This window comes from Drosophila obscura, unplaced genomic scaffold (genome assembly GCF_018151105.1).
Source record: "Drosophila obscura isolate BZ-5 IFL unplaced genomic scaffold, ASM1815110v1 contig_150, whole genome shotgun sequence".
In the NCBI taxonomy this organism is placed as follows: domain Eukaryota; kingdom Metazoa; phylum Arthropoda; class Insecta; order Diptera; family Drosophilidae; genus Drosophila; species Drosophila obscura.
This window is the reverse complement of record NW_024542736.1, coordinates 4227792-4773790: the sequence shown is the minus strand read 5'-3', so window position 1 is coordinate 4773790 and position 545999 is coordinate 4227792. Positions and strand designations below refer to the sequence as shown.

Genomic DNA, 545999 nt, shown 5'->3' with positions numbered 1-545999 from the left:
CGAGGGCGGCAGCACGCCCCAAATACAGCGTCACACACACACATATATACAGATGTGTATGCAGATGTTCGGCCATTGCCTGCTTGAGCAGCAATCATTATAAACTTAATTAAAATATCTTCGACAGACATACATACATACACACATACAGACAGAGTAACAGTCGTGAACGACAGCGCCTGAGAGCGGGCAATGGTTTCTTTTACGAGTAGAATGGAAAGGCAAGCGGGCAAATATTTAAACTGCCACCTACGCGCACTCGCAACGCCGAACACACAATTGCATGGGAATTTATATAGACACACACACCGAGATACTTCACACACACACACACACTAGGTGTACGGGGAGGGGGGTACAATCACAGGTAACTGCTACATGTGTAAATATTTACAAAACGCGCCAAGCGTCGACAAACTGACGCCAGCCGCCATCTTCACTTTTGCCGCCATCTCGCGGGCTATACACTTGTCCTTTTGTTGTTGTTCTTGTGGGGTACATAACTCTTTGTTCGCGACCAGGAGCGGCGAGGGCAGCGTGAAGGGAGTTGGGTCCAGGAAATTGCTCAAAACTCTCAAGAATAATTAAATACTAAAATTACTAAAACTACTATAAGCACAGGAGTTCCACTCCATAAGAGAAAAAAATCTTAAAACTTGCCGTTTCTACAGCTCAAATTGTGACAAGATATAAGGTATCCTTAAATCACGTTAATACTCGACTCGTACCACATTTGTCTTGCTCTACATTTAGAATCCTTCTGACAAATCCGCTCCTGGCCATCACCACACTCCCACGCACCCAAAACACACACGGGTTTATTTATGCCATTCGATATTTATCGCTGTACCCCCCTCCATCATGTTGTTGTTGTTGTTTCGTTCTTGCCACTGCCACACATGCCACATGCCACCACTCCGCTCCCTGCTCCTGACTACTTGTGTGCGTGTGTGTGCTTTATTCCCTTTTATTATTATTATGCTGTCATTTCTGTTGTCGCGACATTGTCAGAGCGCACGTCGTGTGCGGAGCTCAAAAACAGACCAGACACACGGCCGAGGCCCCCCCCGCGTGTAACCCTTTTATGCCCGCATCCGCAAAGGGGTTCAGTTCAGTTGAGTCTCTCTCTCTCGTTTATACAAATCGCTTCTGTAAGCCTTAATATGTATTCCTTATGCCTAACAAAGTGCACCCAAAATCAATGTGTGTTTTAGTGCTCCAAAATTGATCTTGATATCCGTAGGAGTACGAGTGCGAGTACGATTATGTGGCGTCAAATCACATCGCTTGAGTTCTGTTTCAATTGCCTACATATACAAATCAATTTCTTAAGTTGCTGCTATTCCCAGGCTTGTCGAATATGCCTCATAATGTCAACAAGGCAATATTTCACAACGGTCTGCGACGATGTCTGGCAGCTTTATGTTGTCGTCGCTGTAGTTTGTCGTGGAGGGAGAAAAGTGGCACCAGGGTGTAATAAATTTGTGCAAAAGGAAAGGGAGACACATGGCAGGGCACAGCATACTTTTGTGAGTGCTCCTTGGTTAGGTATTCGTATTTCGTTGTGGGTTTTGAATCTATAGATTAAACAAGAGCTGCGCTAGCCTTTCACTTTCAATAACCGAATCAAGAGTTGTAAAAATACAAACAAAACATGCAATTTCCCACCCCATTAAAGTCCGCAGAACAGGCCACAAGTGAAGGCGCCCCAGGACCTCACACTTCCATTGAACCGAACCGAACCGAACCCCTATGCATTGAAACCAACCCCCTTCTCGAAGAGTGAAGCCTCAAAGGGCGAAACGTTTAAGCGCTTTGCTGCTTGCTGCTTGCCTCTGACTTTGATATGCAGCCATTTGAGTGTCGCTTGATGTAGTAGCAGAAACGAGAGCCACACCAGAAGGGAAGGGCAGCAAGGAAGGGCTGCAGTATACACTGCACGAGTATGTGGAACAACCCTTAGGGCAATGCAATCTCCAGTCTGTGGTCTGCATCTCATGTGCTCATTCAATGGATCGCGTGCCCTAAAGAGACTGCCCCGTATATTAAACCAGATCAAATGGCGCACAGATACGAGCATCCATAACTAATTATATGTTTTAGGAATCTAATTATACTCTAAATATTTTGTGTTGGTTTTTAATTTTCAGTTGGGCGTTGGATAATTACTATGATTTTTTCTGGCAATTCGTGATATTTGTGAATGGTATATAAGGCTGCCATTTCCATATTTGTGGAAACTTTTAAAATGTTAGTCCAAGTAATTCTTTTGGACTCAATCCTGCTGCTGGCGATCGTGTACCGTACGAGTGGGGCGACCTACGAACTTTTGGTGGCTGACGAGAGCCTCTTTAGTGATTGCCCGAGCCAAGCGAAAGGCACTCTCAATCAGCACGGCATGTTCGACTTTTCCAACTTTAGCTCCTCGATGAATCCGGACGGTGTAACCATCGCTGGCAGCATGACTTCCGTGTGGGATATCCAACCCAAAGATCGTGTAGAGGTGATGTCGGCTGATCGCAATGGCAATTTCCAATTATTCCCCATAATATTCCATATTATAGATGGCCATTAGCCTTCTCTATTTGGACAGAGGCACCTGGCAGCCCACCGGCTTCTCCATGGTGTCGTCGGACTTTTGCGGCAAAATGTACGACGATAAGCAGTACTGGTACAAGTTCTGGTCGGGACACATAGCAAATGTCAACGATGTCAGGGATAAATGTTTCCAGCGTGGTGTAGGTCGATGCGACTGATCCTTCCATGCTGTTTCAAAACTATTCCCAAGATTTTTTGTGTCTGTATTTTTGCAGACAAAATTACTGATGGAGACGTACCTTCTGTCGCTGAAAGCCTCCATCATGGGACCAATGCGCAGTGGACGCTACAAGGCCCAGATCAACTTCAATGCCTTCGCTGAGGGAGGGGCGAAGCGTCCACCGAACATCTGCTTCGAGATTGTTGGCGACTTGTTGAGAGTTTAAATTTTAAACTAAAATTATGTACGAAATTTATTATTGGTGTGAAGCGTACAAATCATAAATCATACTATCATATAATTGTATATGTTTATATGTATATACACTCAATCCTCAATCTTAGGGGCTATTCTGAACTCGGCTTAGGGTCTAGATCCTTAAACAAATGTAGCGTCGTACTCTTATGATCTATGGACTACGGACCAAACACTCATTCCATTGCTTGTAAATGATTGCCAGCGTTCGTTGTGTGTGTGTGTGTGTGTGTGTGGTGGTGGTCGATAGTGCTAAACTTAACTAAGACACAGGAGATCGTTGAGGCGTTCTATCGTTGAGGCGGGCAGCAAACGCCGCCGCCCGATCATGTCAGATGCGTGGTGGCCGTGGTCGCCGACTTTCCGGTAAAGAACCGATTTCCGCCAGTCTGTGTGGTGAAGAGCAATGTGTCCACCGAAGGCAACATTTGATTCGAGCGCACCAGCAGCGGCACATTCACCATCGACATTGTGGTGGAGGCGGTCGACACACTCGTCGTCCCCACCGACTGTCCCGAGGGCGATGAACTGTGCGACGTGTGACTCAGCTTTCCCTGCGCATTTAGCGTGAAGGCGGGCAGATAGTAGTTCCCAGAGCGCACCGGTCCCGCTTGGCAATTGCCATTGGAGGACGAGACGGCAGTCAGCTCCATGGAGGCGGGCGATGAGAACGGCGACGACTCGAGTGAGGGGCAAGCTAGGCGATCGCTGGGCTTACAAGGCACTGCAAATGTAGGAGAAACGAACGAGAATTACAAACGATTCCATTTCGAGGGGCAGGAGGATTATTTTCCACTTACAAAATTCTTCATCTGGGAGCAGCTCGTCGGGCAGCTCGTTCTTAATCTGAAAGTGCAGGGCTGCGGCCGAATCCGAAATGGCGTTGTCCGATGTTCCCATTTCCGTATTGGCATTGGGCGCATCATACAGCCCGCACTCTTCCATTTCCAGGGCCTGTTCCATAATCAGTTCTTCGGCCGATGTCAGACTGAGGCCGTGCAGATCCAAGAACGGGCCCTGCGGATGCACTGGTTCCTTTTTGATTTGCGGCAGCGTGGGACAAGCGACGGGCTCCAGCATGGACTGGAGTTGTAGCTGCTTCTGTGTCTGTGGCTTCTGCTGCAGTTGCTTGGGCGCCGGCTGCTTGCGCTCGCGTTTGGCTTTCGCTTGCTTGGGGGGTGGAGGCGGCAATGCCGCCAATACAGAGGATAGCTCCTGCTGGCATCCTTGTGAGGACTTTGTGGGCGCCGGGTGCACCTGTTGGAGTGCAGTGCCCGCCGGCAAGGTGATGCCCAGGGCGGCCAGGGTGGCCTGCTGTGGCTGCTTCTTTTTGCGTGCCTGCTTCACTGGCGCTGCCGCAGCTGGTGCAGGACTCGGCTTGACTTTGCCATCCGTTGAGGCGCCAGGATCATCTCCGTTCGCTGCGGCTGTTGCTGCTGCCGCTGCAGCTGCTGCGGCGGCGGCGGCTGCTTTCTGTGCCTTGCTGGTGGTTGACTTCTTCGAGCAGTACGAGGGAATGTTCTCGAGGTGTTCGCCAGTTTTGTGGTCCACCTTGTGGCGGCGACGTGTGTGCTTCAGCCAGTTGGGGAAGTTGGTGAAGTCCCGCGGACAGTAGTTGCACTTGAAGGGTCGCATCCCAGTGTGGATATTCGAGTGTTGCTTCAGCTTCGAGTTGCTTATGAAGCTCTTGTCGCAGACGGTGCAGGCGAAGGGTCGCTGCTCCAAGTGCACCAGATTGTGCACCTTCAGACAGCGCTCGGTCTTGTACATTTTTCCGCACTTCTCGCAGCGATAGGAACGCGTTTGGGCATGGTACTTCTGATGTCGCTGCAAATGCGAGCGCTCCTGGAATCGCTTCTGACACTCGGGGCATTCGTACGGCTTCTCCGACGAGTGGATTCGCGCGTGATGCGTCAGATTGATCTTCTGCACAAACTTCTGGCCGCAAATGTCGCACTGATACTTCTTGTTGTCGCTGTGAATCTTGCGGTGCATCCACATGCTTCCCAGCTTGAGGCTATACGAGGGTTAAACGAGTCGATTAGAGTGGGGATCAGCGGGAGAGTTATAGCGCGGGCACTTACCACTTGCCACAGTCGGGGCACTTCTTCCAGGTGTCCTTGCGGCCCTCGGTGCGATGCGTCTTGAGGTGCTTCTTGAGGCCGGCGATCATTTCAAAGTCCCGCTGGCATTCGTTGCACTTGTATGTGATCCGGAGACGATGGCCGGCCGCCTCGTGCTTGCTCAACTCCTCGGTACTCTCCAGCAGCAGTCCATTGCAGTCCAGGCACTTGTGCAGTGGCACAGGATCCACTTCGAAGGGTTTCACATTGCCATCCGTCGAAATGGGGGCCGGCATACTGGACGCCTGCACGGGCGTCGTGGCCACCGGCCTCGGCTGCTGGAAGATGGTAAAGGCTGGCGGCATGTATTCGGACTCGCACACCTCCACTTTGGTCACCACATTGAGGGGCTTCAGCTCTGGCATGGGCCTCTCCTCGAGCGGCTCCTCCTTGAAGACCTTCAGACGCACTGCCGTTGCCGCCGGCAGCTTGGGCTTGCGTTGCATCGGCTGGGGCATCAGTTGCATGTGCATCTGCTCCGGCGACAGCTTCACCGGCGTCGTGGAGGTCGACGAGGATGTCTTCTTGAAGGGGGAATTGGTGAAGGCATTCGGCGGCTCTGGCCGCAGGAAAGTCACATTGAACTCGGAGCTGTGATTGTCACTGGATAGGTCGCGGGCCACAATGCCACCGCTGGGCCCCGCCGCCGCCGCCAGGTCATCGCGGCACACGTCGGCGGAGAGATTCAGCTCCGTGTTGTTCTGGGCGCTCTCGTCGAGCACGCGCCAAAAGTCCGTCGACGAGAGGCTGTTGCCGTTGACGAAGCTGGCGGAGCTGATGGTCACGCAGGCGGATAGATCAATATCCAGAGACTCATCCTTGATGCTCGATATCGAATCGAAATTGTTAATGCGCAGCAGGGAGCTGAGAATCTCGTCGTGCGCCGCCTTGGTGGGGGTGCAGTCCCCGCCATAAATTTTAGGCGGCAATTTCTTGCTTGGCGCCTCTTCTTTCATTCTCTTGCCCTTGCCTTTACACTCCATTCGCCACTACGTACACTTACAGGTTATGCGGTCGGCGTTTTCAATTGCCAAACTGTCTGATTTCTGGCTGTCGCTGGTGTATTTCTAGCACTGGACTACTTTCCACTGTCACTGGGTCCTTGATTCACACATTTCTGGTTGTTTTCCGGTGAAACGTACGCACGAATTGCACAAAAAACATTTAATTATTGTGAAATGCGCCTCGGCTTTGTTGTTTTTGTCACGCTTACGATTCTTGAGTCGCCATTTTGGCCTCAGTGTTGGAAATGATGCGTCGCCTAGCAGGGTTGCTTTCCGCATCTATCGAATGTTTCAGACTATCGCACACAACCATCGACAACATCATATAATCGATATATATCAATGGATGTTACCGCCAAATTCAATTTAGCGCACAAAAGTGTGCGGTACTTTTATAATTTTATCACAATTTTGTATATTATCCATTATCTTAATATCAATATAAGTAATGATTTATCAAATGCATACTTTGGGAAAATGGATAAAATTAAGATAATGTTTGCAATATCAGGCTCCTATAAATGCAGAAACTAACAGTCTTTAAAGCTACCTCGGTATCGGGACTTTTAGGTATTTTCGGGCTGAGAGGGCCAACTAGCTAGTAATATTAAACGGAATATCAAAATCGAGGAATATCAACGTTTGAAAAAAACAGTCGATACTATCGTAGTATCGGGCTCAAATAATTATTTAAAAACCATTGAAACCTTTTAGGAACATGTCCATTGTCGATTTGATTACAAATGTGTCTTCGTAATTTATAGCAGCCAATCCAAACATATCAAAAGCACAATGACTGTATCTCGATACTATCCTGATAGTTTAAAAAACCATCGATAGTAGAGGCTAGAGGTAAAATATCGGTACTATCAATAGTGCCCTCGATGGTTTGACACATCTAGTTTGCACATCACTAGTTCTAAATATGGCGTCAGGCGAAGGTAAATTTTAATTTTTTTGTAAAATAATTGCCAAAAAACTTGTTAAAGTTGTTCGCAGTGAATAATTAGTTGGCCGTTTAATCACCAACATTGAGCATAGCATACAGAGTGTGTTAAATAGAAAAGCGAAGCAGGCAATAAAGATAAAGCAAAAAACGTGAAAATCACGCGGCAGGCGAAAACCACAACATCGCGTACAGTTTATGTAAACCGCATGGACTAACTTAACTGCTGGACTATTTTTGCAGGTCGCCGTACACGCTCCGGTCGAAAGGCCACATCTCCGCCAGCACCAGCACTTGCAGTGTCCACAAGGACCTCCAAGCGCACATCCAGGCGACACGCGCAGGTCAGTACACCCACACGGCAGACACACAGCCACCAGACATACAATTGATGAGAAAAAATGCATGTCTTCATGCGGATGTGGCGTTGTTCCGTTCGCATATGATGCCCCACAGCACATGATTTTCTGCAAGGGCCAACTGATGTAGCAATCAAAGGCATCTGCGATCCCACAGCATTCCCTCAAATCTTTTCTAATCACATTCCTTGCGTCTTGCAGGTAAGCGATCCCGAAGAGGAAGAACCCGAGCAGCAGCAACCACAGACAATCATCAGCAGCGAAACTGCCATGGTGTTGGATGAGGAGGACGAGGACCAAATGCGCGAGTCCTCGCTCCAGGAGGCCTCTGTGCCAGAGCAACATTACGATGAAATGGCCCAGCTGCAGCACCAGCTGGACGATGATGTCGAAATGATGGCAGCCACCGAGACGGGCGTGGACGAAAAGAGTTCCTCATTTCCGTTTGGCACAGTGGCGGAACAGCATTCCGAAACGAGTGATGATATCAAAGAGAGTCGGGCCGAGGGTGGCGTAGACACGCTGCTCGCCTCCCTGGCTGGCGATAATGCCAACAGTTTGCCCTCCGTTGGGGGCAACGATGAAAGTGATAGCAAAAAGGCGGCTTTCGATTACAACGTGGAGGCCCTGGAGCCCCATGTGGACAAATTGAACTCGTCCGAGGACTCCAGTTCCCATCATGCCATTGCAGAGAGTCTGGGCGATGAGGCCGACACCAGCAATGCCACAATAGTCAACACAGAGATAATCTCAGAGGATGAACTGCCTCCACCCACCAAACCAGAGATCAACGATGCCGAGGAGGTCTCCGATGAAGAGCTGCCGGCTCCCCAGCGCGCCGAGCTGCCCGCCGATGCGGAGGTAATATCCGAGGATGAGTTGCCATCAAATAACAACAACAATAACAATATTGCGGGTGAGCCCAAGGCATCGACGAAGCGCAAAGCAGAAAAGGAAGCGGACGAGGCCAAGGCCAATGCCAATGTGGAGCCGAAGAGCAGCAGCGAAGCAGCCAGCACAAGGGCAAAGTCCGTGGAACAGTACAATCCGGGCAGCCCGACCACAGAGAGCAACGATGCTCCGCCATTGGAGAAGCGGCCCAAAGTGGATGGTGAGTCGTCGAACGCATATGGCAAACAATTTCCTGACATTTTCCCAAACAGATGCCGAGCACAAGGAGAAGAAAAAAGACAAAGAGCGTGATAAGGAGAAGGATAAAGAGAAGAGAAGGAGAAGGACTTGGCCGACAAAGAGAAGGAGAAGGAAAAAGAAAAGGAGAGGGAGAAGGAGAAGGAAAAGGAGCGAAAGAAGTTGCCCGATCTGGAAAAGTACTGGCGGGTGGTCAAGGACGATCCAACGGACTTTACCGGCTGGACATACCTGCTGCAATATGTGGATAGTGAGGTGAGTGTGCCACAGATTGTTGCAACATTGTTTTTTTTTTAAATCTGTAATAATATATATAATTGCTGACGCTGTCAGTCCGATGCGGAGGCGGCACGCGAGGCCTACGACACATTCCTTTCGCACTATCCCTACTGCTACGGCTACTGGCGGAAGTACGCGGACTACGAGAAGCGGAAGGGCCTCAAGGCCAATTGCTACAAGGTGAGTACCCCCCCTCCGATCAATTATACACACACACACACATATGTAATTTCGTGCAATTAAATCTGTTTCGCAATTTCTTGTATTACGCTTACAATTACGATTACAATTTGATATATATATATTCCATATTGATATTTGTTGTTAAATGCAATTTATTATGATTATTATAACCGAATAAACAAAAAACGAAACAATAAATACAACCATCTACAAAACAACAATTCAGCCCGTCAGTTTAGCCAGCCAGCCAGCCAGAAAGTCTGCCAGCCGTCAGTTTAGCCTCCAGTTAGTCCAGTCCCTGCTTTGGGAATGAAACTGTCACTTTAATTGGCTATTTGGCAATTTAATCCATTAATTGATTTCGGTTGCAGATTCATTCCCTTACCCTTTCTACCCCCTCCACTTTATATCCTTGCAAAAGAGCATTTTACTGTATTTCGTAGAGGTACGAAGAGGGTCTGCTTTAGGGCATTACCTGAGCCTGGGCCTGGTCTTGGCCATCTGTTTGCTTTGACGGAATACCCACCCCTAGATTCATCAATAAACAGGACGTCTACCTGTTTCTTTCATGAGTTTTTCCATTCAATTTGTACCTTGAAATGAGGTTCATTCACACACAATTTGTAGTAACTTTTACAACGCTGAAAAAGAATTTAAAATGCCTTCAATTACTTGCAAGGGTATACCAAAGCTACGGCCTGCCGCTGCTAAAATCGGTTTCTTTTGTTTGTTTACGTAAATATTCCGAAAGGAAATTCTTGAGCCGGGCACAAACTTCAACGAAATCTTGGCAGAGTCCACACCACGCTTGAGTCGCACATAGTCTCACTGTTGTAGATTAGATCAGCTTAGACACCTCTCCCATTGACCTCTCTGAGCTGAAAGACTGATTCGACTGAGTCGGGCCTGCTTGCTCGCCTCGCCTCGTTTCGTTTCGTCTCTTCTTTACTCTACTGTACTCTACTCTACTGCTCTCTTCGTATCGTATCGCAATCGGTCGTACTGTTACTGTTCCTCCTACTACAAAATAGTGATCTCTGATCCTCGATCGCATCTCCTCTACTCGTACTCGTACAGTCCGTAAGTAAGTACAAATGGCGTTTAAATGAAATTTATTAAGTCTCAGTGTGAAGTTTATTTTTGTATCTTAATCTTAAACTAAATCTTAAACGAAACACACAAAAAGTGTTTGTGCTCAAAGTGTCTGTGTGTCTTGTATTTAAAGTCGCTCCTAAGTTAGTTTTTTAAGCTCGAAACACCATCCAATCCACCAGATATGTAGATAGGATAGCCCTTAAGTGCCCAACAGTGATCACACGTCGATTATAAACTATACAAATTTCTATGTTTCTCCTCTGCGATCGATCCAAAAATCAAATCAATCGAAAATGACCAATAAAAAACGTAGGTGTTTGAGCGCGGCTTGGAGGCCATACCCCTGTCCGTGGATCTATGGATACACTATCTGACGCACGTGAAGCAGAGCAGCGACGAGGAGCTCTTCATACGCAGCCAATACGAGCGGGCGGTGAAGGCCTGCGGACTGGAGTTTCGCTCGGACAAGCTCTGGGACGCCTTTGTGCGCTGGGAGAGCGACTCGAAGCGCTACCAGCGCGTCATCCAGATCTACGACAGACTATTGGCCATACCCACCCAGGGCTACAATGCTCACTTCGACAAGTGAGTGGAGGAGAGGCTTTGCTGCCATTTTGTTGCTTTCGTTTATTAATTTCTCTCAATGATTGCAGTTTCCAGGATGTGATCAATCAGCAGGCAATTACCGCCTGCATTGGCCAAGAGGAGATCATACGCTTGCGCAGGGAAGTCCATGAGCGGCTGCAGAGCAAATCGTCCAAGTCATCGTCATCAAAGAGTCGGCGGGACAGCGGCAGCAGCAGCTCCAAGGAGGCAACAAAGGGTGAGCGGGAGAAGAAAGAGTCTGGAGGTGGAGGAAGTGGAAGTGGAAGTGGCAGTGGCAGTGGAAGTGGCAGTGGCGGGGCTGGTAAGTCGCCAAAAGATAGTAGTGAAACACTTGTCGATGAATCAGAAAGTACCACCGATCTGACCGAAAGCGAGTCATCGCCCCCAGCTTCAAAGCCGGCGTCTCAGATCGATTTCAGCGATCTTAGCACTCTCACCGAGGAGGAGGCGACCGTCGTCAAGGACAAGGTAATATCCGCGCGTCGCAAGGTCCACAAGGTAACCGTCGGAGCGGTCACTGCCCGCTGGTCCTTCGAGGAAGGCATCAAACGACCCTATTTCCACGTGAAGCCTCTGGAGCGAGCCCAGCTAAAGAACTGGAAGGAATATCTGGATTTCGAGATCGAGAAGGGTGATCGGGAGCGCGTGTTGGTGCTGTTTGAGCGCTGCCTCATCGCCTGCGCCCTCTACGATGAGTTCTGGCTGAAGATGCTCCGCTATCTGGAGTCGCTGGACGATCAGAGCAATGTCGTTGAGCGCATCCGCGATGTGTATCGTCGCGCCTGTCGCATCCATCATCCGGACAAGCCCAGCATGCACCTCATGTGGGCCGCCTTTGAGGAGTTGCAGCTGAATTTCGATGGCGCCGCCGATGTTCTGCAGCGCCTCGAGCAGCGCTGCCCCAACATACTCCAGGTGGCATATCGTCGCATCAATGTGGAGCGCCGCCGCGGCTCCTTGGCCAAATGCCGCGAGCTCTACCAGCACTATATCGAGGGCACAAAGAACAAGGGCATTGCCGGCAGCCTGGCCATAAAGTATGCCCGTTTTCTCAACAAGATCTGCCACGATCTGGACTCGGGTCTGGCTGTCCTGCAACAGGCCCTGGAACGAGATCCGGCCAACACGCGAGTGGCCCTTCAGATGATCGATTTAGCGCTGCAGCGGCCCGGTGTGGACGAGAAGGAGGTCGTGGAGATCATGGACAAGTTCATGGCCCGCGCGGACATTGAGCCGGAGCAGAAGGTGCTGTTTGCCCAGCGCAAGGTGGAATTCCTCGAGGACTTTGGCAGCACGGCCCGTGGCCTGCAAGATGCCCAGCGTGCGCTCCAGCAGTCATTGAGCAAGGCGAACGAGTCGCAAAAGAAGAGGTGAGCAGTGTGCACCACCCCCCTTCCCATTGTGTATCAATATTTTCATTTTCTTTGCTTTCGCAGCGACAGCAGTCCCAGTCGCAAGACTTCGTTGGGCAGCAAGGACGGTATTGCTGTACCAGGCCCATCCTCGGCCTCGGCAGCTGCCTATAACAACGGTGGCGGCGGTGCCTCCGGTGCGGCGGGTGGTCCCAACTACAACTACAACTCGGCGAATGCCTCGGGCTACTACGGACAGCCCAACAGCGGGGGTGCTGGTGCTTATGCGGCGCCACAGCAGGCACAGCAGCAGCAGTCCTACGACTCGTACTACAATCAGTGGGGCTACGGATCGGGCGGTGGTGCAAGCAGTGGTGGCAATAGCGGAGGCAACTACAACTACGGCCAGTGGAGCGGCTATGGCAACTACTATTAGGTCCCCTCAAATGTAACTCTAAGAGCACCGCGCGGCACCGCACACCACACCCCCACCCAGACAATCCTTGGTTTAGTTGTTTGACCCCCTTTTAAAATGGCTTACTGGACATACTAATTGTAATTTTATATTGAATTTCTAGCTTTTACATACGACTATGTAGCATACATATGTATATCGATTATGTTCAGTGCTAAATTTTAACACGAATTGAGTTTTCTCTTCAAATTATTTAATTATGTGCGCGCTGCGCATTGCCTTTTATACATTTTTGTTGCAATTTTTGATTGGTCTTTTACACACACACACACACACACACACACACACAATGGATTGTATGCCCACCCCCCACACGAGTATGCGTCGAAATAAAAAGATATTAAACTCTTAATCGGTCCACCAACTTTCCATGTATTCTCAACAAGAGATCCCTGACGGGCGGGCGGTCAGGCAGGCAGGCAGCAGTCGAGACTACCGAACTAGTACATTAAATAAAAAAATGAGCAATTTACAAGTTTTGGGTGTGGTAAAAGTAAAAGGTAAAAGATAAAAGAGCACTCCTAGAGATTGGGCCGATACCAGGTGACCTCCCCACTGTTGCAGCCTGTGACGAGCAGGGGCTCCCGAGGGCTGAATTTGGCGCAGAGCACCACATCCTGATGCTCCGTGATGTGTGCCAGCTCCACCAGTTGGCGTGGACTCTGCTTCACCTCGTCAAACGTCTTGTAGCTGGGATAGTCGCAGCAGTCGGCGCTGTAGCCCAAGAGGCGCACGCCATTGCCGTAGGGGGAGCAGATGATGCGACCGTCGGCGGAGAAGCCCGGCTCCTTGATGAAGCCCGGCTTGGTGTTTGTCTCGGAGGCATAGTACAGCAGCTTCCTGGCATTCACCAGTATGGAATGGCCATTCGATTTCAGTTCTGGGGCCGTGGTGGCCATAAATGGGATTAAGCGACGCGCTCTGATCTCCACGCCTACTCTGGTCCCGTTGCTGTTGGTGGTGTTGGTGGTGTTGCTGCTGGTGTTGCTCCTGCTGTTGCTGTTGCTGCTGCCTCCTGCAAGCACTCCCTCAATGTTGGTGATGCCATAGCTGGACGGGCGTTGGCTTGCGGCCGCCGCCGCTGCCGCCTGGCGCAATGGTAAGACTCCACTGCTTATGGCATACACAAAATTATATCCACTCACTTGATTGTTCGCCTCACGCGCCCGATTCTGGCGGGTGGCGCGCTCCTGGACGGTTACCTCTGCTGCCCAGATGTCGGGTATAAAGCTTTCGGGTCGTTCATGCAGATGCCGTGCGTTGGCCGCGGTGCCACCACGGCCGGAAGTCGGATTATAGCGGAATACCTGCATGCCGCGAGTGATGCGGCGTGTCGGTCGCGTCGAAGTCCCTTCTGAGGCGCCGCCCCCCTCCTGAGCGGCTGGAGGAGTCTCCGACGTACTGGCTGCACGGCCGGACGTGAAGGATAGGTGGCGTCTCTTTATTTTGGTCGTCACCCCCTCGTCCTCCTGCTCAGAGTCAGCCGTGGGCGCCTCCTCGTTGATGTCGTGTATGCAGGTCCACTCGCTCTGCTCGTCGCAGCTCACATTGCGCGTGAGCATGCAGCGGCAGTGTGGATGAATCTGTAGGGCCATTATCATCTCGGCGTCGTTCTGGTCGGGAAAATCTGTGACCAGCTCCACGCGGTTCTTCTTCTGGCGCCGCGAGAACACATGATCGTATTTGGCCGCCTGTGGGATGTACTGATCGCCCAGCTGCATGAGGCGGTAGATGCCCGGCTGGAAATGCAACAAAATGTGGTCTCAAGGGTAGTCTCCCATCAATCGGCCTGCTCCGCACTCACTCTGAAGCCACTGAGGTCCTTGTGCAGTGTGGTCAAGTCCAGGTGATGGATGATCATGATGTAGCCACCGCTGGTGCACAACACCAGCTTGTCGCCCGTCGGAGAGATGCGGCATCTCATGAGGCCGCTGGCATGGAACACACGCTGCGAGATGAGGCCCTGTTCCGTGTGCGAGGCAATGTCCCAGGTGAAGATGCTGCCGTCGAAGCCGGAGCTGACGAGCAGCTTGTCCTTGGACGAGTACTCGATGTTCTTCACCCAATTGGAATGGCCGTGCAAGACACGAAGCTTTTCGCGCATGTTGCGCAAGTCCCACAGTGCGACGGTAAAGTCGTCCGAGCCCGTGGCAAAGAGGCGCTCGTCGAAGAACCTAAGACAGTGCAGTGTAAGTGGGAGTGGGAGTGTGTGTGTGTGCGTGTGTGTGGCAGTGGAGTGCCTCTGTTTGCATGTGGTGTATGTGGTGTGTCTGTGTATACTCACTTGATGCAGTTGACGCTGTCGGTATGGGCGTCGGGTACCTTGACGATTTCCTTCTGTGTGATGGCATCGAAAACCAAGACGCACTTGCGCTCGGTGGCGGCCACCAGCACATTGCCATCGGCATTGAATTCCAAATTGAAAATCGCCCCCGTGTGGCGTCCGGCCTCGTCGGGACGCAGATTGGCATGGTAGCTATTGAACATGTTCATTGTGGTGTATATGCGGCGCATCACAAAGTCCTCGTCGCCCCACGACCGAAAGCCACTCTCCCGGCGACTTAGATATTGCTCCATAGTTACAACTCACATGCAAGGAACAAACAACAAATTAAATAAAATTGTTGGAAAACAATCGACAATCTTCAGCCCAACAATTCTGGGTACGGGTAGTACTTGGCGTGGCCGATGGGTGGCGCTTTCTGTTTACGATTTGGCGACGAGGGATGCGACGCCAGTTCGTGATGTACCAAAAATATAATTGCGAAAAACTAAATCCACTCGGGCAGATTGCTATATATATAGCAGCATTTGATTGGAAATATCCCTTGTGCTCTAGGAAATATTTCACTCTTAAATATTTTGTCAACTTTAACGCAAAATCAATAGCCTGGTTCCCTGTGGAACTGAACTAGAACCGTTGTTCTGAACCACCATGTTTCCGTGAAATAAACAAAAAACGAGAATTTTACTGCAAAAAATGAAGCAATTAACGATAAAGTGCTGTCGTTTTTGATCCACAATTACGAGTGAATATATTTAAAGCGGGTGCCAACATGGAGAGGTTTGCATTTAAGATCGATGCAGCGCTCAGAGCGAATCTGTACAAGATCTGCCGTCTCTGCGGCATCGATAATCCAGGCAAGGTGGAAATTCTGCCGCCCAATGAGGCCAATATTATAGACCTGGACGATCCAAGTTTATCCCAAAAGGTGTTCGAGCTGGTTGGCTTTACGGTAGGTCTAGACACGCCCAGTTTTTGGTTCGATTAAACAACGCCCTTTGCAGGTGACACTCGACGACAAAATGCCGCAGACAATGTGCAGCCTTTGCGTGGATAAAATCAATGATTTTTACGAGTTTAGGGAAATGTGCTATGCCACGAACAAGCAGACGCGCAACCTGCTGGGCCTCAAGCAGCTGGAGCCCCTCAAGGTGAGTGCATTCTTACGAATAAATGGGATCTTGAGAGTAAATGGCTTTTTGTCGCAGCTCGTGGGCAGCCAGCCCATGGTAAAGGCAGAACCGCAGGCGACGACTGGGAAGCGCGGACGAAAACGCAAGACGGACGAGAGCTTTTTGAAAGCCAAGATCCCCGAAATGCCAGAGGTAAAAAAGGAGCCCATGGCCTGGCGCAAGAAGCAGCGACTGCAGCAGACGCAGACTCTGCAGCAACAGCAGCAGCAGCTGCTGGTAACCAAAACGGAGCCAGAAATGTATAGTGAATATCCAATTATCCGAACAATTATCTTATTAACCATTTGATGCTCGCCCCACAGCAAGGACGAGCCCATGGATCCGGAAAACCGTCTCCGGCTGCCAGGGAAAAAGGGCCGCAAGGCGATATGCAGTGTCTGTGGCGAAAAGTTCGCCAGCAAGGATCTGGCCGATGAGCATAAAAGCGTGGTGCATGTACCCTCAATACCGCGCTACATTTGCAACGCCTGCAATCAGACGCATCACAACCCGAGCGACATTCGGGCCCATCAGCTCTGGCACAAATTGTCCAAGACGCCCTACAAGTGTCCGCTGTGCGACTCGAATGTGGCCAACAACTACGCCTTTACCCGCCACCTGCGAGAGCACACGCCACAGACACCCGTTCAGCTGCTCGTCCTCGACCGGGAGTGTCCACTGTGCAAGAAAACGTTCATCACAAACTTCTTCTACAACACCCATCGCTGTGCCATACGCAAGCGCAAGTGTGGCGGCTGCAACCGGACCCTCAACACGGAGGTGGCCTTCATGCGGCATGCCCCCGTCTGCGCAAAGATCTACCTTAATCACTCGAAGCACATTTTGCCCGAGGCAGCCAACACCGAATCACTGATGTGCATTAAGAACGAGGTGGAGGAGGTGGATACGCCCAGCTCTGGTGCGCCTGCCTCTGCTATACCGCCGGACTTTGTGCTGAACGAGGACATGCAGCCGGTTGTGGTGATCGAGCGCCTGGCCTCTCCCCTGCTGCGAGCCTCGGCAGAGCCGCAAAATATGCTGGGAGCCAGCAAGAGCAAAAATAGCGACAGAGTTTCCTCAAAGAATTATTTGAAGCGCGTCGACCAGCTGCTGAAGAACACAATGAGCACGTTGGTCAGCATCAAGCACGAGCCAGAGGTGCACATAAATGACACGATGCCGGCAGCCACAGTGCAGCCGGAAAGTGAACCGGAGGAGCAAGAACCGCCCAGCTTCAGCGATTTCCATGCAGCCAACGATGACAGCGATGAGGAGGAGGCGGATGCTGCGGAACCTGATACAATGGCTGCCAGCATAGACGACAATGTGCCCAGTGTATCGGTGAAGCAGGAGCCTCGCGATGAGGCCTACGAAAAGCAGTCGCCAGCTAAACAGGAGCCGCTGAAGCTTAAGCTGAAAATCACCAACAATCATGGCAAGCTGAACTCCTCGCTGATAGATGACCTCGACGAGGCGGGGCAGAGCAAGAGCAGCAAGAAGAAAAAGAAGCGCAAGCACAAGGAGCGGGAAAAGGAAGCCCAGAGCCAACCAAAGCCTCAGGATCCCACAATTGTTACCGTCAAACAGGAGCGCATAGACACCGATGATGTGCCCGACGCCAATCAGACGACAGATTTCCAGCCACAGGCCACTGTGATGACTAGCATTCCGATGTCCCATCTGGAGAGCAGCTTCAACGCCGACGACACAACGGAGCAGGACGAGGCAATGCCGCAGTGCCCGGAGTCCGAGGAAGATGTTAAACCCAATCGCATGGAACTCGATCGCCTCATGCAAATCACGCATGTCGCCAGCGGTGTGGACATTGCCGAGGAAGCCATGCCCATGCCCCTGGACAAGGCCGTTGAAGCTACGCCCGATGAGGCAATGCCCTCCGATAAGAGATTAAAGTCGCCGCCCAAGGCAAAAGCTGCCAAGCCAACTGCCCGTAAGAGTACTGGGGGGGCCACGCTCAGGCCGCCTCCAGCCGAAGAGTCACCTCGGCAGACGACAGCCTTGCTGCAGATTGTGGCCGTGGAAAGTGGAGAGGCCGTATCCTTCAACATGCCACCCGATGTTCGCATCAAGCCAGAGCCTCGTAATCGCGGCTATGATGACGACGAGCACGAGGACGAGCACACGCAGGAGATCAATCACAATGAGAAGATCGACGAGGAGAATGCCTACATAAACAGCCTAGACTTCAACAACATGACCGTGAAGCAGGAGAAGGACCTGGACATTTCCGATCCGACTGCAAATGACTCCCAGCCGGAGGCCATGCACCTGAGCCACAACGGCTTGGAGAGGGCCAGCGAGAGCGAGGACTCCGACGGCGAGGACAGTGCTTCTTCGGCCGATGAAGCCGAGGAAGCTATGGAGGAGGAGGAGGAGGGCGAGCGTATTTATCGCGAGATTGAATTGCCGTTACTAGAGCCTGAAATCGAAGGAGAAGCAGCCGCACAGCGGAGCGAAAATAAATCGGAAGAGTCCATGCAGGTGCAGGAGTCACAGTCGGAGAATCTGGAGCTAAGGAGGCCAATGGAAACTCAAGAGATAGTTGGCGGGGTAGAACTGCCAGCTGTGGAGATAGTGCAGCCACAGGAAACTCGCGCAGCAGATGCACCAGAGGAGATGCTGCAAGTATTTGGAGAGTTAAGTTCACTGCTAGAAGATTCCGGACTAATTGGGGAGGTAGATCCGCCGCAGGAAGCTCCCAAAGATGTTGAGCAGACACAACAGCCACTGGAAACTCCAGAATTACCTGCACAGGTTGAACCGCTACTGGAAACTCCGGAGGTGCTTGGACAGATAGACCCTTCGCGGGATATTCCGCAAATATTAAGTGTGCAGGAGCCAGTCAGTGCTTTTAATTTTGTAATAACCAACATCTGCAGCCAAGTAGCAGAGATTCCAGAAAGCGCTCCTGCGCAAAGTCAATTCCTCCCAAATGCTATCGCTCCCCCTCCGGATTCAGAGCCGCTGGATAAATCGGAGGAAACTGTGCGCGAGAGCAGCGATTGCCAAGCGGAGACCCTGCCAGAGATTACCCTCAATGCACCCAAAGACAATGAAACTCAGGCCCTGCCACTCAACTTCGAGGAAAGCAACTCCATCTGCGACGAGGAGCAGCAGAATGTGCTCAACCATCATCTGCTCTCCGAGCAGCAAGCACCACTCGATGGGAATGTGGAGCTGTCAGCCGAAGCTGAGGAGAAGATTTCGGCACCAGGGGAACAGGAACTGCGGGCACAACTCGTGGAGGCGGAGGGGGAGCTCCCTGGGCCGTCGGCGAGGCCAAACGAAGAGACTGAGAATCGCATCAATGAGCAGCAGCAGGAGATGGATCTGGAGGGCCAACGGCAGCCGCGCTGCCAGCTGGATGATGACTCGAACATCAACGAAATTGCCGAGAACAACAATAATGCCAACATTGAGCGCGAACTGCAGGACGATGCGCATGTGCCTCAGGGAAACGTTAGTCCTTAGAACATTACATATATGGAATTGGATGCTCTCAAGCCATCACACCATCTTGTTGCACTCCCAAGAAGCTGTACATATTAACAATATCCCACTGGAGGAGGAGGCCGAATGTGGCAAGGGAAACCATTTATACACACACATACATATACTAGTTTGTAGTCTATCGAACGGGCTAATCCACTTTATAAGCATAATTATTATTATGACGTTAGCTTTAAGTTAGAGATACAACAATTAATTATATAAATTATTGGCTTGCATACATGTAACAGTAGTAGATTTGTATTTTGATACAATACATAAATTGCACGAAAATTCACGATTAGTTCTGATTTATACGGAGGATCCCTTTTGAAAATTTGACAAATTTTATTATACCCACAAATTGTATTGATAAATAATTGAAACTGGTGAATCCTCTTCCTATTGGAGCCCCCCAAAATACAGTTGATTTTATATGTATATGTTTATGTCTTACATATTTTCTATTTATGAATAAAAGTGTACATGTTCGCTTCTTCTAAAACATATACACCAAATGCATGCTGCATCAATTCTAAGGATTCCAGTATTTGACAATCTTTGCAGCAAAGCTACTGGACCCTAGATGTCATTTTGATTTTACAACATTTTTTTTCCATCACATTTGGCTTGGAAACACAATTCAGCTCTTTGTGCTCGCTTTGTATATAACATTCAGTTCTACACTAGGAGTTGTACAGACAACATCTCAACGCTCAACATCTCTCGTTAATCCCTGTAAGTGAAAACCAAAAATAATAAAAATTAGTAATTAAATTCGATTGAACAAAAAACAGTGACACGAAATAGATTCGAAATCTGCATTACCTCAGAAAGTGTAACAACACCAACACTTAATATATCGTCGTCCATCATCGAACATTGTTCGCTTTTTAATTTATTTTCTGTTTTTAGACCCTCAATATATATCACAATTAGCACGATGAAGCGAATGATGTCTGGGATTTGGAATGGTGTCCACGCCTTGTTAGTATCTTCTGTTTCTAATTGCTTTTTATCCTTTTTTTATTTCTTCCAATTCTGATATTCGAATTTGCAGAATTGCTAAAGTGAGTAGTGGAGTGATCTGTGTGGAAAATGAGACAGTCGAAGAAGTTCCTATTCCGGAAGAAAATCAATCAGTCGAAGAAGTTCCTTTTCCGGAAGAAACTCAAATCCCTACTCTGATTCCAGACAAGAATTCAAACCCCGAGGGAGTGATCGCTGATGGGGAAAAGCCCGGGGACAATATCGTTAATGGAGAAAATCCCGAGGACAATAGCGAGGATGTGGAGATTCTGGATACGGAGAAGCCAATCGCAAACGAACAAGTGAACTCAATAGACGAAACATGTCTCTCAATCGTACATTATCCAGCTCCACCGCTTAACAATACGACGCAGGCGCCTATTAGAAAACAGGGAAAAAAAAGAAAATGGGAGCCAAGTTTGATCGAGAGCCCGTCAAAAAGAACCAAGATGTAAATCGAAAGGGCAGGACAGAAACAGTAGTATCCAAGAGGAGGAGCACTTCCCCTTGCTCGGTACGACACGTAAAACCCAAGCTACGCTACACCAGTTGGAGCATTACCAAGGGCAAGGGCTTCCATGTTGATCGACAGCCCTTGCCCTTGGTAAACCCAATTGGATTGTTCTTTAAATTTTACCTGGCAATTTTATTACGTTCGAAAATAGTGGCAGTGGAAGACCTATCCTACCGAAGGGATCAATCACAATGGAGGGATCGATTACAAGAGCAAAATAAGTTTATAAAATGAATTTTCTCTGTTAGATGTACACAACTTTATTACATAAATTATTGGCTTATATTTTAGTAGATGTAAGTAGTATGTATTCAGATACATAGATCGCACGAAACATCATTAGACATGCGGCGGCACATACAATACAATATTATTAATTCTGATCCATATAGATTTCTGGCGCTCATACAAGCTTATTGGTTTAGTAGTTTCGAAAAAGTTATGAAAATACATCGTTTAAATATTACATACAACACGCACACAGAAAGAAGGAAAACAAATGACTACGAATTTGCATTTTTGGGGGGACTTTTTAATTTTTAATTTTTGCAAACGTCCTGCTAGTATTTATGGAATTGGAATTAATTGTTGAGCAACTCGTTTTATATATTGAATTGAACCGTGGTATAAATCTACTAGTTTAAACATTAAACTTGCGGATGCTCGTACGTTTTTGGAACTGTTTTGGGTCTTAAGCACAGTGGATTTTAATTACATATTAGCATTTTCATGTGTTTATAGTTTTATAAAATATATATATGTATATATTCTGCTATATTCATTCAGTGTTAGGTTTTGCTCACTTTATCTATGGACAGCCCATCCGATAAAGTCGCAGTTAAAGTCAATTTCTGATGTATTCACAAAAGTCACAAAATTTGTTTGGATTTTGGTGTTCTCGTCGAGTTATTTTTGGCACTGATCAAAGTTTGCATTTCATTCATTTACATGCGTATATAGCTATGGTATATATGTATTATATATATCGTATTTAATTGAGCAGGTTTTATGGATATGCAAATGTGAATTGGAACAACCGAAAGCGGGCCACAATGCCGATAATACAGATACAGATACATATAATATAATATTAATCATCTGTTAGTACTTTTGTTGGTTTTGCGTTTGCATTTGCGTTGGCTATAAAATTAAATTAAAGAGGTATGGAAATTCACTAAACAGTATTTACAGGGATTTATCATCCATCGATCCATCCATCCGTCCAACGATAAACCAAAATGCCAAAAGCACATATTGAATTATTGCTTATATTTGGAATAGTGTCTGCCACATAAATCGTGTGTCATCTGCTGCTCAGCTAGTCTGCTGCCTAGTCCCACTCGCCGTCGTTGTCCGTGGAGTCGCTCTCGTCATCCGAGTGCATGACATGGACGCGTGCCGCCAGTGCCCGGCGCAAAGCATCGGCCAGGGCATCGGTGCCCCCTTCGCCACCATCGCTGCTGATGCGTTGGCTGCCCAGCTCCCGTTCAGCGGCCGGCTTCAGTTCAATGCCCATACGTATCTCAGTCATCAGATCGCTGCGCGAGTCGGCGCTGCCAGTGCTCAGAGCAGCCGCATCCACTTTCTGTCAGAGAAGAGGTCAAAATAGGGTTATCCTCTCAAATCTCCAGTGGTTTTATCCGCACTTTACTCACCTTCAATTGTGTTCCCTTGCGAATGGCGTCCATCAGGGCATTGTGGGAGTCCGGAGGCGCTGCCGCTGCCGCCGCTGCTGGGGCCGGGGCTCGTTTGGCTGCTTGGTTAGGTGCTTGTGTGGTCGTGATAATGGGTATCTCTCCAGTAGGCATTGGCGGGGGTGGTGGTGGTGGCGCCGCTGCTGGTGGTGGCGGCGGTGGTGGAGGCGGCTGCAGTGGAAAACAAAAACATTAAAAAACATTAATAAATGTCTCAGCCAGTGGTTGTGTCTTTGGGCTGCTTACCGCTACAGCGGGTGCGCTGACGGGTGGCGGCGGTGGTGGAGCACTGCCGATGGGTGGTGGCCGACTGGGTGGTGGAGGTGCACGCGTGGCACCCGGCACCGTTGTGGGCACTGGGGGCGGTGGCTGCCTGGCCGGCGGCGGAGGAGGCGCCGTTCTTTGGTTACCATTCTGCGACTGAGAGAACACAAACACAGAAGATGCTATAAGTAAACCGACTCTTGGGCTCCCTTTTCGTTCCCAGCACTCACATGATTATGGCGGCTCGGCACCGGGGGCGGCATGTGGGTTCCGCCCACTGGCGCTGGTTCCGTCGGGGATTTCTCACTCTCCTGCTTGACCGAGGCGAGGACATTGTTGCTCTGGATGAAGTCGTAGATGAAGGCGCGCGTGTCCCGATCCTTCAGCTCCATCTCCGAGACGCCCGCTTTCACAAAGATCTCGTTCAGCATCTCGTCGTCCTCGTTGCCCGTCAGATCGAAGCCCTTGTCCGCATCCCAGCCCACATGGCTGATGTGCACAAAGTTCGTCGGCTGGCTAATGTCCGCCTTGGTCACCTTGCGCTTCTTGTCCTTGCCCTGGCTGCCCAGGCCGAAGTTGCTCGACAGGAAGTTCTTCGTGGGCGCTGGCGTCAGTGTCACCGAATTGATTTTATTGTTGCGCAGCTGAACAGGCGCGCCGCTGTCCGTGGCCGACATGCCGCCGCCGCCGCCGCCACCGCCACCAGAGGACTGCATGGCCGGCGGACGCATTGGCTCGCGTGGCACTGGCGGCACTGGAGCATTGGGCGCCTGCTGACTCTTCTGGCGATTGCGCTTCTCCTGGCGCTTGCGATTGCGCGTCTCGATGGTGGCATCCACAATGCGGAAGAAAGCGTCGCACTCCTCCTCGGAGACAAAGTTCAGGCCCACATGACCATCCTGCCGAAGCACCAGATGAAAGGAGAATTAGCTGTGCATTTGTGCAGATTTTCTGGCACACTTACGCTGCCCTCAAAGGTGAGCAAAAAGGGTCGCGACTTGACAATCTGCATGCCATCGTAGACCTCGTGCTCCCAGATGAGCTCGCTCTTGATCAGGCAGTAGGCCCGCAGGAAGTACGACCTTATGGCGCTGTCCTTCACGAAGCACACCACTCCCGTGTGCTTCTTCTTCCAGTGCGAATGGGCATTGCCTTCGGTCTTGTATATCTGCACAACGGCCGTGTTGAGTGTCTGAAAGTGGATCAAAAGCAAGAGATTGCGTTACCATCATCGATAAACAGATAGAAAGGCCTCTTGCCTGTCCCCTGGGGCGATTATCTAATCGCGAGCCCCCCCAAAACAAAAGAAGTAACACCTTCAGTTTGCGCCTCATTTGAATGCAACGTCTAAAACTGTGAACACTGTGAACTGTCGCGTTCGAGTTGAAAAACCCATCTGACTTTCGGTTTCGCTGCCACCAGCCACCAGCCACCAGCCAGCTAGCCAGTCAGCTAGCCAGCCACTCTATGGCCCTACGCAAGAGTATCGCTCATTTGAATACCGATTAGCCATCAATCCCCATGGATCCCATCATCGTTTGGCATGGACAGCACGTAGCTCCATTTGATGGCTCTACTCCCCGCACAGAGCCAGAGAGCGAGACAGTTGCCAATAGTCTAGCCAAGACCTCTCCATAGAGTGCAACGGAAATGCATAATGTGGCTGGCTGTTGGGCTATTGGATTGAAGACATAATCGTTGAGGCATTGAGGCTTTGAGGCAGGAAATGCTGGCGACAGGAGGTGCTAGGCCACAGAATTGCCGCATTTGAGACCCTTTGCCAAAAGAATACTAGACAAAGCACAGATTGGCGCCAGAAAAGTCAAGGCCCAAGCCCCCCCAGTCTCGTAGGTTCTTTTCTCGAGGCAAGGCAAAGCCTCTTTCCCTCTCATTGATTGATAAAATTGTGTGATTTGTGGCAATAACATTTGACATTTGCCATGGCCCCCAGCTCTGGCCTTGAGGGCACTTTCTGCTAATTGATTCCGCCCTGGGCAGTGCTCCAAAAGTTTTACGTGCTGCTGTTTCACTGGAAGCACTGCCTGGCCTGCCTGCACTGGCAATCCAAAATTATCAATTAATGAGAGCATTAGAATGCCAGAGAGCTGTTTGATGGCTTGCGACCTTTGCTGCAAATTGCTGCTCGTGGAGATGGGGGATTATGTGAAATGTGAATGTGAAAATGAATGCTTTCCAACCCACATCCAGCACACACACACACAAGTATCTGTATCTGTATCTACGAACAAGTGCAAAAGTGTGAAATACATTTGAATTTTTATTGATGGCTTAGCAGCAGCCTCTGCCACAGCCTCTCTGTCTTTGTATCTGTATCTGCATCTGTGTGTGTCTTTGGACATACATAAGTAGCGCTTGTAAACAAACAAAAAATGATGTCTTGCCTTCTATGTAAAGGCTGGCTGTTTCTTTTTAAAAGCATAAAAATCGATGCCAGCAACCGCAACAAAAAACACAACTGTCCATTGCCACTGAACTCTGGCCAAGACGAAGGGGGGTAAAGCGGTACGGGTGCAAAGGGGTAGGGTACTTTAAAACGGGGCAATGCCGAGCATTAACCCATATGAGACCAAAGCTGCAAAATACTCGTACATTTATATGCTCAAAGGCACTGCAGACTCGGGGGACGGGACGGGGCGGGAAGGGCTATACGTGTACTCGTAAATGGTTCCATGCACTAAACAAATCGGTTGGAAGTATACTCTTTCATAGGGCCATTATCAATTTGAGCCTCAGTTTGCCAACCACCAAAGAGAGAAGAGAATCTTGATTGTTCGATGGTTTCGATCTGTCCGCCTGTTGCACAGACTTTGGGTGTTGCTTATGGCAGAATGTACATACTCTCCCCGGAAAATGGAGAGGGTAGGCACGCATGCTTTGCCTGTCGCTGAATACATTTCGTAGCACATAATTTAATCTTACAAGACCTAACAGAATTTTACTCAGCTATAATTTAGGGAATTTAGACACAAGTCGAACATCCATAGCTTTATTACTGTAATAAGTGACAAACCAGCACTCAAGGGTATTTGCATCCTCGATCATCAAATAGAGTATTTTTCTTTTTGTATACCACGTTGTTTTGTGGTTATTTATTAATGCAAATATTTATTTTTAGGTCTTAATAAATAAAGTGCGTGTTTCCTGGGCTATTTTTAGTATTTTATACATAAAAGTTTTCTCAATGGTGATTCAAATAAACAGAAAACTTCGTCTAAACAATCTCTTATGTATTTGGAATACATAAAAAATTATCGCAAACCCCGCGAACTATCTTTAATAACTACAACTAAGGTAGAGGCCGCAGCAAAATTTAAAATGTAGTATGTCCATCAATTAGAAAGTCCGGCTTTTGGGATATGTGCAAAAATGTGCGTTAAAAGGCGAGCAAAATGTTGCGACAAATGATGGCCATAACAACGAGCCAGTCCCCAGTCCCCTCTGCTCCCCTTGCAGCTAGTTAAGCTGCAGCGTTTCGTGTTATCAAACGATCAATGAATGGAGCCACAAACGACTATGTCATCAACCCAATATATAAACTAAACAAGAGAGTAAGTAGTGCAGTCCCCTCCCCCTGCCCTGTCCACTTTTGGACAAGTTCAGATGCAATTTTCCCAATGTTTTGTCAATGGAAAGTTGGTTTTGAAAATTGGAAACTATCAAAGCGTGGAATTACAATGCGAAAATGAGCAATGTTTTTCGTGTTGAGCACACACCATAATTATCCGCATAACAGTGCACGTTAATGGTTGAAAATATTTCAAAGTTTTCCTTTGAGGTGGAGTTCTTATCGGGGGGCTAGGCATTGGCCAGTGCTTCAGCGGATGGATTGATAAGATATGGGAGCCCAACTGAACGAACGCCCGTTCGTTATCGCCCGGGAACTCATGAGCAGTCAGCAATGAGCAATCTTTTGCGACTTTTTGGTTTCTCTTTCACTTAGCCCCAAGAAAATTGGCCAATGAAAATCAAATAAAATAACGAAAAACATCTGCCAATGGTCTTTGAAAGCTACTTTAAAGTAGTTTCTACTGATTAAAGTTCAGATAAATGGAGTTTTAGGAACAATTAAAACATTGTAGAGATTCTTTGGGAGCTGTTTCTAAAATAAAGGCGCGATTCTTAGTCAACTAAAAATGGGTGCAAATCAATAGTGAAGCATTTATATAGAAAAAGAGTTATCAGAGCTGATAAAAAGACCCAGTCGATGATAAGTAAATATAGTATATGTATAATCAGCAATAGCTCATAAAATAGAACCACACTAAAACAAAGTAAGGGACACAGTGATGAGTCTATTGAATTTCTGCCCGTTTTTTTTTTGGAAAGGTGAAAATGGGTTATTAAGCCAACACAGCTGTGCCCCGATATAGGGTTACAAAGGTTGGTTCTGAGAAGCATTCAGATTATGGCACATGACCCTCGTGGAATGGGCGACACTTGAGCCGCAGGAAGTGCTTCATCAAGCTCAATGGCTAAGCCGCTGAGAGAGACAGAGACAGAGAGAGATAACCACCGAAAGTGAGAGGAAGAGGAGGGGTGCTATACTCTGTCATTGCTTAATTATTAATCACATAGGTATGTGCATACATACATACATATGTACATATGTGTGTACGCATTATTCATCAAAAGCCAAAGCCACTCACTCACCTGACACTTTCTCCCGAGCATCTTGAAGACGGCCTCGTTCTCCTCCGGATTGAGCATCGTGCTGCTGGCATTGAGCTTGGGTCGAGACAGCGCTGCTGCCTGCTGGCCGTCCTGCGACGTCCTCATGTTGCTGCTCATTGATGCGACAGCTGCCCCGCTGGCCTGCCCTGCTGCTGCTGCTGCTGGTGGCTGCTGGATGGCCAAGGATGACCTGGTTTAGCTGGATAGATGGAACACACACACACACATTTCATTTCATTTACATTTCATTTATGGGAGGGCGAAAACAATACGCAAATAACGGCTGCGGGGCAGCAGCCACCGCTGGCTACTTGTCAACGGATCGGATGAATAAAGGGCACACAAAACAAAACAAAACGAAACAATACGAGACATAATTTTAATTTAATCATCAAATCACGCACACAGAGAGCTGGAGAGGGCGGAGGAAGAGCGCTGCTGATCTGCAGATGAGGTTGAAGCCCAAAAAAACGGTGGAGGCGCCCGGAGACGTCGATAACAATACGAATGCACAGTTATTGCGAAAAGACCAACAACTGGATTTGTCGCCCCATTCAAATGAAATATGAATAGTGGAAAATAAAAACACGGAGCAAGAGCGCGACCAAGTCGCGACGATGACAGCGACTGCGGCCACGGGCTATGCTATGACGACGATGGGCTGTAACAATCGCTGCTGCTCGAGTGGTTGAGTCACAGGTCTGCGAGTCAGCCACAGCCACACTCACAGCCACAACAAGCAGCTGCCTACCGCTTGGTTGGGCCATGCCATTGCTAAATGTGCTCTTATCTTTGGCAAAACCACTGATTAGGTTTGCGCATGTATCCGAAACTCCTGTGACCTGCTGCTGTGTGTGTTTATCGCAAGGTGCGTGAGCCAAAGTAAATGTTTCATGGAAAATGAAGCCACAAACACCGACCAGAATCAGACTCTCTGGAAAAGAGCTAATGCTAGGCACCAACACCTGTCCGCTCTCCAGGTGGGGTCGAAATTTAAATAGCTGAAGCAGCGCTGGCGCTCGCTCAAGGTCTTTCAGCGCTGCCGTCGCGCCGCGCCTCGCCTCGCCCTTCCACATCGTCTGTGCCCCCACCGACTGCTTTATGATGGGCTCTGTCTGTGTTTCGCATATGCACTTTAACAATCCATTGATTTTTTGCGCTTATTTTTATGCACTTTTTTTTACGGATTTTCATTTTTTGACTACGCACCACACACACACTCTCGTTTGCACTCGCTGCGGTTCGGTGCGGAGACTTGTATCGCCTTGAGGGTGATGCACATTTATTGCCAACTGTTTCGCGTCGTCTGCTGCATTGTAGAATTGTCGCCAGACGTTTCAGCACAAAAATAATCGTATATTTTTTTGTTTTTTGTTTATTTGGCACTGCCCCAGTGTGACCGCGGACTTACCGACAAAATATATCGTCTGACCCGCGGAAATATGCCCAACATATAATGTGACCGCACAAAAGTATTTTCTGAAAATACCGCATACCAGACGTCTCGTGTAGTGTCAAATGTAGCAAAAATGTAAAAGTCAGTTGTAAAAAGCACAATTTTGAATTTGAATTCCAGCCAAATTTTAGATCTATGAAATGCAAAAACATTCACTTTGCACTTGCTTAATTATGTGAATGAACTATTGAATAAAACAACATCAGTGAAAAGAATTGAATACATATAACCAAAGATTCTGACCACAAGATTGAGTATAAGGAAATGCATACATTTGTGAATAGCTTCTAGACTCTTGGAGTTGTTCCAACGCTGCCATCCGTTGCCCCGCAACAAGTGCTCAAGGAAAGCTTTCACTTTCGCTTTCGCTTCTCTCGTGCTCCAAATTGGATTTTGTGCTGCTTGTTTTTGCTCCTTGCTCGGTGGTTTTTCTGCTTTGCTCTGCAATTATAGCTGATGGCGCTCCTGGTGGCCCCCACTCTGAGCGGGGGACAAATTGTCTTCGTGGCATGTGGCATGTCTTCGTGGACTGGACCGAGGCATGTGTGCCAAGCTGGCACAGCTGATAATTGCAGTAGCAGTGCCACTGCCTCCTGCAATAAAAGTCACAATGACGACAGCTCACGACACATGGCCATGCCCTGCTCCGTGCCCTACACCGCTCCCAGGAGTCTCCTACCGTGAGTGTGATTGACTGCCGGCGGGCCTTCTCATGTACATACATATGTACATATGTATACATATATCGTGTCTGCCGGGGCAGTACCGTGTAGGTATTGTTGAATTCAATTTGCTGTAAATGTATTGTTGGGCCGGCTTGTGGTCGCCTCTGTTGCCTTTGGTTACAGCTCATTAGCAGCAGCAGCCCACAACAAAAGCAAACGCTGATAAAGCTTTCGGTTACTTTGTAAATTTCAACTCCTGCGATCGCATTCAGTACAGTGAATGCTGGCTAAAGTGGCTCAAACATCGAGAAGAAATATCTCTGTACATACAATGGGAGCAAGCCTATTTTCTTTACTCAATTATTTGGCATTTTGAGGAAATTTTATTAAGAACGCTAATGTGAAATTCCGAATTATGATTTATTATTTATCAGATTTTTTTTTAGCTGAACTCAGACGAATAATTTCATGATGTTGAGATCTGATATCCAATAGAATCAGATACACAGACATACGGAAAACATTAGCTCATGCAGTTATTGGATTACGTGATATAGTCATCCGATTTGTCATCTGTCATAAACAGGTTCTGTTTTTTTTTATTTCAAAGTAGGCTATCCAGTTTATGGTTACACGAGGACTTGGAATATGATTTTCGAAAACATTTGAGTACATCTTACACATTCGTAGGGAACACACGTGATACGTTACACTAAACTGTAAGTTAAAAACAATTACATATTGTTGCAATAAAATTAAAAATTAAATTAATTAAATAAAATAAAATAAATTAAATAGTGCAATTAAAAACTTTCACTTATTGTTGATTTTGGACGTTTAGTGAATGGCGCCGGCTCGATGTCCCAAACGACCAACAAATGCATATTTAATGTGGATGAACACTTTAGGACGTCGTCGCATCAAGATGCTACATCCCCAATACAACTTCACCCAAACCGCCAAAAAAGGCAGTGATCTATGGGCGAAGATGTGCGCGTACGATAAATCTATGTGGCAAACATATGCGTCCGTGGCAATGATTCAATATAAAGCAAGGCTGAGCGCTTGGAAGTCCCAACAAGCTCAAATGAAGTCGTGCACAGTCTCAGGTTGTCCCTCGTCTAAACAATGAAGCAGCAGCTATGCAGTCACAGTTCAATAGAAATTACAGACTACACTTTTTTAAAGAAATTTAATGTTTCGGATGTTATAAATTGAGAATATATACGCACATACATAGACAAAAATTCTATTCGAATTTTTAGCACTATCTTCAGCCTGTTTATTCAACTACGAGTGCATCTAAACGAATAGAATACAATGCACAAGCAACAATGACCCACTGGTTGAGTGTCCCTCACAATGGGGCTTAACTGTACACCTGAATAATGCCTACAGGCTGCGTGGTTGTATATATGTGTATGTGTGAAAGCTCAGGGCTCAGGACTCAGGGCTCAGGCTTTAATTGCCAACCGGCTGGGCGCTCTGTTTGTCTCGCCTTTCTGCTGCCAGTGTGCCTTCGCCTTCGCCTGTGCCTGTGCCTCCTTGGGCTCCCATGCCTCCTGGTTCTGGGGATGTGGATGTGGCTGTGGCTGTGGCTGTGGTTTGGATTTATGCTTGTTCTACATGCATGTTGTACAAACAATTTAGCTGTAACTGTAGCCCACACAACACCCAACACACACACACCACCCAACACACACACACTCATACACCATCCCGTGGTAGGCCAGGCCTGACGATACGTATGCGTGCTGGACGACCTCCATTTAACACCAAACGTGTCATTTGTGGCCATTTGATGGTTGCCATTCATATATTTGTGTGTGTATGTGTACGGTATACTCTGCTGCTTTATGAGGCTTTGGCTGCATTTTGTGGTCTATTAAGTGGCTAGCAACTAAACCGAAGAAATAAATAAATACATATGCCATCATCATCTTTATACGACTTGTGCAACAAGGCGTATGATCGTTATGCCTCAAGTGAGCACTGAATGGCCCACTAAAAGGCCAAAGTGCACTGCGGAACTGCTTGTCAGGAGGTTGGACCAGGGGACCAGGGGACCAGGGGACCAGGAGACCAGGAGACCAGGGGATATAAACTAAAGTTCATTAAAAGTAAAATCTTAGTAGCGCACAGGGGTGCTGGGGAAACGAATGTTGAATGCTCTTGAGAAGCTGCACGAGTACTTGTTGGGAAAAAGTTATGATGTACGCACAGGAGTTACACTCTGTGAAAGTTCTGATGTATGTATCTCTGTATAGTTCGTTGTGGCAGGACTTAGCTTGATGGTAAAACTTGATCCCCGCTCTAAGGGCACCAATTGATCCATTATGCACACATCTCCTCATCCCCATCATACCCCCCAACAATAAAGAGTATGTAATAAAGCAAGGGAGAAGCAGAATGTGGCAACCGAGTCCACAACCAAGATGTTTACGACGCTGCTGGCGGGGCATGCAACAGTGGCAGAGGCCACGGCAACCTCATGAATGTCGACGGCTTCGCCTACGCCACAGATAAAAGCGTCCAAGAAAACTGTTGCCCACCCTCCAAAGGAAACCCTGAACACTCGGCAGAAGCAACAGTAAGCCAAGGCGACAGACAGGCGCACACATGCACGGACCTGTCTATCTAAGCCTAAGCCTCCTCCAGGTTATGTGAGTGTATTAAAAGAACATAAAAAGAAGGAACACAACAGAGGGAGGAACATTTAAAAAGGAGAAACGGCAGTGGGGATGGGGAATGCGGAGTGAAAGTGAGCAGTGAGCAGGGGGTCGCACAGATACACAAATAAACAAATTAATAAAAGGCAAATAATGAAACACAAAAGAAGCACGAGTCATAAATTAAATAGAAACAGCGAAAATTACTTACCCAAAAGGCACCAACCAGCGGGTGCCTCAAACAGCAGCAGCACAGGAGCAGCAGGAGCAGCAAACAACAAAAAAAAGTGTCCTCCTGCGTTGCTGCTGTCAATTTTTCGTAGCATACACACAGGCGGCAGCGTCTGTGTCAAAAAACTTTACCAAAAGAAATGACTGAAGGATGAAGACGGGTGGCGGGCAATGGTAGGAAATGTGGCAGGAGCTAGTGGGTGCCAGCACGAATAATCTACTAGCGATTTATTTGTTGCTGTCGCCGTAGACAGAGACAGAGACAAAGACAGAGTCGGAGTCGCAGTCGGAGCCAGAGCTGAAGCCACCCCATCCCATCGGATGTAGCTGACTGATATTTTGGTTACTTCTTTTCCATATTTCTATTTGTGCTTACTTTCAAGTAATGCCGATGCCCATGCCCATGCCCATGCCGATGCCGATGTCGATGCCAATGCCGAGCAGCTGTCGGCAGCGTACAACAAACATCGGTGGCATTATGGTCGGGAGTCGGTGCTCGGCTGTGGGTCGCAGTCGTGCGTTGTCCTTTGCTCCTGTCGGTTGTGTACGCGCTCCGGAGCCTAACTGGGGCCGCCTCGATATTCTCCGAGTCTCCGAATCATTCTGGCAACGGGCCGTGCACACACCTGTGCGCTATCACCCTCCACCGGAGAGTTAACGTAAGCAAATTTGCACGTAAATTGCGCTAAATTATCTACAAAACAACAAAAATTTGCCTGACGCGGATTTCATCGCGTGTGCCCTCCTCCATCCTCCTCCTCCCTTCCAAAGGCCGCCCTCCTGGCTGTGTGCTTTGGAGTAAAGTAAAGTAAAGTAGAGTACACGAGGAAAGGCAGGAAAAACACGAAATAACCGCTAAGTGTTTTACAACTCGGAGGCGTTAAGTTGGCCATCCCGGGACCAAGTCTCTCCGGAGCCCAAGCCCAAGCAACAGCAACAACAACAACAAGTGCGAGTACGATGACGGCAAACAAGAATCTGTGTAAGCAGTTTTTGCCTGGGGGCCTTAAATGCCCGACAGGGCGCTAGTTTGTCAACACTTTTTGCCCAAGTTTAAGTACCATCTCCGGATCTCTTCCATTTTCATGGCTGGCTTATTGAATTTAAAGCAGCGCAAAATACGTGTGAACTACACTTGATAACAGTGAAAGTTATCCAGCAAATGGAGACTAAAATCGCTATTAAATTACGCATAGAACGGAAATGACAAAAACAACTTTCATTTATGGCTCATAAAAAGATAAATTTGTTAACAAATTTAACGAACTATTCGACCTTTTTGTGGGAAAACAGCTTATAATTATGGCAGCATTTATGGCATTGCTTAATTGATTATTTTCTGATGATATTTCAAAGTCCAGCTTAAAAAAGAAAATTCAACAATGTGCTTTCGCTTGAAGCACATCGCACAGGATTTTGCTGAGTTGGGCTCTTGAGTTTTCTGTATGGGATTAGGCCTGCGGCAGTTCAGCGACTCCCACCAAGGTCGTGCCACTTGTCAGCAGGTGGCATTACTCCATGGCTGGCCACATTTTATTTTGTTTGTCAGCATTTACATGTCGTCCGTCCCTGATTCGTTTCTGCCCCGCCCCCCCCAGCCCCCGGCTGTGAACGCGGCCGCGACATTTGTGTTGTGTTCTCCCGTTGGCTACGCATAAATTTTAATAGTTTTCCTATGCCCTAAGTGGCTCTCGATGCCGATGCCGATGCCGAAGTCTGTAGGTTGTTTTGTTGCGGCATCGAGTGTCTAAAAATAAAGTCCGGCCTAGGCTTATCCTTGCCTTGAGCTGTTCAAAATGGAATTATAAATATTTCACGTACCAAAATATAGACATGACCGACTGAAAAGGTTTTTCCCACACACAAACACACATACACTCGAGTAGATCTCTGGTTTTTCCCCACACCCACACCCACCCACACGCACACACCCACTCTGGCTCGTACTTCTCGTAAACCCACTCCTATGTCTCGAAATGTTTCTCCCACATTCTATGCCTCCCACACACAAACACACAAACACACACAGACACAGACGTGCATGGAAGGAAGGTAGGAAGGTGGGTTATTTATTCGCGCATCAGGCACTCGTGGGCCTGTTTAATCATAACGAAATGTGGCTCACCTGAGGAGTGGTGGTGGTGTTGGTGTTGGGGGTGCGTGTGTCGTGGGTGCTGAATTCTGGTTTGGATTTCCATTAGCGCATTTCATTTTAATTAAACTGGCAACTGTCACGTAGCCTGCCTGGTTCGTATCACATCGATTTGTTAGGCATTAGCCCAGTAATTTGCCTGCCTTCACCCTCTCCCACTCCCACTCCCACCCTCTCTCTCTCTCTCTGTGTAAACCACCAACTTTTGCTGTCCTTGTCTGTGTATTTTTTTTTCTGATTTGGTCTTACGGAACTATGAACAAGAAGTTGATAAAGTAAACTTTTCCAAAAAGTTCAAAAGTTTTCCGGCAAATTGCGGTCGGCCAGAGGAAATACTCCCTGCCACACAAGATGAAGGCAACTTTCGGGGACTGCTCGTACAAGTGGAATTTGTGGCCACAATTTCAATATTAATTTCAGCTGAGCCACCCCCCTTTCTACTCCCCCTATCGGGTTTATTACGCCCACCTGGGCAGGTAGGTAAACAATCGAAATTTTAGAAAAATAACTTCCAGCCCCCAATAACCAAGACCCTGATCGCTTATCGCTTAACAATGTGTAAACTCTCTGAACGAATTATTTTCAATAATATTTTGTTGGCGTACGTACCTTGGGCAGCGATTGTTGGAATAGTTTGAGCAAAACTTTCGGGGCTTTCCCCCCAGAAAAAGGGCAAACATACATATGTATGTGCTTGTCGTATTGTACATACGCACAGGCTACAAGGAGCCGCCTCGATGGCTCTCAATTAAACGTATTTTGAGCGTTATGTGCTTCACCACCAACTTACTGAAAAAGTTTCTGTGGGGGAGCACTTTTGGGTTTGGGTGCCAGAAGCCGGGGGGATATTCCCAAAAACTTTTTCAATCGATGCCACAAAAGCAGCGCAAGGCAATTAATGCCACAAACGGGGCAAAAAAAAGAAGCACTAGCTAGAACAAGAGGGCAAAGAAGGAATCGACAGTGGGATACCTGGTACTCTCAGAGCTGCTAAAGGGTGCATCTACTAACAGGATTAGTGTCCTCAGATTGCATGGCTTGATTGATATTAATCGCGTAAATATATTAAAATTGTTTTTGCCACAGCAATCTCTACATATCGATCGTAATTATGATCCAGGGATTTCGTTTCTATAAGCAAATTTAAGTACGAGTCTTACCGCGTAGTCTTTTGCTAATGGGTGTATGGGGGGGTATGGTAAGTGAGAACAAAACTGCGAGTGGAAATTGGCGTGTTTGTCTGCGATTGTTGTTCGTGTTCTTGTTGCGCCTCCGGCATGGGATGGGAATGGGTGGGATTGTGAAGGGGGGATCGTCTGCTTTTGAAGTAGTTCATTAAGTGATTGTTTGATTGATGGTGCCCCGAATGAGTTGTCTGCATCTCCATCTTCATCTGATTTGATTTTCATTGCTCGGGACCGCAGTTGGCCTTTGGCTTCATTTGTTTGGTTTTTAATTGGCCAGAACAACGGGGCTAAATAAGCGGCTAACTAACTGTGCTGAGAGGAGGCTGATAATAGTTTGGACGGGTCTGGGCACGAATCGACCTTGCATGGACTTGCAGCTGAACGGACGAATGGGGGGGGGAGAAACGGCGGCAGAGTCGGGCGCCTCCCTGCTTTTGTTTTGATTGATGACCCAGCTGGAAATAAATTTGAGTGTGTGCTTGATAAGCTTATGCTCCATATATATACCATAATGGTCCTTTGTCTGGCAGTTGATTGAACGGTATTTCAATTAGGGGAAATTGGCATCGTTGCGCGCCCCTCAAATAGAATCGACAGGTTGATGGAATAACTGCCCAAGCGCGGCTCTTGAAATAATTCACAATTAAATATTACTTTCAGCCACAAAATCCAATCAAATTTTGAGTGAAAGCCAATGCAATTAATAATTGAAATTAGTCAAATATTGATGGACAATTGCATGGCATTCACTGCAAAAGGAATATCCGCTTCGACTATGGCTTTTATTTGTTAAATATTTTGGGCAAAAGCATTCCATTTACACGCCAATCAGCCGACGTTTAGTCATTCATTCCATTTGTAGATTCAATTATATACATGATTAGAGAGACACGAAATACAATTCCAGCAACCATCGAAAATCATTCCAAATTACGTATACGCACGCCAATGCGACTGCGACTGCGACTGCACAGTGGCAGTGTACGAGAATGTATGCCCAGCTAACTAGCTGCCAGCAAATAGACACATGTATGTTTGGTGCTATGGAGAGAGATACAGAGGCATACAGGACAAAGGATACGAGGCCATTGTATGGATGAGTGCTGAGGGAAAGGAATCACCCATTCATAAACACATCTGTCTCCCCCCCCTTTGCTCATCCGTCAGCTGGATGGAGTTTGGTTAGTCAAACGTTTCGTTACATTTCGCTGGCTAAAAATACAGGCAGGCAGGCAGTCAGGCAGGCAGGCAGGCAAGCAGGGCTCTGTGTTTCCGTAAGATACACACTGTGCAGGAGTGGATGGGGATCCAGGTTGGTTGGCACTGCCACTGCCACTGCGCTCATCTAATTATAGCTTCATTACGGCGCTGCCTGATGGCGGGAATGGTCTCGGACCGGCCGAAGGACAAACTGCTGTCCAAGTAGGCCATGTGCCAGCTATTGGGCTTTGGCCTAGACATATTATTATCCAGCCAGCTGGGTAGTTTTCACAGCTCCCAATGCGTCTGACAATACCCCACTGCCAACAGCCAGCAGAATCATCGTCATCATCGTCTGCATTACCCGGGGGCGATGATAATGAAGAAAACAGCGCGAAATTGCAGCCATTAGTTGGCCCCAAAAAAGCCATTGAAGAGGCCCAAGAGTGTTTACCACTTGGGCGCTGACATTTTTCTGGAAAAAATGTGACACAACACACACACACTGACACATACATATGGGCGGGGCAGCAGCGAGGAGACGCAGTGATTTGATTGTATTTGATTTGCCTTCACTTTTCGTGTGATTTTTCGATTCTTTTCTCTTGTTTTCGGAGCTCGTGTTGACGCTGATTGAATACAAATACAAATACAAACAAATGGTGCTCACCTGCATGTAAATAAAAGCTTTAATACATCAACAAATAAAGGCATGTCTAACAGTCACCTTGCCGCTCAGCCGCACAGCCACCCAGCCACCTATCCACCCACTCCCCACAGCCCCCACTCTCGTTGCGCCCGCACATCCGTTTCCGTTTCCCTTTCTGTTCAATGTTGGGGACCAAATTCGATTTTCAACATTTTACACTTTGATTTTCGGGGCTGTTTTGTTGTTCTTATATGGCGATGTCCTTGTCATTATGTGATTTTGTATTTTGCAACAATAGAATCAACTTGAGAGGTGGGGGAGGGTAGAAGGTAGAGTAGATCCTTAGCCCTACCTTTCGGAGGGCTTGTCGCCTTGAAAATTCCCCGTAGAGCATTTGACTTTAATGGCGTTCGGCAGTCAGAGTGTATTGACATGTTATGATGCGTGGCCAACAGCGTACACATACTCAGACGTCTTATATATGTATATACACGAGCATATAACTATATACTGATATAGCTTTATATCTGCTGCGTGCGTTGCCTGTCAACACACACTGTCCTGTGCCGTGCCATGCCTTGCCTTGGTCTTCCCTCAGGAACCAGAGCCAAAGCAAAAAAAAAAAACCATTGCCGGACCCCGATTCGATCTCTGCTTTACTTCGAAGTTCGAACCCAAGCCAACCCGCCTCCCTGCTGCAATATACCCCCCCACAAATATATTAATTCAATCACTTTCGCTGCATGCCCCGTTTTATGGGCAGTTGCCCGGCTCTGACCTTATTATATTCGCTTGAAGCACATTTATGAGTTTCAGATTCGGTTTTTGGTTTCAAAGATGAAACTTTAAATTTCCTTCCTGGCGTTGGCTCAAGGAAATGCCCCCCCAAAATCGTAAACCAGACAAAGGACAGGCGTCAAGACCGTCGGGATGTATCTATATCTAAATCTCATCCCTACTGGTGCGGCATTAGATGCTGCCTCTGGCTGTTGTTGTCCTGTCTGTATTGTTTCTTGTCAGCTTGAATTTTTCGTGATTTTTCATGTGCACACTGCCGCGCCGCTGTCTGTCCGCCGAAAGAAAAGCTGAGCTGAACATTGTTTCTGTTTTTCTCTCTCAGTTTTCCCACTCAATATCCTTGCCCCAAGCAATCTACTCGCTCCGCTCTAGGAGGGATATGCTAGGGATAAACTATGGTTATGGTAGCGGTTTGCGGGGAATGTGAATGTGAATGGGGATGAGGATGAATATGACCTTTGCTGACAATCGGTTTCCATTTCCAAATCGCATTATATATGCTGCATCAATAAAAGTTAAATTGTCCTCCGTCCCAGACTGCGGGACTGCGAGAGCATCAATATGGGATTTCATATTTGTCTGTTTAATATTTCAGCTTGGCCGTGGAAAGGATATCTGGGTTATATATCCACATCCTACACACAAATAAAAAAAGGACACTCCAATGAGATTGTGTGGCACAAATAAAAACGAAATTAGACTGTGTGGCAGCAGCAGCAGTAGAAGCAGCAGCAGCGGGCTGATTGAATCCCGAATTGAGTTTGCATTGTGCAGAAGTTGAACAATGATTCACTGCACTCGACGACTGCTGTGACTGCTCATGATAAATCATCTATTGAAAACCATTTGCAAACTATTTTTAGAGGAAAACTTTTGGTGTGAATTGAATAATTTATGGCTCTGTTGCTGTTGTTTTCCGTCAGCAAGTCAGGCAATTACATTTAAATATAATCAAATTAATCTATTTTCGAACATATTCCCCACTACTTTTTGGCTTATTAAAAGTCTATTTATGGACACGTTCCACTTGAAACTGTCTGGCGGTCGTAGCTCTTACGAGTACGTGTGTATGTACCTCCCTTCAGACAGGTCTATGACGCCTCCACAGCGCTGTCTGATATTTAATAAATGAAATGAGAGCAAAGAAAGTTTAGACATGTAAGTGATTTGCTGGCTCTTTAAATTAAATCTCAACTTTTGGCCAACTTTTAACTTTTCCATTGAAATGCCATCAAGTTGTGTGTGAATATTCCTGGAAGAAGTCCCCAAAAGTCAAATTCAATCTGTGAAAAGTGCGTAATTGCAGGGCTAATGGTTCGGGAAAGTTGGCCCCGAAAAAGACATCACCCAATGCCAATGCCAATCCCAATCAAATGTGTTTTTCTTTGTGTGTGTGTGTGTGTGTGGGGGGTGGTAAATAAAATAGGTAGAAAATTGCTGGAATATTAGCCAGGAAAATGCCATAAAAATGTGCTCGCATTTATACAGTGGAGTGTGCTTGGGCGTCCCATAAAAAGCCAGGGACTCGAGAGCAGAACAAAGCCAGGACCAAGTCGATTCACTTGCGTGCCCCTACACATCGAAGCGTGGCATTCTTTTTTTCTTTCTTTCCGTTTTTGTTTTTGTTTTGGGGCCAGTCCCCTTAAGAGACAAAGGCTGTGGGACACACAGATACACACATACACGTACAGAGATACATGCATGGGTATAAATGCAAATGGCAATTGACTTTCACTGCGGATTTCGGGTGGCTCGTTCTCGTACTCGTACCCGTAGAAGGTAGTGGGGTCCTTGGAGGGTGGGCCCAGGCACAATGTCAAATTCAATCGCCAGCGAAGGTCGCGCACTTGGCATGAAAAGGCCAAAGCCAAAGCCAGAGGCAGAGTCAGAAGCAAAAGCACAGAGCCATCGACATTTACTATCGACTTAGGTGAGTGACTCGACTCCGATTCCGATTCCAATGCCGACTCGAGACGGATGCGCAGACGGACTCGGGGAGCCTGGCTGTGCCACGTACGTGATTGAATGCTAATTGTTTGGGCACTGCAGCAGCCACTTCTTGGGGCGAGTTGCCTTTGCCGTTGCCATTGCCACCTTTCCTGTTCCTGTCCAAATACAGTTCGACAATTTTGCGCTTCGTTTGTCAATGTCATCGTCGGGCGGAACTTTTGAATTGTCGTCGACTTCTTGGGGCCATACAATTAATTAACGCTAATGAAGCTGCTGCTGCCTCCGCCGCCTGCTCCTCTGCTCTTCCGCCAACTGTTTGTCTGCCAAAGTTCTTGTTTGTGTTGAGTGGCACATCAGGCGAGGGCGCCAGGGCGACAGGACAGGGTATCTGCACGCTCAAGGTCCTGGTAGCTGTGTGGCGGCAGGTTGCAGGTTGCTCAGCTCGCAGCCAGCTTGCAGCTGCGGATAACAGACAAAACCAAAGCCAGGCACTTGTGCCAAGAGCAGAGCAGGCTGCCTCCGGGCCCCCCACATGCCCGCTGAAACAATCAGCACAAAAAGTAACAGCAATTGTGCAAAATACTTTCCTGTGTTTTTAGTTTTTAGTTTTCCATTTTCATTTTTCTGCCATCACCAGAGAGAGCGTCCCTCCCTCTCCCCCTGTGATTGGGGTATGCTACTTTTTACACTACAATTGGTAGAGTAACTTGAGCTACTAAGTACCACCTAACACGCAAAAGTATTATTTATTTTTATTATATTTATTTATATTAATTATTTATTTATTATTTATTTTAGGCTAAACATTTTTCTGCACCAACGACTTAAATAGTATTATCCAAAGCATTTAACGTGAATTAATTTGTGTGTGTTTGCTTTGAGCTGTGAGTCCAGCCCGTGAGCTTATTGAACTGAGACTTCGAATTTTGATAGTGGAATTCGACTAATCATCTGCCTAACGACGCTATTGAGACTTCCAGTCCTCCAACTTCTTCTTATAGCTGAGCATTGCCAGAGAAGCTTTAGACTTCCAGTTGTCTTTCTGCTCCTCCCTCATCTGCCGCCAGATCTTGCCCGCACGTCTGCCCACCTGGGTGACGCTGTAGTGGGGATACCGCTGCTTGATGCAGCGACGTCCCAGTGTGTTCAGCCACAACATATATGCCGAAACCGGGCGCTTAGGACGAGGCGACATGCTGATTAATTCCGCCGTTCAATATTTAAAATCAAAATATACGTTGGCTCTACACAATTATGTTAGTTGAAACGGAACAAAAATACTATTAGTTTTTTAAACAGAATATGAATTTGGTTGAGCTTACAGTTTTGCGGTTGTTGTGTTCCTTGTGGAATGCGAACGTTAAACGAACAATTTCCGACACTGATATTTCAAGACGTCTAAATTCCAGCAGGGTTTAAATCCAAAATAATTACGAGCTTTGTAAAAAAAAATTTGTTTTGTTGAGTCTACAATGTGAGAGTGTGATATTTGATGTTTCCCGTATGAAAGCTGACGATGTACTGGAATATTATTGAAAATTATATACAAAGGGATCGGTTAATCATTGACAGCCTACTTTGTGTTGGAAAAAAAAACAAATCTATCAGGCTGAAAGTTTACACCGAACCTGTTCCCTGTAGATGTATTAAATAATTAAGTTTGAGCCTGGAGATGTGGCAGCCCAAGACGTCAGCTCTCATGGGAACAATGGCTCTGAAAGGGTATTTAAATATTCGTTTCGCGAAGAAAGTCTTTCCTTGCTGTATTTGTTGTGAGTGTGGTGTCCTTGATAAGGATGCTTCTTTTCTATTGTTAGCTTGGCATTTTAAAAAATGTTCCCAACGTGCAGCAGCGTTCTCTCTCTCTCTCTCTCTCTCTCTCTCTCTCTCTCTGCCCGACTCTCCCTCTCTTGCCTTGAACCAGCGAGCGGCTTTTGAAGTATGTTTGTATGTTGCATGACTGCACGTGCCTCTACGCCCTGCCACCCATCCCGCCCTCACATTCTGCCACTCTGTCTCTGTCTTTGTCTTTCTTCTCTTCTCACTCGCACTCGGAAATAATTTGAAATGCAAAATCAGGCGAAAGGCAGGCACAAGGCGGCAGTGCGGACTGCAGACACCTGCTCGCCGTCGCCGCCGCAATCTGTGGGTCCAGTGGGTCCATTGGGTGTTGTTCCAGTGCTGTTCGGTGGGTCCTAAGCACACTCAAACATGCACAGACATGCATGGAAACATACATCTTACAGGCAGCCACAAGCTCGCTGTTACGAGTGCCAGTACACCCGTGCATACCATGAGAGTGAGAGTTTATACATACATACTTACGCAGTACTCTTCGCAGCAGCTGAACGGCCAGTCGTGCGTAGCTCTTAACAATTTGATACCCTGTAGCTGTGCACGAACAGGCATATACGCGACAGCTCACGCTTTGTCTAGCTTGTTGCTTATGTTTAATTTATTCCACGCAGCGACAGAGAGCAGCACCCTGTATTTCAATTAAAGCGCTGGAGACACGTTTCAGCCGTTATATTTTTGTGTCTGTCATTCCAAAACCTCTCATCACGAGAGTCAGCAGTAAAGCTATGCGATGTAAATTTATTTTAATGTAGCCTGGCTGCTGCGTGTGTAAATTTGGTCAACCCAACGCACCAGGAGTGCCTGGAACGCCACTGAAAAGAGGCAAGCAGGACACAGGACACAGGACATGTGGGCAAACAGTTTTCACACTTTTTGGCTTTAAGCAGGAGTTGTAGTGCAAGCGTAACCGTAACCGTAACCGTATAAATGTTATAAACTACTGCCGGAAGCGGGGTCACATGCATCATGGATCGCAGTGGGGAGCCCTGCCCTGCTGCCCTGCTGCTCGGCGTTCAAATATTCTCAAATATTCAACAGTTACGAGTATGAGCGATGGAAGCGATGGATGCCAGCGCCCCGAGATCTGCTGCCATGGAATGCAGTTACAATGCAAATGGCAAACTGCAGACACACAAAGAATACATATGTACATACACATACATGTTGTATGTATTGTTATTCCTGTGAAATATACTGCAGTTATGCTGCAAGATAAAACTCTGAACATACTCTGGGCGCGGGTGTGGGAGGAAAGCAGCATCAGCAGAAGCGTCTGCGGCTGTGGCTGCGGCTGTGGCAGGCATCGAAATTAATTAAAAATTGCATAACCGCCACTTTTACGGAAAGGCAGAGGCTGGCAGGTCTTTACTGTGTGTGCTTGTTTGTCTGCCCCTTTGCCGAGGCGCTTCTTAGTGTCTGACCCAATTTCCGCTAGACAAGAATGCAATCTAATTAGCGGAGGGAGTCCTCTCCTGGCAAACAGATAAAATTACTGCAAACATTATGAAATTTATTTGCCATACGACATGGAAAAGGATACCTCTCCAGCTCTTTGACCTGGCCATGCTGTTGTGGTTATTGTTTAAATATAATATGTGGCAAAAGTCCATGAAATAAACCGATATTTTAGGGCCTGCTTGTGGCTGCTATTATTATTTACTATATAATTAATATGTACATTTATTAATGCGCAGCTATTGTATATCAATGCCATTTGGCATTCATGCATATTTGAAACTGTAATTCCTATTTTCTGCCTGCAGGGGGCGGGGTGTGGGACTGGCAGTGGGAATGCGCACTGCACTGTTTGTTTTTGTCTGGAAATTGCCAGTAAATTTGGCTCAAATTATGCAGTTCATTATTCAGACAGGGCTCGGAACAGGCCATGCCGCCTCCATGGCTAGGCCGCAGGAACCGCAACAGCAGCAGCAGCAACTGACCAAGAGCTGGAGCAGCCGTCAACGCTGCTGTCTGCTGTCAAGCCTCAAAAATGCAAACCTGAAAAATGCCAACTAAAATGCTCATCTATTTTCGGCCCCCACCCCCAAAAACTTGTATGTGTGTGTGTGTGTGTGCGTGTGGTGTGTGTGGGGGGTGGGGGTCTGTGTCTGTGTGTAATGTAAGCCAACTGTACAAAAGAATGCTGCTAGAGAATGGGCAGAGCACTGTGGAGGCCAGAAGCAATGCAAATGGAGCTCCTAATACTGCAATTTAAAATGTAAATGCGAACAAGGCCAAGAGACCAGACCGCTGATGGCCAGCATATGAATATGTATCTGTGTGTGTGTGTGTGTGTGTGTGTGCAAGAAGGGACTGGAAAGATGGCTGGATGAATAATTGAACTTTCCCTTCCGCCCCGGCAGCCTGATTGCCTGATAGCCTCCTGAAAGCCACCAGAACTTGTGCCCATGTGCAAGGGGGTATGGGGGGGTGTGGGTTCCGCTTCTCGCTTTACATTTTTCTTATTTTTGCTTTCGTTTTTGTTCAGTTTCCTTTGTTGTTTGATTTGGCAAATGGTCGAAACATAAGCGAAACAAAGTTAACTCTGCTTTTGGTTTTCCCTTCGGTGATCCCCCCAGAACCCCCAGAACCCAGATGGAGTCCTTGTTTCTTTGCTGCGGCTGACCGCTGTCAATTTATCTTTGCATATTTCCAGGCGTCCAATTAGTTTCGTCTCGCTGCCATTCGATTCGTTTTCCCATTTCCGCCTTCCGTTTTCCCTTTCGATTTATCCGGGGGTGGGGGAGAGGGTGACAACAGTTTCAGAACCACCGATTACATTCCCTTCGATCGGCTTTTGTTCCGTGGGGCTTTGTCTTAAGGCTTTTAGCACTCAATTAAATCGCTTTGCGAAGGGTCGTATTTATGAGTTTGCTTCCTTTGTGCTGTCTTATGGGTAATGCCGCCCGTGATAAATGACTTCATCTCCATTGGGTCACTCCATTAGGAGGCAGTGCGTGTGCTTAAGTGGCATTTTCGGGCCACAAATCGATTAGCGGAAAGGATGAAAGGAAAAAAAATAAACAGAGAGAAACAACAAAAAAGAAACCTCTTGTTTCCTTGCATAAATTAAAAATTAATTAAATCCCAAGAAAAGCGGACACCAACTGCCATTCGAAAAGTAATTAAAGCTGACCATCAATCTGTGGGCGAGACAAATCCCACGCCAAAGTCAAGCCCAAACCCAAGCCCGAATCCAAATCCCAGCCAAACATAAGCCGTAGAACAGCAAGAAAAAATTCGACAAATTCTAAATAAATTTGTGCGGCTTTGTGTGGGGTTTTGGAGAGAGCAAACAGCATCGCTTGTGGCCGGGACTAATGCGCTCAGCTGTAAGCAAACAGGCCAAATTCAAATAAGCAAAGAATAAGTTAGAATAAATAACTAACAAGCCAAAGACCCGCCGAACTCCTATCCCCCAAACAATGGGCCACACAACTATACAAAAGAGATGAATCACAGCCCACACAATGGGTGTAGAATTTCGACCCATAGAAACCACACACCACCACACACCATTTGGATTATAGAGAGGGAATTACCAGACCAGACCAGACCAGACCAAAGTATACATTTCTTTTGATCATTGATTCGTTTAAAGTTGGTTTCATATCATTTATGAATTAGATACCTTGAGGAGAGCTCCGCTCGTTCAGCTTATCCCTGAATTCACACATAAAACCATTTTTATCGCCTGCCCAGCATTTGCATCCACTGTACGCTCGGCTAACTTCGAAAGGTCGAACGAATGAATGAATCCCAAAGGCAAACAGGCGCTGCCAGGTCCCAGATACTTTAACAAATAAAAGTCGTTTGGGGAAAAGGTAAAGATGCGGGCAAGATCTGGGCGGATTTTCACTGGAAAAAGGAAAAACATTATAAAGAAATATCAGATAAAATGGAGTGCGGGAAAGCACGCCACACCTGCTGCATATTATGTATTGTGCGACGCTTTTTCCTTCCAACAACCTCTGCTCTTCACTCAAACAAAGGCTGGAGCCAGAAAACTGGGCCCTGGATGGGCTCTCGGGCCCGTGTTCTCCGTGCTGGGCTGGGCTCCTGGCGAGGCTGTTGTCGCTATCTTGCTTTCGCTTGCTGTTATTTTTATGACGTATTGACAATGCGTTTGACAAAAGCACTTGGCTCCTAAGAGGAGGAGCAGGAGGAGCAGGAGGAGCAGGAGCCAGAGGCATGCGATAGTAAAAGAGGAGGCTCCAGGGAAAGTGGAAAAGCGCGACTGCCATGCTTTCAATTTGTTGTTCTTTATTGATTTAAAGTTCACTTCAGTCGCGGTCGCTTTGTGAATGAGTGTCATACACACACTCCCGCACAGAAACCACATAAAACTCATTTCCCTGAAGGTACACAGAGGGAAATAGAGATGGGAGTTCCACCACGTTGGTCCATCAGTCGAGGGACCACCCCCCACTCACACACACAACACAACACTCAAATAAATAGAATCCCTTTGCCGCTGAAATTCGTATTTGTCTGCTGAAGTTTACTTAGTTTGTCTAACATGGGAATTACACGTGGTAGGGATGGATGTGGCTGGAGTCCACAAATGTTTGGGAACAGACAAAAATGAGGAGCAGCACGAATACCCTTCGGCTCTCAAGTATTTGCCCAAAATGTCGTGTGGTGGCAGGAGGCTGGCATCGATTACGCGGCAAGCAAATTGCAAAATAAATGTACATAATTTGAAAATTGACATTTGCTAATGATAAGCCTCTGCTGCTGATGATAAAATATAGCCACCATGAAGACCAGTGAGAGACATCGAGCAGCAGGCACGAGTGGCAGCAGCAGCAGCTGCTTCCGTCAACCCAACGGAAGGAAGCAAATTTTAGGCCCAAAAGCGAGCGGCAATTTCCCCCTCACGGCTCCTGTGAGCATGGAAGCTGTTTATGGTAAATTAAACCAATTGAGTGGGATTACGTCTAAGGCACTACTCCAACTCCACACCCCACACCCCATAGCCCATACCCCTGCGCCCTTGGGCACTCTTGGAAGTGTTTTCATTTTCTGTGTGGGTTTCAATTTCATTGTCTGCCCGGCTTTGTATTCACAGAGCCTGCGGCTAACGAAATTTATATACCCATGCAATGCCATCAAAGGCGCAAGGTGTTTATGGGCTTAACTCTGGCTATGACTCTGACTTTGGCTCTGACTGTGGCTCCGACTCTGACTATGGCTCTAGCTCTCTGGCTGTGTCTGTGTGCCTGCCTGTCTCTGATATTTGCATGTTCTACAAATTGTTCCATGCCACTGAAGCTGGTCCTTTGGGTAGGGGGTTCCCTGCCTGTTCGTCCTGAATGGCAGATAGAAGACAAATAGCCAGCACGTTGCGGTTCATTTAACTGCCACAACAAATGCCAAATTGATGCAAATGTAAATGCAAATCGAATTCAGAACGCGTCACTGGAATTCCAAAACAGGAATCAAATCTTTCAAATTAAGCCCCAAAGAAGTGGCAATACTCTACATCTACAATCTCGAATGACATCGGAGCAAGAGCAGATCCTATAAATGATAGCTTGAATTTCACTGCAGAATCTAAAGTGGCGGCCAAAACAAAACTGTTATGAGCTGAATTTATATCGCCTGCAGAGTCCCTTGCAGCAATCGTAAGGCAATAAATAAATTCCAATGCTCTTTTAACCTCAATAAAGCATAAAGGAGCGCAGTATATATTTGTTTTTATTTAAGTACCATGATTAATATCTATGCAGAATAAAACCCACTCATCAGCATTGAGAGAATGGCGGGACTCGAGAGGCATTACACAAATCTGACTGAATCAATCATTTATCTTTTCAATTGCAGGACTTGGCAAACGATTGGCCGTAATAGCATTCATTGAATCCGAAAGAGCAAATGTCGGGCAGGGCCTCATGTCGTTCCCGTTGAGTGGCCATAGCTGCATTGGCTTTCGCCACTGAACACTCGCACTTACTGGTACTTTGTCGCGTACTCCGCCTCGTTCTCCTGTGGATTCTGATACTTACTATGACGCTCTTACAAAGACTTACAACCACGGCAGCCAGCACGGCCAGGACAATGCTAGAGGGGAGCTTCAGCAGCAGCAGTGCCAACAGCAGAACAAAGGAGTCACAGTTCCAGTTACAGTTACAGCCATTCAACGTACCGATGCCACTGCTGGAGGCTTCGGCATCGCATGCCCGATATTTGAATTTCATTGCCGACGGGCTGGTGGACGAGGGTGCTGGGAGTGCAGGAAGCGGCGGCAGCGGCAGCGGCATCAGCAGCAGCTCGGTCACCATCGAAGACGTTGTGTCTGGCCGAGGACAGGACATGAATGGCAGTGCCGGTGCCGGTGCCGTAGCCGACGACGATGCCGAGGGCAGCACACATCTGACATTCGTCTTCGTCAAGTGTTTCATTATTGGTTTCATCATACTGGCCGCCATCCTGGGCAACATGCTGGTGATTGTGTCCGTTATGCGCCACCGGAAATTGCGGTGAGTCCTGTCCTGTCCTGTCCTCTCCACATTGTCCGCATAGTGGTTGTGTGTGTGTGCTCATATGTCTGACCGCTTGTTTGTCGCCTTCTCATTAATTTATCGCCCGAGTATCAAGTGGTCCATGTTAATCGACTGCGTTTCAATTACATTGAATTCATTTGGATCGCTTGCTTTAATTTTGTGGAGAGCTTCATTCGAGTGGCAAGTTCTTGAAGCAGCCGTCGATTGCTTGACTTTAAACGAATGATGAATTTATTGCATGTTTGTAAGTGTAAGTGTAAGCGTAAGTGTTCCTCCGTTTCTGTCTTGATTCTTTGGCTTTTGTTGTGGAATTGCGTGGATGTGACATTGCCAGATATAGCTGTCAAGGACATGGCCTCTGGCCTTGGCTCGTATTTCGCACCTTCCTGCCTTGACCACGGTGGGGGTTGTTCGCCTTTGTCCACCTCGTTTTTGTGTGGCCATTAATTTGTCATCATTTATCATATTTTTCCAACCGTTTTTGCGTGCCAAGCGAACAGAACTCGTCTCGTACATTTGATTTGCGATGCATGGGGCGTGGCTGGTTGATTCCTTTGCCTTTGCCCAAAGACAGAGTCGCATGCCTAGATACGGTCGTAATTACATTACAAATGTTAATAAAGGGCGAGCATTAAAATATGGTTGCCTACTTAGGGGGATGGGATGCGCCACTGCCTTTTACTTTATGTGCGGCCATATAATTTGTCAAATTTATGAATTGAGCGACGCCTCCACATGAGATATGCCTTCCAGGTAGTCCGCCTCGGGCCTCGTCATTCGGTACGTGTTTTAGCCGCAAATTCATAAGCCCAACCTCGCTGGCATTTAAACAACCAAACATAAAACACTCAGACAATAAGGATGCGCAGACCAGAGCAGGGGGCGGGCTTCGGGGCGACAATGCTGTAACCTAACCCCCGGTACGTTCAATGTCAAGGCAGAAGACTATTAAAGCAACCTCAAAAAAAAACGTTGCCATTGCCATTGCCTCTTGGCAATGCCTTGGCGACATGGAACACACAAACACACACACACCTGACATTTGTGTGTCGGTCTCTGTCTCTCTCTCTCTATGAGGTCTCTGAGACCGAGACCCAAGACCGAGACAGAGGCTCATTTAGCCTGCCAGGGACAGGCAATTTGGGACCTGACCCTGACTGCGTCTACGAGTATTTCATGTTGCCATTTTTATCTCGACGGTTTGTGCCTCTTCCTTGCCTTCGCTTTTGCTTTTGCTTTTGCCTTTGCTGCTCCTCCATTATTGTGCTCATTGTCATGTGCGTTTTCCGCACCATTTTCACCTTTTATGCCTGGGTGCACAGTTTAAATCATCGCGGCAAATTAGACATAATTACGAAACAACATGTATTCCCACTTAGGCCTCCTCTATCTTCTGTATATGGCCTCGCATGGGCATAGACACATACATACGGATAATATATCCCAGGAGATGGACAGTTACACCATAAACCTCTATAATAAAAGCCAACAGAATTGCCTGGCATTCACCAATCAATAAATAAAGTGACAAATTAAAGAGAAACTTCCGTCAGGGTCAAGGTTTCTTTTCCTTTTGCCATTAGCCGCCATGCCACTGCCATCGAATGACGGGAGCAAAACTGCCAACTCATAATTGTAATCAAACTTTACACCTATCCACCATCCCCACCCACTCTTCTCCTCTTCCGCCTGCTCCTGACATCCTCCTCTTTTATGTCCACCCACTATATAATCGGCTTTCGAGCGACGCCTCAATAGCATTTTCATTCTGCTTTTGATGCGGCTGTTGTGCCCTTTGTACGGCATTTTGCAGTAGTTAAAGCTCGCCCTCCACCGGTCGGTTGACTCCCCTTTGCGGCTGGGTACTCTTAATTAGGTTTGTGGGCGGCAGTTCAATGTCCCGGTGAAACGTACAATTTAGCCAAAAGGAGACGAGACCCATTGTTAGCCGGGCCAGATATAGATAGACGATATAGGTCAAAGACAGTGCCGGGCCACGACTCAGTTTCAATTTCACTTCCTCGTTTGGTGGAAAGTTTCCCCCTCATTCATATTAAATCATTTCAGTTTGGTTTCCCTTATTTTCCTTCGTCAAAGTTTCATTGGAAAAGTATAATTTACTCGCTCATAGCTGTGAGCTGTGTGTGTGTGTGTGTGTGTGGGAAATCTCTTCTGATGGCCTCCGACGATAAACGTATTTGCCATCCGCCCGCCATGTTGCGTATACGCCGCGTGCACATAATTGACTTAACGTTTTGCGGTGCCACGCAATGCTGCTGATTGTCGGTGGAAGTTGTGGCGTTGTGGCGGCGTTAAGCTAATTATTAATTAACCCATTAAACAATGAAATCCACTCTGAGGAGCGTCAAGCCACCACACGCGGCGAATGCGCAATGGCAATGTGAGTACCGCACCATCAAAGTGCCACAAAGTTTTCAACTTTAGATCCAAGACTGAGCTGAGGAGGCGATTAGCACTAAGAGCGTGCCACTGCGTGCCACTGCGAGCTGAAAGCTTAATGCTTAAATTCAATTTGAGAGTAGTTTGAGAGCAGTCTCCTTCGAGAAGAGTGACTTCCGTTTGGGTGTGTGGTTGTGTGTGTGCTGGCTTCCGCTTTCCTTCCTCCTTGTCTTGTGCCTCTCCATCTGGACGTTGGTTTTACGCTTTCTTTCATTTTTGCAGCATCATTACCAACTACTTTGTGGTTTCATTGGCCGTGGCCGACATGCTGGTGGCCCTCTGTGCGATGACATTTAATGCCTCCGTTATGATCTCGGGCAAATGGATGTTCGGCTCCGTCATGTGCGACATGTGGAATAGCTTTGATGTCTACTTCTCCACGGCCAGCATAATGCACCTCTGCTGCATATCGGTGGACAGGTGCGTGTTTGCCCCATTCAAGGGAGAGGCAATTTGATTTATTTCAAGTTATTATCTTCCAGGTACTATGCCATCGTCCAGCCACTGGACTATCCGCTCATTATGACGCATCGGCGGGTTGGCTACATGCTGCTGATGGTCTGGCTCTCGCCAGCACTGCTCTCCTTTCTGCCCATCTGCTCGGGCTGGTACACAACGAGCGAGAACTGGAAATATCTCAAGTCGAATCCACATGTGAGTAGAGCACTTAAACTGCAGTCGGCAGACTTTAAATGGCAGCAGCCAATTGCCAATTAAGTACGAGCTGAATCAATGTAGCAAAACCACTTACTTTTTTCATTCAATTTGGTTTTGGTCAGCAATGCCCTCACAGATTTGTTTGAAGTTCAGTTTGCCGTGCCCTACCTGGGACTGGACTCGACTGGGCTGCTCTCTGCATTATTTATTCAATTTTCTAGCACATCAAACTAATAGAAAATTCTAATTCAGTTGATGTATGTACATACATTCGGTGTCGTGTCCGTGTGCGGTATCGACTTTGCATGCATTTTGCATCACATCAGCCGTGTGTGTGTTCCGTGTTCCATAGACAGATCCTAGCCCGGGGGCATCCAAGGGGCATAGGCAGCCCAGCCCCCGTATCAACAGAAATTGATTTATGTTTCTGTGTGGCCGAAGCAGTTTTACGCCTTTCAGGCGCTCAGCCGACAGGTAGCATATTTATTACTCCATTTTATTGGTTTCCTCCTGCCACCTACCTGCTTCGACCTGCGGCCCAGTCCAAATATTTGCCAACTTCTGAGGATGCCGATGCCGCCCATTCCTTCATGGCGCCCTCCTCCTCCTCCTCCAGTTATCATTGCGCAATAAAAATGCTGATGTAGAAATAAATGTACATAATTCTATTTGGGCTTTGCATTGGGTATGACTTTGGCACAGGCTGTGCATAATTTTCGCGTCCTGCGACTGCCTGTTCCTGCTTGTTCTTGTCTGTGTTCCGTGCCTCACCTGCCTTGCCCGTCTGCCTGCCTGACTGCCTGCCAAAGCTTCATTGAAAGGCCTTTGCATACATTAGCATTCGAGTTGGGCTTTAATTAGTTTTACTTGTTTATGCTAATAACAAGAAGCCAGGAACACGCCCGTTCGTCAGGGCGGAACTTCGTCCTTGCCATAAATCTGATTAGATGTCTTCTGGGCTGGCCTTTTGTCTTGCCAGCGCCGTAATGCACGCTGTGTAATTGAGTTTTTATTGCCGCAGTTGGCATTGCAATAATCGCATTACGCATACGCAACGTTGAGCAGCAGCAAGTTGCATTACATTCCATTACTGGTACGCGACCACAAGCCCCGGGGTACTCGACCCCGATTCCCCAAACCCCAGCACATTCACATCCATTTTGATTTATTGACAGCCGAAGCGAGCTCTAATTGAGTTGCCTTTCTGATTTCCTCCACTCCACTCCACTCTGTTCTCGGTTCTATTCTATTCTGTTCTGCTCTGCTCTTCTCTTCTCTATCAATTTGCCAGATATGCGAATTTAAAGTGAACAAGGCGTATGCCATTGTCAGTTCGTCGATGAGCTTCTGGATACCGGGAATCGTGATGCTGTCGATGTACTACCGCATTTACCAGGAGGCCGACCGGCAGGAGCGTCTCGTGTACAGGTAACCCCCAACCCCAAACCCCAACCCAAACATCGGCCAAGTGGCCAATTCATTTGGCCAGCGGCAATTAACGCTAATTACTTGTGCGAGCCAGGTCCAAAGTGGCGGCACTCCTGCTGGAGAAGCATCTGCAGATTAGCCAGATACCCAAGCCCCGGCCGAGCATTCAGGTGGAGCAATCGACCATAACGACGATGCGGAGGGAGCGAAAGGCGGCCCGCACCCTGGGCATCATAATGAGCGCCTTCCTCCTCTGCTGGCTGCCCTTCTTCCTCTGGTGCGTATACAGCGGATACAACTTGATACCTGCACAGTTTTCCAATCATCTAATCCCATTTGGCTCCACTTCTCACCAGGTACATCGTCTCCTCCCTCTGCGAAAGCTGCATTACTCCGCGTATCGTGGTGGGCATTCTCTTTTGGATCGGCTACTTCAACTCGGCATTGAACCCCATTATCTATGCATATTTCAATCGCGATTTCAGGGCTGCCTTCAAGAAGACGCTCAAGGTGAGTACCACCTGGTTAGAGGTGATGGAGGTGGTGATGGGGCTGGGACTGGAGCTGGGGGTTTGGGTGGGGATGTGTTACATCTATTGAGTAATTTTTACCTTTTTTCGACATTGAGTTCTATTCGATTCCGCTATTGATTCGGCCCCACCACTACCACTGAATTCTCTGCACACCCGTCCTAGACTTAGTTAAGAGTTCCGGCCACTGCTGCAGCGACCAAGGACGGGGACAGCCGCACGGCAACGAGAACGATGGCATTGAGACCCACAACAGCCGCATCGAGAAGAGCCACCGCCATGGGGGCGCACATTTTGGTAGCTACGAGTACCTATTGTATCGTATCTTCAGCAGCCGCATTGGCACATACTCGTACATACACAGCTCGTACATACATACATACTCGTATATAAAGAAGTAGTAAGCCAAGTAGCTCGACTTGGAAGCGTAGCAAGAGTAGCGTACTTACACACATACTTACATACTTATTAGATGATTGCTGATAATGGCTGCTTGATACAAAATCATCAAATCAAATATCAAAACTCTATGCCATCTTTGCCTGAAGAACTGAATCTCTGCACGTGCCTCTGACTCTTTGCTCTTTGCTATTTGCTCTTTGCCTGCCTGTGACTTTCTCTCTTGCTTCGCTCCTTCATCTCCAGCGCCAAACTCTTCGCCCGGAAACAGGATGTGCTGCCTGCAGTCAGTTTAACGCTTTAGCTCTCTAATCGCTCAACATCTTGCCTACCTCTTCATCTCGCTCTCTCTCTCTCTCTCTCTCACTCACTTTCTCTCTGTCTCTCTTTCTCTGTATTTCTTCCATGCACAGCTGGGGCTTTCTTTGCTGATTCGTTGCCTCATGCCCGACAAAAGCTAAACGCGCCCGAGTATGCAATAGAAAGCATAAAATGTAATATTTAAATTAAAAGCAAAAACTCTTCTCCACTTGTATATGTATGAGTATGCACACTCACACACTAACACTTGCCCGCTAGCTGGAACAACAACAACACAACACAACACCACACACACAAAAATGTTTGAAACACAAATGTCTGATGATGAAATGTTATTTTTCCGGGCTCTTTTTTTATTCCTTTCTCGTCAAAAAAAAAAAAGAATGTTCCCCTTTGACACAAACACACGCACATGCACCCACACAGTTGCCCAAATGGTTGGACACACACACACACACAGGACTAAGGTCCTGGGATCCCTTTTTTCTACGAATATCCGCCCTTTCATTTCATTTTGTTTAGCATTTTTATACCCTTAAAAAATCCACGGGTATCTGTGGGTTCTTTGGGTGTTCTTTGTTTTTTATTATCATATCTAATAGCCGACTCGGCATAGTCCTATCCGTCTATATGCTCTCTGATCTATTCTCTTTCTGCACTGACTTTTGACTTTTAAAGATATTCCATAAAATCCCATTTTATCCACAGAATATTCCATATAAAAAAAACACTGCCTGTCCATGATGGTATGGCAAGGGTATCAACTGTTTCGACACCCCCGAATGTGGACATTCCATGTTGAGTTTAGCATTTTTTGTGTGTATTTTTTTGTGTGCCATTTTTGGGTTTTTTCTTTGTTTTTTGTGTAAAGCCAAATTGTCACAGACATGTGCCGCCGCCACCACTTGCTCGCAAAGTCTTCATCTATCCGCTTGCTCTCTGCTAACCCGCCCGCCTGCTCACTCGTGCCTCGTCGTGTCCCGTCCCGTCCCCAACGTCGTTTGCCTATGCTTATCCTTTAAGTACTGTTACTACATATACTCCTACTCCTACTCGTACTCGTATTCGTCCAACGTAGTGGGCCACGTCTCTGTGGCAGCTCTATTAAGTTATAACACATCTAATGCATAACATACATACATATATCTGCGACTATGTCCTGGCCAGAGTTGCGGGACCTTCTCCACTACCAATCTCTGCTTTTCTCTTCCCCGCAGAGCTGCTGTTCGTTTGCGTTCATCGATTGTCGCCCCAGCCACTGGAGGGGTGGCGGGGATCTCGACTTTGGCGCCCCCAGCAGGAGGGGAACCAACGGCGCCAGAGTGGGATCGGGATCGGCCGAAATGCCCAACTGCATAAACTCAACGGCCTCCTCGGAGATACACATGGGTGTGATGCGAGCCAGACAGTACGCCGTCAATGTGACACCCACCACGGATGCCCAGCAGCAGTTGCATCCTCTCTACACCAACTAATCCCCATCCCCCGTGGGATGCTCCGCCATACACACTACCCGTGCGTAGTTGTCTACAGGTGCACAGCTACGGCCAGATTGAAAAATTAATCACAAATTCCCCACACTGCAGCAGCAGGAATTTCCAGAATTTACACAAAAGCTACAACAAGAACAAAAAACGACAATCCCACAGATAAAGAGAGCCTTCAAAGGGTGCAGCCGCAAAACAAAATGCACAAGGAAGATGGCTTGAAATACACATAGAAATATTCGGACAGGAATGCAGGAGCAAGGAATTCCATAGAAAACATTCAGTTGACGTTTAGAGAGCGGTTTTTGGCCGAGAACACACAAGTTAATATAGATGTATGTAAATTATGAATATTGTATGTTTGATATACGTATATGTAGAGCTAGCTGTTAACCCATAGAACGAACCAGAAGCTACGGAAAAGGAATGCAATTACAGTGAAAAGACAAAGCAGAAAGTTTTCCTTAGAACTTGAATTTAATTTGATTTAATATTTCTGAAAGAAATGGTTTTACTTTTGAACCGTTTGGAAGTCCTTTTGGTTACACCTTGGTGGAAAATATTTGAATGATCTTGTTCATAGAACTAAAACCAAAGAAACCTGCATACTACATACATATATAGATGGGTGTCATATACTACTACATATATATAACCATATACTATAATCATACTTAATACATATACGCGTATAGAGAGCATAGAGCAAACACACACATAATCATATCCATTGGGTCTATTAGCCACTCAGCTCTGCCGTTAGTAGTAGCTGCCGGACTTCAAGTCTCTCACAATTGTTGTATGTAGTGCAAAGCCACGTAAATAACGAATATGTATGAACTATAGCTACCTTTACCTGCTGATCCAACTGTCGATACGATTACATAGCTATACCTGCAAAGATATTGTATTTAGAGGAAATTGACATTCATAGAACAGTTTCGTAGACCCCTCCTAACCCCAAACAAGCTGTTGTTCTGTTGCCTAGACAATCTTACTGAAATGAAAGCACACAATAAAATGCTCCACAACTTTCCCTCTCATTCTTGGCCAGCCCAAAACCAAACAGCTCACAATCGCATTCGCAACTGTAACTGCCAAGCCCCCCCCGTACTGTTACCCCCACCCCCAGCCCCACAATTTGTCATCGCTGTTCGCCGTCGCCCCCATAAATCAAAGAGAGTTCAGCGGGGGTTCAGTTTCAGCGTAGAACAAACAAGAAATTGGCTGGAATTGTTTGCCTAAAATATTAAATCGTTGCAAATGCGAATACCAGCAAAGCGCTCACTTTTTTCCTGCGATTCATAGTCATTATTTAAAGCGCCGGCTTAAGAGCTCACCGCTGTCGACAAATTGGCAACCGTCACCCTCCCCGTCCGCCCTGTCCTGCTTTCTCTTTGGAACTCCGAATGACTACGGGGTATATTATACGTAGTATCTTTCCTTCCTTCCTCTGCCTGCTCGTCCGCCAGACTTGTCAATATTTGCTTTATTTAACTTTCGGCGCTTTGTTTAAACTGAAGAACGCCACGCCACGGGCATAAGTTTGCCGTCAGCAACGCTGATAACATTCGGAATGTAGACAAATATTGTTAGCTAAATTAATGTTAAATGAGCAAACGTAAGCGTGGGCAGGGGGCAGAACGAATGGGCGATACTCTCAAGCAAATGAAAACTCAGTCTTTCCTTAATTATTTAATTGCCACAATGCTACCGTGTGTGTTGACTCAAGTGCCTGATTGCGAAGTCGTGTAACTGCCAGCCGGAAAGATTTCCAGGTGCATTGTCCTGAGAGAAGTTGAGTTACATCTGATTACATAAATACGTGAGCCTTAAATAGGATGCAATCTGAGGGTATCACCAGATGTGCGGCACACGTGTCTGGCGGTTGGTTAATCAGCTGCTTCGAACAGCAAAAAGCGCCATAAATAATATGTAGCTATACGATTTAGTTGAACAACAAATTGGCATGTCAACTGACGGTGGGGAGCAGAGCATGTGACTTTTGGTTATTAATAAATAAAACAATCACTGGAAGCTTAAATAACTAAACGATGACAGTCGCTGGCAGCAGGCAGCAGGCAGCAGGCAGCACTATGCCGTCGAGTCATTCCATGATCCATTACCAGATAAGTTTGCACCTCCCAAACAAAGAGTTATCAAGTGTGGATGATTGCTGCAGCGCCTGGATCCTAATTTTAATGACTGAATCATTTCGTTTCTAAATTATATTGTACGAGTATGTCTCTATCTTTATGACAATGAAATACTATAACCCCCTATCTGTAATTGTATACATATTTTTACGAGCATGTAGATCGTTGGAATATATTTACATACATACATATTGTAGGTATGTATGTTACGCGTGCATGTATGTGCGTAGCTAATGAATGTCACACAAATTAATCCCCATATAAGAAGCCAAACAGAATTGCTATCAAACAAATAAATGTCCAAGAGAAACGTGCTGAGCTAAAGCTTACAATGTTTTGTAATTAAATTACAAATTGTGTGCAATAATAATAATACAATACCATTATTAATACATGATACATAATAGTGAAATATCTGTTAAACATACTCGTATCCGTGTGGAGTGTATTATTCATGTGTACAATATGTAGTGGACAGGCAGGCAAAATCATTAAAAAGCAGGCCACATTATTGTTTTAGGTAATTACCAATAAATGTGAAAACTTGTAGAACTATACGTAACTCTGTGGCCCATTAAATATGAAATACAAATATTATTGTACGTGCAAACGGAAACGGGAACGAGCGCCAGAATGTTAATTAATTTGTGAAAAATACGAAAATACATACATACATATATATATATATATATATACAAATTTGTGGGCGGCTGCGATTGTCGATTGTGGGTCAATTTTCGTAATCGGAGCTGAGATACCTTCCAAGTTTCACAAGCGAGAGAACCGAGCGAACGGAGAGTCTCTCGACTTGGGTAAATGTTAACAAGCGTTTTGTCAGTGGAAACTATATTATATTATATATTATATTATATTATATATATATTTATTATACAAAGGGATATGATATGATATGATATGATATGCATGTATGTATTGAATTGTGTGTGTTGTACCCATCATGTACGAGTACGTTCAAGAAATGAAGCAATTACAATCGTATGGAATAAAGTAATATGTAATAATAAAAAGGTTCAAAACATCAAATGTCTGCTTGTCGCTCTTTCATTTCATTTCATTTCATTTCTACTCGTAATACCCATACCACACGATGATCCATCTTCATTTCTGCTCAGGTAGAGATGCGACAGCTAGGGGCGGTGGTACCCCGCGTTATGAGTGATTGTTATTGCTATACGTATCTCTAAACTTTTTTTGTATTAACTGATATGCATTGTAGACTCTGAGATATTTACGGCCCATCATTCGTGCGACGATAAGCCAAGCAGCAAAGCAGAAAAAAGAAATGGGCAAAAAATTATTATTAGTACAGGAAATTGATTTGAATTGAATGCTGCTCCATATGAGATGGTCTCATTCTCACCTTTCTTTCGCCGCCTTGAAGGATTTCTTGCGCTGCTTGAGACAGACGTCCTGGGCAGCATCGGGATTGGGCAGATCGTTGGGCGATATCATGGTTATGTTATCCGGATGACAGAAGAGGGCAATCGAGTGCCTGCCCCGGGACCGCACCGACTCCTGTTCAGGCACAACGACGCGGTGTTGCTGCATTCAAAAAACAAACCAAAATCCACATTAGCCGGGAACGTACATTAAGTACATCGGATATGCAAAGCTCACCAAGGCGGGATAGCGATCCTGGGTCCAGGTGTTCAGGATTTGGCCACAGTTCACCAGAATGGAGCCGGGCAGATGGCCCACGCGATGCCACTTTTCGCTGCCGGGCAGCTTCACCTCCAGTCCCCCCTCCGAGTCCTGGGCCAGCAGAGTAAATGTGCCGTAGTCCACGTGTGGCGGGCAGGTGATGACGGCTCCGTTGCCGAGCTTGTGCTCGAAGAGCTGGCCATTGGGGCCGTCCAGCTCATTGAGCTCGGCCTCGTCGCGGGGATTGTTCTCGGGCCGGAAGTCCGGCTGGTTGGACAGGCAACGCTGGTAGCTGTAGAGGCAGCGCCCCTTGATGGTGTCGTTCTGGCCAGGCTCGTCGTCCACGATGGGGGGGTAGTAGAGCATGCGCAGGGAGGTCATGTTGTCGTGGTCGCCGGACAGCATGTGTGAGTGCTTTTCGAGGAAGAACGTGGTGGGAATGTCCAGGGAGACGGCCAGCGACTGCAGAATGAAGCTGGCCAGCGCCTTGAAGTCGGTGGCCAAGGTGCTTATGTGGTCCGCGAAACCCGGCAGCGGCTCTTCCGGCAGATTCTGGGCATTCAGTGTGCAAATGTTGAACGCATGCCTCAGGTCGGGGGCTCCGGGCTTCCCGGCGTACCGCTCCTGGCCGCGACTCACATAGCCATGCTTGTCGCCATCTGTGCGGATGTAGTGCTGCCTGACGTCCGGCGGTAGGTCCACAAAATCATCCAGATGATCCCAGGCAGTCTTAAGCTGAAAGCGGACAATAATTAGCACTTGATATTTGGTGGGGAATGGGGAATGGGTGGGGTACCTTCTCGTCGGATATGCCATGGTTGACCAGCAGAGCCATACCCTTCTCGGACAGGGCCTTCTTCAGCTGGTGGCCCACGCGATTCACCACTGACTTGACGGGCACCTCCTCAATGCCTGCAAAATACAATAAAGAGAAAACAAAAAGACACGATTAGTCGGCGTGGGAATAGCTAGCGGAGCCCCCCACTTAATCGCCAATTGTTTTACGAGTTCTTGGAACACCCAGCACACAGCACACACAAGTACGAGTACGAGTATCACCCATAGCTGGCTGGCAATCTTTAAGTACGGGTAATGGCCGGGTGTTTATGGCACCCCTACATATGGAACACCTGCCATAAATAACCGACTCTCGGGCACTCGAATGCTTCCAATGATTTGAATGTCACGGCTTGCCCACTGAGAAGCGTGGCTGAGCAGTTTAAGGTAATCCACGTGCCGCTTACACAACGTAAGCGTCCAGCAGAGCAGTAGAGCAGAGCTGCCCCCCAACTCCAATCCCCAATCCCAAATGAAGCCAGTGGGCGGGCAAACTTTCAATGCCACACAAAGAGGCATTGAAGGGAAAGCAATAAAGGTAGTAAATGCAATCAATTTCAATGCAAGCGCAGCGGATGGCGTTGCCGATAATGGCCACGACACTGCCCTGCCAGCAGTGTGCGCAGCGGAAAATTAAATAGAAAATGCAAGGAAAAACCGCAGCGGAAGTCCATTCCGTCATTTAGCACGCGACCCTGCCGTGCCAGTCGTCCGCCCCAGATATGTATGTTCCTACTCTTCGCTTTTTATCTGGAAGTGTGTGCTCTTCAAGATATCAAATGGGGGTTTTCCCCATGAGCTGGGCCTTCGACTGCTGCTCCACTGCTTTCTTCTATTTTGATCGCCATGAATGGGAATGCACGGTGAATGCAAAATAATTATGTATATCCCAGCCACAGCGGGACAGGGCGTATGGGGCATCTATTTTTAGTTTCCTACGCTAGAGCTCGAGCTTAGCCCGTGACGCACTCTTTCACATACTCGCAAGCTGATAAGAATTTTCAGAATCAGAATTTTATAGTTAATAACAATTACGTTGTGTTGCGTTCCAGTTCTTATCACTGAGAGCGCTGTCGCCAGGCGGCAATTGCTGGGAAGTGCTCTCCCACTTCACGCTTATATGTATGTGGATGGGAGATGGGAGGCATTGAAAGCCCCAAAGTCAGAGCCCAGATGATGTGCGGAATAATAATGATGATGATGAGGAACAAAGAGCTCGGCGAGAGGTCAGTCGGACGATGAATTGAATGAATTGAATTGACAACACAACACAACATATCGCCTTTCGTTTTCACTAGAAGTCGGTCCAGTTTTATTTGTGAGGTTTTATATTTTTTTTTTATTATTTTTTGTGTACGGTTTCTGTTTGCATGCAATTCAATTAGGCGCCAATTGGGATGCGAGTCGCTTTTCAATTTGCCATTTTCAATTGCCACACATGCCACATACGCGTATGCGTGTGCGTATGTGTACATGTAGTACGAGTTGTTAGTGCTAACTTGTTGCTAATTTAGCTAATTGAGTCAGTAGACTAGCAACTGCAACTAGGAGGCCAATTTGTTTGAAGATCATCTCGATTCGTAGTCGTGGAACGCAGCCAAAGAGCACTACAGCTACAGCTACATAAAATTCTCGATACGATTCTGTTTGATTTCTATTTGGTATTGGCATGGGTTTATTTCTACGTATTGTAAAATTTTATCGCTGAAAATTGATTGGCTTTTATGCATTTATGGCCAGCCAGCCATTAGCTTCGGTCGTGCTTAAGGCATTCCCTTTGTCTATAATTCAATTGCTTCTATGGTTCCAATGGTAAACATATTCAACTTTAGTTGCATGCAACCCCCCTTCAAGGTACACATGTATCATTGGCAAGCAAGCACTCATCGGGAAGATTGGTTCCGCAAATAGAATTGAACCACTGGCAAAAGTCAAATTCAAATTTCATTGGCCGGCAATTTTTAATTCAATATTTATAGACCTATTTGCTTTCGACTCGTACTCGTGTATAGTATATGGCTATTATGGCAGCAATTTAGTTGCGGAATTTTTGCAGAGGCATATGGCAGAGGCAGGACCGCGCAGTGTGTATAATTTATTTATAGAAAACTGAATTGCGGGCCAGGGAAAGTGGTATTCCCTGCATGGGGCAAAAGGCAAAATGGTTTGCAGATGCGCGACTAATGGAAAAAAATAATTTCAATGGCATTGGGAATACAAAAGTCAACGGCATCGCAGGAGTACCATCAGGCAGAGGCAGGCAGCAAACAGAATACAGAATACAGAATACTCGTACGAGTAGTATTTGTACCTATCAATAAAGCTTAGCATCAATTTAGAGCTGACAAACGCGTGGTACATATTAGATATGATATGAGGACTGAGTGTGCAAATTAACCGCGAAATGATGGTTGAAGGTTTCCGTGTTGTTTGGCCAGCTGTCATGTCTCTGTCTCTGTTCACGTAGAGATCCGCTGAGAACTCAATTGATTCGGAATTTCGGATCACATTAACATAGGGTCAGGAGAAAACCCGCAGAAAGCTGCCCAGCAGAGCAGAGCCAATACCATTTAATCAAGCGCCGGGCACGTCCACCACAGCCGCGACAACAAGCGAGAATCAACAGGTTTAAGCTGGTTTCAATCGGTTGAAGAGCTACTTAATATGCTCTCAGTGTTGGGGTTTTTGTTTTTGGTAGTGTTTTGATGCCATTTATTTGTCAAGTGGGAAGTGGCCCAAAGCGGCAGCCGAGGCGAGGCAAAGTCTGATGACGTGCCTGGGATTCACTTGACCAAATGCGTCAGTGTTCCCCAAAACTGTTCACTGAGAGAACTCCAGCCGGGAAATACTACACAAGCAAGCAGCTCCCCTTGTCGACTGGCCTCCAGTGCAGCAGGTCTCTCGAACAAAATCAGGTTTCGTAACACAAATAAATGTAAATACACGCACTGTGATGATGCGTTTTGTTTGAGTTTCCGCACTGCTCGGGTGTCGCTCCGTTTGGGGACCTACAAAAAATTCCACAAATGCCACAAGCAATCAACTATATAATCATACGCACACATACAAATGTACGTGTATTTATTGTAGTTCAAAAACCTTTCCACCTCGGTGCCGAGCAAAACAAAACTAAATAAAACAAGAAATATCCAATTGAAGTTCCGATGACATCAAAATGCCCCAAGACAAAGATTAAATTGTGTGTGTGCGTGTTGGGGGTCAATGTCTCTGATCTGTGATGTTTAGGCGCTTTCGGTTGAAAGGGAGAGAGAGAAGGTCAAGAGTGCTTGAAGCCAGGGTACTTATGGTCAGTTTTGACACCGGCTACAATTGCATGCTCCACAATCAATGAAAAATACCAAAAGTTTACAAATGAGAAAATTGTTTCCTCGAACAAGAAGTTATTCATAGCCACAAATATGAGTATGGCTAGGAGTAGCTGGAAGCGGTGTCACAAGCCTTATATTTATATTCCTCCAAAGACGATAAGGGTACAAAGTCTTCGGCAATACCTAAATATATAGATACATAAGTACGTATCTCGATAGCTGGCAAATCGCATTTGCATTATTCATCTTTTCATCTGTTCGCACAAAGGTCCCAGGTGCAGGTGTCAGTTGCACAAGTCAATAATTATTTCCAATTAACTGCGATGTAGCCTGAACTCCACAAAGCACCACAAAACATGGCGCAATCCAATGACTGCAATTAAGGGAGAGCAGAGCCATGGACGGAACACGCACAGCGCACAGTCACCCGAAACAGTGGACAGATAGATGACTCAGCCATCAGCAGCAGCAGAGCAGCAGCAGCAGCAGCTGAGATTGCAGTCAATTACGAGAATTCTACGAAGGCTATGAAGCTCTGAACTGCTGTGGGTCCAGAGAAAAGCCACAGTTTCATTAGCAGAACATTCGCTGATGTGAGTGGAATTTTTCTAGTATGTTACATTCGACGTTCACGTGTGACTGGCCACTTGGCATTCAGTGACTCTATTCGATTATGGGACATTTGTACACCCAGAGGTAGGGGAAAATGTAGAAGTACTCACCACAGTGTGCCAGATCGATGATCGGCACTACGCTGCGCGACAGCAGCGTATCCAGTTTGTCGTCACTTGATTTTGTCTTCAGCATTTTGTTTGTGGTGCTGGATGCTGAAGCTGTCGATGCGGGGAGTGTGTATGCTCGTCGTATCTGTATCTGTATCTGTCAGATGTATGGCTTTCGTTGCTCCTTTACTTCTAAAGTTCTTTGGTTTCAGTTCTGGTGAACACTTTATCAGGGTGCCCCTGCAGACAGAGCCAATCCCCAACCCCAACCGGAGAGGAGTGGTGTGGAGTGGAGTGGAGTGTGGAGAGCACAGCGCACTTTCAGCGCCGACGACTGACTAAATGGAACTGAATGACGAGGCGAAGAGAACTTGATTATTATTGTGGTTATTTGTTTGCTGGTCGGTTTTCAGTTTTGCAGTTTTCATTCGAATTTTTGTTTATATAAAACAAATACTAAAATCGCGAATTCGAGGGTTTATTGTTTTTGTTTTTGTTTAAAGTTTTCGTTTGTGTTTATGTTTGATTTTTTACTTTTGTGTGTTTTGCTTTTAATCGAACGCTTTTAGTCACAGAATATTCTGGCGGTCGGTGAGGCAGAGGTGACGCCAAAAGAGGCGGCAACTGGTGGGAAACACCCACCGAAATCGTAACGGGCGGGGGCCTGGGAACGATTCAATTCGATTCGATTCGATCTATTCAATTTTAGTTGCGATCGGGGCGCGCTTCTTCAACGGACTGACTTGACGCTCTCCTTCACGACTGCGCGCTGCCCGTATGCCGTATGCCGTATCTCACCTGACAGTTGAACGATTCTGCGTCAGTTTACGATTGTATTTTGCACAAAAAAAAAAAAACAACCAACAACTGATTGCAAAGAGCGAGCCAAGTGTGTTGTGTGTGTGTGTGTGTGTGTGTATGTGCGGGTACTCACACTCTAGTATATTTGTCTGCTTGTGCGTCGCAATTAGATAAAATTTAATCAAATCAAAAATTGTGATAACTAAATTAGCACTTGTACTCGTGTGTGTGTGTGTGTTCATATATATTCGCATTCGCATTCGTGTTCGTACTCGCACCCGTACTCGTCTGTACTTACGAATACGGTTGTCATATGGTAAGCATTGCCAACGAAAGGTGAGACCATCTCTACACAGCCAAAGAGCTCGAACACAGGTAGCAGCCCCGTAGCCCCGTACCAGTCTGAGTCTCTGTCTGAGTTTCAGTTTGCTTTTGCAATATTTGCGATGGCCATTAACGTGAACGTGGCTCAGGTACGGCTGTATGCGCCGTCTCCTGTTGCGGTGTGTGGGTATACCCACAAAAGGCTGCCAACTACTCTCACACACACTCACACACTCATCCGCTGTGTATCTGGCAGATCTCGTTTAACGGACTCAGGTGTGAGCCTTGCCATGCATTTCACCCCTTGGCTTAGCTGGCCAGCTGTTTTTCTAGAGCGTCTGCTCCGTCTGTGTCTTGTTGCCAGGCGGGCTGGCTCGGCTCTCGCTGTCTTGCCGTTCAGGAAATGCCAGATGAGCCACACAGCCAAAGAGCAAAGTCTGGGCAAAGTCTGAATCTGCGCGTCTCTGAGTCGGATCGTGGGGGGGAAATACGAGCTTGTATGAAAGGCCCCGCCGATCATGAGTAAGCATTTGGTGGCAAACGGCATGAAATTTCGCCTTGCCTCTTGCCTTTCAATGCAACACAACAAAAACCAAACAATATTAATTTTTATATTTTTTAGATGCCTATTCAGCTGAAATTGTGATTTATATCGCAGTTTTGTATTTTGTTTTACTTTGTAGGGGGGCTTACAGTGAAAACTCGCTTTCTTTTTTCGCACAGGTTTCGCTTTTCATCGAACGAACCTCCCAGGCACCAGCCACAGGCACAGGCACAGCCACGGATTAGTTAGTCAATTTTTGTATCACTTTCTGGTGGTTTTTTTGCCCACTTTCCATCATTTTGTAACACACTCGCGAAGTTAACCTAGATGCAGATGCACAGATACACCACCTGAGCGACGGGTGCGGTGCGACAGAAGAGAGAACCGATTGTAAACCAGACTGAAACCTTTGCGCTCTTTTTCTGGCACGTTGTGCCAATTTGGAATTCAATATTTAGCTCAAACTGTGAAGGAAAGGTGTGCTTCAAAGAGAAATATGTATTTTCGGAGCACACAACAAACAACTGAACGCGCGTCGGGTGAAAAAGTGGCGCATCGAAAATGTTGGGGCGGTTTAGGTTAACATTCCGACGATCGCCTAACACTTAACAGGGTTTTGTCTATTCAACGCAACACTTTGCGGTGCATTGATTACAGTCTCGTCGAGGGACTTAATTACATTACTCAAATAACATTAATACAAATTGTGTCCAACCTTTGAATAAATACCTTACAATTGTATTGAATTAACAAGATAAACTAATTCAAAATATAGGAATAATCTCCAAGAAGATGCAAATGTATACGTATTATCTGGAGCTGTTAACATTTAAGCATTTATACCGTACCCCTCGAACGGTTATACCATGGGATGATCGATCGTGTTCGATAGAAAAATTTCGAGGTGTATCGATAGATCGTCAGCAAATGTTGTGTAGTGCTATGGCAGTCAGCTTTTGTCCAGGATACATACAATTCAAAATGATATACTGTCGGTTTGCAGTACTAATTGTGTTTTTATTTTTGTTGTATGTTGCATTAATATCAGAATAAATTGTTGCTCAAGATTCGTTGCTTCCCTGCGAACGCTGGCCGTAGGTGTCAGAGAACTTTTGCTGAATCAGCTCGTAGGCACTGTAGATTCTGGGGGTTAAAGATTGCACTTTCAGTTTATGGTCATTCAAAACTCAAGCCGTATTACTCACTTCTCGTCCGTAGAGTCCTCCGCAGCATCCGCTTGATTTGCGAGAATATCCCTGGGCGAAATCATCGTCGAGTTATCCGGATGACAGAAGTAGGCAATCGAGTGTCTGCCTCTGGTGCGTATTTGGACCCTCTCAGGCACAACGACGCGATGTGGCTGTAAAAGCGTAAAAAAGTATGAGAGTACGGATATTTATGCTGGAGATGGAGGACCATACCACAGCGTGATAGCGTTGCTTCGTCCAGATTGATAAGAGCTCCCCGCCATTTATGAGTATGGCTCCGGGCAGATGGCCCACACGTTCCCATTTTTCTCCGCCAGGAAGTTGCACTTCCAGACCGCCCTCAGAGTCCTGAGCCAGGAGGGTAAAGGTGCCGTAGTCCACATGAGCACCACAGCGAACCGCACCCTCGCTCTGACCAGGCTCATCGTCCACTATCGCCGGATAGTAGATCATTCGCAGGGTGGTCATATTGACATCATCCCCGGAAAGCATCTCTGAGTGCTTGTCGAGAAAGCACTTGGGAGGGATCTCCAGGGCGACCTCCATGGCCTTTCAGTATGAAGGTGGACAGAGCCGTGAAATCGTTGGCCAGCGTCGTGATCTCCTCTGCAAACTTGGGCAGTGTTTCAACCTCCATTGGAATGTTCTTGTCGTCCAGCTTGCAAATGTTGTAGGTATGTCGTAGCTCTGGCGTCTTTCCATCGAAGCGTTCCATTCCGGGACTCACATAGCCGTAGTTTGTACCATCCTTTCGGCTGTAGCGGTCCCGCACCTCAGCCGGCAGGTCCAAAAAGTTATCGAATTGGTCCCAGGCAGCTTTGATCTGAGCGGATTAGAACAGTGATTAAGCCAAAGTGTTTCGAAATGGGTGATAAGAACCAACCTTCTCATCGGGAATGCCATGATTCACCAGTAGGGCGATCCCCTTTTCGGAAAGTGCCTTGTCCAGCTGTTGCCCAACGCGACAGATCACAGACTTGGCTACAAGCAGAGCGATTGTAAACAGAGATTGCTCACGGGGATGGGGCAAGAACCCAAACACGAACACTTACCACAATGTGCGAGATCGATGATCGGCACTGCGTAGCGTGAGACAAGCGTATCAAGCTTGTCCTCTACTATCTTGCTCTTTATCATTCTCAGTAAATAAATGTAAATGTGCACGGAGATAAGCTACACTCTCCCACAGATTAGAGCTGTTTCCGGAACGAACGACTTCGATGTGATCAGCGCGATGTTCTCTGGCAGACTGACGTTGCAGGGCTCTGGCATTTGCGTTCTTACCTTTCTCCGTTGTGGATTGTCGCAGCTCTGTAGACTTGCCACCCGCAGAGTTTTACTGATAGTCTATCTGCTGATTAGCCGTGTCGGTGCCACACCCCTTCTGTGCCCGCAGTAACCATAAATGGAAAACATATCAGCATTTATACATTTAAATCGTTGTGGTTTTTTTTATTGTTTGCAAATAAAATATACATAATAACATTTCATTATAAAATGTGCATGCCAAAGAGCGAGAGAGACAGACACCGTCATATCAGGGTGTTGTCGGGACAGGCAAAAGTTCAGAAAGAAGTTCTGCCATTTGCCTGCTGCCAGTTGTTGTCTCTGTCCTTGTCTTTGGCCAACAATGCATGCCATAAAAGTCCATAAAATAAAAGCTAAACAACTAAACTATAATATTTGGTTCTATAGAAACACTCACTACATGCAAACATACTCGTACTCGATGCAGCAAATGCATTGGATTGCATTGTGCCTCAGGGCCTAGTGCATCGATCGAATATTCCATGTGCGCCGTTTTCCTCAAACTAACGAAATACTACGAAACAAGCTACAAACTAAAGACTACAGAGACTGTATAATATCCATCTTGACCTATGTATAACTAGGAGGGAGCATCGATTCGAAAGTGGAAAAGGGGCAAGTGGGAAGTGGGAAGTGGGAGGAGGATAAGGTAGGATAGGGTAGGGTAGGTTAGGGGAGTGGACCATAAATGATAAATGTAAATATACAGATTGGAGGAGCTTCGTGCTATCTACTCCTTTTTCGCCGTCAGCTTGGCCTGGGCAGCCGCCTCCTTCTTATAGTTGTGCACATAGAACGAGCTGAACATGTAGGTGAAGAGCCCAGCGTTGAATGTCAAGAGGGCGGCAATGGACTTGGGGAAGTTGCAATTGGGCTGGAACTGGATCTGCAGCGTGTGCACAAAGATGATCAAGAATTGAACCTGCAAAAGATATTTCGAGATTTAGCCAGAACGTTCCATTACTCCATTACTCCGGGCACACTCACAATCTGCAGGATGGTGATGTACTTCTTCCACCACAGATACTTCTGCACCTTGGGACCCATCGCGGACAACAGGTAGTAGGCGTACATGATGATGTGGATGAAGGAGTTGATGAAGCCCAGCAGAGTGCCGTGGCCGCCGGCAAAGTACTTCACTCCAATGAAGGCGCACACGGGCATCAGCGAGTGATGGTAGAGATGCAGGAATGAGATCTGGCGCTGCTTCTTTCTCAGCACAAAGAACACGGTGTCCAGCAGCTCGGTGATCTTGGCAATGTAGTAAAGCCACACAGCTCCGGCCATCTGAAATGACAAATCGATTGTAGATGGCAGAAAACTTTCTCTCTCTCTTTTAGCAGTAATTTACCCGCATGGAGATGGGGTCTGTGGAATAGGGCACGGGCTGGCATTTGTAGCTGTAGTGTCCGCCCCAGCCGCCCTTGTAGCCCTCGTAGAACAGCAGCACACTCAACAGCACCTGCACGGCGTTGTAGATCAGCAGCGTATTCTTCAGCTCGAAGGGTTTACGGTCGCGCATGTACCGAGGACCGGCATACAGACAGAAGTACAAATAGGCGGCCAGGATCGTGAACAGCGGTCCGGGGGCATTCGAAAGGAACCAGCTCTGTAAAAATACCCAACAAATGCATTTAGATATTTAAATATTCCCCGTCTGACTATCGAACCCACCTTTGTGCGCAGATCCTCGTGCTCCACAAAAAAGTTGACCATGCGGTCCACAATAGTGTTCGTCTCGTTCAGTCTGACCGACATCTTGCCAACTGTAAGTGAAGAATAAGTCACGAAATTATATTATAGTCATCCAGCCAATGCCTAGGGGGATGGGATGGGATGGTAAGTCAAGTGGGTCATGCAGTATAATTAGCACCTCAAGCGACCTTGGGCAGAGCCAATAGAAGATGCTACTAGCCGTAGTTCCTGTTAATCAGCGGTGCACACATTAAGCCAAACTAAAATGCCACCCAAGGCAAGGCCTCGCCCACGCTCCAGCAGATCCGAATATACACACGATCCTACTTATGTGCACACAAATGTCTGATGTATTTGCACGATCATGGAGTGAGTGTCTGTGCGAAATGATATAATCATGTAATCATCGGGCAACGCGACACAAAAGTTCTGTTCTGGAAGCCAATAACCCGTCGAATGTTGCACTTCTGTTGAACCAGCAGAAACAAAATGGAAATCCAACAAACCAAGAGCATATACACTTGTATGTTCATATTTGGCTATTATTGAATTTCTTTCGAGCTGGAACTGTCGCATCAGCAATTAATTTGGCTTCTTTTTTTGCCGCTCAACATTATGATTTACATTTATTGTTAAGGGGCATTTAACGGCAGGCCCCCCCCCCGCCAAGGGACCCAATGTGGTTTACGTGCACAGAACTGGTTTTACGGCTGCTACGCTGTAGTTTCGTTTACTTGGCCAAATTGTTGTTCTCCCTCCCCGGCTAGTTTTTGTCCAGGCTGGGGAAATACCCAGCCTCAGTCTCAGCCTCAGACCCACACCCATTAACAACTCCAGCGGCAGGACAGTGCCCAAGGACGGCCCAGTCGGGCACGTATGAATCATTAATTTTATGGCATTGTCTTCAAGGAAGGGAAACCAGTTCTCCAACCTGCGGGATGCAACGGCTGCTGCTGCAATCTCTGTGTGTTAATTGTTATGGCTAGTCCCCATGGGTCCCCATCCACATGCTCAGTACCGTCCCACCCAAAGCCAGAACAAGTTCTTCTGGCACTTGATATCAATCATTATTTTGGCCATAATTGCATGGACCCTCAGCTGCATGGATTCTGGTGGCTCAATCTCTGATCGTAGCCGGTGACGGCTGTCCCAGTTAAGCTCTACCCCTGTAGGCCTGCTGTAGTAGGCCTTCTAAATGGAACTAAACTAAGCATTCCGTTTGATTCTTGGCTTTATTAATTATGCAGCACCTGCCACCATCTCCGACTCCGATTCGCACCCAAAGCGAACGCCATTATCGAATTACCGAGCTTCAGTTTTGTGTTCAGTCATCGCTCTTTGCCAAAATGCATTCATTCAGTTGGATATTTGAGTAACGAGAATTTGCGTCCAAGTTGTTTGCATTATTTTGAGGGCCTCTTGTCAAGTGTTGTGGTGGCAAGGCCGAAGGCAACATTTCTCAGATATTTTGGCAAATACTTTTCACAACAATTAGGCGGAGACTCTATTGAGGATCTACAATATCTAGAGTATAAAACTCGACTATAAATACGGAATAAACTGCAACACAGACTCCGGTTTGATATCTGATTCTACATTTAAATGCAAGTTGTAAACTGGTTTTATTTGCCTCACAGAAATTATTATTTAATAAATATTATACACAGATACTAAGTAGAAACGTGAATCTATGGGGAGACTGCTCCACTAACCTGTTAATGAAGCTTTAACTGCAGACACACAGCTCGAAGCTCGAATTAAGTATTATGTAATCAAAATATTATAATATATCTATAATCATTGCTAAAAAGTTCTACCGGTTTCCGTAAAATTCCGTGATTTATCTGCTGCGAAGAGGCATGAACTTGGCTATGACTTTGACTTTGGGGACTTTCATCTGCGAAGATCTTTTATGGCCACTTAGCAGTCATAAATATCTAGATAGTAGAATTCAAGTTTTATTTCGAGAGGAGAGGCCATCCACATGTGCTACTTCCTGCCCCTCCAGCACTCCTTTCGCTTCCCAAAAAAAAAAAAAATGGGGAAAAATGGGAATTCAAATTGCTGTAAAACTTTGCATATTGATTTGCCTATTAATTTTTAAGCCGTCCGTCCGACCGTCCTATCAATGTTCGATGTCCACATGCAAATGAGATTGGACTTTGTTGCCGAAAACCCGAAAATCAAAAGTCAGAACTGTTCGGTCATCATTATTGGGCAGATTAGTTTTTAGAAGTTTGATCCCGACATTCGAACATTCGAAAATTCGAAAATCCCAACCCATTGGGTTTCCGATGCACTTTGTCTGATGTCTACTCGTCCATGCTCTCATTTTGAATATTCTTAGACACAATGTGCAAGTATTTCGCAAATTATGGCGTCTCTGGCCATGCTGGATGCCATTTGCCTTCCAATTAGCGATTGTCAGGGAGCGAGAGTGCGTGGCAACGACAGTGTAAATATGAAATGAAATAATGGAAAGACAAATAAATAGAATTCGACTCCCAAATGAGCTCCACAGGCCCTGACGTCACATTCCAGTTTATTATGCGATAATCAGCCCGGCTATATGTCGGCCGATAAATTCTAGACACGCGTCGCACTCGCTGTATACAATCGGCTGTATAAAGAGATTTGCACGTTTTTTTTGTTCTGTCGACAAGTTGGCCTACCATTTTTGGACCGCGGAGCACATGTGGCGTATGCGCAGTTTGCGCCTGAATATGCTTTCAATCCCAATCCCCAATCCCCATCCCAATCTGGTTCTATTTACAGCCTCTAGAATACTTTATTCCGGATGGTCGAGAGGTCTCATGGGAAGGCCTGAACAGAAACTGAAATGGCTAGGAATGTTGAGGAGACACGGAGCAAAAGACAATACAAAAAGTTGACAATCTGAACCTGTAGCTGTAGCGGCAAGCAGTCTCTGATCAATACAAACGATGGAATAAAGTTAACACAACAACAATGCCAATGGCAACGGCAGCGGCAGCGGCAGCGCATTATTGTAAAATCTCTATCAAGGTCGTACGTATTGAGGAAACGAAACGAAGCAGAGCCCCCGAAACCAAAAGAGTTGATCTCTTGCATTGAAGAGCAGCTAAGTATGGAGGCAGCAGCAGCACCTTCTCACTTTTGGGCGTGGCTCTGCGATACGATCAAACAGAATACTCAGGGACCGAGAGTGAGAGAGAGAGAGGAGTATTATCTGCCAATTGACTGACCGCCAAAGAGATTTCCACTTGTATTTGATTTTATGCAGATTATTTTTGCTATTACCTCGACTGTTTTGCATTAGCCTTAGTCTCTGGTCTGCTCTGACCTTGAACTAGTGTTAGTGGACTGAGTGAGTGTTGGCCGCTGCAGGCACATACTCGTAAATTAGCTAATATAACCACACAACAGACCAACTTTGCGGACTAATCGCGACTAACTTCCGCGTGGTGGCTGTCGGGCAGCTCAGACATTCCACCAGGAATGTTACTCGCTCTGGACATTCCTGCAGCCAATTAAACGGAATCTGTAAACTTTCCATTGCGATATATTTCATACAAATGTAATTGAGTCAATTAATGCAAGTTGAAGTATGAGCCTAATCAGTCGGTCAGTCTGTAGACTAGACATGGATGTTTATGAGCCAGTGCCAGTATGCATGTAGGTTGTCTAGGTCTGGGATCCGTTCCACATTCTCTACAAAGTACGAGTATACCCGCTAATCAATCCGATTGTCAGTCTGTGCAGGGCGTGAAACAGTCACAGCCACAGCCACAGCCATAGGAACACGGCGGGAATGTTTGTTTTCTGTGTGCTTCATTCAGTTATTCGATTATTTAAATATTGGCCATTTGTCTAACTTTATAAATATGCAATTAGTTGCAAATATTGTGTGCGCTCCGCTTCGGGCTTCTTACACGAAAAACAGGTTCAAAGTTCGTCGGCTGAGTCTTTCCCTGACGCGTATTGCAGTTGGAATAAATTACAAGTAAAGCAAACACTCATCGATTAAGGCATTCGATTGACAGTCACATCATATCACTTGCACTTATATTCCAATAAAAAGCATTCGATTGCCAATCACTTTCAGCTATGATCCATTAGGGAGTGTAGAGAAATTCGATATGTGGGGAAAACTACTGCCGCCTTAATTAACAAACATCTTGTGACAATCAACGTTTCCATTTTCTCTAGCATCATTAGAACTATTAATAATGAGTATTAATCTTTTTGTTTGTTTATTTGCGACTTTAATGTCGTTGCACTTGCAAATCATTTGCTCCCTCCCAAGGGTGCACAGATTGACCCAGTCATGCATATTCAATATACGAGTACAGAATATTCCTACTCGTATTCAAATCTACAAATGTACGACCTGTACGTCTGACCTCCAATATTTGCAATTGTCATCACCTCCACCAAACATCATCATCGTCCACATAGCCATCGCCTTGTTCTGCCTCACGTTTTGTTTACCTTGCCATTATTATTAAATCTTTTTCTCTGGCCAAACATGGAGGGTGATGGCTGCTGTCTGATGGCTGCTGGCCGCTTGGGCAAATAAGTCACTCCAAAACTCACTCGGCCGGAGGAAGAATTGAGAAACGCCGAAAGCAGGTGGGAATTAGATGGGTTTCTGCTTTAATTGTTGGTGTGACCGACGACGCATGTGACCCCAATTGGATTCATAATATTAAAATGTAATTTGCCATGTCAAAAAAAAAAACAAAACAAAAAAAAAAATGTCACCCAAGAGACAATAAACATCGCCCGCGTTTTTCTTTTACCGTCGCCGCCGACGCCGCCGCCACCGATGTGCGAACGGATGTGCAGCAGTAACCATTTGTGGACGCAGATCTTCCACCTCGGAGCTCGCAGCTCGCAGCTCTCAGTTCGCAGCTGAGGTCTGGGTGTGATATGAAGATAATTTTGCTTGACTAACTATCCCTCAGAGTCACCGTTGGCTTGGCTGTTTGTGCCATGAAAACAACAATAAAATCGTAAATCAACAAATTGTGCGCATGCGTGAACGTCAGCGGCTCTGACGAAGGGCAAATCCAACCAGATCATAAATATTTCCCTAAAAAATTGTTAACTTGATAACTGTCTCGTGTATGGGAAGTGTGATATGTGTATCAGTGTGCCAATGCTATGCCGAACTTCCGCTCTATTCTTATCATGTCACAACTTCTCCTCTCCTCTCCTCTAAGTATAAACGCAAACGAACGACTCAAGTCTCTGGGGGATTTTCGTGGATTTTACGAGTTTTGTTTGTGTATCTCTTCGTTTAGCACATCTTCTGATGGCGGTTTGTGCCGCAATTGCTACGAAAGTGTAACGCAAAATTCAGGGCTAAGGGAGATCAACGATGACATAACACATAATGCCCCGTGAAATTGGTCAGTTTTCTTTTACGAGTATGCGTATGCTGCTGCGTGTGGTATGCGGTAATGCAACAGCATCCGCAGTGGCAGTGACACACACATACACACACCGACACACAACCTGTCGCTATATTCGCCTGCTGCTGCATTTTATCTTCATCTGCTTTATCCGCGGGACGGGACTACAATAACATACAGAATTGATCAATCGCTGTGCGATTTACATATGAGCCACACATCTGTGAGGTGTTGTGATGGACTTGGGCTTGGGCTGGCTGGGGCACCATCTTCGTGGCGCATCAGAGTATTACAGCTGGTTTTGTAAGCCCGTTTTTTACTCCGTCTCTCATTTTTTCCGCGAGGGCTGGCTATGGCTGCTATTGCCTGTTGGCCATCGTCATGTTATTTATTTATACAATATTTAGTTTGTATTTTTCTTTTGAATTCGTCCGTTCCCGGGTGGCTTGGTTCGCTTTTCGTTTCGCAATGACCCCAAAAATGTCTCAAATTGTTAACAGGTTGCTGGTCAAAAAGGTGGCCGGGCCAGGCCAGGCCAGGCCAGGAATTGTTTTATTTACTAGTAGTAACCCAAACGTGTGTGCATAACTTAGCATAAAATCTAGACACAATTCTCCATTGTTCGAGATGAGTATTCGGTACTTTAGCACTTGCCTTTCGGTTACGTTACGAAATATTGAATGGAATGAACTCACTTCCCACCAAAGCCCGCAAAAAGAACAAACACTAAAACGGGGGAACTCTTTCTGTTATCCTTCGAGACAATATTTCACACTCGATTCAAGGCGATCAGCGCGACGTTTTTGGTGCACAGAACACAGTGAGTGGAGCACAGAACAGAGCACAACACGAGGCGGCAGATCTCGGCCAGCTTTACGATTTCCTAGCGATCACTGGGCTGTTGAGGGTTGAGGCGCCGACTTCAGACTAAGCGATATCCGGGCCCTACAAGCCGTCTTCTATGCGCCGCAGACACAGATACACGGACACGAAACCGACCAAAAGCCAACACCAACAACGCCAACAACGCCAACAACACCGACGACACCGACGACACAGACGACTGCGATTCGGATTCAGACTTCGATTCCGATTCGGATGGGACCCGATCTCTGCCGATCCGATCCGATCCGATCTGCTCCGATCCGAGCTTGCCAGCGCTATGTTCCATCAGATTTTAGTTGCTTTCGAAGCGGAGCGGTGTCTGGCACTGATTCTCAGCCGTTGCATGTTTTTGAGGGCCTGTTCTAGGATCTGCGATAAGAACATCAAGCGTCATGTTTATTGGCGCTGAAATCTATGCACAAAATGCATTCCAAATCGATAATAATGATCATAATTAACAAGCGCCTCTTCCTATAATAAAACTATTTTTAAATCCAATGTGGATTGCCGCCTGGAGAATGCTGTGCAGTTGGCCAAACCAAATCATAAAAATGTATCCAGTAAATTTATCATCTGTGGGCCGGGCTGGGACTGGGAGTGGGAATGGGATTGTGCTTTATGATTGTGCAATTAAATGGCTGCAAACTGCCCGGAGCCAACGTTTGGCGGTGGGGCTGACGAGAAAAGAGCAGTGGCAGCCAGGTCTCCAATGGCCACTTGATGCACATTTTAGCCGCGTCATTCCTCACACTCGTAGTAGTAGCAGTCACTAGTGGAAACTGCATTGTCTGCTGTAGTACCTACACATTGAAACCCTTACAGCTGCTTGGCAGACCTGGCTGACATTTGCTACCAGGCCTCCCCATTTGGGACCACTGCTAATTGCTCAATCGGAAGAAACAACACAAAGGAATGAAAATCTCAGCGATTCAGGCTTCATTTAGCTGTCATGTTCCACGCCCACGCCCCTCTGCAAGTGCAGCTCATAAAAGCATACAATTTTATCAATTCATTCACAGATTTTGGGGTTTCGGATATGTTTTCGGTGGATACTCTCGTACTCAATTCAGCGTCAGCGTCTGCTTGAGCTTCGTTTAAGCTTCCGCCATTCCGAAGGCCAGTGCCGTTGGCATGCCTGACGCGTGCCTGAATCTTATTTGGGTGGTGTTGTAGTTGTTGTTGTGGGCGGCTCATTTCAATTGCTAAATATTTTTTTGGCAATTTGAGGAAGATTCTACGCAGCTTTTGTTACGTTAACGAGCCCCGGATTGAACCCATTTCAAGGCGTGCCAAAACGTTATCAGAGCCAGTCATCGCCAAGAATCCAAATATCATCTACATATGTATGTATGTTTGTATGTATGTATTTCCATACGCATTTTCGGGCCCTGTCAGTTTATCAATCAGTCTATTGTTTCTGCGTCGATTTCCGTACACGTTCAATACGAATTTTCACTTTGTATCGAATTCAATCGCTTTCAAAGTCAATGTCGCCCGCCGCTGGCTGGCCTATGGCGGAAACAAAAGACTTCGGACACAAACTTGCCGCAATGCCCCCCAGCATCGTGTTATTTTATTTTATTATATATGTATATGTAGATACAGATACAGATGCGGCTATTTAACGACTTATTCGATTAGAGTTGATTTGATTTATTTTTGTTTTCAAAGCATCTTTACATGGAAAACTACAGATCAACGAAATGCAAATAGGAAAAAAAACACACTGGCCGCCACTTTTTGGATATGATTTGGGGGGGGGTGTGGGGTGGTGAATAGGAATAAATATCTTTGTTGTGTATGTGGTATCATTATACGCTTTTAATGTTTTTGAACTTGACAAGATATCCAAAAATTTGCATGATAATGATTTGATGTTCGACTCTGAAAGAATAAATGCTGCCCGCTGCCTGTTGCCTGTTGCCCCATTAGAGTATTGAGCAAAAACATTCTTTGCGCTCTTTTTTGTCTGCACTCTACTCTTGATTATGTAATTTTGGTTGGACTTTTTGTGGCAATCGCCAGCGTACATTAAAACTCAATTAGTGCGTAACAGTTGGAGAACATTGGGGAAAAACGCAGCAAGCCCAACAATTGTTGGCTAGTTGGTAAGTATACATACATATGTACATACATATGAGAGTATGAGTCCGAGGTGAACTGAGGCTGATTGGAAATCAATGAACCAACGAACTGGACACACAGCGGATGCTGGCAACGGCCTTGACCATAACACTTAAACGCCAAAAACCTTCAAATACAAGTTGCTTCTTGTTAGTCTCAGTCGCAGTAGCAGTATCAGTCTATGCCTCAGTCTGAGTCTCTTGGTTCCGACTCAGACTCAAACTCGATCTCGAACTCCGAGTCAGAGTCAGTTTATTGAATTTAACGCATAAAGGCAACTACTGCACAAGACCATTAATAAAGAGCCGAAAGAGCCCAAACTGGGTGGCGGCCTGAACTCAGCAGACGCATTCGAGTTTTGCCGACATTGAACTGCACAAAGCACAAATCACACACATCTCACAACTCCTTAATGACGATGACAGCCCAATCGCGATTGTGAATCCAGCACACATGTCTTCTCTTCCGGCGCTTCCGGATTGATTGGCCTGGCCCAGCGGGCAGTGGAGCAGGTCCCACACCTGACCCGAACAAATTGTCAAATTATGTTTAATGAGAAGTAATTCGAGTACAGCTACAGCATGTGGCGTGGCGTGCATTGGGTAGTCGTAAGAGTACAAGTGTATCGTGTAATTGAAAGTGAAAGCACAGCAGACGATACAATAGTGTTGGGGTTATAAGAGTCACCCACAAACCGCATTGGACTGAGGCGACGGTTCGGCCAAACCAGTTCGTTGTCACATGTAAAACAGAGCTGAGACACAAACTGAAGCATGGACACATATTTCCCCATCTGGCAACGATTTGTAGGCAGTTGATTTGCATTTATTCAGAACGGGTAAATAAAACACTCTTTTGGGGTGTTTTATGGGCCCTGAACCATTGCTTGTTACTCCATGGATCACAGCCAACCATCAACAGAGCTGCGTTTATCGTAATACGCATCGCCGTTTTAGTAATCTGTAAATGGTAAATGGTTAAAATGGGGAAGATAAGTCAAACTAAGGTGAGGCCTTACTTTATTGAAAATATATAATTTTAAAACAAATTTGGTGACTTAACTTTTAACTTAACGAAGCCTCACTGTAGCCTTAATTTATGCAAATGATTGTTGCTCATTAAGGCATATTTGAAACATTTCTATCGGAACAGATTTTGGCCAAATTTGAATCACCTCAACAAGCAATTTTGACTCTATTTTTGTTGCCGTTGAACTTGAATTTTTGCAAATACTCCTTCTTGCACGTGCGCGGTTCTCTCAAGTACTTGTACAAATGTTCGATTATTTGCGCAAAAAGGCTAAACATTTTTAATGATCTACAGTTGCGATAATGGAAACTGGCACACATATTCGTACACACGTACATAGAACACAAGGCAGCGGTGGGAGGCAGACTCAAGACTAGACCACGACTCAGGGGGCTGCTCACTCCATCAAGGGGGTCAAAGTCAACACTCACATTCGCCCAGTCATCAGCAACAAAATGCTTTGCTTTGTCCTCGCCAGCCAAATTCGCGCCGCCAGTCTGAACTAAACTAATAACCCCGGCGCGTATTTCTAATTCTCTATGACGATATTTATGGCAAGGCATTAGGGTGATGGCAACCGTTGCCAAGTCGAACATACATAAATATTAGCAAATTTCGCAGATGCATATCTTTAATGATGGACAATTATGATTAGCAAATGTTCCTTGGCTGAGATTCTGCACTGTAGAACGCGCTTTGAAATCAGTTTTCAATACAAATACAAATTAGAAGTCTTCTTTATTTATTGGTTGCACTTTGGCTTATGTTGGTAATAGATCGGCCATGCATATGCTAAAATATGTGTATGATGGATGGTGGCTGCTGTGAAAACAAGCACTGATACGAGTATGTGTGATTGAATTTCGAATTGAACGTATATTTAGACCTCTTATAACGTTGTTATTGTTTTGTAATCCTAACGATTCTAAGATCATCTAATTGTATAACATAAAAAAAGGAATTTGCTTGCCTTCTTTTTGCCTTTTCAAAAGGTTCTAGTAACCCCGAGCGAATGTCATGTGGCAATGACTGCCCCGCCCACCTGGCCAAGCAACAATCCCTTCGATCAACTAAAGTTAGTATTAAGTAAACGAAATTGGAATTTTTTATAAATAGTTGTACATATATTAATTACTCTACTGCAAATTTCATTCGATAATCAACTTTTGCTAGATTTTCCTTTTGTATAATGAACGATTTTGAATTGGATGATAAATGTGCGTAAATTATGTCTGGAATATGGATCGGTTTTTCATCTATTCGTATAACAAGGTACAGATGCTCACCAAACGCTAAAAATGGTTGCATTGTAAAATTGCGCTAAGTCGCAGTAATTTGTATGTGAATATACTCGTATGTGTGGGATTCTATGTATATATGATTGTATGATTGTATCCTCAGTATCGACATCAGCTTCTAGAAGGTAATAGGCTCAATCGGCACGGTGCATTCGCTGTACATGACACGGTACATGGCCATCTCGGAGATGCCATGGTAGTGCACAAACGCGGCAGCAATCACAAGGATATGGAATATCTGGTGCGATTGTCCCTGCAAATTAAAATTTAACATTGAGTCAAGCATTTTCCTTATGTCAAGAGATAACCCAAAAGCGTACCCAAATGTCGAACTTTCCAGGGAACCAACGCTCGGGAACACGTAGGGCATACAGCAGGGCACCGGCTATGTAGAGAAGGCCTAATAGAGAGAGACAAAATTAGATTTAATCTTCAAAAAATCGTCTGTATAGGCAACTTACCCATGAGGATAAGCCATCCCAGACTGGCACGACTCATCTGGCTGAACCAGCCTTCCATGATGCTGTAGTGAATGGCTGGAATGACGCCGGACAGACCAAAGCTCATGAAAACGCCAGCGCGCAGTGGACGAAATGCTGGCTCCGAGAACTTATCCCACAGTGAGACAACGATAGAGAGCACGCCCAGTACACAGACCACCGAGAGATAGATCACCTTGGGCTGGTAATGACAGTAGAAACCATAGTACAGCCAAGGTACAAAAGACCCCATAATAAGCAACGCAATTCCACAGTAGTCCAGCCTGTGGGTAATTCCATTAGAATTAGCAAACAAAAAAATACATTTTCGATGGTGTTCGGGTTCGGGACTTACTTTGAAAATAATCTCCCCATCTCTACAGAGTGACAGCTTAGTGTGTGGAAAGCAAATGAGAATCCTAAGCAGACGATGGCCCCAATAAAGAAGGCGCCAAAAACGATCTTCTCCTGTGTCTGGATCTCCACCGAGGGACGCGTAATGAAGTAAACTGCCACGCCAATGAAGGCAATGAAGCCCAGCAGATGTGTCCAAATGTTGCCCGTCTCCGTGTGAATGCGGAAAATCGATTTGAAGCACGCCCGGAACGAGGGCAACGGTGGGCGATGACCGCGGTGCAGAAAATCGTTATCCTGTAGCCATTTTGGTAGGTTTTTGTAGTGGCACACCTTCCAGCTGGCCTCCCAGACCTACATACGTCAGCGAAAGTTAAATATAAACGGTTAGTGAACTTGTGAATAAAAGGCAAAGGGTGGGTTTGAGTTTGGGCTTGGGTTAAGGGCCTCAAGTCAGTGGCTAAAAGGGGCATAGTTTCAACACAGAGTATAAAAAAAAAACAAAGTACAAATTATTTACATATTTATTCAAAGGAAAATAGAATGCAACAATGAAAAGGGGGTGTTCCGCTTGAGCCATAGTTCATCCATTATTCAAAGTACTTACCTTGCGTACAAATTCCTCGGCCTGCTCAGCGGCATTGTGGGCCAATGCACCCAAATCGATCTCGTCGGACAGCACACCAGCCTTCAGTACTTCCGTCATCTAAGGGAAGGAAATGATACGGGAATTACACATGCTTCAAACCGGATATGAACAACAAAAGCTTAGACTACACAAACTAAAACGTTTAAACTAAAAGCAAATGGGACTGACGTCTTTATCGATCGCTTGACACTCAATTGAATCTTCGTTCTGGTTCTTCTTCGCGGCGTCCTCGATCGAAGCATCGCTCTTCGGCTCCAGATCCGGGTCCAACACACTCAAGACAACCTCCAGCTGGGACTGCTGCTTGTCTGGCATTTTGAGCGGTAAACAGAGATTCGTTTGAAAACTAAATCTGAGTGTGCGGCACAACGAGCGATTCTACTTTGAAGCATCTGACTGTCGCATACTTAGTTAAAACGGTTTGTATAAACTTTTGTTGGCGGAACAAGACAACAGCAACAACAGCAACAAGAGCAACAAAAACGACGACAAATGCGCCTGGCGATAAGATAGCGCGCCCGAAGCTGCCTCTCTCCGTCCCGTCCCATTATCAGCTCCACATCTGACGTCGTTTGGTTATTTTTCCCACAGTGTACGGGCTAAGCCGCCCCTCGTCCCCTCTAATCCGGAACCGATTGAAAGTATCGAGGAGTGAACTATAATATTCCATGGAATGGTCGATTGGTAAATGCTCTCAGCGTTCTTTAAAGCATTTCCAGTGAAGTATATGTGTCGAATGTTCTATACCTTTTGCAATTGCCACCTGCGGCACTAAGGCAATGGCCACATTGTGGGCCTCTGCAATAGTTCCACCGATAAGAGCAGTCGTCGAACACGACATTCAAAAGACTGCAGATACCTGGAGTGCGACCAACAAAAAGGCGATAAGGAAAGAAGCCGCCGGGTCAGCGATAAGGGAGCACAGCTCTTGACTGCGTAAAATGATTTTTGCACAGCTGTTTAGCGTAAACGACACAAACGGACTCAAACGACAGATCAACATCAACTCACCTCAGCCTCGATGAGCTGTGTGTCCTCCGGTGTGGAGGGCAGTGGGCATCCGGCATCGTCCTCCTCGCCCAGCTCATCGTCGTACTCCAGCAAATGTAGATCATTGGTGCTGATAGAGTCATCCGGTCCCCAGCCGCGTCGCTTGCGAAGAATCATTTGTACCTGCTCGAAGATGTCTTCCTCGGCCTCATCGCTGCCGTGTTGTGTGGCCGTTGTGTTTGCGGTGGTCGACGAGTCCAGGCCAGTGGTTGCGGTGGAGGTCTCCTCCACCTCGGCAGACAAATCGCTGACCGATTTCTTGCGCTCCGTCAGATTCGTAGCAGATTCCATGATAGTGCAGTCCCTTTAGCCTCCCACACAAAAAGTTCTGAAATTTACGAGTTCTAATTAAACTAGAAACAGAAACTAAAGTTTTCCAAGTGAAATGGGATCGACTATTTTTACTTTTTACGATATCACATTCTCAAAAGCATGGCCGGCTTGCTTTATGGGAATTTGATAGGAGAATTGCTTTTATTAGTGCGGCAATACCAATATTTTATATGCATACACATGTGGCTGCCAGCAACAGTCCAAGTGACCTTTGTATCCCAGCCGGTTCTGTAGCGTACATGCCTGGCAAGAGTATGGGTGTGCATATATGCCAGTTAGCGAGTTAGCTGCCAATTAAATCTTTACATAAGATGGGGCAGAGCGTTGCCAACAACAGCAGGGACAGTGGGGGCAGGTGTCACGAGGACTCCAGGGTAACTCTGTGATAACAGCCACATGACACCCACTGAGAACTTCAGCCACAAGGCCACGTGTGACAGCCACCAAACGACACTTTGGATGCACTTTTTTCACGTCACCTGCGCAGTGCACACAATTCAGTTTTCCCAGACCATTGGGGACAGCACGGCCACAACAATTAAGAAGTGGAAAAGGTCTCACTCGCTATGCGTCACGTCACTTACATATCTATGCGCTTCCTGAAGCTTGAGCTGCTGCGGGTGTAACTCCAAAGGACCTTCGAAGTAACCACTTGCCCCAGTAAACAATTAAAAAAAATGTAATTAAATTTTTTGCAGAACCTATTTTTTTTTTGACGCCAGTGTGACCGCTGACCTTTCGATCAAATATACCAAACAACCATCAGAAATATACTGAAATATACCAAAATAAATCGAAATACACCTGCTCATTACCAAAATATACCGAAAATATACTGACGGACACGGCAAGATGCGTTGATATTCCTCGATTTTGATATTCGGTTTAATAATACTAGATAGTTAGCCCTCTCAGCCACTAAAAAAATAATGTTATACAATTCCTCAATAAATTTGGTACAAGATTGGGTAGTTTTCAGAACTCCGTTTTATTGGATTGGTAACATAATAGGGCTCAAACAAAATCGGCCAAAGTATAAAACGTAAGTGTGAACTCCGGTCACACTCCGTCACTGTATACCTTTTTTCTTTCAATCAATCATAAATGTTATTAATGAATTTATGCATTTGATTTGTTATCTGTAAATAAAGTGATCACTGTCCGGATACATATTAATGTCGCAACAATGAATCTTCATTCCATACTTTTATATACCGATATACCGTAAATATACTTTGAACTCAATTTCGACGTCAAAATATCCCGTAAAGTATATAATATAGGTATAATATAACCTGATGCATCGGATACAAGTAGAACTGCCAAATGTATTTTTTTTATATTTACACTCTTTTTTGGATTTTACTGTTTGCCAAGAGACGGTAACACTTATGCGATAACGATTAACGAGACCAGCTGCCAGACAGCTGCGATGTAGCTGCTGTTAAGTTAACATGAAATGGCCATGTTAATTATATGTTAAAGATGGCGGGGATATTTAAAAATACAAAATGTTTAGCAGCGCCTTTTGAGCCAATAATGAAATCACTGCCTAATAGCAATGTAATAGCAATGGCAATGTAGAGTCTATTTTGGATGCGTATAATTTTGTGCGCTTACAAATGTTTCCATTCCTAATTGCATAATTACTGACTTCCAGCAAATGGCAAACAATACAATGTACTTTCATTAGAAAGATCTTTAAATACACCTTGCATTTCCAGCCGCTTGTACTAAAAAATGTAAGCCAATCTAACAAAAAAAATCTCTCTTGGATTTCATATACCTTTGCCAGCGGGTACTTCCCCAACAAAGGCCAAGAATAAACTTGAACTCTTTCGGTTCACCTTAAAAACTAGGCCATTAACGTTAGTTAAGCGATGGAGTGTGTGCTCTCGACTCGTCGTTCTGATAAGCGCTGTCAGAAACTTGGCCAAGGATCGAACGGAGATTTGGCATAAACTCTAGCTAGCGGTACAAAATCGATTATATTAATTTATTGAAGTTCAGGGTCTTTATCACAATATCACAAAAGAGAAACGCAGATAATATACACGACGCTCGAATGACAAACGAGCGATAAAAAAAATGCAAAACGGCTATTTTGTTGCCATTTTCAGTGCGTGTTTTTGTTATTTTTTCATGAAAATGCTAAAGACCCGGAAGATTGTTCCGCTGAGTCGCCGGACGCCAGACGGAAAGTGCACGGACTTGGGTAAACATTAACATTTGCACGGACACTTAGCACGTGGGTGTGGCCCCGGCCGGCCCCTGACCGACATTTGTGGAAAGTGAGTTGAAATTTCCCATCCCATTCCATCGCATCCCATCGCATCATATCCCATCAATGGAGCGGCAAAGTGCTTCCCAAAATACTTGCGGATGGATGTGCTAAGTGGATGGATTTGCGTAAGTAAATAGACCGTAATAAAGACGAATCAGTGTCCGCGTCAGGTCTGGCTGGGGCTGCGACTGGGGCTGGGGATGGGGCTGTGACGAGTGTCATATAAGCCTACGATTGAGTCAGACTCAGGCCCAATGTGTGGACTGTATTGACGTGACAACGATAATAAATCAATTGTCTAGCGGTTAATTTAAAGCCAAACATTATTTCGGTTTATTTTCGTATTCGCCTATCCCCCTTTTCTCCTCGTCTGCGTCTCCGTCTTCGTTTTCGGTTTCTCTTTTGGGGCGGGTTGGCCTTTTTTTTGATTATATTTTTTTCTTTGCGATAGGATCTGCATGTTTTGTTGGCCAATTTGGGGGATAGGGTTAATAAACTTGTTCAAAATAAAGCACAGAAGTGGCAGAAAAGCGGAGCCAGCAGTTTTGCTTTCTTTTTGGCCAACACATTCGTTTTAATTGCTTCAAACTTGACCTTACCACCGGAGATCTGAAAAACCGAGCAACAAAACTGAAAACTAAAATTGGCCATTAACGCGGCTTCGACTTGCATTGGCATCGGGTCGAAAGACAGACAGAGAATATACTATATCTATGTGTACACTGTACATACAAACATACATACATATATGTATCTGTATGTATAGCGAACGGCGCAGCTGAAGTCGACGCCAGCAGCAGAGCAGAGCAGCAAGCAGCAAGCAGCGACGTCAGCGGCAAAAACATGGCCAGCCCGGGCCCGGAGCCCGCGAAGCTCGTACATTTTGTTTATTTATACAGCCGAGCGTGTAGAACTCCATATTAGTGTCTTCTTGGCGTTGGCCCCAGTCGAGTCCGAATCTCTTCCAGCGTGCGGCGTGTGTGAGTGAGTGAGCTGATTCCTCGGAGGGAACCCCAAACGCGTACGACGTGCAGAAAAACAGGCAGAAGCCATCCACAGAGCGGCCAGAACAGGTACGGAAGTGATTGAATTTTTGTGTGAGGGGGACATGTGAGGTGTGAAAGTGTTGCATAAATTAGAGAGCAAGTTTTCGGCATGGAACCCAAATCCCTAACCCAAATCGGTTGAAACTGAATTGCCCAGCCAACAGAACAAAAGTGGCGCCTGACCAAACGTTGCGCTCGACTTGACCAACTTTTGTTTTTGCTGCTCTTTGGACAGTGTACTGGACTGTGTACAGTGTACTCCTCTGATGGCTGGGGGACTGGGGACCGCTGTCTGTCTGAGATTTTTACTAGTCGGCCTTAACCCAATGCATTGCACATAGATTAAATGCTGAAAACTGGCTTGAGGAGCTGCAATTTTGCCAGTCAGCCAAGGCCAAGACTCGGGCAGCATTGAGGCGGCCAAAACTAAACGTTCTGAACTTGTAATCGATTGCAATTCAATTTGCAGCTGCATCAGGTGCCTGGCCTCCATCTGCACCCCATCATTCCATTGCGTGCACCCGACCCCGCCAGCCGTCGTTAAGTCATGGTTAAGCAAACAAATTAGATGACCATTTGTGCCTGTTCCCCGTGCAAAAGTTGCCAGCCATTCCATCCATCCGTTACAGTTCCCAAAAAAACAGAGAAGAAAAACACACCGAAAGACAAAAAAAAAATCCAATTAACGCTGCAAATATTTACCCAGTAATTAAAGATTGTCAGAGGAGCGTCTGCCCAAAGAGTCTCTGACTCCGAACCGAACCTGACTCTGACTTGTGTTAGCTATGGATTTGGATTTGGATGTGTGGATATATATATCCCACATATGTATATAGTTGCCAAGTGCTCGGCTGACTCGACGGAATGGGTTGACTGGCTTGCTGGCTTGCCTCCTCTGTAAATGCCTCGGCTGGCAGAAAAAAAAAAAAATTAATTTACTGCGCTAAGCAAGCACGAAACCATAAAACATATGCACTTGACACAGCCAGAGCTAAATGATTAACCTGTTGCACTCCCTCCTCTCGAAACCCCAAAACGAAACGAAACGAAACGAGTCAGAACGTGCCAGCGAGGGTTGCCCGACTCGACCCTATACCCTAAGAATTAGTTACAGTACTGAGTTCTTCTGCCTGATACACTGCTGATACCCTACCGCCATGGGGGCTAATGTATTCGGGAACTTCACATGCCTCGCTGATTGTTTTCATTTACACAACACAAATGCGTGTGAAAATCGTGTTGCGATGACGATAATCCATAGGAAAACATCCGCTCATATCCGAACACAAGAGGCGCGCTCGTCAAACACCAACACTTGACGACAAAATATTAAGATCTTTTTTTTGTGGCATGCATTTGGCAAATGCAATTATGCAAAAGACACATGCAAAAGCTGCAATCTGGCGGCTCATTAATAGCAAATGAATCACAGATGGTTTGGTTTGTTTGGGTGCTTGGATTAGACCATGCATAGAAGACTAATGCTAATGCTAATGTCCCCCAACGGCCTTCATTAGATCCCAAATTAGTGGCAAATTAAGTTGTTTTTATTTCGTATTTGTTTCTTTGTTTCATGTTGAAAATTCATATAAATTAACGCCTTTTGCGGGGCTTTTCCGCACTGTCCAGACAGCTTTTGGGTGTTTAGATGCTCGTACTTTTCGCATTAGTCACACAGAGAGCCCCAAAAAAAGAGAACCAGAAACAGAAACCGAAACTGAAGCTGAAGCTGAACGATTGTTAAATTGTTCGGTAGACCCATGTTCGAGTGTACAGCACGCGGTGCGGAGACCTGGCTGGGGGCTGGGTAAACCCACTTCGTAGTTGCGATTCTGATAATGCTGACAAGGCGTTCGACAAGCACCTCTGAAAGGGTATGAAATTGGCAAAAAACCAGAATCAATTATGCATACAAAACACATATTTTATGCGTGCGTGGCAGTTGCCGCTGCCGCCGCTGCTGCTGCTGCCACCTCTCCTTGTTCGTTTCTTAATTTATTTGTTCCTATTTGTCGAGCTGTTTAGTGTCGAGTGTCCCAAGGCGGGGCAGCCGGAAGACAGAGTCCGTCCCAGCGTGCACCCAGCAATGGTCGGGGCGGCCTTTGGGCTTACAAAAGTGTACCAAAACCAGAGACAAGTCTCACTGCAAGGCTTACACTAGACGGCGGGGTGCGGTGTTCGGGGTGCCCCTAAATTGGTGACATGACAGGAGGACAGGCGGTGCTGACAGCTTCAGCGTCAGCGGCCAGTGCGACTGACTCAGACGACGACGACGCGCCGTGTCGATTGGCGTCACATTTTTGGTCGTGATGATGCTCAAAGCTCACTTTTCCTGTCTCCAGTGTCAATCTATGGATGCCAAGTGCCTTGCATACGAATGGGTCTAGGAATTGCCATCGCAATGGGCTACAGAATGGGAATAGGAATAGGAATGGTAATGGTAATGGGCATGGGTATACACGGGTACACGGGCATGAGTATGGGGCTGTAACCCTGACAGAGACCCAGTCTCAGTCGCTGTTGGCAGTCGCACGGTTGCAGTCCGCAAAATATCAATCACACGCCGTGTATAACCAATTAGTGGCACTGGCAGTGGCAGGTGGCAGGTGGCAGCAAATGGCGACTCTCCAAATTCAATTACCCGCCATGTGATCCATGAAAATTGCTGACATTAGAGCACAGAAACGGTGCACTTTTAAAACTCCAGTCATTTGACAGTCATTAAAAGTCGAACTCTGAGCAGGCCTTGATTTCAAAGTTCCTTTTCCAACAAATAATAAAAAAAAACACAATGTTCTAGTCGAGTGCAGGAAAATAATTATAAATATATCAAAGTTAAAAGAGCACCCGAAACCCGCTTGATCTCCCCGCCGATGCCACAAACTGGATATGTGGCGACCAGCTAATTATAGACGCTAATAGTATTCCAGAAGATTCTGCCTCAAGTTCCGGTTCGAGTTGCCTAGGTCAGTGGTTAACGTACAGACTCTAAAACTATAACTATAACTAAAACTACAAACTATAAACCATAAAACCAACAAACAAAAATTAATGTTACATAAGAACAAGTTCTGAAAAAGATTTGTAATTGAATACATTCCGGTGAATCCATATCCACATTTATTCGATCAAACCAACGATGTTCCGTGTGCAATTTGAATAACAATACAAAACCTAACAATCGCCCAAAAATGAAGACAGAACAGAACAGAACCCAACCAATCGAGGCTGCTATGTAAATGCTTAGAACATAAACGATGTGAGTGTGCCGTGTGCCGTGTGCTGGTATCTTGAAGATATAAACAGAGAGATACGAGATACGGCATACATACATAGATACTCGTACAAGATGAATGCCAAAGTTAGACCGACTTTAGTGCCAAGGCGAGAAATTCAAATGAAGCCTTGAGTTTGGCTCTGTTCAGGTTTCCAAGCCATTGACTTGCGGTCGTGGTCAGCCAAGAATCTTAAATACCCAGCCAGCAGCCAGCAGCCAGCAACCAGCAATCAACAGCCAACAGCCAGCATCTCATCTCTGTAATGCGAATCTCTTGCCATTATTGATTTTGAGATGCCATCATATGCCATCGTCATCGGTATTGGGATTGGGGTGCACCAGTAGCAGCCTCGGATAACAGCTCATTTTTTTTATCTGGATTCGTTTCGCTGTCGTCATTCATCATTCGATTTGGATTTCGCCTTGTCTCTGGGCCTCGTCTCTGGCTCTCCCTGCTGCTGGCTGCTTGCTGCTGGCTGCTTTCTGCCTCGTTCCTTGTCCCGTTTTGCATATGGGATAACTAAATAAGACTTCTCTTACATTTAATTAATAACGCGTTTGCGTAGTTGACTTCTGGCATTCCCATGCGGATCACGCTCCTCTCGCTAGCATAATCAATAGCCCGCGACTCTCGAGCCGCGACTCGAACTCGAACGTGCTGAGCCTCTCTAAGCACTCGCGCTTTTAGAATATCTTTTCATTCAATATTTTGGCAACGCGGCGTGCGGACGTCGAGCTCTGAATTTTCGATTTTCGATTTTCGGGCGAAAATTTCTAAAGTCTCTTTACCTCTCTTCCGCCCTTCCTGCAGTTGCCAATTGCAGAATCCGAATCGGAACAAAACTAAAACCCGCAACAACCAGCCACAATGACTACGTACATGAAGATATTCGAGGAGCGCATCTCCGGCCTGGCTAAGGGCGTGGGTGAGTAAAATATAAATACGGGGGAAAACTCCTGTGGAATCATCAAGCTAACCATTGAAACCCCTTTCGTGTAGATGAGACTGTGGACAGCTGGTTCCTGATGAGTTCGCCAGCGCCTGTGGTTGGTGTTGTTTTGCTCTACCTGGCATTTGTTCTGAAGATCGGACCCGAGTTCATGAAGAACCGCAAGCCCATGGATCTGAAGCGTATCATGGTGTTCTACAACGCCTTCCAGGTGTGCTACTCCATTTGGATGTGTCGCACGGTGAGTCCATAAAACCCGTCATAATTATTCCGATCATAAAAGAGGCATCATAGAGGCTGCTGAGGCTCCCCATTGATGTATTATTCAGCCATCATAAGCACCCTATAAACGTGCTCGTGCAACATATTAAACGGGGGCAGCTTTTCATTAAATATTCAAATATAAACATACATTTCTTAGCAATCATTTAAGCATTTCTCTCCTTCATTTACAGTCCATCCAGGAGAGCAATGTGATATCCTCGATCTTCTCGAAGAAGTGCGAAATCAATCGCACACGTGAGCAGAATCTAACTTTGTACTCGGGCGCCTGGTTCTACTTCTTCTCGAAGATCATCGACCTGCTGGACACGACGTTCTTTGTGCTGCGCAAGAAGAACAACCAGGTGTCGTTCCTGCATGTCTACCACCACACCATCACCGTCCTCTTCTCCTGGGGCTATCTGAAGTACGCGCCCGGCGAGCAGGGCGTCATCATTGGCATCCTCAACTCGGGCGTGCACATCATGATGTACTTCTACTACATGGTGGCGGCCATGGGACCCCAGTACCAGAAGTACCTCTGGTGGAAGAAGTACATGACAAGCATCCAGCTGATCCAGTTCGTCCTGATCCTCGGCTACATGTTGGCCGTCGGCGCCAAGGGCTGCAACATGCCCAAGACACTCACCTTCTTCTTCGTGGGCAACACCGTCATCTTCCTATATCTGTTCGGCAACTTCTACCGCAAGACCTACAAGAAAAACAAGGGCATCGATGGCAGCTCTCGGACCGGCAGCAGTCTGGCCCAATCAGCACTCCGAGCCGCCGGCGGCATGGGCTGCATGCCCAGGCAGAGCCTCAACCCGAGCCAGATTCAGAGTCAGAGCCAGATCCAGAGCCAGGGACAGCCGGCCAAGCCATATATCGATCTGAACAACAACAGCGTGAAGCCGCAGAAGCTGGAATGAACGCGAGCCCTGGTTTGGTTGGGTTTCAGTGTAGAAATAATTGTTTTGTAGAGCGGGGCTTTAGTCTAGTTTGTAGTGTATCTCTTAATCTCTATGTCTACGCATCTGTAGCAGGTATCAGGCACAACGTACCATCTATGATGTATGATGTATGTATAATGTTTATGCCGAAGCAGCCGAAGATTACAACCCAAAAAATAGCTAGGATCGTAAGAGTGTGCCTGATTGTGGTCTGACAGTCTGACTGAGTATGTGTTAATGTTTTCCCAGAGTTTGAGTTTGAGTTTGAGTTTGATTTTGAGTTTCAGTGTGCGAGTGTGCGTGCGAGTGTGTGATAGAGTTCTTATTAATGAAATGCAGCCGTTAATCGTTTCTCGAATTGTCATCTCGGAAACAAGAAACAAGAAAAATTGAATAAAACTTTGATTTTTTATCTTTAATAAAACCAGGTCTTTGTGTCTGTTCTTTGCCGGTTCGAGACGGGTTTCGCATTAGATAACAACAAACGCCAAAAACCTGTTGTATCCCCATCCGATTATTTATGACAACGCCAGCGTCCCATCCATACCCAAATCATTTCCGAACTCTTGTGTCGGGCCACGCGCTTCATACCACCACCCCAAATAAAATTATGCAGATCTGCCATATGCCATCTGCCATCGGCGATCTTCTAGATATTCTTCTGCGGCACATTACGCATGATTAATGCCTCGCGATTAATCTCAGAATCTCCCAGTCCCCGAATCTCTTTATCTCTGAATCTCCCAGTCTCCGAACCAGCTCTGTTCTGGCCATCGTGGGCTCCTAGCCATGAACTTGGAACCTGGCACGCGTGCTGCTCTTCTGGTTATGCAATGGCTGCTAACCAGTTTTCGGGTCCGGCTCAGACACCCTGGCGACGCGGAGAGTGTGGTCATTGCTAAATTAGAAATTCTAATTACTTTTTTTAGACCTCTTTCGAATTAATTCTCACACACACACGCCGGGCAACGTTTGCAGAATACCCAACTCGTATTTATGCTGATTAGGGGGGCAAAAACTGTAAGTTTCGTTCGAGTCAAAGTTCAAGGGCCATTTAAAGAATTCCGATATTTACCCGAGTATTTGTTTAAGTTTTGCTGTACGCAGGGTTTAGCATTTTTAGACAATTTTGTCACCCACTTGGGGGATTTTTATCTTCGACAAACAGTTAGTTAAGCATTTTGAATTTTTCAGCTAAAAAGTGTGCACTGTTTTTTTAGTTGTAGAATTCATGTAAAATGCATGTCGAATTTCCATTGAAAGATATGCCCCTCAGCCGCCATGTAACCGAGGGTCATGATCAGCATCAGCCTTGAAATGTAGATCGATTAAAACAAGAACAAAAATATAAAAAATTATATTTAATATGGAAGATATGGAACGATGAACGGACAGGTGTCGCCACGGAGACATGTAGTTGGGGTGTAGATAAATATGCCAGAAAACGGACACGGAAAAGCTTCAAGCATTTAGAGCTCAATAATAAATGTTGGGTGCTCGGAATACCCTGCTTAGTTTTCTATACTATACTGTTCAATCAGCCCGATCAGATCTACGATGATCATGACATAAAACACGTATGAAACTGGCTCCGCTTGGGCCAGTCCTCAGGCTGGCAAAAGAAAGAGGTTTTGCTTTGGGCTTTCGGTGGTTGGCTTTTGTGTGCCTGTGCCTGTTTTTGTGTTTGTGTTTGTGGTCAAGATCAAGGTCAATTGCCCAAAGCAAACCGGCTTTATTGAATACTGTATCCGCAGAGCGACTGGCACCACTTGAAGATGCGTTTCCACTTCCGCTTTGGGTTCCGTTTTGACTGATTGATCAATAAAAGGTTGTGGAATTTATCAGATCTTCATCTCAACAGCTTAGCGTATGTTTTCTGCGCGTATGCTCAAGGTGCCTTTTAAATGAGCTTCTAATGAGCGGATCCGGACCGAGGCAAGACGATTATCGATGGCAAGTGGACCAATCTTCTAAAACCGCTCGACCGTGTTCTCAGAGCCTCGTAAGAACTCAGAACTGGATATGTTCAGCAGCAGCAGCAGCATCACACCACCTTCGGACCTGTTCGGGGGCCACGCCTATTAAAATTCAAATATCGCTGCGATTACGTATCTGTTGGCTTCCGCAGATGAATGAATGAATGGCCTGATCTGACTATTGTATATTGTATGTTCCTTGAGAATGGATTTCCTTAAGCGTCTGTCAGGTGCTGCCCATATAATTATCAATGAGAAGACTTTGCCTGGGAAAGGGTGTGGCTGGGTGACCTAAACAAATACTGTTTGCCTTTTTGTGGTGCGCTCACGCGTACAAGAGCCAAATAGTTCCTTAAGCAAATGCTTTTATGATTGCGTCAATTGGTTTATCCATAGGAAGTGGGCTCAAGTGGCAAGGAGGAGACATCTTCCCACACTCTGATCCATTGCTATGTTATCCAATGGCAATATCGTGTATAGTTTATTTGAAAACACTTTTAGGCCGATCAATTGTGCAAAAACATTTCCTGAACACATCTTGCAGTTGAATCAAAGATGAACACAATTTATGGAAGATTCAAGAGCCCACCCCAGCAGACGACCCACCCAACAATCCATTCATTGAACAAACAAAGAAACATTCTTATTGTTTTTGTTTTTATAAAATTTTGTAGAAAAAATTCTAGTTTATTTGTAAGATTTTTTGTTTTGTTTTGTTTTGTTGTTTTAGCTATACGTAAATATCTTTTTGTCTTGGTTTATAACTACTTTACATACCGATGCGTATATAAAACCTTAAGAAAACATATTCATATGCGTACCTACATTTATTTACACAACTAACACTTCTCCTCCAACATCTTCTGTGTGTGTGGGGCTTGCGTTTACCTAACTTACTTGTAGCTTAGTTCAGTTTTGACCGAAAGACATACAAGCACTTCTTTCATCTGGTGTCCGCCCGAGCGGACATCAAACGAGGCGAGCGATGATGGCGACGGCTGCAAAAAGCAATTTTAACTGTTTGAACATTTACGAGTACATATACATACACACTCGTGCGACGAGTAGCATGTATATGTATATGTGTATCTGTGTATCTGTATCTTGAAAACCTCATTTGTTCCAATAGACGAGTGTATGGTGTTTTTGGCGGCGGATTACTTAAGAAATTAGTCAACAAAGTTGCACATAGAACATGGGATCTCAGCTCAGCTCTCAGTGTGTGCCCCGCTTTGTATGAGTATTGAAAGGGGGGGAGGGATGGGATTGGTATAACATCTACGCTGGGCCTACAAGGCCTTCTGCTTTTGCATCAGCTCCAGGTCCTTCGCTGCCACCTTATTCAGATCCTTGGCACAGCTCTCGTTATTGTTGTCCGCCTGCAGAGCCTTGGCCTTGGCAGCCGCCTGCTTCTTCTTGTAGGACTTCTGGTAGAAGTCGTTGAACAGGAAGTAGAAGAAGACGGCATTGGGCAGGGTGAAGCAGACAGACCACCGGGGATAGCCGCAGTCCGTGTACAGCAGCTGGGTCTGATGGATGAAGGCGCAGCAGAACTGGATCTGAAATGCTAAAAGTTATAGCACACCATTTGAGATGTTTTATATTTTATTGATGGCTCACCATTTGCAGGTTGGTGATGTACTTCTTCCACCACAGATACTTCTGCATCTGGGGACCGAAGGCGGACAGGAAGTAGTACGAGTACATGATGATGTGCACGAACGAGTTGATCATGCCGATGAAGGTGCCGTGGCCGCCGGGGTAGTATTTGCTGGTGCCCCAGCTGATCATCGGCATCACGGTGTGGTGGTAGACGTGCAGGAAGGTCACCTGGCGATCGTTTTTGCGCAGCACAAAGAAGATCGTGTCCAGCAGCTCGGTGATCTTGGCCAGATAGTAGACATAGACGACGCGCGCCTCCCTGTAGGCCTTGGGTGTGCGCGACCAGTCGACGGGCTGGCAGCGCCAGCTGTAGTTCTGCCAGATGACCACGCCCTCGTACACCATCCACACGCTGAGCGCCACTTGGAAGAAGTTGTACACCAGGAGGGTGCGCTCCAGCTTGAAGGGCTTCCGGTCGCGCATGAAGCGCGGGCCCCAACCCAGCACGAAGAACAAGTACAGGCCGAGGATGACGAGCAGTGGCAGGGGGGACTTGATCAGGAACCAGTCATTGGTGCGGGGATCTACAGCAGGACAGTACGGACAGTGGCATTGAGCAAAGCGTTCCTGTTCCTACATAACTTTAATGGGTCTCGACTCACCTGCCAACTCGATGAACAGAAAGTTCCAATAATCCGTTTGCGTTGCGTTGACGGCAGCCATTTTTAAATGTCTCTTTTGTCCCTCAACCTCAAGAAACGTATGCAGTATAGTGGGTTGGGTTGGGTTGGGTTCTGATGTGATGTGATGGATCTTCGGTGTGAAACTTAAGAATCTGCTAAGCTCGCGTCGCAACGTTCCTCAAATGCTCAATGTTCGAACGAACGAGTTTTGCCAAATCTAAATATCGGGGAAGGGAAGGGGAGGAAGCATGGATGTTAAGTCTGGATGAGCGAAAGAGGTTTGTATTTTAAGTTATGTTAATGCCAGCCACCACTAGATAGTAATTGATTGTCATGGCGGGGCACTGTTGCCGGGAGATGGAGATCCGAAAGCTGCATAAATATAATAATAATAATAATAATCAGAGCCGAAACAGAATAGCAATTGGCCACAGAGTGACCGAAACTTTTGTCTTCACTTCGTCTGGTCGTACACTCCATACGGAAAGCTGTCGCCGTTCGCTTGCGGAGGTGAAATGTCATGAAATTATCATGTAACAGTAACAGTAAATTATATTCATTATTATGAATTAAACAACAAACAAAACACACACACAACAAATTGGTGGTCACCACATGGCGATGGTTGCCACACGGCCTGCCTGCCTGCCTGCCAGCAAATTTGGTACGGTCGGATTCCGTGGCGCCACGGCGTCTCACGTGTGGAACGACAGATACAGCAGATGCGGGTAATCGTAATACCCACACACACACACATTCACTCCCAAAACTCGAAACAAATTAATTTTGTGTTGAGCTTTTTGTTTTGGCTCCTCTTTGAGCTAAAATCAACAACAACAACAAAATCAGGTTGGAGTTCATCTGTTGAATTGCATCGAAGACGCAATGCTCTGGCTATAGAGAACAATTATTTAAAGGAGGAATTCATCTACGATCTGCATTCGAGTTCTCTTCCCTTTGATAGCTAAAATTCTCTTTAAAATCAATCAACTCCATCTAATTATACGAGATTATGAAATGACGTTCATTGACTTCCAGTTTCACACTTGAACTTGGCACAGACCGATTAAGAGCCATAGAAATACCGAAAACAACTTCTTGAGCTACCAACAATCGCAAGCATTTCGTTTTCGATTTCTTTGGTCGTTTTCGAGGCTATTGTGATCAACTTCTGGGGCTTTTCATCTCGAGAGAGATCTCAAGAGATCTGAAGTGTGCAAAGTGAGGAACAAATTGAGATAATAAATGAAGCATAAATATTTTGAAGGGCAAGTTGGTCAACAGTCAACGGGTCTATCAACGGGTTTTTGGCCATTGTGGTTTTCGGCCAGCCATTTCCTGCACTTGCTCTCATGAATATTAGCTGCAGCCATCAAGACAGAATGGGGCTGCAAAATGGGGCGATAAAGCACCACAGCACGACATCAAAGGTGCTAAACAATTTTGTGGTGTGGTCCCACAAATATATTATCAAGCAAATCCAGTTTATCAATTGGTAAAAATCGTTGCACGACCTTGCCACAGTCTGGCTCTGATCTCTGATCTTTGGTGTAAATTCTGGTGCCAATCGCTGGAAAACCTGGCCGCCTGAAGCTCCGTCGTGTCTGGCTGATCATTGTCAACAAATTTAATGGGGCATTTCCACTTGGTTAGTCACTTGTCAAATAGTCGGCGGCTCTCTCTTGAAGATCTTTGGACTTCTTTTTTTTTGGTTTTGGTTTTGGTTATGGGCCTTGACCACGCCTAAAGCCAACGCACACAATATTGTGTCAACTGTTGCCCAATTCCAGACCAGACCAGACCAAATATTGCTAATTTGTGTGAATTTGAATGTGATGCAACACCTGACAGTTGACCTTGTCAGGGAAATGTAGGAAAATACAAAGGGTATTGTGGGAGACGTTTTAGGGATTCTAAGATTTTAGTGATGTTTGCATCAGACTCTTAAGATTCTTGTCTCCCACTGATTATGATTCTGCTTCTGCTTCTAAATATAGATATATGTATAAATATTTGATTGATCTGATTGTTCACACACACGCACTCACACACTCACACACACCCACACACACACACACACAATTTCGAGAGCTTTTGGGGCACCTGTTGCAATCGCTTCGATTGCCGTGCACTTAATTTACGACAACTCTTAATGTTAGCACCATGACAACTGTTTTTGTTTTTGTTTTTGCTAGTTTTGCTCTGCTCGCTTCATCTGCTTCTGATGACTGATATGCTAAGGTAGTAGTTTCGTAGATATGAGGAGAGGAGAGAGACCTTTGCTGGCATCCGCTACCCACGAGACTTGTACGCGCACTGAACTGCTACGTCGAGCTGCACGGCGCTATGTATAAAAATTTCGTCTAAAGGTTCGATTCGGTTTCGCTGTTTCTTTGGCTCTGTTTTTTGGGCTCTATTGGTTTTGTTTTTGTTTCAGTTTCGATTTTGGTTTCAGTTTTTTCTTGTTGTTGTTTTTGTTTTGTTTTTTGGGGCCCTCTGGCGTCTGCTGCTCATCTTCATCTGCGAACCGAAACGTTCTTTTGTGGCCGCTCCGCTCCGTTTGATTGGAGGCTGCGATCGAGTCACATCGAACGATTGCCTGATCTCGTTTTGCTATTCAGAATTATGATGACAGCAGCTCATAGGGTTTTGGGTATACTCGTAATTCTCCATGTGTTTGTTTATGACTCTAAATAAATATGCGTCCGTGTTGCCGGTGTTCAGTTGCTGCTGGCTTATTTTGCCAGAATATTAATTTGTTTTCTATTCTTTTTGGATGTACAGACAGGTTCATAAATAATTCTTGAATAGTTTGCAATAATAATGGATATAGCGTTGCAGCAATTTTTGGCTAACTTAAAGGATGAGGAAATAGTTTCTCATACCTATATAAATTAAAAGAAAAAAGGAACCTGCTAACTAAATAATCTGCTAATTAAATTTTCATTTGGTGTCGCCTTTCTGTTTCTTCCAATTCTTCCATTTTCATTGCTTCGGCTTGCGATTTATTCCACTTTTGATTGATCAGCCTTGACCCACATTAAATACTCTTCAGATTTCTTTCCGCATCATGTTAAACTCTAGAACAATATGTTTCTCTGGGGTGGAGCGGGGGGGCCTCATGCGTACCTTTGTTAAGAATTCTGTTTACCTTTTTGGGCCATTACGGAAAACTGCCCAGTCCACAAAATTCTCCAGCACTGTGTACGTAAAAGCTGTAAAATGCCCGAACTGACTTAAACAAGCATAAAGCGTTAATAGCACCGAATAATTTACGGATTTGTTGGCACAATTCTGAATCGTTTCAGATGTAAAGTTCCGTTAAAAGCGAGTTAATTCAAGGGTACACGCGCTCTGGCCAATAATTTACATACCAATTCTTTTTTGGGGGCCCAGGGCTCTCCTCACCATCGATTCTAACGATCCACAATGATCACAGCGCAGCGATTAAAGCCACTTCCGGGTCAAGACTATCATTCGGTATTGGCTGGTTAATGAGACCACACAAATACCGAGACGAAGGCAAAGGCTGGGGTCACTCGCAGTTCAACTTTTGGCTTAGCTTAACTGTGTCACCGGCGAATTGAACTTGAACTTGCGATGGCAATGTCTATTTCGCTGTCGATTAGCTTGTGCGAATCTATAACCAGCACAGTGGCAGTCGGCGAATACGATTAAGCTGCATAAGATGTGGGTGAATGTCGGTTGGTGGGTGAATCCCTAACAGCAGGTTTCCTTTTCGGCCAGAATCCATCATACGCCGCGTATGCCGTTGCCTTTTCTTCCGGTCTGGGCATTTGCATTTTTCTTTTGACACATAGACACATAGCTTATCATAATGATATGCAACAGATTGGTTGGTTTATTATCTCTGGCCGCTGCTGCTGCTACAACAACACTGCCGAATCGATTCAATCGCGATCAGAGGGGCTTCGGCTTCAGCCGCGAGCCACTGCATGTTATGCAAATGCCTTCCGCAAACATTTACATAGACACAAAAAACCCAAACAGGCGAACAACCGTTAAACAATTATCATTGAATTTGTTTGTACCCCTCCCCGCCTGGCCAGCCTAGAAACAAAAAAAAATTGCGTAGACAAAAGCACGAACAACAATTAATTGTGCAAAAAAATTCTCTTTTGGCTGATTTCGTTTGTCCGACGTTCTGTAGAATTCTTAATGGCAGATGGGACAATTTTTTCTTATAAATTAATTATAAATATTGCTTTTCGGATTTCTGTGCGTGTGTGTGTGTGTGTGTTGTGTGAGTGTGTGTCCCAAGGCCGGCGGATGAGCCGCCAAAATCGATTTCCGATGACCAACCATTGAGTGCTCTGTGAGCCCTGTGCCACAAGATTTGCAACGTGAGAGCATTAAAGCCGGCTTTATTGCTCTGCCCATCGTATTGCTCTTAGTACTGTAAGCCAAAATTGCAAATTAGGGTTTTAAAACTATAATTGTAGTGTTAAAGCGGCTCTGCGTGGCTGCTTCGTAGAGATGACAGCGTGCTGGCTTTTGTGGGCACGGAACGACACGACCGAAGAATGCCCGAATATGAGCCATACATATATAACCATTAAGATTCTAGTACCTCCTAGTACTAGTGCAAAACATTACACGAGAGTTTCGTAGATTTCCACTCACTTTGCATGGGGATCACTTGCCCATCTCCATTAAGATACCTAATTCTTTTGGATAAAATTATAATACCCATTACGGGAAAATGGACAGGGCTAAACTATAGCGACACTGCTACGTGTGCTGAATATATGAATGCATTAAGAGTGCATATATGTAATATTTAGGGTCGGAAATGCTTCTTTCTTTTAGTTGGAAGCCGGGAAAGAGTTTAAAACCCAATGCGAAGGCTGACAGCCTTTTAGTTGTATTTACGTCTTGAACGGAAAAAGAAGTTATGGGGGTCTTCGTGGTGCACTTGGAGTATTAGCGCGCGATTTGGATGCTGGTGAGGCTTGCTCGGGCAGGCACGAACCACCCACTCACAAAATGGAGTAGTACAACGGTGAATCATGTGCGCTGCCGCGAAGTGAATCGGAGATAAAGTCGCTCAATGCTGGCGACCTCTGGTGTTGGTTTATTTAAGCTCGGCTCAAAGCTTCGCCTCGAGCTGCCAGATCGCTGAATAAAGTTTGACATTTGTGTTTTAAATTTTGAATAAATGAAATAGAAATAATAACTGTCGCAGCACTAGAAGCTATTATTCTTGCCAAACTTGATTCTTGAGAGAATCCCACTCGAATTATTGGAAGCTTATCAATCAACTGTGTGTGCTTGTGTGTGTGTGCGTGACTTAATTATCAGTGTACTTAATAGTACAGGGACAACATGTCGTATGAAAATTAGTCAACTTTGGACTGGCTTGCACGTCATTTTCAAATCAAAACTTTTACATTTATTTACTTCAACAATAAAATGAAACTTAAAATGAACATAAAAATTCAAAGTTCATCAGACTTCAGACTTCAGATGCAGCATTTACATGCATTTCCGTATTACATGTGCATCTAACTGGCAGTAGTTACGCTTCTTCTGAGAACTATATAAATAGTATTGGTTAAAATATGTAATTAAGAATGCGGGCAAGGATATTTAACAACTCTGTTATTTCCTTGGGAACATTTTCAAGTCGAACAATCAATAGCACTCATCTGTGAAATTATAAAGAAACCTATCATTAGATATAGCTACGTACAGTACGTACAAATTAGCCGATTAACTGACAATGTAACACTGACCCGGCCATTTACCTAACTCCAGTGCCGTAACAGGGTCGTTGCCTCTACTCTGCTAAGGGTTCTAATCATCCGAAGCATCTTGTTATAAAGTCAAGCACTGGCCACAGGCTGCTTGTCTTTAATTGCGCAAATCGAACTCGTTTGCCAGCACAGCGCGGAAATGCCGATACGATTTTGAACAGTCAAAGAGATACAGTTGGCGGCTCGGCTCGGCTTGGCTCGTCTTGGCTCTCGCTCTCCCCTCTATTTCGATCAATCGAATTTTGTCGAGTCGTAGCTGCTGGCGCACAACTACCGTTGGCTCGCCCTTGAGGGGAACTCGTTTCAGGCGCTAAAAACGAGAGAAAAAACAAAAAGATTAATATGTAGAGAAAAAGAAATCGTTACTTCCGTTTCCTGATCGATCGGCTAGCAGCAGCAGCAGCAGAAGAAGAAGAGTATGGCTAAAAAGCTTAATAGATTCGATGGCGCAGAGCGGTTTTCATTTAGTCGAAGCAACTTTAAATGCATAATTATCAATTCTAGTCTTGATATTTATTTTTTTCTTTTTTTGCCAATTTTCAATAAATTTCTGAAACAATTTTTATATTTTAATTTATCTAGTTTCTTCTGCTTGTTTTTTTTTTTTGTGTATTTTTTGCGCGCTCCAGCAACTGTGTCAAGTTCAAAGTTGAAACTTAATTGCTAATGGGCTGACGCGGGATCTATTCTTGGCGCTAGCTGCCCGCTCCTAATTAATATTCAGCGAAAAAGTATCAAAGTGATTTCAAGTTCAGACTCATGTGATGCCAAGAACATTCCCATTTGGCCGCCGCCGTCTTGCCTCATAAACCCGAGACATTAAGTCTGAAGAGCGAGACCAAGTGCCGGACTAGTATTTTCAGCTGTACCCGCTCTCAGAGCTGTCTCTCTCCGATCTCTTCTTGGGGAGCAGTTTGGCCAATTGATTAGCAGGCCCAGCTAGCTCCCCAGCATTTGGCCTCTAAATCAATGAGCATGACAACCGGGGGGAACGTGCCACCTTCTGCTGGAGCCACCGATTCTGCCACAACTGCCCAACTAAAGTCCGTCACTTCTGGCTTTGCCCATTCAATTAGGGCCCAATGCGTTGTGTGCTCAGCCATGCCATGCCGATGCGAATGTATATTGGGCTTGAAATTCATCTGCACATGTGATTTAAATATGTTTAAATTGAAGTCTTGTCTCTGCGACGCTCAGGGTCAGGGCGTGCTCGGCTTTCTGCACCAAATTGCAACGCCATTAAGACTAAATATGGCCCGATCTTCCGATAAGCAGCCAGCATACTCGTATGCCGGCAAAAGTTGACATGAAACATTTTGCAATCCAATAGCAGAGATTACGAAATTTCTGGAAATGGTTTTTGCTTCAATGACGGCGGCCCAGCTAATGGAAAGCGTTAACAAGCCGCTGTAACAATGTAATTACTGTTTACAAATCCGATACGGCCTGGCCTCTAATCGGGGGGCCGGCCAGGGGGCAGCCTTTCGAAAAGATTCCGTTATCAATTAAAATAAAACGCCAATGGGCAAGGGTCAATCCGTGTGCGGGCTCTGGTAACATTCTCTGGTGACGCCCATCGGGTGTGAGGGCTGGAAGTGTGGACACCACCCACACCTCCACCAATCTGTGCTAATTAATTGATTAACTTTAATTATATTCTATGTGTTAAATATATATTAACCGAGCAAGCATGCAGCGGCAGCTTGAAATGGAGCTCGGACCAAGCGAATCTTCAACTCACAGACCACAAGCCGCATGGGATCTCTAACAGAATTCTATCAAATATTCTTTAGAGACACTTCCATCAACGAAGTTCGATAAATTATGAGCTATAGTTGATTCATATGCAAACTAAGTGTATAATATTTTTAAACAAGTTAAGAGACTTCTCTGCACCGCTTCTAGTGGACTGGTGCCTCCTCTTGCTAAAATCCATTGCTCACTCCTAAAGGTGAACAGAAAATGCCAGCATTTGACAGCGATTTGCATTAAGTAAAAGTCAGGTATTAATACAAAATGTCAACATTTGCAAATGACTCAATAATAGTTTTGCCTAAAATTGCCAATTGAAATGCGCAGACCCTTGTCAGCGCCAGGGCCATTAATCAGGCAAATAATAAGCGACAAACATTTAGCATTGCCCATAGTCAACATATTCAAAAATGTATTATTGATTGTGATGAAGCCAAAGCTGTTTCGCCAATGGCAAAGATCACATCACATATTGAAGAAACAGAAATTCACAAAATGCAGAGAAAAAAACTCACAGCAAAACTGGAGCTATCAAAGCATACATTTATCATCGAAGTCCGAGTCAGTCGGCGCTGCCTTCTTTAACTTCCGACTAACCTAGACCTAGACCGTGAAATGCCATGAGACTTGGAGCAGTGTAGAGTGGAGCAGTGTAGAGAAGCCGCCTGCCTGTGCTGGAGTCAAGCTTGGCTAATCGCATTCAACCGTTAGCAGAGGCAGAGGCAGAAACAGAAACTGAAACTGAAACAGCAGGGGCCGTCGTCATCCTTGCCACTTTCGGCTTCGGCCCCAACATGGCCAAAATAATCAAGCCAAAGGTCGACCGGGGCTCTGACTGAACTTCAAAGAACAATTTGCAGCGTTGATGTGGCGTTAATTTGTGACAAAATGAAAATGGTTCTGTATGGAGTCGTCTCGTGTCGTTCATGTGGCATTCAGTCGCATAATTAAGATACTCGCATAAATGTCTACCGCTCGAGACCCGGACCTCGATGAAGACTTCACTGCACGTCCGATAGTTTGTACAATTTAATGACACTTGGCCCAGTGCCTGCTGCCTGCTGCCTTCTGCCTTGATCACGATAGGTTTCTGCACGTCGCCACAGAACACAGATCGATTATGGATCCGAGGTCATCTGGTTCTCCTTTCAGATTGTGTAGTCGTAGATGCCACCTTGACACGTTTAGCGAGCACACATTCTGGATGCTGGCCGAGAATTTGTTTAGAATATTACCAAACCCCGAGTCAACAGCTACAGGGCCGGTTGCCCGAGAACAGGTTATGTTAACTGAATGCTCTGCGGGCCTGTAAGCATCAATGGGACTTACACATATGTACATATATGTAAATAGACAATCATCTGAGGTCATTCAAAGACAAGGCGGAAGTCCAGGAATATGGCATACCCAGACCAGCCCCAAAATATTTAGCTATACCTTGTCACAATGTAAGACACCATAAAAGATGTTTACGAACGTGTTTTAACTACTTATGTGTACTTAGGTACGAGTACTTTGTGGCAACATTATTGCTAGTCAAGTTTTAATACCAAAAACTTGTTTAACTCCTTGGAGTAATGCAAATATTTGGAATTTTCAATTTATTTAAAGTTTTTCCGTAAGAGAGGAGACTACATAATTTCTCTTTTATTTTGGAGATCCTTTAAAAGGGATATGTTGATAGAAAGAATGAATATTAAGGGGAGGAAAGAAGACTTTGAGTTCTACACAATTTCCAAACTTGTAATCTTGTAAGCATTTATTTATAGCTGAAAATATTTCTATAAGCCACTTTAATCCTCTTTTCTGATTAGCACCCGTACCGTTAGGTTAAATCTTTTCTAATGGATAGAATATCAGCATTTACTATATCAGAAAAAAATCTGTATTGGGATCCAACACTTGTTTCAGTAACATATCGCTCAAGAAATCTATTGCCGTAGCTCAGTTTATATTTAGACAAATGTATGCCAAAGCACTTATCATTTCTACACTCCAAAAACTTTATTCAATTCTCAGTGCATTGACCCATTAAAGAGCAGATCCACCAACTAATAGACGAGTATTACCAAGCAGCAGCACGACAGCGGCAGTGGCAGTGGCAGCGGCAGCAACTTCAAAGTTGAATGCCATACGGAACATGCTAAAAATCAAGCGAATAACTAAACGAAAAACGAACCCACTGGGCCACACGGACAGGCACAGACACGCACAGACAGGCACACACAGGTGCAGGTACAGTCACAGACACAGACAATTGCATGCAGTGCGGCGCTGAGCTTCGCGTCACGTCGCGTCGCGTATCGTTGCGAACTCAACGAAACTTCCGTTGTTCTGTGCGTTTTCGAAGTCGAAGTCGGAGAGGTGCCAGTGTATTAGTGTGTTTTGTTTTGGGATGGTATGCGTTTTAGTGTTGCTGTAGTTGCTAAGTATTTTGCACAAGCTCAGGCCAGGCCAGGCCAGGCCAGGCGTCGTGATCGGCAACTGCTGCCTGCTGTCTGCTGCTTCTCTTACTATTACTGCTGCTGCTGCTGCTGCTGCTGCCTACTGCTGCCTACTGCTGCTGCTGCTGCTGCTCGGTCGCCAGCGACGCGAAAAAGTTACTTTATCTTGTGATTGCCGAGAAGTTTTAGATTCAGTTGAGCATAAACATTCCTACGGTGTGGTGGTAGAATTAACCCAGTCTGCGCGTCGAACGACTAAGCCATTTAGTAATATTTTATATGAACAATTTGTGAAGCGATCATCGTTGAAAAGTGTCTTTGGAGAGTGCCACAAGCTGCAGCTTCTACTCGATCGAAGCTGAAAGCCAACAAACAAAGCTCCACGAACTTCAAAGCAAAGATCGAAAGTGTTTTTTATTCGGCTTGAGCGCAGCATGAGAAATCCTGCGGCAAGTCTTTGACAGAGAGCCTAACGTCCAATCTATAGTCCAGTCTATAAGGAACGAAGCTGAAAGTGTTTGCAGCTTAAGTAGCTCATTGAGAAGATTGCTTAAAAGGGAGAAACAACAACAACAGAGGAGAAACATGACGATGAACTACAACTACTACAATGGCAGCTCGCGCTTCGATATGGCCGTGGAGATAGCCAATATCGCGTTGGATGAGTTCAAGACCCATCATATCTCACGCAACTACACGGGCCTGGTGCAGCGCTACTACCAATTGGTGGAAGAGGATTATGGCGGTAGGTGGAATTGATAGAAATTGCATTTTAATTTGAGGCCCAGACCCTACAATCGGACACATTAAAACGACAGCTCATCTGCCTTAAACAGCACGGAATCAGTCAGTCAGTTCAGTCAAAATTTAGCCATATTATAAACGCATAAAAATGATGAATTGCCATTTTTTTGTGGCCAGCAAATCATAACAAAATAATGTACATAAAAGCGAACAAAAGCGGCAAAACAAAAAGGTCTAAAAGAAAAAGAAAGAGCCACAAAAAAAATGTAAAACCAAAAGCTCAGCCAACAAAACTTCTAGGACAATTAAAAAAGGTTTTTTTTCGCGTGTTGTGTGTGTGTGTGTGTGTGTATGAGTGTGTTAAATGGCGACCCTGGCAATGTCAATTGTATTTTTGACAATTATTAACGTAATTAAAATGTATTTACATTGCTTATCTTAGCCATTTTTATGAAGCGACCGTCGAGATCGACGACTCAGCTCAGCTCAGGCTTTGCTTCTGTTTCTGCTTCTGCTTCTGCCTATAGATTTGCTTCTGCCTCTGCCTCTACCTTTGGCTTTGCCTTTGCCGCTGGCTCTTTCCGTGTGCAACTGAGCATGTAGCAAAAAAATAAATAGCTAAGAAAATACAGCACTTTTAGCCCGAAGATGGTGCATCAGCATTGATCGTACAACATGGGGATTGCCCCTGTCTCTAAGGGCATTTGCCCCGACGTTCCGTTTCCCGCCTTTGCGCACATGTGCCCCATCTTGACACTCTCGTCTGTGGCAGTGTGGAAGTCAGATGCCGCGCCACGGCGCGCCGGTCGATGTTGCCGGTGAGAGGTCAATGGCAGGTCGGGCAGATGCGATTAAAATGAAAACAGTGCAAATAGTGTATCTCCCTATCCGTGTGTGAGTGTGTGTACCCAGCCAGCTGAGATTGAATCATGCCAAAATCATGCAAATAAACCGAACACACTTCAAGTGCGGGGCCATAAACGAAAGACTTAGGAAACGAACTTGAAACGATGACAAGGCGAAATTTCTAGAAATTTGTCAAGGGTGAAAAACAATGGCTACAAGAAGAATAGTTTTAAAGGAAGCTCAAAGGTTAGCACAGTAATTGGCGGGAAACTTTTGCGTCAAAATTTAAACAAAAATAAAAATTATATGTCAAAGAAATTCAAAGAAAGAAGTCAAAGAAAATGTTTAAGTACTTAAATCTTTGAATTTACAGGCAAAAAAATCGTAGAAAATAATGAATGATAACAAAACTGCAAGCCAATTTAAGCATAGAAAGAAAATTTGGTTTCGCTAGCTCTTATAGTCTCCGAGATCTAGGCGGACTTAGCTATATCGACTCGGCTATTGATGCTGATCAATAATATATGTATATACTTTATGGAGTCGGAAACGTTTCCTTCTCTACGCTGCGCACATCCACTTTTACCATAAATACAATAAACCCCTTAACTGTTTTTGAGTACGGGTATACTTAGGAATATGTTAAGATAGGTCGGAGCTCAGTGCCTAGGGGCCCGATAAATATACATTTATTGAAAAAGTGTATAAGTGTTCTCAATATTAGCACTTTAATCGACTGAATTGCCTTCATCTGCTATAACCAGATCAAAAGGTTCCGAGAAATAAGAAAACAATTTCAAGATTGCACACAGACGTCACAATATCCAAATTGAATAATTGCAGTAAAAACATCCAACCCAGCATTTAGTGGGGAATAATTGCCAGCCCATAAATAGATCCCTAGAATGTCTTTAATCAATTGCTGTCAATAAACAGCCAGAGGCAATGGAGTGGAAATGTTTGGCCAATGGAAAAATTCTAAGCAGCTTGTAATTAGTTGTCTTACATAGTAGGGCTAGGGGGTTTCTCGACACTGACTTCTCTATAACGACATTACCAGACGGAGCTCTTTGCCAGTATGCCAGTGGAAATATTCTATTTCCATGTGGGATTCCGGTTCATGTTCGAGTACAAGTATTTATCAATTATTGTTTACTCGAAAGCCAATTGTGTCGACATGTAACGCCATTCAGTGACAGAGAAATATGCCGGCAAATAGTTATCATATATTTCTGTTCGAATGGATTCACGATTTCATTCAGCTTGGATGAATTGAATGGCTAACAAAACGCGAAGTGCTATGAGCTAATGAAATGCAAATCGGAACCCGCTCTGGGACCAGCGCGTCTAGGGGGATTTGCATAGATAAAAAAAAAGAAAGAAACGAAATCAAATAAAATAAAATAAATTGTGAACAGATTGCGGCAATTAATTTGATGATTTCATTGGCTGAATTTCCAGATCCGCGCGCGGAACGCTTCCACCTGATGGACCATCCGATGTTCACCTTCGGCCTGGTGGCCATCTACCTGTCTTGGGTGCTCGTTCTGGGCCCCCTCTTCATGCGCGACCGCAAGCCCTTCCAGCTCCGGCGCACTCTGGTCATCTACAATGCCTTCCAGGTGGCCCTCAGCGGGTATATGTTCTATGAGGTGAGTCCGGACTTTGGAGTCCACCCCAGTGTACATCCCCCTAATGGCATTCCCCATTCCCCAATCCCCGTTCCCAATTCAGCACTTAATGGCCGGCTGGCTGAACTACTATAATCTGAAGTGCCAACCGGTTGACTACTCGGATGGTCCCATGTCCAAGCGGGTAAGTCGACGCAACCGGTCAATCATATCCGCACGAAATCGAAACTTGCTCATTCTCATCCCCGATCGAATGCGAGTTCTATTTTAAAACACACGCGTGGACTTGTAGATTTTATAGATTTGATTATGTCATTTGGCATCATTCCTTTGTCCCCCTTTGTCTCACCTTGCGGCGGTCAGTCTTCCGCTGTTTAGTCCGCAAGTTCGTTGCCTCTATGCCCGATGAATCACCGCCTCCGACAGCAGCCTCAAGAGCAATCAAGCCTCAAGAGTGCGTCTAGAGTTCAGCTCAAAGCCAGTCAGTTGGTTTTTTCTTTTATGTTTCGTTTCGACCAGTCATAGACGGCCAAGACGCGAATAACAACAACAGCTACAGCTACGGCCAAAGTGTTTTAATTATGCCTCAATCATGGCACAAAGTTCACATTCAAATGGCCAGCAGATCTTGGGAGTCGCGTCCAATTAGCTGCCCAAGTGCTTTTTTAATCCAAATTCTAAAGATAATTGTGGGCTTCCAGGCTTTTGTTACGCCTCTCAACAATCGATTGTATTGCCCATTTCTCAGCCACTCAAATGGCTGGTTGAGCACTCTCGCAACTGGAAAACAATTAAAGAAATAGTTGGATAATGAGAGCTTAAAGTTAAATGCAACATTTAATGCCAATTTGACTGTGGACCACAAAATGAGCCACTTAAATGTTCGTAAAACTGTAACACTGCGTAGAACCCGAAGATATATATAAAAGCCGTTGGATGAATGCTCTTTCCACAGGGATTTCTACAGAATGAAAGTTGTCTATTAAATGTTTAAAAGGGAATTTGAGAGTAGTAAAAACATTCCCTCATCCGTACGCATTTTGGTACTCTTTTGATTTTTAAATGAACTTTTTCCTCTAAGTGTGAGAACCCCTACAAAGAGTACTTCATCTGACATTCACTGCAAGCCATTTGAGAGTGCCCCCACGCCCCTCGAGGGAAAGGCCCTTGCCTAATGCCTAATGCCTACGAGTTACAATGTTACAATCAAATTAGCAACATTTACAAGGGCCTCAAACCATTTCATTCGCAGTTTGCTGCCAATTGTGGTTTTAGTTGGCTTTTTGTTTAAGCTTTAAATCAATAGAGCATAAACCATGTGTGAACCGGCGGAAGATCTGCCCCATTGATCGATTTCACATCCGCAGTAACTCCCAGAAAACCGAAAATACGGAAAATACCGAAAGCGAACCGTCGACAAGTCAATAAACTCTGGGACAAAGGCCAGTCACAGGGCTCTGGGCATTAGCATAATTAGCATCCGTCGTACATTATCATAGCCATTTCCGAGAGAGCCATAAAAGTCAATATTGTTTACATTGCGCATACGCCATGTGCGCCGCTTCACGACATGGTTTCACTTTTCGACCGAAAATTCTTGCATGAAACAGGAAAAACGTAGAAACCACAAAGAAAATGAAAATGAAAAAGAAAACGAATATGAATATGAAAAGAAACCAAACGAGACGCGAAACGATGCGATGCGATGCCAAAATGCTGTCAATGTCGTTGCGCAAGTTCTTCTGCTTTTGTGGTTGCTACGTTAATTGGTCACGTCGTTCGATGGGCGTTGAGAATTGCAGAATGACCTTGCTAGGTCAGTCTCATCCAACACCCCACTTAGCCCACTTAACCCAATCTCTCTCTCTCTCTCTCTATCTCTATCTCTTTGGCAGATGCTGAACCTGTGCTACATTTACTACCTGTCGAAGCTGACGGAATTCGCCGACACCGTGTTCTTTGTGCTGCGCAAGAAATCCTCACAGATCACCTGGCTGCACGTGTACCATCACTCGGTGACGCCCCTGGAGACCTGGGTGCTGGTCAAGTTCCTTGCAGGTGGGTTCAGCCTTACATTCTACATGCAGATATTCGATGGGAAACTGTAACCTTTGATTTGACAGGTGGAAATGCCACATTCCCCAATCTGCTGAACAACTTTGTGCATGTGTGCATGTACTTCTATTACATGATGTCCGCCATGGGTCCCGAGTACGCCAAGTTCTTGTGGTGGAAGAAATACATGACCGAGCTGCAGATCGTAAGTATAAGCTCGATAGAGAATGGGTGAATGGGGCGTGCCTGAGAAGGGGGGGGGATCATTAAAACAGATCGGTTCCAGCACAGAAACCGCCCGAAAATTAAACGAAACTTGTTTAGAAGTTTGGCGGCATGCCAGAAATGTGATTCTCGGACATAGATTCGAAGTTAGTGACTGCTGCTAGATGCTAGCTGCTGGCTGCTAGCTGCTAGAGCTATTGGCAATTGGCCAAAAATGCAAACCAGTTAGACCGGCAATCCCAGCCGTGCCTCTGACTCTGCCTCGGCCCCCAGTCTACTACCGTAAGCCCCGTGCCACATAAAATGGTATTCATTTAGCCCAAAAGTCACACACACCACCGCATCACCATCACCATAATATTGGCAATCACGTTCCTAGATGCCAGCCCAGTCCAGCGTCTGTGTGCATTTTACCAAAAAATCTATTGGCCAATGCTTCTAGCTGTAGCTGTAGCTGAGTACTGCATGTGGCATTTCTCGCACTCAGATTCTGCGACCCCTGCAAGTGGTTTCCGTTTCTGTTTCTGTTTGTTTTGGCCAAAGGCCAAAGCTTCTAGCCAGCGATCGGTCATGCATTCTGGCGGGTTGCACAAGCTCTGATTAACGATTTTCTGCAAAAGCAAAAGCAAAAGTGAAACCAAACCGAATCCACACAGAGACACAGAAATAAAACAAGAGATTGCTGCTGATCTTGTCTTATTTCTGGTTTTTCCCATCCGTTTTGCTGTTGTTGTATGGGATTGTCTGCGGCTCCACATGATCGGTTCTCGCCGTCCAGTCCAGTCCTCATAATATGGCTACGCATAATTCAAAGACTCGGAGACCAGATACCACTTGGGTATATAGAATGTATGTACTCGCATATAGTAGAAGGGGACAGCTTTGCTGGCTATGTACATACATATGTATGTATGTATGTATGTATGCATGTTTCATTGCATTTTAGCTTGTGTTTAGCTTTTCTGCTACTCGTATCTATCTCTATTTTTGTTCCAAGTTTCGAAATTCTTGAAACGCATGGAGATATGGCAGGTTTAGTTTGTTCTGCTGTGGCTGGCCTCCTTCTACCATGCTATATGCTGTCGTTGCCGTTGCTGTTGCCATTGTATTTGTTAGTGAATTGCCTTGAAGCCGCCTCTCTGCTCCACAGTTGAGTTGTCAAACGTTCGGAGACTAAGTTAAGTACATACTAAGCACTGGCTTTATATGGAAATGCAGGAGGCAAACAGGGGGAACTCCATAGGAGAGAAAACGATCACATAAGAGGCGCAGAAATGGAATAGAAATGGAAAGGATAGTTCAGAATGTACTTCCTGGAGAGCTGCGCCCGTAAGCCCCTTGTGGAAAACCGGTAGTGTTTAGGTAAATTTCGTGAACCCCCTTGGGGAATCCCCACACAAACCAGAACGTTCATAAATATGCCCATGCGGAAAGAAGAAGAAGTTTGAACTAAGATTTATTTCTTATATAACTTACATAAATTTCTTTACGATATAGAAATATAATTCATGGAAATAAGAACTCATTTTAAAGCAAAAAACTAATCGCATAAAGCATTGATATTCTGTTGATATTTTCCAACTAAACTCGGGCGCTATAATCACACTTAGGCAGCTCTTACTGTACCTGTTTTATGCGATGCGCCTATGATACTTTGCTCATATGTCGCCAGTTGAGTGCTCATTTAGATTGTTGCTATGTATATCGTTTCTGTTGTTTTCGCAGTCGTTTCCGAGCTGTTTTCTTGATGTTTTCCAATTGCTTGTCGCTCGATTCTGTGCGATTCCCCATTCCCCACTCCACACCAGCCGCCATTCATGCCCCCCCTCCACGACATTTATAATGAGGCGGAGTCGCAATCAAATGTTGAGTGGGCAAACGCATCTTATAGATAATTTATCTGTCATGCTGCTGTTGTTGCTGCTGCTGTAACCGTTAAAGCGGTTATACTAAGTACTAGTTGCTGTTCTAGTTACTGCTGAGGGGCGAGGGAGAGTTATGGATATGCGAGTATTCGTATTCGTAGCTCATGCGCAATAGCTGCGCCTCCATAGCTTCTTGACGTTCCGTTCCTGCCGGGCATTGCCAATTAGCCACAAAAGCCAAAACCATATATCGCATGCTCTAAATTTTGGCCCAGAAAGAAGTCAGTTCCGATTGTTAGCTAGCCGCGGTGGCCAGATACACATATTGCCACATCCTCCAGCAAAGCCAAGCCAAGCCAGACCAGACCAGACCAGAACCAAGCACAGCAGACCTGGCTAATTCCAATTCCTATTCCGAAGTTTCCACATTTGGTGCACACCGCCGCCGACTTCAAATTCGACTGCGACTTCCACTCCGATCCGACCAGTTTCGATTACATTATCATTTCGTGTTTTGTGTTCCGTTTTGCGGCAATGAATGTTGCCCGCCACCGATCCAATCCGATACGCTCCGAGCTGATTCCGAGTCGATTCAAGTGAAGTCGAGAGTGGAGTGGAGTGGAGCGTTCACTTTTCATCCAGCACCGCGACGAACTTGCCACACCAACCGGGTGAGTGTCTATGTCGGCGATTGCGTTGTCTGCGGCTATTGTCGATGGCAATCACTGGGCAGACTACACATGCACTCATGCAATTTTCCACTGCCTGCGTCTGCCTCTGTGTCTGTGTCTGGGTAAAAGTTAACAAGCGATCTGCCACTTTCAATTGCCAGCCAATGATCCGAGACTGCTCTTGGGGGGGAGAGACTGAGGCTGAGACTGAGTCTGAGTCTGGGACTGGAAATGGAGTCCCGCGTCTGGTCAAGTCATGTTGCAAGTGCAACTGCATTTTTCTGGCTATTTGCCGGCACGGAGACGCAGACAGAGACATGCCACACACGCAATCGTGGCAGGCAGTGGCAGAGGCAGAGCATACAATACCTCTAAAGATGGATTATGCAATCGATTGACAATAATAGACCCGGCACAGCACAGTGGTACAAGCGAGTCAAATCAATTAAAAGAATAAATAAAAAAATAGATTTATTTTAGATGTTGCACAGGCAGAACAGAATCCACTGATAAAATCTAACAAATTCTCTGACCTGTACCCCATGGAGTACTCCCCCTAGGACTGCCCCCTTTTCTATTAATCTGCCGGTGCCCATAGTGCCGGTGGCAGCAATGAAGCGTTTAAGCGTTGGCGCTGGCTTTCAACGCTCCGGCCACAAGCAGTGCTCAAACTTGGCCAACAGCAGTGGCTGCTGCGGCAGTGGCACGGCACGGCACAGCACAGCACAGCTCAGTTGTCCGCTTGGCCAACCGACGCTTGCCCCAAGCGACGCAGTTCGCTGGCTCAGTGACTTTGCCACGACTTGCAGTGCAGTGTTAATGGAAACTTGCAGCGCTTGGCTGACCAACGTAATATTTTGTAGGTCATCAAAAACTGCACACTCGGTGGCACACAGCAAACCAGTGGCAAGCAGGTTTTTGGGTCTTGCAGCAGCGAGTGGCAGCTCAGAGGCGGCTCAGAGGCGGCTCCGTGGGGAGGAGTACCATGCGATTCGTTAGACTGCCGCAAAATCAAAACATCATGAGTTTTACGATCAATCAGTGATCAATAAACTAAAGCTAAATACGGGTTGTATAACACTTACAAACACGAGGGGCTATTGGGGTCGCCAAAGGTCAATGGAAGCCGCCATCGAGAGACATCGGCCAGGCCACGAGCCCCATTCATGGATATCTAATAACTACATAATACCTAGAGTACAAGCAGTAATTACAACGAATCCAAATCACATCACAGCACTCACTCATACTCTCAGCCGTACTCAAGTGCATATCTGAGTACTTTTTGATTGCCTTCGCTGGGTGCTCAAGGGTGCCACAACCCGTCCCGTCCCCGTCCCCGTACCCGTACCCCAAGTTATTAGTCGTTTTATTAGCCGCATTCAAAAGAGCTGTAAGTCAAGAGAATAAAATATTATGGCCGCACACGGGCTAATTGGATGACGTTACAACTTCCGTAACGAGACAAGCTCTAAGCCCTTCAATGCCACGACAATGACCAGAAAGAGGAGGGCAGGTGTCAATGCGAGTCAACCAGAGGGAGGTCCGCCTGTCCCCTGGCGAAGTTTCCCAGTGTTCCGGTTTCACGGCACTCCATGCTAGAACGTTCCCAGAGTCTACACACAAATAAACATATATCTATTATTATTATTTACTCTTTACCCACAGGCTCAGTTCGTGCTGTGCATTTTCCATACGATACGCGCCCTCTTCAGCAACCAGTGCCAGTTCTCCAAGTTCATCTCGGCCCTCCTGCTGCTGAATGCCTCCATATTCTTCTGCCTCTTCATGAACTTCTACATGCAGAGCTACAAGAAGTCCAAGGCGCTACAGCAGCAGCAGCAGGAGAAGCAGCAGAAGCTCACGGCAGCCAAGGCAGACAGCAACAACAACAACAATAACCATATGGAAATGCTGACACAGAAGCTGAAGGCCCACTAGAATAGAAGAGGAAGTACTTCCAAGGATTGCTCGAAAAGGGAACAAATTTTTTGCATACTCGTAAACTGGACAAATTGGTGTTGGCAACAGAACAAACGTTGGAAGTAGTTTTGGTACAAAGGTTTTAACTTACGCTAAGCTTAAGCTTAAGAGCCATAAATGCACAGATAGACAGACAGACAGACAGACAGACGCACACGGATAGAAGGAAGTCCAGCCAGAAAGCCACAAGTAGAAGAAGAAGTCAGAAGACAGCCCACCTGTTTGCGGTGCGGTGCGGGGCCCAATGCGCAATGCGCAATTCAATTATTCAATTCAATTCAATTCAAACAGACCCCTACCCTACTCTACCCAGCTAGCTTTGCTTGCTTGTTTCGCTTGCTTCGACGGACATCCGACCGCTTCGTCCGTTCGTTCGTTCGGTGAAGAGAATGGCTCTCTGGTTAGCAGCAGTCGCAACTGTATTCGTAATCGTAACTGTGTAACTGTACATGAAACTGGGTCAATTTTCAAGATCTGCCTAGGCCGTAAGTCACCTAATTCTAGACCTAAACCTCACGAACGTAGCGCGTTTAGTTTTTAATCGAACTCTGCGCTACCCCCGATAGTGCCTAAGTAAGTGTTAATTGTAATTGTGTATAGATGACGATTGACGATTTGTAAATAGCCTGTTAAATGTTAAATGTTAAATATTTGTAGTCCGCTAAGCCACCTAGCCTAAGCAAACTAGTCTAACTTACAACATGCGCGCCACTCAATATTGAGCAGCACGACTATAAAGCGAAGACAAATAAAAGCGAAGAAAAGATACATTTCAATAACGAGCCGAGTGGCGTTTTTGTTTGTTTGTTTTACTTCCCCATTGGACAGAGCCAACATTTGGCAGGGTCGACACGCGGAAGATATCAATTAATTAATTAGAAATTGCCATAAAACGACTACATCTGAATTGTGAGCTTCTATACATAGATTAAAGGAATTGTTAGGATTAAAAGTTCAAAATGTGTGTAAATTCGACTATGAATTACTCTGGAGAGGGAATTTTGAATTCAAATTTAACCGACGATATCCGATAGTAGTAAGAAGGGGTGGGTACTCTGTCAAAACAGTATGACCGCATTCCACTATTGTTGTATCGATAGTTAGTATCGAAGATCAAAATTCCTCGGTATATATGGGCATATGACCCTATCACACGGTATATTTTGTCGATAAATTTAATTTTTACCAAAAGCTGTCAAACGATTGACTTTTTAAATGTTTTGACAAAAACAATCGATACTATCGTGATAGTATCGGGCTCAAATAATTATTAATTATTAATTATTTTTTTTTGATTTTTACTGGTTACTAACCTGATTAAATAGAGCGGGGCTAAGCTATTTTTTTTCTCGGTTTCTGAGGTTCCAGTCACACTCGACAAAACAAATCAAGTGAAATATTTATTTTTCGATATATGTACATTTGAAAATGATCGCCAAACTCATTTAGCGCACAAAAATATCGATATTATTCGCTCTCAAATCGTAGTGGTTTTTCAAAATTCGCTCTCAATTCGTGGAGAGTTTGCAAAATTTGCTCTCTTTTCAGTGGAAAAGAGAGTGTTTTTGTGAAGACTTTCCCCTCATTTTCGTGGTGTGGCAGCATGTTGCTGAAATTTTTCCCATACAAAATCAAATGTATCTTACGGGAACGCGTATGGAATAAAGATTCATTGTTGCGTCATTCCATACGCGTTCCCGTAAGATGCATTTGATTTGTATGGAAAAATTTCAGCAAAATGGGGAAATGAACTAGCAGCATTGTTGTGCAATTTTGGCACTAAATGAGCAACAATCTGCATACCTTGGGAAAATGGATATTATGGACTTGAGATATTGTTTGTAATTTTAGGCTGCAATTAATGCAGAAACTACTCAGTTTCTGTTTTAAAGATATTAACGAAATTTTGCATCTCACGGGTTCCAATAATAGGTATCAGAACCGGGATAAATGTATATATAAAACACAAACATATGCATTAAGAGGTAAAAAACATGTCAATCTAGGATCAAATCATAAATAATGTTTTAATGGAGCTTGGAACAAAACATTTCACCTCAATTAAAAGAAATAAGGTATACAAAAGTCCATACGCATAGAAGAAACTTGGTTGACCAGCAACACTGACGTCACATTTAGTCAAAATTTAAGTTTTATGCTTTGGCCGTTTTTGTTTAAACCTTAATATGAAAACAATCCAATGAAAAAGAGTTCTAAAAACTAACCAATCCTGAACAAAATTTATGTATCTATCGGATAGAATTATTTGTTTACGGGTGAGAGGGCCAACAATCTAGTAATATTAAACTGAATATCAAAATTGACGAATTTCATATCACAAAATATCATGGTATGGCAGCCCGCAGCAACTACGAATTGCACAAGTCTGGCAGCGCCACAAAGCGACGTCATATTCGTTTTATGTTTTATTTTTGTTTGAACCTTAATATGTAAATAATCCAATAAAAGGACTTCTGAAAACTTGCCAATCTTGTAGAAAATTAATGTATCTATCGGATAAAATTCTTTGTTTAGTGCTGAGAGGGCCAACTAGCTTGTAATATTAAACGGAAAATCAAATTCGAGGAACATCAACGTTGAATGTGTTGAAAAAACAATCGATACTATCGTGATAGCTCTAATAATTATTAAAAAAACCATTGAAACCTTTTAGAAACTTGTCCATAGTAAAAATTAGATGCCACCTGTTGATTTGTTTACAAATGTGTCTTCGTATTTATAGTAGCCAACCCAAAAATATCAAAAGCGTACCGACTGTAGCTCGATACTATCATGATAGTCTCAAAACCATCGATAGTAGAGGCTACCAGCAAAATATCGATACTATCGATAGTGCACCTCTAAAAACAACTAGCAATTTTTTGGTGTCCTGTCCCGTTTTCTTTGCGCACACTTTCCGACACCAAATTTAAAGCATGGAACAAATGGAGGTCGACGTGGACATGTCGGCAAAGCCGAGCACCTCATCATCGGCGGCCGCAACCGCAGCAGCTGCCGCCAGCAGCAACAAACCAGAGGCACAGCCCAAGGGTAATAATGTTATGGCCGCACAGGGCACAACCGGCTCGGTGACAATCTCGCTCCATCCGCTGGTCATAATGAACATATCGGAGCACTGGACACGCTTCCGGGCGCAGCACGGGGAGCCGCGTCAGGTCTACGGGGCGCTGATTGGCAAACAAAAGGGACGAAACATTGAAATAATGAACTCGTTCGAACTCAAGACCGATGTGATTGGGGACGAGACGATAATCAACAAAGACTACTACAACAAAAAGGAGCAGCAGTACAAGCAGGTTGTGCCCGCACAAAGAATCTATGCGATGGGTCGCCACAATAATTGCGTCTTTGTTTTCTCTGTTCAGGTATTCAGCGACCTCGACTTCATTGGCTGGTATACGACGGGCGAGAATCCCACAGCGGACGACATAAAAATCCAGAAACAGATAGCCGCCATCAACGAGTGCCCCATCATGCTGCAACTGCACCCGTTGTCGCGCAGCGTGGATCAGCTGCCGTTGAAGCTGTTCGAGTCGCTGATCGATCTGGTGGATGGAGAGGCGACCATGCTGTTTGTGCCGCTGACCTACACACTGGCCACCGAGGAGGCGGAGCGCATTGGTGTCGATCATGTGGCCCGCATGACCTCCAACGAGTCCGGCGAGAAGAGTGTGGTCGCCGAGCACCTGGTGGCCCAGGACAGTGCCATTAAAATGCTCAATACACGCATCAAAATCGTTCTGCAGTACATCAAAGATGTGGAGGCAGGCAAGCTGAAAGCAAACCAGGAGATTCTGCGCGAAGCGTACGCCCTGTGCCACCGGCTGCCAGTGATGCAGGTGCCCGCCTTCCAGGAGGAGTTCTACACGCAATGCAACGACGTGGGCCTGATCAGCTATCTGGGAACACTGACCAAGGGATGCAACGATATGCATCACTTTGTTAACAAATTCAATATGCTCTACGACCGCCAGGGATCATCGCGCCGCATGCGCGGACTATACTACTGAACGAATGATGATTTTTTAAATGCCGATGTGTGTGTGTGTGTGTGGTGTGTATGTTGATGTACAATTAAAGCGTCAACATTGCATACGTACAAATGTGTCTGCCTTTGTTCTAGCGATTTGGGTTGCTTGTGGGTTGGTGGGTCGGTGGATTTGTACCGTGTAATGGGTTAATGCAATTTTATTTTATATGCTGACAATTGGCAAACTACATATACAGATACAGATGGAATTAAGCAGATGGGCAGAGCCAAGTGGGGGAAACCACATACATATGTATATCACTTTCTTCTTATAATCCATGGAGAGATGCAGAGCTTCGAGCTTCTTAAATTCAATTCAATGTGTCGCCCATATGGCCTTCTACTATGCATATACAACATTTCCTAAACGCTTATGTGTAGATACATCATCATTTTTCATTTGATTTCATTTCAATGCAAAGTCGGTGGGAATTAATTTTAATGATTGTAATCATCGAGCTTGATGTTGGCTGCGTACTGCTGCAGGAATTCCACCTCCAGCGGGTGCATCTCCTTGGCGGGAATGATCAGCGAGTGCAACGGGCCGCCCAGGTCTGTGGAGCGCATTTCGAGCAGCGTGGTCACGGCAATCTGTTGCGTCTCCTGGCCAACACGTGCCAGGCCCACACACAGGGATTGCTCATTGAGCACTGTGTTGCGCTCCAGCGCGTCCTTCTTCTCCACGATGTTGAGCAGCTGGTGGGCGGCCTCCGCCACACTCATGAAGCGCGGCGGCATATACTCCTTGCGTTTGCGCATTAGCGACTCGGGGGTGGGCTCCTTTACCTTGATGTCGAGCAGGCACAGCGTGTGCATGTTGTGCAGGCGATTCAGTTTGACTTTGTCGTAAAAACTGTCTGGCTTCCAGGTCTCGTCCCAGTATGGTATGGACACAGTCTCTCCGAATTTGTACAATTGCAGGCCGCAGCAGCCGATGGCATTCATTATGGACGCGTTGTGGATAACTTTGTAGGGTATGTTCTTCTCCTTGGCGCGCAGAATGAAGTCTGTGTGCGTGGTGGCGCCGAAGGGGTCGCCGACGACCAGCAGGGCCACATCTGTCTCGCCAGCTCCCGCCAGAATCTCATCGGCGCCCTGCTCCACAAGGTCACGGTCCGCCAGCAGCAGCGGTCGACCGTAGAATTCTTGCTGCAACACACAAAACGGCAAGGAAACGCCAACAAATTTGGGTGAAAATTCGTGTAATCGGTATTCCCGCGCCCACCTGCCCTGCCCCCAAGACTACTACTCACCATGTCCTCAAGGCTACAGCCCAAAATCGAGGTATACATTTCCAGGTACACACGACTGCATTGCTTCACAATTTCGAGCCCTTTCACTGTGATATCCTTGATATCCCCAAGGCCGAGTCCGATTAGATAGAACATGCTGAGACGTGAGTTGGCGCTGGTGCTGTTTGTTTCGTGCGTGCAAATTTCAATCGCCACTGCCAATTCTGCGCTTAAAAGTATTTAAATGTTGTGGAACCAGACCCCAACACGTGCCCCCTAGACGCATTCTAAAACCATCGATGGCACTATCGATAGTATCGATGGTTTCCCCATGCCATCGCAATTACATATCCGGCAAGAAATTAACTATTCAAATTTGTTTTCGTTTATTGTGGAAGCATATGGTTTGCTCTCCAGCATTCCAGGATAAAAAAAATAATACTTATTCTCTTCTCTCACAGCATTCGTATCTTTGAAGGAGCGCACTGGGGACTACATCACACTAAAAGATAGCTAGAATTAATAAATATAATATACTATATTCCGGAATTGTCCTACTTTTTTCTTGCTCCACGCACAACGCAGAACGCAATGAATCGCTCCACCTGCAAAATACATTTGTTAATGTTTAATCGGCAGCAGTTACGTGCAACAAACTAACCATAGTGACAAAGGCTGTTTGGTTGTCGGATTTTCCCAATCCCCAGTGCACTTTTAGGAAGAATTTGTGCATTTCCACTTCAAGATCATCATCGATAAACTCTTCACGAATTTTTCGCATATTTAGGAGCAGGCAAATCGATCGCATCAGTAGGAACATGTCCTTATATTGCCCAGAGTCCGCCAGCTCCTGCCAATTGACCAACTTTGCCATTTCGAATATATTACGTGCCTGAAAATGTGGACAATACAATCGTGCTTCAATGCCTGGCACGCGACTACTCACATTACCAGTCTCTTGCAGTTTTACTGGGACTTTGGTGTACCTGCCCAAGATGGTCAGAAGCAGGGCCATGGCAACGTGCCTGCCATGGCCAGATGAGAGCACTAGGGGAGGAATGGCCACCTCCACATTAAAGACATTTTCCAATTGCTCGGCTCCCACGCCTAGCACTAACTTGTCGTACAGGCCATTGGCAATAAAGTGAATCTGAAATGCAATTCAAACATATAGCACGAAGGCGGGGGTGGATTTGCTGCACAGCGTACCTGCTTTAGCTCTAAACTATCTCCTAAATTGGAGACAATATCCGCCAGCATGCAGCGGTCCATAGTGACCATGAAATTCTCCTCGTCGTATGTCATCATCATTATGGCCAAGATGTAGAGATCAAGCAGCTGCTCCAGATTAAAAACTCCCCCTGCATAGCTGGACAAAGTCGCGCTCAAGTAGCTGAGCAGCTGTACGAGACAAAAAGGGCATTTGAGAACAATCAGTTCTGGTTGCAGTCTGTTTACCTTACCCGCTTTGAATCTGATATTTGATGCGCACATCCAAAATGATCCTTTATGGTCGAGTTGGCCAGGAAAGTCTTGAGTTCCTTATGATTGTAGCTCTGTCTTTCTTCCTCATCCTGATCAGGATCAAAGGACATATACTTGGATACACTCCAATCCATTTTGCTTAACTTCTGTGGCGGCAAAATAAAATGACAAAAAAATAAAACATACAATACACAGAGACAACGATAGGGGCTATCGCACTCCTATCGATAGCGACTGCGTATCGTTATCAGTGTTACCCCCATACAACTCTGCTCCACGTGCGGTTCATTTTCGTTTAATTTTTGGTTTTAATTGTTGAGGAGAACTAAATATGGCGCCGGTAAAGAAGCCCAAGCCACAGCAGATAGCCAAACAGGCTTCCCCCACTAAAAAGCCAGAGGCGCGCAAAACTGTAGTCTCCGGACAGGTAACAGGAACAACATTCCCAATGGCTGCCCTGCCGCCTGCCTGCTAACTGTAAACGTGCCTCCATTTCAGATTAAGAAAAAATTGCCAAAGTCCAAGCCAGAGGACCAGAAGGAGCGCAAAGAGCGCGGCATTGTGTTCATCAAGCACTTGCCGCACGGATTCTTTGAGCAACAATTGCGACAGTACTTCAAGCAATTCGGTCGCGTGCTGCGTGTCCGGCTGGCCCGTTCCCCACGCTCTGGCAACAGCAAGGGATTTGCATTTGTCGAGTTCGAGTATCCAGAGGTGGCCAAGGTGGCCGCCGACACCATGGACAACTATCTAATGTTCCAGAAAGTGGTCAAGGCGTCGTACATTCCGCCCGAAAGCCAGAAATTCAACTACTTCAAGACCTCAGTGAAGAGGGTACAAAATAAGGTAAGGCCAGCAAAGGGATAGAAATATACTATATACTGTAATTGTTCCAATGCTCTTTAGGCTGGCAAAGAAATCTACGTTTCGGAGATCACCAAGCAAACGCAGAACAGCGTTAAGAAGCAAAACAATTGGAGCGAAGCTGCCTGCCAGAAGCGCACTGTTTCCAATCTTGGCAAAGTCAAGAAGCTGCAAGAGAAGTACAAGCACTTGGGAATTGATTTCTCGGGTCTGGTGGTGGAGCCAGTCAAGAAACCCAAGGAATCGCCAGAAGCCACTGCACCATCCACAAGCGAGGCTGCCAAGTCCAACAAGAAACAGAAAAAAGAGAAGGAGGTTCGCATGGAAGACTTGCTGGGCACCACCATTGACGAGGACTCTGATGACGAGGACTATGTGGATGCATCCGAAGATGACTCTGATCTTGAGTTGGAGGATGGGGAGAGTGAGCAGGCCAGCGATGACTCTGAGGACAGCGACGAAGAGGAGGATCTCCCACCGCCGCCCAAGAAGTCGCAGAAGAAAAACCCTTCTGCGGCTGTCCGGCTGGAGGACAAACTGAAGCGCAAACCTGGCTCTGGCGGTGTGCAAAAGAAGAAGCCCGCTCCGGCACCGAAGGCCGCCAAAAATGCCGTCACACAGAAGCTGCAGCTGGCCGCAGCCAAGACGCTGGCCAAGCCCCTGCAGAAGGTCAAGTCCAAGAAGTTGAAGAAATAGCCGTAAACTACATTTTACTCTAATTACTTAGTAAGCGAACAATTGTAAGAGAAGTTGTGTTAAAATATGTCCCTGTACAAACTAGCAGTGCGTCTTGGTGGCAGTGGCGATGGCAATGGCTCCTGCTCCCTCTAGCTTGATGCGTTTGCACTTCATGCGCCGATTCTGGAACCAGACCTTCACCTGCCGCTCCGTCAGCTCCAGGGCCACAGCGATCTCGTACCGTCGCAGGCGCGTCAGATAGTTTGAGTAGCAGAATTCGCTCTCCAGCTCCTTTAGCTGCGATTTGGTGAATGCCGTGCGCTCCTTGCGCTGCGATGTGGCTGCCCTGGCCTTGGGATTGGACTCTCGAACTGGCCGTTCCTGCCTGTCTGGTGATCTGTGCGGTTCTAGCTCGTGTGCATCGTTGGATGACGACCAGTTGGCCTCTATTTCAGTGTATCCCTGATTATAGCTCTGATCGTAGCCATAGCTGTAGTCCGTATAGCCTTGGGTCTGGCTGAGCCACGACTTGTTAATATCCACATAATAGCAGGTCTCACAATCCATCGAGTTGGTGGTTCCTTCCGCGGCTAGAGTCTACGTAATACTGATGCGCTCGGACCCACGGGAGCAGCTTATTAAGGAAGTGGCCTCTCGCTCACTCTCTCTCTCTTCCGATCGCGGCTCAATCTGCTTTTTCACTTAACTGTAAATGATGTGCTGCTGATATGATAATTGTCCGCAACATCTGGACACACAAGACCAAGACAGAACCACCCCCACCCCCAGTCGTCGCGTTCCTGCGCAGCGTTCCCTTTCTTTTACAGTTTTGAGCGGTTATGACACCCACAGTCCCCTGCCCTATGTTGTCTTAGTCTATGGATCCCTTGTCAAAACAAACCCGAAACAATCCAGACGATCCGACTCCGGCCAGGAACGGAAGTGCTCGGCTAGAGCGCATGTGTGCGGTACGCATGAGTCAAGTGCTTTGTGCCACTTGTGGGTGGGGAGGCGGGGCTGTAAAATTTGAATATCTCCGACGGTCATAAAACTGTGTCGGTGATTTATCTAAAAGTCGCGCAATTGCACGCGCCTTTAAGCTGATGCGGCAGATCGACTTCGGGCTACTGTCCATAGTTCCACCCCCCGTCTGCAGAACCAAAGTGGAATTTGATGTCATAATTTGGAATGGTCAGTGATGTGGAGGAGGGGAAGATGCATCAATTTAAAATATATAATTAACTTAGGTGCACGAATTATGAAGATATTGAATTTGGAAAATACCATTGGTAGACGCGAGGTGGTTATAGTTAATTACTTTCACCAGCCCAAGGTTAACTATTTTTATATATATACCAGAAGGGTGGTTCTCTTAAATTATTAGTTTGAATAAACAAAAAATAATTTAAGTGTCTCTTTGAATAATTGCGCCAAGAAACTCTACTTATCTGGCAACTCTATACAAATCGAATCATCATCAAAATCGATATATTGATATATATAATTATATTTATCATCCCTATTGCAGCGTGACCGTGGTGGTTTTTCATAATTGGCTTTGGTATTTTAATGGTATTTCTCGAAACTGAAATGGTATTTAATTTTTGGCCGGAAGGTATTTTTTATCGTTATCGTCACGGTCACGCTGTTTATCATCCCTATTGTTTACTTTTCTAACAAAAAAAACTTTAAAAACAAATGCAAGGATGGCAGACAGGCTGACGCAGCTGCAGGACACCGTAAACCAAGTACGCTATAGTTTAGTTGTCCCATTACCATTTGTTAATGTGTTCATTTGTACGTTCAGCAAGCCGAGCATTATTGCAACGCTATAGGTTGCATTCAGCAGACTTCTTATCCCAGTAAATTCGCCAATTTCGACCGCACCGGATCTCAAACGCCGAACCCAAGTCAACCGCAGGAGGACTATGCTCAGCTATTCGCACAGCTAATTGCACGATGCGCCAAAGATATTGACACACTGATTGAGTCCCTGCCAAACGAAGACAGCTCGATTGAGCTCCAAAACTCGAGTCTCAAGCGGCTAGAAATGGAAAATCAAGAGACCGCACTGGATCTAGAAGAAGTTGTTCAAAAAGGCGAGCTGTTGCTTGAGAAAATTCAGTCTGCGCTGGAAAACATCGCTCAAGCCCAGTTGGATATGCAAATAACAGTTTAACTAATTCAAATAAAAGCACAACAGATACTATGCCGCTTTCTAGACTTTCAAACCAAAATTTTAAAGCAAAGTGCTGCGGGTCCTAGCTAGTTACTAATATTAAAGATGGATCTACAATTTACACAGTTTTTTTTCCGCGACTTAATTGAATGTTTTTCACTGGTTTAATATAGGGGGCTAAGTGGGCTAAGTCCTTTTTTTCTTCGGTATATTTTGAAAATGTGAAGGTAAAGCGCGGTATATTTGCGAGGGTCAGGTGGTATATTTTTTTGATAGATCCGCGGTCACACTGGTCACACGCTGCACAACAACTTCGCGGATCGCGTATTTCGACCGAATTTAATTGGAAAAGAAATGAATTAATTAATCAGCATTACTGCTGGTAAAGTAGAAAAACGGAAATGTTGCTAATAACAGCCACACGCAAACGCGCTAGAATGTGCGGTTGAACCACTGTGATCCGTGGCAGCGACACGCAGCAACACTGCGGCGGCGGCGAAAAGTCTAACACAAAAAAGAAGAGGAAAACGAAGAAAAAGAAAAAAATTAAACAAGTTTTCGTGATGCGGTGGCCGTTGGAAATTTGCGTTTAAAGGAGCTACAGCTGCGCCCAGCCGCAAGCAAGAGTGCAGTCAAACAATTTAACAAAAATGATAAACAAAATCCGCGAAGAAGTCGATTTTAAAGCTGTAGCCGTAATTGTGTCGTGAGTGTGAGTGAGAGTGATGAGTGTGTGTGCGTGTTGTGAGTGCGTTTTGTGTCTGTTCTGTGCTGTGTGTAAATGACTGCTCTGCTCAAAAGAAGTGCTGAAGTGGCGGCAGCGTGTTAGCCAAGCCCAAAACGAACGAAAATTAAGCCAGCAGCAAATTAAATATATATATGAAAAAAGTTATAAACATAAGTGTAAGCCAAGCAGAGTACCAGACACCGACACCCGCACCACTACACTGAAAGAGCAGCAGGAGCAGCAACATCACAGCACACGCACAGGGAGCGGCATCTTTTTTGGGGGCTGAAGGCGGAGACGGACGACGGACGGGGCGCAATGACCGAGGAATTGAAAGTGGTGCTGCGACGCAGCGAACAGCATTCCGGTTTCGGGTTTTCGTTGCTCGGATCAACTGGACCGCCACATGTCATCTACGACATTGTGGAGAATTCGCCGGCAGCCGATTGCGGATCGGTAAGTTAATGACTCCCATGCAGGACACGACACCCACCCACCACTTCCCATAGCCCTAGTCCAAACGTGTGTGTCACTGGCCATATTCTTGTCTGGGACAAAAGTCTCCTGCTCTCCTCCCTGCCAGTGGCGGCGCACTCTCTCCCGTAAAAGAGCGAAGCAATGACTTCATCAACCACCAAGCAGGAGCTCCCACTTTTACTCCTACTCCCCTTTGGGTTCACTTTTGGCATTGCAACATTTTCCTTTATGTCTTGCCCCCAAGTGTCCCTGCCTGCCCTGCCTGACGCCGTCCAAGGCCTGGGATGGGATGATGGACGCGGCGCGCCCATTTGTGTGCCCTCTGCCTCTTGATAAGAATATTTTCCACTTTTTTATGCTGTCTGTCTATCTGTCTGTCTGCCTGTCTGCGTATGTGAAAAGCATTTCAATTTGCAAAGCAACAAAAAATGTGGTTCTTCCTCTGTGATGTCATCGCTGCGCTCTCCCTAAGCTCGTCTTAATTGGAGGGGAGGAATAGGGATGCCAGGCAGATAGAACCATTCACACAACACACACAATCGCACAACAAACTAGAAGATAGAAGCTCTCTCGTTCGCTCGTATCAGTTTTTGGTTTTGCTTTACCGTTTAATGTCATCGAATCGCAAATGTTTGGAGCGGGGTGCAAAAGTAAACGCAGAGAAACAAAGTAACGCAAACAATTCATCTGGTCGGGCGGGGAATCTGTGTCTGCGTTTAATGATACCCTAAGAATGGTGGGTGATATGAGTTGGATTCATATGTAGTAAATTCACACACGTATTCTTGATTTCTCTATTTTAAAGAGAAATACTATGCGTTAGGAAAATGAAACATTCTATTGAACACTTCATATGACAAATAGTACAATCTGACGCACACATTTACTTTGGTAGGTCCCCCATTCTTAATCATTTTTGTTTTTTTTTTGTTTAAATTTAAGGGAAATTGTGCAATGATTGTCCATCAAAATATAATGTTTCTATTAGGCCTGCTGACACTTAAAAAGAAGAGTGATAATCCCCAACATTGCTTGACAATTTCAAACAAAATCTGATCATAAACATTTCATGGAAAGGATGATTACCACAACTTGCCTTGCTTACCTATTTGATTGTGGATTAGATAGCGTTTGACGCAACTCTACGAATGATTCATAAAGTTTTTCCATTCCATGCATCAGCTGAAAGAACAAAGATTAACTGTCTTATCTGAATATTCTAATGGGTGTAACATCAAACTCAAATTGTTGATGCGTTAAAAAGTACACAAATCTGACTGCAATTTCCGAGAATAAATATACTACATATTTATCTATGGAGTGTCTTCCTCCCCCCAAAAAGTCAGCTGCAGATTAATGACCGCCCCCAACGGATATTGCTGTAAATAGTTAGGAATTATCTTTACGTGCTGCACATTTGAATTATTATTAATTTGTCGCGGGGCAACTCTAATTCAAATTAAATGCAAAACAACGTAAAAAGGGAGTCTAGTCGAAACAAAATGCAAATGCATCGCTGTAAAAAGCAAATGCAAAGAAAAAAATTTATTTTCTTCTAAAAATAAAACTCTCGCACACACTCAGAAAACACAGAATGAATGACGGGGTACACTTTATAATTATCGGACGTGGTAACAATCCAACCGATGACATGAAAACAGAGTTCTCTGGCTTCTTCGAATCACGTTTTGGCTTTACAGAAACATCATTGAAAAGTTGTGCCTTTGCCCAAGAAACAAACGTACAGCAGAGTGCAAAAAACGCGCTTGGAATTTTAAATTGTTTAAATTATTAAGTAATTCCATGCAATCCACAAAAACGAACCAATGTCCCCAGGTATGTCAGAGAAAGGGAAGGAAAGCAGCCAAGGCTCTGCTGTTGCGCTGCCTCGAAGGTAATTGTCAGCGGGCAGAAGCAGTAAACTGCAGTGGCAAGGTATATTTAACAGAAGAGTGGCGGGCAAGGTCGTTACCTCACGAATTATGGTGTAATGGTTGTTCGGCATCGTCTCATAGATCCCGCGCACTCATTCAATTCTCAGTACGCCCTGTACTCGATGGCTCGATCGCATGTACGTATGTACCTTCCTACTTAATATACCTTGTGCAGCAGCAGCCAAACATACACACACATATGCACCGGCACGCACTTTTTCAATTTCTTATCGCTTTCGCTTTACAACTTGTTGTTTTGCTGTTGGGGTTTTACTTTGTTTTGTCTTCTATCTCCGATCTCCTCTCGCTTGTTGTCTTTGCTTTTGTGTGGCCAAGCAAGTGTCGCGCAGCACTCGGGGTACCCCTTACCACATCTTACAATGTATGCATTTTATCTCTTCTATTTAATGGGGTATACTACGCGCTTTTGTTGTAAGAAGATAACAATGATCGACTACAGGGTACAGGGTACGTTTTACTGTCTGAGATAAGCTGTTGCTGCCTTTCCCTATACGGTATTTAATAATTATCCAATTGAGATGGTTTCCTCCTGTATATCACTATAACTGTAACTGTCTTGACTACGTGCTTCAAATTTGGGAAGAATATCTTAATTGTAGATAGCGTGCCTCTATCATCAATTCCTTAATTAATCTGTGTGGGCATCAAAAGCGATCTCTTCCGAGTACTTACAGTATACGAAAGCCCTAAGTGGAGACACAAATAGATATGGCTGAATAGAATCTGATATTCAAGATATAGTTAATACCATACCAAATTACTTAGTGGGTATTAACGATTCGATCCCATCGGGTGTAGTGTATTTTATTTATATGTCGTCATTCTGGTTGCGGGACAATTTTATTTTTCAATGAATGCATACACACACGCACACAAATGACACACATGCGGTCTCTGAGTCTCTGAGGGTGTGTACTCGTGTTGTTGTGTTTGTTCATGCTGTCATCGGTTGTCGCCTTCATTCTCTTTGCTTGCTTTTTGCTTTTCCGTTTTCTCTGTCGCGCAGACTGCAGTTTGGACTCTGCTGCTCTCCCTGCTGTTGCTTCTGCAACTGGAGATTCCGGAGTGACAAACGTCTTTCTGGCATGTCTGGTGCCTGCCTAGGGTGGCGGGGGTGACAGACGGCAGACGGTGAATGGCAAATTGTCGCTTAATTGCGCGAATAAAGTAATCCTAAATGATGTGGTCACTCTTTTATGGTATTTTATTCCTGAAAGATATTTTGATTTGCAATTGATTAATCCATACAATACAGGGATGCAATTTGTGTTTCCATTTCAAGGAAAATTTCTTAAAAAACAACACACAGTATTTTATGTTCTGTATGGTTTCCACGCGCAACACACATGATCAATTATCATCTAAAAACTTTTGTGGGTTTTTTTTTATATATTTATTTTCAAAATTTGTCCACACATGTGTTTGTTTTGTCATTAATCTTTTCAGTCCCAACAGCACTTTGTAGATAGTTTGCTCTCCCTCTCCATGCTCCTCTCTTGGCTATCCTTGTCTTAGATCTCCTTCGATTTCAGCTGGTTTCTTAGCACCTGGTACTCACATACAAGGGTATGTGATGGAGATACATATGTACATATATGTATGTATGTAAAAGAAGGAAATTGTACTTAGACATTTTGGGGCCTCAAATAATTCCTATTCTGAAAAATAAATAAATACAAACAACCAACCGATCAATGGGTATCTCAGATTAGTCAGTTTATCGACTCTTTTCAGCCATACTTGTTAAATTTCTATTGCGAAAGAGAGTGCTACACTTGTTCTACCCTCTCGTCTTCCTTTCTTCTTTAGACACAGAACTTTTAATGAAACGAATGTGTGGCCAAACCCATTTCGCCTGCACAGACTTTTTCGCATTTATTTCTCCAGCCATTTCCCCTGAGCTTCTTTTGTTCTCTCGGTTTTTCTTGTTTTGTGGTGTGGTGTGGTGTGGTCTGGTCTCTTCTGTTCGGTTTGCTTCTGGTTCTGTTGCAAAATTCTAACGTTTTGCTTAATTACTCGTTAACTGGAAATGACAAACGACTTTTGTTGGCTCTCGGCTACGCCTGCTGTTGGAGGGAACAAATTAATTGCCACCGACAAGGCACACACAGACAACAGAAGTGGAAAAACATGGAACAAAAAGTGTCTCCAAGCTATTTATTGATTTTCTAGAATCTAGATTGGCCCCCGTCCATCTAATACCGATCTCACGCTGGGACAACGACGAACGGTGTGGTCTATCGCCTGGAAAATTGTGGGTAATGACAATTGAAACGTTAAAGGAAACGTCACATCAGAGTTCATAGTCGGCAAACTTCAAGCTCTGAAAAGCACAGAAAATCACAACAACAACAAAAAATCAGTCTACAGCCAGTAGCAGAATTTTTTTTAAAGAAATGAAATGTCAAGAGTTCTTTTGCATTTGACTTACATTTCTCTTTTTGCCTGGTACTTTTCTCCCTGCCCTTTCTCCTGCCCTTTTGCTCGTTCGGTTCAGCTGAAGTCAAAAGTGCAAAAAAGTAGAGTAAATTCGCTTTAATTGAATTACAACAGTATGAAAAATTGTGCACGCGTTTATTAAGTTGGCTTTTCTTTTCTTTTCTTCTTTTTTTTTCCTTTTCTCTCTCCGCGCTCTACCATTTCTTCTTCTTGAGAGGGTGGTAGAGACCCTGAGGTGTACCCTGTGTGCACGCTGTGCGGCTCCATCGCTGCGGTTCGTTGCACGCCACGGCACAGCGAGCAGCATAAGCAGCAGCAACAGCAACAGCAGCAGTGGGGCAGAGGCAGGCAGGCAGCAACTACAGCAACAATCAAAGAAATAATAAGAACAATAAGTGCATAAGGCACTCAGCAGGCATGCAAAAAGTGTAGTAGAAAGCGTAGTGTAGTGCTGCTGAAGCAGTAAACTTTGCGCTAAATCCAAAGCATTTATATTTGGCGTTGTTTGTGCTCGCTCGCTGGCCGTCCCGTTCGTGTGTGCGTCCAAGCATTACCGAAGATAAACGACCAAAAAGGAAGCTATGTTTTTGGTCCCGACCGAAGGTTCGAATACCCTTGTAGATCGAATAACCCCTAGGGCAGATTAAGTGTGATCCATTAGAGCAGGTTCGGGCACATTCAGCGAATGACAGTAAAAATTTCTCATAAGCAAACGGACACATTCGTTCATGGGCATGTGTATACAAATAAATACAATAATACAAACTAGAGGAAAAAATAATAATACACGACTCTGCAAGAGTATGAGTATAAAACTTATAACAAAAGCAACAACGGTGCATCTCCACCAGTGTTGCCACTTGGCTGCTGTCTGTACGTCTGTCTGCAAATTGAGTGGCAGCACTCATCTCATCTTAAGCACCCCCACCTTGACTACCGGTGGTGCTGCTTTTGTTTCGTCTCTCCTCTGAGAGTGGGCTCTCCTCAATTAGACGCAAAGTGGCCTACCTACCGGCCGGCCGGCTTGGAATTTGTTCTCTCTTTCGTTTTTGTGGCCCACATTCGCAGCAGTGCAACCAAAATGCGCACAGAAATTGCAACAGACAACAACAGCAAAAGCCAAGGCAAATGCAAATCAATATCAAAAATAAACCCTGCTTCTAGGCACAGGCCCCGGTTGTTGTTCTTGCTTCGACTGTTTAAAATAAAAGTCCAAAAAAGCAAACAAAAACTGAAAGCCGCTAGAATCCTAGAGTGCGATGCAATACATGCAAAACTTTTGTGTGCATCGTTGGCCAACTTGTTTGCGAAAACATTTCTTGTTTTTGTTGTTGCCTGGTTCTATTTTGTAATCCCCCATTATTATAGGAGTATATGTGAGTTGTTATGGTATTTATTTATTCAAGATTCAATCTTTTACCTCCAGTCGTAGAATTCTATTTATTTTCCTTTAATTGTGATAGTGAAATATGATATCAATCGGCCCAATAATTTCCATATACTAACCAATAGAAAATCCACCTAGAGGGTATCAGTTTAGTCGCAGTAACATTCTCCACAGCTTGTTGTTCCTGTTGCAGTCATTTTTATGCGTTTTGCACAAATTGCAAACATTGGCAAAAACAAAACATTTTCGCTGGCTCTTTTTTTTTTATTTTAAATATGGTAAATATCGTAAATTTCCTGGCAGTTTTGCGCATATTCTGTGCTAATTTTAATCTATTTGCGATATTTGAAGATACGGGTGAAGAGGGAGCAATATCTTAGTTTATTGCCAGTTTTGTGTAGCCAAGAAACACGTCTTCTTAACAATCGATATTTTGCCTTAATGCTGGAAAAAAAAACTAATGAACATTTAATTAAAGACAAGAGCTGGCAGATGAGAGACTTGAGACATGGTTTCTTCATTGAGTTTCCCACAAATTGAAATATAATTGAAAGCTTGGCTTAAATTATAGACAAGAACAACTGGCTCTTATAAGCTACAGAGAGTGATAGAGAGTAAGTGGATGTTAGAGAACATGAGGGAAGAAGAAGGTTTCTCAAGTTGCGGTTAATGCAAAGGCAATTTCCGCTTCGAGTTCCAGTCAAGTGGGTGGTGGGGGCATGCCGTGGTATCACTCAATCAACAGTCAGTCAACAATCGCCCCTAGTCTTTGTGGCATTTCGCACATTATTAAGTATCACAATAGGTCAGCAACGTTACAAAGCCAACATCTACCCTTGCCTCTCCCCTACATTTTTGACATTATTAAGTGTTAGTGGGGGGGCTGGGGGGACGCATCGCAGCGATAACATCACCGTTTCAGTGACTTCCGATTCCCGCGATTACACAATCATCAGCAGAGCAGCCACACGAGAGGGAGAGAGAGCAGCACGATAATGAAATAAACCATTCATTCCATGCTAATTTGATTCGCTTTTATTTCTTGTTTTTTTTTTTCGACGGCGTGCGCAAATATGAAAGGAAATCCACAATAAATGTGGGGGAGCCAGGCCGGCAAGGTCGTTCGAATATTGAATAAAACAACAATAAAGCCGTGCAGAAAAGAGGGGAGCTTTGTTTCCATGTTTCCATGTGTGTGTATGTTTGTGTTTGCTATCGACCAGGGCTGCAAAATGATATGACTATCAATCAAACAACGGAACAATAGAGATGGAGGACAATTACTTGAATTACATGTGTAATTCTGAGGGTAGTATGAATATGTATGTTTCCAATTGTGTAGGAGTAATACCCCTTTTCGTAGGGTTCTTTAATGATGCGAATGACTTTGATTCGCTCTACTTAAAGTCCCAGAGAAATGCAGTAGTCTATACAGAAAATCAACCAAATAAATTGTGTACTCTATTTCCATAATCTTTTGTGCTATCACCAATCCAATCATCCGCTAAAATCCGCACTAAATGGCACACATTCTGACACCTAATATCGGGTGTGATGTGATTGATGTGCCGCCTGATGAATGGTTGACACAGGACACTAGCCAATGTCCACTTTATAGAACACTGTCTAGTCTATCGCAGTTTGAAAATGACACGAGAATGCAAATAGCAACAGAATTGGCATAACCATTAGCTACTCCAATGTCGTTCCACCTGTCGCCTGCCAAAGTCTACCTCTGGCTGCAGCTCTACATTTTTTAAAGTTTTTTATTTTTTTTTTACTTTGTATGCGTCAATTGCCCAACGCCCATGGTGGCGTTGGGTGCTTGGGTTTATCTGCGCCTAACATTGATTTTTCTGCCCAGCAGCAAAGGAGGTTAGTGGGTTTTTCTATTACTGCAGCCTGTCAACGACTCTGCAGCAGCAACAACAACAACAACGGCATTCACATCGACATCCACCTCGACTTATAACGGTGAAGGTAGTGCACAGGCACACAGAGGTCTGTACTTGAATAGGTCGTCGCCACCAATACTCGTACTGGTACTCGTACTCGTAATCGTACTCGTAGAGTCAATCAATTGCCTTGTTTACCCGCTATATTAGTGAGTGGGCGTTCGTTCGGTTGTTGCTATTGTTAATTGATATTGGAAAATGTCGGTAGCGATGTGTCAATAAAACGTCATTGAACATAAATCTATATATGGACATCTATACATAAATATTGTATCTGTTGTGCAACACTTCCGAAATAACAAGCGGACTGACCATTAAATTGGACATTAATTGCTGCTTCTAGTGTTCATTAATTGATAGTCGAATGTGAGGATCGAATGCTAAAATTGCTAAAATTGATAGAACTATTAGGTTGCCAATGGGTTAACATGTCATTCCCAAGCGTTAAGTGTGGTATTAGGAAGGGGATCCAACTGATAAGATTTCCGTTCCGTTATTTACTGCACTGTTGAGTTAATGTTTAACTAGAACAAATAAATGTTTGCTTTTGTTTTCCCAATGTATATGTATTGCCAGGGTTAATTTAATGTTCAGTTCTGTGAACCCTAGTCTCAAGCAAGTGCACTTTTCCTGCATCTGGCAACGCCCTCAAAGTGCCGTAAGTCCCCCAATAGGTGTGTGCGAGCGAGAGATGTCTCTTGCAGATAACGTTGGAAATGCACAAAAAAAAAAACACTCATCAAAGTGTCATTGGAAAACAAATCAATTCAAACCAATTTCAATTTGTGCTGCAAGTGTTGCATCCAAGGGTGAAAAGAGGAAGAGTGTGGTGGGCGGTGGGGTGGGTTGGGTTGGGTTGGTAAGGGAGGGGATGGACCTGCCCGCTGCAATCGAGTGTAACTGATTGATTTAACTTTTAACCGGGTTTCTGCCTGCTCTGCTGGTTTGACTCTCCCTGCTTGACTGCTTGCGCCTGCCTTTGCCTCTGCCTCTGCCTGGTTCAACTGCTTTGCCCTCTCCCCCACGAACGCGTGAAAGTGAAATGCAAAAGTGTGTGCTACTTTGCATGAGCACACCGACTTCACTAGACTAAGGAGAGGGGCCAGAAGTGTGCACCTGCTGCATTGTGTTTGTGTTTGTAAACTGCCAAATCGAAATATCTGATGAAAAGATGATGGAGAGGGAAAGAGCAAGGCAAAGAGAGAGCCTTCACCTTTGCTGTAAGTCATTAATCGCAGCTTGTTAATGCGGAAAACATGTTTTGTGAGTGCTGCAGGAGGAGCCCGTCTGCTGGTGCCAATGGGGGTATGGCGTGGAAGGGGAAACATCAAATTCGCATTACGGATTTGAGACTTTCTTTCCGCTAGAAATTGCCTTAACCCCACCAAAACCACACCCTTTGCTACCCTGCCTTTTCCCATCGGGTTATATAATGCACTTTTCTTTTTTTTTTTTGGAAAACAATTTAATTAAACACAGTTTTAATTGAATTGCATTTCTGCCTCCCACAAGAACTCAGAATCTGCCTCTCTTTGCATCAGTTCTCTTGGGCGCACTCACGCGCTCTCTCTCCTCTCTCTCTCTGGCTTGTTTGGTTGTGCAGACTTTTGCTCTGTCGTGCAGACTGAACGTGCTCGCGCTTCATGCTCAGCTGACGCCTTCGCCTACGTCTCCATCGCTCGCTCGTTCTTATTGTAAACGAACTTTGGAGAGCAGAGCGCATAACTTAGTAGTGCGACTTTTAGTTTTTAATTGCGGCCCCTTTGCCTTCTCGGCTGCCAAGTGGAAACAAATCCTCGAGAGACCCAAGAGGCGGCAACGCTATACTCCCCAAAAAAACATTAATAATAAATATAATACACAAGTGAGGGAAGCAGCAAAAACTAATTATGCAATAAAAGTAATGCTGTGTTCCTGCCGCTGCCGCTACCACTGCTGCCACTGCTGCTGATGCATTTTGCATGACGGGGAAGATGGCGCCTGGCGCGTGTCGTATTTTGGGTACCCTCTGTGCTAGGGGGTTTCACCATTTATTGAATAATCCATGTGGTGGAGCATATTAGCGTTCGTAGCGTACGGACGCGTATTCGTACCATTCCGCCACGGACACTGAGTGTGACGTCTCCTCTCCTCCGGAGACGCTCATTCCATTGCTCGCTCGCTCGCTTCTACGTCAGCAAGTAAATAAGGCGCCAATGTCGTTGCCGGTGGTGGCAGCGATAGACGGGAGCAGGCAGGCCCACGTTGTGATTTCATGCTATTTTCCTACTTTTCCTTGTTGCCATTGCTGTTTTTTGTTGTTGTTTCTGTTCACTCTTGCGTTGCGTTGAAGGCCCATCGAGAAGAAAATTAAAAATAGTTTACAAGTGCCGACAGTCGACACAGCCATAGCCATAGTGCTTGCTGGATGGGCCAGACAGACGGTGGCGTGCAAAAACCGAAAGCCCAAAAAGAGAAAATCAATAAGCGCTTTTGTTGTCGAGTGATTCGATTACGGCCGGAACTAACAAGCCATCCCTCCCATCCATATATTTGTTGCAGGTCGAAGCCGGGGATGTCATCCTCAAAGTCAACGGAACCGATGTCCATCGCTATACAACGAAGGAAGGTGAGTAAACCCTATAGAAAACATCACAAGGAATCTTTATTTATCTTTTTGTGTGATAGTTCTCAAATGCCTGCGTCTGTCGGAACAGTTGGTGACCTTGGAGCTGAAGCGAGGTAAGTGGAATCCAAAGAAATGTCCAAAGATATGAATCTAATCACGATCCAATTATCATCCAACCCATTAGATCCCAAGCTCAAGGCACGCATTAAAGAGCAGCTGGCCAACACACGGGGTCCACACTATGTGGACATTGAATCTCCCAACATTTACGACTACAACAGCAGCCACAGCGCCAATTCCTCGCCCAACCATCGTCCGAACAACAGCAAGGGATCATCTTCTCCGGCGGCCAGCGGACTGCGCTTCAAGTCGCCCACACACTTGCCATCGCTGCGGCAGAACTCCTCGCCGCTGCTGGCCAGTGGATCCACCACAACGACCACCCACACACACAGCCGCAACTCCTCGGCCAGCTCCACAAAGATAAAGGTGGTCGAGACCACCGTTCAGACGACATCAACACTCACCACAAGTGCAGCTCCAACATCGCCAACGGGCTCGGACGCCACCTCGCCCACGCATCGACCCTCACGCATTCCACAGGCGCGAAAGTGCCCAGCACCCAAGCCCGTGCCCGTGCTGCATTCGCCACAGAACAAGCGGCCGCGATCCTCCCAGATACCCACAAAGGCATCGAACGGTAACGGGAACGGCAACGGTAACGGTAACGTGAGTGCGAACAACTCCCAGCTGCCACCGCAATCGTTGCAGCACTCGAACAGCTACAGCGGCAGTCCCGTCACCCGGCCGAGAATCTCCACGGAGCGAGAGCCGGACACAGAGAGGGAGCCAGAACCGAATTCGGCGCCACCGCAGCCGGCGAAGGCGCCACGCTTTGAGGCTTACATGATGACGGGGGATCTGATCTTGAATCTGTCCAGGACACCACAGCCCAGCAATCACCTAACGACCCAGGCCAAGAAGGTGAGTAAAGGAACGACAGTCGCACGAGATTTCCTTACTTACCCCCCATTTTCCCTTGCAGGTTGACAGTCTGCGGGATTCGCCGATTCGTCTGCCCAATTCCCGGATGAATGGCGCCCTAGCGCCACGAGCATCGGGCGAATCATCGCCCACATCCTCTTCCTCGGTGGACTCGCCCACCAACACCAGCTCGGATTCGGTGAAGCGTGAGGCGAAGCTGCAGCGCAAACAGCAGCCGCAGCAGCAGCACCAGCAGCAGCAACGGGACAGCATCAACAACAGCTACAACCGCAAGGATTCGCTCACCAATGACACGCTGCTGATGTGCGAGGAGCTGGAGCGGGATGAGGAGGGCGAATATGTCCTAGAGGAGGACAGCAGGAACCAGCGGCAACGCCAGCAGCAGCAGCGCTATCGCCAGCAGCAGCAACAGCAACGATACGAGTACTACCAGAATGAGGACGAGCTGGATGAAGAGCAGGAGCAGGAGGTGGAAGCAGAGGTGGAGGAGCGCGAGGAGGATCAGACCCACTACGACATCACCAACATAGACACGTACCAGAGCGGGATGGGACGCGGTGATGAGGATGACAGCGATCGCCAGTGCCTGGTCGAGGACGACGATGACGATGATGATGCCTACGACGAGGAGGAGAACGATGCCGGCGACGAGGATTACTCGACCAATTCGCTGGGCTCCGGCTCTACGAAGCAGCGACTGCGTGCCCTCAAGCAGCGTGCCGCAACGCGACAACAGCAGCAGCGCAATCGAGATGCCGTCGATTGTGCTGCCCGTATGCCCGGCTACTCTGCCTCGGGCTCCACCTCGTCCCCAACGGTCAAGAGTGAGGCGGGTGGCGGCGGCATGGGCATGCCCATGGGCGTGGGCCTGGGCGCAGCCAATACCTCGCAGGATGAGACCTCCTTCTCAGTGCCAACATCACCCATTTCGCTGTCGACGCCCCTGATCGACAAGGAGACGGCCAATTCAGTGCCCACAAGCCCAGAGCCGAGCTCTTTGGCTCCAGAGTCGAGTAGCGGGGCTGGTGGTGTCGTTGTGCGACGCCATCACAATGGGCATGTGGTGCGCAAATGTGATGCCGCCGGCTTCCGCACCAGCAAGTCCGAGGATCATCTGCAGCAGATCCAGCGCGAGGGCATTGCGGCTGTGATACCCATCGACATTGATGAGGATGTGAATAGTTCACTCAATACGCTGCTGGACACGCGTCAGGACTCCGAGGACTCGCAGGTGAGGCGTTGAGTCGAGCGCACAATGTTCTCCTACCACATCCACTCCAATCGCTGGAGCTCTCTAGCCGCCCATAGATGGCCATAGGCCATAGATGAAATACCGTCGCTAGAGTGCCACGTCGAACTTTCCGCCAGATCGATCTCCCCCAGCTCCCCCAACCTGCAAAAAAAAAAAACACACATACGGTTCCACGTCTCTCTATCTCTCTCGATCATGTAATAATCCGTGTAATCCCCGCCAACCCGTTGAACCTCCATCCCGTTTGAAGTGCTTTGTAGAGTTCAGTTTGCCGTTAACTCTGGTTACTGTAGCTGTTGTCGTATGTGTGTATATATTTGATTGTAAAACCATTGCATTGTTCTATAATTCATATACCATATGCATTCCCTCCCACCACCGCCTATTCCCAGAAGTTCCTTTCGTTACTCTAAGTACCGAGTACCATTCCATCGCCACTCGTTAATTTGAAATTTCCTATTAGCGACCTTCCATTACTCGTTGTTGTGTTGTACATTAATTCTCATTCCATTGCCACTCGTTACTTTAATCTTTCCTACTTACTACTAAACAACTCTGTCTATCTTACTCTCTTGTTTCGTGTATCTTTCTTCTTTTCGTTTTCTCTGTTCTCTGTTCTCCGTTCTCTCTTGTTTCTCATATTTTTACTCTCTCTCAACTATCTCAAATTTGATATATGCGCAATTTATTGTCTACGAATGTGTGAGCTTTCTAGTCGACGGCCACAACTGTATCGTCGGTGGCGACCATTGTCCACAACTCGTCGGCGTTGAACAACAACGAGAACGAGAGTGAAATCGAGAGTGAACCGCTGAATAGCTGCAACAACAACAGTGCCACAACAACACCAGCAATAGGGAACAACAATAGCAGCGAGACCGATACCGAGAACGAGAGCGAGTGCGAAAGCAGTGTAGCAGCAGCTGCAGCAACTGTAACGATAGAAACGACTGCAACGATAACTAGCAAGAAGACGACGATCAGCGGCGGCAGCTGCAGCAACAAATTAAACTATATCCTATGCAAAAAGGTTGCCATGTTGCATAGTTGGCATGCCGATTAATGTGATATTTGACTCTTTTTGATTTTGATCTCCTTGTGATCTTTTTTGAGTTGCCAATTTTTGATTTATTTGCCTGCGCTTGGAACAGTTTTGTATATGTAGTAATTGATTGAAAGTAGACTAAAAGATTTGCTAAACATACTCTATATCGTATGTGGATCTATGAGGAAACAAAACACCTATCCACACACACACTCACACACACATACACACCAAATACTTGTCGTACACCTGCTGCATACGCATACCACAGACACACAGGACACACAGCAAAAAAGAAAAAAACACAGAGAACGCTTCAAACAAAACAAAAGCCACTTTTGCAATTGTTTAGGACTCTCCGCAGAGTGAGATTGGGCAACGGCAAAATGGAAATTCAAGAGCTACCAAAAATAACCTAAAACCTAAATCGAAATCGAACAAAAACTAATCTTGAAATTACAGTCCCTGAAATTACACTTTCGACTACTAATCTCTATTTTTTTGTTGTTATATACACCCCATCCCTACGTAGGCATCGGATCGAGATCGGATTGTGTGGACCTATAATGCACCCCTGCAGCCGCATCAATTGCAGCAGATCCAACAGCAGCAGCAGCAGCAACAGCTCCAGCAGCAGCAGCAACAATTACTATTGCAACATCAGCAGCAACAGCAGCAGCAACAACAGCAGCAACAACAGCAGCAGCAGCAACTCTACGGTCAGCAATCGCATTCAAATTCACATTCAAGTTCCATTAGTTCGTCGCCGCAGCATTCGGCTGCAGGCAGTCCGGCCTCCCCTACATCGGTGTCCTCGTCGGTAATGTCCTCGTCGGGCTCAAAGGGCGCCCTTGGTGCCCTGGGTGGCAATGGTCAGGCGGTGGACCAGCAGCAGCGAGAACAAGGCGGACAAGCCTTCCTGCAGCCGCCCACTGGCATGCCCGGTCTGCTAACCTGTCCAGGGGCTGGCAATGGTGGTGCTTGTGGTGGTGGTGGTGTTAGCGGTTGTGGCAACGATTTGAGCGTCTCAGAGGCCATTTCGAATATATCTAGTCCCGACTACCAAGACGACGATAACTTATTGAGTTCTCGCGATATTCTAGGCGGCATGGTACTTAGCGATCCCAGTGACTCGGACTCCACCATACTCGTCTCGGATGGGGCCGCCCTGCAGCGCCAGCAGCTCAAACAGCAGCTGCGTGCCCAGCAGCAGCAGCAGCGGGACAGGGACAGAGATCAGTCGGAGCACAAGGTGGTCATCCAAGTGCGCGGCATGGACAACAACGGCGGTGGCGGTGGCGGTGGCAGCGCGGCTCGGTCCGATGACGATGTGGTCACGCTGACGGATGAGCAGCCGCATACAACGATGGTGGTGGGTGCGGGGGCAGGGGCGCAGGGTATGCGAGACGCCTCGCCACCCGTTTCCGATGATGGCAGCGATGTGGAATCGCTGCACTCCTATCATTACTCGCCCAAGGCTGTGGACATGCCCTCGGCCATACGCCTGGCTAAAAGACTGTATTCCCTCGACGGTTTCAAGAAAAGCGACGTCTCCCGGCATCTCAGCAAGAAGTGAGTGCCACAGATCCTGTGGACAGTCGAACCGTTTGGCTCATTTTGGATTTCGTTTCAGCAACGACTTTAGCAGGGCTGTAGCCGATGAGTATCTAAAGCATTTCACCTTTGAGAAAAAGTCGCTGGATCAGTCGCTGCGCGAATTCCTGCAACAGTTCTCGCTGTCCGGCGAGACCCAGGAGCGCGAGCGGGTCCTGGTGCACTTCTCGAAGCGTTTTCTGGACTGCAATCCGGGCACCTTCAACTCGCAGGATGCGGTGCACACACTGACCTGTGCCATAATGCTGCTGAACACGGATCTGCATGGCCAGAATATGAATCGCAAGATGAGCTGTGCGGAATTCGTGGACAATCTGGCAGATCTCAACGATGGTGAGAACTTTCCCAAGGATATACTCAAGTTACTGTATCAGGCCATCAAAACGAAGCCGCTGGAATGGGCGCTGTAAGTACAATCCATCTCTTCAGTTTAAATCAGTCATTAAATGAGATGTTTTCTTTCAGAGATGACGATGCGGGTGATCTGCAGCAGCGCACTGGCAACAATGCACTGGGAAATGTTGGACAGAATCCCTTCCTGGATGCACCCGAACTGGCCACCGCTGTGGAGTACAAGAAGGGCTATGTGATGCGCAAATGCTGCTACGATAGCAGCTACAAAAAGAGTGAGCATCCCATCCTTTGGATACGATTCTAATAGAATTTCATGACCTAAAACCCCCTTTCCCATTGGCAGCTCCCTTCGGCAAACGCTCCTGGAAGATGTTCTACTGCACGCTGCGTGATCTTGTGCTGTATCTGCATAAGGATGAGCATGGTTTTCGCAAGAGTCAAGTGAGTAGAGGGTACTGCCACAGACAGACAGGGGACTCTTCTAATTTTTATATTTGATATCCCACAGATGTCCGACAATCTGCACAATGCAATACGCATACATCACGCCCTGGCCACCAAGGCCAATGACTACACCAAGAAGCAACATGTGTTCCGTCTGCAGACGTCCGACCAGGCCGAGTATCTCTTCCAGACAAGCGACTCCAAGGAGCTCCACTCGTGGGTCGAGACGATCAACTATGTGTGCGCCGCCATTTCGGCGCCGCCACTCGAGGGCGGCGTGGGCAGCCAGAAGCGATTCCAGCGTCCACTCTTGCCCAGCAAGCAGACCAAACTAATGGTGGCAAGTATCTGAATGGGGATACAACACACACAAGGGATCCATAGCTCATGGAATGGTTCTTTTTTTTTTTTGACATTGCAGAAGGAGCAGTTGGAGTCGCACGAAGTGCAGCTGGCGCAGTTGGAGCAGGAGCTCAATGAGCACAAGAAGGGGCCGATACCCAGCAAGGGCTTGCCACTGCAGAACTACAAGGAGAAGGAGAGCTATTTGCAATATGAAGTGAGCCCCGTCCAGCGCCCCATTTTGTGTGTGTAAATTCTAATAATTGGCTTATCCTGCAGCTGCGTCGCTACCGCACCTATGTGAGCATACTCAGCGCCAAAATGCTGGCCGATCAGCAACAATTGGAGCTGCAGGCGCAGCAGCCCACGCAGGCAATCCTTGACGAAGAAGCCGACACATTCCCTGTGGGCAGCAGCTGCACGCCCACCACGCCGCCAAGTATTAACATTCAGGAGCAACAGCAGAAGGAGCAGCAGCAGCCGCGGCAGCAACAGTCATCGAACAGGTACAGTCAGCAACCACGTGCTAGCGGCAGCAGCTCCTCATCCTCCGGCGGCAATGTCCAGCAGGACATTGGCTGACGCGTAATGGGAGTTTTCTCAGCTTGTGTGGTTTAAAGCGATCGCTTCGATCCATTACTGTTTGTCTGCTTTTCCCCCTATTCTGTTCTATTCTGTTTTGTTTTGTTACTTGTGTTGTTCGTTCCACCTCCCGCAGCAGATATCCCCGGGTCTCAGTGCCGTCCGATTTGGTTTGGAATAGGCTGTTCTGGGACTGTGTTTGCTGCGGTGTCTTCTTATGTTGCTGGCGTTACTGCACTGTACTCACCTTTCTTTAATTTCTCCCTGTGTGTGTGTAAATATATCCTGCTGTATATTTCGTGTCGTGTTGTGTTTTGTTTCCATTCGCTTTTGAGTTTTGCCTTGCCTTTCATTGTGGTCCCATCATATGTACCATCTACGATCATCTCTGAGACCTTCTGTGTACCCAGTACAAGCTTTAATTTTGAATAGTTTTTAACTACAACAATAATACAGAATTCAGACTTGAGCGTTGCGTTTAGGCAATTAAAACCATGTGGACGGACATCAACATAATTCCCTAATATAATTAGTTGTTATGTGGATTTATTTTGAGAGCAACACCCCACAACCCACATACCACAAATGCTGTGAAAATTCGAAAGATTCGTCAAATAGATATCTATTCAAACCGATACCGAAATTCGAAAGTCAAGATGCGCATAGTTAACTATAGAGAACTAATGTTTTTTGGTAGCACTTGTAGCTATAAACCCGAACTTTTGGCGTTATACATGCATACTATATAAATAATATACATAGATTTAGAAACAAAAGAAATGAAGAAATTATATTAAAACAACAAAACACAAATGTGGTTCATTAGTAGCAGACGTTTATGCGTTTATACCTAAGCTAAAAGCATACGAAATATACATACATACATACACATAACATAGATGATGAGATTACAGAAAAATTACAAGAATTTTACAAGCAATTTGCACACATCAAGTCAAGCTGATAGAGATACAATTTTAAGTAGAACGAAATCAATAAAAGCTTGTATGATAAGAAAATACCTGGAATCACTACACACACACACACACCACTAGACACTTTACTCTCTGTATATCCTGGTTGATTGATTGATTGATTGTAGACCCACATTCATATACCCACACACTGATGTACCATACCATGAGAATCATGCTAACCGAACCGATCATTTTGTGGTCTTTAAAACGAACAGCGTTCTCGTTACTCGTTACCATCCGTTGTTACCCCCCGCCTGCTCAACTCGTTACGTTCTGTTCAATTAATGCCAGTTAAAACAAAAACACAAAAACAGAACCCAAATGGAAGAATTCTTCAATCTTACAGATGGCTCGATGTCTTCTGCTGCTGTAGCGTGCTCTGGCGGCATTTCTACCATTCCAAAAGCCTTTAAACGAGTAGTAGCCCTTGACTGGCGGCTAGCGATTCGCGGACAGCAGTCCAACGAAGATGCTTCTCTCTGTAAATGTCCCGACCTGTACCTTCTACTAGCCTGTCTTGAATGTGAGCAAGCTATAGGCTACATATATCTCAATGTTTTATTGCTTACTCTTCAGTGTCCAGCTTGGCTCTACATCTGTATATCGAACATTTCAGAACATCCCTTGTTTGTTGATTGTTAATTTACGTTTTCATTCTACACTTACAGAAAGGAGAAGAAATTCGTTTAATTACTTTTCGTTTCGCTCTTGATTTCGATCATTTCAACCACGCAACACAAACAAACACCACACACATCCGCCTCCTCGCAGTCGGTAAGTGCCACACGCCCAAAATGGAAGATCTACAATGCATTTAACAGTTTTTCTATATCCCTCTCTCTATCTCATTCAGAGATGATGAAGTGTTGCAATCCCCATGAATATAGAATACTCCGAATATGCCACGCTGCCACACCACACACTCGCATAATCAGCACTCATGCAGCAGGGAGCGGTAACGGGAGAAAGAGGCTCCAACCACACACCCACCCACTCAATCACACACACACAAACACACGCTCACGGGTTCCGGCTGTGCCGTGCCGTGCCGTGCGGCACCCAACACTCAACAAACAAAAAAACAAAAAATCTGCCAATACATATTTCCTAATCTACCGATCGATCGAATGATTCCAAGTGCCGGATCTTAGGGCTAAGCGGAAGATCACATTGAGATGATAAAGACTACAAATACGAACCCAATTTGTAATCGAATTTGTTAACAGTATGAGATGGTTTTATGCATTTAGCAAAAATGGGGAATACCCAATGCGATGATTTGGATTTGGATTTGTTTGGCCAAAGATTCAGCTGAACGACCTTCTATGAACGTGAGGGCGAATCGCTTATACACATAGATTATAATTACGAGAATTGATATACAATACTTACATCATTACCTATGCTATCATTATAAATGATAAAAATAAATTATAAATTATTGAACCATTTCGGTACACACACACAACACACTCACATACACACACACCACACGCCACACGCAAACAACTGAAGAAAAGTAACAATAAAACGATAAGAGGATCAGAGGAGCACCATTAGCTACCATTATCATAAGCAATTACGTACATATATCATCATACATACTCGTACATAGCACACCACACATATGCTTCACATATATTGGCCTTTTTGCGATACATTATCCTCTTAATAGATCTGTGTAGGGAACACAACAACACTTACTCCAATATTATGTGCGGATGAGTAATATTTATTTGAGCAATTATCGGTTGATTACGCCACATGTCCATGTAGCTAGAATATGAAATTTGATATTTGATGGGGAAACAATAAATCTAAACAAAAACAAAACCATGCATATATATATATATAGTCTATATATATTTTTGAATATATTATTACGAGTATATTAAATTGTATTGTGTAATTATGTAAATGCAAACTGTATAACACTGTTTATAATAATTTTTAACAATTCTAATGAAACGGCAATAAATTCGAAAATACCAACTAACTGAAGCGAACGCTCGCCTGCTAAACCAAGCGCCTAAATGTATGCATATTGTATATTAATTTAGTTACAACATTTAAAACGGCTCTGCGAGGGCAGCACTCACACTCACACTCACTCACTCACTTAGTTTTAGAGCAATACGAGTACTATCCACGTACCCCTTCGAACCATAAAACTACACACCACACAACACACCACACACACGAGCATTCTCATCTAAGAACTTCAGAACATATTACGAAAAAAAAGGGAAACAAGAACGCGCATTGTAGAGGCGGTGATTTTTATGTGAACATTTATTACTAACTGATAAGCTTTGAGTAACTTTAGGAAAGCCGTTATACTATACAGATACACATATATATACATATATACGAGTTATATATAGTATACATGTATATGCTCATGTGAGCAGCCCAATATGAATGATACATTAAATACTTCCAAAAACTTTAAACTCCTGCCGTTTGCTTTCACTCCGTCTTGAAGGTAAAGGATGTGTCCGTCTCAGCCAGCATGTTCTCCAGGCGTAGGCCAAACTTCTGCCGCTTCTTGTCCAGATTCACCACCGAGGCCACAATGCGATCGCCGATGCTCAGGTCGCAGTTCTTCATGTGGCTCTTGTGCAAGAGGCCGTCACGCTCCACACCAATGTCGACAAAGGCACCAAAGTGTGTTACATTGGTAACAGCACCTGGAAAATAGGAAAATTTATGCAGGATAAGTCGAGGGTACACGAGCGCGATGCGTGGGTCGATTCTCACCGGTAACCACATCACAATTGCTGAGGTCTTCGATTCGTGTCAGTCCCTGCTTGAAAAGCGGCCGCTTGTCCAAATCAGCTCGATAATCCTGCAGCAGTTCCCGCTGCAGGGCCACCAGCACGAATTCCAGCTGTAAGCATTCCATAATAAATTAGTATAAAATATTTCGAGCCCAAATTTTGATAGACTCACCCGCTCCATGGGCAGTTTATTTTCCTTGGCTATGCGATCCAGTTTCGTTTTCGATTCGGCAAACTCTTTGATGCGTGCTATGAAGCTAAACTTGCCTATATCCGACAGTTTCAAGTCACATTCCGCAACGATACTGAAAAATTAAAACAAAATTTGGTTTTTAAGACAAATATACAAATTCTCAATTCAATTCAAGTAATGCCGCCCAAACAAAAGATCGCTGAGCTGCAGCGTTTGTATGAAGAGCGCTGGAACTATCCACCAACACTAAAACCGCCAAAGGTTAAGATTATAGCCTGCGGCAAGCTTCCTTCGTATAGCGGTTATGGAACGAAAGTTTATAAAGCCTGCTGGGAGCATCCGATCTCTGTTACCACTGATGCCCGCTTCGGCCCGTGCTGGGAGTATCCGCCGGAGCGATACAAGCGTCGTCCTTTGCCGCCACCTTGCCGGGGCGCTACCATACCACTCGATCAGCTGGAGCCCACATTCGACCACTGCGAGACGCTTTACACCAGCTATGATTTCCGACTGGAGCAGTGCGTCCACGAGCAGATCCTTCAGCTAGAGACACAGTTTAGGGCACTGGAGAAACAGCTGGCGGCAGCCATTGTCTTGCAGATTAAAATGGCCGAGACAATGCGCTATCACGCCATGCGCTATCGACTGCTGGTCGGCGAAAGTTGCTGCACCAATATCTACCCCGAGTACCTAAGTCGAATGACCGCCGAGCGATCGCTGTGCGAATTCCAGAAGGCCTACAATGTGATTGACCAGTCCAAGTGAGTCGTAGTCCGGAAATCCGTATATGTGTGGCTCATCGTTCTCTTTCAGTGACGAGCTATCGAAATCTATTTTGAGCGTGCGCAACTCCAGGAAGGAGTTGGGGGTGCGTCTGAGCAAGCTGGATCGCACTCTGAACAGCCCGTTCCTACTGGGGCTAGACCAAGTGCTGCAGACCATCGATGATCTAAACGAATACTTCTTTGGTGTGGCCGTCAAGTTTAGGACCTGGGCGGAACTTATGGATCCCAACAAGGAGTACTCCATTGAGGATTATCTGGCGTTGCTCTCGAAGAAGCGTGATTTCCAGAGCTTCCTGTGTGCCGGGACAGAGCACTGCACCTGCAAGCGCTGCAACAAGAAGGACCCACTGATCCCGTATTTGCCTCCGTGGTGCCGAAAAAGTGACTCCAGTGAGGATTGTGTCAAGCGGCGCACCAACAACTATCTCTGCAATACGAGCATCGCTGCCAAGCTCACTCGCAGTGACAGCAAATTTAGCACAGAGTCCAGTGACACCTCCAGACTGGTGAAAATGTCACAGAAAGTTGAATAAATGTTATGATTGCATTGCACTTACGTTTCAGCCACTTTATAGCTTTCTGGATGGACCCAGGTGCAGTCAAGTGGATTCTTCAGCCGCCCGCCCACACTCAGCGGCTCGATGCGCACAAAGCCAGCGCATTGTACAAATGACTTCTCGCCTATGGTACGCACCGAGAGCAGATCCTTGCGGGACTGGAAGGGACCCTTATCCGTGCGATACTCTATGATCTTCTCTGCCTTCTTCTCCGACAGGCCAGCAATGTGTCTTGGTGTGCGAATATTTAAATTAGAATAGTTTTCAATGCAATGATTTGTCCACCTACTTGAGCACACTCAGACTGGCAGTGTTGAGGTCCACGCCCACATAGCTCACGCATTCGGAGACAACGTCCTTCAGGGATTCTGTGAGGGTCTTCTCAGACACATCGTGCTGGTACATGCCCACGCCCAAGTGGCGCGGCTCTATCTTTACATACTCGCTGAGAGGATCGTTCAGCCGTCGAGCTATGGACACTGCACTCCGCTCGTTCGTATCCATATCGGGAAACTCCTTGCTGGCCACATCGCTGCAGGAGTAAACCGAGGCACCATTCTCATTTACGATGCTGTAGCGGATGCTGCGGCTGTCCAGAATCCCGGCATGGAACAGATCAGTCAGCCAAAACTCCGTTTCGCGGCATGCGGTGCCGTTTCCCAGGGCAATCACTTGGCAGCTGTTCCAGGGGGCAATAAGGTAAACGTAAAGCTTGCAAATTGATTTCCAAATAGTTACGTGTGCTTGCTCAGCAGCTCCACCAACTTCTGTTCGGCTGCTCGCTTGTTGGCCCTCACGCCATGCGGATAGATGACGCCTGTATCCAGCACATCGGCCGTCTCGGATATAACTGCCAGCTTACAGCCGTTTGTGTAGCCCGGATCGATGCCCAGAATCCGTTCACCCTTGAGAGGCGACATGAGCAGCAGCTGCTTCAGGTTCTTGGCAAACACATCGATGGCCGCTTTCTGGGCCTTCTCCTTGAGGTCGGTGCGTATCTGTCGACACATCAAAGGTTGCACTGAAAGAATCTCATGCTGTTAACCGGTAGAGCTGTGGACTATTAAAGGCTTACATTTCTTCGTGATGCACTCTTCCAGGGCTCTGGTAAATGTCTCCCTTCGCAGTGGATACTGCAAGCCCTGAGACATGTACTGCTCGGAGATGAAGCGTGAGAGATCTCTCTTGAGGTAATCGCTTGTATCCATTTTTACGGATATAAACTTGTGCTTTTCAGCACGATTGATGGCTAACATCTGATGGGGTTTAATTGTCTTAATGTCACCCTGAAAATTAAAGTAATTCTCGAACTTTGAGCTGTCTACCTTCCTGTCGGATATGGCACTGCTCTTAGTCGTTTTGCTGCTGCTGCTGCTGCCAGTTGCCTTGGTGGCCGCCGACTCCTTTGTCTTGCTGCACATCAGCACAATGCGGTGTACATTTTGCCTGAAATTACAAAAGTTGCAGCAATAAATTCGGTTGATTGGATGAAAGCCAGACTTACAATCTCCTTAGCTCTTCCAATACATTTGTGTTCTTGCTGATATTGTGTATAATTATGTTGCAGATTCCATTCAGCACCAGCGTCTCGGAGGCCAAGGCCTCATTACTAGGATCCACAATGGATGAGAGCTTCACCTGCGGCGCTGTTCCATATAGCAGACGATCGGCATAATCTTCCAGTCCCAATGCTTTGGCACGCTCCGCCAGGGTGCCCTTGCTGGCCGGTTTATAGGGAGCATAGAGAAACTCCAGTTCCTCGTTGTTCTTCGCGCACATCAGCTCATCCCGAATCTCCTCATTTATCACATTTTCGCGCTCCAGCTGCGTGACTATGTTCTCGGCCCTCTTCCGCAGATCCACGATCTCCGTGTAGGTGTTGCGAATGTCACGCAATCGGTCTGGTGGCAAATGGTCAACCAGATCTCGCCGATAGCTGCACAAATATAAAGTTACTATTAGCAGAGCGCATACATATATTGTATATGTAAGTGAAGGTACCGGCATATAAATGGAATGGTGTTTTCGTTCTCAAAGAGCTGCACAATATTGCGGGCTGCTGTTGGCTGGATGTTCTCCGTTTCGGCCAGCAACTCATGAATGTTCCACACCTTGCGACGCTCCCAGAAGGAACTTCGTCCTGTGGTTGCGCTGGAAGCAGCGCCGTCTGGTTGCGTTAAAGATCGGGGTGGTTCGATCGCTTCCGTCTCAGGGTTGCTTTGGTTGGGGCAATCATTTTCGACGTTTGCATCCTTTTTGCCGCGCTTTTTCTTGGCCGCTGGCGCGTCAGCAGCAGTGTCCTGGGCTGTAGGCCACCGCTTTCGCTTGGCGCTGTGTGAGACCGGGAATAAGTCAGATGTCACGAATTATTGATCACATTACTACTTACACGCCTGCAGTGGCAGCGGCAGCACTATCCAAGGCCCGAGCCTGTTGGGGCCTGTACTCATCCGTATCCTTGGATTCCGCAGTCGCATCTTCATCGGAATCAGATAGCTCAATTATAAGCTTTTTCTTTGTCGCAGCTTGGCGACGCGGGCGAGTGGACATAATTTAAATTATTTTAAAGGTCCTTTCCGGACCGGCTTTATTAAATTTTAATAAAAATAAAGCGAGGTCCGCGGAAAATATAAATACTACAAAAAATACAGTCTGAAGAATCAACATATTCGATTGGTAAACAGCTGGACTCCGATAACGACTACAAAAAACATCTGTTGCGGCTTTGTTGTGCTGTTCTGCCGGTTTTAGTTAATTTTAGTTTAATTTATCAATGAAAATGCTGAAATATGCATTGCACAGTGGAAGAATGCAACGCATCAGGTTGCTTCGCCAGCTATCCGCACATATTAGCAGGCGCAGCTACAGCAGCAAAATCAGGAACATTGGTATTCTGGCGCACATTGATGCAGGTGACTGTTTTGTTTGAAATTCCTTATGGCACCCAAATTGATGAAGTAAATCCTGTTTCCCCAGGCAAGACCACAACCACCGAGCGTATGCTGTTCTACTCTGGCAAGACGCGGTCTCTGGGGGAAGTGCATCGCGGCAACACGGTGACCGATTATCTAACACAAGAGCGGGAGCGCGGCATCACCATTTGCAGCTCGGCTGTGACTTTTCCCTGGAATGGTAATCGGTGTGTGCACGTGCATTCAATGTTCTCCCCAAGCTGTTTTACTAAAATCCTTACTGACTAGCATCAACCTGCTGGACACCCCCGGACACATTGATTTCACAATGGAGGTGGAGCAATCATTGTATGCCGTGGACGGTGTTGTCGTGGTTCTGGACGGCACGGCTGGAGTTGAGGCACAAACCGTCACCGTATGGACGCAGGCGGACAAACACAAGCTGCCGCGGCTGGCATTCGTCAATAAGATGGATCGTCCGGATGCAGACTTTGACAAGTGTGTCAATGATTTGAAAACGAAGCTGGAAACGCAGCCTGTGTGCATACAGTATCCCACAAAAACCCAGGATGGACTCTTGGGTATGATTAGAAGTTTTCTGCGAGTGCTGGAGTTCATTCGAACCTACTTTCCCTGCAGCCATTCAGGATGTGATCACATTGGAGCAGCTAACATGGCAGCCGAAAGATCTGGGTCGCAGCTACACCAAGACGAAGCTGGAGCCCTCTGCAGATCTGCGCGAGCTTCAAGAAAAGCGCAATGAGCTGATCGATCAGCTTTCGGGACTGGATGACGAGCTGGCCGATGTGGTAATTAGCACGGAAAGCTTTGACAATGTCAGCAATGCGCTCATCGAACAAGCCCTGCGTCGGGCTACCTGTCAGCGGAGGGTTGTGCCTGTGCTGCTGGGCTCTGCCTACAAAAACGTTGGCATACAGCGACTGATGGATGCCGTGAATACCTATCTGCCCGCGCCAGAGGAACGCAACCAAATCTACGACTGCTTTGGGTAAGAATTTAGCGTCAGAAAATAGAATATAATAATTGTGTGAAATTCCGCAATTTTTGCAGAAACGAAGTGGCTGGCAAAGTCTTTAAGATTGTCCACGACAAGCAGCGTGGCCCTCTGACGCTGGTGCGTATTCTACGCGGCGAGATAAAGCGTGGCATGCGTCTCATCTGCTCGCGTGGCCAAGCGGAGGTAGTGTCCAAACTGTACGAGCCCTTGGCTGACGAATACCGTGAGGTGGGTGCCGTGCAGTCGGGCGATGTGGTCATATGTGCGGGTCTTAAGGTAAGCTGCACATGGTGCACATTGAGCAGCCCTCAGCTAACCACTTCTCTGTCTAGTCAACAGTTACGGGAGATCTGCTGACGTCTAGCCAGACAGCCCTGAGGAATGCCCAGAAACGCTTGAAACAAAGCCAGGGCACTTCGTCAACAGATGAGGACGAAGAACTGGACACGGACGAGCTGTTCGGCATTGACCGACAAATACCGGATGCTGTCTACTTCTGCTCCATTGAGCCACCCAGTGTGTCCTCGCAAACGGCCATGGAGCAGGCACTGAGGCAGCTGCAGCGCGAAGATCCCAGTCTGCGCGTCAGCTACGATGCCGTCACCGGCCAGACAGTGCTGGGCGGCATGGGTGAACTGCACATGGACATCATCAAGTCGCGCATTCTGAGCGAGTACAAGATCGACGTGGATCTGGGTCCACTGCAAATAGCCTACAAGGAAACCATCGAATCGCCAGCGCTCACTACACTGAGTGTGGAAAAGGAGATTGCTGGCAGCAAGCAGAACGTTAGCCTCACCTTGGAGGTGGTCAAAGACCAAAGCGAGCTCTTCAGGTTTGTCGAAACTGCCAGTCCGAACCAGAGCGAGAGCTGATCTTACGTTTATTTGTGTACCCAAAGCTTAGATAAGTCACCGGAGAACTTGCCGAACCTCAACACGCTGCGTCCTCGCATTCTGCAGGTGCTGAGGAAAGGCTCTGTCAGCGCTTTGGAGCGTGGACCCCGCGTGGGCGGTCAAGTGGTTGACACGCAGATCCGGTTGCACAATGCAACCATTGGTCGTGGCACAGCCGACTCCTTTGTGATGGCCACCGCAGCTCAGTGCGTCCAAAAAGTAAGGGGCGAATCCTGTAATATAATAATAATAAACCGAATATTTTCGACATGTTTTTGCAGCTGCTGAGCACGAGCGGCATCCGCCTGTTGGAGCCCATAATGGCACTGCAGATTGTGGCGCCCAGTGAACGGATTTCGGGCATAATGGCAGACCTCTCCAGACGTCGCGCCCTCATCAACGATGTACTGCCGAAGGGCGATAGGAATAAAGTGAGTTGTGGTCACTTTTCAGACTCATTGAAGACTGACTCGTTTGATCCTCTTTGTCTCTTTCGCTTATTCAGATGATTCTGGTGAATGCTCCGCTGGCCGAGCTTTCCGGCTACTCCAGCGTCCTGCGAACGATCAGCTCGGGGACAGCCAGCATGACGATGCAGCCGAGCGGCTTCAGCGGCATGAACGCAGTGGACGAATCCCTGGCCGAGCGACGTGCCCAGGGCCTGGAATGATCCCTAGATCCCTGGCAATGTTATCTAGTTGTACTTGCTATCGATCATGGCAGGCGGTGTGTCCAGTACTGATTTTGGATCGGCCAGTCATAGCCTTGTTCTGTTGTAGTGTTGAAATTGTATCGTTTGAAACAATAGAAAAATTGGGGATTCCATAAATGTCGGACGTACATTCGTAAATTATTTCAGAAAATAAAACCAAATCTTTTTACAAAACAATTAACAATTCGCGCGGCAAATACCAAAGCAAATAATAAGTGCTGACCGCGACCGCTAACCAAGCACAACACCATGGCCTTCTCCACGCAGAAGGAGTTCTTCCATGTGCCGTTCAAGAACGAAACCATCGCGAGTCGCGACTGCCCCGATGCGTGTGTAAAACTTAAGAGCTATCCATCGACTATCGATGATCGGTCCTGGTCGGCAAACGAAAAGCAGAAGTCGCGCTTTGTGGCTGAGCTTGTTGCCTGCACCGCAGCGGCTGGTGGGGCTGGTGGAGCTGGTCGTGGCGCTGATTCGGCGGGACAAGGGCCATCTGGCGGTAGAGATGGAACTGGCAGAGCTGGTCAGCAAGCTGACACGGGCGCTACTGCACGCGGACGTGGACGTGGAAGTAACGCTGGCGCCCAAGGTGGCAATGCTGGTGGTCCTGGTCCTTCGAGCAACGCAAGCAGACGCGGAAGCAACGATGGCGCACCAGGAGGCAATGCTGGCGGTCCAGGAGGCAGCGCTGGCAGACGCGGAAGCAACGATGGCGCACCAGGAGGCAATGCTGGCGGTCCAGGAGGCAGCGCTGGCAGACGCGGAAGCAACGATGGCGCACCAGGAGGAGGCAATGCTGGCGGTCCAGGAGGAAACGCTGGCAGACGCGGAAGCAACGCTGGCCCACAAGGAGCTAATGCTGGTGGTCCCTCGAGCAACGCTAGCAGGCGCGGAAGCAACGATGGGGCCCAAGGAGGCAACTTTGGGGGAACCGGGCCCAATACCGGCGGTCCCTCGAGCAACGCTAGCAGACGCGGTAGCAACGACGGTGTCGGTGCAGGCGGCGCAGGACAAGCAGGCCAAGCAGGCGCTGTAGGCCGCTCACTCGCCGCGGATGATTACGGCAGCAATCTGGTGGTGGGCGACAGCCTAATCAATGCCGCCGATGACACAATTGGGCGCATGCAGAGTCTGATGGTGAAGAACAACATACTAAAGGAAAAGCTGGCCGACTCGAACGATCAACTGAAGACGGCCCAGCAGGAGTCAGCCGAGATCAAGCGTATTATGGCCCAACGCTACGATCCAGATAGGAGCAAGGCCCTGAAGAAGAAGGTCAAGGAGCTGTCCGATGCCAAGAAGATCGATCCCAAAGATGAGCAGGAGCTGAATGAACTGATGAGGGCCATCGACGACATGAACAAGGCCCACGATATCCTCGAGGCCGAGAATGGCACTCTGAAGCGCCTGATCGAGAAGCAGTCGAAGCGCAGCAACCTGGAGAGCATCAAGATCGAGCCCGAGAAGAGCAGCGACATACCCTATCTGCAGAAGAAGATTGAAAGTCTGGGCAAGGAACTGATCCTGCTGCGCCAGGCCGAGGACGAGTGCATGAAGGCTGCAGGCAATCAGTCTGGCGGCAAACACGCGTTCTCGCCCGAAAAGGACGTGGGCAACATTCAGAAGATCCTGGCGGAGCGTGATGCGCTGCGCAAAAAGTGCAAGGCCCTGACGATGCTCAACGAGAAGGTCACCAAGCTGAAGAACCAGGCCGAGACGGCAGAGCATGTTCAGGGCGATCTGGAGGATAACCTCAAGCACCACGACCAGTATATCAGCGACATGCAGCAGGAGATGGAAGACATGCAGAACTTCTACGAGGGCGAGGTGGACAAGGTCAAAGGAAACGAGGAGCTACTCCTGGTAAGTACTGCGCGAAGGCCACGTAACACCCTCTAACACCTTCCCCGCACTTCTAGTGCCGCTGCAATGAGATGAAGCAACAGCTGGCGGTCGTGCAGTCCAACGCTCAGAAGGCCGAGTGCCAGACAATGGAGATCGATGTGCTGCGCAACGAGCTGCGCAAGCGGGACATTGCCATAAGCGCCTACGGCACCCAGTACGAGCAGCTGATGGTAAGTACAGAGCACCTCCGGGGGTCGGGCGATGGAAGCCAAGCTAAACGGATCTGATCTTGCTCGTTCCCTAGGCGAAGGCCAAGCTCTTTAAGGAAGGTGGCTATCGCTATCTTGACAAAATGCCGGATGACGGCAATAATATTGGTGTGGATGAGAATGGGGATGATGGAGATTGTCCATGTTAGGAGTCGAAAGCGCGCGCCATCAATAGCCCAGTCCGAGTATACAAAACGACCTAAATTCCCAGATACCTGCGATCGAAATCATCTGTTCTTTTACCAAATTAAATGTTAAATCCGGCTAATGGCCATCCAAAAGAGGTCGGGCGCAACGTGAGAGGAAGGTCGCTGGAGCTTCTCTGGCTGCATGTTCCGTTTCCATTCTCCCCATACCTCAAAAACACTCCATAGATCCGATAGCTGCCTCCAATGATTTTCCTCTCCGTTGCTTTGTGTTATTTTTATTCCTCACCCCACCCACCTGCAGAACGTCGTCCGTGAGCTGGACCAGATGTACGGTAACCAGCGTGGCGATTGTGGCCCCATGGAAATTCCAGATAAGTCGCAGTGTACACAGGGCGGTGGCGATGTGGACGCTAATCTGGCCATCTACACGGAAGCCACTCTGGACCACATCATGAGCGAGATGTCGAAGCAAGGGGAGTGCTTCCAGCAAATGAACAAAAACAATTATCCGGGCGGCTCTCCCATCAATTCGTTGGATGACTGCAACCGCGAGTTGAATCGCCTGAGGAACTTGCTGAACGAGAAGGACGGCGAATTGGGGGAACTTTACGATGAGAACGACTGCCTCTGTGTGGCTGCCGAAGAGAGCAGAAAGAAACTCGGAGATCTGGACGAGAAAGTCAAAAAACTGGACGATGACACCCGGATCATGGAGCAGGGCTTCTCCGAGAGCATTGGCATCATTCGGGAAATCGGAGATGTGGCCGTGGAAAACGAAACTCTCAAGACTCAAGTGAGCCAACTCAAAGACAGTGAGGCCCAGAAGCTGTTCGATGATCTGAGCAAGCAGCTCGAGGACTGCAAGAAAAAGACTCAGCTTCTCGAAGAGAAGAATAAGACTCTGGGCAATGACCTCAGAAAACTCGGTGGGGATCCGGACGCCATCGAGAGAGAAGTTGAAAAAATGGCAGCGAAGGAAGCAGCGAAGGAGGCAGCGAAGGAGGAAGCGAAGGAGGCAGCGAAGGAGGCGGCACAAAAGGCCGCGGATGTCAAAACGCCTGATGGAAAAGACTCTAAAAAAGGTGCAGGTCAAGAAAGACCTGGAGAAGACGGGCTTGGAAAAGCTGAAGAGTCCGGGGGAAAACGATTACCCGCAAAAGACGATGAGAAAGTGCTAAAAAAAGTTGGAGAAGTAGGAGAAGACGGTGGAAAAGGGAAAGGATTACCTGGAGAAGAAGACAAGAAAGGTCCAGGAAAAGCCAGAGGAGATGACGACGAGACTGGGCTAGGAAAAGCCGGAGGAGCCGGAGGAGCCGGAGTAGCCGATGGAAAAGGTAAAGGAGAAGCCGATGAAAAGCCGCTTGGAGAAGCCGGAAAATTAGGACAGCAAGGACCTGATGGAAAGGGGAAGGGAAAACCCGTGGACAAAACTGACGGCAAAGGACCAGGAAAAACCGGCGATGACGACTTGGATGCAGAAGATGGAAAGGCGGGAACATCTAAGCCCGGTGGCGGCAAAGGGTTACGCCCCAGTCAGGCACGACCCGGAAAGGGCCAGAAAAAGCGGGGATCCCATGGCTCAGACCTGGAGGGAGCAGAAGAACAATTCGACGATTTTGTGCGGAACACTGTTAAGACCCTATCGGCTGGCGAGATCGATGGCTGTGGGTTGGAGAAGGAGCTGCGCAAAATCCTCGACATGTTCGTCGAAGAGTGCGGATTTTGCTTTTGCAAGTGCAACATACCCAACAGCCGCTTCTACGCCATCTGCCACAAGCTGTACCACCGTGGCCTGACGTCCCTGAACTTCACCGAGCTGGCCTACATCCACAAGCGTATCTACGCTGCGGCCGAGTATATTCTACCCGGCTGCCTGTTCAACACCCTGCTCCAAGAGGTGACTGCCTCCGAATGCCCCGAGAAAAAGCCCATCAGTCCCAAACCCACAACAGGCGAAGTGCTACTGCGATCCCAAAGAGGGGCACCTACTGAAAAAGGGTAAGTCTAGTCCATGCGCTAATTCGGATCAGATCAGATCGAATCTTCAACGACTTTAACTTGCAGTGATACGCCTGGAGACCGACATAGAGAACGCCAAGGTGTGTCTGAAGCACTTGAAGAATATGCCAAAAGTCTTAATGCCTCCCAAGAGTCGCACCAGTGATGGAGGTGACTATTCTCCAAAGTACGTACATCTGCATATTTATCCAACCAATAGAAAAGTTCATTCATTAAAGTCTCTTTTTGCAGGGAGAGAAAAGATTCTTGTTCCAAGAGGTCAAAGGTAAAAATCGAACACTCTTTTTTTTTATTAAACTATTATTTATTATTAAATTAATGCAAATGATTTGCCTTTCAGAAGCAGAAATATTCAGCATAACTAAAACTGATTTTCAATGATGTTTCGTTACTTATTTTTTTATTCAAGTTTTGAATCCGAATGAAGTCCCCATTAAAAAAATCAGTTGTGAAAGTTTATTAATATTATATTAAATAATACTTGAGATATTGTTTGTAATTTCAGGCTCCAATTAATGCAGCAACTACTCACTTTCTGTTTTAAAGATATTAACGAAATTTTGCAGCTCACGGGTTCCAATAATAGGTATCAGAACCGGGATAAATGTATATATAAAACTCAAACTTGTGCATTAATAGGTAAAAAACATGTCAATCTAGGATAAAATCATAAATAATGTTTCAATGTTTCATCAATACAAAAGTACATACGCATAGAAGAAATTTGGCTGACAAGCAACACCGACGTCACATATAGTCAACATTAACGTTTTATGCTTTGGCCGTTTTTGTTTGAACCTTTTTATGTAAACAATGCAAGGACTTCTGAAAACTTACCAATTTTGTAGAAAATGTATGTATCTATCGGATAAAATTATTTGTTTGGGGCTGAGAGGGCCAACTAGCTAGTAATATTAAACGGAATATCAAAATCGAGGAATATCAACGTTGAATGTTTTGAAAAAAACAATCGATACTATCGTAATAGTATCGGGCTCAAATAATTATTTAAAAACCATTGAAACCTTTTAGGAACTTGTTCATTGTATAAATTAGATGCCACCTGTCGATTTGTTTACAAATTTGTCTTCGTATTTTGTAACAGGCAATCCAAACATATCAAAAGCGCAACAACTGTAGCTCGATACTATCATGATAGTCTCAAAACCATCGATAGTAGAGGCTACCAGCAAAATATCGATACTATCGATAGTGCCCCCTTTGGTTTGACACCTGAGTTTCCAAGAGTGTTTTTTATATAATAAAGTTACTTGCAGTTATTTACAATGGAAAAGCTTGTTTCGGCCAAAACGTGCCTTAAATTCGTGCAGGTAACTAAGCCAGATACTGTGCATTGCCCCATTCGCAGCCTAACCGGATATTTAATTCACAAATAGATGATGCCCAGCGTGCCACAGGCTGTGACTTCTGGTGGCCTGGGGGGCATATTGGCACCGGCGCTCCAGAACATGCTCCAGATGCAGCAGGTGCGCCATCGACAGACCAAGCACTGGGCACCGCAGTTCAAGCGGTTGCGTAGGCAAAAGTTTGTGAAAATTGAGCTGCCAAATTTACGCGAAAAGCCAGAAGACATCAGCAAGGAGGAGATGCGCAGCCGTATGAAGGAACGTGGTGTGCTGCCGCCCCGACCCTGGATGGAGCGTCCATTTCACATCAGTTGTACTGGCGGCATATTCGAGGCATATGTCCCACCTGAGGGCGATGGCAAGAAGTCCATAATCTCCTCCACCGGAGCCAAGCAGAAACTAGAGTTCCTGGAAAAGAAGTCCAAGAGTCTGATGGCCGTACGGAAAATACGCTCGTACGATGAGAGCTATAGCAACGACCAGTTCGGAGCCGAGGCCCAGGAGATCTATGTAGCGGCCCACACGCACATGGCAGCCAAGGAGAAGTACAAGATACGTGAATATGTCAGCGAGCGTTGCTATCCCGAGATGATGCACAACGTCAAGGACAAGACCATTCACTGGCGATTCCTGCAGTCCCTGGAGCCCCCTCGCGTGGTGCATGCTCGATGCACTGAAGTGATCACCAAGGAGAACCAGTTTGCCCAGGTTACGGTGCGCTTCCACACACAACAGATGCTGGCCATCTACGATCGCTTTGGTCGCCTGATGCACGGCAGCGAGATCCTCACCAAGGATGTGCTGGAGTACGTGGTGTTTGAGAAGCACATTTCCAACGAGTACGGCAAGTGGAGGCTGCACGACAAGATAATTCCCGACTGGCTCCCAGCCAAGCAGCCGTCGCCCATTACCTATCGCCTCATCGAGGATGTCGAGGAGGAGCCACCGAAAGAGTTCAGTGCTGGCGATGAGGCCAAACAAGTGGAGGCAGGCAGCGAGCAGCCAAAGGAGCCACTGCAACTGGTCACCCCACCTGAGCGCAGTTCAAAGCCCACGCTGGCCATTTGATTGTATTTTTTCTGGGCCGCCTGGCGGCTCAGACGACCGCACGTTAATGTTGTATGATTTTGAGCTGAGACTAGGCTAAAGAAACATTTAATTTTTAAAAATGATTTTTTGTTTGTTTTCTATTTCTGTTTTTTCACCAGCAGGCTCACATTTTGCATTATTTTGTTTGATTTCTACAAGTTTTTTCTTCTGTTGTAGCACAAGAATGTGAATAGTCTATATAGACTAGTTATCATTACTTCTTGTCGTAAGGAATTTGCGGGTCCCTGCAGTACGACATGCATGCGTTTTTGGTAATGAATCGATTATAATTTCCACCGCAGCCGCTGTAGAAGAACGCATGGCAGGTTTTGGACCATTGGTCATAATACCAACGCGCCTGACGGTTGCGGCAGTTGCCATACGAACGAGGCTCAAAGCAAATCTCTGTAACGAACTTTCTTAGTGCTATTTAAATCTTAGTTTAGTTTTTACTTACTCATCCGGTGGACAATGGATTGCGTACTGAGTGCTGATGTCAGGCACACAATCAGGCTTAGAATAACAAGATTTAGCATTAGCTTGACCATCGCTGGAGGGTTTATTTAGTGAACTGATCACTGGACATATTTTCAACAGGCATTTATATATCAGCATCCACAAAAGGTGCACTTGGAATATCTAATGGGAAATCTGTTTCAGTTAAAGCTTAAATGTCACGTTATGGCATCGTAATCGAAAATATTTATATTAAACAAGTTTACTAGCAGGTGGCTAAGAGCGTATGTCCATGTGGAAGATATATACATGCGGGCCACTTCCAATGTTATAGCTTAAAAAATTCAAATCTAATCTGCGTTAATTTTATGGTTTATTCAATTGGTTTTATCCATTAATAGTTCATTTGAAATCATAGGGTAAATCCTGGTGCGTGCAGTAGTCAAGGCATTGGGGTAGACTTGGGAATCGATTAGGATTGCCACCACAGCCACTGTACATGAACGACTTGCAATCGTTGGTCACCGTGTCGTAGAACCATCGAGTCTGCTGCCCGCGGCAGTAGCCATACGAACTTTTCATCAAGCAAATCCCTGTAAAGACATATCTCAGGGTAATTTTAGCCTTTATTTAATTTCCACTTACTCATCCGTTCGGCCATCTCCTTTGAGCTTAAGGCTGATGCCAGACACAGCAGCACGCTTACAATTAAAATATTCAGCATTAGCTTGACCATCGCTTGAGGGTTTATTTTGTCAACTGATTGCTCGACAATAAGTCGTCAGGCTCTTATATACGAAAACCAGACCTTTGTTTACATAAGGGAAAATCTGTTTTAGTTTTCGATTTAAATAAGATAGCAAAATGCAAATGTATAAGTCTAGATTATATATGTACTCCATACCACATGGCTACATCTGTTATAGCTTAAGCTAATACAATGCTCCAAATATGTTATCCATTATTTTCTACGGTTAGCAAAATAAAGTTTATTAAAACCCAGGGTAGTCCGGATCCATGCAGTAGTCCGAGCATCCGCTTTTGCGTAAGAATCGATTATAATTTCCACCGCATCCACTGTAGTAGAAGGGCTGGCAAGACTTGGACGTTATGTCGTAATACCACCGTATCTGTCTTTCGCGGCAGTGGCCAAACTCACTGGGTAGCGTGCAAATATCTGTGGAGAAATATCATAATTGAATTATGAAAAATTCCTTTGAAATTCACGTACGGAGCCGGTCGTAAAAGTTCGGCCCATTGGGGACTGCTTCCAGGCACAGCAGCAGCCCCAGAATAACAAAATTCATCATTAGCGTAGCCATCACTTATGGGTTTATTTTGTTAACTGATTAACCACACGAACTGTGAACAGCCTTTTATACACGGTCGCCGATAAGAAGCCTAAAAATATCTAACTGAAAATCTGTTGCAGTTTTCCTTTCTAATCGCAAACACTAACACTTGCCTCATTTTTAGGCATGCAGTTTGGAAAACTACATGCAACTGGATGAACATACAAAATACATACATACGTATATATTTGAAAACACCCCCCAGTTCCAATCTATCAATTGGAATGATATAAGTATTAGGTAGAAACTGCCACTTCTTGATGCATCTGCATATAGCTTCAAAATTCAAAGAGAATTTTTATTAAGGGCTTGTTCATTGGTGGTTAGCAATGTTTATGGTTAAGTTACAATAGTTAATGCTATCAAGTGACAATTTATGGAATCGCTACTTCATTTCGTCGTAGTCCGGGTTTATGCAGTAGTTAATGCATTCACTTTGCAAAACGAATACATTGCTGTTTCCCCCGCATCCGCTGTAGTGGAAGGCCCTGCACTTGTTATACTGTGGGTCGAAATACCATCGCACCTGCATTTCGCTGCAGCCGCCATATGACTTAGGCTGCGTGCAAACCACTGTAAATAATTCTCATAGTCAAATGATTAAAAGTGTATTTAGTTTTTACCTACGCAAGCGGTTGGCGCTGTTCGGTGGATTGTCGGCTCCAATCCGACACAGCAGCAGGCTTAGAACTACAATATGCAGTGTAAGCTTTACCATCGCTTTGCAGTTTATTTGGTTAACTGAATGGTCCAAAAATTGTCACCAGGCTTTTATATACGGTCGCCGAAAGCAAGAACTTTGTTTACGTAATGGGAAAATCTGTTTTATTTTTCTCTTTAATGGCAAACACTTGCTCGTAAGTTTATTGCAAGATTACAAAAGGCATATGTATACATTATATTACTGTAATACATATACGTTGGATACCTCCCCCCATTTTCCCATTATACAGATACAGATATGGAGGATATACTTGGTAAGAATTCAAAGCAAATGTGGTTTATTCAACAATTATTAGTCCACGAGTCCCCCAACTTTTTAGCAATTGACAACTTATGGAATCCCTAGTCAATATCATAAGAGATAGCCGGGTCCATGCAGTAGTCCCAGCATAGTGTTTCGCGGTTGAATCGGTTATAATTTCCACCGCAGCCACTGTAGTAGAACGGCTTGCAAGCGCTGGTCATTGGGTCGTGATACCAACGCAACTGCTTTTGGTTGCAGCTGCCGTATGCTTCGGGTTCCATGCAAATCTCTGTGGAGAATTATCCTAAGTTGAATTCCATATCAAAAGTGCTAGCGATTTTTCACTTACTCCTTCGGTGTTCAATCAACTGGCGACTCATTGCCAATGCCAGACAAAGCAGCAGGCTCAGAACCACAACATTTAGCATTAGCTTTACCATCGCTTGAGGGGTTTATTTTCTAAACTGATTGCTCGACAAATGGTCAAGAGGCTTTTATATTCGGCAAATGGGAAATCTGTTTCAGTTTTCTCGTTGAGCGCAAAACACTTGCCACGTTATGGAATTTCTATTTAAAATACGAGTGTGTGTGCCTTGGTATACCTGTGTGAGAACTTCTCCCTCGTGTTCCATCTATCCATAAAATATAGCTCTAGAAATAACAAATTTCAACGTTTTATATGCATATGTTTGTTGTATATTTATACAAAAGGTTTAAAGCTAAAGGCTTATGGTTGCTAATTATTATAGATTACATAGAAGGCTCATGGTCATGGTTGGTATGGTTGGTGGACATTCATTCAACAGCGAGAGAGGGAGAGAGTTCGGGTATCAATAAATAGTGCAGATATAATATGTACATAAGCATTTCAGGACCAGTTAAAAACAATGCCAATTCCATTCGCGGGGTATGGTATTCCCCGGTGGGAATCCAGGAAGTATCACACAAAACTGCTGCTGGGCTCGTCCAGGTAGGCGCACCGCGTTCCCGCCACCGCCTCCTCCAGCGTCTTGCGTCCAATGTCCAGGGGAATTTTGCTGACAAAGGCCGCTGAGGACGCGGAAGTCTTTGCCGAGGGTGAGGTTGGGGCCTGTTTGGTGGGGGAGAATTTGTTGCAGTAGTTTCCGACTGGCTGCGGCACGGCCACTCCCCAGTTGGATGGCTTGATGGGCAGCACCTTTGGCTTTGGCGGCAACGGCGGCGGCGCTTTGGCAAATTCCATTTGATCCTGCGTCTCCGCAGGCAATTCAGTCTCTTGCTCCTGGTCCACCTTCATGGGCGACACTTGTTGCTGGCTGCCCGCCCCCGCCCCTTGCTGGCTCCGTGTGATGGAGAGGCGTGGCGCCGGCTGCGGTATCTCTGTGGGACTGGGCGGCACCTTGCCGGTGACGGGACTCAGGCTGGCCCGCACCTTGCGCAGCTTGGAGACGGCTGCATTGAGATTCTCCTTGTTCTTGAGGAAATCGGGCAGATCAAAATTGATCTCAGTGCCCCGCTGATCCTCCAGCCGCGCCAGCTGTGCCCGCTTCAGGCCCTCGAGTAGTTCATCTGTGAAATCAGAATGGAATCGTGTTTAGTCTATTGGTTTTCGTTCAAGGGGCACTGCAGGGGGCTACGGCTACCCACCTTGGTGCTCGGCCACTCGCTCGGTCACCTGCAGCTTCACGCCCGCCTTCAGCTTTGCAATGATGGGCTTCTTGGGATCTGCCGCTGCCGTTGCCACCGCCAGAGAGGAGGATGAGGGATTGGTCGTTGCCTCCTCGGAATGTTGACTGCTTGTGGACTTCTTCTTCAGTTTGGGCAGCTTGCTGCCAGGAATGTTGTCGCGCTGCTGCTGCTGCTGCTGCTGCCGCCGCATCCGCTCAAACAGGGAGGATGAGCACTCCGAGGGCGCCTCGTTGGACTTCATGGAGCACAGATCGCTGGGCTGGGGCTTGGGCCTGTCACTGGCCGCCGCCGCCGCCTCCGCCTTGCTCTGCAGCAGATCGTTGAACATCTTGTTCGTCAGCTCGTCCAGCTGGCCCTGTGCCGTGGAGGGCAGCGGCTTCATTGGTTTTGTCTGCTTCGGCGGCATGTTACTGCCGCCGCCTGACTGAAAATCCTGGAGCAGAACGATGCGCAGCCGCTGGCCATCGGCCATCGTCACCGGCTGCATGAGGTCGAGCGGGGCCTGGGTGTCGCGCATTATCACCTGCACGTTGTCCATTTTGTAGTTGTATTTGGTCAGTATGGGCCGGATCACCTCGTGCAGCTGCTTCTTGGGTTTGCTCTTCACGGATATCACCTTCGGGTCGGGCAGATCCAGCTTGAAGGCCACTCGGCGCTCGATCACCACCTCCTTGCCGGCCAGCAGCTGCGACGACTGCTGCAGATCGATGGACTTGGTGCTGCCCTGGAACACAATGTCGTAGTAGGGATACACGAGGTTGCGCTTCTCCAGCAGCCGCTCCACCAGCTGCCCCACCGTCTCCCCGGGACGCGTCTGCACTATGGTGGTGGCTCCATCCGTTAGGATCACCCGGCACAGCGAGCACACGCTCTCCGCACTGGCTCCCTGGCCGCCCGACGCTCCGGCATCGAACGACGACAGGGAGGACCGCGAACTGTGCAGATCACTCAGCGAATTCTGGCCCGAGGCGATCTTCAGCGAGGCGCTGGTCAACAGTGTAGGTGGCGGCAACGGCGGTGCTGGCATCAAAGCGCTGCTTTGCAGATCGGACATGATCTCCGTGCGATCGCGGGACTTGCTGCGAGTCTTGCGGTGCCATGGCAGTAGGCTCTTACGGCGTCGATCCTCGGCATTGCTGACCGACTTCTTGAGCTGCCAAAAAGGGAGAAGGGGAATCCTGCATTTAGTGAACATTCTGGCAATCGATTTCAGGCGAAAACACTCACCTTTGAGGAGGCAGCTAAGTGAAAATTTGTCTTCAGCAGCTCGTCCAGATCGGCACCGCTGTACGGCAGGGGCAGGTTCTTCTGCTCGGCCTCCACACAGCTCTTGTAGAGATCGGAGCGTATGAAGCGCTGGTAGCTGTCGAATTTCATCAGATTGAATATCTGCTTCTGGGCGGGCGCAAAGATGTCGGCAGCGGCACTCGCGAGCTTCTCCTCCGTCAGATTGCGAGCCTGGGAGTCCACGTTGACGGGATCGCTGCTGCTGTTCGCCAAATGTTTCCCAAAGATATCCCTCGCCTGGATGGCCCTCTCCGCCTCCGACTCGAGCAGGCGATAGCGCTCGCAGGCGGTCCAAAAGTAAATGTTCTCCGCCGAGAACTCCTTCTTGAGGAACTCGGAGAAGGTCTGCATTCCGGCGGCATCCTGCAGCATTCGCTCAAACGATCCGCCCCAGCTGCTGGGACTGCCATTGTCTGGTAGATTGTCGGCGGCGGCTGACTCCGCGCTGACCGATATGGTGGAGGGTGGCGCCGGCGTGGTCAGGATTTTGGGCACCTGCAGCAGGCTCAGCTGCTGCTGGCTCCGTGCCGACGTCTTCAGGTCGTCTAGCATCAGGGTCTTGATGTACATATCATTGTCGGAGGCGTTCATCGAGGCAGTGCGTCTCACCAGCGGCGATGACGACGACTGCGGCTGGTGGGGCTGCAGCTGCTTGGCCACCTTGTCGGAGCGCGGTGTACGGAATGAAGACTGACCCCAGGCTCGGCGGAAGGGCGAGGCATTGGCGGGCAGAGCACGGTTCTGTGTAGAGAAAAAAACACAAGAAAATACATGAAAATTTGAAGCGTTGTTTTCGGGCGTAATAAAGTGGTTACAAGTAAAGGAAGTGGCAGGTGAAGTGGAAGTGAAAGAACAGAACAACCAAATTCATGGGCAATTTGGAAAGAAAACTACAAATTGTAGACACACGAGTGAGTAATCCACTCCATTCCATCTACTACGTACAGGCCTCCGTCATTATCATGGTCAGACAGAAAAAACACGATAAACTTTTGAACTTTCAAGTTAGCTCATAAATTTGTTTGTGTTTGTGCAGTGCAACGCATGCAACAAGCAAGCAGTCCACAGTCCGCAGCTCCTCCCCTTGACAACTGAAGTCTGAACTCTGTCTCCCCCTGCCCCAGCCCCTGCCCCTCAATTGTCTGAGTTCCAGTTCTGTAAATGCTGATGATGTTGCCCCCCCTCCCCCTTGGCGGTTGCCATTCCATTTACTGCACTTGCAACGAACGATAATCGCTTGTCAGAGACGTCAGAAGAGGGGTGTTCCTTCCATCTCCATCTCCGTTTCCATTTCCATCTCTATACTGTATTTGTATTTCCCACCGATAGCTTTTCGTTCCCAAAGATTAATGAATTCCCATCGTTTTCGTTTGTTCTCCAAATCCAAGCTACAGCCTCGGTTTTCGCAGAAGTCATAACTCACTCGGGGGCTCCAAAAAAAAAACTTCCACACTCGTACGAGTATTCGTGTGTGGATCGTAACACACACACACATACATACTTACTCGTGCATAGATAAAAGAGAAAATTTGAAACATTTCCGGTTGGTTTTTAAGTCTAAACAACAATTCATTCATCCATAAAGGGGCAAGAGCAATTTTCATTCATTAATAGAAACCAATTTGTGTGGCCTTTGAGATACGTGGGACACACGGGCTACCAATTTAGGGGAATACACAGATGACAGGGCAAATACACATACATACCATACAATAATAGATTGATTGAAATATCATATGTATGTATGTACTTTTAGCTGGAAGCTTTCTCTGAGGCATGGTTACGAAAGAATTCCCAATTGCGGAGAGCATCTCAGCAAGCATTTCTTATGACGCAACAAATATGAATAATTCAATGATAAGAGCGAAATATATTTATCATAAATGTAAATTTGGGTCAAAAGATATACAAAAAACTCTTAGAAGCTACTTAAAGAGCACTTGAGATTATTTGGGGCTTTGTGTTTTGTGGCCCCTTTGTTTAGAGGGTCACAAATTATCAAAAATGTCCCAAAGGGAAAAAGACAGCTTTCAGAGTCGAAGCTTTAGATACCCTTAGGTGTTTATATTTTGTATAATGTATTTTTATTTATGGTTTGTTTTTTTTAGGTTGGAAATGCCTAATACAAAAATATAAGAATTACATTTTAGGAAAGCATCACAAATGTTGCCAAAATCCACGAACATCCTCAAGTAACAACTAGCCAGAGTGGGACAAACACACACACACACACACACACTTATGTACAGTAACAACTGTCAAAACATGAGACAGACAGATGGAAAGATGGATAGACAGATGGGGATGTACATTCACCGCTTGAGTGACAGCAACAATGCGACAACAGCAAAACGCAGCGAAACCGGCGCATAAATCAGCGTTGATTGCCAAACAATAGCCATGGGGCGAGGGCGAGGGTGGGGAAGATCTCGAGGACAGCCATTCAGTAAGTAGGAAATGAGCAATTTGCCAAAGAAAATAATTAAAATAAATAAACGGCAGCCAATTCACAAATTGTCGACTCCGCAGCGCAGACTCCAAAGAAATCGAAAGAAAACATTGCGAGGCGAAGGAGAGCGAAGCGAAGAAGAGGAAACTAAAACAAAAACTAAAACCAAAACAACAACAACAATGAATTTAAACAGCGAAAACGGAATGCAACGGCCAAACCAAACGCAAGAGTAAGCAACAATTACGGCCTCCCATCCACCGCCAAGAAATCACACAAAAAGCAAGAGGGACGGGCATGGGAGGAGGCTAACTTGTGAGATCGAAGCATGGTATACCCTGGAATATGGCAGCTACGGGAAAAATGGTCGTTGCATTTTAAACTTTCTGGATTTATTTCCAGATCTTGAAGTATCAGTCAGAAGCAGAAAAAAGATTAGAGACAGGCATACGGCTTTATGCTGATCAAGCAAATGTACATATATAGATATGTACATATTTGTATACTTTATGGGATCGTAAATCCTCTCTTCTCTTCTTTCTGCTTTGGCAAACATCTGGTCAAAATTATAATAACCTCGTGCAACAACAACAACAACAGCCCGCTCCCCACCCATCACTCCTACAACGGCCGAGCAGACCACGGCCCGGCATATTTCTCCGCTTCAGTGGACACTGACTTGGACATTTTCCGGTGCTGAAATGGTTGCGCTGCTATAGCTATAGCGATGATGATGATGATTATGATGACGATGATGGTGGGTACATTCACATTCACATTTACATGGTCGCTGCCCTGCCCTGGCCACTCTGTTGCCTCTCTTCATACTATTAGAGTCATCATCTCATGGGCGTAGATTCCGCTACAGCTCCAGCCCCAGCTCTCAGCCTCGACGACTGCTGCTGCTGTCAAGCCAAGCAAGTCATTGAGCCAGCCGTCTATGAGTTTGCATTGAGGGGCGGCCACGGCGGAAAACAACAGAGAGAGGACAGAGTCGGTACAAGACAAACAAACAAACAAAATCCCACGAGTAAATTATCTTCAATGGCTTACGGCTCAGGTTACCACTCTTTTTATATTTATTTATTTATCCATAAGATAATTTCTCTATATACCCCAAGCGGCTAATCGCCCTGTCGATGGCCACATGAACTTGATCTGCCTCTATCTGCCATGTACTTTACATTCTATATACTCGTGTGAGGGTAATGCAACGCGATGCAATGCCAAGCTGTCGCCTTTGCTTGGATGCAACTCTCGGGGTGGCACTTAATTAGCAGAGCCCTGGTAATTGGAGCCTGGAGCCAGTCGTCGATGGAGCCACCGCAAAGAAACCGCAAAGAGCAAATATTTGATGGTCTACTGGACATGAGGGAAAATTGAGTAGCAGTCAATGAAGGGTTTCTGTTGGGTTTTATTATAGAGAAAGCTGTCTGTGAGCACCCAACACTCCCATCTATAAGTACGAGTAATCCGCTCAAAATACCTCTCTAAAGTATTTCGGATAGGGCTCTTTCTTTGTTCAACAAGTGGTTGGATGGTTCGACATTTTTGCCCGAATGGCGCTATCATTCATAATCTACAACTTTCCTATTGGAGGCGTCTGCACATACACTTCAGAATATCACGTACATGGCACGTATACGTATGGCACGAGTATATTTCCCCAGGCAGATAGTCCAAGCAAATAACACGCATATCTGTTTCTTGGGAAGTGTTTCGAGTATTCGAGACGATAAAAAGAGTGAACTCATGGCAAGCAAATAATACTTGTATATGATATCAAATATGACGACAAAGGTCTTGGCAACCCATGTCCAGAGACACACGAAATACATACATACATACATATATGCATACAATATATTTCACAAGCGACTCAATCACAGGATTTTGCTGTTGTTGGTTGTAGTAGAAGTTCCCCGAAGTGTGCCAGAAATTCAAAGAAATTACTGATAAATCATACAGCAAACCCTTATATGTTCACACAATCCATATACGTACGAGTATATTCAAGCACTCACACACTCACATATATTATGACTGTATTTATGTGCAGCACAACAATGAAAACGAATCTTATCTGAGGAGAGGCCTCTCTGTGACAAAGGCTGATTGAAATTAAAATGAACACTGCTCATCGGGTTGGTGGGGGTGGTGTTCCATTAGGAATGCAAATGATAAACTAACCATAAGAGTTGTTAAACCCGTAGTAGGTCTGCCAGAACCTACCCGGCGACGGATGAATGTGCTCGCGGCTTTTGTGCGTTCTCTATGCTTTATTTTTTTTTAATTTCAGTTTCTTCTTTTTTTTTAAATTTTTCTTTTTGGTATTCCAAGCGGGTTCTGCCAGAAGGTGTGGTGTGGTGTGGTGTATTGTGGTATTGGCCAAGTTTTTTGTATGTGTGCGTGGGTAATGCAAGAAAGCGAAAACGTGCCTTTTTTTGTCACTCCACTTTTCCACGATCAGATTCAGTCGCTGGAGCTGTGCTCACTGTACACTTTTGCTCTTTGGCCTCAAAATACGAGTGGTAATGGCTTCATTCCATTCACACAACGTTTGTACATACAAATGTACAGATGTATGTATTATTTTTTCACACACTTTTTTTCGCCCGTTGCACCGAAAATCGCACCGCGTCGTTCCCGTCGTACTCAGATTCAGTTAATGCGAACGATCTGAGGCGCTATTTTAGCCGTTAGCCCGTACGACCAGACACAGATACAAGAGAGAGCGGCGACAACCAGAGAGTGATAAAGATGGAAAACGATTAAGGGAGTGTGTGCGCGACAGAGAAGCCAGTACACAACAGCTGGCTAAATGAAGGGTGTATGAAAAGAAGGGAAGGCATTTACGATCTTAGAGGCACTTATTTTTCCACACAGTCTCTCAATTTGTGTTTACCCTCAGAGCAGATATATTCATAATATTTTATATTAATTATCTGTACATATAAAAGTACATATGTATATACTTGGCAGCCAGCGACACACATAATTAAATTAAATTTATTTTAATTTAAACTGTTTATCGTAAGAGAGCGCTTTAGCAATGCCTCACCTTCAATTAACAGACCTTGCCGTTGCTGATCAAGCTGCTCTTCGAATTTCGAACTACGAGTTTCGAACTCGCTCTCACATGACGCATTTTTTTCGCATGGAGCAGCTGCTGCGTCTGCGCTGCGCTGCCTCTGTCTTTGCTTTAATTAAATGGCCTTTTGCTTTGTCAAATAATTAAGCCACTAAGGCCCCCATACCTTTATTCGCTGTGTATTTTTTCACAATTTAACACAAATGTTTTGTTTAGGCGGCAATTCCAGTGCCCATATAAGTATGCAGTGGAAAACGCTTAATGAGGCGGCCACAAGACAAACGGTAGCTGTGCGAAAAATGCCGTACCAAGTGAGTGAATAAATTGCGCTAAATATAGCCAAAAACGCGTGCTAATAAATTAAACGATTCGAAAATGTGCTGTAAACAAAGAGCCAGACAATTGGAATTGAATAATTAAAATGCCGCCCGGAATGGCGGAAAATGCCCCACGAACAATGGAATGCGGGCTGCTGCTGTTGCTGGCTGCTTTCTGCTGCGCATTTGGTTGATAAATTAAGTAATTTGCCGATATCCAAAGGCAGAGACAGGGGGCGTGGGTTGCACGCCCAGAGATACCAGAGAGAAAATTCATTTCTGCGTGTGTCTATAATTTCACTGTTATTTATGCTTTGTTTAGATAATTTCCATGAGAAAAAAAAACAGAAAGAATATGGATTATTTTCCTCAATTTACGCACATTTTTTCACTAGTTTGCTTCTCCGTTTTCGCATTTCGCTCATTTCGCTCCCCCCAAAATGCAACAAGAATTTCACATTTTTTTGTTGAACAATTGCGTGTGTGTGTGCTGGCTGTGCATTAAATTAAATATATCCGGCATTATGTTGCTTCTGTTTTTTTCCCCCTTAATTTTATGGGATGGCAATGCGGGTCATATGCGTGTTCTGAATTGAATGCTACAAGCGGAAGAACTGAATTGTGTTTGTTCAATGAATTTTTACAACTGCCCGAAAAACTCTTTTACGACTGAACCACGCTGAAGATGGGGGCTGGGCCCGGTCCCCGCAGAGAACAGTATTTACTTAATTTCTTTATTGATGAATGGATATGGATGATCGTGTAGGCCGCAGCGCAGCACTCACGACGACGACTCACCCAAAACGGGCGCGTAAATATGTGAATTTTGAAAAGTGAAATGTGGCACGCGCTGACCATACAAAATAGCAACCATTAGAAAGTCATTATGGCAAACAATTTGCCTGAGTACTTAAGAGTGGGCAGACCCATAAAATATGAATGAATCAGGAGGTGTTATAAAACCACGGGATACTCAAAGTGAAATTTGCATATAAATGATGCAATCAAAGCTACGGAAAGCTATGGAAAGATTTCGTTGAAAGATGTACGTAATCGGAAGTATTGTGAAATATCCCAAAACATCGCTATAGGGAGTATTCCTCTTTCAATTCTTCGGCTTGGTGTTGCTTGATTCACAAGGAAAATCTGCTCTTCAACGATTTCTGCGATCACAGGCAACGGATCATCATAATTTAGAGAATTTCTTTCCTCAATTAGCACTCCCCCTGATTTTGTCCAGAACTTGGCCTCCACTTTGAAGAAATCGATGATGGATATACAATATTTACAAACAAATGAATTTTATTGTGCGCAAGGCTCGTAAACTATAAGTAAATGGCGTAATCTAAGGTGCAGCAGCGACGATCCAACGATCCCGAGTGATCGCCGGGTAAACACATTAAAGTCTTAGGAGTATAAAGATCATGGGGGAATCTTTCAGCCAATTGGATTTGGTAGGGGTTCCCTGGAAGCCAAGGTGCCACCATACGGACGGGACGTGTCGGTGGCCCCATATTCTGAGGAATTGATGGACGACGACTCGGGCGCAAATAAACACAGGTTCCAGTGAAAAAATTATCAAGAGTGAGAGCGTAAACAGTGGAATAGATTGCCGCCAGCTGGTGGACAATCGAACCGAATGAGATGCGATTCGATTCCTTCATGGAAGTGGACGTGGACGTGCTGCTGGAGTGTGCATTGAGATCTTAAAAGTGACTCACGCGAATGACATTGGTGGCATCGCCCAGAACGGGGGGCTTGCTGAAGTCCATTTGCTGCACTGCATCCGGATCGCTGAGCGAGCGGCGGAGTCCCGTCGTCACGGAGGCTCTTTTTGCATGGAAGGAGCCCCGCAGGAAGCGTGCAAACTCATAGGCCGCACTCTTACCCGCCTTGCAGACGGCTCGCGGTGGCGTCACCTTGAACCTGGGCAGCAGTGGGGCATGCATCTCGAACGAGGAGTCCGGCGAAATGTTGCGACTGTTGGAGCCACCCGACTGGGATGTGATATTGGAGCTGGCCGAACTGATGCCATCGTCGTGCTCTTCATCCTCCTCGTCCTCGCCCTCGGAGCCACTGGCGCCCGTTGCTGTTGCTGCAGAAAGTGGCACGCAGCCGAGCTCATGTGCGGGGCTCACGCGCAGAAGTACGGGAGAGTTGGCCCTGCTCTCGGGCTCCGGTTCGCTCAGCTTGCGGCTGCAGGAGCGTCTCTTGGCCGCCGAACTGAAGAACTGCAGCACACGGGCGGCACTGCGGCAGCTGCGACGCTCCGCCTGGACACGGGCCAGCGCCATGGGCGGTGGCATCAGATCTTCGGCTTCGGCGTATTTTCGGGTTGCCAGCATCCGCTGTTCCTCGTCCTTCTGCTGCTGTTGTTGCTGCTGCTGTTGCTCTTGGGGTTCTCTGATGTTTATTTGTGGCGATGCACTGCGTCTGCCGCTGGCACTGTGATAGATCTCCTTCGCCTTGCGGCAAATGAAGGGGGAACTGCTCTTGTTCGGCTTTGACTTCGCTTTGGGGGTGCTGCTCGCCTGCCGCTCCTCAAACTCGCGCACAAATCGCGCCAGATTCTCGCGATCCAGCTCCGTGAGGCAGCGATGACGATGATGCTGAGGATGCTGATGCTGTCCCTTGGGTGTCTGCTGGATCCGCTTGATCTCGAAGCTGCTGTCGAAGGTCCCCGAGTCGTTCAGCTGACTCAAAGACTGGACAAAGCGCTCCACCATGCTGGATATGGATTCACCGGCACTTGATGCGGTGTTGCTTTTGTTGCTTATTGTTTTTACGGGTATTCTTGTGGAATTTGTACTGCGATTGTTCATGTCTCCGGTCTAAATGGATACGGGTAATTGGGCGAAATGTTAAACACACGTTTTCTAGCTTTCCTTCTGGCAATTAAAACGCAAAGTATTGGCCACACGCTCGCGCTGCCTGACGGTTCGCATTCGACTGAATTTTTCTAGCCAAATGGCGATCGAAAGGTAAACTTTTTTGGCGAACGAATGGCCTCGCACACATGGAAACAAGTGGAAATTCGAAAGGGGGAAAGCCATTTCCATCTGACATGCAAATCGCAGAACTGTTCTCTGTGCTTCCCAGTGAATCTCGTTGAGAAAGGAATGGATGGACGTGTGGACGTGGTCTGGGCGCCTGCGCAATTGAGACACAGCCAAAGCCATCAATGGCGACAGCCAAGGGGTTGAGTAAGCACCTATTCACATTTTGCCATTTGCCATTTCTTTTTTATCGCCTTACACAGGTTTCTTAATGGAATTGCAGGATATTAAATCTTTAAGTGGGTTTAGAGTTTCCTCGAACAGAATATTCCTCTATGCTACTCTTTCGTATTCCCTTAATTTCAAAAGATATATTGCTGATCTTAAGCAATGACTATTCCATTCTGCTGGCTATTCTGCTGGATATGCCAGGGTATTTTAAGCTTCGATTTGATAGCTATCTGTGCTGGCTGTGTGTTTTATTGCTTTCTGCTTTCTTCGGGGCCTGGCCGAGACTCGTGCCCTGCATATCGAATGAGTTGGAATGACTGGAGGGAGAATGCAAACCCCAAGCTCTGATTAAGAGTCGGCGGAGGGGCACGGGACTGGACTGACGTGACGGAAATTGTCACTTGGTCTGCGACTCTGCGTCTCTCTCTCTCTAATGGAAGTCTCCACCTACTCCTACTCTCCTCCCTTCTCCTTTTCCTTCTCGGATTCGAATGGTGTGCGTCACTTAATCGTGGCCATAACGAGAGATGCGAGTGAGTGTGCGACTCGGTTTACGCAATCAAATGTGTGGGATGTGTGGGGATTGTTGTGTGCAGCTCACGAGGTTTCCCCCGAGTCCGCAGAAATAGCAAAAAAAACGAAAAAGAAATTAAATGAAAAATCATAATCCAAACAAAAGAAATTCGAATCGAAGCGAAAGGAATTATGTTTATGGCCAGCCAATATATAGAATAAGGTCACGAGAAACCATTAAAGAAAATCAGAGCTCCAAATACAGTAAATAACGAACAATTTCTTATCAATATTTGAGTATCAAAAGTAGAAGAAATCCACGTGTAAATAGAAGCTTAAGACCCAAAAAATAACTGTAGGAGAGTGTGTCGACAATCGTGACCAGAAAGAAAAAGGGGGGCGGGGTACCCTTTCTAGAGAAACTTGAAGCAAAGTCGTCGCCCTTATCACTCGCATGAGCCACACAGTCCAGTGTTGCGATTCGGAAAAGTCTCTCGGATCCGAATCTCATCTCCCCGCACGTCATTTACGAACTGAAAGCTCGGGCATTGTTGCCTCCAATCACGTCACGAGCAATGCGGTACGATGCCATGCTATGAGGCTGCAGGCAACAACAATTTTCACATTAATTTGTGACTAACTTCTATAGAGATCTCATCCGATCGAATCGGTATACATCAAAGATAGATGTGTGTACTCGTTCCCTCTTCCTCACTTATTGCGCCACAAAAGTGTGACATCATTAAGAGAGGGAATCGGAATCGGAATCATTAATTACAATTGCATTTCCCTGTCCATAAAAGTGGCCATCTTCTTTTTTAGGCCAGATTCGTGGAAATAAATCTGGCGGCTATTCCAATGAATGGCAAAAAATTGGAAAATTCTGAAGATCTACTATTCTTGGCATTTAAGTGGAAATGGCTCGCCAATTGCTCGATCTTTAAGTGGAATAACACTCGCCTTTACAGCCTAGCCAAATAAATAAGACACACCCGCAGGGGGCTGGCTGTCTGTTCTCTCGGGAAGAGGTTGGTGCTGTCTCTTAGGGCTGCGGGCAGAGTGGGATTCTCTCGAAGACTGTGGGGAAGAGGAGTATCAGTCGATTTGGCAGGCTATCAATTCTGGCTAAAAATTCCCCAAGAGTTTGTTCTGGGTTGGCGGATACTTTGCGTTTTAATTGCACTTCTGGTATTTTTTGTTGTTGATATTTTCACTTTTTTATTGTTTATTCTGCTGAAAAGTTTATAAAAACCACACACACACAGACACACCCACGCATCGATCGGGCATAAATCAAATTTGTCTAACGGGAAATTACCGCCGATTCATAGGGCAAATATTTGACCAAAGCCCAAATTTTGTTTGAGTATTTTTAGATTCAGGCGTTTTGTGAGCGGTTTGTTAGCGTTTCGAGTGCGTTTTTAATACGTTTTTGTTGCGTTTTCTAGCTTTTCACGCGTTTATTGTGCGTTTTGCGTTTTGTTGCATTCGAATTTTGCGCGTTTTGAGCGCGTTTTTCTCCATACATTCTGAACGTTTCGAGTGCGTTTTGTGTACATTTTCGAGCGTTTCTGCGTATGCTCTTATAATTATGTAAGAGTGCGGTTTGCATACGATTTCTATGCAAAATCTCTCTCTTCTCCCCTTGTGTGCTTTCAATATCTTGGGTTTGGGGAATTTCGTGTGATTTTAGCTATGACGTCGATAGGGAGATTGAACATTTTATTTGTTTGATTTTGTTCTCTGCTGTTTCTGCCATATCAAGGCAATTGCTCAGGAGTGGAATGTTTTGCGGCATAACAACATGTTAAGTTCGTAATTGAATGGAATTTTTGCACAGAGTTTATAAAACGAACCAAAAAAATTCCAGGATTCATCGCGTGTTTGTTTTTTTTTATATTTTGTTATTGAGTGTGGGATCTATTTTTGGGATCAGGCCGCCAAAAGTTCAATTGACTGCAAAAATTGAACTTGTTTTTGTTTTCTTTTGCGGGGCTATTGATTCTGATGGATCCGAATCGATGGGGTCTGGAGTGTGTGGTGTGTGATTGGTGGGGGAGGTGGGGAGAGGTGTGTGTGCCTGATGTTTTAGACATACACAAATTCAGGTCTGGGTCGTCGTTCCGGTAAGGTAAATAATGTACGTTTATTAATAACTTTCGCGACTTAAGCAGCGTACGTTTGCTGCTGATCGAACTGATCGAAATGAACTGCGCTCGGCGACTGACTCAGAGTTTGTGAGCCCCGGTGTCAATGCTTAGCTCATTGTTAACTTGGCTCTTGGTGAATGCCAACAACAACCACACTACGAAGCAGCTGAAACAGCGGCTGAGCAGCAGAAGCAGAAGCAGCTGGCCGGGCTCTCTCCAGTGGCAAAAGGGAGAACCCACAAGCGAGAGACAAAGACAGAGAGCGCGTGCGCGCGTTTTTGAACGCCACTTGGCACTGTCACTGGTACTGACACAGGGGCGGTTTACAAAAGCGGTTTCCACTGCTTTCGCTCTGTTCTATAATGTTGTTGTTGTTTTATCCATTAGTCATTTATTGACTATGCAGTAAAAACCGAGAACCAGCAGCAGGGTGGAAACCGATACGCAGAGTCAGGTGTTTTGCTCCCCCTCTCTCTGAATGCACTTGCCACCGATGGTTGTGGCGCAATATTTAAGTCTGAAATTGCAGGCAATTTTATGGACAAATATACCCTGCACATTAGTAGTATTCGCTATGATGAGTCACTCGAAAACCATTTCCCATAGTTTGTTTCTGGAGGGGGATTTTTATTGATTTTCAGAACTATTTTACATCCATTTTAACCGTAACTAAAATATTGAATTAAGAAACAAGTAAAGTGGGTGGAGCACAAAAGAAGTCCAAATTTGTTTTTATTCCCTCATTCCAACAGGAGTTCCAAATGATTCGAGCAGGGACGTTAAGAGGAGCTCTAGGATCTATTGAGACAATAGCCCCTAATTGTACTCTAATAGATTATTGTGAACCCAAAATTCAGCATAGAAAGCCCAATGGAAAGCAGCTGCCACTTTTCTTCTCAACAAAGCAATAAATCAATTTCTAAATCGATTCATTAAATGGCATAATCAAAATTCGTGTGCTAAACTTTAGATTAAAAAAAAGACAATTAATAATATACTATCTAACAATTTAATGGTTAAAATCAAGTTAAAGCATTTAATCAATTAAGAGAGCAACTTCTTGAAGCAACTAAACAAACATCATTATTGCTCCAAAGACTAATCATTCTTTATAGTTTTTATGAGACATTGAGTTTTATTCGATATATTCATTAAAATAAGATTCACAATATTAGGGAAATTAAAACTATTAAAGATAATAGGAAACTCCTGTCATAGAGCATCCCCTTCGTTCTCATAAATACTCATATATTTATCCCCCTACCCTTGGATCAGTCTCTGTTTCTTGTCTGGTTTTTGGGTTTTTTTTTTTGGCCAACTTTCTGACAACTGCTCTGGTCATATCATCAATTGGCAGGTTACGTGCCTGGAGCGGAGACCAAGGTGTTTATTATTAGCAGCAAAAAAATGTCTGACGTACTTTGGACAGCTTCATCTCAAATTCATTTTATTTCATTCATTAATTCATTCCAATCTTCTCTTCTGTGGCCATAAAACATTCCCAAGTAGTTGTTTTTCTTGGCTAAATTTCAAGAATTTCAAAAATAAATAATAATTGTTTTCCTTTTGGGTGATAAGGAATTTCCAGTATCAAAAATAGAATGACTCTGGGGCTGAGGGTTCGTCTGAGACAATGACTAAACAAATATTAGAGTGTGCTCGTATTTGTTAGATACTCTGCTTGACATGCGAGTCTCTATGGTTATGTATCTCTTCGAATTCGTGGTTGATATCTGGTATTTAGAGGTCTCCTAATTCACACAGCGTCAGCTGGCAAATACGTTATGAAATACGTTTAGTTCTTTCGGTTTTTGGTTTCTTTGGTAATGGTAACCGAAGTCACAGATAGAGGCCGCGGTCTGCGCGCTGTGGCTTACTGTTCTACAAATAAGAATCAACCTGCCAAATACACGTTGATAAAAACTAAAGTCAAATGGAGGTTCATTTCCCATGACGCTGCCCCTGGAGGCCACTGGAGCGGAGATCAGGAAGGAAGCAAAGTAACGTTCATTTGAGGCAACTTCCTCAACCCTCGCCAACTTCTTCGCATTCCCTTGTTTTATGGCAGCACGAGGGTTGTTTGCTTCCTTCCTTTGCACCTGTGACGGCATGTGCCACAGAGTGTGGTTCGTATCGTCGTTCAGGTTGCCTTACCGCCAAAATGCCGATAGACAAAGAGTCAACCTGTTGGAACAGCCGGCCCTACAGACCAGACCTCTCTCTCTGGGATTGCGTGCCAAAGAATAATATAATGGTAGGAGGGGAATGCCACTTGAAACCAGAAATTCTGACAGCACTCATGAATTCTATATAACTTTTAAGAGTCAACAATTATTTCATTGCAATGGAAATTTTCAGATCACTTCGGTCATTTTTTAGAATTTATGCATAAGAATGGAATTTTAAGCCAATAAGCACCCTGAGATCTAGGCAATGGAACTGAATAGTTGTGGGAGATCCCACTGCATTCTATAAAAGCAGAAACATTTCATCATTGAAGTTTATTGATGTCATATACATAGCATAGGTATGTATGTATGTACTTCTATTTTATCTAGGGCAGGCGATTATAAAAGTAGAAGTTCTAAGAACGTGCTTAAGCACGAGTAAACAGAGAATCCACCCAGCCTACATCACATTCTTTTGTGATTATTTGTTTCTCTATTTGTATTTCTAGTTCCAAGTAAACAGTTTTCGGGTGAGTTGTATGATACGAATCAAAATTGATAAAAGTGTGAGACACAGCAGTACAAGAAACCGAGAACTCCATTAGTAGTATTTCCCACAATAGGAGTTTCAGTCACCCCCTGTCCGTAGGGGCTAGGCCTATTTCTAGAGGAAAAAGAAAACCAAACGCTTGACAAAGTTTTTCTGTGGAGACATCAGTCATCCGATGGAAATCTTAAGAGATCTTTTGAGCTGTGTATACTATATATTTATGTGTATATATCATTTTCATGTGTGCTTACCGCATTCTCCTCCGAGTACAGGCCGCAAACGAGTTCTCGAAATGACATTTTTGCATTGAGCTGGTTTTTGTTTTGTTTTTGTTGTTTTTATATTGCTTAAACAATTGAACTTGCAATTTGTACACCTTTTTTTTGTCTTATTTGTTTTTTTTATAATTTATATACTTTTATTTTCGAAGCCATTTATTGTATGACGCTGACGCTGTTCTGTTCTGCGGGGGCTCCTTGAACTTGCACTGAACTTTTTATGGAACAACTTTTCGTGTGTGGTGTGTGTGTAAATTTATTTATTTTTAATTGTAAAAATATATAAAATAAATAATCGAATAATCATCGAAATTGTAAACCGGCCGACACAGCGGGGGGCACAGCGAAAGTGAAAATGAAAATGAGGCAGAAAAATCGCGTGTTGTCAAATCAGAAATCAAACTAAAATTACGAATAAAACAGACACACACACTTACACATATACACACTGTACAGTACACCCCACGTAAGCGCTATCTGCCGGAGCGGGAGAGAGTGGGAGAGGGAGAGAGGTGTTTGTGTGTGTGTGTGTTTGTGCAGGCGAAACGAAAAGGTCAGCACCATACATCGAGGCCGTTAATTGCTTTAGATTGAATTAAGCTCGACGTTCCGTCCCATTTCATATCATTCCCTATCCCATCCCATCCCATCCCATCCCAGTTCATTCTCCTCTCTCTCTCTCTATCTCTCTGTCGTGACCTACGCGCGCCTCTGACGTCATCGGGAGCACAATTTATTTTTAGCAAAAAAAAAACAACAACAGTCGTACGCGATTTCCGCTCTTATCACACATCGAATTATGACGCGTTGCTCCCTCACCATACGATAAGGGCAAACAATCGAAGCGAAGTCACAGCCAGAGCTCCAATCCGATCCGATCCGAACCGGCTAGAACGTTGTTACAGTAAATGGGCTATAAATCCGTAATTGTTGGCTATTGATATTGGATCTTGGACAATGGGAGCGCTCTGCCCATTGCAGCCATTGGCAAAGCGGTCACTGCGACTACTGGAGACCCGGCAGACACTATGAAACCACTGACAAAGGAAATAAAATATTACTCTGGCACTAACGCCACAACCGACTCTGGGACGCGGGACGTGATTCTGATTGTACGAGTAGTACTCGTATGGGTGTGTTTCTCTGTGTGTGGGTATGGGTATGGGAGAGTTCTGGCCGCTTATCTTTGTGGGCCCAGAGAGTGGAGCGGAGCGATAAGCTTCGGCAGAGGAGGGGGAAGAAGCTCTCAGGTAACAGTTAGCGGAGCGCAAGCGTCCAGGTAAACATATTTTTGGTGCTGCTCCCCACAGGAACGACTCTGAGAGATACGAGGGTGAGAACAGCGGCCCAAAAAGGGGGCACATTTTAAATTATAAATCTACGAGTATATAGCGGTTCTTGAACCACTTCTGACAAGTAATATTCATGAAAATATTTAAACTTTTGTTCCCTCGAACTCCACGAGTATATAGAACCAACCGTAGGGTTGACAAACAAACGAAAGATAGGTCCAGTGCAATGATTTTTCATAATCAACTAGATAAGATCCATAATATATGTTTCATTGTTGCATTAACAGTTTAAAGTTTTTTTAAGAGTGGAAAAGATTTAAAAGTTTTAGGGTCTCCATATATCTCCCCCAATGAGTTCAATTGGAGTTCAATATTCCATTTCCGCTTACAGATTGGGAAGGGGGCTACAGTTGTAATAAGTAGAACCCAATGTGATAAAAACATAAAGCAAAACTGCTCGACTCACCCCCAGATCTGGTTCACTGTTGGTAGCTTCTAGTAGGCATTGTGTGGATGAGGATGCGGACAAACTCTGCCGATCCTTGGGGGTTTTGTGTAGATTCTGCAGGCTGGCCCAGGTGTCCATCGGTGGCTCGATGCAGGCCACGCTGGCCGACGACTGAATGTTGTCAATGGCCTCGAAGCCCAGCGAGTGTCGGGAGCCGGGCTGGCCAAAGACCTGGACACTCAGCTTGTGCGGGGTTGCGGGTGCGGGGTCCAGGGCCAGCGAGCGGCGTGGCTTGCGCGGCACACAGGAGGGATGGACAAACATGTGGGGCTGCTCGTCCAACGATGGGGCTGTGGAGTGCAGGGATATGTCATCCATGGAGGCAACACCAGCCAGGGCACGCGGCGAGTCTTCCACAAACAGATTGAGGACATCGTCACAGGATCGTGTGGCTGTGAGATTTGTGGCCGGGCTCTTGATCAGGTTGAAGCTGGCCAAGAGATTGGGACGACGCAGCGAGGCACTGTCCGAGGGTGACATTTGATGCGCAGCCGGGTCGGGCATGGCCCGGACGGTCAAACGATTGTCGGCCATCCCCACAATTCCCTGCGGTCGGGCTGGGGCCGGATGCGATGGTGCTGCCGGCGGATGCACTGCGGCCGCTGCTCCAGCCCCAAGGAAATCCACGACCAGAATGCGATCGGAAATGTTGGTGCAGTCGTTGTTGAAGCCAATGCCCGAGTCCGAGTTGGAGGTGGTCGTGGAAATCTCACTGTGGTTCGACGGCTGCGGGGAGTGGGCGGCGGCACCGGCGACCGCAGCGCCGGCAGCTGCCTCATACTCTGGCTGATGGCTGCGACTGGCCGGTGGCAAGATGCGCATGGTGTACATGCTCCGGATGAGATTCACGACGTACTCCGAGTTGTTGGGGAACTCCAGGCACAGATTCGATATGGGATCCCTGGTGCACTGCAGCCGAAACTCGTGCGCTCGCTGCAGATGCTGGCCGTGATCAATCAGCTTTGTGTCGATCACAAACACATGGCAGCTGTGCGAGATGCTGATGTGTTGGCCGCCGCTGCCTGCATTCGGCTCGTACTCCTCCTCTATTTGGGTGTTGTGCACGGCGCTGGTGACCAGGCCAAAGAAACGATTCTCGCTCTCCGACGAGGAGCTCACGTAGTTCAGCCGCGACGAGGCATAGGTGGCCAGCACTCCCCCGTTGGCGCTCTGCAGCGTAAGGCTGTCCGGGGTGATGCACATGAGCACTATGGTGGGCTGACGCTTCTCCTGCCGCAGCTTCCGTATGCAGGAGCGCACCGTCTGCAGCTTGGAGCTGTGCGAGATCTGCTTGGGCATTTCGATGGTGCCCAAATAGCCCACAATCACGCGATACTCCAGCGCCGCACTGCCCACGGCCCGCACCATGGCACTCACGTTGGCCACATCCGCCGATTTTCCAGCGAGATTCGCCAGCGGAGCATCCTCCAGAACGGGCCGCAGCGTTGAGTGATCTGTGGGCGGTGACGGCTTCGGCTTTGGCTTTGGTTCCCCCGCATCCGGCGGAAGCTTCTTCTGTGGCGAATTGCGCAGTCGATGCATCTTCGATTTGTGATGCAGGAAGCGCGGCTTGTGGCGCAAACTGGCGGCCAGCAGCTGGCCCCTGGCACTGCGCTGCATTTGCAGCGTGGCATTGGCGTTCTCCTCGTCCGAGCTGTCCGAATAGTAGTTCTCGGCTATCTGCATGCGTATGCTGCCGAAGGAGTTGCCGATCAACTGGACCACCGTCTCGTGCGGCAGCTTGGAGACGTTCAGTCCGTTGACCGAGATGAGGAAGTCGCCGGATCGGAGGCCGGCCTGCTCGGCGGGCGAGCTGCTGATGATGCACGACAGACGACATGGCTGCTGTCCCGATATGGTGAATCCGAAGCCATTGTAGCCCCGTCGCACCTCCACGGTGCGGGTTCCATTGTAGTTGTAATTGGGACGCTTTTTGCGCCGCCGCTGCTGCTGTTGCTGCTGCTGGACGTTCGAGGTGGATGCCGCCGCGGTCGAGCCAGATGCCACGGCTGGCGATGCTGATGGATTGCCAGTCGCTGGCGCTGCCACTGCTGCCACAGTTGCAGTGCCCGTTATGGGCAATGGCGGATGGTGGTGATGCATTGCGGGTCACTGAAAAACGGTAACAAAGTGGTGGATCGTGGCACACATCTTCATTGCTGCTCCAGTCTCTTAACGCACCTTTTTCATTGATGCTGGTTTCGTCGTGTCCGCTCTCTGGAATGCGGTTTGTTGCTGCCCCTTTTTGGTAATAGCAGATGTGCGCTCTCACTCGCTCTCCTGCGCTCGCGCTATGTAATCAAATAGCAGCAACAACTACAATACATACACGGAGGAAGTGGCAGGCCAGGCGAATCTTGTTACACTTTTTCCAAGGATTAACTGCTCGGTTAAATGCCCAGACATTAGCATTATCATATTTTCACACTGTTAATAAATGCTGGCTGGCATTATCGAGCGTTTTTAAGACCATTTAGTTGGATAAAAACAATTTTGAAAGACGCCGTAACGCGCAAGCGTAGCGCATATAAAATTAGGTATGACAAAGTTAACGATATTAGTGTCAATCGAAATCGATATATGAGCAACATCTGGTCCAATCGCTCATCGCTATTGGTCAGCAGTGCTGCAAAACACCACAAATACATGTCAAGACTTGTCCGCTGCGTTGTTGTGAAATCATTTGAAAAAATTGTTATTGGACTTTATTTTACCATTCGCATTCGTTAAAAAAATGGCTTCTCCCAACCAAAATGAACTCCCGAATATCGATGCCATTGTGGACAAAACTGCAGAGGCCAAGCCATCAAGTACAGAGCAGGAGACTGCGAAAAGGAAGCTGTCGACAGAAGGCGCCAAAGATGACGATGAAACTGACAATGAAGGAAGCCCAAGGAAGCGCATAAAGTCCGAGGACGACACAAAAGTCAAAGATGAGCCCAGCGATGATGAGGAAATGCCTATGCCTGTACCTTTAAAAACAGAGCCCGAGCCCAGCGCGCCTAACGCTGTCAAGATAAAAGCCGAGCCAGTGGACGGGGATGATGGAGTGCCAGCAGCTGCCAGTACAAGTGGCTGTCCTGTAACAGTAGCACCTGCAGATAGTGGAAACACCCCCGCAGCGGTAGTGGTAAAAACGGAGCCTGACACCAGCAACGGGCAATCGACAAATGATGCACCAGTTGTGTCCTCCAGCACCACTCGCATTTCATGCCGTTTCGGCATTCGCTGTTACAGGTAAACAATTCGAAAACATTTAAAATGGATTAAAAATAAAGCAGTTTCCCTTCCTTCACTCGTAGACGTAATCCAGCGCATCGCAATGCTGAAGCTCATCCGGGAGATACGGACTATACGCGGCCCAACTTTCCGACACCACCGCTCGGTACACCGCCCTGTCCCTTTGGAAACTTATGCTACCGTCGCAATCCAGTGCACTTTCAGCAGCTGGCACATCCTCCAGATTGTAAGTCAAAAGCAGAATTAAAGTAAGATTCAGCGGAATTAAAGCGCAGCCTAGTTAATTCCGCTCAGAACATACGGAATCGTTTGCGTCAACGCCAGACACAGGTGCGGCAGGCGGGAACGACCGGCGATAGCGACGAAGAAGATGAGGATGATCCATTCGGAGGAGATAATGACGATGATCTCGAATATAAGCCAGGCGCAGACCAAGACGTAGATGATGACGACGAGGAGGATGAGCTGGAGTTTGATAGCCAGCGCATCAATGATGACGTTTACGATTAGGAGGGCCTGGGTCTGGCCTAATTAATGTATTGATAGCTGTACATACAAAATGTTATAGTACATTATAGCGCTTAGCCGTTGGATAATAATAATGTTAACTCTATAGATTAAATTGATTACATTAGTAGAAGCCCTCGTCGACATCCTCAGCAGGTTTTTGGTCGAAATTTGAGCCCCAAACGGCTGCCTCGCCGCCACGCACTTTTACATTGTAGCAGACATTTTCTGCCTTGAGGACGCTCTGTCGCATGGTGGTGATCTTGCGCCACAACTCCCGAGCACGCTGCAAGTTCAAGCTGATGTAGCTGAGAAAAAATGAAACATAGTTTTAAATTTAAATTCCTGTTTAGGGCCTGGCTTGTGCCTTGCATACCCTGTGTAAAACATCTGCAAGGTGCTGCAGGTCTCCATACAGGTATCCGTATCACCACTGCCCAGAGAATTGATGCATCGCCGCATCAGTTCACCGGTTAGATCGGATAATCCCAGCACATACTCTGTGGGATCGATGAAGAACTGAAACTTCTTGGCCTGCTCCTCGGCTTCAGCAGCGTCAGTCTCTTCGACCGATGCTCCCTCGTCCTTGGCTTTGCTGGGATCCTCCACGTATTGCATCACCGACTGCAAGGCCTGCCAGTCAGACACACTCTTGGGCGTCTCGTCGCTGTCCTCGCGGGACAGATACTCCATGTAGGTGTATGCCTCGATAAACTCCTGCAGGCCAGCGGAGTACGCATTGCGGAACTGGTACACATCCTGGTCGCGCAGTTCCAACGCAATGGCCCGAAAGTTGACCTCAATCAGTTTTTGCAGACGCTGCTGGGCCTCATCCAAAATCTTCTCCTTGTTCTGCTTGCGCGAATCAATCGAATGCAATGTAAATATGATGCGCTTGGATTCGATGGTAATGTCGCGGCTCAGCTTCACAATTCTCTCGTGTCGGTCTTGTTTCATGGTTAATTCACTCGAATAATTTCGGAATGCCTGGACTATGGGATTGTCTTCATCCACGGCGACCTGGGGCTGTCGCTTCTTATGCGCGTTGCTGCGTTGATTACCACCTCCACCTCCATGTTTTGACATAGTTTCAGGATAAAAATTTGGAAAACCGGCGAAACTTCTGAAGAAAATCACATAAATAATGCTAGCGACGGACTCGAAGCGATTGATTTTCCATCGGGTGCGGGCCATCTCCAAAAACCAGGGCTGCACTGGTCGTATGTTCGTGGCAATAAAAAATTACAATTTATTTAATTTAAGACAAACAATATGATTGAGCCGGCCCAAAAGTCCTTTCACCTGGCCACCACAGCCAGCAGCACCGCAGAGAAACTTTGCTTCGACAAAACTGAGTTCATGAAGGTGTGTTATTGCCATTTGAAGTGGGCTCTTCCTCAAACTAGTAAAATTCTTCTTTCGAGCAGGAAAATTTCTCGGTGGACGAATTCCTGCACAAGAATCGCAATGCTCCCAGCTTGGAGCAGCTGCGGGACAACCTGGGTCTGTATTTGAAAGGACTGCGAGCAGCCATGATCGATCTAATCAACGAGGACTACGCTGACTTTGTGAATCTGAGTGCGAATTTGGTGGGACTTGACCAATCCATCGAGACGATTCAGCGGCCCCTGGAACAGTTTCGCAGCGACATCGAGAGCATTCACAGTCTGATTGACGAGAATGTGACGGAGCTGAGGGCCCAGCTTGAGGAGAAGCGGAAGTTGCGTGAGGCCAAACGAAGTCTGCAGAGCCTGAAGAAGGTTTATGAGACGACCGGCAAGCTGCAGGACCTAATCACCCGCAAACTGGATGGCGATCAGCCCGCACAGGCTGTTGATCTGGAACGCGCTGCCCTCGATCTTATACAGCTGAAGTTTAACGAGAAACATTGTTCCAACCACCTCAATGCGGAGCAACAGACGAAAATCCAGCAATTGGAGAAGCAACTGCATCGCCATTTGCGTCGCTTCTTCAACGAGGCACTGGGACAGGCACGAAACTCGGCCCCGGAGCATCTGGAGCGTTGCCTGCGCATCTACATAACCCTCAATGCCTGTGCACAGGCAGAGTGCGTCTTTCGCGAGGATGTCGTGGCGCCGTACATGAACGGAATCATCGGCGAGCAGCAGCTGCAGAACTCGCCCCAGGGTCTGGCTGGCATCTACAGCAAAATTCTGAACTTTATATCGCTGCACATGACCGACTTGCTGCGCCTCACCCTCTACTCGGACAAGCTGGCGGGCTTCAATTTTGTGGTGAACAGCTATTGGTCGGACGTGGAGCAGAGACTGGAGATGCACATGAACTCTATATTCGCTCCGGGTAATTCCGAAGTGTTTTACATAAAATACAAGTGCACCCGCGATTTCCTGGGCAAAATAGAGGAGCTGCTGACCAGCAGCGGCGAGCAGGCGGTAGCCAGCTATCGCCAGCACAAGCAAACAAAGAGCTTCGAGGCGCGTTGGAATCTGCCCGTGTACTTTCAAATATGCTTTCAGGTATGCCTCAGCTTGAATGCCTGTACATTTGTGGATTTAATTATCCTCTCATTCCATAGGAAATTGCTGGGCAATTCGAAGCCAAATTGGAGCCCGTTCTGCAGGATTCCACACTGAATACAAAGCCCAATGCCAATGCCTACCAATTGTCGCCATTCAATGCCGCCAAGGCGGCTGTGACGCGCTGCTGGGCCGAAGGCGTCTACCTGCCCGAAGTGTTTCCCAAATTCTACAAACTGAACGTACAGATAATATTGCGGCTCTCTCGCTGGGTTACCGATGCCATTGCTGTCTCGAAGGCCAGCAGCTTTGCCAAGTCCTACACTCGCCCTCAGTTGCTGATTGCCCTGCACGCGGACATCCGCAAATTGGATGCCTATTTGCCCGAACTGCAGCAGCTTATTGTGCAGTCCGTGCCCCTGCAGCAGCGCACAAAGTTGTTCAGCGATGTGCTGGGCCAATCCATTGGCTCCCTGGCCGATACGCTGGGCGCGCATCTGTCCAGCATACAGAAGACTTTGGTGGAGCTGTTGATCGGCGAATGCGAGACGGAGAATGTGCGCCAGGTGAATGATTTGCCGCGTTTGTATCGCAAGACCAATCGAGAGGTTCCCTCGCGCTGCTCAGGCTATGTGGAGCAGATGCTGCGCCCCCTGAAGGCCTTTGCCACACAACACGAATCCCAGTTGGGAGCTCTGGTGGTGGAGCAGATTCTCTCAGAGGTAGCCAGCCACATCACGAAAGCGTAAGTTGTGAAGAAACTCCACGAAAAACCATTAATTTGCATAACCACCTTTTTTAGGTACTTTAATGTCGTGAGCGATGTCCTTACATCTGTGCAGAAAACTGAAGAATCCTTGCGACGTCTGCGGAATGTCAAGAGCGGTGGTTCTGCAACGCAGGCGGCTGCTGGCAGCTCCGCTGTGATGTCGGACGATGATAAGATACGTCTGCAGTTGCGTGTGGATGTCACCACCTGGAGGCAGGAGCTCTCCAAATTGAATTTCCAGCCCACGCAGATTGATCAACTTCCGCAGCTCACAGATATGGTGGAGGATAGCATAAAGCTAAGGGAGGGACAGGCGTAAACATATACATATATACTCCACTTTATTCTTGCTAAACGATTTCGAATGGTTCTTTAGGCACAATTGGTGTTTCATTTTCAGTTAAGACTACGAATTGTATATAATATGTAGGTATGTATAGGTATATAAACATATATGTATATCATATATAGTATTAAATGCATTAAATTTCACGTTTCGTTTCGTTACGTTCAGTTAGTTGTGTAAATACAGGCGAATATTTCCCCTTCCAGTTGATTATTTGCTGTTGGAATGAGACAGAGAAAAGAAACAGAGATTGCAGAATAAACCATCTAGTTGAGCTGCCAAAAAGTGGCTGCATAAAACCTGAACTTGGTTAACGAAAATATTGCAAAAAAACGGCAGGCAAATAGGTGCAATGGAATGGTATGCATGCCATGCATGCGCTCAGGCACTGCGTTTAAGTAAATGTGCATTAATAAGTTGAGCGGCGCACAAAAAAAGGAAGAAAAACAGAACAGGCGGATTAACAGGCTCAGAAAACAAAAACAAAAAGATAAAGGTTCAAAGGCAACCACGGGGGCGACCTGGCTACATTACAGTTTGAGCTCCTCGGTGTCGGGCAGCTTGCGGAAGAACCATTGCACATGCTCGTCGGTAACCTCCGACAGCTGTGCCGGCTGCCACTTGGGCTGCTGATCCTTGTCGATGAGCAGAGCGCGCACGCCCTCCTTGAAGTCGGCACGATCCTCCAGATGGCGTACGGCCAGCCGATACTCCATAATCAGGCACTGGGTGAGCGAGAGCTGGGAGCCGAGCTCCAGCTGGCGATACGTGACTTTCAGCGATGTGGGGGACATCTTGCACAGGGTCTAAAATGGAAATAGAAAATCGATCGTTAATCAAGTGCTAATTTATGTGAGGTCGTTGCTAATTGGCTGAGAACACTCGTAATTTAAATATTTATGCGCTAAAAGCGGGACGGAAGGTTCGATTTTCCCATCTAATTAACAGGTGGCTGGGTACTTACCCCCAGCGTCTTTTTGGCCCAATCGCTGCCATCGTTTTGCAGATTCTCGAGTATGCCCTCCACCGAATCCGCCGCAAAGTTCTTGTTGATCTGCTCCAGCACTGGCTGCAGCGAAAAGGGTTTCTCCGGCTGCGTGTGGAACTTTTCCAGCAGCTCTGGGACATCATCCGCATCGGGGCAGTTGAGCAGCGCCGTCTCCAGTTCGGGAATCTTGCTGCTGTCGCAATAGTGGGTGGCAATGCCCGCGTAAAAGGCGTCTGCACCGCGTAGGCGATAGCCCGTGAGTCCCAGGTACAATCCGAGTTTGCCCTGCAGGCGGGGCAGAAAGTAGGAGCCGCCGACATCGGGGAACAGGCCAATGGCCGTCTCGGGCATGGCAAACATTGTCCGGTCTGTGGCCACACGATACTTTCCATGGACACTCAGACCCACGCCACCGCCCATGGTGATGCCGTCGATGATGGCGATGTAGGGTATCTTGTAGTTGCCGATCAGGGCATTCGTGGTGTACTCCTCCCTGAAGAAGCTCTTCGACTCGTCCGTGGGCCCAGCCTCGACCAGGGCACGCACATCGCCACCCGCACAGAAGGCCTTGTCGCCGGTGCCTTTGATGATCAGCAGGGACTTGGACTTTTCACACTTTTTCAGATGCTTGTAGATCTTGCGCACCATCTCCAGATTGATTGCATTCAAGGCCTTGGGACGGTTCAGTATGATCATGCCCTTGTTGGATGACTCCGTGGCCAGCACGGAGGAGGAGGACTGGCGAGCCGACTGCTGCGGGTGGACCATCATCGGCTGCACCTTGGTTGCTATCACTGCCGCTGATCCACCGATGAGAGGCAGTTGGCGTTGACCGAACGTGTAGACCAACCTTTGAATTGGATTTTGCTGTGCACGCGCGCACGTTTAACTTTCGCTTTATTTATTTTCGCTTACTTTGAAATTTGCATTACATACCATTTTTGCGTGTGTTTTGGTTCTGTTCCCGTCCGTGTCCCAAGTTCAATTTGAGTTGCGCAATACGCGAAAAGCTCCAGGCTCCACCACACACAGCTGTGCTTCGCAAAACATCAGAGCTGACAGTTAAGTTTTTTTCAAGCCATCACAACTTGTAAGCTACTTTCAATTACGTTTTGGCTCAGTTTTGGGCATATGGCAGGTATTTAATCACTTAAAATAAAATATTGGGGAGCCCAGGATATGCCTGGGGAAGAGCGGCCCCAGCCGAAGAAGTCCATTTTATTAACTTTAAACAAAACCAAGCAGCGGTCTGAGCAGTGTAACCGTTCGGAATGCAGTGCACATCTCTGGTCACACTACTGGCCGCTTGAAGAATATATAACATTTGTTTGCTGGCAAACAGTTTTTTGACCATATTTTATAAATAATCAAATGAAAATGATTAACTTCAAATTAGCAAATCTTTTGGGAATATATTTATTGTTCGGATAAAATTACTTGATCAGTGCTGAGAGTTCTAGTTGGCTAGTAATTCTAAGCCGAATACCATAATCGAGGAATATCAACGCAACGCAAAGAAAGGCCCTTTGAAAATGAGTACTTAAAATTGGCAAATTATTTGGAATGTTGGATGTGCACTGGCAGTCATTACTGCACCCAGCAAGAGTGGTCCATTCAACACCAAACCGAAGCCTGTTACGCTCTGATCCCAGACAGAAACGCAGCCAATCCTCGCAATATCGCAGTACACTGCTATCGCGTTTATATGCGAATAAATTTCTTATAAGGAAAACAAGAAGCAATTGTATTGTCGTGTGTTGTTGTGTAGTTTACCTTTATCTTTATCTGTCAACAAATAAACGGTGAGTAAACATTTGTAATTAGCACGCCCGGCCGCTAGGCCGATCAGTTCAGCCAGGGCCAGCCAGTGGCTCGCACTGCCATTGCCATGCCCCAGTTCTTTAAGTTTTCGAAGCGGCGAACAAAGCGACGTAGTTCATCCAATTCTGATTTTGTTTTCATATCGCCCCCTCCGACGACGACGCCGCAGATGAACTATGACGGCCTGCTGTCCAAGCTGACGGAGGACAAACTGATGCTCTTCGATACGGGGGAAGGAGCCATTGTTGAGGGCGGACGTTGTACGCAGGATGGGCCGCAGTCGCTGCCACTTGTGGAGGATGGCGCCATCGAGGAGGAGCAGGCAGCGCCGATACAAACGATTCCACGCACCGTGTTTGCCGTACCCCGTGCCCCATCGCCTTCCCCCGTTAGCACATCGAGTGCGAATTTGAACCTCAAAGCGGAAAGTGCTGCGACAGCGACACCACAGCGTAAAATATCGACGTCATCACGTTTCATGAACGCCTTCACTCAGCTATATAGCGGCGGCAGCGGCGGCAACAGTTCCAGCTGCGGTCACGTGGAGCAGCAGCAGCAGCACCACCACCAACACCAGCACCATCACAGCGAAGACCCCGACCTGGCCGCCAATCGTACGCCAACGAAGGGCATGGAGTCCAAACTGGTGGCCATGTGGCACAACGTCAAGTACGGCTGGAGCGGCAAGATTAGGCAAACGAGCTTCTCAAAGGAGCAGCCGGTGTGGCTCCTAGGACGATGCTATCATCGACGTTTCACGCCCCCCGTCAGCATGGAGAGCTCGACCACGGAGCTGCTGCTGCCCAGCGGCTCAGATTCGACGCCCGACCATGCCACATCCGCCTTCGATAGCATACAAGCCACCTCGACCACCGCCTCGTCCCTGTATCCCGCACTGAATCCGCAGCAAGTCGATGAGATTGTTGTGCCCCAGGAGCTGGGCATGGATGCGGTCGAGAATCAGGTGGGAGAACAGCCCTGGGAGGAGGGCATCGAGGGCTTTCGTCGCGATTTTTACAGTCGCGTTTGGATGACCTATCGCCGGGAGTTTCCCATCATGAATGGCTCCAACTACACCTCGGACTGTGGCTGGGGCTGCATGCTGCGCAGCGGCCAAATGCTCTTGGCTCAGGGTCTGATTTGTCACTTTTTGGGACGCAGTAAGTGGAGCGGAAATCACTTAACTAAACGGATTCTAAAGCATTTATTTTACATGCAGCCTGGCGCTATGATTCGGACTCGCAGCTGCACTCCACATACGAGGATAATATGCATAAGAAGATCATCAAGTGGTTCGGGGACAGCTCCTCAAAGAGCAGCCCCTTCTCCATACACGCACTGGTGCGCCTGGGCGAAACGCTGGGCAAGAAGCCAGGCGACTGGTATGGTCCGGCCTCCGTCTCCTACTTGTTAAAGTGAGTGCAGTGCCATAAATCGATCCATAACGGCATGGTTTATGGCATGATATTTTCATACTTTATTATAGACACGCCTTGGAGCATGCCGCTCAGGAGAATGCAGACTTTGACAATATCAGCGTTTACGTGGCCAAGGATTGCACGAGTGAGTATCAGACCTTAAGCTGGATCGATAGTTGCCATGAACAAATAGATATGATATGGAATACGCATCCATCGAACCGCCAGTCGAGTGACTAATTGTCATTACTCATGAAGGGGGGGGCCTGCCTGCCTGATAGAGTCACATTCATTTGATAAGCGTATCTATTTACGTATCTGCCTTTCAGTCTATATGCAAGACATTGAGGATCAGTGCAGCATTCCAGAGCCAGCCCCCAAACCGCATGTGCCTTGGCAGCAAACGAAGCGACCGCAGCCGGAGGCGGCACCCAAGCAGGAGCCACACCAACAGCACTGGAAATCTCTCATTGTTCTCGTACCGCTGCGCCTGGGCAGCGACAAACTGAATCCGGTGTATGCCCACTGCCTGAAGCTGCTGCTGAGCACCGAACACTGTCTGGGCATCATTGGGGGCAAGCCCAAACATTCGCTGTACTTTGTGGGTTTCCAGGAGGACAGACTCATCCATTTGGATCCGCACTACTGCCAGGAGATGGTGGATGTCAATCAGGAGCACTTTTCGCTGCATTCCTTCCACTGCAAGTCGGCGCGCAAGCTAAAGGTCAGCAAAATGGATCCCAGCTGCTGCATTGGCTTCTACTGTGCCACCAAAACGGATTTTGACAGCTTTATGGAGAGCGTGCAGCTGGTAGGCATTCCCTAGCCACTATCTGCAAAGCCCTATAATTAATTAATTAATTTTTACCGCTTTTGCAGTATCTGCATCCTATGCGCTGTGCCTCGGGTGCTACTGTGGATAAGATGACGGGCAGCCAGCACCAGGCGTCGCACCAGGCGGCGGAACAGTCCATGGAAATGAACTATCCGCTGTTTTCATTCTCGCGCGGTCGCTGCTTGGATCATGAACGCGACGAGATGAGCGATTCACTATACAAGCCGCTCATTAAGCAGGTGGCAGTGCTCACACAGGAGCTGGGTGCCCAGCTCTTGCCGCCACATCACGGCCACTTTGACCAAGATCAGGATGATAGCGAAAGCGAAGAGTTTGTGCTGCTGTAGATGATTACGTTTGCCGTGCAAGCTGTGTTATTTACTCAATTATTTGTTTGCTCTCGCTCGTTTGCCCAACAGGAACAGAACAGAACAGAACCAACCCGCCCCCTGGTATCTCAAACACAAAGACTTTTGTTATACATTAATACACATCAAACGCATATAGTATATGTATCTGCGCATCTGTATCTGTAGTATATAGTCAACACTGAACACACACTCCTAATCTCTCTTACGCATTGTCTCGCATTTCTCACTCTGCCAAATGTTCCAAGCTTTTTTCCATTTGTGTTATAGCAGCGCCCCAAAACGGATGATCTGTGTATCTGCGTATGTGGCGGTGCTTGTCTTTATTTTATGTTTTTATTTTTTTATTCTTATATTTATATATGTATACATATGTATGTATGTGTAATTCGCGGTATTATTATGTTTAATCACGAATCTTGAATGGAATTGAATAGATAGTTTTCTTAGCGTACATACACCAGCGTTTCCTGGTTAGATCCTTATGTTCTAGTTCTAGTTGTTAGTTAAATTATGTACCAATCCAATGTAAGTCTCCCATCCCATACCATCCATCATTATTGTGTTTTAAAAGAGAATAATTGTATATACCCTTGTGGAAATCAATAAATAAATTATCCTAAATATACATAAATACTGTGTACAATTGATATGCGGAGTGGGGTTAGGTAAGTGGGAGGGATAAGTGCCTCTAGCTATGAGTATCTCTGGTGTTTTCTTAATTCTAGGATCTGGGACTAGTAGTCACTGAAAGAACCACACAACCGCAGTTCCTGCTCAGGTTTAAGGTATTCCCTTTCTAGGATTTTACCTAGCGTTTACCTGTGCCTCACGCTCCAGCCGCTTCAACAGCTTGGACAGATTCTCTCGTGCGGTCGTGGCCCTGGAGCCGTTGATGCTTATCGCCGTACGATATGCCTCAATGGCCTCCTGCACCTTGTCCCAGCGATGGTAGAGCACCCCCAGATTCGAGTAGTACAGCATATTGTGCGGATCCAGCTGAATCACACGCTTGTAAAGTGTCTCCGCCTCGACATAGTGCTTCAGTTTGCCCAACACATTGGCGCGTATAAAGAGGATGCTCATCTCGTTGGGCAAATGCCGCAGGGCCTGATCCGAGATGCGCAGAGCATCGTCATACAGCGACCGATTGTCGAGCATGGTCAAGATGTTGGCCCAGGCCTTTGGCTGGCGCGGATTCAGCGTGACGGCGTGCTGCCAGTGCTGCAGCGCTTCGGCATAGAGTTTCTGCTCCAAATAGAGATTCCCAATGTTGTAGTAGCAGACGGCAAAGTTGGCTCTGTAGGAGAGAGCCTTCTCATAGCTGGTCTTTGCCTGGTCGTACTTCCTCTGGGCCGATTGGACAATGCCCAGATTCATCCAGGCGGCGGGGAACGCCGGCAAGACCTGCAGGGCCATGCGAATATACTTTTCAGCCGTCTGCAGCTGTCCATGCTCCCGGTAGAGATTGCCCAGATTCATCAGAGCTGCCTCATACTCGGGATGCAGTTCGATGGCATAGTGATAGTGCTGAAAGGCCTTCGTGTTGTTGCCCGTGTCCGTGGCCAGGCGGGCGATGTTGTAGTGCACCTTGGCATTGTCGGGGCACACCTCCAGCGCGGACTTGAACAGCTGATCCTCGTTGAGCCAGTCGGTTGCCCGCTGACGTGTCCGCACCATCATCACAGCAAAGAGGAGCATCAGCAGAGCCTGCAGGAGAGTGCGCCAGAAGGTCTTGTGGATGTTGTAGTCGTACCAATAGAGGAATCCGTAGATGGACAGCAAACAGAAGCCAATCGAGGGCACGTACAGCGTCCTCTCGGCTATCACAAATCCCACGCGAATGATGCCCGAGGCGGGCAGAAATGGAATGATCATCAGACCCAGGCCGAGCATCATGCCCGGCAGGCGGCGGAAGTTAATCAGGGCCGTCAGCAAGATGGAGTAAAACCCAATGACGCCCTGCAGCCGCAGGTCCCAAATGCTGGTCACCAGCTTCACACAGCCCAGGGCCCAGTCGTAGCACAGCCAGTGGGGGCAGAGCATCAGCCAGATGTTCATGACCAGCAGATACTGCTGGGAGAGCACCCGCGTGAGGATGTGGTCGTTGTGGGCAATGGGATTGTCCACTTCCTTGAACTGGGGCGACTCAAAGTTCTGCCACCAGAGGCGAGCCGTCAGCAGGGCCGATGTGCCCAGGATGTAGACAATGTAGCTGATGCGCGTGCGCAATATTTTGGCCTGATCCTTGAGCGGCAGGTGGTAGTAGCCGTTCTGAAAGTAGTCCATCAGCACACAGGACATGGGTATGGTCACGGCCGACTCCTTGAACAGCATCCCGATCGCCGTGAGTGAGAGTATCAGGCAAATGCTGTGGGGACTGTGCTTCCCCGCATTGGCCACCGTCAGGAGCAGGCAGAGCAGATGGATCATGCCAAACATTAGCTCCGCACGGCCCACAATTCCCGACACCGCCTCCGTGTGGATGGGATGGGCGGCAAACAGAGCCGCCGATATGATGGCCCACCGCTCGCCGTTGATCTCCACCACATACAGCGATCGGACCAGTCGCCACAGCAGCAGCGTATTCACACAGTGCAGCAGGAGATTCAGGAACTTCATGTGTGCCGCCGTCAAGCCCAGTAGGGCATATTCGCAGTGGAACATGAGCGTCGTAAGCGGTCGGAAGGACTTGTGGGAATCGGAGCTGAGCAGCGATGCTCCCCAAAAGTCATGCGTGAAGATGGCCGTCCAGTTGGTGGGCAGTGCATTCACATCCTTGTTCTTCACAATCGCCACCGTATCATCGAAAACAAACTCGGATCCACTCAGACCCCCGCAGCCGTAGCAGATCAGGCACATTAAAACCAATATCGACTGGCATACCATGCTGTGCAGCGCGGTGCTCTGCCCGAGAAGACCGACGCACAACATTTTCAAGTTTTAATTGGTATTTTTGTTAGTTTTAATTCACTTTATGTACATTTTAATGTTTGCGGCGTTTTGCATACATTTTTTTTGTTGTGGCTCCCGCTCCACCCACAAAACGAACAGTGATGACAATTTGGCTTGAAAAAGTACAGCCTTAAACGATAGCTAAAAAAAACGAATTTATTTTGCTGCTCACTCTATCCCTTTGAATTACTCCATCTCAGATCTGTATCTTTCTATCATGTCTCAAATATTTAATTTATTTGATTGAGTGGATATTATTTATACGCAGTTGTCAACTGTGGCCAATAAAAAGCCAACACTGCCAGCACTGTCTTGGCCTTTTCATTCGCATGTTAACGTCGCCGTCAGCTGTTCCACCTTCAACTGCAAACAAATCTGAGAAAATATTTTTCTGTTCTTAAAATGTCGGAGGAAATACTGTTTGATTGCCTGCATGCTGAGATAGTCAACTATTGTCTGGACAGCAACAAGGTGCGTGTTAACAAATCAATCAACAGCCCTCAAATATCAATTATTAACTTTGTTCCGCCCCACAGGAGAACGACCTGGCCACTTTGGAGTACATTGGCTTCACCACAGGATATCGTTTGATTGAGCGCCTTACACGCGAGGTGGCGCGGTTCAAGGATGAGCTGGAGACCATGAAATTCATCTGCACCGATTTCTGGACCCTGATCTACAAGAAACAGGTGGACAACTTGCGGACAAACAATCACGGCATGTATGTGGTGCAGGACAAGTCATTCCGTTTCCTAACACGCATCTCGCCGGGCACCAAGCAGCTGGAACATGCGCCCAAATTTGTGGCCTTTACCTGCGGCCTGGTGCGCGGAGCCATCAGCAATCTGGGCATCAACAGCACCGTCACCGCCGAGGTACAGAGCATACCGGCCTGTAAATTCCACATAGAAGTGAACAGGAGCTAGAGTATAGTGATAATGTGGGGTGGTTTATTTTGCTTAAAATTAAAGTTACTATTACTATTATCCGTTTGTCTGCAGTCGTTTTGGCATTTGAGATTTTGTTCTGCGAGACTTGTTGTTCTTTGGTGGCAAGTCGGCATTCCAGGCAATCGGACACATCTGCCACCAGGCAAAGGCGACACTTGGTGTGGCCACAGCTGTCGGTGACCAAGCGATTCTGTCCAGTTGCTTCGCAGTCGCAGCGATAAATTCCCGACACCGCCTCCGTGTGGATGGGATGGGCGGCAAACAGAGCCGCCGATATGATGGCCCACCGCTCGCCGTTGATCTCCACCACATACAGCGATCGGACCAGTCGCCACAGCAGCAGCGTATTCACACAGTGCAGCAGGAGATTCAGGAACTTCATGTGTGCCGCCGTCAAGCCCAGTAGGGCATATTCGCAGTGGAACATGAGCGTCGTAAGCGGTCGGAAGGACTTGTGGGAATCGGAGCTGAGCAGCGATGCTCCCCAAAAGTCATGCGTGAAGATGGCCGTCCAGTTGGTGGGCAGTGCATTCACATCCTTGTTCTTCACAATCGCCACCGTATCATCGAAAACAAACTCGGATCCACTCAGACCCCCGCAGCCGTAGCAGATCAGGCACATTAAAACCAATATCGACTGGCATACCATGCTGTGCAGCGCGGTGCTCTGCCCGAGAAGACCGACGCACAACATTTTCAAGTTTTAATTGGTATTTTTGTTAGTTTTAATTCACTTTATGTACATTTTAATGTTTGCGGCGTTTTGCATACATTTTTTTGTTGTGGCTCCCGCTCCACCCACAAAACGAACAGTGATGACAATTTGGCTTGAAAAAGTACAGCCTTAAACGATAGCTAAAAAAAACGAATTTATTTTGCTGCTCACTCTATCCCTTTGAATTACTCCATCTCAGATCTGTATCTTTCTATCATGTCTCCAATATTTAATTTATTTGATTGAGTGGATATTATTTATACGCAGTTGTCAACTGTTGGCCAATAAAAAGCCAACACTGCCAGCACTGTCTTGGCCTTTTCATTCGCATGTTAACGTCGCCGTCAGCTGTTCCACCTTCCACTGCAAACAAATCTGAGAAAATATTTTTCTGTTCTTAAAATGTCGGAGGAAATACTGTTTGATTGCCTGCATGCTGAGATAGTCAACTATTGTCTGGACAGCAACAAGGTGCGTGTTAACAAATCAATCAACAGCCCTCAAATATCAATTATTAACTTTGTTCCGCCCCACAGGAGAACGACCTGGCCACTTTGGAGTACATTGGCTTCACCACAGGATATCGTTTGATTGAGCGCCTTACACGCGAGGTGGCGCGGTTCAAGGATGAGCTGGAGACCATGAAATTCATCTGCACCGATTTCTGGACCCTGATCTACAAGAAACAGGTGGACAACTTGCGGACAAACAATCACGGCATGTATGTGGTGCAGGACAAGTCAAATCGTTTCCTAACACGCATCTCGCCGGGCACCAAGCAGCTGGAACATGCGCCCAAATTTGTGGCCTTTACCTGCGGCCTGGTGCGCGGAGCCCTCAGCAATCTGGGCATCAACAGCACCGTCACCGCCGAGGTACAGAGCATACCGGCCTGTAAATTCCACATAGAAGTGAACAGGAGCTAGAGTATAGTGATAATGTGGGGTGGTTTATTTTGCTTAAAATTAAAGTTACTATTAACTAGATTATGCTACTTTTTCATAGAACGCCACGACATTTCGGTCAGTCCAGTCGAGGCGCTCCCGCAGAATCCACCCATCGGTGGGCAGCTGCGGCTGAATGGGATTCGGATCTGTATGTATGCCAAGGGCTGGCTGTGGCCCTATCAATATCAGCCACTTGCCCCGATATATTCGCAGGTAGTCGAGAAAAGCCCGACGATTGTTAAAGTAACAGAAGAGCATCGCACAAGGTGGAGCATCGTTGCAGCAATTGCTCAAGAAACTGGCATCCAGTTGGCTTGGACTGGCTGCATCTTCCACATAGTTCAGCGGAATGAAACTGCGCACGGAATACTTGCTCTGCCACCAATTTCGATCGACTTCCAGGCCGTGCATGCTGATTCTCTGCCCACCGGCTGCGGCCATCAGCCATTCCAGTAGACCACTGCCACAGCCAATGCTCAGAATGCGCTGGATGTGATGCTTGGCCAGAAAATGATTGTAATTATCCAAGTCCACCGATGTGGGCCATATCCAGAGTAGCTTGCGCTTCAGCTGCTGCTCCAGCGAGTCGCCAAGGGAAAGCAGTTTACGCCAACTGCCCGAGGCCCCATTCGTTAGGTAATAGATCTCACGCAGCGACTCGAGTTCCGATTGCTCGTCGAACATATTGAATACTGATATTTGGTAATACTCGAAGACTCTTCAGCGGACTGTCTTCCGATAGCATGAGAACTTGGCATTGACGTCGAGGCTAGCAGGCAGCACGCGGAAATATGGCGAGCGGCCAACTAGATGCTGGTGACGGTGACGTTTTGTGGGCATCTTTCCCAGCACTTATTCCTAATCACTAATAAATCAAGGGCCATCTGCCAAAAAGGGTGGCAGACAGCCTCATAATTAGAATATCATTAGAATTCGATCAATTTGTGTGCTCGTTTTCATACGAGTATTTGAAATTCTTGCGCCAGTGCATTTCGCTAAAATTGGAGGTGCTGTGGCCCGGGCCACGCTGCTGCTGACGTTGCTCCTGCATTGCGGCGGTGGCATCTTGTCCCGTGGATACCTCCTCCTCTATGCTCAACTCATTCGAGTACTCTTCGTTGTCCAAATCCAAGATGATCTTACGATAGAGCTTAACATTTTGCTTCTGCATTGCATCTGGCAGGGGTTTCACTGTGTCCTGCTGCTGCTGTTCCAGCCGCACTTCGGGCAGGTCCACTGGCAGCACAACTGGCTCCACATTGCCCACGCTCTTAATGACGCTGTTGTACCGCAGACTCTCGGCTGGGGTCTCCTCAGCAGCAGAAGGCTCGAATGCACTCGATGGAGTTATGATTTCCACGCAGCTCTCGAATGCAACGCCTGGATGCATGGAGCGAAGGTGGCGGTGCATGTTATCCCGACGATTGACTGTGACCTCGCACTGGGTGCAGCGATAGCGCTCGACAGTCTTGTGTTGTCGCAAATGGCGGGCCAGTGCATCCGCATCGTTGTAGCTCTTCCACACAGGGGACAGGGCTGGCGCTCGCGCATCGAGTGACGCTTCATATGCAACCTGAGCGTGGACTGGCGCAGGAATGACTTCTGGCAAACTTTACACTTGTGTCGCGAGCTGTTCTGGTCGTGCTTCAGGCGATGCTGCTTCAGATTCGCCTTGTTCTGGAAGATCTTCGCGCAAGTCTCGCATTTGTACGGAAATCCGTGATCTGTGTGCGCCACCAAATGATCCTTGAGTGTGCTCGGACAGCGGAAAACCTTGTGGCAGTGATCACAGGCATGCTGCTCATTTTTGTGGATGCGCATGTGACGCTGCAGGACGTTTGGCTGCTTAAATTTTTTGCCACAAATGCTGCAGGAATACTTTGATTGGCTGACGTGATTGTTCAGATGGTACTTTAAATGCGAGTGGGTTGCAAAGCGCTATTGGGGAAAGAAGAATCATCCAATTATAATATTTTTAAAGGGCAAAAAACCGCCAGCCACTTACGCGGTTGCATTGCTTGCAGCAGAACTTCTTGAGCAGATCGTTGCCGCAGGCAAGATGGTAGTACTGTTGGGTGCGGCTGCGGAAATCCTTCTTGCATACGGTGCAGTGATAGCCCTGATCCGTGATGGTTATCCGTTTGTCTGCAGTCGTTTTGGCATTTGAGATTTTGTTCTGCGAGACTTGTTGTTCTTTGGTGGCAAGTCGGCATTCCAGGCAATCGGACACATCTGCCACCAGGCAAAGGCGACACTTGGTGTGGCCACAGCTGTCGGTGACCAAGCGATTCTGTCCAGTTGCTTCGCAGTCGCAGCGTGGACATTTCCCCATCACATCACATTTATCACAAATAATTCAAACAACGAAAAGTGCAGCCTGCAGGCCATGCACAGTCTCTTCTTCTTCTAGAAGGGCAACCAGCTGACTGTCGCTGCCATTCCAAGCGAAACGCAAACACAGGTGGTAGTCGGGGGGAAATATGAAATATATTTGTAACATTTTTAAGACTTAAACTAAATGATTGAGAGAATCATCCTTATCATAGCAGTACAATGAGCTGAGCTTCAACAAAATCTCCTTAATCTATTAATCATCCATGCCCTCCAGGTCCAAACTCGCCACGTGGCCCGGAAAGAGATGAGCCTTCTGTATGGGAACTTGAACAAAATAGCGCTCGCAGAATTTTGGATTGCGTCGGGATAGCACTTCCTGGAGTATTGTCTTGTGGTTAGCTTTCTTCGTGATCAGAAGACGTCTAGATTCGCCATTGCCATAGCTACCTGAGCGTAAGCCGTATTTGCTCGCAATCCTGAAAGTGGGAATCAATTGGTTTGATTTTTAAATGGTGGTGGAAAAGGCTTTACGATTAATACAAGACTAGCAGATGAGCAGAGCAGAGCAGAGAATCCACAAAGTACCTTACAATTACGCGGATATTTTCCAAATGATGGCACCGATGGCGCGGGCACTTACTTGTGAAATGAGGCACGCTCTTCCTTGGAGAACGTTGGCTCAAATTGCATATCGCGCATATCATCCGATTTGACATAGTTTTCAATCATTCTGCGATAGTCACCGAGATTTACGTGCGGCTTGTTGCAGCCACCCAAGCCAGTGCGATTGCTTTTCAGCAAATATCTAAAAAATAAGCCAATGTTTTAATGATGATGATCATACAGAGATTGCTTTCAATAGTTGGTACCTACCCAACGGGTTCTTCGCGTCCTTGCTTTTGGCGCCCCAAGCCACCGCCCGTCCAGCCCATTAGGCGCATCATGCGGTAGCCTTTGTTGGTTTCATCCAACTTGGGATCGCCCAGGCTATCTGCGGACTCCTTCGTCACATTGATGTTCACACCATTGACAGTCTTCTCGACTTTGATGGTTTGTCGAGTGGCGTTTAGCTGAATAATTTTGAATTTGTAAGTCAATTGACGCCAACTTGGAATGGTCTCTTTTGGCATACCTTGATGCTGTAGCAGTGTGTTTGGAGCAGGAACAATGCCTGTTTAAATGCTGCACTCTTGGCCGCCTTGAGGCTTTCACCTTGGCCAACTGCTATCACCTCGTTATTCACAAGAATTTCCGAATATTTGGTGTTTTCGGTGGACTCGGACTCTTTGCACGGACGCTCCTCGTATTTAATATGGCTTATGGCACACGAATTTCGCAGACAACTCCGTCCGCCGGCTAGGTACAGTATGAGACTGCCAAAACGTAGGCCCTCGAAGAGATCAATTGGCTTGCCGCCGCCAAAACACTGACGTTCTCGACTGTATGGATTCGTGCCAGCCCGCTGCTCATCCTGGCGTTGATCAGGCTTTGTTGTACCACTGCGCCCTATTTGTTATTTGGAATTATTCATTAGGAAGAATTCGTGGTCTCTGGCTCATATATGTAACTACTAGTAATATAAATAATTCTCTGCCTGGTCAAATCGAACTAATTCTTCCGTCTACCTTTGGCGCGCTGCTCCGCCGCATCCGATGCGGAGACAAATGTTCGCTTCAGACGCTGGTCGCGCTTCCGTCTAAACTCTTCAGCGATCTCTTTGGACATTTCCGCCACCAGATGCATCGTTTCGCTTGGGTATTTGCAGCCGAGGAATTCCATATTTACGAATGTCTGTGCCAGGCACACCAGCCGGTCCTCGTCAAAGCGCTCCTTGTGTGCGACCATAAAGCTGCGCCGCAAATCCCAGTGCTCCTCACTCTCATATTCCGTCCTGTAGTCTTCCACATTCCAGGCCAATGAAAATTCTCCGGATCCATAGCCGGCGTCCGTTTCTTTTGCCTTCACTTTTTTCTGTTTTTTGGTGGTTATAGTATTGTCAGTGATTACAACATCGTCAGACTCATTCTCAATTCTTTGTTTCTTTACTTTTGAAGCCATTTCGTGTGTTTTTTTTCCTAGCAGCTATTTTTTTACGCCAAGGCACGCTTCTATTCCAAATATAGTGTGGCTGATTCTCAGAAATATACCGTAAAATACCGAGGAAAAGACGAACTTAATATACTTATATCTTCGGGATATTTTGACGTTGAATTCAAGTACATCGGTATATTTAATCAATGAAATCACTCTATTAAATATTATTTTTGATTCACAAAGGCCATTTTCAAAATTACCGCCAAATTGTTCCAACAATCAATATATGAAACGCCAATACGAGTTGGGTGAGTCGGTATATTTTTGACGCTTAGAGGGTATATTTGATCGAAAAATCCGCGGTCACACTCGTCGTGCCGTGTGTGTTTTTAAGTTCCTGGTTTTTAATTCATGATTTTTTGGTAATTTATTATCATTTTCGAAAGGACAAAAAAGCAGCCAGTAACTAACTGATCAAGTGTCTCCATAGCTGCGAGTGACCTAGCCGAGTGCATCAACGTTCCAGACACACAGCAGCCAAAACTGCCAACATGAGCATACCCAACGAATACATTGCGAAAACAGAAGATGTGGCGGAACAGGTAATATTTATTTAACAGTACTCTGAATGAAACACAAGAGATGGGGCATACCTAGTCAGCAGGCGCCCTCACAAACCCCTTGACATCCAACATATTGGTCGTGGACTAGACGTTAAATGGGGGCTCTGGACAGCTGCATGGAGAGAGAAAACTGCCAACGTCACCCAAACGCGGCAAAGTTTGTAGTGCCCCAGTGCAGTCGAATCGCTGGCCCTGACTATGTGTGCAAGGTTAACTCAGTCTGAGTACCGATTTAGCCAGAATCCCATCCCGCTTATCAAGCAAAAAAATGATTCCAATTCGCAATTGTTGCGTCTGCACCAGACAAAAATACACCCATATGAACACCCAGACACACACACACGCAAACACTTTAATGCCTGCGAGAGTGTGCGTGCGAATTGCTTCTTGCAAGTGAAAGTGGTGAGAGTGAGTGCGTGAGACGCCGCGGACGCCATCGGCCAGGTCGAGAGTTCCGTAATAATCTTTGAGAAAGCAAAATGGTTTAATAATGCTGCATACCAACGACACCTGGTAGTGTATGTGTATGTGTGTGCGCCTGGTATTTTTATATTTATTCAAATCGCATCGAGAGCGTGCTGGGCAGCTGCTAACATAGGCCTAAAAACCCGTTAGGCGAGCAGAGCGCGCACGCCGATAGTGGAGATCGGCAGAGATAGATAGATAGAGAGAGGGCGAGAGACACGTCACTGTCTTGCCAAACCGACATTTTCCCTCATAAATACATGTGTATGTGTAAAAGCCCCGCTCAGTGAGTGGCGTCGTATATTTTCCATCTCTTATCACCCGCACACTTATCAATTCCTCAAACTGTATTTTAGCTATCACTAAATGAATAATTATTCCTCTCTCTCTCTCCACGTTCTCCACGTTCTCCAGGTTATCAAGCGCGGCAAGAATGTGCTACCCACGGTGGCGCGGCTCTGCCTCATCGCTACCTTCTTCGAGGATGGCCTGCGCATGTACTTCCAGTGGAACGAACAGCGCGAGTACATGGACATGAGCTGGGGCTGTGGCAAGTTCCTGGCCACCGTCTTCGTGCTGGTCAATCTGCTCGGACAACTGGGAGGCTGCGGCATGGTAATGGCTAGATTCAAGGTTGACATCGCCGTCGGTCTGCTCTTCTTCATTGTGGTGCTACAGGTAAACGAATCAGAACTCCAAAGAAAGACACCTGCTAACCTGCTCCTTTTCTTTGTTGATTCCACAGACAATAGCCTACTCCATTCTGTGGGACTTCCAGTTCTTGCTGCGTAACTTTGCCTTGATTGGAGCCCTACTGTTGGTTCTGGCCGAGGCTCGGATCGAGGGGCGCAGTTTATTTGCGGGCGTGCCATCGATGGGCGACAATAAGCCCAAGAACTTCATGCAGCTGGCGGGACGCATTCTGTTGGCCTTCATGTTCATCACCCTCATCCGGTTCGAGCTGAGCGTGTGGCAGGTGATCCAGGACATTATCGGCTCCATTCTGATGGTGCTCGTGGTGCTGGGCTACAAGACGAAGCTGTCGGCCCTGATTCTGGTCGCTCTGCTCTCAATTCTGAATTTGTATCACAATGCCTGGTGGACCATTCCGTCCTACAAGCCACTCAGGGATTTCTTGAAATATGACTTTTTCCAGGTAAAAACAACAGCAACAGTCTGCTTGTTGTCGATACTCAATTAATTCGATATGATTATTATTATTACAGACACTTTCGGTTATTGGTGGCCTGCTAATGATCGTCTCCTTGGGCCCTGGCGGCGTATCCATGGACGAGCACAAGAAGAAGTGGTAGAGAGGCGTTCGCGCAAAACCACCACGAAACACTTGGGGCAGCCATTGACTTGAACCGTGTTTTACTCTTTCCGAGAAATGTTAGTTAGGATTTACCATAAAATGGGACAACAACAGGAGCAGCATCAGCAGCAGCAGCACAGCAACAACATCGGCACACCACACCTATAAGATCTTGACAAATATTTAAATGAAAAGGGACTTGACTTTCGCAATAACCTCCCAACCAACCCATACCCCAAACCCAACCATCATTCGCGCACATTCAACGACAAACTTCGTCTGTCTACATTTAAGATCGTTTTTTCTTTTTGTACATAACGAAAATGCAACAAGCAAATGTGGCCCCAAACGAGAGACATTAACTGATATTGACTATCCATTACTTGTCAGCAAGAATCCATATAATTCGCAGGTTTTTTTTACCATAATTTGTATGCCCTTATCCATAAGTTTTAATCTTGGTGTTTGCGTTTTGTTGTTTAATAGGACGGTTGAATATGACACGATGAAAACGATGTATAAAATATGATGAGTGTACCAATTGACAATGATTTGTTTCTTTCGTTTATAAGCAAAAGTGTAATAGAATTAAATTGTAACGTTTTAATAAACATAATGAAGAAAATTTAATAATTTTGATTTATAAATTTGAAAGCGATAAATTACGGTAGACTTGAAATCGATAAGTCGCATATAATTTTTTATTTAATTATAAATTTGCTTTATTTTTGTACATTACAATCTCTTAACTCTCTGCGAGCTGTGTCGCTCTGTGGGTATAGCTATTGGCTATTGTTTTCGATACATATGTCTAAAAGAATGTCCTTCCTCGAGCTGAGATTTGGGCACTCGCAGCAGCTGCAGGGACTTCGTGTCCCAGGCCATCCTCGCACCTTAGCCCGAGCATCCGCGGCACCCGCAATGCACACACTCCACAATGCGTCCCTCCTCGAGCTTGGACTTGGGCACACGGCAGATGCAGTTGGTGCCAAAGTTTGTGTCGCGCGACTGTATGCATCGCAGGCAGCAGAGGTTCTCGTAGCCGGACTTTTTCCATTTGGCTATCAGGTTGCCATCGGCGATCTTCTCCTTGAGGCAGTAGTCATAGAGCTCCCGGCTAATGGCCTTGCGCCGGTGGAACAGGTCGTAGATGTAGCGCGTCTTCTGATGGTGGATCTTGAATATGGGCCAGAGGGACTCCGAAATGCGTTTTCCCTCGTGTGGTTCTGTTTCGGCCTCGCGCATCTTCTGCTCGATCTCCTCGAGTGTGGGCTCTATCAACTCCCATCCGTCTGGGGGCGGCTTGCGGCTTCGGCGTACTTTTGGCATACTTTATAAAGGTTTTATTTCTTAATGCCAAAATTTGATGTGATGCCACAGTATGATAATAATAAAGTAGTAGGGCCACACTTATCTAGGGTTGCCAAATATTAAAAAAATATCGGTGATATATTATTCTTTGAAGAAATATCAAAATAAATTATAATATATAACCGAAACAATATAATTGCTTATATTGAATTCCGCGGGCACAAATATTTTTTTAGGAATGCGCATGTTTTTCATTTTTAAATTCATATCGATATATTGATATTTTTGACAACCCTACACTTCACACAAAAGTGTTTGCATTCAAGTAAATTTATTTGCCGGCAATTTTTATCGAGTCCATCTAACAACAATTACGTTTTCAAGTTAAGAAGTTTTGATTCTGCAGTTGACCGAAAATGTCGAATACGTCCCAACCAATTCCAGCAAAGGTATAAAACATAATTTATATGGGATTTCAGTAACTTTGAAAATTGCTTCATAGGTAACTCCGATTAATGTCCGAGTCTTTGAGCTACCAGAGTATATTTTCGTACAGACAAAGCTGATTACACCACGCTACGCCTTGGATAATGGGATTGTTCCTGTCCGCCTAAAGAAGACATGGAGACGGACGAAGCCTGCTTGTGCCGACCAGCCGCCCAAAAGTGAGCGCCATCTACCCAAGTTAGTGCCGCTGGGCACCCGCAATGACCAGCAAAAGTCATCGGATACCAAGAATCCCGTCCGCGAGCGCTACATCCAGACGGAGGAAAAGCTGACGTGCGATGTGGGAGTGCAATGCGACACAGACGACTGGGAGGAGCCTGTGGACATAGTGGCCGAAGGGGCATTGTCGAATGGAGAGGAGGACGACGAAACGAAATTCATCACATTCGTGGGTGAGAACACATCGATGACCCGGAACGGAATGATGGAGTGCCTGGTCTGCGGCGAGGTGGCCCGTTCCCTGCAGCAGCACAAGAGTCACATTGTCATGCACTATGGGCCACCAGTACTCTGCTGCCTTTGCGGCGAGCTCGTTGAACACGAGCACATGCTGCGCAGACATAATCTCATCTGCCCCTCACGTCCATCGAAGAAGCCGTCAATTTTCCTCAAGTGCCCGAATAGGTTCTGCAATGTTGTGACCAGAACGCAGCCACAGTTGTACAAACACCTACGCACACACGAAAAACGGCCATTCTATCGCTGCCTGCAGTGTCGTTTGTATTTCAAGACTGCTATTTCATTTCTTCTGCATCGCAAGAAAATAGAAGGCTGCGCCAGATCAAAGGCGCTTTTACTGTTCGACAAGCATTCGGCAATGCAAGGCAAGGGAAATCTCAAGCGCTGCACAGTCTGCCTGAAAAAGTTCAGCAATGAGCGGGTGTGCGGCATTCACAGGCTCAACTGCATGCAGGCGCATCACAGACGACTGACAAGAAAACTCTTCAAGACCTCGAAATTGGCCTAAACGATATTTATTTATGTAAATTGATAACAATAAATCGAAGCAGCACCTATGACGCCTGCACGCCGTGCGCTTTCTTTAAGCCCCGGAACAGCTGCAGCTTCTCCAGATTGATCTCCTTCAGGGTCTGCACGGCCAGCTCCAGCTGCACCTTCTTCAGCGAATGCTCGCTGGCAATGTATTCCTCGATGAACTTCAAACTGATGTCGTCGGCGGCAAAGTCCTGCTCCGTCTTGCCAATGGCCGTATCTATTTCCTGCTTAATTCCCTGCTTCTCCTCGGGCCTTCGCAGGAATCCCCGCAGTTCCGAGAGTGCGCTCTCATCGGGAGTGGGATGTAGAGCGTCCAGCTTATCCAAAGTTTGCGCATATTCAACCGGAATTTTGTGTATTTTATAGGTCAGCGCAATTAGCTCGACGGCATTGTGCAGGTAGTCCCGCCGGATCATGTCGTACAAGAGATCGTCGATGCACCGATGCCAGGCATAGAAGAAGGCCATGGGACCAAAGTGCCGGGTGGAACGCAGCAGATCGAACTGCTTTGATTCGTTTAAATGCTCGAAAACTCTCGCTGAGAGATTGTGGAACTCGGTCTCGTAGGGTTCGTATTGCACTGTCAGCCTGTCCAGCACGAACTCGTATTTGTGCTCCTCCAGACACTTGTGCAGCAGCTCCTCGTGGGCGAACATGCGTGGGGTGTAGGACTTGCGGCCCTCCAGTGGGAAGTAGAGCTGATTCATTCGCTTGGTTGTGTCCAGCGAGGCGTACGCCAGGGTGCCGTCTGTTTCGCGGACCACCACCTTGCGCTCCGAGTGGGGCAGGCCGAAGGTGATGTCCGTGAACACGTACTTGGTGGTGTCAAAGTCTTTAAGTGCCGGATCCTTGGCAATGAGGCGTTCGGTGTCTTGTTTGATCTTTACGATGGGCGGCATCTTCAGCAGATGCTTGGCCTTCTCGATGGTCAGCAGGAACTCCGTCTCTAGCTGCTCGTTGGTCATGAACTTGGTCTCGCTCCTGTTGTCCTTCACAGTCCTCTTGCGGAACACCTTGTCCAACTGCAGTTGCGTCATGGACCGAAGCAGGCGCTGGGTCTCTGCATCGGTGAAAAGCGGCTGTGGATCCTGTTCGTATTTGAGCGTGGCGCTCTTTGCCGGTGCGCTGGAAACCTCCCGCCGGCAGTGGTGTAGCCCTTGCAATGCATTTAGCCGCCGCACGTGCCTCAAAAGCGACATTTTAATTCAATTTAAATAAGTAACAAGTAACAAAATACACGAGTCGAAAATTCAGTGCTGGGCAACGAGCTATGCAAACCGTTTCACAGTACTGGTATTTCCAGTTCTTGTAGAATGCATGTAGAAGTCGCGATTGTTAGTTACATCTTGTGTAGTTGCCGTGTAAAGTAATTGAAATAGGAAAATGATTGTTTATTACTCTTAAATGGCTGGGATACTTGAACAAAACTACTATAAGCAAACTATTCATTCAGTTATCAAAGATATTCCACCGAAATTCTGTTATATCAATTATAAGTCGATCAGTTGCATCGATGTTTTGGCAAGCTTTAAATAAAGCATCGATAGTATTGACTGTTACATTAGGGGTACTAACTTACAAATTTGTTTGTATGGATAAGGTCTTTTTGATGAGTTCTTTTGGTAATGTAAGCCTTTGAAAATCGCTTTAAAGACCCTTGAAACTAATTATGATTACATTTAGATATGCTTTAGATAGTTATGCGGCCAAGCTGTGCTGATAACATGTTTCAGGAGTAACCATAATCTTGAGCAGGGCTGCGATAGCGAGCCACGAACAAAACAATTCGCGGTATCGATAGGAGCCATCGATGGTTTTGCTCTACTATTAGTTTCATTTTAGAAAAATTGCAGGAAAAATTGGCATTCATTAAAACGGGTACAATGGATAACGCCGATGTGGGCAGCGCTTTTGTTGTAGCGCAAAAGCGTCGCTTCTCGGTCAGCGAGATTGCTCTCAAAGATGCCGCACCCATGCTATGCGTTGACCAAGACTACCGCCCCGAGCCGAAGACAAAACAACGCAAAAAAGGGGACGACATCCAGGAGCACCACCTGCTCGGCTTTTGCGATGAAATTCTATACGAGATTTTCAAGTACCTGGACACGCCTTCCATCATGGCCCTCATGCAGTAAGTCGCGAACGCGTGACCCAACTCCAATACTCTTCTTTTGTCGTTTGTTTGGTCAGCTGCTCGCCGCGTTTGGAGAACTTGCTGCTGGATCACCGGTTTTGGCACGGAATTGATCTCAGCAACGGGCCCCTGCCGTTGGGCATACTGGAGGAGATACTGGGACGTGCCACGGAAAAGACCCACACAATTAAAATTTGCGGACCGCCCTCGTCACAACATGTTGCGGGCGAGTTCCGGCAGTTCACCTGCACCCTGACCACCGTTTTCCCCAAAGTGGCCACACAGCTGAAGGTGCTGGAGCTGCAGGGCGTCAGCCTGGATTTTGAATATGTGAGAGGCACACAAAATAAACAACTAGTTTCTTATGATTGAATTTAATTCTCCAAATATAGATACGCATCACACAGTTTCCTGGCTCGCTGAAGCGTCTCAAGCTCAAGGACTGCAGTGTCAAAGTTGGGGATCAGGGCAAGAGCATATTCCATACGATAGAGATGCAGCTGGTTAACTTGGAGGTGAGTGGAGTGGAGCCCCAGCATAGCTGAGCAGCTCTTAATGTGTTCACTTGCCTCGTGCAGGATCTCAGCATCGAGGATAACAACTGGTTCGAGCCGTACTACATCATGGCCCTCTCAAAGCTGCCCTCGCTGCGACGCCTCAGCCTCAAGGGCTGCCAAATGCTGTGCAAATTTGTGCCGTACGGCAGCATGGCAGCACGCTTTGGTTTTATGAAGCTAGAGGTGCGTTGGCCGAATCGACATGGGTCTCTGTTCTGTGAAAAATTTATTGCAATTCGTTCAACAGGTGCTCGATCTACGTCTAACGCCCATAAATAACTCGGATCTGCAATGCTTCAGTGCCATTGAGAACCTTAAGGAGCTACTGCTGGAGTCCCCACTTAACCCGCCGCCGGAAGCGGCATCGCCTGAAAAGGTGAACAATGGTAATGACGAGGCTGCCACATCGCAGCCGGAATCTCTGCAAGTGCTAAATGACGACGAGCCGTCCACTTCTCGCGCTGCCATGGAGCATTTGCGTGCCTGCAAAATGGCACGGGGCAACGACCCGAACGAGTCGGAGTCGTCCGATGCGCCCAGGCCATGCCACGACATATTCCACTCGGACCCCAGCGACGACAGACCGGATGAACCAGCGCCAGCATCGAGTGCATCATGTTCGAGGAAGGGCGTATGTTTGTCCTCCGAATCCGAAGATGAGGATACGTCTTCGGCGTCAGCGTCCTCGTCCGACAAGTCAGACAGTGCAGCGCCGCGCAGCAACGGCCACAGCGGCGGCATCGATCCCAATGCTGCCGCGCGGTCGCCCCTGGTGGTAATAGCCCTGCCAAGTGTTGCCGCCGTGAGACAGGGTTTGCCACCTGCTGCGGACCAGGCCGACAACGCCGAACCAGACGAAGCAGGGGCTGGTGCTGGAGCGGCACCACGCGCCTATGTCTACGTGCCCGGTCGCCAAGCCCCCGGCGAGAATCCACAGCCGAATATGCAGTCCATACTGGAGCAGATGGCGGACCATTTGAGGGCATGGCGGGGCAACAATTCGGCACACAGCCGCTTCCTGCCACGACGCGATCAGGTGATCTACATGAACCCCCAGGCCATGGCCATAAGAGAGCCAATGCTTGTCATGCACTCTGCTCGACGGCGTTCGCTGGCGCGTGGCAACTTCGACCAGGTGGTCCACCATCCAATGTTCTGGAACATGCTGGATCCACTGGACAGAGACTATGCCCGCCGTTTGCGGCATCGCCAGACATCCAATCCATGCCCACCACCGCAATACTATGTCTCGGATCGGGCCATCTACAGTTTTGGGCGAGCCGCCAGACCCGTGCAGCCGGACGTCGTCTGGATACGGAACATCAACCGCTCGCCCGACAACCGCCTCGAGCGGATCTCACTGCGAAACTATCAACACATAACCAACCACACATTGGAGCATCTGGTGCAATGCTCGCCCTTCCTGGTATTCATCGATGTGAGTGGCACTAGCGTGACGGTCCTCGGGCTGCGTAAATTCAAGGAACAGAAGCCAGAGTGCGAGATAGTGGCAGTGCATTTGGACGTGGATGAGGATGCCAAGCCACCGGAAGGAGAACCAGAGCAGCCGACACCACCAAGCGATACACCGGATGACGCACCCGACGAGGAGCTGACACCACCACCACCATCGCCTCCGCCACCACCACCACCACAGGAATTCGACGATGTGGCATAGACGAATTCCCTCCCACCCACTAGTATACACAGTCCGCTCGCTCGCTCCCATCCAACTGTATTTTGTATTTTGTTGTTCGATTATTCCGTAAAATTGTCTTTGCCCATGGCGGCCCGTCCTGGCTTGAATACTTTTAGTGAGACGACGAAAACATGGCCAAGCCTGAAAAAAAAAAACAACTGCAACTACGGCTGTCTACAAGCAAAAGCTGTAGCTCAAGCCCCTTTAGTATTACGCCCCCCCTATACCCCAGCCCTCCTACATACACACTAAAAACGCTCTTGTACTATACGTCAGGCTCGATAAAATGTATAAACCCTATCATTTAGTTAGGCATTAAAACACGTGAACAATCCTTTGGTATATTGAAATGTTTATTTTGTGGTGTGTCATGTGTGTGTTGTTTAATGTGTGTGTACATATATGTATCATGTGTAATGCTTATTTGGTATCTTCTTTGAAATTGTTGTTGGGGTAAAAGCTTTGAAATATCGTGTTTTTTTTTGGGTATAGGACATGTAAGTGTAATGTTTATGGTGGGTCTCTCTCCTTCAATTGCAAGTCAGAAAAGCGTGAAAATATTGTAAAAACTCTTGTCTCGGAAGAGACTGAAATGTGTATGAATGTGTATGGTATGTGTGTATGAATGTGTATGGTATGTGTATGATTTGTGCTTATTTATCGGCACCATTGGAGGATCCTTCATCCTCCACTTCATCGGCATCCGACTCCTCCGTGTCATCAGTGTCCGTTTCCGAATCGCTAGAGCTCTGGCAGTCGGCAATTTCACCTGTGAAGAATATAACAGCCTTGGGAATGACACGCTCCTTCAGATAGAAGCCCAGCTCAAAATCATTCTGCAATATGGCCTATTAACGCAAAAAAAATATACACAAAGTTAAGCCATGACCACCTGAGCAAAAGAAATACGCATCTTACATTAATGTCACAGTAGTTTGGGTCATCAACATCCTTTGGCAAAGTTGGCGGATTGAAGAATTCGAAGAATGTTTGATCGGAATCTGTTCCATTCGTAGATGGTTCTATCAATTTGAGTTACTAAGAACAATCAGTTGACATTTCTTACCCTTGGTTATGCGATCCTGGGGATGATTCCAGTCAATATTACAGCCCTCAGTCTTGTAGATCTCGGCGCCATCGTACGATAGGGGATCCTCAATGTCTGGCACACAGTTGAGGTAATAGGTCTTCACCAGCACATCATTGGTGAAGAATTCGTTCTTGTCAAAGTGGAATTGCACCTCAAACTTGACCACCGGATCGTTGTAGAGCTTGGTGCGTATGTCGTTTAAATACTGCGGTGGAAAAAAGTACTTAAAAATGGCTGCATATGCAGATTTCAATGGCACTAAACACTGAAAGAAGAACAGCTGTCGAGTACTCATGAGAATTTGCAATGGAGTATTGAATTTCTTAAGACAACACAGACGACCGTTTGGCTTTCTCAGAAATCAATTATTGTATGGAGGCTTATCGCGGTGGCTAAGATTTCAGTCGCGACAGTCAGCGCTTCGTTTGAATCAGAAAGCGAAGCAGGATGTTTATGTTTATGTTTATGTTATTCTTCAAAGCTATGAGAATTCGCGTTCCTATTGCCTCAGCTATCACGTATGTTCTTGGAAGTAATTGAAGAATTTGTAAAATAATATTTCAAGTGGAACAAAGGCAGTAGCTGCTGTACTTTTTTGATAACCTTTGAATTTAGAATTAAATTCCATAAATTAGTAGCTGGCATTGTATATAAATAACCCTGCTGTCGGGGTTATGTCAATGAACTAAATGTCAGTTATACTGTTCCCCAAATGTCAGTCTTACTGTATCTTATATGTCAAATTTAATTTCTAATGAATACTCACACCCAATATCTTCTCATCTTTCTTGCTGATAAACTCCGTGTAGGAGGCCTTCAGCACACGCAACCAAAAGTTTGTCACGTTGTCATTGGGCGTGGAATCGCCATGGTTCTTTTTCTTAAAATCCCTAGGAAAGTCCCCAGAAATTAGATGGGTAACATTGGGGTTGGCTGATTGAGCGACTTACTGCAAGATCTTCTTCCGTTTTTCAAATATCTCATTGTGCTTGGTCTCAAACTTTTTCTCCATGTTGTAGATCTCTCGCTGCAGCTCCACATCCAGTTGGATGGTCTGCAGATAGAGCTGCTTCATCTCAGCGATCGTCATCTTTTCCTCCTCGCTATACTTTTCGTTCTGTGTAGCACAATACCCCATATAGCACAGTAGCATAGTACCCGCCAGATACTTACCATCGATTGGGACTTCTGGGAGGCAATGCATTTGGCCCTAGCCGATTGGGATCGAGGATTACGCACGGCTTCCATAATGGAAATTAATTGATCCTGGTTTCCTAGTACTATTCACTAAATATTTCGCTTTCACTAAAACACTAATTATTTTCCCTTTCAAAAGTTTCAAAATATTATTTTCACTAGCTAAGGTTTCAAAAAAGGTTCACTTTTTATTTTTCGACTATTCTTAAATTTTTTGTTCTAATTTTATTTTAATTTTTACTAGGTTGTGTTGGCTTGCCGACCGACACTAGAATGAGAATGCTGAATATCTGGCTGGAGTACAAAACCAATTCAGAAATGTCAAGGCCCTCTTTGCTTCACCAATTCCACAAAAAGTTTTTCTCTCCTTTCTATGATATTGTGATGCGATTTTGTTTAATCTTTTGTGAGTCACGCTAAAAACTTGTAGATACAGAAGTGAAATTGAGTTTTGATATACGATGCAGGGGTCCGATCCACGACGACATTAGAAAGTCATTGAATATTTCTTTTCTCTGAAAAGAATTCAAAGGAAATACTTACTCTTGTTCTTAACATGCGAAGAAATGCCCAATATATTGCCTATCTTTAAAAATCGCAATGTCTTGGAATTCCCAACTGGTTCTGGCGCCCAGGAAGTGTTGAGGCATCGTATTCGGGGTGTTAAATTACTCTGGTTTCTCTTCAATTGTCGAATAAATCTTTCGCCTTTTACTAAAGATTTCCGTGGAGAGGGACACTCTAATGAGTCTAAAATAAATTTTTTGCAGTGCCTGGCGATATTTGTTGCCGGGCCATAACAAATACATGAGAAAATATAACCAAGAATAGGGTTAATTAAGGGTATTTATTATAGGTATTTTGATTGGTGGATGATCAAGGATGTCGCCTTTTCTCTTATAAACAGGAAGAAGATCACATTTTCTTTCAATTCCTGGAGCAGCCAGTAAATTAAAGAATTTTCGTTGATGGCTTTAAGCTAACCCTTTCGTTGTTGGTTGGTGTCATTAAAATGCAGGCCATGTTTATTGGCAATTTAACGCACATTTAATTTTTGGTGCTGTTACTGTTCCTGTTTCTATTTTTGGTTTTTCTTTATATTCTTCTTCGAACTTTTCATTTGGTATGTAATTAAGTGTGGCTTGGAGGGGGGTCGGAAAATGATGGTGCAGGACCTGGCACAGCTGCTTAAGTGTATGCAAATCACGTGCTGAGTGCTGCCAAGGGTTCGGAGTCTGTTTAATGGGCCGGACTTAGCTTTCAGTTCTCTGTGTATTGTCGTTTGACGCCCCATCGGACATTTCAGTGGACTCCAGCCTAGCCATGATAATGTGGAACAGGGCTTAGTGCCATATGTCAGGGTACAAAACTACATAGAAATGAAAGCACAAAAAAATAAGTACATTTTTGTCGCTTAGGCAAACATTTCAAAATGAAATTATGAGTTGGAGTGGCGGTGTGGAGGGGAGGATGTGGGAGGAAGTGCAAACAAATTTAGCCAAGCGGAAGTCCAGACCCACACAACCACACACACACAACGGGGAATCCCCCACAGAGGGAGCGAAAGGGAGATCGCATTGTTGAATGTTTGCACACAAATACACATGAAAAAGTCCATGTACTCGTGTACTCGTACTCGTGTACTATGGGGTACGCATGTCCAGCTAGAGAATCCGCTGGACTGCCCCATACACCATACCCCATGCCACTTGTAGTCGTCCACCATTCCGCGTTGTCCTCATATTTGATATTATTAAATTTTTTCCCCTAAATACCTCTGGGAAATTAAAAAGAAATCATAAGGCAAATACGAGTATCAGCAGTGGAGCAACAACAGATGATGACTCTCTCTCTCTCTCTCTCTGGTCCTGTGCCCAGATTTATGCTGCCTCTTTAAGTGCTGCAACTCCGAAGTTAAGCTGTTTCTGGCATTTTCAATTTACATTTCGGTCATTCAATTATAAGGTGCATCAGAATTTAGCTACATAAGTAATATGGAAGCCGGTCATCATCATCATCATCAGCATCACCATCAGCATCAGCATTCAGGGGCATCATTGCCATCATCCACATCGTCAGTGCCAGCAGCGTCAACATAGTTTGAATTTAATTAAAACCAAAATTAGTAAAACCCTGAACGGGCCAGGGCAGGCCAGGCCAGGCCAGCGCCAGACCAGGACCGAGGCGGAGGCGGGACCAGACCAGACCCTGAACCCACACTTAAAACCCAAACCGAGAGTCAGAGCAACAGTTACTTGGCGCTGGGATTAGAGATGCTCCTGCTCCTGCAGCTGCCTCCAGTTTCTGCCAAAAGTGCATGTCTGCAGAAAATCGAATCAGCAGCTCAACGTCCGCATCCGCATCCACCCATCACCCACCTCTCAGCTACCCCCCACCGTCTTCTATCCCATCCTACGTTCAGGTGGAAAGCCCCAACCTTCATGCCAAAAATATCTACAACAAAAGCATAAGATGTAGTGCAGCATTTGATGATGAAACGACGTGTTAATTAAGGTCATAATAATTCAACTTAAATTGAAAACTTGCCCGGCTTTCGGGCCACCCCCCAACTCCCACTCGCACAGTCTTTTGGGGGGGCGGCCTGTGGCATGGGAGCCATCCTCAGCTTGCAGGCTAAGCTGATTGCAACAAATTATTTTGCACCTTGGTTGAACTTTCCTTGAGCTGCAGACAGCATGGCGTTGATAAACGAATTTTGTTAGTTTGCTTTTGCTTATTTTAAATGGAACTGGGGGGCGGTGCAAGGCGATGAATGCCAGAGCAGGAAGATTGCTGTGCAGCAAGAGGCAGGTGCGGTCCGAGCCTGAGTCTAGGTCTGAGGGCCAGGGTCCCGGGTCTCGTCGGTCCAGGACAGGGGCCAATGTTGCCTTTGGTTTTGCATAAACCAGACAACGCATCTAATAAGTTGCAGCTGTTGGGTTGCGCTGCCGCTCTGCTGCCGCCCCCCCCGCATAAGAACTTTAAAGTTTGCCGCCTAATGCCTCAAAGTGCGGAATTGTGTTTGCCATTAAATGTTATTAGTTAAGGGATAATTAACAGTTAGAAAACTGTGCAAAATATCCTCCTGCCGCGCCACCTTTCACGAGCAGCGCATTTGCATATCGCACCTAATTGGCTTAGACGGTCATTGCTTTTCGGGCATAAGAAGTACAGTCCCATCAGGCGGTAGTGCAGTGTCGATCCGGTGGAATCCCCAGGCAGGCAGGCGTCGCAGCATTCATGCTGCGTGGATGCTGCCGCTCATAATTAACATCCACACACCTGCAGTTTGTCTAATTCGAATGCTATTCATAAGCCACACACACACATCGCAGATACACACAGACACGCACTCGCATGGGCATGTACACATAAAAGAGATCCTTGCCAGCCGCAGGATAGTTTGGCAAATGCTTTGCTCCGTCTCACCCTCAATCTCACGCTTCCTATCTACTGCCCCTCCCCCACCACCACACCCACCTCTGGCTGAAAACTTTTTACTAATTTACATTCATTACACACATTTGCAATAAAACTAGAAACACTCACTCACACATACGTACGTACAGACACATACATATATATATGAGAATAGATTTACACTGAGAGAACTGTTGGGAAAATGAAGAAAAGATGAGCCGAGAAAATTCAGCAAAGAAAGGTTTTATGGCAATAGGCTTACTATCAGGACTGATACAAAGGTTAACTCAAAAATATTGGATGAAAAAAGAGCTAAGAGCTATCATCTATCATTGTTGAATTCCGATTTGACAAGTCTTCACATTAATCTCGTAATTAAATTTGTATTTCTATCAATTTCATTATAATATTTGCCAAATTCTCGAATTTAATATCTATATATCCAAATTGTTCTCCCAGCAGTGGATGAGTGTATGCACAAGCAACAGCTACACACATTGATATTCTACATGCTTCATTAGCGTGTAAGCGCGGTAATAATGAAATTTCCTTATGGCTGCATTTCTAGCTGGGTGGTTGTGTGGGCGTGGGAGTTGGGAGGGGCAACTGCTGCTGCATATTGATGCAAAGTTTTAGTGGCGCAAAACTTGGGGCAATGTTCGCAACACTCCCCCAAATGTCTCTAGCCGCAATTTATGTTGCTTCTGGCATTCAAGAAACTGTTTAAAGCCCTGCGTTGAAGGTGCAACATCTGAGGGCTGCCGCTGCTGCTGAGGCTCTGCCTGCCTGCCTGTCTGCCTTTCTGCTGATTGCCCCCGAAAAAAGACACACACAGACAATCGAAATTGTTCATCATTTCGACAATCAAATCAGCAAAAGAAGACAAACACAAGACAAACATAAAGCAAATCTATACAAATTTGTCAGAAGTCAGTCAAAAAAAAAAATGAGCAGCGGAAATGATGGCAGAGCGCTGGCGGAAACGAGGAGCCAGCAACCAGGCGTGTGGGGGGCAGGAGTATCAGAAGAGGGCGGTTACTACTGCTGCACAGCTGATGCCCTGCCACATGACCTCCTCCATCCTACATCTGACATTTGCCTGCCTGCCTGCCAGCCTGCCTGCTGTGCGACGGGAAGAAATTAAAATTGCATTACGGGGCAGAGCAAGAGCAAGAGCCTCAGGACGGAGCTGCTGATGCTGCTGCTGCTGGTTTTCGTATCGGATTGGATAGGGTTTACTTTGCTCATGTGTTTGGCTGGCTGTTCCATAAATATTTCAATATTTGTGCACATTTGAAGCTGCTTAGGCCACGCCCGAACTGCTAAGCTGAAGGCAGCAGCAGCAGCGGCAGCGGCTGTGGGTGTGGGGTGGGGTGGGTTTTTGAGTGGGCGCCGGTTCAAGCAGGAAATAGTTTAATTAAAATTCCTTTGGCAATGCCATTAAGGACATTACATTTTGTAGCTGCTCGTGCTGCTCCAGCTCCTGTTTCTCCACAAGGTGTGTATTATGGAGAGGCCTGCAAGGACGAGTGAACATTTCAATAAGGAAAGGACAGCAGCAGCCCACCCAAGGCCCCAACGGAATTTCATTGTTTTCGCATGCAAATTTGCATCGGCAAAGCTGGCGAAAAGTCACAAAACAAAAGCTTAATAGAGAGATCCTTTAAAGGGCCATAACAGCATGTAAATGCCCGTCAACACGCCCCATCGATAGTATTTGCAAAAGAAGCGTCCGCCCCCACTCTTCATCCACCGCCACCTCCGCCTCATTCCGGTCACTCCTCGCATAACGATGATGAAAGGCGAAACTGAAAAACAAGAGCATAAAACCTAAATGCAAATATCCAAAGGTTCGCAGCACCAAAAAATGTATACACAATGCATATAAAAAAAGAAACGAATAAAAAAGCAGGGAGGAAAATAAGGGAAAACAAGAACAAAGACCAAAAAGAAAATGGTCGGGGAAAACAACAAGATTAAAATGAAAACAATCATGACAATCAGAGGACCGCAAATGTCAAATTAAATTATCAATAAATTGTCACGACGGAGCGGAGTGTTCCATGCCGGACGCAAAATCGTTGGCCTTGCGCCTGCCACCGCCAGGACAGAACAGAACAGAACATCCATCCTTTCCCATTCCATTCCATTCCATTCCAGTCCATCCACCACCCCCAAGCATCGAAGAGGGAGCGTTTTGTGGCACATAATGAAATCATTTACAAAATGAAAACAACAGAAGTGGCAGCAGCAGCAGCAGCGTCAGCATCAGCATCGGCCATTGGGAGATGGACAGCCACAGAGCGGAGACTGTTTAGAATGCTTTAGCCTGTGGGTGTACTGTCCACTTTCTCCCTTGGTGCTGGTTCCAATCACTTTCTCCCCTGATCCATGTTTTGTCCACTCGCCGCTGAAGCGAAAAGCAGAAAACTTTGCACGCCATTGAGTTGACGGGGCTCTGCGGCTCTCTGGTCGAAAGGAAAGGCACACTTGCAAATCATAAAACAACAGACGCGAAGAAAATGTTTTTTAAATCTTCATAAATATTCATTGTGAGGACTGGACGGGAGTTGGAGCTGGCGATGGGGCAGGGCAAATAGTTTGGGGCAGCCTGTAAATGTCCGTGCAGGGCCATTGGACACCGGCCAGCCAGAAGGAGCTGGAGATGGGGCAGAGAGCAGGAGGACACTTGGAAAAAATAAGATGCATTTTTTCACAGGATATTGGAGCAAGGAAATATTGAAGCAAAATAAATAACAAATTATATTAAAGCTAAGTAATTACAACAAAAAAATGATAACAAATTTGAAAATAAATTTTTTCTCGGTGTAGGAGCACCAGGAGAAGCATGGGTCCATCAGCGGTGGCATTACCAGTAGCAGGGCCCACTCGGACGGAGCGGTAAGCTTCATTTTGCAGATGGCAGTACATGAAGTTTGCCAGAAAACTGAAAAAAAAAACAACAAAAGAGATGAAAAAATACCAAAAAACAAAAACAGAAACAGCAAAAATAACAATAAAGTTGCTTGAGGAGAGAGCATAAGTAAACGGGGAAAAGACTGGCAAAAAAGAAAAACATTTTCAGGGATATGTATGACGGCCTTGAAGCGTGAAGATGAGCCGCGCCGAGCCAGACGACAACGACAGTTCATGTCCATGGCCGGAGTGGTCAATGGAACCGGGAACACCAGTAATTGGGAGAGGGAGCGGCAAAAGTGGAAAGGAAAGCAAACAACTATAAATAACAGGACACCAGGAGCACCAAACAAAAAGAGCAGGAGTAGATGGAGTAACAATGGATCCCGCGGAACCACAAAGCTGTCAATTAGCAGATTTCCTTTCTTAATTTAAGGATTTTCACAATGGATACTCCATTCTACGCGAGTTTATGACATGTGTGTGTGGAAGCCTCTCATGCTGGAAAGAAATGCCCAAAGAACAATGGAAATGCCAATAGGAGTTGGCAGCACAGTCTTATGGCATCGAATCAAGTCAAAGTAATAGTTTTCCAAAGTGAAATTGTGCAGTTTAATTGAAGTCTTTTTAAAGTAGACTTGTACTCGATTCAGTCGTGTGTTTGAAATTCCAGCAAATATTTCTAGGATATTATTAGATTATACTTATAGTTGGGCAATGCAATGTTGAATGGTTCAATGGTTTATATATTTATTATGAGCCCGATAAAAAAAGAGAGAATTTCCCCACAAACTTCCATTGCGCTCTTTTGGGCATGTAAGTAAATTTAAGGGAAATTTGTGGCGCGCTTTCAAATTATTTCAAGAAGCGGTTAAATTCAAATGAACTGCAAGAAAATGAGGTACAAATTTTCATTTCAAATCTATTTTTCATTGTTTAGGCCACCCATGGCTTGCAAAATATCAAAATACAAATATCAAATCAGTTTATTTCGATAAGCTTAATTCTTATTTATTTTTCACAACATTTTCCTTGAATAAGTTTATACTACAACATTTTTTCTCAAGTGCCAATTGATTATCATTATTTTCCCTTTATAACTTATTAGATATTTTATGGTTTTGTTGTTTATGTCAATTAATAAAAAAAATAGTGATAATTTAATGTATTCGCTTCTTAACAGACTGTAAGACTGTAAGAATCTTAACATATCCCACAGGGAAATTCTAACATCATTTTCTCGGGAAAATTCTCTCTTTTGTTAAGGTACATTTTCTCTTTGTGTGGCTTTTCTTTTCGTTTTTGTTTTGCACCAACAAAAAGAGCAGCAACAACAGCAACAGCACCAACAACAGTGGGTGAAGAGGAGGCTGTAATACCAATTACATTGGGCTAGTCGCGTAGGTCCTTCGTGTGCTCAAAGGACTATATCCATTGCTCCCATCAGAGGGTGGGAGTGGGCTTGTGGGTGGTGGGTTCGTGTGAGCCCCTTCGTCCTAACTGTTGAATCAACGAGTGGTTGCCGAAGCCCACCCTCGTGTTGTCATTCGTGCAACGCGACGAGGCAGCCTTCATCATGCAACCTTCAGTCTTCGTCCGAACGCGTAAACTAACGGTTGTTGTGTTTCTTGCCACATGCCATACCAGCCACACTCTCTAGAGGCCGCCCCGCATACAAAGTGTTGAACGGAATTTTTGGGAAAAAAAATATACAGATAATAAAATTTGAGTGCATTTACAGGATAACTCTCCAGCGAGATATATCTCGCCGATAAACTGTAAAATTGTGTGTGTTTGTTGTGTGCGAAAATCGAAGGGATTTACGGATATTTTTCATAAACAAAATCGGGCTTCGTTGATTCTGCTTGTGATTCGATTTTGGGTCTCTCGCGACGCTCGGGCAACCGACACCCATTCCATGCCGCTATTATCACCGTCTCCGGGCTCCACTCTCGTACTCTCTCTCTGTGCAAATTGTGCCACATAGAATATCGCGAAATTGAACACACCGCTGGTCACGCATCTAGCAGCCGCTCCACATTAAAAACAGCAAAACAGCAGACCAAGATTTTCTAATTAAATTAAGAGAGTGAAAAATACCAGCACGCAAGAACAGCACCACCGTTCTGCTATCCCCATCCCCGGCTCTTAATGCAAACAATCAGCACAGAAATTAAATATTTAAATATTTGTTTATGGGGAAATTGTGCGGCATTTTAAATTAGGACGCTCAAACGGAACCTCCAGTACCAGTGTGCCAGTGCCAGTGTTTGTATCTGTGTGTGCCCCGTGCCACAGTGCCGCAGTGTCAGTGTGTATGTGTGTGCGTGTCGCAGCAGGAAAAGCCATAAATAAAGCTAAGCACACATAAACAAATAAAAACACACGCAGAAACGCATACGCATAGAGAGTGTTGGGTCAAAGACCGACCGTAGGAACAAAAAACAAAAAAACAAAAACAACTAGACGGGATTACTGTAAGAGGTAAGTCGTGTCACCTGTTGAAAGGGGATTTCCTCAACACAATCATCTTATTCATATTCAAATCTATTATAATATTTATTAGAGTAGGAAAATATCCATAAAGTATATTAAAATACGGAGAAGATTTTTGAATAGTGAGGAATAAATAGCAGGAGCCGTTGGCAGATCTGTTGCTATTGTTATGATTTAATCTTCTTTGGAGTATCTGAATCTGAAACATTTATCATTTGTTTGGATTATCTGTAGACACATACAAATTAGTATCATTTGTCGCCAATTCTTTCCTTTAGAAATGTTTTATTTTTTATTAGGGTTATAAAATTTACTTGTTCTACGATATCCATAATTCATATATATTTAAAATATCAATTATAAAATTTTCAATTTAATTTTCATCGAAAAACCATATCATATGACTATATGAATAGGTTATGTTTTTTCCAAACCAAACTCTGTATATATTATTTTGTTGGCAAATTGATGACTTTAATGCATGAAATATGATCTAAAGGAGGTATTTATTTTACATACATATGAATATGAAGATGATTTTGCGCTTGTGTTTTTATTATTTGTATTTTTTTGTCCTCTCCACATAAAAGGCAATCATCGCGGTATAGAGCCGTATTCCGCAATTTAATTGCAGTCATTGTATTTTTATTTTGTTGCACGGGGACGAGAGTACTTGCTGCATTTTTAATGGCCGAGCTGCAATCATTCAGCTGCATAATTAATATAAAATAAAGCCATGCGATTTTCGCAATCAAATCACTTCGAATTGCGCACTTTTTTCTCCCTCTCCCTCTCATACTGTCTGTGCTTTTTTTTGTTTGTATTTTTTAGCAATTAATTAAAAATATGTATGAATGATGTGTTTTTCGCACATCACTTGCTTGACATGCTCTACTCCCACCATGTCCCATGTCCTTTAATTCCCTTTCCCACAAACTGTCATTCTGTGTAAAATTTAAGTTTATATAGAAAACAATTATGCGGCAAACACCCAGAGAGAGATTGCACATTGCATAAATCCGATACCAAATGAAACACTTGAAACTGTGACAATCCACAGCTCGTTTGCTCGTATAATATGCCATTTCAGATTAACCAATTGATATCTCCATAAATTATGGATGGATACGAAAACGGCTGGGCTATACACATTTATGTGGTGGAAAATCTATTCTGATTGAATTCGAAATGGACATTATTTCATTAAAAATAATTTGTTGAATGAGGATTTTCATCAAAGTTAATTCTTATATAGGAATATTTTATTGAGCGCTGTGTTACGATTATGATTTATGCGCCTAGATGATGGTTTTATGCTGTTCTGAATGGGATTATATTCTTATCTATATATTTATATAATTTTGTTCAATTAAGAATATGCCACAAGCAATGTGTCAAGTTGAACGAAATTTATTTTATGGATGGAAGCTCTTTATCCTTTAAGTCGATTTAAAAGTGATTAAAAAATAATTTTAAAAGTTTTTGCAGGCTTTGTAATATTATTGATAAATATTCCTTAAAGATTATTATTATGCAAAAACTTTTTTAAGCGAAAAAATTGTTACTTTAAAGCTATCCCATTAAGTCAAATGTAATATGTTTTTAAACCAAATAAAATATGAATTTTAACTTAATTCAAAAAAGGTAGAAAAATGATTTAAAAAGAATTACCATAAGAAATGTTTTAATGTGGAACTGAGTTTCGAAGATGATCAAATAAGGGTTTGTAGCATCAAAGAAATGTAAATCCAGTTGGAAATTCCCCTCAATTTAAACCCAATTTCACAATCAATACAGAATCGGTCCCACATTTCCCCCAAAATGGTCACACGCTCATTGAAAATGGGGGTTAAACGGCAGGCTGAATGAACGTGAACATATACGAACATGAATCTTATATACGAGAGTGTTCACGTATCTCTACATTCGCATACAGAAAACTTTTATTTAACGAGAACTTTAATTTCCGCTTAAATACTGCGGCCAGCAGTTGGGGCTTAAAAATGAAAGACATATCAATAAATAAGTATGTCCAGTATGGCCCGTGGGGGCTTGCATCAACACACAGACACACAGATACGAACGTATGCACAAACCGTCCGCCATGCACCACACACACAACACCATCCATCGACACACCCATCCATCCGCACATACAATAAATAAGCCAACGCACATAATGGTTAAATAATTAAAGACGCACGAAAGCCACAGCAATCAGATGTATCAGATGCTATAATAGTTAAAGTCATTTATATTTATTGAGCCTGCATTCGTAGGCGGACAACGCTTAATGGTTGACCAGATCTCCAGTGCATACATCCAGTATCCTTTGGGGCAATGTGTCCTCTGTCCATTTTGGACCCAAACCATTACCCATCCAAAAGCTCAATTCAATATACGTAATGTTTGGGTAGGCCAGTCTATTAACTTTCAATTGCAATTCGAATATTCCTCCTCCACATTCCCCAAACTCAACATCTCAAAACGCATTTCTCATGCATCGAAGGGCGTGCAGGCGTGGGCGTGTCCTATTGTGGTAATTGTTTTAAAGCATTCATACATAAATTTGGCTAATTAAACATGACCACACACGCACACGCACATAACCCGTTCCGGAATCGTAATACGAAAATATTCCATAATAATGGTATAATGTAAATAGTAGTTCTCATGGCAGGGCGGTGCGGGAGACCCAGAAACAGACCCACTAACAAGCCACACAAAACACACACATCGAGAGACGGAGCCAGCGCCAGGACCAGGACCAGGACAATGTCCAGGTCCCTATTGTGCCCACATATGTGTTTGCCTATTGGCATCGACAGAACGAGTAATAACAGACTGAAACATAATTCATAATAACAATAAAATGAGAGAGAGAGGGACTCTGCACCATGGAGCCATGGAGCCAACTGCAATTGGCTTTAATTCAATTTTGTGTGCATCGATCCTGGGTTATTACCTGCTGCTGCCATACAATTTCTGGTGCTTATTCGTTTGTAGTTTCCTTTGACTGTTCAGAAAATTGATAAATGACAAATCTAACAGGGCCATCCACTCGGATTGCTAAACTCGCCACTCTCCATGATATCCATAATTAATTAGCATGTACCTACATTTAATTACAGTCTTCATTTGTAAAGAGATTAATGGAGGCACTAACCTTGGGTCAGGGGTTGGAATATTCATGTAATTTGTAAAGAATTAAGTGTAATCCCTCTCTTAGAGGGAAAGCAAAAGAGACAGACATTTCATCTCTTGCTCTCTCATATCAATTAATTTCAGAATTACTGCTTAAAAGGGATATCATCTAAAAATTACCAAGAAAACTGTTGACATTTCGTTACTTTTGCTATTTTTGGATTTCTTCAAATGGTTTGCTCTGGGGCAAATATTCCCTTCCACAAATATCATACAGATGTTCATTTACCATTGTTTCAACATATTTTTCTTTGATATACTCGTTCATCTTGCAAGGACTTCCCATTCTTCAGCCAGTTTTCCTTCTGTTGACCTTACCCAGTTCACAGTTCATTTTCCTTTCCAACAATCACACGCCATCCAAGGTTCATAGTTTTCCCCTCCATTGTGTTTGCTCAATTTTCTCCTCTGTTTCACATTTTCAACTATTGACTAATTAAAAAAAAAACGAGCAGAAGGAGAAGAATGGAATCTAGATGGCATAATAAGCAACTGCTTCTGTTTTCTGTTTCAATTTCTACTACTGTTGCTTTTTCCTGATGTAAAAAAAAATTCCTTGCCAAATGGCAAAAGCAAAATAAACCCAGGGAATGTCCGCAACGCGTTGTATACGTTATATATATATATAGAGAGAGGAGAGCCCTAGTAGATTTTCTCGTATTTTTCCAAATGACCCAATAAATTTGAGCTCATTATGACGCCGAACCACGCTCTTCGCGCTCCTCCTTTGTTTGCGGCCAGCAGAAATACCAAAAAAAAAACATAAAATAAAATAAAAATGAAAGAACGAACAGAATTGGTACAAGAACCAAGTAAGTAAAATAAATGTGGCAGCAATCGTAGGGCGAGAGTGAAAATAAAAATGAGCCACAAGCAGGCAGGCGCATCGTGAAGGTAGCGTGGTGGCACGGCGGCATGGAAGGTAATTGCTATAAGCGGGGCCGCAGTCCGAGGGCATTCAGAGTTTCTCCCGGCGCATAATGAGCGTGAAAATAGTGAAAATATGAAAACCTCTTCGGAATCCTGACTGGGTCCGAGCAATCTTTGATTTCCTAATGGCTAATTCTGCTGGCAGTGCTGAAAATTATGCCATGCTTGGCTTGTTTTATGTTCATTAATAGGTGGACTATTTGAGGAGCGGTTAAGGGAATAAGCAACAGAACTTTCATTTAAAAGTGCTCTTCGACAGCATATGAAGAACTAAATTTAAAAATATATATAAAACGAGACCCATTTGTTGAGTTTTTAAATGGAAGCTCCCTTATATTGATCTCACATTAAAGCCAAAAGCACAAACAATGATTGAGAGATTTGATTGCATATTTACAAATGTATTTCCGTATGTACAATGAAGGGATTGAAGGATTGACACCTTAGAAAATCATGGAGTGAGTGAAGTACCCTTCCAGTGAGATTAAATCTGTGAAACTAGAAACAACTTCTGCATGTCAGGAATGCTGGCCGTCATATATCGGAACTCATTGCAGCTTCATTTTGCAGTACAGTACTGTGAGTATTTCTGCTGCTCGGGCTTCAAATTATGCTGCAATTTGGGTTAGCCAGCCTGCGTCTGACCGAAATCCATGCTTAGGCGCTTTATTACGGCTAATTAGGAGGCTCCGGGTGTGGGAGCGGAAGCCGTAGCTGGCATTTCATTCCCGGATAGCTAATGCCGCTCGTAGCCACACACGGACGGACACTCGGACACACACTCGCTGGCACAAATTTAGGCCCACATGCGTCGTCTGTTTAGTCATTCGAGTGTGCACATTTGAATAATTAATTTGTGCAGTGGTAATTTACACGTTGGTCGACTGGCTTTTTGGTTGGCGTTCGGTCCTGTGGCCTGGCAATGGCAACTGGCTCCTGGCGCCCCCTCGCAGTATGTTATTTGATTATTTTGCTATAGCTATAGTATAGCTGCAATTGCGATCCAAGGGTTGTAGGGCCTGAAGAGGGAATGCAGGGCAGGGCAGTGCAGTGCAGAGGGTATGGTGTGTGGTTTTCGTATGTCATGGCATATTTATGACATTGGTAATTAAATTTAATTGTTGCACTTCTCTCTCTGGCCATGCCCACTGGCAAACCATCCTACTATTTAACCATATTCCACCACCGCTGCTTCACATTTCGTTGCGGTCATGGGGCCATAACTTAACCCACTAACGCCCGCCGTGCACGCATTAGAGTGTTGCTTATCCTTGGATTGGTATATATTTTTTTTAGTGTTTTATACTAGGTGTAACGGGTACGGTGTACTGTACTCAAGTAGATGTTTGTTAACAGCAGAGAGAATCGATTTCGGAGAGGATATGCAGATATGGATCCCTTACCCATATATGAATGTATGTACCCACATATGGACATAATACATATGTACACATATTAAATTATTATCTACTAACCCAAAGAGTATTATAACAATCAAATTTTAACCAGAACTACGAAGTAGAGGACATATTTTCTACTATCAACAATTCTCTTTCTGATTTAGTTTCTTATCAGATGTAGAGTATAATAATTCCCACTAAAAGTCAGTTCACTTTAGTCAAACATCTGATAGGGTATCTAATAGTCGTTTCACTTTGTAGCTGTTCATTTTTGCTTAGCTTTTTAGCTGGCCTTCGCCCCCTGTCAACGACCATTGGCTTTTATTTGAGGCATTTGTTTTGTTCGCAGTTTTTATTGCGGCCCTTTGTCCATTACCGGGCCGACGTTTGCATTGCGTGCTGCTACTGATATGATAAGCTTAGTGGGGGAGGTAGAGGCACCTTCCAAAGCCCAATGCTCAGGCCCAGTGCCAGGGCCACACTCTACTCTTGGCCAGCTGTCGGCTTAATTGCAATGCTAAACGCTAAATCATAGCCTCACGTGCACCACGTAATTAGCTTAAATTGTAAGCTGTTGTTATAGCACTGACCAGCACTGTACGAGGACTCATTAGCCACAGCATAGAGAGTGTGGGTTCTGCAACAGACCCACATATGTATGTTTCCATTCCCCCCTCACGTGTTGATGAGTTCAAAAATAATAAATTGCTTAAATTGCAGTCTTTCTGAATATACTTTGAAACAGGATTCCATTGCCAAATTAAAAATATATTAATTAAACATTAGACAGCTGAAACATTCATGCTGTTCATGGAAAATGCATTAAATGCTCCACTCCACAAATATTTGAGAGCTGAAGCATTCGAGTTGACATTTGTGGCTGGAATTTATTTACAGAATTCTTGATGGCCCTTGGCAAGGCGGGTGAAAACCTGTCTATCAGTTCTGCAGATACTCGTATCATTTGAATGGATGACAGCCTGAATGGCCATGTGGCCATGTGTCTGTGGAAGAGTCAAAATACATGTGTAGATGTGAATAGATTGGAGCTGAGAATTTTAGGGGGAAATCAAAACGAGAAAAACAAATTTTATTTGGTATGTGAAAAGAACCAATGCTACATTCCCAAGTGGAGATTGAAGTAAATTATTTTCAATATATCGTTATGTATAACCAAAAAACATATTGAGTAATTTACGTAGTATTAAACGAACTAAAAGGAACTACCAAATTTATTTGATAGGAGTTAATTATGCTTTGGAGCTGAAAATTGCATTACCTTTAATATTTACTCAACATTTCTTTGATATTGTGTGTCTTTTAAACTCTAATGAAATAAAACAAAAGTCTTCTTTGTGGTTTTTTTCAGGGGAAAACTATCATTCTATGTTCTGAAAGGATTTTATGCTTGCTCACTAAACTACAAAGTTTTATTTAACATTTGATTTGATTTTTGTAACTAAAAGCTAAATTGTCTTAACTAATTCTTCAGGATTACATTCGATACTCGGCCGCTTGTAAATTGTTTTTGTTGCCACTAAAACTATTTCTTGATAGTCTATGGAAACAATATTTCTTCACTTAGATATTGTTCTCAAATTACATTTGATTTTCTCTTAAAAGTTATACGTTAGGGGCGCCCCCGGGGGGGGGGGGGGTTGATTACTTGGGGGGGGGGGGCGTCGTTATCAGGTTTTTGGTTTCTTGCGCGTATCCGCCGTGCCGCCCATTTTTTGGGGGGGGGGGGCCGAGTACTTTGGGGGGGGGGGGCACGCGGTTGAGGCGCCCCTTATATCAAATATTTATTTTAAATTTGATTTATTAAAAAGCAACAAAGTCTGGGCAAATTGTATTCATGTTAGTAAGAGATTTATAAAATCAACAATGGAATTTATTGAAGCATTTTCTAATAGGGAAACTGTCACAACTACATACGAGTATATATACTTATGTACATATGTATTTTTGTAAATTTTCTAACGATTTTATTCTGTTGCTGGGCAAGCATATTAATTCGAAATGTAATTTATTATCGAGCAATGAAGCTGTAGTCTGCCGTTGGCTTTTTCCCCGTATATTATTCGGACATAATTAACATTTACAATCCACTAACCTGTTGGGGACAATCCACAATCTCCCTCCCACCAACTGTCATTCCACTTGTGTGGCATTTCCTAATTGTCTCAGACATACCAACAGACCAAAAACAAACAAAGCAAACCAAACCAATAGTTCTGATTAAGTTCGATTTAATTATGCAAACAAATACGATATCTAATTGAGTGTGCTATGTATACATTTATGTATGTTTATTATACACACAAATATATCCAGAAAGCGGACCCGAAGGATTCCGTTTGTTGTTCATTTCAAAGTCAGAAGTAAAAAAAAAAACTCTGAAAAGGGAATACAAATAAAAACTACAACACTTTCCATATCTTTCTCTTTTTGTTTTCGTTGTCGGTTGACTTTATTTTCGGTTAGGGGTATTCGCCCGCAGGAACCAAAATAATTAAATACAAAAAAAAAACGTTAGAGGAGCGGCGGGGATGGGGGGAAACACAAGACAGAAACAGTCAACAGTCGAAGCGGACGAAGCGATTGAGCGGTGGGTGTGGGGGTGGGGGGTTGTAGGTTCGGGGACAACAAGTGAAATGGAAAGTGAGGAAATGCCCGCCAGCAGTTTTTGACAGTATCCTTGACTTTTGTTGGCGTTTTTAAGACCCTTACACCCCCATCCAAAGACCCCAAAAGCCCAACCACCCATCGATGGTAATGAAAAACGCGCCCTTTGTGGGCTCCCTTAATGGGCGCGGGCGTTTTGCCAGAAATGCTTGTCGTGCCCCAGTTTGCTGCTCCTTCTTCTACTGCTGCTGTTGTTGTTGCTGTTTGCTGTTTGGTGTTGCTCTTGTTGTTGCCACATACCTTGTTGTGCCTTTTATTTTGCGCCATGCGCCGGCAAAAACTTTTTGAGTAAATGTCTTTGTCAGCAGGTGTAGCAGGCGGCTGGTTTTTCCCTTTCTGTTTCTTTTGCTTTCCTGCCCTTTGGGCCGTGTCCTTGCTTCCGCATGCCGCATGCCGCCTGCTCCTTGCAGTTTCATTACCCCAAAACAAGAGATTTTTGTTTAAACTTGTTTCAGGTACATAGAAAAAAAGAAAAAAAAAAACAACAAGAGCAACAAAAAAATAATACTTTGCATCATTTATGCGGTCTTTTGGCGTTTGCGTTTTTATACCCTTGAAGAGGTGTTGCGATTTTGATCAAAGATTTGACAAGGCAAAGAAGGAATCCTTTTTTGACTTGTAAAATATTATATACATATTCTTAAGCTGCATTAGCATATGGAGCGATGGAGTTTTTATATTCAGTTAGATCATAGAAAAATTAAATATATCCTATAGCTGTTCCATGCAGCCAAAGTATAATGAAAATCGTATAGCTTTTTCGCTTGCCCCTCGTCCGAACATTGTTTCAGCAAAGGGTATGCGAACCTTCGTTTTGCTTTTTTTTTTGCTTGTAGCTTTTGTTTGCACAAAAGTGGTTGTGGCCCTTTGGCTAGCGAGCGACCTGTTAAATGTGTTTATTCGAAACACTTGAATTATTTAGACACATTTGACTGGCATTGACTTTGATTAGGCCATACATATTCCATGCATTCATAAAACCTGCTGCTTAGACAGATTTTAGACAGCATTTTATGGGGAGGGATACACAGAGTCAGCATTAAATTTAGCGCACAATTACCAGGTTCGCAGATACCATAAGTCGATAAGCTGCTGACGGAATGGCATTGAATGGAGGCGAGGCGGAATCGAGCTCATTAAAATGCAACGAAATGTCACCTATCTGAAATTGAGGCACAATCTTAACGCAGCCAAACAGCCAATTATAGTGGCATGGAATACGGCGTAAATTCCAGGATAAACATCCTGCAGGAACGGCAGAGGCCACCTTACAAAGGGCAGAAGCAGACCAAGAATCTGCTAAATTAGAATGCAAGCTTGTTAACGACAAGGGATGTCTCATACAAAGAAATAGGTACGAGTATACGAATATATGTACGTTCCCTTTGGGTCATTGGAGGTCACTGCCTCCTCCTTAGACGTTTGCATAATATGAGAAAGATTTCATTCTTCTATTTTCATTTTTTTGTTGTTGCCGTTGTTGTGGTTAGTAAAGTCATATTAAATGGCAAAGCGGAGGCTGCTCCTCGTTCTTCGGCTTCATCTTCTCTCTGGTTAACGGCGGAACATAAGCCCTGGCCCATGGAAGGCGATAAAAATGGCTTGGCTATTGTGTATTGCCAGTGTTGCCGCTTTCTGCACCATATTGCCAAGTGTGCCGTGGCCATTGCTATTGCCATTGCCGTACCCATTCCCATTTCCATTCCCTTGCCGTGCCTTTCATTCAGTCTCTGTGCCATTGTCTGGGCTCGTGCGTAAAGTGAACAAAAATTGTGGCAAAATTACATTTCAAGTAGATGGAGAGGCATTCACAGCCATAGAGAGCCATAGGGGGGCTGCAGGGCGATGGACAGGGTGGAGAGAGAGTCCAGAAATCCCGACTTAGCCTATTAGCATTCATATTAAAACGAAAGTGGAGCCATATTGCGTACACGCAGCCATGTACCATCCCAACATATACAGAATGTGCGTAATTCCAGGGCTCCACTCCCACTTCCACTTCCATTCCTAGAATTTCTCTGTCTGTGTGTGTGTGTGTGTGTGTGTGTGTGTACTTGCAAAGACGCCTACAATCTGTTATTTCTGGTGCTGTTTTTTGTTGTAGTCGGTGAAGGCAGCACTTGGGCAGATTTAAGGATTAACGTGGAGCTCATCTTCCTCCCCAGGACTCTGCCCATCTGAATACTTTGTGATGTGCGCCTTTGCAGCTTTTTGGGAGCCAGGAAACGGCCAGGCTAGTTAATTCCTTTTTGAGTAATACGCGCTTTTCCTTTGAATGGCCAAACGAAATTTCCTTTTCTTGGGTGCCCCAAATTTTATGACAAGGCGATCTCTAATCCCAGGAACGTTTTAAGTGGATTTTTTGACTTTGGTCTAACCGCTAGGAAGAACTATTCCTTTGTGCACTAGCCGCAAAAAAAGAATACAGCCGAATTATGAAAGGTTCGAAGTAGTCAAAGGGAAGGGAAAAGGGAATTGAATAATTGAACAGGGTAACTGTTTGCTGTATGATAACCAGCAGCAAAATATCCCAATTAACCCGCGCTTACCTGCATCCCAAATATGCTGCTCTAACGGAGGCCTAAGCCAGGTGTAGATTGGTCCAAATCAATGGGACAAAGTCGCGCGCTATTAGCTGGGACAACAACAACCACTTGGCCCTGGCCGTTGACTGGGGGTTTTGTTTGCGTGTTTTGCTTAGGTGTTGCCGCTTATGTGGCTTTACCTAGGGCACTTAAGGGCCCTCTGGATGTGCGAGAGAGAGAGAGAGATAGAGAGTGGAGAAGTGGAGTGGACCGAGCATATGGTTACACAAGGATACAAAGTGGTCAGCGGACCCATTACATCGTCAAAAGTGCTTATCTACACAGTTGTTCAGTTGTTGCCTCCGTCTCCGTGTTGTCCGCCATTGTGGATTGTGGTGGGTGTTGCTCTGTGGTGTCCGCAGCTAAATAATGCGCTTAATAGCGCTTGCCCACCTCCAAAGCACAGAGAGAGAGAGAGTGGGAGAGAGAGCCAGACACGGACATCACGCTCGGCGTTTTTGCCATCTGAATGTGTCAGTGTGTGCTTGTGTGTGTGTGCCATGCTTTTGTCTTTATGCCATTAGGCAGGCAAACACTGCCTGCCCACCCACCCACATGCAGGAGGCCAGGAGTCACGTTTGGAGCCCGGACACATAGGGCTTTTGTTGCCAGCTCGATTAGCATATCAATATGCAGCACACCCAAGCACCCACGAAGCTCCAAGCTACAAGCATCAGCTTCAGCTTCAGCTTCAGCTGTAGGTCTCTGGATCTCTGGTTCTATTCAGAGCACCACGCACAAGTGACACATCGTTATGCGGCCTGATAAACATGGGCACACCTCCACACTAACACACATTGCAGCATACACATTGCGCATACGCCACGCTGTCAACGTCAAGTGCTTGAGAGTGCGACAAGAAACTTAATGAAATGAACGAATTGAATAGTTCAGGGCCTCTCTCTATCTTCCTCTCTTTGCTGCCGCTCGGATATTGAGTTTTATTTTATTATATTTCCCTCAGCTATCAGCTCCTTGTGGCCTCATCCTTTCCAATGGATTGCCATTGTGTGCGAGGCAACACATGCCGCCATTTCGCAGCATAATATCAAATTACAATGACTACCCATGTGGATCTCTGCCAGAGTATGGGTTGGCAGCCCTCCCGCATTTATTGCCTGGCACACACCTTTTCTATCCATACACCACACCACCTACACCACCTACACCATATCCTATCCACTGTCATCCGCCGGCTCCTCTGGGCTGTGTGTGTTTGTAAACTACTTAATGGTGTGTAAATTTGCCGACGCGCTTCGACGCTGTTCGGTTTCAATTTTGTGGCTGAGAAAAATTAATTTTGTTGCTTGCTTTCCCACTCTCTCTCTGTGGCTCTTCCTGTTTTTGTTTGGCAATTTTCCCATGTTCCAACGCTGCGTATGCGTAATGGATTTGTGCAATTAAACTGCAAAACATAAGGAAAAGGTAACTCTTGGGACCGAAGATTGACATACTCTCTAGAAGATGAGCTCTTTTAATGGCAGAAATATGATATAACGTGATCTGATTTTTTTCATCTGTAACTATTCAGTTTCAAAAGTAAGGGATTTTTGTATTTATTTATTTACCTTATTTACCTTTTCTACGCTGCAAACTTCTTGTCAAAATTAGAAAGAAGTTCCCAACATACACACACACAGTTTGTAAACCAAAATCCTACCAAAACAGTCAAACAAGCAATCTGAAAGATAGACAATAAGTCAGTAAGTTAGTCAGTTAGTCAGTCAGTTCAGACAGTCAGTCATTCAACCCGACCTGTTGGAGGAAGTTGCAATCCTGAAGTGTACTCTTTCTCCCTACCAATCCCATGCATTATTTGGGCCACTCGACAGCCTCCCCACTCTGAGGCTTTTCTTTGGGAAATTCAATTTTACCATGACAGAAATTACATGCAATCCAAGTTGACTCTACTCGTACTACGAAGAGAACTCCAATCTGCCCGTGCAGACAATACCAGAGCCAAAAGCAGATTGTGCCTCCACCTCTACACCAGAAAAAAAAAAAAAAACGGTTTACGTACCAAATAAATTTGCCATTAGATGGTGAGAAGGGAGGGGCACAAAATTTACACGATTTTCAGCCAGGCCAGAGCACATAAACAATGCAGCTGCAAGTTGCCCTGAAGAGAGAGTGACACACACAGGACGGAGAGTCTGGCAAAGGCAGCAGCATCGAGTGCTGCTGCCATGCAACAACGGTGTTGGTGTCGATAGCGCCTGGCGTGAATTTACGATGAGCATACATTGAAATTGTCACTTGGAATGGAAGAAATGGTGCAGGAACAAACCTGAAATGCAGAAGAAAACATCCACCTCTGTGGAGTACAGTGAACTTCCTGGGGCTTTCACCACAAATGGCTTTCCAGGGATCACAAAAGGACTGCTGGAATATCTGTTTAGCCTGTAGCCTGATTTGCGATAAATATGCTCTGAAATTGCATAGAAAGAATAGGAGCTGAAATTTTAGAAGAGAAAATCTATGGAAATGGAACCAGAACTATAACCAGAACTAAAGAGTCCTGGAACATTTTTTCACGCCTGTGTGAAGCGAACAGTGAGCACTCAGGTATCTTTAATGAACTAAAATGAAGTGCCATAAAACCCGTGCAAGTGATTCCTTAAACGACTTTTCATGCCTGTGTCCACTGAGTGTATTGAATGTTTAGAGCTAATGGAAACCCATTCCAAGGATCCGTTTCGGCCTTAGGCCAGACCCCACTGTGGCGGCTGTGCGAAAATTGAATTGGTTGCCCTGCTACCGTGTATTGGCCATAAATTATCACTTGCAGTCTGACAGGGAACCAAATATAGGAGCTGCATTGCAGCCAGGACAACACTACGTATACGCAATAAACGAGTACGTACAAAATAAATACAAATCAAATTGCTGGCAAAAGCTTTTTCCATTTCAAATGTATATAAAAAAAATATATCGAAATATATGCTACAAGTGTGTGTGTGTGTGCGTGGGTGCGGCTCCATTCTTCCTTGGCCAGGACCCACTGCAGAGGATCGTTTATAATCGAGAAAAACCAGAAAATTTCATATTGCCTCAATGGCCACAGAACCTTCTTTGTCTCCGTCTGTCTCTGACTCCAGCCTTTGTGGCTGGGTTTGTGTGCAAAAATCTTTGAACTATGAAAAATTGATATTAGCTAAAAATACTTTCAGTCCTTGTGGCTCCATAGCCATGTCTTTACACACACACACACACACACAGCCCTTTTGTGTCCTTACTCGACACTGGTTGTTGTGGTTGTTGCTCCGGCCACTCCACAGCCGCATCCGCTTCACCATCCACATACATATCCTCATTCGCATCTCTGGGAAACTCAGCTGGAGTGTGTGCACAATGATTAGACGTGGCTGACACTGGCCACATTGTACAATTTACTGTGATTCTTTTGGGCCGCCTGGGGACGGCTGCCCAAAGCCACTGACCCTCACAACAGGACACACTTTTCGGGAATATGTATATGTATGTGTGTGTGTGTGTGTTCTTTCTTCTTTTTTTTGGCTTGCTTATTTTGGCTGAACTTTTATTTAATAAAGCAATTTGCGCTTGGCTGACATTAGTTATTGTTTGAGCCCTGGGCCTGGGCCTGGGAAATGTCTGTGCTGGCACAGATAATTTGTGGCAGCCCCCAATGGGGCACCATTAGGGGAAACAGGACGGGACGGGCTGCAGGATAGGACACTTGGACTTGTATTTGTCGGCCAATTGACGCAACTTGTTAAGCAATTAAAATTAATTTGCATAATAATAAAATAAATGATTATACCATAAAAATGTATATGTATAGAATTTGACATTTGTGGGAGGATGCGCCGCACTCCACAGTATTAATTGTGATTAATGGCAGGTGAAAGCTGCTGGCAAATCAATCAAGCGGGCGACCAGGAAATAGTTTTGGTCCCTGGGAATCACGCACGGCCAATTTAAAGAATTTTCCGCGTTTAACCATTGAATGTGGCAGCTTCCTACCTTCCTTCCCGTGGCCTCTGTAGTCAACGCCTCTGGCCAGTCGTTGCACCTTTCTGCATTACAAATCATTGTACTGACGGTGGCAGGGCGACGGGGTAGAGGAAAAAGGAAGCTCCTTTTTTTTCACGTTCGCTGGCAACGTTTTTAAGCGCACATCCGCAACGGTAACGCCTGCGGCTCTACACTTTTTCGGCTCTAACACATGCACAAAGATACATGGACACATGCATAGATACATGGAGACACACACATATGTAGATACAGCCAAGCACATACAGCATAGAGTTACAGCGACACGAACCATGTTTTTCCCTTTGTTTTGTGCGTTTTGCCAAACTGTCAATCAATAGAATTGTTCGGCACTTTTTTTGCACGGCCCACCGCAAAGCGCCGCCGAACCATGCAGCTCACATTGTTGCCTAGTTGCCTCGTTGCCCGTTGCCCATTGCCCATTGCATGTGGCACTGCCGTGCAGCGCGCAGCGAGACGTCAAAGTCAACGTGCATCAACGTGTGGCATGCGGCCCAGTAGTGGCCCACAGTACCCAGACCCTGAGTACCGGCGCAATGTTATTTTTCGCTTTGTGGCTGCGCTTTGCCCGTTACGACATTTCCAAACTGCTGGCAACACAACAACACATAAAAAACTAGGAAATGAAGGATACGACGACCCAACGAACCGAAGCTTTAGATATCCTTTTGGCGTGATGAATGCAACGGGTTTACGAATTGGGTGAAATATGGTTGGTTTATGGGGAGATATCTGTGAGCATTACAGGGTATCCTACATATATAACTTTGTAGATCTATTTTCTATGGTCTCTAGCTCCCACTAAAACATCCTAGCAGACAAATTGGCAAACGGATATGCCTTTATCCGTTCAATTGCTAAAGCTGTTCACAGCACCCAAACTTTGGCTTACTTTTTTCCAGTACCGCAAACTTTAGCTCAAAACTATAACACCTTTGCATAGAGCAGAAAAAAGAGGGCCCAAACTGATGAAAAAACTGCAGGGGCAAAAAAAAGCTGGCCAACAAGTGCTGCTGATATATGAGGGGTCAGGCCCGAACAGTTGGCCAAGTTGTGTGTCTAAATTTAAGTTTTTGCAGGGGCTACTCGTACTCGTACTCGCATTTGGCCAGCCATTTAATGGGCCCCTCTTCACCTCAAACCGAAAGTCTGTGGCTCTGCGCCTTGAGCCTGAAAACTGCTCGTTAACGCTCTGGCAGAGGAGTGTATCTGATGCAGAGGATGGAAGATGGAGGAGAACAACTTGGGGCCCCAGGCAGCGTTTTGCATGCGGCTTTGATTTTTGTCTTTGTTCACGTTCTTCCCAAGTATAGAGCCCCCCCCCCAAAAAAGAGCCCCCGAAAATCAATATATCTCAGTGGCTTGACGGGTCTCTTTTTTTTCTGAGGGCACAGGCCGTGATTTTCGTTTTTTCTTCTCGTGCGGAAGTTGCCTGTCTGGCAGGCTGCTTAGGCATGCAAGGACACAGCCCCACATGCATTCATCTTCAGCTCCTTTGCCACTCGCCCTATCCCTCCCCTTCTTCTGTGCACATATCGCCATATCTGTGTGTATGAATCGCTCGTGATTATGTCTAATAGCTGTCCAAGTCGATCGATGTTCACTGTACTTGACAGTCGAGCTAAGCCTTGACTCTCGGTTCTTTTTCGATTCAGCACTTCTGCTGATGCATAATAAACGAGCTGATCGTACTCCTCCTCGCTTAATCATATAATAATAACTTAAGTAATGGCCAGAGTAAATAAATGAATCACTAATGAGCCGAAACAGTTTCCTTTTTGGCCCGAAAACCACACAAAAACAGAAACACCAACTGAAACGAGCTGCGACGCACTAAAAATGCGCCATTTACGACAATCAAAATGATTAAGTGCGGCACACGTCCTTGGGGGCTGGGAGAGAAAACGCTGCGTATACGCAATAAACACCCCAAAAAAAAAGAGAAGAAAAAGGAGTGAAAAATGGAGAGCACAAGCGGAACACAAGAAATATTACTGGTAGATGGTTCTATTGGGTGTTGCCCAAAGATGTTTCCTTATATTACACGATACGCTAATGCATCTCCACGATTGAGAAGGAGGAGAAGAAATAGTCCAGCAGTGAATTAGGACTTAAGCAGAAGCTAATGCAAATTATGTGAATGGCAAAAGATATCAACGGAAAAAAGCGTCGGTACAGAAATGAATCGTGAAACAGTTTGAAGGAAAACATAATGTTTTTTGAGCGTTGGCAATTTCGTTTAAATAGGGAAATCCCTTAAAAATTCTATAAAGATGGTAAAGAGAATGGAAGAAAATACACTTTAACGGCTACAACAGGTCCCCGGGGAGTGATTAAAATAGAATAAATTTCACTTGGAAAAACGAAGAAAGACAGCGGCGCCAACCTCAATGGGAGCCGAGGAGCCTCCAGAACCGAAAAGGAGATTAAGTGGTTGGCCAGCATAAAAACCGCACATGCAAACCGAACCACTCACCCATACACACATACACCCATCCACTGGCCACGACACGCCCACCCATATGGACTCTCCACTCAAGTGGGGAGCCGTGTGCGGGCTGAGAGTACGGGGAAGGGACCAGAGGCCCGATTCTGCCAGTGGAGCCCACAAAAGTGTGAACATAATTTAACATGCAGCGGCGCGCAAGTTTTTGGGTTTTTCGGTTTAGACAATGTTCAAGGATTGCCTCGGGCGCTGCTCCAAGCCCTACCCTGCCCCACCCTCCACTGATCACCCCCCTCTGACTGTCAGTCAGCCTTTGTGGAGCTTTGAGCACAGGCGTTTGAGTGTTTTGAAGCCTTATGTGAATTTGATTTGCGGCATTTTAATTTATGAACATGTGAGAGAGCCGCCAGCCGTCGAGTTACCAAACATTTTGCCAAAAAACATTTCCTGAAACAAGTTGTGGTTTTCGAGAGGGGCAGCAGCAACAGTCCACCACCCCTCTATGAGACAGACATCCTTGTGGAAGGAGAGTCACCCTGCCCCAGCTGTCTCTCGTGGCACAGACGCTCTTGGTGCTGAATGCCAAATCAAGCAGCTGCCATTTTTGTGTGCTTTAATTTTTTGTATTTTATTTTTCACTTTTTTAATATTTGTTAAATACTCTAACATCAAGAGTCTTTGGATTTTCCTAGCAAAGCAGGGAGAACGTATGACTGTGAAAAGTTTATGCATTCCCGATATCTATGGACGAGATTTTATGGCTCTATCTATTCCCTAAACTATTCTTATATATTTCCCAGAAATATGTCATCTGTCAGAGTATCCGAAGCTTCGTCAACATATGAATTTTTTTCTATTCTTTAATTTTATCGTATTACTCTCTTTTTTAGCCATCCTTGAGACTTGTTCCGACAGAAATTTTGGTTTTCTGGTTTTTGTTGTTTTTTTGTTTGGTTTATTTATCCAAGGCGGGTGGTGGCAATGGATGTGGGCGTTTTGTCGGGTTATCAGTGCTCGCATAAATCTTTTATCAACCAGTCGCAGCTGTGTGCCTCTGCTGGTGGCATGAGGGAGCTGCCTCTTGTTGCTCCTTTTTGCTGTTGCCTAATGAATACGCACAAAGTTTCTAATGAAGCAGGGAAGCCATGGGAAGAGCGATGTGGAGAAGTTTTGGGGGCATACGCATATGAATATATACATACCGAAAAGGCTGGAGAAAGGAATGATAAAGATGGGAAAGAGTAGAGCCCCTTGGTCTTATAGCTGATCTCATGCATATGCGACAGATAGAATAATTATACACTTGGGCATGGAATGGCTCTAGGATGGCTAGCATGGGGAATGGAGATGAGATTAAGGCTAAGACTGTAGCAGAGTCTGGGATTGAGAATGGAGATGGCAGCTAAGACCTGAGACCAACTCTGAGCCATGGGCATAACAACTTTCCCATGAATCTCTGGGCAGGGGCAGAAATGCTAATGTGATAAAGTCTGCAGATAAAATTAAATACAAGTGCAAGTATATATGTGTGTATACATATATGTACAAGTAAATTAGTTATGAGCCTAAATAATACCCAACTGAGAAATAATTTAGCCTAAAAAGGTATAACCTTGTAAAGATTATTTGTAAAATGTTTCTCAATAATGTTAAAGTTGAATTAAGGAGTTGTGAAACAATTTAATGTTACAGCTTGCTTAAGGGAGAATATAGGAATTATATTAACCCCGTGCTCGATAAGAATCAAACTCAAAAGTTACCAAAACCCACAAACTTCATTAGATTGCCACAGTTTGCTATTGAACCCTTTGACTTTTGATAATCAAACCCGAGAATATGAGTAAAAAGTTCATTTAATTAAGAGCCATTCGATTTGGATAAGTTCTGTGCTTATGCAACTCAATCATTCGTTGTTGTTTGTTTTCAATTTTGTTCTTTTTTTTTTTTTTTGGTAAACTTTTAGCAACGGCTACCCACAGTGCGGCCGAAAAAAAAGAGGTAGTAAAAGGGAAAAAATAAAAGAAGGAAATGCTTATTGTGGTCGTTACAGGGATCCAACTGGTCCTGGAGAGGAGGGCGGCAGCTAATGGTAAATAACGATAAATAGAAGAGGAAAAAAAAAGTAGTAGAAAATTGCTTTGGCCAAAGGCAAAGTCAATGAGGCAATCCGCAGTCTGCAGTCTGCAAGTCCGGAGACCGAAAGCTTAGTCCGAGACCTGATTCGAGCCGGAGAGCACTTCACGGCACTGGCTGTTGGCTGCTGGCTGCTGGCTGCTGCTGGTCTGCCTCATTGCAAGTTACAACAAAAGCAAATTCTAGTGTGCTTAAAGCGTAAAATTGTATGTTATAAAATTCAATTGCAGTTTTTGTTGTTTCCGCTGCTGCTGCTTCTGCTGCTGCTGCTGCTCTTGGCCAAATGCAATCGGCTGACCAAGAGGAAACTTTGCAAGTCGAGAGTTGACTACTTTTGTCTTGCACCGAGATTTGCCCAAGTATAAACTATAAGTTTCCCCATCGCGGGGTCCCCGGTTCAACAAAAGCAACGAGTTCTTGCATATCTTGTTGGCAATTTCAGAAAATCAGAAATTCAGTACAAAAGAGGAATAAACAAAACGCAAATTGTTGGCTGAAACACGAGATTTAATCGGAGAGAACTTAGGAAGCATTGAAGGAAGCATTTTTCTGCCTCAATGCTGCAGCTATATCCGACTATGTTATACAATTTCTGTGGAAATGGTTGCGTTTTCCATCAGCGAGTCATGTGGCATATTACGTTTTATGGTGACGACTTTGTGGTGTCTGTAAGGAGTCAGGGGCATGAGGTGATTGCGACAGAAGCAGAAGCACGCAACCACCAAACCAAGCGGCACCCACTGCCTGGTGGCGTCATAAAAGTGCGTAAGCGGCAACAGGTTGCCAGGGGCGGTAGTTATACGAAATACTCCTTTGTCACAGCTACGGTGTAGCGTAGCGTCTCTGTTCTCACACGATACGTTTTCCACCGATGATTTATGAAACACGTATGAATGGCATCTTCTTTCGACAGAAGAAATTGCGTCGCTGCAATTGCTATCGTGCATGCAATATCAGCTTTTCCTATTCAACAGCTGTGCCTAGGTCTACGTCTATGCCTTCAGCTCTCTGCCTTTTCATACCTCTACTCCAGAGTCGATTTGAGTGTCTCTGTGCTCTCCTCGTTTGCTAACAAATTGCGCATATCAAATTTACGGAATTGTCTCTCCCAGCTCCCAGCCTTTTCCCTGAGTGCTCCTGAAATTTTAGCCAAGCCTCGACAAACTAATAGATTCCGTTGCCTTGGCGGCACTCATGTTCTGGAACTCTCTCGCTCTCTCTTCTCTGTGTGGCCATGTGTGTAAGTCAGTTTATGGCCAAAGTGTTTGGTAATGGCTGCAAATGGTAGGCGTTGCCAAAGACTGTCAGCTAATGCCACATTTCTGCGCTCCTTGTCCATATGCGAGCGTAAATACATATACATACGTACGAGTATATCTGTATGTATATTTTTACAAGCGCTTTGCGTGACAGGAGACGGGAGTCCCACATTTACATATCAGCGACATTAGAGCCGCCATATTAATGATTTTATAGTGTAATAACGCGTTATCACGCCGTCACTCACACACACAGACACAAACGCTGTCAGGGCCACCATAGATATGGCTAATTCATTTGTTTCTATTTTGCCCGGCTTTCCACTGGTTTTTCCTAGGCTTTTGTTTCGATTTTTGATTGAGTTGTTTTGCCATAATTCATGAGAACAAAACCATTCAGGCGCGTCTAAAATGCAAAAATGATATTGATATGGATTGCAATAATGTTGGCAGAGCTTTTTAAGAGGATATGGGCACTGGGGGATATTAGGGAGGGTGTATGTGTGTGTGGGTGTGGACTGGAGTTGAGTGGGTGTTTTTTTCCGAGGGAATATGCGGGCGTATATGCATTAATAAACATTTGATTTGTGATTTGTTGCGCTGCATTATGCAAATGTGTGTCGCGCATAAATTGTATAAATTATTTCGCTGTCTGCTGACTTAATTAAATGTTTAAATTTTTCGGAAAACCAACGAAAACAAAAAAAAACAAAAAGTACACCAAAAACACAAAGGAAAAAAAAACGAGTGAAAATCGGTTTTGGTTTGTCCGCCCGTAAAGGGAATAAATGAATGGCACTTAATGAGTTTAATGAATGGTTCGCCCCGTCAGCGGCTGAAAAGTGACAAAATTCAATAAATCAATATAAACACAAACTTTATTTCTGAATATATTATGAGCACGGTTAAAAAGTATCGCCTACATTTGGCAGGCTCTGAGAACCCGTTCACCCGGTCAGCGCCGGTAATGATAGATTTGGGCAGCTGGGGCATGTTGCACGTTTAAATTTATAAAGCAAAACAGGAAATTAAGCTAATGATTTTATCCTTTTTTTCATATAGATTACTGAGCAGCATTAAAAGGTTAATTGATGATGGTTTCAGCGAGATTAGAAGTATTTTATTTCTCGAATTTGGCCTAACGAAAAAGAAACCATAAATCTTGATGGAAATTACAAGGAAGTCACGTCTGTTTAGGGTAATCTTTTTTCAGAAAATTAAATATTAAGAAAAAGAGCTTTTCAAAACTGACTTAAACTCTAAAAGAGTTCATTTGAATATGCGAATGAAACAGTTGTGACACCAGACTGAAACTCCAGCAAAATACTAGTATTTGCACTTCATTTGCATTGAATCATTTTTCATCCAAGACTCAGCCTCTCAATGCACCACATCAAGCGCACTGTTAGACGAACCACTGCAATTGTTAATCATGTATAAAATCTACCAGAACCTAATGCAACTGGAACACAACCAGTTTAGTGAGAAGCACTGTTGTGGCATGGAGGCTAATGGCTAGACTCCTGCTCTTGTGTAAGCTAACCTTCCATTCATGCCACACACTCGTTCCTACTTATGAGTATCATTGTGAGCGCATTTGTTGCTGGAATTTGCTGTTCCACTTTTCCCCGCGGTTGTGCCATTGCCGATGTGGCACTGTGCTACTCTGTGCCGTTGCCAGGCTACAGCTGTGTCTGGATTGCTGCCTAATTCCTTTTGGCCCTGTTCACTCGAGTCCGCTAATTGCTATAACTTCCACTCTTCGGTTCGTTTCGTTTCGTTTCGTCCGTCTGGATATCTGTCCTTCCGAATGCCCCTTCTGTCCTTTCGTACGGCCGCCTGTCTGCTTTTCTCTGGCTATAGTATGTTGATTGCGTTGAAAATAAATGAGTTTTCATGCTAACCGAGCAAAAGTTGTGCCAATTATAATGCCTGGGTTCCTGGGTATCGCGTCTGGTGCTTACGGTGGAAAAGTTTCGGCCTTTGTCTAGTTTATATAATACCATTGCCATTTAGCATAAGAACCAAATGAATTGCTTTACAAATTGAATGCGAATTTGCGTCCTCATTATGATCATCATTCAACATCATTCAAAACATGGCAACAGGAGGAAATACGAAAGAAAACCCAGCGTAAAATGCACAAAATTCCATAATCTAAAACCGGAAAATACAGACAGAGGCGGCAGCCTCATCTTGCAACCTGATGCGTTGCGATTTTAGCATTTGTTGAATCATCTCCAACTAGATGAGTCGACTCGAGAGTGTTTTTGTGGGCAAGGGGTTTCGGGTGAAATTATTACGAAACATTTCTCGCTTTTAATCAGAGTCTCCGACTGCCACGATGATAAATGTTCCCCTGGCGCCACAGCAGGCACCAACCAACAGAAGGTGGAATCAACAGAAAACCAGGTCGGGGTCGAGGCAAGGAAATATTCATAATTCAATGCTTAAACCGCAATTCATGTTCGCGTTTTTTGGCTGCTCCAACCCCCAACCCCTAACCCCCACTGCTGCCAGTTTTAGCCAGTTTTTTGCTTCCCATTAATAGCGTTCTGCAGTTGGCGCCGCTGCAACGTCAGATTTACCTGCGAGGTAAACCTTAAAAACGCTTTTTCATTTTCATAAATGTTTGGCTTTTGGCTGAAAATGTAGCCCCACGCTACGGAGGTTCGCACTCCCTTCTGAACACTTGCCCACTCAGTTCGCCCCTTGACAGACCCCAGTTGATCTGCATATTTTACTCGACCTCTTGGCCCAAGGCTTGAGCGTTGTTTTTATACCCCGTGCTTTGGGGGCATGTTGTTTTTACATTCAGATTGGCGATCAAGTAGATTAAAAGATAAACTGCCGACTCCGTCTCGACTAAGCTACTTCCCAGCTATAATACTACGAAACAAACTCCCTTTCAAACTCTTCATGTTATATGTACTCTAAATGATGTCCAAGGTGTCTGATAGCCCATACGGTCTTTGCCTTGTTCTCATTTTGAATAGGCTCAAACAACCTCCAAGTCCAACTCTGCCCTCACATCCCCCATCAACCCCATTGTACGAGTGCATTCCCCTTGCTTGTTGCCGCTGCCGCTGTTGTTGCTGCGGTTGATTCACTTTTTATGCAATAAAATTGAAATTAATTTTTAGTGATTGCGGATGCGGTGTTTCAGTTTCTGTTGCTGCTGTCTCATTCTCCTGTTGCTACCACGCCTGTGCTCCTGTTCCACCCACAGCCTCTGCTCCTGCTCCTGTTTCGGCCACAGCCGCTTATTCTGCCTCCGTTGCTGCCACAGCATTTACTTCTGCTCCACCCACCCGCTGCTCCAGCGGTTTTCACACTGTCCTGTTGCGGCTTCTGATTGAATTGTAAATTTTCTTGGTCCACCATACGAGCACATCAGGGCGGGCGAGAGTGGGCTGTGGGTAGCACCGATTCATGCATATTCATTCAATCAATTGTATTGTTGCCCCATTATTAATTGATAAAAATAATAATACTGTTGAACATTTTCCACTTTTGTCATTTTTAGGCCACACTTGTCGTCGATAGCAATTAAAACAGACGTCCGACCAGGCCAAATAGCCATCAGGTAATTAAATTTTCGTTTATTTATTTAGTTTTTATATCAATTATTACACTCAACAATTTGTTTGTCGATAATGAAGAGGCCTTCGCCTAATATTTATTCCAAATTAAATGGGGTTTTGTGCGTGGCTTAAATTTACCAAAAATTTACTCACAAATGGGAATATAAATGTACATACATATATACACGTACACTCATATCTGTGTGTCATTCATGTTGTGTTCATGTTCCTGACAAATGGGTCGGGGGACAAACTGACAGCAGTGGATGGATATTAACATGCTGCTATATATTAAGTGTATAGAAATCCATCCTGGGCCTGTGTTCAAAAGTGAATTTTCATGTCAATGTCTCGTTTGTCATTCAGCTAAACCGCACACTGCACAGCACGGTACCCACCTACATATACATATATGACAGTTTACAGAAAATATCATTTAGCGTATACTCACGCTCAAAATAATATTCATCCAATTAGCATGAAAAGTGGAAAACTGGACGCTGCCGCCTATAATTGAATGATGAACTTGGTCAATCATCTGTGGCTCTGTCCATCGTCTCATTATCGATGGCAGACAAATACGTTTTAAATGGCCCCGAGACAATGTGGCCTCGAACATTGAGCCTAATTTTTCCACAATTAACTCAATTAGCCAGCCACAAAACATTTCCCTCTGGCCCTGGGACTTGGTCAATAGTTTATACACTGGAAAAAATAGCTTTTTATATATATTTTATGTGCAAAGTTAAAGAATAAAGATCGCAAGCTATATTTGTGTGTTCTTAAAAGCAATACAATTGGCTGGTTTCGTTCAGTGTAATGTTGAGCGTACTTATATCCTTCAGAGCTAATAAATAGCTTCTCGTATAACCAGCATCTTTTGGACATTTGCCATTATTCATGGCCAGGAAATTGAAATGTGTGTTATGAGGCCTTCGCCCCTCCCAAAAAAAAAAACTAAAGCCACTTTGAGGTTGAGGTCCATTTCGAGTTGGCCAAAAATAAATTCGGTTAAAAGTGTCGTTTATCTTCGAAAAGTGGCTGCCCCTCAGCTCTTTGTAGGGGAGAAAGCAAAGAGCTTTCCGCCTTAATTAAAGGCAGCTGTTGTATCCTTAGTTATCGCTAAACTTTGACCAAGTTTTCTTTCACCCTTTGTTTTCACTTTCGACCTTAAGAAGGGGCATTTGTCCGTGACATTTTTCCGTCAATTGTTGTAAATGTTTTCGAGCTGTTTTTCCTGCTAACCGAAAGCGTTTGAAAATGGAATTTAATTATGATTGTCGTTGGGTCTTTGATCTAATTTCAATTCCGAAAATAGATCCTTTCCTCGTCTCAAACATGAAAGGATTTGCAGGACTATTATCCTGAAAACTAATACCATGAAAGTCTTATATTTGTTTGCAATAATAAGTGCAAAATAAACCAACATTTGACCAAAGATGCACTCACGAGCATATGAAATTTGAAATTTCCTGTGCATTTTGCAGCAGTAAATGCTCCTCTTATTTGTTTAGCAATTAGTTAAATCTATGCAAATATTATGCCCTTGGATAGCAGCCAACAAAAACATCCATCATTCAATCAATCAATCAATCAATCAGCTTGGGGTGGCAGACAATTTTGGTCAAACAAAAACAAGGACGAAAAACGTTGCCAAAGTGCAATTAAGGTCGAGAACTCAAGAGGCGCTTTTAGACCAATTCAGAGTAGTGTCCAATTACGCGACGGGGGGGAAAAAAACAATGTGAGAGAGACAGACCGTGTGTACTCAAATTTGCAATTCTGTGAAATGCGATCCACTGCGAAAAAAGCAAAAAAACAATGAAGAGACCGAATGAAATTGAAATGAACGGTGAGGGCAATAGGTTACAGATATGTATGTATGTACATATATAGAATCTATAGATTGATAGCAAGTGTTAAGAGTGAAGCAGCAGAGACGTTGAGAATGCGGCCCGCAGACGACATGAAAACGAATCAATACAATAACAAGGTGCTGCATGAGCGACCGAAAACCTGTTACATGGCGGAGCTTATCTCTACGCCCCTTGGACACAGGGAGCAGCTTTCAATTCTCTTTTCGGCTATGCTTCGTTTTTGACAGCTGCCCAACGGCTTCGTCCGTGCATGCATATGCATGCCTTACGCACAGTGGGGCCTTGGCCTACTTCAGCTTGCTAAATTAATGAGCGAATAAGGGTTTGAAACATTGTTGAAACAATTTACCACTTTAGGTGTATATATCATAAAATAAAATTATCTTTAAAATTAAATAAATTAAAACAAATCTTTTTTACATGCATTATTTTATTCAGAGCACTCATACAATTTTTTGACTTGTGCAACAGTTTTTTCTGCTGAGTCCCCACTGTGTCGCGCACATTCCATTGCACTGAAACTGTAGAATTTTAGAGCCTGTAAGAGAATCGAAGAAATAGCCCCGCGCGCCCATACCCACAAGCGTCAAACAAAAATTACATGGGCATTGTTTGTCTGCCTGCAGAGAGCGATCACAGAAATGCTCTTTTGGAATTGCCTCACCCTCATCTACTCGTACCATGGAACACTTAAGCCCTCAATCCTCCTCGCGAGTGGGTCGTTAATCAATTCAAAAGTGCAGCTGAAGACGGATCGGATCCCGCGCGTCGTTAGTGTTGTTTTAGTGCAGCAATTTATAATTCCCGACAATCTCTTTAATTAAGCGCGAAAGGAAAACTGCAAGCATTTTCCTCACCTTGCTTTTCGCACGGGAAAACTAATGTCAAATGTCAGCTGCTATTATTTCTGTGGCACCTCGGGGTAACTATTAACCATATTTCACATTTATTTTCTTCCTGTGCCACATTTTTTCACGAGCTTTTCTTGTGCTTCTTCTCTTGTTCTGTTGCCCCCTCCCCCACTGCATCGCAACTCCTTTCCCATCTCTCTCGTTCACCATCCAATGGGCGGGAGATTTTTTTTTTTTACAGTTTTCCACTTGATTTAGTACGCCGCAATGTTTTTATTAGTTGCGAAATATTTGCAGCTCGCTTTCTCCTGCTCATGCTCTTTGCTTTTTTTTCCGTTGTTTGCTGTTTGTTGTTTGCTGTTTTCTTTTGTTTTTGTTCTTGTTCTTGCTTTCTTTGTCGCCGTGTCGCTTTTTCTCCTTCCCTTGTCGCCCGCTTCTTCCTCTTTCATTGGTAATGTTCCCGTTTGTCGTTTGTGGTGCAATTATGTAGTTGTTGTTGTTTTCTTGCTGTTTATTTAGGGGATCTCTCTCTCTCTCTCTCTCTATTCGGCCTCCCTTTGCCCCCTTTGAATTTAAGCTAACGGTTAATGCCCGTACTCTTTCTTTTGTGTCTCCCCACCACTAATTGAGCCTGGCATTTTGTCCATTAATCAAATTGGATTCCAGCATTCGCTCTCTGCGACCATTAAACAACATCTCTTTCTGTCTTTGCGTCTGTCTGCCTTTGTGTATCTTCCTGTTGCTCTCATAATTCCGTTGGTTTGTTCCATCTGCATGTCTGAAGAGAGTGGAGAAATGTCTGAGTGGAGAGTTGGCACTTAATTAAAAGATTACTTGTGAAAACTTTTTGGCAGAAAACTTAGTGTGAGCAGAGTGCGAGGGGGGAGGGGCGTGGGGAAAGCGCAATGTTTGCTTAAGAACTTTAAATAAATAAAAGGAAATTGCAAAGCAAACACATTTGGGTACAAACACTCATACAACACACACACACACTCTATTTTCTCCTACTTTCTCTCACTCTCTTACATTGTCGACAAAATGGCAAACGTTGAACTTTGATGATTTATAACCCTTAAAGTGGTGCGGGGGGCGAGGCGTACTCCTTCGGTGCCTGAAGAGCATGAAGAGCATTCTTTGTAGCCACTCAAACACATACACTTACACTCAAACTAAACTCACTGTTAGCTACACTCTGCTACAGAGTTTCACATTTAATTTAGTACGTGTCACGCATACGCTTGCAGCTTGACAAATACGAACAGCCAAATAGAGCAGAGAGTGGGGGCGTGTGGGAGAAGAAAACGAGAAAAAATCAGATAGGGAGACAGAGATAACATGGCATGTGCACAAAAATTGAGTAGGTAAAGATCCCCCACCCCCCACCCCACACAAGGAAATTCATATCACTACAGTCCCCACCCCCCGCCTTGTGACTTTATTTGAAGGTTTTGATTATATTTAGAGACGAAGACTGAGGTAGAGCCGCAAATTATGGTAAACATAAATAAGCTTTAGGTCTCTCTCGCTTCCTCCTTCCATTTTTAATGTACTTTTATTTTATGTACTCGCAAAAGTTATACATTCCCCTCCTCCACTTAGTCCTTTTGCTGCATGTCGTCTGGTCCTCGGTCCTTGGGCTTTGGATAAACACAAATTTCCAAAGTTTAATTTAACGTTAATAATGTTATTTGTAATTTTTATGCTGTGCCCATTTCCCCATGTTTTCCTACTTTTTAATATGTTGTGTCAAGTGAGAGCTTCTAGGTCGAAGGTTTATATACCCTGTTATTTTTTATCACCAAATTTATTAAGTTCCATATTTTTTGTTGGCTTGAAGACAATTTTGACAAGCTAAAAAGAATGAGGGTAAAGTGCAAAAAAAAAATTTACTGGATTATCTTTACACATTCGAAAGTAAAACCCTTTGGAGGCACAGCTTAACTCTGGCTCAATGTTAAGATACCCTTTCCCTAGGGTATTCTTTGAATAATATAAAAAAATTATGTATGTATATTACAGGAGTTTTTGGCTGGCATTCAACTTTGAACTCAAAGCACTCACACACATGTATTTAATTATTAAGTTTACTTTTTGTGGGTGTGTGTGTGTGTGTGTGTGTGTGTGTGTGTGCCTGTGGCTTTTGTAGATTTAATTGGTTTTTTGATAAAAGTCAGCTAAGCATGCTAATTAATGTGGCTTTGACTTTGAATGCATGCATGTGCCTGGTGTGTAGAGTACTTAATGCTCAAGCCGGAATGGGGGGTTAACTTCTACCGATTTTTCCTTATGTTCAGCTCTAATCGGATATGGGAGACCCGGTGAGTACCAGGGGTGGGGGACTGGATGGCACTGCAAACAACAACAAAACAATGGAAAAGTGTACAAATATTTTGCAGCATTCAAACACAAACATAAGGGGAAAAGTTTTCTTTGGCTACATTCTCAAACCCCGAACAATACCCTCTCCTCTCCCTGTTCACCCCTCTCGCTGCTGCCACCACTTCTTGCAACACAACTTAAATAAATAAATTGTTTGGTTGCATCAAGGATATACGTATACGCAGTGTGGCAGCATGTCAACACAATAAATGCGAATGAAAATTGCAGCAAAAGTTTTCCTATTTTTGGCACACGATTCTCCAGGGGGTGGAGGTGGCGGTGACGTTGCCGGAGAAGTGGGATGATATGAGGGGGGTATCTTGTAATGTACAAAAAATAAGACCCCCGTGTCCAAGTTGCAAGCAGTAACGGCAGCTCGAGAGAGCAGCAACTGGAAAATAATTAAATTCCTAGAAGCAAGTTATAGACCCCAAGACTTTTTGCTCCTCCGGCATTCGGTTCGGTGGGTTGTGTCTTACGGCTCTAATTTCATGCAAAATGTTCTTGGTGGCGGCAACCACCCGCCCTGGCACCCGCCCACACACACACACACATACACTGTCTTTCTCTAGCTCAGTCTTTCTGTTGATGCCACTAAAAGTTATGCCCCCAACTTATTGCCGCTTTCCGCATGGCTTTTGTTTCCTTGGGCCTTCTGTGTGTCGTTGTTGTGTTGTGTGGTGCAATGTTTGCTTTTCTTACGGCTTGTCAGTGGCTCAGTGGCTCAGTGGAGCACTGCTGGGAATCATTTCGTTGCTGTCGCTGCCACTGCCACTGTCCCTGCTACTGCTGCTTCTTTTGCCGTTGCTGTTGCTGCAGTTTTCTTGCACATAGCGGAAGGAAATGAGCAAAAATGACAAAGTTAACGGATGTGCACAAAACACAACGCACTCTTACTCACACTTACTGCCCCATCTACTATTCCTCTTCTCCTTTCCTGTCGTCCTGTTCCTGGCGTTCCTGGGGTTCCTGGGGTTGCTCTCTCCCTTCCTGTCCTGTTCGGTGGTGCTCCTTTGTGCCTGCCCCAATGCACTTGCATCCAGGATCCAGGATATGTGTGCGGAAAGTACAAAATTGTACATGCATTTGATTTATGTTTCTCTGTTTCTGTTTCTGCCTCTGCCACACCACCATCCATGTCATTGGTTCAAGTCCCAAGCCACAGTGCCACACAGTGCCCGCCCCCTCCTCATGCTCCTGGTGGCAAGTAAGCAAATCATAGCCTACATTTCCGCTGTTGTTTATTTTGGTACATTTCTCTTTCTTTCCCTGTGTCTGAGGGGGGGCTGTCTCTGGGGACTGCACTTCACTTTACATCCTTGGATTACTCGCAAGTCGAAAAGTTTTTTGTCTTTTCCCCCACACAAAAAGGGGGACAGAACACGAAAAGTCGCTGTGTTTATTTAAATATTGAACTGCAATATTTATGGCTTTCGGGTGGGAGAGTATACCTCCTCTGTGTAGAACCCATCAGAATTATCAGACTCCTGTGATTGAGTAGTCAGTATAAGAGATACCAGAAACCACTCAGCATATGCAGAAATAATTTTATAAAGAGAGAATCAATTAAATACATCGAAATAGAACCACAAAACCTATAGAAAGGTTAACAGGTTTCCGTTTGAAAACGTGAACAAATAAAATTATACTTACAATCTTTTTTTCGCCCTGTTTTGTTTGGGTTCTCTCTTGTTGATTCACGTTTTGAAAAATTCCAAATACCAGCAGCATATCCCATAGCTAGATCCCACATTTTCATGCCTTTCACCAAACCCATTTCTGTGGCCTACGTCTCCTGGCCATCCCGTGTCAACAGGCAATTATTATAAAAGCCTGGGCTGGGGCTGCGGAGTTCTAGCACTGCTCTGGGATGCCAGTAGGACCACTCGGGTGCCCCGAAAAGGGGCCCGCTCGCCCGGTCAGGTACGCAGAGCGACAATTACGAGTATGCAAAATGCTTTGCCACTGAAAAATGTGGCTTTAAATTGCATGAAATCATCGCCACATTCCGCCAGTAATGAAATTAGTCCAAACAAAAGCAGCACCGAAGGGCAACGACTTTTATCGCTATCGAGGCCAATTAGATTAGGGGAACCAAAAAAACAGAAAAAAAGGAGGAAAAATAAAGGAAAAACCCTTCGCAACAGAGAGCCATAAAATGTAACTACCAAGTGGACCCTTTTCCCCCCATTTTCATTTCCAAGCAACAAATTTGTTTTTAGTGTCAACGAGCTGTACAAATTTTCTGTAAATATGTTTGAGTGTTCCATTCGCTTGGTCAACATGGTGCTGCAGATCTTCACGGCGGTAACTCTGATGGGGCATGCGACTGGGATTATCCCAGAACTCCGCCTACTTTGTCCCAAGTCTCTCACTCTCTCTTCACAGGTGGCTGATATTGTGGCGCTGGTCTACCTAATCATGGTGATCTACACGCCCTGTGTGCTGGGCAGCGAGTACTATATCTCCGTGATGCTATACGTCTACTTTCTGCCAGTCATCACCATTCAGACTGTGGTCTTCGTCCTGTGTCGTTTGTTCTGCTTCACCGTAGGACTTGATCCAATTGTGCGTATATGTAGGACATGCCCCTTGGACACTCCAACTGAATGATGCAACAACGAGTGTGTGTGTGTGTGTGTGTTTTACAGGCGATGACGTTTAATCTAGCCAGCGGCATCGTGTGCATTTCCACCTCTATGACCATGCTCGTGGCAATGTTTGATCACTGTGGCAACGAGTACCAGTACATGTTCTATGTGTCCGGAGGATGCGGCCTTCTGGCTGGAATTCTACATTTGGTGAATGCTCTCGTCTGCAACATCTACATGCCTCCCGAGGAATGGTACGAGTATTTATTTGATGGTCGTCGAGTGCATTCTTGACCCAATCGATTGACTAAACGATAATATGGCATTCCTTCCTCCGCCCCGCAGGACCTACACGAAGCCCTCGAAACGAGCCAGAAATAGGCTTGAAAGGGCAAGGTTGACATCGATATTGTGATGAGAACAAGAGGCAACAACAAATGGGAAATAAGTGGAAAAATCGTGGAAACGTCTCTTGAGTTTTTTTATACAAAATAATTTCTGGGAAAATGGTTTAAAATATGAGATTTCTATGCAGAGAAATTGCTTTTCCTAATATAAATATAACAATGGCGTAGAAAAATCTGAATTCGAGTATAAGCATGAAATTGCAACAGAAAATGTTGCGGAACGGAGAACAGACTGACAGATTGAGGGAGCGGTTAAAAGCAATAGAGAAATAGGTATATTTATAATTATTAAATGGGAATAAGTATTTAATTCACTTAATTTAGATGCAATATACTGATTAGCAAGTGTATACATTTCCATTTAAGCTGATTAAAATATAAACAGGCTCGAATTTAAATTGATTTGAGTGTTCATTAAATTTTACTGAATCTAAGACAAATTTAATTAAATTGAATGCTTTGAATATCCCGGAGCTTCCATTCTATTGTTCAATGCTTAAAGACTAAACAAAAACAGTTTGACTAAACAGCCAAAGCCAAGCCCAGTGCCATTCCAACCCCATTTTCAGTACCATGGCCCATTCCCATGTCCATTCCCATCCCCATCCCCTATTCAACATTGAGCTGGCTCTCTCTCTCTTTCTTTGTGCCGATTGTTTGTTATTGTTACTTATTATCGTTTCTCATTGCTTGCCGGCGAAGGGACGTCGTGGGGAGGAGGGAAGGGCACCGTCTGGCCAGCGGCTATAATCAATATTATTTGGCGACCTTTGCGTGTTAATGGCTTAAATGCTTAAGAGCTACTGTCGACAGCATTCACAATTCCATGTGAGAATTGCTTTCGGGCCTTGGGGGGGCTGCCATTCTTTTGCGCAGCAAGAAATCAATAAATTGCTTTTTGACAATCATCAAAGCAAGCAAAAGCTGCTTATAAGTACCACTCGGTATATTTGGATAATGAAAAAGTATATATGACACGTATGTATGTATGTATGTGTACTTATTCAGGACTCACACTTCAATCAATGCCGGAGAGTGACAAACAGGGAATTCTATTCGCGATGTGCACTGTGCATATTCATAAGCATAAAAGATTTCCATATTACGAGATGGCAATCAAAACGATAGACAGGAAGACAGACTCACTCCCCCCCACTCATCAGATGTAATCAGATGTGTGTGGCATGCAACTGCTGTCATGTAAGTCTTTGAGTTGATGCTGTGGATGATTCAGATGATGTTGCAACTGTCTGTCAATTGCTGTCGCTACTCCTACTGCTACACAGATTGCTGCCACTGATGATGTATGCAAAACTAGCTGCCAGGCAATGCAGTGATTCAAATATATACTATACGTATATACGTATATATATGTATATGTGCCACACTCCAATGGGATTGCTGTCGTGGTGCTCATTCTCATTTGATGCCTTTGATGCGACCGGGAAAAGTGCATAATGTGTCATAGCGATACGGCTCTTTACTGTGCACAAGATTTTATGGTCGAGAGAACGCAATGAAGCCATTTGCATTTAACTGATTTCCTCAATTAATTAAATACTTGCGGGCTTGATTAATTGCTCTACTCTCTACCTCTCATACCTGACGGATTGCCGCCAATTGGTCGCTTAATTAGAGTGCTGCAAATGTCGCAAATGGGCAAGCAGAACGGCTTGACAGGGATTTTTAGGAGACTTATCACGGAAATAACAAAACCTTCGTCATATGTCTGAGAGGGGGTGGCGGTGGCAGCCTTGACTGCTACAAAATGGAGAACGGGCTAGTGGATGGCGGCAACAACAATGACAGTTCACAAATGTAAAAATATTTGGCACTCTAAAGTGCAGCCAGACAAATGCGACAAACGTTGAAGTGTCATTTACTAGGAGTGCCATACAACAGGAGGAGGAGGAACTAAAACAAACATAGTACCCACACAACATGGACAGGAGGACATAGTCGATATATAGACCCTAGAGATACCTGATCACTGGATTCACCAAGTAAATAAATTGAATCTGTGCTTGCGTTGTTGGGAACTTTGTCCCATTGCGGTGGAGCTGTATTAATGAGTAACCCACACTAAGCCTTTCGATGGCGCGATATACCCTTTAGCTCTACATATAAAGGGTATACAAAAGCAGTAACAGAAACAACAACAAGTCAAGCGCGTGTCTGTTGAAAAATGGCGGCAAATGCTGGCAAACGAAGGCGAAACGCAGACAGGCAGGGCAGGGCAGGGCAGCCATACGTCGCGTCGTCGGTGCAAACAAAGAGTCCGGAATGGAGCTCACACTGATGAGCAGGCAATCGGAATGAAACCCAAGCACTAGAAGAGTCGTCAGAGAAAGAGAACGGGGGAGCATAGTGGCAGCGGGCAGGGAGACAGAGATAGAGTGACTGACAACGAGCTTCAGAGCTTCAGAGGAGAAGTAGGGAGCATCAACGTTGGCATCGCATCGCGTTGGCTGGCGTTGACGACAATTGCACAATTCATAATAGCTAACATGGCACTGCCACACTAGCGAACACTGAGATACAATGGTATCTGGGCACATACGCACTGAGATACAAACACTCACACACACACCCCCAGCCACACATGGAAGTGCTAACAATTTAGAGAGAGAGAGAGTAGAAGCTTCTATGAGATCGCCATTAAACAGGAGAAATTGTTGCACACTCCGTGCCATACGAGGGTACACTGCAAGAGAGCTCCACAGAGGTAGAGGATTGATATGGCAGAATATTAACATGTTCACGCTGCACGACTACTTTTCACAGAAGTGTAGTCGAAAAAAATGCTAAAGGAATGCCAGAGTCTATTCAATATTTTGAAAATTTAATCTCAAGAGACTTCAGCAGCGTATGCCAATCGCAAAGTACATACTTGGCATACTCAAAGGTCCATTGAGTCGCAAATCCGAAAGTGGCAGCTTTGTGGAGGAATCTTTCGTGCTTGTTCCGGCAGAAAAAAAAGATCTTCTTAAGCTGAAAGGAGAGCAAACCCCTCTAATGCATTAATTAAACAAATAAAAGTTAAGTTTGCAATGTGGATGCAGGCAAAAGAGTGCCTTTGAGACAGCCCTACGTATCGTGTAGTAGACCCCAATTAATCCGTTTACGCGCTTTGCTGTAAACAGCAGTCAAAGAGAGCATTGGTCCAACATCCAATTAGCTAATGAAGATGGGAAATCTGAGGAGTTGCTACGCTAAACAAACCACATTTTGTTTTCCTCAGTGTAGAGGCTGCTGGTATGCTGGTTACCATTTGAGATGCAATGGAATGGCATGGGATGGGCATGGGCATGGGGCATCGGGCACTTGTTTATTCCGTTCACTGTTCACAACACTTTCACTAATATGCGGGGGTGCCGAGTGGCTGCCTGGAGATTGCAAATTGCATTCTTCATGGAATGAAAGAGCAACCAGTGGTGGTGGCAGTGCCAAGAGTCAGGAACGAGGCCAATGCCCAAGACACACACACACAGTGCTGTAGCCATTCGAATAGGGCCAAGTGCTGTAAATGATTGCGGTAATAAGCATTATGCACAGACTGGCATGTCCGTCACTCTGTCAGTGAGTCAGTCCAGTCCAGTCCAGTCTAGTTCAGTTCAGTCTGGCAGCACGCTCTGACAGGCCTTCCAACTCGCTCTCGTCAGCGTCAAATTAGGTTAGACACTAGACATTAGATGTCTGTCCTTTGCTACAGCCGCCTTTGACCCGCCAGCCACCACAGGACCAGTGACAGGAACTCAACTATTTGCTTTGATGGCAGCACGGACTGCCACTCGGACGGCTCCGTTTTGATTAAAATCGTAAATTGTTTTGGTCAGCGAAAGGTAAATAAATTGGAAGAAAGATTATCTTTGTTTGCATTCCAGATGTTGCTCGTTTCTCCGCTTTGATGTGGACCCCTGTGGACGGACCCCTTTCGTGTTCTGGTGGCTAACTTGGCCAAGATTAAGAAAGCCAATGAGCTGTCGAACATAAAGAATCCCGAGAGCACTCATCCAAGTGTGTCTAATGTGTCCTTAAAGGGTTTAGGGCGGAGGTCAGGCGGCGGAGGCTGGCCTCTTACGATGATTGATATCGGTGAGTGAGTGGCCTTTAGAAAAGTGTTTTGCAGTCCTTAGAAATATTGCAATTGGCTAAAGGAAAAGTTATAATTAATAAGGGGAGCAGCAAGCTACTCTCTGCGTGCCCTAAGCTCTCCCACTTTTATTCCTTCTGTAGTTGCTGGAAATTAGTTAAGTAAAGTTGGCAGCACAACAATTGGCACCCCTTCCGACGATGAGGGAAGGACTGCAGAGGGCAGAGGAGTGGCTCTGGGCCAGGTCAGCGCTTGGCCAGCAAATAAAAAGGCCATAAAAGGATCGTAAAAAGGGAGCATTAAAACAGAGGCAAACCAGTAGCAACAGCAGGGAGCAACTCAAATATTAGCTTAAATGCAAGACACATTAAATTACTCGTAGCAACAATAAAACGTACGAATAAAACAGATTTTCTGCTAGTAAAACAATAAAAAAAGCAACAGCATTGACAGGCACAGCATGGGGGATGGAAATGGAAATGGCAAGGACCTACTGCCTAAATCATCTCCGAACTGGATATCCCGTAGTAAATGTATGTGCGAAATGGGGAAGGAACCATCCACAAATTGAGCAAAGATGAGTTTTTAATTCGATTTCAGAGCAGGCAGAAAATGGGCGAAAGGACCCCGATGGAGGGACGTGCAGTGCAGATTGTGCACGTGTTGGGCCTCGTCCCTTCCAATAAGTCGATGGTCCCAATGTCAGGGAAATATGTCAGAGTAAATTTAGAATCAACGAAATTGTCAAGTGGCACGCGTTGAAATATGATAGCGGTAATGGCAAGAAATTCTCGTCCAAAATTCTATTTCACAGCGCTCCAGAGAGAGTGAGAGCGAGAGAGAGAGACAAGTGGCATCATAAACATATCGCCGGCCTCCCGGTTTCGGCCTCGTCCTCATTTTGAATTCTTGGGCTCTATGTCCGGGTTCTGCTGCTGGTCCCTGTGCCCTGTCCCATGTCCAAAATTCAATTTAATAAAAAGGGAAAACTGGTAGTGAGAGTGAGCAGAAAGGACAGGCAAAACGAGCGACTGAAACCGATACACACACATAAGATTGTCCCTTCTGTTATACCCTGTAGATGGGGAATATAGAAATAAACTGTATGCCTACAAGTCCAAGGAAAAACCAGGTGAATAATCGATATTCCAAATGAAATGCCTGTCCAATTAGTTGCTTCTTATTTAATCCATAATCACTTCCACTTTACCAAGAGTCTCATGTTGAAAGCATCTCATTATAGGGTATCCTTAAGTAGGTTGTTTCGGCTGTGCATTTCCTTCTTGAATTATTTTTTGGCACTGGCTCAGCAAGGGGCAGCGACTTGTTTATGCCAAGAGTGCCACTTACTGTGGCTTACCCTGCCTGCAGCGCGAATGAAGAAAATTTCAAGTTTCTTTTTTTTTTCATCTTTTGGCTACGGTTATGGCTACCGCTACGGCCACGGCTACGGCTACGGCTACGTTTTCTGTTGTGTTATTTTGCTTAAAAGTTTAGCTAACAACATTTTGGGGCACTGAACCGGGTGGCTTTTCAGTTTCGGGGCCCTGTTCCCGGAGCTGGACCTGGGGCCGGGCTGCCGCACAATGACGTTAATATTGTTCGTGATGGAGCCCTGAAATGGAGACAACAAAGTCATCATCATCAGGATGATGGCGAGATGCGGCTGAGGCTCTGCACAGACGTGTGCCCAGAACGGGGACCGAAACAGAATATGAGAGAAACTCTTAATTAAATTTCAAGTTCATTTATAATAAACGTCCGGGCTGGCCGCACAGATCTGCAGGGGAACTCGAGGCGAATCTCTTGAGTCTGCCAGCAGCGGAGCAATTTCTACTGCGACACATGGCACAGGGTTCCTTCCTTCTTTTTTTGCTTGTACGAGGTCTGGACACACATGTGTGCTGGGTTTGGGCTGAGATCTGGATTAGGGTTTGGGTTGCTGGCAGTAGTGTGTGGTTGATTGCATGGCGATAAAGTTTTATAATTGTTTCATTTCCCCGGATTTAAATTGCAAATATGAATTTTGTGTCTTTTGGCTGGGCGGCCGGAACGGCCTCAGCACTAAATTATGCCGAATGGCAAACACGCGTTGTCGACCCCCGAAAAGACTCACTTCATTACAGGCGAGATCTCCACACTGGGTACCGATTTCCGGACCCAACCCATTGCTCGGCTACTGTGCTACGGCTACGGCTACGGCTACGGCAATGCCGTCGCACAGTAGATTTAACCTAATTAAGAATGTTCAACAGGACACAAGGCAGCACAAGGCTTCGAATACAAATGAAATGTCGGAGTGGTGGGGTGGGGTGTAGCCAGAAAGGGGGCAAATGGGTGGCACATACTGCTGCACGATGGGTGGGATGCTGGGAGGCAAAGAGTGTGTGTTTGCGTGGGATCTAAGCACCCCGACAGACTGCGCAAAATGAATGAGCTGCCGAGGAAATCTGCTGTCGTGTTTTTGCTTTCCAGCGAAAAGGTTGGGACTGCAGGGGTAACATGGTTTTATTGTTGTTGCCGCTGCTGCTGCTGCCTTTCCGATACACTTTTCAAAAGGGTATTATGAGCTGGAACAGATGTTCGTATTTGACTCGTATTTACATTAAAAGATTCTTAGTTTATCCTTTATAATTAGAGCTTCGCAAGAGCACTGACTGTCCGTCACTTCATGCTGATTTCGACTGATTTTTATTGATATTTCGATGCTCATTTCATAGCTTCCAAAGATGCAAAACATCTGCAAAGAGTATCTCAAGCTTCGGACACTCGGTTCTAGCCTTTCATTTTGGCTGCTGGCAAGACGAATGTTAATTCTATTTAAGCGCATACACAGATACGCACAAACAAACACACATAGGGAGAGGGGGCGAGAGAGTTACGCACAAACACAGATACAAATTCATAGAAACTCCTACAAGCTGCTGCTGTCTCTGCTGTTGTTGTTGCTGTTGCTGCCTGCCTTTGGCATTCAAAGTCAGAAAGATTGTCAACGTTTTCATTTTAATTCAAACAAATGTTACTAATGTTGTCATTGTTGTTGGCGCCCCAGCAGCGTGAGGTGGGGCGGGTCGGGTCGGTGAATTGGCGCTGGTTGCTTGCTGCTTGCTGCTTGTTGAATATTTTATCGTTTGACTTGACGCCTTGGCAACACTTGGCTACCATCATTTCACCCGCCTAAAATCCTTTTTCGTCACTCGCTAATGGGCTTAGGGTCCACGGGACCAGAACCAGTCCCAGTCCCCCAGATCCAACCCCATACAAAAGTTGAGCTTGCTCTGGTCTTCAATTTGCAATTTGCATATTTGGGCTATATTTTGATGGCTTGATTAAAAACCAGTTTATGCGAAATATGGCAAGAGGATGGATATACATACATATATTCCCCCTTTATCGCCTCATATCTCCATCTCTTTTGCTTTATACATTTACTTCCCTCTCTTTGGCTGTACTGTACTGTATATATTTTTTCCTCTTTGTTGCTGTGTGAAAATATTTATGCAACTGCAAACTGTTTCCTGTATTAAAAGTGCGAAAACAATGACCAATGATGGGCCTTCTGCCCCCCTCTTTATGCAACATGCAACAACTGCCTGTGAAAATATGATCTTTATTATTATTTTTATTCTTTTTATTGTTATAGCGTGTTTCCCCTTTATTTTTTTTGTATTGTGACAACACACCTGCGATGTGCCCAAAGTTTTTCAACACCAGAGAGAAAAGTGGAAATCGCATTCAGTGATAATTTTTTCCGTTACTGTTGGGGTTTCCTGTGTTTTTTTTTGGGTTAAATTTTAACTCCTGTTTTTGGGTAGCTGTTACTCGTATTTTCTTGATAACATTTGCTTAAACAGCGACAACAATTTGCAACGCTATTGCCCATTGTTCTGGCCACTCAGTGGAACGTTGGCTATCTTTAATCTTTCGCCATGAATTTAAATTGTGTCCTTATGCCAGAAGATAAATCTATTTGGAGTAGGAGGCAGATCAAGTAGTGCTGGTATTTTTTGAGAGGCGTGACTCAAAGTTTCCTCACTTCTATGGCGAAATCTTAGTTTTCGATCAAATTTCTGCCTCCTTTATCACACTGAGCTGTAGGAAATCGTCTGCGTAAAGGGCTTCACTTGTTGAATAACAAAACTGAATGAAATAACCAAACAAGAATCGATTTTCACCCCACGCACTGAAGAGTCTGCAGAAACATTTGACGGAAAGAACCTCTTACATTTATCCCCAGGACCCTACCCTTTCCGGCCTTTCCTTTTTCCTTTTGCTTTTTTCTTTTTTTTTTTTTTTTGGGTGGAACCACTTCAATTGAATGAAATCCAATTAGCTTTTTGTGTGCTTATCAACGCATTTACAGTGTAACGCTGGACAACACGAGGCAACAACAGAACAGAACAGCCGTCGAAATAGTACCCGACATTTGATTGTCTCGCCTTGAACTCTGTCCAGAGTCCTGGGGTCCAGTGTCCACTGTCCCACTGTCTAGTGTCCGCTGTCCTTCACTCACTGCCCAGCCAGACACATGATGAACTGAAAAAGTGAAGCAAAAAAAAAGAAAAGCGTAGGAGGGACTCCCCCCGCCTCTGCCACTCCTGTGCCCAGAAGGGGGCCACTCGAACTGTGAACGTGGCTGTCGCCGTGAAAAACAGCCAAAAACCAAAATGCAAGAAAAAAAAAACTACAGGGGAAGTCCGGCTACAGCTGACGAAGCTTGAGATACCCTTGAAGGTCACGTCTAATTATCCTGTTGCACTAGGGAACGTTGCTCAAATAATGTGAATGCCATCGACTTGCTGTTCAAATGTTTCATAGGCAAATGCTGATAGTGGAACTTTAATGTTGCAATGGGAGACAAATGCATTAAAATAGTTTTACTAAGGAGTTGCTTCGGCATTGCCCATCTGCCCTCACATACATAATACCCTTCTTAAAGGGTATTGCAAAAACAACAGAAAAATATGGTGGTACTATCATTTTCAGCGTACAGACAAATGTGTGGCGGCAGGGTCCCGCGTCAGGGCCTATCTACGAGCTGTCTGTCTGTGACTGTCGCTGCCACTGCAGCTCCACTGTGTGGCGGCTGCTGTTGCAACCAGCTGTGTGGCAGGAAGCGTTGCAGGACTCGTTCCACACAGTATACATATCTCTTAACGCTTCGTTTATTTTGTTTGGCGCATCAAATTCTTTTTTTGGCGTATGCGTACTGTTGTGTAACTTCTTTTTGTTGTTTATTTTTTTTTTTTTTTTTGGAGAGGTATGAAAAATGTCGAGTTTTTGAAGCCGACAACAACATTAGCAAGTCAAACAAAATTTTCTGTTTGGCCAGCAGCTGGCGGGCGTAGAAAAACCCTGGAATATAATTTGAAGCAAATTTTAATTAATGCCAACAGCAATGCCCCCAGCAGGCAGGCAAACAGAGGGAGGGAGACAGAAACTGGAGTTAACCGCATGGCAACATTTGGTCAGAGAACAGAACACGGAACGAGGACATCGTCAGCAGCACAGGACCAGAGCCAGGAGTCCTGGCTGCTCCCTCTGACACACCCCCAACCGCAACACCGTGTAAATCCCTTTATCAAATTAATGAGCTCATTAAAATTCGTTTAGCAATTACAGTTTTAACAATTTCCGCAGCTTCCCACCGCGTCGCGTCGTCAATATGGTCGACCGAAATGAGTATAGAGTTTTTCGTGGAAAACGCTGAGGCAGCAAATCGCACAGGTGGTGGCGACTCCAGGAGGAAACCATTGGAGCCATTGCACGTGCGCAGGGCATCTTAGGGAAAGCGAATGTGTGTGTGGGTGTGGGTGTTGGTTCTGTGCGGCCTATATTATATCCATAAAAATCATAATAAACTCTGAAGTGAAGTTTTTCTTTCTTCTTCGGCCAAAAGATTGTTATACACTGAGAGTGAGAGAGAGAGAGAGAGAGGGGTCTGAGGGTCGCCCTGGCATCGCCTGGCCCCCTCGTTTGTTAATAGCAAAATCGTGTGGCTGCCAAAATAAAAGGGCATAAAAAATGCTTTAAAAGTAATAATAATTGCGTTTAGCCTGGTTTGTTTTTCACCGCTCAAGAGTTTGGCTCCTGCAGCAGCAGCAGCAGCAGGATTCTCTCCAGCTGCTCAATCGCGGGTGAAACAATAAAAACGAAATAGCAATGTAATAATTTATGATGGCATCATTAAAAGCCAACAAACAGAAACAGTCGACGGATGGAACGGAACGCCGCGACGCCGTGTTTCTGCCCAAAAAACTTTTGCCATTCGAAAGTATTAGAAGGTGCTTTCTTGGTGGATGCCTCGCCTGCCTCCTGTTGCCTCCTTTCGGCAACGCGCTCCACTGGCTGCGTCGTCCTTCAGTGCAGTGTAATAAAAATGTTATTATTTCCATTTTATTTATTATGCTTTTTACGAAATTTATGACGTGCGCATGCTTTGATTCATTTTTCAAAAACTGTTTATAATTTTCATAAAATGTTTGACGCGCATTCACATTCTCATCCGCGCAAAAAGGACAAAGAAATCTTATGGAATCTTCATCTCTCGATATCTTTCGAGTCCGATGATTAATTGATTGCTGAGCGAAAATGCACATAAACCATAGCTGACAAATTCATATTTTATTTGGTACAGAAATATTACACCCACTTGTATACGCCGCACAGTCGTCCGTCCAATGTCCGTCAAGGTCTTCGTCTGCGTCTTTGGGGTTCCTTTTGTGCTTCAGAGTCCCTTTTTTCAGCGGTCCTTTGTGGCCCGAGGCTATTGATTTTTCATCCCTTTGTCGCACGGATCCCTACCCGTCGTCTCTCGCCGCCCGCTCTTTGTATTATTTTGCCATTTATTGTACATTATGCAGGCGACTAATATTGACATTATCTGTGTTCCGTTGCCTTGTTTCTTTTTGTTTCTTTTGTCGCCCTGTCACTTAAATCAAAGGCGTAAATCCTTGTTTGCCTCTTTGACTCTGACTCTCCCTTTGAGTTTTTTTTCTTTCTTTTTTTGAGTTGGTAAGTCGGACATTGTGATTGGGATCTGTTAGACGATCAGGCTGTGGTTTTTTGGAAGAACCACAAGCTGAGAAATCACAGGGAACAAAATAATATTCCATTTTTCTATCATGCACCAGATGGGCACATATTTCCCAGTAGCGAACGGATACATTCCTTTCGAATTGGGCTTTCCTTTTAAGCAGTGATTTATCCATCTGTGTCGCCTCATTTTTTTCACAGTGAACTTGCACAGGTTAAGCAGCTTTTCCACAGAGGGAAAATGAGTGAAGACAAAGACCACGTATGCAAGCAATCAGCATGTGTTTTTCTTCTTTTGACCAGCAATTGGCCAGAGAATGTTGATTGTTTCATGCCCCAAAGGCAAGAAAGCTCGTCCTACATACCATTCTCTCAGCCACTCTCCTGTCCCTGGGGATCTCTCAGGGCATTTCTGCTCTTTTGTGCAATTTATGGTATTTATTTGATGCCTTGACATATGGCCAGCGTTTTGTATGCTCATCTATTCAGCAATTCCCTGGCTGTTGACCCCCGCCCGTACCGGAGTCTGGCTGGTCGGCGAGCTCTGGGTCATACATCAACTGCCAGAAGGCAGGAGGAACTGCTGTCTGGGTGCGTAGATTGCAGTCAGAGACGGAATATATACCAGGATATAGTGTGGGGGGTATCCATGTGTATGTCATCACCAACCAACAACAGCAACAACAAGGGAAACAGTAGGAGCATAGTATAAAAAAATTGCATTATTTGTTTTTCCACGTTGTTAGGTAGGTCATCCCTCTGTGCCTCTGTGCCTCTGTGCCTCTATGTGTCTGTGCCCCAATGCTTGCATGTATCTGTGTAAATGCCTCTCCCTGGCTGTCCGTGTCCTGCCTGTATCTGCATCTGTGGCCTGTCTGTGTATGTGTGTGCTGACATTGCATGACTATGCATTTCATTTGATATGAGAACCTCGCTGCTGCTGCTGCTTTTGGTGTTGCTTTTCGCACACACAATGATGAATTATTGTGCCAAAGGTGACTTTCATTATTCCCTTTGCATTTTTCATCACCCTATCGCACACGCCCTGCAACAGCGTACGAGTAGGTATCTGTGCAGAAAATTGAATTCCCGGTTGATGACTGGAGGCGGTCCTTTCGATCTGCCCACTAATAATGCACTGTCACGTGCTGACGGCTTAGAGAGAACCCTCTACACCACACAGATTTTCAGACGAAAAGAGGTATTGGATTTTTGTCGAGCAGAACTGGCCTTCTGTCCTCCCGCAATTTTTCGTGCAGAACAGGACTTCTACATACTATAATTTCCAAGCAGAGCAGCACTTCACTCTCTCACATTTTGTACGACATGGCAGCACTACTCCACCCCATAAGTTCCCCCTCTCTGGTACAACTGTCTGCAAATTGATTGTATGGATTTAATATTAAGGATTAGACATCAACGCACAGCACAGCTGAGCAGAGCAATCCCCGGAACTCCATTGGGGTCATGCATCATTCGGAGCCATTATGTATTGTGTCTGGGAGGCGTGTTTCCAGCAAATAATGAAATTCTGCTCTGCCTCGATATATCACACAAACTCGTATATCGAATATATGTACAATGTATACGAGTATATACTGCTGGCATGTGTGGGTGTGATCATGAGCTCAAATTGCATTTTCTGCAATTTTCCTAAACAGAAATTCAGCTTAAAGAGAAATAGGAGCTAGGCCATGATTTTCCAATGCATCTCCGCTGGTGTTTTCCATTTCTCTGGGCTTATTTTTATATGGTTTATTCTTATGCAGTCTTACTTTGTTTTTATTTTGCTTTTTTCTTGTTTTTCTTTTATTTATTATTTTATTTTTGATATTTTGCCTCCTGTCTCCTTGCTTTGGCAATTTGTGGGGGGACTCTCCGCAAAAGGCAATTTTCTCTAGCTATTCCTGTGCTGCATCTTTTATAGTGGAAAACCTACAGTCACACACACACACACACACACACGAGAAACCGCTTAGATGTTAAGGAAAATTGAATTTTTAAAAATTGTCCTGGCAGCAGACTCGAGCGGAAATATGAAAAGCTCCAAGTCCGACTCTATCCCAGGGCCCACATCCATGCTCTAATGCTTGACTGCTCTCTCACAAATATATAGATACACACCACACTATTTTGTATCTATGTGTGGCGGCTGCACATCATCAACTTGTTTCTTTTCGGCTATGAGGAAAATCGATGCTAGTTGCTAGAGTATTTTCTTTAGCTATTTTGTTGTAGTCTTAAAAAAGAGTGGAGATTTTAAATGCAAAAAATGGATTAATATTTAAAAAAAATGGAAAATATTATAAATGTTGGTTGGTATGAAAGGAGGGTGGGTGACTTGCGTTTGTACCTGGGATTCGACACTGATTGTTGTCGCTTTGGTGCTGTGATTGCACATTAATAAAAAATAAAAATACTCTGGAAGCTAAGTTTGCTCATGTCTAAATGGAACTTTAAGCCGAAGTTACCCTTTCTTTCTAGTTCGGTTTGTTGTCCCTGCTCCTGTCTGGCAGTTTATTGCGTTTGTCCCGGCGCCTGTCACTTACTCTCGCTCCTTCTCGGTCCCTGCGCTGCCCCTGTCTCTGCCACATACATTTCCAGTTGGATACTTTTTAATTCGTTGTCAGAAATATGGGTCCATTGTCCGTTGCACATCCATTGCATCCGCTGCATTAGACTTCGCTTCTAATATTCGCTGCAATTTGTTAACCAAGTTCTCTCTACGCTTGTGTTTTCCATTTTCCATTTTTTCTCTCCTTTACTACCACTACCACTAGCACTCCCACTCCTTGCTCTTTCAATTTGTTGCTGCAATTTTTTTTCTTTCGGTTTTCAATTTATTTGGCTGTGCCACGCGCTCTTCGCTTTTGTTGCATATTTCATTTGGCGCCTTTTAGTTATGGCCATTGTTGTGCGCCCTGTAAAATATTCAACATATTTTGCAAGTTGATTTTGTTTTTATTTGTATTTCTATTTTGCCAAAACAAAACTAAAAGAATAACACACACAAAAAGATGATAATAAAAAATGTATTTCACATGTGGGTGGGCATAGAAACGCGTGTGGGTGGGTGGTGCCACGGTGTTGGTAGTTTGGGATGCTGTCAAAGCATTTTTGCTGTGAAAGTAAATATTTATTATTAGATATAAAAGCACACACACACACAGATTAAAGGTTACAAATGTATGCAAACATGCGAAAGGAAAAGTGATTCAAAATCTAAAGAAAATATATTAGGGCGTAAGTGAAATATTGTGTAGAATAATTAAATATTTATACGTACAAATATCAGAGGCGATAAGAGCACGATTAAATAGAGAGAACAATTAAAAAGAGATTCGCCCACTATCGTTATCATCATCTTCACATTATATGCACCTAATGCCCCATTATCAATATTGCCTTTCAGTTTTGAGCCCCCCACCCATCAGATCTGCCACATTTAAGGCACACACAAAAGAGAGAGATTGTAACGCATCGGAGGGGCTTAGATACCGTACAAAATATGCTTTGTCAAATTTGGGAGCATGGCAGCACTTACTCAATTATGTTTAAAGTTCCGTTTCATTAAATACGCTTTTGTGCACACTGTGGAAGGCCCACAAACAACAAAAAAGCTTTCAACATACACCCACAAGCCTAGGCTTTGTGGCAGCTGCAGCATGCAGTTTGGAAAAAGTTTGCACATAGCTGGGGCAAGTGGCCCAGATGGTGGTGTTTCTGCTGCTGCTGCTGCCTGTAGGCTAACTACCAAACAGTCGAGCCCATGGCCTATACACTACACACCGCACCGCACACACTCGAGTTCTTAAAGCTTGAGCCCCTCTTAACCCGTAGCCTGCCTCCCACTATACTCTCCCCCTTCTCAGGGTCTGTTTCTCTCGCTCTCAACCCCACACACACACACACACACACACACACACACACACACATAAGCTCAAAACACATGCACTTTAAATGCAAACGGGCGTAAAATTTTAATTGAGACTTATACACTTTGCCCTCATAAGTATGCAATGGGTTTTAGCCTCCTTTTTTTGCTCGTTTTTTCTCGTGTGGACAGGACACTTAATGCGGCAGCAAGCGCAACCTTGAAAGTGTGCCACAGACAGGCGGCCCCAGCCAAGCCAAAGCCAAAGCCGAAGCCGCCCCCATTTCTAGCTCAATGGATACCAATTTGCGAAAACAACAAGAACAATGCCAGCAAAAAGGACATCAATCAGTGGGCGGCGGGCACAAGGTCCTGCCAGAGTACATACTGTATGCATACATGTAGAAAACGTATGCAAAATTGTTTTGCCATTGCAGCAGCAGCAGCAGCAGCTGGCATTTGCCATTGTTTTTATTGTTGCATGCAACGGATGGGGTAAATGGGTGGGTTGAAGTGGGAAGGGGGAAAAAAGTGCGCATCAATTATTTATATTGAATATTTTGCCTTCGATTAGAGACTGCTTTCACCATTTGCCATTCAATGCAAATACCTGGCAATGGAGAACGAGGACAAGGGATTCCAAATGGAATTGGGGGCACCAATGAGTGGCGGCTATAGACAGTTGCCACACTTTCCCTTTCCTGTGTGTGGGTCCTTCTCGATGGGTCCTTGTGTTGTGGCATTCGACAAATATTTGCGATTGGAGTGCGATTGCTGTGTATGGCTCTCGCTCGACGATAAAGAAAAGTTTGTCGAGTCCCCTGGCCCATATGTCTTTCTGCATAAATGTCATTTCGATACTTTGCACAAAGGATACGCATTCGATTTTTCACTCTTTTTTATTTGCTTATGCTGGCATGCAGCAAACAGCAAGCAGCAAACAGCGGCAGCGGATACGGTAGGGTAAATTGTGGCATGCCCCATACCGCGCACATACCCACACCTACTCTTTGAACTCTGGGTGTTGTGGATTGTGGGTGGTGTGTCCTTGTCAGGTTCACGCATGAATTGCTACTTACTGGCCAGGATTCCATGCGGCAGGCAACAGCGGGGGCAAAGAGTGCCACACAGAGGATGCGAAAATTGAATTTTGTGGTAAAGTGCAATTTGGTTAGGGACAAGCACCCTTCAAATGCTATCGATGGCCGCTCTCTCTCTCCTCACTCTCACTCTCTCTCTATTGATGATCGAGCGTTAATCGACTTGGTTGTTCGTACGCTTTGGTTATGGCCCAAACTCTGACTGGGAACTGCTTTTGGCCTTCATTTTCGATGCAATTTAAGATGTTCGGTTCCTTCTGTGCACAGCATTCAATTTGGTCCCGTATTAAGTTTTCAAGCTGCAGCTCGAAACTTGATAAATAAATTACTTGGCCTGGCAGCTCGGCATCTCGGCAGCCTTACACTTTGTGCTTTTTCCCCAGAATTATTGCAGTCAATTGACGCGCAGACACCCCAGACAGGCAGACAGACAGACGGACAGGCGGACAGGCGGACAAGGGACGGACAGGCTGGACGATGCACTGCGATTTGCAGTTTTTCTTCTGTTCAGTTGATTTTTATCGGATACCCGGTCAAACGGGTATATTGGGCTATTGAAAATGTGTGTAAACGACAGTGGAAACAGCTCTGTTGATCCCTCATTGAGTTTGGATTGTAAGAGATGAAAAATAATTAAAATTTGCTATAGCTATTATTAACATGCCAAAAGTCTTTAGGATCGTAGGAATTAAAACAAAAATATTTTTGTAGTATTTTATATATATATATATTTTGTTAAAAATGGATTCTACTGCTCTTCATAGGTAGCTCATAGTCGTAATAAAACTAAAGCTTTCCTTTCTTCTTTTCTTAATTTTCTCCAGCTTTTTCTTCAATTTCGCTGAGCGCAATGCAAGAAAATATTTTCATTTCTCGTAGAGAGCGATGAAGGGGGACGCTGCAAACATTCAGCGAGGGGCCTGAGTCCAGGACCAGGACTAGCACCAGGTCCAGGTCGATGCGTCACAGTGTCGGCTTGTCCTGCCTTTTGCTGGGATCGAGTGGAGTGGAGTCGAATAGAGTGGAGACCAGCAGCCAAGCCAGGCAGCCTTGTCGCTTGGCTGTCGCTGGGCCCTGGTTTATTGGCCTGGCGAAAGTTTTACGCCGTCACTTGAAGCCCGGGATCCAGCTCCAGCTCCAGAGGGAGAGAAGAGTGAGCATGAGTGTTCTGGCGGGCGATTAAAGTTTGTTCAGAGCATTTGCCTCGGCATTAGCTGCCCGGATCTGACTCTACCATCTGGCAGCCTGACTTTGACTGACGGTTGCAGCTAATGCTAATGCCAAAGCTAAAGCCGAGGCCAACGGCCGGAGAAATAGTTCCATTGATTTAACTAAAGAACGAAAATTGATTTAACGCCATAATTCAAGCCAACTGCCAGCTGACTTTCCATCAATTTAACGCATAATTCCTGATGGATTTAATCGTAATTGATGATTGATTGCCATCTGCCTCGAGCTCGCGAGCAAACTCTCGAGTGTTGCAGCAGCACTTCAACGCCTCTGGCACTGGTACTGGCACTGCCTCGTTTATGTTTGGACTGTGCCCCATGGGGCGTGTGCGTAGCGCGCGAAGCGAGAACTCTTTTGGCAGAACACCATTTAGCCGTAATACTTTGCAATTTATTTTCGCTTACCTTAATCGAACGCTTTGCGCCGACAATCGTTTACCGCGTCCAGCCAGATGATACAGTCAGTTGGTCGTTCTTTGGTCCTTCTGGTCCTTTCATTATGCTGCTTCGCATAAATCATGGTCACGGTGGAGAAAGGCAACCAAAGAGCGGGACGATAGAGTGGGTAGATAGATGCCCCGTGATGTGGTCGACATCAAAGCCTGTGGAGAGTCCAAGTATTTTTAATTTTAATCAAATGCCTGACAAGCCACAGGACTCCCCATACTCCTATCCTTCTTGCGTCGAATGAATGTCTGGGATCTGGGCTCTGGGGTAACGGCTCCGGCTCCGGCAACCCCTCGCTTTTTATTTGACTTGGACATTTCAATTGCCGAGCAATTCCTTAATGGCTTTCCCCCTGCTGCTGCTGCTGCTACTAGTGTCCTTAGATGTAAATAAAAATGCATTGCGCTGCCATTTCCTGTGAAAGCCAAAAGCATTTGATGTAACTCATTTCAGCTTATGCAGCGGCCACGTGACGACAACATTTTTGCCAAGTCCACCACACCCACCCCCCTTCTCCGCTCTCCCTGTTGTCGTATTTATATTTGCATTTCCATTTGTGTATGTGTTAGTGTGTGTATAGAAAGGGTTCTTTTTTGGATACTCTAGCAGAGGGTATTGGGTGTTTGAGGAGGACTTTTTACGGCCCCGAAAAGTTTATCCATTCGGCCAGAACAGAATAATATAAGCAATCGGTGGATACACAAGACACAGACAATTCTAATAAATTTTACAAATTTGTGGCACATTCATCTTTGTCTTGGAAAACAAATTTAATTTGAATATAAAAGAAATATAATGATTTTCGCATTTATTTTTCCAACCTGATCACCTGACACCTGCACAAGTGCAAGGGTATCCAATGCTTCGACTTTCAACCTTTTTCCCTCTTTTTTTTTGTTGTATAATGTTAAGCTTTTTTCTGTTGCACTGAAACGGCTTTTATGTGTTTTTCTTCGCCAAAGCTGTGTGAAATCAATGGAAGCTGGTTCCTTCTCCTACCACGCCACGCCACACCACACCATACCACTGCACTCTGTCATCTCCGTTCTGCCCCTTTCTCATACTGTAGCACGCCCCAACTGGCCGCGTTTTTGTCTGTGATTGCGCAAAGTGCGACGCTGTCCTGCTTGATGCGAAAGCGTTTTATTTAAATATATATACATATATGTGTGTAAATATATATGTATGTGGTACGTACTACGTATCCATAGGTAGATGTAGGTGGCACGGGGTGCGTGTGTTGTATAGTGGCAGGTAAACCGTAACGGTTTAAATCTGCTTGTCCAACACTCGGCTTTCATGCCACACCATCCCCATCCCTTTGGCAGAGTCCCGTATTTGTGTCAGTTCCGTGCAGATCGCTTACATTTGGCATAAAAAGGGCTCCGCTCCTCCCAAACGAAACGAACAAAACGAACAAAAAAACAACCAACAGAGCCATGTTAAAAACAGTTTTATGCACTGCCAGAACGAGCTGGAATAAAATAAATACAAGTATACTGGCTGGCTGCCTTCAATCGTGTGGCATGGAATGGTCCTTAGCCTGCTGCTCTTCCATATCCACATCCTCAACCTCATCCCCATTCTCGTTCTCGTTCAGTCCTGTGCTCCTGGTTTGGTTTTTGCCTGGCAAAACGCAAAAGTGCCCACGCTTCAATGCGTGTATCTGTCGCAAAGGCCGATATGCTTTAAAAAGTGATTTTTACAAGCCACAAAATTTCACACACACACCACAGCTATGTACTACACTGGGCGAACAATCCTTCTCATTCTCTAGGATTTTTACTATGGGCAGTGATAGATCTTAAAGGGGCGAGTGGAAATAAAATATATGAAATCCTTACACTTAAAGGAGGAGTACATTACGTTACATTACTTTTACACACATTTTCTATATTTTTGTTTCCTTCATTTCGAATTACATTGAATTTGCCAGATTGGATTTTGATTTTGAATTTATATTCAAATAAAATTTAAAAAAATAACTCTCATTTTTTGTGTTAATTTTTTTTCCTTAACTCCATATCGAGAAGTTCGTAATTTTTTCCAGTGTGTCGTATCATATGCTAAAAAAAACATAGTCCAGGAGGGCAGCAGTCGGTGTGGGGTTCTGCATCGGCCATCGTAAAGTACACAGAAGGCAAAACTGTTTTTGGCTGAATAGTCAAGTAAAGTGCTCCGAGCCTTTGGCTTTGGCTTGGGTTTTGTCGATTTGCAATTTTCGGCTTTGGCCAGAATCGTTTTACAGTTAATGAATGAGTCTCTGAGCTGTTATTTTTTCCTGTGGCTCAGCCGCCGCTCACTTCTCTGTTTGCGGACCTGCAATTGATGGTGATTGAATTTTTTGATTGATCGCTGCACTGATTGATTTAGCTGCGTTCAACGGCAGGCATGCAGGCAGACATGCAGGCAGGCAGGCAGGCAGGCATTCACTTGCATTGTGCAAAGCCAAAAGGTTAAAAACTAATAAAAACTAACGAAACAAAAAACCGGGGGCGAGCCATGGGCTCGAATATTCACGGGTTAATTGAAATGCGGCAACGTTCAAATATGGTCACAACACACAACCGCCGATTCCAAGCGCCGCTCGGGCCTAAAGGCGGAGTCGCTCTCCGAGCCACCTTTTGGGAATACACTTGCAATTACGCTAAAAGCAATTCCCGAACCGAACCCAAAACACAGAGGCAAACGAGAGTGTCTTAGCCCCCTTGTTGCCAGACCCCAAAGTGTTGCGCCAGACAAACCCTTAGACTCCGACAAACAAACAGATAAACCCATTTTCCCCGGCTCTAATGCCTGGGCCCACAAATTTTTATTTAAAGCATTTTACTGTGGATCGTGTTTTGCTACAGCTTTTTCACTCTATCCTCTACACTCTGTCCTCTATTCGGATGTCGTACAATCAACTTAAACTAAGATTACAGGCGCCGCACCGCTAAGCCTCCTGGAAAAATGTGTGCCACAGAACCACTCAGAGACGACTACTCCAACGCCGACTCTGGCTCTGGCTCTCCTTCTCCCGCTGGCCCCCCCCAGGGCGCGTACGCATGCTATTTGTATTTAAAATGGGATTTACCTGGGGTTTTGTCACTTCTTTTAGCGGGGCTTTTAATTTGATTTAATGCGTCTACGCGTGCCGCGTGTACAGTTGGTCCTCCTGCTCCTCATGGACTCCTTCTCGCTGAAATGGAGACATCTTTTGTCAGTGTGTGTGTGTGTGTTTGCCCCGGGACAAATGTGAGGTAAGGGTTTCCCGCATTTCCCCAGCGAATTTTGGGCAAGTGAAAACTTGTGTTTTTGGGAAAACTATGTACAAACTCGATTGCAAATGTATGCCAGTTGTTGCCGTTTGCCAGTTGCTGGCTGCGGCGGCTGTGGCGGCTGTGGCGGCTGGGTTTTTGTTTTGGGTGGGAAAAATGCAAATTAATTTTCCGCAGGCTTTTCGTTGCGTTTACATTAAATATGAGTGCTCATGCTTTCCATTCGTGGTGGCCTCTATTTCCAGTTTGATTTCAGTTTATGTAAATGTTGGTTCTACCAGCATCCTTGCTGGTGTCGGCGCCAGTGCCAGTGCCGGTGCCAGTGCCTCTCTCGGTGCCACCAGCAGGTCCTTCCAGCAGTTAGTTATTTGTAGCCGTCGCTCCACATCAAAGACAGGCAAAGAACATTTGCGCCAGCGGCTAGACTTTGAACTGTGGGATTTCCCGGGAAATGGGAAAGTGGAGAAGCTGGCAGACTTTGCTCCTGGCTTAACCGCAATTAAAACTGAATTCTTGTTTACGCTGTCATTGGCGAATCTGTAAATCAATTTTATGCGTATCTTAAGCAATTCATTTTCTCGAATTTTAATTGACTGTGTTGATTCCACCACTCATTTGTTTACATAATTGTGTTTCTTCAGAGGAAACACACACAAAACGAAGAAATTGAAGCTAAACGTGGAAAGTCGGGGCAGTGCAAGCCGCAGAATTGGGCCATTCTACAGTATTTTGTGTGTGTGTGTGTTTCCCCCCTTTTGGATTTCATATTTGATTACTGTTCTTGCCACTTACTCCTCTGCTTCTTTGGCGTTTAGAGTAAATGCTCATTTGCTTCATAAAGGTGACCAAAGTGGCAACCAGAACATTAATTAATTATTGGCTATGAATGCTATGCGATTGATGCTGATGTTTGTTTCCATGTTTCATAATTTGTTGCTGAAGATTGTGCAGGAATTAAATCAGCGTGGATTTCTATCTGAGACTCGAATGGATCCAACTTCAAATATAAATACAATGCACTGTCCCTGGGAGTGTCCTTTGCTTTAGGATAATTTCACAACTGCAATCGGAAAATCAAAACATTTCTATTTATACCATATCCTTTTACACTCAGAAAAGTGGGAGGATACGTTCTACGACGGAATGGTAAATGTTTCATTGCAAATGGAACATTTTGTTGAGTGCATTCCGATGAGAAATGTGTAACTCTTCCCACGCATTGGACGCACAAAATCATGGGAAGTAGGATATTTCGGAACCATTCCTGTCAGGTCAGGTTAGGAGAGACCCCGTTATTGTTTTGTTTAGCTCATGAACAATGTTTGTTGAATTCTTGATGTAATAATCAAGTGCAATGCATTTTCCAGCTCGACAGATTCCATTTCCCCTATAGCCTTGGGAATACTGTGAGGGTTTTCCCACGCATTCGACACACAATAATCAATTATTGCGTTTTTTGTACTGAATTCTTGATTCAATAATTACTTGCAAGGCGTTGTCTTACTCCAAATTCCCATTTTCTTGACCTTCGCTTGCATTCAATATATGTATCATAGCTCGATGAATGCCATAATCCGAATAGAATGAGATCATACAGGGGCGCCTTTTTGGACAGCCTGTGTGGGGAAATATTTTGATGACCATTGCCCTTCAGGGTAACAACAAGCTAATGTTTATTTATTGCAGGTATTTGATATAGTTATTGAGTGAGAATTATAAATGTGATCTAGTTAGTTCGTAGCTATTTACTTGCTCTTCATTGTCCCAATCCTAATTGATTCACAAATGTAACCACAGAGAATGCCAGCTTGGCGACCTGTAGAGGAATTCGAGAGACAATTAGAGTCGAAATTGAAATTGAAAGGCTTCTCGATTCCTTACCTTGATGTTGGTGCTCAGGCCAATGGGGAATATAGATCCGGCGGTGAAGGAGATCGGTACCTGGACATTTTGCAGGAAGTAAAACAAAGTGGACACATATCGGCGGCTCGCGCTCCTCCAGTTGGAGTGAAATATGGCCACGGCCAGGGACTCACAGTCCTCGATGATGAGGTCACAGGTGCCGCAGAAGGGAAACGTCTGGGCAATCTGAAGGAATATATAAGCCAATGTACTCAACCGTGCCCAGGAGTCCGCAAAGAAGGTCAGATTGATCATGGATATGCCCAGGACCAAGCCGACCAGCAGGAATTGCACAAAGATGACTGGCTCGATCATGGGACGCATGATTGAGGCGTATCTATAGGAAAATTCAGAAGATAATCACATACAAATTCAATTATTGAACATTCAGTTTATACTCCAGAATACGTTTGTGATCCTCAATGCAATTCTCCAGTTCCTTGTTGTTGTCATCATCACTCTTACTGGGGTCCGTGCAAAGCTTCTCAACTCTCTGCCTGAGGAGCTTTATGTGGGCCCGTAAGATCAGACTAAACAGTAGCGAAAAACAATCCACCATGGCGGTTTTGTAAACTATAAGGTACATGGGAATCAGCTCCAGCACTGAAACTATCCAAAGGCTCATCGAGCCGTCGTGCCAATCAATGAATGGATAGTAGATGTTCCATGGCGCCATACGCGAGAAGGCTGCAATGATATAGGTCGAGGCGGTATAGGTGGTGAAGATGGCTTGGTAGATGAGATATGCAATGTTGCATCGTGCCACCCAGCGATGCACTTCGATGCGCTCCTGGACGTCGATGCAACGCGCGTCCATGAGGACAAGCAGATCCTTGATCTTGTAATAGCTGGACAGATTGAGTCTTAAGAAAAGCAACTTGAAAGCAAATCCCGTTGCATTGATGGCGACCTGCAGCGCCGACAGCACTTCCGTTACTGAAAGGTTCTTAAAACCCACGTAAAACGTAATATAGATTCCAATTGGCACATAGACTGTGGACCAAGCAACGATGATAATCGCTATCACTTTTCGGACAGGTGTCCATCCACCTTCTGGGGGTATCCATCCCATTGAGATCATGGAGTGCTTAATCAACTTGAATGAATCCTGCGAGGTCATAAGATTCGACGGATCTGGCTCTTCCAACAATTTAAGCATTGCGTTTCACTGTTTATCCTGTGCTGTGTCTAGCTGTTGACTGGGCCCACGTCCGAACTGGGAGCTGTCAAACCAAAATGTCTGTATTTATACCATCTCTTTTCACACTGGGTGGTACCACCAAGTGGGTGGTACCCATCCTTCGATGCATTTCGATGACAAATGTGTAACTCTTCCCACGCAATCGACGCACAATAATAAATAACCAGTGGGACTATTGGCTACACAGCTTTAGCTTTGTGCCTTGTATAGTTTCTTGAATTCGTAATAACTTAACTACTTGCAATGCGCTTTCCACACTAGCTGATTAATGAATGATTGATACGATGAATATTATAATTAATATACGTAACTATATGCCTTCGGCATATACATAGCACGCATTCGTGTAGTATGTACCACATGGGCACCCCATGAAACATGCAGCACTACTGGACTGCTGAACTGCTGGACTGCTGAACTGCTGGACTGGTGGCCATTGTCTGTCGTGTGTTCGAGTTAATTTATAGACTTATAAACACTTAATCACCGGAAAAATGGCATAGCGCATGTGTAAAATGTGCCCAGTGCCACGCATGTTGATTACTGTTCCGCGTCTGCCTGTCTTTGGGCTGTATTTCACACGGAGATGAAGTCGGAGCCAGAGTCAGAGATAGGAACTGCGGCACAGTGGCACAACCAGAGGCTTAATAGTTGTTAGTTAGTTGTGCGTGCGGCAGCGGCAGCGGCAGAGGCCCATGCCATGCCATGCCATGGCTCTTGCTCTGGCTGTGGCTGTGGGTCTGTTGCTTTGCCGCTGCGTAACACATTTGCCGTAATTTATACTTTATAGCCTCGAAGCCAGATATGAAAAGTCGCATATAGCACAGCCCAGAAGAGAACAGCAGAGCCACACACGCATAATATCTGAAGCTATATATTTCTCCTCCAGCTGCTGGTTCAACATGTTGACTTTTATGCCATTTTCTGCGGTTACCAAGTCAACTGTGGTCAGGACTTCGTCCCAGATATTTATGCATGCATATAAATAACAAGAGAGAGAGAGAGGAAAAGAGGGCCTCCTGTCGCCTGTCTCCATCACCATCTCCATCTCCATCTCTGACTGCGTGTCGAGCTTATGTTATTAGATTTACGGCGTTTGTGGTGGGTGATGCCCATAAAAGAGTGCAGACATTCAAATAAACAGCAAAGAGTTCACTGCATAATTAAAGCGGCAGAAGGATGACCTTCAATCAAGGGATGACAGAGTTCATTACACACCCACCATTCCAGTAATTCCAACCATCCATGCTACCATATTTCCATCGAAAAAGTGGCAACTAGGGAGCTGTCTCTGCCACGTAGAGAGATTGTGAGACAATTGGCCAAGACAATTGTTGGCCATATTGATGCCTGGCGTTTGCTGATTCCAAACACACGCTCTCTGCCGCTCCTTCGTCTAATGATTGCAACAACGTGACGCATAAACATTTTTCTGTTTCGCACAATTTCGTCTATGCCTTTTTTTCACTTTTCTCTTTGACTCTGACTCTGACTCCTGCATGGTGCTTAGCCAAGTTAAGGCTTATTGTTGGCCATTTTGGGGCACGTCATGTGTGCGTGTGTGTGCATGTCTGTGTGTGCATAAGGCACCGCCTGATGAAGTATTGTCTCTGAATCATAAACTGATTTGCTTAAAAGCGTGTCTGCCAGCCGCTTTTCACGTAGCAGCAGCAGCAACAGCAACAGCACTCTACGTGCCTCGCATCGCATCGAATCCCTGTGGCACATGCATTGATTTACCTTTCGGTAAAACCTTATTAAACTTTTCCCCATTCTAAACGTGTGCTAATTGCTTTTTGTGCGAAAAACCGAAAAACCCACCGGTAACATGACCACTCATCCAGAAGAACCGCGTTATGAGCCTACGCTTCGTGAGAGGAAGCGGGCGGCCATTAAAAATTGATTTATTTTTAATTATCAGTGACGTGCGGCACAATAATAAATAAACGTGGAAATTTATTGCAACGTCAAAAGCGATGGCGGCCTCAACAATGGCGTGCGTGGGTCGTTTGTATCGGTCGTTGGTCGGTTGGTCCCCTGCTCTACAAACAAACTTCATATTGGGTCTGTCCTATATGTTATATGGAGGTACACATCGCGATGTGTGGACCTGCATTTAGGCTGTGCTTGTTGGAAAATATTTAGAATCCACCCCCAGGTTGGCTAGTGGTGTAATGGCATGTGGAGAGGATGGGTGGAGGATGGGTCCATGTGCACGGCCAAACAACCAGGCAATTCGAGTTTTTGGCATATTTTACAAACACTTTGCTCATGTCGGCGCTTGTCTGACATGAAATACCCTTTTTTGGAGAGGGTTTAATGATTTTCAATGGATATTTTGCATAGCAGAAAGATTGCAAAATTTTGATTCTACAATACAAAATTCTAAATATTAAACAAATTATGAAAATCGTTTCATTTTATCACCATAAATAAATCTGTTTTCAAGGGTATTCGAAATGTTGGTCGAGCAAACCATATTTTTGTTTATGTTTTTAGTTTTTCTTGATGCTGATGCAGATATTGGTGTTGCTGTTGTTGCTGCTGCTGTTATTATTATTATTGCAGCTGTCGCTCATGTTCAAAAATGCGCCAAAAATTCTATTATCATAGCCATTGTCGCGCCTGTCGTGTGACAAGCGTTCGACCAACAACATTGTCACCAGCAACATTTTTACTAATTTATTAACTAAGTCCCCGCCGGCCATCGAACGAATGGCCAGCGAAGCGGTGCAAATATTTGTGCGACTTTATGTTGAACTCGTATGTGGCCCCAACCACAGTCTGTTAATGAATGGTCGTCGCCGGGATTTCTGTAGAATTTTAGGTAAAATATCAACAGTAGTCGAATGCGGGGTGTCGAATGACAGAAGTATTTTGCTGGAAATTCGAGATTTCTAATTCCATTGCGATTTTCCCAGTGCCATTCATCAATGCCTCGTTGTGCAATTTACGGGCACATTCACAGTGCAGCACCGCTGCACCCATTGTGGTTGGCCCTTTTTGCGGCTAGGACGCGTTTAATGAATTTTTCATGTCATCATGGCCATGGCCATTGCCCCACTTTGAATTATTCACCCATTCGCCCCACACCGGAACCCCACGAACGTTCAACGTTCAATTGTACTTACCGCATTGCAATTCAAATCAATTTTTGATTTGGCAGATTTGCATTTTTTATTCATTGCTGCAAAAGAAATTCCATTCCTGTTTTTGTTTGCGAAAAATTGTAAAATTTATTTTCATCCAACGATTTGCAGCATTTTTTTTTTATTGCCAGAATATTTTGTGTGGGCAAGCAAAGGTATAGAGGATTGGAAGGGTAGAGCAAAAGAATCCCTTCAGTAGTCACCGATTGAATCGCAGAGTGTGGAGTGGATCTTAAGACTAGAAAAGATAAAATTTTTTTGAAAGTACAACCATTAGATCTTAGTAGATGATGCACCCACAAGATTGGAACAGGAATATAACAATAGTTAAAAGACACAACCAAGACATCTTTAGAATTCTAATGCGGATGAAGACTTAAAATCCTCTTCCACTTTTCATATTAAATAAGAACTTATTTATCCAAGTAAAAACAGTTTCCATATATCAACAAAGAAAATTAATAAATGGCGCTACCAACAGATGATGAAAGGAGACCACTTGATTGGAGTGTAATCGGCTAACTGGTATTCCATAGTCGAGACCCTTGAATGGAGTGCATATTCCACGCTCCCGCTCTATGTGTTTGTCTGTCTGTCCTTTTGTCTGCCTGGCTATCTCGTCATCTCTTGCGCTGGATGCATATGCATGTGCCGTAGCTACATACATACATATATTTTATTTACATGCCAGTTTTTTGCTGCGATGCGGTAATTGATACGCTAAACTGCATAACGCAGATTATGACGTTAACATGGAAATGCATAAATGAATCGCAGCCCGGAATGAATGGCAGTCCCAGTCCCAAAACCATCAACGATCCATGGCCAAAGAGCGGCAACATGGCAACAAAGGAAGCATTCAAATATTCAATAAAAGAGGAATACTATTATTATTTTTATTACTTTATATTACACACATAGTATATTTGGTTTGGCATTAAATTTACATGGCTATCATGCTAGTTATGAGTTCCGTTGAAATTTAATTATTCACATTATCCGCTAATTTTTTACACAATTGTTATTATTTGATGATCTGCGTGGGGCCCAATGCTTTACTATGTACAGCAAAAAAAGTTTGAAAAGCAATTTAAAAATGAAATTTATGAAAGCCGAACCAAAGAAATGGCAATTGCTCTGTGGACCAAAAAGGTAATTAGAATTCATGACACGCTTTATGAAATATCACACATACGCAGTGTGGCAAAGACGTTGTGCTCGCTCTGGCGTTCCCTCTCTCTCTCTCTCTCTCCCTCTTCTCTTCTCTTTCTTTGATTTACGATTTTCAGATATACACACACAAATACACACACTCACACAAGCAATGCAAAGTAATTTATGACAATTTTCCTTGCCACAAAAACTGCGAGTTGCAATCAAAGCCGAAAAATGGCTAAGGCCAAGCCAGAAACTCATATAAATGTCAAAAAGCTAACGATGGATGCCTCTGGTGCTGCTCTGCAGATGCATTAGTCGAGCACTTGACTCGTGGCTCCAGCCATTTCTCTGTGTCTCTCTATCTTACTCTCTGTTTCTCTCTCCTCTGGGTTTACTCTCAAGACGCCGCCGCCTGCATTGGCATTAGCAGTCGCCTCTAAACAAAGCCCCACGACTCTCGACTCTCGACTCTAGTCGCCATCCAATGAGGCAGCCTGGAACAGTGTCGCGCTGTAGCTGTTGCTCGACATACAATTTTTGCATATCAAATGGGTTTTGCTGTGCTGTTGGCCTGTGCCGTGTATTTTAATGGCGTGAAGTCAACGGCGCGTAAATAATAACAAAAAATTGCAATAGAAAATGCTGTACTCGAATGACTCGACCATTAGATACCCGGTAATCAGTGGAGGCCATGAGGATATGCAAGTAGATGTGTCTAAGAAAGTATACACTATAAAATGCTATAAATAAAAAGGACTGGTCATTCCATTCTCTCCATACATTTATAATTAACCAATACTTAATATTTTTCTTTATATTTGTTTTCTTTATATATATTTGTTGTTTGTATACCTGGACATACAGGTGTCACTTTTTTCTTGCTGTTACATCAATTTTGAGTACCGCAACATAACTTTGTGACAAACTCGTAATGGGTATACAGAGTAGAAAACATCATGAGGCATCTTAATAAATTACTTTGGGGATTTGGGTGCACAATTTTTAATATTGCCAGGCCGCGGCGAATGGGGTCCAGGGGCCAGGGTCCCGGTGCCGCAGACGGCGACATTGCTGATGTAAAACCCTATACGGAGAGAGAGAGGGAGTGAAAGTAAAGGATGGGCTAGTGTGTGGGTGCACGACAGTTGCCTGACATTTCGAGTTTAATGAAATTTATGCAATTTTTCTTATTTGCCAAATGCACTGCGGCATTCGCAGCTCAGCTCAGCGCGCCCGCGGCGTCAGGCACACGCCAAAGTGCAATGCATCAAGCGGGTGGACTTCGAATCACCCTCGAACCAGGGGGACTAGACATAAAACAAAATACAGACTGTACATGCTACACGTGTGAATCATCATCCACCTGGAGAAAGTATTCCTGTAAGCACTCTAAACTTTTAAGTTCTAATCCAAGCTGAAATCGAAGCCCCAACGCCAGGGTCTTCGAGCCGGTGTCCAAGTACGTACTTGTTGCTAAAGTTCCTAAAGGTGGCTCGTGCCTAATGATGATTATTTCTAGTTCATTTTCATTTAGCGCCATTCTTTCGGGCCCTCCTTTTGTTGGGCTTGAGGAAGTGGAGAAGGTAGGGTACAGGGCTGGCTGGCCTGGCTACAGCGACGACATTATATTTTCATTGTTGGTCAGCCAAGCGCAAAGGCTTTGACGTCGTGGACTTTTGGGGTGGACGCCGGGTAGCAGCCAGCGAACCATTTCCTCCTCTCAATCCCGGCCTGCTGCCGCTGCTGCTGCTGCCTGCCCTGTGTTTTCTGGCTTATGCTTTCAACGGATTTTGGCTTGGTTGCCACACAAAATGAAACAAAATGTCGTCAGAGTGTCATTTGGCTTCGACTTTGGACAAAAAAGAGAAAACGAATGAATGGAGGCGAAAAAAAGAGGAAGCGAAAGGACAGAGAGAGAGGGAGAGAAAGCCCGAAGGATGAAGGCAAGGAATTGCAGCTTTAGCGGGCGTGGAAGCGCCTAATGTGCTCCTAGCTGCTAAAGACCCGGCGGCAGTCGAGTTAATGAAACCAATAAATTAATTTTAATGATTGCACAGGACACACAGGGACAGCAGTAGCAGCAGCAGCAGGAACAGCAGCAGGAGGAGAGGCAGGCAGGATCGCTGCCTGTACGGACACATACAGTGAAGCGTGCAGTTTGTTGCGTCAGGGCTCTCTCTCTCCCACTCTCCCACTCTCTTTATCTCTTTTGCTGACTCTACATTCGTCTCTCTCTGCCCCATTGGGGCGTGGCACTTGTGCCATAAGTAATTGACAAAATCTTAATTAGTCCTTGGCATGTCCATTGAATGGCTTCTGTTAGTTGTCGAGTTTAATTAGCGTTAAATATTTGCCGAGCGTCCTCTGACTTTAATCAAATTAAAAAGTGTCATACCTACTCCTAAAATCGAATGAGCGCCAATCAATTAGATATTTAATCAAATATTCATTAACTGCCTAAAATTTAATCCCCCTCCCCCTGCCACTGCCCCTACCCTTCCACACCAAATCAAAAAGTCCCGAGTGTCAACTTAATCATTTTGGCGCTTTTCCTGCTCGACTTGTACAATCTATAGATTACGATATATCCTTTTGGGAGAGTGTTGCTTGCATGGAAAACAAACCGTAATCAGTTGAAGAGTGGACCCGGAGCACGCTCGAGAATTTCCACTTGCACTTGCCAACACAACTGCCACTTGGAGCTATAAACTGTGAAGAGCCCTTCCGGGCCACCAGCAGCAGCCTCGGATGAGGCAGCTGCCCCATCGAGGGCCCTTGATATCGAATACAGCTGCTGCTGCAAGTGCTGCACCGAGTGCCTCCTGCGTGCATGTGTCTGCGTGTGTGCATGTGAGTGTGAAGCTCCTCTCAAAGCTTCGACTATCTGTGGATGCCGGAGTCTAGAGGAGTCTGTTCCTGGAAAAATGCTGCATAATTCGTAGAGCAAGTGCATCGATATTTGGATGTCTCTGTCTTTCGGCTTGGGGACAAGTTCAGGGAAATTGCTTTAATTAAAGTTGAGTTTAAGCTCTGGCTAAGGAAATCGATTGCCAAGGCAACCTTTGGCCCCCCCCCTGATTGAGTTGTGGGACAATCGTTTAGCCCTGTGGGTCGCTGAGGGTCGTTGAGGGTGTTTCTCCTGCCATTGTGCTGGCAGTACTCTCCGTTCTGTTGTCAAAGTGTCGAAGTGTAATCATGCCTTGTGCGGCAGAGGCTTAAATTAAATTAATTGGCGGACACTCGAAGTAAATTAAAATTGCCCGGAACGCTTTTATTTCTGTTCCATTTCCTGTTGCTCTTCCGTCCAACATTCGTGTCCCGACATTAAAGAGATTACAAAAGGGTCAAAGGGATACTCATAGCTGCTACTGCGATTGCTCATAACTGTGCGTCGCCTGCGGCCAGCCATTGGACATTGAATGTTTCCACTTATCTTTCTTTTGTGTGATGCCCTAAACGAAAAGGTTCTATAATTCAGTCCTTGATAAGCGATTGGCCCAGCCTTAAGCGAGTAAATGATTAAATCCTGCACAAGCCATAGAAGAAATTAATATTTAAGAGTATCTAAAGCTGCGACTCTCAAAGTTATCCTTTCTGGCTTGATTGCTTTTGTTCCACTTGCTTCAAGAGTGTCATTTTCCATTTCAAATCGCACTGACACCAGCGCAAACATTGACGCACACACAGATGCTCCGGCTCTCACATATACTGTGACCACGGACCAGCATTTGGATGGCAAACTAATTAAATTTTGCTGGCTGCGCTTGGGCTTGGGCTTGGGCTTGGGAATGACTTGACTTGACTTTGGCTTCGGCGCTTGGCGGTTGCTGTGTCGGATATGGGCAGCCAAATTGGCGCCGCAAATTGGTAATTACCCAGGCTGAAGTGCATGTCAAACACGTAAAAAGGCGACAGAGTGCAGCGGGGGTGGCAGTGGCCAAAGAAAAGCGCCTCCGCTTCCTCCCCCGCCAACCGTCCACCATCCGCCGTCCTGGGATGTCGGCTGCACATTCTGCAATTAGCCAACAACGAGAATGTCGGACTACGGCGATGACAATCAAGCAAACGATGGCCCCAAACGACGGCCACGCAAAGCAGCTGACGACGCGTGTCCTTAGTGTCCTTTCGATGTATCTCGATGTGTCTCTGTATGTGTGTGTGTGTGTGTGTCTTGTGGCCGTGGGCGTGGTCAGATGCAGTTGAGCTGCCTAATTACTTGTAAGTTGGTGAATTTGCGGCCACGACATTACACAGAGCCGAGAGCCCGAGCAACTAAATTGAATTTGACGCGCTTGCCCACTACTGGCCCGGCTCCTAGAGCCAGCGGTCAATTGTTAACGGGTCGTAGACATGGCCCAGAACGATTGCCAGCCAGCAAGGCCGGCAATGTTATGCGGGGGACACTCGCGTGTACAGCTCTTCCCTGTTTCCTGTGGGACGATAGAAGCAGTGAAACTTGCTGATTGCCAGCGTGTAATTATTTTTTAAGCACTTTGTCTGCCAGTGAAATTAGACCTAACTAAGCCAATCTCTTTTATTTCGTTCTTCTTTCGGTTTTTTTTGGGTCTATTTGAATAGCGTGGCAGCGACAGGGATATACACACAGATACATGAATACGGAGAAAGATACAGAGAAAGATTTGGCTTTTGGGTCACACACGCCGCGGCGGTTGCAGAATCCTTGGCGCGTACATCCTGCGCTCCTCTCCTGTCCTGTCCACTCCACTGCTCTGTTGTGATCTCGGTTTTCATTTTTCGGTTTGCTTTGTCCAATTAGTAACTGGTTTTTTTCGGGGGCAGGTCTACGGTTTCATTTCTTTTATTGTGCTCGTTATCCTTTTTATTCGGAACTCCTGCTGCTGTCGCTTTCGCTGCTGCTGCTGCTGCTTGGCATCTCCGTGCGCAAATTTGATATCCTTGTTACAGCAAATTGTTGTACAATTATTTTGTCTTGCGTGCGCCACCACCTCGGTCTGTCGTTGCCCCTTTCATACACAGAGCTCTCTCGCTCTCGCTCTCTCTCTCTTCTCGCCTGACCAAAACCGAAGTGAAGCGAATCGAATGAAATGATATTTATATGCTCCACAAAACGTCATAGCAGCACCCTTACCCCTCTCATTGTCATTGTCCTGCGCCAATATTGTCGCCTCTTCGATTATTTATGATCTTTACTTTACTTTAGTCGTACCCTGCCCTGCCCGGCCCTGCCCTGCAGTGCTCCCCACGGGCCTGTGGCCAAGTTTTAGTAGTCATCGTAGTCCTCGTTCTTGTCCTCGGCTCAGTAATAAATTTATGCTTTTTTATTTCCTCCTGTCATAATTTTACCCTCAAATACACAGAAAACGGAAGAGCGGGATGGGGCAGGAGATGGCAGAGAAACGATAGGAAAATACTTGGGCATTTTTTCCCCAACATTTCCTCTCGCATTCCTGAGAGTTTTCCCCCCTAGCCACTTCCTTGTCGGCTGGCAGGCAGGGTGTGCGGTTGGTTCACTCCTTTCATGCCTGTCTAGAATTTTCCAATTGATAAATTATTTTATGGCAAATACACAAATTTTCCCCATACGCATGTTATGCTCCCTTTTCTCTCACTCTCTGTCTCTCTCTCTCTCCTCTCTCCTCAACCTCTTTCAGTGCCTTTCCTGTGCTGCTTGTGTGCCTGTGTGTATTGGTGTTTGTGTGGTTTTGATACCCTTGACGAGGGTATGTTGATTTTGAACATATTATTTTAAATTATTGGAGGAAGGGTAATGGGGCATTAAAGTAAAAAATAAAATATTTTGTATCTGTTTTTAAAGATAATCCAAGAGAACTTTACAAGGTAAAATTTTATATTTATTTTATACACATAATACGCATCTTTCATACCACTCATGCATCAAGATATTGTCACTATAGCAAAACCCTAATAAAGTCACATAAACTATCGATAATGTCTCAACGAAATGTTTTCTCCAGGGTGTCCATAACTTCGATTCTGAAAAATCATCATTACTTTCCGGGTTGTTGTTGTTTGTGTGGCTTGGTGTTCGATTTTCATTTGGGGTTTTCTTAGTCTGCCGACTGGAGGCCTGCGCATAAAATTCGTTTATTCGCTTATTCCTATGCGTAAGTAATATCCTTGTGTATTTTTGCGTATTTCCTGCCTTATCCTGATGGCCAAGCGGTCAACCTCTCCCCACTTTCCCACCCCCTCCCACAATTCAGACTCCATCCCGAATACACAAAATCAATCATATTCTCTACGTTTTTTCCTGGCTCATAGCTCTGACAGAACGCTCTCTTCATCAACTTCCTCCTCTTTTTTTTTGTTTCCTTACATCAGAATTTGTTGCTTCGCTCAGCGCCCAGACTTTATCATCGTCTTTCCTTTTTTCTGGCCATTCCTTACCTATATCTTAAAGGAATACAAATTGGAGTCGATTTATGTGGCATTTAAGTCTGCTTTTGCTGTGGCTTTCACTTTGTTCGCGGAGACAGTCGGTGCGGTGCGGTGCGGTGCGTTGCGGTTCCTTATAAATATGCTACATTTATTTTAATAGAATTGTTTATGGTCGCCGTATTGGCAGCGCCAGTGCCAGCCAATGGGGCCTCTCATTGTGGGCCATGTGCCCCATTTTGCGGATGCCCATGGATGCGGCGCTGTGGCACTGCCAAAACATGTTAAATAGAGAAATTGCAATAAAAAATGGCGGAGAAAATAGCGGCAAAAACCACGCCAAATCAAAGCCAACAAATCCAAAATGCGCACACAATATTTTGCGGGATTATTTCAGTTGGCTTGATGTCACTGGGATTCACGATGGGGTAATAGGGGAACAGGGGAATATGCACTATCCTGGGAATCCCAACTAAAAGTTCGGGCTACCATCCAAATTTCTGTTAATTTGGCAGCTTGTCCTGCGTCCTGGCACTTCGTTTCTCGTTTTTTTGTGACCAGTTTTTCCATGCCTCCCTGGCAGTCGTTTATATTTTTTTACGCTCTGCTTGAGTTTTATTTGCCTGTGAAAAAACGCCGAAGAGAAGAATCTGTATATATGTATCTGGATATACATATGTATGTATATATATAAATGGCTATATGTTTACGTATGTGTGTTTATATCTCCCTGTTTTTCCTTTTTGGGTGTATTTTCTGTGTGCAGATATGCAAAACGCTGTGCGCACATAAATTTCAGTGCTGGGCCACGCTTATTTGCATAGGAATTATGTATTTGGGCATGGCGGCTTAGCTGCTGCATTACACACAGATACACACACACACACAAAGCACACCACACAGGACACTCTCTCTCTATCTCCCTCTCTCTCGTTGCGGTCATGTAGAAAACTAACGCATATCGTTTTCCTTGTATTTTGCAGCTATAAATTTGCAACGCCCCAGGAAAATGCATTGCAGCAAAACAAGCAATTAAATCGGAGAAGGTCCCCGCCCCCCCCTCCGTAAACCCCACGTAGCACCCGTAACCGAACACGGGATACCAGGACCAAGGACCAAGGACCAACGACCAGGTCCTGCTGCTGTGCTATAAACCTATTTTGAATAATTAAAATTCCGTAAGTGCTGCAGTCGAAGAAGTTGGCCAGAAGAACAAGAATAAGTTGTTGCAGCAGCAAGAAGAAGGAAAAGTAGTCGGTAGCAGCCACACAGTAGCAACAAAACGTAAGGCAGCAGCGGGCCAGGTGGCCAAGCAGGAGTCCATTCTTGCAGCACAATCTGCGGCCGTGCAAAATCGTGTGCAGCAATGAAATAATTAATTCAATGCACCTGACTAAGCCTTGTGGCAGCAACAAGAGAAGCAGCAGCAGTAGCAGCAGCAGCAACCAAGGAGGCACCATTCCCAATACATTCCATTCCAACAAAAGCAGCAACAAAATGGCGGGGATAACGCGAACAATTAGCCAACAAAGACACCATATCCACCAGAGGATCCTGGCCCACACACTGCTCCTGGCCGTTGCAGCCATCGCTTTGTTGCAACTGCAGAACTTGGAGAGCGGTAAGTCAAGCCCAAAAAAAAAAAAAAAAGGAGAATGATATCTGTGCCCCATCCTCCAAGCAATTGCAAATTCAATCGCGTGCAACAGAGCCAAGTCAATCAGCAAGTCCAAGTGAGATTCCAGTCCCAGTCCAAGTACCAACCGCAATGCCATTCAATTGACAATCCCACAATTGGTGCCACAGCGGGTGGTAGGGAGAGAGCAGTGAGAAGAGCGAGTGGGATCCCCAGCTCGATGACGGAGCTTTGTCGGCTGGCGAATTAATCTCACGGATGAATATTTCAAAGCGAAACTTGAGCAATTAATTTCGCTAATTGCTTTTCTTCGCTTCGTTTTTGTGTGGCAAGAACACGTCCCCACGAATCTCGAAGCTCGAACCTCGAATCTCGGCTCCCCCCAACCTCCCTGCAACATTCACGGGCTTTTGCATTTAAATGCGCTGACGCTTGGTGCATTTTCAAGGACTCAACTTTTGCCTGTGCATAAAACTCAATCTGACATTTATGCGAATGTCCGCGGAATCAAATAAGAGTAATGACATTGCCAGAGTCAGAGGCAGAGCCTCAGAGGAGTGGTGTGGTGGGGGGGGGACAGTAGCTGGCCAGTGGGGAACCGACGATGAAGCGTCTTGGGATCTGTTCGAGTTCGGGGTTCTGCCACTGAGTGTGGCAGTGCAATGTCCTTTGGCTACTCAAACATTCCAGTGGCTATTAGTATTCATATCTTGACTGAACTAAACTGAAAGCTTAAATTCCTCTGGCCATTCTGGCTCTCTCTCTCTCTCTCTCTGTCTCGTCCTCTCGTCCGCTGGCCCTTTGTACACTTCCGAAGGATAGGGCGCCTCCGTTTTTATCTGCCAACGTTTGCATGAATTTTCATTTCGTGCTAGAATTGTTGAAAAAGATGCAATTAAATTTTAGGGCCAAGGGTGTCAGCAAAAGAAGGGGAGACACACAGCAAAAGTTGAAGCAAAAAAGCAAAAGCAGAAGCAGACGCGGAAGCAGATGGAGATGGAAATGGTCACGGACCCAAAGAGGGTCACTCCCAACACAGACAGATATGTACGTACGTATGTATGTATGTATGTACATACATATATATATATCTGATAGATATAGAAAGTGCGCGCAAAAAAGCTCTGCACGAAATATTCCAAGTCCCTGCCTGACACTGTCCCCTCCCTCCTTTCTCTCTTTTTGCTCCTTGGGGATGCTCCATCTCTGTCGTTCCGTTGTGCGGTTGCAGCTGCCGTTCGGTGGCAAGAACGCATTATTAATTTATTTTTCAACTTGCAAGATGAATAAGCAAAGAGCAAAAATGCGCTCCTCAAACGCTGCTTTGGATGCAGCCAAGCAAAAGTTCCCAATTTAAACGTCGTCCTAACGCCAGACAGTCAGTCCCACCAGCACCATCACCTAGCAACGCTTCTCTCCTCCTCCTGCTCCTGCTCCTCCTGCTCCTGCTCCTCCTCCTAGCACCCATTGTCGGGTCATTTTGCATGCAGTTTGCTGGCAAACGTGGTTTCGGGACGGCAGATGAACGTGTCTCGAACGGACTTCAATCTGCTGTCCATCACTGTCTTCGATCGTGCCTCACCGCAAGGAAATAAAATCCAAAAGTGAATAATGAACCGCAAATAACTTTACTTTGTCTTGTTCGTGGAGCGCAGCTTGCCACTCCCGCCCTCATTCCTGCCACTTGCAACTCCCGTGCATCCTTTTATGCTCAAAGTTCTTCTGCCCCACTCTGTTGCTGCTGTTTTCTAATACCCTTACAGGAGTACAGAGTATTCTGACTTTATGAAGGTCTCTGGATCTTATACAATATTTTCTTAAGCAAAATCCAAATTTTTTGCAGATACTCTTCCTTTCTGCTGCTAGTTGAAACACTTGGATATACCTTTTTTTCCTTGTTTTAAAACTGCTGCAGGGCGTTTGTCTGCTCCATTGGGTGGCACCCAACTACAGCTCCTGCAGCAGCGCCAGCGGACTGTCGGAGCAGTTACTGCGAGTGTCAGTAACAATTAGTTTGGTTTGTACTCCAGTTAACTGTCGTTCCACTCCTGCGCTTTGGCGTGGAGTCCTCTTCGCCGTTTCAAATATTTGCATTTGTGGTTGTCAATTCGCTGCGTCTCTTCCTCTCCCTTTTCGTATTTTTCCTTGACTTTTCCTGCATTTTTCCCCACAATTAATGAAGTGCCAAACGCTTGCTGAATGATCGCTTGTATAGAGCTCGTATTGGTGACTAATCTCCATCTTCATTAATGCGGAACATAGAGATATATTGTGACATAAATCACACAATCAAATTATGTATCTACATGGCCTGGCCCCTGGGGTCTATTCCTGAATGGGGTTTACTGGGGTTTCTGGATTAAGATTCATCTGTCCAACTCAACTAATCAATTTGACATAGGTAGAGAGGTTGCCTCCGCAAAAACTTTAACTCCGGAAAAACTTTTGATATTTGTGCAGAAAACTTTTCCCACTCAGATAACACATTTTCCCCAAAAACTTACATATATGTGTACTCTGATAACACTTTCCCCCATTTATTTATATACTCGTATATGTATATATAAGTAAGTGAAATTTATTAACTGCATGAACCACAGCCGAAATGCAAATAAATCAGACATTGGCCATCAGGTGTGGCAGTGCAAAAGTTCCTGGGTTAAACGAGGCCGAAACGCCAGGGGGCATAAACTAAGGCAAAAGGGGTGGCAACCGAAACAAAAACGAATCGAAAAGCAGCCGCAAAAAGGATATTGACGTGTGACGGCAACGATTGGAGTGGAGAGGCTCTTGAGTTGGGGGAGTTGGTATTGGTTATCGAAAGGAAGGCTATAACATCCATCAACCCACTGGTTGCTCTCCCCTTTCTCTCTCTCTCTCTCTCTCTCTCTCTCTGTCACACGCTGTCTCTCTGTGTACCGCTTATCCCCGCACTTTGGTTGTGGCAGTGTCAAGTATTTGCACTTGAATCGCGCGCTAAGCAAAATTTACGCGCATTTGTTTGTGCGACTCCAGAGAATTTGCTCGCCAAACTCAAGTGAAAATCGATGTCTATACATGTGTTCCTCTGTGTGTAGGTGTAGGTGTTGTATGTGTGTGTGTGCCTGTGTGTGTTTGTGGCACTGCCATTGTTGCCTGGCCACAATGTTTTCTTTTCCGCCTCCGTTTCGTTTCACTCGGCTTTTTATTGGTTTCGTTCGCTTTTTTTTCTCGCTTTTTTTTTGTGTGTTGGTTTCTGCTGTTGCCACTGCCGCTGCCACTGTGTGTCCTGCTTCTGGTGTCATGAGCAAAGGAGCAGCATTTGAGCAAACAAACTAGACCTGCCACCACATACACAATTACACACACACACACACAAAACACAGAGAAAAAGAGTGGGAGAGAGAGAAAGAGAGAGAGAGAGAGAAACACTTAAAGCTTTCATCCTGGAGCACATATTGCTTCATCTCTTTACGTGTGGTTTCCCCTGGACCCGGACAGGCATCAAAACTGTCGACAACATCAACGTCAACGGCATCATCATCGCCACGAAGCTCCGGATACAGCTTCAGCTCCACGTCCTTCAACAGATACAGCTCTTCCTTCAGATACAGCTTTTCCTTCAGCTACAGCCTACAGCCTACCAGCTACCAGTTCCAGCAACAGCTCTTCCTCCAGCTACGGTTCTACATCTCCTCTTCCAGCTTCAGCTTCAGCTCCAGCTTCAGCTTCAGTTCCTTCTCCAGCTCCAGCTCATCCAACAGCCGCAGCATCTCCTCCATCATTATGGGCTTCGTCTGACACTTCACAAAAATGCACACAAAATCTTCAACTTTATCTCGTCAATAACTTAAGTGCCAGTCAGGGGCTGTGGGCTGTACGATGTGGTCCTTGATCTGGGCCTGGTTTCTGGTTCCTGATCCTGGGCCTGGCTTCTGTCTCCCCCAAACAGTTTCACTCGGTTTATTCTGCCTCGTCTCCTCACATTATGCCGCCTGTGGCTTCTTACCCTCTCACTCTCTCTTCATGCCACAATTCATTTATCGGTAAAAATTTGCTTGAACTCTGTTTTAGCACGTACTGCGGTTGCATGTGGCAAAAGGCTTGCAAATGATTATTTTATTGACAATTAAATCATAAACATAAAAGCACAGGCCGCCGCACAAATCTACCAAAGAGAAAGTGAGAAAGGCGGCCATGCGGAGGAAGGAAGTGGAGTCAAATTTTATTGCCATGAATGTCAAGAGTTGACATTAGTCGCAGAGCAGGGGCATGAAGGCTCTGCCCCTTTCTTTCATTCTGTATGGAAACGATTCCAGTTTATTGCTGCATTTAAGGCCAGAGATGGCATCGCACTCAAACGCAGACATCAGAGTGGTGGGGTGGGGCACATAGGAAGACTATGCAGACTTGTTGCCACCACGTCTGACCAAGGCATTAGGTCTCGTCTATCCTTGCAACAGCTGCTATAGAAACAAACACATGTACTTGCCACATGCGAGTCGTCGTTGTCGTCGGCGTCTGGTTCATCTTTGAAATGATTTGGCAACATCGTTTCCCCTGCTATATTAAAAAGTTAATTACTCTCGCTCTGTCTGGCAGTGGGGGCAAATGAAGAAATTGTGTTGCCTCCGATTAACGTGTTTGCAAAGTTGAACTTGCAACGGGCAACTGGCACTGCCACTGGCACTGCCGCTAACTGCTAACTGCTAACTGGAGCTGATTGAATTTTAACTGAATGCCAGGAGAATGGAGAAGGAGAATGGAGAAGGAGAATGGGCAATGGAAGTGGAAATGGAATGGAAGCTGCGTCGGCTACCACTCTCTGCACAGCAAACCATATTTAATTTGTGTGCAAATGCTCGGCAAACAAGTTTCTAATAAAATAAAGTGACTCCCTGTCCAGCTCTCTGTCTGGTGGCACTGCACTGTCCTTGGTTCTTCCCCAAACGGGTAGTTTCATTAGAATTTCAGAGCGGCCCTCTCATTTGGGCGTACGAACTGCTCGGCTGTTGGCTTAAACCAGAAAGCCATTTCAATATGGCCCTCGCCTAATGTCGAGGCCAAAGGCTGAGCAATTTTAATTTAGCAGCGCATTGGCTTTGGCTCTGTCAAGTCCTTTGTCTATCCCTCGGAACCCGAGAAGTAGCTTTCCCAGCAAATTGACATGGAATTGCAGTTGTACTCGGTTCTGGATAGTGGACTCCACTTTGGCAGTGGTTTACCATCTCCATCCCCATTCCCATCCACTCCACTCCACTCCACTCCTTTTCTTGCTATTGTTTTGCCTGCCTCCTGTTCATGGACCCGCTTAAACCGCATATGAAATATGCAAAAAATCACAAGTAAAAGATGAAATTTCGACCAAAAGGTACCCAGTACTTGGAAATATATAATAGAGAATTCTCTTGCAGAGAGTCGAAATGAGTTTCCATTGAGTTGCGGATGGGAATAATTTTGTAGTGGAGGAATTTAAAGATAATCAAGCGCAACAAAGCATCCACAGAACAGGTATCTTTGTACAGCAAAGAGTATGCCGGGGATATAAAAAATCACACACAAAAACTATGTTTAGCTCGGGTTTTTTGTTAGGAGTTGCGACCATGGCTACTGGGGCTGGGATGCTGTGACAAAAGCAGATGCAACAGCAGCCTTGTCTCCTGGCCCACGCCAAGGTGCTGCACGGTGGGCTACGCTACTTGTGGCCATGGAGATGGGTCTGTGGGGGATGTATGTCCTCCGACAACCGACATGTTGCCAAAGGAGGTTAAAATATTTTTGCAGCTTTATCTTTAGACATTTGTCGAGGAGCAGGAGCAGCAGCAGCAGTAGCGGCAGCAGCGGGTAGAAAAGTTGTCGTAATGCAGCGACGGGATTTAACTGACATTGAGTGCAGCTCAGAGGCCACTCACCCACTTCAGGATGGCCGCCACACTCCTGCCTCTGGAGCCTGTGGGGCAAACAGATTGCCCCCATTCCCTGGCTCCGAGTCTCTGGTGTGCTGCCATTCCGCCCCCACAGCTCTGTGGATCTGATGTTGTTCCCTTTCTCGAGCCTGCAGTCCGTGGTTGCAAACCTCTCTCTGGACTCTGGACGACGGGCTGTCCTGCCTCTCTCTAGACTCTTGAGTCCTGGTGTTGCCCATGGGATGTGGCCATTTTACGGCTGCCCTCTGAAGTGTGCTGGGAAGCATTCAGTTGGGCGAGCTTGCAGACTTGTAGCTGCTGCACTTAGCTGCAGCTGACGGTGCGGACGGTCCAGGCACCTGGCAAATGCTTCAAATTAATTTCACCGCATGGGGAAATTCCCTGGCATTGTTCCGGTGTACTCTCAGGGCATCAGGAAATCGTAAATCAAAGCCCAACGAGCTGCCAGCCCGAGATCCGGGATCCCTGATTTGAGTACCACAAAAGTCCTTCCCTCATACGCTCGTCCTGTCCTTCCCGTTTTTGTTTGCCTTCTCCGATGCGGGGCGTCTTATCGGCGTCTAATCTCTTTATGATAAAATGTTTATATTGGCGACAATATCAAAAGCCCTCCTCTCTGGCCACAGCGGCCACGCCGGGGGGGTGGTGGTGTTGTCGGTGGTAATAAATTCAGAATACAGAGCAGAGTAATGCCACCCACCGCAAACACTCGGCACTCGGCACTCGATGCCCAAGTTTTCCACGCTGCTGCCATATGAAAGATAAATTCACGGATAAGAACTTTGGCCAGAGCGAGAGAGCTCTGTGAAAAGCGGATTGTATGTACAAGCTAATTTAAGTTCGACGCCAGCTGCCGTTGCCGCTGCCACAACACACAAAAAGCGTTGCGGGGCGGTGCGTACCCCGGGATTGGGACAGGGTAGCGTGGGGTAGGGCCTAAAGTGGGAGTCAGAGTCACAGCTGTTGTCCGACCGCACCAAGCGGAGCGACTTTATTATTATTATCCCCGGCGCAAAAGTGGCAATGGGCCAGGACGATGGGCCTTTGGACTCTGGACTCCGACTACGGACAGAGTTTTGGCCAGCCAGCGCGACATTTGTCCAGCTGCTTCGTTTCATATTCAGGAGATACTTTTTTCATCATTACAATTTGTGTGCGAGGCTTTATGAAAAAGCCAGAAATCACAAAAGTGTGCTATGCCCCATGCCCCATGCCCCCTGCCACTCGTTTGTTTTTTCAGATGCCTCTCTATAGCCGGAGCACGAGGACTAGTCCATCAATTCTGTCACATTTTAATGGAAGAATAATGCAGCGCAGCTCTAATGAGTGGGAAGGGCATTCAGCCTTCGGCAAGCTGTCATTTTAAGGAGCTTCATCTTCATCTTCCTTTCTCTGCCCTTCTCTTCTCTTTTATATTTTTTTATATTTTCCTCAGTTATTTTTCATTTTTCTTTATGCCTCGCAAAGTTGGCCTGCGACTGGTGGCTGGCAAAATAAAAGAGAAAAAGAAAAGTGGAAAACAAAAGGCGAGCGCAAAGTTTTTCGGCCTCGCAGGCGAAGCCTGAAGATGAGGCAGAAGCTGAACAACTGACGAGAGTCCGACTTCGACTTTGGTTGACAGATGGAGGCGAATCCTGCCAGCAGGAAGGAGACCCAATACTCGTTCCCGTTCCCTTTCCCGTTCCTAGCAACCGAAGCACGCCTCATCAGCAGCTCATCAACGACAACGTCTAAAATTTCACATCGTCTCATCGTCCCATCCTCCCGTCGTCCCATCGTCCTATCCGTCCAACTTTCTTGCGCGCTTCTGCGTTTAAATGACTTTAAGAATATATAACAAAGTTTTTAAATTATTTCCCGAGTCGGGGGCTAAAATGAAATTATAAAGGGATTTTCGCTAGCGGACTGCAGCTGTCGCTTGGTCGCCGGTGTCTTTGGCCAGGGCCAGGGCCAGGGCTTATTAACATTGGAAACTCATTAATATTGTATTCTTTTCCTGTGGCAGCAACTCGCGCGCCGAGGACTTAACTCGTTCATAAAAGTTTGGCAAATTTCATTGCATTAATTTCGGGCACCAGGTCCCAGGTCCAGCACCAGGTCCAGGACCAGGACCAGGTGTCGGGCCACAGACGCACAAAGTGTCAAATAAATCAAACAGTTTTTCGGCGGTGGAGGGGGGGCTCCTTGGTGTGTGTCCAGCATTCCGGATCGAGTGTCGGCAAAGGTAATGATTCGTGCAGGGGGTGGCCATGGACATGTACCCTGCTCACAGGGCGGTAACTGACACAATTGCAACAGATTTGACAAATACGCCGCATGTTTTATTTATTTGGTTACCCTTTCGGTCCTGCCTGCAGGCTTCCAGGGTCCAAGGGTCCCAGGATCGGTTCGGTTTGGATCGAACTCGTGTTTAGTTTACTAATTTGCAGCAGTAAATATTTGCCGAATGTCCCATGTCCAAAAACTGGGTGACAATTGCTGCTGCATTCAAGTGTCAGCCAGAGGAGGGTTGCGTTGGGTTTGGGTTGCGTTGGGTTCACCTCTGCCCATATGGCAGGACACTTGATGATATTGACATTAAGTGCAGCCACACACACATTGCAACCCCTGAAACGCAGGACCCCTTACAAACATACAAATATATATTATGTACGTACGAGTCGTGAGGGGTGGCTGATGCTGCTGCTGCTGCTGCTGCCTGGCGTAGGAGCTCATCGTAATCCCGTTCCGTGTGATCTGGGGACTGTGACAGGAGTGTGACTGCCATGAAATGATATATGCTGCTATTGTCGCAGTCCTCCTGTCCTCACCTAACCCAATCGCTTGCCAATCCGTGGGCCTAATGAACCATAACGCTTTATCGTCGTTTGGTCGTCGTGGGGCGACCGAGAGACCCTGTCTTTGCGCCTAAGTGTGCGATTGGGATTTAATTTGATTGCTTCAATGCCTCACAAGTGCCTGAGAGACACAGAGTGTAGAGTGTGTGTGTGTGTGTGTGTGTGTGTGTGTGTGTGCGCATTCGATAGGTTTTTTGTATCTGTGTGTGGAAGAGTGTGTGGCATTATCCTCTGATTTACTGTGTTATTTGGTCTTACTTTGTTTTACCGCTTATTGCTTATTACTTTTTCCACGACTCATGTTGCGTGTCTCTCTCTCTCTCTCTCTCTCGCTGTCTGTCTGTCTGGCTTCGCTTGTGTGCCTATCTCTGTGAGGCTTTGTCACACTCTCTCCCTCTCCCTGGCAGTCTCTTTGCATTTTGTTGTTGTGCCACCCACCCCCTCCCGTCATGCATTAACGAAGCGATGACAAACGAAAAAAAAAAACTCATACTAAATCCTTTCTGCATTGATTGATAAAGTGCCTTATGCGAGGATTACCGAGGACATTGATTTACTATGCCTCTCGGCTTTACTCCTTCCCCTTCCGTACCCTTGCACTTAATACTCTTCCCTTTTAGGGGTAAACACATGGATTTAGTTGGGGGTTCTGGTGCACACTTTAGCTAATTGCACAACAATCTGGTGTGATTCCACTGGCACAGTCTGACCAGTCTGCCCAGCACCTCAGGCTCCTGCCTCATTAACTTACCAGAAAAGTTGTCGACCTCAAAAGAGAGGTATTACGCTCTGCTCCCCCTGAGCTATGCATTTAAAAAGTTGAAAACTCACACAGACACATTCCTTCTGGTTGAGGTGTTACATTTTATTTGAAAACTTTTCCACCTTCACAGGATTGCAGTTCGCCTTTTGCATGGCTACACAATAAGGCTGCATAAATATTGCCAAGCTTTTTTGGGGCATTGTTTTGGGCCATGGTCATCCGATTGTGAAACCCAGTTGGGTTTTGGCCTTGTGAATGCCATGGGAAGTGGAGCTCTTTCCTCTGGAATTACCTCTGTTGCTGCTGCCTGCTTTATTCCCGCCCACTGTTGCCTCTGTGGCAGTGTCAATTAACGCCTAAGTTGTAAACAAATTTCGCCCAGTGGCCCGCTGCACTCATAAATTGCAGTTAGAAGATGGAGCAACGAAAGTTGTGGCCCTGCTCCCTGTTCTCTGCTCGCTGCTCAGTGGGGCTTGGGATCTAAAAGCTACAAGAGACTGTAGGACCAAGTTTTGCCAAGTGTTAGCCAAAGTATGCTTTAGCTAAATGCTGTTAGGTGGCTGTGCTGTAGCTGAGGCGATGGCTGTTTACTTCTGACTTGGCGTTGGCCTGATTAATTAGCCGAAGGCAAAGCGGCTGCTGCTGCTTGACAAATTTCAGCGCAGTCTCCAGCCAGATTTTGTAATGATGAAGGGCAGCACGTGCACGTGCCCGGGCCCATCGCCCATCATATTTCACAGAACGAATCATTGTTTATGGCGGCTTGGTAGGATTGGTAGTTTAATCAGCCCCTAATCCAGGGACTCTGCAGATAAGCCGCCACTGGAGGCGTAAGCTCCTTCAGCCATCTTCAAGTTTTGAATGCAGCTTGCCACAGAAACTGACCAATTAACTAAGGGTAGCTCCAGCCTTATCCCCTGGCTCAAGGCATGCACACCCTCCCCCAGCCGTTGTCTGGCCAAGCAGCGACTGCCAGCAGTCACAGAAACTTTGACACAGACTTGAGAGAATTTTAAATCAAATCGGAAGAGAGATTATATTGCAAATAATACTTATGAACTTATTATCTTGTTTGTGTTTTGTGTGGCCCCGTGCCCGGTCCCCGGTCGCCGGTCCCCAGCAAAATAGAAGCAGCAATAGAAGGAGATTCCGATGCCCCGACTGACCCAACTTGCCCCCGAATGGTGCCCCCTGTATGTTGGCCCCCCCTGAATGTTGCTCTGTTGGCATGCAGAACACGATTTCGCTATCCGTGCTCCGAGCTGGGATAGAAATTTAAGCCATAACTTGGCCCCAGTGCCGCAGAGTTTTGGCTTCGATATTGGTCTTTGGTTTTTGATTTTGTTTTTGCGGTTGGTCCGTCCTCTACAGCTACGGCTACAGCTACAGTCCCCCTGAATCCCCCTCTCCGCCATTCATGGACTGTGCCAACTTCGATGTTTATTCTGTGTGGTACAAAACTCTGTAAATAAATTTCAACAAAATTGTATAACAATACAGCAAACGGGCCTCCAGGGTAAATACAAGGTTTTCGGGCGATACGCGCAAAAAACATGCTCAGAGCGTGGCATATGGTTGAGGAGGGGATAGGAACAGGGATAGGGATGGGGATAGGGCCAATCCCATATTATTGAGAATCACAGGATAAAGTCTGGCATTTGGCAGATGGACAAACATTTCAGCGCCTGCCTGCCCGCCTGCCTGCCCGCCTGCCTGCCTGCCTGCCCGCCCCACCCCGCAAATTCCTTAAACTTTAAGAGTTGCGAAGAAATTATAAAAGAGCCGCTGGTAATTGTGCGCTGAAAGATCTGGGCAAAACTGCTCTTCGTTCTCCGCTGTGTACTTAATCCAATAAGGCAACAACAGTTTTCTTAAGTAATTTGTTACCCCCTTTTGCATTTTGCACACCCCCATGCACCCGCCTGGCCCCACCCTACACACCATTGAGCCTCTGGCCGTTCTCCTGGCCTGGCCATGGCTTTGTTGTGCCGTTTAGTCTGGCAAATAGCAAACAATTTTCCTCAACTGTTCGGAACGGGACAGGGAAATTCTCTGGATCCCATGTACCTTCTGCTTCTCCTTCCATAGACCCACCCCCATTCCGGGAACTCTCTGGCATAGTTGCTTCAAGTATTTTTCAGCTTTTGTTTGTTCTCCCGGCTGGCGGTTGCCATTGTGGAGGATGGAGCGCAGGAACTTCAGGGGTTTTTAATGGGAGTGGGGAGTGGCTTTGGGGGCTGCTTCTAGTACCCCGTTTAGCCGCTCCTGGGGCAACCGCATCGCTTTGTTGCAACAGCGTCAGCGTGGAGTGCTTGCCGCTCAGGCTTTAAGCGAATCAATCAGTTGTCGGTTTTAATATAAAATGTTAATTGGAAAATTTTCAAGCTGAAACTTTTGGCCGCCTCTCATTAAGAAATTATACAATTTTCCACCCCCCACCACCCAAGAAAGGGGATGAGGGAGAGAGACAACAACAAATTGTTTTTCCGACTCGATTCGGGTACGTACCGCTGCTCGGCTTTTATTATTGCTTTTTTATTGCGTATTAATTTTGCGTGCTTAATTTGCCAAGAGAGGGTGGTGGCAATGGCCATGGCAGTGGCGGGGGCGGTGGGCGAAGGGCGTTGACAGGGGTAGGGTCTGTAGCATGTGGCAGTGTCGTGCTGCCACGCCTCGATATGCGAAGGGCTTGGCTTGTAATTGGAGCTGTTGCTGCCACTGCCACTGCCGCCACCGCTGCCGCTTCCGACGCTGATGCTTTTGCTGCTCATTTTAATGGCAAGAAATTGAATTTTAATTAGTAACGAGGAATCTGTTACGCATCAGTTTGTATGTAATTTAATTTCTTAATTAAAATGCGAGAGCATGTCCGCATAAAAACCAATGGAGGCAGGCCTCCTCCTTCTTCCATTAAAAGTGGGCCAGACTTACTGCGGGAAATATTACCATTTTAATGGTCCGAAAAGACAAGTGTTATGTTTATCAATATCCCCCTTAAAGGAGGATTGACTTTGGGCCAAAAAAACAGGAACAAAACGGAAGACTCCCATCATGATGTTGGCTAATTGGCCAGCACTTCAGGGAACTGGAAATCGAGAGAGGATTTGACAGGGAAAATGTGTGTTAAATATTTAGACTGCAGCTGAAATCTCCGACAGGGCGGAGATCTCCTGACTATAGTTTATCTTTAATAAAATTGCATTTTGCACAGGATAAAAGTGTTTCCATATTTATGGAACAGCTCCACGCCCATTTTCACCTCCACTTAGGCATGCCCATGGCCACCAGGCTGAAGTGAATTTCCCTCGTGGGATACAATTGCGGATTAGTTCGGGTTTCCCGTTTGCCCGTTTTAGCCAGCTGTCTTCTCCTGACAACATTTTCCACTCTTTAAGTTTTTGCCTGCACAATTTTCGGAGAGTCTTGCACAGATTCCACCCAAAAAAAAAAAAACTAAAATAGAGCAAAGGAAAGCCCTGTGCCACTCGCCGAGTCAGCGAGTCAGCGAGAGCATTGAAAAAAAAGGACTGCACCCCGGCACATACATAATACACGTATCTTAGTGTCTGGCACACAGGAGGAGGATGTGAAGCTGCAGCACAGCTCAGCTCTGTGTGTGTAGTTGTAGAGGGCATGCAACATTTCTTTTTCTGCGGTCTACATAAAATGCATAAATTATACAACGTTTATGCTGTGCTGTTCCGCGCCATGCCACCGGCTCTTCTGCCCTTGCCCTGTGGCCCTGCCAACTGGCTCTTCTGTGGCTGTGTCTGTTGCCCCTGTGGCAATGTCTGTGTATCTTCATCTGTGTCCGTGACAGGTGAATTCTGAATTTCAAGAGAGCAGGCTTAAAGCCAGCTTTCAGCCATGTTACACTGCACTCTCTTGGCCACGCACCACACACAAATTAGGGTTAATTAACTTTACTTTTTAGACAGACTCCAAGGCGATGCACTTGAAAGAGAGAGAGAGAGCGGGATGGTTCCACTCTGATGCCACTAATTTTCGGCCCTGCTGTTTCTGTTGTTGTTGTTGTTGCAGCTGCAGCTGCAGCTGTGTTACACTTTTGTGTGACGCCAACTTTGTTTGCCAAACTTTTTATTGGCACATATTCTGCAGTTGCCGCAGTCTGCTGTTGCTGCTGCCGTTGCTGCTGCCGTTGCGCCGTTGCCGTTGCCGCTGCCGTGCTTTTGTGTTTGTGGCTAGAAACTGGGCTAAAATTAAAATGTTTCACGCTCTCTTCGCTTGCGGTTCTTGGAGTTTTTGGGTAGCACAACATTAGCATACCGCCGCGTGTTTGTTTGTGTGTCTAAAGCGCCACACTTGACGCGCTCGAAGTGCAGCGAAACATCAGAGAGAAAAAAGCGAACCACTTGCTGGCAATGGCAACGGCAACAGCTACGGCAACGGCAACCACTAAGTGCGGATGTGGATGTGGATGTTGGAGAGGATGCTGAAGCTTATGCTGCAGTTAAGGCTGCCGCGGATGCTCCAAAGCTTTTCGTGTGTAGAGGAAAACCGCTTTTCCACGCATCGAAGGCATCGATGATACACCAGTACAGTATCGCTGGCTGTCTTGGCAATTTGTGCTCGCATTAGCCGCCTGCTACGCTCTCTGCCGAATTATACTCTTGAGCATCATTTAACAGAGAAAACGATAAATTAAATTACCCGGCCACCACCAAAACGACAGACAGCCAACAAATTTGGACTTTCCTCTCTTAAGAGGCCTTCCAAAAACCTAAAACCAAAAACCAAACGATTTGTCCCACCCACTCGCCACCCCACATCATGGTGCTGGGTCTGGGGTCGGGGGTCCGTAGTTCGGAGTCCGGGTGGAACGCTTAAGTCATAAGTAAGATCTACACACTTGATAAGAGTTGGAACTCAACATCCGAGACGGGCATTTCCAAAACACTAACTCACACAAATGGACGTGTACGTGTGCCTCCTTCACACACGTGTACACATACATACATAGATACACCCACACAGGCACACATGGATACATTTGTACATTCCGTTCATATATATCCGGCAGCATTTCCGCTTTATTTTTGGCACTGACTCCCGAACCAAACCAAACCGAACCGAACCTATTCCAATTCCAATTCATTTGTTTTCTCTTTGCCTTTTAACTGCCCTACATCGTGTCGCCCCACCACACACACACACACACACACACACACACACACACACACACACACACACACACAGACAGCAGTGGGTGGTGGTAGAGTATTCAATGGAGCTGGAACTGGCAGAGTGTGGGGGTGGGCAGAGAGGGTGGATATGGATCAACCCAGACTCTAAGCACTTGGCATATAAAGTAGCCGAGTAGCAGCGGCACCGAGGCAGAATCGCTTGGCCTGGCATAAAAAATTTATAACTTCGATTATTTCCTTTTACACTAAATACTAATAAATTAAATTGTTTTTTATTTCTCAATAAATTTTTATTATTTTGCTACTTTTATACTTCATTTGGCTTGGGCCTCGCTGCCATCGGATGGAAGGTGTCGATTTAATGGCCCAGACGCGTTTGATTCGACTACGGCTTCTGCCCCTTCCCCAGCTCCTTCCCCAGCCACTGTTCCATTTCTGGTTCTGGTTACGGCTCTCGTTGTGGCGGGTGGCACCCGCTCCTCTTGTTTCATGGAGTCTCATGCTCATTCTCATTCTCGTTCTCGGTCTCTCGCTGAGGGTTTAAGGTCAATTTTTGATTTCCGCTCTCAAATTGCCCAACGCACACACACACACACACGCATCCGATTTGCACTTGGCTCTCGTCTCTCGTACATGGGTGTAAATGTATCTGTATCTGGGGATCTCTGTATCCGAATCTCTGTATATCTGGGTACGTGTGTGAGTGGGGGGTGGTGGCATTTCTAGGGGCGAAACTTTGATTTGTTTTTCGTGCTTCATTTGATTCGAGTTCGAGTTGAGCGGAGCGTAGTTTCAGGATCCTGAAAGCCGTTTAATGAGTTGACGCTTTGAATATGAAAAGTTTTCCCCCCGGCAGAGGCGGGGTTCTCGCTTTAAGCTCTTCCTGGCTGAATTTATTGCACCGGTTTTAGTGTGATTGCTAATTTGTAATTTACGCAGTCTGCCCACGGCCTCCTTTAACAACTCGAAAACATTCTCAGATGCTCCAAAGGAGCACAGGACTTCAGGCAAGGCAAGAGTTTGTTTTTTGTGTGGGTCCGAGTGGCCGTAAGTGATTCATTTGGTGCCGGCACTAGCCAGGAGTCGACTCCAACGTGGGTAACGCTCTGTTGCACGTAGGTCATCAGCAAATAATAAACATAAACAGTTTATTGTCGGGGGCGCTGGGCCAATAAAACCCGGCAAAAACGGGCTCATAAAATTACGCACTGAGGCTCAAGTGCAATGGCATTAAATCCACACCCGGACACCGGATCCCGGACTACGGACCGGTCAGACAAGGCCCATCAGTCAGTAGTAGACTCCTCCGCATTCTGTCGTGGGTGCTTAATACCGAATGGGCAACCAATTGGTCTTTCGGCCCAGTCTTTGACCTCGATGGAGAACTACCAATAAGTCGCAACACGCTTCGCATCAATTTTCCATTGAGATTAGCATAAATCGAGGGCTCACACTGCTGCTGTCGCGGCGGTGCCCTGCTTTTCTTTTTATAAATTTTGCAAAGCTCTCGCAACAAAATTTTACGCTGTTTACACAGTGAAGTGTGCATAAAAGTGACGCTTATGAACAAGTTGACAGCGAGCCCTGACTCTGGCTGCGTTACGGGCTCCCCAGAGTCGGTTTTAAAAGTCGTAAACATGCACAACTAACAGATTTATTTATATGCGGCATAAAAATGCACGAAGCTGGCAACAGCAGAGCGTCAAAGGCAGAGCAGCAACAGCAGCAGCAGCAGCAACACAGCAGCAGCAGCACCCAGCAGTACATGCCACACAAAGGCAGCTCAGCTCAGAACAGAAGAGAACAGAACTGAGCCCGGGGAAAAGCCAGCGAAACGTATAATAAAATTGGCTGCGAAAGTGTTTCAGGCAACAAGGATAAAAACGTAATCCGCGACGAGTAAACGCCAAATGACTAACAGAAATGGAAAAGCGTAAGCAGCAAGCGGGGGTGGCAGGCGGGGGACATGTGCCTCAAGGCTCTCAGCCTTTGCCACTGCCTCCGCCTCTGCCTCCCCCTAGTTGTCATTGACAGTCAGTGAGCAGGGGCTACAAAAATCTTAAACTGACTTAAAAAGCATAAAATGCCATGCAACGAACAACGAACAGCGAACGAACGACGAAACGACAAGTTGCCTGCCATGTCAAACGGCTTGGCGGAATTTAAAGCCAGTCCCCAGAATACACAACACAGAACCAGTCCCCAGTTCCCAGTTCCCAGACCCTGTCCCACTTCTACTACACTCTGAAAAAATTACAACCATTTTCATTTTAAATATCAAAGGAAATTAATTTAATGCAAATTATGCACAATAAAGTGTTTTGCAATTGCATTCAGCAATAAAATAAATCATTATTGGATTTGAACATTCGAATATAACAGAGAAAATAAATCCATCTCCGACAGACCATCCCATGATGAACGTTTAAAGTTCAGACAAAACTAGACGAAACTTTACCCACAATTTAAGCTGATAAGTTCCTCAACATATCATCGAGATATGTATACGATTATTTTTCTCGGTGTACCAATCCCTGTACCCAGCACCCGATCCCAGTTCCAGCTGGCGGCTCAGCCAACCCTGCCTGCTGTTCCTGCCACCCTTCTAGCCATGTTGGCGCTGTTAACTTAATGGTGACAAGTGTCAAAACAGGCAACAGAACCCCTAAAACCCACTCACAGAAATGCCAGGTCAGGCCCTGTTGTTGGTCCTCGTCCCCGTCCTCGTACTCGTCCCCGTCCTCGTCCTCGTTCAATTGCCTTGCGCCTTTTCGCCACCATCGGGTAAATCGCCTTAAATCGCACATTTCAATCTTTTTAACGAACCTTATCGATATTTGCATGGAATATGCCCCCGCCACGCAATATGCTAATGAGATAATGTCGGGCGGACAGGAGCAATGCGGGACGAAGGCGGTGGAGGTGGAGGTGCTCCCCTAGTTAATGGATTTTTGCATGCCGAAATAGGAGAAAAAATAACAAGAGAAAGAAAATCCAATTCATAGATCATCTGCCAGGGCATAAACTATGGCATATCATGAAATTTGTATACGACTGGGGGGCAGAGTGTTGATTTTTCATGTTGCTCCTGCAAACACGCACATATGGCGCGGCATGTTCGATGTCCTGGGCACTGGGATACAGCGGACTGAATACCGGGACACGGGATACGGGATCCCCCTTGGATCCTGGATTCCCGAGCGGAACTACAAAGTTTTACTACTGTAAATTTACGACACGAAAGCAAACAATTCGCCAAATGAAAATTCCTGTGGAAAAAGAAAAACACTCACAAAGAGAATGGAAAAGTGCGAGAGAGCGTGTGAAGAGGGGCAGAAGCAGAGCAGGGGCACGGCAGGACAGATGTTATTGTAATTTATGCCTATACATTTTTGTTCTATAAATTCCATTTCAGTTTTACCATATTTATTTTATAAATTGTTGCAAAATGTGCAAAATTCTGTCCGTAAAGAGCTTGAACCCATAGAGCGAGAGGTTAATAAAAATATATCAAATATACGGCTATACATATATGTGGCTATATATTTTTTAATATTTGTGTTGCATTTGCGCTGCTGGAAACGAAAATTCGATTGGGTTTTTCAAACAGCCAGTGCCGGCAAATTGATTGAACTGGGAATAATGTATGTGGCACGTGAAAATGTTCGGTTTATTGCATTAGCAACAGTTCGTCCGGTGTCCGGACGGGTAGCTGGGGGCAGCGCAGCGGCGGCAACTGTGCAAAAGCGCTCGTCATCTTTCGCCATCATCTTTAGAGTCATTAACATTGCCAGCGCCATCCGTGGCCATCAAGAGCGCATTCCTCTACATCCCATGCCATTCCATGCCATGAGCCACATCCTCCCGACATCCTTCGACATCTGCGGTAAGTGGCGCTAAAGCTGCTCCACTGCCTGCCATCACTCCCACTTTTGTGGCCAACTAATGAGACTTTGCTGTTCGAGCGCGTGCAGACAGGAAAAGGTCCTTTGTAATTGCCATATGTGGTAATGGCCGTAATTGGTTTTCCTATTAGAGATTTAGTGACTTTTGTATTGGCCGTCCACTGCACATATCCGGCGCACTCTCATACTCCTCTCGTACTCTTCTCGTTCTCTCCCTACATGGCTTTCATTAAATCTTGGCCGAGACTTGAATGTCGCGCGAGTAACAAACAGGGAATTCGTTTTAGCCATTAGCCGACGGGTGGGGAGGTCTAACAAGTTAACAAGCGGCAAAGTCGCCAAGTCTAACACGTGACTTCGTGTCATTTGCTGAAATTTGGCGAGTCTCGACAGCCCCCTACCATCCCTCCATGCCTCCATCATCATCATCCTCATTCTCATTCTCATCCAAGGAGCCACCGCCTGAGGCGTGCTGCTGTCTGCGGATATTTATATTTTATTTCTCCCTGAAACTGTAATTAGATGAATTATGAGAGAACTCCTTATACACATTTGCATGTGTGCGCCCCTTTTCTGTGTCAAGGTTCTCCCCACACGCATGGGGCACAACATTCCATCCTACTGCCGGAAGCGGAAGCCTTTGCGCCCCAAAAGTATGCCACGTCAATGTTCTTCTAGGGCTTCTCTGTGGAAAATTTCTGCCTCTATTGTTACATTTTCATTGAAAATATTGAGGCCTTGGAGAAGGACTTTAAGAGCAAACAAGAGACCTTTGCTCTCCTCTTTGCTGCATTTGACAATCTAATTTTAATTGAATTTCATTTCTTTTTATTGCCTCGGCCGTAATTGTTTCTCGACAGTGTCCTTCTGCACACTGCTCAGTGCTCGGTGTTCGGTGTTCGGTGCTCGGTGCTCGTTGCTCACTGCGATTAAATTAATTGCCAAAAGTTGAGCAGAAAACAAAAATTAATGCATGAAATATGCTGCTACAAACAGAATTTTGTCAGGGGGCAAAAGGAGAACCCAACAAAAGCTACGAGAAATTGAATTATAAGAGCACTCCAACTCTCAGGCTTCAGCTCAGAAAATGTATTGCGGCAGTGGCGGGAGCAGCATAGGAAAATGTTTGACTTTATTTGGTACAATTTGTGTAGAGCCAAAAATTGCTTCAAGTGTGTCCTTGATGATCGTTCACCTGCCCCGCAGATGTACGAGTGCCTACGCTGTGCGGGTCTTAAATCTAATAAAATTCAATACAATTAATTTAATTTCCAGTCTTAGCCAAGGAAATTCAAGAGAAGGCTACAATCGCTACGCTCCCGACAGGACTACGACGTGCCTGCGTGCATAAGTATTTTCTCTGCCTCTGTGCAAAGTACAACAAAAAAGAAAGATGAAAAACAATGCAAAGAGGCGGCTTGAGAGTAATTTGCTGCGGAGACCTGTAGGCGATTGCCATTGCCATAGACATAGACACGGGCCAGGGCCAAAGATGGGCCACAACCGAACCAGAACACAGAACACATGTGAAAGGCAGAAAGCCATTGGCGTTGTCTGGCTCTGGGATTGCCTTGGTTTTGTCCTGCCTCCTGGTTTGGGTTCTCGGTTCCAGGGCTTTGAGGTTTGTGTGAGGTCTGGTAGTACGAGTATGTCTGAGCCGACAAAAAGCGTAAAAGCAAATTGAAAATTTAACCTCAGGTTAAAAACGTTAGCGACAGTTGAGTTTAACGGCATTAAGGCCGTGCTAAGCTGTCGGTTACACACACTCCCACATACGACCACACAAACACACGCCCACCCACCCACACACCCACCAATCCACACACACACCTCCTCGAACCGAACACATGCTCAGACATAGACATCGCCTCTCAGGCTCTCAGTACTGTTGCCGCCCTGCGGCTCTGATTCGGATTCGGATTCTGATTCTGTTTTTGCAATTGTTGTGTTTGGCTTTCTGCTTAGGCGGCATCTGCTTTAATGCCAAAATCGTGTAGTTCATTACGCAGCTACAGCTGAAGTGACAGCCACAGCTACAGATACATACGCGAAAGACACAAACGCACACAGAGATACTTTTCAAGAGAGAGAGCGAGAGTGGAAGAGTGGGAGAGTGTGTGAACGGGAGTGTACGCTATAAATTTCAAGAGCCATCAAGATGATTACTTCCTGCCATGGCACATAAAAAATAAGTTGCAGCTCACAAAATAAACAACTAACTATGGCACTAAAACTTGCTCATATCCTGAGCACATCCGCTGCGAGCAAACGCATATGAGCATGAGTGTGTGAGAGGAGGCCGCAGTTTTCTTTCAGTTGAAATTATCACATAAATCAGAGAGGCAGCAACAGTATCCAGCATCCAGCATCCAACATCCAACATCAGCTATAGACTTTGGCGGAGCTTCCACAAGCTGGAAGGCGAGAAACAACGAGCAGCCGGAGGAGGAGGCAAGGCCAACTTACAAAAGAACAACATTAAAAGTTTTGCAATCGCGTAATGAGAATCTGCTTTAAAACTTGCGACAGCCGGCAACAGTGGCAGCAAGCAGCAGCAGCAGCAGCAGGCAGCAACAATGGGCTACAGCTACTTGCAACAGGGGCACGGCACACGTAAATTGCCAAGTATCTGAGAGTTGAAACTTAATTGACGCAAAAATGTACACAAACTTACGCACGTCTTCGCTTACAATTAAGCGCAAGGTAGCGGGCTGAGGAGTGGTAGTCGGCTGCCCAGTCTGGTTAAATAATGCACGTGGCATGCAGTTGCAGTAATCATCCGTGTGGAAGACCCACACCCACACTCACACCTGGTACTGCCCCTGTACCTGATCTCTTGCACCACCTGCACACAAATGAACTTTTATCTACTGTGAAATTTAATTTAGTTTTTATTTCGGTTGCTCTGGGAACCACCGCTTGTTGATTATTTCAGAGCTCCGTCAGAATCCAGGAGTTTGGGTCCCTGCGACTGTCTGCAGGGATAAGGCTGGCAGATAATTAAATGCAAAATATTTCATATTGCATTTATTTCGAGGCTTATGCAAATAGTGCCCTAAGTCCGCAAGATAGTAAAACTTTGCAGGCCTTTGCCCAGCGCACATTATGGCATTTGCATATAAACTCGTATACTTTTTGGTGGCAACTAAGTTTTTGGCATTTGATATCCTTAAACCATCTTGCACGCAACACTGTTGAATGGACAATGGAGAATGAGAATAGCCAAGTCAAGCTGTGTAAAGCGGAAAATGGCAGATGTGAAATGGAAGAGGGGCGAATGGCGAATGGAGAGTCGAGAGTCGAGAGAGTATCAATATCAATAAAAATCACACTTTGCAACTTGAGCGATAAATTCAAAGTGCCATTCCGATACTTTAATCCCAGGGACATAATGTCAGCTTGATGACGACGTGATTTCATGCAAAGCATGTAGCCAGTAGCCAGTAGCCGGTAGCCAGTGGAAGTCCCCAACGAGAGGGGATGGAATGGCCAAGAGACGCACACCCGTACACACACAGACCAGACCCGTATTCAGACCCATACCCGTATCCGGTCGTGGAACCCAAGGACTGTAAACAATTGACGGGGTCGTCTAAACAATGTCCCAGTTGGGGGAAAGCGTGTGGGGGCAACTAAAAGGGAAAACTGCAAAGGAACGCTGGAAAATAAAAACTGAGGCGGCGGCTGCCGCTGCCGTTGGTAGCAAGAAAAAATGTGCCCCAATAAAATCAAACAACAGACGTGCTGCCCATAGCCCATAGCCCATAGCACATAGCCCATACCCGAAGCCGATCCCGATCCCGATGCAAAAGTGCGAGAGAATCAATTGTGTGTTGACATTTTTATCAGCGTTAGGCGTTGGGACTTTCCTGGTCCTGTATCCTGAATCCAGAGTCCTGGCTATGTGCTAGCATTGGCATGTCGTAAGCTGAAATTTTCATGGGTGCGTGGAAATCAGTGCCAGTAGTGAGAGGATAGTGAGAGAGAGGGGGGAGATGTTGACCCTTTTTTTCGAGTTAGATCAAACGTGCTTCGGTGCCCAGGGTTGATGGCTGTGTTACGACCAGTCGACGAAAGGTGCGACCTGCCTAAATTATATATATACGGGCTCTCTCACTCTCCCTCTCTGTCTGTGGCTCCCTGCTGTATGTTGTTTATGGCGCGTAACGTGCGTTTGCCTTTATGCTAATGCCAAATGCCCCGATGTTCGGCATCCAATATTCTGTGTGCGGCTCACGCGGCGTATGCGTGTTCTGCCTCTCAACTTTGATTGGGAATTTCGGCTGAGGGAGTGGGAGCCCAAGATACGTCAATGCCAATGAAACTTCTGTCAAGGCAACCGTTTAATTGTGCATCATAAGCCGCTTACTTAATTATGGCGTGGCAGCCGTGGAGGCAGGCTCTTGGCGTAATTAAAGACGAAGTAGTTTGAGATTTGTCCTCGTGCGACGTCTAGCCGGGAATCGAATGAATAAAATTATCAGGCCGCAGCACAAAGCCCCATTCCGAGTAACTACTTCGGGGCTACCATAATGAGACTCGCATGTGTATCTGTGTGTGTGTGTGCGTGTGCCTGTGTTTGGGGGTATTAGTGTCAAAGGCAGAGCTACCATTGACAGACGACAGGTCGATGTCGATGGCACAAACCAGCTCATCAGCGGCATCCAGCTGAAGAGGCAGCATTATCGCTGCTGGCTGCTGGCTGCGGCAACTGTGGCAAATACCAGGGGATGTACGTCGCTGATTGTTGCCACCGCCTGTGGTTGCCGTAAACTTAACAGCAAACAATTATATACGCACACACAGATACGCACATTCAGCACACACACACACATGCGTATAGTGGGAAAGCAGCCGCAGGGATTGAGCCTCATCTCTCGTCTCGTCTCCACTCCGCTGGCGTATGGATGGCTGGGTGCTTAGTGTGTATGCCATTGTTGTTGTCCTTGTAACACTTAAAATTTAGCACCAAGGCCGTTTGTTTGCTTATCTCACTTGCCATCAGATATTCCCCCCCACACTCCCAAAATCCCTGAATTCGTATCTTGAGTTCGTAACAGTTCTGTGATTCCTTCAGCACTTGTATACCCTTTCGGCGGGTACTATGAGCAGTAGAGCAGATCTTTAAACGGGAAATCTGTGTCTGTTGCTATCCAATATCAGTTCTATCTGATCACAAGAGATCTACAAGTGTATCAAACTCTTCGGTCCTCTCTCTCCCTGGAATCCCCTTCCACATGAGCCTCGTTTAAGGTCGTCCTTCAGTTCTCCTCTCAGTTGAACTGCTCTCTGGCGCTCTCGCTTAAGTCTAGTTTGCCAACTATTACGACAATGCTGTGTAATTAATTTTGAAGGGGTGAAGGGGCTGTGGCTGTCCATCCTTGGTCCTCCAAGGAGGGAGGATGCATACTTTATGCCGTGCACTTGCAATGGCTTTGTCCGTGTGACATTACAAGGTTAATTTCAGCTTAATGTCACCAGGCGACTAAGTTATGTGGCCACTTACATATAGTACATATAGTCCCCCTGCTACCCGCTGTTCGCCTGCAACTTTTTTTCTAGCTCTGAACCGCTGCGTTCTTGGCCCTGTCGCATTTTTCATACATTTTTGCCTTGTCTGCGGGGCGCGACTGGCCCTGGGGCTCCTACAGCTCTGGCTTTGGCCTTTGTTGGAGTATTTAAATGGTTTGCCTGTCCATAAAAAATTCAACATGTCCTTGCCACACACCCACACCATACCTACCCACCATACCAAAGACGACCCGACCCGCATGTAAAGATGATTGAGGTAGGTCCTTGCATAGGAGCTTTAAAAGAGTTGTCCTCGGGTATATAAGTTTGCAGCGCCCTGAAAATGTCCCTGTACTCGTACATATTTATGCAATCAGTCAACACCCATTGATCTGAGAGACAAATGGTGAGGAGAGGGTCTGAGGATGGGGCTGGGGCTGGGGCTGGGTCACACACACTGGTGTTGCACGATTCACCATTCCGCTTCCCTAATCCGATTTGTTTCCCTTTGTGCGTTCGTCCCGTTTGTCGCCATTGTGGCACTTCTGCTGCTGCCACTGGGTTTTTTCACACTTTATGCATTCTATTTGCCACACACACACACACAAACACACACACATAGAGCATGTGTGTGTGCAGGCGTGCATACCACTTCATTCTGTTGCAAAACAAAACGAAACGAAACAATGCGGCAAATGTAAAAACAGCCACACCAACATTCAAAGAGACAGACAGACGGACGGACGGACGCAGGATCGCATTATATACGACATGGCATATACACATACACACACACACACATACATACATACATCGCATATCTGGCAAATCGTATTTACCTGACCCACAACAACCGCGCTGCTGAAAGCCTGGAAAAGCCCGGAAAAACCTCCTAATTAAGTTCGCATACAACGACGGAGCTTGTCTCGCTTTGGTTTTCCCCCTTTGTTCTTTCTCTCTTTCTAGCTTTGATTATACACCCTCTTTCGCTCTCTCTGCCTCTCTTTCTCTCTCTCTCTCTGCCTCTCTTTCTCTCTCTCTCTCTGTTCCTTTGTATATTTCCACATTTTTGGGAACTGCACTGCGACCTGAAAATTAGGCCACGACCCGACTCAATAACCGACTCCGTGCACTCGACTTTTACCTACATTTTCTTGCCTTTTCCACACACACACACACACACATACATGCAAAAAACCTGCACACCGCACACCTATACACGTTTCCGACTAGCAAGTGTAATACATTTTTTTTTCTCCCTTTTGGCAACGGGGGAAAATTTGCATACACGCATTTTTCAAGCTATGCAGAATTTGCCGGCTCCCAAATTGTTAGCTGCATGTCCGGTAAATTCCCAGAGGTTTTTTCACTTGTTCAGCGATTTTTTAGACAATTTATTTCCCATTTTTTTGTGACGGGCCCTTGATGGCCTAGACCTCCAGCGTGGGTTGGCCCGGGAACAAAAGCGGTCCTTCAACATTAAGAATTTCCCTGGCATGGCAAGTTTGTTTGGCGGGGGGCGCTTGAAGTTTTGCTTAAATTTTGTGCTCACATAACTTTCACCGTTGCACGTGCAACATGTCGCAGTGCTGGTGCTGCCTGCACAGAATTAAATAAAAGTTGCGCCTGGAACGAGATCTCGAGCTCTCGAGCTGCGCGAATTGTGTGAATTTCATTTGACGCCACCTCGGAAATTACAAAAATTTCATTTGACACGCAGAAATATTTAATATGCACAAGATGACGGAGATGGGGAGATGGAGATGGAGGAGCAGGAGGCAGTGTAAGTGTCCTTGTCTGAATGTCATGATATATTCAAATTCATTTCGTTGCGCATTAAACGGCAAACAAATAGCATGAATTTGCAGCATTTTCTGGGCACTGGCACTGGCACAACGACAACCCACTAGCTTCGCTTCCGGGGGGCATCGGATGGGGCATCGTCGGATTGCTAGCCATGTCCATGTCCCCAAGCAGCGCTCCTCTGATGTCCTCTGTCCCCTGCATAAATTATCAACGAGCGAGGACAGAGAGAGTGAGAGTGGGAGAGGGAGGGAATGAGATTTTTATCATTCTGTTTACCGAATTCAATTTCATTTTTATCGTATGCAATTTACATGCTGCCTGCTGTCCATTTTGACATCATGATTGATGTCCTATGCCGGCGACAGTCAATTATCGTCAATCACGAAGCTACCAGAAAGCACAAAAACGAGAGCAATCAAAGAGCAGGAGAGAGAGAGAGAGAGAGAGGGAGGGAGAAAGTGCGTATTTTTTTGTTTCCTGCTCCATTCGTTCCATCATTCTAGGCTGACTTGCAAGAAATGTGCCACGGCTACGACTGTGGCATTACTCACACGCACTGTGGCACAGCACAGCGGAGCACAGCAAAGGTGATACTTTTAGTAATGCAACCCGGTGGCAGACAGGAATTTGGCAATACATTTGATTACTCCATCTGGCCGAGAGGCAAACACACAGACACACAGGGTCTTTAAGCCTTAAAGGCACCCCTCCGCGAAGGCTTATCGCGAAATTGAAATCATTGCCGTCATTTGGAAGCCATTACGTATGATATATGCGCTAATCTGATATGCAGGCCCACCCCAACCCCAACCCCAACCCTTCCCCAATCCCAATCCCAATCCCAGCACACAAATCGAGTGAATAAAAATGTCACCAAAAGCGGCAACAACAATCAAAAAATACAATTTATATACGAGATCCTGCACAAAGGACCCACGAAATGCTTGCCTCGGGCACAAAAAGGAAACTAAACTCGATGTCCTTGCCTTAAAAGCTACCCCCGCACGAAGCCTGTGCGGCATGAGTGGGTGAGCTGGGTGTCTGTGTGTTTGTGCTGATGTCGCGTAGTGTTGCATGCAACACACTCGCTAAGTAGCTGGCGGATTGAGGGTGGCCTTGCTGGCGTGGCGCGTGATCCTGCGAAAAGGTTGCCAAGGCAATTGAGTGTGAAAATTTTGTAGGCATAAACGTTGCCCCAGCCCCAGGCCCAGAGGCATTGGCAGAGGAGTGCCAGTGTGGCAGTGTGGCAGGAACAGAGTCTGAAGCAAGGGGCACATAACATTTGACTAATGCACGAGCAAGCACTCAAATGCCGTGTCGATGCCCCCACCCCCACCCCCACTCGCACTTGGCGGCGAAAGAGGAGCTGGCTGGCACCCCCGGTGGTGCTACTGGAAGCTGTAGCTCCATGCTGCCGCTGGCTCCACTGACTCCGCTGATGATGAGGCCAAAAGTTGCTCTGACAGCCTATGAGCCGGGTCAAAGGGCAGCAGCCAGGTGTGGATCGGCGGGCAAGGCAACGTTCAAGGCGACGAAACCGTCGACAAGTCAATAAATATGCTTTGAGATATTCATGGGCGACATGTGCCCTGGGACGAGGACAAGAACAAGAACAAGGACATGGCCCGTCTCAATCACGTGGCGACGCCTCTCATATGTTGTTATGCCACACGGCAGAGCAGAGCAGAGGCTGGGGCTCTGGTGGCGTTGGTGTGGGTGTCCCTGCCAGACATTAGGACATTGACATTGATTTGTTTTTTGTGTATGCCGTTCTCGGCCATCGCCGGGCAAAAGTTTGCGCCATTGCGTCTCACTTATTTGGGGAGGAGTCGGGACGGGGTCGGCGTCGGGACCGGGGCCGGTCCCCGGTAGTAATACGCTTTTGATTTGCCCCGAAATTCCATTTTTCACAATTTAATGCGCATTTCGCTACGTGTTGTCGTCACTGGGGCCATCTGGAACGTGCTCCGAGCCACTGGGAGCCACTGACAAACACAAGGAATCAGAGAAAGCTTTATACATATATACGTATATATCGTGTATATATATATGGAGAGACAGTGGCAAAGAAAGGAAGGGGAAGTATGTAGCTACACGGTCACATCTATCATAGCCAAAGCATTTGTCACGTGAGGGACAACGTGATTTCATTTTCCTGTCGCCATAAAGGTGACACATTGCATTCGTATTGCCTTGGTCCATTTGTTGTGTATTCGTATTAGTATTAGAATATGTACATGTATGTGCGGGTGCAAGTGTGTGTGTGTCTGGTAAATGATATGCCATCAGGAATTTGCAGCAAGGAGTATTTCTCTTGCTGAGGAAGAAGCATCCATCCATGGCCGCTGATCAGGGCGCATGCTTAATAAATACTGAAGCATACTATCTCCGACCGACAAAAAAAAAAGGCAGAAGGAGGAAAAGCACTTGCAATTTATTCAACGCTACGGTCGGGCGAGCGAAAAGCGGTTGGTGTTCTATTGATTTTCATGGGTACAAGTACAAGCCGGATAACATGTTGTTAAACCACAGCAGCGCGAGCAAACAAATTACCCACAGCAGTTGGCCAAAAATTGTTCAACATAACTTCAGATTTTATGGCCCACATGTGTGTGAGTTGGTGGAAGTGCTGGAGATATACGAGTGTGTATGGATATTCAGTGGGTTGTCCAGGCTGGCAGACAGAAGGTGTAGGGTGGAGGGTGGCCGGGACCCAAAAGCACACAGTTTACTATCAATTCTGTGCTCGTGTTCTATGTGGCTGTGAAATTAGCGCTTCACTGAATTCCTTTACCACACCACAACGAGACAAGAAGCTCCTCCAGCTCCTCCAGCTGCTCCTTTTGTTCCCCCTTCAAAAACCTGGCCAGCAACGACTGGGGCTTAGACCAACGTTGCAACGTCTATGGCCTTCGCCTTTCGCCTTCTCCCTCGTCGTTTGCGGCTTGGCCAAGTTTCATGTCAAAAGTGCACTCCATGAATATTTCACTTGCAATCACATTGTTTTGCCGCTAACTTTTTAGATTGTTTTAACATGTGGCGGAAATGGGCGTGGCATTAGGTGGGATACGATAGGATGGATGAGGTGGCAGAGTCCTGAAGCCAGTGCCACGTAAAGTAACGTAACAAAAACAACAATAACAGCAGCAGCAGCAGCAGCAGCAGCAGTATCAAACTTTGGTTTTCACTCAATTTTGGCAATGCTTGCCACAACCTACTAGCCTTCTCACTCTCCTCTAACCCCCCTCAAACCCTCGCTTTGCTTCGCTCGGAAAACAGTTGGAAAATTGTGTGTATGCGCTTGGTTCATGTGTGTTCATGTTGAGGTAATCCCTGATTCCCATGCGCTAAATTTGGTAGTTCAACTCGGTTCAGTTCCCTATCGCCAGTTTGCCCTTTGTGCAGCGAACAGTTTAATACTGCACGGAATTTGGGTATTTCACTCCCCTCTATCCCACAGAATTGGGTTTTTGCTTCTGGTCTGGCCGATATATGGGAGATTTATGTAGCCCAAACAGACAGACAGACAGACAGACAGACAGATGGCTGGATGGATGGATGTATGGACGAAGAGAGAAAAAGTGGTAGAAATGGTACGATAGTAGAGCCGACATTTTCGGCCACTTTAGGATAAGTAGCCGCTCAAAAGATATTACGTGTTTGCTCTTGGCAACTGCCAGGAAATGCACTTGCTCTTTTTCGCTTCATCCCCCGCTGAGTTTTCGCCAGGACAGCCGCAGGAGAGCCTTTTCCTTTGCCAAAGCGCACTGGATTTAAGTTTGCTTCAGCTTCAGCTTTCAGTTACTTTTCGCAACTCCACGCGGCGTTTAATGAATTTTCATTTTTTCCCAGCTCCCACTTTGTCGCTGTTCCTTCTGCCTGCTCCCAGGATGCCTCCAGGGTGGGCGGTGGGCGCAGGCAAATGCTCAACAAGCTGCCGCCGCCGTTTCATTTGTCGCTCCATGTTTTGCAGCTCCATCTCCGGCATGCCACACGGGACGCGCGGCCAGGTGTTTCGCCGAGCACTCGAAATTACAACAGCAGCAGCAGCGGCAGGCGGCAGTGGCAGGCGGCAGCGGCAGCCAGAAGTTGCAACTATTTTTATATTTTATGCACTTTGCGTGCTACCAAAAATTGTGTTGGCATGGTTTTCCTTTTTTTTGCGGGGTGCCAGAGCGTTTACCCTCCCCCAGGAGTGGGTCGCCAGCAGTGGGCGTCACTGAAGGTCAGTGGGCGGCGGATTGGACCTGCAACAAAACCGAATAAAAACTTGTTTGATAATTTTCTACTCAAATTGAATACTTGCAACTGTATGTGCTGCTGCAAACTTTTCTTATTCTCTGCGAATAACTTTAATGGAAAAACTTTGAATATCAAACCGCAAAAACAAAAAATACTTCTTCTGGTGAATGGAAAAGAAGGGTGGAGAAGTAGAGCCCACAGCGCCGAGCAGTCCCCACAATGGGCACTAAAATTGGAAAATTGAAATTGAATTGTACACACAGACATTCAGAAGGAGGGTGGGGGTGGGGGTGGGGAAAAAACTGACCAGACGGAAAAAACGAGATTCCAATTCCAACTTCCCACTGGGCCTCGGTTCAGTGAATGCATATTTGCCCCTGGGATCCTCATGAATTGGATGGAGGTCCAATCAAATAAATATGCAGAAATATGTCCATATGTATGTATGTCTATGTGGCACGCTCAAATTAGTGCCAGGCAGAGGAGTCAGCTCTCATCATCCACACAGACATTGCCACATATCAGTGCCCAAGTGGCACAAAGTCATTTAGTTTATTAGCACTCGAATGGCGAATGCTGGAATCCCCAGTCCCCAATCCCCAATCCCCAGACAATGGTCTGCCTGCCGGAAACCCTTTGCAGAAGGGTGGCGAGTGGGCGAAAACTTCAAAAGAGTGTCAAGGCGAACGTCTCCAGAGTAGAGAAATTGCTCTGTTCGACTGGCATTATTTCGTTATTATCCGCATCAAGGAGTCGATTGACAGGAGCACAGGCACGTGCTGCCAACGCCTTTATCCGGCTTGCGAAAATATTGTCACAGGAAAGGAGCCACAGCACAGAGACCGAAGCCAGGCTACAAAAGAAATTATATTTACAAGCCAGCAGCAGCAGCGACGCACAGGAGGGGGAAAAGCCAGTGAAAACAAAACACAAATAGGCAGGAGTCCGTACCGTGCCGAAATAAAGAAGAAGAAAACCGGAAAAAAAAGCAGCAAGGAAAAAATCAAATAAAATGCCAGAAACATGGCATTGAGGGAGGGTCCAAGTCCAAGTCCAAGTCCTGCCAGGTCCTGTCTTGCTTCCTGTCAGCCTCCCACTTTTGTGGCTCCGTTTTGGCCAAGTGCGTGCTGGCTGACTTTTGGCTTTACCTTCTGTCTCCTCCTGCCTCACGAGTGTTTCCACAGCAGATAAATACAACATTTGACACTTCATTATTGTGCCCGCAGCGTAATCGAATCAATTCAATTCCAGGACCTCGGCCTCGCCACGTCACCCTGGCCTTGTCATGGTGTCAAAAGTGCTTGGCCGGTCCTTGTGGTGCTCCTCTTGCGATGCCGCTGCCGCTGCCTGTCCTGTCCGCATCCTGTGACCCATTGTTCATCGTTTGGCAGAGCCCTACGAGCTCCAGGGCTCAAGGCAGCTTGCCCTGTTGACACATTCGCTTAAACGTATTAAATTGTTTGCCATCTCTCCTTCTCTCTCTCTCTCTCTTCCCATTGACGTTGTACGTAGCTGACGCACAATTTTTCTTGCTTTTGCTGCTCCCACTAGCTCCTTGATGGCCCCACTGCTTGCTCGCAGCGGAAGTGTGTCCCGTGTAGTCGTAGCTCGTAATCGTATCTCTGTTTCTAGAACTGTATCCACATTCTGCTTTGTCACACCAAACAAAAAAAAAACAACAAACAAAAAAAAAGAACGTAATCGATTACCTTGTAACCGGATATGAGCGTATCCGCTGGCATCTGGGAGTCGCCCCAAAAGTCCGACGCAAGATGGCTGGGGCACGGTTTAATTGAGTTTAATTGAGGCCGGCCGCAATGCCTGGCTATTTATGCAATAATCATTGTTTAATTACAAAACCAAATAAATACACGAATACTAATGCTGGGCGCCCACGCTCTGGCTCCGGCTCCGACTCCGGCTCGGCCACGGGCATGGGCACTGGCGAGAGGCCTTTGATGTGGTCGCCATGGGGTTGCATTAATTATGCATGACACACGACATTCATGATACGCAAATGTGTGACTGAGAGTCGCACAGATGGAGGAAGAGAGGAGAGATTGGGGTGAGGTAAGCGTGTGAGTGGCTGTGTGAACAATTAAATTAATGCCAGTGCTCAGCAGAGCAGCATAGCAGCGGCCCAAAAGTAAGCTTTAATATTTAAGTGCATTTTAACACTTTGAGCCCACACACACACACCACACACACACACACACACACACACACATAGAGATAATATCTCTCAGGCAGTTAACTTAAGTCTCTTTGGCCCTCACCCAAGAAGAGCAGAGAAGAGTTGCAATGAGATTGACATATAAAATTGATTAGCAAATCAACAGCAAGTGCATTAAATTACTTAGCCACGTCCCCTACATCCCTACCTCCCTCCCACCCTTCTGGAATCCTTGAGTCTTGCTACGGAATCTTGCCACTGCGTAAATTTGACAACTTTCATATGGATGGGCATAATAAAATGCTCTTTATGAACTTTCCGACATTTGACAAATATTCTTAAATGCACTAAACCAATTAGAGCGACCAGCACACGCACAAGCACTCTGTGCCATGGACACACCATGTTCATCCTGACGATGATGTCTACAATGATGATGATGATGGTGTCCTGAGTGTGTGCACAAGCTCGTAAAACCCCAGAGTATCTGTGTGTGTGTCTGTGTGTGTGTTTGGGACGTGAGTAATAATATTTTGAGTAATTTGTTTTATATATTTTAAACGAAAATACCAAAAAGCATTTGATATTAATATCCTCCTTTTCTCTCTTTCTCTCTTTTTTTGCAGTGTCTGCCCAAAGCATGATGACGAAGAACGAGCCCATGTTTATATCACGTTCAGAGACCTTCAAGTTCATCACCGGCGAGACAATAGTGCTGCCCTGCGAAGTGGCCAATACGGGTAAGTGTAAGAGGAGCAAAAGCTCCTGCTTTACGATTGGTAGATCGGTTTTCAGCGAACAAGGTCACAATTGCAACAAAAATACACACTACATAATACACAAATACACACGCGTTCATTTCATGCACTTCTCATCAATGTCGTGCAACGGCTGACAGTTTTCAAATATTCTAAAAAAATCTTGAAAGCAAACCGTTTTGGGTTTGCATAAGTTTGACTGAAATTCCATTTCGACCACGCCGTTTGCATTTAAATTCTGCGGTCGAGGGTTTCCTAAACATATACATACATAATTAAGCCGGCATTATGCGATGGCCAGCCTGCCCACAACTATGCATTAATCCCATGGCTGGGGGGACGGGTCTCAAGTCCAGGTCCATTTCGACCACAGAAAAACAGAATGGATTTCGGTATACGAGGAGTACAAAAGAGGGACGAAGGAAAAGAGCGGAGGACAGTCGCCTTCTGACGAGTGTCCGAGCCAAGACATGTGGGTAGTGGTTATGGCGTTTTTGTTGCGGCCTTTCGCTCCACTCAAGTCGGTCCGGCATTTCCAGTGGGTGGCACTGGCAGTGGCAATGGCAATGGCCATGCACGTTTTTCAATTTAAATGCGGTCGTGTGTGCGAGATTATTTGTACATAACCAGGATTTAGCATAAGCAACAGCCGCCTTTCGACCAGGCCAAAAGACGGAGCACAACGGAACGAAACGGAACAAAGCACAGATATATGTAAGAAGGAATAAAATATAAGAAGAGGAAAGACCAAGCACAGGCCGTGAAGATGGTCAGAGCAAAATGCTACATAAAAACTTGGACCCAAACACTTGGAGCACATTTTATGTATTGCACGGATATACGAGTATGTGTATCTCGCAGATACATATGTGCCCGAGAATTGTGGATGGGCGATGGATGGGCGATGGGAGATGGCTGCGGTCGAAGCATTCCTTTTATAAGGAAAAGAAATACAGAACAAAGAATTTCATTTGCGTTTCTCATGCACTTCATTGCCTCTGACAACGGCGACAAGGAGGACAAGGATGAGGTTCAGCACCCAGACGAGGACTCGTGCCAGCACCAAGATGAAGACGAAGCAGACACTGAGGATGCGATACATAGACAATTTTCTGCAACAAAATTATAGCTGCGGGCATTTGGGTACTAATAATAAAAAAAAAAAAAAAAAACACTAACACAGAGACGAGAAAAGAAACGCAAGAAAAAGAAAGTACAGAGTGAAGCACAAGAAAGTAAATATAAAAAGAAAACAAAAGGACTGGGGGGAAATAAATTGCCTGGGCGTTGGTTTACTCTGGGATCGGGAATGGGGAGTCGGAGCCGCCCCAGTTTGTCCCCGACTAATGCCGCATTATGCTAATAAAGTGCCCATACGACAATTTCATTACAGACATCTCCCAGAGAAAGACCCAGAAAGTACAGAGAGCCAGAGAGCCCCAGAGAGACTCCGAAGCACCTCGCGGCTTAAACGTAATAATTAAAAAGTGAAGCCGCAGCGCGATTTCATATTTTTAATAACGTATGCTTTATGGAGGACATACCGATCCCCCCTTAAACATGATTAGCTTTTGAAAACGATTGCCAGAGCAGGTGATGCTCATCGTGTCCCCCTTTTTATGGTCGTGGCCCATAAAGTGTAAAAAAATAATTGATAGAATTTTTAAAACCACACTAAAACGGAGTACCCCTCAGTACAATTTATGCGCATTTTCATTTCGTTTTATGGGATGCAAGGCTCATAAAAATTCGAAACGAATGAGCAAAAATAACACAAAGGATGCGTGCGTGCGTGCGTGCGTGCGTGCGTGTGTCTGTCAGCATTTAAATATTGTATGAAAATTCCTTTAAACACTTATTACAGAGCTCTGCACTCGCAAGGAGTAATCTTTTGACTCGTTTGTGTTTGCTGCTCCTCAGACAATCAGACAGACACTCAGACAGAACGATAGTCATCGTCTCTCCCTCTTTGTCTCTATCTGTGGATAAACAGTGAAGCATTTCATCATTATCATTTCATTTCATTTGAATTTTTATTTGTTCTTCAATGTCTGGCACGCAAGAAACTTGTGTATTTTTCTGTTTTCTGTTTTTGCATTTGCTACTCTTCTGATGGCTCTACTGCTGCTTTAAGTAGACCTCGTATACCTCCTCCTCCTCGTTATTCCCCTGTACTGCTGTCTCTTTTCCATCTACTGCTTTTCTTGTGCATCGCCTGGGGTTGTGCCACAACAGAATATTCGCACTTGGCCAAACAAACCTCATTCGACAGCAATACCCTGTCTACCCTGAAAAAACTGAACTAAAAAGTGGGTACATTAACTGTGAGCAGCTGCATAAGCTGCTTAGTTGGTCAAAAGTCTCAAAGGGGGCATGCAATTATAGGAAAAACCTTCCACTAAATGTGTACTTATGTAACTCTAAAATTCCATAAAATTCCCAATGACGTAAATTGCAAATGTTGCATAAGGGAAATCAGAAGCACTGATATTCTCATTATTCTGTTAAAACAGAACTGCATCCCAAAGGATTAGCCCACACTTGGGCTGGCTTTAATGTGCAATGTGGCCTATGTTTTTGGGCCAAGGAAAGCACAAACAACGACCTGTCTGTCACTTCTTTTGTACTCGATTAGACTCTTGTCGTTTGCTTTGGAAATTTTCGTGTTAATCCTTGCAAATCAGTTTGTTGTTTTTTGCTTTTTGTGGCAAGTAAATATTATTATATAATTTATGCTTTTGTGTTTGCAGAGTTCTTAAAATATTCATAGCCTGCCACTGTCCTTGGCTGTCGTTAGGTTCACTTACTTCCCCTCTGGGGGCCAATAAATTCGTTCAATTCGATTCGATTCGAGCTCATAATATTTTCATGGCAAATCCACGGCGATTCTTTTTTTAAGTGCTGCCCGCTTTAAGCTCTTCTAAATCGGCTAATTAATTGCTCTGGCCGTTTTAGCCACTGCTCAACTTGTCTGCATGCAAAGCCTTTTATGCTGCCGAGTGTCGTGTGAATTTTTCATTGCGGTTACTGCGGCCGAAGCACGAGTACAGTTTTACAGTAGTAACAAATTGGCAGCAAAAACATTTAACAACTATGGCTACTGCCAGGGCCAACTGGCAGTTAGTGCTGTTGCCGTAACTGCAAACTCGACTGCAATAAAATTCAAAACACAAAAACCCCGTCATTGCGGCCATACAAACGCTCATTACGCTTTGATGGAGCTTTGTCGGCGCTCCATCGCTGCGCGGCGCTTCGGAACTATTGCCCAGAAAACGGAAATGGAATCGTACCGCAAAAGTTGAAGTTGTGCAAACAGCCAGAACGTGGACCCACAAGTACTCCACGTAACGTGGATGGATTGGATAAAGAAGAACTGGCAGGGGAAGGAGTAGGAGCAGTGGCATGGGTAGTGGCATGGGCAGTGGCAGGAGCAGGAGGCAACAAAGTTTCAATATTAATGCCATTTACAGTTCTAATTTCGCTTTTTACGTACTTGCAACATACACACGCACACGCTACACTTAACACACTCGCACACACACACACTCACAAAGTTCCACAAGAAGTTGCAGATAAGTCTCTGCCTCTACACACCGCACCGCACAGCACCGCACCGCACCTCTCCGCTCTAGTTTACTCTGCTGCGGCTAAGCCGCAACATCGTTTATCTTCGGGGGTCATCATCTTATAATATTGGCCTTTCCGACATGCAATAAATTGCGCTCAGACAAACAACATGTCCGTTGGTCGGCCTTTGGTCCGTTGTGGCAGCCACTACACTGCAAGAAAACATGCCTTACAGCTGGTCCAAGCTGGCCAGAACGGGTCAAAAGCAGACCATTACAGCCATATTGCGCATACGCACAGTATGCCAAAAGCAAACAGACAAAAGCGCTGCAACAATGCGAACATTGGCCATATTTGAATCGGTTCTACAAGTGTGTGTGTGTGTGTGTGTGTGTTTGTCCGAGTATCTGTGTGTATGGTATAGATGTGCGAATGTGTGTGTGCCTGTCACTGGGTGAAGTGTAGAAAACTAAAAGTTGGCTTTCGGGCTGTAAACAATGAACAAACGCTCTCCCTCCCTCTCCCTCTCTGTAGCAGGACGTGCGGTCGGCCATTTGTCCAGGACGGAGGCCTGTGTTTATGTGGAACTCCATGTGCATGAGCCCGAAATGCTTTTACCGAGTTTCCGCCCCATGCTAGTCCTCATCCTCCATGCCACTATTTCTATACCCCATACCCAGAGCCAGAACCAGAACCAGCACCAGAACCACAGCTCGGACCCATCTTCATCCTGATTCCCATTCTGCTGCTGCTCGGCTTCTCGCTCGCTTAACGGCGCAATTGTTTGCATGTATTGTTGTCGTAATGCTTCAGCTGCCTCTCCCTCCCAGCCCACTCTCTCAGTGTGTGTCTGTGTGTGGGTGTGTGTGGGCTTCTATTTAGTTTAGAACACTTAAACCGGAAATTGAGGCGTTTCGTGTTTTGCTTGTTTTCGTTAGATTGTTGTTATTTTAGTTAACAATTTATTTAGTTGCAGTGCCCCCTGCCCGAGCAGTGCCACACATGAACCGGACTCCTAATTTATGTGGTCTTGCCACTGCCCCCATGGATATTCTGCTACTGCAACATCTTGTCCTTTCGAGAACAAAGGACCAATACACCATGCTCCACAGTATTATTAATTTCCTGCCCAGACACAGACACAGCCACAGCCACAGAATCCATCTCCGATTTCGGTTTGACTTTTTCACATCTTTTTTTTTTGGCTGTCCAATAGATTTTGACAAAGATTCTTTTTGCATTGTGCATGTCATTCATTGACAATGGCAAAAGGTATTTTGGCTGAAAATTTCTTGAAACAAAAGACAAGACCAATTAGGCAGAACACTGCAGGAATTAACCAATTTTCCAATTCCCATTTTCCCCAATGAAACCAAATAATTGACAGGCTCTAATAATACTTGCAAACCAGAACGAAAACCTTTCTCCAATTTGCATATCTTTGCCACAGTACTGGCGCTGGCAGGGGCACGGGCACTGGCACTGGCACTATGCCACTACGAGGCCATACACCAACGATGTTGCTTCATTCATAACTCAATCAAGCGGCTAATATGATATGACTGCACTTTGCAGGCAGCACGTACATGCTCCCCCCTCCCCTCCCCGCTCCACCATCGCCCGCTCTAATGCCCGGGGCAGGATGCATGCAAGGCTTCCCTGGTGTTGAGCCCACAACTCAATGCCCGCACACACCTCTCCCCAGTGTGCCACAAGAATTATACTTTTGCTACGTTGCAGAGTCTCTGGGACAACTACTATACGACCATACGACTCTACCTCACCTCCGACTCGACTCGACTCGACTCTCGCCTCTACCTCGACTATGCCACACACGCTAACGACAGCAGGTGGTGCTCGTTTATTTATTTGTTTTTGCAGTGCACTACGCCGCCTGCATTGCCCTTCTCTTGTACCTGTGCCTCTTCCTGTGGCACAACCTGGTGCCGCCTCGTTCTTGGGTTGGCTTGTTGATGTTGTTCAACTCATTGCAAATAAATACGCTTTTTGAATGCGCATGTAAATGACTTCATAAGCATTTTATTACAGCCGAGCAGAGGACCTCGTTCCTGCCTTCTACTCGCAGTAAATGTTCATCTGTGTGTGTGTGTGTGTGTGTGTGTATGTTTCGTGGTGAAATCAATTTAAAGCAGGGGACACAAGGATACATACTACATCATTTTGCCGTACTCTTGATTTTTGGGGCTTCGACAAAATTGTTTTAATTTTTAATGAACGCCTCTCGCTCGTTGGCGGGGCGCAACACGGAAGTCATACATCATTAGTAGCAAAATCCGGCTGCTTCAGTACACAGTCATTCGAATTTCCAATACACTGACTCCCTCCCTCCCTCCTTCCCTTCCTCCGCAACTCCAGTTCCACGCCACCGGCCCCGGGCGGCTCTTCCTGCTGCCTAACCATTTCCCTATTTCGTGCTCATTCGCGTTGCACGCGCGCGGAAATTTACATCGAGCAACTCACATAAATTGAAAAAGGAATCACAATTAATGAGTTCGATGAATACGCCATTGCCATTGGGGCTAGGGCTGTGGCTGGTGCTGGTGCTGGGCTGGGCTGATGCTGAACTGGGCTGTTGTATGTGTACGTGTGGATGCCACACACTCTTTCGCTGGCTGACTGGCTGGCTGTCTGGCTGGCATCCTTCCTACTGCGTGCCTCACTCTGGCAGCTTGCCCGCCCCGCCGCACTGCTGAAAGCATCGGAGTGTCTGACTGCCTCTCATTCTGGCATATGATTGCAAATGCCGCACATTAGCGGATATCAAGTGGGTGTTACTGAGTGCCTGTCTGACTCTCGCTCTCTCGCTCATCCAGCCACAGCCGTTGTTCATGCCGCCTGTCTGCGGTTTATGCCTCCAATTCTGAGAGTCTCTATGTGTGTTTGTGTGTGTGTGTGTGTGTATGTGTTTGTGTGTGTTTGCGGGTCCATGCCAAATTGAATTTCTAGCCTTTTTAGATCCTTTGAAGCGTCCTGTAATTGAGTCATTTGAATTCTGACTTTTCAATTTGCGCTCAGCCAGTGCCACAGCCATTGCCACTGCCAGTTCCACTGCCAGTTCCACTGCCACTGCCACTGCAGTGTATTACACTCCACTCGAATCTGCCATGCAATTTAATAACTCTCGAACATAATTTATTAATCAATTATAAATACATCTCTCTGATTGCAGACACCTATGTTGTGGCCTGGAAGCGGGGCATTGCCATATTAACTGCTGGTTCCGTGAAAGTGACGCCCGATCCACGCGTGCGCCTGGTCAATGGCTTCAACCTGCAGATACGTGAGGCCCTGCCAACGGATGCCGGCGATTATATTTGCCAAATTGCCACGATGGATCCACGGGAAATCACACACACTGTCGAGATATTGGGTAAGTAGGCTGGCCGCACCCCGGACTGACTTTTCGACATTGTGGCATTGTTATGCAAAGTTCCCCCGCCCACGTTCCCCTCCCCTCACTCACAAAAGCAGTATCCACATCCCATTCACAACGATAGAGATTGACGTTCCATGGAATTTTTATGGGGCTGGGGAGGCGGCAGAAATTTATGCAGCCTCCTCAAATCACTTGGGCCCCATTGTTTGGCGGGGGGGGGCAGATCTACCTCTCGCTCTTGCCTCTGATGCTGCTGCTGCTGCTGCTGCTGCTGTGTGTTGGTCAAATTAACATATCCTTAGATCCTTAGATCCTTGGTGCTTAATGCTTTATGCGTCTGGGCCACTCAAATATGCAAAGTAGGTTCGCTGCAATTTGGCCGCTTTACGGCCACAGATTCAATAGAGAGACGAGCGGCCAACAAAAAAATCAAAACTAATCTGCCATTTGCCCCAGAATTGTGGCTCATCTTTGGATCCCAAACCCAGCTGCAGGCCTGCTGCCCCTGCCTGCTGCCTTTGCCTTTGCCTTTGCCCCGCCTAAGCCATAGATGGAGACGGAGAACGGATGCAAATTGCTGCTCCTTTCTGGCTCCCAGCAGTCCTGCGCCCAAACTACTTCCTGTCGGGGACCCATTGTGCCTAACAAGCGTGCGACTTCGGCTCCACTCCGGCATCGGCATCGGCATTGGTTCCGGTTGGGAGCTTTGTTTCTGGTTTTGTTGCCGCCTCAGACCTCCCGTCAATCTCTGCTCCTACTTTTCCTTGTCTTGCTGCTGGTGCTGCTCCTCCGTCTCCTTTTTATCCTTGTGGCATGCGTCTTCGCTGGGCTTCTAATCAGCAATGATGAATAATTTACATATATTTTCCCCCCTCCAATTACAATGTTGCCCTTTATTTGCATACCCCTGTGTGTGAGTGTATCTGTAATATGTATCTATGTGTGTGTGTGTGTGTGTGTGCGACTGCCACGCCTTCTCCATTGCTAACACTTGCCTTTTAACTCTCTTTTCTTGTGCCTTCCGCTTGCCTGTGTGCGGCGCATGCAAATTGCGATACAATTCCCCAAATCTCCGAAGTGCGCTGAACATCTCCAACTTTCTCTCCACGGACTCTCTCTCTCTCTCTTTGTGCCTTTCCTCTCGGCCACTCTTGCTGCTCTTTCCCTCTCCCTCTCTTGCTTCCATTTCCACTCTATCTCCCACTTCTTTCTCACAAATCTAGACTCCATTTCTTCCATTTTGTAGCTGCCTTTTCTCTCAGGTCACTCCTCCATTTGTTTTACTTTTCTCCCGCTGAGAGCTGTAAAATTATTGAGAAATAGTTTTATTGCTGGCTTTAAAGCGGCCTTTAAGCCGATACAGATACATGGATTTTTTCGTTGTTTAAACATTACTCGGGAGGGAGCCTATAAAAATTGCGTATTTATTTTAGCAGCGGCAACTTTTTTCATTTGTCATTGAAACTTGGTCCTGGCTTGTGGTCCTGCCAGCTCCCACATACGACGAGGCTGCGCCAGCCCCATCCTCCTGTTTTGGGGCGTCGGCGTCGCCGCAAGCAAACATTAAACGAAGACTCCTCTGGAATGAATGGCGTTCGGGGGACTGTGGTGTTTCCTGGGGGCAACAGCAGCAGCAGCCACGGACAAAGAGTACGAAAAAAGTCGATTATTGAAAAGTTTTGTTTATTTTATGTGTTTATTATGCGCTCCGTTTGCCAAATAATGATCATGGCCAGAAATATTTCGTTTATTGAACTTTCGCAGCGCACGTAAATTTCTCGCTCAGTTTTTTTTGCCCTACCTCCCCACCATCCCACCATCAAAACGTCGAAGCCCCAGCCATGGAACCCATCTCCATTATTGTCAAAGGAGAAACAAGGAAAAATAATGCGCTGTCGAAGTTTTTATAGGCTCGACAGCAGACAACCAAACAACCAACCCAACAAGCAACCAAACAACCAACAGCAATCCTCACTGCTGTCCGAGAAGCACCCTCCGAACAGCAACAACAACAAAAAAAAAAGTGCGATCCCAGTGCCGAGTCCGTGTGGCACAGGACTCCACTCGTATATAAATTTCATAAAGTTTGCCGCTCTCTGGCATCTCGGCCTGGCAGTTTTTACGAGCGTAAATTACTTTCAGTTTGGCTCACACTAAAGATGAAAAAATAATGTGCGCTCTTGCCAAAGTTTCGCACTTGGCCAGCGACGTCGCACTTACAAAGGCATTAGCCCCGGCGATGGCCAAAAAATGGACCAACCGAATCCAGTCGATCCATGGAGTCGCAGCCAGAGACGCAGCCTCTGCCCGGAGGCCGGGCCAAGCAATGGCCAAAAGTTTTCCCGTTGACAAATCTTTTAATATGGCCCAAACATTAATATCTGTGCTCGTTTCTCTGTGCTTTGTTCTGCACTGTCTCTCTCTCTCCTGGCGCCAACATAATTACATGTGAAGCACATGCCTGGCTCTCTCACCTAACGCCCAACCGCTGCAGCTTAAATATTTGATGTGTCCGTGGATTGTGCTGCCAAGGCTGCCCTGCTCATCCCTAGCTCCTGACTGCTCTGCTGACACTGTTGACCAAGTGTCAATAGAGGGCAGGATAACCGTGTCAAGGACTGTTGCATTTGCATGCCACCCAAGCTTTAGCTTTCGCTCCAGCTTTGGTTTTGGTTTTGGCTTAAAAGCATTTTTATTAATTCAACCTGCGCTGCGGCAGCTGAAACTGCAGCATTATTCATATGGCGTTTAATAAAACCAATTAGGCCTTCGACACCGCCCACATCCACCACCCACACCATGCAAAATCCATCCATTAGCCAGTGGCGGTGGCAGTGCCAGTGCCAGTGGCATTGCCAGTCTGTGTCTGTTGCCACTCAGTAGGGCATCGAATCGATGTGTTGTGGCTCGGCTCGGTTTGGGCCGTGTGGCTCACCCAAATCCAACCGCAAAACATTATGTTATGCGGTGGCAGTTGCGGTCAGCCATTGCGGCAATTTGCACATTTTTATCAGAGCCATAGCCATCAGGCATCAGGCATCAGCCATCAGGAATCAGCCATTGGCCATCTGATACATGGATTTTTAAATGCATTCTGTGCGTGACTTTAATTCGCATTGTTGCGGGCTGCGTGGGAGATGGTGGGTGGTGGGTGGGTGCATCACCAATTACAATTATTCCGCACTCGAATAGGATTTCTCGATAGTTCAAATGCCACCGAATGTGGCAATTAGGAAGGTAATTACAGGACGGCGCTAAAGTCCAAGGTGGGGTGGTCTCTCATCCACTTAAAGTATCGATGACAATAAAAGCATTGAACCGGAAGCCATAATTATTGCATTGACTATCCTGTCGTGTGGTGTCGTGTTGGGTTGTGTTGTGTGTGGGGTGTGGTGGGGTGTGGCATAGAAAATGAAGCCTCATTTCTGTGATTTATATGCACAATATGCCAAAACAACTGTTCACGAACACCCAGGCGGACACGGACACCGAGACGGATGTGGCTACATGAGACAGAGACAGGGGCAGTGGCACGATTAGTGGCAGGGGCAGTGGCAGGTGCTGAGGGGCAGGGAGGACAGCCTTTAATTATGGGCAGCTGGCCAACACAAGTTCCATTCTGCCAGCACAATGGGTGGAACAACAATGTTTGTACACTAACAAAAGATGCTGCTGCTGCTGCTTCTGCTGCAGAGTGAAGCAGAAGGGAGAGGTGTGCCATAATTATATGCCACAAGAAGGATAAACAAATGCCACACACACACACACACACACACACACATGAAACTCTCAGTGCAGACACGCATACAGGCAAAGTTTCTTTGGATACTTGAGACAAATTACCAACACACTGCAAAACCAAAGGGAACTTGCACCATCCGAACATGCAGCAGAGAAAGGAAAGGTGGCTCGACTGAAACAGGGTGGGAGTGGGGGTATGGTCTTAGCCAAGTGAACCCACAATTAAATACCAAGCTCTGGGATCCGTTTAAGTTCTCTGGCAATAAACTTTATCGCCCTGCAACAGAATATGGATTTAAATTGCTCAACAGACTACAGACTTCAGACTACAGACTGCGGACTACACAGGCTCATGCTCGAGGACCACTTAAAGTTTTCCCAGCTCAAGATTCAAATGGATGTGTGTGTGGGTGGGTGGGTGTGTGGCCATGGGTGGGTGGTGTCTGTGTGCAACTTTGAATGCCACAAAACCATGGCCAGAAGTTGAGAGCCGCAGCCTAGCAGGCATTCCAGCACACACACACACATATTTACATATAACGAAATCAATATAAACAAACTCTGTCAAAACTGCCCGCAACCGACATTGGAGTTGCCTCAGCATCGGCCTCTGCTGCTGCTGCTACTGCTGCTGCTGCTGGCTCTGTTGCGGCCACTGCGGCAAGTGCTTTGAAAGAGCTGCTTATTAAAATTGTTGCCAGCTGCCCGCAAGCCACCAGCACCGCCGCCACCACAGACAGCTCCACCGACACAGAGCTGTCTAAAGATTGAGACCCATTAAGCAGTCGTCATCTGCATGACATTACATACCGCAATCCCACGTATTACATGCCAGCCAGCAGTCAATCCAAATCAATTCCAATCCACCCTGCCATCGAGTGCTCGTATTAAAAGAGCTTTCGGCACACACTCCCGCATTCGATTCGCATGCAGATGGGTATATTTATTGAATTCAATATGCGATCCACTGGCGAGGATAAAGTCCCACCAAAGCGTGAAATTATTGAAAATACTACGAGTATATTCCAAAAACATACACACACATATCCACAGAGACAGAGACGAGAGAGAGAGGGAGAGACAGCGAGAGAGGAGATGTGGCAGAGGGACTAAGCTTCTCTGTAGCAATGCCACACAACCGCAGGGAGGGAGATATGGGAGGCAGGAGAGCCGCTCTGGCCTCCCTTCTGTGGACTATCAGCCATCGCCGAGTGTCCTTCCCTGGCTGCGCCTTTTGCCAGCCTCATGATTTATTATAGTCTAATGCATATTTTGTGGCTGCAACAAACGAGAGTGTATGGAAGATACGGGCATGCTGCTGCCTCAGTGATCAATTGTAATTTTCTTTCGAATGCAAATATCCAACAGGGCTAGGAACTCGGAGCTCGGAGCACAGAGCCCTGCCTTCCTTGCCTTGCTTATTTGTTTTGGCCAGTGCAATCGAATATATTATTTGATATATTGCAAATCGTATGTGATTCGAAAGAATTGCATCAATAACACATGTTTGCCGGTCCGCTGTGTTGGTCCGAATTGATTGCATTGGGTGTGAGGCGGGCCACGATACAAGTATTTGCGAGTATATGTCATAATTTGATGATAACCCAATCAGATACATATCTGCAGTCTGCTGCAGCAGCGCACCGAAACCCCTGACCCTTACACTGCCACAGAGGCTATCAAGGATTCCAGTTGGACTCTAATTTGATATGTATATCAAATGCATCCCTGTGTGGATTTTGGTTTGCTGAGCTGTCGATGATACTCGCCCTGAGACGGAGACCACATTTCGAATGGATAATTTGACAGGCAAACTTCATTGCAAATAAGTCAAACATAAGACTGGACATTTCGACTGTTTACAGTGAGTCCAAAAGGACTTAATTTTTGTGCATATCAAATCCAATGGTGTGAATATTTAAGATTACAGAATCTATAGGTTTTATCGATAATCTGCAAGGAACTTTTTGACCTGTAACCCCCTGTAGAGGAAATTCTGCATGAAATTCTGAATGAAACTCTACGAATATCGGATATAATAAAGTATCGCGAGGGTCCGCTTGTTTCCTTACTTTATGTGCACCCCCAAAAGAACAAGAACAAGGACCCAAGAGCTTTAACAACAAAATAAAACAAAGAGAATGAAGCGAAAGTAGAGAAAGTACGAGACAAATAAACGCAAATTCACGAAAAGCTCAAAGCAAACAATGGCAGAAGTGGACACAGAAACAGAAACAGAAGCAGAAGCAGAAGCGAACTTTCGCTCTTTTTTTAGTGGCCCCCAAAATATAATAATGCATAAGATATGTTAATAAAATAGAATGAAGCCATCGACTGTGGCGTTGGCGGCCGGCCATTGGCATTGTCCTTGATTTTTTGGGCTGTCCGGCGGCGCACAGCAGACATAATTTTTAACAGCTGTAAAATAATGCCACCGCAAGTATAAACAAATGCCAGTTCAGTCCCGAATTAAATCAAACTGTGCCCCAGCGGTTCCATACTGGAGTCCTTAGTCCTGCGGCCTGAGTTCAAGTCAGAGACGCGTAAACGGCGTTTTTCTCTCATTCAATTTGCATTCGGGGCGCATTTATTTATTCAAATTGTGTGATGTCCTTGCCGGCCCCAACTTTGCATAACATTCTGATGGACATGGGGACACTGGGACTGGGCGACTGTGGGAAGCCAGGGACTAGACCCCTCTGAATGTTGCCCCATTTCTAATGTGCTTTTTCTCTCTGTTCCTTCTGTTTATTCGCCCCGACAGTGCCACCGAGGATTCATCACATTAGCACCGGCGGACATTTGCAAGTCAAGAAGGGCTCCTCGGTGCGCATCGAGTGCTCGGCCACTGGTAATCCAATGCCGAATGTGACCTGGAGCCGCAAAAATAATATTTTGCCCAATGGTAAGATTCAGCATAAATACAAAAAAAAATCCATACAGCAGACAAAGGGATGCCCCGGCACCATCCATGGAGTCAACCAACGAAGAACCATTCACGGCCGCCACGCAAATTAAAACCATAAAGAGCAACAAAAGACAACGGCGGTGACCGCCCAGAAATGGGAGAGCAAAAGTAAATGAATATAGTCGTAAAAGAAACTTTAAACAATTTCCATAAAAATGAAAAGTCAAAGAAATTATACGACGAGTACTCCCCCCCTCGCCGGTTTTGTGGAGCAGCAGGCGACGGCCGGCCATTCTCGGCCAGGGACTCGTACTCAGACTCGGACGCGTCCTTGTCCGCCGACAACCGCTTGGGCTGCTGCTCCTTTATTATTAAATATAATGCTCACTGTGTGGGCGTGTGTATCTATATGCCTCTCTCTGTTGGTGGTTTCGTTGTTTGGCTACTGGTGGCCCGCTGGATCCGTGGAGCCGTGTAGCTGTGGAGCTGTGGGGCTGCCAAGAAGGACGGCATCAGGACATCACTGTCACTTGGCCGCACGTTGATTCCCTGTAATTGGCTCTGTCATTTCTTGGTCTCCCCACAAAACCACCCACAGCCACACGACCTTATTGAGTTGCATTTTTCATGCGGTTTTCATGGTATACTTTTGCAGGCGAGGAGAAGCTCCACTCGCACGTCCTCTCCATCGAGAACGTGGACCGGCACAAGGGCGGCGTCTACATATGCACGGCGAACAATCGCGTCGGCCAGCCCGCCTCCAGCCAGGTGGTGCTCCATGTTCTATGTAAGTATGCCCCACCCCACCCCACTCCACCCCACTCGTTACAGCCCACTCAGCCAGCTAGCCAGCCACCCACTCCACACACAATGGAATGAAAAGGCGAAACAAATTAATTTTTTGCCCGAGCTTCAGGGGGCTGCGCGAGTGTGTGCGAGTGTGAGTGCTCGGCTCGACTCGGAGTTACGCTGTCAGTTCAATTTATGTCAAAACTGATTTCGATTTCGAACGGGTATTGACTCTCGATGCATGCAATCGCGGCACCCAAGTACATGGTAGGGATTTGAACAGAACAGGGACAGAACTACGTACGTGGCACACACACACACACACGCCGCAGAGCGGAGCACTGCTTTTATTACACTTCCGTGCGCACACTTACTCGACATTTATTGGTTGACTCTCACAATTATTGAAATGCCTTACGGGTGGTATCGGCCATTCTGACATTTATTAACAATTTATGTGTAATTTGCCGGACAGTGGCGGACAGACGATTCCCGGAGGACGCGAGCAGAGCAGGCATTACATGTGCTAATTACATGGCGCCCATCTCTATTTACACTCTCTGGCCCTTTGGCCCTTTGGCCCGCTGGCCCCCGCCGATTGCTGGCCATTGGGGCCATTGGGCCATTGATTTTTTTGCTTTGGCCCCGAGACCCATGTTCATGTTATTAACTAATTTCTTAACATTCTTTCTACCCCACCCGCTAACCCCCACCAAACACCAACGCCAATACTCCCACCGATGTACAGATTCGCCAGAAATCGCAGTAGAGCGTCCCGTTGTCTTCTCGGGAGAAGGACACGAGGCCATGCTGGTCTGCATCGTCCATGGCGAAACACAGCCTGAGGTATGTTTTAATTAAATTTCATACATAAATTTTCATTAACGCGTTTGCTCACTCGGAAACACGTACAACACGCCCCACACCCCAGTGCTGGAAAAACACAGAGAAAATCCTAAAAATAAGCATATATAAAGATATAGATATATGAATGTAATACATATATTTGTGCCAAGCGGTTTTGTGAGAGAGTATAGTTTGGCAAATAAATACAAAAATATATTTGAGTCTGAAAGTCTGAAAATTATATGTGCAGCTATATATATAGGTAAATGCCTATATAGTATAGTATTTCTACAGCCAAAGCTATAGAGTACATTTAGCTATATGTAGGAATATTAAATCCGAGTACGAATATTCACGATGGCTTTATTATCGACTTTGGCACCAAAAAAGACTTTGATTATGCAACAGACATAGATACGGTTATCGTCCAGTGCATTTGGTCAGCATTCCCCAAATTCCTTTCTTTTTGTTCTCCATTGTTCGGGAGCAGAAGCGGAGAGCAGAGCCAAGGACGAGCAGCTGCTGCCATACAACGCATTAATTAAAAGTCTACAAAGGCAAATTGAAGTGCACTACAAAGTGCAGATAGGAGAAAGGCGCCGGGCATAATTTTAATCAAACATCGCTCACAATAGACCCAGAGAGAGAGGGAGATGGCACCAGACAGAGTGAGAGAGTCAGTGTCGGTGTCGGAGCCGGTGCCGGTGCTGGTGCCGGAGTCGGCAGTCGGAGAAGAGAAGAGAAGTGGAATGTCGCCTGTGTCTCAATGCATTTTTCGTATATTTTTGCAGTAATTTTTATAGCAATTTTTTTGTTGTCATTCTTTTGCTCTCTTTATTCTTGGTGTTTATTTTTGTGCTTTGCGCCTTTTGTCGACATTTAAATTAATACGCTTGGCTATAATTCAAAGTAAAATTGCGGAAGTTGCCAAAGCGGAAGTGAGAAGCGGCGAGCAACCGAAAAAAAGAAACAGCAGGAGAAAAAGAAAACCCAAAATGACATGGCAGCACACACACACACAAGAAAAAGAGTGAGAGACAAGGCAGAGACTGAAAAAAAGGATATGAGAATGAAAGAGTGAGAGCGATGGCTACAAAGGAATGGCAAATAATGACTTGCGACCGCAAATGTCAATGCTTAAAATTATACAGCTCCCATTTCAGTTCACATTGTTTCGTTCCATTTTGGCCATACCCTTACGGCGGGTATTACTGGTCAATGCGAGCTTTTTGAAAGGGGGAAGCATTAAGCATTTTTATGATCTAGCTTTAACTCCATCTGACATAAGCTTTACTTTATCTTACTTTCTACAATTGCTGAAATATGAGCTAGATCAAAATGAGACTAATGTATTCTATAGCTTTTATACTGAATATCTCTGTGAGTAACATATCTTAGCCAAAGTTGATGATAATCCGATCATACTGTTTCATATCATACTGTTTCCCCAGTAAAAATTTATCCGCAAGTGTATCCAAAGCTGTGAACCCCGCGGCCACACTTCCATTCCCATTTTCGCCTCGTTTTTGCTGGCCGTGACTCCCGCCGTGACTGCGGAGTGACTGGAAGGCACGCCCATTCCCCGAATTTCGACAGCGCATTAAGTTTTTATGCTATTTAATTTTTAACATTTTCGTTTTTTCGTATGCTGCTCGCTGCCCCTCGTTTTGTGGCCGCAAAGAGTTGACTGCTTTCCCTGGAAAAGCAGAGCGTAACTATTTATTTGCCAGCCCAGCCAGAGCTGGAGCTGGAGCTGTAGCTGTAGCTTTATATTTGTTCTGTCCGACATATTTCATTAAAACCCGTCTGCACCACGTGCCCCGCCTCCTGCTTTGCATGGTGCATGCCACTGACGGCAGCGGTTGACGGCCGAAAGGCGGGGCGTGGCAGTTAGTAGTCTTTGAGAATGGCATTTCCGCATGCAATTTTTACATTTGCCGCCCGCTCAGCTCCCCCCACACTTCCATTTCCAGCAGTTCGTCATTTTTCTGAATTTATTTCATTGAGTTTTTCTGGTTTTGTTTTTTTTTTTATTTCTGTAACCGCCGGGGCTAAGTGTATACAATTTAACGCTTCCTTGTCGTTATTTCTGGGTGGGCAGAGGGTTCCCCTTTAACGAGCCTCCCCATCCCCACCACCACAATGTTGGCTGGCAAAAGCACTCCACGTGCCGCTGCATATATAAATTCTCAAGTGTGGCCAGACGCGGGAGTTTTCTTTTTTTGTATTTTAGATTTAGATGCAGATTTGTTCGCTACCCCGCCAACCAAAATGTTAATTAAGGAATTCAGTGGCATGTAAACCCTCCAGGGCAAAGGTCAGTTTAATTAGCGTGTCGAGGGTCGAAAGTTGGCAAGTCTGCTCAGAGTGCGCTCAGGCGTAAAACTAATGAGTCCGACAGGAATGTTTGAGCTTATATGGATTGAGGGAATGTGTGGCACGACGACTAAACCATATCATTGTCCAGCCGCAACGCGCATTTTTAATTATGTCTTGTCAACGCAACTGGCGGCTCTGGGTTGTTGGCAAAACCACAAACTAGGCAACACTGCGGCAGCGTATTTTAATTATTTAGCGACCATTGAATGGCACTCGGGCGGTCACCGTCGAACACTTGAACACCCCCACAGATGGTCGAACACATGCCACACCACACCACAACACACCACACCGCACTACATACATGGAGATGCCTCTGGATAGGGCACTTATGTGCATATTTGCATATTAATTACGCACTGCACCGCAAGCCCAAGTCTGGCTGTCTGTGGGATATTCATAAACCATTGATATTGTCGATTTGTTGCATAATGAATATCATAAACAAGCAGTAAGCAATAAGCACTGTCCCTGTGCCCCGTCCAGCCATCCACCCACCCACCGCTAAAAGCACACAATCCAGAGATGAGAATTTAGCCCCCACTCAACGCCCAATCTCTGCTCATGCGACAGCAACAAAGTCATTAGAGCAATTGTCATTAACATGAGCGACGGCAATGAGACAACATCATTATCAACGTCATGCGGTGGGCAGGGGCAGTGGGAGGGGCACGGCATGTACATGGAGTTGGGGCAGTGCGGCATTGTCAACGACGTTGTCCCCGTCATCGATGTCGAACGCATTAAACATGCAGCAGCATCTGACAGAGCCATCAACATCAGCATCAGCGGCTAACAGCATTAATGGGGTGGGCGGTGGGGGGATAACACCGCCAACCCTTAACTCCTCCAATAACAGCCCCTCCCATGGCACAGCCACTGCACTTCATGCACTTTCATCATCACTCTCTACAGCGCTGCTGTGTCGTGCCGTGAGTGAGTTAGGGCGACGGATACAGGGGGCATCCAGCTGCAATGGTTTTTAATTATTTTGCAAATTAATTTCCAAATTGGTAATTTTCTTCACATTTACACACATTGGGGGCGTCCCCAAACACAGCTGCAGCCGCTGTAATGAGTTTTTGTGCGGCGCGACGGGACGGAATGAGTAGTGGAAATTTGCCTATTAGCCTCGTCGCAAAGTAGATGTTTAGAGGGAAGCCGTATAACCGTACAACCTAATTAGAAGATGCGCTCGAATGGAAATTGCGCTGCAACACAGTTGCAAACGATAATGTTCGGCTGATGGCAGAACTCGAGGGCATCATGTACTGCACCAATTTTGTAATTTTATTCACATAAACAACTAACAAAAGTCAAACTGGGGGGGGGCCGTAACGATAGACACTAGTGAAACACATCCATGAAGGGGAATGAGGCCCGCTCCGGATCCAAAAGGTCGATCAGAAAGCACACAGTGCCAGCCATTCCCTCGAAGAGGCTCTGGGGACGATCGGGCATGCGAGCCTGCTCCTGGAAGACTGGATTGGTCAGCAGCTCCATGAACTTGAGAGCCCTGTAGTGGTACATCATCTCGTTGGTCAGGCGGAAGAGCAGCAGAAAGACATAGCCACCCCCGGCCACGCCGTGACAGATGCCAGGTCCCTTGCGCAAGACGCCCCTGTTCCAGACAAGATCGCCCGCGTGCCGTATGGCCGTCAAGTACTTCTCCTCGTTGAAGATCAAGTAGGCCTTGGCCAGCAAGTAGACTGCCCCGGGTGCGCCGTGACACCAGTGCACCAGGCGCCGGTCTGGATCCCTTCCCGTGGACAAGTCCTCCATGGACACCGGAAAGTTTCCCACGCTGTTCTGAAGTCTGACGAAGAGGTCAATGGAGATCTTAAGGTCGCGTACCACGTCTTCCGGGGCGGAGATGGGTGTTGTCCGGAACCAGGGACTGTCGAGCAGCATGTGGAAAATGCCGCACATGCCATGGGCCGCTCCCAGATACTGGGTGCCATGGTGCTGATAGATCAGCGGCGACTGGCTCTTACGGATCCGGCTGTACTCACGGCCACTCTGCACGATCTTCTGGCAAATGGAGATCAGCACGTCGTCGGGGATCTCCTTCCGTCCGAGAACCTCGTTGAGCCAGTAGCAGCCAGACAGATAGCCGGCACGTCCCTGCATGAAATCGTCGCAGCCAGTTTTCGTGTGCAGTTTCTCCAAGCTGGACGGAATGCCCGTCTTGAAAATATCCAGATCCATGGACAGGGTATTGGTGTCGTGGAGTGCGGCCGAGATGGCTGCGGAGACGGCATATATCCCAGCGTTGCCACAGATAAAGGAGAAACGGTCCGAGGCGCGCTTCAAGTGCTGCTTGCACTTCTCCTTGGCGTTGCCCATCAAAGCGAGGGCATGCTGCAATGCATCGGGGAACATCGGGCGCGTCTGCTCCGATGTGTGCAGCTTCCAAAACATGAAGCTAATGCCCGCATCTCCGACATACAAATCGCCGCGCTCGTCCACATCCGAATCATTCTTCTCCAGAATGGTCTCCACGTACAGCTTAATCAAACTTTTGATTTGCTTATCATTGGCCGCCGTCTGTCCCTCGCCGGGGACAAAATCCGGAAACGGATTTGGAAGACAGCGATGACCTAGCATTGTATTTGTATTATTGGGACCTCAGAGACGCGGCAGAGTCGAGACAGTCAATGTAGCGACTAGAATTGTGGGATTTAAGGGATTCGAAGTGTGAGAACTCTGCCTGGAAGTGATAGGTTTTGCAAAGATACTCGATGTTTGTAGATTAGGTGTAGAGGTGGAGTGCTTTCCATTCGCACTCTTAGGTACTGCCACCGATATGTGATTAATGCTTCATTATCTAATTTCTATTAGCATTTCCCTGGGTGAAGCTTGAAGTAGCAGGTGCCAGAGGGCCCAGACCGAGTCCTGACCAATTGCTGTTGGCAACAACTTAAGTCAAACTGTGGCCATTAGTGGCGACACCAGGACGAGCAACAGCAACAGCTCCAGCGACACGCAACTGAAGTCCCGACTCCTGGGTCCTGTGCATGTGTGTGTGCGTGTGCTGGGCGTGCCAACGTGGTGGCGTATGCGTAATTCCCACATGCCTCTTGCAATTATTTGTTTCTCTCTTTTCGGGCAGCTCTTTGGCGCGTTTCCACACGCAGCTGCGACGCTGCCACACACTGCCACAGTAGCACACCCATCTAACAACACTTTTCCGCCAGCAATTTCCGGGAGCCGAGGCTCCGTGCTCCATGGAAGAGGAAGGTATTGCATAATAGATTGCCAGGCAGGAGCGGAATACGAGTGCGAATGGGTGGAAATGGGGGAAATGGAAAATGGAGAAGCACGCAAATTCTTTTCTTCGCTTTTTGGCTGATTAGTGTTGATTGGTATTTCTCGCATTGCTGCTCATCAATGCTAATTTTTTGTTTCTGTTCCTGCTTCTCTCTCTGAAGTGGCAGCAGCTTCCAAGTTGGCCAAAGTTTCTTCCACTGTTTCTTCTTGTGCTTCCTTTCGCCTGTTCACGTGGCCGTGCAGCAAAAGCATTTGAAAATTAAGCGCAAGTGCAAAAGATTGATTGGCGCAACATTTGCGTGGATCTATTAATGAAGTGCACACAGACTCGGAATTCGGGCAATCAATCGCCGAATGCCTGGCAATCAAAGTGCTGCTTAATTAATTCGGTTAGCAATCTTCTGGAAACGCTCGAAAATATTAAATAAAATAATTTCTGCTCATTTTTCTGCCACGTCAACACTTACGCCTCGTTACGCACGGTTGAAGGAAATGAATGCGCCATGGCGCCATGTTGATGCGAATTCAGATGTGGATTCATATGATGATGATGATGATAATGGCTGTGGCAATGATGGACACAGGTTCCAGACTAGAGCTTAAACAAAGGCGAAAGCGGAAAATCAACAGCAAGAACAGAAGGCAAAGGCATGAAAAACGCAAACATCAACAATTTGGACAAATAACACGAGCAGAAATAGAAACAAAATAACATTTATGGCATGACGGCATAACGGCAAAGCAGTAGCAACTGCAAACGTGCCAGAGAAGGAGAGAATACGCTCAACGCAGGGGTGGATATGTCTCTTTGTATCCGTATCCGTAGCTGTAGCTGTAGCTGTGTTTGGGTTTGTGTGAGTGGAAAATATGACAACACATATGCGCCACTGACAGCCATTTTAATGGAATATGATGCTGCAAGCCAGTGGCAATGTTAACTAATCTAAAAGAAGTGCGGTGCGGGGTGGGGCCAGCCAGCACCAACCAGATATCTGTCTAGAACCCACAACTATCTCTGGCTATATTTCTGCTCACTCTCTTTCCCGTTCTCTGGGTTCTTATAATTTTTTCATTTATTTGTTTTAATATTTTTCCCTTTGTATGGGGGGGATTGGAGATTGGATTTTGGTATGTGTGTCATGCCATCGAGCACCTGCTGCTTCTGCTACCCCACCCCCCCAGCCCACTGTTAATTCGTGCGTTCTGTCCTTGCTTATCTGCCGAATGCCTGCCTGCCTCCCTGCCGGCTCCCGGCACCCGCCTCCGGTATCCTGTCTGGGACCTGTCAAAGCGGCGACAGCTCGACGGTCTGCAGTGTTGGCAAAAATGCTCCCAGCGACTTGCGCGCTCAATTCATTTACAAAACACGCACGGTCGTCCCTCCGCCTGTCAGCGGGCCATAGTTTCGGCATTCAGAACCGGGCCAGCTTCAGCTTCAGCTTCATTCAGGATATGTGTTTGCACAGGATTCGGGCACACTTGACACACAAAACATGTGCTCCAGAGTTGGCCGGGAAATATTGTATGTAGCAAACAAATAGAGACAAACGATTCGGATACCACCCAAAGATGGGATTCCATTCGTGCAAGGGTTCTTCCCTCTGGCTATGACCGGGCCACAAAAAAGCCCAGCAGTCATTAGCCGCTGTGTGTGTGGTTTGGTGGGTGGGGAAAATCTGTTGAAAAATGTGAACTGTGAACAGTGAACTGTGAAAGAAAATCAATACTCATCGCCTTGCACGTCGATCTGGTTTTCAATTTCAACAGGAATTACGCTTAATTGACGCTCAAGTGACAGCAGCACGAAGTGGAAGTACTCGCCACAAATCGTCTTAACTTTCACCTCAGCTCTCGACCCCATCACCTCAACCGCTTAAACAGAAACGAAAGGTACAAAGGCACGCACACAATGTCGGTCTTGGAGCTACTTATACATAGATACACTCTCTCCTCATTCACTCACTCAAGACACACACACACACACACACACACACACACCTCGAAAGTTGTTAGCAAGTTGTCCATGCTGTTCGCTGCGATTGACCAAAGTTTTCAATTATTTACAGGTAATTTGGTTCAAAGACACCATGCAACTGGATACCACAGAGCGGCACATCATGGAGACGCGCGGATCCCGGCACACGCTGATTATACGCAAAGTGCATCCGCAGGACTTTGGCAACTACTCCTGTGTGGCGGAGAATCAGCTCGGAAAGGCACGCAAGACCCTGCAGTTGAGCGGAAAACCGAATGTAGCCGTTTTTAATTCACCGCCAATCAGTCAGTACAAGGAAAGGTAAGAACCCATCGATATCCTTCGATTTCAGCTTGCGCGGGACACGTGCCACATTCGGGGAAGTTTGCTGGCTAATTAGAAGTGAGGGGCAGGGACTGGGAAATGCCAAGGGTTACGTAATTGAGAATTAAATGCAAAATCAGAAACAAATGTCAGGATTTTGTGGGTTGATTGGCCATTAGACATTGCACATAGAGATGATGCACACATCGCACACCAAGTGACTTTATTAGATTAATTTCGACGAATGACAGAGAGACGCCCACTGGATGGGCAGCCCTCTGGGTCGCTCAGTGCGTATACGTAACGAATAAAACTTTTAATTGGATTAGCTGTCATCAAACACACGCAGACACACCCACACCCACACACACATAAACGGGGCGACACAGATAGAAAAGGCCAAACCATCAAGGCAGAGAGAGAGAGAGAAAGAGAGTCGAGAGTCAGTGAGGCAAGCGACAAACAAGCTCACATCTCATGTCACACTCGAACAAGCTGGGAGACAGCCAGTCAGTTAGTCCGTCCATCCGTACGTCCATCCGTCAGTCCGTCTGTCAGTCATTCATTCAGTCAGTTAGATAGCTTTACACTCTTTCTCGGCAAATGGGAAGCGAGTGCCATTGGCACCTTTCAATAATTCAACTTGAATTAAGCCCCTTAACCGGGAGCACATTTTGCAGCAGAACCACAGCTGGCGGAAAACGGGGGAATGGGAAAAAGGAGCAAACTCCAAGCAAATAGCGCGCAGAGCAAGTACGCGTACGACCATTATAATTCGGGGGTTAGCAGCGAACTAACTTTTTCGGGGGGCAAACTAACTAACCAAGCGATAGCCAAGCGATGTCAACTTTTGCGCTGATTTCATTTCGTTTCATTTGGTTTTGATTCGGATTCGGAATGCCGGAAACTGCTGCCGGCAATTAAGCTCCCAAAAGACCCACCCAAAAAAAAAAACAGAGCCAACAGAGTAGCTATAGACTGGCGCCAGTCGCCGTTGACGGGCTCTTCAATTGTTAATAATCATTTTTATTGCTTACTTTAGTTTTATGCTATATGCGAAAAAGTTTCTCTGATTGGCGTTTTATGTTTTTATTGTGCGCCAGGACTTGAAGTTATTAGTTCGCATGGCCCAATAATCAGGCAGAGAAAACAGAAAACATCTAGAGCAAAACAGGAAGAGCAGCGCTTCGCCCATCCCTTTGGGACGTACGAGGCTTGTTTGTGCCCTAGGAGCGGGAGCGGGAGCGGGAGCAGGAGCAGGAGCAGGAGCAGGACTCCTCCCCATATTGTGCCCAGTGCTGATTAGCATTCAAATTGTGTGCCGAGTTTATCGCAAAGCAATGAAGTTGCGCCTTTGTAATGGAGGATTGCGACAGCAGGGCTCCTTGGAAAGGAGCTCTGGACCTCATTCTGATTCTGATTCTGTGACTCTGGCATCCCATGAGCTACATCTTGTAATTAGTTGTTTACTTGAATGCCAACAGTTGCTGTGGAGAGTGCCGGTGCTGGTGCTTGTGCCGCTGCCTGTGCCTGGGCCTGTGCCTGCCTATAAATAAGTTTGTCCATCAGCTTTGATGACTAATGAGCTTAAGTAGTGCCGGTCCGTGCGGACTCTCGGCATTAAAGCCATCGCTACTGGGGGGATCGAACTTTAAGCAGGGGCCAATGACCAAAAATGCAGTTGGCCAACCCTCCCCGCCCCTCACCTCACCCACCGACCGGCACAATGCAGTGCAGGAGAATGGCAGCAGTGGCGCAGAGTGGGTGGCCATATAACTTCATTTACACTTGAGCTGAGAATGTGGCAGGACTCTGTTGGCTTTTCGGTTGAATGGACGCATTGTGCGACCAGCAGGAAGGGGCCCAGACAATCGTTATAGCGGGCGGGGTGGGCAGGGGTCGATAGGGCAAACAAGCAGCCAATAACAAAGGGGAGGCACCCGCCATTATATTAGGACTGCAGCAGCAGCTGCAGCAGGGGATGGGGATACATGGCTCATACACGCAGTATCTTAACCCCGGCATTGTACTCATCCTCATCCCCATCTTCGGCTTCGTCTTCGACCGCTCCATTGATTATGTTGTTGTTGTTGCTGCTGCATTTTGGGATGCCTTGCTGTCTTGGCTCCTTGCTGGCGTGCCTGCGTTTACTTTGGCTTCAACAGCTCAGCTTTCAACTTTATAGAAAATTTAACAATTACATATTGATTGCACTCGCCTTAAAATAAATCCCCGCCCCGACTTCGCAGACTTCCACCCCGTGCAACTGTTGCTCGCGATAACTTACCCACTTATCCTTCTCTCTTTTGGCAGATACAACATCTCCTGGGCAGTCGACTCGCATTCACCCATCGAGGAGTACAAGCTGTCCTACCGCAAGCTGCCACAAGGACATGAGGTCGTTGGCAATGCCATTGACTCGCAATCCTCTTCGTCGTCGTTGTCGTCATCGCAGTCCTCGTCCTCCTCCTCCTCCTCGTCGCAGATGTACGGCTCTGGTCTCCACTCGCATCACATTGGCAGCAACATGGGAGGTGGCGGCGTCTCTGGCGGAGTTGGGCAAATGGGCAGCTATGCCGGCTACGGCAATCTGATGCACTGGGGACGCAACGACTGGCGCAATGTGGTCCTGCCGGCCATGCCCGTGTCGCATCACTATTCGCAGGGCATGAGCTACATGGTACGCGGCCTGGATCCCGATCAGCACTACGAGGCCACCGTGCAGTCCAGGTGAGTGGAGCAGCAGCTGCAGCTGTTGTTATTATTTTTGATAGCCGCAGTGTGGGACGTTGCTGCTGCCGCATGCATTCTGTTGGGCTCATTAGCAAGCATTTGCATATTAATAACTGCTAATTTTCCTGAGCTGCATAATTAATACGGGCAACGGTCTTCAATTGCAGGAATCGTTACGGCTGGAGCGATCTCACCAACAGTTTTGTCTTCTCCACATCATCGAATGGTGAGTGTCAGTAATGCGACTACTTAGTTTCGGTTTCTCTATCGCAAATGCCAGCAATGCACTTTAGGCCCCAAGGCTTATGTCCGGCACACACTGTTACGTATGGCACTGCTAGGGATTACCCTCCAATGTGTTTCGATTGTAGTGCCAAGCACTCTGTGAGGGTATCCCTGCCTCGGCTAGCCGATGGTCAATCTATTGAAATCCTTTTGGCTTTGTATTTGCTTTCTGTTGCTGGTTGCATGCATAATAATTTGGTATTATGCGTTGCTTTTCCCCGATAATCCACAACAAACACAATGCATCGGCAGCGGCAGGGCAAACAAAAAGGGAATATCAGAAACGGGCTGAAATCTGTGCAAACTGTCGCAATTTAATGTATTTAAAATGTATTACTGAAGCGAAAGGGAGCGCGCGACAAGTGAGGCGGCAAGTGGATGCATTTACCGCGCATTCATTTCGTTTCGTGTCGTTTCGTTTTGACGAAAATTTCAGTAATAATTTAAGCACTAAGGCGCACTCGCACACACCTTAATGCACACACATGCACATGCCTGTTACAGTTATCTTACATTTTCCATGCGAGCATCAAGTATACGCACCGCTGGCAGTTATTTTGGCTGCCAGTTGACAGCCTTTCGCATGGGCAAATCCTGCATACATCCATCCCCTGCAGCCACTGCATACCATGAGTTTGTGTTTGTGTGTGTGTGTGTGTGGGCATAGTGGATCCACTAATTGATGGGTGGTTCGTGCGTGCAGTCTTGACTTTGCATAATGAGGGTGAGAAATCAAATAAACGCACAAGGCATCGCTAATTGGATGTGTTGCAGGGTGGAGGGGGAAGGAAAAGAGCAAAGTCCGCAGCACAGGAAAGTCGCAAACAAAGATGCAGTGCATCGACCAAGACATCCCCTTCGTACAGCACGCAGGACCTCGCCGCCAGGTGGGTAGATTTAAATGCGCAAACGAAAACCATTTATATGCAAAACTATTGTTGCACTGCATACAAAATGACTACGGCAATGCCACAGAGCGATAGACATGAAAAGCAGTGAAAGGGAGCGAGAAAGGGAGATTGTGTGCAGAGGGGGAGAAGGGCAACATAAAATGTGGCGCGCGCGAAAAAGCGATTTTCCATGCAAATGACGCACATTTGCCCGGCGCCAGGCCAGTGGAGGTGAAGGAGCCACCACTGCGTTGCCATCTTTTGGCTGCCATGCGAAATGCATACAAATGCAAATAGTTCACAGTTCAATGCCGCCATTGCTGTTGCTGTGTTGCCAGAGCGTTGCCTGGCAAACAAACGCATAAATATGCAGTCAGCAGGAGAGCTGAAGAGCAACAGCAGCAGCAGGAGCAGCACCAGCAGCAGTACAAACAATGCAACAAAAAAAAAACAAAAGAAATATGCAATAAACACGCACATGCCGCCGCCGCTGTCAGATACTCAGAGAAGACGACTGCAGGCTGCAGTCGCATGTTGCAGGGACAAAGCGATGCATCGAAAATTTAATAAACCAAAACGTGAATGCCGCACACATAAAGGGATCGCGATGGGGAGCAATACATCCGCTTTTCCGCCTGCTGAGACGGAAGGTATCGATGTCGCTGGCTGCAAGACGCGTTGCTTTTGACAGGTTGCACACACAAACACACACACACACACATTGTCTCCCTTTCTCTCACTCTGTGGCAGCCTGCCGCCAGCCTCCTGCCACGCAATCAACTTCCATTCACTGGGACAGAAACAGCTTCGTTTTGTGGCAATCCGATGGCTGTGCTTTGTGCTAATGAAAATGACTTCATTATATTTTCGAAACGTAAACAATTTACGCAATTAGTGGCCGAGCATGCAATGCAATAATACGGGCACACCACAGCACCAGAGCACTAGAGGACAAGAACAACAGCAGGATACTCGTACAGAGCAGCAAGAGCAACAGCAAAAGCAACATCATGGTGTGCAATCGAGCAAAGCGGCAACTAATGAGCGCAGAGTGTCATAACTACAGAAACAATGCCAGGTAACACACACACACACACACACGGACATACACGTATATGCCATACAATAACTGTGGCACTAACCATAACAGTAAAGGACAGGGGCCAGAGCCAAAGACTCCTACCAGCCAGACACTCGCAGACACTAGCAGACACTCGCAGACAAGAGACAGTTGCAGAAATATTACCAGTTCATTTACCTGTTTGCTACGTGTGCGGCAAGCAGAGCAGAGCCGAGCAGAGAGTCCCGGGGTCAGACTGCAGCCACTAAAAGAAAACGCCAATGGAGTGCGCTGCCACAGATCCAGATCTCCACTCACACAACCGGGCATTCAACGGTTCGCAAATGCACTTCAAAGTCCACCTCCTCCACGCATTTATGAGGCTGGTTTGGCAGTCACCTGAAGGCTAACTGGTAACTGGTGCCAATGGCATTTGGGAAAACAATAATACCCTGACACTATGGTGGGTCGATTGTTTCCCAAGATGCAGCTCAACAAGCAGAAGAGCGCTGTGAGGGAAGCAAAGTTTTCCACAGGAAAAGCTCTCGCACTTCATTAGTTTTTACAAGTTTCCTTTTATGATTGTTCATTTGCCAATTTACAATCAATATCGTGTATAATTTATCCATGTTGTGGGGGAACGAAAAGTTGTCTCCAAGCAAAAGGAAAACCTTAACACCAAATATTTCGAATATCTTTTGACAATGATATGAGCGAGCAGTGAAAATGCCTTACCCAGTCTACAATCAATTCAATTAACATTCCTTATGGAGTACTTATTGGAGGGAAAATATTCAATGTCTCATAATAATTAATATGTGAGCATTCATTGGCCAGTTCAGCGTAATAATATAGCGTAATATCCTGGCCTTTGGGTCAGCTGAAGGACCTCCAAAGGGCATATCTGCTTCGCGTTGCCGTTGGCTACATTCCGTTCACCCTTCAAGTGCATTTAGTTTTAACGAGCCCCCCGTGGCCCCCCGTTCGTTACTCGTTGCTTGCACCCTTAATGTTCTCGACGAGTGCCATTGTACGGCTGTGCCCTTTGTTTTTGCTGGTGTCCTGTCACTGTTGTTGCCATTTCGGTGCGTGGCGGACACTTGGATGAAGGAGGAGCAGCACACGCGGCAGCAGGGGCACAGGAGGCAGCGAAATAGACTCGACTCAGGTATGCAACTATTTACATCATCTATAGCGCTGGGTAATAGTAACGACAGAGGAGCACGAGGGTCTGTGGACAGGCAGAGGGTCAGGGGGCAAACACACTCTTGTACTCTGGCACATAGAGACATAAAAAATAATGCATTTTGTGCACGCGAAAAAATACTCGACATAAAGCAAAAAAGAAGTTAAATAAAATTACAACATAAAGTAAGGCTGTCAGTGTGTGTGTGTGTGTGTATATGTTTTGAAGTGCGCTTGTGTGTGTGTGTGTGTGTGCTGTTTGGCTGTGTTTATATGTGTGTGAATGGCGGACGTTTGGCTAGAAGAAATATCAGAAAATGAAAGACTCGTTGAAACTTGCGTAAAACTTGCTGAAACTGCCAACTGAGGAGCGCCGCAGCAGCAGCAGCAAAAGCAGCATAAGCAACGGAGAAGCAACAGCAACGGGAATAGCAATAACAGCAACAGCGCAATGGTGGCAGCAACATGGGGCAGCAGCAGCAGCAGCACCAGCAGCAGAAGCAACAACAACAACGCCAAACATTCAAACGATGACAAAGTGGACCCTTACTGCATGCCCCTTAGAATGCGTTCGTTGCCGCTGCTGGCACTGAACGTCTGCTCAAAAACTTTCAATTTACTCGTCCTAGTCCGACGGCCAACGTATCTCCTTGCTTGCACCACCCAGCCCCGTCCATGCACCCCCTCTCCTCCTGCCCCTGCCCCTGTGCGTTTGAAGCTTTTGTGTTGCCGCTGGGAATACTTTAGCCGAGGCCCCCAAACAACTGCAGCGTCGTCATCGTCGTCATAGCCATCGTTTTTTTGCTTGCTTCTTTTTTTTCCCCACTTGCATGTAAGTTGCAAAAGTTTTTCAAGGCATATATACCCGTACCGAACCGAACCGTACTCGTACTCGTAGAAAAAAAAACAAAGGAGGAGCTGGCTGGAAAAAGAAATGAGAGGAAGAGCCCGCCCGGCAGAAGTTTGTAGTGGCAGCATAATAAGCACAGGCAAAAATAGCACCACGCTCTCGCCTCCGAGATGTGTAATGCGAATTCTCAACGTGAATGTTATGTTTATGTAAAGTGCAGGTCCCACAATGCCATGCCCCAACACGAAAGCGAGCAGAGAAGAGCGAAATGCGAAAAGCGGGAACCAGGAGGCGACACTGTTGCTGAAGTTTCAACTTGCCACAAGTGCCGAGTGGACCTATACACACATACATGTGTATACATATATTCGCACGAAAGAAAAGGTTTGTGGCAACTGCATTAGAATGCAGAAGGAACCAGAGAATTTGCTGGCCAGAGCTAAGCTTTAAGCGGGGCTTTAAGGCTCGTCGGGGCCCAGGACCCCAATGACAAATCCGCATCCAGCTAAAAAAAAAAAAAAAAACACAAAACAAAAACTAAGCTATAGAGAGGGGGGAGGGGACGCATGTGGTCCACTTTGCAACAAACGAGCGATGTGTGCGTGCGGAGCATTGTTGAAATGTTGCTGTCGCTGCCGAAAACTTGAAAATCCGCGGTGAGCCTGCCCCAACGTGTGTCCTGCAGCAGTTGCAACTTTTGCTGAATGTGTAATAAACTCGCTGTGTGGGCTGCCCAGCCCTAGAGCCAAGTTACGGATGCAAACTGTCCGCAAAAGCATCGGAAATGCTGCGCGAAAAATCGGATTTGCCTGCTGTACTTACAAACACCAGCAGCAGCAGCAGGAGGCGGCCAGCAGGATTTGCCACTGCTGCTGCTGTTGGAAGCATCAGCTCAACAAATCCATGTCCGTGACTGTGACTATGACTGCCCCCCCCATCCATGTCGATTGCACTCGGCCATTTGTATTTGTTGCCGCACCGCAATGCTATTATGTGAAAAGCGCGTTTCGTCCACTGTCGAGCATTGGGGGGACAGTCGCCGTCCAGTGGGTCCCGAACCAGACAGGAGCCGTGACAGGACCAGTAGGTGGCCCCGGCCAGGTGCTGAGAGCTGCTCACCGCGACAGAGCAGAGCAGAGCAGAGAAGCTCAGGCCACGCCACTGCGGCGACATCGATGGCTGGGCGCTTATTTAGCTGCACAAACGAGAAATCAGAAGTGACGTTACGGTTTTGTGCCACCAACCGCAAGCAATAAAAGTCGCAACGACAACCGAATCGGACCCGGACAGCCGGACTGAAGCGGGTGGAAACATTAGCCGGACAGCCACATGGTCACGAGTGCTGGCTGCCGCTGCTCATCTTTCTGTCGCTCTCACTCGTCCTACCCCACTGCCATCACGGGTCTGTGGCCGCGTCTGTTTTCATTACAAAATTGTCGGCGTTCGCTGGCGGCACCGCAATTGACAATTTGCTTTTATTTTATGTTGACAGTTGGGGAATTTATATGGCTGGGCATTGCATTTGATCTGGCCATTTTTCTTAGCCGCTTTACCGACTGGCCACCGACTAAATGGCCAAATGAATGTGGAATGCGTCGAGAGGCCGAGTGGATTTTGGAGAGCATTTGAGAATTAAAGAGTGTCATGTTTGGAGGCTATGGCGGCGGCGGCGACGGCACAGATGCCTCAATAGATAAGCTGCCCTGGTTGCTGGTGTCCAAACATGAGTGCAACATGCAACCTACATTGATACCACGTCCGGCATTCAACTCTCCCTCTTTCTGTATCTCGGTCTGGCAGCTCCAACATCCGATGTTGCCTGTCTATTAAAAGTGTCAGCAATCACTTGTGGGCGGATGCTACTCTTCTGGTCCACCCACCTCTTGTTAGAGGCAAAGGAGCCAGCATCCACGGCAAGCACGGCAGCACGGCAAGCACCGCATGTGGTGGAAGATCTGTTTGCTTTAGATAATGTCGAACCATCTGCCAGGCAGGATATAAAATATTTATAAGTTTCGCTTGCCCACAACTGGCTGCTCGATTCAGTAGCAACCGTCGATGTCCCTGGCATCCTTGGCGTTTCATTAAAATCGCACTGCGACACGGACGTTACCTTGGATATACATATATACTGCCCACTACATATCCATAGACTACATGTTTGTGTGTATATCTGGAGCTTCATTTACGGGTATATATGTATGCATGCATGCAAGAAGAGAGGCTCCTTTGAGGCTCTGCTTCGATCGCCTGAATGGCCAAATGCTCATTTGTCATTATTGACAGATGTTGCACATTGCACGTTGCCCGTTGGCTGTTGCCCGTTGCCATTTTAATTGGCGGCTTTAATGAAATGAGCTGCCTGGCCAGGCCTGGCCCGGTCTGGTCTGGTCTGCTCTGCTCTTTCCTGGCACCATAAATGACCTCGCTGCTCAGTGAGGCCAGCCGAGGAAATTCCACTCATCCCATTCCATTCCATCTATCTGAAGCCATAGCCATCCAAGCCGCCCAATGACTTCCCACTTGATTGGCCATCTGCATTCGCAGTCGTCTGCGCCAAAAGTAAATCCCTGTGATTGCAGATTGCACTTTAAGCGTTAATGATTTATTTGCCCGCATGGATTTTATTTAAATGCCGAACGATGCAGGACCGTTGGTAATTTCATTTTGTTTGTGGCACAATAGGCTTCCCACGCTCCCCGCTCCACGCTTCCCTCTACCACCATCCACCAACCTTTCACTTGTCTATCCACTACTATCGCTACTTTCAACTCTCCTAACTTTCAACGACTGCTCCACGTACTAATTGCAGATGGACCTGTCGATCTGTCCACCTTTTTGAATCACGGTCTGTCAGGTTAGTCTCTCTCACACTCACTCTCTCTCTTCTCTTCTCTTCTCTGTCTCTATCTCCAACTTGCACTTTCTCTTATTATCTATATATATTTATCTCTCTCTCTCTCTCTATACGTATCATATCTCTGTCTCTCTGCATGTTCGCATCTGCATGATATTTTTATTTATTTTAAAATACCTTGTACATAAATCTAAATATTTGTGCTAAGCTGGGCAAGCAAACAACAAAAAAAGCGAAGCAAATCCTGAAATAAAATTGGAAAAAATCAAAACGATTCGCATACACCTATCGATGGGCTGTCCGTCCGTCCCGTGTCCGTGTGTATTTGTCCGTGCAGTTTAGCAACTATTTTGCGTGCCATTTCCGTTAACCATTCCCAGGCCTCGATCGACAACAGAAATAAAAACCAAAGCCAAAATATAATAAAAAGTAGAACATCAAACGAGTTTTAATGGATACCCCATTGAAATTCCGCTTAGTCTATATGGGTTTATATATCTGTACATACATACATATGTATGTATGTACAGAAGTACTCATGTGTGAGAGGTGCTTTTTGTACATTTCAATCGGTTCACTTGCATGCCCAATCAATTTGTTTTATGGCTGTAGCCTCTCCGTCATGCATATTGAAAAGCATTCCCAGTGTGATTCCAAATAATTGCATTCTAAATGATTTCGGAATGTTTGAAAGTTGATTAAAATATATAAATATGTATGCCTTGAATTTCTTTATTGTAGATAACGAGATGCGCGATCTGAGTGTCACCTTCTATGGGAGCAGTGCCATCAACAGGCAAAAACTGGGACTCCTGGCCCTCAGCTCGGCCACGCTGATCCTCAGCCTTGTACTGGCCTAAATTCGATTATAATTTGCTTTCGATTTAAGTTACGGATCTCACCGCCAATAGCAAAGTAAAACGTATCGTTTGGGATTTTGTTTTTGCGAGCTGCAGCAGCAGCAGGATACACTCTAGTCGTAAATGGTAGCCTAAGGAAAGATATATATATACACATATACCATATATGTAAACGTAATTATAGACATTCCTGCTACGATTTCTCCATCTTCAATTCAAGATTCTCAAGCAAACAAAACAAAAACAAAACGAAAAAAAAAACCAAAAAAGGAAATCCAATTTCAAATTTAAATCATGACTAACCAAAACGGAATAAGGAACCATACATTCTACGTGTAACAATCAATGTAAAAGAGCATAGAACTGTTCAAACTAGGAACCATTTATGCGTACGGCAACTAACCATATGAATACACCCATACACCCATACACTCATACACTCATACACTCATACTTGCAGACCATTCAGAGCAGAGCACTCAGAAAATCCAAGTGTAAATAGATTTTATCCGACATACTTTTAGGATTAAGCTGCACCAAAGAAATAAAATAATATAATATGCATAGGTATGCATGCACATATATATATGTAATTGATCGATCGGCCAGTTGACCATATAAACCATACATACATACGTATATATCCATATATATGTATTTAAGCTTCAGTGCGTGCATGTGCATCTGTCACAGGCAAATGGCAAAAGGAAAATGGAAAACTGCAGCATTATGCAAATAGTTAATTTAATTAATCTATAAATTCATAAACTAATTATCGGATATGCAATAACCGCACCACACACAACACTACACACACATTTTAGTTAAATTAATTTGTGAAAAATACAATGTTAAAATCAAAGCAAAATCGTGAAAAAGATTCCACTGATTTGCATCATTTTGAAGCAAAACGTGTCATGCCACAAACACAAACACACACACACACACACAACACAAACGACACATTTTGATGGCTTAAAGCAGACAACAGACAGAATTTTTCTAGCTTTTTGCAAACATTTGTATGTACGTACGTAGGACCTAAGTAGCTTAATTGACCGCATAAATGCAAGTAAATTAGTAAAAAAAAAAACAAACAATTGATTGAATCGTGTAAATTAATCAACTGCAAAGGAAGTCAGGCCAGAGAGAAACAGAAAACTTCCATGTGGATTGATTAATTTACAATTAACGCATAATGTACATATAGAAAAGGTAGCGGCAGCGGCAGAAAGGAGCAGCAGGATGGCGCGAACAGGGAATGGCAATGGAATGGCAATGGAAACGGAAGTGCTAACTAGGACACAAAAATAGCTGCTAGTAACTATATTAGTAGATACTTTATCCGTAAATACGAGTATAACCAAACAAATTGTAAGTGTTTAGATCCAATCCGCAAACATACACCGACGCAGGGTGTGGCCAAGAGGTTGTTTTATGTAAATACATGTAGAAGTGCACCCACAGATATTTAGCATCACACGATAAAGCAAATATAAATATATATATATGTATGTCTTCGATATTGTTGCTTCAGATGGCAGATCGCGCACCGTTCGTGTTTGGTTTTTCCGGCACCCTGTATTATCGTTTTTAGCAAAAATCCAAAGCCAAGCAAGAAATGCTCTCTAGCTGCATGTATTGTATGTGCAATTTAGTGTATAAGCAAACACATACATTACGAGTATATAGCATACATATGCATAAACATATATATTGAAATTATAGGAATGCCAGCAATGCCAGGCCAGGCATACGCGTAAGATAGATACACTTATGCAACACGAGCATTGCTGTGGGTGTGTAATTTTATTTCCGGATAAATTAAAAATATTTGAGTACACAAGATACACACACAGTTGGCTTCTATAGAATGGAGGAGTGCGGGAGCGGGAACAGAATTCCAGAGCCCCAAATTGATATAGAATTATATGAATATATGTGTAATTAATAAGCGATGTCGTGCAATTCGCTAGACAAAGGCTACAGAGTAAATTGAATTAACGTCAAGTCATAATCTATGTTTATGTGTATGTAAATGGATGTGTAATCGCAACAAAAGATACAATAGATACACCCCCTCCACTCCCACTGCCCACGGCCCAGTTCCGATTACACCACCCTCCACCCCATTTGAAAGATAATGCTTTGGTCCAGCGATAAGGTAGCTAAAATTAATCGAGGATATGTACATATATTGTATGTATGTACACCTGACTATATAGAGGCGCTGCGATGCCATTACTTGAATGTGTAATTTACGGTTTAGTTATGTAATTGTATTTAGTTAATGCCGACGAGACGAGACGCGCCCGACCACCACATCGTCCGTCGCACGATTCTACTTTAATCTCAACATAATATTACATATACAATATTATAATAATAATAATATGAATAATAATAACCGAACACACCAGAACATCTTCTGTATTGAATGTATATGTGACTAGAAGCGTATGTGTATGTATATTTGATTATTTTGTAAAATTTTTCAAAAACTATAAATAAAGTCTATATTAACATATAAATGTAAACCCGAGGGCCCGCTCCTCAGCCTTCTTTGTCATAATTTATGCAATTTTCTCCATTCAGAAGATCCATGTGTGTAGTTATCCACTTCTGATACCTGAATTACCTACTCCCCCACCACCACTCCACACCCATGACGATGACGATGACGATGATGCTCATCAAGCTCATCTCATGGCCCTGTCGTACTGCCGCCTGCTGTCTGCAGGATAAATACAAATACAGATGCAACTTCAAGAAGGGGATTGCCTGAAACGGGAAGCGTAACAAGATGGGCTCCAGCAGCAAGGAGCACGGAGTGCACGGAGTGCATGATGCATGGCCACAGCAGCTTGAAGGGATCTGAAGTTGCGTAAATGCAAACTTGGTTTATTTTATTTACTCCAGCTCCAGTTGTCATAACCCACCTTTTGTATGGTCTGCTACTCCTTCAGGAGGATGCCTGTGTAGACATTTAAGTGGGGGGAAACCCGCACCCCACCCCGCACTCCGAGCTCTGCACTCCCCTCTACCATTTCCCATCCATGTGATGGAATGGAAATGAAAATGGAAAAGTTTTCATGTTGCCACTGTTGGGGCGAGTGGCGGGATGGATGAATGGCAACTGGTTACACAAGCACTGCTGCCTCCCAGCTTGAGGAAAAACTTTAAATGGAAAATTTGACAGTCAGACATAACGGTATTTTAAATATGATTCACATCCACATCCACTTCCACATCCACATGACACGTGTGCGTCCCAACACCGAACTTGCATTGAAATCAGCAGGAGCCCAGCCCATGCAAAATGTTCTATGAGAGTGCCGCAAAACTCTGCTTCACATATGGAAAACCCAAATCGAAAGTGGTTGGCTCCAGTGGGGCTAGCAAATTGAAAAGTTTCGCCAGCTAATGAAAAAAAAAAAACGCCATGCAACAGCAGAGAGGGGACGTGCCAATGGCCTTAACAAATCGCCGGACCATTACGGCCACGTGCTGCCTGCCAACGAACTGCATTTGTTTAATAATTTGCCTAAAAATAAAAGCAATGCCAAGGCAGGAGGCACTCAGCGCACGGCACTCGGCACACGGCAATTGCAAGGTGCAAATGGCATAAAATTACCGCAAAGAACCAGCGACCCAATAAGCAGCTTCCCCACGTGTCGTGCCACGAATGAAAGTGAATGGAAAGTATGCAGAGAGGGGTGAGGGAATGTGTAAAATTTTCCCGGGGAGCGTGAGTAGCAGGGTGGGGGGGGGGGGGCAGAAACAGAACAACGGCCAAACAAGGCACCAAATGTTCGTTCCATGGATGAACATACATGTGTGTGTGTGCGCGTCTGCGTGTGTGCTCCTCATTTCCGTCCATTGTTTTTGGGCCGTGCACAGCAGTCTACGGCTGGGCTGGAGCTGGGCCTGGGACTGGGACTGGTTCTAGTTCTGGTTCTGCTGCTGCTGCTGCTTCTGGGTGCTGTTCCCATTGCCATTCTATCGCCTTCCTGTTGTCGTTTGGGCTGCTGCTGTTGCTGCTGTTGCTGCTGTTGCTGCTGTTTTCACGTTATGAGCTACTTGTTGTCCTGGTGCCTGGTGCCTGGTGACTGGTGCCACACACACATGCCGCACACATCCGTAGGCCTGTGCTGCATGTGTGTGACATGTTTACATAAAGTCCTTTACCGCTTCTAATGCATTATGGCAACAGCACGAATGGGGCTCGGCCGTCGTACCGAAACCAGGAGACCTGGCTGAATGCAACAACAGAGGGAGCAACAGCAGCAGCAGCAGCAACAGCAGCAACAGCAGCGACAGCGGCAGCGGCAGGTTGAAATATCGCAGACGCATCGCATACACACACACACACACACCAGTGCATAAATATTTGCATATGAAATTTATTATGCTAAAAATAAGCCAAGATTTAAAAGCGACGACGCGACGCCTCGTCGGAGCTGACGAAATAGGGCCAACTTGCACTCGCACACTGGCAGAGGTAGGGTGGCACCGAGGGAGGAGGGAGAGCTACATAATGAAGGCGAGGCGCGGTACCAGCAAATGTCATGACAACTCTCACTCGAGCAGCCTTCACACCTGCCTGCCTCTCCAGCCAGGGCCTATTTATGTGGCACGGCATCGTCTTTTGCCCCAACTCGTTTGACTGTGGGATCTTTTACAATTTGCTTCCCCCTTTGTGCGGCCGGAAGTGGGTCACGTATGCGCACCTCAGACTCGCATTCCGGCCAAGACAAAGCGCTGCAGCCTGTAATTAAGCCCGCAATGATGACGCCGCCGCCGACGCCGCCGCCGCTGCTTCCAAATGGGCTCGACATTTGTTGTTCAAGTACGCCTTCCTCCGGATGCTAGAATCGAGGGAAATTAACTTAAATTTTAAGCGTGTAGCTGGAGCTGGAGATCAAGCTGGAGCAAAAAATTTCTAAAGCTTAATTCGCCTGGCTGTTTGTTAAGCGAGCACTAAGACGTCTGTAATGCGTTTAGCGACAGGCATTTGCATGCTTTTAGGCGCGCCACATCATCAAACAAAACCCAAACAAAACAAAAGCCAAGCCCAAGCCAAGCCACGCCACGCCAGAAAATAAAAGAAAAGAAAACTCGTGATAGGCGAATGCTGTGCTATAAAAAAGTGCCAAGCAGCTAAATCCATTTTCCACAGCAGCAACAACAGCCAGGCAGTTTGAAGGATTGTTTCCCCAGTGCGCCCACTGCCTCCACGCCACAGTGTCTGCCCTGCGCCTGACTGTTGACTGCCAGACGCTGGGGATGGGGACGTGGACGTGGGTGAGATGGGGCTGTGCGTGTAACAAGTGCCACTCAAAAGGCTCGCTGGAAACAATGAAAGCAAAAAGCACTTAATAGGCTGCCACAGCGGCGTTGACATGGCCATTTATATGCCGCAACTTGGCAGCGTTTTTAATTCATAATGCACATCACAAAGAAAGCGGAGAAGTGGGGGGAGGAGCACCAAGAAGGTGGATCTGTGTGACGTGCCCCTGAACAGGATGTTCAGGATGTTGACTGCCAGCGGCAGAGCTAACAAACTTTCCGACACTCTCCCCTCTAATCCAGGGATCCAGGCATCCAGGATGCTGTCCCCCGTTTTGAGTGTTGCCTGTCACCGCGATGTCTGACATGCTACCCAGGGCAACCTGCGCGATATATGTGTGTGCACATAGAAATAGAGAGAGAGATAGAGATAGAACAAAATTGATTTCACTCTCATATCAGATCCAGATCAATCTGCGCTCATTGCGGCCATACAGCCTGTGCACCCGCCGGCGCCATGTCAGAATATTCACAGGGAATATATTGGCATTCTTTTCGACTGTACGCAAACCATATAGCCAATTCCATAGTTCAGCTGGATGACAGCTCAAGAATACGAGTGGCCACTGCAATTAATAAAATTAATTAAATATGAAAGCAACAAAATGTTGTTTTTTTTAATTTAACGACTAAAAGAATTCCGACATTCTCGTTGCGCATTTCTGAAGGAATTTAAAGCCGTGCACACAAAGGGTTGCCATGTCAATCTGTCGCTCTCTCTCCCTCCCTCCCTCTCTTCATTTATAGTCTCTGCCAATCGCTTTTAATGAACTCGGGAACGTGGACGGGGACGAGTAAGCTGAATATCAGAATAGAAGAATGCCCTTCATTTTGGGGGTTCTCCCTTCGAGTTCGACCTGCCTCAATGACGATTATTCATAAAATTGTTCTTGTCGTCATGAATCAAGCAGACAGGCTACTGTCCTCTGTTTGCTCTTTAAATTGGCACAGCCCGAGATCTATATGTATATGTGTACGTAATATCATTTATAAATACGCCTAACAACGTGCCCCATACGTATTGATGTGCGGCTAATGCGACCCCAGAGAGTGACTGGGCAGCAGCAACAGCAGCAGCAGCAGCAACAGCAGGAGCCACAGCAACAGCAAGGGCAGAATCACCAGGAGGAGCGCTAACGAGCTGTGCCTTGGAGAGGCCGGCGCTCGGCTGTTGCAATTGTTGCCAGAGCTGAATGCCAAAGCAAATAGCAGTCGAGGGGCAACTGAAACTAAAGTCAAATGCAGCAAACAAAAAATAATAAAAAAAAGAACACACAAACAAAAATGTATAAAACCTTGCAACAAATGGCAAGTTTCAACGGGGAGGGCAGGGACTGTGTGGCAGGGTCCACGACTGTAGAGAACTGAGGCCACGACGAGCAGCAGCCAAATCAGAAAATCCGATTTGCATGGATTTGTTGGCTTCTTTTGTTGTCGCAGAGTATCCTTGCCACTGACGCCGATGCCGTTGCTATTATGCTGCACAGAATTGTTGCTGTTGACTTTGTTATTTTTTCTTAATGTCTGCTCAATGAAAAAAAAATTCTGCTGCTGCCTGTGCCACTGCTGGCCCCAGCTTCGGTTGCTGCTGCTGCTGCTTCTGCTGCTGCTGCTGCCTGTGGCACTGCCTTTGGTGCCGCGCTGAATTCTGTTTGTTTGTTTGTTTGTTTCTGCTAAATTGTGTTTTCCCTGTTCATTCATTCGTTTGGCTTTCCCATCCGTTCGCTCTCTGTGTTGCTGCGGAATTTTTCAGTGATTTTACATGTAAGCATCCTTGTGAGCTCTGTGGCATGTCCACAATTGAGGCAACCACTGCGAGTGCTTGGCAGGATGTGCCTCTCCATTGGTGCTGCCACTCCCGCATCACCCATCACCCATCGTCCATCGTCCATCTCGAATCCCTGTCCTGTCCGCTTTTTATATGTTTTTATCCCGCTTACATTTTTCTGTTGTTTTGCTGTTTTCCGTTTTCCTCCATCTTTTTGCTTTCTCTCTCTCTCTCCCTCTCTCTTTTGCAGCTTGGGGCAATTCCATTCCCGTGGAGTAAGCGTCAACGAAGTTGTCGTTTTGGACTGCTACATGCAACCCATTGCTGCGTCGTCGTCGGACTTCTTCCCAGTTCCCAGTTCCCACTTGTCAATTGTTCGATTCTATTGCACACTGTTGCTGCTGGTCCTTCCGTCCTCCCATCCACACATACATATGTATATGGGTCTGTGTCTGTGTCCTACAAGGATTTCCCATGTACAATAACGTAATCTACATAATTTTCTTTCAGTTTGGTTTCTCTCATGTCTCCCTTGTCAACATTTCCCACACCGTTTTCCAATTTTTGCGGCCACCATTTGACTTTGGCTTGTCCTTGCCGAGAACCTGCCACTCCACACTACTTCTACTTGTTGCAGGAGCCCCGCCCCCACGAATGGTCCTCCTTGCCAACTACTTTCCCCCGCATGTGGCATGTGGCAGCATGTGTTTGCCTTCCAGCAGAAGCAGTTCAAGTTGCATGAGAGCACCGAAAAGGGGCAGCTGCCACAGAATGCGTGCACCATAAGCCTGCACTCCATTCCATGGTGTACTTCTCGGCAATCGCATTATTATGCGGGACATTGTGGCCAGCTCTCAGCGTTACCATAACAGCAGTAACCGTAACCCACACACACACACACACACACACACACATACAGTCGCTGGCAGCCATAATCCATCATAAGTTAAAATGCCTAACCTAACCCATTTGCTGCTCAGATCATTTTAGCTGCGGCTTTTTTGCCAGTGCCACTGTCCTGCTGCTCTCTCTGCTCCTCCACATCCACTCAGTGGATCATGCGCTGCTCCTCCACCCCCTCGCTGCTGCTGCTGCTGCTGGCCAATTGTTGAATGAAAATCCATTTCATTTTAACATGCTGGCCAGAGGCCACAATTAGTGCGCATCCAGCAGGGAGCGCTTACTTAACAGAGAGCCCATCCCAAAAGGGGTACGGGTACGACTCTGAGCCCCCATCGGAGGTACTACGGGTGCGACGGGTCCTGAGCCGGACTCTGGGTCGACAGCAGCAGGACAGGATAGCCCTCCTTGGCTGACGTCCTGTCAAGCGCTTGTTTCCACACACAGCGAGAGGGCGAGGGCGAGGGAAAGAGAGCCTCCGTGTCAGAGTCCGAGTCCGAGTCTGAGGCATATGGCATGCATGCAACGTTGCCGTCGACGCCATCGCCGTCACCATCGTGGTAGCAGTGGTGGCTGCCACTGCCACTGCCTCTGCCTCCTTCCTAGTACGGGGTATCTGGACGTTGTCAGGCAGCTGCCAGCTGAAGTGGCATTAACTTCTCTCTCAGGCTCTCTCTCTCCCTCCCTCTCTGCTTCCTTTAACGGATTGTTTGGCGCTTAATTTTTAATACTTATTTCTATGCCACCGCTGCTGGTCGCTTTAATTTGCCTGGATTTTGTCTGCCTAGTGCTCTCGGGGGCCCGAGCCTCGAAGCAAATCGCTTAATTTACGCGCTGCGCAAATTGCATGCTTGGCCCTTCAATAAGATGTGGGCCACAACCCAACAAAGTGCAACAATTTTCTAATTACAGCCACAATATGGGCGTGCGTGCCGTTGCCAAAGCCACAGCCCCAGGCCCCAGGCCCCAGACACAGCCGCATCACGCAATCGTTGACGACCTGGGGCTGGGGCATAGCTCTGCGGGTATGCAACAAGCATTAAATTAATTGAAAAATCAACAAAAGTAAATAAACTTCCATGGGGGGACAGAGCGGGTAAAAGAAAAGCGGTGAAAAACTGCAAATTAAGAAAAATTCAGCACACGACACAATCGAATAAACAGCTCGGTGAACGGCCAAAGGAATGAGCGCTGCAATTCAGGTCGCTGTTGGCGGTTGGTGGGGCACGGTGCCACATGCAACTGCAAATTGAAAGGAAGTGTGCCCAGCGTGTTGGGGCATATCTCGCATTCCCTGTCCCCTGTCCCCTATCCACTACCCCATTTAGCATTCCTCATCCACAAGCATAGCCACAGCCACCCACTAGGACGTGAGGTCAGGCGCTCGTTCATTAATCAAAACAATTAACGAGGCCGCATTTGCGCGACATTTCCTTTTTCTGTCAAGTGAGGGGAAAGCCGTGTCCGTCCCGTTTCCCATTCCCCATGCACCATGCCCCATGCCCAAGCCCCGCACGTAGCCTAAAAATAATGAGCAGACATATTTAGCGCCCAAGGATTATGGACTCGAAATCTACGGGTATCCGCAGATGTCGTCCCACCCGATGGCAGGACCCGAACGGCCACCACCGCAAAAACCATAACAATAACCAATTTGTCAAGCACATTGACCACATCCACAAATTCTGGCAACGCCTTCGTCGCTCTCTCTCTCCCTCTCTGCCCGTTTTACGGCCACCCATCCAGCTCCATCCAGCTCGACCTCCTCCTCCTGCTGCTGCTTTTCTCTGTGCCACGCCGTGCCACTTATGGCAGGAAAACATAAATTTCATGCCAAGAAGCTCTCGCCGCGCCCCACTGCCACACTGCCAAACTGCCGCACCGCTGGCCGTGGCACATCCCCATCCCCCAAGCGTAAAGAGCCCCGGCGACCATTTGACAACCCTCCCAATCCATAAACCCTGGCCTGCACCCCTCCTCTGCCCCTTCCCGACACTGCTGCTCATTTCTTGCTGCCAGTTATGAGAAATGGCTTCCATTGCTGCCCGATGCCCCATGCCCCATGCCACTGCCACTGCCAATGCCACTGGATCTTCCCCAGCCTCCTGCTTGTGCTCCTGCTCCCCCACTGCTGATGTCAGAGAGCTGCATTTCCCGTTCAACTTAATTTCTGCTGTCCGCGCTGCTGAGCTGAGCCAATAATCTTCTTTGCTTTGGAGGATAGCGACAGTACAAATAAATTATGATCTCCATGCGAGGGACGAAAAACGAGCTCCACAAAGGATAGCCAGCAGAATGCCCTTGCCAAGCTCTCATATGGTGGAAATTCCTGTCCTGGTGTCCAAGCAGCTCCAAATTAATTTTAAAAGCAATTCCTGAACATTTTGCGCACTTTATTTGGGCCCCGATTGTGTCCGTGTCCGTGTCCGCCGCCTTTGTGGGGGAATCCTGTTCAGCCTCGCCTCGACCTGATTGCAGTTGATAATCAAAGAAAGCAGACAACAGACGGTGGCTGGCTACGACAACAGCCACTGAGGTGGCAACAACAACAAGGGCCACCGGCAACGGTGCGGCAGCAGCATCAGCTCCGTTATGTCCTTATCCCTGTGTCCCAGTGTCCCCGTGTCCTTCGACTGTCTGCTTCGTTTATGCAACAATTAAAATTCGCAATGAGCGTGATTGTAAATTAAGAGAGATAAAAAAATATGTCACATGTGCGGGTTGTTTGTTTTGCTGCGAGTATGTGTGGCATGTGTGGATTTGTGTGTGTGTGTGTGTGTGTATCGTACGAGAGTGTGGCATGAAATATGCGGCAGGCTTTTATTTATGATTTCCGTTGATAAATGGGATGTCCCTCCTTCGGCTCTGCACGGATCCGAGTGTGTGGGTTAATAAAAAACAGAAACAAAAACAGAAACAGGCGAATTTTATCGAGAGAGCATGCAACACGATGGCGAGCGGCGAGCGGCGACTTCCTGTTGAATTTTTTAGCAGGCAGCAGCCTTGACACCTGCGCGCTGCAGCTTCGAGTAAACTCCACAATTAACTGCCCCACTGCACTTGGCTCCCAGAACTTAGTTAACTCTCAGAGCTGCTTCGCGTCCAAGTCCGCCTGCTCCGCCCCCCAAAAATCTGATGCTGTGTCCCTGTCCCGGTCCCTGTCCCTGTCCCTATCTGGACCTGCATCTGATGGCCGCGGGGCAGTCGTTTTCTTTAAGTTTTAATTATTTTGCGAAATGCGAAAACGAGAATTGCATTTGCGAGGCAGCAACTCAAGACGCGAAATGCGAAACTGCAATCCTCTGACCCCGTTGGCCATCCCCATCTCTCCAGCTCCGACTGCAACTGCTGTCCCTCCGGTGGCCGCTGCCTGCGCCCGTTTGCTGGCGTTTATTTTATTTACCCAGCGCCATGCAATCTCAACTTGCAGCCTTGTAAATCAGTCAGTCAGAGCCCGAGAGTGGCGTGCTCGTCGTCTCTTGCCAAAGGTGGGTCCGTCCACTTCCTCCTCCCTGCCACCCTCCTTCTTCTGCCACCATATTTGTTTTGTTGTAAATCACAAGAAGCAACAACGAAACGAAAATGTTGCAGGCTGCTCGGGTTGCCGTTGCCATTGCCGTTGCCGTTCACCACTACACATGCCACTTTACACCCAACGCAAACACGATTTTCATTTGTATAGCATACACCAGGGCGCCAGAGAGCAAGCGGGAGAGAGAGAGAGAGAGTAGGCATCCCCTCTCTCTCTCTCTCTCTCTCTCTCTGTGTTATTTATGCAGAGCAGAGCCCTCTACACCTCTCCCTCCAATACCCCCCACCCGCCCCCTTCGCATTGCCATCGAAGGCAACGCGGATTGCTTGTTTCTCTTTTTGCCATATTTTTTTCCTGCTGTTGCTGTTTAACAAAGCGCATAAATTCGCTTGCAACTGTGTCCTCGTGTGGGGTGCAACGTTGCACGTTGCACGCTGCCCGCTGCCCACTGACCTACCCCAACGTCCGCCCCCTGCTGATCGGCCCCACAAAGTGTTCGTTTCGGCTTGCTGCGCTTTCTCATCTGCCTCTTGCTTTTCGCCCCCCTCCGACCTGCTTCGGTTTCCGACGCTTTCCCGTGTTTTCCCGGTCTGTTTGTTTGCTTTGCCTCTGAGCTGGTCAAAACGATTTTTGCCTTGGCTCGTTGGACCGTCGTCGTCTCTCGAAATCCCCCGTCTAAACAACCCTCTGCATGCCACCCATAACCATATGCAAAATGTTGCTGCTTGCTGCTTGCTGCCCCTTATCTGTGTCCCTGTGGTAGCCCCTGCCTGACCCCTTCCAGCGTGCCAGCCACCCACTCGCTAAATATAATAAAAAATAACGCTTGCAACTTAATCTCTGACAGCTCGTTACCCGTTTGCCTGAGCACGATATTCATGAGCTGCTAAGCTCGAGTTACAGTTACTTGGGCAGCAGCACCAGCAGCAGCCCCTCCTATCCAGGCATAGGGTGCACCATCGCTCAATTGCAGAGCCTGCACCACAGTGGGGCTGTGTGGGCAGTGGGCGCCTTGAGTGTTTGTCACAGATTTCCATTGCTATTATTTCACCTGACGCCCGAGGGGAAACGTATTTATGCATTTTCACAATTTTCCCGCTTTCTGTGCTTTGACTTTGACATTTCGATTGAGTTACATGATGACCCTCCTCCTCCTACCCACTGGCTGATTTCACTGATATACCCTCTAGATATGTGGGCTGTGCGTGTGGTGTCGGGTGGCAGAACATTTTCTGGCCGACATTTAATTTATATAATTATCAACGGTGGCAGTGCCAAAGGGGTCAGAGAGCTGCACACACGATAAGCGAGTTTCAGTTGAGAGACCTGACACTCGCCGCTCGCCAGGGCACGATAAGAGGCACGCACACACACGCACACGCACACACACGCACACACACTCACACAATTAGCGTTGACTAATACAAGCACACACACAGCCACAGAGATACTTGCACAAAGATACATGATACACGGATACTGCTGCCACACACACACGTGCTCGCGATTCGCAGCCATTACGCATTCATTGGTCTGCTGGGACTCCATTGTTGCGGCCAGCAGCTGCGTGCTGCCAAAACCAAATGAGCAATTGACTGCCGGCCACACCCACACGCACAACCCACTCCACCATCCACAGAGACCAACCCGAAGCCCACCCGAAGCCCACCCGAAACGACCTTCCCCCCAGCGAGAAGACCTTTTGCATTATCTCTTGGCGTTTTAATGTGTCGGTTTGTAAATAATTGCAAAAAACACATAAATTATGTATTTTAATTTACATTTATTTTGCGCAGTTTTCAATGAAATTGTTACTGTTGCGTCGTGCCACAGCCACCCCACCCCACCGCCACACTGCTGGCTGCTGCCCGCTGCCACCGACAACAATGTTAATTTATTGTTGCATTCCCGATTCTTCCGCCCCTGACATTAAATAATTGTGTATTTATATGATTTAATTTGCGGCCACTGGCCAGCGGAGCGGCAAAAATGTGCCACAAGCTCTGACTAATTGCCATGGCCACGGACTATGGCTACGGTTATGGCTACGGCTGCGACTGCGACTTGTGTTGCCACACATTCTCTCTGCGATTCGGTTTGGATTGGGGTTACTGGGTTAGCAGCAGCAGCACCAGCAGGAGCATTCTCAGATCAATTGCTCAGCCACAGAGCAGAGGGAACACACAGCCACAGACAAGACCAAAAGATACCTACATATATCTGATATATGGAGACACAGAAATTGCTGAGCCCTTGGCCATATATGATGAATGTGCAACTGAACTCTCAATGCATTCTGCCACACTCCCTCCTGCATCTCCTGCATCTTCTGCATCTCCTCCAGCTCCATGAGCATGCATTGTATGTGTCGGATTTAATTTGGATATTTTACGGAAATTGCAGGCATGTCTGGACATTCCCAAGGAGCAGCCACAACTGGAGATTAGCCTGGAATTTGCGGGCTGGCCGAGATCGGATCAATCGAGCGGCAGGCAGGCGGGAAATGAAGCGTGCTCACTTGAGGCCACTCGGACGGAGGGCCGGAACGAGTCACGGGATCGGAACGAGTGCAAAATTACTTGCAAACAAATAGGTATAAGTGGAAAGTTTCTCAACAATTTTTCTCATTTTTCCTGCTCTTATTGCTGCTGCTGCTGCTGCTGGTGTCGGTGCTGCTGCTGGTGCTGCTGTTTTTTGACGCTGCCACATGTAAGCCAGGCGAGGGCAAAGGCAAAAGTCGTTAAAAGTTTATGAAAGTCAAACAGAGGAACGTGCTGAACGAAGGGAGCCGCCACCGGAGGATGGCCAAGACGAAAATGAAGCTTGGCAAGAAGCTGAAAAGTAAAGGAGAGTCAAGAAATTGTTATAAAATAACTAAGCGCAACGAAAAACGTGGCTCATTGCTTGTTGGTCATCGAGAGTTGCACACCGACAGCCGGCCATGTCAATGTTCATGTCTCGCTCCATGTCCTTGCTGATTATGGTTTTTCATTCACTGACCGGGGCCCATCACGGCCCGGGAAAACAGTCTTCCACTGTTTTCCACAGCTTCCCGGATTTTGTGTGCATTATTTCCATGTTTCTATTTATCTATTTTGCAAATATTCTGTGGGTATGCACAGTAACTGTGACAGGCCACCGATAGATACGCGTTGAAAGTCTTGGGAATGGTATTTTCACTCTTGGCAGTAGTTTAAAAGTCAAAATGATTTTTGAATAAATAAAACAGAACCAGGGACAGCGTCCAAAATACACTCCAATTAAAAAAGAAAACTTTTTGCGATTATTGCCAACTATAGTAATTTCCATTATCTTTATAGGGTATCTTGCACTGCAATCCATTATTTGGAGTGTTTTTGCTGGTACGCTTTAAAAATGTTTGCAATTTGCTGTACAGCGCCACAATGCTGCCAATGTTAGGATGGAATGGCCACAGGAAGAGCGGGGTTCCCTCGAAAGGCAAACAACAATGACTCGTCGTCGGGCTGTGGGCTGTGGGGATTCTCCAATGCCTGAGTACATTGTCAAGCGCCATTTTCCGCTTGCAAAATGATTTGATGGCAGCGGCATATCCGCTTCAAGTCTTCTCCGTCTTCTCTTCCGCCTGCCTCCCTCTGCTCTCCCCTGGTCTCGTTCGGGCCCTCACTTCACTTTACTTCCGCTCCGTCTGGGGGTCCGTTCCGCGCTGTTTGCGCTGCATGCCATAATCCTTCATATTGTGCTGCTCTGCTCTGCTCTGCTGCCATGTCGGTTTTTGCATTATGACTGCTCCTCTGTCCGCGCCCCAACATTATCAATTTGTGCGCTCAACTTTGTGTTTAACTTTTGACTTTCCACTTTTCTTGGCCATCAACTTCTCGCGAAATGCCTGCCCGTGATCAATGTCCCACCTGGCAGTGCCCTCAGGGCACTCTCCACCATTTTCTACGCCATTTTCCAGGGGCCGCACCCATTTTAATTTGAACTGTCAAAGCCGTGCGTTGGAATCATAAATTTTATTAAGCGCAACCAAGCGACCATTCTGGAAACTGACCCCCGATCTGCTCTCCCGTACACCCCCAACTGCTCCTGGTCCAACTCCGGGCGCTGTCTCTCTTCTATTAGCCGGACTGCACGGTTTAATAAAAAAGTTTCGGGAGTCGCTTAAGTGGGTCGGACAGAGGATGCCGAAACGGGCGCTGAGGTTGCGGTTAATATACAAGAATGTATATACATATACTTTTCTATATATCTGGAGGTGTATACTCGTATCTGCGCGCTCTCTTTCTGTTCTCTTCCTCCACCTTTTGTAAACTTTTTTAATGCTTCGCCATTTTATGGGGAACTGGAGAAAACGGTTGGGGGGGGAGTGGCTTTTCGAGGAAGTTTTTGGTTGCCTTCTAATAGAGTCGTAATAACTTCATCATTATTGACGCATAAAATAAAATTTATTTATGCTCGTCGGGCCGCTTTTCGCTTTAATGCAATACATCCATCCCACGGCAGGCTCCGGCCGTGCCCATCCATCCCCATTCAGGGGACCCACAAATAAGACTAAATAAATGCTTTTATGTGTGCGGGTTCCATCCTTCCTCCTGGCACGCCCCCCGAGCATAGGCATGGATTTTTTGTGGAATATTTCTGGACGAATTTTATTCCTTTGCGCATTTAATGAACTATGATGAGGGTATACCGGTGGCTGGTGGCTGGTGCCTGGTGGCTGGCCAGTCGCCCCAATTCCCTATCGAAATCAGCACCCTTTTCGATTTTATTGAACTTTTTTTATTAACTTTCGCATCAGACGAAATTTATTGCCTTTTTGTTTTGGGTTGGACGGAGTATGGGAGATGAGAGAGAGTATAAGAGGGGCTTGCCCGCCCCCAAGGATGCTCCATCTTAATGATAATTTCTCAGCATTTGAAGGAGAAAGAAGCAACATAGAGAATGCTTTGTAATTGTAAAGAGAGATGGAGAGAGAGAGAGGAGAAGGGAATTTTCCATTTATTTATGCATATTTGTGGAAGGAACAAAGGCGCTACGCCACGCCCACACACACACACATACAGAATAGGGAGTAGAGCTGGGAAAAGCTGCTCGGAAATACAGAAGTGAAACGAAACAAAAGCCCCAACAAGACAAACTTAACTAACTGTGAAATTTCTTATTGTGATTGCGTTTGTCATTGCGTTAGTTTACAACTCTCTCTCTCTCTCTCTCCCCCACACACACACACACACACATGCATGCAGACAGAAAGACAGGTGTGTCATTCACACACACATTCACACACACACTGACAGCCGCTATGTGACACACACAACTTTCCAGTGCAGGCAGCAGCAGCGCTCAAAGACATTGACTGCGCCATCGCCAAGTTATGAAAATCTGTGCGAGAATTCTCTTAGCTAAAGCGCATTGAACTGTGCAAATTGCGAGCAATTTAATTTTTTTTTCTCTCACTCTCTCTCACTCACTCTCTCTCTCTCACACTCTCTCTGACTCACTCACTCTTTCTTATTTTTCGCTTTTCCCTCTTTTAGAAATCATGCTTGCTGCATGCCACCTCAGCCACACTCACACGCTACAAGGCAAGCTCTCACGCAGCTGCCCCGCGGGAGGTTGGGAAAACTTTGCGTAATACCAAAAAGTGCTGGCAGCACATTTCGAGTGCAAACTTTATATTAGAGTTGAAGTGCCACATAGACACAGATACACACACACACACACACACATACATATACACACACAATCCCAAGCAAGTAAGTAGAAAAGTGGCAAAAGTGCAAGTACGTGGCTTGGCTTGCCTTTGGGGTCCGTAGGAATAGCTCTGCCTCGTACCACAGCTACTGCCCCAGTCCCCATCCCAGTCCCAGTCCCAGTCCCTGCCCCTACCCCTGCCTCGCGTTATTTATGAGTTGCGTATGTTATAACGAACTGCAGCAGCAGCAGCAGCAAGATGGGCAAGCAGGCCGCAGCATCACAAAAGCGCAGCAGCACAAAGCAATGCCCCAATATGACAACGAATACGACAACGGCATGAAGATGTTTGCTCGCAAAAAAAGAAGAAAGTCCTGCGAGGACCAGTTCTCGCAATTACAGTGCACACAAGTCATCGACTTGCTCGAAAGTTCAGCCAACTTATGATACTCGACAGCGCATTTTTCCTGCTCCCTGTTTTCCCTTTTCCCTTCAATCTTTTTATTTTTATTTTGCGCATCGAAAATAAAATATTGCAAATTTCCCTTTAGCTCTCCACAAAGCTGTGTGTCCCGCGTGGGGCTGCCATGGCAACTGAGCCACCCGCCATCCACCACCCATCGCACATCGCGCTGATCCTGCCACCTGTGCCACCTTTATGCCCCCGCGTGTCAGCCGCTAACTAGGTGGCGTGGGCGATGATGTTGCATTGGCGCTTTTGCACCTATTTTTCATGCGACTCCGAAGAGACCTCCGCCAGCTCCGTCCGGCTGAGAGTCCGTGGATGTGGACCTCCTCCTGCTCCGCCATTTACCTGTCCCTTTGAATGGACTGACGATGACACGCAATGTTGCGTTTTAAAGAAATTAATACACTTCCCGCCGCGCCGGTTGCCCGCCCAGCGTTTTCCACCGTGCCCCCCTTATACCGTTTTCCAATTGCACGAATATCCGATCCCCGTGTATTCCCCCCGCTTGTGTCGTGTCGGCTTTTGTGTCGCGTTTCTGTTGCGTTTGTGTCGCGTTTCTGTGCTCAACGATTTGGCTTCAGGACGTGCAAATTTAATTGCATAATTTCAGATTTATTTTTAATTCAACTAGCGGTGCAGCACACCCCATTTAGCCCATTCAGAATGTGTGTGTGTGCTGTGTGTGTGTGTGTTTGGCAAGCATTCCCCTGCTGGCTGTTCCTTAATGGTCGTGAACAAAACGCTAGCTACTTGCCATAATAAGGGGTTATGCGACGAGATTCAATAAAAATGAATTTGCAAATTGTTCGCATTTAATGAGCTCCACATGTGCGTTTTTAATTAATAACAAAGCGGGCACACCACACACTCGCAGATCCACATACGGATGCAAAAACAGAAACAGAAACATAAACAGACACCCATGAACGAGCAGCAGGCAAACTTAATTTTTATATTCCAGTAATTTTACGGGTTAGATTATATTGGATTTGCTTTGCCCGGCGGAAGCCAAATATTCCACTAAACTGCCATAAACATGAACAGGAGGGCTGCTGTTATTGGGTCGAGGCTGTTGATACCCTTAACCCTTGTACAAATATACCGATTTAAATAATAATTCCATTGACTAGGGATAGGGAAAGTAATACTCTCTTAGCAGCTCCAATTTAAATACTTTATGCAGTAAAAAACGAAGATTTACCTCACCTATCGCTTCAAGTTTTATTAGCTCCAGTGAAAATCATAGCTCCCCTTTAAAGGGTATAATAAATCCCCCAAATATAAGGATTTGCTCAAATTCAATATTGGATTACTCGCACCGAATGAATAGCCAATATGGGTGTATGTATTCGATTCGGCCACAAGCGAGGAGCATTTCCGGAACACTGCAGCATGTCAGCATGTCTAATTGCCCGTTGCCTCACCCTGTGCGGCTCTGAGCTGTGTGTGTGTGCTTCCCCTGGAAAATCAAAACAAAATTTAATCATGTTAATATAATTACTAAAAATTAAGCCATAATCAACACACGCACGCAGCAGGAGCAGGGCCAGCAGCAGGGCCAGGAACAGGGCCAGGGACCAGGGCACATGGCAAACACCTGCCAGCAAAAGGCAAACAACAAATGGCAGAGGACTCCTCGGCTTCCCTTCGCCAGAACAGAACATAACACCAAAACGACCCAAATTATTTTTAATTCCCCACAGGATAAGGCAGCAGTCGAGCAACCGGAGGCGGCCGGAGGATAAGGCCTCCTTTGGAGGCCTCTGAGCGTCTGCTTCCACTGCAATTTATCCTAAGCGACCGGCGGAGTCGCGTGCTGCGAATATTAACGAAATGATTATGGAATTCATAATTACACAGGAGCACAGCTGTAGGTATGTGTCGGTCCCATTGTGTATTGTAAAATGCGTCAACACATTTGCTCAGCCCGCCCGCTCGATCCCCGAAGAGCGGAGCTCGTCAGACAACCTCTCAGAGGCAGGAATGCCGGAATAGAGGGAGCTCGTTTGCCGTTGGCCCACATGGTGCATACGCAATTTCCAATGCTTTGCCAACTCAAATATTTGACGCATACAGTGCGTGATTAAATTAAATGCGAAGCCAGGACGAAGCCAGCCCATGTGCCAGGCCGTGTGCCGTGTGACACAACTAATTAAAAACGCCCGAACAATGGCGACGTGACAGGGACCGACCGTGAAAGGAATTTCTCTGCGCCCCAAAATTCAATTGGCACTCGAGGTCGATGACCCATTGAACTGCTCTGCCAACTTTGTGTGTAATGGACTTGCCGCCGTCGCCGCCCAGAGCCACAGAGCCACCCAGAGCCGAGCCGCATAATGTGATTATTGTCCCTGGTACATATGTACCATTCGGTTGGGATAATTCAATAAATTGCAATTCCATGCTGCTAACTCGCCCCGTGGGGATTTGCCTGCCAAATCAAATGCACTTAACTAAACTAAATGTTGCCACTCAGCCGCAAACATGCACACACACACACATGCGGAGAGAAATGCGCCCCAAAGTAGGCAACGATATGCTGGCAGCATAAATTTCATTTCGTGTGGAAAAAGGGAAAACTGCTAAAAGGGACTCGACGCGACTCCCATGCCGAGATCTGCCTGCCTCAAAACGCTGCTCCAAAATAAGCTGAAACTGAATTTGAAACTTTTTTAAGTTAATTGAAATTTGGTCCAAGGCCCCGAGTGGCTGCGAACTACAGCTATACCTTGGAAACAGATGCCGGAGCACGATGTGGCAGAGCACTCTCTCGCCGTGGCTCCCCTTTGCACCCAGCCCTAAGGGGTATTACCCAAAAAAAAAGGTTTGAATTTTAGTTTTCGTTTGATCAGAACCGGGATTGCCTCTGCCCATTCCGGGCGGATATTTATGCCCATGCGTAGGCCTCGAAAGGCAAGACTTGTTGGGACTTGTTGAATGGCCCACGAATATGTTTTGGCCATTGCCAACGGACTTCTCCCACCCACCGGCCCCCACTGGTTTTCGTTTTGGCATCCGCCTCGTACCTCGTGCCACAGAAGCGCCAAACAGTTTAGTCAGTGCCGGGCAATGTGCTTAAGTCTCATTTATTTTTCATGACTTGGCCTATAAAAATTGTAATTTCATTACCACCGACAGGCGGTTGCACAGAAGGTGAGAGCGGTTGTCCGTGTGGTGGTCCGTGTGGTGGTCCGTGTGGTGGTCCGTGTGGTGGTGGTGGGTTTAGTGGGTGGGTTAGTGGCAGCTAGAGGGGAGGGGGCTGGAGCACAGGCTCTTGAGCAAAAGTGGCAAGTGCAAAAATTGAAACACACTTGAAAAATGGAAGGTGGCCGGAAACACAACCACAAGCACAACACAACACCCGAAAGGTGTCTACTCCCACTGCTCCTGCAATATTCCTTCCCCTGCCCACTTTCCCATCTCTGTCTGCCTGGCTGTTACCTTTTTTTTATGAATTTTTAAAAATGTTGCTGTTTTGGCGGCTGGCGGCTGGCGTCTGCCGGCGCTGATTTCGCAGTCATGGGCAGTCATGGCCGTGCGGTCGTCGTAGGACCCAAATGCCCGGCCACTTGTTAGCTATTTTACGTTCCCACAAAGCCGCTCTCTCTCACTCTCTCTGTATCTATTCGTCCGTCAGTCCGTGTGGGTTGTGGAAGAGTGTGGCCAAGGTACTTAACTTAAATGGCCATATACACTCCTCCACTTGCCCTGAACCTGGCTCGTCTAAGGCTTTGGGTCTGGTCTGGTCTGGTATTCTTGGCCAGTCGACATCAATTTAAATTGAATTTTCACTTACCTGTGGGCACTGGTCTAAGGCTGAGGCTCAGGCTGAGCATGAAGATGAGGGTCGAGCGGCTTGGGCTTGTGCTTGTGGCTTTTGAGTTTCTTTGGAGCGCTTTTTGGTATGCAGCCCAGACGCTCGACAATTTATGTCTTGAATTAGTCTAATGTAAAATTTAAAACGAAACTTTTTTCTTCTGGGTGGGCACTCAATTCAACCGCATGCCCAAAATGCCACGGGGTTAGAGTGCGGAAGGGCAATCTTAATTGATTAGGCCCGACATTTAATTAGCAGCGAATATTTTTTGGTTCCGCTGCGGCTTGGCTTTTGCGCACATTCATCATGCTTTGGTGGGTTCCGGCCCGGTTCTGGTCCTCCCCCATGTCCTACTGGTGTTGGTCTTGGTCTTGGTCGTGGCCCTATGTCCGCGCTTCAATGTCACCAATTATGCTAATTAAAGGTGCCGTCAGCGGAGGTGGAAAGCCCAACAAAGCGCGCAAAATGTCTCTGTTTATGGCCCAGAGGGATGATGGGGTGCCTGACGGATGTGGTGTGGGTTTGGAGAGGGGTGGGTGGTTTATTTTTAAACGTTAAATTGGCAGGCTCGAAAGGGCTAAGGCTTATAAAAAGGGCTAACTAGCTGCTGGCTGGCTGGCTGAATGGCTGGCTGCCTCGGGGGGCGGGTCAATTGACAGCCGAAGCGTAATTATCAAAATATGTAGAAAATGGTAGGGCTGAGGTATAACCTTTTGGAATTGACAAATTAACATGAGAATGGTTAGCCAGTTGAGCAGCTATACAGTTGAACGTTTACGGCAGACAAAAGGGGGTTGGTATATCCACAAATGGCTGAATATCTTAAGCCTTCGGTCGGTAACGAACCTGTTGATGAATCAAATACAAAATTCAAATTTAAGGCAAGTCAGGACAATTCTCAGGGAACACTGGGCAGGGCAGGGCCGGGCTGGGCTGGGCGTGGCCTTGCACATTGTCTGACGCTGCTTAACGCTTGCTGCACTAATTCAATTAAATATTTGTCTTTGTAGTTTCCCAGTGGCACACACAGGCGGCGCACAGGCCCCCAAGAAGAGAAGAAAAGAAACCAAACGAAACGAAACGGAACGAAGAAATATGATGAGGGCAAAAATACCCAGACACCAGAGCCGAGCCCATACCACTCCCCATCCCTATCTCCAATACCAATCCCAATCCCAATCCCTGACAAAGCCAAAGACAAAGAGAAAGCCAAGCCAAGCCAAGGCTGCCGGCTAAGGATAAACAGCTCACCGTAGTGGCTCCCAATTCTCGACATTCCCGGCTAGGAGATGGTCGTTGCGGGAGCCCTAGCGCCCCAGCGCCATAATGCAAATATTGTCGAACGTGAAGCTTTCACTCAAAAAGTGAGAGCAGGCCGAACGCAGAAAGCACTGGCGAAGGAACTCGAGCTGGAGGCCCTGCAAGAAATGAATTTATTGCTTTTGGGAATTTTCCACTTGATGGCATTTAATGCGATTTAGTATTTAAATGAAGACGGGGGCTGGAGCTGGAACTGGAACTGAAGCTGAAGCTGGAATCTGAATCTGGGGCTGGGTAGTGGAGCTGCGACAACATTCGGGCGCATTAAATTAATCTCAGCCAAGGCAGCATCTCCTCCTGCTTATTAAGTATATGGAATTGATAATCCCCTGGCACTGCCCCTGCCACTGCCGCTACCACGGACTTTGCACCCATCTCTCTGCATGCGAATTTAGAATTAAAATGGATATGTTGCAGCTCCAGCTCCAATCGATGGCTTCTCGATTACGTCCAAGGGCTCGAAATAGTTTTCGCTGATTGAAAATTGAAACTAGACACGGTCACACACGAGTGCCAGCAGGAAGCACACCCACCCACCCCACCGTGCGCCCACTGGCCCACTGACTGAATGACTGACTGACTGACAGGGCAATCTAAAATGTTTTGCTCGCTGCACGTGAGTGCCCTCTACTGGGGCCATTCAGGGGATGAGTGCCGCACCAGCGGGAGTCGCATCAGCAGCCATGTGCTAGTGCTGCCCCTACACCATACATTTTTCACCGAAGAAGGCTGAGATAAAGCCTGGCTGGGTTTCGTAGCCAAAGTTCATCGCTGTAGCAGTGATCGTGTAGCTGCAGCATTACTCCGCAATTGCCAACGCTTTTAGTTTCATTTGTCCCAACGGGCGGCCATTTAAAGCTTTAAGGTAAATATTTAAACAGTTGTTCTTTTTGTGTGACTTTTTATTTATCGGATAGCGTATCGGCATGACAATATGTTAGTTGAATAAATAAATAAATAATTGGAGTGTCGCAAAAAGTGTAAAGTGCATAAATCTGGCTGCCGCGCAGACAGTACAGTACAGTATCCTAATTATATGTGTAATATGCTGATAAATATTCTGCTGTTTGGTTAACAAATAAGGCAACGCCGAGCCGAATGAATCGAGTCGATTGGCCGATGCATAATTCAATTAAAAGCGCCAGCATTAACGTTAACACTGCTCTCCACTCCATGCAAATAGAAGCCAAATAATTGACTTTTTGGCCGCCACTCGACAGGGGAGGGTGCCCACAAATAAATATTAAAATTAACTTAAACTAAATACCCGACACAGACACGAAACTGGAAACTGGAAACTATGCAAACTTTAGGGGGGTAAACAATGCAAACTGCAGATAATAATCGTAATAAAATTAACACTATAAATGTCTAAATTGATCCACCACCGGAGTACTATACAGAATAAATAATTGATATTGATATTTGTTTATGGAGCGTCTCCCAGGCGTCTCTCGCCTAGGCCTAGGGGGAGGGAGGGTCGAAAGTTTTTTAACTTTTCCCGGTAATTGTTTTGAAGAGAAAAAACTTTCAAGGAGTCCTACAACTAATCGCTTGCCTTAGAGTCTAGAGTATTAACATTTTGTTCGGTTATTAAGTTGTTCATAGAACTTACTTTTGATATATCATAGATATATGGTTCCTAAAATTACCGCAACACCTTCATGCTGCCCAGCAGTGGGTGTCTGCCGCTGCCGCTTGCTGCAGTGCCTCTGAGGAGAGCGTTGAGTGGTTCGACTTTTAACCAAGTTTCGCCTCAGGCTACTAGTGGTGGTCCCCCACTTCTGGCGCCTCCCCAGCTCCTGGCAGCAGCAAGCAGCACACAGCAGTGACACACACGTGGGTGCACATTGATTAACCACTGCATGAGCGGGCAGCATTTGAATAAAGATGTCGGCAGTAAGTCAAACATATGCCTGCAGCGATGGGCCAACAGCCACGCCCAGCCGCAGGGCAAGATTAGATTTACATTATGATGGATTGCGCTTAAAACCTCTGCCCTCCGACGAACTTACCTTCGCCATGCGGGGCAATGGTTTTAGCCTACGAGCTAGAGCCAAACTTAATCGATGCACGAACTTACCTTCGTGCGCTATAAAGATTGTGTATGTACAGGAACTAGAACCCGCTAGACCCACAAGGCTAGTCGGGCATAGTCGGAGCGTGGAATGGGGGGGGATACGGACAGGTGGGACAGGTGGCTATGCTAGCAAATAAATACCCTTAGAACTACGCGATCTGGATACGAGTGCCAGGCCTCCTGGCCTCCTCTCTACTGGTTGTAGGGATGGCAGAACTGGTAGACCAGGCGCTGCGACCGCTCCGTTTTCTTCATGATGCCCTTCTTGTAGTACTGCCGGATGGAGCGCGACAGCTTGTCGTAGTTCATGGCCGGGCGGTTCTTGCGGCGACCCCACAGCTTGGCCACCCGCACCGAGTCCTCGATCTTGAAGATGCCCTTGGTGCGATCTATCCAGCGTATGGCGGTGCCGTTCACCTGCGGTGATGCCAGCAGCTCCTTGAGGAACTGCCACAGATGGATGTGGGAGCCGCCGCCAGTGCGCCCGCCACTGGTGCGCTTCACTGGTGTGGAAGTCGCTGTGGCAGCTGCGGTCACTGCGGGAGTGGGCGTGGGTGTAGGGGCTACAGTAGCCTCCGCCTCCATTTCCTCATCGTCTGTTCATGGAAGGAGAAACGAAATTAATCTCAAGAGAACCACCGCAGGATTGGCAATCCCCCACGCACCTTCGCTGTCCCCATTGTAGTCGTCCAGGTTGAGCATCGGATAGCTAGCTGTCGGCCACAGATCGAGGCCTGGCTGCTGCTGCTGGATCTGGCTATTCGGCTGATCGGCATAGGCCATCTTCCATATCTCCAATTGGGCATGCAGTGTGCTCCCGCTCTGGAAGGAAAAGAAAGCCGAAAGTGATACATTTTGAATGGGCACACAGACAGACAGAGTAGCACTGAGAGGAGCGGAGCGGAGGGGAGCCTTAATCCCGGCTAGATCTCAATCTAGACGGCCTATCAATTGGAAATTCTTATGCTATCCAAGTGCATAAATAAATCTGCAGTCTCTGTCTGTGGAGGCAGCCTCCGCAGACAACAGACAAGCAAACAGCAGCAACAAAAGCTACAACCAACAACCAACAACCAGCAACCAGCAACAGCAGCAGCAGCAACAAAAACCACATGCGACTGCGACTGCGACAACGACTTACTTTCACCTTGCAATGTCGTTGCTGGTCGTTGGCTCAGTTCGAGTAGAGTGGAGTGCTGCTGTTGCTGCTGCTGCCAGTCCCCAGAGCCAGAGACGGAGAGCCATTGCCATAGTCATCTGAGCCGCTGCGCGATGGCTGGCTCGTAATCATCCATCCAAGTGCTGCAGTTTCACCAAACAACCTTCACACATTCTTTCACCTTTAAAGCCATGACCACGGTTACTAATTTTGTCGACTGCTTGGCATGGCATGGCATGGCTTGCTTTTGCTTTGCTTTGCTTTGCTTTGCTTTGCTCCTCTCCGATTTCATTTCGCTCGCGCTCACGCTCTCCCGATCACGTTCGTTGCCCAAGTCTTTTGTTTCGTTTTGCTGCTGCTGCAGCAACAGCACCATCATCGGCATATGGGCCTAAACGAATGTAATCATTGATATATTTTTGGCAAAAGTCTTCGGACTGGACTGAAGCTCTGGAGAGCGCATGTGGAGTAGTTTTTACTCGTGGATGCCGCAAGCCTTTGCCTAATTGTTGGCAACAGGTTTCGGGGTTTCGGTTTTGAGTTGTTTTTGAGTTTTGCGTTTTGCTTTCTGATTTCGGATTTTGGCTTATTCAAGTATGTAAGCAGCTCCCGTGGCCTGCGCCAATCGGCTCTGCTGTGGCCCGCTCTTCTGGCCTCGCCTGGCCTGGACTGGCCTGGACTGGCCTGGCCCGCTCCAAGAGCCATGACGTCAACGCCAGTTACGAAACTTGTTTCGTTTTAGTTTTCGTTTCGTTGTATTTTGTTTTGTTTGCGTTGTTTTTGGTTGTTGTTTTTCTCTCCTCATTCCATACCATTCCATTTCGATTCGTACGCGAAATTCGATTCAATGGCATTGATTGGGCTTTCTGCTTTCTGCTCTGGCTCTGACTCTGGGCCTTTTGCCTTTTGCTATTGGCATTTGCATTGTGTGATTGTTTTACATGGCATCGGCCATTGCTTTGTGCTGATCAGTTTTGTAATAGATACTCGACTGGTAGTTATTTTGGCACTCGCCTTGCCCAGTTAAGTCATACCCAACCCCTACGAATGGCTTGCACTCGGACACACCACAATGGATGGGTATAGTCTAGCATGACTTACCTGTGGCAGTCGACGCATGAATTCCTCTTCGCTGAGTAATGCCAATGAGGCACCGTCTTCGCAGAACTTTAGCTCCAAATTGGCGGCCGGCGGCAGCTTGAACTGTGCCAAGGTGGATCGCAGCCAGGCGTGCACTTGCGGGGGTGTCCATGCATTTGGATCTGCAAATAGTTAGCCCATGAAGAAATCTACACACCAAAGGAAGGAATCCAGACTCACCCTGCGATATTTGCAGCTCCATGCAGATGGCATCGGCCTCCCGCTTGGCATGCTCCAGCGCCAGCGAAATGACAGGCTCAAAGTCCCCGCGCACCTCGGCCAAGCCGCCGATGAAGGATTCCAGGGCCAGTGGCCGCAGGTTGTGCTTCTTCTGGAACGTCGTGTCCTCCAGGCACTCGCGCAACAGCTGATGGTCGGGCTTGGTGTCCGGCTGCAACTGCTGCTGCTGCTGCTGGAGAAGGGCGTTCAGATCGATGAAGCTCTCAATGTCCGAGTCCAGCGGCTCTGCCTTAATGCTCTCGCTGCAGGCGGAGCGTGGCGAGGGTGTCTCACAGTTGGACTCTGGCGGGGAGGGCGGCAGGATGTGCAGCTCCTGCTTGATGCTCGTTGCATCCAACGAGGGCGAGGGGCTGCTCAGGCAGTCGTAGCTGCCGTGGAACTTTCCGTAGCCCCCAAACGAGGCGAACTCCGACTGCAGGGGCGACGACTGGGGGGAGGGATACACGCTGTGTGGATAGGCCGGCGGAGGGGTCAACTGATGGCCGGAAGAGGCATAGGCCGGTGCCGGTTGCTGTTGTTGCTGTTGTCTGCTGTGTCTGCTGCTGGTTATCCGTGGGGCAGTCCCAGGCACACTCGATCTTAATCTGTGGCGCGTTATACTGGTAAACCGTGGTGGGTATGCCGGCGTCCTGCGGCAGCAGCGACAGATCAAAGTTATCCGCATAGGCGGAGTACTGGTCCGGCGGTGTCAGGGCCTGGAACGGTTGTGGCTTCAGATGGGGACTGTGCGACATCTGTAGGGGCGAGCAAAAAAAAAGAACAAAACCCGAATTAGTACTTGGATTAGGGACATCCACCGACTGCTAATCGGCGCCATCTTTGTCTCGATGAGAAGTGTTTCGAGTATCAGCAATTATCAACCGATCTGAGCTGCCAAATTGCGGCCACCTGTCTTAATTATCACGCCCATGAAAGTTAATGAATTTTTGTTACTTCTCCACTGGTTTTACGAGCGTGTTGCTGTATCTGTGGCTGCTCTCGCCTTTCTAATTCGTACTAGCACCAGCAGACGACCTACCTGGCGAACGCCAAACAAAGTATGGAAATTTTTGTGATTCTGATTCTGATTTGGTTCTCGATTGTTAATTGTTAATTGTCGTTTCTTAACCTTAAGGTTTCCAAAAGGCAGAAGGGAGTCTGCAAAGGCAATGGCGGCAATGGCGGCAATGGATGTGGATGTGAATGCGAAACCGACCAGACAACAGCAGGAGACGTACTAAGCTTCGAGTGGCATTGATTTTCTCATTTATCAAGCTGCGACTTGGCCTGTGACGCCACAGAAAGCCAACTGCTAAAAAACCCAAAGCCCCAGCTGTGGATGGGGGGCGTGTTCTGGCCAAAGGGGGACCACCTAGACTAGGGCAGGGCGTTGTGGGGGCAGCGACAGCGACAGCGGTGTTGTGTTTGTTTGTGTGTGATTTTTTTTATTTTTTATGAGCCAGCCCAAACAATGACTAGATCGAAATCAAAGCGTTCTCTTGTCGCTTGCTTCTCACAGAGATTTCTGTGTGTTTTACTACCTTCCCGTCCCCCCTCTCGTAGTCTGTTTTCTCTCCTCTCTTTCGCCCTATTTCCTCCCTCTCTTTCTCTTTTTGCTTCACCATAGTTTGCATGCCATTTACAGGGTGTACCCAAACATTGCGCAGTAATTGTGAGAAGGAATATTTTTCTGAAATATTATTCCCATATTTTGAAGAGGAGCAATCGAAAATCGAGCAAATATCATTCCTTCCGGCTTTTCGTTATATATTCTAATTTTATCGCGTAATCCTTACACACAAGTATATCCTCAGCTGCCAAAGGAATACTCGAAAAATAATTCGAAAAACATTAAATAAAAATAACAATTAAATAAATTAAATAAAATAATTCCATAACTTAGAATTATATTTAGATAATTCAAAAATTTGCAAAACTTATCTATTAAAATAATAATCAAAACAACTCATAAAGAAGTACGAATGTATTCATAATTATTTTGCTAGAGATCTTCGAGGGTATCACTGGTTTCGAACAATGCCTGCCTTTTCTTCTGGCTTGGTTTTCATATATTTGTTTGATATTCATTTGCACACAGCGTCACAAAAGAAGGCGATGCTAATATATGGCCCGAATGCGCTACCAATTTCTACCTCTGAGAAACTGGTTTTTCATTAAGCAACTCAATGCAGCAGCTATCTGCTCGTGTCTGGGGAGCTCGGTGTGTCACAATGCTGCAGGGGGGCGGAGACGCAGAAGAAGGTTGCCATTCGTAGGCAGTGGAGGCTGGTAGCTGGTGGCTGGTGGGGTGGACTTGGGGGGGGCATGCATACGCCATGGCTATGCGCTGTGTGCTTATTATTAATAAAACAACTCATACTGGATTTTCCGACAAGTACTTTCGATTGGAGGGTACAGCAGGGGCAGCCTGGTGGTGCTGAAGGGATGGCTGCCATTATTGCCTGTTCGACGTTCGCCATAATTCTAACTAGTCACGATGTTATTACAATTTCTATGTTTTAATTGTTAGACACCGGGGCGTATGAGCGATTTGAGTTCGCTTTTCTCGCCTGCCCGCTAATTGCCAGCGCAAACATTTTGATTTCGCTTGTGGACTCCCTGGCAGTACCCCTTGCGTAATCTCCATATTATTAGAGCAAGTATCTCAGCGCTGTACTTGGACTAGGGTACTTCACCGAAACTCCGATGCCAAAAGAGTCCCCCGAGGAAAACCGAGGACATACTCGTAGTACATGATTCAGCAGCAGCTGCTGGCTGCTTCTGCTGCTGCTGCAGCCGATGACTCAGTCGAAAAGCCATAAAATATGTGATTGCCTGGCAAAAACTGCATAATAAATTGAGAGGCCAGAGGCTCTCCCTCATCCATCGACCATTTATGGACCATTAAGAGCGACTCTGGCCACTAAAATGTCAACTAGTTATTACATCGCCCTGACTAGGCACAACATTTTCTATGCATTTTTTAATAAACTATTTTCACATTACATTTTATGACTATTAACAGTACCCCCCCTTCCCCCTCTCGACCCTACATTATCTCTATGGGTTGGCTGCCATCAATTCTGCCAGAAAAAAAAGGTCTTACAACTCAATTTGAGGCAGCGTTTGGCCATAAAGGAGGAGGACAGAAGGACAAGGAAAACCTCTCCAAATATGTGATGCCAAATAATGCCTATAAATATTCTCTCCACTCTCCACTCGAAGGCAATAAAAGTGAAACAGAAATTTGCATTTCGACCGGACATTTGATTTATTTGCAATATCTTTACATTTTACCCCTAGACCCAAGCCGAGACCAAAAGGCAATACACAGAAACTCAGACTGAGACTCAGACTGACACTGATACCCACATCCTCACAGCTGGGCAAATTAGATCACTCGGGTTATTCCACATGGATTCTATACACAATATATATGTTTGTGTACGCTATATGGATTTCCTGCTGACTTTGAACAAAAGATCTCAACGATCTGAATCATGTGGCGCACTCGTAAATTTTAATTAAATCTTATTATACGGAGAAATACAGAGAAATACTGAAAACAAGCTCAAAACAGTTCTGACGAGAATTGGAGTTTCCAATTGCCCGAAAGAGGAATGGGGCGAAACTCGGACAAAAGGCTTTTTTGTGGCTCGCTTAGCCAAACGATTTCGGCCGCTAATATTTCATTGGCATGTCGGACATCGGTCGGCGGCTGTCAATAAACGCCTTTGTCATGGGTGGACAGGGGCACAGAGGGTACAGGGGCGTTGCAATGGTCATTTAGGAATCATATATCGACATATTAATAGCAGCCGAAACACCACCACCACCCGCACCATTGAAACCGCCCAATCAACGTCACAAATTGGTGGGTTCTCTGAGCCAACGCGCGTTTGTTTTAGTGTTTGGCCATCGATCACGGTGGAGTTTCAGCCACTTGGCCACTTGGGCACTTGACTGTGCTGTGCTGTGGTGTGGTGTGGCGTGGTGTCAGTGCCGGGACAAGGGAACAATGGAGCCGGGGCCAGCAATTAGGATTTGGCCAAAACAATTGTCAGGTGTTTGGTTGTACGTAGTATTTTTAGAAAAACCACAATAGCCGGCAGTTCTATTTATAAAACCATTTACAAAAGGTACAGAACTTTCATACACTCGTAGGTGTCGCACTACCACAGAGAGTGTGGGTGTGGAATGTGAATGAGAATGTATTCCGTGTTCCTCTGGGCTTTCCACTTGCCCACCAACAACAGGATCCAACACTCATTCGATTCGATGAAAAGCACCCTTATCGCGAAAAGCAATCGGCTACCGCCTATCGACTGCTGACTAATGCTAAATATTCAAATCTGATGGACAGAAAAATTCATAGATATGTTAACCACAAAATTCATAAACGAGTGTGGCCCTGGCACGCAGTGGCACCAAAAGAATCGAATGCCAATTAAATTATAGCAATTTCGGGCATCCCAAAAATGCCATACAAACATCAGCATGAGTAATAAACACACACACTACCAAAAAAAAAAAAGGGAAAAGAAAACCGAAAAGACTGACGAAATAAAACAAAATAAATATTAAAATTCCAGCAGAAGATATAAATATATTTAAAGCAAAATAAACAAAAGAAAACGAATCAAATTTAAAGCCAAAGACATGTCCAAATCGAAATCCAAGACGAAGACGAAAGAAAGTAACAGGAAAATATTTCCGACTGTCAAAGGCAGTGGCTAGGATTTCAATTGGATTGAATTTCCCAAAATTGAAAAACCCTTACCCAAAAATTAGCAAAAATAATATTTAAGGAATGCGTTCTACAGGGTGAGGGAGGGGTGAGTAGGGGAGGGGTAGGCGGAGAGCTAAACGGAGAGCAAAAGTAATAAATTGAAAATAGCAGGCAACAAAAAGGCAAGAGAAAAACAAGTTTTATGTATGATTTTTGTGGCTGGGGCCAACGTCAAACGAAATTCATTAGAACAAGTCAAAGCCATTGCCAAGAATGTGGCATATTCTCGTGTGTTGTGTTGTGTGTTGTGTATTTGTGTGTGGCTTTTGCCTAATAATAAAATCAAGTTTACGTTTTAAGAACGACAAAAAGCATTATTAAAAGCGCCGATCAGATAGCAGTCAGCTTATGGTCGTGTGTGGTGTGCGGCGGCAGCAGCAGATAATAAATCGAACGAATTGGCCAACGCCTCGGGCGAGCCTCACGACCGATCTATATAGATATGGTCGGGTGTGGGGTGGGGTGGTGTATGGGGTTTGGTACACCATATAACATGATCTTACACGGGGCGCGGCCCAGGCCCATACACAAAGGAAACCTTGGAGCGGGACACAGAGCCAGAGTCGGAGTCAGAGACAAAAGGTTGCTTGCCCGCCCGCCTCCCCCCTTGGTGGAAGTGAAGGGTAAGATATAGATATAAATATACTATATAGTTGGTACGACTGTCCAGAACAGTTGCAATTACAGCTCTGGCAGCCTTGGGGCCTGACATGACCATGTTCTCATGCTGATGTTGATGTTGATGTTGAATTATGGCCAAGTGGTATTTAAATTAATTTATATGTATCTTTGAACCAAATAAAACAAACTATGCAAATGTGTCTCTCTGTGTCGCTCGGATACAGCCGCAGCCACAGCCACAGCTATTGCCACAGCTACAGCCTCAACCTCCTCAGGTGTTCAGGTCGTTCAGTATTTGGTTCTGTGTTCTGTGTTCTGGGGTCTCTGGTCTGGCGACAATTGTCAGGTAATCTGTTCTAATCGCATTATGGCAATGGAGCTCGCAAAAGCCACGAGAAGCGAAGACCAAACCCCTTCACTAGCCACCATCTACCGCTGCCGCTGCCGCTGCCTCTCTCCCTCCCTGCTTAGCACTTATATGTATAGCTCTATCCCTTTCCCTCTGTGGTGGTAGATGCGCAAGCGCAAATTGTTTGTTTAATGAATGTTCGCTTTATTCGCTGGCTTAGGGATTGGATATACTGAGGAGGAGTGTGGTGCGGTGAGGGGAATGGGGTTATGGCAATGTTGAAGTGCGCTGTCAACAGCATAAGCACACAGACACAGACACAGGCACAGACACAGATAGATACAAACAGAGATAGAGATACAGATACATATAGAGAAAGATACGAGCAGATACAGCCAGCAAATCCCCCAACAATATCCACGTACAATCTACCAAGTACGAGCGAGCACTTTGGATGCGTGGGTTAAGCTGTCAAAGAGACAAGACTTATTTCTGCTTATTTTTACAACGTTCGCCTCTGCCTTCTGTTTGTCTCTTTCATTATTCTCTGTATCTTTGTATCTGTGTATCTGTGTGTTTGGTGTTGGCTTTTAGTAGCTCTGTCTGTCCATCTGGTCTGTCGTTCTGCCTGTCGTGACGGCGCAATTCTGTTTGCAGTTCTTGCCGTTCTTCGGTTCGCTTCAACTATTTGCATTGCATTTAATTGCCGACATTTCATGCTAAATAAATTGCTGCTGCAAGGTTAATAAATATCTTGACACAACTGTGGTACAGTGGCACAGTGGGAATGGGTGCAACATTTCAATTATGCTAGATTCTTTTTTTCCCACCTCATTATACATACAGTGCATAGGATAGTGCATACAGGCTCTATCTCCCTCTTAAATATGCATATATTTAATACGTAGTACATGCTGCGATCTAGAATGTTCCGGGATGTCGTAGGAAAACCCCTTAATTAGCACTCAATCGCACATTGGAATGGCTTTTGCAGGATTTTCACTTGTCAAGCTTCATGCCTCAGAGCCACCATTCAGCAGACACTTCACCGCCATGATGGACAACCCAGACAGACACTACATGAATGTCACTTTGGTGGGATGGAGTGGGGTGGGGTGGGGTGGGGTGTCTGTCCGGAGTAGCAGTAGCCCATCCCACACTCTTGACAGGAATTTCTACGCACTGCACTCTGCGAACCCTTCTGCCAGTGCCACACTAGTGTTGCTGCTGTTGCTGCTGCTGCTGCTGCTCCTTGAATCTCCTCATTATGCTTGACACGCACCGACAATTATTCTGTATAAAAGACGTTGCGAAGCCAAGTCATTTTCAATTTGCATAAAAGCCTGGGGGCTACAGATACATACTGTACACACTGTACACACTGCTGTGGCAACCGCAACAGCAATGCAACCACAATGAGTCTTAAGATGCCACACCCCAAAAAATGCCAAGCCCAACCAGCAATGATTATTGTATAATCCATTTGATTGATATTCGAAAAAATATTAGATATATGCATGGCCAAAGGGCTTATTTCTGTTCTATGTATAATACATACATATGTATATGAAAAGGGGGAAAGCGAACACCCGAGCGAACAACTTGAAGTATTTATGTCAGGCCTCATCCCATCCCATTCCATGCCATCTCATCTGATCTGCGAAAGCGCCTGCATTTATAATTGCTGGCAGTAGTATTTATTTTATTATGTCCATAAATATAATGAGACTGGTTGAGAGTCCAGAGAGGGGGCACATCGGCAGTGGAGAGCGAGCGTCTTGAAGTGCATTTCTAAATGCTGTTCAGCGTCAACTTCTGTGTCAGCGATTGGAAAAGCGCGAGAAGCTGCAACAACGCGATGCAACATTGCCACAGCGCGGAGACACATTTCCATCAAATCAATCAAAAATGGTAAATACAAGTTTTTTTTTTGCTTCTGCATTTCTACAGTATTTTCTTTTATTGCAATGCTGGCAGCAGCAGCACCAGCAGCAGCAGCAATAGCAGAAGCAGCGACAAAACGTCAAAGACTTCAGCCTAAGTAGGTCCAACAAAAAGTATCTGCGCTGCCAGTAGATGCTGCAAGTAGATGCTGCCTGTAGCTGCTGCTGTATCTGCTGGATTGGAATGCACTTTCCGAGTGAAATGCCAGGCCAACATGGCAGCTCTTACTATTTGTGCTGCTGCTGCTAATGCTGCTGCTGCTGCTAATGCTGCTGCTGCTGTGGCAACTACTGTTGTTGCTGCTGGCTGCCACCGTTTGTTGTCATGCCATAGTTGACAATCATTTAGAATCACTTCTGGCAAAATGAAAGCATCTTTTGAAAGTTGCTGCTCTTGCCACTGCCACAGTCACAGCCACAGCCACTGCTGTTGCTGTTATTGTAATTAAAGCGAAATGCCATAAGACAAATGGGAAAAATGTAACTGCCAAGTGTTACAGCAACCTGGCTCTGAGCCAGAGAGGGACACAGCGACTCTCACCCAGTGACACGCATTCGCAGTCGCAGTCGCAGGCGAGAGATACATCTGCCAGCCGCCCACACGAATCGGTCTGCTAATTAAAAGCTGCCACAGCCAGGCATCTCTCCCACTCTCCCACTCTGCTACTTGTACTCGTTGCTTTCCTATCAAAAATACACGCCGCACACGCAGCTGAGGCCCCATCAAAAACTGCGCATAATATTCGAGCATATCACATAGTACGAGTGCGGCTGTTGCTGCTGCTACAAAGCGGGGACTGGCAGAGATACAGATACAATTCGCTGGCTGATAAGGGCTGGCAAAAGGTTATCAACTGTCAGCTATCATCGGAGTGGGCCGCATGTAGTTGTGCTCTGGCCCCCATAAAAGTGCCACTCTCCGCCACAGTGCCACACTGCCACAGACACAACCACAACCACAAATACAGCCACAGCTACAGCTACATATAGAGTGTATATTCTGGGTGTATATTTCACTTACCTCGCTGTTATTTGCCAGGTACATCATTTTCTCGTACTCCATTTCTGTGCGGTGTGCGTGTGGTTGGTTTTCCCTTCTGCCTGTCTGGTTAATAACAATTCTTCGGGCTCTGGACTCTGGCTGTCTTCCAGATGTCTCTCTGTGGCTCTAGCTGTTGCTGTAGCGCATGCAAAAATCAACCTCAACTGCGAAAGTCTCGGTCTGTCGTTCGGCCGTCTCGTTCTGGCTGTCGGCGCAAGCGGCACCCTCCGCTCTATCCGTCTCTGTTGTTCGGCTCTTTCACTTGTTGTCGATTATTTTTTGGATTTTTTAAAAATTTTAAACTAGATTCACGATGTGTTTGGGGCTCTTTTGGCTCTCGCTTTTGTGGATTTTCGTTGGTTTCACACTGTTTCTGTCTTTTGTGCTCATAATGAGCCAAAGATTTGTTTTAGTTTTTTGATTTAATTATGATTTTGATGTTTTACGAGTATTTCGGTTTTGATTTCAAGTCCAGGCTTTTTGTTTGTGGCACTCGTTGGACGGGACGGCACGGGACGGGTATTCACTGCATTTCGTTATTAAAATTTCCACTTGCAAACTTGTTGCTCTTTCTATCTTCGCACTGTAGCTGTCTCTGTCTACCTCTCTCTCTTTCTTTCGCTCTCTGTTTACATATATATATATATACAGTATGTATATCGATCAAATCCGTCCGCTCTGAACCGTTCGCCGAGGCTTTACATTCAATTCTGTTCGCACGATCGGCTGTCGTGCCTCGGCTTACCTCATGCGATAGATCCGAAAGCTTTTTGGAGCCACAGAAACAAAACTGGTTTCAAAGCTCTCGAAGTTTAAAAGCTGCTTGAAGCTGGAGAGCTTTATAAAAGTCCATCAAATTCAAGATGAAATTTATTATTTCACATAAAACGACAGAAACAGAAACGGCAACTGCAACGGAGACTGCCGCTGGCACTGGAACTGGCACTGATACTGCCACTGCCACTGCCGCTGCCACTGCAACTTTGATTGAATTGGAGGGCACAACCACGCCCACTATCTCTCTCTCTCCCTCCCTCTGTCTATCTGCCCTCATGAGCAGCATCCATTCATCCATCCGTATGTCTGTCTGTCTGTCTGGTCTGTCTGTCTGTCAGTGGATCTGTCAGCGCATCCACTGTTTGCGGGCTGGATTCGCCGCGGGGGCCTGCTGCCACACCAAAGAGTTGATAGAGCTGGCCAACCAGTCCCCCCGACAGATGTGTACACAGTGCAGATACTTTCCGCCATCAGTGGCCGTGTGTGCGTGTGCGTGGCTCTACGTCAACTGCATTATCATTTCCGCTTCCGTTTGCAGCAGACCCAAAGACGATGCCAAAGCCACAGCGACAGACGGCGGCGGTAGAAGCGAAATACAATTTCAGGACTCTGTTTGACATTTATATTTCATTGCACAACGACAATTCTGCAATTTTTTGACAACTCATAAAAAGAATGCTGTCCCTGCTCCGCCAGTCTGCCCCGCGGCAGTGGCGGACATTGACTCCCTGCATTCCACAACTTTCAATGCCAAGAAGCGTTTGGCATTAAATTTTTAGGGGAAACTGCAATGGAAATGGCCAACTTTTATGGCTCGGGGACTGTGCAGCTCAACAGTTGAAAGTGTGCAAAGATATCGCCTGGCTATCGTATGCCTGCCGGTATCCGGCCGGATGATTGCCACCTTAATGCCCCCTTCCGTTCCCACGACGGCCTCACGCCGCGCTGCCGCCAATCTGCAGTCCAGCAGGAGCCGCGAACAGGAAGCGCTGTCCTCTAAATTGAAAGGCATGTCAACAGCGAATGCCACTCAGGCAGGACTCCGAGGGGCAGCAGGTAGCAGGTAGTCCACCCGCCGATAGCCATCATTATGCCGGATATCGTAGACAGCGAGATAGAGTCGTTCCCCCTGCGAGCCCCAATCGCATTGTGTTGTGATCACAACAACTGACAGCACCGAGCGAGGCCACACACACACACACACACACCCACCTTGATGAACAGCTGGCTCCAAAGAGCGGTCCGTTTAATGGCCAGCTGCAATGCGCCGAGGGCCCGGCCGTGAATGTCCTGCTGGGACAGCCATTAAACCACGCGGACAATGGCAACGTGCCGAAGTGGCAGGACGCTCAAAGAGCGCGCCACGCACATCTGAGTCCGCCCCCGGGGCACCACACGCAGCCTCGATTAGATTGGCTGCATCCCAGAAGCAGCATGGGGGAAAATGCTTTACTTACTTCCCGGGGAAGGCATTCGGAATGCAAAAGGATTGATGCAGCAGAACGGCAGGAGGCAGAAGGCAGGACTGGGACAGGGACAGTGACAGAAGCCACTAAGCATCATTTAATCAGGCCTATGCATGATAAATCAGGAGCCCATCAGGGGACAGGTGAGCCCTCATTTAATGGAGTAGACAGGGAACTGCATTGTCCGAACATTCAAATTAAAATCTGCATTGTTCCCAGATAGAGAGAGACTTTTAGTTGACTCTCATTCGGGGAGGAGTAGAACAACGTGCTGCACATGGACTCCACTGCACTGCACTCCACTCCACTCCACTCCCATTGGGGCGTCACACAAATTGGACTTAAATCAAAGCAAGGATTAATGCGTTAGTAGCACAGCATTGACAGGGAGGTGGAGCTTGGTAGTCCCAGACATTCGAGTACAGAAATAGACACCCAGACACACAGCCACACACACAGACAGACACACAGACATACAGCCCAGTCGGTCGAACGCCCATTGAGTGCACGAGCTGGAGCAGGAAGTGAGGCAGATGGTCGGGCAGTAGGAGGAGGAGGATTGGGGTAAAGACATGAGGCGTGACAGCGCATGCTGCCGGATGGTCGGTCAATGAGACTCTTCCGGTGTAGGAGGGCCACAGCATTGATGTAAATGAATGCAACGTTGCGACGCTTAAGCCGGTTACAATGCCCAGTGCCGCAGTGCTCCGGAAACGCTGCATCCACAATGGCCAAGTCGGAATGGGGGCAACCCTTTCCCCTTTCCCAGCCCCCAAAAGACAGACGGACGGACGAGAGACAGGATCGCTGAGCAAACTGTTGCATGCCTGCTGGATATTCGAGTAATAGACGTCGCTCTGTTTGGACAATTCCCTCCAGAGTCCTTTGGCATATCGAATGGCTGCCATACGCCACACAGATCCAGAGAGTGGGCGAGACAGATCCTAAGTGGGAGGCACCAGCTCTCCATCTGCCACAACAGAGATCCAGTGAGAGGTGAGAGGTGGAGGGAGACTCGGCAGCGTCACCAAATCCCAGTTAGTGGGATGGCTTTGTCTGAATCGCCGCACGGAATGCGAATGGAATGTGCATCATTGCGGTGTCCGTTCGCATGGAAATCCGCTACGAGCACTCGTAATCCAATGCTTCGCCACAGGGCTCAGGGCACAGGGCACCGGGCAACGGGCTTCAGGTCTGCTCAATATGTGGCTATGTAAATAATTGCCACCGTCACCATGAAGCGGCACCGTTTGGCGATTTGGATTTGGATGTGGATGTGGCCCCAAAGGGTATTTTATGCCATTCCGTGATGCCCATCGTAATCAGGGTGCCTCTTATAGGTGAAAGCTGCCCCGTGCACTCAATGAGCCGACGCGTTGATTTCAAATAAATAAAAATGTTAATTTTAAAATTCTGCCGCGAACAGAGGGTTCCCCCCCAGCCCCACTGGAAATTACAGTTATTCGCTGTACGTGTTTAATTATTTTTAAATCACACGCAGCGCGGAGCTGAGGGTCGCACAGGTTTCAGGAGTGCAGGCAGGAGCAGGAGCAGGACAGGATGTGAAACGGAACAGAGCAGAGCAGAGCAGAACAGAGAACAATTTTCACAGTCAAATCACGTGCCGATTGTCAGCTATTCCTGGGCCCAGAACTGTCCGCTCGAAAGTGTTATTTCCGTAGCCAGGACTCTTAATTACACGGACTGTTTCATGTGGTTAAATTTGCGTGTGGCTTGTGCCCTGGGGACCAAATATAAATAATAATTATGGGCTCTTTGAGGAGCAGCAGCAGCAGCAGCAACAGAGAGACCTTCTGCACTTGACGCAACTTCAATGCATAATAAATAGAGCAAATAATAACTTTAAGGGCCTCACAAGACAAAGAACTTTCGTTTGTTTCATTTGCATAACTCTATGGACAAATAGGAAAGGAATGAGGACACCTCCCCCCAACCCCACCCCCATAAACACAATCAAAATGCCAAAGGTCAAGCCGCATAGAACGATGGAGAGGGGTGGTGGTGTGGCTCCCCACCAAGAGGTTGTTGATTTAACTCAAAATTTATATTTTCACAAACAAAAGTCAAGCTCCCCGTTCCCCACTACCCGGAACTAAGTGCATTTGACATTATGCAAATGCCGAATCCAGTGACCGTATCGCTGAATGTCCCTCAGCTTGTCCGTTCGTCCGTCCGTCCGGATGGCAGTTGATTAATTTGTTGCAAGTCTTTTGGATTTCTGTTTGAGTTTGAGATTGAGTTTGTGTTGCTGTTGTTGTTTTGTGATTGTGTGTTTCCTGCTCTGCCCACAAAATGGAAACCTTTTGTCAAATTATGATTTTATTGTACTTGTCATTTATCAATTAAAATGATGAACGAAACAGAGCATTCTATTTGACTTCACCCTCTTCCTGCGCCAGTCCTTCCATTTGTGGCTGGCACGCTCTTCCCACAGCAGCAGCAGCCTCATCATCATCATCATCATCGAATCATTTGTATCTCATTTCAGCTTCAATCGAATAATTAATTGCAAATTTGCGGCTCAGTGCAATCAGAATCCGTCTTGTGGCCAATGTTTCAACCAACATACTCGTTTACAGGTTGAGTGGCCACAGCAGCGGGGGTCGAGGCCTTCACATGAGCCTGCTCTTTTCGAGAGCTGCCTCCTCCTCTAGCCACAGAGGCAAGGCCAAGATGCCACTCAGTGTCTGTGTATCTATGTATTTCTGAGATACATTCATGTGTGTTCTTCCTTTCAGCTCGTATTTTATTTCAGTTTTTTTTTGCAGTTCTTTTTTGGGCCCTGACGTCAATGACAAGTCACTTGAACTCAAATCGTAATCCTGTAGAGCTCATTTGCCTAGAAAGCCGAATGCAGTGCTATTGAAATGCTGGCTAACAGGATAACAGGTGGTGGCCTACTACAGCCTTCCCATCATCGTCATCGTCAAGTCGTCATCAAGTCATCATTATTGGTAACGATAAACATAATGGCCATTTGTGTATAATGTTGCCAAGAATCAATTGAATTATGGTGCTGCTCGAGGGTCCTCCCAAGCGATAGACAGCGCCAGCACCAGCGTCCCCCCGACCATGGCAAGACAATCGAGCAGCAAATTGCGTAACCCGAAACGGAATGGAATGGCTGACTTGGCCTGGCCTGGCCTGGTCGCCACTCCGTACTCGAGTCCTCTTTTATCTATGGCCCATTGTCTTTCGCCCCCAAATGCAAACGGCATTCGAGCATATTGAGCATCTTCTTCGATAGAAAAAGAGACTGAGAGAGTGAGAGAGTGGGAGAGAGTGGGAGAGAGAGCACCTATTCTGTCTGTAGCTGTAGCTGCAGCTGTAAGCGCCTTAGCTTTGTTCGCTCGGTCTGTCCTGTCGCTCTTGTCTCATAACGTGCAGCCGTGTGCCGTGTGCCGTGTCTTGTGTCCTGTTTCCTTGCTATTTGCCTGCCCCCACCCTCCCCCTCACTGGCTCTCTATAGTGGTGCGCTTCAGTGGGCTTTTGCTGGTCCCAGCACCGGAATGGTATGTTAAATCCTTTTCCGAACAAATTCAATTGTGCTTGTGCAATTTTTGTTTGATAACTGCAAGGCACAGACGAAGCGATTGCGAGTGTCTGAGTATTTGATTCCCTTTAAATATGTGTGTGTGTGTGAGTGTCTGGGTGTATAGGAATCATTGTATGAAACATTTGATGCGATTATGAAAATGCCTGATTGCACCTTTTGAGCGTGCTTCTTACTGGCCAAGCTGTAATGCTATTTACGGCTTACCCACCCAGACTGCCAGAACTCCCCAGGAAAGCCCAATCCCCAGCAATCCCAAGACGCAACTCCACCATCATCTTTTGCTGTTGCGCAAAGTTGAGTGAAAGTTTCAGCCAGGGAACAGCCCTGGGAGGATGTGCGAGAGCAGAACTTAGCCACAGTCAATTAAACTTGATGCGGGGGAAAAAAAACAGCGTCCGCAAGCAGCTACAACGTGAAAATCTAAATAAATGGCGAAAGTAACAGCTCAAGATGAAACTAATACGGGGGAGTTTTCGCGCGCAGGCGAAACCCCCCGTTCAGCGTAGTGCTCCTTCGGTGCTCCTTCCTGTTGCTCCCTTTCTTCATGTCATTGCACGCGTTATCCTTCAAGCGCAAGAAAACAGCAGGAGCGGGAGTGGCAGCGGGTGCATCAGCAGCTGCAACAAAATTAAATAGAAAAGTAAAAAATAAACTAGATTATCTCGCCATAAAAGCGAATCACGTATACCCTTCCACGGCGAGCGGCAAGGTCTGGCCAACTCTTCCACAGAACTTGCAGGATTTCTTTTGGAGTTTAGCAAGCAGCTCAACCAAATCGGACTGCCCCCCACGCCAAAGCCATCACGAAACTTCTACATAGATAAATGCCAGCGTATACTTTATATACATATATACATACATACGTACATATAAAAACTTATATACGAACGAGAGTAAATGTCTGTGGGAGGGTTGGGTGGCCTGGCGCTGCATCGAAGGTCCTTGCAAAGGCAAAGGGACATTGCACTGCTCATTGAACTATGGCCAAGTATGTGAGTAAGCAAGGAGCATGAGCCAAGGCTGGGGCTCAGAGCTGGAGCTGGTGGCGCCTCAGTCTTTCAGCTTGTCCGCTTATGAAAATGACAAATGCGCTGCTGTTGCTTCCTTCTGCTGCCACTCCTTCGTGCTGCCTCTGCTGCTGCACTTATAATTAAAATATGCAAATGCTGCACCGGAATGTCAGCGGCACTGCTGCCACATGTAAATATTTATGCAGCCGATCCAAAAGCAGCAGCGGCATCTCCACCTCCTACTCCATTGCACACAGCGCAGGGCACACATTTTATTGCCGAGCTCACTCTGGAGTTGGCATAATTTGCATGTAAACGCGCCATTTTTCTTGAGGTCGCCGCCGCCGTCCCCCCCACCCCAAACGAATAGCGTAGGATTCGCCATTGCCATTGCCCGTTTAATTATTTTGTTTGCCTGCTGCTTTCGCTATTTATGCAAATGCAAATGTTTTCACATCAATTTTCACGAGACTCTGGGGCTCATTAAGCTGGAAGGATCAGGCTGGCTGTCTCCTACTCCTCCTCCATCTCCTTCATCTTTCACTTATAATTGAGTTCGACCAAGTGTTTTGCCGCTCAATTGATTGCGCATACGCCGCGTGGTCTGTCTGTTGGCTTTTTGTTTTTCCATATGGCAGCATAAATCACGGCCATGCGGCGTGTCCTTAATCAAATTAACCAGTACACATGTAAATTAACTTTTCATATCAATTGCAATTCAATTAATTAGCATGAGGCATGCAAAAATGTTACCACCAATCCGAATGGCAATGGGAATCGGAATGGGAATGGAAATCCCAGGCCAGCAGCCTTAAAGAGCCTGAGAGAGAGAGACCAATGAAATGGTCATTAAGCCAGGCTGTATTTTTATTGCACGCACTGTGCAGTGATCTTAAAAAACTCAGAGGACCAGCGAGCCCACCCGCCAACACCTTGCGACGTGAGAGGCAGCGGTACGTGAACGTAAATTACAATTAATTACATTTTAATGACGCTTGTTTAATTCAGCGTTTACAATTACATACACAATTATGGGGCATGCACGGATGGGGGCATCTACCACTGGTGGAACAGCGGGGGGGGGGGAGGAGAGAAAAAGCGCGTTAAGATGCAGGACAGTCGGTCATTACCCCATCCACCTCGCGGCACTGGTCCTGGTACTGGTACTGCCCTGCCACTGCAGTTGGCTGGCTGCCATTTTTATGCACTTGCCGCCATTGAATTTAACAAATTTCCTCCTCGCTTTCATTTGTGCCTTGGCATGGCCCCACGGCCCCGCCACCATATTAACGAGCAGGAAATATTTTCGGGTGGGTAGGGGGCTGGGTGGCCTCCATTCATTCGTTCATTCTCAGCGTAATTAACTCGGCGAAGAGCGGAGCGGAGCGGAGCGGAGATGGAGCCGGAGTCGGAGCGGTTGCCGGACTTTAATTAAAGTGCGAGAACAGAGAACAATCAAAGGGAATTTAAACACAGAAGCACCAAAATAAATGACAAACTGAAAGGCGAATACGAATACGAACAACGAACCAACCAACCAACCAGCCAAAGAATGGACCATCCACAGCGATCCAACGAGCATTTTGCTCTGAAATATAAGCACATTAATTCAGTAGTCGAGTAGAAGAGGAGGGACATGGGGAATAGCTGAAGGGCAGGGCAGCAGCAGCAGCAGCAGGAGGAGGAGGAGGAGGAATGGTTGGGAAAATCAGACAACAGGCAAATTAAGGTGCGAATCCATAAACACACAAGTGCGAAGCTATAAAATGGCGGCGGCAACGCTGGTAAGTATGCTATGCTGTCTGTAGGTCTGCCTGCCTGCCAGCCAGCCATCCAATGGGGCGTATGCGTAATGCAGAACCAGCTGCTCCTACTACTCCTCATGCCTCAGTGTGAATTGTGGCCATTGTGGCAGCAGCAATACATATCAAACCAAAGGCAAAAAGGAGTCGCAGCCTGGAGCCGTTGCCGGCAGCCAGGAGCACGGGGCTCCAGCAATAAATACGCTTCAACTATTTGGCAATGGCGGCTGGCATCCGGGTAAATTTAAAGATGTTGTGGAGGCCAAAACGCCAGACATTAAATTGCAATTTATGCCAATGAGTTCTTAATGTACCACCAACAATAACAGCAGCAGCGGAGCAGGAGCAGAAGCAACAGCCAGAGCAATTGGTTCGTTCCCCCCACCCTAATGGCCGCCAACTTGGTTGTTATTTATTTGCAAATTATTATTAAAAGTTTTCGCCCCGACCTCGCTCCGAGCGCCAGTCCATAAATGATTCGCACTTAGTTTGCTGTCAGCCACAAAAATACGTACAACCACAAGTCGCGTCGCGGTGGCCCATAAATCACACAAAGTATCAGCCTCGGTATCGGGGGCAGGGATGACCATCATCATCCCAGAGTCCTACGCGTCTGACTGGCTGTATTGTAATGTGTATCTGAAGTGGAAGTGTGTCTTGGGTTTTCGATATTAACACGCTCTCAATTAGTTGCCAATTAGTCGGCTGTGGATCTGGCGTCGGGGTTGATATATATGCACGCTGATAGCTCAGACATCGTCGTGCCGATTCAATTAAATTCTGTGCACCAGGCTCAATTTCAAAATCACATTTATCAAGCCATTAGAGTTGAATAATCGCACATGGAGGACATTGGCGTAGGATGGAGGATGGAGAATGGAGTAGGCACTCGCATTAAAAGCAGTTGATAACGAAATTTGCCTACCATTATAAGCAGGCAGTGCATTGACGACATTGCCAGAAGACTGAGAACCTCTGAGTGGGTTTAAGACTGGGACTCAGGACCAGGGCAAAGCCTGTGGCTGTGGCTGTGTCTGTATCTGTGGCTGTGGCAGCAGCAGAGCTCATAGATGAGAAGCTCAAGCACCGATGAGTGCACTCGAGGGTCGCAGACAAGCAGCGCCACTGAACCAAATAAGGTGGCACAAGAATACGATGATGATGTCAGCGGGGTATCGGGGTAACGGGGGAACGGGCGAACGAAAACGACTGCGAGGAGGAGCACGACAAAACCAATTGTTGGCCCGGGCATAATGCACGGCAGCAATCGCATTAGAAATAGTTGAGAAATCAAAAAGATTATCAGACAGAAAAGAGAGTGGGAAAGAAGGAGAGGGAGAGGAGACAGGAGACAGGAGAATGACAATGGCGCACGCCGTACAATGGAAATCAATTTCAAGTAGATGAAAATCCAAAAAAACTTAAACTGAACTTAAACCGAATGCATCTTAGCACATTATACGATACCTGGCCCGATCTACATATCCCTTAAAGGTGCAAATGTTGGAGGAAAGTTTATTCCCTATCGCGTTGCAGATGAGTAGCCCTATTATTGAAAATATCTCATGCCATAATTGGACCTAATACCCAAACAAATGAGTGACCCGCTCGCTTCGAGCCAACAGCATTCAAATCCGATTGCAAACTTTTCGGCGGAAAATTGCATTCGCTGCCATTGTGCGGTTGGGGAGGGCCGAGACCATTATGATAAATGCGCCCAGAATCAAATGATGCTGAAAAGTACGCCATGGTTTATAAGGCAGGCAGACAGCAGGCAGCAGGGAGCAGGGAGCAGGAGGACCCGAAGCAGGACCAACATTCGATTGCCTCGCTGGGATCCGAAGCCCAGGCGACGACTTGCTCTGGTTGCCACTGCCACAACGAATTAGCGCCGTAAATCGCATTTAAATCGTTAAATTCCCCCAGCCAGAAAGTCACTTTACATGCAGACAGACAGTGCGAAAGAGAAGGAAAGTTAGCCAGCAAAAGGGATGGCGCGCGACGACAGGCCAAAGTCACAGACAGAGACAGAGACAGAGACAGCGAAAGTCAGCTGCAAAGGAGATGGCGGGTACGGCGGGGGGCACGGATAGAATTGCCCAAAGATTTTGATCCTATCAAGTAAATTGCATTTGGCAGTTTTTGTGTGGAGAAAAACTTTGTGCGCTCGCTGTTCGGCCATAATTTCTGTCAAAGCCAAGAAAAAACAATGAATCAGGCTATAGATTCCGCTTGCATGCCTCATTTGGCCAAGAAGTAGATGACATTAAACTGCAAGTTATCGAGATTGAGTCTAGAATAGAAATAGAACTCCATTATAACGCTCTAATTGCTGTTCCAATTAAAAGTAATTCTTATCGGATCTTATCTGGTTAACAGTTAGGCCACCTGGCTGGTTGTTGTGCTCTGTTGGCGAGAACGATCGTAACAGAGTTCTGTTGGTGCTTTAGCAGACGTCTGCTAAGTGCCTCTTTAGCTCAGTGGTAGAGCGTTGGTCTCGTAAACCAAAGGCCGTGAGTTCAACCCTCACAGGAGGCATGGTGAAATACTTAATTTATTGATTTTTTACGTATTCATTATCTTTTTTTTCATTTTCATTTTTTGTTCTTTTTCTTTGATTATGCGATGATTTTTATTATATTTTAGCCCACACTGCAGCAGCATTTGCTTATTGCTTACTGGCTGCTGATGCTGCTGATGCTGCTGCTGCAATTTCCAATCGATTGCCCCATGTTCGCACTTCATACGATAATGTTGAAGTTTTCGCAATTTGCGGCATTGGAAAGTTGGTCCATAGTACGAGGAGTACCTCAAGATTTATAGAATTTTTTTGCTCTCAGTCTCTGTATTCGTTTTGCTGCTGCAAAAGTTTTTTGTTTTTTTTTTTGCTCTTTTTCTGACTTTGGTAAGATTTATGCGGCAGGGCAGAGAGTCGCCAGGAGTTTAAGTGTACTGTGGCGCATGTTTCGATAATTTGCGTGATTTCTGCAGCACTCCATCCGGCCCCAGAAACGAGCAATGCGAGTAGTATATGAAAGTGGTTTTTGGGGGGACCAAAAGACCAACACCACCAGCAGCAGCACCAGCACCAGCACCGCGGGGACTTGCGAATCGTTTCGTTGGGTAGTGGTTGGTGCATCATTAAAACTTGCTGCCACTACAAATGTGGGGCAGCTTCGCGTGGCGTACCCCACTGCAAAACATTTTAAATAATTTTATAATGATTCTGTATTTATTTCAGCTGGCAATTAAAACCGACTTGCCGCATAAAATATTTACTTGCAATTAGAGCAGCTGCCAGAGCAGGCCACTCAAGTGCAGTGCTCAGCTTCTCTCGCCTTCACGATGCCAGGGGGATGCATGCCGGAGTTGGGGACGGGCAGTCTTTGGGGTGGTGGGGGGTCGCCATGACAGACACTAATTATGGATTCTGCAATTTGCGACGTGCAGCTAACCACAAGACATGGCAGGGACACAGGAAGGATATGCCACAGGACACACCTCGCCGCCGCCGCCGCTGCCGTCGCTGCCTCCGCCATCGTCGTCGTCGTCGTTTGCGCTGCCATTTTGCGGTTCTTCGAAAAGGGGATTGTCTTGCCTTTGGTCCAGGGTAACAGTAAGGGCTTTGATGACGTCAAAATTAAAAGTTTGTTCGTAGTTTTCACACACACACACACACATACTCGTGCATATATCGTACTATATTTGGATAAGGAGATACTGGGATACTCCCAGAGACACGTTGCAATCGCCGGAGCCATTAATAAGAAAGTTTTTGGGGGGTAGCTGTGGCTGCCTGCTGGTAATAAGCAAATTGAGATGACAAAGTTTATTGTTGATTTTATGGTAATACACACACACACACACACACACAGGGAGAGATGGAGAGAGAGGGAGAGAGAGCGAAGTTGCCTTCCTTGTTTGGGGATCAGGAAAGGCAACCCTAAATGAGTTATTTAAGTAGCACTCGCGCCCCAGTTTAAATGCGCTCGTAATTTGCCTTTGTGCCATCCAAGTTTCCCCCTCCTCCTGTGTGCCATAGAAGTACATGTAAATGGAAATGTACACACACACACGCTAACACACAGAGAGAGAGTGAGAGAGTGAGAGAAGCTATTAATGCGCCTCCTTAGGAGTCCTTGTCGTTTACAAAATGTGTAGCACACTTTTGAGCTGCTGTGTAGCTTCCTTCTGGGTCTTTGCGCATGTATTTTACTTGGCTAAGTACGTGATTTGATTAGCGCCAAAAAATCCCAGCCTGTTGTGCACTTTCGAGGCCAGAGCCTCGAGAACGTACTACGAACTGTGCCGCCGTGTCGCACTTATCGAGAGTGTAGGCAGCCTTGCCACAGGACATACATAAGTGGGTCTCAAAGTCGAAAGGATTTGTGTAGGGAAAAGGCAGCCAGTGCAGATCGCCTGTTGATGCTGCAAATTATAGCAAAAAATTTCTCAATTCATTTTTCACTTTGACGTTGGCCAATGGCCAATGGCCGATGGCTGGCTGGCTGCCTGGCTGGCTGCTGCACTGCCACTGGAATGTCAACAGCGAAATACGTGAGCAAACATAGAAATGGCTGCCATTGACACGCACACAAACACACACACACACACACACACCTTAAGGACAGCGAGCGACTGCGTGCCATTGCAGTGAGAGGAGTCCTGGGAAGAAGTAAACGAGACATTAATGCTATTACGCGTGTGGGTGTGTGTCCTGTGGGTGTGCGAGTGTCGCTTGTGTAAAAAGCAACTAATGAAAACGGAAATAAAAACCGCTCGAGGAATGCTGATGACTCTCCAAGGATGGTATTTAATATGCGTGTATACATATATATATGTGTGTGTGTGTGTGTGTGTCTCCAACTAAAGAGTGTGTAGGGATGTGTGTTTGTGTGTTTTGAAAGGCTCATGAGGCAGAGGCTGAAACGGTAGCCTGCCACTTGCCAACCAACCCATTTCGCACGCGCACCCAAGCACTTAGCATCAATTTGGTGGCTCGTCCATAAGACTCCTCCAAGGAGTGGGAGGAGTCCTGTCCCGTCCTGTGCTGTCCTGTCCCGTACGGACAGGAACAGGAGTAGCAGCAGCAGTAGCAGTAGCAGCAGCAGTCATGAGGCATACACAGGCTGCTTGCCGCAGACAACTAAGTAAAAGCATAAGTAAGGCACATAAATCAAAAATTCAGTGCCGCCAACAGTGCTGCCTGTCAGAATGGCACGCAGAAATACTCACTCAGTGCCAGCCCGGGTCCGGCTCCAGGTCCGGGTCCGGGTCTGGCTCTGGGTCCGAGTACGCGTTAAAATTCCTAGCAATGTGCCAGTCCAAACTACTGCCTGCCCATCGGGCAGTGCAATTACCAGACAAGTACACAGAGGTGAGGTAGCAGCAGCAGCAGCAGCAACCCCCACGCAGGTTCCTTTCCGGCAAAATACAATCGAAAAGGCAGCTAGCGTGAAATATTAAAGCTCAAGCAGCATAACTGCACTGAGAGAAACCTACCCCCAGCCCCACACCCAGCCGCATTTCAATGGCCTGGCTCCTTGTCGATGGGTTCCGCACCAGCTCCTCGGTGTGGACGAGTAGATGCCGTACATAATGACCAGCACTGTGGACCATTCCTTGGCATCTTCTGGAGACGGCGGCACCTGCGGAATGCGGCTGCTGCCGCCGACGTTCGCTGGAATCTCTAGCAAAAATATTTCTAATGCTGCTACTCCCACACCCACTCCTTGGCGCTGTCTTATCCCCTAAGTCATAGCCATAACTCTCCCGAAGTACATATAGAAATTTGCTGTGGCCAGACAGGTGTGTAATTTATTGATTATTCCGCTAGATATGCTCGATGCTTCCCACCCACACCCACACCCACACCCCACCCTCTCACTTGTTTAGACATTTTGTCATCTTCAATTTGTGTCTGTCATGCCTTGGGAGAGTGTGCCTCAAATGGGTGGCAGGACATGGGGCGAGCAGGCAGCCTCCACCGTTCAGTGTTCGGTGTTCGGTGCATTTCCGAAAGTGGATTACAAGCTGAAGGCACTTGTAATCGCTGTGTTAAGCCAGAGAGACAGACACACGGATATATAGTAGAGGGAGAGGAGACAGCGGCAGAGGCAGGAACTGGATGCTATTGAACTGCTTCCTTTGGGCCTCCACCTCCTTCCTCCTTCCTCCTGGGTCCCGTTGCCACATGCCACTGGCATGGCTCTGCTCTGGCATCTTCATTTATTTGCCCTGGCTTTGGCTTTGGCTTTGGCTACGGAGCGGAGCGTTTATTGAGTTTTAATTGGATAAGTTATAGATGCTCATGTTGCATAAATTCCGCAAACTCCTTTGTTTTGACACTGCCACCACAACCAGACAGGCGACTAGAGCCAGCTGCATCGTATCTCTCTCTCTCTCTCAACCTCTATCTCTGTGGATTGTGCGGTCGTGCGTCATCTTCCAGGGAACGTGCAGCTCATTACCTGACCAAAGAGGGGAGTCTCCTTCAGCTACCACCATTCAACACAATCAATAAAAGTTGCCCAGGAATCTCGTTTAATTAATGCCAACTATGAGAGGAGCGTTTGCTGGGGTCATTTTCATTACACCGAGACAGGCGCCTCTTTGATTTCCATATAACAAAAAAAAAAAAGAAAGAAAACCGAGCAATAAATACACAAAAGAAACTCTGAAAAAAAGGGAAAACAAAGGAAAACATTTTACTGGCTTGTCGCTGCCTTTATTGCCGCCTAATCGGAACGGGGTGGTCCTCCCTCCCTTCCCATCCCCACCACCAAAGTTGTGCTTTTTCCTGCTGCACTCTAAGAGGGAGCATCATCAGTCATGCTACTTCATTATTATCGCTGACACTGCTTCTCCGGCCGCTGCCTCTCCTGCTCTCCAGCTCCTCTCTATTCTCTCCCTCTGTGTTGTCGCTTATAATTCATTTCTATTGTGCCATGCCTGAAAGTCCTTTTTGATCCAGCAGACTTATTTGTCTTGAGGAAACTCGCAGTAAAATTGCTTTTCCTACTACGCGCTCGCTTCCTGTTGCCGCTTGTTGCGCTCTGGCTGAAGCAGAAGCTGACGCAACTTTCCCATTGTCTTGTGGGTAAAGTCCCGGTCCCGGTCCCAGTCTCAGTGCCAGTCCCGGTCTCGGGGATCGGTGTTAATAGACGCTGTTGGCTGCTGGACCGTGGGTGGGCTCGTCGCCTCGGCTCTCTCTCTCTCTCTCCATTTGTCGCTTTTGTGCTGATTGTCATTGCGCCCGGCTTCATTTTCTTGTGATTAATGTCGTCATTAACTGCAATTAACTTTTTTAGTTGCAATGTCGCGACAAATCTTTGCCGTTTTTCCCTGAACTTTGGTCGCCAACTTGACTGGCATGTTGAGCACTGTCAATTTGTGTCCATCCTCAGTCGATGCCACATCCTCAGGCGGATACGCATCCTCACTGCCACATCCACTTCCAATGGCGGTCATCAGTCATGTGTGTGTGCGTCCAGCGTCCAGCACCGGACAACTTAATAGTTTTTGCCCTAATTATTTGTCAAGCATTCTGCTAATGACCTGTGTTGACTGGGTCAAATTTTCCTCATTTTGGACTTGGCGAATTTCCACACACGAACACAAGTAGCCGTTGGGGCAAGAGTTGCCAAATGGGCAATTGAATAGAAGTCCTCTTATGACACAAGCGCCATTTACACAAAGGATTCCAGAGTTCTATAAGTCGCAAAGGAAAAACTGAAGATTCTTTCATTGCTTTCGTAATTCCCTCAAGAGGCTTTACTCATCAGAAGCTTCATCCAAAGGGTTTCCTTTTCGCACATTTCAGTATATTTCTGCCTTAATTTTAATTGCTCTGATAATTCCATCATTTGGAGATAAAAATTGTGCAGATTGTGCCCCATCTGAACGCTCCTTCACTAGAATTAAAGTTCTTGGAGAGTCAATTTTTCTTCTCTTTGTTTGAGTCCCCCAAGAGGGTCCACAAATCGCAACTGAAAGCTGCACCAGACCAGCCTGGGCTAGAGTATAAAAGTGTCCTGCTAAGTACAAAATAAAAGCACTACGTGTGTGTCCTGCCTGACGTGCACTTGCACGGAGTCATAAACTTCCACGCCAACTTCCACGGGAGACTCTGGAGATTGGGGCATGCGAAATGGCAAATGGCAAATGGGCAATGGGCCATGGTACGTATGTACTTGTTACGTGGACGCACGCTTGCCCCACTTTCAGGCGGCACAATCCAAAATTATGCTACAAATTTTATAATTTCACACCTAAAGCGTGGATGACAGCAACGACAGCAAAAGCTACGGCGACAGCATCATTCAAAACGGAAATGGCTCGTAAAACAACGGCAAACGGCATTCAGAAGTTTTACGCTCTTTCGTTCGTTCGTTCTTCTTCTTTTTCTCTTTGGAATATTTCCGTACTTTTTTTAGTACCTTTACGGGCTGTATTCTGACTTTGACCAGATGCTTGTCAGGCAGAGAAGGTAGGATCCGTATGGGCATAGGGTATACATAACTAAATGTAAATAATTGTGATTGCTTGTTAACCCCAACCCTAATTTTGAGAGCTATCTGGCTGAAAATTTTCAAAGATTTCCAAACCAAATGACTCTGTAATTTAGCTGCCATGATCAGCTGCCAATTCATATAACTTCTATAGGAACTATACCTGCTCGAGGGTATCAACAGTTTCGTTCCAGAAGCTATCCTACCTTTCTATTCTCTTTTTTTTTTGGTGCTACATTTTAGTGCCTTTCCACACACCCCCACTCAACACACACACACACACACGCACTCCGCCACAGATGGGACTGGCTTGCATTTTTGTGTTTTAACTTTCTTACAATAAAGTGATGTTATCTTGTGCTGCTCTCCAGCTACTTTGCGGCTTAGGCAACAGGCGTGTAGGCGTTACCTAAGGGGTGGCTATGGGTGGCTGTTCGGTGTGTGTGTGTGTGTATATGGCTGGGGGGGGTTGGTTGACAGGATCTAGGGGAAATTACTCTGTGCTTTATCGTGCATATAAATCTATTTGCTCAGGTGTTTTTAGCTGCTAATATGTTTGTGATGACTTTATTTTGCGTTTACCGCCAGCTTTGCCTTCATCTGGCTCTCAGCCTCTTTGCACTGCTTTTGCCAGCTTTCTTTCTTTCCTTTATTCTTTCTTTTTTATTCTTTTTTGTTCCCGCAGTTCCATTTTTTTTCCTGGTTTTGGCTTTTTCCCACCTTATTTAGATTGGCTGTGGGGTGGCAGTGGCAGTGGCGGCGGCGGCGGCGGGGGTTTTTTTTGGATTGTGGCGGCAGCTTAGCAGTTTTTTGGTCGCCTCGAGCTCTCTGGCAAAAGTTGTAAAAAGGTTTCTGGCCTGGACCAGATGCGCTGCCGGCTTAGCCCCACGGCCGTTGTATTTTCGGGCATAACTTTCAGGCTTTTTGGGCATTTGCTTTAATAATTTTGCACTGCGCCAATGCTTCGTGCGCGCAATTTGGCTACATACGTGCCATACGAGAGGCTGCTCCTGCTCCGGCTCACCGGCACGAGACTGCAAATTAAAACGAGCCCAGGCATTAAGCTAAATGTTTAAAGCACTTAACCAGCACGCATGCTGTCATCAGTCGGGATGAAATATTCATTGGAGAGAGGCTGTCCCTGGGCGTCGTAGTGGTGGGCCAAGCTTTTAAGCCTTTTTTTAATGCCTTAACTACAACTAGAGAAGGTACTCCACACACACACACACACACACACACATGACACGCACACACACACAATGTTCTGTCGTCGCGACCACACACAACATTTACTCAAGGGATTAACTGCAAAGATCTTAATGCCTCTATTTCGACGGTCTTAAGTAAACTTCCGACAAGGCCCAGAGACCCCGACAAACTAGGAAACCCAACCCAACCCCACCCACCATCCAGGAGGAGTCAAGCAGCTTCTGTTCTTTTACACCCGCCTCTCCTTGGTTTTTGGCTTTTTTATTTGTATTTGTATTTGGCTTCGTGTTTGTTTTGCCCACTGGCAGAACCTCCTTTGGCTCCACCTCTTCTGCTTAGATTCTGGTTCTGATTCCTGTTCCTTCTAGTGCTGCTGCTGCTCCCTGCTCCCTGCTTCCTTCTTCTAAGCCTCAAGCAGCACTTCCGCATCTTTGTTTGTCCTGTCGTTGTGGTTGTTTTGTCCCCGTCAACCCTACATATCCCATCGTACATATCCCCGCCCCGACTTGGACCACATATGCACATTGTCAGGGCCAAGTACCACTAATATTATTTACATTTCGTTAGGTTCTGTTCTGCTCAATAGATAAACACACCCCCCACATAGCCTCCCACCCATCAGCTGCTTTCACACACTGCTCTTCCCCCAACCCCTCCCATGGCTTTCCTTGGGACAGTGCCGGCGGACACAATTACAGCAAATTAAGTATAAAACTTTTCCGGGCATTCTTTTAGCGCCGCTCAATCAGCCAAAACTTTTCCGAATCGGAAAATGGAGAATTATACAATGTTCAAATTGAAAAATCATATCATGACAGGAGGAGGCGGAGGAGGAGCACGAGGAGGTGAAACAACAACAGCATCAGCGAACGGACAGCCAGATGACGCCCAGGGTTCGGCTCTGTCTGTGGGGCGCGTGGGGCTTCACGTGTAATTGAAAAATATAAAGTATCGTGGAAATCTGATTAAAATTACATTTAAATAAAAACAACAACAGCAGCAGCAGCAACGCCGCCACCACCACCAACAGCAAAATGGAACAACAAGGCCAGAACCGCGTACACCGCGATGTAGCGTCCGCCATAAAACTTGAAATTAAAGTTTGTACGTACTCCGGTAAAACGTGAAAAAGGCAAATAAAAAACTCCACAAAACTTTGCAATTGCTTCTCATTGAATTTTTTATCGATAGCAAAGAGAGAAGCAGAGAAAAAGAATCCAGATAAAGGAAAGACAGAGAGAAAAGCAGCGACCAGCGACATCCACATACAATAAACCAGTCGGAGCACACTGTAAATTGAGTCTTTGAGATTTAAACGCTCATCAAAATGAACAAACTAGAACTGGCTTTATCTAGTCGCCAATTTATACAGATCAAGCATCTATATAATTTATGGGGTCTGGGCTGATTCCTTCTGTGCGTTAAGAACATTTTAATCTGTCTTGGAATACCCTAAATTTATTGCGCAGAGGAATACAGCGATCTACGCGTATGACCATAATCGACAGCTATCATGTAGTGTGGAAGTTTCATCGGAAGAAAGGAATCCGCAAGCAAATGCCATAACTGGAGAATGAGAAGGTTACCTGTTCGGCATAGCAGCGCTAGGTTTAGAGGAAGTTTAATATCAATTGGAGAATATGCCAAATCCAAAGCTCAGTGTCCCAAACGATTCAAGGCCCTCTTCAAATGCCACTTTAAACGAAAATCCAATTCCGTGTCTTACCATTTAATAGTTTATAAATAAAGATCGATCTCACGAAGTAGATGGTACGCTTAGAGGCTACTTTTTTGATTCCAGAATGCGCTGTGGGGGTGGTGGTGGTGGTATACATATTAACAGATGTATGTAATGTAAATGAAATGACGAGGTACGAATGGTACGCCCAGTTCAACTGATTTTATTGCGCAGATAGTACTTGATGAGTTGTATGCAGACTTCGGCATCCTCCGCACTGTCATGGCCGGCCTCTGCAGTGGGCACAAGAGTATTAAATAATTCTATATCATACAAATATTCAAAACTCTCACCATTCTCCTGTATAATGCGTTTCAGATTCTCAATGCAGAGGGTCTTCAGAGCACGCTTCTTGGGCGGGCCCATTTTGTGGGGAAATAGCACTGAGGTGTCCACCACAACGTCATGTATAATCTTCAGGGCCTTCAGATCGCTCTCCAGACTATGGCCCACCAGCACAGTCTGGGCATGGAACATCGACATCAGCACGGCCTGCACATCGCGCAGTGTTCGCGTCTCCTTGGCCAGCATGGCCTCTGTGATGCCCGAGTAACTGCAACAAAGGATACAATGCACCCAATTAGTATGCGAAATACCCCCAAGATACCACGCCATACGTTGTGTTGTAGTCCACAATCAGATTGTCCGGCTTGACCAGAGCATCGTACACTGTCCGCCTATTGATATCCACGACGGTTACGCGCGTCAGCTCGATGCCGTGCGTTGTGTAGCACATTTCACAATCCAACGCAAAGATGTCCTTCTTCGTGGGCACCAAGTCTTCGCGCCCTTCGATGGTCTTCACAAAGCAGGTCAATTTATCGGGATCGTAGTAGTCGCTGACGTGGTAGTTGCCGTAGGTGCAGCCGGGAGTGCCGGCTGGCTGCTGACAACAGCGATGCTGATTGTCTGTGAATCCACGGCGGTAGCCCGTGCTCTTTGGGTGATAGTTGCACATGTCGGTGCCCCGACTTTCGTATATGTTCAGATTGAACACTTTGCCGCAGCGGCTGCAGTAGCGCTCCGTCTCGTTGGGGCGACGATTTGGACGGCAGGCGCGTATGACAGCTGTGCCGCGCTTTGGACCAGGCCTTGGGTAGCCGTTCTCCACCAGCTGCTCATCGGTGAGGCGCAGATCGAAGACCATTTCATATGCCTTGACGACGTCCAAGGCATCGAATGGTTCGCCATTGCCTATGGATGCCAGTTTGCTAAGATAAATTCACAAGATTAGCAATCGATTTGGACAGAAGAAAACATGGCAACCTACTCCTTCTTTTCCACACTCCAGGACGTGGTCAGGGCCCGCTTGCCGCCCAGCATCATCTCGTGCGAAACACACTTGTTGGCCGCACTCGGCCGATTGCCAGCCTCGATGGCCTCCTTGCGCAGCTTATTGATCGCCAGCAGGCAGCTGTTCTTGTAGATGGCCGTCGTGTTGCACTTCTTGAATGCGGTCAACTCCTCGACCTGCGCCCGCTCCCAGGCATCGGCCAGCTGTGGATAGATAACGGTGGACTGCTTCACCATCATCTCGTAATACTGCATCCGTATGTTGTATGATATCTTGGAGCTCTGTGGCTCCAACACTGGTGGTTTCTGTGCACTAGCACCGCTGGCTACGGGCGCCGTCTTGTCCAGGGCGACCGTCGGCTGGTGAGCCATGCGACCGGCGCCCTTGAACGACTGCGCAGGTGTAAAAGCGGGCTTCTTTTCGGCCTGCAGCTCCTGGATCTTCTTCTTTGCCCGGGCTATGGCCACAATGTTGGCAACGGGGGCAATGCTGCGAGCTGCAAAGTAAACAGAAATCCAGCTTACTCTGTTGTCAGATATTGAATTCCCAAGTGTTTTGCTTACCAGAACGCACCGGTGGAGTTAGGGCACTTCTTGATATCAGTGGTGTCAGGTTCGATTTGACCTGGGCCTGCCGCAGCCCCTCCTGTGCCACTCGGACACGCTCCTCGGCCTGCCGCAGCTCCTCGGACGCGGCATCGGCACGCAGTTTCTCCTGGCGTCGCAGCTCGGTGCGCCTGTCGAAGATCGCCTGCATGGCATTGCGTATGTGATTGGGCTTTTGCACGGTGGCTGGAAGAGGCGCCCGGCATTTATCCGCATTTTCATGGGCCACACGCCGCTTTTGCAGCGCAGCCGTGGCTGCCTCTGTGAGGGCATCGATGTCCGGTGAGGGCGCCTTCCGTTTCAGTGTGTTCTCGGGCGTTGGCTCCGCGTTGTGCATCTGCGCAAATTGAGTCTCCAGCTGATCGAAGATCATCTCACACTGGCGCACTATTTCCCCCTCTGAGGTGTCCATCTCATAGTCAAAGTCCGATTCAATGTCACTGCACGCATTCGCCTTAGATGTGTTTTTGGCCGTCTCTTTTCCCTTCTGCGGCTCCGACGGCTCGCTGGAGGTTTTGCTGGTGGATGATTTCGACTTGGAGCTGGAACTACGCGCAGCAGAGCTGCTGGAGCTATGATGCCGTTTCGACGAGGACGATGAGGAACTGCTCTTGTGCTTGCTGCTGCTGCTGGAACTTTTCTCATCCCGATGCTTGTCGTTGCTGGACGACTTGTTTCTCGAGGACGATGAGGAGGAAGACTTGTGTCTGGACGAACTGGAACTGGATTTGTGCCTCTCCTTGGATCGATCTTTATCCTTGTGCGATGACTTCCTATCCTTTTCTTTTTCCTTGTCCTTTTCCTTGTCCTTTTCCCTGTCCTTGTCCCTATCACGCTCCCTACTAGACTTGTGTTTGCGTTTGTGGCTCTCGCTGCCTCCGCCCGTTTCTCTTTCGCTCTTTGGCGCGTCATTTAAGTCCCCCTCTGCCAAGACGCCTGCTTTCGGCTCCACCTTATCGTTCACCACCTCCACAGCGGATGGCTCATCAATATCAATCTGCATTTGTTCATCAATTTCATTCTCGAGATCGGCTTCCCAGTCGCCGCTCGCCCCATTTGTGGCAGCCACCTGAGCAGGTACATAGGCGGGAGCACAGCCCGCAGCAGCCTCGGGCTTCTTTTTCGCCGGCGAGGCATTCAATGCCGGCTTGTCTGGATGGTACTCTAGGTTTGCCTTTTTCTTTTTTGGGGCGTACATTGTCATCTCTGGCAGCGGCAGGGTGAGTAGCTTTGGCTGAGCCGGCTTGTACTCCGGCACCGGGTCGGCAGGCGTTGCTGCCTCCACATCATCTGCAAGCCACAGGTCTTAATAGGCAGAAAATTTACAGCCATTTACTCACCTTTTTTGGCGTGCTTAAAGTGACAAAAGGGACGTTTGCAGGCGACCCCATCGATCTCGCTGTCGTAGTAGGGACAGGGAAAGCCCTTAAACAGGCCCGTCGATGGCAACATGCCGGCAGCTGGTTCACCTTTTGTTTTGCAGCGATTAGCGCTGCTCGCGTAAAGCTAGCGTCAGAATTTGGCTTTATTTTCCTCCAACGCTATCTTTTTCGCTCATTTCATCAGTGTGTTGTTTGCAGAATCAGATGTTCGCGCTGCCAGATCGTCGGGTGTTTTGTGCTGGTTTTTTTTTTTGCAAACACAATAATCAATTAAATCAACCCAATCAAAATTGGGTTTATCGGACCAGGGTATAAATTGTATACAAATAAATTTTGCTCTTGAGCAAATTTCAAGCCGTGTTCTCGCATAAACACGAAAACAGAATTTTACAATCTTTTTCTGACAGCTTGGCAGCTCTGTAACAGCTGTTGCGTGTTGAACCCCAGTGGAAAAAAAGAAACGAAACTGATTTATATGTTTGGTTGTTTTAACTTATATTGAATATTCAAAAACTAACCAGCTAACGCAAAACTAACAAATGATTAATTGTGCCAAGTGCACAGTTTATTTGTTAATTTGCGTCGAAGCGTGTCTTGCAAATTCGGCACTGGGCCATTGCTGGCCGCCGCTTGTAAACAAATGTCCAGAGTCGAGTTCAATGATTTTTAAATTTTAATAGTTTACTGACTTAAGTGCGCAATTCTGCATAGATCTCTGAATGAGTGTCGTCTAGGAATTGCATACCATTTGGCAATAATAGAGTTCAGGTACAAATTTCAATTTTTATTTTCATGTGTGTGGGTGTGTGTGTCGGTGTATCCGATTGATTGCACTTCGATTTCGTCTGCGTCGTCTATTGTCTACCATCCAGCCCGATTGTGATTAATTTTTTATTATATATACATAAATATATGTATGTGTGCTTATCTGAGGTAAATGGGGTGCTGCTGGTAGCCTCCCCCGCAGTGGACTTTCTGATAAAGAGTCGACCGGCGAAGAGGCAAACTTCCATAGGCAAACTTGGCTGGCTGGCCAACGTTCAGTCGTACCAAAGCACTCTGACGATTCGGGTGTTACCCAAAGCAAACACTTTCTCCATCACAAAGGGTCCAAAGGTCAGTTTGTGTGGGACATTAGTCAGGGGTTGCATTAACACAGAACAGAACGTCTGGCGGACAAAAAAAAAAGTCTATCGTCTAATCCACCTAAGCTCCGGTTGCACCGGATTCAAATAGCATGAGAATGGACTTTGTACGTCTGTGCAGAATAAAGATAGTCTCTCGCTGCTATGCTCCAATTTTGGTACTTTGGACCCCCGCAAAAGCGTTTTTGTTATCTGGATCATAGGCATATATTTATTTATTTGGGCTGCCACACGCAAAGCGATCCTACCTAACACTCGCATATTGTCCACTCCAGATAAGCAAAGCACTTAACCACTATGGATCGGGCAAGCCTATATTTTATGAGTAAAGATGACAAGAACACTTACGATTTCGATGAGACCCTGCCGCCGCTTCCGCTGCCAGAGCTGCGCGATACCCTGGAGCGGTACTACACCTGCATCCAGCCCTTCGGCACACCTGAAGAGTTGGCCCAGGCGAGGAAGGCCATCGATGAGTTTCAGGACGGAGTGGGCGCCGAGCTGCACGAAAAGCTCAAGCAGCGGGCAGCCACAATGAAGAACTGGCTGGGCACCTGGTGGGAGGACTATGGCTATCACCTGCTGCGCCTGCCCCTGTTGCCCTACCAGCTCATGACGATGGCCGCCCAGCTGGAGATGGTGGGTGTGCCCGAGACACCAGAGTACATGCTGAAGGTAAAAGTCCAACACATTTCTTTTTTTTTTATTTAATTTATAATCTCTTTGCTTTAGAGCTTCTCCCGGATCATATATCACACTCTGGAGTTTTGGGATCTTACCCGCAAGTCGGCCATTAGGCCGCTATCCTCGAACGGAGGCAAGATCAAGTACTCGTCCGCACTGTACAAACGCTTCTTCTCCACATCCCGCGTTCCGGGCGTGGAGCAGGACCACATCGAAAAGCATTTTCTCACCAAGGATGAGGGAAACACGCCCACGCATGTTCTGATTTCCGCCAAGGGCCGTCAGTTTGCCATCAACTGTGTGCACGACGATGACACAATTCTCACTGCACCCGAGATTCTTGTGGCCCTGCAGCGTCTGCGCAGCATCTTGGACTACGAACCAGAAGGTGCAGGAGTGCCGATTCTCACCCATGACGACAGACCCAGTTGGGCCAACAATCGGGCTCGTCTGCTGGAGATCTCCGATGCCAACAGAGAAACCCTGAAACTGGTGGAGGGTGCCAGCATGGGCATCTGCTGGGATGAGAATGCTCCCCAGAGCTACGAGGAGTGCTCCCAATTAGGGCTATATGGAGACACCCATAGCCGGTGGGCGGACCACGCCAGCAGCATCATCGCCTACAAGAATGGCCGCTACAATTGGACGGGGGAGCACAGCTGCTACGATGGCACCGTCAGTGTCAGCTTTGCCACCTTTATGCAGCTGAGCCTGCTGGAGGTGCCAGAGCCCGACTGGACCCTAGCCGACAACACGCAGGTGGTGGAGCTCAAAGAACTCAAGTTCGAGCTGGACGATACACTCAAGAGCGAGATAGCACGCCTGCGAAAGGAGAAAGACGAGCGGGTCAGTAGATTTTGGAGGGGTTTCCATGGAGCTCTATTTGTAACCATTTCCTGTTCTTTAGGGCATTGACATAACAGCGACCTTTACTGTGTTCGATGAGTATGGAAAGGACTTTATGAAGTCCCATAGACTGCATCCGGACTCCTTTATTCAGGTGGTCATGCAGTGGGCCTACCACCAGATGCACGAAGAGTGAGTAGTGGCTGATCATTTCGCCTCGACACATGAAGATAATACGAGTTCCCGTTACCTCTGCAGAATTGCTCCCACCTATGAAACCGCTTTGATGCGACAGTATTACAATGGACGAACGGAGACGCTGCGCTCCTGCACTGGCGCCGTGGCCGAATTCCTTAGAGCTTCCTCTGATTCGCGCGTCAGCGACCTTGCGCTGGCCAAAAGGTTTCGCTCAGCCGTCGACGACCACAAGCGGGCCATGGATGAGGCGCGCAAGGGCAATGGCATCGATAGGCACTTGTTTGGCCTCTGGTGTGCCGCCTATGAAAACAAATTGGACATTCCCGCTTTCTACGATGATCCGCTGTACGCGAAGAGCGGCGGCGGTGGCAATTTTGTGCTCTCCTCCAGCACCCTGGGCTTCACGGCGAACGTGGGCTTTGTGGCACCCATGCTGATCGATGGCTATGGCGTATTCTATTCGATTACCTCTGGAGCGTAAGTTCTTAAGTTATTTTTGACTTAAACAGAAGTTAACTTATGTTTATATTTGACAGTGTCTTCATCAATACCACTGCCTATCGCGACAGCATTAAGACGAGTGCTCGAAAGTTTAATGACATCTTCAAGGCCTCGTTCCGCAGGATAAGCGTTCTGCTGGAGCAGCTGGCTAAGGAGTCCAAGCTGTAAGCCTTAAGGCTTAAGTCGTAGTTTTAAGTGGACAAGAGAATACGTTTCTATAATTAATCTTGACTTTATGCGACAGTTCCAGCACATTAAATGAGTGTTCTTTATCACTGAAAATCATTTAATGAACGTGCTGTACCCTACTGGAACACAAGTGTGTAGTGTAATTCTGTTTAAGGAGCATCGTTCCATCCACTGTCCCATTCCTGTATTAAACTCTTTCCGCGTGTTTCGTGTTAACGTTTATTTCAAATTCAATGTTTCAGTGGTTGGATTAGTTTACGCAAATACATTTTCGCATGGTAATTTAAATTTTCGTTTCACTTGTTTAAAATGCGTCTAATTAAGCGAAGGCGCACGCCCAGCCAACTGGAGAGTGCTCCCATAATATTAATTCATCCTTATTAAACTTTTTTTTACTTATTTTGATACAATAAGCGAGGGGCTGAGGGGGAAGAGGACGCTGCATTTGATGATCCTAGATCCTACATACAAGTTCAATTGAAGCAGTCGACTGACCTGGGCCTGGGTCTCTTGGGGTTAAATATGTTTCGTTTCATTTCGTTTGTTCTACAATATATATGGGAGGGTAAAGTGTGTGTAACTCTTCTCTTAGTGTTCCGTCTAGTACGATTATTTTCGCGTGTGTGCTTAGTGCTTAGTGCTGCTAATTACAAATGGTTTTTAGCCAAATTCTCTTACGTTTCTTTCTACAAAAAATTAAATTCAAGTCACAGACCTGAAGCCAAAACAATATAAAAAAATAAAACCAAAAAAATTTCTACTTGTTGGCAATAGGCAGCAGCCAAACGCTGATGAGCTGAGTTTTGTCTGTGTGGGGGACTGGTGCTTTATATCCGAATTAGTGCTGCTGGCGGTAGTAGCCAATGTGCGGCGGCGGCAGCAGGGCATAGGCGGGCAAAGGAACTGAGTGCCCGGGGGCGTGTCGCCCGCGCCTTTGCTGCTGCTGCTGCTGGTGCTGTTGCAGCTGCTGATGTTGAAGGTTGGCGTACACTCATTCCTGCCCAGCAGCCGGCACGGGCTGAAGGTTCTGTTCGGCTGCCGCCAGTGACGGAAGGATGGGATTGCTATTGGCCACATCCTCCTTGGCACCCGCAGCCGCAGCCTCCCCAGTGGCCGGTGGCTGGAATGCGGGTCGCTGCACGAACATGTTGTCAATGATGTGGTCAATGTTGTCCGCGTGTCCGCCCTCCTCCTTGGTCTGGTTGGCGTTTGGCCCGGCTAGTCCTCCGGGACGCGTCTTGTGCTTCTCGGATGGCGGCAGGATGGGAATCGCATTGGTGGGTCGTCGCTGGGGCAGGGCAGCAGGTCGGCTCGTGGTCTGGACCGGTGGCACAAAGTAGGTTGTGCCCCCGACCGTATTGTAGTTCTGATGGAAGTTCATGGACGGTGGCGCCTGGGCAGCCGCAGCTGGCGTTGGCGCCTGGGCCGGCGGCTGAGGCTGTGGCTGCGTCACCACCGATGTCTGGGCCTGGGCAAAGGCCACGGCTGCCGGGGTGGTGGGCAAGTAGGCGGCACTGGCCGGATTAACGTAAGGGGACGCTGGGGGGACTGACACCGAAACCGGCACCTGCACCGGCACCGGCTCCGCTCCAGTCACATAATAGGGTGCCCCCTGTGCCTGTGGATAGGCTGCCGCTGGCGGGGCATGTTGCTTTGGTGGCGCTGGCACGGCAGCTGCTGCCGGTCCCAGTTGCAGTGTCTGGAGCTGGGCCTGCATCTCTTGCTGCTGATAGGCAAACTGCATCAGGACATGCGGATCCTGTATCATAATCTGTGAGGGCTGCTGTTGCTGCTGCTGTTGAAGATGAAGCTGCTGCTGCAGTTGCTGTTGCTGCTGCTGCTCTGCCAAGTGTTGGGATGCCTCCTGCTGGGAGCGACGGAGACTGGAGTATCGTTTGGGTGCAGTCCTAGGCTCTGGAGCTGCCGGCTGTGCCTGCTGGGTGAGTTGTAGCTGCTGCTGCTGCTGCTGTTGGTTCTGGTTGGCCAGAGAATGCATCTGAACGCTGCCCACATGACTGGGATCGTTGCGCTGCTGCACCTGCTGCAGTCGCTGCGACAGATTAGTGGTCGAAAGCTGTGTCTGAGGCGCCGCCAGTGGAGGCTGTTGCACCTGCTGTGGCGACTGACGCTGCTGCTGCGGCGGCGGCTGTTGCTGGCTCTGCTGTAGAGTTGGCTTGGCCTGTCCGTTTGATCTGGGTGTAGACGGCTTCTGATGCGGACGCTCGTTGCGCTGATCCACCTGATCCTGCTCGCGGTCACGCTCCCCACGCTCTCCACGATCTCCACGCTCCCCACGCTCACGGCGGTCTGGTGGCGGACCACGGTTTGACTTTGGCTTAAACTCCATGGGATTCTGTCGAGCCGGACCGCCATTCACGCGCCCATAGTTGCGGTTCTTTGGCTCACGCTCACGCTCCCTATCGCGGTCACGTTCCCGCTCACGCTCCACTTCCTGGGCTCGTGGGGCGGGATTCGAGCCGCTGGCCCCGCCTGCGCCTCCACCACCACCACCTCCTCCTTGTGGTTTGTCGCCACCGCGCTCTGAGCGGCGATTCTCCTTCTCCTCGCGGAAGGAGGAAGTGCGGGGCCTACGCGGCTTGCGCTCATTCAATGCCGGGAAGTCCTGAGGTCGGGGTGGCTTGCGTTCCTTGTTGCTGGCCTTCAGATACGCCTGCTCGTCCTCCCAGTTGCGCGAGTATTTGCTGGGGCCACGGGTGTAGCGTCTGCGCCGACGGGCACGTGGTGGAGCATCCTCATTGCGGATATCATAGCCATAGGATTGCAGCAGCTCCGCCCGCGACTTGGGGGCCTGATCGGCGGCTTCGAACCGATCGTGGGACCAACGATCGCCACCAGAGGCTGGCTGCCACTGCTTCATGGTCTTGGAGGCCTGCGATATGGTCGGAGGCTGTCCACTGGGCGTGGCACCCGAGGCAGAGACCCCATTGACCTCACCGTTTGACTCTGGCAATGTCTGAGAGCTGCTCTCCGTCTCGAGGACCGGGCCGCCCTCGGTTTCGGCCGTTCGGTCATCGTGCTCATAGAAGGTGCCGCGTTTCGGTATGTACTGGGGATTGCTGCGATCCTCGTCGACTTTCTTCTGCGCCTCGCTGTCGGCCACAGATCTGTCCTGGCAATTGTCGTTGCCGCTGACCGTGCCGCTCTGCCTATCATCCTCGGTGGTCTCGCTGCCCACATCGTCCTCGTCCGTCTCCGAATCCTCCTCGCTGCCGCTCTCGTCGTCGTAGTCCTCGCCACCCTCCAGATCGCTGGCGGTGTCGTACTCAGAGTCATGGGGATGCGAATTGCTCGACGGCTCCTGGTTGGGGGATGTCCCCAATTCTGCTGTGCTGCTGCTACCACCGCCCGCCTCACTGGCATTCGGCGAGGAGACGGGTATATCGGTCGGTGGAGCCGCTGTCATTTTCTCAACTTCGGCCATCGCGAAAAAAAATCTTCGATTTTTTTATACTTTTTCTGGTTCCTTTTCCTCGCTCCAATCAACACGGCTTGCACACAGACACTCACAACTCACGTGAGAATCCCTGACTCTGTCTCAGTGCGATCCTTTGATTTTGTTTAACAATGTATTACGCGGAAAAGTACTAATTTGCCAGTTTTCTCGACAACAACGCAATCAAAAAATAGAAAGTGTCTAGGGTAGAGGTGTCAAACCATCGAGGGCACTATCGATAGTATCGATGTTTTGCTGCTAGCCGCTACTATCGATGGTTTTGCGACTATCATGATAGTATCGAGCTACAGTCGTTGCGCTTTTGATATGTTTGGATTGGCTGCTATAAAATACGAAGACAAATTTGTAAACAAATCGACAGGTGGCATCTAATTTTTACAATGGACAAGTTCCTAAAAGGTTTCAATGGTTTTTTAATAATTATTAGAGCTATCACGATAGTATCGATTGTTTTTTCAAAACATTCGACGTTGATATTCCTCGATATTGATATTCCGTTTAATATTACCAGCTAGCTGGGACTCTCAGCCCTAAACAAATAATTTTATCCGATAGATACATACATTTTTTAAGAGATTGGCAAGTTTTCAGAAGTCCTTTTTATTGGATTATTTACATATTAAGGTTCAAACAAAAACAGCATAAAACGAATTTGTTTTGTGGCGCTGCCAGACTCGTGCAATTCGTAGTTGCTGCGGGCTGCCATACCGTGATATTTTGTGATATGAAATTCGTCAATTTTGATATTCAGTTTAATATTACTAGATTGTTGGCCCTCTCAGCCGTAAACAAATAATTCTATCCCATAGATACATAAATTTCCTTCAGGATTGGTTAGTTTTTAGAACTCTTTTTCATTGGATTGTTTACATATGGTATGGTATTTTTATCGTTATTGTCACGGTCACACTGCTGCGCGCTTAGGAGAAAGACAAAATTTGCAATTAAAATTGTGCTGTTTGGGTATAAGTTATTTATTCGAGGCTTGTCAGAGTACAACTAGAAAATGTCCAAGTTCTTGAGCGTGCCGTTGAAGAAGCCAGCGGAGGTGGACATTGTGAAGCCGCTGAACAATCTCATCCAAAGCACTTACAATGGTGCCTCGGAAGAGGAGAAGACGAAATATTCCGAGGCTGTAAATGAATTTTCGAAACAACGCAATACGGCGATTTGGAAATTCTTTGAGAAATACGAGGCCTCTCTGGAGGTTGTCTATGCGTAAGTACTTTTGTTGGCTATGATTAGGGGTTTTATTGGAGCTTCCGCATGAGTCATGGCACTTTGATAGGAGAGAAAGAGTACACTCGGACACTCGGTGGGGGCCAGGCCACCTGTGTGTGTCTGTGTGCGTGGGGCCAGACGTAAACAAGCTCTGCGGATGACGTCGTCTCTTAATTGTTCTTTGCCTTTCGCTTTTTCTTCCCGTCAGCTATTACGATCAGATCTGCGCTTTGGAGACAAAGATATCTGTCAGCGAATTGCAGATCCCCTTCAAGTGGAAAGATGCCTTCGACAAGGGCTCCATCTTCGGTGGCAAAATCAGCCTCAGTGAGTAGTGACTCATCTCGCAGTTGTGGAATTTCATAATTAACTCTCTTGGCGGTTCGGTCTCGGTTTTGGTTATCTTTTGCAGCTCACACATCGCTGCTGTATGAGAAGGTCTGTGTGCTCTTCAATATTGCCGCACTGCAGAGCAACATTGCCGCCAGCCAGCAGCTGGACAACGATGAGGGTCTCAAGATGGCCATCAAACTGCTGCAGCAGAGTGCTGGTATCTTTCAGTACTTGAAGGGAGCCACGCCCGCGGCAGTGCCATCGGAGCCGACGCCTGACATCAGCCAGGACACGCTCGTGGTGATGCAGGCCCTGATGGTGGCCCAGGCCCAGGAGGTGTTCATCCTTAAGGCCATCAAAGGTAAGCCAGGTTTGACCCCATCCGAGCGGAGTAACAGCCTATAATTTGCTTGCAGATAACATGAACAATCTGATCATAGCGAAGCTATGCTGCCAGGGCGAGGAGTTCTATGCGGATGTGCTGCGAGCGATGCAAAAGGAGTCGGTGCGCAATCTGTGGGAGAAGGAGTGGATACCCACGGTGGCCGGCAAGCAGGCTGGCTTCCATGCCTTGACCCAACTGTACCAGAGTCTCGTCTGCCGGGCGGCCAAGAAAATTGGCGAGGAGATCGCACGGCTGCGCAACGCCATCGATCTGTTCAAGGCGGCCCAGTCGCGCGGAGGCAACGAGACGTACCTGGACGAGTACTTCAGTCGGGCCAAGCGCAACCTGGCCGAGTCCACCAAGGACAACGAGTTCATATACAATGAGATGATACCAGAGCATAGCACGCTCGCCTCCCCGGGCAAAGCGCAGCTGGCCAAGCCTCTGCCCCTTGGCTCGCCCATGGCGTCCAATTTCCGGGACATTTTCACCAACCTGGTGCCCGTGGAACTGCATCGCGCCCTGACCGCTTCCGATATGCGCAAGAACGAGATTGTCAATGTAGAGATCATGAAGCTGCGTGAGTCCACCCAGACGCTGAATGCGGTGCTGGCGAGTCTCAACCTTCCCGCGGCTGTGGAGACAGCCGACAGCAACAACGGACTGCCGCCATCCCTCAAGGAGAAGGCCGTCGAAGTGCGCCAAAAGGGAGGTGTGGAAAATGTCAAGACAATGCTGAAGGAACTGCCTGATCTACTCAATCGCAATCGCGAGATTCTGGACGAAACGGAGCGGCCTGCTTGACGAGGAGCGCGACTCGGACAATCAGCTGCGCGGTCAGTTCAAAGAGCGCTGGACGCGCATCAGCTCTGATAAGCTGACGGAGATGTTCCGCACCAATGCGAAGAAGTATCGCGAGGTCATCAACAATGCCATCGAGGCCGATAAGGTTGTGCGCCAGAAGTTCGAGGCCAATCAGAATGGCATCCAGCTGCTTTCTATGTCCCCGGAGGAGATCCAGCAGTCGCTGCCTTCGGCCAGCGGCAGCGTGGATCCCAACTGTTCCAGCGTGCAGCGCCTCAAACAGCTGATGGAGGATGTGGAGACCATCAAGGCGGAGCGCGATGCCGTCGAATCGGAGCTCAAGTCGGCCACGTTCGACATGAAGAACGAGTTCTTGCTGGCGCTGCAGAAGGATGGGGCTATCGACGAGCCCGCCCTGTCATTGTCGCGCATTGGCCAGGTCCTCAATCCTCTGCAGCAGCAGGTGAGGGAGAGCGTCGACCGGCAGCAATCGCTGGTGGCAGACATTCAGAGCGCCCATGGGGCATTCGTCTCGGAGACGGGCAGCTGTGGCAGCTCGCGCGACACCCTCTACCAGGAGCTGGCCACCGCCTACGACAGCTACATCGAGCTGTCGGGCAATCTGCAGGAGGGCACTAAATTCTACAACGACCTCACCCAGCTGCTGGTCGTATTCCAGAACAAGATCAGCGACTTTGTGTTTGCCCGCAAAACGGAAAAGGAGGAGCTCCTGAAGGACCTCACCACTGCGTCGAGTCGCCAGGCATGCCCGGCCACGCCCTCTCTGCCCTCGCACTATGCCTCCACCTCGGGCAGTGGCAGCGGTACGTACGATACGATACGTTCCCTATCAGAGTTTGATAATGAAACATTTTTATTTTCCATCCGACAGACATTCCATCCAATCCAGCTGGCTCTGCTCCCAGCGTACCGGCTGCGGCAGCTGCTGCCCAGATGCCGTACCCTGCTCAGGTGCATGGCATGCCAGTGCCATATGGCGCCCAGCCAGGTGTGCCATATCCAGCCTATGTGCCGCCACCCATGCCACAGAGCTTCAATCCGTACGCCACACTCCCATATCCTGGTAGTAAGTACTGAGTGCTGAGAATTAGTGCAATTTGTATCCCCGTATCCCTACTTATGTGAATTCCCATTTTCCTTTGCAGATTATCAGTATCCGGGTGGCTATCCGCAGGGACCACCACCCGGCCACTATGGCACCTATCCCGGCAGTTATGCACCCCAACAGCAGGGCGGCTATCCCAACCAGAAGCCTCCAGGCTGGTAAAGAGTCACCTCCAATAATCGCAACCGCAGCCACAACCCTATTTATACCCACACCGTAGTGAAACGGCAATGGCATTTAATGCTCTGTGTTTGGGTTCTGTTCCCGTTCGTTTGCTTGAAATTGTATCATACATGTTGATGGCTTTTTGGATTTTAATCTCATATATGCAACAAATATTATCACGTATCACAATAAACGTTTTTAGTGCTATTACACTTACACGCCGCCGTCGCCCTGCCTCAGTCTCCTGAAGAACTCGCGCTTCATGCCCGCAATGGTGCGCGGGGCACACATGCTGCTGATGAGGAGCTCCAGTGTGGAGCTGATTGGCGCACTCGATGCAGCAACAGTTTCCGTCTCCGCCGCTTGCAGCCGCTTCGAGTTGGATTCCAGCAATAATTTATATTCCTCCTTGGGCATCACCTCCATGGGTCGCACTGTCAGTGGCACTTTTTTGATGAGCTCCCTAAAGTTGGACTGGGTCAGGTAATCGGTTTCCCAAGTCTTCCGTTTGTGCTCCCCGCTCTCGGCACTCTGCACGGCCTGCTGGAACTGGGCAAAGAGTTCGCTGGGCGTCGCGGAGATGTCCTCCAGTTGATTGGGATTCAATAGGTACTGCTTCGTCTGCTCGGTTTCGCCCTTGACAAAGCTCTCGACAATGTGCTTCACCAGAAACTCGTCCAGCGCCAGGTCCATGTCCTCCTTAAGCGGCACCCAGTAGTTGACACTCAGCGACGTCTCCGTCGCCTCCACATAGTGCCACCAGTGACGGGGTACGATGAGAACATCCCCCGCTCGGAGTGTGCACTGGTGGGCCTGATTGCTGTACTCCATTAAGCGCGGCAGCTTGTCCCCCGCAGGGGCATAGAAGTTATCCAGGCAGTATACGCTGGACTCCTCGTAGGGCACCCGCGTGGACTGCAGCGGCGTGTCGGGTGGAAAGAGCAGCCAGGATTTGCTGCCGTACACCTGCACCACAATGTTCACGCCAAAGGTGTCGTAGTGGCAGGGCGTATTGGCTTGCTCCGAGCCCAGCCAGAAGGTGAAATCGTTCTGGTGTTCCGCGAAGCCAAAGCACGAGAAGTCGATGCCTTTCAAGCAGCTCACTGGCACCTCGTGGGCTCGCTTGTACTGATAGGCTGCCCAGTGCGTCTGATCATCCTCCAGGTATCCGTAGTCCCGCAGGAACTTCTGCATGCTCATGTTGACCCTCGTGCGCTTTCGCTCCCATTGCGGCGTGCTGCAGTCCGTCATCGACATGAGCTCAAAAGCCGGCGCACCAGCCGCCTCCTTGTCAAAGCGTTCGCACCAATCGTGCAGCGATCCCTTGAAGCATTCCCAGTCGATCGGGAAATCGTCAATAATCAGAGGCACCCGCGTATTCAAAATTATATCTCTTAATAATTGCATTCTCAAAGGAACATTTTGAACGGAAAAATTGTATGAATATGGGCACACTTGTTTTTTGTATTTTCGGTGGGTCTGGTCACACTTTAACTCTCTACATAATTTCTTCTAGAGATGGCCGATATTCATCCCCATAGCGATAGATTTGAAATCAAAGTTCGCGCCAAGCAATCGGTTTGGTAGCCCTGCCAGGTGGCAAGTAATTCCAGCCGTTACGTTTGAATCAAGCATTTGGATTAAGTCATCTTATTATCTCAAACACAGCGGCAGATGCGCTGCCTTGGACAGGAGTCAAGCTGCTTCCAAACAGGTACGCCATGTAAATACAATTAGCTGAGATGTTAGTTTAATTAGTAAGTATTTCGGAATTACATAATTACAGTCAAGATTGCGTGAAGAACGAGTTCTGCGGATCGGATCAACTTCTGTGTGTGTGTGCCCCACCCCGCACATACTAGATCTTGTTAGAGTCGCATATCGTGCACTCGGTTCGGTTTTGTGTGCTGTGGCTGGGTGCCTGGAATCGGTCGATGCAACAGTTTGAGATAATTATTTTGATATGACAGGCGGAAATGGCGTTAACATGCTGGAACTTCTGGCTCTGACTGCGATTCTACGACTGTGCCAGCGATAGTCAGACACTTGTCCGTGCTCTTGGCTTATGGAATGGCACATTTAGACAAACGAATGTTATCCGACATTTGATTGCGGTAACTGTTATCTGCATTACCGCCTGGTGCCTGGTGGGGGCCAACAAAGCAATTTGCATTGATGATGGCCATAAAAAATCAATGCCACAGGCACACAGCCTCTGTTCTGTCCCTATCCCTGACGCTGGGAACTGGCGACTGGTGACTGGCGACTAGTGACTGGGACTGGAGTCCTGTCCTTTCGACAGGCAGTCATCAGTTGACGGCATTTGTCATAAAAGTGATTTATGTGTGTTTCATTCTCTGCGGCTTCTTGCCCACAAAACTACAAGTCATTAAATCTACTTAAGCCGCGCACTCAATACGACAGAGACAGACCCGACCCTCGCACACGAGTATGTACGAATTCTGATGGGGATACGGGTGAAAAGTTCAACGTACGTGAGTCAGCAGCAGCAGCAGCCAGGCATAAGCCGCAAAAACAATTATGCGCTAAAAAAAAAAGAAACAAAAAACAAAACAACAAAAAATATGGGAAATTAAGTAAAGAGAAGAAAAGCCAAACAACATTATTTATGCGGCAGTTTGAAGGTGTGCGCCATCTCCCATTAAATCTGCGACTTTTTGTCGCTGCTACGATTATTATTCTGGTTACTTATTACGACCTGGCGCTGGGCTTATAAATATGTATGTCGGTACAAATGTATCTGTGTCTGTATTTCGAATCTGCCAAATGAGATATTGCGCATGCGCACGATCGCCTCGCTTCCGTTTCCATTTCGCCCCAGTGCAGATCATTCCCATTGCTATGGGAGAACACGACCAGGCATAAGCCTGGGTATGGCTTATGGCTTATATAATTAGCTGAACCTTTTCAGGCGACTGCTCAAGAGTTCGCTCGTTCTTCGCAGTCGCCCAAAATTTGCCAGACACTTGCCCCACCTTTACGTTTACCTTTGTCAAAGTCAACAAACTGAACAGAGCCCAGACAGCAGACGGCAGACAGCAGACAGCAGACAGTACCGCCTCTTTGTCGCTTCTTTGTCTGATTCAGTTTCAGTGAAATGGAGTGAAGGAGGAGCTAATGCTGATGCTGATGCTGGAGGATGAAGTAGTCAAGACACCTTTAATGCATTTAAAAATCAGTCAATATTTATTTATCAAAACAAAATCGTACATGCACTTAAACCTAGCGTTGATATTTGCCATAATTTATTGCTTTCCGCAGATGCTTAGGCTAAAATGCAGTTCGAAATGGTCCGGTACCCCGTCCACCGGTATCCACGGAACACGGATAAATGTGTGCTGTGGGGGGACGGGTGCCATGGTGCCATCCCGATGCTGTTATTGTATTCTTTGCGTTTATAAAAATAGATTTCACACGCCCAACTGTTGGACAGTAAATGCGGTCGAGTCGAGTCGAGTTGAGTCGAGTATTATGCAAGGATTGCCACTGCAATCCCAGTCGAAGCTGGACGGAAGTGTTCTAAAGTAGAAGTAGAAGTTGGAATAGTGGTGGGCATAGATCTGCCATGGGCTATGGGCTATGGGCTGATTAGATTATGATATGATGTTGTGATAGAACTGCGGCTTGCTCTGGTGCTCCTTGATGACATAGAAGCCCTTGGGCTTGCCATTGCCGGCAAAGTACTTGTGGAAACTCTGCTTGCTGACCGCCTGCGAGGGGGCGTAGTATGTGGGCGATTTCGGTTTAAGGGACTTCTTGTACTTGGACTTGCCGCTGCTGGTGCTGATGGATTTCTCCATGGTCTCATTTTCCCAGGGCTTGCGCCAGGTGGGTATATTCTCGATATCCAGCAGCCGGTTGCGGTCCGACGGCGAGACGTGGGCAAAGTGCGGCTTCTTCTGCAGCGCCTGCTTCAGCACCGGCAGGTTCCAGTGGTAGATGCGACCCGGCCGACCATTCGAGCTGAAGGGAAATGAGACCTGCAATTGAAAAACGCACTGATTAGACAACATTACTCGAGGACTGGACACGCGGCTGGTCTAGAGTCTGTCGTCCCATAAATCAGCACTGGACACGGAGTCCCCGGACTGGCTGGCGTCTATATTAGTCTCAACAGTGATCAGTGGCTGGTGGTTTGGTGGCTGGTGGCTCGGTGGCCGGTGGCTGCTCTGTGGAACTGACTCTAACAAATTGCATTTTTAATTGAGGCTCGGAGTTGGTTAATGGCTTGCATATTAATTTCTGGTTCATGTGGCATCAGTCCAAACCGCCAAGCAGGAGTCGTGAGAGCGTAATAATTTTCGTGCCACTGGTTGCCAGCTCTGGCTCTGGCTCTGCTCTGGCTCTGCCCTGCCTGGATGTTCCTTCCCTGTTTTCTGTCCCACATCCCACTGACATTGACACTTGCCGCATTAATTCTGCACACACAACAAATCCCCACCAGCAGCAACATCACAACCCAAAGCCAATGTATTACAACTGGGAAGGTTGCAAGCGCGCCGCATGCGGCACTTGCTCGACTAAGGGATACCCAGTGGACAGACAGGACAGCCTGACAGCTGAAGGGGAGAACCCAACCGAACAGAACGGAGCCCTCCTCTCTGCCCATGCTATTTATAGGCCTGCCCAAGATACCCATTTTGGGAATAAAAAACAAAACAAAACAAAATGATGTGGCACTGCAACTGGGAGATGGAGTTGGAGCTTGTATGTCGGTCGCACATCATCAGTGGCTCAGCAGCTGAGGTCCAACTTTAGTCTTGGTTGTTTTTTGTTGTATTTTACTTACAAGTATTTTCCTTCTACAACGGTCGTCTCCCATGTCTCCCCATGTCTGTTGCCATCGGCCCAAATGGGTAATCCATTTTCTGCTTCTCTCTTTCGACATCTTCTTTGGTTTCTCGCTCTCTCTCGCTCTCTCTCTTTTGCAATTTGTTTTATGCGCATGCGCGGCCGATGTTTATCACCAGTTGCCCAGAACAGAACCAGAACCAGAGTCAGCGTCAGAGCCAGAGCCGAGAAACCCCCAGCCAGGCAGCCAGCCCATGTGGAGTCCACATTGCGGATGGCCATCCATCGAGCCAGTTCTGGCCAAGAGGGAGCCAAGAGACGCGTGCGTGTGCGAGTGCATTGCTGGCATTGTGTGTGTCTATGGTGTAACCTAATGGAATCCCGTTTACCTTTTTCCCGTTAGCTTTCAACGCCGACGCCTCCGTTGCGGTTGCTGCTGCTGCTGTGGCTGCTGCGGTTTCTGCTGCCTTGCCGGGTGCTTGTGTGGCAGATCCTCTCGAGGCTTCCATCTTGCTGGGTGCGTTGCCTTTTTGGCTGCCGCTGCTGCTGCTGCTGCTGGCCATCGATGGTGCTGCTGCATTCTGTATGGCATTGGGTCCTGCATAGTAGTGCATATTTGGCGGCAATTTGATGATGAACATGTGTGAATCATCGCGCGAGGCATGGCGTCGTGACTCAACGGCCAAACGTTTCCGGTTGTGGCTGTTGGGAGCCTTCACCTTCATGAAGCCCATTTGGCTGCAACACACACACACAAAGAGGGGTCAGCGAGGGAGCGGCAACAATTTCCATGAATATTTTCATTATGCAATTAATGGCTTTAGTGGCGGGGCCACAGCCACAGCCAACAGTGCTTTAATTAAGCCCAAAATAAGAGGCGTGCAACACTTGCATGTGCCCTCTCCGCTCCCCGCTCTCTACTAACTACTCACCCGAGGAGCTTCTTGTTGAGGCCATGTGCGCTTCGGGAGAGCTGCTTCTTCTGCTTCTGCTGCTGCTGCTGCTGATTGGCCCCTGCCACAGTCACTCCTTGCTGCAGTTGCAGTTGGAGCGTCTGCTGGTGTTTGTCCTGCTGCCGCTTGAGCTTGTGCATGTGTGCCACATCCTTGGCCAGCAGTGCGGCAGATGCTCCAACCGAACGACTGCCGCTGCTGCCGTTGCTGCCCTGCGCGACGGCAGCTAGACAAACGAGACACCAGAATCTGCAACAGAAATCAAATGAAATTACTTTTATGGCTGTCGTTTTATACGCTGGCATAGTATTTTTTATGTGCGAAATTCTAGAGGGGATTAGGCTGCATGCGGTTTTGATTGGACCCTGCTGACCAGGCACCCCATACCTGCAGCTCCTGGCTCCCTGCTCCTGCTCCTTCACAGGGTTCAGGGTCAATCAGTCGACAGAGGCGGCAGGCGGCAGGCTTTGACAAGTGGCCCGCACCCGTCAGGCCTTCTTGTTTTTGTTTTATTATTTTAGCTGCGAGGGGCAAAGTGTAACCCAAGAGATGACTTTAAATAGTGAGGGGTCCGCCCTCTTTGAAATTGTACACCTTCGGACGGATGGACACTGCTTGTCCCTGTCCAGTGAGGCGGGTTGGTTGGTTGGTTGGTTGGTTGTCTGGGTTCTCGTTCTGGTTGCTCTTGTGGCAGTGTCAAGTAATGATACCAGCACAGCACAGCACAGCACGGAAGAAAGCGTACAACAAAGCAGATAAAAATGCAAATAAGCACGTACAATTACAGCACACGAGTGCGAGAGAGAGAGAGGGAGAGAGGGAGGAGAGGCGATCATAGACGAAAGACTTGAAACACTGCGGTTGGGAAATGGGAAATGGGAAACCCATGAAGGCGTGAGAGCATTAGATGAAATTCCAAGTTCTAACTATCTCCCAGGGTGTTCCAATCACTGATACGAGGGCTTGAGAGGTATAGTATATCATCGTTTGCTGCACTGAGAGAAAAAGACTGCAACAAGAAACTAGTTAAATAAAATTTAATGGGAAAAATTATTAAACAAAATTGTGGAATATTTATTGCCTACATTTGGAAGTGGAATTCAGAATCAGATTTATCCACAGATTTAAGTATAAGCTTAATTATACTTTAAAATATTCTGCATATTTTGTTCTCAGTGTATGACTGACAGCACTCCTCGGAATGGAATGGCCTAGGGTCAGCGCCTGACAAACTGTTCCCATAGAGACATCGAGAGAGCCGAGCCGAGCCGCTTAAGGGAGATCTTCTCATTGGCTACTTTGTCAAGTGAAATGCTATTGACCGACTAAGCAGTTAGGCCGGGGAGTCTTCTTTTTTTTTAAGTTCTCCCTACCTTTTTTTTAGGGGCCTCTTGGCGGTCTCTGGTCGACACAAATTATAATGGAAATTGGCCAAGTTTTATGCAATAAATGTAACCGAAGGCCACAAGACGTGCATGGCATTCTGAGCCTCGGACTGAGTCTAAGTGCCGTGCCAAGTCGCGCGCTGCACTGCACTGCACTCCACTCCGCTCCACTCCACATGATGCATGCAAAGAGGAGCCTTAGAAGGAGAAGCTGCATAAATTCCAAGTGTGTGTTTGGTGGGGGAGAGGAAAGGGAAGACACACTCACACAAAGGAAGCCATGCCTCTGGGCGGGATTAGAGGAAGGCTGATGGATGGTCGGCTCGGGTCGGATCGGGCCATGCCACAGATGCGATGCGATGCGCCTCTCCACCAATCGGTTTTTGTATGTTTTGTGCATGGATTGCAAATCCAATCGAAAGGCGCTCAAATCAACACGTATTTAGCATCCAGACCCAGACCCAACTCCAACTCCAACCAAACAAAACGAAACAAAAAACACCCGAGGCAGGGACTCCTCAAACTGCGACTCCTGCCACATGGCTATGGCCTTTGTATCCCATCCTCTGTGTGTGTGTGTGTGTCTGTGTTGTGGTTTTTGTGGCCATTTTCATGTTAACTTTGAATTGATAAATTGCAGAATAAGTGAATGCATTTTTGCTGCTGCTGCTGTTGCTGCTGCCGCTGTCGCTTCTGCTGTTGTCCTGCCTCCATACCCATCCTGACTGCAACATATGCGGCATTTTTGAATTATTAATGAATCGCCAAGCACAAAGGAGCCCGCAAGCCATACACACGGGGCAGCAGCAGGAACAACATGGTACGTACCGACCAGGGCCATGGCATGGCCAGCCAAGGGGCGGGGAACGATGCACAGATTGCGTGTTGGATATTTAAAGACAAATTTCAGAAAGGGTTTCGTGTGAAAATTCGACTGGCAAGCGAAGAACCCAAACCCAGTAGGTTGTTCATTACGAATCCATTCCAAATCGGGCATTCATATATGTATCTTTATAGCCACCTAATATCTTATTTTATTTCATTTCATTTTGTTTATATTATTTTTTGTTTGCTCTCAAAATTGCAAAGTTGTCTTCGAGGGCGATACAATGGGACGCAATCTGAATGTGCAAATCGATCTGAAGGTGCTGCTGGCAATGTCTATGGCTGAGGGCAGCCACCATGGCCAGTGGCGGATGCAGTGCGGCAATGTGAGGTGAGTGAATGTGGGGAGGTTAATTCTGTTGCAGCACTCATGCTCCCCCTGCCTCAGATATGCCGTGCACTATGCGCTGCTGAACGGTCTGCTCACAATTCGACACCTACGCAGGCGGCGGAGCTCGCCCAGCCGAAAGAGTCGCTTGGCGAAGCGCTTGCGGCGCATGAAGAAGCTGAAGAAACCAGCTCAGGTGACCCTTGAACATGGCGGCACCCAAACCGTTGAGTCCAGGGTGATGCAGCAGACCAAAGGCAGCCAAACCGCCGATCCGGTGACGAACCAAAGGACCAAGGCCAGTCAAACAGCTGAAACAATGCGGGAGACCAAAGGCAGCCAAACCTCTGAGCCGATATTGAGCCAAGACACCAAAGCCAGTCAAATCCCAGAGTCGCCAAGGATGCAAAGGGCTGAGGCCAGCCAAACCTCCCAAATGGCAATGGGCCAGATGACCAAATGCAGTCAAACGCATCGAATGGAGTACAGAACTGTGGATGTGGACACAATGGACCTCATTCTGGTCTACTCCAGGTATCAGCAGACGCTGGACCCCAAGCGCAAGTCCATCGGCAGCCAGGGGGAGGCTCCAAACTGCAATACCCGATCCACGCAAGTGATCCCCCATACGGGGGACAACGGCAATCAGACCACCACTGAGTTCTGCTGCACGGGCATCCAGACAGTGCGGGAAAACGAGTGCGTGGCCGTGCAGACCACGGCTGATAGCCGATCCGTGCACACCCAGACCCTGGACGATGGGCAGGAAGAGGAAGTGCTACAGCAGCCGCAGCTGGATGCCTTGAACATAATCCATCACGACTTTCAGAGCCTCACTGGCCTCATCGAGAACGAGATGATCCAGAGCATCAACAAGCTGGTGGAGATCACGCTAATGGAGGTGAAGGCGTTACGATTAGCGGCCGATCGGCCCAGAGGCGAGCTAAATAGAGCCGCAACAGATCGGGGATGCACTTCCCCAGGAAAAGGCGGACAAGGCGAAGGCCAAGGGCAAGTCCAAAAGGTATTTAACGACTGTTTACACTTGACTTTAAGCTCCGCCACGGCGAGGCTCCCTCCGACGACACTCATTCAATAACCATAACCATAAAAATTCCAACAATTGCAATCAACCGAATCCATTTCCACCACTCTGCTCTTAGGGCTGCCTCTGGGAAGAAGCATCGCTTTGGTCTCACCTTCACCAAGAGGCATGCAAAAGCCCCACACTGCAACATGCCACGGCACTGGATGACCATCGAGTAGGTGACTCAGAGGCGACACAGCCGAACAAACTAATCCATAGCACTGCCCTCCCCCAGCTGCCAGGAATACAGCACGCAGACCGATGACTTGAGGGAGCTCGAGAGGAAGGTCGCATCCACCCAGACCGAGAAGAAGAAGCGGCGGGGCTGGAGTTGGCATTAGTTGGTATGGAAACTAAAAAGGGAAGCAGGCCACGGACACTGCCGGACCCTACTCCCTACTCCCCACTCCCCACTCCCCACTCCTCAGTGACTTACCCGAGCAGCCAGGCCGCGGCATGTGTCCTGCCCATTGTTGCACTCATGTCTCTCGCTGGGCTTAGCTTCTTCTCCTTTAGTTTTGTTTGTTTGTTTTGGCACTTTTTTGCTCGCAAGTTAAATCAGAGACGACTCCCAATCTGTGTGTGGGGCTGTGGCGCCAAACGGCTGGCCAATGCATCTATGAGAATCGCGTGAGTAACGACTGCAGCTTTGGGACTCAGGCTGCGACTGCCAGGACAGAACCGGGACCGGGACCCGTATGATGTATAGTCAAAGAGTTCGCAAATAAACCCGCAGACACGTCCGCACACGATAAAATCTCGCAAAAGACTGAATGGACGAGGCCGGCCAACGTTGCCGAAGCCACCTCTCCCTGGATGATGTTGGGTATTTCAGCTTTGTGGTGGCTCGTGGCATCTCGTGGCGTCTCGTGGCTCACAGTGACTAAACTTGTTCGGTTAAACCATCTGTGGCAGACGCATTCTCACCTGAATAGCCCCTGAATAATATTTCTACAAACTGCAATCCCCCTTAAAAATGTTCTGCATGAGTGTAAAATGTTAATTAGTGTACAACAAAAAAATTATAAAGTTAACAGGAAAATTCATTTGTTATCTCTTTGGGGTAATAAAATCTTTAAATTAAATTTAATTTCTGATCAGCATTTTTAAGGTTTAAGTCTAAGTTATAATTTTTTAACTTTTTGTGGATTTATCCCCGTGTTTTATTTGTTTATTTTATATAAAATTTAATTCTAGCAAATTAAAATTTAAAATAATTAAATTCTGATGAATCTATAACTACCTCTATGTGTGTATGTATATATTCAAATATTCAATTCTGAGTACTTAAAACTTCGCGTATTTATAGGGCATTCATTTATCGTTGTTTCCATTAGACCTTTTTGGAATTTTCTTTCTTCTTTAGCTTTGGGATTCGTGGAGTGGCTTCGACTTTGACTTCGACTTGGTCTTGAGGAGAGTTCGGCTTTTTGTTTACGTTCCCGTTCTCCCGTTCCGTTCTCCCGCTGCCGTCGGTATTTTGCATACCACAAACAACAACAGCAACAGCAACAAAAGTCACGCTTAACGACTGTGACGTCGTCGCGACTTGGCCTGGCCCAGACCCTCTCCTTCTCCTTCTTCTCCTTCTTCTCCTCCTGCCTGCCTGCCCCACTCTTCTTCTGAGTCAGGATCGGGGCCGGCTTCTAAAAGCCAAACCAAATAATAAACATGCAAGTGCCGCATGGCGTGGCATAGAAAATAGTGGCAGCCGAAAAGTCGGGGAAAACTCGGGGTGTGACTGCCAGAGACATCTTTGACAGGATGGTGGCAGGGGCAGGCGTAGGGGAAAGGGGAAGGTGACCCAGGGACACGGCATGGCATCCACAGGAGTAGCCTCGACCGTCACTTGTTGGCTGATTGATTATTATCCTGGCCATGGGAAACGCCTCCCTCGGATAACAGGGGTTGCAGTTTAATTGAGATTTATTTATGGTACGAGTACATTTTTTGTTTGTTGCGGTCGCAAGACAAAAGAGTTGTGGTCCTCTCATCCAGGTTTCATTCACATTCCCATTCCCATTCCCAAATTCAAGTCTGGTCCCGCTCCCAGGCTCACATCAACAGCCACGTCCATAATAACGAGCAAACAATGCGCTACGTTCCTGGGTTCTGTTCTGGCAATATTTGGACAGTGGGCAATTGAAGAACTCCAATTGTGTTGCTGCTGTTGTTGTTACTGTGCTTGGAATACCCTGCCTAGGGATAGTACGCCTCTATGTAGATATTTGCAACACAGAGAAGGGAAAACCAGTCAGATCATTAATTGATTTCTTAATTTCTCTTTCGGCTATAGATGATTCCAGCAGCAGACTTTTTCAGTTGTAGTTCAATTTCGTGGTTCGAAGCCACTTCCCGTTCAAGGGTATCTCCGGCTGCGGCCCCAAAGCAATCCTTTTTCTCTTGTTATCGGAAATGTTGCTGTTGCTTTGGATGTTGCTGTGCGGTGGCCAGGCACTTCAGCAGGCAGGCAGCAGGCAGACGTACAAAGAGTTGGCCAACGGTTTGGTTTGGGTTGAAAATTGGGCGGCGCGCCGCCTGCTTGTTATTGTCAATTGTTGGCTATGAGTGGCAGTGGCAGTGGCACTGGCAGTGGCAGTGTGCAGTGGCTGCTGTTGTCGGACAAGTTAACAGATTGCAATTGCAGGTGATGTACGAGTATATGTGACTCTGCCGCTGATTGTGTGTGCGTGTGTGTGTGTGGGTGACATTCTAACTGTCCGTTCCATGGCCTGGAATGTGTGTTGTAGTCTACCCCCGAAAAACCAGGTCCTCCATTGCCATCCGTTCCGTTCCGTTCAGTTTCATTGATTTTGGCCTAAGATTTTGAGTTGGAGGCTAAGTGGCATGTTGCAGTCTACTCATACAGCAATTTGTGGCAGGACAGGGGACTGGGACTGGGGCTGCAATCTGGCCTGCTTACTGCTTTAAGTGCCCGAAGAGCCAGCACAATACCAATCCCATTCCCAATCCCAGGCCAAGTCCACGCCCTCCTTCATGTTCAGGTCGTTAAGCCCAATTAGGCAACGTTAGAGTTATGCTTTGGCTTCGTTCTACATATAAACCGTTTCGTTGCTCAACTTTCACTTGAACTCCTGGGACAATGGCTGGCCTGGCCTGACAATGCGCCGCAGACTTTTACAAAAAAACCGAAAAAGAAACAGAAACAGAAACCCAACTAAAATGGCGCAGACAACAAAAGTGCAACAAAAGCAACAGCAAAATGGCGTCTGCTTCCTTCCGGTCTAGCGCCAAATGATTGAGTTGGGACCCACACACACACACACACACACACAGCATCCTTTACCATTCCTCTACCCATTCCCTGGGCTGGCGATGCGGGGGGAAAATCGAATAAAGAGAATTTCGTTTTGCTGCCAGTCGTAGCGACGACTGTTCATAAAGCTGCCATAAAAAAGCACGCCGAAAGCCAATCATTTCCCAGAAGTACCTGACTTGTACTTGCAAATTCTTACAAGAGTCTGCCAATGATTAATGTCAATAGATGCCATGCCAGCAGATGCCTGCAAAGTGCTGAAATCATTCAAGAAAGCTCGAAAGGAGAGAGCCGCGCCACAGAGGAGGGGCTATGTGGGTCGTGAACCTGCACGTACCCCCAACCGAATAGAATTGAGGACAGCAGCAGCATCTGCAGCATCAGCAGCAGCAGCATCTATGATCCGCAAGCGTCGTGTGGGAGCAGAAGTTCAACTGGTGCTGTTGCTGGTCAACTGATCGCTGTGCAGCGGAGGATAACCTCGATAAGTTGAAAATTGCCCAGGCAGACCAGACCGGGCCAGACCCCGTGGAGGCTGCAATTATGGGGCTGCTGGCTGCCATGAGGCAGCAATTTGGTGGGGAGCGAAAATCGGGGCACACCTCCATGGGGCCCACGATAATTAGCAGCGCCGCTCGATCTAATGAGGAATTTGAAAGTGGCAACGCCTGCTAGTTGCTCCCTGCTCCTGCGGCACACCCCCCCACCCGTTGTGATATGACAAATATACTCGTACCGTACCATTCGTCTTTAGCCATTCCACGCATGTCCGTCCAGCAATTTCACCGCTCGCTCTGTCGACGGCGGCGGCGGCGGCGGTGGCGGCCTTTTCCTAAGGTCTCTGTTAGTGCCACGTCATACGCTGGGCACCGCGCATGCGCAACCAATGTGACAGACAGGTGAGTGGGACGCGGCGGTAATCGCGCTTGAGTGACGAACTGGCATCGCCATGCAAAGCCAGGAAAAACCTTTGGCTTGGCTTGGGAAAAGCTCGTCTCGAGGTTTGAGGTCTGTAGCACGCGATTCAAAAACTAATGGACTGCTCCTCCCGGCTACCGCTCGAGGGTCATTGTCATCGCATGCAGAATGCAGACTTTAAGACAGCCATGCGGTTGTCAATTTCGCGTGGCGACTGCAGCGCTGGCAACGGCGGCGAGTCTCTAATTCAATTAACAGTCAACCCGACTTGATGCATTCTCGGCCCCACACACAGCCGCTGAGACACCAAAACAACTGGTGAATTCCTGGCGACGGGCGACTGCAATTTAGGTAACGGCAATTCTGCATTTAAGCCATATTTGGCGGGTTCTGGTAAGTGTCTCCGTCGCCGTCTCCTCCTCCAGTTGCCGTGATTGACAGCCGCAAGAAAACTCGTGGAAATTGAGGTGTTGACGGATTGTCAACCGAAAAGGATTTGGCAGACTAATGCCAAATGCCAACAGTGGAACCTCTCGTGTTGCGAAAATCTCCATCAAGATCACAGCTAGAAGGAGAATAAGAGAAGCCATCGGAAAACTTAGTTATACGAGAAATATCTTTAAAGTTAAATAATATTAAACGATAATATTAAATAATTTTCCATTTAATTGCCTTATTTGAATGAGTAATTTCAATATACATATGATAGTTTAGTTGATATAGTTGATAGTTGATATATTTCAAACTCGACAAATCTGCAATTTCTTTGTGTAGTGGCGCCCTCTATATTGTGAAAATAGGAACGTCACAGGCGCCATCTAGCCGCCAAATTTAACTACCATTGCACCGCGTGTCTTTTTTGCAAATTGCCGGAATAATTATCAATGCATAAACGTATTTTTTTCATGTAAAATTTGAAAATTTTAGTGTACGTGTTTTTTGCAGTATTTTTTTTCTGTTTTTCAAGTAAAATTTTTGTAATTTTCATATGGTATTTTTTCAACATTTTAATAGGGAAAAAACAAAAAAAAATACGCTGTTCTTAAATTTTTACCGTTAAATATTTAATTAATGCCAGCTAAATTAAAAAAAAAATCAAATCAATTTTAAAATGTAATTTTTACTGTAAAACTGTGGAAAAAAAGATTTGTTTACGAAAAAAAAGAAGCTCAACTTTATAAATAGAGGGGTCTTAAGTGGGTTAATGTTATCGACACGGTCACACTGGTTCCATCAAATCGAAAAATTAAAAAAAATTAAGAAAAAAGGGGAAAAAGTTATTAAAAAGCCTCAGAATTGGTGTAAAAATGACGTCGTTGGATCCGGCGCCAAACAAGACATGGGAGTTATCCCTTTACGAGCTGCAGCGCAAGCCGCAGGAGATAATCACGGACAGCACGGAGATTGCAGTTTCCCCCCGCAGCCTGCACAGCGAGCTAATGTGCCCCATTTGTTTGGACATGCTGAAGAAGACAATGACTACCAAGGAGTGCTTGCACCGCTTCTGCTCGGACTGCATTGTGACTGCACTGCGGTCTGGAAATAAGGAGTGCCCAACATGCCGGAAGAAACTCGTATCCAAGCGGTCCCTGCGCGCGGATCCGAACTTCGACTTGCTCATCTCGAAGATCTATCCCAGTCGTGAGGAGTACGAGGCTATTCAGGAGAAGGTGATGGCGAAGTTTAATCAAACACAGTCGCAGCAGGCCTTGGTCAACTCCATCAACGAGGGCATCAAGCTGCAGTCTCAAAATCGACCACAGCGCTTCCGCACCAAGGGCAGCGGTGGAGCCGGTGGAGGAGGAGGAGGAGGCAATGGTAATGCTAATGCTAATGGTGGTAGTGGTGGTGGTGGTGGTGCCGGCGGGGTTGGTGGTAGCGCTGTTGGGACAGGCGCGGGTCGAAATGCCTCTAATCAATTAAATGTCCACGATACAGCGTCCAATGACAGCAACAGCAACACGAACAGCATCGACCGCGACAATCGAGATCCCGGCCACTCTGGAACTTCAGCAACTTCGGCGAACACCAGCACCTCGAATGTGGCGCCTGCCACCTCATCGGCCACTACTGGAGCCAGCACATCCGCGAACCGCATGCAGGTGGACGATGCCTCGAATCCTCCCTCGGTGCGGAGCACACCCTCGCCCGTTCCATCCAATTCAAGCAGTTCCAAGCCCAAGCGTGCCATGTCGGTGCTGACCTCGGAGCGGTCCGAAGAGTCCGAGTCGGACTCTCAGATGGATTGTCGCACAGAGGGTGACTCCAACATCGACACGGAGGGCGAGGGCAATGGCGAACTGGGCATCAATGATGAAATTGAATTGGTCTTCAAGCCGCATCCCACAGAGATGTCTGCGGACAACCAACTGATTAGGGCGCTCAAGGAAAACTGCGTGCGCTACATCAAGACCACGGCCAATGCAACAGTGGATCATCTCAGCAAGTATCTGGCCATGCGCCTCACCCTTGACTTGGGTGCCGATTTGCCGGAAGCGTGCCGCCTGCTCAACTTTTGCATCTATGTCGCTCCCCAGCCACAGCAGTTGGTCATTTTGAATGGCAACCAGACGTTGCATCAGGTTAACGATAAGTTCTGGAAGGTAAGTAGCGTCAAATCAAGCTGTCTGCTTGGCCAAGGGACGCACCTTGCTAATCTACTTCTTTCCTCGTCTTGAATTGCAGGTGAACAAGCCTATGGAAATGTATTACTCGTGGAAGAAAACCTAAGAGGCAGTACTCTAACAGCACTTTAGTATTAAGTCGTTTATTTCTGAACAGGAAATATACATAGTTTTGCAGCAATAGTGCTCAACAGGAATATATAAAGAACTAAACTAAATAAAAAATACATTTACTCATAAGTCAAAACGTTATCGGTTCGTTGTTCTATTTATGATGCGAATGAATGTTATAGCTAGCACTTCTGCAAGTCACAATTGCATTGCTTCTTGTCGCTGACGTTGCGGGACGCGTTTCGGTTCGTTGCACAAGGACTATAAATGTTGGACTTAAGATTAGAGTGGAGATTGTGGAGGGCATAAAGGCACTGCTAACTAGATAGACGACGAGGTTTAGTGCGGTTCTAAAAGGTACCATCTTGACTTTGGTATGTGTATATAGTAGCATGAACACGAAAAGCACCAATTGTAGCTTGTGGATTTCCCAAATATATCATTTCGGAACTAGCCGCATCTTGTCCCGTATGGCGTCCCGGAAATCCCGAAAGTCGCTGCTAGCCTCAATCTCGTTGCGACATTTGCCCTGGATGCGATAAAGGCCGAGACTTATGTCCGAGCGTTGACCGCCAAGCATGCGTTTGGACAGATCCTGCTCCGAGTCATAGGGCAGCCCCAAATCACAGAGTTCGTCCACTTCATCCTGTGTAAAAGTACGTTGCGCCTCCTTTAGAAATTCCGCACACTTTTCGTATATTTCCAAATGCTGTTCCGCCTCGTTCTTGTCGCCGGACCGTCTCAGCTTCATGAAAGTGCGCAAAAGTTTTGTGGCCTCGGCGTCTAGCAGGGTTTCGTGGACACTGTTGGTCAGCGTGTAGATGCGATGCACTTCTTCGACGGTCATGTCACTGCATCCGCAGAAGCACTTGACCAGCCTCACGACCTTTTCCTGTTTGTTTAACCATGATTAATCCAACGATTAATCCATCTATTAATTGCAAATAGTTTTACATAAATACGTACCTTGTAGGAACATGACGCCATATCGAAACACTAATACTCTATATTTCCTGCTGCAGTGCAAAGGGAGGCGAGCCAGCTGTGCTGGGTGAACCGGAAGAAAATGCATATGGGAGCAGCCTTTATTAACCCACTTAAGCCCCCTCGATGTAAGCAGGTGAAAACTTTGAGGTAACCGCGGAAAATAGTAAAATAGTGCATGAGCTCCGTGAAGATCCTGTAAACCTACAAGCAAAATGACCACGTGAAGGATATACCTGAACTACGTTAAAATCGTTCATGTTTCAGATTACTCGTGAGTAAATTAAAATACCCACTGGACGACAATAGGTTAAGCGTTCTCTGCCCATGATCGGAAATCATATTCCCGATTTTGATATTCGTGCTAATATTACCATCTAGCTAGAACTCTGCGCACTTAGCATATAATTTTATCCGATATATGAATCAATTTCCTACAAGATTGACTAATATTAAAGACTTCTATTAATTTGATTGCTTCTATAATTTGGTGTAAACAGAAAAGGTCAACAAAAATAAAGCTTAAAAGGTAAATGGGAATGACATGACTCACTTTCCGCTTGTCAACCGGTAGTAAGGCCATTAGTTTACCCTATTTCCCTTAGTTAATCCTAATATTCGTACTGTTCGTAAATGTTCTTGTACACGAAGTATAATTACATTACACCACATCCTACAATCAGTAAAAAGAAACAGAAGAAATAAAGAAAATTAATTTATTAATTCATATCCTATAAACAGTTAAAAATTTTTTTTTTTTAATTTATGTTTTGTAAAGTTTGAGATCGGAATTGTTCCTACTATACAGTCTTTTATTCTGTAATTCGTGCAAGAAATTGTATATTTTCATTCATTCATGCTTATCTTTTTTCATAATATCCGTTATTTGTTTTTTTTATACTCTGCCACCCCCTGTACCAGCACAAGGATTTTTGATCCAAAAGAAGGTTCTCTTACTCATCGGCGTTCTCCAGCTTATCTTTGTCCATCAACTTCTTTATGGCCTGTAGCCGTTCTGGATTCTCGTGCAATTTTTCCTCCTCTTTAGCTTTGAGCTTAGCTTCCCTATACAACTTGCGCCAATAGGTTTCCTTCCTCTTGTAGCCCTCCATCCATTTTAGCAGCGCCTGTTCCAGGTCTCGCAAAAAGGGGTTACTGATATTGGGAACACTAAAGTCTCGGACGGATTCTTTTACGATTTTATTGAAATTATTCTCAAGCTCCAGATCCGCATCCATGGGAAACACACCAGTCTCGAGCATTTCAAAGCTAAAGGAGAGGAGAAGGGAATGTTTGAAATAACTATCAAGGATAATACTCACGAGGGAAGCAGCTCGCAAAGGTAGCGACGCCGGCGGCCATAACTCTCTTTAATAACATTCTCGTCAAAATGATCGCTTTCACCGGCCAGTTCCTGCTGAATCATTAAGCTGTTAATTGACAGAGTAGAGGTCTTGGTTTCGTAGATTTTAATAAAGTAAATTTCCTCCTCCAGGTCCTCTTCAATGATGTGGGCATAGGTCTCGTGGGAAATAACAATTTGACGGAATTCCTCAGTTACCTCGGTCGGCCAGATGGACCCCAGCGGATGGACATGCGAGAGTGTACCCCTGACGGCCATGGCCGGCATATGGGCAAACGCTTTGGGCAAAAACCTCAGATCGCTGCATGCAATCTCCTCCAAACGTCCATAGTCCACGTAGAACACAGAAACGTGCGTAGCATTTTCCTGCGGTGCGGACACAATGCGAGCCCGCCTTAATCCCCACCGTGAATGGGCGGCACAAATGTATCCAGGACGTAGGAAAAAGCGACCGACTGGATTCTGGTATTGTGACATCATGTACGTGGCTTCCGTTCTGTAAAATTCGCTGTGAATGGATTTGCATTTGTAGTGCACTGCTGGTCGGTAAAGGAGAAGGGACAGCGTACCTAATCTGACAACTCAGTCCGGCCAGATCGTACACATCGTTGCTCTCAGCGAATTGGAACCAAAACTGAAAGGGGCTGTACACCTGAAAAATATGATGTACATCACTTCAAAGAATGCTTCTACCCCATACTTACATTGGTTACAACAATCTTTTTCTTGACCTGGCAGTCAGCGACTTTGTTCATGGGTAAGCGGCGCAACTCCTGGCCCACCGTCATTGCAGACACAGGTTTATCCATCATGAAAACGGCATCCGTCTAAAGAATTCGGGGATAAGTATATACCAACTATATAGGATGAGGCCTTTCACTGACCAAACAGCTCCTCGGTATGGCCTCACGCATCGATAGGCGGTGCAGGTAGAGACTCATCTTTTCGTCGCCATCTAATCCCGAGTCTTCATGTTCAACGGGCGGCTGCTCCTCGTTCATAGAATAAGCAAATGGATTTACCCCCTCATTGCTATCGCTAAGGGTCGAATTAGCGTCACTGTCCTGCTCCTCCTCGGCGTTCAGTTCATCAGTGGCCTTGGCCTTGCCGGACAGCGGATTTGCCTCTATTCCCTGATAGATCATGTGTTTCATGCTATCGGAAATCGCCACATTCTGGTCGCTAATTTCCACGGCACATGCGCGGCCGCCCAGCTGAGGAACGTCTTCGCCGAAAGTGTCCTCCATGTCTGAATCAGGTTCAACGTCGCTTGTGGTTACGTTAACTGTCGATTATTATTATTATTCAATGATTTTGCTACTAAAAAAGGGAGTTCAGCCACAGATTTCACACAAAAATTTACAAGGCCCTGACCTAAGCAATGGCGGCTTTTTGACGCATGCAATGTTTTCCCATTTGCCTCTCAACCTGCAACAGGGGCTTGTCAATGCGACTCTTGGTCGTGAATCTTAGTTTTCTGCAATATTGCAATGTTTTTGCTAGTATTTAATCAATTAATTCAAATAAGATCGTCGATATACTTGCATGTTTAATCGATGCACAGTGTTTAGTTTGAAAAAAGTATCGGTATATTCGTGCGATAAGTGGCACATATCGGCGTTTTATTTAAAAAAAAAATAAAAAAATTATATTTTTCTGTTGAATTTTAATTGTTTCATTGTTATATTTTGCGGTGCATGTTGCACTATTGCATTCGTCTGGGTGCACAAGACGTCAAAAAACTCAATGCGAATCTGCTACCCCGTTTAAACAGGCTTTAATAAAGACCGATACCATGGCTTATAGGATTCAGACTTTATTGAAAACATGCAGGATGTCAAATATAAACGGGAATATATGGTTAACGAATATTGAAATGCAATCGAAACACCTACAACTTTGACTTGAGCGCCTTCATCAGCTTCTCCAACTTGAGGGCCTTCTGGAAATCTCCGCTAATCTTTAGCTTGCCGGTCATGTAGGCCGGTGCAGCCTTTAATTTCCCCGAAAACATGTCGAAAAAGTTGGTGGAGTTCATCGTGAGCGTGGAGTCGGGAGTGGTTGGTGGGGTGCCGGAGCCGCAGGAGCCGGTGCCATTTTTCAAGTCCAAGTACCAAGTTCCCTGCTCAGCGCCGCTAATGTTGAACTGGAAGACGGCCTGCGTCTTGGAGACAATCTCGGGGGATAGAAGAGATTCAATCTTCTGGAAGAGTTGCGGTATTTTACCGCTATCACTGCCTGTAGTGGGAATGGATGCACCAGCTGCAGCGGGAGCTCCAGCTGTTACAGCTTTCGCTCCCTTGGCCTCCACAAAGAAGTCAACCATAAGGTTGTCGGCGTTCTCAGGCACGCAGGCGTAGCTCTTGAGATCCGTAATCCCGGCTGCTTCAAGCACTTCATCATCGACAAAGAACTGACCAGTAAATTGCTTGGGCTCCCTCGACAGAATGGCATAGGCGGCATCAGCCATGATCTGGGGCTTGCGCGACCACTGGGCGGATTCGGCACCAGTCAGCATTTCAATGGCAGCAGTCAGAATGGCAGTGCGGGGCCAGAGAGCGTTCACGGCAATGCCCTCATCTTTGAGCTCCTCCGCCATTCCCAGGACACACATGGACATGCCGTACTTGGCCATCGTGTAGGCCACATGTGGGCCAAACCACTTTGGCAGCATGCTCAGCGGTGGCGAGATGTTGAGTATGTGGGCGTGGTTGCTCTTCTTCAGGTACGGCAGGCACTCCTTGGAAACCAAGAAGGTTCCCCTGGTGTTGATGTTGTGCATTAGGTCGTACCGCTTCATATCTGTGTTGGGTGTGTTGGTCAGGGAGATCGCACTAGCCTGCAAAATGAATAGAAATCGTGACATTATGGGCCTCTGATTGAATAGATTATTGTCACAGCACATACATTATTGACGACAATGTCGATTCCCCCAAATTTGGCCACCGCCTCCTGAATGGCGGTCCTAACCTGGACCTCGTCGCGCACATCAACAATGCAGGGGTGGGCACGTCCGCCGGCTTTCTCGATCTCCTCGGCCGCTGAGTAAATGGTGCCGGGCAGCTTTGGATGCGCCTCGGCTGTCTTGGCCGCCACCACAATGTTGGCACCATCACGCGCCGCCTTCAGGGCAATCTCCTTGCCGATTCCTCTCGAGGCACCCGTAATAAAGAGGGTGCGTCCAGCTAACTTTCCCGTGTTGATCATGTTGTGAGTGTGCCAAAGTTTAAACCGTTCGCTTCGAAAAGTAAATTACACTGTCACCTTTTCACGACGAAAAGCCAGAGAGAAAGTCCAAAGTGCAGTCAGATTTGATCCACAACAGGTCCAACGACCAACAGCAGCGAGCAGCAGCATAAAGGTTCGGGTATAGACAACTTGTTGGTGCTCTGCGCTGGCTTTGAGAAATTTTCCCTAAAAAAGTTGCGTTTACGATAATACATTTTATAGTTGCGGTTCTTAAATGAAATATTTCAATTAACTAAATTGAACTTGAAATTATTCCATTCCATTCCATGATCGTGTCAGGGCATTTTTAAGTGTGAACGAGATAATATTGTATATGGACGTTTTTGGATGTAGGTGATCTGGAGAATCGGGATAAATGTTCGGGTACGACCAAATTGTAGGTGCTTTGCACAGGCAATTTTAGCCGGTTTGGCAGTTCTATATTCGATATTTAGTATGACCATATCCAACTCATGCGATATTGACTTTAAAATGGGCCTTTAGTGGGTTAAGTTTGTTTTTTTTCTGAGCGCTCTGCCGGCGTCGCTGCTGTTTATGTTTCTGTAAAATTTTATAAAACCCGTATTTAAATTAAGACATCTCGTAAAATATACAAATGGCTGCCTCGCGAGCCAGGCGCAACAATGCTGGCAACCGCATAGCCACACTTCTGGACGAGGAAGAGGAGGATGATTTCTACAAAACCACTTACGGCGGTTTCCAGGAGGAAGGAGAGGACCAGGAATATGAGTGAGAGTCGCACCCATGGTCCAACCCGACCGCAATGTAATTTAACATCCTTGTTGCAGACAAAAAGACGAAGAGGACGATGTGGTTGATTCCGACTTCAGTATAGATGAGCAGGATGAGCCGGTATCCGACCAAGAAGAGCCGGCGGAGAAGAAGCGGAAACGAGGCGGCGTCAACACAAAGGCTTACAAGGTGAAATGGCAGCATTTTTATACACTTATGTTCTTTCTAACTGGGCTTTCTCTACAGGAGCCACCACCTGCTGCTGCCAAAAAGGAAACAAAGTCCGTACCGGCACTGCATAAAAAGCGCGGCGGAGGCGGTGTGGTCAAACGTCGAGTGCGGCCGCGCTTTACTGTCCTCGACTCGGGTCGCAAGTCCATACGCACATCGACAGCCATCAAGACACAGGCCACAAAGAAACGCCTCAAGGAACTGGACGATGCACGGAAGCGCAAGAAAAAGAAGGTGCGCGTTGAGGATTACATGCCCACACAAGAAGAACTTCTGGAGGAGGCAAAAATAACCGAAGAGGAGAACATCCTCTCCCTGGGTATGTCTTTAAACTATCCGCTGAAGCTACACTGATTGATTATTTATTTGTAATTGCAGAGAAATTCCAGAAAATGGAACTGGAGAAAAAGAAAACGCGTCCCACCAAGCGCACTTTTAATGGGGCGACTATACGGTACCATTCGCTGACCATGCCAGTGATGCGGAAGCCCACTCGGGGCACAACCCTACCGCATGATCCAAACGATCCAGCCTCAAAGTGTGAGCGCACATTCGTCACCATCGAGAACGACTTCAACGACAAGGTGTACCAATCGATTTGCCGAACCAAGCCGCCGCCCAAACCCACTAGTGGCATCTGCCCCATCACCAGGCTGCCAGCACGCTACTTTGATCCGGTCACACAGCAGCCATACTACAGCATCCAGGCCTTTAAGATACTGCGTGAGGCCTACTACATGCAACTAGAGACGCAGAATGGCAACAGTGAGCAGCCGGATATGGCCAAGTGGCTGGAGTGGCGCAAGCTGGTGAAGGAGAATCGTGTGAAAACAATGTCTGCCGCGGCTACGAAAAAGAACGGAGATGCATAGAACGGCTACCGCGTTTATTTATTAACATTCTAACATCATTTATCGCGTACAAAACGGGGCACAAACGGAGGAAAACAACGATTCGTCTATAAAACTTTAACATCCAAACTACCCTACATATTCGTAAATATAGTAATTATTATTCGAGTACTAATCTATACCAAATTCGTGCTAATTGTGTCTCGGAGAGTCACGCTAGTCACTAGAGTTCGTAGGCCCGGTCGCCGTTCTGTGATTGTTAAATAAGTGTGTCCTCGTCCTGTCCCTCGAATACCATTAAAAGTGAGTGCTGCGATGGGGACCGGCCCAGCGTGAGACCGCCCAGTGAGCCATCCGGCGAGAGCAAGCCCGTCTGCAAGCTATTGTTGTCCCGGTAGCCGGATGTGGAGGATGTCTGCGAGACCGAGTCCCAAGATATCTCACCAAGTGCCTTGGGCTGGGCCTGCGGCGGTTGCTCCTCCTGCGACAGCGATGTAACCTTTCAAATTATTTAGATGTCAGCCTACAGATTAGCATTCGGGATTTGGTTGAATTGGCTTACAATGCTGGGTGGCTCCATGGGCGTCAGTCGGCTGCGCTTTAGCCTGAAGGTCTTGCGGCTGGCTGCCTTCGAGCGCTGCAGACGTGAACGTGTGTGATCTCCGGAGCTATCCTCGGCCGGACTCTCGGGTGACAGCGGTGTGGTCGATGTCTCACCCGAAGAGTGTCGGAACTCCACGGACGAAACGAAGCGCAGCTTTGGCGGCTGGGCCTTGAACGGCGCCTGCTGCAGCGACTGCGAGTGCGACATGTGCGAGGGCAAAGCCGAGGCCGTGCCGGAAGTGCCATGGCCTGAACCACTGGGCGCTGCGCCGACCAGTGTCGGCGCCGATCCTGCCTCTCCATCGCCGCTCTGACTCTCGCTGGTTGTGGTGTGCGGATCTCGGCCCGTTGAGCTGCTGGACAACGACTCGCGTGGCGGGTGGAGTGTCTGCTGGGACAGCGTGTCGCTGGGCGTGCATATGCCGCCGGAGCCGCTGCGCGAATCGATGGGCACAGCGGAGACGTGCGAGTGTGTGGCCTGGCCGGTGGTTGTCCCTGTGAAGATAGATATAAGTGAAGGTCTTTGCTGGGACTTGTGGGCATCTGCCGCACTGGTGGCCGCCGGCGTGTCGCTCTTCTTCTGCTCGGAACTCTCGCGATCTGTGGAGACTGAAACATAAGCGGACGTGTGGAAACTGTCAGCGGCCACCACATAGACTTACCATAGCGCTTCTCCTCCAGCTCGTCGCGCAGGTCGCGCAGCTCCCGGGCCAGCTCCAGCAGCAGGGCGCCCTTCGACTTGATGCCGCCCTGTGGCGGTGTTCCGCGCAGTCGCTCTCTAATGATGAACTGCATGTGTCGCTCGTGATCCCCAATGGGCGGCTGTGAGATCTGCACGAAACGGGAGAAGCTACAATCCGTTCAATCTTCCACATTCCCGCCCCCCCTTACCTTGTGCATGATGAAAGGCAAGAGAACGATGTAGAGTGGGGTGCGGTGGGTGACCACGAACTCCATGAAGCTCCAGAGATCGGGAGCAGCCTCGTTGCGCCTGCCCAGATCCCGCATGACGCGCACAATGCGCGGCCACTCGGTGGACAGGCGGTTCTCGAAGCAGATGCACACGATGCGCAGGGCCAGGAAGGCCGCCTGATAGAGGGAGCCGGAGATGCGCGCGGGACGCTTGGCGTCGCGGCTGCCCGTGAAGGTTAGGGAGCCGGCACGCAGGTCGCCCGTGACTCGATTGATCTGGGACACAGCCTGACCCGTGCGTCCCGCTGGGGGACTCATGGCATTGAGGACGGCGGTGAGCAGGAAGGTTACGTCGGACATCTTCAGCTCGCCCACATCCGAAACGCCGCGTCCCGAACAGACCTTCAGACACAGCGGCATGATCAGATGCATCAGAAATCCTTCGGCCTTTTCCTGCGTGGCAAACTCGGCACTGCCGCCGCATATGTGGACCAGTGAGAAGCAGTCGACGGGGCTGACCACCTGCAGGGCCACCACACGCACCACGGCCGAGCAGAAAAAGGCCGGCGGATTCTGAGACATGAGCGCTGCCCCTGCACTGGAGACGCCCTCGGGAATGCCTGAGCCGGGCTCGTTAACAATCAGGTTCTGCACGGTGCTAATCAGCGTCTTCATCTGCTGCCAGTGCAGCACATACGAGTGCCGGATGATCGTCTCGTGGATGCCCTTCAGCAGGCCGGCGGCCGCCTCCCAGTCCGTGTTCCGCCGTATCGATGGCTTCTTCGATATCTTGAGGAATACCTTGTCGATGCGCCGCAGGATGGTGACCAGGGCATTGCGCAAGGTGTCGTTGGACCACTCCGCCCGAGGCAGCACCGCCTGCATGTAGCGCTGCAGCCCGCGGCAGGCCATCGACTCTGGATCGTAGGGCGACACCTTGAGCAGCGAGTGCGCGATGTCGGCGAGACGTATGTGGCACTTGGCGTCCAGCACCTCGGTGGGCTTCGTGTCGGCAGGCATCTTCTTCGCCAGCTCGGCCAGGCGGGCCGTCGATTTGGTTAGGAAGTCCGCCACAACGGAGAGCAGCACATCGCGTGGCCGCCGATATTCGGTGCGTATCATTTCGGAATCCTCGGCGGAGTCCATCATGTTCTTGGTGCGAGCATCAGACACGTACTTCGGATGCGACTCCTCCTCAAAGTCGAGACCCGGCGAGCAGGGGGGCCCGCGGCTGCAGTTGCGCTGCGAGGAGCCTTTGTGCTCGGGACTGTTGCGATAGGGGCCATTGTAGCTCTTGGCCAGGCCCTCGCAATTGTGCACCATGGTGCGAATGGCCACCGCCAATTGGAGTATGATGTCGCGCTCCGACTTGCCCTGCAGCGGTATGTAGCTGGGCGACTGAATCTGCTGCAGATAGCAGGGCAGAATGGCCTCCAAGATGATCTGAAACAGAATGAAATGAAGATGCAATGGATGGAAGTGGATGGGAAGACTTGAGTGACTCACCAGCATTTGATAGCCTCGAGTGCTCTCCGCGGAGTAGGAGACGACCATCACACAGAGCGTGATGCAGTCCAATACCGTGACATCGTCGTCTTCGTCGTGGTAGCAGAAGTCAATGGCCTTCAGGGGCTTGGGCTCCTTCACCAGCTCAGCAATGTTGAGTGGATCCGGCGAGGGATCCTCCAGGCTGAGCAGCAAGTTGAACAGGCAGCTGGACTGCACCTTGTGCGCCTCGCCGTAGGTGCCGTCCTCGTCCGTATCGAGTATGGCCGAAACGGAGCCGAACATCTGCAGAATGAAGGGCTTGCGGTTGAGCAGGTAGAACTGCTTTACGGCGTACTCGATGGTCGTGGTGATCAGTTTGTTGGTTTGATGCAGCGAGTACACCTGCAGCAGTGTGGGCATGATCATGAAGTAGCCGTTCGTGGAGAAAATGTTCTTAAAGTTGAACGCGGCATTGATGAAGGTGGCCATCACGTAGCGCATTATGCACGAGTCCTCGGCGTGCAGGATGGAGGCGCCGGAGAGCACATTGAGGAAGAGCTGTATGTCCGCCGAGTAGGCAAAGTTGCCAGCCATGGCCTCGAACATGCGGGCTATCAGGCGCACCCACATGAACTTGTGCAGGACATCGAGGCCGAGCAGCACCTTGCCATACTCGCCGCCATGGTGCAGATCCAGGTCCACCTCGAGCGCCTTTCGCGGGAACGAAGGCAGCTTCATCAGCTCCTCGTGCAGGAAGACGACACGCTGCACCACCATGTCCACGTTCTTGAGAATGGCCCAGGTCAGGTGCACCTTGCCGATCTCCACGAACTTCTTGCTCAGCTCCTGCTTCTGCAGTGCCAGAAAGGACTCCTCCGGACGCATCAGCATTAGACGCACCTCCGGATACTGCGACCGCTTGAAGAAGTACAAGTCGCGTATGTACCAATTGGGATTGAGGATTTTGCCTGGCAAAGAACGGCCAAGAAAGAGAGCAAGTTGAAGAACTTCACTCAAGTTAAATGCTAAATGCAAAATGCAAACTTACTGCTCTTGTAGTCCACCAGGCAGTAGTGGCTCGTGTTCTTCTCGTCAATGGGATAGTAGTCGAGGGCCTCCTTCAGCAGCTGGCAGAACAGGGTGTCCTCCTGCACCGGAAACTGCGAGGGTATGTTGTAGTCATCGTCGGCCGGTCCGTGCACCACAATCTTCTTGGCGGCGGGCACATTGGCGGTGAGCAGAATGGAGGCATCGCACTGCTCCTTGCGCAGAATCTGCTTGAGGTCCTTGAACATAATGCCGTGGACGGAGTGCACCACCATCCAGAGCACGGACAGGGCCGATCCCACGAGCTCCTGCTTGAGTTCGTTGGACGAGCGCACATAGAACATGATGTAGCCAATGATGGAGTTGTACAGGGCGAAGGCCGCCTGCTGGGGCAGCCGGGGCACAAAGCGGATGAGGTGTCGCAGCAGCTTGAACATCTGGTCCTGGCGGTCGCGGGTCAGGCGCTCGAACACATAGCGCAGGAACAGGGCCGATTCCTCGACCAGGCACACCCAAATCACCTGGTAGGCAATCTCGTAGACCGCATTGCCATCCGATCCGATGGCAGCGTCGTCCAGACAGCCCACAATCTGCATCACGGACGAGCACAGCACCGAGGGAAAGAGCGAGTGGGAGTGGTGGAGGTGCGAGGACATTCGGGTGCCATCGAGTTCCTCCTGATCCTCGTGATCCTCCAGCTTCTCCATGCCGGGCTCGTGCGAGGCCTGCTGACTGATCGGTATCATGGTGATGAGGAAGCTGTGCCGCTCCGCTCGCTGCTTGTCCCGCTGCTGGCGCAGCGCATTCCGTATGGCCTCCGTCTGCTGCATCTTGCGGCTCTTCGTGGCGGTGACCAGGGAGCGCTGCAAAAGCAAACAATTTAATTATTCAGTGGGATGCATAGGGGATGCCCTCCTGCCGTCTCCTACATAGCCCAGTGTCACTGCAGCCTTCTCACTCACATGTCTGTCCTGGTTGAGCGTCACGTCCATGTCTTTGGTCTGCTGCACGGGCATCCAGGGCGGATCCACCACCGGCAGGCTCTCGATGCCGATTTTGGGCGATGGCAGTGTGAACTCAATGCCGCCCGGTGGCACCTTGAAGGTCACATCGTGCGCATTGTCCTCCATGCGGGGCCACACGTGGAAGCGGCACTTCCACAGCACCAAGTAGCGCTGAATGGCGCCAATGCGTATGTCCGGATCCCTGTGCTTCAGCGCCCGCTGCATGATATCGAAGGCGAAATTCTGCGCCTTCACGGAGCCCATCAGGAATACGGCGGCACTCGAGGTGGCCGTGTCGTGGTTGGTCTCCAGCAGCAGCTCCCAGGCGGCCGGCATGGCCTCGATCACCATCTCCTCGGTGAGGACAACGGCACCCTTCAGCAGGGTGGCCAGTGGAAAGTGGAACAGGTTGCGTATGTGCACCCGTATAAACTTCAGGATCGCTGGCTCCTCCTGCAGCTTCTTTTCCTTCTCCTGGCGGAACGCCTTGGCCAGTTTCTCTGCCATTTCCAGGTCAGGATCATCGCTGATGCTACACGAAACACACAAAAAAGAAATTATGTCGATGCAAACGTGCCTTTGATTGGACGCCCTACCGATCCTTGCGGGACAGGCTGTCCTTGCGCTTGGACGGAGATGTCTGCGTTGAGCTCTGCTCGGACACTTTGCGCGTGGAGCGAGCGCGCGAGCTGTGCGGCTTGCTGGAGCTAATGACAGTCGGCTCCACCGTCGGATGATCTGCATCAAAGGTAAATCCAAATTCTTCGCCATAAACCTGTGGGGGATTTCCACAAAGGATTCACATAATTGCAGTTGGCACAGTCTCTGGTGTATGCCCCAGTCTCACCTTTCTGGTGGCCTTTATCAGCCGTGTGCAGGAGCGCATGTGGCGCTTGTAGCAGAACGGATGGCAGTAGCCCTTGTGGGTGCAGTAGTAATTGTAGCTGGACATCATCTCGATGACTGCCTTCAGCCAGGGCATGTTCTTTGCCGTGTCATCGTTCTCATTGGAGTCGGTGGGCGATTCGGGCTGCTGGTCATCGCTGAGGATACCCGGCGACTCCTCGCCGCCGCTGATCATGCCCTGTTCCGAGGTGTCGCTGCGGTCGGAGAGCGACGATACCTTCCTTCGGGATTGTGAGTTAACTGGAAGGCGGCAGAGCAATGGATTGGCTCTGCATTGGATTGGATCTTCTCTTTGATAGCTACTCACAATCTGTTTCTATTTCCTTGCTGTCCTTTGTGTTGCGACGCAGCTTCAGGGAGCGACGCTTGAAGGATCCGCCCGTGGTGGTGGCTGTGCCGCGGCGCAGCAAAAACGGACGCACTGCAGACGCAGCAGCGGGACGACGTGGTGCTGCCGGACAGTGTCAATTAGTGGGGGCAAAAGGCTGGAGTCTAAACTGATTTGCGTACCTTCTTCTCCCTCCTTGGTTAGGGTGGTGTTGCTGCTGTTCTCGGACTCGTTGTCTGGCTCGTGGAGCACAAAGGAGATCTTCCGCTCCGATTGGCCGGCGCCATCGTTGCCAGCGGCAATGGACTGCAGGCTCTGGGCCGATGTCTGCGAGTGACCCATGGAGCTGAGGGCCATGGACCAGCGACGATTCGCCTCGCGATAGACCTTCTCCCAGGGCGCCGGCTTGTCCCGATGGATCAGCTTCGATGTCCTAGGCAGCATAATGTAGGAGTCGCGCAGAAAGGCCGTTATCTCGAAGAGCAGCACGCAGGCAATCAGCTTGAGCGAGTGCGGACAGTCATTGCCGTGCGGATTCACGGATGTCTCGTCCAGGAAGTCCTCCTCCTCGTCCTGCTGCAGCAGCTCGCGCTGCTTCTCGGGATCGGTTAGACTGGCATTGACCGCCTCGTACTGCAGCCGCTCGGTGAAGAGTATCTCCTCCAGCCGGGCGCCCACTATCTCCGCCCATTGGTGGAACATTTTGCCAGCGGCTCGCTGCAGGATGTGGGTGCGCCGGGCGCTCGTCTGGCTCACCTGCTGCTTCATCTGGTTCACATTGATGTTGGCCCCCGACGCCCGGTAGCTGCCCACGTTCTGCTTCATCCAGGCGGGCCACTGGCCCTTGTTGCACAGATGCACAAAGTGCGCGCACTCCAGCAGAAAAGTGGCACGCGAGATCAGCGGAGCTTGCGGCTAAATTGGACACAGAGATCAGTAGAGTACGGCCGGAGGGAGGGACTGCAATCAACATGGATGACGCTCTTACCAAATCGAGGACGGCAGCCACCAGCTGGGGATCGGGAAACGAGCCGGGCGCACATGTCTCGAGGAGAAAGGAGAGCCGCAGCATGCCCACGCGCACCGGCTCGGTGGGCACCAGCTTGCGTTCCTTGAGTATGACCACCTCGGACTCACGCGGCCCGTCGCACATGTCCGAGGAGCTGCGCCGACTGAAGTCCGCTGTCTCTTCGATGCCGCCCACCTTCTTCTTGCCCTTCACAATGCCGCCGAAACGGTTCAGCCGCCGCTCGACGCGTCGCTTGGCGCGCTGTATGGAACGCCCAATGCCATCGCTCGACCGGCCACGCTGTATCTTCAGCGAGGCGTGCCTCATAAATGTGGAGGATATCTCTGGGTTCAGGGAGCCAATCTCCAGATCAATGGACGATGCCTCCTTGGGCGTGCCGCGAAACCAGCGCACCAAGCCGCTGAGCCGTCCCAACGAATTGCGTTCCGAGCTGGACGTGGAATCGGAGAGCAGCGCCCGCTCACTGTGCCGCGGCGTCAGTGTCGGCCGCACTCCGGTGGTGCGGCGCCGGAAGTTGCTCAACGGCGACTGGCTGGTCTTGTAGTGCTCCTCGCATGTCTCCGTCTCCAGCAGGCTCTGCAATATGGATTTGCGCATTAGTTTTGCACATCAGCGCCCTGGGCCCTCTGACTGCCTACCGCGCAGGCCGATGAGGTGCTCCGCTTCTTCAGCAGCAAACGCCGCTGGGAGCGATTGTCATCGTTCGGGATGCTGTGCGTCACATTCGACTGTGGAATGTGTCTGAAAAGGGAGGGGATAAATCACGCCCGTACTTCTTGCATTTCTGTATATGGATACGGATGCTCACCTTATGACGCGTGTGGTCTGGGCCGTGGGTCCCTTTTTGTGGGGACGCGGTGTGACGGCCAGTATGCCGCTGAGGGCCACCATGCGGAATGGGCCACCGTGGGCACCCTTCACGTAGGTGACCAGCTGCCGGATGTCGCCATATAGGGCAATATTCTCCGGCGACTTCAGATCCTTGCTTGCCTCCACAAAGCGGCTGACCAGCGGCTTGAAGACAGCGCCAACGACCTGGGACTCGGCGCCGCCGCTCATTCCGCCGCTAAAATTTGTCGAATAGCCGCCCTGACCTGGTACACCGCCCAGATCGGTGTTAGCATTTTTATATCCACTCTGACGTTTATGAGCTATTTTCATTTGCATTTTCATTGCATTTTCATTTGCATTTTCATACACACACAACGATATATACAACGAACGTATTGGTGGTGGTAGTGGTGGTGGTGGTGGAGGAGTAAGGAAGGAAGGACAACTCAAAAGCATTAGCAAAAGTCGTTGCATGCAAGAAGAAGGAAGGAAGAAGAGCAAGTGGGCGAAGGCAGGAGGCAGGGGGGCAAGAGTTAAGCCAGGCCAGAGATCAAAGAGCAAACCAAACACAAAGAAGATAAAAAGATAGCTGGGTGGGGGGGTTGGGTTAAAAAAGAACGAGCAGGAGCAGGAGCAGCAAAATGTCCAATACATAACTCAGGAGACTTGTATAGAGTATAGAGTTTTTGATGCAAGTTTTTGGGTCCAAGCCAGCACCGCATTTGCAGCTTAGCTAAGAACTTCGGCTAGCTATTGGTTGCACTTACTCAATGGCGACAGCAGCGAGCTGGGATCCACACAGAAGGCCAGGAAGGCGTGGAAGTAGTCAATCAGCTCGGGCAGCGGCGACGTCTTCACCATCTCCTGCATGTAGCGCTTGGTGCGCTGTCCAGCCTGGCGCAGCATTCGCGACAGAATCTTCTGGCACTGGTTGCGCAGAAAGTCGGCAGGAGGACCGCGAACACCTAAAGGAGGCAGAATAAATGAGCCCCAAATGCTGAAAATGCACCTGGCATTGCTCACCATCATTGCAGCCGTGTGGACAGCCCAGCACCTGGAGTGCGCGTCGTGTGATGCTCATGGATATCTCGTGGGCATGTTCGCCCAGTTTCAGAACGCCCATTTCGATGAGCAGTTCGCAGATGTTGAGACCAGCCTCGAGGACACGCAGAGAGCAGACCAAGGCCGGATCCCGCTTGAACACGTTGCTTATGGCCAGCAGAATGATCTCGTAGTCAATGCCGCCGTCCCGCGTTATGTAGAAGGAGGAGCCGGGCGCCTCGGACTCGTCCACGCCCGTGTAATCGATGTGCGAGTCTGTGTGGGAGCGCAGCATTTGGCCACGATAGCGGGTGGTGGTGCTACCAGCGCCGCCACTCCCATTGCCACCACCATTTCCAGGCATGCCACCGATGCTGCCACCATTGCTCAATGCATCCAGCTGCGAGTCGATGGAGCCCTGTCGACACAAAGTTATAATTATTATTATTATTATGGAGGAGAAGAGGAGAATGTCCTTGGATAAATAGCCAACCTGTCGCTTGATGTAGTCCGGCGATGGTGTGGGCGTGTGCTCTGTCACCGTAATGATGGGATTCCGTGGATAGAAGGCCGTGGAGCGTGGACATGCCACCTGCGAGGGCCTTGGGGCCTTCGGTGGCTCTACGTATCTGTAAAATCTTTCATTTTGTAGGAGACGTGCGAGAAATTGTGTGTGTGGCATTAGTCAAACCAAAGTGCGGCAAGCTTAAGGGTAAACAGAGAGGAAAAGCAGTGGGGGGTTGGGGGTTTGGCTTGGGGGTTTGGTGAGAATAAAGACAGGCAGGCAAAGACAGGTGCCAGAGGCGAGTAGGCAGGCAGGCAGAAGAGGCATAAAATTGGAAGTTGCAGGAGCACTTTAATAGTTACAAATCGGTACACAGTTTGAGAGATCGGAGGGTTAAGCATTATCTGGTTATTGGACGACAACTCACCCGCTATCAAGCAGACAGCTGGTTGATCATAAGAGAAAGTGGTAGTGGTACATAATAAGGTATAGAACATACGAGCAGAGTGAAAGGCATTAGCTGAGGAACACAGAATGAGTCTCTGGAGAGTATGAAAGAAGTGTGTCGGGAGTGTTGTTTCGGTGTTCTGTTCTGGTCTCGTGTCTGGTGTCTGGTATCTGGTGGCCTGTTCCAGGAGTCATTTCTGTTTTTTTTTTTTAGATGGGTTCACGGGGGATCTACGTAGTTACCTGAGACTAGGCATGGACTTGCCCTTGATCAGATTACTGGCTGGCTCGCGACTTATCATGGATGCAGAGCGCGATAGTTTTTTCTCGCCCGTGTCCAGGCTGCGATGATACTCCTAAGTGTGGGAAAGGAAAGCGTAACCATTAGCTGAGTGTAAAAGTAAATGTGCTAAGCAAAACAGACAGAACTATTGGGCTATTAATGGAGGATTTTTAAGCATGGGAGGGGCATGCCAGGCAGGAGAACACTTGTTGAAAGAACAATAATCAAGCTTGACTTGTCTTACTGCTTGTTGCAGTTGCAGTGGTGTCTTGCCATTGGCTGAGTTTGTGTCGAGCCCTACTTTTTCCAAGTTCTTCTCCGATTTCGAGAACATTTTCGTCTCCACAAAGGCCCGCAGATCGGCCATCTTGACGCGTTTCTTCTTCTCGCTACCGCGACGCTCTGAGCTGCTGGGCGCTGTGGCAGTTTCCTCTGCAAAGGAAGGAAGGAAAGAAAATATTCAGAGCAATCGATTTGGGGGTTTAATCTTCACAAGTGGACTTGCCAACAACAGCTGTCACTGTGGGCGCTGATTCTGGTATTTCGATGTAGTCCTTGACCACAGAGCTGCCGGGACTGTCGCGACTGTTGCTGCCCGGGCCCTGATACAGCGATATCTCGATTTGTGGTATGGGCAAGGAGTTGGAACGCTTCCGGGGCTGATTCAAGGTAATGGCCGCCTCCTCACCAATGTCACTCAGACTGCATGAGAACAGAGAAGGAAACATACAGGAGTCTGTGGAAAGGGAGAGCGTCAGTTGGTTATTCCCACCGATTGTATAGGTACTGCAGACTCCAGAAGATGCCCTCCTCCTGCCAGTGCGAGATGAAGAGGCAACGCAGCACTGCCACATCGAGGAAGGTGGCGGCCGAGACATCTGCCTTGACACTCTCGGACTTATCCGAGTCCGTCTCCTTCTCGATGGAGGCACTGCGCTTCTCCTTCATGGATGCACCGCGCATCAGTTCCTGCTGATCAAACTCGAACTTGGTCGAGGGAATTTTATCCTTGTCGCGGGAGTTCATGGACTGACGACTGCCGCGTCTGCTCTGCGACAGCTGCTGCTGGAGCAGGCTGGCATCGGCCTGGCAAAAGAGAATAAAAGTCATGTATTTGGAATCCTTAGCTACAATTCGCTCCTCGCTTCCTCACCGTAAAGAATGAATTATCCATGAGCTGCGGCGCCGATGGCAGCCGAAATATGACGACACGTTCGTCCTCCACGCTGGAAGCCTCCTCGGGAATGGTCTCGGGAAAGGCAAACTCCTTGGGAGAGGATACCCAGGAGCCCTAGAGATGAGAGTTTAAAGGATAGCCCATGCCATTTGGTGTTCCGCTGTGCCTCCTCTTACCTCCTCGTCCTGCCTGCCATAGTCAGAGATGCCGCTCTGCGGTGAGTCGGCCTTGGGGGACATTGCATCGCCACTGAGTGAGTGCTTGCGTGTGGGAAACACATCCGTGGAGCCCTTGGGCGTGGGCGCACAGAGCAGATTGCGGGCCTTCGGCTTAACCGGCGCCGTAAAGCACGGCGCTCCGGGTGCGCGATTGTCCCACATGCCCTGCCACAGCTTGATGCCGTTCTCCAGGCGAAAGTTTTGGAAATCCGATTCCTTCAGGTGGGATATGATGGGTGCGAACAGATACACAAACAGCTGAAACGGTGCAAATAATTAAAATTAGATGGACTTGGGCATCGGGAAGTGAGATATCCACTTACGGCAATCGTGGGCACGGAGAACAGATACTGCTCGATGGGCTTGGACTTGGGCTCCGCGGGAGTCTCGCCCAGACCGAGCTCCTCGCCGCCCTCGTCGTCGGCACACTCCTCGGCCGCATAGAGCAGGATCCACTGCATCGTGTACAGCAGCTTGGTCTCCACGGGCCCAATGGCCTGCATATCCTTAACCCGATTGTAGAGCAGGGCGGCGCAAGCGTGCATGACATGTGGCAGGGCGCCCTGCAGCAGGCGCCAGCGCGGAATGGCACCCAGGGCCTTCGTAAGAGGCGGCGACAGACCGAACTGTATGTTCTGCACGAGCACCTTCTCGAAGGACTGCAAGGGAGTTGTAATCATCCATTAAGACACGCCAGGATGCACTTGCACTTGCGCCTGCACTTACCTTGCAGGCTTCCTTTGACTCCTTAGCATCGGTCGGTTGGGGGGGTGGGGGTAGGTGGACGAGAAGAGATTCATTGTGAGGTGAGACTGGGCAAGACTGGTGTGTGTGGGGGTTAAGCTAGGGCTATCCACAGTACAGCAAATTAAGACAAACGGAACTCTTAAACATAGGCACAAGAAACGCACAACATCTACTCTACAATTGAAAGTAAAACCAAAAACGATAAACGATAAATGGGGCGGGGGTGGGGGGTGGTAGTCAATCCCAATGTACAGAGTTCTGCTACAGGACTGTCATTTAAGTCCCCTTATTCTTCTGTGCATTGGGCTGTACAAGGACATTGGGGTTGGGGTTGTCTGCCAGAGACATTTAATAACTTACATGGTGTCCCGGTGCATGTTGACAAAACTACATTCAGATTCAGATTCAGACAAATTGCGAAAGATTTTACAATGTTAATTTGTACAGTTGGTTGTTGTTGTTATTGTTATTGTTGTGGATTGTAGTTGGTTTTGTTGTTGTGGATAAAAGCACATATATAAATATACATATTAAAGATGTACACACACACAAGTACGAGCACGGAAAATGTTTCTTTGCAGGCTTAGATTTAGTTAGATAGATAGCTTAAAAAAAGAAACATTTCCTGTGCCTGTGCGTACGAGTATATGTATGTATTGTACACATATTGATAGATGGAAAGGAAGGACTGTTCTTGTTGTTGTTTGGGTTTGTGGCAGAAGGTGGTCGTGTTAGTATCTCATATATATGTAGTGGCAATAGGGAAATAGTTATATCGAATGCAGGAAACAATAAAAATACATCAAACATCAATGTCAAGTTTTAAACGTTTATCAATTTTTGTTTCCTTGAATTTAGCTGGGAAAATAAATCAAAATAAATGAGAGAACATCGAATAAGGTACGAGCTTATACTCGTCTCGTTTCTGGTCTCGGATTTGTGATGCCAATTATGTTCTTGGGTTTTGGGTTATGTTTTACACCGTCCATCGTCCTTACAACAAACACGCATAGCGAATGTACAGCACAGTTTTCAGTATAACTTTATCGGGGGGCCCTTTGCCCCTTTGCCCCTTTGTCGATCATGTGGCCTCTCCTCTCACCGAGCTGGCTGAACATTTGACCCTTGCCTTTGCCTCGACTGGCACACCCCACACTCACCAGGCAGGTGGACTCGTGCAGCTTGCCGAGCTTTGGCCGGATGAAGGGCGCTATTTGGCGCCACAGGAATGTCTGGACGGACACCGGCAAGCCCAGGTCCTGCAGGCCATCGTCCTGGTCAAAGTCAAAGTCATCGTTGTTGTTGTTCGCCGCATGACTGTTGTTGTTCGTCTGCAGGTTGTTGTTGTTGGTTGTGGTTGGGGCTGTTGCCGTTGCCGTTGCGCCGGCATTGGTGGTCACCATGGTGGTGGTGGCCCGGCTGGAATGGCACAAGGACACAACGATACACAAATCAATTGGCATGCAATGCAACAGCTGGCGACTGCCCATTCATGAAAATGTTCCAGCAGCAGCAGCAGCGGCGGCAGGGGAAAAACGCAACAGGTATTTGCGTGCGCAGGCTCGTCTGGGTACGAGTACGAATACGAATACGAGTAGGTCAGTGCCACAGTGCCACCCTCCCCAATCTACACGCAAACCCAAACCCATACCCCTATTCCTCTCTAGTGTTGCAGAGATTTCAGCTGGTCCTGGGACGCTGCGCAGAACGCAGACTCCGCAGCGTCGTCGGCGGCGGCGAGAACGAGGCGACTGGGTTATAGATACAGAATTGGGTTTCTGGTATACATGCTAATTTGGGGCAAAAATTTTCACAGACTTATATAACGCACGAGATGATGGCTGAAAATTGCGGATTTTCCCATTTTAATTGACGCCCCAACGGCAATTGCTTAGCACTTGGCACACACTCAAATCAAACGATGTCCTTAATGCCAACATTTGGCTTGATTGGGCGCCGCACCCACGATACAACAGGCAAATGGAACGGCAAAGGAGCAACCGAGAGGGCTTGGCCCTTGGACGTTAACTGTTAACTAATTGCAAACCATTTTTATGGATTGCTTCCGAGCATTGTTTATCTTTAACCAGCACTTTTCCGACTTTTGATTTCAATTTGCCCCTCTTTGAGTCTGCAGTTAGGAGTTTTCAGAGTTTTTCCATTGTTCTTACCTTGATTTACGCGTGGCCAGTTTCGATAACGTTTACGGCTGGAGCGTTCGGATGCAACTGAGACGAGCGTCGTTAACTGACGAGGACTCTGGGCCCCCGTCGTTGCCAGTGCCGACAGCAGCAGTGGCAGGAGCAGCAGCAGAAGAAGAGGCAGCAGTGCGTATACAGGATACCACCCACCCGGACTCCATGCTATGCGCATATACCCGCACATACAAGGGAATGCCGAAAAGGGCTGCCACCCCCCCCGCATAGAGGGTGCCTTTGCGGGGGATGCCACTTGTGGGAGACAGCCCTTCGAGTGCGACACCCTGTTCGTTTTGGCACACTTGTCGATGATAACAAACGTCTGGGGGGTGGATATTGCGTATACGTGGTGTCGTCCGACCAGACACTCATTTATGTCGATTTATGTGCGGCTATCATTAAATGGCATTGCCATTGTGTTGCCAGCCCCAGGCTGCCTTCGAGGGTGCGTCAGTCTACAGCTCTATTGAACTTAAGTGGGAGTTGAAGTGCTGGTCGAAATGGGATACAGACAAAAAGGCACACACAGGCAAAAGATATTTCATTTCGATACGATGGGAGGCTCATACTTTAGTTTAGTTTCTTAGCGTAGTTTTCCCTGTCATTGAATATCATCTGAATCCTACTTGGTCTAGCATCCCCAGGGGGGTAATGGGTTGGATGATTTATCAATGAATTGCGCACTTTCATCTGCGCAGGAATGCGGATAACAGCTGGTGGATAAGGGACTCTTTGGTCCAAATTTGAATGCACCAATTACTGCCACAGGTGGCTCCAAGGAGTACAAACACAAACAAAGCCAGAGAGGCTGCGCGAGCCAAAAGCCGAGCCGAAGCATCAATAGAAAGAGAGGCAGAAAGCCAGACAAACAGAGAGAGAGATGGAGCGAGTGGGAGGCAATGGTGGGAGATGGCCAAAAGTTGGCCAACAGCTGAGCCCCAGAACTGGGTCAAAGAAGGGCCCGTCTCAAAGCAACGGGGATCGAATGTCAAGGACAAGGACATGGCTAGCGCTAAAAGAAAAGTCATGCCAATGGCCGGTATAGCATTAGATGGCTTTAATTGCTCTTGTCTTGCCAGATTCTGAGCCTTTGTACCAGGCTGTGGCCGGGGTTCTACTACGAGTATGTGCCCCGTTTTGTGATTATGTACTTGGGCTACCCACGCAAACAATTCCGAACGAATACGGAATACGGGTAGTTGTTGCTGTGCATATTTGCTCTGAATACATTTTGTGTATCTGTGTCATAGTTTATATAAATAGCGCGCATTAAACGCGGTGCGGAGACGCTGGGACTGCCGACTGCTGCCCCGAGAGAGGGGGGCCAGCAAGGCAAGGCAAGGCGCCTTCTATGTAGATGAGAGTCCCAGCCCCAGCCCCAGCCGCAGCCCCAGCATCAGCGCCAACGAATGAGAGCAAGTGGGAGCAAGACAGCTGGCATAGTGGGAAACATTTTGGAAAATGTATAAATATTGAAAAAGACTTTCAGGTGTGCTGGGACCGACATAGCCAGAAGCAGAAGGAATCGGCCATTTAACACCCCGACCGACTGACAAAACATTTTCAAATGATAACACGCAGAAAAGACCTAAGGAATTGCTCCAATGTGGAAAATATACGTTTCGGTGCTTTGCCAAAAAGACGATCAGGGTCGATGTATAAAGTGTATAAATATGTACATGTATATGGGATAGATACACAAGACATGTGTACATGTGTAGATCCTCTCATGCTTCCCCCCCACCCACAGATGCGGACGTCCGTCCGGGGTGCTCGTCCACTAATCTATTGCGCAGCGTATCCCTTCCTACATCTCGCAGCGTACATACATAAATATGTTGCCCAAAATATTATCTGCAAAATCATCTGTAACATCGAATGATATTCAACACTATCCCATGGCTGGGAATGCCACAAACGATTATTATTTTGCCTTCACGAACGAAACAACAACTAAATTCAACGAACAACAAAAAAATACAAATTCTTAAAAATAGCCCGTTTATAGAGAGCACAACAAACAGCTCCATGGGAGAGCCCCAATATGCATATATATGTATGTATATGCACGACTATAGTGGTCGCTGCTGGGAGAGTGAAAGAGCATTGGCGGAGGGCATTAGAAAAAGTTCTCAAGATGAAAGTAAATTCTTGCCATCCTACAGCCATCCATCCACACAGACATCCACATAGGTCTGCTCTATTGCTATGGCTATGGCTATGTGTATGGGTGTGTAGGAAAAGAGAATTTCGTCATTTTGTTTCGCTGTGTCCATGCGTGCATCTGTGTATGGGTGTGTGCATCCATGTGTGTGTGCTGCTTGGCTATCACCTCAGAATTACCTTGCCGTACGGCCGCTGACGAATAACGTTCAGTCGAGACCGAGCTCATCCGCGATACAGTTGCTTTTCGCATCCAACAGACAAAATGGTGAGTGCATATATCTGGCAAAAGACTCTGCACATACCATCAGAGATAGAAGATAGAAGAATATTAAATGGAAAATTCCCAGCAACAACTAATGCAAAATTCTTCAATTTGTATCCTCTTCCACTCCATTGACAGGCTGATGTTCCCAAGCGTGAAGTTGAAAGTAAGTTGAACCGCACAGCGAAAAGAAAAGGATTATCTTTAACCTCAAACCGCAATCCATCAAAAGTTAAACCAAAAAGTTATTAAATCACAAGGGGAATCGGAATCGGGCACGGAACCCACAGAAAGGATTAAAAGCCATCTAAAATGCAAATATGAAGCAATCACTCGGAAAACACTCCTCCTGTTTCTCCTGTGATCTCTATGTACTATTTATTCGAAAATTGATTGCATAATGTGCGCGTGTGAGATCGGGGATACACATTATATATGTAGATACAACAACAAAAAGTACACAATACAAATCAGTGAATATATTTCGTAATCACTTGGAATATATATATCATATGTATATATATATATACGTGCTGCGGAAAATTTTCATTCAGGAATTTCTATATGCATCGTCTGTGCTATTTTCATCGTCGTCCCGATCGACACTTGACCGATGAACCAGACAAGACAGAAATCGGAAGAGCAGAACAGCAGAATGTTGCCAACAGCGAAAGAAAACCAAAATCCGATCGCGAAAATCTAGTGCAAAGTTATGTTTTAAAAGAAAATACAATGGAAAAAATCGAGCGTGTGCATGTGTGTGTGTGTGTGTGTGTATGTTCGGGATCCCGAAGGCGTATAGCGCTGCTCTGCTCGTTTAGAGATCTAATTTTGGCCAAGTTATTTCTTGATGTTTATTTTAAAACGTTTAAAACGCACAAAGAGAGCGAGAAAGAGAGGAGACCAAGCTAGCTAGAAGTGCGTGTGTGTGTGTGTGTGTATGTATGCACTCATACATACATATTCATAGACGATGGCGAAGGCGTTCGTTCGGTTCGGGTGTCGGATTACGTATACGTAGTGTGTTCTTCGTGTTGGCAATGCTCCCAGAAACACACACATACACACACACACCCACTACGTGTATAGGCAGTAACTAATGCTCTCGGCCATGTCAAAGATTTTCATGATGACCAAAAATGTGCGTACCAGAAATTTCAGGGTTACCACATCGGCCACGTTGACCCCATTAGCAAGGAGTGTCGTCGTTATACCCAGCCCTAAACTATTTTTAAAACAACCAATCAATCAATCAAGCAATCAACTGAATAATAATAATTCCATTTTGATGAGATTTGCGTTTGGGTTTGCCTTCGATTACGGTGATGATGATGATGATGATGTGTGCTAATGAAATGTTTGTCTTGTGCAGATGTCGAATTCGTGTTCGAAGTCATGGGTTCCGCCAACGAGGGCATTGATGCCGTCGATCTAGGCGATGCTCTGCGTGCCCTGAACTTGAACCCCACCTTGTCTCTGATCGAGAAAATGGGTGGCACCAAGAAGCGCAACGAGAAGAAGATCAAGATGGACGAATTCCTGCCCATTTACTCACAGGTCAAGAAGGAGAAGGAGCAGGGCTGCTACGAGGACTTCATTGAGTGCTTGAAGCTCTACGACAAGGAGGAGAACGGCACCATGATGCTCGCTGAGCTGCAGCACGCCCTGCTGGCGCTTGGTGAGTAGCTGCTAAGACACGAGCACCCCTCCCAGGACACCAACTAAATCGCACTTCCCCTTTGGAACAATTAGGTGAGAGCTTGGACGATGAACAGGTTGAGGCTCTGTTCGCTGACTGCATGGATCCCGAGGACGATGAGGGCTTCATCCCCTACTCCCGTAAGTATTTGTGCAGCAATCCCCATTCTGGCTGAGGCCCCTGTGCCAACGCCCAAGTCCCAAGGTCAATGTGTCACTCATTGTTAATGTGAATCGTAAATGTTATTTGTATTTTCCACATGCAACTCGTTGTCCCAACGCACAAACCACTCTCACTCTTGCAACCACAACGCACAATGCACCATGCACCATGCACCATGCACCATGCGACACAATGTACCACCTGAAACCCCGACAAATGTGTTCTCTGTATGCGTGTCCATGTTTCCATGTCCACAACCACAACCACAAAACCAATATTCCCCGAATGGCATCCGTGTTTGCGTGTCCTGTTTCTCCCGTGAATCGACGATCCGATCCGATCCGCACAGAGTTCATCCAGCGCCTGATGAGCGATCCCATCGTCTTCGACTAAACAGTAAGTAGTGAATGTAGTATTGGTCTGTCCACTGTCCACTGTTCACCCGATGTCTCGATGTCTCGACGCCTCGATGTCATGGACGTGCACACGCAATTGATATTATCGATGAGATCCACTGCTAATCCACGATCTTCTCTTCTCTCGCCCCCCCCCACAGCATTCCTCGCCAGAATGTGTGAAAGACCAGATATGTTGAAGTGAATATGAAATGAATGAAATGAGTTGTTGAGCCCAACATCCGATCAGCAACAACAACAACAACAACACCAACAACAACTGAAACAACACCAACAGATTTATAGCAACAACCATTCTCCATAGATGTTATATTCATCGCTAACTCTCTCTATCTCTCTCTCGTATATTATTTTAATTAAATTTTACTTCTGCTACAACAACAACTGCAATTGAACTTCAAGATAATATTATTTTTTAAAAAATAAAAAAAATTTAAATTATAAAATAACGAAAAAAAAAAACTGAAAAAAATATTAAGTTTCTGTGCACATTATTTTGTTAGCTCCCAGACAATAGATAAATATTATTCCCTATGAGCCGCAAATAAACCAAATAGCAAATGCAATAATGTTTAGGAAAATGCAAACTGCAACAAAGCGATGCAGCAGCTACCCCCCTGCCACCACGCTGCCATCCTGAGGGTACCACTTCAGAGTTTACCACAGTGAATGTTTGCAAGTGAATTAAGTTGAATTTAAATCTAATTAAATAAACACTAAGAATAGTTTGTGCAGCCCCAAACCAAAAGGGCCATGCACAACGATAATTAATTCAATTCCTTATGGAAATAGCGGACTAAGAGGGCACAGTGCAACAAAATGGACTCTGGCAGAGACATCGATGGCAAGAGAGATAAAATTAGTGTTTGTATTACTCCGTCTCCAGTTACATATGTACAGCAGTCGAAGAGCTAAGACAAAACCACACAATCTGGCCTGCACGGAGAAAAATTGTTGATATATTCAACTGCAAGCCAACTTATTAAATTTAAATTAAATTCACATTTAAGTTATTAAAAAAGCTCGTATTTAAAATGAACACGGGCGTCAAATGAACTTTACTTACACGGGTGTCATTTATATGTACATATGTATATCTACAGTAAATATACATTGCATGTTATAACATTACAATGTTATGTTAGCGCGTGACATTAACATTAAAGCTATCTGAAAGCTCCCTCCGCTCTGTTACTGACATTTTTCGCTCTCAATTCGTGGTGGGTTTTCAAAATTTGCTCTCTTTTCAGAGGTGAAGAGAGCGTTTTCGTGGTGACTTTCCCCTCATTTTCGTGGTGTGAGAAACATGTTTCTTATGTGAACGGGAAACCGTCGATAGTAGAGGCTAGCAGTAAAATATCGATACTATCGATAGTGCCCTCGATGGTTTGACAGCTCTACCAAGCGAAAGACACAAAACAGTCAACGTCTATCTGTAGCAACATTTTTGAACCAAGCAAAAGACGCAAAACAGTCAACGTGCGGTGTGCTGTGCTGTGCTGTGCTTCGCCTCTCAATTTTGTCCTCCCAGCTAAAATTCAAATAAATTTGCAAAGTGCCAGTGCCAGTGCCAGTCGAAATACGAGTATATAATATATTTTATTCTATATAGTGCAATCTCTGTGAGCGATTTTCAGTGAGGTTTGCTACCCTCGAGGCTGCAATAAGAAACGAAGCATTCCGACAACAGGAGGAAAAGTGCACGGTGCAAAAGTGAAATACTCAAAGTGAAATCTCAAAGATACACACGAAAATCGCCCACAAAGCAAGAGTGGAAAGTCCTTTCCTGCGTGTGAGTGCAGCCACCGACCGACAAGGAGGCATACACAGATACAGATACATACATATACATACAAATATTAAGTGAAAACATACACACAGATACACACACACAACCAGACAAACACTCGGCTAACTTTCAATATGGCGGATGTCATGGAGAAAAGCTCTGTGCTGGATGCTCAGCCTCCATCTCTGCCGCTCCAGCAGCAGCAGCAGCAGCTGCAACAGGAAGCAGCACCACCAATACAACCTTCAGCACCCCCACAACAGCAGCAGCAGCAGCAACAACAACAACAGCAACAACAGAAACCAGAGCCATCCAAGCAGGTGCCTGCAACGGCCCCAGAGCGCGCTAATCAGGAGCAGAAAGGTGAGCACCCCGGACATGGACACGGACACGGACAGGGACTTTGCACAGAGAAGTGACTTCACACCGCATTACGCATACGCCGTGTTTGTCTTAGAAAATCAATTGGGCAAAGTTCACGGAGAAAAGGGGCACGGCCCGGCATTCGAGTTGCATATCGGATACACGTGTATCTCTTAATTAAAGGGTATCGTGTGTGTGTGTGCCGGCACTCCCCAGGACATTGATGGCTACGATTATGTCAGGGCAACATGCACCTCCGGCTCGTGTCATGTTCTCACGTAGGAAATTATGCAAATAGATTTTCCAGGTTTGGTTTTTTGTTTTTTGTGTGATCTGTTTGTTCAGCCACGCAGCCCGCAGCCACGCAAGGTTGGGCTGGATGGTGGGTTATTAAGCCTGTCTGAAGAGGGCTCAGAGGCTCAGTCTCAGGCCGCCAGGATGTTGAATGCTTCATTGTTGCGGGCTTGGGCATGGCTGTGACTCTCTTAAGTCGGTTTAACGACCTGCAACTGTGACGAGCCAAACGACCCACCCACATGGTGGCTGAGTGAAGCTTTTAATTGTGCCTAATGCCCCGGTGCCTGGTGCCTGCTGCCTCTTACCCTTAGCTCCCCTTAGTCCAGCGTTGTGTAGGTATCCATCAGATATAGATATAGATACAGATACAGCCACAGCCGACTGCGATAAAAGTTATCAGCCCAGCCATATGAGCTCGTGCTGCTGCTGCTGCTGTTGTGGTTGCTCTGCATTTGACCTCGTTTTGCATCAAGCCTCATAAATACATACATATATACGTATATGTACATGTGTGGTGACACTATACCATCTCCGATGGGGGGTTGATTAGCTATCAAAAGAGTGCAGGAATTCGCTTCTGTGCAGATCGTTTGTTAGGGTATCCCACACTACCCCCACACCCACGACTTGGCCGCTGCTCCAGTTCACTTTTCTCTCATCTTGCATTTGTTTCAAAACATTTGACGCTCACACCACACCACACCGCGACGCCGAACACCCCTGCCGCGGGTGATGATTAAATCAAATGTTCAAGTCAAGAGCAAACCGGCTCGGCTCTGTTAAATAATAATAACACGGGCGCACATACGGGCATTGTTTTTGTTTTTGCTTAGCGCTGAATAAGCAATAAAAGAGAAAATAGCCGACGAGTAGTACGTGTAGTAGTAGTAGTGTGCCTGCCTGATTACTATCAGCGCTCGCTCGCATCCCCAATGAAGTCATTCGCACCCGCTCCCACTGTGGGGTACAGTACAGGGGGGCGCTACTGGGACATACCCTATATCATCCAGATTGCACTGCACAGATAAGCAGGTGAAGTGACTTTCTTTCGGTTTGGGTAGAGTGTTTGGCACTCGACAAGAGTGGTAATAATAATTTCAAAGATCAAATGCAAATGCAAGTGCAATTGCAATATTCATCGAGTGACGCAATGGCCGCGATATCTTGCGCTGTGTCCCCGCTCCTTGACTCTATAAATAGCCAAGATTCGCTGCAATTTCAGCCACCTCTATTCTTTGGCTTTTCAATTAACACGAAACGTTGGCAGCTGAGCGACACTTTCGTTTCGTTTCGCTTGCAATGTTTGTCGTTGAAATTGATTTTCCCTTTTCCACTTCTCTCTCTCTTGCTCAGTTTTTCCCTTTTCTTTACGTACCGATTGGGATTGGGGGCGTGCGCTAGAAATATCTATTAGAAATACTTCTGACTGACTCTGCTAATTGTTAAGGTTTCCGTTTTGTGCTTGTCAGAAAAATGCGAACTAAACAATTACCAAAAAATATTTGGTGCCATATTTGGGACTGGCAGGCCTGGTGCCACGCCTTGCTGTGCGCAGCCCAATGAAGCAAGACAACGATTTTGGGGCACTTGGGATACGCTTGGATCCCGCTCCATATTTGGTTGTTTGTTTAGCCAATGGATTTTGCTATGGATCCTCCCTCCATGAAGAGAGGGTTCCGTTCCACAATACAATTAGCATGCACATGGCGGCCCCCAGAACGTTTATTAAGTTGCCACTGTCCCTGGGGCCCTGTGGCATATTAATGGGCATTGGGTATCTGATGGATGCATCTGCAAGTTTAATGCGAGGAATGCGCCATGCTCCCCGGTCTTGATTAATTAATTGTAAATTGAAAAGTTTGATCAATAAAATGTGTAGCAAAAATTAATAATAGAGGTAAACTCTGAAGGATCCCCCCGGGTCGGTCTCTCCGGACGGGGTGGGTGCTGCTGGCACGGTGTTTCTTTAATTGTTTTCCCCCCCCCCCATACAAAGTGTCGCTTGACACGCAAATCCCGGGGTCCGTGTCGCCCTTTAATTAAAGCCACAAAAGAGTTGTCAAATGGCTTCGGCTCGAGCCCCGCCCGGCAGACCTGGGCACTGCCAATTCCAGTTCAATAAACCCGGCCAGTCTCTGCTTTGATTTCGATTTTATGGCCATTTGTGCACTTTCGCCTGATGGAACTCGCAAGTAGATGATGGGTAGTCCTCCAACTCCAATCTCCAATTCCAAGCCGCTGTTCGCTGCACGATGGTTGGGTGGTTGGGTGGTTGGCTGGTTGGTTACCCAATCCAATCCCAATCCCAACGGCTAATGCCACTTTAGGCAGACGCCGCATAATTTGTTGTTCTGGTTGTAGCCGGGCCATATTCGTCGGCGGCATTGCCTGTTTCGGTGCCCCGGCGAGTGCGTGCGGTGCGGTGCGGCACTGACAATTGCCACATTTTGTGGAAGCAATCAATAATCGAAGTGCGTCAAAGATACAAATGTTAGACAGCCACGTTGAGGTACGACGTTACCCAATCGTCCAGCCATATTCGACACTAGATGTGGAGGCGCCTTCTGGGATGGCTGTGCTAGCGAGTCCTAGCCAATAAAGCCAGCCAATAATTCAGGTGTTGATTAATTGATGAGCTGCTTCTGGCTCTGGCTCCATTCGGCTCCATTCCCTGCCACTCCAGAGCTCCGTTCTGATTCATCTTTTGCGTCGCAGAACCAGGAATCGCGTCTGCCCCAAACATGCGCAGTTCGAGGCAGTCCTCGGCTGCGGCTTCTTCTTCAGCTCCAGCAACCACATGAGGAATTCCTCCCTCGCAGTCGCAGCGGAATGTTGGACAGAATAATCAATGGGCGCACACAGCATTGACCGGCGGGGCGCGGCGCGGCAGGGAGGGGAAGCCAACCAAAAAGAGGGCATGCCGATGGATACACGTTCCAACGTACCGTACCGGCTGCATCCCTCAAAAAAAGCAAAACAACGCCAACAGAGACTACTGTAACAAAAACAAATCAAATGGGGGTGGCAGCAGAACCACCCCCGGCTTAAGCAGTCGGCGGCCTTGGTGTGCGTGCGGGTCGGCCTCTGTCTCCAAATTCTGTCTCTCCTTAAAGTGAATTTAATCTGCAAGGCAACCTGGATGGGACTTCCTTTTTTCGGTACTTCCATTTAATTTCACTTCATAATAATGAGCCGATCCGATGCAGATTCGGCAATCTTTTAGGTATGGCCATTCTCTGTGATTCTGCGTTTTTGGTGTTCTCGTATCTTCAAAATTGCGCCACAGGTTTCCGCCCTTTATGCGGGTCAGTGTAGGGGGAATACTTTTGAACGTACAGTCAGACATAGCTACAGCGACTGTTGCATAAGAATATTTATACTTTATGGGGTCGGAATCTCTTGCATCTACTGACCAGGGCGATCTCGCAGCAGCAACAATTAATAGAAACGCTCCATCTGGTCGCTAACTCTGTACTAATTGTACAAGTTATTTAAATGTAACCAAAGTAAAATTCTGATATTCAAATTCAAACTCTCGGGCGCCAAAACAAACGCGCTTTACAGCACTACTGTAACTATCGATAGTATCGATGCCGATAGCTAGTTACTCCATAATCATAGCAGTCAGCTTTTGTCAGAGTGAGAAACTGAATTTTCGATATAATTAATCGAACAATCGTACTATATTTGTAGAGGAAGCGCGGAAATTTAAAATATAGAATATAGAAATAATATAGGAATTAATCAGAAATTTTGTATTTACCAAACACTTATATATAAATGTCTCTTAATATTTTTCAGGTATGTACTCGTACGCAGCTATCTGGAATATATTTTACAATTAAACTTGAAATGGCTTCACTTAATGGTATGTTTTGTGTAAATTTAAATTAATTAACCCAAAGCAGCAGCTACTACTTATATACGACTATCAAACCTGTTCGCCCTCTACCCCCTTTATACACATAACGCGTACCGTACCCTAACCTAAGCCAAACAAAACTCTTCTCTGGTTTGTCTGCCACACATAACCTTGACAATCGAATTAGCAACCAAGAACAGAACGAGGAGCAGTTATACCACCCACGAGAATGGGAATGAGTACGAGTACAAGTGTGTCTGCTGGTTCGTCGCTGGTTTACTTTTCATGTGCAGACATTAGAGCAGAGCGCGGGAATCTTGCGTGTTGTCTGCCTCTGAATAGTCAACAATTAAAGGGGCAGCCGTGGAGCCTATGACAACAACACCTGACTAATACGAATGGCCCCGTTATAAATATTGCTGCATGGTGCGTGGCAAGCGGTGCCTGTAGCTTCCCTCTCTATACATATATATACTCCCTGGATCCTTATGTATTTATTTTCGTACTTTGCATTTGACTGTCGTTAGCTAAGCATTGCACAAATGCGCACCGCTCCCCGTAGGATCCATTAAATTAATCAAGTCAAATGAAATCTGCATATAAAATCAGGGCTGCCACCCCACAAAATACTGAGGGGAGTGCTGTACTGTACTGCCCCCTGTGCTCATTTGTTGGCGTGTTGAATTTGCATTTTTCCCCGGCGCCCCACTAATAAATTTGTATGTCAATAGAATAAGGCAAAGGCGTCGTCTGAGCACCTCCTGACTGTAGTTTTGTGCTGACTTTGCTATTTCGCTATAAGGTATTGGGTGCCTTGCCTTCTCTTTGAGCTGCGCAAGGACACTTTGCGTTTATGCGCCCCGAGAAGTTTACGAGCCGAGCAAAGCAGCACCAGACGTACCCCCAAGAGAGAGAGAGAGTGGGGCTGCAGCATTGGGGCACATACCAATACCGTACACCCCGGTATCGTATCAAAACAAATTCTAAGTATTGTAATTCGAAATTTTTCAAAGCAAATAAAAGCAGTCGAGTTTTAACACTCGCGCCAAACACAACGTCAAGTCAGAGCTGGGCTACCGCTACCGCGACCGCGATATTTTCCATACGGAAATGCCTAAATAATAAATCGAAAAAATCGAACTAAATAAATATATTAATAACAAATCAACTTGTGAGCTGCAGTTGAAGTGAGTGCGTGGTCCTTTTGCTGTTGTGTGGGACTCGACATGTGCAGTTCGTCCTCATCCTTGCGGTGAGCGCAAAGTGCAAAGTGCATTAGCCTCTTCCCCTGTGGGCCTGTGTGTGGTGCGAGTACGTGGCCAAGTTATTGCCCTCTGGCTAGGAAAAATCGATACAATTGCATGGCACTTGGTTTATGGCAAGCCGCAACAATTGATAATGGGTCCGTGTACATGTCCATGTCCGGGTACGTAGACGTATCCGTCGTATCCGTGTACGAGTCCTGTCTGTGATAAAAATCGCAACTGCATTGTGGGAACGGAACAACTTTACCCAACAACAAAATTCAATTGGCAGTGGCCAAAGTTTGTTAACAATATTTTCCCCTGGCGCAGGTTCTAATTGAAAGGCGGCAGAAGCATGCTTAGAAGACCTAAAATAAAACGAAAACCAAGTGGAGAGGGGCACAAGTTTTGTTTTTTATGTGCTGCAGTTGGAACTGCAACTGCAACTGCCTGGCATTCCCCCCCTTCCGGCTGATAATCAATTTGGCCAAGACCATTTGGCCACAAATGACAGTTGTTGGCGGTTCCATTGTTGCGGTTGACATGAACATTGTGTGGAATTTCAGTCGAGTCGATGTCAGCCAAGAGAAACAAATCATTGTGGCCCTAATTTGCCGTTGACTTGCCTCCTTCTTCCTTCCATCCTTCCATCCTTCCTTCCTTCCTTCCTTATTCTTTATTTTCATTTCATTTGTATGGCGAATCCTGGGCTCTGACTCGACACAAGTCGGTGCTGACGCTTTAGTTGCCCCACGGGTGTTGCACGTGCTGCTCCAAGAGTCAGCAGCTTAAAGGGATAAACAAAAGCGTTACGCTGCTGTTTGTCTGCTGTGCAATTTTATCGATTTCCCTGTCAAATGTAGCAGCACACAAACAATAAAAAAAAAAATAAAAAAAAGAAGAAGAAACCCCCAAAAAAGTTTTCGCTTCTTTGCAAAGTTAATTGCCAGGTAGTGCCTAGAACCAGAGCTCAGTCAGAGACCCCGGCCTGAGCATTCCTCCCGATATGAGCGATACCGATGCGGTGAGTGAAAGTCGTTACACCTATATCAAGAACTATTCGAGCTGCACTTAAAGCCCGTACCCGGCCAGCAATGATATATCACCCAATTGCTTATGCACAAACGAATCGCGGACTGGAATTTGCCTGTCAGGAGAGCATAATTTGAATACAACTGGGATATTAATGACGGCAATACGAGTACCGACCTTGCATACATCATGTCCCGGGACCAGGGAGACCCGGGGGCCAGACATGTCAGTCCCGAGCGCAGGGAACCCTTTGCGAATCAACAAATCAAACAGCGATTTGCTCTCGATTTCGTGGTGGCTGGGTTGGGCTTTCGGTTTGGCTTTGGCTTAGAACCTGCCGAAACTTTTGTTGAATCAATAAGCCACAAAAACAATTTGGGTCACGTTACAGCTGGCAACCGACATATTCATGACAAAATTCCCTATTGGGAAACCAAACCAGAGCCAAACCAGAGCCAAACCCTGCCCCAGAGCCCACAATCGAAATACCAAAACAATACTCGTAAAATGTAAACAAATGCAAAAGGAAGCCATCAAATTTGAGAGGCTCCCCCCCCCAATACGAAGCATATTGATGGGTCTCTGCGCCGCAATAAGTACGAGTATTATATGCACATGTAGCAGCAGTACGTACACCCGTATCCAGTAGCTCGTATTCCATGCACTCCCACTCCTGCCCGCCAAGGATATCATTTGTGTATGGCCATACATATGCAAATGATATGAGCCACTTGGTGCTGCTGCTGCTGCCAGGCTGGAACTAGAGACCTGCCAGGTATTGGGTTACCCGACACTTGCACATTTCTGCACCGACACCGCAGGCGAGAAGTTCGAAAGATGTACGGCACGGCAAACGATAGATCCCAAGAGCGTCCTGTGGCGTCACAGGAGTATGCCTCCGGCAATCGTCGTCCCTCCTATGAGGCTGCAATCGATGGCTATTCCGCCGAGGAGCGCTCCGCCAGAAGTGGAGCCATGGCTGCAACTGCGGACTCAGCCTCCAAGCAGCAGCTGCGTCCGGAGTACGCCTCCAGCATGGATCGTTCAGCCTACGAGACGTCAATGCAGATGCGTCCGCAGTCGAATGCCGAGTACTCCTTCAATAGCAAGCAGCAGCATCCACAGATTGACTATCCCACCAGCTATGGCACCCCTCCGCACAGCAATCCCCAGACCCCAGACACAGCCACAGCACCCACCACCCAAGCTTAATCCAGACTACGTGCGAAAACCACAGAACTATGTCTTGCCACCGCAGATGCGTCCACCTGTGGGGCCGCCACAGCCGCGTCCCCCCTTTGCGGGAGCCAGGCCGATGGTCGGCATGGGACCACGCCCACCCATGCCACCGCCGAATATGGGGGCCAGGCAGATGCCGCCTCCGCTGAGGAACACAGAGAGCAAGAGCAATCTGCTGATGGGTCCGCCGCAGATGAGGCCGGGAATGCCGCCACAGCTGAGCATGCAGCAGCCCCGTCCGCCCAATGCCGCAGGACCGCTCTCACCGCCCGGACAAGGACCTGCACGGCCACCGGGCGGCTTCCCCTGGACGCCAGCTGGTGCTCCACCTGGCATGCCGCCCGGCGCACGACCTCCGCAGAATATGACGCGACCTCCGCCGCCGACATTTGCGCGCCCGGCACCAGGCCAGCCGCTGCAGGCGCCATTCCGACCGACCTTCAGTCAGCAGCCCATGCAACAGCTGCAGCAGCAGCCACCACATCAACAGGCCCCACCACAACAGCAACAGCAGCAGCCACACATTCAGCAGCAGCAACAGCTACGCCCACCATCGTCAGTGGGGGCGTACAATGACGATGACGATGACGTGATCATGGGTCCAGCGGTGACTCCCCTCAAGACATTCAACATGAAGGCCGATCCGATGGGCTCGCCCCTGCTGGAGGAGACGGAGCCACCCTTCGAGACGAGTCCGCCAGCCGCAGAGGTCCGCAAGGGGAAGGGGCCTGCTCTGAGTAAGATCGCCCCCATTAAGTGAAGCCATTTGCCAGTTTAACAGAGTTCTTTCAGCGGATGTACCCCCCAATATCGTGACATTAGCATAATTAATTTATTTGTTTTGTTATCATTGCAGAAGGCGACAATGACAGCGGCGTGGATGAGTCCACTCAGGAGAAGGTGAGTCGTCGCGTCGTCGCTTTGCCGCTGAACTAGTTAGCCATTTGGCCATAAATGCGAGCTGGTTGCGTCTCCATTAATTGGGAGGAAATTAACTGGCAACTGGCAACTGGCGACAAATTAATTTAATTCCGTTGACCCTCTCTTTCTGTTCACAAATCATAAATATCTGTAAAAGGCAAGCCAGCCAGCCAGCCCCCCTGCTGCTTCAAGCTCCACGCTGCACGCTCCATTAGATAGCATACGAGTATAGGTACCATGCCCGACTTCTGCCGGGGGCCACAGTCGAGCGGATGGTTCCCCAGAGTAGCCCAGTGTACCCAAGATCCGAAAGTGTGCTGGCTCGTGTGCTGACGCCAAAGTTCAGACTAAGTTTTGTCTTGGCAGACGGCAGTTCGACGCGCCGGAAAAACCCGCAAGAAAAGTCATATACATTCGTGATACATTTAATGCGAGTATATCTGCCATAGTAAATATTCGAACGTGAACCACACACACAGGTGCGAGGCAGAAAACTTTGCAAAGGGGGCAGGGAAATACTACAAATATTGCCAAAAAGGAAACACACAAAAAACGATTTACGAGTAAATGCCCCTGGTGATATCTGAGCCGTGTGCCTTGTGCCTTGTGCCTTGTGCCCTGTGCCCGTAGATAAGTGCCAAACACGAACTGGGCGCACTGGGGCACACACAAATATCCATAGGTATATAGGTGTAGGTTTAGTGGGGGCTTGTTGTCTCTATAAATACCAAGGCATATGCAAAAACGACACGAAGTGGCGACAATCGATAAAACAATGCATAAACTATAAGTCCTTCGTACCGACATCGACATCCACAATGGCATCGGCATCGGCATCACCAGGCAGCAGGCATCAGGCAGCAGGCCAGAGGCAGGAATAAATGCCAATGGCATTACGTTGACAGCTTTGGCCAGCCTGGGAGTGTGTTTGAGAGCATCAGCAAGCATATCGTCGTAAATAGGAGATGAACCTAGTCAAAGTGCCCGCCAGAGTGCCCAAACGGGTGAATCCCAGGATGCATCTGGTCATCCTGGCCGATTCCAAATATTTTCTTGTAATCAACGCTGAAATTTCAGTTGAAATGTGGCCCGTTTTGTGACTATATTTTTGTGTGGTTTGTATCGTGATAGGACCGCAACGGACCCATTTCACCCAGCTCCCCGGTGAAGACGCCCACATCGACCTCATCGAAGGCTGACAAGTCGGGCATTTCGCGTCCACCGAGTGCCACGCCCTCGAACAAATCCGCATCGAAGTCGCGCAGCGCTTCGAAGAATCGCTTGCTACTTAAGACCCCAGAGCCCGAGCCAGTTAAGAAAGGTAAGTGCTCGGTGTAAAAGCCCCAACTCAAACTCAATTGATTTCGATTCTATTCGACCCCTGGTCGCAGTTCCAATGAACAAGGTACAGGTGGGACATGCGCCTTCGCCGAACCTGAAGGCGGTGCGCTCCAAAATCGGTTCACTGGACAATGCCACTTACAAGCCGGGCGGCGGTCATGTGAAGATCGAGTCCAAGAAGGTCGACATCAAGGCAGCGCCCCGTATCGAGGCCAAGAACGACAAGTACATGCCCAAGGGCGGCGAAAAAAAGGTATGTTGGGGGGTTGGGTTGAACCCAAGGAAGGGACCGTACCGTACCGTACCGTGCGACTGGTGGGGTATCCTCATGTAATCCTCTGTAAATTTCTCTCATCAACAAATGGCTTTTAAAGTATCGATCTGAATCAAAATCCAGATCTAGATCTAGCCAAAGAAACGTAAAGTATTGGCAAACAAAAATTTAATTTCACGCTCGACTTGCGATTTGAGCATATACTCGTACCTACTCGTATACCATGTACATATGTACATATATATGTATTTGCCATTTAGATGGGCATCGGCAGCCCACAAGCAGCACGGTATCTTGTATATTGTATCTCGTATCTTGTTGTAGGAAATGCAATTACCAATCCACAGCGACACTTAGCAACATAATTCCGTTGCCTTTTGTAGCGAATACCCAAACCCATAGCCATACCCATAACTATAACTATCTCCCATCTGCCATATCCCACTTCCATATACGCATTCGGTGTTCCAGAGCTGGGCGTGACTCTGACATTGAAAGCGACTGCCATTGGCGGTTGGGGCTGATGTTGCATATATCTGTGGATATCTCTACTCTTTGCGTAATTTGACTTTGGCTTATAATGGTTCTGTTCTACCTTGTATCTATTTACAACTTTACAACCCCCACACACACCCACGCCATCACCAACAATCACCACCTTCTCGAACACCTCGAACCACACCACCACGAACCACAAAACCAACCAATCAACCAACCAATCAACCACCGCAAATCCGTAGATAGTTACAACAAAGTTGCAGTGGAACGCAAAGTCGAAAATCGGCTCATTGGAGAACACGGCCTATAAGCCCGGCGGCGGCGATAAGAAGATCGAGACCCTCAAGATGGACTTCAAGGACAAGGCCAAGCCGAAGGTCGGCTCCAAGGACAACGTGAAATATCAGCCAGGCGGCGGTGATATCAAGGTATGTGTCCCTGCTCCTAAATCTTCCCATATTTCAGTTCACATTTGAGTTCGAGCCAAAGAGGCGGTTAAGTATTGTTTCCGATTGCTCCTTTGGCTTTTCTTTGTTCTTTTTTGGATGCTCTACTCTCGTTTCGTTACGATTTGTTCTGTCCTGGCAACAGTTGGCATGCAGTTGCTCCTCCAATCCACGGCAACAAACAGCAAAAAAGCCACTACTGGCATGATGGGCTGGGCATGGGGAAGATGCATGGGGAAAGTTCTCTTAGTTGTTAAAAACAGCATGCTGCAAATGTTTCGGTGTACACAACAAAACAAGAACAAACAGATCCCACTAACACACACACACACACACACAAACATATCCGAGAGTAAAGTCTGAAACACTTTCCAGAGCCACTCGAACAGAATGTCCCACGATAGAAAGATGAACATCATCTATGGCGAGGGCTCCAAAATTGTCAACCAACGCGCCTGCCTGGTGAGCAGCGAGCGCCTGGATGAGAATTTGTATAATGAGGAGGAGGAGTAGCTCCCCTAGTTTCTGGGTAGGTAACACACCACCCACCAACCACCCACCCACCAGACTAAACACACAAAACACACACATAGCTTAGAGACGCATTGATTAAACAGTTAAACGTTCCAATTTGGGTTAGCATTGGCAGGGAAAGAAAGCATTCTGTTTAGTTACTAACAAACAATAAAAACTACATTCAGGATAATATTTTATTAGTTGTTTCACCTTGATTTTAACGAACCCAAAACATGTTTAAAACATATTTTTGAAAAATGTATTTTGCTTTTAACTAAACCATTTAACCAACCGTATTGAAGGATAACAGCCCCAAGGAAGTAAGTAGTCGTGATCACACTCTTTTCTCTCTGTGTATTATATCTGACCTACGTATATGTACATATGTATATGTGTGCTTTTTGTATGAAACGTTTAGATGCATAATTTTGCTTTGTTTTTTTTTTAATCCACAATTTTTGATATCCTCAAGGCACCCAGAAACACTCCCCGTAGAAATTGTAGCTATTCTTTGTGACTTTGTTTCCGTTCTGTGCTCTGCTGTTTCTGTGTTGAAAACTCTAAATTTCAGTTGTGTCCTCGATTGGCTACCCCACCCCACCCCAACCCGATTCGTGTTGTGTTGTCGTGTGTCGATAATATAGTCCAACCGCAGAGTTAAAATACCCCAAAAATTAAATACCCCGCCACATAGCTGCTGCTGTGTCCAAATCGAATTTCAAGTGTGATTTTGCTAATCAATTTCTGTACGTTGCCGGTGCCGGTGCTACCTTTCAGATACAAACGCAAAAGATAGAAATTAAGGCACAAAGCAAAGTTGGCTCTTTGGATAATGTAAAGCACAGGCCCGGTGGCGGCGAAAAGAAGATTTTCGATGATAAGGATTATTTGAAAAATGTTGAGCACTCTGCTGCACTGACAACACCACCAACACAGGTAAACTACGTGTACATAAACCATCCCCATCCATCCATACAGTTATCAGTAATTAAACTAGACGTAGACTAGAGAGATTAACCTTTAACCTTTACCCTTTAATGTTAATCTTAAACCTAAATATATATCCTGATTTATTATATTTGATTTGTTATTTAAAGGCACACCACTGAAAAGTATTCTAACAAAAAAAAAAAATAATAACTATGGATATCCCATTTTGTGTTAACTTTAAGAAATTCATTTTTATGTAATTTGTATTTGTATTTGTACTCTTGTTTGCATTTGTGGTTTACACCTTTTATGTTTTACTTTTACTGTCAGCCGATAACCAAGCACCCCACAGCAACCCCCTCCAAAAGAATAAAGTTCCACACACACACACACCAACACCCACCAAGCAGAACACCCAACACCTAACCTAACCACACCCACCCACACCGCTTTCAGAGAACTCCTCCCAAAAAAATTATCAAACAATTCCGCAATTGTACAGTACAATTATTAAAATAACCAATGAGAAATTAACACTTGGACTTCTCCAAGTACTCGTAATTCTTGGCACTTTCAGGTCTCGAAATATGGGTGGGGGCTTTTCTTCTCTTTTGAGTTTTGTGTAAATCTTCATTTAGTTTCGATGATTCTTACATTTCATTTATGTTTACATTTAAAAATGAATTTCTTTCAAACTCAAACTGAGATTCATTGGCGATCGATCGAATCGATGACAAAATTGCTAGCAAAAAGAGTTCCACATTCTCGTGTATACCAGAATTCTCTAACAAAAAAAAAAAAAAAACACCGAATTTCTCTTAACTATTCTCTTCTCTTTCTTTCTCTGTCTCTCCCCCCTGCCTGCCCACCCGCCGGCCTAACCGTAGTTTGCGGCGCAAGGGCGCTTGATTGCAACGATCCATCTAGAATTCGGCCTCTGTAACTCAGACTGTGTGTGTAACAATATATTCGAGTCGCTTTTTAAATGAACAACTCCCCCAATACATACACACATACATACATAGCTTTAACAACCGAACAAAGAAACGAACAATAAGACATCCATCAACTACTTGTACTGTACCTAAGGCCAAACACCAGTAACTGTTGCAGGACTACTTGAAAAACACACACACAGGACTATACTTAAACTCGAACTCGAACTCAAACGAAAACGAAAACTAAACTCAGTTCAACACTCAACTAAGAAAAGCTCTGACCGAAAATCTCGAATGAGTTTGCAAGAGTTTCTATTTTAAATTGTATACTAAAACCCGATAACTATATACACTATCCATCGGTTCAGGCTATACTATCCCCATGGAACGTGTATATTTAGATAATATATAAGCTGATCCTCGCCCAGGGGCGGACACTCGATCCTATCCGGCCAAACTCAATTGAATTTTAACCAAAACCCGCTTTCGGGTGCCGCACCTGGGTCTGAGGGGGCTGAATGTTTGTTAATTCCTTTAGCATTATATATGGTAGAGTTATATATCCTTTAACACAAAGTATTATTTATGGCAAAATGTCGAGCAATTTTATACTATATAGGATAGTACAAATTTTAAACAAAATACTCGTACTTACTGATCCGCAAATGCTCAAAGAATCCCCAGTAACCCCAGAGACTCTGACCTTGAGGACGATTTTGAAAAGGCTGCCAAGCATTTAAAATCATTTTATAAGAAAAGTGCTTTGCTCACACACAGATGCCAATACATAAACACACACCAATACACCCATACATACTTACATTCTCTTTGAATTCCATTTAATTATGAATTGTTAAGTGTGTTTCTTAATTTCTGTGGCTTAATGTTTCTCTTTCGTTTATTATAGGAATATATATACCAATTTTATTAGGCTAGTCATATACGAAACTACATAAGTGCATTAATTCGAAATCCGTATACATGTTACGTCCATTAGAGTTATTTATCGTCTAATACGTTAAGAGTATAATCTCAGAATACGAAGCGGTCACGTACTCGTACTCGTACTCGTACTCGTAAAGAAACATTCGATCATCGATCAAAAGAACATCCTCCTCCGTAAGTGAATGTGCGTTGCGTGTGTTCTACCCTGAGATGTGTCCGTTGCATAGATAGATATTACCTATACCTATATAATTAACAGTGCTGTGATAGTACCAGAATCAAATCTGATTTGCCAGTGTCCACCAACCAACCAATCCATCCATTCACCCCAAAAAATGGTTTCATGTGCAAATCTGCTTGCCTCGGCTGAGAGCCCAGAGCTCAGAGATGCCCTCCCTACTCCACTCCACCCTACTTTCTTTCCACGCTCCATTCTCTCATGATATCTAACAAGGCTTTTGGTTTATGTTTTTAATAGTTTGCCCCCTATTTTGATTTGTGCAATTATATATGCATTCACATTTATATTTTTATCTTGAACGCAGAGTCCACTACCATCCATGACGGCTTCTGGCGCTGATGAGAATTTAAATCAACAAAGCTAAACGCCAAGTGCCCGAAATGCATGTTGAGGTTGAGCTGAATCTTTTCTTTGCAGTGTAGCAAAGTGAAACCAAACCGAACATTTGAATATTTAACAAGCGCTAATTTGAAAAATATATCTTAAGCAAAATGCAAAAAAAAAAAAATGCCTGCACACATTGGCAAAAACGATGCAAAATATGCAATTATTTCCACACCCACATCACACACACCACAAACCACAAACCAGACATGTAATGAGAGCCGATCCATAAGGCTCGCTTCAAACAGATGCACTGAGATACAGATGCATCTGCACCACCAGAAATCCACATCACATAGAAGCGGTATTCAAGATTCAAGAGTATATTTGACTAGTTGAGCAGTGCACTCTTTATCATACAGATACAAGACATTAACTATAAACTATATATCTCAATGTATTACGAAAAACCCATATATACATACAAATATATATACATACATTTATACATAAAAGTATCTAAATATTTAAGCGAATTATACAAGAAATCAAATCATAAACTGTGTGCTTAGTTGAAAATGTTGAACGACACTTAAAAGTAAACCTAAACTTAAATGAAACCCACTTGACGTTGAACAGTTGAACGAACTACTCGTACTCGTATAATGCAAGACCTTTTCCCCATCCATTATATGCAATTTAGATACTTTTGCGAACAGCCCAACCTAAAACAGAACAGACCATAAAAGAGAACAGAACTTCAAGCCGAACAGAAAAAAATGAACACGTATAAGCATATTATTACTTACTATTAATTTGTATCTTATTAGTAAAGCGCATCATTCTCACAATTTATTTACACCCCTGTTACAAAATGTAAGATCAATGGCAAAATTTAAACATAATAAAAGAGACAAAAAAAACGTTTTTTTATTTACCAAAATTCTGGCGTTGTTGCACTTAGTTATTTGAATCTCAACAGCCACCAGCCACTCCTATATGGTACTATAGACAAACAATACAATCGTATATACAAAATTTTTGGAGAATCTTAAGTATATTTGGTAAAGCCACGCCCACGACGCAAGCGTCCAACCAAGCCACGCACGAGCACACATCTCTACCTCATTGGATGCATTGGTAATCGAAACAATTTTTGAATAAATTTGATTAAAACAAATTAAGTAAGTTTCCATCTCAATCCAGCTATTGACTTTCGACTACTATTCAGCTTTCCATTCAGCGGTCAATGCATGTGTGAATCGAATTAAAATCTTTGTCCATTCTATCCTCCCATTCCCGCCCCACAGTACTGGAAGGCGCCGCGCATTCAACGCGCCACCACACTGACCTCGTCCATGTCCCTGCCAGCCGAGTGCCTGGTGCTATCTGTGTCCATGCCCTCGCTCAACTCGGAGCCCAAGCGTCCCAAGAGTGCGGGCCCCAAGAAGAAGCCCGGCCAGGCTGTTCACACGAAGCCGTTCCGCTTATACTGAGTCGATGCGATGCTGCTGCCTGCTGCTGCTGCTGCTGCTCCTCCTCCACATGTTGCACGAGACGACACACCACATCCAAGCACTCCACTCCCGAGATTTGTGCACACGTTGATACACGAGTATCGAGGCACGCACTTCTATAAAAATACGAGAACCATTCAGAACAAATTTGATGAAAGCTGTTAATTGTTTAGAACGAGTTACTTACTACAAAACGAACCGTGGCATTTACAAACAAAATAAACGATAAACTGAGAGGCAAAGTTAAGCACAAAAGAGAATACCAACGAGTTGTTTCATTAAATAATTACAGTATATATTTCTCGTAAGTATTAAATCAGTTTTACGGCTGCTGAAGGGGCAACTTCATCATCATCTCTGGAGCCAAAAACTGGGGCCCTTCGTTTACAATTCATTTACATAAGACATTCGATTCGATTCGTTAGATTTTAAATATAGTATTTATATATATATATATATATAATTTCGTACAAAAATGTTCCTGGGATTTCATCTCATCTTCACGCATCTTTGTGTGTTCTTTGTTTTTGTTTTTATTTGTGTATTGAGAATTGCATGCTTTTGTTTATTCGATCTATTTCGATTGTTTTGATTCTTTTGTTCCTTTGTTTTATTCGAGTCGCGTCGTCACATTTAAATGCAGTTTTTCCATTCCATTTACATAAACCATTTTGCTATCCTTACGCCGTAAAAGTTGTTTATACATCGCCTTCTTCATTAAAGTTAGGATAATAAATAAGTAATTATAGAATAATAATTTAAAAACAACAGTTGGTTACAATTTCCAAGCGACAGAGTGTCAAATGAGCGTCAAATTAGTGTTGTGATTATGATTACAATTCGACGATTTAGAGTAAAAAAAATGCTTGCATATGCTTAAATATCGTATAAAGGATGCTTTTATCTAAGAGCTCTCTCATCGTCGTCACGGGGTGATTGGCCTTGGCTTTAGTTTAAGGAGAGGTTTTCACGTTTTAACTCTTGGCTAGATAATTATAATACATTTAATGGGGGAAATTAGGATATGAGATGCCTAGATGCTCATTGATGATATGCGAAACGAAACCAATGCTTTGCTTCATTATAATTTTCTCGTGCGCTGCCAGTTACTGTTAGTACAAATACATTCGATTCAATTGACTAGATTTCTATAGCTGATTTAGATACATTAGATAGATTTCCTGTTTCTGCTGCGGCGGCTGCTACTGCTGCTGTTTGTTTTTTTTTGCGGGAGGGAGTCGTGTGTTGTGCTGTGTTGCAATTTACACAATAATACAATATGAATAATTTTCAACTTATAGAGAATGTGTGGCTCATGTATGTAGTGCTCAATGAATGGAGTTCCCTGTTTTTGATTCGCTCAAAAGGTGTGCTTTCTATCAGTGTATGTGTATGTGTGTGCTGCTGCTGCTTCCGAGTATTCTCTCTCTGTCCTTCTCTTTGTGGTCGTTACAAAGCAAATAACATGCTACCTTATTTACATAACTAGACACTTTCGCTGGCGTCGCTTTAATGGCTCTGGTCTGAGTACGGCGCGCACCGCTTCTTCGAACACCTAAAATGCATATCGAGGGAGGGAACAAGAGAAAACCCAGATAAGTGAGATCATATACTCGTGAGTGCGTAAGTGGGTGCGCCGCCACTCTGATCACTTACTTGCTTAAGGCCGCGCTGCGTCAAGGCGGAGCACTCCATATATTTCACAGCGCGTATTTTATTCGCCAGCTTCTGACCTTGCTCGCGCTTTAGCGGCATCAGACCCTGTACGGCCAGGTCACTCAACGTCTCACGATCTTCCCGCAAATCGATTTTAGTACCTGCAATACAATACGCCACATAAATACATACATATACAATACGTTCACCATGAGCACCATGAGCTGGCTGGCAACTTACCAACTAAAATGATGGGCGCGTCGGGGCAGTGGTGTTTTATCTCCGGATACCATTTCGAGGTGACATTTTCGAATGACGAGGGACTCGCCACGCTGTAGCATATCAGGAAAACATCTGTCTGTGGGTAGGAGAGTGGACGCAGGCGGTCGTAGTCCTCCTGCCCCGCTGTATCCCATAGTCCCAGCGAGACCTGTATTGTGTCCACTTGCATGGGTGCGGAGTAATTATCGAAGCTATTTCAAATAGAAAAATAATGGTCATCAGCGTTGGTAAATAATCTGAAATCAGTAAGAACCGGAAGAAGTATCGGATACTCACACTGTAGGCACATATTCACCGGGAAAACTGTCAGTTGTGTAGGAGATTAGCATGCAAGTCTTTCCGACGGTGCCGTCACCAACGACAACACATTTTATGGGCCTTCCGGTTGACATCGTGAGTCGTGACTATGTGTGCTGTGTGACCGGCAAAAAGAGTAAGAGAGCACAAGATATTGTAGACGATGTGAGTGTGCACTCGTACGAGTATGTGGGAATGTCTTTCCAATGAATGCGTGCGCGCTTAATTCAATTAATTAAGATCTACTTGAGGCAATAAACTCTGCCACTCTGTTGTGGCACTGTCTGACCACAGCACATTTCTGAATACATACTTTAATTGCCTTTAGGGTCTACAGACCGAAATGCTGCACCCGCGACTAACAGGCCAACAGGCCAACCTGGCATACACTCGTACATACTATATCTCAGTGTGATCAAAAGGCTGGGCGGTGTTCGAAAGGTGTGTCCCCAGGCAGAACAACAAACACAGGCACAGCCACATCGGCAGCGGCAGCGACATAATAAAACGAAAGCCTCATTTCTGCTCGGAGGAGACTCTTGTTTTTGCAAATAAAATTTACGAAAATAGATCATGATGCGACACTCAACTGCGGCACTCATAGAAAATAATGGGAACAGCGAGCCAAACACACAACCAGAGCAAAGCAAATGGCAACAGTTGCTCTGCGCCATAGAACCAGGGCCCTGGAGGCCTCCAATGATGCATGGGTGGAGTGCGTGGGGGAGGTGTGTCGACAGACGAGTGCGCCCAAATGTTGCGGTGACGCGGAAGCCACCGCACCGGCAGACGCGCACTGATAAAAATAGACACAATTAAGATCTAATAATGCAGAGGGCGGCGCGACTGTCTGACGGCGCCTCCGGTCTGACATGATTTAACCACAATACGGATGCCAATTCAATTAAAGTTCAAGTGAGACATTACGCCACATGCAATGCCTGGGCGCAGGGCTGGGCGCCGCTGGCCGACACTCGCGCGTTCTTTTGTTGTGGACGCCCATGCCCCCCACTCGTCTTCCATTGTTGCCGTGGGCCGCAGGGCAGGCCCTGCAGTCCCTTGCCCTGCAGTAATTGCATATTCACGCAAAATGAAATTGTTGTTACCGTTTTAACCTATCCTTTCTTTGTCTGCACCGAGTAGTCGAGTTGTCCAAGAGGAAGCGGCGACTGTTTTGTACTTTGCTTATATCACTGGAAGTGTTTTTGTGCTCCACAAATGCAATGCGCTGGCACACGCACCGCAGCTCAAAGATTACTTTCCGCACGAATTGTAAATGTTTTTACTTGTAAATATCTGTTTAATTGGCAGCGCAACGTTCCTAAATTATTTTTTTGCTTTTTTTTGTTTCCACACAAACACACACACGGGCACACACACACCCTTTCTGACAGCAGCGTCGCTAGAATGACAAGCAGTGCTGTAGGTCTGTGCACCGAAAATGCCAATTTCAACGTTGCCCAACACTGCACAGTTGTTTTCGCGGTGCAATGAATAAATTTGTTTATAAACTATTTCAACGCGTAAACTATTCGAATTCAGGCAGAAGGAGCATTTGTTTAACAGCTGCTAGGCATGTGGAAGGGAGTAAGGACAATGCGGAAGCTCCCACGGTGCTCGTGGAGAAGGACTCGCATATAACATTAATTGGCCTGAATCGGGAGACAAAGCGCAACTCGATCGACGCAGCAACTGCCCAAAAACTGGGCGAAGCCATCAGCCAGTTTGAGGCGGATGATAGTTCGCCCGTGGGTGTGCTGTACGGCATTGGTGGCTCTTTCTGTGCCGGCTATGACCTGGATGAACTCGAGGCGGAGGCGGATCGCGGCAGCCTGAACTTTCTGTTGCGTCATGAGGGCTCGGTGGGACCCACACGGCGGCATCCCCGCAAACCCATTGTGTGTGGCATTAGTGGTTTCTGTGTGGCCGGTGGCCTGGAGCTGGCCCTGCTCTGTGACCTGCGCGTAATGGAAGACACGGCTGTTCTGGGCTTCTTTAATCGACGTTTGGGCGTACCGATCAGCGACGGCGGCACCGTGCGTCTGACCGCTGCAGTGGGCTTCTCGAATGCCCTGGATATCATCGAAACGGGCCGACGTGTCTATGCACGAGAAGCGCTGCGCATCGGCCTCGTCAATCGTATCGTGGCCACGGGCACAGCCCTTGGCCAGGCCGTTAATTTGGCATTCTCGATTGCCAAATTTCCCATCGGTTCGTTGATGCACGATCGGAACGCTGTGCTGGAGAATGCGAATGCCTACAGCCGTGCCGGTTTCTATGCGGGCACTTACAACGAAGTCATGAACGTGACATCGGACATGGTCACGGACATGCAGGAGGGCGTGCGGCGATTCAAGAGCTGTGAGTAGCGATTGTTGATTCTAAGATGGAACTATTTGATGAACCTTTTTTCATGTCCATGCAGCTGAGGAAAAGGGAGCCAAAACCGAATCGTGGCACATCAAGGAGAAGAACATTCCAGACTGGGAAAAGGCCGAAATCGAATTGGAGAAGCAATTTAAAAAGACGTGATCGAATATGTTTCAATCTTTAGAATAATTCATGGTGCAATATTAGGTTGTGTATACCTACGATATTTTGTATATATGTACAAGTAAAATGTATTTTGTTATTTTTATAAAACGAAAGCCTTTATTCACGTAAAATACATTTATTTAATGATTTTTGTATGTATGTATATATGTAGTTGATCGCCTAAATCGTTTAAGACTGCTCCCCCGGTGCTTATTTTCAATATTCACAACAATTACAATAACGAATTTTCATTGAATTTAAGCCTAACTACCAAAAAGAGTAAGAGGAAAAAGCACACAGATTTCGCATTCCCCCATTCCCATTCCTATTCCATTCCAACATTTCACTTCACAATTTGTGTTTACACATATAAAAAATATGCTAGGCCTAGCATTAAGTAATCGCTTTCGTTCTGTTTGGTTTGATTTTTCATGTTCAAATGTCTTCCTTGTTCTTATGTCTAGGAGAGTGTTAACGAAAGGAATTTGTTATTGCACTTAGATCGAGTAAAGCAAGAAACGAAGCTCTATGCAAAAAAGGCTGCTCTTGTACATACAAACTAGTGTTAAAAATCGACTCTGTTCTTGGTTTTTAGTTGCTTGATTTTAGATTTTAAAAATATTACATTACATCGTTTACGGCTAAACATTTACACCTGCTCCGGCTACGCTTAATCCAAAAAATTTGTCATACAAATATTGCACAAAAATGGATCGGACTGTGGAGTTTGCACACCCAATATGCATACACCCCCCCATACAAATGGCATATGGCATATGGCACATGCTTTATGTTTGCATATGGCAAAACCTTCAATCAAGTGTTGGTGGTGGTGGTGGTACGTGTTCATTACGGTCACTAAAATACGGCATCATTTCAGAAACCTAAAGACCACACAATCAATCAATATAAATACATTAAATATTATATACAAAATAAAAAAAAGCAATTTTCGCTAATCGTTCGGTCGGTCGGTCGTCGTCGTCTGCCATTTGGTATAAAAAATATATGTATAGCATTAGGCCAAAAAAGCAACTGCTGCAATCAGCTGGCGACATTTTGTAGAGCGCAATGCAATGCACAATAAGGATACGGATACGGTTACGGTTACGGATACGATACGATACGTTGCGACGATATACACACATTCACACTCATTGAGTAGTAGACCACGGAAATTACTTTAGTCGCTGTGTGACATTAGCCAGAGCCACGGCAAAGGCTTGTAGGGCGGAAAAGGGATACTGGAAGTCCAGGGTGTAGGCATTCCCATCGATACGACCAAATTGCATGACCTAAATGGTGCGATTAGTGGAGGAATTAGTCGACGAGAAAATTCATTTCCCATTCACTGGCCACTCACCTGTTTGCCACGAAACTCAATTTGGAAATTCTTGGCCGACTCCTGGGTAACGCGACCACCGAAATCCAGCTGATACACCTGACTCATCTCGTTCCACATGGGCGCCTTGTTGTGCATCACGAATTCGCGACGCACTGGCGCCGGATTCGCACAGCTGGCACTGCCATTCGGTTCGATCTTGCCGCGCTTCAGCTGTGGATGAAAGGACTTTCCTTAGAGTTGATTTGGATTGAAATTGAGGCCTCTTGATCTCACCTTCTGACGCAGCTGTGCCTTTTGGAATGTCTCCAGGTCGCGATACTGCTTGCCATTGCCGCCCCCATTGTTGCTCTCCTCCGCGCCAGAGCCAGAGCCATTCGTCTGATTTCCCTCATCGTCCGAGCTCTCGATGATGCTCGGCTTCTTGCGCTGCCGTCGATTCAGCAGCGGAGAGTTGAGAATGTGGCGTATGGGGGAGTTACTCTGCTGGCGCTTGTTCTTCTTGCTGGCCGCCGGCGAGGCCGGTGAGCTGCGTGGCAGACGCTGCGGCGTTGAGGGGGGCGTCAGACGACCCTCATCCAGATCCCGCAGACGGCTGATTATGTTCTCCAAAGTGGTAAGAGCCTGACGAGGATAATCTTGTATGAAAAGAAAGAAACTTTTAAAGGGGAATAATCCTCCTACCTGTGTGTGTAGCGACACAGATGCCTTAGCTTCCACGGGCGTGGCCTCGACAGCACCACAGGCGGCGGCTCCTGTTGCTTCTGGCTGCTGCTGCTGCCTCTCCAAGGTGCTGGCATTGCTGTTTCCATTAGCCTGTCCCTGCGGCGGTGGCTCCTTGCGACGCCAGCGCACCTCGGCCAGCTGCCTGACAAAACTGAAGGTGTTATCCTGCTTACGCCCCAGCACCGGGGTGGAGTTCTCAGTGCCAGTACCATCCTTGCTGCGCCCGTATCCGAAGCGATGCTTTCGCGTGAAGAGCGGAGAGTCCGTAAAGCTGGTGATGACATCGAAGCGTTTCTTGGTCGCGGGCTTTGGCTGTGTGGGGGCGGCGGGCGGTGCCTCTTTGGCGGGCTCCACGCTGACCACGGCCGTGATCTCGTCGAGCACAGAGTTGGCTGTGGGCTGGCACCGCTTGCAGGCACTGCTGGGGTTCATGTTGTTGCGGCACTTGAAGCAGAGCGTGTTGGCTGCACTGCTGCAGGCACTGCTGTCGGAGATCTCCTGCAGTTTCTTCACCACCAGCTCGTGCTCCTTGCTGGACAGTTTCGTTTGCAGCGACAGCAGGTCACACGAGTCCAGGCTCTTAGATTTGCCCGTCTGCTGCAGCTTGTGCCGACGCGCATCCTCCTGCTGCTGTCGCTTCCGGCGATTGCGTCGCTTGTCCACCAGCACCAGACGCTTGTTGGGCGCTTCTTTGCGCAGGGCGGACAACGCCTCATCGGAGGGCGTGATGGCCACCGAGTCCAGATAGCCGACGCTGCAGCTGCGCGTGATAGAGTCGGGCATGGCTGGTGCTATGGAGACCACCGTCGGTGTCCGCTTCATGCTGCTGCTGCTCGTGGTGGGTGTGGGCGACTGGGTCTCCTCGTCGATGTACAGCATATCACGTCGCTTCGATGTGGAGCCGGCTGGCGCCATGCACTTGACCTGCCTCGCGTCCATGCGCTCCAAGTTCAGATTCAGATTGAGCGGCACGGGATTCACGTGGCTATTGGCTGAGCGCACGGGCTCCGACATCAGAGCGTTCTTCACCTGCACCACATTGTTGGCATAGTCCGCATTGCTGGAGTAGGACATCAGTGTGGTCTGCCCCACGGCCGGCACTGCGGGCCTCTCGAAAATGATGTCCGACGGAGCCACCGCATTCTTGGGGGACTGCAGCGTGGGCACAGCGCCATCGCAGTAGAGCGGCGAGATGGCGTGCCGCGACTGGCAGCTGGAGTTGGAGCTGGAGCGGCTGTAGCTGTTCTTGAAGCTGCTTATGGTCTTTGGACGTGTTAGGTTCTTGCCGCTGCCGCTGCCACTGCCGCTGCTGCTGCTGCTGGGCCCCGTCGAGCTACTGCAGCCATTGGAGGAGGGTGCCTGATGCAGCAGTACAGTGGTAGACTGGCAGGCGGCGGCTGCGGCAGCGGCTGATCCTGCTTCCTGCGAGTCATTGGATGAATCATCGTCGTAGCTCTCGGCCCGCGCCAATGGACTGATGCCTCGTTCCCCGCCCCCGCCTCCACCACCGTTCACCGTCAGTGAGTTCTTGTGGCGCGCCAGTATACGATTGGGGCGTGGCGACATGGGTGCAATCAGCGGGGCAGAGGCACCGTCCAACAGGCGTCGCTGTGGCATCATGGGCGGCTTCAGGTTGGCCACATCTTGGGCCGTCGTCACATTCACCTGGGGCACTGGCTCGTGGTGGTGCGGCTGCTCTGCTGCTGCTGTTGATGCTGCTGCTGCTCGTCTTCGTCCTCGGAGAAGATGTTGGGATTGAAACTGGGGTCGGGACCAGGTGGAAAATCGTCGCGCAGCTCGGTGATCACCAGCGTCATCTGACGCGGCTGCAAATGCAGTAGGGACGTCTTATATGTTACTTGGCCTAAATTGGCTGGGACGGTTTTGGCAAGGCCATGGATCTTGAATTTCGTTCCCCAAATGTTGGAGGTCACCTCCACCAGCTTGACTTCCTGCTTGAGGGAGAGAGATTGATCAGTGATTGCATGTGCCCCGGACAAGTTGGATGCCCCTTACCTCCGGCAGTGTGTCCACGTACGCCAGCTCATCCAGGCTGTCGGGATCGTTGCCTCCTGCGCCTGCGCCTGCTCCTGCTGCTCCTCCTGCTGTGCCCACACGCTCGCCTGCCTGGTTGCGCCGCTTGGGACGCACTCGTTTCTTGCGCGGCGTCCTGGGCGAACCGAAACGTGACGATCGCTCCTCGTAGTCACTGTCCGAGGAGTCGGTGCGGCCGCTGTTGCCCGTTGTGGTGGACTGACTGGAGCCGGAAGAGCTCTTGGCCTCCGCCGAATATTGAAAGTACAAAGGCGCATCTAACGGAAGGGATTAATAAAATTAATACCGAGACAGCAGGCGGCGGACTGCCACTCACCATTCACTTGTGGATCGAAGATCACAAACTCCGGGCGTATCTTTGAGGTGCGCTTGCCCTTGAGCAGCGGCACCAGGCCACCCAAATACTCCAGGTAGAGCGTATAGCAGGTGCCCGAGCTCAGATTGGAGTCATCGTCGTGCCGGATCATGGTGCAGTGCAGCCGCGTGGAGCAGAGCGGTGGTCGCGACACAAAGTCGCGCAGCGACTTCAGATCAGGTACACAGCACTGCAGAAAAGGAGCATCATAAATCACTGAAATAAATAGAAGTAGATCCTCCACTCACTCGTATCGTTTGAGCAAACAGATTGCCAATGAGAGACTTAATCCTAGAAGGCAACGGCAGCAGTGGCAGCAGCGTCTCGGAGCCAACGCTCGCCTGTATCTCCAGGCGGCAGAGCAACTGCAGCGAGGCCACGCGTCGCGACACCCAGGCAATGTGCACCTGCGTACCCGTGGCAATGAACAGACGCTTGTCGTTGTGGCCCCACGTAATGGCCGACACGGGGGCACTGCTGCAGGGTATATGCGCCTGGTACAGACACGCGCCCGTTTCCGTGTAGAACTTGACCAGATTCGTGTAGCTGGTGGGCGTGGTCAGCTCCTCCGATGGCTTCAGGCCATGGCCATGGCCATCCATGCCGGCGCGCAGCGTCCCGGCCACGGCGAGCAGCTCGCGGGAATTGCTCCACTCCATGACCATGCCGAGGGCGCCGTTGAGGCAAGTGTTGATATGTGCGGGTGAGACGTCGTCGAACGACTTCAACAGATAGATGTATCCATTCTGGAAGCTAACGGCCAGCACAAACGAGCGTTTGGCTATGTGGAAACAGAGAAGAGAGAAGGAAGAACTATTAGGAATCATTTATAGAGAGGGATTCACTGCTGCACTTACCCGCATTGGTCACGCCGGGCTCCGCTTCTTCGCCCTCCTCCATTTTGAATTTCTCGCAGGACCAGGCCATCGAGGTGATGGGCACATCGTTGGAGAGCTGCACCTGCGACACCATCGCCCCATGCACATCCATCACAATCACCTGGCCCTGGGTGGTGCCGAAATACACCTGCTGATCGTCGGGCGTCCAAATGCCGCAGGTGATGGTCGACTCCAGGTTCAGCATGGATGACCAGTAGCGCTGGCCCGCCACCGAGCCCACCAGCACGAAGCCATCCTGGTAGCAGATGAGGGCCATCCGTCCATCGTGCGACCAGGAGAAGTGTGTGACTGGGGTGTTCCGATCGTTGATCAGCTCAATGGACCAGCGGCCCTCGTACTTGATCCACACAAAGATGATGCCCGAGCTGTCGCAGGAGGCCAGCTTCTGGTACGGCTCGTTCCACTTCACCAGGATGACCTGCCAGAGGAAGAAAAGGGATTACAAAATGATGGATGGATTTTGTTGGACTGGATGCTCCACTTACATCCGATCGATGGCCGCGCAGATTGTAGTTGGTCCGCAGCGGATAGTCCATGTTCTTGCGGCAATGGGAGGTGGTAAATGTCACGCCCACAATGCCGCGCACATTTCCCGTGGCCAGCCATCCCTCCTGGTAGTAGTTGGTGCGATTCAGCTTCCAGCCCTCATCCTGGAGACAAAGAAAGGAGCCAACAAAGGCGATGAGCACAGCATGTCCGCAACTGTTGGCAGCTGGCAGCTGCTTTTTAAGCAGGCGCCAATTGCAAGTCAAGTGCCCTCGCTGGAGCCTGCTTCTGAAATGGATTTACCATCGCCGCCAGGCTCAAAGTCCCTTCCCCCCTCCCCCCCCATTTAACACACATTTCCACAATCGACAGTTTGTGCCACTGCCGTTTGCCGTCTGCTGTCTGCCGTTTGCCGCTTGCCGTTGGCTGGGTAAATATGCTCCACTTTTGTGACTGCATCTACTTGGTGCTTCTCTGCTCTCTCTTTCTTTCTCTGCTGGTTCTTCTATGGCCAAATAGCCAGTCTTTGGCCCTTTTGCAGCCGCGAGCCAAGCGGTTTTTACTCAATCAGTTTGAAGTACCATGTAAATGGTAGCAGAATTGGGTGTGCTCGATATGCGATAGTCTGAAGAACACTTATGTACATATAATCAGAGATAGCATATATAAATGTACATGCATACATTTGTACATTTACATGTAACTCTCATCATATTTATCTGCTCATGGAAAAAACATAAAATAACCAAAAAAAAACCACTCTCTCTTCAGATAATTAGAACTAACTAATATGTAATACATATTACATATGTATTAAGTTAATTAGAAGATATTTTCAAGTAGAGCTCGCAAAAGAAGCCTCCATCCACATTTATTCAAGGCTCTGATCTGCTTGGTAAACAAAAACGAAAGAAATAACCAAAGCTCACCCGAACTCTTATCTCGCCCACTGACCCAAACAGCTTTTCTACCTGCGCTTCGTGCGGTGCTCTGCGTCGTGCTTTCGCTTGTGCACGATTGAACACGTCTGTGTCACCATAGCAACAGCAAAAAGAGACACATTTCGGATGAAGTGAGTGAGAGAGAGACTGATCTGGAGCTGATCTCTTTGCAGAGCTTATCTCTCGAGCAAAAGCACACATTCTCGCATGTACACTCATGCATATGTACCAACATACATACAGATGTAAGCAAAAGAGACTTTGTCATTGAGTCATTGCTTGAGTCTGCACTTTTAAGCAAAGGCAAGGTATAATAATGGGCCTTTTTCATACACCTAAAATTGTTCAGATAATTTCTCAAGATCTGATTGTACATATGTACATAGTATTCCCAGCATGTTTAACTTAAGAGGAATATATTGATATTATTTTTCTACCATAAACACTGAACTTCCTAAATGTGCAGCCAACAGTATTTGTACGAGTCCCATGTGAAATTTAGAAAGCTGAGAGATTTATTCCTTCGTTAATTTGTAATTTTGAAAGACTGTATGTACTTGCTTATGTAGTTGTTGCTAACTTTACAATTTCCAATTACCATTCAATATCAGCCTTAGACTTTCCTCTAACAGTTTCCACAGAAATTCAATTTGAAGGCAAGTCATTCAAATCTTAATTACACATCTGTTCTATTTTGCTCACTTTGAAGGACTGACTCTGACTATGCTGCATTGAAATCCCCCGTTTTCTGCTCAATGCAATTAAGGTGCAAAACAATCCTGGCAAACAATCCAATTAAGGCATACCTCAATCATTTCAAAAGTTTTCTCTCCCCTCCCCACAAGCAAGCATCAGAAAGCAGTCGAGTCGAGTCGAGTTTTCATTCTATAACTTTCTCTGCGTTTTCCCTTCTTTGCTCCTTCTGTTCGTTCTATGCTGCGAGGTTTTCTTTGGGAAAACTCTTTGACTGTTTATCATCTGCAGCAGTGGCAGCAGCAGCAGCAGATGCACTCAACCGCAGCTCCTGCTGCTGCCGCCTTTCCATTGATTGTTTTTCCGGCAGAAATTGTAGCCTACATTTTAGCGTTTGACTGGCAGAAGCGCCAACAGAGCGAAATACATTTCAATTTAAACGAAAATTTACAGGCTTTCCGCATTTTCGGGCCTAATCCCCGACTAAGCTAAATGGGCATTTTTTTTTTTGGGTGTGGGGGGCGGGCCTCAAAATCCAATTTGCGCGAAGCATAAATTAAAATACCCGCAATCGCAGCACAAAATTGTAATTTCCGCTTTCGAATGAGCGGACCAGCGGACCAGGGCGGCGGTCATTGGTCATTGGGCCCCCGAGGGAGGACCTTTCATTGATTTCTGACCCGCCCATTGACCATGTTAATTGCTTTATTAGCCCGATTGATTGATGTGCATATGCTCTGATGCCCGATGTCCTTGCAAATGGTAAATTCAATTATGTAATTGCTGGTCTGGCGCTGGTCGCTGGGCCATTTGTACGCACATTTCCGATTGGCGAGTGGCATCGACAGGCCGTTGAATGGCCTCATATTGCCATAATTATGGCCTCATGTTCACTCTGCATTCGAGAACGTTCTTACCCCAAGCCTCCCCAGCCCATTGGATAGCAATTATGAAGAGCCATTCAACGTTTCTTTGTAGAGTGTTGTTAACCTTTCATTGAACCACTTGAGCGGCACAGCGCCACGCCACACGGATGCCGACGGAATGCATTCGAATTCCAATCGATTCGTGCTCTTGAGACACTTGAAACATTTCGGAATGCAATGCACGGATACATGAGTGAGTGAGTGTATTTTTGTGTATTTCTGCTTCTGCTTTTGCACTTTTGCATTTTAAATAGTGCACAACTAAAATGCGAACGTTTATGGCATCCAAAATGCCTTTTAATTGGAGCAGAGTGGCATTCATTTGGAGCATTTGCGGCCCAGAAGTGAAGAGTGTGCTTAAAGTTATCCAAATTGTTTAAACTTCCATTGGGGTGGGGGGAAAATGCAAATGCAATTTTCCATCATCAAATGCCATAATTTCATTTCATTTATGTAATAAAACAAGAACCGCAAGAAACATCAGTGGCATCCGCAGCAGTCGCCGTCACCGTCGCCCCCATCAATGTCAGAGCCAACGACACGACACGACGCGACTCGGAAGGCAAGGCGTTGACAGCCTCGCACTTTGGCCATGTCTTTGGCTTGTTAGTGGCTGTAGCTGTGGCCCACTGCCTGACTGCCTGCCTGCTGTTGCCTGATGTCTAAGTGGCTACTTGTAAGCTTCTTAACAGTTTTGCCAACGCCAGCATCCAACATCCTGCCTACATTCGTTTAGGAAACACTCAAATGTTGTGCAATCGCTCAGTCAGAAAGGAATAACTAAATTTATGGCCCCACAGGGTACGGTACGGTACGTGGTACGTACGTAGAGGGGAGCACAAACTATTATCGGATTGTCGCTGTGTCTGCATCTGATTATGCTGCAGTTTCTGGTTGCAGCAGCAGCAGTATTGGCTGGTGCTCTCCATAATTTATGTTTCAGCCATTTGGCACACGAAACTGCAGTCATGTTGCCGTTGTTGCTGCCACTGCCATGCTCCATTTCTAATGCTGCCACTTGCACCACTCACACACACACACGCACACGCAGCATTTAATTAAAAACGGGCCAGGAACTGCAGAGAGATGCGACTTAAAGGTACCCTGCAAATGTAGCAGAGCAGAGCTTGTGGCATATATTAATTATATTCATCTACGGTTTTGATTACACGGCAGCGCCATTCGGTGTGCCTTGGTGGAACGGCAGCAATGGCTCCTAGCAGTAGCAGTACTCTATGGAACACCATTTGGCTCTATGGCTCTATCATCGGCACAGAATCAACTATATATCCTTCAACTCTAAAGGATACCGTGCACACAAAACCATTTTTAATCCAAACACCTGACTGCCAGGCCAGCGCCTGTGCCACACATTTCGGCCACACCGTGCCGCACTTGTGCGCATTAACCATAATTGCCATCCATTATGCATGGGCCCAGCCCGCGGTCGCCCCCCCCCCCCGCACATTCGCATTCGCATCCGCTTCATTATCATCAGGACCCCAGCATTAGACCCAGAACCAGAAGCAGAAGCAGCCATTCTATATCCGGCCAGAAGGATTTATCTGGCTAATGGACAAAGCTGCGGCTAAACGGACAAATAATGCAAAATGAGCATTTAATAAATGAAATATAAGGCTGCAAGCGATACACCAAAAACCACAAAAACATGAAAGAATTAGAGGGGCATAAATTAACAATTTATAAAAGCTCCCGCAAAACGTTTGCACACTTAGGCCAGAGCAAAAAAAAGGTAACTCACGCGTAGAGTTCAAAGCATGAATGGCCGATGAATTATTCGGATCTGATCAATCAGCAACCCCCGTGTTTTGTGACAAAGTCAAAGAACTCTTTTGCAAAAGACACACGCTATTTATATATACAGCACCTACTCGTATTCTATATATATATGCATGTATTTTTCGAGGCTATTTTTACGACTTTCGTTGTCAATTTTAAACGCATTTCGAAAGGGTTGGATGGGGCCTGGGAGTCGAGTCCCGACCGATATACGACAGGGGTCGTTGACAAGGAGTTCAAAGAGTTGCCCGCCTGGAATGATGGCCAGATATGATTTGAGGTCAAGTGCAGCAGCAGCAGCAGCAACGGCAGCAACGGCAGCAGCAGTGGGAGTAAAAAGCCCAAAACAAATGGAGAAGAGAACTATGCATGTTCCCTGTGCCACGCGAGATCTAGCGCGGCTCTCAAACATTCTCTCTCTGTGGGGAAACGAAAGCGAAAACAGCGACCGATGGATCAGTCAACACTTGGAGCACATAGCAGCCCAGCGGCCAGCATCAGCACGGCACTCGGTGGCAGTCGGTACTCGGCATTCTCATTTCACAGTTGCCAAAGTTCGTTTGCCGCGACGCGTTGCAAGATCTCTCGATCGTCTCGGGCCGAGTGTTTCTTTCTAAAAATGTGCCACCAAAAATCAACCAACTAAAGAGAAACAACAAACACACAAAAAAAAAAAACGAAAAACAAAAAGGGAAAAATGTGTGCAAAAGTATTTTGTCTATTGCTGCTGATCTTTGCCTCTCAGGCTCTCCTCGGGGGCAGCGATGCCAAGCGCTTCTTTGGCGTTGGCCAGCGCATCGAGGGGGATCAGCTGCTGCTCAAGGATGTCCAGCACTCGCGTCCTGCCGGCATAAGCGAACAGCCCCGTGTGATCTTCAACTACGAGATACCCGAGCCCATCACATACATTGAAATTGTCTCAGAGGAAGTGAGTTCTCGAGTACCCATTGCGAATTTGCATAGTGTAGAAGTGACCCCTCGGTGCTACGTTCGTTTTGCATATTCCCCAGAACCGAATATAGAAACAACAAATTGTCGCTTTTTCGTCATTGCAGACGACAACAAGTTTGGGTCTTTACTACATATAGATTGTGTGTGCGGTGTATTTATATCCAGTATATGCGCCGCTGGGCCCACTGTTTACCAAATCTTTTTGGCATTTCTTCTCTTGTACCTGGTACTAGTAGGGGCATGTTGGGATTGTGCGGGAATAAGCAACAGGCAGTTGATTGGGAACATATATAGATTGATGTCTTCTTTGAACATTTAAAGTTTCTACACGCTTTAAAACAAAGCAAAACAAAGCCTTAAATATTCCTATATATATATTCAATTATTCCTTTTCTGCAAAGTACACAAATTTCACATGGGGGGTATCAAGAAGTCGCTATCCTTCGCCACCAATAGTCTCTCAATTTTTTGTTTATTTCTTTTGCCCTGAAATCAGATTGGATTATGAGCTGTGTGCTGTGTGCTGTGCACACGTAACAATTTTGAACAGCTAATAATGGCATCTGTGGCCCGATAATTGAAAGTAACAATAATGCACTATAATATATATATTTTAGCGAACAGAACAAAATAAATATGCCTTTAACTAATTTAAGGCTTTGAGTGTACTGCGAAAAATGTTCAAAAATGTGGCAATTTTGTGGCAATGCCAAAAAGTCAAATGGGATTGAGGGGCTAATGAGGCAGAGGCAGGGGCAGAGGCAGGGGCGGGGGTGTACGAATTTGCTTGTTATTTCTAGAATATATATATCGTGAAAATCGTCTTGAATGCATTTTCAATTTGAGGCATTTTCTTGAGTCAATTACGATGCGAGTTTTTCTCAAGAAAATACACAAAATAATCGACGCAGCCGACTGTAAACATCTTGGAAATTGTGGCAGCTGCTGATGGATGTGGACATGCTTGATTGACTCCAACCCAAAGTGGATTGAGTGTCTGATTCTTTGTGGGCCTCTTGCTTTCAGAACATATACGCGGAGGTGAAGTTCAGCTATACGGATCATCTGGTTGTGGGCATGATCAGCGTGTTGGGCACCAATCAGAGCCATGAAGAGAGCCAGCCCCAGCCCCTGCCCCTGCCCACGCCCGCCTTCGACGTGACCATATTGATATTTGGCTTCAATCACACCGTTCTGAATGTCAATCCCTCGCTGCTGATCAATCGCGATCGACAGTTTGAAGGTGAGCTGCAGCCCTTCGAGGACTATGACGCCGAGGAGGACGATGGCGAGTTCGGGCAGGCGAGCAAGGAGTTCACAGAGCTCTACGATAATATCAAGCGAGATGCCCTGGAGGTGGACATCGAGGAGGAAGACCTGGAAACGGAAACAGAGACGGAGGGTCCCGGCTCTGGCTCCAGTTTGGAGTTTGATAATATCGACAAGGTCATTGAAATTGGCCACAGGCAGCCGGGTGAGTGATGCTGAGCCATGAATTAAATGAGTTGATTCTGTAATATGATTTACGATTCGTTTCCCAGGCGATCAGTTGGTGTACGAAACCTTTCAGACCTCCCCAAACGAGTCCTCGGTGGAAACAAATCACACGGTGGTGTTCTACTACGTCGACAGCGACTCCATAACCTACGTGAAGTTTGTCATCTTTGGTGTAGGTGCCTGCCGGATTTCCTTTTGCCTTGATTAATTCTCCTTTTTCCTCAGCACTATTCGGACAGAAGCGGCCTGGATCCCAACTATGTGGCACCTGTGGCAGAGTACAGCCACTACTCCAGTGGCACCCTAAAGGCCGTCATCACGGACTTTAGCACCGTCTCCCTTTTCGTTCAGATGTTCGTCTACGGCTACAGGGCCCAGGAGGCGCCGCAGACGTACGAGCCCTTTCTGCCGCCACCGCACTGGCAGCGGCCCACGGACGAGCCGCCACTGACGCCCATGCAACGCATGCAACTGCTGATGATGACGGGCAAGGTCACCACTGCCGCCGCACCGCCAAACATGTCCGATGACGAGGAGGAGGAGGAAGAGGATTCGCGAAAAATGCGACCCGAGGATATGCTCTACACGAGGACGCGTGCAAAAGACCAGACGGATGTCCAGACGGATGACGACAAGACGAATGCGGCACTGCCGCAGCTCGATCGAGGCAGCTGGGCATTGATGTGGCTGCTGCTGTTGATCCTGCAGCAGCATCAGCAGCAGCAGTAGTAGTGCGGCTGTACGGTGGCACGGTGGCACGCAGGAGAGTCGTTAGTTAATCCATTGAAAGCTTTATGAGTAGACTTTAGTCCCAACATTCTTTGCATTGTATTTTATGAAATAAACTTCTGGCCCAAGCCAAGCAAAAGTCCCCCTCCCTGGTACCGCCAAACAAATTGAAAAAGTTGCCACACAAAAGTAGGTCATGGCGCCTGACCCCCGCGCCCCACGACTTGCCACAGCCCACATTCAGAGCCAGAGAGCCATACATATTAAGACACACTCGCCCTACCCTGCACTGCCCTGCCTTGCCCTGCTCTGCCCAGCCTTTGGCCATAAAACAACTCCCTTGGCAAATTATCTGCGTCGGCGGTGGTTGATTTGGCATTGGGAAAACAAAAGGAAAAACTGTGCAACCAAAACCAACTGACGACAGCAGCAGAGCCACGAACAACCCATCCCATTCCCCCCGAATGTGTCTGTGTGTTTATTTGCTTGGACATTAAGTCACAGAGTGAGAGAGAGCTAGAGAGAGACCCAAATGTGTCCTTTGCCATGGCAATTTATGTGCCATGTATTTTGTTTCTCCCCCCAAAAAAAAACAGAAAAGAAAAGAACAACTGCAGAGGAAAATGTAAATGAAAATAGAACAGCAGCAAGGAACACAACAAATAATCCTTTAAGCATTCAAAAGTCGAGAACAATTTACGACTTTCAATATATATGTGATGGGATGTGGCTTTAGCTCTTTTCTTTTCTTTCCTTTCCTATTTTGTTCTACTGTTCTCTCTGGCTGTTCTGGCGGCTGTCAAAGAAATCTAATAACTTGTATTTCAATTTCCGGCAAGCATGTCCAGCCGACTTTTGCCTTTGTCTCATGTCCTTTGCAGATGAAAAAGGCAATAGCATAAAAGGCTACCTGGAGTCAGACTCCGGAGGTGGCCTGACATTGCGGCATAGCGCCTGCGAGAATGCAACAGAAACAGCAACAGAAACAGCAACAGAAAGAGTAAAATATGTCACAGTCACACCACACACACAAGGGATAGAGGCAGGGAGGGGCAGAGTGCTCTACGTCCAGCCAGTGGATTGGACATGTGAGTGAATGACTGCAACGGAGATGGAAACTTTTACCACAGCAGACGCCCCACTGGGGCAAGCCGGCAGGCAGGCAGGCGGGCAGCAATATTTATGTTTCCATTTACAGCTGAAATTTCAACAGAAGAGATGCAACGGAGCAACGGACCAACAGCTTGGACAGAAATTGAAAAAGTGCCGAGCACGAGTACGAGTACGGGATACTCCACTCCTCGTATTACACAAAAGTTTTTATCCTTCAGACATATAATTCAGGCATTTTACAGGACATACGACATACATGTATACATAGATCTGTGTGTCTGTGTGTGCGCCTAGGCGTGGCATTGTAAGCCGTAAGGGATAAGCAGCGCACAAGTGTCCTCCAACCCAACCGAACCCTTACCCAACCCTCACCCTCACCCAACCCTTACCCAGACCCAGTCCGAGCCAGAGCCAGAGCCAAGCCCCGACATAAGGGGTGACGTGAGCTTTTGTCAATAACTTAATAACTTAAAATATGGTTTAATGCTCACGTAACAACATTTTGCCACTTGTGCCACGAGCACACACACACACACACATACCACACGGTTTGGTGTGAAAGGGCTTCTCGACAGAGCCAAAGACAGACCGAGATACAGGCAGAGACTGAGGAGAACCTTTTGGGGAAGGTGGCTTAAGGGTCTCATCGCCGCCCCGCCCCTTACCCAGGCCCTGTGAAAGCCAAGGCAACCGTCCAAAGGCAGACCAGGACCAGAGCCAGAGCCAGACCCAGACCAAGACCCACCAGACAATGCCAATGCCAATGGCAATACGGATTGGGAATGGGAATGGGAATACTGGCAACTTTTTTATGGGTGTGCGGTGCTCCTTAGAACTGCTCTCTCTCTCGCTCTCCTTCTACCTCTGTCTCCCTGCGGCGGACTTACATGTGTATACCTACAAGGATATACAAGGATACACCGCATACGCTAGGATAGCATAGATATATCCGTGTGCGTTTCGCCTCCTGGCGGTGCTGTGTGCGCACACGTGTTCCACCGTTTGATCCTTTTTTAATGCCCGCCCAAAAAGTTGTATCGATTTTTATACATTTATTTCTCTCCCTCTCTCTCTCTCTCTCTCTCTTTTTTAATGTTATGCTTTTTCCCCTTGGCTGCCTTCTTAAATTTAAAAATAATTAAACTTACAGTGCGTTTCAGGGAATTAAATAAATAACATAAAGGTTCCATCCTAAAGAGAAGGCATTGCTGGCACCATGAAGAAGGAATAACTATAATCTATTTGGTCTGTAGGGATCAAAAACCAAACCCATGTCAAAAGTTAACAGAGCAGCAAATACATTTAATCAATAATATTACCAAAGTTTAGGGTCGTTTAATTTAGATGAAATAAAATGTAAAATGAGATTAAATGAAAGCAAGGGTCAACTGGTATTCTAGCTGCCTTTTGGAGCCTTTAAAAAGCCAAGGATAAACTCTCTTGAAATTATTTTGAAGCCAGTGTACACTCTTCAAGTACAGGGTATTAATTATTATTATAACTACTATTATTATATATTATTATAATTCTTATAATTATGTTTATTTATATCATACTAGATACAAATTATTAGATTGGTTTTTGTTTGTACTTTTTAATTGAAAAGCTCCTTTATTTTTGATTTTCGCCCAGTTTTATAGGCCTGAGCCGCACCGTATTTCTTTATATTTTCCATTACCACAATTTGTTGTTTGAGGGCAGTCGCTTCAGTGCATCCTTTTTGCTCTCTTCTTTGCATAATGCCTACCACACGGCCCATGGCGACCGAGCGACCGGCCTATTCTCCGTCCCTGTGTGTGTGTATTTTTTGGGGGCAAGAGATGGAGACAAAACTCAACTCATTAGCGTGTTGCCAGTCCTCCAGTTGTTGCACTGCACAGATGGATGCAGAAGGCACAGAGGCCCTCTTTTTGCCTGACAATGGGAACATGGGGCGTGGCATGTGTGGCAAATGCTGGTGTGTCTGGCTGACTGGTTGCTGCATTTGAATTTGCATTTTATTAAATTTCAAAAGCTCTTCTCACATGTAGCCCATCCACCCAACCACTCGACGGCTCACCTGAAGAGGGGCGGCGGCGGAGGCGGCCATTGTTAGACAGGTGGGAGGCAGCAGCTGGGGGATTGGATGCTGGCGAGTGCAAAGGTTGCACACATTGCATATTTATGCACTTAATAACGCATTTTAGCATGCTCAAGTGCAACTCATCTTTTGTAACATTACCGAGAGAAAATCGAGGGGTGAGAGTGTGGAGAATGAGAACGTCTCACAGAGAAAGGAGCACAAAGCGAAATGAGTTTCCCCCCGATTCTGAATGTGTCTCTTCTCACAGTGAGGAGATGAGCAACAGAGATGAGGTGTCTGTCCTCCTGTCTGTTGCTGACAAATGGAGCATGAGAGCATCGCAGCTGACATCCATCCTGAAAATGGATGCATTCTGCATCCCCAAACTCTGAGCTGCTTTCATTGTGTGGGTGGATGGATGGATGGAGGGATGGATGGGTGCACAAATGGAATCCAAATTAAAGTGCATTGAAGACATCGTTCCAGGACAGGAACATACTCACATTGGAATGTTGCTCACATGTTGAAACAATTAAAAGCAACGAGCAGCTCCAATTGAAATTACTTTTGGTTCTCCACCACGCAGGGGCGCCTGAAATAGTTCGGGGCTTATGCAATCACAATGGACGGGGCTCGGTTGCATAATTGATTGATTGATGCAGCATGCAGCATGCAACAATTGAACGGAAATGATGGTTAGCCTGGTGGCTGGGCTGCGGCAACAGCAGCTTTGTATGCTGTGGTCAGTCGCATACAATGGTTGCCAAAAGTGGCAGAGTGGCACGAGTGGCAGGAGAGGCACGGCACATAGAAAAACCACAAATCCTGGGACGTGGCTGTCGATCGAAGCCAATGCAAACAAACAGAATGCTGGGTAAACCAATCAATGACACAACTGAAAGCCACAACGTCACCCAAGTGTGAAGACCGGGGCGTGGAAAGTCGATGGCTGAGAGTGCAGCTGGCTACGAGTATTGGGAATGATTGAGCCATGTATGTGGTTTTTTCCCACATTGTAGTTTCAGGGATGTACATGCACAGCCGTGCACTGCAGGAAAAAACTGGTTCCACTATCAAGGCAAAGATTTGGAAATTTTTATTTTCTTATTTATTTGGGATAACAAGGATATTAAGGATAAACATTTTGGTTTTCCCCGTCGGAGTATCATAGTGATTGTTTTCTCTCAGTGTAGCTGCTGGGCACATTAAATTACAGTTGTTAGAGGCAGAGACAGGGCCAAGAGAGTGCCAAGAACAAACAATCGAAGTGCAGGGCAGGGCAGGACAGGACAACACAGCACAGAACTCTCGACTTGAATCAATGGATGGATGGTTGGCTGCCCCGTTCGATTGTTTGAAATTGCAGTCCTTTCTCTCTCTCTGGCTCTAGCGCCACTCAAAGGAACCCGAGACACGGAGCACAGAGCACAGAGCATCAGTCCGAAGACTGAGACCGAGACGCTGGCCCTGTGCTTTGCTGCTTAATTGAAACTGTCAGCGGCAGGCCCTGGCCAAAGACATGGCCATAAATCAGTTGCAGAGCCCGAAGCGCGCCACTAAGCCAAGTTTATTTCAAAATGTTGCCCCGTGCCTAAACAATTAAAAAGTTTTCAATTAACTCGCAGGCACAGCAGAGGCACAGGCAGAGGCACAGCCAAATTGGCACTTGTAATCGGCACCTGTTCAACAAGCGTAACAAACGTAACATGGTCTGAGGGTGGGGCTGAGCGCTGAGGCTGTTGCCAGGGGGCTTTTCCTTGTTTAAATAAGCTCAGATTGAGTGCGGTGGTGTGGGTGTGTGGGTGGGACAGGGTACGAGTATGGGACACACTACTACAAGCAGGCACGTAATACATTTATTACGCGTGAGCACGCCGTTCCCCTTGTCAGCGTGCGTATGTGTGCGTATGCTTATGAGGGTGTGCGTACACAGAGAGAAAAAAGGATGTGTAGCCAAAACTAAGCTCAAAAGAAATTGCCATATGATTTGTGTGCCAAATATCCCATAGATATCACAGATCTAAGAGTAAGCTAAGCAAAATACTTGTGTATTTTGCTCAGTGTATTGTGTTCCGAGTAAATGAGTTTTCGGATGCCCACATTTCGTTGCATACTTTCAGGGCTGATGTTGCTGTTGTTGCTGCTGCCTGCTGGCTGCCGTTTCTGATGAAAGTTGGACCAAACTTTAGCTTTAAAGCAACCAAAATGACATGAATCTCTAGAGCTGGAGCGCAGCAGAGAGAGGGAGGGAGAGGGAGAGAGAGAGAGAGTTTCGCTTGCATACAATAAAAGCGTGGAGGCGTATCGAAAGGTGGCAACAGCTCGGCATTTTTATGAGCGCTACGAAATGAACTAAAAACACGCACCAACACCAACACAACGTCGGAGGTTCTCCGTGTTTTCTGTGCGCAGGCGGTTACTATGGGGATATTTTACAATGTACAGGGTACATAGGGATAATGGTCCGCTGCACATAATTAGCGAGTGACTGCGACGGCGACTGGGACTAGCCAGGAGGGGCATTCAAGTGGTTTTGTGGTCAGTGGCCAGTGGCCCAGTCGGCCACTCAACTGTTGTCGTCCTCGTCGTCGTCGTCTGGGCACAAAGATTGAAAAGAACTCAATTATTTTTTACTGCGCGTAATTAAAACTGTGCAAAAAGCGTACAAAAAAAAAAATTGAAACGGATTGTCCTCTCTGTGTGTGGCAGCTGTAGTGGTAGTGGAGTGGCAGTGGCAGTTTCAAATATTAATGATGTTAAGCTCTCCTCTGACTACTAATGACGCTGCTTCCCTTTGGCTGACTTCATCAGCCAAGTTGCCAAGTTAATTACGCTAAGTGAACCATTTCAGCCAGGCCATCATCAGCAGCCAGCAGCCAGCAACCAGCATCCAGCATTAAGCAGCGTCTTTAGCTTCAGTTTCAGTCTTAACTTCAGCTTTTCCTCAGCAGAATTGTTATTCTTTTTTGCATTATTCGAAACTTTTGCAGCAGCAAGACACATAAAAGTTGTAGCACACTTCTGCGCTTGGCATAAATATGCAAAATACATTCCGACTCGACTCAACTCGACTTTCTTCCTCTGCTGGCAGCTTAAATGCCATTTTGCCAGATGTACATCTGTAAATGTCTCAACAATATAGATTCTAAAAGGTAAGTTTCGCAATTATTCTTAGATTTTTGTTAGACACAGTTGCCAGAAGGTGCATCAATTTAATAGAGTTTATATCGAAAAGGAAATTAAGGGAAAATGGGCTGGGTTCTAGAAATCGCTTTCTCCCTATTTATTTTTGTATTTTGTTAGTTGGGTGCATAGTGATTTATATTTCAAGAGCCATTCGTTGCAAACGATTCGGTATTTTTACGATTTAGCTTTCAGCTAAAATATTCATCTGAAACGCACTGTACTCTTACGCATAGGCAAAATCGATGCTGGCACATTAATGGCAACAAATTAAAGAAAAGTGGAATGTTTCCCCACTCCTTGTTAACGTTTTCACACATTATTCTCATTAGAATTTATTTGTTATGGATTCTGCATAATGTGATGTCCTTCAACCACTGGAGAGGAAATTATGATGTGGAGGGGAAAGTCCCTTGGAAACATGCCTCAAATATATTTGTGGGCATGTGTGCGATGTGCATACAAGAAAAATCCAAGAGTATTGCTATTAAATTTCCATTTACGATTTGAGTTGTGCTTGTCCTTGTCCTTGTCCGCTGGCATGTCAATTTGTGAGTACAACCCTTGGGATGGCAACGAAGCAGACGATGGAAATGAAAATGGAAATGGCTATGCAGGGTTGGGTTTGGTATGGTATCCTTCTGCATATGACAGACTCCGATGCAGGAGCAGCTTTGCCTTTGGTTCTGATATTCTGCTACAAAATGAGAGTATGGATATCCACTCGAAGGATGTTGTCGTTGCTGTTGTTGTTGTTCTGTAGCCAATAAATCAGAGACAAAGGCAACGCGATGACGCACCGCACACTCCATCATCAATATTCTATTAATGGCGACGCAGTTGTTAAAATATTATGATTCCCTGGCAAATTGGACACTCTCGAGAGTGTTTTCTCACTTGTTTTAATATGCAGATGATTTATTGCCCGTGGAAAGGGAAATGCGGCCAACTCCCCAATGAACTGATAGCCCAGAGGGTGGCAAAAAAAAAAAAAGGGGAAAAGATAAAGGGGCTAGGGTAGGGGAAGTGCTTATCGCTGGTAAATTGCTGCCAGGGCGTAACAAGGAATTAAGCTTGTGGCTTAGCGCACTTGCATCACACCACTCACAATCGGAATGGCAATGGAAATGGCAATGGAAATGGAAACGGGAAATGTGGAAATGAGGAAATAGCAAGAGCACGCGTCGGCCGCACTCTGACAAACCTCGACACGTGTCCCGTGGCCGCACACACACACACACCCCACAGCCCACAGCCCACTTTGATGCCCGGAGAGTCAGTCATACACGAGTGTTGAAAACGAAATTGAAAACTGTTAAATAAATCGCAAAACGAGTTTATGGGCGCCACAAACAGCAAGGAAACCAGATATATGTACGTAGGGAGTCGGACAGCACCCCCCAAGATCCACTTGAGGCTGTTGCTGATGCTGCTGCGTGGGCCACATTTCACTTAACTTTAATTTTGCGCTACAAAACACAGAAGTATCTGTATCTAAGGGAGCAGAACCATCAGAGCAGAGGCAGAGCCAACAGAGAAGAGGCAGAACCATCAGTGGGAGCATAACCATCTGAAGGTTAACAGCAGAAGGAACAGAAGGGGAATGAAAGAACTGTAAGAGTAGGAGGATAGGATAGGATATAAGAATGTAGCTGGGAGAATGCACGTGGAGGATACCGAAAGACAGACGTGATTGGATTTTTATATTCAATATAAAAAGGATTATATGGCATTTGTTGTGCAAGCATTGAAAGTTCATAATGATTGGAAAAGTTACGGCCCATCCACTCAGACAGTCAACCACCGTAGCACCGGGCCAGTGCCTCGCTCTTTTATTCCCCAATCCCCATAAAATTCACCAATCGATTGCCCCATGGTGGGTGGGCATGTAAAATCAATTTGAAGCCTGCAAAGCGTCGGGCCAACGTAACCAGAAATTAATGCAATGCTGAGGGGCATTAGGGAATACGACCAGAGCCAGAGCCAGAGCCAGGGTCAGGGTCTGAGCTAAGGCTCCTTACGGGAAGCCTCCCCATGAATGCCTCCCCTCTTGATAGTTTAAAATGCCACACAGCCTAATGGACATTGTCCAGTATTTATTGTATTAATATTGAACCCCTAGATGAAGGACAAATGGGCCAGGACACCAGGCGGATAATGACAGTTTGGAGCGCACACCTAATGGCTTTTGGTCTATTGTTGGGCGGAAGGGAGGGCAGGGCAGGGCAGGGCGGCTTCAGCACTTACCTCGGGTATATCATCTGGCACCTTTCCCATCCATGATAGCGAGAGTATCGTGCAGTCGCATTTCGTGTTGATGTTCCGCTCGAAATGTAAATGCATTTTATGTCCCCAGCTATATCCAATATCCCACTAGTGGTTGCTTGGTTGGTTGGCTGTCCTCTGGTTGTTCTCTGGCTGTTCCCTGGCTGTAGTTGTAGTTGTTCTCCTGCACGGATTCAAGCCACATACATGTTGCTACAAGATAGAGAGACATAGAGATAAATGGGAGTCAGTGGGGGAGGGTAAAGTTTCATTATCGTTTGGTATAACATGCCAATAACTAATTTACGATGAAAGCCAAATGGAGTGGCTGTTGCCACTGCTGTTCTGCTGCTGCTTCCTTATCAGCCAGACGCACACACACACACATACACGCCACGCACTCGCCCTGCCTCGAGGGGCTTTGTCCGGGGATTTGTGTAGATGGATGTGAGCTGATGGGGTGCTTGATGGGGGCATATGCTAGCCATCCCGGAACCCCAATATGGAATATCAACTATGCGCATCTCCCCCCCTTAGGGCACATAATTTGAAGCACACTTTCCAGGGCACGCTAATTGGTATTAGTGGCCAAGTGGCGCTGTGCTGTGGCTGTGCTGTGGCCGTGCTGTGTCCTATCTTCCTCTGGCAAGACCGAATAACCTGAATAACCCTACGGATAACCCACTCACTCGCACATGGCACATAAAAATGCTTTCTACCAAATGGTTTTACGTGCACATACACACACACAGCCACACTGTGGCAAAAAGTTGTGCGTTTGCCTCCGATCTAAAATAATAAACAAAAAGGAAAAAAAGATGCAAAGGAATATGATATATAAAACTGGGAGAGCAAAAAAGTTGTCGAGAGCTTCGTCCTTTTGTGTGTACATTTTCTCCTCATTTAAATAATTTAAAAAGTTTTCAGGCAAAAACTCAACCGAGTGCAGAGGCAGGCAGAAGGGGGGAGAGCTAAGGACAAAGCCAGAAGCCAGTGGGAATGATATTTTGTGGTGTGGCGACTAAAAGACTATCCTGTACTCACAAAATAGAAAATAAATAAATAAAATATGAGCCTCATATATCCAGAAATGCAGATGCCAGGAAAAGTTCAGGTTCAAAGGCCTGTAGGTTCAAATGCATGTACATAAATCATTTAGAGGCTATCATCTATCATCATTTCTTAGCTACAAATGGCTAAATAATTGTCAAAAGAATTGACTCGCTTTATCTAGGATATCACAATCCTATGCACTAGGCTAGAGCCGAGAACAGTGCTCGTTGAGCGTACGACAATGTTTCAAATTATGCCTGAATAATTGATATGGCTTGCTGCTGGATGGCTGGATGGGTGGATGGATGGATGCCTGACGGCTATGTTCTCAACTGTCTGCTGTCTGATGTCTGTGTGTTGCTCCCTGCATGAACTGCTTGACTCTATCTGGCTTCTCGCTTTATGTAGCACAATATTTTTGGTCTAGCTGGCAGCCAGTCAACATTTGTCTTTGCCCAGGCACTGCCGCCGGCCGAGAGCACACGCATTCCCATTCGCATTCGCTTCAATTAGGTCGTGTGCTTTGTCTGATTGAATTTGTCATGTGATACACAATTTTTGATTGCGTATACGCCCCGAGGGCGGGCCGTCATCAACAAAGGAATATCTGGAAGGCTCTGGGATCTCAGACAGAGAGAATAAAACTAATGGAATCTCTATAGGAGGGAAACCTTTTAGCCTGCTTAAATATTGATAAAAAGCCAACTACATTTCGTTATAAATGGAAGAGTCAGACAGAGACGAGACTGCCTCTGAGAAAGAGAGAGAGAGAGGCAGCAGCAGTGTGGCAGGGTAGCAAACGGGCGAGTGGAATGCATTGTCGAGTAGTTCTCGAGATGAATGATTGCACATTTGCCCCAGGCCATATTTTTGGTACGTGTTACTTTTGCCACTCTGCCGCACCAGTCAGCCTGTGTGGCTTTGTTCGGCTGCTTTTTTAAATTGTGCAACGTGCCACACTTTACAAGGCAACCCGACTGCCACCTGACATGCCACTCGCATCCACTCTGCTATCCGCTCTCCACTTTCATGCGACATTGAGCACTTTTAGCACCGTGCGGTTCATGGCCGCCATAAGGCTGCAAAAAGCAACGAAAATACACTGAAGCAATGCCAGGCAGCAATGCCAGGCAGCAATGCCTGTCGAAATGCCAGTCAAAGGATTCGATCCGGCGGTCGGTCTGTGCAGGTGGGCCAATGGACACGAAAGCGTCGACGCCCGAGACATCATGAAATATGCATTTAACCATCAACAATGGCTTAAGTTCTGGCAAAGGCACAGCCTTTTGTGCCGTGATATCAAAGTGAAATAACCAAAAATAGCTCTGTGCTGGAATGCTTCACAAGCCAAAAGTTAAAGTCAATAGCAGTTTTTATTGATTTAACGTGCAAATTAAATGCAGTGAAAGGTTTTGCACAAGTACAGTCCAGACTTTTGCAACTTGAGACTATAGGAAAAAGTACAAAAATGTAAGAAAATATTAATATTATTTATATAATATAAATATTTATGATTTAACCAAAGAATATTCTAGGTCTTAAGGGCGTCGAATGCAGCCGTCGGCTCATGTGAAATTTGTTACTAATAATTAACTCGAAATTATTTCTTGCACATAAAATCTAATTTTCAATGGAAAATTCCACACAAGTGTAAGTGCTAAAGAGAATTTACAATTGAATTATCTACAAATGCTCAGGAATTTATCACACCTTCCGCACGAATAAGTTATAGCTACGGAATTGCTGTGCAAGAAATAGCCATCATTCCGGAGAATTTCAAGTGCAAAATCAATTAAAATCCGTTTAAGACAAAACAAATAACAATTGCAATTTGCAAATGTTTAATGAATATTTCCTAGGCCATTAAGCTCGAGCAATAGTCATTTTGCTGCACCTCATACTCGCAATAATAAGGCTCTGTGTGTGTGTGTGTGTGGCACGAGGCAAGGATTTGTTTTTGGCTTTGCCATTAAAAGTTAATTATGTGGAAGGAAGCAGAACAGAACTGAAAGACAGAGGGAAAGTTTAGTTGCTTGTTAGTTTAGTTTCTTGCCCTGCTCCCCTGCTGCCCTCCCTTTGGCTGCAATTAAGCTGCTGCCCAAAATGGGATTGCGTATACGCTCCATTGTACGCAAGTTGGCTCCTTCGCTCCGCTCCGCTCCTAAGGCGCTTAACTACAGCTACAGTCGGTCGGCGGCAACTTTTGATCTTTTGCGCTTGTGAGCATAATTTTGTGAGCGCCCGCCCAGCGCCCTGTTTTATGGCGCGTAAATTTTCTACGTAAATGCTTGGCCCCCCCAATAATCCCTGCTGAAATCATGATTTACTTTTTTATCCTTCGCGCATGTCCTGCCATCATGTCTGGGAATTAATTGGCGCAATTTGCGGCCAAAGGAGAGGACAGCTCAGCACAGGACAGCTCAGCACAGGACAGCATTTAAATGCGAGTGCACGCATTTGTTTTATTTGCCAAAGCTTTTCATTTACCTAAAAGGCGCTGGCCCATTGTTTTTATATTTCTGTTGTAGGGAAATGCCCTTGAACCGCTTGCAACCATCCAGCTCTCTCCCTCACTCACTCACTCGCTCTCTCGTATGTCGTATAATGAAAACGCAGTGAGGCATGCAACAAGAGCTGCCACAAAGTACACAAGTACAGCAGAAGGAAGGAACAACTTTGTGCCCGATTCGAGAAGAGGCCCCTCCGCAGGGCCCCTTCGTGCTGTCGTGGCCACAGGAAAATGTATTATTTAGTAGCATTTATCGGGAAAAGGATCTAAAGTCTGCTTTGGTTTTTGGTTTTGGGTTCCGCATAATTATGTATGCCCCAGTACTCGTATTGGGGCTTTGTTCTAGGCCGCATGCCACGCAACCAACGAGATTGAAATAAGTTCAAAGCACACCCTGGCTCTGCTTCTCCCCTGATGTTGATGTTGATGGGGGCCACAGGCCACAGGACACCCAAGTAATTGCCTGGAGTTCCAGTTACTGTGTTGCCACTGCCCATGGGGTATTCGCTTTAATTAGCCGCACGCCAGCGAGCACAAGAAATGCCTTCGAAACCGAGGACAAAAAAATCAGAGGGGAGAACCAGAAAGAATATTACATGTGGTTGATATTTCGACCATAGGAGGATACCCGCGTTACATACTCAGATCAGATTTAATTTTCAAACAATTATTATAAAAATATGAACAATAAAAACGCATGGAAAAAATATCTGAATGTAGGTATGCAACAATAAACAATTGTTCGATCTACAAATCTGTTTTAGGTGTAACCTTTTTCTCTATTAATGGTGGCAGAACTTGAAGGCGTGGTTATAGCCAACTACATATATATTACTCATTCTACCCACATAAACTTAACTTGCATTTGGATCTGTCTGGCTAAATAAATTCTTAATAATAAAATTTAAAGAAATACTCGTAATACGTATTTTTCCCTCAAGTTACATCGATTCCAGAGAGCCAACAACTATTGTAGTACATGCATTTGCATGCATTTAATTGGCAAGTATTTCCTTTGGCTTTCTGTGGTGACTGGGTCTTGTGCCCCTCCCAATAGTTTAGCCCCTTACCCCTTGTACGACAGCCTGCCCCGTTAGTCTGTCAATGCAAACCAAAAGACAAGAAAAAGCAATAAAATTTTGCATAAATGATGAAATAAATGACAAGCCAAGAAAAGCAACATTGACAAATACTCTGTCATCGAAGGAGGGGCAGGAGGAGAGAGCAAACACCACAGAGTGAGAGAGAGAGAGTCACTGACTGAGAGTGTGGCTGCGGCGATGGCAGCGGCGATGGCAGTCTGGTGGTGTGAGAGAGACAAACTGCTCTTTGGGGTGCTGGGAACCGTTAAATGTACGAGCATGTTGTGTGTGTGTTGTTTTCCTTTGTGTGCTTGTGTGTTTGTGTGTGTGCACTGAGCTTTAATGTAGAGCGGCAATGGGGGAACGAGACTCTACACGGGACGCAACGGAGCGATGGCACTGGGGAAATGCCATATAAAAGCTGACGGGCGGCGGCTCTCCTTCCTTTTCATCCTTCAATATTTTCCCATTGTTGTTGTTGTTGCTGTTGCTGCTGCTGCTGCCGCTGTAACTGCTGCTTGTTTATTGACTTGATGCGGGCGGGGCGCTACCGAAACCCCACCATCACCATCCATCGTTCGGTGAGAGGGGGGTGTGTCGTATAATTTGTTTCTACTTTAACCTAAACCTCCCTGGTCCCCACACCCCCATCCCCAACCGCTAGCTCTTTAGTCCCTGCAATCCTCCTCTGACGGGGAAAATTGTGCGCCTCAATGGCGCTACTTCTCTCCACCGGCTACGGCTCCCGTTGCTGTTCTTGTTCTTGTTGCTGGTTTTGTTGCCGGGTGCGTTTTCTTTACTCTAGAAGGAGGTAGGGTATTATGACTTTGACTGGAAGTTTGCAAACGCAGATAAGATGGAAGATTTAACATCATACAAAATATACCTACAAAATCGTGAACCATAGAAATGTAAGGGCATTATGTAAAAGTCCGAAATGCGGAAATATAAAATAAAATAAAAAACAGTGTGCTAAAAAACGAATTGGTACCAAAAGTAATCCACGAAAGAATTTCGAGTTTTAGTTTTGCTTCACTAAATTTGTGTAATATTGGTTATCACTGTATCTTATGGCTGATGTAGAAACAATCGGTGGAAAACTCCATTTTTTGTTTGTTTCTAAGGATATTCTAGCACAACTTACAGAATCGAATGACCATATTATATCAGGAAAACAATAGATCTTCTAGGGTATCAAAAGCTTCGGTCGCCAGAGTGGACGAACAATGTCCCATTGCAATATAAACAGTTTTTTTCAACATTTGTTGCTGCTTTTCTGTTGTTTTTTTGTTTCTTCCTCCTCTACTTTTTTTTTGTCTTGTTGTTTCTTCTCTCTCTTGTTCTCTTATCAGTTGTTTCTTCTTTCTCTTGTTATTTTTTCTGTTGTTTCCTCTTTAGTTATGCAAAATAATAAAAATACCCGCAAATTCAGATATTGGCAAGGTAAACAACTCAACTGGGCGGGGCCACACACCACCACCGCCCCCCTGTATGAGTGTGTGTGTGTGTTGTCATTGGCGAAAATATTGGCAAAACATTCCACAAAAAAGCAACCGCAAGCCGAGGCCGTCGTCTCGGCACTGCTGCACTTGAACTTGCCACAAAAGCAACGCCCAACCGACCACCCACTACACCCCTCCCCTAAAAAACGTCACAAATTATATAATGCAAACAAAAGAAGGAAGGAAAAAATGTAAATTGAAGATAAACAAAAAACAACAGAGAAAACGCTACGAAACGCTCATTGAAAAGAAATAAAACAGAATGTAAATGACCTTGAGGGCTGGGGCGACGGCGGCACACATTCCCACACATCTTCCTCCCCTTCACGCCCCCTGGCACCCACAAACTTAAAAATAATTTCTCAAAAAGCAGAGTGGCCGCCTTGGTGAGGGGGGGAACAAGATGAAGAGAAGTACGAGGAGGAGAGAGAGCAGGCCAAGAACAACAGCAAGACATTGGCGGTCATGCGTTGGCGTTGGCGTTGACGTTAGCGTCGCGGTCGCGGTCGCGGTCGCTGTTGACGCCAGCAGCGCAGCAGGTCATCTAAATTATGCAAAAACGGAAAAACACACAAACACACACAAACATGCGAATTCATGCATGCATGAATAAGGTTATCGCTCCAACTAACGGAATTTCAATTTCTGCACGCATTAGTATGACAGGGCGGCCACCGCCACCCCCTCGCCAACATGTCCAACCACTGGATGAGCTGCTTTTTTTATAGCCGCGTTTATGATTGCCTCGGCCAGAAATGTTCCGTTCCGGGCTCCCCGCGGGCTCGTTTCAGCCACACACACACACGCACACACTGGCATAGAGGGAAGCGTGCCAATGCCAATCGATTTTCACTGTCATTGCTTCGCTTCATTTGATGTGGGGATTAATCGAAAACGTGCGTGGGCAGAGCTTCCTCAGCCGCTGCACTGCTTCTGCCGTAACTGTTAAATTCCAGGCATTTGTACACAAAACAAACACACACAAAAATGTGCCACAAGAGCAGCGAAGCGCTAACCAAATATAGCTAGAAGTGCTGATAAAAAAGGCTTTAATTAGAGGCTAAAACTAAAGGGAAGGGAGGTGTGTGTGTTGTTGTGGTCGGCAGCATTGTGTCGCCACAACAACACTCCCACACTTCCAGAGAGAGAGAGAGACACATGGACATGCCACCAAGAGTGTCTGTTGTAAGCAGCAACCGGAGCCAGAGCCAGAGCCCGGGCCCGGAATCCACCCCCGGAATCCATCCCCTCCCCTGCTGAAAGGAATGATTGCCACTCCATGGAGACAGCGAAATTCCGCCACTCACCTGTGCTGCTGCGGGTGGATGTCCCTGTGCTTCCAGGTATCCACTGCAATGCTGGACGCCAATCTAATTATAGTTTTTTCTATTTCAACCGAATCCCGGATGCAGCTTAAGCTCCGCTCTTGCTCTCTGTGATGGGTGTGTGTTTGTGTGTTGGTTTTCTGTTTGCAATTGTTAAAGCAGACGTTCCGTTTTTTCGTTCGCTGCTCCTCTACTACACGGATGGCACACAGACGCGCGCATGGCACACACTCACACACACTCGCGTAACGCACATGCAACGGTTAAAATTCCGTTGGCCACGGCCAGCACACAGCTTTCATCGACTTCCGAACGTAAACTGTGGCCATTGGATTGTGGCGTCGCCGCTCGCATTGCAGGAAAAGTCGGAAAATTTTGTCGGGCAAGAGCGCGCCTGCGCCTGCCGATTCGCACATTTTCTTATCACTGAAGCTCTTGAAAAACTGACGGAATTTACGCGCTTCTAACGGGACGCCTGGTTGTTTTTATTCCGAGGGTATTGATTTTATGTACTTTAACGCTTGCGACAGCAACATTTAATATGTGTAAAACTGTTGAAATATTTCCAGTGATGCAGCGACAGCAGCTGCAACTTGTGGCACCACCAAAAGTTGGTATTTCTTTCAGAAATTCTAATAATTCCGAACTATTTCAGCTGCCTGGCGACTTCCACTGCGCTCCAACGAACCAACCGCAATTGCTGCGATGCATATCGATACATCGATAGTGGGTCATGTCGGTTTTCTGGCAACGCTGCAAGCAGTGCTGTGAAATGTGAGATGTCTGAGTTGCACTGCTATCCAACACTCGCGCTTATTTCTCGTTCTCTCGTTCATAATAAAAATTGTCAATAACTTTGCTCAGAAAGTAGTTACTGCAACTAATTCTTAAGAGCGCGACTAGGTTGTGCAACTCGTGTGTGTGCGTGTGTGTGTGTGTGTTCGTCTAGTGTCCAGCGTACGCCTGGCCTGTCTGCTTGTACGTGCTGGAGAGCAAAAGAATTGTGCAATAGGCATTCTGCTCCACAAAAATCGAAGGATTTTGTCGTCGCGTTCGTGGGGAATCTCGTGTGTGGAGAAAATGTGAAACGTGAAACTGCAGCCAATAACCCAAACAGCGGCAGTCGACGAAAGTCTATCAAACATGTGCTTGGTGGAGCATGCGGGGGATCAGCAGAAGCAGCCATCATCGCCAGTGACGTCTTCCACAACATTCTGCTCAAATCGCAATCGCAACAACAAACCCTCCCCCTCCTCCATCACCATAGTAAACAGCCAGCAGCAGCAGCAGCAGCACCATCATCAGAGCCTGCGTAGTGGCGCCAGCACCTCCATTACCACTCCTACTACCACAACCACATCGCCGACCTTCAATGCGAAATACAGGCGAAAATGTTTGCTCCTGCTGACGCTGCTCCTCTTCCACGGCTGCTTCAGCGGCCTGCATAGGGCCAGCGCGTACAATTGCACGGCGCACGGGAGTCGCTGCCAGAACGATGGCCAGTGCCAGGAGGATGGTCAATGCCTGTGCGCGGACGGTTGGCAGGGGCCAGAGTGCCAATTCTGCGGTGGAAAAGTGCGGTAAGTTCAACTACTCAAAGGGGATGGTAAATGGCAGGGAGTAAAGTGCTGCTGTTCCATGATTCACACTAAATACAATAAAATAAAAATAAAAAAACACAAATCTGCGTCAACGTTATCCAATCAACGCCACACGCTCTTTCTTTTTGTTGTTGTTGTTGTTGGTTGTGGCCTATTTGTGTCAAGCAACGGTTTGGTTTTTCTCGTTGAACGGGTTCTTACCTCTCTCTCTCTCTCTCTCTGTCTCTCACTCACTCACTCTGAGTCTCTCCCTGTCTCTTTGTGGACCCGCTCTGAGCGTTCTTTCACCTGCTTTCTACGACCAAACAGAACAGTCGCGTCGCCCCTCCTGTCACTGCCAATACGGATTATTTAATTAACCTGCTTTTGACTTTGAACTTGTCCGGGGAGATGGACAGGTTTGGGTCTCTCTGGCCAAACGGGGTTCTCTTGGCCAGGTTAATATATAATATATAGGTGCGAGGTACACATATGTATTGTATGGAGTCATAAAGCTTATGAAATGCTTTGTTTATGTTTCCAGAGCTGTTTGTTTAGCAAACTCGATAAGAGAGAGAGAGAGTGAGAGCGGGAGAGAGCGCGCGACTAAAAGCCCCTCTGCTGCTATCTTGACATTAACTAAGCTCTGGGTGCTTGCTCAGCGCATTAAAACACCTGCCTTGGTGCGTTGCCTGCCTGATGGATCCGATCCGATCCGAAAAACATGCGCACCCAACCATTAAGGTCGTTTCACCTGCCGCAAATTATGCATTTCTGATCTCCCAGGTCTGGTTTATGGCATGGACTTTTCGTACTTTCGATTTACGCAGCTGATATGCGAAATCTTCCTCACTCGCTTATCATTTATCAGCTGCGCTTATCGCGGCGGGAGAGAGTATTAACCATAATAGTTGGACTCTCTCCCTCTCTTTGTCTCACAGTGGCGCCCATCAAACCGCCCACCTGTCGTCTGTGTTTGCACACGATTCGCATTTGAATGGGCTTTGGGGCGGCAACAACAACAAAAACTACAAAGTGAAACTGGGTGGCTATCCCCTCCTCCCCCACTAATGCATTCCAAGTCATTGCACACATGACGAAGGCGCCCCTACTGGTCACCTACACTCGCTCTCTCTCTGTCTCTCTCTCTTGCTCTATGACTCTCTTTGTGCGTATGCTAGCCGCTTCAGTGCCCAAAATGATTCATGGGATTCGGCCATTGGTATGGTATATAACTATACATATACCCTACTAACATTTATTTGTGTGTTATTCAACGCTTCGAATCGCTCAATGGCGAATGTACAGTAATATCTAGCAGCGTGCACACACATGCTCAATGTAACGTGAGCTACACCCGAAACCACTTTCCCTTAGTTAATTGTTTAAACATCTTGGGGAGAATCTGTAAGACCTGTTCTCCCGAGTGTAGGGTAACCCAATCCTTGAGTTACATTTTGCGTGGAATGAGAGACGAGCGAAAAGAAAGCAGTTATTTTTAAGCGGATGTGTGAGTCGTATATCAGAGTCGACTATTGAATACGCTTTATGAGTATCATGCAGCGACTGACATGTGTTCCAACTCAAATAGCTCATACCCTCAGCTCAGCAGTTATTCCATTTATAATCCCCATTTGTGTGTGGCTAGGGCTAGGGAAAGCGTAAATAAAGAACGGTCACCTTTTGGGAGAGAGAGGCGAGGCACCACACTCAACAGTTGAGAGGCTTCATCTGTGGTCGGTCTCCCGTCTCCCACCCTCTCTCTCTCTTTCTCTGCCGCTTTTTCTATCAATCAATGGGTGGAGATTGCATTTGCGCTGGCCGGCAAATTCAATTATCTTCGAACAGACTGAACAATGGATGCTGCACATGTAGACGCCTCCATTGAATCGATTGCGGAATTGATTTATCTTTTGCCACATCGATTACGCTTTATACGGATTCATTTCACATTCCCCTCCTCCCCTACATCTACCTACATCTCTCTCTTTCTCTTCCTCTTTCTGTGTCTCTGTGTGCGTACTGCAGCATGTACCATCCCATGGGCACGATACACGATGGCTGGGGCAACTATTCGGTGAGTGTCAAGTGCAGTTGGCTTATAGATGCCCGCCACCCGCACTGGGGACGGCGACATAATGCCAATTCGCCAAGAACCTCCAATATACGGATTCACCTAAGGGAATTTGCGACGGAATGCGGCTGGGATCACCTGTACATATACGATGGCGACAGCGTTGACTCGCCCCTGCTGGCGGTCTTCAGGTAAGTGATAGATTAGTCCCCGACCTCTGTCTCAGTGGCTGACCTTTATGCTCGCTCGTCTGTTTCTGTTTGCAGTGGCCTCATGTACAGGGGGAACTTCTCCATACGACAAGTGCCGCAGGTGATAGCCAGATCGGGCACTGCCCTGGTGCACTTCTTCAGTGACGATGCCTACAACATGTCTGGCTTCAATCTCACCTACAAAATGAACGGCTGTCCCACGGATAGCGATGGTATGAAGTATTTGCTTGGCCATCCACCGTGTACTCCAATTGATTTTTTCATCTATTTTCAGAGGTGGAGTGCTCTGGGCATGGCGACTGCCGGGATGGCGAGTGCATCTGTGATCCCATGTTCAGTGGCGAGGCCTGCAATATGGCTGCCTGTCCAGGCAATTGCTTGGAGGAGAAAAACCAAGGCCACTGCAGACTGGACCAGGAGCGGTAAGTGCTCAGAGAACACCGTCAATACTCATCCAAATACTCATCCGATGCTCAATCCTCAGCTGCATCTGCTACGATGGCTTCGCTGGCGATGATTGCAGTCAGGTCAGTGCCCATGGCGCCTGGACCACTGTACATCCGAAGCACTCACCAGCACCGGCGGGCAGTGCCTCCCATGGCGCCACCGTCTGGCGTGACACTCTGCACATTGTGGGCGGTGAATCGTATGGACGCGGCGAGCTAATGAGTACCTATGACTTTAACGGCAATGTGTGGGGGACTGTGCATCCGGAGGATGGCGGCGAGGTACCCGACAAACGCTATGGCACCTCCACCGTCATGTATGGCGACAAGATCTTCATGTACGGCGGCGTCATCAAGGGCCAGGGCATCTCCAACGAGCTGTGGGCGTTCGATGTGTCGGCCAAGACGTGGGAGAACATCACCGTGCGGACGGACGCGTGCAATGTAACCACCTCACCAAGTGGCATGTGCGGGCCTCTCCATGTGGTGGGGCACACGGCCACGCTGGTGCCCGGCTTCGGGGACAAGAACAACTATCAGTATATGGTGGTCATCTTTGGGCATTCGCCCCACTATGGCTACCTCAACACGGTGCAGGAGTTCAACTTCGGCTCACGTGAGTGGCGCATTGTCCAGACCTCGGGCTACGTGGTAAAGGGCGGCTACGGGCACAGCGCCGCCTACGACTTTCTCACAGAGAAGGTATACGTGTACGGTGGCATTGTGTCGGAGAGCGAGTCCAGCCAGGTGCTGAGCTCGCGGCTGTACGCGTACGAGCCATCCACGCGCATCTGGAGCCTGCTCTCGTCGGCGCCCAGTGCCCGGCTGCTGCACACCGCAAACTTTGTGAACCAGGGCCTGATGATGGTGTTCGGGGGAAACACGCACAACGACACCTCCACGAGCTATGGGGCCAAGTGCTACAGCAAGGACCTGCTCGTCTACGACGTCTACTGTGATTCCTGGCACTACCATCAGATGCCCAGCTACCTGCAGGCGGATCTGGCTCGCTTTGGCCACAGTTCGGTGGTGTTCGAGGATGCTCTCTACATCTACGGGGGATTCAACGGTCAGCTGCTGAACGACATATTGCGCTACCAGCCGGGCTACTGCAGCTACTACACCAAGCAGGAGAAGTGCACCAGCGCCCGGCCCGGCATCAAGTGCATCTGGGATGTGCAGAAGATGCGCTGCATTGCGATCACCCAAGTGCAGCGGTCAGCCATTTATGGACGGGAGCAGTACGATTATGTGGCGTGCCCCTCGAAGAGTCGTCTCACCATGACCTCGGAGCTGCTGCACGATGTCCTGCGCTGCCAGGAGCTGGGCAACTGTCAGTCCTGTGTCTCGACCGCCTTCGATTGCACCTACTGCGGCAATGGCGTGTGCAGCAAGGAGCGATGCCGCGAGACCACCTCCGTGGCCTCCGTCTTCCTCGAATTGTCAACGACGCATCAGTCGGTGCCGCCAGTGCCGGTAACGACAGTGGGGCCGCCGCTGAATGTCAAGCGATTGGATGCCTGTCCCCTGTCGGAGGATTTCCTCATGCAGTCCGTCTGCGAGCAGCTGCACAACTGTCGCGCCTGCTCCTCGAATGCGGCCTGCAAGTGGGATACGGAGCAGAATCGCTGCCGCAGTCACGGCTCCTCTTCCACAGCTGCTGGCCCGGTGTCCAATCGCACGCAAGACGATGTCGTGTGTCCGCCGGCCTGTGCGACGCTCACCAATTGCCAGAACTGCACGGAGGATGAGTGCATTTGGTGCCAGAACGAGCAGCGCTGCGTGGATCGCAATGCGTACACGGCCAGCTTCCCCTACGGCCAGTGTCGCGAGTGGACCACCTTCACGGCCAAGTGCCGCTCCTCCCCGGTGACGGCACTGAGCATCGGCACCACCACGGCCCTGTCGAGTGCCCAGTGCGGCTACTACAACAGCTGCCAGCAGTGTCTCGACGATCCGGCCTGCGGCTGGTGCGACAACGGCTCCAACACTGGCCTCGGACGGTGTGTGGTGGGCGGCGCCCTGGCGCCCTACGATGAGACAGAGTGCGCCCTGAAGCACTGGTTCTTCACGTCGTGTCCGCGCTGCAACTGCAACGGTCACTCTGTGTGCAACGATCAGCAGCACTGCGAACAGCCGTGCAACAATCTGACGACGGGTGTGCACTGCGAGAAGTGCCGGACGGGATACTGGGGCAGTCCCATCAACGGGGGGAAGTGCCAGCGCTGCGAGTGCAACGGTCAGGGCGTCTATTGTCATCCGGATACTGGCAAGTGCTACTGCACCACCAAGGGCATTGTCGGCGATCATTGCGAGAAGTGTGACTCCCAGAACCATTACCATGGCGATCCGCTCAAGGGCTCGTGCTACTACGAGCTCACCATTGACTACCAGTTCACGTTCAATCTGTCGAAGAAGGAGGACCGCCACTTCACCCAAATCAACTTTCGCAATTCGCCCGGCAAGCCGGAGATCGACGCGGACTTTACGATTACCTGCAGTGTGCCGGCCAAAATGGACATTTCGGTGAAGCGAGCCGGTTCGCCAGACATGCTCATTTTGGTGGGCGTCAACTGCTCGACGTTCCGCCATCGGTTCCCAAAGACCGAATATCAATTCGGTCATTCGCCGGATGACAATAGCTCGCTGACGACATTCTATGTGTTTGTGCATGACTTCCAGCCCCCCATCTGGATACAGATTGCATTCTCCCAGTATCCCAAGCTCAATCTGCAGCAGTTCTTCATTACGTTCTCCTCCTGCTTCCTGCTGCTGCTCCTCATGGCCGCCGTCCTGTGGAAGATTAAGCAAAAGTATGACATGTTCCGTCGACGTCAGCGTTTGTTTGTCGAAATGGAACAGATGGCCAGTCGACCATTCTCACAGGTAAATCAACTTTCGACGGACCCAACACACATTCTTCGACTCAATCTTTGATTTCTTTATAGGTGCTCGTCGACATTGAAAACCGCGAAAGTATTGATCTGAGTCTAACGCTGGAGGGCATTGGCCATATGTCCAAGAAACGAAAAAAGGTGGGTGAAACGAACTGCCCAACGAACTGCCAAAAATGGCTTTACTTTATTCGGTGTGGTGTGTGTGTTTTTTCAGGAATGTCCCAGTCCCATTGCTTTGGAGCCTTGCAGCGGCAATCGAGCGGCTGTGCTGTCGCTTCTAGTCCGGCTGCCCACGGGTTTGACTTAATTAAAATATCTTCAAACTTGAATCAATTGCTAATCAATTCCGTTTTATTTCCGTTTATTGATTAGGTGGCCAATCCCAAGCGCCGACGGGTCAATCGAATGGCCTGGCTGTGGCCAGCGCCTTAGTCACGCTCGGTCCGCGTCGTCCGTCGATGGAGCAGCATCCCAAGGAGCCAAAATCGAAACGCAAGCAGAGCCAACACCCGGAGAGTTGTACATAATGTAACAATAACGCTAACGCATACCTATATAATTCTAATAATTCTAATATAATAATAATGGTACAGATAATACTTTTGATAATATGTAAACTAGCGATAATAGGTATATAGCGCATATTTGCCCCCACATTCGACCTTCTTCTGCGAGTCGTAAACGGCGCGAAGGGCACGCATGCTAGCAAGTTGATAATCCTGCAGTTATTATTACTTTATAAACAATTAGACGAATAACAAAAGCAACAGCAACAACAAGAAATAATGTGAAACGCGAGAAACAAACAAAAAAATCAAATAATAGTAATTTTTAGCAAAAAGGACATATTTATACACGGTTATATATATATACAATTTGATGATATAGTTGATAGGTCGAGTAGCGTTGCAATAGTTATAAATGTTTAATTTATTATTTATACCGCATATGTGAGAGATCGTCAGCAGCAGCAGCAGCAGACTGTATTCAATATTAACATTATTGTATGTATTTTTTTTACCCTAATCACATAGCTTAAGTGTGTTGTTAGAATTTATTTATGCAAATTTATGTGTGCGCCTCAGCGCACCGGAAGAAACAAAAGTCGGCAGCAGCGTTGAAAAACAAAACGAAGAAAGAACAAAAACAAAAAAGACATTTATTTGATTTCTGCTAACAAAAACGAAAACAAAAACAAGTGATGAACAAAATCCACATAAATGAGAGACAGGATCCGATTATACAAGGAGTTAAGAAGTTAACCGATATATATATATGTATATATATATACGCAATACTGTGTTCAATATATAGGAATATTGTGTTTTATTGTTTTGTTTTGTTTTTAGTTTTTCAAATCCGTGCAAATATTTACAGCGCAAGACATGAGTGGAACAAGAAACGATAGGAGAAAGATGGCGAGAGAGAGAGAGGAAGAGAAGAACAGAAATAACAATGCAAAATGTAGTTTGTACATACAACAACAACAAAAAAAACCATACGTAAATTAATACCCGCTATATAGATAGTAGTTATACATATACATATAACTCTTGGTAGGAGAAGAAAGCGCCCCCTAAAGACAAACAAACAAATCAAATCAAACGATTATATATATTTTACACGCAATCTAGATAAAAAAAATCAAGAAAAAAAATACAATTGAAATCCAAACTCAAATCACAAACTAATCGTAAGGTTTCCACTAAAAGTAACCACTCACACACACACACACACACACACACCAAGCTCACTCACTCAGAGAGTTTTATTAACTTGATAGTTCAGATACTACACCAATTTACTAGACGCACGCTCTGTATTAACAGCCCGAATGAAGAGCCGCCGCAATCGTTAGAATCAAAACCAACAGAACTTTAACTATCACATAGAGAACACACAACACAACACACACACACACACAAAAACTTTGAACTCAATCTCCCACTGAGATCGCTTCGGGTTAGGCCAAAATAACAGCAACAGCAACAACATATATATTTGTAAATCGATTACTCTTTTTTTTTTAATTATTATCAAATGTCCACTTACGAAATTTAATTTCAATTGTAAAATGCGTTTAGACTCTTATAATACTATATATAAATATATAAACACTTGCCACAAACGGAAATCCAAATCCCAAGATGAAATAAACACAATGGAAAATTCAGTCCCAAATAAAGACTTCTTTTTTGCGGGGGGCAATCGGCAAAAAAACTATTATATATATGTAGATAGTCGGTATCTATATATGTATATGTATGTACCAATAAAAAAAAGACATTCCAAATTTATGCAATGATTCACACGCTTATTTCTATAGCAGATATTCCTAGGGTACAGAGGTAGAGGTATACTTCAATAGTTTTTTTATAAATAAATAAATTATAAATATTTTCCAGGCTAATTAACACGATGATAAATAATGCGATTAAGTCATTAAATAATAATTACACATAAAATAACGTAACGAAATGTTACTTCGCCTAGGGTATTCGATTAACAATTATCTTATCACTATTCTTGTTGGTTTTTCCAATATTTTGAGCTCCGCCGAGCTGCCAGACATGACGTGCACAGAACTTTCACTTTCACCGTACGCTCGCAGACATCGAGCGCTGGGTTTCGGCAGGCCGTTGGGCTGTGGGGAGCTTGGAGGCGCGGCTGTATGGCCTGATAAACAATGTAAATGCGATATGTTGTTGAATCAGGTCGAGGTTCGATTGCAGTTGAAGTGCAGTAATTGGGGGGCTTTGGGAGTAGCTCCTACTCATGGCGTGCCCTCTTTTTTAGTTTTAACAGCCATCATACATGCTTGAAAGCGGATGCTGCGATTAGGGTGGCCCGTGGCCCCTTCCTTGTCTCTGCTTTCTTTCATTTTTCATTTCTCTCTTTCTTTCCGTCTTTACGCCTCTGCTACGCCTCTACGATCATTGGCAATTTGGGCGTCCTTTGTGTCACGACGTTTCAGGCACCACCGCACTTAATTTAATGATGACGATTTTATTAATGAAATTAAAGAAGAAAGCCGCCAGCCACAAGCGTGCGAAATCCGCTGCGAGGCGGAAGTAGCCGCTGCAGCCACGATCTCTGTCAAAACATTCATCAAGCGTGTAATACGCCCTTGATGGCTCTCCCATTGACGTACAAAACAGCCATCAAATAAATATGCGTTCATGTGCACCAATGGTTGAGTCAGCAGCGGTCGGCAGGTGCGGGTTAAATGGTTTTACCCCAATGCTCAGCTAATTCTGACAGACGAAGGCTACCACGCACTAGGCTAAGTGAAGTGAACTATTACGATCCGCGTATTAACTGAACTGCACTGAACTTTATGAATCAACTGTGAAATGCCCCCAAAGTTGTGCCAGAACCCCACTGGGTTGTGGGTTATGAGTGGAGTGGAATTGGAGCATGAATAAGTGGACAGACATACATACATACAAAGCCCATCCATCTACGCAGCATAATCGCATTTCAAAACTCCCCAACAACTGTCCAGCCCGAAACCAACGACAACAATGTTAAGCTACGATACGGGTAATGTTAATGCGTCAGAAAAATATTTGAAATATATTTCGGTAGAGTTTGAAGTGGTTTTTATTTTTGGTGGAATACCCTTGCAAAGAGTAGTGTAAACTATAGTGGAAGTTTGTAATGCATTAACGGAAGGCAATTCAAACTTTTAAATTTAAATTTAAATCAAAATACTGCAGCAAATTGTGGTATAGGAACTATCAAAGGTATATGCATATAGTCATAGGAAGGGTAATGCTGAAAGCCTCATCGAAAAACTATACCATATTTCTGACCTGTTAGAGTATCCAGACCATCGAGGTGGAAGGCCCAAAAGCTAAGCTTTGCTCGATCGCCATCCAACCCAAACGAACATGTTGGATCCAACCTGAGCGCCGCTTTTGCCTGCTCCGCTTGCTACTAGGCCACGGCGATGTCTTGCAAAAGCTCAAATGCTTAACGGTTGTCGTCGAGATAGCACGCGAATTTTAATTGCCGTGAAAGAAGCAAAACAAAGCAAAGCGAAACGAAAGAGTGAAGAGAAAAGTGTCCGCCGCCCCGAGAGAGTTTTCAAAGTGCTGCTCGTCGTCGTAGAAATTCAAAGTGAAAACCAAATTTGGCACAAAGTTTGTTCAACAAAATCCCAGTTTATTGGAGTGAGTGAAATTGTGAAAATATATATCCGCAGAGTCGTAGCGGCGCCCGTTAGCCATCTGTGCACCTGGATTAAAGCACACCGCAGCGCTCCCCCCAGCACCCGAAACAGAAACAGAAATTGAAATTGCAACTGAAACTGAAACCAATCAAATAATTTCACTTTTTATTGGATTAACCGCCGCAGAGACATCTCATCTCTGGCTTTAGATTAAACAGGTTTGTTCCACACAGTCAACACAGTCGCATCGCGGACCAGCTAATTGGCTAATAGAAACTGAAATCGTAGCTTTATGGCCGTCTCGTAAACGTGTCAAAGGTGCAGTCAAATATTTGTTTAGTCAGATACCACAATTGGAATCATTCAGTTGGGCCTACCACACCACTCTCACACGACTCTCACACCACTCTCAGTCACATACTCAGCATTACAGTACAGGAAGCTGCGTATCAGAACTATGCACATTCCGCTCAACAAAAATACAAACTTTGTAGTCACACTTTTCTTACAGCACTGCTTTTAAATTGGCGTGGAAATTGCCCCTATGCTTTGGCTTTAAATTGATAATTCGCCTTTAACTGTTGTCTAACAAACACCGAGTGCTAGTCTAAAATCTGGTCAGGAAATATGGAAATTTATAGCAAACTAGTTTAGGCATAGTCCATTCTTAAATTATGCGAAAACATCTTGAAACTGTCTGTCAGCTTGTCTTTGGTTTTCATTGAAATTTGAATCGTTAATTTTATATCCACTGCATATTATATGCAAACAAAAGTACGGCTTTTATGATGAATAAATTCCCAAAGTTGACATATTTCTGGGTGGTAATATTTTCTTTATGTCGTATAATAGTTTTGTTACGCACCTTACTTTTACACACACCCATGGCGCTAATTTCATACTCAAGGTGAACTCTTGGCAAATGCCAGAGATCGCATCGCATATTCTCAAAAACTGAGACTCGAAAACTGGAATGAATAAGTAAAGCTGTACAAATATACATACGTACGTAGTTTTGCGCATTACGAAATTATGTCAGACCCCCCCCCCAGTACTATACATGTGACGGTGTATGTACTAAGAGTAATGTAAGCTTTAGGCCCACACTACAGAGTTCGACACGCTCTCAGTGTTTAAAACGGGCTCTTAAAGAAGAAACGACATTAACTGCGCAAGACCTGGCCAAAAACCGCTAGCCGTAAGCCCGAAAAAACACACATTTCGCAACTGAAAATAACTGTAGCAGAAAAGCCAAACAATAAATAAAGAAGAAAAGAAAAGAGTTTTGCAAAGGGAAAGAAAATGTCCAAAATTACAAAAGTTATTCACTCACATGACATGAGTACGAAGTGCGACTTTAAATTGGAGCAGCAAAGGAGGGTTCGCTGCGGGAAAAGGCTAATCGGATTATAGAAGGCTTTACTGCACTCGAAAATCTCTTATTTTCCATAGTCAGAAAGGGAAAATGATTCAAGTACTCAACGCAAATGAGAAAATGATCGGATTAAGGGCTTAAATTCCGAACAACAACAAGCCCACTGCACCCATATTTCAATCCCACGCCAAGCACGCTTCTCCCCCGACATTTGACCCTATTTCAGCAATCATTTAACTTTACACTCTACTTGCTGTGGGGCCAGGCCAAGCATGTCAGGCAGGGTCAACTGCGCGTCAAGGGCCCAGACCCACCTTCGAACTCCCCGCCACATAAACACACACATTACCCATTAGCCATCAGCCATTAGCCACACTTGACTCAATGACAAACAATAAGCGCTTTATTGCCTGTTTAAGCTAGGTTTTAGCCAGCGGTTTTTGTTTTGTTTTTTGCATTTGCGGTGAAATCTTTTGGAAATTAACTGGCGTTCGAGGCGCGCCTAAGTTTTGGCCCAAGTTCAAGCCAGCAACGGGGCTTTCCTTTCGCATTTCATTTTGGCTCTGCTTTTGGCTATGCAGTGAAAATGTGTGTGTGTGTATTTTTCCCTGGCTAAACACTGGCCTCGTTTGGCCAGAGAACCCATGCAACAGCAACACAGCCAAGCAGCCAAAAAAAAATGAAACAAGTACAACTCCAGTTTTTGGTTTTTCCCGTCAGTTCCGTGTTGAAATTTCATTGTGGATTGTGGATCGGCCAGGTGTTTGGCTTGCCAAGTTTTTCATATTTTTTTTTAGCCAAATTGCAAAGGCGGCCAATGGTAATTTATCCCATGATTCATCGAACGAACAGCAGACACAATTTTCACCCAAAAAGAAGAAAGAGAAAAGTGGTTTTTTAGAAACAGATCTCTAAATTCTTTTAGGTGAAAATATGGGAGTCTTCAACAATAATAAGAGTTTAAAGGTTAGGTTTAAAATTTAAATTGAAGCAAAACAGAGAAAAGAACATGACTATTACGACTGGCTGCTGATCAGCAATATATATCACTTTTACGAAAAGAAAATGCATCTTTATTGTTA

At 46.7% G+C, this 545999-nt stretch overlaps 75 protein-coding genes, 1 long non-coding RNA gene and 2 other non-coding genes across 117 annotated transcripts; 38 read left to right on the top strand and 40 right to left on the bottom strand.

Annotated features, from left to right (window-relative positions):
* The first annotated feature begins 2202 nt into the window (after window positions 1-2202).
* LOC111069218 lies at window positions 2203-3043 on the top strand. The gene is made up of 3 exons (XM_022359166.2): window positions 2203-2503; window positions 2565-2738; window positions 2814-3043. Exons 1-3 carry the CDS (start codon window positions 2204-2206, stop codon window positions 2982-2984), a joined length of 645 nt encoding a protein of 214 aa, XP_022214858.2. The 5' UTR covers window position 2203; the 3' UTR covers window positions 2985-3043.
* On the bottom strand, window positions 2992-6362 carry LOC111069207 (serendipity locus protein H-1). Its single transcript, XM_022359153.2, has 3 exons — window positions 5098-6362; window positions 3814-5030; window positions 2992-3737 (listed from the first exon to the last, which is right to left on the bottom strand). Exons 1-3 carry the CDS (start codon window positions 6117-6119, stop codon window positions 3340-3342), a joined length of 2637 nt encoding a protein of 878 aa, XP_022214845.1. The 5' UTR covers window positions 6120-6362; the 3' UTR covers window positions 2992-3339.
* A 663-nt stretch (window positions 6363-7025) lies between these two features.
* Window positions 7026-12828, top strand: LOC111069954 (pre-mRNA-processing factor 39). Its single transcript, XM_041591667.1, has 9 exons — window positions 7026-7081; window positions 7330-7430; window positions 7647-8556; window positions 8609-8645; window positions 8690-8849; window positions 8928-9053; window positions 10465-10736; window positions 10805-12127; window positions 12194-12828. The coding sequence occupies exons 1-9, from the start codon at window positions 7066-7068 to the stop codon at window positions 12543-12545; spliced, it is 3297 nt and encodes a 1098-aa protein (XP_041447601.1). The 5' UTR covers window positions 7026-7065; the 3' UTR covers window positions 12546-12828.
* A 108-nt stretch (window positions 12829-12936) lies between these two features.
* LOC111069969 (DDB1- and CUL4-associated factor 10 homolog) lies at window positions 12937-15420 on the bottom strand. Its single transcript, XM_022360247.2, has 3 exons — window positions 14869-15420; window positions 14389-14758; window positions 12937-14323 (listed from the first exon to the last, which is right to left on the bottom strand). The coding sequence occupies exons 1-3, from the start codon at window positions 15159-15161 to the stop codon at window positions 13106-13108; spliced, it is 1881 nt and encodes a 626-aa protein (XP_022215939.2). The 5' UTR covers window positions 15162-15420; the 3' UTR covers window positions 12937-13105.
* A 24-nt stretch (window positions 15421-15444) lies between these two features.
* On the top strand, window positions 15445-21383 carry LOC111069946 (fibrous sheath CABYR-binding protein). The gene is made up of 7 exons (XM_022360203.2): window positions 15445-15820; window positions 15873-16019; window positions 16077-16300; window positions 16364-20285; window positions 20463-20534; window positions 20608-21090; window positions 21242-21383. Exons 1-4 carry the CDS (start codon window positions 15641-15643, stop codon window positions 19527-19529), a joined length of 3717 nt encoding a protein of 1238 aa, XP_022215895.2. The 5' UTR covers window positions 15445-15640; the 3' UTR covers window positions 19530-20285; window positions 20463-20534; window positions 20608-21090; window positions 21242-21383.
* A 479-nt stretch (window positions 21384-21862) lies between these two features.
* Window positions 21863-27903, bottom strand: LOC111069979 (neural Wiskott-Aldrich syndrome protein). Its single transcript, XM_022360259.2, has 6 exons — window positions 27720-27903; window positions 24013-24240; window positions 23279-23947; window positions 23031-23204; window positions 22746-22955; window positions 21863-22675 (listed from the first exon to the last, which is right to left on the bottom strand). Exons 1-6 carry the CDS (start codon window positions 27855-27857, stop codon window positions 22421-22423), a joined length of 1674 nt encoding a protein of 557 aa, XP_022215951.2. The 5' UTR covers window positions 27858-27903; the 3' UTR covers window positions 21863-22420.
* Window positions 27904-30314: 2411 nt separating this feature from the next.
* LOC111069993 lies at window positions 30315-31108 on the top strand. Its single transcript, XR_002607308.2, has 2 exons — window positions 30315-30580; window positions 30703-31108. It is a non-coding gene; the product is annotated as an uncharacterized LOC111069993 (long non-coding RNA).
* A 2178-nt stretch (window positions 31109-33286) lies between these two features.
* On the top strand, window positions 33287-57346 carry LOC111068156 (octopamine receptor beta-1R). 4 transcript variants are annotated; one of them, XR_002607156.2, is made up of 9 exons: window positions 33287-33420; window positions 48381-49036; window positions 51743-51940; window positions 52003-52174; window positions 53469-53605; window positions 53700-53882; window positions 53962-54115; window positions 56073-56388; window positions 56442-57346. XR_002607156.2 is itself a non-coding variant. In XM_022357514.2 (8 exons), exons 2-8 carry the CDS (start codon window positions 48564-48566, stop codon window positions 56328-56330), a joined length of 1575 nt encoding a protein of 524 aa, XP_022213206.2. In that variant the 5' UTR covers window positions 33287-33420; window positions 48381-48563; the 3' UTR covers window positions 56331-57346. The 4 variants fall into 4 exon arrangements, 1 of the variants encoding a protein (XP_022213206.2); XR_002607155.2 differs by having other exon boundaries at window positions 56073-56677; window positions 56743-57346; XR_002607157.2 differs by lacking the exon at window positions 56442-57346 and adding an exon at window positions 54301-54432 and having other exon boundaries at window positions 56073-56126.
* LOC111068189 (mobility group protein 1B-like) lies at window positions 41468-42220 on the bottom strand. The gene is made up of 2 exons (XM_022357548.2): window positions 42020-42220; window positions 41468-41941 (listed from the first exon to the last, which is right to left on the bottom strand). The coding sequence occupies exon 2, from the start codon at window positions 41890-41892 to the stop codon at window positions 41662-41664; it is 231 nt and encodes a 76-aa protein (XP_022213240.1). The 5' UTR covers window positions 41893-41941; window positions 42020-42220; the 3' UTR covers window positions 41468-41661.
* Window positions 57347-59381: 2035 nt separating the features above from the next.
* On the bottom strand, window positions 59382-66949 carry LOC111068175 (2-oxoglutarate-dependent dioxygenase gloC). 2 transcript variants are annotated; one of them, XM_022357532.2, is made up of 6 exons: window positions 66867-66949; window positions 65049-65396; window positions 60957-61072; window positions 60137-60895; window positions 59880-60061; window positions 59382-59738 (listed from the first exon to the last, which is right to left on the bottom strand). In XM_022357532.2, the coding sequence occupies exons 2-6, from the start codon at window positions 65131-65133 to the stop codon at window positions 59669-59671; spliced, it is 1212 nt and encodes a 403-aa protein (XP_022213224.1). In that variant the 5' UTR covers window positions 65134-65396; window positions 66867-66949; the 3' UTR covers window positions 59382-59668. The 2 variants fall into 2 exon arrangements, with proteins under 2 accessions (XP_022213224.1, XP_022213229.1); XM_022357537.2 differs by lacking the exon at window positions 66867-66949 and having other exon boundaries at window positions 65049-65556.
* Window positions 66950-67713: 764 nt separating this feature from the next.
* On the bottom strand, window positions 67714-69195 carry LOC111069235 (UPF0676 protein C1494.01-like). The gene is given in 6 exon segments (XM_022359211.2): window positions 67714-67860; window positions 67923-68077; window positions 68139-68477; window positions 68479-68748; window positions 68809-68906; window positions 68978-69195. Coding segments are annotated over 6 exon segments (1029 nt in total). The 5' UTR covers window positions 69063-69195; the 3' UTR covers window positions 67714-67778.
* A 157-nt stretch (window positions 69196-69352) lies between these two features.
* Window positions 69353-77264, bottom strand: LOC111069245 (elongation of very long chain fatty acids protein AAEL008004). The gene is made up of 5 exons (XM_022359221.2): window positions 76979-77264; window positions 70908-70999; window positions 70585-70842; window positions 70221-70520; window positions 69353-70155 (listed from the first exon to the last, which is right to left on the bottom strand). Exons 2-5 carry the CDS (start codon window positions 70989-70991, stop codon window positions 69964-69966), a joined length of 834 nt encoding a protein of 277 aa, XP_022214913.1. The 5' UTR covers window positions 70992-70999; window positions 76979-77264; the 3' UTR covers window positions 69353-69963.
* Window positions 77265-81081: 3817 nt separating this feature from the next.
* On the bottom strand, window positions 81082-85247 carry LOC111068972 (adiponectin receptor protein). 5 transcript variants are annotated; one of them, XR_002607243.2, is made up of 8 exons: window positions 85110-85245; window positions 84154-84520; window positions 83101-83199; window positions 82495-82847; window positions 82122-82423; window positions 81981-82060; window positions 81649-81913; window positions 81082-81594 (listed from the first exon to the last, which is right to left on the bottom strand). XR_002607243.2 is itself a non-coding variant. In XM_022358808.2 (7 exons), the coding sequence occupies exons 2-7, from the start codon at window positions 84481-84483 to the stop codon at window positions 81779-81781; spliced, it is 1299 nt and encodes a 432-aa protein (XP_022214500.1). In that variant the 5' UTR covers window positions 84484-84520; window positions 85110-85245; the 3' UTR covers window positions 81082-81778. The 5 variants fall into 5 exon arrangements, 4 of the variants coding, with proteins under 4 accessions (XP_022214500.1, XP_022214522.1, XP_022214509.1 ...); XM_022358808.2 differs by having other exon boundaries at window positions 81082-81913; XM_022358830.2 differs by lacking the exon at window positions 83101-83199 and having other exon boundaries at window positions 81082-81913; window positions 85110-85247.
* A 2488-nt stretch (window positions 85248-87735) lies between these two features.
* LOC111069370 (elongation of very long chain fatty acids protein 7) lies at window positions 87736-93712 on the top strand. 2 transcript variants are annotated; one of them, XM_022359414.2, is made up of 4 exons: window positions 87736-87882; window positions 91944-92058; window positions 92133-92323; window positions 92538-93712. In XM_022359414.2, exons 2-4 carry the CDS (start codon window positions 92001-92003, stop codon window positions 93270-93272), a joined length of 984 nt encoding a protein of 327 aa, XP_022215106.2. In that variant the 5' UTR covers window positions 87736-87882; window positions 91944-92000; the 3' UTR covers window positions 93273-93712. The 2 variants fall into 2 exon arrangements, with proteins under 2 accessions (XP_022215106.2, XP_022215098.2); XM_022359406.2 differs by lacking the exon at window positions 87736-87882 and adding an exon at window positions 90410-90821.
* Window positions 93713-95992: 2280 nt separating this feature from the next.
* Window positions 95993-99900, bottom strand: LOC111069148 (elongation of very long chain fatty acids protein AAEL008004). The gene is made up of 4 exons (XM_022359055.2): window positions 99832-99900; window positions 97534-97771; window positions 96890-97455; window positions 95993-96828 (listed from the first exon to the last, which is right to left on the bottom strand). Exons 2-4 carry the CDS (start codon window positions 97592-97594, stop codon window positions 96559-96561), a joined length of 897 nt encoding a protein of 298 aa, XP_022214747.1. The 5' UTR covers window positions 97595-97771; window positions 99832-99900; the 3' UTR covers window positions 95993-96558.
* Window positions 99901-102512: 2612 nt separating this feature from the next.
* LOC111069219 (elongation of very long chain fatty acids protein 1) lies at window positions 102513-118318 on the top strand. Of its 2 annotated transcripts, XM_022359192.2 has the most exons (7): window positions 102513-102577; window positions 108015-108272; window positions 110579-110769; window positions 110852-110932; window positions 112644-112806; window positions 112872-113008; window positions 117233-118318. In XM_022359192.2, the coding sequence occupies exons 2-7, from the start codon at window positions 108113-108115 to the stop codon at window positions 117503-117505; spliced, it is 1005 nt and encodes a 334-aa protein (XP_022214884.1). In that variant the 5' UTR covers window positions 102513-102577; window positions 108015-108112; the 3' UTR covers window positions 117506-118318. The 2 variants fall into 2 exon arrangements, with proteins under 2 accessions (XP_022214884.1, XP_022214874.1); XM_022359182.2 differs by lacking the exon at window positions 102513-102577 and having other exon boundaries at window positions 107713-108272.
* A 2078-nt stretch (window positions 118319-120396) lies between these two features.
* Window positions 120397-121675, top strand: LOC111068570 (COP9 signalosome complex subunit 6). Its single transcript, XM_022358124.2, has 2 exons — window positions 120397-120864; window positions 120934-121675. The coding sequence occupies exons 1-2, from the start codon at window positions 120484-120486 to the stop codon at window positions 121576-121578; spliced, it is 1026 nt and encodes a 341-aa protein (XP_022213816.2). The 5' UTR covers window positions 120397-120483; the 3' UTR covers window positions 121579-121675.
* A 59-nt stretch (window positions 121676-121734) lies between these two features.
* Window positions 121735-123118, bottom strand: LOC111068578 (diphthine methyl ester synthase). Its single transcript, XM_022358136.2, has 2 exons — window positions 122852-123118; window positions 121735-122747 (listed from the first exon to the last, which is right to left on the bottom strand). The coding sequence occupies exons 1-2, from the start codon at window positions 122984-122986 to the stop codon at window positions 122037-122039; spliced, it is 846 nt and encodes a 281-aa protein (XP_022213828.1). The 5' UTR covers window positions 122987-123118; the 3' UTR covers window positions 121735-122036.
* An 81-nt stretch (window positions 123119-123199) lies between these two features.
* On the bottom strand, window positions 123200-124523 carry LOC111068584. Its single transcript, XM_022358151.2, has 6 exons — window positions 124294-124523; window positions 124040-124231; window positions 123777-123980; window positions 123492-123722; window positions 123389-123435; window positions 123200-123332 (listed from the first exon to the last, which is right to left on the bottom strand). The coding sequence occupies exons 1-6, from the start codon at window positions 124447-124449 to the stop codon at window positions 123323-123325; spliced, it is 840 nt and encodes a 279-aa protein (XP_022213843.1). The 5' UTR covers window positions 124450-124523; the 3' UTR covers window positions 123200-123322.
* Window positions 124524-124604: 81 nt separating this feature from the next.
* On the top strand, window positions 124605-125959 carry LOC111068563 (MKI67 FHA domain-interacting nucleolar phosphoprotein). Its single transcript, XM_022358112.2, has 3 exons — window positions 124605-124742; window positions 124814-125161; window positions 125222-125959. Exons 1-3 carry the CDS (start codon window positions 124647-124649, stop codon window positions 125873-125875), a joined length of 1098 nt encoding a protein of 365 aa, XP_022213804.2. The 5' UTR covers window positions 124605-124646; the 3' UTR covers window positions 125876-125959.
* Window positions 125509-126436, bottom strand: LOC111068586 (homeobox protein MOX-1). Its single transcript, XM_022358166.2, has one exon. It carries the CDS (start codon window positions 126422-126424, stop codon window positions 125957-125959), a length of 468 nt encoding a protein of 155 aa, XP_022213858.1. The 5' UTR covers window positions 126425-126436; the 3' UTR covers window positions 125509-125956.
* Window positions 126437-127482: 1046 nt separating this feature from the next.
* LOC111070530 (mediator of RNA polymerase II transcription subunit 21) lies at window positions 127483-128063 on the top strand. The gene is made up of 2 exons (XM_022361142.2): window positions 127483-127605; window positions 127665-128063. The coding sequence occupies exons 1-2, from the start codon at window positions 127564-127566 to the stop codon at window positions 128034-128036; spliced, it is 414 nt and encodes a 137-aa protein (XP_022216834.1). The 5' UTR covers window positions 127483-127563; the 3' UTR covers window positions 128037-128063.
* A 242-nt stretch (window positions 128064-128305) lies between these two features.
* Window positions 128306-148440, top strand: LOC111070479 (PH and SEC7 domain-containing protein). 8 transcript variants are annotated; one of them, XM_041591702.1, is made up of 16 exons: window positions 128306-129219; window positions 139518-139584; window positions 139644-139697; window positions 139769-140568; window positions 140630-141820; window positions 142557-142871; window positions 143419-144458; window positions 144520-144906; window positions 144966-145126; window positions 145198-145295; window positions 145363-145638; window positions 145720-145857; window positions 145920-146146; window positions 146359-147722; window positions 147868-147973; window positions 148053-148440. In XM_041591702.1, the coding sequence occupies exons 1-14, from the start codon at window positions 129082-129084 to the stop codon at window positions 146477-146479; spliced, it is 5013 nt and encodes a 1670-aa protein (XP_041447636.1). In that variant the 5' UTR covers window positions 128306-129081; the 3' UTR covers window positions 146480-147722; window positions 147868-147973; window positions 148053-148440. The 8 variants fall into 8 exon arrangements, with proteins under 8 accessions (XP_041447636.1, XP_022216823.2, XP_022216814.2 ...); XM_022361131.2 differs by lacking the exon at window positions 142557-142871 and having other exon boundaries at window positions 143419-143605; window positions 143990-144458; window positions 147546-147973; XM_022361122.2 differs by lacking the exon at window positions 142557-142871 and having other exon boundaries at window positions 143419-143605; window positions 143990-144458; window positions 146359-147973.
* Window positions 148441-149083: 643 nt separating this feature from the next.
* Window positions 149084-154131, bottom strand: LOC111070469 (S1 RNA-binding domain-containing protein 1). Its single transcript, XM_022361027.2, has 10 exons — window positions 153904-154131; window positions 153516-153845; window positions 153019-153450; window positions 152590-152960; window positions 152253-152535; window positions 151804-152193; window positions 151515-151745; window positions 150152-150284; window positions 149960-150089; window positions 149084-149889 (listed from the first exon to the last, which is right to left on the bottom strand). The coding sequence occupies exons 1-10, from the start codon at window positions 154062-154064 to the stop codon at window positions 149669-149671; spliced, it is 2682 nt and encodes an 893-aa protein (XP_022216719.2). The 5' UTR covers window positions 154065-154131; the 3' UTR covers window positions 149084-149668.
* Window positions 150258-151509, top strand: LOC111070473. The gene is made up of 2 exons (XM_022361043.2): window positions 150258-150933; window positions 150986-151509. The coding sequence occupies exons 1-2, from the start codon at window positions 150350-150352 to the stop codon at window positions 151488-151490; spliced, it is 1089 nt and encodes a 362-aa protein (XP_022216735.2). The 5' UTR covers window positions 150258-150349; the 3' UTR covers window positions 151491-151509.
* Window positions 154132-154225: 94 nt separating the features above from the next.
* Window positions 154226-157011, top strand: LOC111068872 (ribosome-releasing factor 2, mitochondrial). The gene is made up of 9 exons (XM_022358634.2): window positions 154226-154426; window positions 154491-154653; window positions 154715-155007; window positions 155066-155435; window positions 155498-155720; window positions 155777-156279; window positions 156346-156559; window positions 156622-156771; window positions 156846-157011. Exons 1-9 carry the CDS (start codon window positions 154288-154290, stop codon window positions 157008-157010), a joined length of 2220 nt encoding a protein of 739 aa, XP_022214326.2. The 5' UTR covers window positions 154226-154287; the 3' UTR covers window position 157011.
* Window positions 157012-157109: 98 nt separating this feature from the next.
* LOC111068858 (coiled-coil domain-containing protein 6) lies at window positions 157110-159439 on the top strand. The gene is made up of 4 exons (XM_041591596.1): window positions 157110-157551; window positions 158089-158915; window positions 158972-159127; window positions 159202-159439. The coding sequence occupies exons 1-4, from the start codon at window positions 157302-157304 to the stop codon at window positions 159313-159315; spliced, it is 1347 nt and encodes a 448-aa protein (XP_041447530.1). The 5' UTR covers window positions 157110-157301; the 3' UTR covers window positions 159316-159439.
* Window positions 159440-159640: 201 nt separating this feature from the next.
* Window positions 159641-161479, top strand: LOC121403834. Its single transcript, XM_041591755.1, has 2 exons — window positions 159641-161313; window positions 161380-161479. The coding sequence occupies exons 1-2, from the start codon at window positions 159641-159643 to the stop codon at window positions 161477-161479; spliced, it is 1773 nt and encodes a 590-aa protein (XP_041447689.1).
* A 1068-nt stretch (window positions 161480-162547) lies between these two features.
* Window positions 162548-163873, top strand: LOC111069516 (probable 39S ribosomal protein L45, mitochondrial). Its single transcript, XM_022359619.2, has 2 exons — window positions 162548-162665; window positions 162732-163873. The coding sequence occupies exons 1-2, from the start codon at window positions 162621-162623 to the stop codon at window positions 163767-163769; spliced, it is 1083 nt and encodes a 360-aa protein (XP_022215311.2). The 5' UTR covers window positions 162548-162620; the 3' UTR covers window positions 163770-163873.
* On the bottom strand, window positions 163840-164379 carry LOC111069526 (kunitz-type serine protease inhibitor HCRG2-like). The gene is made up of 2 exons (XM_022359631.2): window positions 164248-164379; window positions 163840-164195 (listed from the first exon to the last, which is right to left on the bottom strand). Exons 1-2 carry the CDS (start codon window positions 164336-164338, stop codon window positions 164005-164007), a joined length of 282 nt encoding a protein of 93 aa, XP_022215323.2. The 5' UTR covers window positions 164339-164379; the 3' UTR covers window positions 163840-164004.
* Window positions 164380-164992: 613 nt separating this feature from the next.
* On the bottom strand, window positions 164993-165610 carry LOC111069535 (kappaPI-actitoxin-Avd3c-like). The gene is made up of 2 exons (XM_022359643.2): window positions 165478-165610; window positions 164993-165423 (listed from the first exon to the last, which is right to left on the bottom strand). Exons 1-2 carry the CDS (start codon window positions 165566-165568, stop codon window positions 165239-165241), a joined length of 276 nt encoding a protein of 91 aa, XP_022215335.2. The 5' UTR covers window positions 165569-165610; the 3' UTR covers window positions 164993-165238.
* A 261-nt stretch (window positions 165611-165871) lies between these two features.
* Window positions 165872-166336, bottom strand: LOC111069545 (BPTI/Kunitz domain-containing protein 5-like). Its single transcript, XM_022359653.2, has 2 exons — window positions 166226-166336; window positions 165872-166171 (listed from the first exon to the last, which is right to left on the bottom strand). The coding sequence occupies exons 1-2, from the start codon at window positions 166314-166316 to the stop codon at window positions 165984-165986; spliced, it is 279 nt and encodes a 92-aa protein (XP_022215345.1). The 5' UTR covers window positions 166317-166336; the 3' UTR covers window positions 165872-165983.
* Window positions 166337-166600: 264 nt separating this feature from the next.
* Window positions 166601-167050, bottom strand: LOC111068103 (kunitz-type serine protease inhibitor HCRG2-like). The gene is made up of 2 exons (XM_022357461.2): window positions 166915-167050; window positions 166601-166854 (listed from the first exon to the last, which is right to left on the bottom strand). The coding sequence occupies exons 1-2, from the start codon at window positions 167003-167005 to the stop codon at window positions 166664-166666; spliced, it is 282 nt and encodes a 93-aa protein (XP_022213153.1). The 5' UTR covers window positions 167006-167050; the 3' UTR covers window positions 166601-166663.
* Window positions 167051-167244: 194 nt separating this feature from the next.
* On the bottom strand, window positions 167245-188561 carry LOC111067968 (regulator of G-protein signaling loco). Of its 5 annotated transcripts, none has more exons than XM_022357316.2 (5): window positions 188245-188561; window positions 186022-188175; window positions 169461-170261; window positions 168192-169386; window positions 167245-168113 (listed from the first exon to the last, which is right to left on the bottom strand). In XM_022357316.2, the coding sequence occupies exons 2-5, from the start codon at window positions 188164-188166 to the stop codon at window positions 167506-167508; spliced, it is 4749 nt and encodes a 1582-aa protein (XP_022213008.2). In that variant the 5' UTR covers window positions 188167-188175; window positions 188245-188561; the 3' UTR covers window positions 167245-167505. The 5 variants fall into 5 exon arrangements, with proteins under 5 accessions (XP_022213008.2, XP_022213022.2, XP_022213037.2 ...); XM_022357330.2 differs by lacking the exons at window positions 186022-188175; window positions 188245-188561 and adding exons at window positions 177099-178208; window positions 181216-181332; XM_022357345.2 differs by lacking the exons at window positions 186022-188175; window positions 188245-188561 and adding an exon at window positions 184237-184370.
* On the top strand, window positions 188449-189930 carry LOC111068070 (aprataxin and PNK-like factor). Of its 2 annotated transcripts, none has more exons than XM_022357428.2 (3): window positions 188449-189300; window positions 189366-189529; window positions 189584-189930. In XM_022357428.2, the coding sequence occupies exons 1-3, from the start codon at window positions 188798-188800 to the stop codon at window positions 189811-189813; spliced, it is 897 nt and encodes a 298-aa protein (XP_022213120.2). In that variant the 5' UTR covers window positions 188449-188797; the 3' UTR covers window positions 189814-189930. The 2 variants fall into 2 exon arrangements, with proteins under 2 accessions (XP_022213120.2, XP_022213125.2); XM_022357433.2 differs by having other exon boundaries at window positions 189598-189689.
* Window positions 189810-190959, bottom strand: LOC111068063 (translin-associated protein X). The gene is made up of 2 exons (XM_022357417.2): window positions 190187-190959; window positions 189810-190118 (listed from the first exon to the last, which is right to left on the bottom strand). The coding sequence occupies exons 1-2, from the start codon at window positions 190894-190896 to the stop codon at window positions 189935-189937; spliced, it is 894 nt and encodes a 297-aa protein (XP_022213109.1). The 5' UTR covers window positions 190897-190959; the 3' UTR covers window positions 189810-189934.
* A 47-nt stretch (window positions 190960-191006) lies between these two features.
* On the top strand, window positions 191007-193569 carry LOC111068024 (conserved oligomeric Golgi complex subunit 2). Its single transcript, XM_022357379.2, has 4 exons — window positions 191007-191175; window positions 191238-192308; window positions 192368-193053; window positions 193111-193569. The coding sequence occupies exons 1-4, from the start codon at window positions 191083-191085 to the stop codon at window positions 193394-193396; spliced, it is 2136 nt and encodes a 711-aa protein (XP_022213071.2). The 5' UTR covers window positions 191007-191082; the 3' UTR covers window positions 193397-193569.
* Window positions 193400-195459, bottom strand: LOC111068053 (3-hydroxyisobutyryl-CoA hydrolase, mitochondrial). 2 transcript variants are annotated; one of them, XM_022357407.2, is made up of 4 exons: window positions 195348-195459; window positions 194388-195278; window positions 193958-194229; window positions 193400-193640 (listed from the first exon to the last, which is right to left on the bottom strand). In XM_022357407.2, exons 1-4 carry the CDS (start codon window positions 195348-195350, stop codon window positions 193634-193636), a joined length of 1173 nt encoding a protein of 390 aa, XP_022213099.2. In that variant the 5' UTR covers window positions 195351-195459; the 3' UTR covers window positions 193400-193633. The 2 variants fall into 2 exon arrangements, with proteins under 2 accessions (XP_022213099.2, XP_022213105.2); XM_022357413.2 differs by having other exon boundaries at window positions 193400-194229.
* A 796-nt stretch (window positions 195460-196255) lies between these two features.
* On the top strand, window positions 196256-199489 carry LOC111068012 (cysteine protease ATG4D). The gene is made up of 5 exons (XM_022357365.2): window positions 196256-197392; window positions 197452-197647; window positions 197719-197795; window positions 197980-198461; window positions 198530-199489. The coding sequence occupies exons 1-5, from the start codon at window positions 196300-196302 to the stop codon at window positions 198830-198832; spliced, it is 2151 nt and encodes a 716-aa protein (XP_022213057.2). The 5' UTR covers window positions 196256-196299; the 3' UTR covers window positions 198833-199489.
* LOC111068033 (protein O-mannosyl-transferase TMTC4) lies at window positions 199176-203530 on the bottom strand. 2 transcript variants are annotated; one of them, XM_041596456.1, is made up of 2 exons: window positions 202994-203530; window positions 199176-201328 (listed from the first exon to the last, which is right to left on the bottom strand). In XM_041596456.1, the coding sequence occupies exons 1-2, from the start codon at window positions 203450-203452 to the stop codon at window positions 199661-199663; spliced, it is 2127 nt and encodes a 708-aa protein (XP_041452390.1). In that variant the 5' UTR covers window positions 203453-203530; the 3' UTR covers window positions 199176-199660. The 2 variants fall into 2 exon arrangements, with proteins under 2 accessions (XP_041452390.1, XP_022213081.2); XM_022357389.2 differs by lacking the exon at window positions 202994-203530 and having other exon boundaries at window positions 199176-201932.
* LOC121405545 (trafficking protein particle complex subunit 6b-like) lies at window positions 202177-202788 on the top strand. The gene is made up of 2 exons (XM_041596457.1): window positions 202177-202279; window positions 202345-202788. The coding sequence occupies exons 1-2, from the start codon at window positions 202211-202213 to the stop codon at window positions 202732-202734; spliced, it is 459 nt and encodes a 152-aa protein (XP_041452391.1). The 5' UTR covers window positions 202177-202210; the 3' UTR covers window positions 202735-202788.
* Window positions 203531-203799: 269 nt separating the features above from the next.
* On the top strand, window positions 203800-204459 carry LOC111068094 (trafficking protein particle complex subunit 6b). The gene is made up of 2 exons (XM_022357451.2): window positions 203800-203944; window positions 204010-204459. Exons 1-2 carry the CDS (start codon window positions 203876-203878, stop codon window positions 204397-204399), a joined length of 459 nt encoding a protein of 152 aa, XP_022213143.2. The 5' UTR covers window positions 203800-203875; the 3' UTR covers window positions 204400-204459.
* On the bottom strand, window positions 204404-205107 carry LOC111068086. The gene has a single exon (XM_022357442.2). It carries the CDS (start codon window positions 205102-205104, stop codon window positions 204460-204462), a length of 645 nt encoding a protein of 214 aa, XP_022213134.2. The 5' UTR covers window positions 205105-205107; the 3' UTR covers window positions 204404-204459.
* A 245-nt stretch (window positions 205108-205352) lies between these two features.
* On the bottom strand, window positions 205353-206815 carry LOC111068044 (zinc finger protein 26). Its single transcript, XM_022357399.2, is given in 3 exon segments — window positions 205353-205938; window positions 205941-206358; window positions 206426-206815. Coding segments are annotated over 3 exon segments (1326 nt in total). The 5' UTR covers window positions 206753-206815; the 3' UTR covers window positions 205353-205357.
* A 73-nt stretch (window positions 206816-206888) lies between these two features.
* On the bottom strand, window positions 206889-208903 carry LOC111067460. Of its 2 annotated transcripts, XM_022356522.2 has the most exons (6): window positions 208801-208903; window positions 208380-208725; window positions 207887-208260; window positions 207628-207824; window positions 207395-207559; window positions 206889-207230 (listed from the first exon to the last, which is right to left on the bottom strand). In XM_022356522.2, exons 1-6 carry the CDS (start codon window positions 208810-208812, stop codon window positions 207008-207010), a joined length of 1317 nt encoding a protein of 438 aa, XP_022212214.2. In that variant the 5' UTR covers window positions 208813-208903; the 3' UTR covers window positions 206889-207007. The 2 variants fall into 2 exon arrangements, with proteins under 2 accessions (XP_022212214.2, XP_022212206.2); XM_022356514.2 differs by having other exon boundaries at window positions 208380-208895.
* A 204-nt stretch (window positions 208904-209107) lies between these two features.
* LOC111067490 (surfeit locus protein 4 homolog) lies at window positions 209108-211821 on the top strand. Of its 2 annotated transcripts, XM_022356570.2 has the most exons (5): window positions 209108-209210; window positions 209279-209390; window positions 210291-210554; window positions 210622-211032; window positions 211103-211821. In XM_022356570.2, the coding sequence occupies exons 2-5, from the start codon at window positions 209340-209342 to the stop codon at window positions 211187-211189; spliced, it is 813 nt and encodes a 270-aa protein (XP_022212262.1). In that variant the 5' UTR covers window positions 209108-209210; window positions 209279-209339; the 3' UTR covers window positions 211190-211821. The 2 variants fall into 2 exon arrangements, with proteins under 2 accessions (XP_022212262.1, XP_022212273.1); XM_022356581.2 differs by having other exon boundaries at window positions 209155-209390.
* Window positions 211650-212594, bottom strand: LOC111067499 (protein BUD31 homolog). The gene has a single exon (XM_022356593.2). It carries the CDS (start codon window positions 212518-212520, stop codon window positions 212086-212088), a length of 435 nt encoding a protein of 144 aa, XP_022212285.1. The 5' UTR covers window positions 212521-212594; the 3' UTR covers window positions 211650-212085.
* Window positions 212595-212853: 259 nt separating this feature from the next.
* Window positions 212854-214025, top strand: LOC111067478 (zinc finger protein 41). 2 transcript variants are annotated; one of them, XM_022356550.2, is made up of 2 exons: window positions 212854-212951; window positions 213005-214025. In XM_022356550.2, the coding sequence occupies exons 1-2, from the start codon at window positions 212919-212921 to the stop codon at window positions 213974-213976; spliced, it is 1005 nt and encodes a 334-aa protein (XP_022212242.1). In that variant the 5' UTR covers window positions 212854-212918; the 3' UTR covers window positions 213977-214025. The 2 variants fall into 2 exon arrangements, with proteins under 2 accessions (XP_022212242.1, XP_022212251.1); XM_022356559.2 differs by having other exon boundaries at window positions 212862-212951; window positions 213059-214025.
* LOC111067472 (28S ribosomal protein S22, mitochondrial) lies at window positions 213966-215279 on the bottom strand. Its single transcript, XM_022356535.2, has one exon. It carries the CDS (start codon window positions 215202-215204, stop codon window positions 214023-214025), a length of 1182 nt encoding a protein of 393 aa, XP_022212227.2. The 5' UTR covers window positions 215205-215279; the 3' UTR covers window positions 213966-214022.
* Window positions 215280-215794: 515 nt separating this feature from the next.
* LOC111069009 lies at window positions 215795-218729 on the top strand. Its single transcript, XM_022358890.2, has 5 exons — window positions 215795-216136; window positions 216196-216469; window positions 216532-216654; window positions 216718-216879; window positions 216944-218729. The coding sequence occupies exons 1-5, from the start codon at window positions 215889-215891 to the stop codon at window positions 218372-218374; spliced, it is 2238 nt and encodes a 745-aa protein (XP_022214582.2). The 5' UTR covers window positions 215795-215888; the 3' UTR covers window positions 218375-218729.
* A 41-nt stretch (window positions 218730-218770) lies between these two features.
* On the bottom strand, window positions 218771-220956 carry LOC111069019 (nucleosome assembly protein 1-like 1). The gene is made up of 6 exons (XM_022358901.2): window positions 220659-220956; window positions 220436-220602; window positions 220252-220375; window positions 219462-219690; window positions 219314-219396; window positions 218771-219243 (listed from the first exon to the last, which is right to left on the bottom strand). The coding sequence occupies exons 1-6, from the start codon at window positions 220731-220733 to the stop codon at window positions 219049-219051; spliced, it is 873 nt and encodes a 290-aa protein (XP_022214593.1). The 5' UTR covers window positions 220734-220956; the 3' UTR covers window positions 218771-219048.
* A 394-nt stretch (window positions 220957-221350) lies between these two features.
* Window positions 221351-221475, top strand: LOC121403845. Its single transcript, XR_005967500.1, has one exon. It is a non-coding gene; the product is annotated as a U5 spliceosomal RNA (small nuclear RNA).
* Window positions 221476-228622: 7147 nt separating this feature from the next.
* LOC111068891 (opioid-binding protein/cell adhesion molecule) lies at window positions 228623-365918 on the top strand. Of its 2 annotated transcripts, XM_022358666.2 has the most exons (13): window positions 228623-229502; window positions 253697-253756; window positions 297669-298306; window positions 331256-331369; window positions 338145-338345; window positions 344857-344997; window positions 345656-345787; window positions 346538-346635; window positions 354351-354580; window positions 356897-357313; window positions 357484-357542; window positions 364399-364443; window positions 365185-365918. In XM_022358666.2, exons 3-13 carry the CDS (start codon window positions 298069-298071, stop codon window positions 365301-365303), a joined length of 1794 nt encoding a protein of 597 aa, XP_022214358.1. In that variant the 5' UTR covers window positions 228623-229502; window positions 253697-253756; window positions 297669-298068; the 3' UTR covers window positions 365304-365918. The 2 variants fall into 2 exon arrangements, with proteins under 2 accessions (XP_022214358.1, XP_022214366.1); XM_022358674.2 differs by lacking the exon at window positions 364399-364443.
* LOC111068917 lies at window positions 261059-262032 on the top strand. The gene is made up of 4 exons (XM_022358713.2): window positions 261059-261168; window positions 261250-261429; window positions 261513-261706; window positions 261798-262032. Exons 1-4 carry the CDS (start codon window positions 261115-261117, stop codon window positions 261865-261867), a joined length of 498 nt encoding a protein of 165 aa, XP_022214405.2. The 5' UTR covers window positions 261059-261114; the 3' UTR covers window positions 261868-262032.
* On the bottom strand, window positions 284586-285998 carry LOC111068908 (odorant receptor 98a). The gene is made up of 3 exons (XM_022358701.2): window positions 285198-285998; window positions 284779-285136; window positions 284586-284713 (listed from the first exon to the last, which is right to left on the bottom strand). Exons 1-3 carry the CDS (start codon window positions 285956-285958, stop codon window positions 284654-284656), a joined length of 1179 nt encoding a protein of 392 aa, XP_022214393.1. The 5' UTR covers window positions 285959-285998; the 3' UTR covers window positions 284586-284653.
* On the bottom strand, window positions 350288-351753 carry LOC111068903 (lanC-like protein 3 homolog). The gene has a single exon (XM_022358688.2). The coding sequence runs from the start codon at window positions 351619-351621 to the stop codon at window positions 350362-350364; it is 1260 nt and encodes a 419-aa protein (XP_022214380.1). The 5' UTR covers window positions 351622-351753; the 3' UTR covers window positions 350288-350361.
* A 23106-nt stretch (window positions 365919-389024) lies between the features above and the next one.
* On the bottom strand, window positions 389025-402171 carry LOC111069390 (DNA-binding protein D-ETS-4). 2 transcript variants are annotated; one of them, XM_041591631.1, is made up of 6 exons: window positions 401456-402171; window positions 393315-393487; window positions 392694-393283; window positions 392475-392635; window positions 390880-391036; window positions 389025-390810 (listed from the first exon to the last, which is right to left on the bottom strand). In XM_041591631.1, the coding sequence occupies exons 1-6, from the start codon at window positions 401495-401497 to the stop codon at window positions 390407-390409; spliced, it is 1527 nt and encodes a 508-aa protein (XP_041447565.1). In that variant the 5' UTR covers window positions 401498-402171; the 3' UTR covers window positions 389025-390406. The 2 variants fall into 2 exon arrangements, with proteins under 2 accessions (XP_041447565.1, XP_022215136.2); XM_022359444.2 differs by lacking the exon at window positions 401456-402171 and adding an exon at window positions 393862-393923 and having other exon boundaries at window positions 392694-393487.
* A 10403-nt stretch (window positions 402172-412574) lies between these two features.
* On the top strand, window positions 412575-412646 carry Trnat-cgu. Its single transcript has one exon. It is a non-coding gene; the product is annotated as a tRNA-Thr (tRNA).
* A 9066-nt stretch (window positions 412647-421712) lies between these two features.
* On the bottom strand, window positions 421713-425271 carry LOC111067176 (RNA exonuclease 1 homolog). The gene is made up of 6 exons (XM_022356229.2): window positions 424805-425271; window positions 423423-424754; window positions 422836-423355; window positions 422183-422776; window positions 421859-422118; window positions 421713-421798 (listed from the first exon to the last, which is right to left on the bottom strand). The coding sequence occupies exons 1-6, from the start codon at window positions 424914-424916 to the stop codon at window positions 421719-421721; spliced, it is 2898 nt and encodes a 965-aa protein (XP_022211921.2). The 5' UTR covers window positions 424917-425271; the 3' UTR covers window positions 421713-421718.
* A 95-nt stretch (window positions 425272-425366) lies between these two features.
* LOC111067198 (peroxisomal carnitine O-octanoyltransferase) lies at window positions 425367-428696 on the top strand. 2 transcript variants are annotated; one of them, XM_022356257.2, is made up of 6 exons: window positions 425367-425614; window positions 426267-426666; window positions 426724-427521; window positions 427583-427713; window positions 427780-428196; window positions 428256-428696. In XM_022356257.2, exons 2-6 carry the CDS (start codon window positions 426289-426291, stop codon window positions 428386-428388), a joined length of 1857 nt encoding a protein of 618 aa, XP_022211949.2. In that variant the 5' UTR covers window positions 425367-425614; window positions 426267-426288; the 3' UTR covers window positions 428389-428696. The 2 variants fall into 2 exon arrangements, with proteins under 2 accessions (XP_022211949.2, XP_022211943.2); XM_022356251.2 differs by lacking the exon at window positions 425367-425614 and adding an exon at window positions 425792-425962.
* On the bottom strand, window positions 428615-432094 carry LOC111067187 (protein CASC3). Its single transcript, XM_022356240.2, has one exon. It carries the CDS (start codon window positions 431849-431851, stop codon window positions 429401-429403), a length of 2451 nt encoding a protein of 816 aa, XP_022211932.2. The 5' UTR covers window positions 431852-432094; the 3' UTR covers window positions 428615-429400.
* Window positions 432095-432718: 624 nt separating this feature from the next.
* LOC111068845 (programmed cell death 6-interacting protein) lies at window positions 432719-436134 on the top strand. The gene is given in 7 exon segments (XM_022358593.2): window positions 432719-433102; window positions 433314-433432; window positions 433518-433799; window positions 433855-434618; window positions 434620-435451; window positions 435520-435714; window positions 435794-436134. Coding segments are annotated over 7 exon segments (2526 nt in total). The 5' UTR covers window positions 432719-432890; the 3' UTR covers window positions 435916-436134.
* On the bottom strand, window positions 436040-437364 carry LOC111068851 (HSPB1-associated protein 1). The gene has a single exon (XM_022358607.2). It carries the CDS (start codon window positions 437323-437325, stop codon window positions 436132-436134), a length of 1194 nt encoding a protein of 397 aa, XP_022214299.2. The 5' UTR covers window positions 437326-437364; the 3' UTR covers window positions 436040-436131.
* A 1742-nt stretch (window positions 437365-439106) lies between these two features.
* Window positions 439107-446057, bottom strand: LOC111069723. Its single transcript, XM_022359907.2, has 4 exons — window positions 445805-446057; window positions 441663-441932; window positions 441120-441468; window positions 439107-439919 (listed from the first exon to the last, which is right to left on the bottom strand). Exons 1-4 carry the CDS (start codon window positions 445849-445851, stop codon window positions 439533-439535), a joined length of 1053 nt encoding a protein of 350 aa, XP_022215599.2. The 5' UTR covers window positions 445852-446057; the 3' UTR covers window positions 439107-439532.
* On the top strand, window positions 444074-446057 carry LOC111069713. The gene is made up of 4 exons (XM_022359898.2): window positions 444074-444284; window positions 444342-445305; window positions 445445-445543; window positions 445604-446057. Exons 1-4 carry the CDS (start codon window positions 444178-444180, stop codon window positions 445631-445633), a joined length of 1200 nt encoding a protein of 399 aa, XP_022215590.2. The 5' UTR covers window positions 444074-444177; the 3' UTR covers window positions 445634-446057.
* A 4703-nt stretch (window positions 446058-450760) lies between these two features.
* On the top strand, window positions 450761-452434 carry LOC111070759 (E3 ubiquitin-protein ligase RING1). 2 transcript variants are annotated; one of them, XM_022361607.2, is made up of 3 exons: window positions 450762-451381; window positions 451502-452166; window positions 452249-452433. In XM_022361607.2, exons 1-3 carry the CDS (start codon window positions 450871-450873, stop codon window positions 452291-452293), a joined length of 1221 nt encoding a protein of 406 aa, XP_022217299.2. In that variant the 5' UTR covers window positions 450762-450870; the 3' UTR covers window positions 452294-452433. The 2 variants fall into 2 exon arrangements, with proteins under 2 accessions (XP_022217291.2, XP_022217299.2); XM_022361599.2 differs by having other exon boundaries at window positions 450761-452166; window positions 452249-452434.
* A 44-nt stretch (window positions 452435-452478) lies between these two features.
* Window positions 452479-453374, bottom strand: LOC111070771. The gene is made up of 2 exons (XM_022361650.2): window positions 453265-453374; window positions 452479-453190 (listed from the first exon to the last, which is right to left on the bottom strand). The coding sequence occupies exons 1-2, from the start codon at window positions 453283-453285 to the stop codon at window positions 452738-452740; spliced, it is 474 nt and encodes a 157-aa protein (XP_022217342.1). The 5' UTR covers window positions 453286-453374; the 3' UTR covers window positions 452479-452737.
* An 861-nt stretch (window positions 453375-454235) lies between these two features.
* Window positions 454236-456168, bottom strand: LOC111070747. Its single transcript, XM_022361560.2, has 6 exons — window positions 456020-456168; window positions 455530-455965; window positions 455350-455472; window positions 455215-455297; window positions 454605-455153; window positions 454236-454551 (listed from the first exon to the last, which is right to left on the bottom strand). The coding sequence occupies exons 2-6, from the start codon at window positions 455890-455892 to the stop codon at window positions 454236-454238; spliced, it is 1434 nt and encodes a 477-aa protein (XP_022217252.2). The 5' UTR covers window positions 455893-455965; window positions 456020-456168.
* A 280-nt stretch (window positions 456169-456448) lies between these two features.
* On the bottom strand, window positions 456449-457982 carry LOC111070765 (hydroxysteroid dehydrogenase-like protein 2). The gene is made up of 2 exons (XM_022361621.2): window positions 457553-457982; window positions 456449-457484 (listed from the first exon to the last, which is right to left on the bottom strand). Exons 1-2 carry the CDS (start codon window positions 457850-457852, stop codon window positions 456537-456539), a joined length of 1248 nt encoding a protein of 415 aa, XP_022217313.2. The 5' UTR covers window positions 457853-457982; the 3' UTR covers window positions 456449-456536.
* A 408-nt stretch (window positions 457983-458390) lies between these two features.
* LOC111070769 (vacuolar protein sorting-associated protein 72 homolog) lies at window positions 458391-459887 on the top strand. The gene is made up of 4 exons (XM_022361635.2): window positions 458391-458623; window positions 458683-458815; window positions 458873-459176; window positions 459236-459887. Exons 1-4 carry the CDS (start codon window positions 458490-458492, stop codon window positions 459727-459729), a joined length of 1065 nt encoding a protein of 354 aa, XP_022217327.2. The 5' UTR covers window positions 458391-458489; the 3' UTR covers window positions 459730-459887.
* On the bottom strand, window positions 459688-473678 carry LOC111070710 (protein unc-80 homolog). Its single transcript, XM_022361510.2, has 28 exons — window positions 473436-473678; window positions 472636-472662; window positions 472255-472275; window positions 471852-472187; window positions 471487-471786; window positions 471287-471424; window positions 470906-471219; window positions 470639-470835; window positions 470378-470565; window positions 470094-470206; window positions 469831-469848; window positions 469392-469527; window positions 468881-469316; window positions 468625-468822; window positions 467835-468120; window positions 467665-467767; window positions 466985-467602; window positions 466179-466911; window positions 465976-466119; window positions 465610-465908; window positions 465359-465537; window positions 464721-465294; window positions 463760-464621; window positions 462730-463679; window positions 461203-462666; window positions 460974-461142; window positions 460271-460920; window positions 459688-460207 (listed from the first exon to the last, which is right to left on the bottom strand). Exons 1-28 carry the CDS (start codon window positions 473676-473678, stop codon window positions 459968-459970), a joined length of 9936 nt encoding a protein of 3311 aa, XP_022217202.1. The 3' UTR covers window positions 459688-459967.
* A 3145-nt stretch (window positions 473679-476823) lies between these two features.
* Window positions 476824-479554, top strand: LOC111069324 (myosin light chain alkali). 2 transcript variants are annotated; one of them, XM_022359338.2, is made up of 6 exons: window positions 476824-476904; window positions 477040-477067; window positions 478274-478579; window positions 478654-478740; window positions 479112-479158; window positions 479319-479554. In XM_022359338.2, the coding sequence occupies exons 1-5, from the start codon at window positions 476902-476904 to the stop codon at window positions 479153-479155; spliced, it is 468 nt and encodes a 155-aa protein (XP_022215030.1). In that variant the 5' UTR covers window positions 476824-476901; the 3' UTR covers window positions 479156-479158; window positions 479319-479554. The 2 variants fall into 2 exon arrangements, with proteins under 2 accessions (XP_022215030.1, XP_022215039.1); XM_022359347.2 differs by lacking the exon at window positions 479112-479158.
* A 1030-nt stretch (window positions 479555-480584) lies between these two features.
* Window positions 480585-497901, top strand: LOC111070242 (microtubule-associated protein 2). 8 transcript variants are annotated; one of them, XM_022360724.2, is made up of 10 exons: window positions 480585-480970; window positions 481060-481330; window positions 489861-489904; window positions 491057-491246; window positions 491317-491519; window positions 492281-492466; window positions 493303-493320; window positions 493778-493936; window positions 494818-494883; window positions 497689-497901. In XM_022360724.2, the coding sequence occupies exons 2-10, from the start codon at window positions 481102-481104 to the stop codon at window positions 497872-497874; spliced, it is 1281 nt and encodes a 426-aa protein (XP_022216416.2). In that variant the 5' UTR covers window positions 480585-480970; window positions 481060-481101; the 3' UTR covers window positions 497875-497901. The 8 variants fall into 8 exon arrangements, with proteins under 8 accessions (XP_022216416.2, XP_022216423.2, XP_041447623.1 ...); XM_041591689.1 differs by lacking the exon at window positions 497689-497901 and adding an exon at window positions 495776-495814 and having other exon boundaries at window positions 480586-481330; XM_022360731.2 differs by lacking the exon at window positions 493303-493320 and having other exon boundaries at window positions 480585-481330.
* Window positions 497902-498490: 589 nt separating this feature from the next.
* LOC111070326 (ras-related C3 botulinum toxin substrate 1) lies at window positions 498491-501508 on the bottom strand. Its single transcript, XM_022360781.2, has 5 exons — window positions 501237-501508; window positions 500110-500246; window positions 499792-500024; window positions 499552-499712; window positions 498491-499450 (listed from the first exon to the last, which is right to left on the bottom strand). Exons 2-5 carry the CDS (start codon window positions 500223-500225, stop codon window positions 499373-499375), a joined length of 588 nt encoding a protein of 195 aa, XP_022216473.1. The 5' UTR covers window positions 500226-500246; window positions 501237-501508; the 3' UTR covers window positions 498491-499372.
* A 24-nt stretch (window positions 501509-501532) lies between these two features.
* LOC111070320 (probable enoyl-CoA hydratase) lies at window positions 501533-502814 on the top strand. The gene is made up of 2 exons (XM_022360770.2): window positions 501533-502491; window positions 502556-502814. The coding sequence occupies exons 1-2, from the start codon at window positions 501621-501623 to the stop codon at window positions 502660-502662; spliced, it is 978 nt and encodes a 325-aa protein (XP_022216462.2). The 5' UTR covers window positions 501533-501620; the 3' UTR covers window positions 502663-502814.
* On the bottom strand, window positions 502766-532824 carry LOC111070221 (tubby-related protein 4). Its single transcript, XM_022360642.2, is given in 12 exon segments — window positions 502766-503960; window positions 504029-504220; window positions 504284-504631; window positions 504692-506443; window positions 506446-506685; window positions 506750-507045; window positions 507105-507333; window positions 507392-507924; window positions 508001-508460; window positions 508528-508692; window positions 524671-524901; window positions 532142-532824. Coding segments are annotated over 11 exon segments (4428 nt in total). The 5' UTR covers window positions 524767-524901; window positions 532142-532824; the 3' UTR covers window positions 502766-503843.
* On the top strand, window positions 513392-516207 carry LOC111070317. The gene is made up of 4 exons (XM_022360754.2): window positions 513392-513816; window positions 514866-515313; window positions 515381-515508; window positions 515562-516207. Exons 1-4 carry the CDS (start codon window positions 513586-513588, stop codon window positions 516063-516065), a joined length of 1311 nt encoding a protein of 436 aa, XP_022216446.1. The 5' UTR covers window positions 513392-513585; the 3' UTR covers window positions 516066-516207.
* A 122-nt stretch (window positions 532825-532946) lies between the features above and the next one.
* Window positions 532947-540817, top strand: LOC111068112 (attractin-like protein 1). Its single transcript, XM_022357470.2, has 8 exons — window positions 532947-533739; window positions 535768-536004; window positions 536080-536237; window positions 536300-536447; window positions 536510-539357; window positions 539420-539506; window positions 539583-539664; window positions 539741-540817. Exons 1-8 carry the CDS (start codon window positions 533303-533305, stop codon window positions 539893-539895), a joined length of 4152 nt encoding a protein of 1383 aa, XP_022213162.2. The 5' UTR covers window positions 532947-533302; the 3' UTR covers window positions 539896-540817.
* Window positions 540818-545999: the final 5182 nt, after the last annotated feature.

What these genes read in the sequence shown, in the direction of transcription:
- LOC111069218 (XM_022359166.2), top strand. Translation starts at nt 2,204, where the DNA reads ATGGTATATAAGGCTGCCATTTCCATATTTGTGGAAACTTTTAAAATG. An exon ending in AACCCAAAGATCGTGTAGAG is followed by an intron (nt 2,504 to 2,564) that starts GTGATGTCGGCT and finishes TCCATATTATAG; the next exon opens with ATGGCCATTAGCCTTCTCTA. An exon ending in ATAAATGTTTCCAGCGTGGT is followed by an intron (nt 2,739 to 2,813) that starts GTAGGTCGATGC and finishes GTATTTTTGCAG; the next exon opens with ACAAAATTACTGATGGAGAC.
- LOC111069207 (XM_022359153.2), bottom strand. Translation starts at nt 6,119, where the DNA reads ATGGAGTGTAAAGGCAAGGGCAAGAGAATGAAAGAAGAGGCGCCAAGC. An exon ending in TGCCCCGACTGTGGCAAGTG is followed by an intron (nt 5,031 to 5,097) that starts GTAAGTGCCCGC and finishes ACCCTCGTATAG; the next exon opens with CCTCAAGCTGGGAAGCATGT. An exon ending in GCTCCCAGATGAAGAATTTT is followed by an intron (nt 3,738 to 3,813) that starts GTAAGTGGAAAA and finishes CTACATTTGCAG; the next exon opens with TGCCTTGTAAGCCCAGCGAT.
- LOC111069954 (XM_041591667.1), top strand. An exon ending in GAAGCGGCCCAAAGTGGATG is followed by an intron (nt 8,557 to 8,608) that starts GTGAGTCGTCGA and finishes TTTCCCAAACAG; the next exon opens with ATGCCGAGCACAAGGAGAAG. An exon ending in TACAATGCTCACTTCGACAA is followed by an intron (nt 10,737 to 10,804) that starts GTGAGTGGAGGA and finishes CAATGATTGCAG; the next exon opens with TTTCCAGGATGTGATCAATC.
- LOC111069969 (XM_022360247.2), bottom strand. Translation starts at nt 15,161, where the DNA reads ATGGAGCAATATCTAAGTCGCCGGGAGAGTGGCTTTCGGTCGTGGGGC. An exon ending in GACAGCGTCAACTGCATCAA is followed by an intron (nt 14,759 to 14,868) that starts GTGAGTATACAC and finishes GCACTGTCTTAG; the next exon opens with GTTCTTCGACGAGCGCCTCT. An exon ending in AGGACCTCAGTGGCTTCAGA is followed by an intron (nt 14,324 to 14,388) that starts GTGAGTGCGGAG and finishes TTGCATTTCCAG; the next exon opens with CCGGGCATCTACCGCCTCAT.
- LOC111069946 (XM_022360203.2), top strand. Translation starts at nt 15,641, where the DNA reads ATGGAGAGGTTTGCATTTAAGATCGATGCAGCGCTCAGAGCGAATCTG. An exon ending in AGCAGCTGGAGCCCCTCAAG is followed by an intron (nt 16,020 to 16,076) that starts GTGAGTGCATTC and finishes TTTTTGTCGCAG; the next exon opens with CTCGTGGGCAGCCAGCCCAT. An exon ending in ACCAAAACGGAGCCAGAAAT is followed by an intron (nt 16,301 to 16,363) that starts GTATAGTGAATA and finishes CTCGCCCCACAG; the next exon opens with CAAGGACGAGCCCATGGATC.
- LOC111069979 (XM_022360259.2), bottom strand. Translation starts at nt 27,857, where the DNA reads ATGAGCAGCAACATGAGGACGTCGCAGGACGGCCAGCAGGCAGCAGCG. An exon ending in TGCTCGGGAGAAAGTGTCAG is followed by an intron (nt 24,241 to 27,719) that starts GTGAGTGAGTGG and finishes ATCCACTTTCAG; the next exon opens with ACACTCAACACGGCCGTTGT. An exon ending in GCAAGGGAACACAATTGAAG is followed by an intron (nt 22,676 to 22,745) that starts GTGAGTAAAGTG and finishes CTTCTCTGACAG; the next exon opens with AAAGTGGATGCGGCTGCTCT.
- LOC111068189 (XM_022357548.2), bottom strand. Translation starts at nt 41,892, where the DNA reads ATGTCGCCTCGTCCTAAGCGCCCGGTTTCGGCATATATGTTGTGGCTG.
- LOC111068156 (XM_022357514.2), top strand. Translation starts at nt 48,564, where the DNA reads ATGACGCTCTTACAAAGACTTACAACCACGGCAGCCAGCACGGCCAGG. An exon ending in TGCTGCATATCGGTGGACAG is followed by an intron (nt 51,941 to 52,002) that starts GTGCGTGTTTGC and finishes ATTATCTTCCAG; the next exon opens with GTACTATGCCATCGTCCAGC. An exon ending in TGGCTGCCCTTCTTCCTCTG is followed by an intron (nt 53,883 to 53,961) that starts GTGCGTATACAG and finishes ACTTCTCACCAG; the next exon opens with GTACATCGTCTCCTCCCTCT.
- LOC111068175 (XM_022357532.2), bottom strand. Translation starts at nt 65,133, where the DNA reads ATGCTGAAGACAAAATCAAGTGACGACAAACTGGATACGCTGCTGTCG. An exon ending in ATGGCATATCCGACGAGAAG is followed by an intron (nt 60,896 to 60,956) that starts GTACCCCACCCA and finishes GTCCGCTTTCAG; the next exon opens with CTTAAGACTGCCTGGGATCA. An exon ending in TTCAAGGCGGCGAAAGAAAG is followed by an intron (nt 59,739 to 59,879) that starts GTGAGAATGAGA and finishes TAAATATCTCAG; the next exon opens with AGTCTACAATGCATATCAGT.
- LOC111069245 (XM_022359221.2), bottom strand. Translation starts at nt 70,991, where the DNA reads ATGTCGGTCAGACTGAACGAGACGAACACTATTGTGGACCGCATGGTC. An exon ending in ACGAGGATCTGCGCACAAAG is followed by an intron (nt 70,843 to 70,907) that starts GTGGGTTCGATA and finishes GTATTTTTACAG; the next exon opens with AGCTGGTTCCTTTCGAATGC. An exon ending in CAGACCCCATCTCCATGCGG is followed by an intron (nt 70,521 to 70,584) that starts GTAAATTACTGC and finishes TTGTCATTTCAG; the next exon opens with ATGGCCGGAGCTGTGTGGCT.
- LOC111068972 (XM_022358808.2), bottom strand. Translation starts at nt 84,483, where the DNA reads ATGGAATCTGCTACGAATCTGACGGAGCGCAAGAAATCGGTCAGCGAT. An exon ending in CACAGCTCATCGAGGCTGAG is followed by an intron (nt 83,200 to 84,153) that starts GTGAGTTGATGT and finishes TCCTTCCCTTAG; the next exon opens with ATGACGGAAGTACTGAAGGC. An exon ending in CTGGAAAGTTCGACATTTGG is followed by an intron (nt 81,914 to 81,980) that starts GTACGCTTTTGG and finishes TTTAATTTGCAG; the next exon opens with GGACAATCGCACCAGATATT.
- LOC111069370 (XM_022359414.2), top strand. Translation starts at nt 92,001, where the DNA reads ATGACTACGTACATGAAGATATTCGAGGAGCGCATCTCCGGCCTGGCT. An exon ending in CGGCCTGGCTAAGGGCGTGG is followed by an intron (nt 92,059 to 92,132) that starts GTGAGTAAAATA and finishes CCTTTCGTGTAG; the next exon opens with ATGAGACTGTGGACAGCTGG. An exon ending in CCATTTGGATGTGTCGCACG is followed by an intron (nt 92,324 to 92,537) that starts GTGAGTCCATAA and finishes CTTCATTTACAG; the next exon opens with TCCATCCAGGAGAGCAATGT.
- LOC111069148 (XM_022359055.2), bottom strand. Translation starts at nt 97,594, where the DNA reads ATGGCTGCCGTCAACGCAACGCAAACGGATTATTGGAACTTTCTGTTC. An exon ending in TCTGTTCATCGAGTTGGCAG is followed by an intron (nt 97,456 to 97,533) that starts GTGAGTCGAGAC and finishes GTCCTGCTGTAG; the next exon opens with ATCCCCGCACCAATGACTGG. An exon ending in ACATCACCAACCTGCAAATG is followed by an intron (nt 96,829 to 96,889) that starts GTGAGCCATCAA and finishes TTAGCATTTCAG; the next exon opens with ATCCAGTTCTGCTGCGCCTT.
- LOC111069219 (XM_022359192.2), top strand. Translation starts at nt 108,113, where the DNA reads ATGACGATGAACTACAACTACTACAATGGCAGCTCGCGCTTCGATATG. An exon ending in GCTGGTCAAGTTCCTTGCAG is followed by an intron (nt 112,807 to 112,871) that starts GTGGGTTCAGCC and finishes TTGATTTGACAG; the next exon opens with GTGGAAATGCCACATTCCCC. An exon ending in ACATGACCGAGCTGCAGATC is followed by an intron (nt 113,009 to 117,232) that starts GTAAGTATAAGC and finishes CTTTACCCACAG; the next exon opens with GCTCAGTTCGTGCTGTGCAT.
- LOC111068570 (XM_022358124.2), top strand. Translation starts at nt 120,484, where the DNA reads ATGGAACAAATGGAGGTCGACGTGGACATGTCGGCAAAGCCGAGCACC. An exon ending in AGGAGCAGCAGTACAAGCAG is followed by an intron (nt 120,865 to 120,933) that starts GTTGTGCCCGCA and finishes TTCTCTGTTCAG; the next exon opens with GTATTCAGCGACCTCGACTT.
- LOC111068578 (XM_022358136.2), bottom strand. Translation starts at nt 122,986, where the DNA reads ATGTTCTATCTAATCGGACTCGGCCTTGGGGATATCAAGGATATCACA. An exon ending in GCTGTAGCCTTGAGGACATG is followed by an intron (nt 122,748 to 122,851) that starts GTGAGTAGTAGT and finishes TGTGTGTTGCAG; the next exon opens with CAAGAATTCTACGGTCGACC.
- LOC111068584 (XM_022358151.2), bottom strand. Translation starts at nt 124,449, where the DNA reads ATGGATTGGAGTGTATCCAAGTATATGTCCTTTGATCCTGATCAGGAT. An exon ending in AAATATCAGATTCAAAGCGG is followed by an intron (nt 124,232 to 124,293) that starts GTAAGGTAAACA and finishes TGTCTCGTACAG; the next exon opens with CTGCTCAGCTACTTGAGCGC. An exon ending in ATAGTTTAGAGCTAAAGCAG is followed by an intron (nt 123,981 to 124,039) that starts GTACGCTGTGCA and finishes ATTGCATTTCAG; the next exon opens with ATTCACTTTATTGCCAATGG.
- LOC111068563 (XM_022358112.2), top strand. Translation starts at nt 124,647, where the DNA reads ATGGCGCCGGTAAAGAAGCCCAAGCCACAGCAGATAGCCAAACAGGCT. An exon ending in AAACTGTAGTCTCCGGACAG is followed by an intron (nt 124,743 to 124,813) that starts GTAACAGGAACA and finishes CCTCCATTTCAG; the next exon opens with ATTAAGAAAAAATTGCCAAA. An exon ending in TGAAGAGGGTACAAAATAAG is followed by an intron (nt 125,162 to 125,221) that starts GTAAGGCCAGCA and finishes AATGCTCTTTAG; the next exon opens with GCTGGCAAAGAAATCTACGT.
- LOC111068586 (XM_022358166.2), bottom strand. Translation starts at nt 126,424, where the DNA reads ATGGATTGTGAGACCTGCTATTATGTGGATATTAACAAGTCGTGGCTC.
- LOC111070530 (XM_022361142.2), top strand. Translation starts at nt 127,564, where the DNA reads ATGGCAGACAGGCTGACGCAGCTGCAGGACACCGTAAACCAA. An exon ending in TGCAGGACACCGTAAACCAA is followed by an intron (nt 127,606 to 127,664) that starts GTACGCTATAGT and finishes TTGTACGTTCAG; the next exon opens with CAAGCCGAGCATTATTGCAA.
- LOC111070479 (XM_041591702.1), top strand. Translation starts at nt 129,082, where the DNA reads ATGACCGAGGAATTGAAAGTGGTGCTGCGACGCAGCGAACAGCATTCC. An exon ending in TCGCTATACAACGAAGGAAG is followed by an intron (nt 139,585 to 139,643) that starts GTGAGTAAACCC and finishes TTTGTGTGATAG; the next exon opens with TTCTCAAATGCCTGCGTCTG. An exon ending in ACTATATCCTATGCAAAAAG is followed by an intron (nt 142,872 to 143,418) that starts GTTGCCATGTTG and finishes ATCCCTACGTAG; the next exon opens with GCATCGGATCGAGATCGGAT.
- LOC111070473 (XM_022361043.2), top strand. Translation starts at nt 150,350, where the DNA reads ATGCCGCCCAAACAAAAGATCGCTGAGCTGCAGCGTTTGTATGAAGAG. An exon ending in AATGTGATTGACCAGTCCAA is followed by an intron (nt 150,934 to 150,985) that starts GTGAGTCGTAGT and finishes GTTCTCTTTCAG; the next exon opens with TGACGAGCTATCGAAATCTA.
- LOC111070469 (XM_022361027.2), bottom strand. Translation starts at nt 154,064, where the DNA reads ATGTCCACTCGCCCGCGTCGCCAAGCTGCGACAAAGAAAAAGCTTATA. An exon ending in GCCGCTGCCACTGCAGGCGT is followed by an intron (nt 153,846 to 153,903) that starts GTAAGTAGTAAT and finishes GGTCTCACACAG; the next exon opens with CGCCAAGCGAAAGCGGTGGC. An exon ending in GCCAGTCTGAGTGTGCTCAA is followed by an intron (nt 151,746 to 151,803) that starts GTAGGTGGACAA and finishes TCGCACACCAAG; the next exon opens with ACACATTGCTGGCCTGTCGG.
- LOC111068872 (XM_022358634.2), top strand. Translation starts at nt 154,288, where the DNA reads ATGAAAATGCTGAAATATGCATTGCACAGTGGAAGAATGCAACGCATC. An exon ending in CAAATCTACGACTGCTTTGG is followed by an intron (nt 155,436 to 155,497) that starts GTAAGAATTTAG and finishes CAATTTTTGCAG; the next exon opens with AAACGAAGTGGCTGGCAAAG. An exon ending in CAGCTCAGTGCGTCCAAAAA is followed by an intron (nt 156,560 to 156,621) that starts GTAAGGGGCGAA and finishes ATGTTTTTGCAG; the next exon opens with CTGCTGAGCACGAGCGGCAT.
- LOC111068858 (XM_041591596.1), top strand. Translation starts at nt 157,302, where the DNA reads ATGGCCTTCTCCACGCAGAAGGAGTTCTTCCATGTGCCGTTCAAGAAC. An exon ending in GAAACGAGGAGCTACTCCTG is followed by an intron (nt 158,916 to 158,971) that starts GTAAGTACTGCG and finishes CCGCACTTCTAG; the next exon opens with TGCCGCTGCAATGAGATGAA. An exon ending in CCCAGTACGAGCAGCTGATG is followed by an intron (nt 159,128 to 159,201) that starts GTAAGTACAGAG and finishes CTCGTTCCCTAG; the next exon opens with GCGAAGGCCAAGCTCTTTAA.
- LOC121403834 (XM_041591755.1), top strand. Translation starts at nt 159,641, where the DNA reads ATGTACGGTAACCAGCGTGGCGATTGTGGCCCCATGGAAATTCCAGAT. An exon ending in GGGGCACCTACTGAAAAAGG is followed by an intron (nt 161,314 to 161,379) that starts GTAAGTCTAGTC and finishes TTTAACTTGCAG; the next exon opens with TGATACGCCTGGAGACCGAC.
- LOC111069516 (XM_022359619.2), top strand. Translation starts at nt 162,621, where the DNA reads ATGGAAAAGCTTGTTTCGGCCAAAACGTGCCTTAAATTCGTGCAG. An exon ending in CGTGCCTTAAATTCGTGCAG is followed by an intron (nt 162,666 to 162,731) that starts GTAACTAAGCCA and finishes ATTCACAAATAG; the next exon opens with ATGATGCCCAGCGTGCCACA.
- LOC111069526 (XM_022359631.2), bottom strand. Translation starts at nt 164,338, where the DNA reads ATGGTCAAGCTAATGCTAAATCTTGTTATTCTAAGCCTGATTGTGTGC. An exon ending in ATCCATTGTCCACCGGATGA is followed by an intron (nt 164,196 to 164,247) that starts GTAAGTAAAAAC and finishes AGTTCGTTACAG; the next exon opens with AGATTTGCTTTGAGCCTCGT.
- LOC111069535 (XM_022359643.2), bottom strand. Translation starts at nt 165,568, where the DNA reads ATGGCTACGCTAATGATGAATTTTGTTATTCTGGGGCTGCTGCTGTGC. An exon ending in GAACTTTTACGACCGGCTCC is followed by an intron (nt 165,424 to 165,477) that starts GTACGTGAATTT and finishes ATTTCTCCACAG; the next exon opens with ATATTTGCACGCTACCCAGT.
- LOC111069545 (XM_022359653.2), bottom strand. Translation starts at nt 166,316, where the DNA reads ATGGTAAAGCTTACACTGCATATTGTAGTTCTAAGCCTGCTGCTGTGT. An exon ending in GAACAGCGCCAACCGCTTGC is followed by an intron (nt 166,172 to 166,225) that starts GTAGGTAAAAAC and finishes AATTATTTACAG; the next exon opens with TGGTTTGCACGCAGCCTAAG.
- LOC111068103 (XM_022357461.2), bottom strand. Translation starts at nt 167,005, where the DNA reads ATGGTAAAGCTAATGCTAAATGTTGTGGTTCTGAGCCTGCTGCTTTGT. An exon ending in GTTGATTGAACACCGAAGGA is followed by an intron (nt 166,855 to 166,914) that starts GTAAGTGAAAAA and finishes AATTCTCCACAG; the next exon opens with AGATTTGCATGGAACCCGAA.
- LOC111067968 (XM_022357316.2), bottom strand. Translation starts at nt 188,166, where the DNA reads ATGCATCACCACCATCCGCCATTGCCCATAACGGGCACTGCAACTGTG. An exon ending in ACTTAGCTGCCTCCTCAAAG is followed by an intron (nt 169,387 to 169,460) that starts GTGAGTGTTTTC and finishes CCTTTTTGGCAG; the next exon opens with CTCAAGAAGTCGGTCAGCAA. An exon ending in GCGAGTGGCCGAGCACCAAG is followed by an intron (nt 168,114 to 168,191) that starts GTGGGTAGCCGT and finishes CTGATTTCACAG; the next exon opens with ATGAACTACTCGAGGGCCTG.
- LOC111068070 (XM_022357428.2), top strand. Translation starts at nt 188,798, where the DNA reads ATGGCTTCTCCCAACCAAAATGAACTCCCGAATATCGATGCCATTGTG. An exon ending in TTCGGCATTCGCTGTTACAG is followed by an intron (nt 189,301 to 189,365) that starts GTAAACAATTCG and finishes CTTCACTCGTAG; the next exon opens with ACGTAATCCAGCGCATCGCA. An exon ending in GCTGGCACATCCTCCAGATT is followed by an intron (nt 189,530 to 189,583) that starts GTAAGTCAAAAG and finishes AGCGCAGCCTAG; the next exon opens with TTAATTCCGCTCAGAACATA.
- LOC111068063 (XM_022357417.2), bottom strand. Translation starts at nt 190,896, where the DNA reads ATGTCAAAACATGGAGGTGGAGGTGGTAATCAACGCAGCAACGCGCAT. An exon ending in TTGCAGATGTTTTACACAGG is followed by an intron (nt 190,119 to 190,186) that starts GTATGCAAGGCA and finishes ATTTTTTCTCAG; the next exon opens with CTACATCAGCTTGAACTTGC.
- LOC111068024 (XM_022357379.2), top strand. Translation starts at nt 191,083, where the DNA reads ATGATTGAGCCGGCCCAAAAGTCCTTTCACCTGGCCACCACAGCCAGC. An exon ending in ACAAAACTGAGTTCATGAAG is followed by an intron (nt 191,176 to 191,237) that starts GTGTGTTATTGC and finishes TCTTTCGAGCAG; the next exon opens with GAAAATTTCTCGGTGGACGA. An exon ending in GCCAGCCACATCACGAAAGC is followed by an intron (nt 193,054 to 193,110) that starts GTAAGTTGTGAA and finishes CACCTTTTTTAG; the next exon opens with GTACTTTAATGTCGTGAGCG.
- LOC111068053 (XM_022357407.2), bottom strand. An exon ending in GGGCCAAAAAGACGCTGGGG is followed by an intron (nt 194,230 to 194,387) that starts GTAAGTACCCAG and finishes TTTCCATTTTAG; the next exon opens with ACCCTGTGCAAGATGTCCCC.
- LOC111068012 (XM_022357365.2), top strand. Translation starts at nt 196,300, where the DNA reads ATGCCCCAGTTCTTTAAGTTTTCGAAGCGGCGAACAAAGCGACGTAGT. An exon ending in TTGTCACTTTTTGGGACGCA is followed by an intron (nt 197,393 to 197,451) that starts GTAAGTGGAGCG and finishes TTTTACATGCAG; the next exon opens with CCTGGCGCTATGATTCGGAC. An exon ending in TCCGTCTCCTACTTGTTAAA is followed by an intron (nt 197,648 to 197,718) that starts GTGAGTGCAGTG and finishes ACTTTATTATAG; the next exon opens with ACACGCCTTGGAGCATGCCG.
- LOC121405545 (XM_041596457.1), top strand. Translation starts at nt 202,211, where the DNA reads ATGTCGGAGGAAATACTGTTTGATTGCCTGCATGCTGAGATAGTCAAC. An exon ending in ATTGTCTGGACAGCAACAAG is followed by an intron (nt 202,280 to 202,344) that starts GTGCGTGTTAAC and finishes TCCGCCCCACAG; the next exon opens with GAGAACGACCTGGCCACTTT.
- LOC111068033 (XM_041596456.1), bottom strand. Translation starts at nt 203,452, where the DNA reads ATGTTGTGCGTCGGTCTTCTCGGGCAGAGCACCGCGCTGCACAGCATG. An exon ending in CCCATCCCATCCACACGGAG is followed by an intron (nt 201,329 to 202,993) that starts GCGGTGTCGGGA and finishes ATCCACACGGAG; the next exon opens with GCGGTGTCGGGAATTGTGGG.
- LOC111068094 (XM_022357451.2), top strand. Translation starts at nt 203,876, where the DNA reads ATGTCGGAGGAAATACTGTTTGATTGCCTGCATGCTGAGATAGTCAAC. An exon ending in ATTGTCTGGACAGCAACAAG is followed by an intron (nt 203,945 to 204,009) that starts GTGCGTGTTAAC and finishes TCCGCCCCACAG; the next exon opens with GAGAACGACCTGGCCACTTT.
- LOC111068086 (XM_022357442.2), bottom strand. Translation starts at nt 205,104, where the DNA reads ATGTTCGACGAGCAATCGGAACTCGAGTCGCTGCGTGAGATCTATTAC.
- LOC111067460 (XM_022356514.2), bottom strand. Translation starts at nt 208,812, where the DNA reads ATGGCTTCAAAAGTAAAGAAACAAAGAATTGAGAATGAGTCTGACGAT. An exon ending in GGCGGAGCAGCGCGCCAAAG is followed by an intron (nt 208,261 to 208,379) that starts GTAGACGGAAGA and finishes AATAACAAATAG; the next exon opens with GGCGCAGTGGTACAACAAAG. An exon ending in GAGCGTGCCTCATTTCACAA is followed by an intron (nt 207,231 to 207,394) that starts GTAAGTGCCCGC and finishes TCCCACTTTCAG; the next exon opens with GATTGCGAGCAAATACGGCT.
- LOC111067490 (XM_022356570.2), top strand. Translation starts at nt 209,340, where the DNA reads ATGAGCATACCCAACGAATACATTGCGAAAACAGAAGATGTGGCGGAA. An exon ending in TCTTCATTGTGGTGCTACAG is followed by an intron (nt 210,555 to 210,621) that starts GTAAACGAATCA and finishes TTGATTCCACAG; the next exon opens with ACAATAGCCTACTCCATTCT. An exon ending in TGAAATATGACTTTTTCCAG is followed by an intron (nt 211,033 to 211,102) that starts GTAAAAACAACA and finishes TTATTATTACAG; the next exon opens with ACACTTTCGGTTATTGGTGG.
- LOC111067499 (XM_022356593.2), bottom strand. Translation starts at nt 212,520, where the DNA reads ATGCCAAAAGTACGCCGAAGCCGCAAGCCGCCCCCAGACGGATGGGAG.
- LOC111067478 (XM_022356550.2), top strand. Translation starts at nt 212,919, where the DNA reads ATGTCGAATACGTCCCAACCAATTCCAGCAAAG. An exon ending in CCCAACCAATTCCAGCAAAG is followed by an intron (nt 212,952 to 213,004) that starts GTATAAAACATA and finishes ATTGCTTCATAG; the next exon opens with GTAACTCCGATTAATGTCCG.
- LOC111067472 (XM_022356535.2), bottom strand. Translation starts at nt 215,204, where the DNA reads ATGTCGCTTTTGAGGCACGTGCGGCGGCTAAATGCATTGCAAGGGCTA.
- LOC111069009 (XM_022358890.2), top strand. Translation starts at nt 215,889, where the DNA reads ATGGATAACGCCGATGTGGGCAGCGCTTTTGTTGTAGCGCAAAAGCGT. An exon ending in TCCATCATGGCCCTCATGCA is followed by an intron (nt 216,137 to 216,195) that starts GTAAGTCGCGAA and finishes TTGTTTGGTCAG; the next exon opens with CTGCTCGCCGCGTTTGGAGA. An exon ending in TGCAGCTGGTTAACTTGGAG is followed by an intron (nt 216,655 to 216,717) that starts GTGAGTGGAGTG and finishes TGCCTCGTGCAG; the next exon opens with GATCTCAGCATCGAGGATAA.
- LOC111069019 (XM_022358901.2), bottom strand. Translation starts at nt 220,733, where the DNA reads ATGGAAGCCGTGCGTAATCCTCGATCCCAATCGGCTAGGGCCAAATGC. An exon ending in AAGATGAGAAGATATTGGGT is followed by an intron (nt 219,691 to 220,251) that starts GTGAGTATTCAT and finishes TTTCCACCGCAG; the next exon opens with TATTTAAACGACATACGCAC. An exon ending in CCAGGATCGCATAACCAAGG is followed by an intron (nt 219,397 to 219,461) that starts GTAAGAAATGTC and finishes CGAATGGAACAG; the next exon opens with ATTCCGATCAAACATTCTTC.
- LOC111068917 (XM_022358713.2), top strand. Translation starts at nt 261,115, where the DNA reads ATGTTTGAGTGTTCCATTCGCTTGGTCAACATGGTGCTGCAGATCTTC. An exon ending in TGCTGCAGATCTTCACGGCG is followed by an intron (nt 261,169 to 261,249) that starts GTAACTCTGATG and finishes CTCTCTTCACAG; the next exon opens with GTGGCTGATATTGTGGCGCT. An exon ending in TACATGCCTCCCGAGGAATG is followed by an intron (nt 261,707 to 261,797) that starts GTACGAGTATTT and finishes TCCGCCCCGCAG; the next exon opens with GACCTACACGAAGCCCTCGA.
- LOC111068908 (XM_022358701.2), bottom strand. Translation starts at nt 285,958, where the DNA reads ATGCTTAAATTGTTGGAAGAGCCAGATCCGTCGAATCTTATGACCTCG. An exon ending in GATCACAAACGTATTCTGGA is followed by an intron (nt 285,137 to 285,197) that starts GTATAAACTGAA and finishes ATTTTCCTATAG; the next exon opens with ATACGCCTCAATCATGCGTC. An exon ending in GCCTGAGCACCAACATCAAG is followed by an intron (nt 284,714 to 284,778) that starts GTAAGGAATCGA and finishes ATTCCTCTACAG; the next exon opens with GTCGCCAAGCTGGCATTCTC.
- LOC111068891 (XM_022358666.2), top strand. Translation starts at nt 298,069, where the DNA reads ATGCACCTGACTAAGCCTTGTGGCAGCAACAAGAGAAGCAGCAGCAGT. An exon ending in CTGCGAAGTGGCCAATACGG is followed by an intron (nt 331,370 to 338,144) that starts GTAAGTGTAAGA and finishes CTCTGATTGCAG; the next exon opens with ACACCTATGTTGTGGCCTGG. An exon ending in TTTGAATCACGGTCTGTCAG is followed by an intron (nt 364,444 to 365,184) that starts GTTAGTCTCTCT and finishes TCTTTATTGTAG; the next exon opens with ATAACGAGATGCGCGATCTG.
- LOC111068903 (XM_022358688.2), bottom strand. Translation starts at nt 351,621, where the DNA reads ATGCTAGGTCATCGCTGTCTTCCAAATCCGTTTCCGGATTTTGTCCCC.
- LOC111069390 (XM_041591631.1), bottom strand. Translation starts at nt 401,497, where the DNA reads ATGGAGTACGAGAAAATGATGTACCTGGCAAATAACAGCGAG. An exon ending in ACCTGGCAAATAACAGCGAG is followed by an intron (nt 393,488 to 401,455) that starts GTAAGTGAAATA and finishes TCGCCCCTACAG; the next exon opens with ATGTCGCACAGTCCCCATCT. An exon ending in GGAGCTGCAAATATCGCAGG is followed by an intron (nt 392,636 to 392,693) that starts GTGAGTCTGGAT and finishes AACTATTTGCAG; the next exon opens with ATCCAAATGCATGGACACCC.
- LOC111067176 (XM_022356229.2), bottom strand. Translation starts at nt 424,916, where the DNA reads ATGTTGCCATCGACGGGCCTGTTTAAGGGCTTTCCCTGTCCCTACTAC. An exon ending in CTTTAAGCACGCCAAAAAAG is followed by an intron (nt 424,755 to 424,804) that starts GTGAGTAAATGG and finishes TGTGGCTTGCAG; the next exon opens with ATGATGTGGAGGCAGCAACG. An exon ending in ATTGTGGACTACAACACAAC is followed by an intron (nt 422,119 to 422,182) that starts GTATGGCGTGGT and finishes CCTTTGTTGCAG; the next exon opens with TTACTCGGGCATCACAGAGG.
- LOC111067198 (XM_022356257.2), top strand. Translation starts at nt 426,289, where the DNA reads ATGGATCGGGCAAGCCTATATTTTATGAGTAAAGATGACAAGAACACT. An exon ending in TACCACCAGATGCACGAAGA is followed by an intron (nt 427,714 to 427,779) that starts GTGAGTAGTGGC and finishes TTACCTCTGCAG; the next exon opens with AATTGCTCCCACCTATGAAA. An exon ending in TATTCGATTACCTCTGGAGC is followed by an intron (nt 428,197 to 428,255) that starts GTAAGTTCTTAA and finishes TATATTTGACAG; the next exon opens with TGTCTTCATCAATACCACTG.
- LOC111067187 (XM_022356240.2), bottom strand. Translation starts at nt 431,851, where the DNA reads ATGGCCGAAGTTGAGAAAATGACAGCGGCTCCACCGACCGATATACCC.
- LOC111068851 (XM_022358607.2), bottom strand. Translation starts at nt 437,325, where the DNA reads ATGCAATTATTAAGAGATATAATTTTGAATACGCGGGTGCCTCTGATT.
- LOC111069713 (XM_022359898.2), top strand. Translation starts at nt 444,178, where the DNA reads ATGGGACGCAATCTGAATGTGCAAATCGATCTGAAGGTGCTGCTGGCA. An exon ending in ATGCAGTGCGGCAATGTGAG is followed by an intron (nt 444,285 to 444,341) that starts GTGAGTGAATGT and finishes CCCCTGCCTCAG; the next exon opens with ATATGCCGTGCACTATGCGC. An exon ending in GCCAAGGGCAAGTCCAAAAG is followed by an intron (nt 445,306 to 445,444) that starts GTATTTAACGAC and finishes CTCTGCTCTTAG; the next exon opens with GGCTGCCTCTGGGAAGAAGC.
- LOC111069723 (XM_022359907.2), bottom strand. Translation starts at nt 445,851, where the DNA reads ATGAGTGCAACAATGGGCAGGACACATGCCGCGGCCTGGCTGCTCGG. An exon ending in GCCGCGGCCTGGCTGCTCGG is followed by an intron (nt 441,933 to 445,804) that starts GTAAGTCACTGA and finishes TTTCTGTTGCAG; the next exon opens with ATTCTGGTGTCTCGTTTGTC. An exon ending in CTCAACAAGAAGCTCCTCGG is followed by an intron (nt 441,469 to 441,662) that starts GTGAGTAGTTAG and finishes TGTGTGTTGCAG; the next exon opens with CCAAATGGGCTTCATGAAGG.
- LOC111070759 (XM_022361599.2), top strand. Translation starts at nt 450,871, where the DNA reads ATGACGTCGTTGGATCCGGCGCCAAACAAGACATGGGAGTTATCCCTT. An exon ending in TTAACGATAAGTTCTGGAAG is followed by an intron (nt 452,167 to 452,248) that starts GTAAGTAGCGTC and finishes CTTGAATTGCAG; the next exon opens with GTGAACAAGCCTATGGAAAT.
- LOC111070771 (XM_022361650.2), bottom strand. Translation starts at nt 453,285, where the DNA reads ATGGCGTCATGTTCCTACAAG. An exon ending in TGGCGTCATGTTCCTACAAG is followed by an intron (nt 453,191 to 453,264) that starts GTACGTATTTAT and finishes TTAAACAAACAG; the next exon opens with GAAAAGGTCGTGAGGCTGGT.
- LOC111070747 (XM_022361560.2), bottom strand. Translation starts at nt 455,892, where the DNA reads ATGGAGGACACTTTCGGCGAAGACGTTCCTCAGCTGGGCGGCCGCGCA. An exon ending in AAAAGATTGTTGTAACCAAT is followed by an intron (nt 455,298 to 455,349) that starts GTAAGTATGGGG and finishes CATATTTTTCAG; the next exon opens with GTGTACAGCCCCTTTCAGTT. An exon ending in CTTTGCGAGCTGCTTCCCTC is followed by an intron (nt 454,552 to 454,604) that starts GTGAGTATTATC and finishes CCTCTCCTTTAG; the next exon opens with CTTTGAAATGCTCGAGACTG.
- LOC111070765 (XM_022361621.2), bottom strand. Translation starts at nt 457,852, where the DNA reads ATGATCAACACGGGAAAGTTAGCTGGACGCACCCTCTTTATTACGGGT. An exon ending in TCGACATTGTCGTCAATAAT is followed by an intron (nt 457,485 to 457,552) that starts GTATGTGCTGTG and finishes TTCATTTTGCAG; the next exon opens with GCTAGTGCGATCTCCCTGAC.
- LOC111070769 (XM_022361635.2), top strand. Translation starts at nt 458,490, where the DNA reads ATGGCTGCCTCGCGAGCCAGGCGCAACAATGCTGGCAACCGCATAGCC. An exon ending in GGAGAGGACCAGGAATATGA is followed by an intron (nt 458,624 to 458,682) that starts GTGAGAGTCGCA and finishes TCCTTGTTGCAG; the next exon opens with ACAAAAAGACGAAGAGGACG. An exon ending in TCAACACAAAGGCTTACAAG is followed by an intron (nt 458,816 to 458,872) that starts GTGAAATGGCAG and finishes CTTTCTCTACAG; the next exon opens with GAGCCACCACCTGCTGCTGC.
- LOC111070710 (XM_022361510.2), bottom strand. Translation starts at nt 473,678, where the DNA reads ATGGTGACCACCAATGCCGGCGCAACGGCAACGGCAACAGCCCCAACC. An exon ending in CTCGCTGCTGTCGCCATTGA is followed by an intron (nt 468,121 to 468,624) that starts GTAAGTGCAACC and finishes GCGGTGTACCAG; the next exon opens with GTCAGGGCGGCTATTCGACA. An exon ending in AGCCTGTCCCGCAAGGATCG is followed by an intron (nt 465,295 to 465,358) that starts GTAGGGCGTCCA and finishes TGTTTCGTGTAG; the next exon opens with CATCAGCGATGATCCTGACC.
- LOC111069324 (XM_022359347.2), top strand. An exon ending in TCCCAAGCGTGAAGTTGAAA is followed by an intron (nt 477,068 to 478,273) that starts GTAAGTTGAACC and finishes TGTCTTGTGCAG; the next exon opens with ATGTCGAATTCGTGTTCGAA. An exon ending in GCACGCCCTGCTGGCGCTTG is followed by an intron (nt 478,580 to 478,653) that starts GTGAGTAGCTGC and finishes TGGAACAATTAG; the next exon opens with GTGAGAGCTTGGACGATGAA.
- LOC111070242 (XM_022360688.2), top strand. Translation starts at nt 488,910, where the DNA reads ATGGCACCCCTCCGCACAGCAATCCCCAGACCCCAGACACAGCCACAG. An exon ending in CCAAGGGCGGCGAAAAAAAG is followed by an intron (nt 491,520 to 492,280) that starts GTATGTTGGGGG and finishes GCAAATCCGTAG; the next exon opens with ATAGTTACAACAAAGTTGCA. An exon ending in CAGGCGGCGGTGATATCAAG is followed by an intron (nt 492,467 to 493,777) that starts GTATGTGTCCCT and finishes GCTACCTTTCAG; the next exon opens with ATACAAACGCAAAAGATAGA.
- LOC111070326 (XM_022360781.2), bottom strand. Translation starts at nt 500,225, where the DNA reads ATGTCAACCGGAAGGCCCATAAAATGTGTTGTCGTTGGTGACGGCACC. An exon ending in GGTGAATATGTGCCTACAGT is followed by an intron (nt 500,025 to 500,109) that starts GTGAGTATCCGA and finishes TATTTGAAATAG; the next exon opens with CTTCGATAATTACTCCGCAC. An exon ending in CGCAGCGCGGCCTTAAGCAA is followed by an intron (nt 499,451 to 499,551) that starts GTAAGTGATCAG and finishes TATGCATTTTAG; the next exon opens with GTGTTCGAAGAAGCGGTGCG.
- LOC111070320 (XM_022360770.2), top strand. Translation starts at nt 501,621, where the DNA reads ATGAATAAATTTGTTTATAAACTATTTCAACGCGTAAACTATTCGAAT. An exon ending in CGTGCGGCGATTCAAGAGCT is followed by an intron (nt 502,492 to 502,555) that starts GTGAGTAGCGAT and finishes ATGTCCATGCAG; the next exon opens with CTGAGGAAAAGGGAGCCAAA.
- LOC111070317 (XM_022360754.2), top strand. Translation starts at nt 513,586, where the DNA reads ATGTGTGCAAAAGTATTTTGTCTATTGCTGCTGATCTTTGCCTCTCAG. An exon ending in TTGAAATTGTCTCAGAGGAA is followed by an intron (nt 513,817 to 514,865) that starts GTGAGTTCTCGA and finishes TCTTGCTTTCAG; the next exon opens with AACATATACGCGGAGGTGAA. An exon ending in TGAAGTTTGTCATCTTTGGT is followed by an intron (nt 515,509 to 515,561) that starts GTAGGTGCCTGC and finishes CTTTTTCCTCAG; the next exon opens with CACTATTCGGACAGAAGCGG.
- LOC111068112 (XM_022357470.2), top strand. Translation starts at nt 533,303, where the DNA reads ATGTGCTTGGTGGAGCATGCGGGGGATCAGCAGAAGCAGCCATCATCG. An exon ending in TGTCCAAGAAACGAAAAAAG is followed by an intron (nt 539,507 to 539,582) that starts GTGGGTGAAACG and finishes GTGTTTTTTCAG; the next exon opens with GAATGTCCCAGTCCCATTGC. An exon ending in TCTAGTCCGGCTGCCCACGG is followed by an intron (nt 539,665 to 539,740) that starts GTTTGACTTAAT and finishes TTTATTGATTAG; the next exon opens with GTGGCCAATCCCAAGCGCCG.